At 38.1% G+C, this 420,905-nt stretch overlaps 8 protein-coding genes and 1 long non-coding RNA gene across 19 annotated transcripts; 5 read left to right on the top strand and 4 right to left on the bottom strand.

Moving 5' to 3' along the window:
- Positions 1-26,364: 26,364 nt before the first annotated feature.
- Positions 26,365-96,347, bottom strand: DCTD (dCMP deaminase). Of its 2 annotated transcripts, none has more exons than XM_032223807.1 (8): positions 96,281-96,347; positions 44,624-44,735; positions 43,346-43,481; positions 38,167-38,283; positions 33,413-33,509; positions 30,551-30,625; positions 26,810-26,869; positions 26,365-26,548 (listed from the first exon to the last, which is right to left on the bottom strand). In XM_032223807.1, exons 2-7 carry the CDS (start codon positions 44,720-44,722, stop codon positions 26,860-26,862), a joined length of 534 nt encoding a protein of 177 aa, XP_032079698.1. In that variant the 5' UTR covers positions 44,723-44,735; positions 96,281-96,347; the 3' UTR covers positions 26,365-26,548; positions 26,810-26,859. The 2 variants fall into 2 exon arrangements, with proteins under 2 accessions (XP_032079698.1, XP_032079697.1); XM_032223806.1 differs by lacking the exon at positions 96,281-96,347 and adding an exon at positions 53,713-53,843.
- Positions 95,844-249,239, top strand: WWC2 (WW and C2 domain containing 2). Of its 2 annotated transcripts, none has more exons than XM_032223804.1 (23): positions 95,844-96,374; positions 148,280-148,389; positions 168,532-168,735; positions 172,580-172,656; positions 174,862-174,941; positions 186,838-186,967; positions 187,862-188,008; positions 189,326-189,399; positions 192,914-193,153; positions 203,205-203,294; positions 204,709-205,322; positions 220,653-220,776; positions 222,261-222,341; positions 222,437-222,523; positions 227,289-227,481; positions 230,138-230,296; positions 232,795-232,940; positions 234,922-235,117; positions 236,818-236,979; positions 238,745-238,837; positions 241,347-241,589; positions 245,192-245,319; positions 248,262-249,239. In XM_032223804.1, exons 1-23 carry the CDS (start codon positions 96,244-96,246, stop codon positions 248,326-248,328), a joined length of 3,576 nt encoding a protein of 1,191 aa, XP_032079695.1. In that variant the 5' UTR covers positions 95,844-96,243; the 3' UTR covers positions 248,329-249,239. The 2 variants fall into 2 exon arrangements, with proteins under 2 accessions (XP_032079695.1, XP_032079696.1); XM_032223805.1 differs by lacking the exon at positions 95,844-96,374 and adding an exon at positions 115,970-115,999.
- A 1,391-nt stretch (positions 249,240-250,630) lies between these two features.
- On the bottom strand, positions 250,631-259,169 carry LOC116513035 (claudin-22-like). Its single transcript, XM_032223803.1, has one exon. It carries the CDS (start codon positions 255,023-255,025, stop codon positions 254,357-254,359), a length of 669 nt encoding a protein of 222 aa, XP_032079694.1. The 5' UTR covers positions 255,026-259,169; the 3' UTR covers positions 250,631-254,356.
- A 1,200-nt stretch (positions 259,170-260,369) lies between these two features.
- Positions 260,370-272,423, top strand: LOC116513543. The gene is made up of 3 exons (XR_004256000.1): positions 260,370-263,100; positions 265,063-265,165; positions 268,080-272,423. It is a non-coding gene; the product is annotated as an uncharacterized LOC116513543 (long non-coding RNA).
- Positions 272,424-292,434: 20,011 nt separating this feature from the next.
- Positions 292,435-297,468, top strand: CDKN2AIP (CDKN2A interacting protein). 2 transcript variants are annotated; one of them, XM_032224494.1, is made up of 3 exons: positions 292,435-292,912; positions 294,546-294,673; positions 295,144-297,468. In XM_032224494.1, the coding sequence occupies exons 1-3, from the start codon at positions 292,635-292,637 to the stop codon at positions 296,130-296,132; spliced, it is 1,395 nt and encodes a 464-aa protein (XP_032080385.1). In that variant the 5' UTR covers positions 292,435-292,634; the 3' UTR covers positions 296,133-297,468. The 2 variants fall into 2 exon arrangements, with proteins under 2 accessions (XP_032080385.1, XP_032080384.1); XM_032224493.1 differs by having other exon boundaries at positions 295,141-297,468.
- Positions 297,469-304,929: 7,461 nt separating this feature from the next.
- Positions 304,930-318,995, top strand: ING2 (inhibitor of growth family member 2). Of its 6 annotated transcripts, XM_032224134.1 has the most exons (4): positions 304,930-306,950; positions 309,673-310,339; positions 314,719-314,761; positions 318,768-318,995. In XM_032224134.1, the coding sequence occupies exons 1-4, from the start codon at positions 306,707-306,709 to the stop codon at positions 318,798-318,800; spliced, it is 987 nt and encodes a 328-aa protein (XP_032080025.1). In that variant the 5' UTR covers positions 304,930-306,706; the 3' UTR covers positions 318,801-318,995. The 6 variants fall into 6 exon arrangements, with proteins under 6 accessions (XP_032080025.1, XP_032080023.1, XP_032080024.1 ...); XM_032224132.1 differs by lacking the exon at positions 314,719-314,761; XM_032224133.1 differs by lacking the exon at positions 318,768-318,995 and having other exon boundaries at positions 314,719-314,844.
- Positions 314,519-352,428, bottom strand: LOC116513194. The gene is made up of 24 exons (XM_032224131.1): positions 352,300-352,428; positions 349,975-350,129; positions 349,832-349,876; positions 349,098-349,237; positions 346,510-346,620; positions 344,878-345,036; positions 342,810-342,933; positions 341,897-342,106; positions 339,608-340,488; positions 338,875-339,014; positions 337,885-338,013; positions 333,599-333,930; positions 332,167-332,300; positions 331,281-331,409; positions 330,314-330,561; positions 328,415-328,583; positions 326,897-327,098; positions 326,277-326,407; positions 324,968-325,131; positions 322,486-322,640; positions 319,313-319,519; positions 318,540-318,634; positions 316,766-316,887; positions 314,519-315,146 (listed from the first exon to the last, which is right to left on the bottom strand). The coding sequence occupies exons 1-24, from the start codon at positions 352,340-352,342 to the stop codon at positions 314,908-314,910; spliced, it is 4,464 nt and encodes a 1,487-aa protein (XP_032080022.1). The 5' UTR covers positions 352,343-352,428; the 3' UTR covers positions 314,519-314,907.
- An 8,920-nt stretch (positions 352,429-361,348) lies between these two features.
- On the bottom strand, positions 361,349-373,284 carry RWDD4 (RWD domain containing 4). Of its 3 annotated transcripts, none has more exons than XR_004255970.1 (8): positions 372,818-372,949; positions 372,018-372,098; positions 370,999-371,108; positions 370,772-370,916; positions 370,332-370,449; positions 369,477-369,526; positions 362,169-362,305; positions 361,349-361,377 (listed from the first exon to the last, which is right to left on the bottom strand). XR_004255970.1 is itself a non-coding variant. In XM_032224139.1 (8 exons), exons 1-8 carry the CDS (start codon positions 373,118-373,120, stop codon positions 365,850-365,852), a joined length of 564 nt encoding a protein of 187 aa, XP_032080030.1. In that variant the 5' UTR covers positions 373,121-373,284; the 3' UTR covers positions 364,411-365,849. The 3 variants fall into 3 exon arrangements, 1 of the variants encoding a protein (XP_032080030.1); XR_004255969.1 differs by lacking the exon at positions 372,818-372,949 and adding an exon at positions 373,097-373,284 and having other exon boundaries at positions 361,351-361,377; XM_032224139.1 differs by lacking the exons at positions 361,349-361,377; positions 362,169-362,305; positions 372,818-372,949 and adding exons at positions 364,411-365,882; positions 369,335-369,337; positions 373,097-373,284.
- A 228-nt stretch (positions 373,285-373,512) lies between these two features.
- Positions 373,513-418,003, top strand: TRAPPC11 (trafficking protein particle complex 11). Its single transcript, XM_032223706.1, has 30 exons — positions 373,513-373,731; positions 374,558-374,788; positions 375,417-375,586; positions 375,922-375,992; positions 377,943-378,057; positions 383,335-383,434; positions 384,101-384,174; positions 384,680-384,776; positions 386,638-386,771; positions 389,324-389,471; positions 390,511-390,604; positions 394,755-394,834; positions 394,907-394,985; positions 395,066-395,120; positions 396,896-397,041; positions 398,348-398,409; positions 398,508-398,640; positions 400,019-400,149; positions 400,850-401,005; positions 401,661-401,848; positions 408,328-408,476; positions 409,388-409,509; positions 410,125-410,244; positions 410,742-410,807; positions 410,889-411,045; positions 411,519-411,630; positions 413,277-413,368; positions 414,410-414,543; positions 414,947-415,114; positions 416,832-418,003. Exons 2-30 carry the CDS (start codon positions 374,585-374,587, stop codon positions 416,874-416,876), a joined length of 3,402 nt encoding a protein of 1,133 aa, XP_032079597.1. The 5' UTR covers positions 373,513-373,731; positions 374,558-374,584; the 3' UTR covers positions 416,877-418,003.
- The last annotated feature ends 2,902 nt before the right edge of the window (positions 418,004-420,905 follow it).

Here is a 420,905-nt window from a genome sequence, read left to right as displayed (position 1 = left end):
ATGTAAATCCTTAATAAGTACTTAATTTTATTAAGTAAACTTTATTGACAAATGCTCTCTTAACTTGCTTTTAGAAAGCTAAGGAGTGCCTGAGTTAATCTAATTTCCTATGGGAGACTATTCCACAATACAAGCACATCTTCCTAGCCTGCTAATTTCATGGCAGTACAGAATTACAAGTAATTTTCCACAAAATGTTTATATTGTGGGGGGACAGTTCTAGTTGAAGAAGGCAGTCCTGGTGATGCCTTTTCCTCAAACCATTTAACACTCTATAGGGTACAACCTACACTTGAAATTGTACCTGGAAATCTCTTGGTAATAATTCAGAGCCCACAATATTGGTATAATGTATTTTTATTAGTTTTAATAGAAAAATCTATGCTTGAAACACTAGAGAAAACTAGAGTACATCCCAGTCTGTCTGAATAGGCATTAGACAGCACTGTTAAAGGAGCTAGGGTCCTCCAGCTGTGGTATTTGAAAAAGTCTTCCAGGATATTGTAATAGAGTGTTCTTTATTTCATCATGCACAAATAAATACATTCCTTTTTCATTGCAAATATATTTTGCAAATGAATACATACATTTCCCAAAACATATTGATATAATGCAATTTGATATCAATTTTTGAAACTTCTCAAAAACTTCCTTCCTGTAACCCCTCTACCTTCCAGAAATACGAAATTCAATTTTGCATGCTCCACGTTGAATTGTTTCTGAACTTCGTATAATTGCATTCTACATTGCAAATGGTTGTTCAGTTGGCATAAATTGAAATAAGTAAGATAAAGGATGTTGTTTTAATCTAGGAAACTACTCAATGAAGTGCTTGCCATGTTTTTATGTGCAGGTTTCATTAAAAAGCCCAGGTATTATTAGGTTTTGTAAGTAGCAGACTTATTAATGCATCACAAACAAATGAAAAGAGCCACTGAATGTCTATTAAAGTGTAACAAAATTACTCCAACAAGGAAATGGTTCCATAGCAAAGGTATAACAATTAGTAGCTATTTAGATCAAATATTTTACATCTATCTCAACAATGAATTATTTCCAGATCTGCTTCCATTTAGGTTTTTATCCATGTTTACTAACTGAGATTGAAAATAAATTTTCTTGTCCTGTTTTCTCTAAATCCAGCACTACAACAATCAGCAAAATGGAGAATGGGAAAAAATCTTTATATATAAGTGTGTGTGTGTGTGTGTGTGTGTGTGTGGTGTGTGTGTGTGTGTGTGATGCAGCTCAGTGGCTAAGACATTGAGCTTGTTGATCAGAAAGGTCAGCAGTTTGGTGGTTTGAATCCTAGTGCAGCGTAACCAGTGATGGGTTCAGACCGGTTTAGACCAGTTCAATCGAACTGGTAGTAATTTGGTGGCCTGGATCGCTGGAACTGACAGAGACCCAGGCCTGCCATGCCCCCAAACTGGTTCTCCCAGCGGCAATGTAGGCAGCGCCATCTTGTTTTTTTGCTTCTGCGCTTGCATAGAGCAATTTTTAGTGCCCTGCACATGCAGCACGCATCAAGCACGTGGGCATGCAGGCCATGTCCCTGAGCGAACTGGCAGTAGAGGCTGCTGGAACCCATCCCTGCACGTAACGGAGTGAGCTCCTGTTACTTGTCCCAGCTTCTGGCAACATAGCAGTTCAAAAGCACATAAAAATGCAAGTAGAAAAATAGGAACAAACTTGATGGGAAAGTAACAGTGTTCCGTGCGCTTTCAGCGTTTAGTCATGCCGGCCACATGACCACAGAGATGTCTTTGGACAGCACTGGCTCTTTGGCTTTGAAACAGAATAAGCACTGCCCACTAGAGTCGGGAATGACTAGCACATATGTGCGAGGGGAACCTTTATCTTTTACCTATGTATGCGTATATATTTATGTGTAAGTATATGTATATATGTGTATATGTGTATATGTGTATATGTGTATATATGTATATGTATATGTATATGTATATGTATATGTATATGTATATGTATATGTATATGTATATGTATATGTATATGTATATGTATATGTATATGTATATGTATATGTATATGTATATGTATAAGAGCCAAGGTGGCGCAGTGGTTAAATGCAGCACTGCAGGCTACTGCTAGATCAGCAGGTCAGCGGTTCAAATCTCACCGGCTCAGGGTTGACTCAGCCTTCCATCCTTCCGAGGTGGGTAAAATGAGGACCCAGATTGTTGGGGGCAATATGCTGACTCTCTGTAAACCGCTTAGAGAGGCCTGAAAGGCCTATGAAGCGGTATATAAGTCTACTGCTGTTGCTATTGCTATTGCTATATGTATACATACATTGGTATTCTCCAGGGCAATTAGAAGACAGACTATAAGTACACTGTATGGTGTTCACTATGGTGGTGATTATTCATTTAGGCATAAAGGTCATCATTTGAAATTGCACTCATTAGTGATCGATATTCATACCCAGTTGTAAGCCACCTTTTAGAGAGGTTTCTTTTGGACAACTTTATTTAGAATAGACTGGTTCTGGAAGTACTGTAGATGTCCAAATTACGTTTGCTAGGGTGGTTTGGGCTACATAAGAGACAACTTTTCCAGCCTATTATTCCTCATATGGTGACTACTGTATATACTCGAGTATAAGCCTAGTTTTTCAGCCCACTTTTTGGGCTGAAAAAAGCCGCCTCGGCTTATACTCGAGTCAGTGAAAAATTTGCCCGAAATGGAGGAGAAAAAGGGGCGGGGCCATGCCGCTGGGTGACACTCGTGAATGGCCCAGTGCCCCTGTGAGTTTCCCCTCCCTCTGTGTCAGTTTGCCGCGCAGCGCGCACCGCACCATCCCCCCTCCTCACGTTCTAATGTAATGCAGGGCTGTCTTACGATTCCCCTTCCTCCCCCTCCTGCCGCTCTGCAACGATGTCCCACCTCCTCCTTGTTATGGCAAGCAGCCACATAGCGATGTCCCACCTCCTCTGGTACAGTGATCCAATGATAGGAATCACTGTGCCGTGTGTCATAGGAGGCGGGACATCGCTCCCGCGGCTGCACGGGACATCATCATCACAGCGGGACATCAGCATCATGAGGTGAGTGAAGTATTTCATTGAATACACCGCTAGTTTACTGTTTTTCTTTGAAATAAATATTCAAAAACATTATTGGTATCTATTTTTATTTTTGAAATTTACCGGTAGCTGCTGCATTTCCCACCCTAGGCTTATACTCGAGTCAATAACTTTTCCAGTTTTTGTGGTAAAATTAGGTGCCTCGGCTTATATTCGGGTCGGCCTATACTCGAGTATATACGGTATATCAGCAAGTCACAACAGACATTTTTCTTCTGTTTGTAATGTTATTGTTTTTTTAATGGATTGAAGAATTTTGGAGTGTTTCTTTCTCATCATCTTTTTCCCACTCCCTCTCTTTTTTCTTTGCTGGATAACAAATAGCACTGAATTCAACAAATGCATACAAATGGCCTCCATTACAATTTTAATGTCCTCATGGAATTGGAATGAAAGAAAAGCTTAATATAAATCTTCTTTAAATAACCAGAACATTAATTCAGACAGGGACCTCACCACCAAGGCTGAGCTGGAGAGTTCACCGTCTGCTGTTCTTCTCATAAATTAATTGAGGTTGCTTGGTGAACAGCGAATCCTGGAAGGAGCATATCTGTCAAGATTGCAGATTGCTTTTTTTTTTTCCTTCTGAGTTTGCAAAAAGTCACAACTTACAATACCTCCATTATGTCAATAAGAATGGCTTTCCAGTTGGAAAGAAATGTGTGTTTTATTCCGTGAGGCCCAAGATTTATAGAAAAAGCAATTTCCTTTCACAGCCAAGTCACAACAATTCCCGTCCCCACAGAAAAAATGTCATTTCACGTCTCTCATTGTCACCTTTTTCTGACAAACGTATATTCTTTCAGCTTCATGTGTACTGAAGAATTGTGACATTTAATGGCCAAGTAAGGTTAATCATAGGTGAGTGCATATACTGCATGGATATTGCTAGGAGAGAGGTATCCTCTGGTTTCAGAGAAATTGAATGATCTGGGTATGTCATCTGATGTCTCACACAATTCTGCAAACACGGGGAGCTAATATTTCAATTCCATCTTGGGAGGCTGAAAATCCACCTCAAAATGTTACAATACCCAAGGACTGTGACCTAAAAGATGAGGAAGGAAAGAGATACAAATCACACCCTCAAGTCCTCCTGGGCTGCTGCTTCGCTTCCCGACTTTCACCACCACTGTGCACTTTCAGGCAAGTGTAGAACAGCTTCTGGGGTAGCTTTAATTTATTAGTTTCTGTCACAATCCTGAACATTATGTGCACTGACCTTGTACTTGGATACGTGGATGCAAATAGGCAGTTTTCTCAGGGCAAAGTGCTCTATTAGTATTCATTAATGCTAATGTTACTCCTCAATATAACATAAAACTCTTAATGCCAAGTTATTTGCTGAGGAGCAATATAAAAATTGCTACTCCACAGCGAGTCTAAGCCACCTGCTGATCCAAATCAGCAAGGAGATAATGAAGTGCATGTCTGCTTCCTTTCATTACATAGTGACTCTCTGAAAAGAACTGCAGTTCCAAGGCTGTCTCCTGAGGCTTTATGAGGGGGCCTGAGACAAATGAGTTTCCTGCCTGTCTTCCGGCAGGCCAGAATTGTTTGATCTCACTATCCAGTTCTCAGAATGGCTAGTTTAATTATTTTTTTACTTCTGTATTATTTGATTCCTTTTTCCACTGCTTTCTTACAGAACAGCCACATTCAAATAAAAGCTCTTGTTTTCTTTGCCCATGGCTTCTTTCTGGTCGATCTAAGTACTTTCTCTATAACTCCCAGGGAAATGCCCTTTTCTGTAAATTACTCTGAACCCTGTTTTAGTCAAGTGTGGATGAAGTTATTATCACAGGCACATAAGCAAGATGAAGGCACTGGTTTTAGAATTTAGCAACGGACCTCTTTCTTTCTTTCTCTTCTTTCTTTTCTTTCTTTTCTTTCTTTCTTTCTTTCTTTCTTTCTTTCTTTCTTTTATAGCATGTAAAATTTATTTTGATTCTTCCTCCAACTAACACTGACCCAAAAGGCAGAACTAAAGAAGGAACTCAAACCAAACTTGTATTTCCTCTGTTTGTTGTTTTATGTTTTAAGGCTTATGAGATCAAATCATTATACTTAGTGCATACTGCTAAGTTCACTGAGATAGACAGGGACAGGCAAGAGAGAAATTTGTGACAGAGTGGAAATTTCAATCTGGATCTTCTCAAATACACAACCACAGGAGTAGTTGTCCCAAAGGTGCTTTTTTCAAGAGGCAACTGGACTTTCTTGTTTCGTTTCTCATCTAAGAAGTTTCTTCAGGTCCAGAGCTGAAAAAGCTTCTTGGATAAGAAACGTCTTCAAAGAAAAACAAGAAAGTCTTGTTGCCTCTTGGCGACAACCATGATATTGGTGACTGAGAATCTCCATAGGGACTAGAGTAGTTATTCTGAACTAAATTTGCTTTGGAATTTCAGAAAGAGCACTTTTGCTTCTATAATTTTTTCCTTAGCAGTAACCAAAGCCAAGATATATTACATTTCTTCATAAGTTGCTGCAAACAATAGTCCCCTTTTGTCCAAGGTGCATTGCTGCATAAACCCTATTTCTATATACTTCCCAATATGAATTTCATACTTTTCGACTTATTACATTTCCATATCCCAGCATCTCTACCCAAGAGTTATCTATTATAGAAGCATGCCTCAACATTGGCAATTTTAAGATAGATGGAGACTTCAGCTCCCAGAATATAGGAAAAACCTGAAGTCAACAGGCTTTTTATCTCCATCCTGGCAAACTTAGCTTGTTACCTAGGATTTTTAAAATTCCCCTTTCCTGTTTTGTGCTATAAATTCTGAGTTACCTTATCTGCTCTGGCAGGAGAGATATGCTTCACGGGTGCTGTTGGCAAAGGCATGTCTGCTGGCAGGGTCTTAGGAGAATCACCCTTTCTGCCCTGGTGCCTGACTCTGCTGGCCTTTCACAAGTCTTTGAAAACGTGGTTTTGTGCCTGGGCTTCACTTTGTTGAGTGTCATTTTATGACACTTGACTGCCATGTATTTTTATTTTTACATTGTGTATTTTATGTGCTTTATCTATTTTATTACAAACCACCTAGAACAGTGGTTTCCATGCCCCACAGGGGGGCAATTTGAACCTTGTTTAAACCAAGTTAATGGCCCTTTTGGCTTCCTCCGCGTGAGTAGAGTTCACTTTTTGAGTAAAGTAAGAATTATATGTCACAGGGGAGGGGGGGGCATCAGGATTTTAGAGATGCTTAGGTGGGGCATGGCCAAAAAAGGTTAGGAACCACTGACCTAGAGTCACATATGTGAAATTGGCAGCTATATTACTCAAGTAAATAAATACAAATACACACACACACCAGAATATCTCTGTATGTTCAGTGACTTGCAAAAACCACAGAATATTGAGTGTCAGTGGAAAAATAGATACAAGGGATGAAGAGAAAATTGGGGTTTCACTGGGTTGCTATATTCCTGTACTGACATGGCTGACTGGCTGCAACATACAGTAGTTGGAATAGGATTGGGCTATCTTACAACATTACATTTCTTCTTGTTGGTAGAATTCTTATAATATTTAATTCCTAACAATAACATAAAAAATAGAATGGTAAAATACTACAGGTGATACCAATTTATGGAGGGCTGCTGTAAACTGTCATACTCTTTGTGGTTTGATATTGCATAGTATTGGTTTTAGTTAGTTTGTAGAATTACATAACTAGAGCAGAAGTTCAGGATTCAAATAAATGAATATTTTCATATATAGCAAAAGATGTAAATCATTCATTTGGGAGGTATTTTGAACATTCTTAAGCTTACTGTATGTGAACACTAATGTTACTGCTATTACAAGAACACAGAGTATGCTAACAACTCTGTTGTTTCCTGTTTACTGTAATGCCTTCTGTCACCATGAAATAGTGGAGTATAGCAGCTATGCGTGATGTGAACAATATTGCCAAGTTACTGCTAAATACAAGTGACAGAGTTCCTTAAGTTAACAGTACATTGGAGATAGCCAATTGATTTAGACTACTACTTATTTTAATTGCTTACAAAACACTAACAAGCTCTGATAAGATTCAACCCCAGCTGTGATGCTTTGTAGCTTCACATCATGATGCTGCATTTTCTCACCATGACTCTGCATCATCATGCCATGAAAGTAATTACAATACTATTTATTTATTTTATTGCAAACACTAGTATTATTCCCAGTACAATATTTAACAGTTTGAACAGTGCTTGTGTTTTTAAATGCAGATCATCATGTCTTCAGAGTGAGCATCAAATAAACATGATAGTGAGAGCAAACAAATTTTATTCAGAAGTTGTGTGGTTGCTGAGTTTGGAACAGTTTTTACTGACCTTGTTGATTTGAATTTATATTGCTTTGGGTTTTCATTATGCTGTTTGAATATGTGCTTATGTATTTTACTTTATCACATTTGTAAGTCACTGTAAGACGTCTTTGGATTAGTCAGCATGATATTAAATATTAGAAATACAAATATAAATACTGTTTTACTTGCAATGAATTTAGCACAGCAGCCAAATTGTTGGCAAATATGCCTAAAAGCTGAGTGCATGTTTTCTGCAATCAGTTTTCATATCTGAAATATGAAATGTAAACAAACATAATATGGTATCTAAATCAAGACACAAACATATTTTCAATAATATTAGCAATTAGGCTTAGCACAATTGCTAGTAAATATAGAAAGAACATTAAATCTTTATTAAAGGACGTTACGTTTCTGAAGCACGAAGGGTATTAAATAAAATCTTCCTTGGTAAAAAGCCTTTGGCTGGATGCAGCTAAAGAATTTCAGATCCACATTTCTAAACTTATTTAACTAACAATTACAGCACCATAGAAGAATAAAAGTGAATCAATTTCTTTAGTAAAACTATATGAACGCATAATATTAATGGGTCTATTATAATTAGGGAACATCATAAAGTTTATTTGCTAGAGATGTGACATTAGCCACATCGAAGAAAAACTTCAAAATAATCATGGAAAAAATTACAGTACATAGAAAGGTACTGAGCTAATAATTGGAGTTAATAAATTAAAATGTATGGATTTAAATATGGAATCAAAAGAAGCTGGATAATCAAACAGAATATATTGTATGAAATAAAAATTTAAAATACTTTTCATTCTTTCATATCACCAAATTATTAAAATTAATTTCAACCCTTTTATAAATCAAATCATTACAAAATCAAGTATATACAAACAACTATGAAAGATTTCAGCCATAAATATTAAATTATTTCCCAAATATTTATTTTAGACTCTTCCTGTGCATATTTCCACATAATAATTGGCAGTCAGGTAAAATATTACAAATGCTAGATTAAATAAAGCTATATATAGCAATTTAGAAATCAAAAGATATCTCAAATATTACATCTTACAATGAAATATCCTGTTGAAACAATTCCTTATATTAACAAACGATGATAAAGAGAAAAAATAATATGGAGCTAAAATAAGGCAGCACAACTTACCGTATGTGGCCTTCCTTTTCAAGTATATCAGTTAAAGAATATACTAAGTCTTTGTAGCATGTATGTATGTAAGTAACATATCCTTAAACTATTGCTGAAGATTCAAGGAAAAACCATTCACTTACCCTGCACCAATAATGTTATCTAGTTGGTATAATAGTTAACCCAATAACTAAGCTCAGACAATGTTACATTGTACATTGCCCAAATGTTAAAAACTTTGTAGAAGTTTCTTTCCAACTACAGTAGTTGTCAATGCAAATATAGTTTTATGATTTTATTTACAGATTCTAAAACACTGAGGCTAAGGAATTGCTTGTATTGCTTTCTATTAAGCATAATATCTTACATTAGATTATGAATCAGAAGATTTGGACTTCAGCTTCAAGCTGAAACATTGGCCAAACGATTAAGAATATGAACAGTGAAAACAATGCAGTAGTTTAATATTAGAAAGAATGGTAAGTGAAGGTTGTTATAATGCAAAGTTTGTTCTTTTTGTACATAGTGCAACACACAGAGCTTGTATAATACCCGTGAAACATTGCTTTCATAAGTTGTACCTCATTGACCTTCCCAATGGAAGCACATTGTAGAGTTTTATATATTGGGTAATTTGATAGAGCCATGCAAGTTTATCACTAAACATTTCAACTTTTTTGAAGTGATGTTAAGCCCAAATTGTAAGACTCAGTCAACAATGTGATGCCTCTTTTGAAAATTCTATGTTGGTCATTTGTTCATCATTTACTTTGTAAAGTTTTCAGGAGCCTCCAGAAGGAGAAAAATGGCCCTACGGACAAACCAGAAGTCACCGTTCCTGAACTTTTGAGTTTTTTGCCCTCCAGCTTTTCGCCCTCTGGAGGCTTCAGGGAAGCCTCCTGAAGACTTTGGATGGCAAAAAATAGCCCAACACACAAACTGGAAGTCACTGTTCCTGAACTTTTGAGTTGCTCGTATGGCCATTTTTTGCCCTCTGGAGCCTTCAGGCAGCATCAGGGAAGTCTCCGGAGGATGAAAAATGGCTTAAAAAGAAGGCTGAAGTCAGCTGTTCCCTCTAATTTTTTTCAGTGTGTGCGGAAAAGTATAGTGTTTGAGCGGCACATTTTCATGTCTGAGCACCTGAATTTTTTTCACAGATGTTTCACAGAGCAATTGATTTATAGGATCTGAATTGGAATGGAGAAAAATGGTTTTGTGCATGTGTGTGTGTGTGTGTGTGTGTGTTTTTGAGTGAGCGAGGGATCCGGTAAGGGAACTGTGCCTATTTAGAAAAGAAGGTAAATTATTGCAAACATGATCAGTCGAAGATAAGTATGGGGACAGGTTGGGCGGTACAGAGAAAGTGATAAAAGAGTAGGAGAGAGGAAGAGAGGAAGAAAAAAGAGGGAAGAGAGACAGAAAGAGACAGAGAAGGAGAGAGAAAGTGACAGAAGAGTGGGAAAGAAGTAGAGAGAAAGAGAGACAAAGAGAAAGGATGAGACAGAAAGAGACAAAGAGGAGAGAGAAGGGAGAAGGAGAGAGAAAGTGACAGAAGAATGGAAAAGAAAGAGAGGAAAGAGAAGAGAGACAAAGAGAAAGAGGATGAGAGACAGAGAGAGAAGAGAGGAAGAGGAAAGAGTAAGAGAGAACATCTCATTTCAACCCTGAGGTGCAAATATTCTCTTTGATTGGTAATTTTATTTGTCCATTTACTATCCAATACTCTCATTCCTCCTTAAGTTCATCAAGAATTTCCTTCTTTTTATTGAATTTATCACAATACCTTGAGAACAACTTTTTCAGCATAGCTTTACAGCTATTTAAAATATATAGAAATTTAGGTCACATTTTCAGAATATTAGTCTACTATTATAAGTCACTAAGTCAAAGAAACAGAATTCAGAAAGTTGGCATCCCTTTTTGTAACTGCCTATTGCCTGCTTAACTTTTTACCTACATTTTTGATAACTGATATTCACTGTTGACCCAAGAAGCCCATCGTAGAAAGAAACCCTGCCTATGAACTTTGTTTGGTTTCCATGGAATGAAGTTTGGTCTTTTTCTCAACCATACAGTAGCATATTCTTTCTAAGGAGGATATAATCAAGATAGTCCATAATTGCCTACCAATCTAACAGTATGGCAATTGACAATCTCTTTATATTTCAACTCTAACTCTTTCAGCCTTAAAGGTTTTGTGAGGAGAAATCCAAAAATTCTTTTAAAGAGGAAAAAAAATGTTTACACAATTGCACCCATGGAGACATGTATATATGCACAACACACAGAGAAACAAACTTAACAAAGTGCTAAGTCTGCCCACCAACTAACTAACCCGGATTGGCTTCCACTTTCAATCTGCTGCCCAAAGACCGAACGGAGAAGCAAAGAGGCAGGAGAGACGAAGCAGGAGAGATGAAGCAGGAGCCAATCCAGGTCATTCCTTCCAAGAGGCAACTTTCCCATCGAATGACTCGCTGCCCTAGACTCGAGGAGACCCTCTGCAGTCCCTCTCATCTGGCCGGGATGCCAGTGAGAGTGTTGGGCTGAAGGAAGGAGGGATAATCTCTCTCTCTCTCTCTTCCTCCCTCCTCCCTCTCTGGCAAATCTGAGCAGCCGCTGCTGGGAGCCCGTCCCATGCCTTCTCCAACCCCCACACCCCTTCTCTGAGCTTTCTGCCTTGTGGACCTAGAACTGATTGCTGTCTCCAGGCTGGCTCTCCTCTCCTATTATGGTGGAAGGCGTCTCACAAAAACCACTGCACGGCAGTTGGAAACTGCTGCGCGGTGTTTTGTTGCCACGTGCACGGCCACGTGGCCACGCAGCTTAGAGGGAACAGTGGACATTGTTCCTCCCAAAAAAGTAAAACTAGAATCTTTAGGTAGAAGTTTATTAGAATCACTCTGACAGTTATACATTTTTTTCTCAATTGATAAGAAGTAATCCCATTATGATATCATTTTTTCAGAGATTTCAGCAACATATTTATAGAAACACCTGTATGTCAGGGAATCATAGAAGGAGAAAGGAAAGAGAAAAGGAGACTGGCCGTCTCGTATGCAGTGCTGTCTACATTACAAGGTTGTCAAGTTATGCTAAAAAAAAATCATATGGTGGCCATAATGGTTTAATCAAAGTTCTGTTTGATCCTCATCAAGCGTTGATCACTGAATCTAGCCATCACTGCCATAATGAATCAGCCATAATGAACCAGCAAAATGATCTAGGGGAGAAAAAAACTCTAAAAGAACTAAATTTTAACTGCAAGAACTAAAGTGTATTACTCACTGGGATATTCTAGTGTTTTGCAATGGACTCCTTCTCCATTGCATGCTGTTATAGGTAGTCCTCAACTTACAATTCCTTTAGTTCATTCATTCAAAAAATGGCACAGAAAAATGTGACTTATGACTGTTTTTTACTATTCCAACCTTTGCAGCATCCTCATCATCATGTGATCAAAATTCAGATGCTTGGCAACTGGTTCAATATGTATGACTGTTATTTGCCCCAGATCATGTGATCACCTTTTGCGACCTTCTCACAAACAAGGTTAATGGGGAAGCAAGGTTCATTTAACAACCGGATTGCTAACTTATCAACTCCAATGATTCATTTAATAACTGTGGCAACAAAAGTCATAAAGTGGGGCAAAACTCACTTAACAACAGAAATTTGGGCTCAATTGTGGCTGTAAGTTGAGGACTACCTGTATTATTCTTATAGTGTTGAATGTTGACTTGGTACAACAGGAGAAGTCTTATATTCTGGTTAAAAAATACACATCAGGCAACACTAAGCAAAGATTAATTGTGTTCCAACTTTTGGGATGACAGTTAACATGTGTACTTATGCTCTACAGATTCAAAGGCACATTAATAGACCACCTCAAAAAGATATCAGAGTACTTGGTTAATTAAATAGTCCATAACCTTCTCTTCAGAGTAATGGCTCCTATCTAATGCCAAAATAGTATTTTGGGGATGCTGCCAATTAGCTAATTGACCTATGGTTATGCTTTTCAATGCAGATACTATTTTATATTTATAGAAAGCCAAGGAACAGGGCTTTGAGCCTTCGCTTCGTACTATAATGAGCAAAGCTTAAGAGGGAATTGTTTTTTTTAAAGTTATAGCATTCATCAAGAAACTACAAAACATAAGCATAAGGATGCTCAATCAAATTAAGCAGAATAAGTTTTAAAATATTCAGGACTCCCCCCCTCCTCCCTAATGTTTTAGCTCTTTAGGTTATCCGTAATGTATTTATTGCCAAACATGGTAGCTATATTCTGGCTACATTGAAATTATTTAGAACTAATTAACTAGCCAGGTTTTATAAAGATCTCAAATTGGTATTTATAAGGACTATCAACCTCTATGAGTTGTATTGTCAGCCTTTGTAAGTGCTTTATTTAGGATGCCCCCTGGGTATTTCAAATATCACACTGCCTATAGAAAGAGGACTAGTCTCAATGAGGTCAGAACTTTGCTCTACCATTTATAACTTTTGGTTCTGACTACTTTTCCCATAAATCCATGCCATTACTATCTCTAATTAAGATAACTTTAAATCCTCAAGTATGTTAATCAAGGTAGTAAAAGTTATTCATTTATGAATGCAAGGGAAAAAACCACTATTGGTTTCTTGTCTATACTAGTTTATTTTCTTTCTATAGGAACATTTTTGAAAATAAAGCCAGGTATTGCAAAATTGTGTTTCTATGAGCAAACTGTAAAAATTCATAGAAATGATTTAGATCACAAGTTTTGTTCCTTAGGTAGAGACAGACCAGAACTGTCTACAAAAATGAAAAATTATCTGCCATAATCAATACCGCCCCCCCCCCTCCCGAAGTCTCACTAGTCCACACCCATAGTTCTCATATTGGCTTGTAATATTTTTGCTACTAATTTATTATATGTCATTATTGTTTATTTTCTTCCTCTTAATTTTTATACTTGTCACTTAGTAGCAGAATAAGAATAGTTTCTGAGTTCTTATTCTATTGTCGTCAAAGTAATAAATAAATTACAAATATCAATTTTGACAAGTTCAGATGCTCTGTGTGTGTGTGTATATGTGCATGTCCATAATTCTTGAAATAATTTTAAATTTTTAATCTGCTATAATGTTGTACTATTTGTGGTAGAGTATAAATGTAATTAAAAGTCAATTAAAAGAACAGCTAGTATTAATTTGTATCATATTTCTAACAATTTTCATGCACCAGTAAGTTCACCATTTTCAAATGAATGTCAGCAAAAATTGGTTTATAACAGACGTTCCCCAAATACCATTTCTGATGGCCTAGCTACTATTAATACTTATACATGCGGTTCTTATGGTATAGTTGATACTGAAATTATTTACACTAGATATCCCACAAGAGACATTTAGATAGCCAGAGAGAGATTGCTCCTGAGGCAGTAGAGCATGAATTGTCATCTGAAAAACAAAAGCTGTAACCATGAATGCCGCTGTCGCTGTTGTTGTGTGCTGCTTTGTTAGCAATCAAACAAGCAAAGGAAGCAAAAACAAAAACAACCAGCAGGATATCAGGAAAAACTGGGACAAGAAGCACATCTGGGAAAACAAATCTTCCAGCCCTTGTCGGCTATTATTTGGAAGAAAGTGATGCGTTACACCTCAAAATGTGCTCATGAAGTCAGGAAGCGTGAGTTGTGCTGCCCTTAACAATTTAGCAACTAAGAAAACACTTCTTACCTGGGCAGTGGCTCTCCTAGAGTAATAATTTCACCCATTCAAATATTTTTATGAGATAGTGACTGGTTTCCTTTTCTCTCTGCACAAATAATAAGTTCACATTGTCTCTCTTGGCATGAATTCCTTCGTCCGTTGCTAGAAGGTGTTGGTCTATAAATCATTTCCTAAAAAGCTATCTATTTTTTTAACCATTGCTATAAATCTACATATAGTCATATGAAAGAATGTTATCGTTTGCATTTGTACACACGCTAATAAAATCTAAAGACACAGAGACCATCCAATGTATCTATGGGTTTTAATGTTCGATTTGCAAACAAAGAAAAAAGACAATACTGAGTCAATTAAATTTACCCACCTTCACATTGCTTCATTCAATTTGTTCTCTTCAATGTTAAGAAACGAAGTTACCCCTAAGCCATATACGATAGATAGTATAGGTAAATCCTTAGCAAAGTTGTCTCTGAGCAACTACTAGAAAACTTGGAATCTATTACTAATTAATTTTTTTCAGTCTCTGGCTACAATATCATGGTTATTTTGTGTCCATTTTTTTTTCAAACGCTGTCCACAAAGCTAAAAAAGCTCTTCTGTTCAACCCATCTGCTATCCACCTCTGCTAACATCAATTTCAAATGTACCAGAAAACTATTCAACTATTTTCAGATCGGTTCAGATTTCAGGATTATAAACATGGATGTGTTCTGTTGTTTGGGAGACTAGAACTGGCAGAGAAGCATCAGTTGATCAGTGCTTGTCCTTTGGCCACTTGATGAGCATAAACTGCCAGCTGATTAATATGTGATTCGCCATCAGTATTTATAAAGAAGTGTAAGTTTTCTCTTTGTGCTTCTTTGCTTTCATGGTGACAAAATACTATTACCTTCCAAAGTCCTAATGCCACCAGTTTTGCAATTGGATTCCTTTATTTGATTATCCTAACTACTGAGATTCAATTTACAGTGGAATTTTGGCAGCCAGAAGCAAGGAACTAGGGTGAGCCAAGAATCACCTACAATGGGAGCATGGAAACATTCTCATATATATGGATATTATGTCTCCAACATGAAGTTATGTAACAATTGCAAACTATATTATGGTGCTATTTTAACAAAGGGAAATTCATTGGCTCCACTCCTGGACTACATTTGCCTATAGTATACCTTGACTTCCATGAATTTCTTTGTGGGTGCACAAAATATTTTCATACCATATTATTTATCCTTGCTTTCTTTTGCATCAGTTACCAGCATTTTAATTATTACCTTCCCGTACCAGGAGCTCCAATTAACATTGCTTATTATTTCTACTTCAGTAATACTCTATCGTGAGGTTTTCTGGGCATTCTTATGCCTTTGCCACTTCTCTAAGTCCCTATCTTTAGTAGTTAGCTTTGCATTTATCTCAGGGTTTTGTTTCCATCCTCCATGATTGATTAAAGCTCCCTTGATTAGGATTGCCATACTTTTGCTAAATGCAATTTTCCCGGTCCTTGAGAAGTATAGCTTTTGCCAGAAGTAATTATTAAGAAAGCTCTTTGACCAGAGTCCAAAAATTGAAGCTTTTATGTTGGCAACATCTGTCTAGAAAACCACAGACTTGTAGTGACTCATATCTACCAAAGGCCCACTGCAGCACATACGATATATTTATCATTCATCAATTTCTTCGACAGAGCTCAAATACTGCCAAATGCTTTCTAAGACCAGCTATGCCTAATCAGGTTATATTCTTTAAAAGTATATCCTCCTTCTAAGGTTCAAGAATGATCTGTGTGGGGGTGGGAGACAAAAAAACTCAAAATACAGATCATTTTAAATACAACCATTGGGATCCCATGATCTAGTCTATGATCTAACAGAACTGCAATGGATTTAAATATAAAATATTCCATCTCATAAAAGGACATCTGCAAACAATTACAGATTTATTGCTCAAAATGATTGTTAGGCAATATCTTATATCTTTGAAATGCACTACAATAAATTAAAATCTATCTTATTTTTATGAAGGAAGTTTCTGGTACAAAATAAAGCATTTACAGGTAATCCCTGTTATGAGTGTCTTCTTAGCAAACGAAGTTACGTGATCAGTGCTCCCTAGTGTTTACAAACAAGTCCCAAAATTATGAATCTTGCAGCACCACAGCAGTTCTTCACTTTTATGAACAACCACAAAGCTCTGCAACATTCATCCTGCATTTTTCCAGCTAAAACGGAGCTCCGTTTTGGTGTCCGTAGGCCTTGCAGGCACTATGCAGGTCAAAATGGAGGTTCGCTCCATTTAGGCCTGTGCAGAGCCACCCCTCTGAACCTCCATTTGGCTTCCAAAGTGCCACACCAAGGCCTAAGCAAACAAAAAATGGAGCTGCAGAGGGGCGAGCGCAGCGGAGAGTCTGGAGGGGAGACAGCTTGCTAGATCTTCACATGGGAAGTGATCCAGCATGGCAGGTTGGGGTGGGGAGAAGCAATCTTGGGGAGCATGAGGTATTTCAGTGGGTCGGGAAGCCTTGGGTGATCTTAAGCAGGTGGCCTGCTCCATCACTATCCCCCCCATGCCTTCCCCACCCTGAAATACCTCATGCACTTAACAAACTGTGCATTTGATTAGCGAATGCGTGGGCCAAAGGAGGGAATGATTAAGGTGACCAGATTTTCAGATTGGTAAAGAGGGACACCACTGACCGGTGGGGGGGGGGGGGGGGGGGGGGGGCTTGATTAAAAATTTTATATTTTGTCATTTTGATCATGTGAACATGAGGATGCTGCAATGGTCACTAAGTGTGAAAAATGGTCGCAACCATTGACTTATAAATAGACTAATGTTAGAAACCTGACATAAATTACTATATATTTTAAATAGCTGGAAAGCTATCTGAAAAAGTTATGCTCAAGGTATTGTGATAATTCAATAAAAAGAAGGGAATTCTTCATGAACTTAAGGAGAAATGAGAGTATTGTAATAGTAAATGGGCAAATAAAATTACCAATCAAGAGAATATTTGCACTCAGGGTTGAAATGAGATGTTCTCATCCTACTCTTTCCTCTTCCTCTCTTCTCTCTCTGTCTCTCTCATCTCTTTCTCTTTGTCTCTCTTCTCTTCTCCTGCTTTTCCATTCTTCCTTCACTTATTCTTTCTCTTCTTCGTCCTTCTCTCTCCTCTTTGTCTCTTTCTGTCTCTCATCCTCTTTCTCTTTGTCTCTCTTCTCTTTCTCTCTCCTTCTTTTCCATTCTTCTGTCACTTTCTCTCTCCTTCTCCCTTCTCTCTCCTCTTTGTCTCTTTCTCTCAGTCTCTCTTCTCTTTCTCCTCCTTTTCCATTCTTCTATCACTTTTTCTCTCCTTCTCCCTTTTCTCTCCTCTTTGTCTTTCTCTCTCTCTTACCCTCTTTCTTTCTTTCTCTCTCCTTCTTTCCCACTCTTCTGTCACATTCTCTCTCCTTCTGTCTCTTTCTGTCTCTCTCCCCTTTTTTCTTCCTCTCTCCCACTCTTTTATCACTTTCTCTCTACCACCCAACCTGTCCCCATACTTATCTTCGACTGATCATGTTTGCAATAATTTACCTTTTCTAAATAGGCGCAGTTCCCTTACCAGATCCCTCGCTCAATCAATCAAACACACACACACCACACACACACACACACGCACAAAAAAACCATTTTTCTCCAAACTTTGGTCACAGCATGGTTCTGACTTCGGCTGGTGGGAACAGCTTTCCCCTTTCCCCGTCCAGTTTGGCAAACAAGTCTAGCGGAGGGCTGTCCCCCATCCCCGGTGACCGGGGCGGAGCGGGGATAGCAAGAAGGCAGGCCCGGTTCTTCTTGGCTTCTGCCTCTCCTAGCAGCATACAAGAAACCCCGCGATCTCCGGTCTCTCTTACTTAGATACGGAAACTAAGCCCGCGCCTGATACAGACGTCGCAAAGGGAAACGGCCAATAGGAACGGCTCGTGGTCACAGATCAAAAGAGGAGATCGCGACGGAGAAAGAGCATCCATTAGCGCTGCCCGCCCTCCCTTCCCTACTTCTGCACATCTCGAAACCACCCAGCGTAAAAAGATTTGCCCCGACGTTTTTCCCACGGACAATGAGCTCTCCGTCAGACCTTTTACGATACAGCCACGCGCTGCCAGACTCCAAATAGTTCTAACTAGGTTACCCAGGCCCATGCAAGCCAGCAGCTGATGGGCAGGGAACAAATGAGCGGCTCACTCGTTCCCCACTCATCCGCCCGCTCACATGCTACAGTAGCCAGCCCATGCAAGCCAGCAGCTGATGGGCAGGGGAAACGAATGAGCGGCTCACTCGTTCCCCACTCATCCGCCCAGCTCACACGCTACAGTAGCCAGCCCATGCAAGCCAGCAGAGGATGGGCAGGGGAACGAATGAGCGGCTCACTTGTTCCCCATTCATCCGCCCGCTCACACGCTACAGTAGCCAGCCCATGCAAGCCAGCAGCGATGGATAGGGGAACGAATGAGCAGCTCACTCGTTCCCCACTCATCCGCCCGCTCACACGCTACAGTAGCCAGCCCATGCAAGCCAGCAGTGGATGGGCAGGGGAACGAATGAGCGGCTCACTCGTTCTCCACTTCTCCGCCCGCTCACACGCTACAGTAGCCAGCCCATGCAAGCCAGCAGCGGATGGGCAGGGGAACGAATGAGCGGCTCACTCGTTCCCCACTCATCCGCCCGCTCACACACTACAGTAGCCAGCCCATGCAAGCCAGCAGCGGATGGGCAGGGGAACGAATGAGCGGCTCACTCGTTCCCCACTCATCCGCCCACTCACACGCTACAGTAGCCAGCCCAGTGAGCTAGCAGCTGATGGGTGGGGGAGGGCGGCAGCGGCTCGCGCAGAGAACCGCTCAGTTCCGGAGCTTCTGCCGCCCGTGGCGGTGCAGCACAGGGGCTGGCTGTGACGCAAGGAGATGAAATGAACTCCGCAAACGGGGAGAAGGAGGAGAGGAGGCCTGTCTCCTCCCCATAGCGCCTCCCGATTCCCACTGGTACCAATCTATAACATGATTACTCACCAGTGAGTAAGCGCAGCTGCAACCAAAAGACGAAATGAAATGGAGACTCGCGCAGGCGTGCTAAGGTAAGTGGACTCCAGCCAATCAGTGAACTGGTTGGGATGGAAAATTTCAGCACGCGGCGTGCTGAAAATTTTCCATCCCAGCCAGCTCACTGATTGGCTGGAGTCCAGGCCAATCCAATCAGTGAGCGGCAGGCTGGGCTGGCTTAAATTTGTAGGATAGAACGGAATGATGAGCAGCCCAGCGAGCTAGCAGCTGATGGGCGGGGGAGCGAGGGAGCTGCGAGCGCCAAAAAAAGTGTGTGTTTTTAAGAAGCGTGCGGGACGCGGGAAAATTCATGAAAAGGCGTGGCTGTCCCGCCAAAAGCGGGACGTCTGGTCACCCTAGGAATGATCCCATTCAAGGTACGAGATTCACTCCCACAAATCCTCGGTTATGAATGGAATGGGCAGGCTCCATTACATTTGTAACTTCAGGACTATGAGTAGTGAGCAACTTTGTTTATTTGTCACATTTATACATCTCCCATCTCACTACTGACTCTGGCCAGTTTACAAATAAAAAACTATAAAATCCATACAAAAGATAAAAAGACAAAGTTAAAAAGACAGAGTTTAAAAAGCGTGCTAATTTTGAAACTTGTTAATTTAATTTCAATTATAATCACTCCCTCCATTATTGGCATGCCTGCACGGCTCTATTGTTGGGGGAGGTAGCCAACCTTCTCCATATTATGCTCACTTTGAACTAGGCTGCAGGTAACAGGGCACTGGGGAAGAGCATTCAAGTGATAGCAGATGGCTGTTGAGAAAGTTTACAAGATACAGTAGCTTTTGCAAAAAATTAGCACATCTAAGGAGTCAAATTGAAAGAATGCATCTTTAGTCAAATTATTTTTCTTACATATCAGACAAGTCTAGATGTTGACTGGATACCAGTCATGCTTCATTTAAAGAAAAACAAAATTCCCTATAGAATCCCAAGGTTTCTGGACATACTTCCATGTTGGCATACAGGTGAAACTCAAAAAATTATATCGTGCAAAAGTTCATTTATTTCAGCAATGCAACTTAAAAGGTGAAACTAATATATGATAGACTCATTACATGCAAAGCAAGATAGTTCAAGCCGTGATTTGTCATAATTGTGATTATGGCTCGCAGCTCATGAAAACCCCAAATCCACAATCTCAGAAAATTAGAATATTGTGAAAAGGTGCAATATTCTAGGCTCAAAGTGTCCCACTCTAATCAGCTAATTAAGCCATAACACCTGCAAAGGGTTCCTGAGCCTTTAAATTGTATCTCAGTCTGTTCAGTAGAAATCACAATCATGGGAAAGACTGCTGACCTGATAGTTGTGCAGAAAACCATCATTGACACCCTCCATAAGGAGGGAAAGCCTCAAAAGGTAATTGCAAAAGAAGTTGGATGTTCCCAAAGTGCTGTATCAAAGCACATTAATAGAAAGTTATGTGGAAGGGAAAAGTGGGGAAGAAAAAGGTGCACAAGCAGCAGGGATGACCGCAGCCTGGAGAGGATTGTCAGGAAAAGGCCATTCAAAAGTGTGGGGACTTTCACAGGGAGTGTACTGAGGCTGGAGTCAGTGTATCAAGAGCCACCACACAAAGACGGATCTTGGACATGGGCTTCAAATGTTGTATTCCTCTTGTCAAGTCGCTCCTGAACAACAAACGTCAGAAGTGTCTTACCTGGGCTAAAAACAAACCTGGTCTGTTGCTCAGTGGTCCAAAGTCCTCTTTTCTGATGAGAGCAACTTTTGCATCTCATTTGGAAACCAAGGACCCAGAGTATGGAGGAAGAATGGAGAGGCACACACTGCAAGATGCTTGAAGTCCAGTGTGAAGTTTCCACAGTCCTGTGTTGATTTGGGGAGCCATCTCATCTGCTGGGGTTGGTCCACTGTGCTTCATTAAGTCCAGGGTCAACGCAGCCGTCTACCAGGAGATTTTGGAGCACTTCATGCTTCCTTCCGCAGATGAGCTTTATGGGGATGCTGACTTCATTTGGCAGCAGGACTTGGCACCTGCCCACACTGCCAAAATTTGATTGATTGATTTGATTTTATTATATTTATATGCCGCCCTTTCCCCCCGAAGGGGACTCAGGGCGGCTCACAATTCAAATCAGGGAAGGGGTACAGACAAAATTAAAAGACGAAATATAACAATACATAATTTAAAAACACACAACAGTCATACCATTCGAGACGGGGCAACAGCTCTTTAGCCCCAGGCCTGTCGGAACAGCCAGGTTTTAACGGCTTTGCAGAAGGCCTGGAGGGTGGTGAGGGTTCGAATCTCCATGGGGAGTTCGTTCCAGAGGGTCGGAGCAGCCACAGAGAAGGCTCTCCTCCGGGTAGTCGCCAGTCGGCACTGGCCGGCGGATGGAATTCGGAGGAGGCCTAATCTGTGGGATCTAATCGGTCTAGTGGAGGTGATTGGCAGCAAGGCAGTCTCTCAAGTACCCAGGTCCAATACCATGAAGGGCTTTATAAGTGACGACTAGTGCCTTGAAGCGTATCCGAAGACCAATAGGCAGCCAGTGCAGCTCGCGGAGGATAGGTGTTACGTGGGTGAACCGAGGTGCACCCACGATCGCTCGCGCGGCTGCATTCTGGACAAGCTGAAGTCTCCGAATGCTGTTCAAGGGCTGCCCCATGTAGAGCACGTTGCAGTAGTCCAGTCTAGAGGTCACAAGGGCACGAGTGACTGTTGTGAGGGCCTCCCAGTTCAGGTAGGGACGCAACTGGTGCACCAGGCGAACCTGGGCAAATGCCCCCCTGGTCACAGCCGACAAGTGGTGTTCAAAAGTCAGCTGTGGGTCCAGGAGGACTCCCAAATTGCGAACCCTGTCTGAGGGACCCCCCAGCCTGAGAGATGGAAAACTTGGCCAATTAGTAGGAGGGAAACACACCAGCCACTCGGTCTTATCCGGATTGAGTACAAGCTTGTTAACCCCCATCCAGTCCCTAACAGCCTCGAGGCACTGGCACATCACGTCAACCGTGCACCAAAGCACCAAAACCTGGTTCAATGACCGTGGGATTACTGTGCTAGATTGGCCAGCAAACTCGCCTGACCTGAACCCCATAGAGAATCTATGGGGCATTGCCAAGAGAAAGATGAAAGACTTGAGACCGAACAATGCAGAAGAGCTGAAGGCTGCTATTGAAGCATCTGGTCTTCCATAACACCTCAGCAGTGCCACAGGCTGATAGCTTCCACGCCACACCGCATTGAGGCAGTAATTGCTGCAAGAGAGGCTGCAAACTAAATACTGAGTACATATGCATGCTTATACTTTTCAGAGGTCCGCTATTGTTCTATGTACAATCCTTGTTTATTGATTGCATGTAATATTCTAATTTTCTGAGATTATGGAATTTGGGGTTTTTATGAGCTGTAAGCCATAATCATCACAATTATGACAATCACAGCTTGAACTATCTTGCTTTGCATGTAATGAGTATCTCATATATTAGTTTCACCTTTTAAGTTGCATTACTGAAATAAATGAACTTTTGCACAAGTTTCACCTGTATGTTGGGTTAATACAGTAAAAAATATTATATTGTCTTTTGGGTATTTATCAATTATTTCAATTGTTAAGATTTTGTTTCTCACCATTGTAAATTTAGAACAAAAATTAGTAAACATTTTAGGTATTTGTTTTCTCTTCTGTTATTTATTGAAGGAAAACAATTAGTCATCCTTAGTATTTTTGCTTTTAAAAAACACAATTGTACATTATTTGATGTACAATTTAGAGTTTGTAGAATACTTTAGAGTATCCTGCTTGGCACACATTCCTCATTAAAAGTCATTTATTCTGTCCAGGTCCATTCAATTATTAGGCATGTGTTTGTATTTTATCATGTATTATGCATATGCTTTTTAAGCATAGCCATTAGTCTTAATTTTAAAGCTTAAACTGCTATTTAATTAACATTCATTTGGCTGCAATCCTAAATTATTTTTCATGAAATAATTCTACTACATCTATTATACACAGAATACAACAAAGAAGTCTTCTGTAATCATTCAGCTCAAACATATTCCTTTTTTTCTTTTTCTTTCCCATCCATCCATCCATCCATCCATCCATCCATCCATCCATCCGTTGATAATAAACTCCAGATCTTTACCTTGTTATTGGGTGGTTATGAACATGCAGACATGTTATGATGCATATTATTAAAACCTGGAAGGGTGAAGTGGCACTGATATTTAAGACAGCCCAAGCAGTGACCAAGAATTCCACTTCTAAAGCAGACCCTTATGGATCAAAGAGATAGGTTAGGGATACTGATAGCACTGTGCTTAGCAGGATCCCTCAGATGTTGGAGTCTCCTTTCTGTTACTGTTCAATAACTTTACAGTCTATGTTGTAGGGCTGGACCAAGAAAAGCCTGGAGGTTCATGCAGGGAGGGCTTCAAAAATTTTAGCAAGCGGTTCACTGCCTGGTTGCTGGGTGGACATGGCCATGGTGGGTGTGGCCTAGTCGGCCTCCTGCACCATGGCGGGGGGGAGCGTTTTTGCCTTCCCTGGGCTCCAGAGACTTTTCTTGAGCCTCCGGGAGGGCAAAAATGGCCTCCCCAGGGTCCGGAGGCCCTCTGGAGCCTGGAAACGGGCTATTTACGGTCTTCCTGAACTTCAGGTAGGTCTGTTTTTCACCCTCCCCAAACCTCCACATGCACCCTGCACTTACCTGCATCCAAAATGGGCCGCGTGGAGACTCCTGGGAATGGCACGGCGGGATGGGCGGGGAGTGGGATTTGAGGTTTCTCTGAACTGCACAGAATCTTAGCTAGAGGTTCTCCCAAACCCCTGCACACCCTCAGCAGCCCCATCCTGGGTTCATGATCCTTAATAGCCACCATTACCTTATCTGAAGTAATCTTAGGCCTGATATGAAAGAGCAAAAAGCCTCCTAATTGATAGGTACCCATGACTGTAGAAGTAAAAGGGATGATTGGAGAGTTCACTCTTAGCACATTATGTATTGAGATGATTTCTGGTAATACCTGGGAAGGTTCCCAGTGTTCTCACTAATAGTTCTTTTGAATGCTTGGCTGCCTATTGGCATCTAAGAATGACTTGGGCATTTGGCAACATAGTTCTTGAGCAATCTGTCTTGTGTACTGAACTCTGAGGTCCCTTGTATACTGGGGAATCCCAGGAGAAAAAGTGGCAGAATTAACGACTAGCAAATAGTAGAAAAAAAAGGAGAAACTGGCCAAACACGGTATGAGCTCACATTCGAGCCTAAATCAAGGCAATAAGGAAGGTGAAATGCTTTATTGTGTTGGACTATTGGAAGCTGATAGTACCACGTTTATGGTAGCCTTTTTAGGGAGGAATATCAAACAGCGATCCTGCCTGGCCACTATTACCAGAATGAAGTGTTTGGTTGATAAAATCATTCAGATTTACAAGTTCTTGACTCTTCAAAGGAAGAGTCCCAATGTGATTACAGGGGCAGCATCTTGGCAAATCTTGATTATTATTTTTTTGTCTCTAAGGATGTAGATGTTTTCTAGTATGTTCTCATCCATCAATAGTTTAGATCCATGCCCTTATGGCTCTTTTTGGGTGCAGAATGGTGTGGCATTGCATACTTCTAGGTTATTGTTTAAATCCGTTTTTGGATTTCTGAAACTTTTGAATTTATTCCAAAGGATCTAAGATTAAGACGCCCAGTCTGACTAATTTATGGATATTTGTTTCAGCATTTATTTATTTCAACCAAGATTTGTAACTGTTTCTTAACTGCAAATCAAGGTCTAATGATTGCAGCAAGCATTAATTGACAAATATAAATTTCTGTGCTCCATTGTGATCTTTTAACAACAAACATTGGCACTACTGAGCTCAGGTGGAGGGGGGGTTATATCTGGCTCCTTCTTTGCCCAAGAGAGATATTAAAAACTTAACTTTTCTTTCATTTATGGGTCACCTAAGGTAGACATAGGAGATTGTTGTACATCTGAGACCTAATATGAATTGAATATTGCATTTAAACCTACAGCTGTAATTTTCTCTACAAGGTGCCATCTGGTCATAGCTGCATGCTATCATTTATCATTATGTTCAAATACATTCATACTAACATAAAACCTCACTACGCAAAATAATATATGGTGTTAAATTGTTATTAAAGGACTAGTAATCTTCCTATATATAAGTCAAGATACAGGATTCTACCAATGAGTAGAGCATAAAAATTGCAATTGAATTTGAAAATCTGATAACTCTGAGAAAATATGGCCATCAGATATACTGCATCTAGATCATCAGACACAGATTAAATTCTGAATTTATAAATATACTTTTTCTATATTCATATCAAAGTAGTTACCAAATCTATGATAATGAAGGAAATTTATTTTCCTTCACGTGTTGTTTCTGTAAACTAAACAATGATTGCACACAAGTTTTTATCCTGCAGTATGGTTATATCAGAATGATGTAAAGGTTAACTTCATTTCCCATGCTAATTGAAACCTTCTCTCCAGACTCAGGAAAATCAGACATGTTTTAATGAATATTGCTCCTGGCTTTTCAGAGAAAGGCTCCACACTCCTCTCCACAACCTGTCTGTCTCCTGTGCAGCAGTCATTGAGGGTTTTTTTTCCTTCCCTAAATCAAAACAGACAGCCCATACAGGTAGACATATTCTTGCATTGCTTACTCCTCACATCTCTACATGCGCAGCTGAGATGCCTGCAGTCCTAGACGGATGGAATACAGCATAGAAAAAGGCATTGCCTGATATGTGTACAAGAACACCTCTTCAACAAGCTTGTTTCTCCAGAGAATGCAATAAAAGCTCAAGGACGGTAGGACTTGTAGTGTTCTCTTTAAAGTGAGAAGAAAAACATTTCCCAAAGCATTTTGGTGTGTGTGTGCATTTAATGCAAAAGCCTAAGGTATGCATACATTTGTACTGAAGTTCTGATACAAGAATTAGTTTTGTTATAGTTTTTATTTCTTTGGATCAATATTTTTCAGACTTGACAACTTTAAGATATGTGGACTTCAGCTCCCCAAATTCCCTAGCACAGGAATTCTGGAAGCTGCTCCACACTTAATATTGACAAGTTTAAACACTGCTTTAGGTGGTCGTTCTCTTCCTTCTTTCTTTTTCTTTTTGCACCAATCTCCTTCAATAGAATCAGAATTTTGGAATCTACAGATAAGAAAAGAAAATTGGACAGTACAATAACAGGACTGATATTTTAAATGGTTTATAAGTAGTGTTCTAGAACTTCTGTCAAAATCACAAAATCTCTACTATTCATTAAACCGTCTATGTCTTCTTTTAGGGTCTTCCATGTGGACCTGTAAAAAAGATGCTACTGCTTTAAGAATCACATTAATGAATCTCTAATGTGAAAAGTGGGGAAAATGTTGCTGTATGGTAGCAGAAAGTTATTATAGTCATACTTACAGGGATTTTTTCCTTCCCACGTTCAAAGTATGCATGGTCCTAGCAGTATTTTATTTCCTTCTAAAATGTAACAAAATAAAATTAGTTACTGCATTATAAAAGTTAGATACTTCAGAATAGAATAGAATCAAGGTAGAACCACGAAGGGGTTAGGTTGTCATTGTTCATTAGCTGGTTCTGATTCATAGGAATTTTTTTCATATGATTCCAATCAAAGGCCATACCTGAGATTGCCTTGGATTTCTCATTTTCCCTTCTGCCAGAAGTGCAGGATTTTTTTTTGGATTGCTTGAAAGTTGATTCATTGGTTTTGACAAGAATTGACCAACTGGCTTCCTATTTTGTTGACCTATATCTTCCATTTGCCTTCTAATATGCTCTGATTGCATTGAGATAGATGATTGGTTTGACTTTTCAGTTTATACTGTAATTTAGGTTTAAATTCAAGTTTCTAACCAAATAACTCACCTCAGCAATAAGTGTTTGGAACAAAGGCTGTGTGTTTTTCTGAACAGAATTGTAACCCACGCCTACCTTTAATTGAGGGTGCAAGTACTTGGTATTTCTTCTAATTAAAGGCGTAATCTCAAGAGTATAAAGATGTGCCAGTAATCAATTAAATGCCACGTACATGTATTTTACTCTTTAGTCTTTATTTAGGGTAGTATACACTTATTTTATTGGACATAAACAAATGCCAAAAGTAGCCTATTTCAAACCTGAAAAAGTTGTTCAAATTTCCTTATAACATAGCATCTTTGAAGATCAACACAGGAATATTATAGTCACACAGGGATTCAAGCTTTTTATTGCCTGTTTCTCCTTTGAATGTAGCAAGCCTATTGAAAAGTACAAACCTTTTGTGTTATCTATTGGTAATGACAGCCAGCAACATTCCTCTTCGTTTCATGTCATGATGCTATAATTGTTAATTAATGTCTTACAAACCTGACCTTGTATATATGGAATGTTTCCTTCAACAGGTAGCCACTTACGAACACACTATCAACAGAAATTGCTCTGATTCCCAGTTTGGGAAAACACAATTCGACTCATCCTCCAGATCAGAAGAACTAACAACAGAGCAATCAGACATTTAATGTGTACAGGCTTTGATTACCTTAGCCTTCTTAGCGTGCTCATAATGATGGCTATAGTAAGAACTCTTAAAAAGGCAAAAACAATCTGCTATCTTGCTTTTTAAAACATGGTAGACTTCTTAATGAAAGTGTGTACTTTAAATATTTATTTGTTCTAGACATAAAGAATGTAAAGAGCATCCTTCTCATGCTATTATTAAATCTATAATCCCTTGATAGTACAACTGTCCGAAGTGAGAAATCAAAGCATCTGGAAATGCTGAATTGTTTGATGCACTGGTAATTGCCATATATGATTGGCCTTGAAGAACAAAAATTATTTATAACAAATTTTCCAACAATTTTTCTGTCAATTTCTATGCATATCATTTGGATTATGAAACAGGCAAATAGTACCTCTTCAGGTAAATTGGACTAAAACTCCCAGTAATCTTAATTATTGGCTATGATATATTGAATTAAAAAACTATCATTCCAAAATGTAAATTGCTTTGCTAATTCTCTTGTTGCAGAATTTTAAAATCTTGTGAAATATATTGGCTTACTATTCAGAGAAAGCTAACAGAAATGCTTATTTTACTGCTCACGTTTGGATCACTAAGTCCTTTCTATTTCACATTTTAAGTTAAAAGTGTGTTTGTTGAAAGCCACAGTTTCTGAACCATTACCATTTTAAGAATGTAATCTATTTTTTGACTACATTAGCAATTTGTTTCCTATTTTAAATTAATGAAAATGTCCTTAGTTGTACATAGAATCTATTCCTGTCATGAAAAAGTTGATAATATTCATACATTTTCCACTATGACCATAAGATCTTTCTCACCATATTTTGGCCAATTACACTTATTGCTGTGAAAAAGGGTATGAAAATAATAGCAGATTATATGACTTACATTTACATTTGCCTAACCAATAGTAATTTATGTATAAGCAAAATACCACCAATCTCAATATAGTCCTATTTTACCTACATTGGATATATTTCCACAAAACAAGACAGAAGAAGGCTAGAGGAAGTTAATGAAAAAATAAAATCCAAAGAAAATATTTTACTGCTCGTATATTGTACAGTATATATAATCTAGTATTTCTTTACTGACAAAATACATTGACTAGATCTTTTCTCTTTCAGTTTAGGAACAATACTCCAGAACTACACAGTATTTACATTTCTTTAATGAAATTAGCCCTCTATTCCAAGAATGGCTCTCCAAGTGTAACTGGATTCTACTAAATATGACTAGTATGATCAATGATTGAAGGTATTGCCTTATTTAAATATATCACAAATATTATAATGGGAAGTGAATATATTAGGTTTTTGACTTATGTTTCAGCATTCAATTGGGGTTGATTTTTTCTTATGTTTAATGTTAGATGTATTTCTTACTTGTTTTTTTTGTCGTATGGTTTTTTGTTGTTAGTGTTGGATATTTGTTAGTTTCTTTTTTCCCCCTCCCTTCTTTTTTCGTATTTCATCTTAGTGATAAAAGAATAAATATGCTTTTTTAAAAAAAACAAATATAAAATATACTTTTTGTATGACCAAAGAAATACCAGGATTTAGAACCAAGCACAATGAGTAATATAATAATAAAAAATTATATTTCACAAGATTTTAATAGACATTTATAATGCTGGTGTCATGCCATATTAAAAAATACTCAACATACAGAATTTCAATACAAATATACATACAAAACATGTTTTAAAATGAAATAATTTGGGTATCTAAATTATATTGTTGTCAAAATCAAATAAAAGAACCTATACTGAAATCTTGTGAAAGTTTTAATCAATGTTTCTTAAACTTAATGCTAATTTTAACAAACCAAAGCAAGCTAAAATCATGATCCATTTGGCATATGAAGCCTCAATATGGATTAAGCCTGTTCATTTCTCTTAGAAGAAAATACTGACAAGCTTAGAGGCTAGTTTTAAACATTGCAAATTATTAGATTGTCCTCCCAGAATTTTAGATCAATGAACAAATTACTTTTTAGGGTATAAAAATCATCTCCAAAGAATTCTTATTGGTTCTGATGATTTATTCACATTCTCTAAGAAAAGTAAGATGTTTGGGGGCAGAGAGGCATAGGGGGATGAAAGGTACTGTAAAATTTATCCAATGCAAAGCATTTTCAAATGTAATGCAAGAAGCAATTAAGTAGCTGAAGATTTCAAAGTGTTAAAGTACTAGTTATATAACTGTCTAGCCAGTCTGAACTAAATTAAGCTAGGACATGTGTTCCCACAGTTGTATGCTGCTGAAGTGATTCTTTAACTGTTCTTGTACAGTCAATATTCACAGACTGAATTGTAATTTTATTTCCCTTCAAGTCAGATGAGTTCTTGGCTAATTGACACAATATATTGAATGCCTTTTGCATTGTTTACCCACTAATACTAAACTCACATACAGTTTCATTCACAGAAGATTTAGTAAAAATCTTGGAAGTCAAAGTTTAAATGTATAGCAGAGAAAGCACAAATGTTCAAGTTCTGATACATTCCTTAGATGTCTGCTTAAACTGTAGTGGCTATTAAAAAGTTATGCCTAACTTCAAGATGAAGGCATTAGCAGCTTCTAAGAAAAGGATATCACACTCTTCTGGAGATTTAATTAGATGTAACTCACAGAGGCTTTTGACTTGGTTTGCTGTTAATTGAATCAAAATCAATGATGATCTTGCTGCACTTTGGTTTGAATTTTCTAAAAACAACAAGAGAGAGGAATATTAGCTAGTGAAGTAGTTAAACATTTTGTTTGCTTTGGCTCCCAACTAAATTTTGAGAAGGAAAAAATATATCCTTGGATTCATTCTATGTTTTATCTCTATAGGAGCCATTATAGTGCACCATACTGAGAGATACCAGGACAAAAAAGACTAAGACAAAAAGACACATGGGGTTGCTTAGTCTGTATGTTCTTCAGCTATTGGAGTCATAAATTAGACAGGAGTTAGAAGGATTTCTAACAACTTAGCTACAGGGGGTAGCATCTCTGTAACATTTTATTGTTCTTTCCATGCCAAATTTTAATAGGAAACTTCCAAAGTTTGCTTCTTGTAGTCTTAAAGGAAAGGCAGAAAATACTGCATTATGCAAGGGGATAAAATACAAACTACTGAAGCTAGAATCATTTTAGAACTGTAAAATTAATACCATCACCATAGCTCATGCTTTTACATCATTAGAGCATCTGCTGTAGCGATTAGCAAGAGAGGTATTTGGGGGACTTTGTATATATTTTACAATCTACTAGTAAACAGAAGAATATGCAAATAATGTGGATTTAGTGTCTCATTAAGCTTGACAATTCAGTACTAGAGATTCATTAAACCTAGCCAAACCCTCACAAATCATTACAAAAAGCGAATAGTCAATAATGAAGGATATGCTTGGGAGAATGACTATACACAAACGTTATTGGTCAGAAATACTTGGAGGCATGCCAGCCATAGACAAATTTTAGAAAGATCTCACAACAGAATGATTTGTGCCCCTGCTGTAATAAATGTCTCTCTTGCACACATACACATTCATACGTTTTGTCACTTCATGTTTTCTACTTCAGTAAATTAGGGTAAAATTGTCTGTCAGAACTGTTGAACATACAAAATTCTATAATTTTCAAATTCTGAAGATTTCTATCATATAGCAATTTGCCTCCAGTGCCTTTGAAAGTCTACCTTCATTTCGTAACACTGTAGCTTTAAAGAAAGACATTTACAAGAAATGGTTTCTGAGATTGCTTTAATCTGAGTTTATTTTTGAGATAAAACTGTTCCCATTTGGAATTGTTTTATTTAAATTTATTTTTATTTAATAAAAAATATTTTGTAGATAAAATGAGTTTTGAAGCATATAAAACAGATAAGCTTATCCTTACATGGACATTATTGAGATGTTATAAACATCAGAAATAATCCTCAATCTTAGAAGCATACTTGTCAATTGCTATCCATTCAATGTAAACCTTACATTATCTACTTTAGTGTACTTTCATGCTGTCACTTTAAAAATATGAGAAACTGTGTCATTGTTAAGCTGATGACATACAGCTCTGACTCTCTGTCAAATCTGAATAAAATGTTGCCATGCTTAACCAAGTCCCACACACTGCAGTTCAAAGTTTGAATGCAGAGTAATTGAAAACAAATAGGCTACAACTGAATCCTGATGGGTCTGAAATTCTGTATGGGGTTAGTTCTCTTTTGTTTGTTTTTTGGGTGGCATGTAGCCTACAACTGCTGTCAGTGGAGATCCAAAGCAACTTCAGTGACCAAGGGCACCTGTTGGCAGTGTGTGCCGGTTGCTTCTGCCTGCATGAGCATGCATAGCCATTTTGCTTTGCCAGCCAATCCAATGGAATGATTGTCTATGTATCCATGTAGGCAACCTAGAAAACTGCAGCCAGCCTGATCCTTTCAGAACACCTGTTTCAACATCTCCCGAATGGCTGCTTTGTTCATACTAATATGCTCTGCAAAGTGTCCCTCATCCAGACCTTCCCTTGATTTTGTCACATCCCACAATTAGAATCATTTTACAAAAACTATCTTTTAAAAATGGCTTCTATAAAAGTTTTTACTTTATTTATAATAATCATTGTAAACTAATTTGGGATAGTTTAATTAAAAAGCAATAAAGTGTTGCAAATAAAATTATCTCTCATTTTCTATTTCTGATACCCTCTTTTTTCCTTTTCCATGATAGATGGTAGGCTGTTGGGCTAAGGGCAGATTGCTCATTAGAGGCATAAATTTATCTTTTGTAGAAGACTTTGTCAGATTTGAAAGCTGCATAGGACCCCTGGGCTACTCACTCAATGGACTCACTAGATGTCCATTTTGGCTTTATAGGTCTATATCTTCACAGCCATTTTCTTTATGATTGAAATCTTTTTAGTTACACAATGAATATGGCCCTGTTTGCAGTAACTAATGCAGTCATAATACATTTGCTAATGCAACATTTTTTTACTGATGTTTATTGTTTGTGAAGGGTTTCTTTTTTTGCAGAACAGAGGCTATTGTTTCCACAATAATTCCTTGTATTTTGCTTATTAAGTCCCAATCATAAGCCACTTTTCTCTGCAGACAGGTTTGCTATATTTTTCAAAGAAAATAAATCTAACTACAATTTTCTGCATGCTTTGGTTGCATCAAAACCATAGCAGCGTGTCCAATACAAGAAAATCGGTCCATGAAAAACAGCTCATCTGTGCTTGTTCGGTATAATAAGAATGCTCTGGAAAAGTTCACAACAATCGATCACTTTCCCATTATTGTCCCAACCCTACTTTTAGTATTAATAACATTACTGTCTCAAGTTACACCGTTCTGTATATAAAAGGGAAATGAGAAATTATTGAAGTGAGCAACAGATTTCTTCACAATTTAAGACAAAGCAATAGCAACCCCATGTATATAAAAGAAAGATTGGGGACAGGGGGTGGGGTGGGTAAGGATGTATATATCCCCATGTGTTGACTCACGTATATAAAATTCCAGCTAGATCAAACAAGCGCCGTGCAGCTATCATTTCCGGAGTATCGTGATATTTATCAGACATAAAAATGACTTCTTTTATCCCTAGAACAGTGGGGGGAAAACAGAACTGAAAACAAAAGCATCAAGTACAAGCCAAGGACATGTAGACCAAAAAATCCTGTTAAGAGATGTTCAATAAAATTTGCATGCAGCTAAAGAAAAGGCAGGGGGGAGACTCTTGCACAAATCTCCATGTGCCAGAGGCAGCAATATGAGTTCCGTTGATCACTGACATTATATTTTAATTACTGCAAAGGGAACAGTTACAGATTTCTTTGTATAAACCCCTAGTATGTTTGACTCCATAGTCAAGCTTTTATAAAATGGACTGAACTGTTTGCCCAGAAGTAATTACGTGTTCAGAGATTCAGCGATGTTGTAGGCACGAGAATATACCCCATGTTAGAAACATCAATTGTACCCCTACATTGCCTATGTATCCCATTTACTTTAAACTCAACTACTGAATGCAACCAGTTAAAATGCAGCATGCTGATCCTGCACATTATAAACAAGCTAAAATAGGTCATCTAACATGATAGCAACAACTACAATCAGCATGACAGATCTGGATCATGTATTCTGTAATTTAGATGTTGCTATAAATAAAATATTTTTGGAAAGGAGCAGTGCTGTTAATGAGGCAAAAAATTGTACTTGTAGCCTCAAGGCTATAGGGCTTTAAAATGGGGGAAATATAGTGTTAGGATTTCAAGGACTGTAATACAAATAAATTATTATTGTCTTTACTTAAGCAACTGTTGAAGGATATATAAAAAAACTGTAGACAGATGCCATGCATTCAGCAACAAACTGTAAGTATACTTTGTACTTTGTTTGCATTTCTGTATGCAGATGAGTAAGCTACAACTGTCCATCTGTGAGCACCGAACCACAACTTTTCTCTGAAGAACATAGTTTTGCACATCTTCCATACAAATTCAAATCCTTCTATCTGCTGCATCCAACTATATCTCATCACTAACAATCAGAGCCAAACTTAATTCTGCTCATCTTACTCTGTCAAAATGTTATATTAACATAAAAAGGTAAAGGTTTATTCCCGTCTAGTCGTTGTCCAACACTAGGGAGCGCTGCTCATCTCCATTTCTTAATCAAGGGAGCCAGCCAAAGACACCTCTATGGTCCTATGGCAAGCATAACTATATCCCAAGGTTCAGGGAACACTGTTACCTTCCCACTGAAGTGATACCTATTTATCTACTTGCATTTGCATGCTTTCGAACTGCTAAGTGGGCGGGAGCTGAGGAGAATAGTGGGACCTCACTCCACTGTGTGGTAATAATCCTGCAAAAAGCACTCATAGAGATAAATGCTATGTCTGCAAAGGTATCTTCAAATCAGTGTTTTTCAAATTTAGCAACTTTGTAAAAACACTAGTTTAAATGTTGGCTGATTTAACTGTTACCACTTACACACGGTGACAAATGAGCACCAATTGATGTGGAGTATTTGGAATCCTTCCCTCCCCCCCCAAATAACTGTTGAGTTATTCTGTAACTCAACAGTGAAGATATCAGTACAATTACCTTACAGGACTTATAGATAGTAATTAAAGAATTCATCAAGCTGAACTTAAATCTTGGTGACTACGTGGGCACTTCAGTACATTCTTTGTGAAACAAAGTGGTTTCTCAGTGACTAGTTTTCACTTGAATGCAGGAGGGGCCATGCTATAGTGTAGTGAAGACTAGGAACCCCAGCCCCCCTTTTGGTCTTCCATGCTTTACACTTGATTCTCCTCCAATTTCATTCATTGTAAATGAATGAAATCCATTTAGAGCTGTTCCCCAGCAGTCCAAATTACCTGAATCAGTACGGTGTCATGGCAGGAGAGGAAATCAACAAAACGGGGAAGCGAATCATCTAGCCACCTTCCAGATTAGAAGGATGACATTATGGTGATCACATGGATATCAAACCAATGTGCTGGGACTATAATTTTTGTAGTACCTTCTCCCTTTGAGATCCTATTCTTCCTATTTTGCCATCTTTTTGTCTACCGAGCTTCCCTTCTTTGAAGGGGCAGTGAGGCATATTCTGGCAAAAAGACCGCAGAATCAAAGCAACATGGGCAGCAAAAGTGGGTTACTAGTGCTCACCAGTAACACACGTTTGCTGCCCATGCTGATTTGATTCCAACTCTTTAGGAAGGGAACATCCTTTGCCTTATCCATTGAGAGAAAAATAGGGAGAGAGCTGTTATCCTGAGTCAGGTTTCCGCAAGGGCAGGATAGTTTGGAAGCAGATGAGGGTATGCCTGTAGGTTGCGTATTTTGGAGAGCTGGGCTGAGAATTGCTTTGCGTGTGAGGCAGTTCCTTCTGGGTATTTTTTTTTTAATATAGATGAAGTGGAGCTTCGGAGGAGTCACTATCAATGTCGTTATCACTGTTACTGGTGAAAAAGTTACAGTAGTGTGCTGACAGTTTTCTACCTATCTGAGTCAAGGAAAAGGCAGCAGTGTGAGATGATTTGAGAATCTCAATAGGACAGATGTGTAAAGTTGGTGCTGAACTTTCATATCATTACCAGCAAGGGGGGAAGGGATGGAGATGTCAGGATTGTTGTTTGATTGTCTGCTAGTTTCTTCCTCAGATTAATAACTTCTGTGTTTATATTCTCGTTCTTGACAAGTCTGTCAGAATTACTTTTGGAGCCTACATTTTTTATGGCTCTGATCTGCAGGGTCCTGACCATTTGTCACTTTTCTAGTGATGAGATCATGGACTATCTCATCCTTAAAGCTGACAATTTGGATGTGGCGAGTTTGCCACAGAAATTCACTCATTTATATAAGTGTAGAGGGGAGATATTATTGTTTTGAAATCCAGGAATAATTGCTTAGCATTTGTTGAGCTGGGTAAGTAACGAAAGTCTTTCAAATCAGTTTCTCTATTTTGGCAGTTTAGGAGCTGAGATAGGGAAGTCACAAAAGTCTTATGGCAGTTCCAACTATAAGCATTCCGATATATTGTTAGGAGTTGCTTTTTCTGTATGAAGGTAGTTGGGTGCTTCTGGATGCACAGTTGACATGGGACAGGCTGCTGTAGTGTCAGCATGACCAGCTTCTGCTGCAAATTTAACCCCCTGATTGCCATGGAGGATTTGCACATCATGCACTTGTTGGAAGTTGCGATTTATCCATTGCCGTATGAAAAGCAATCCATTTGTTCTGCAGACAAAAACAGACCTTATGGTACGAGGGGAATAGTATAGCTGTAGGGGGAGAGGGGTGCAGGAGATGTACTCCAAAAACTATTCTCACTACTTCCCTGCTCTGGGGAGTGACTTGCATTGAAGCTTTGGAGGATTGGTGCTCTTATTTCTGGATTTTGTTTGTGAATTCTTTGGCGATGAAGGGGGCCTTGAGTTGTAGATCTGCTACTCATATTTTTTATTGCCTCTGCAGTGGGGAGATAGGAGAAAGTCCTCATCTGTTTTTTTCTGCTTTGTTGGGTTTATGGGCACCATTATCATTACTGGGGGTTGCCCAGCTTCTTTCCTTACCCCAGGATGCCATTTTTAGGTTGAAGGACTGCACCAGAGTGATGAGAGGATGTAAACTCATTTCAGGAACTGCTAGGTTCTTTCCATCTTGTCTCCTCCCTCCCATGTTTTAAATACGAGCAGGAAACAAAACAACGAATGGGACTATGCAGACGTGAGCAATTCACTTGTTCTCCATCCCAATGGTGCATAGTTTTTTTTTCTTTTAAGTGAAATTAAGTAAAGGTTTCACTCTTGGAAAAGATGATCGCATGGGACATTTGCTAAAAGTGTCAGACCTGTAGTCTACCAAGCTACTACTGTGCATATTGACTGATAGTGATTCTTTTGTATTCAGGCAGGCTTATTTTCCCCAGAACTAATTGGAAATGTCAGGAATTTAACTAGAGATCATTTTTATACTACGCATGATCTCTATCAATGATCTACAAATCTCTCCAGGTAAAGAACTGGACACATTGGAGTCATAAGGGCAAAGAAAGACTACCACTGATGACAGGAGATGGTCTGACTCTCACTGCCAAGGAACCTGTAGCGATATACAATAAGCACAACTCCAGATGGCTAAGAAACCTACACGACTTTTCTCTGAACACTGTCACAAGGATGGGCATTTTACCAGTATCTAATAATCTGATAAAAAGGCCCAACTGTCACACTTGCACAACTGTAGCGATGGCAAAAATGTGTAACTGTTGTAATGAAAAACATAATTATAAGAGAGATCCTGGAAGTCTTATGACATTTATGACAAAAGAGATAAAAATCTTCAAGTGCTAAGCATGTCTGATATTCAAATTAAATTGTAACATATATATTCCCAGGAGATCTTATGTCACACAAAGTTTATTCTTCCATCTCCTCCCCTTACATTTTATGCACAGTGTGTCAGCAATGTAAACCGACAGTAATGATATGCAATGTCTGCACAGTTTCTTGGCAGCTGTTGGTCTAGAAAGTTAAAAACTTAAATTAAAAACAAGTAAGAATCACAGAGGATGCGATTAGTATGGGAAAACCTGGCACCAGTCAAGGATAAAAATAATAATAAAAGGAATAACTTAAAGATTGATAGCGCAATTAATTTAGATCTAAACAGCGGCACTTGTAATGATGTGTCCAAACAGGCGGCATTCTAATACCAAAAATAAAGCTGGCCCCTTTTCTTACCTGCCTGGATGATGAGCTTTGCACATTCATTACATGGAAACAGAGCAACATATATGCTGCAGCCTTTCACATCGGCAGAATTCTTGTTCATTATCGCATTCAGTTCAGCATGACATACTGATTAAAAAAAAAAAGATTTCAACAAATATTATTATGCGTGTTCATTAAAGAAGATCATCAATCTAAAACTTAACTAAGTGTTAACTGCAAATGCCCAATTCCTTCCAGAAGCAAACACCAATACAATTTGTCACACAAGAGAAATTTAGCAGAGGAGACAGAAGAGAAATTCTTCAGAAACCCAAGATCAATGGAGGTCAAGTGGTCTAGCCAGACTAGTAATGAGGAATGAAATAATTAAGAACATTAAAAGGACCATTCACCAACACCTACAGGACAAGTCAAGGCCATAGGCTGAAGCTAAGTAATTTCAGCCATCCTAACCGTGCCAGTATGTCATAGCACTACTGCTCCCAGAGAGTTTCTAATTGCCTACATAAAGGAGCTCATTTAGGGGCTTACATGCATGGATACATTCTTTTGATGAGACACGCATATGCTGTATTCCTAAAAATGAGAGTTATGACAAAAAAACAAGCAGTCCTGTCCTCCAAATAAGATAACTGGCAACCAGAGCACAGAAAAGATGACTAGCACAAAGAATACCATTTGGAAATTGTTCTGCCATGTTCCTACTACTAATGCCCAGTAAGAACTCTTAAAAACAATTAAAAGAATCACCGTATTTTTCAGAGTATAAGACGCACCTATCCTACCCCTAAAAGTGAGTGAAAATTTAGGTGCATCTTATAGACTGAATACTGGCGTTTTTGGGGTCCCAAGCCCTCCGTATGTTGCATTTTCGCCTTCTTCGGCCCCCAGAAGCACTCTTCAGTGCTCCGCATGGCTTGTTTTAGCCAAAAATGGGCATGTTTTCATCAAAAAAGGGCTCATTTTTGAGCTCCCAGCCCTTTGCACTTCACTTTTTCACCCTCTCTCCGACCCCCAGAAGCACCCTGGAAGCCAAAACGGGTGGATTTTTTGTGAAAACAGGTTGTGTGGAGTACTGCCGAGTGCTGCTGGGGGCCTGGAAGGGCAAAAATGCAACACATGGAGGCCAAAACCTTTTTTCTTGTTTTCCTCCTATAAATTTAGGTGTGTGATAATGCCGTGCATAGCAAATTCTATGTCCATGGATTTTAAGATATTCCTTGTCCTTGTCCGGTGTGTCTTGAAGTCCAAAAAATATGGTATTTGATAACCAGACCGTCATAAACAATCTGAAAATGAATATTTATAAATTCCAGGAGGCACAAGCCTTTATAAAGAAACTATAAATTTATCAGGAGAAAATGTATTATTTTGGCAGTATATGTGCTAAACAAATTAGCAATGATTTGCCTATTTGTGATCACTGTCTGCAAGCAAAGTCTTTGCTATCTAAAAGCCAAAGCTGGCAAGTTCAATTATCTGCAGCATGTTCAGTGGGACTGGAAATCACTTTAGTTTCACATTGCTTGATATATTGGCAGCAGGAGCTGCTGCCTCTGATGTACAAACCAGTTCTATGATTCTTTGGGTGTTGGTCTATGTAGTCAAATTCTTTAGAAAGATTTTTCTCAAGACCACTGAGAACCAGAACCCTGTGGAGCAAATATTTATTATGCTGCTATGATAATGCCGTGCAAAGCAAATTCTATGTCCATGGATTTTAAGATATTCCTTGTATAATCAAGCTCAGTTTGTCACTATGATTTTCCCTTGCACCCCCTCCCCATTCCACCCACTAGCTAAACTGATAATTCCCACATTTCCTAGTCAGAACAGCAATTGCCAGCTGAGTTTCAGAAGTTGCTGTCCAAAAATATACACTTCATTGTATATATCTGACTGGGGAAACTTTGGCAAGTAAACTGCAGTTAATATTTTAAAAATGCATCTATTGCCATTTTGAATATTTACAATTTTATGGGAACATACATTAATAAAGAGTGTTATTTCTAAACTACCATTAAACAATCTATGATCTGTTGGTCATCCTTTCAGATATACTTCCTTACCTAAACAGAGAAGCAAGATGACTATGGGTAAACAAAACAACTGGGAGAGAGAATGACTTCCAACCAGCTTCTCCATTGACTTTGTTTGTGGGAAGCTGGCAGGAAGCATTGAAAATCACAATCATGTGATTGAAGCAAACTGCAGTGATGCTACAGTGGCTGCAAATTTGCAAATATAACTGGTGTGAACATCCTTGAAATTTCAATTACACATGTGTAATGGATCCCAGATTTTGTATACATTCTTTAAGCTAATGGATTTGAGGTACACTGATTCAAAAAACTTTGCACTATCATGCACCATTTGGGCTACTTAAAGGTTTCAGACAGATGAGTTTTAGTAGTATATAGACCAGAGGTGTGACATATCGTAACTTTTCCCTCTTCGCTAAACTGGGGGTGGGCATGGCCAGCGCATGACACATCCAGCCTGATTTAGATATTAGATTAGTATGCCCATCTAATCAGTAAAATTTACTTTCATTGCACTGGTTCTATACAATGATTTAGAGATTCATTTTATTATAACCATTCTAAATTCATTCTGTAAAAATTGAAGTTTTAGGAGTTTGCTGGTCTATAGCACTGAGGTATGTATAACCAATGGCAAAGAGGAATGATCTTAGAGAAGCTTAAGATTGTTGTTGCCCATCAATTTGGAGAAGGTTATAAGGCCATTTCCAAACAATTTAAAGTCCATCATTCTTCAATAAGGAAGATTATTTACAAGTAGAAAACATTCAAGACAGTTGCCAATCTTCCAAGGAATGGATATCCCAGCAAATTCACCCCAAGGTCAGCCTATGTAATATATCAAAGAAATTGAAAAAAGTCCAAGAGTTACATTTCAGATGCTACAGACCTCAATTAGCTTGTTAAATATTGAAGTTCATGACAGTACAATTAGAAAAGACTGAAAAGTATGGTTTGTTTGGAAGGGTTACCAGGAGAAAGCCTCTTTTCTCTAAAAAGAACATGGCAGCATATCTTAGATTTGCAAAATTTCATCTGAATGAATCACAAGACTTCTGGAACATTGTCCTTTGGACAGATGAGACTAAAGTAGAGATTTTTGGCCATAATGCACAGTGCCTAGTTTGGCTAAACTAAACACAGTATATCAGCACAAACATCTCATACCAACCGTCAAGCAGGGTGATGGAGGAATGATGATTTGGGCTTGTTTTGTAGCCACAGCATGTGGACACCTTGCAATCATTGAGTCGACCATGAACTGCTCTGTATACCAAAGTATTCTAGAGTCAAATGTGAAGCCATCAGCCCAATGGCTAAAACTTGGCTGACATTAGATCATGCAACAAGACAATGATCCCAAGCACACCAGCAAATCTACAACATAGTGGCTGAAAAAGAAAAACATTAAATATTGCAATGGCCCAAAGTCCAGATCTCAACCGGATTAAAATGCTGTGGCTGGATGTCAAGAGAGCTGTGAATAAACAATTGTCCATAAATCTCGATGAATTGAAACAATGTTGTGAAGAAGAGTGGATAAAAATGCTCCACAACAACGTAAGAGACTGATAAAGTCAGACAGAAAATGATTACTTCAAATTAGTGCTGCCAAAGGTAGTTCTATAAGCCATTGAATCATAAGGTGTACTTAGTTTTTCACGCATGGCTTCTCCATTTGGCTTTCTTTTGTAAAATAAATGATGACATGGTATATGTGGTGTTGTTCACCTGAGCTTATATTTTCTTACTTTTAAGAACTACTAGGGATCAGACGATTTTTACTATGGCCACGTACATAAAACTGGTTCCACCACAAGTGCGCGCACAACAAAAGCGCGCCTGACTAAACCGCGGTGACTAAAGCGTGCGACGAATGAGCGACAAATTAGCCCTAAAGCGCGCCGACAAAAGCGCGCTAACAGAAGCGCGCTGTAACGTAACCCTAAACCTACCCCTAAACCTTACCTTAAATTAAATCGCGCTTCTGTTGGCGCGCTGTTGTCGGCGCGCTGTTGTTGGCGCGCTTTTGACATCGCGGTTTTAGCGCCACGGTGTTGTCGGCGCGCTTATGACGTTAGCGCTTTTGTCGGGTCACGCATAAAACTATGGAACGTTTTCACATAACAGTATAAAGATAATTTCAAAATTTATGTTGGAAATATGGTAATTTTATCATTCTTGGTGGGCTTGTAAAAAATACCCAGAAAATTCAAATACCATATACCAGGAGTCCTCAAACTTTTTAAACAGGGGGCCAATTCACAGTCCCTCAGACTGGGGGGGAGAGGGGCAAACTATAGTATGATCTGTCCAATGACAGGCTGGTGGGTGTGGCTAGTTAATCATGTGACTGGGAAGGCATGGCCAATTTAGCAGTCCATTTTGCCTTTGTCCTTCCTAAGCTGTACTTGCTCAACCTAAAGCAGGGGTGTCAAACTCAATTTTGACACAGTCAAAATCTAACAATTTATCAAAACATCTGTGCCTGATTTGAATTATATACTAATTCCTCAGCTAAAAATGTCTGTGCATGGTGACTGCCCTATGCTGAGCCATAAGGCCAGACTGATTGGAGGGGAGACCCACAGAGATGAGGGAGCACTGAACATGGAAGGGGAAAGTTCAGTGAGAAAACTTGACACCCACATTAGTCCAGTTTGAAGTAGCCATGTCAATCAAAAAGATCATTAATTATGTCCTAATCCACAGGTCCCTTGGCTGCTTGAAGATAGCCCCATAATTCCACTTCATGAACAGGTATCAAAAATGGTCCTTTGGACAAGAATAAGAAAAAAACCACCTGGGCGAATACTTATTCTAGTAAAGTGATTGTCAAAAAAACCCAGGCATGGAATGACAGCCCCAGTTATCTGAGATTTCTGCTGTGTCCAGGGAAAGTCCTATAGGAAGAAAAAAAAATCAAGAGAAATTAAGAAAGGAGAAAACTTAATTTAGAGGTTTTGTAGCAGTCTGCTTACAAACAGACAAGAAATGTTTGGGAGGTTACTCTCATTCCTGCCATGGAGAAACTATGAAATAAAATATTTTGATCCTGCCTAAAAGATGACAGGCACATCTAATAATATTGCCTTGTGTTTCTATCAGGAAAAATAAAGATGTAATTTAATCATTTCATTCCTTACCATAGGGATATTTTGTGTTGAGCTTATTATCTGCTGTTCTTGTCCAAGGCAAAAGATCATCACTGCATCCATTAGGCATCCCATTGTATCCAATTCCAACAATCTTATTTTCTGAATTCACAATGCAAGCACCAACCTAAAACAGAGCATCTAGTTTACTGTTTTACTCCTGTCATCTATTCACCTGTAGACTATGGGTCAGAAGAGTAAGAGTAACGCAGGAATATTAATTGATATATCAAAATTTGAGGATTTTAAGGTTGCCCTATTCCATGATGTCTTGCTCAATGATAGTCCAAATGATATTGTATTTATTTATGGGTGCTGACAACCAACCTGAAGAACTACAGACCAACTATAAATATATGAGGTTCCATAATCACCTATCTCAAAGCCCGGAGAACAACCAACCAGATCTTTAACAATTTCCAAAACATTGGGAGTCACATGAATCTTGTAGAGCAGGGGAGAGAGAAAGAGAAACAACACAGTAGGTGCACTTCCTAGGTTCCCTAAGATGACATCGTTTACTCAATGGAACCTGGAGTACACCTTACTGCATGAATGCACCTCTAGCATTAGAGGGTCAGGTTATCTCAAATGTGCCTTAAAAATTAGTACTTTAATTGCAGACCTTTCTAGACAGAATCAACCTATTTGATTTTTATCTATCTTTGCAATGCTTTGTATATATGATGGCTTTTCAAGCCTGCCAAGAAGTTGCAATTGCAAACACAAGTGCTAACTTTTAGCAGGTTCCAAATCAAACTATTAAATACACATCTGATCGATACTTCCAAAATTGTACCAGTTTCTGGAAAAAAATAATGTTATTGCTAATCTTAAATAGTCACAGAAATTAAGACCTTATTATATTTCAGAAAGAATTGGAGTAGAGCCGCTGCCGTGAGGCAGGTGTCAGAACATGGGTGGCCTGGCTGGGGGGTGGATCCCTGAGGTAAGCTGGTACGGGACACATGGGAAAGCTCCATCCCCTCACCTTGTGGCCACAGCACTGATAACCAGATGGAATGGGCAGATGGCCTGCTGTGCAGGCTCTTAAGTAGGGCTTATTTTGGGATACGGCTTATATTAGGCACACAAAAGCTAGGACTTATTTTCAGGATAGGTTTTTTTAAGTTTGGGAGACAGATCTGGTCCTGTCTATTCAGAAATAAACCAAAATGAATTCAATTCAATGTGATTATTCCAAGGTAGTTTGCCTAACACTTCAGTTTTGTTCCCTTATCTTAGTCTGCCCAAATATCATCTTCCTACCTGAGAATTTGGATCCTTGCTTCTTTGTGCTGACAAGAATGCTACAGCCATGAAATATTCCGGCCACTCCAAGTAATCATCTCGTTTCTTACAGGTCATCTCACAAGCATACCTACAGAAATTACACAATGAAAATAAATGGTTATGGTTTGCATGAACTAAGATTTTTAAAAAAGAAAATTAAAACCTGTACAAGATGCACTTTGACCTCAGTGTTTGAGTCTGTAGAAATAAATCAATTATTGCCATACAGAAAAATGGGATCAGAGTTTAATTAAGTACAACTAAAAGAGGAGAATCTGACCTTAAAGGTTACAGATTCAAATCAAAACTTTTAATAGTTGGAAATATTGGTGTTTTATATCTGTCTAGTGGTTTATGAACATTACTTTTCAGACCAAAAGGCCAAAAGGAGACTGAATTATCCCATTTAAAACGGCAATTTATAGTGTTTAAGTCATGCAATGTTAACTATTATCTATCCCTCAATATTATCTTCTTTGGAAAAATATGGAAAAGGTTACCTTACTTGCTCCAACATTACTGACATTGTTTGAAAAAAGATACCCTATTCTAGCTATTCTTACAGCAATCATTTGATGCAGTTTTATTTGTTACAGCTAAAAATAAACACTGAACGTGAAATATCTTTTTGCTGAATATTCTTGGAGTGTCAATGCTTGCTAATAATGATTTTCAATTATACTGCTCATAAGCCATGTTGATAACATATAATCCAATGTCAGAAGTCAAGTGTTCCATTTTTACTGCTTTTGTGGTAGAGTCTAATAGCAGCCCTTTTTTTACTTTGCATTTTAGCAAACATGAATAAGCAGGAAGAACAATGACCCCAAAAAGTAGCATTTAAATAAACTCAATTTTTCAAAACATTGTATTCTTCCAAAGAGAATAACCCATGTGCACTATTTTCTAATTCTCTAGATAAATACAGGTTTCCTGAGAGTTGAAAGTGGGTTATGATTTGTGAAATATTTTGCTATTCATGTCTACAGACATAAAAACCCAGGAAAATATTTATACTCATTCAAATTCTGCCTGCACTGTACAATGTGAGCAGCTGTATTCTTCCAACTCTCTAAAAAAAACAACCCATTATTTAATGGAAGCTCTCAGAAATCCAACCTCATTTTATGCCATTCACCCTAGTATCTAAAATTCAGTTTGCAGGTTTTATATCCATCAACATTTATATCCATTCTTCCATGTCTATATTAATACCTCTTTCATTTACTGATCCTTAGAAAACATCAACATAGATTTTTCATTTTAGAAAGCAGAAATTCATGTAAAAAGCCTACAGAACTGAATTGCAAGGATTGTGGGGTGCATTCTTTTATTTCACCTAAGATATTTGTAATAGTTTGTCTATGCCTAAAGACTATACTAAAAAAAGGTTAACATGGTGAGCATTTGTCCTCACACTAACCAGAAGTTGAACCTGATATGAGAGTACCAAATTCACTGAAGTTTTTTAAGAACATGATAGGCAATTCTTACAATTAAATTGAAAGATGATACAAACATAACAATGGATTTTTTCTGCTGCACAGTGAGCTCTGCTTTCCCTAAACATAAGCTTTGGTTCCAAACAAAAACTTATTCACTAGAAATTTATACAGGTGAAACTCAAAAAATTAGAATATCGTACAAAAGTTTATTTATTTCAGTAATGCAACTTAAAAGGTGAAACTAATATACGAGCATGCATATGTACTCAGTACTTGGTTTGGACCTCTTTTGCAGCAATTACTGCCTCAATGTGGCATGGCATGGAAGCTATCAGCCTGTGGCACTGCTGAGGTGTTATGGAAGACCAGGATGCTTCCATAGCGGCCTTCAGCTCTTCTGCATTGTTTGGTCTCCTGTCTATCATCTTTCTCTTGGCAATGCCCCATAGATTGTCTATGGGGTTCAGGTCAGGTGAGTTTGCTGGCCATTCAAGCACAGTAATCCCATGGTCATTGAACCAGGTTGGGTGCTTTTGACAGTGTGGGCAGCTGGAAAATGAAGTCAGCATCCCCATAAAGCTCATCTGCGGAAGAAAGCATGAAGTGCTCCAAAATCTCCTGGAAGACGGCTGCATTGACCCTGGTCTTAATGAAGCACAGTGATCCAAAGTCCTCTTTTCTGATGAGAGCAACTTTTGCATCTCATTTGGAAACAAAGGACCCAGAGTATGGAGGAAGAATGGAGAGGCCAATCAAGCACAGTAATCCCACGGTCATTGAACCAGGTTTTGGTCCTTTTGTCAAAAGTTGCTCCCATCAGAAAAAAGCTGTGAATCCTTGGGTGTCTGCTGAGCGGTTGAGAATCCTCTCTGGACAAGATGGTAGCCAGGGCTGCTGTCTGCCTCCGAAGTGTGTTGGGGGCAAGGCCCTTGTCCAAGCCCTCCTGTAGAAAATCCAGGATTTGCGGAATTGTCGCAGCCGTGGTGATATGATGGGAGTGACACCAGGAAGAGAAACTGGTCCATGTCACATCATAGATCCGTGCAGTAGAAGATCTCCTGGACGCCTGGATAGTGCGGATGACCTTGTCAGAGAAGTTGTCCTGCCTCAGGAGCTCCCCCTCAAGTGCCAATTGGTTGCTTGGTCACCGACAGACTGACAAGGTTGGCGAACCAGGACTTCCTTGGCCAGTGTGGAGCCACGAGCAGTACCTTGGCCCTCTCCAGTAGGATCTTCCTGATCACCTGAGGTATCAGTGGGAGGGGCGGGAACGCGTATAGTAGTCCCGGTGGCCAGCGGCACCGAAGAGCGTCCGTCCCTTCCGCGTCGGGGCATTGGAACTTTGAAATAAACCAGGGGAGCTGAGCATTCTCGGGACTGGCAAATAGGTCTAGAACTGGGAGATCAAACCTCTGCGTCAGCTTGTGGAACAGAGATGGATGAAGCTGCCTCTCTGAGTTGCTGATGGTCGTTCTGCTCAGCCAGTCTGCTGTCACATTGTCTTCCCCGGAGATGTAGTTCACCCTCAAGGACTCGAGGTGGCGTTCCGCCCAATGCCCCAACGCCTCTGCCTCCGACATCAGGGCCGTTGATCGAGTGCCACCCTGATGATTGACGTAAGCCTTGGCAGCGATGTTGTCCATCAGAATGAGGACATGACAGCCCTTGATGAAGTGACGCAGGGCGAGCCTGGCGGCTCTGAGTTCCAGCCAGTTTATGTTGTGGGCGAGCTCCACCTGTGACCACCTTTCCTGTGTCATGTGAGTCTGTAGGTGAGCGCCCCAGCTGTATAAGCTGGTGTCTGTTGTTATGACTAGGCGCTCTTGTTCCTTGAAGAGGGATCCCCTCACTAGTGCTGAGGATTGCCATCACCCAAGCGACCGAACCACTCTTGGGGAAACGGTGACCACCCTCTTGGAGTTGCTGGCCTTGCGTCGTTGTATGGGGAGAAGGAACCACTGAAGTTCTTGTGCATGCAGTCGCACACATGGAACAACAGGGATGCATGAGATCAACTTCCCCAGCAGCTGAGATAGAGTCACTAGAGGCGCTGACCTGGATTTCCTGATCTGGTGTACGAGGGATGTGATGTCCCTTTGCTCCTGCGTGAGGAAAACCCTGCAGGTTCTGGAGTCGATCACAGTGCCCAGGTGTTGAATCCTGGAGGTAGGTTCCAAATGGCTCTTCTCCAGATTGACGGAGAACCCGTGTTGCTGTAGTGCATGGACAGTGGCGTTGAGATCCTGGCATGCCCTCTGTCTGGACGCCGACATTAACAAGATGTCGTCCAGGTAGCAGATGATCCTCACTGGATGGGTCCTGAGGTGTGCAGCAACAGCAGCCAGGAGGGGGAGACCTGCATGGAGACTCAGGGTGAGATCCCAAATTAAGAAGCCCTCCCAGCGGCGATCTGCTGTGGAAACCAGGTTGCGTCAAAGCAAACGGCTTGAAAATAAAGCGCACCACTTTTTATCTGTCCAAAATGGCCACCGCAAGCTATGGAGTGCACCAGGGAGCTGCCGGCAGTTCGGAGAGCTCAGTAGAGCCTCCATTCTAAATTTAGACCACCGACAGCGAACTCAGAGGGATCCCTACCTGCCTACCTGCCCCCAGAGCTCACCAGCAGCTGCTGACGAGCCTCCCAGTGGTGCCTCAACTGCGGTGGTCGCAGAAGTCAGCCGTGCTCCGAGCACCTGTTCCACGCTTCAATTAGGAGTGAATTTTCCTCGGGTGATTTTTAAGGAATCCTACACTATGCTAAACACAAAAATAAGGGGGAAAAAGGCTACACTAACTGCTTGGAGAGTCCAATTTGCTGTTCAAGGGCTGGAACTCCCCAACTGCACCCTTTTAGGGCAACTGAGCTTTTAAAACTGAGCCTCTGTGGGGAACAGGAGGCGTAGCTACACAAAGATTTGAACTCAGTCCTTGGGCAGCAAACTGAAGTTAACCCATGCTTGAACACTCCAAGCAGCGCCTAGGAAAACTATCTTGCTTTGCATGTAATGAGTCATCTAATATATTAGTTTCACCTTTTAAGTTGCATTACTGAAATAAATGAACTTTTGCACGATATTCTAATTTTTTGAGTTTCACCTGAATATTGGAAAATGTGATTATTCATATTATATAAAAAAACACTGGGAGCTAATCAGCAAATATGCAAATAAAATATACAAGATTTTTTTAAAAACAAAATTATATACCACCAAATGGCCTAAGAGTATCTGCATACAGAAAGCATTCCAAACACTTTCTGCTTGGCATTGTCAGTTACTTTATAAAAATTACTTGAAAACCAAAAGGAAGTTTCACTTCATACAGACAAGTTTGATGCAGAGGATCTCCAATATGTACTGTACAAATGCCTCCTTCTAAAAATTATCCCCAAATTTGCTCCAGAAAAAGAAGCTGTATAGCTGTGTTCATATAACATGATAGACTAAGCTACAATTGTGGCCAGTTTGTGGTCCAGCACCTGTAAAACGAAGCCACTATCTTGGTATATTGTGTAAATTGGACCATCATACTAACTTCTATTACATACTAACTTCTGTTTGTATGTTATGTAGGCATCTTTTGTTAATCTGCTTTTAGAGTTTAATATGTAGAACCCTATCATGCTGTAACAATAAGCCATATATCTGTAACGAGCTCATATTTTTCTGATGAAGCAATACCTTCTCTGATTTTAAGAGAAAGACTTCCACTAATGAAGAACAATGTTGCTTTTCAACATTTTTTCCTTAGGGAAACCCATCTGAAGAACAATCATTACTTTATCATAAAATAAGATATAAGATACACTCTAGAAATTAGACTTAGATAAAAAGCTAGTCAAGATGAGGCCATTTCTTCATTATTTTATGATAGTGGATCAGTTTAAACACTTAGGTGAGCCTAATCTTGATATTAAATCAGTCATTGCTTTAATATGAGTTTAATATTTCAGGTTTTACACTGGTTGGATTCAAAAGACTTATTTTCTCAACCGAATATATTTAAGTACCGTATTTTTCGGAGTATAAGACACACCTTTTTTCCTAAAAATAAGGCTGAAAATCTGGGTGCGTCTTATACATCGAATACAGCATTTTTTGCCTCACAAAGCCCCGCCCCTTCACCAAAATGGCCATGCAGAGCCTTATGGAGGCCTTCAGAGAGCTGCTGGGGACTGGGGAGGGCAAAAATGAGCAAAAAATTGGGTATTTTTGCCCCCCCCAGCCCCCAGCAGCACTCTATAAGCTTCCATAAGGCTATGTATGCAATTTTTTTGACAAAAAATGAGCCAGTTTTTGCTAAAAATGGGACAAATTTGTTCATTTTTGCCCCCCCCCCCCACTCAGGAGCACTTCGCAAGGCTCCCCAAGGCTATTCATGCCTTTTTTAGAAAAAAAAACGGGCCAATTTTTCTGAAAAATGGGCCAATTTTTCTGAAAAACGGGCCGTTTTGGGGAGGTTTGCAGAGTGCAAAAACTTTTTTCCTTTCTGAAAGCTCTTTAACTGATTGATGAAAATTAAATTGATCAAGTGCTGTGCCAGCAGAAACACTTACCTATCTACTGTATTTCTCTCTATATATATATTTCTCTCTCTATCCCTCTACCTACCTACCTATTCTCTCTCCCTACCTACTGTATTTCTCTCTGTCTCTCCCTTTATCTACCTACCAACCTACCTACTCTCTCTCTCCCTACCTATCTACTGTATTTCTCTCTCTATTTCTCTCTCTATTCCTCTACCTACCAACCTACCTACTCTTTCTCCCTACCTATCTACTGTATTTCTCTCTTTCTATCTCTCTCTATCCCTCTACCTACCTACCAACACACTCTCTATTTCTCTCTCTATCCCTTTATCTACCTACCTAACTACTCTCTCTCTCCCCCTACCTACCTACTGTATTTCTCTTTCTCTCCCTCTCTATCCCTCTATCTACCTACCTACCTACTTTTTTTTAATTTGCCTCTTCAAAACCTTGCGTCTTATACTCTGAAAAATACGGTAATTGCTAAATTTAAAATCTTCATGAGATTACTTTTTAGGATCAAATCTGATTTACAGAATTCTTAGAATCTATCCTTTTTAAATCAATTTGCTTTCCTTTTTAAATTTGAAGCATAGGATACAAATGTTTCATAAAATAAACATTCAGCAATGTAATTTCAGGTTAAATTACTTTAGATTATGTATCTATTTGTAGCAGTGGTGGGTGCCTGTCTGGAGTACCAGGTACCGTTCCAGTATGGTGGTCCGGAGGGCCCACCCACCCGCATTTCTTACTGGTATTTGAGGTTTTGGGGGCTTCCATGCACCAGCACAGAGCATACGGTTCCTGTGCGATGCTCCACCGAGCAGCTGGAGCATCACGGAGCATTGCGGGTGGTAAGTACACATGCATGTGTGCTGTGCGCATTCATGCAGTGGACTCCTGGCCCTGTTGTACCCTATCGGTTGCAACAGGATCCGGGACCCACCACTGATTTGTAGCCTACCTTTATTGTTTTTACAAACAACTCAAGAACATATCTCAACATACCTTCTTCCTCCTATTTTCCCCAGTGGGTTCTCCGGAACCCACCACTGATTTGTAGCCTACCTTTATCGTTTTTACAAACAACTCAAGAACATATCTTAACATACCTTCTTCCTATTTTCCCCACAATTATAACCCTGTACATTATGAAGTGTGTTGGACAGAAAGTGACTAGTCCAAAATCACCCAAGCCTGGATTTTATGGCCAAAGCAGGACTTGAACTCACAATCTTCCACTTTCTTAACTGGTGTCTTAACCACTAGTGACTAGACCAAAGGTGTCAAACTCACGTCATCACAATACCGTCACATGATGTACTGTGACTTTTCCCCTTCGCTAAACTAGGTGTGGGTGTGGCCAGAGCATGACGCATTCAGTCTGTGTGCTGCAAGTTTGACAGCCCTGCACTAGACAAAACTCCATCTGAAAGCGATTCTGAAAGTAAAACAATATGAATACATTTAAAGCTGTTAGGTTAAATTATGAGGTTGCATATGTGGAAGAAGAGCTTGCATCTCATTTTTAGGACTGTCATCGCACTTTCTCATTGTTCTGTTTTAGATCAGAGCAAATCATGAAAATTGTGTTTGAAATCCACAAAGGTACAGAAAAAAAGCATTCAATATAGACTTTACTCAACTTTGTTTAGTTAAATGCATGTATCTCATAACCTATGTAAATTTCAACTGAATCTTTAAATACTGTACTACACCTAAATGAAGCTGATTCTACATGTGTAAAGGATGCTTTAAATTTTATTACTCTCATTTTAAAAAAGAGGGAATTCTGAAAAGTTATTGGACAAGAAAATTTCAGAAATCAAAGACATCCAGCAATATAATATTTAACACTAATCTTATATTTAATCCCTAGCAATTTAACCCGCTGAAGGAAATGCCTTTCATCCAAGTTGCAAACAACCACAATTCTTTAGATTTGACATCAGCAGGCTGCATAAAGTATTGCTTTTGGTCAGGGTTTCCTGCCAGGCAGAGCAACAAAAGTGTCTGTGCTCTGCATTCACAAGCAGACACAAACAGGATAAATGATTTTCTTGCAGATCTAAAGGAAGCTATACATGCAGGCATGTTACTTAAATACAGTCACCTGTATTTACCTCTGGGTGTTAAATTTTCATTGTGGGCTCTAATAGTGAACTGATTTTTCAGGCTTATCATATTATGTTGGCCTAGTAGATACTCCCATTCTAACTTCAAATTCTAAATTCTAATTCTAAATGATCGCACATTTTTCTGTCATTCAATTTTCAGTAAAAATCAAGACATTACACACTACTTTATAATCTATGAACTCTATAGCCATATAATAAAGGTCACTCTGCACACAACAATCAATGGTAGGCCACCAAATACATTCAGCAATTGTTTAAAATTTGTATTTGAATTTCAAACTGAGTTCTGCAATGAAATTTTACTGTTAAACAAAGATTGTTTCAGCCAGCCATCAAGCCATGCCAGCTCCAGTCATTCAATTCTTTCTTCTTCCAGGCCCACCAATTAATAAGCTTACTTCTCACAGGACTGGTTTTCTTTTCTTTGCTCCTACCATTTCTTTCTCCTGATACTTCTTTTACTCACAAACTTGGGATTCAGCGGGGTTTGTTCATTCTTAACTCGAATAATTAAAAAATGGGAGCCTACAAAATAGGTTACACTGGGATCAGCATGTACCCTTCCCTCATTGTGTTTATGAATGCACACTTCTGGTTCTCTCCTGTCTCCTGCATTGTGGGCATCTAAAATCAAAAGGGACCTGCATAAAATATATAGTGAAGAGACTGCTTTTGCTCAATTCATTAAAAATAGTGAGACGAGAGACGGAGAAAATTAAAAAGAAAGCTTCAGAGAAAGGAACAAATGGTTTCAACAGGGGAGGGGGGGATGTATGTTAAGTAGGCTTTTGAGGGACCCGATACAATTGCCCAAGCCAATACAAGTGTGTATACAAGAGTGGAGGGGATTGCGGGACAAGACATAGGTCTAAGCAGCCACGGTAGATGCACAAGTGAGTGGAAACAGAGAGAACAGCGTTATGCGAATGCACAACCCATCCGTGCCCCTACCCATTGAGGGAGCTGGTCTGCAGCTGACCGTCAGCGTTCATCGCGTCTTATCCACGTCGGGAACAAATTATGGTCCCACCGGCGTCCGTCTCACAACAGAGAAATCCGCCTTCCAGCTTGGCGCCAAAACTGGAGTCAGAATTGGCGGGAAAGGAAGGCGGAGTTCAACTGGAAAGCCCCGCCTCTTTTGGATACTCAAACTGCAAACATACTGGAGGCATGCCTTGAGCGTCCTCGGGGACTACATTTTCCAGAATGCATTGCTCCGCCGACCTTGTCCGGCCAGCTCAGCAGGAAAGTTGCCGCGCGATGAAAGTTTGTGCGGTGCCGGCGGGAAGGCGATTTAAGATTTTTATCCACTAAAATCTAATTTAATGGAGGAGTACAATGGAATCATGTCATTTCAGTAGCTTTTACATCTTGTTCTCCAATGAATATTCTTGATTTAACCTCAGTCAGACTCTACCACATAATTCCTCCTGGTTTTAGCTAACATTATAGTGTCTGGAAATTGTAGGGATTGTCATCTGACTTCCCTAATTTTTAAGGCTGCATTGAGTAGAGAAACAGCTTGGTCCTTTATTTGAGGATTTTGTGCTCTTGTGGGCCATATAAGTTATTTGCAAGCATATTGCACTCGATTGTACCCTATTCCCCTCCTGGCTATTCCTTAGTAGAAGTATGCAACAGAAAAAGAGAATCACTTTATCACATGGTGACAGAATTGGGCTAAAACTCTAGTTGCTTAGGCAAGGGGAAAAATTGGTTGACCCTATTGTTTAGAAACCGACAGTGAAGTCTTAGGTATAGTTGGGCTACCATATTTGAGCAGCAAATATAAAGTTTTTGGGTATCATCTAGTGGCATAAATTTTTACAGAGTAGATTGTATGACTGTCAATATTTGGGAAATGGAGAAAGACTTTTCTCCACTATTGATTTATAGTGCTATCCACCATTTCTGCAACCAGTGAAATACTGCAGTTTTAAAGTTGGTGATCTGTTTTTGTACTTCATCCGCTCTGTGACTTCTGTTACATCTTTGGTGCTGAAATGTGTTACACTGCCTTCACTATTCAGTGTGTCAATGTTACACTTTTTGAAGTTATCTTTTTCCAGATGTTTCTGCACAAATCAATGAGTTGTAAGAAGAATGGGTCTCCTGTGTTTTTCTGATATCATTTCTGATTTGAACAGACCAGTTTTATATCGATTTACCTTTAACTTTGCAGGAAACTCTAATTGAGAGGGCAAATGCTAGAAGAGAAATGCCAGCAAATGCTGTGCGTACTGTAGCTGGGCTTCAGAAATCTGGATGATGATTTGATAGTAGAAAATATGATGAAACCTTTTGCACCCACGTAGTGATCTTCTGGATTTTGCAACCTAAATATAGTACCCCTAGCAAATACTGATTATGAACAGAAGGAAGAAGTCTTGGCTACACTTGAGATGTCCACATCTGTGGCAACATTCAGAAGCAGGACCTAACTGTTTCAAAAAGATAATGCAAGATAAAATAGATTATGCATCCCCATTTACTGTAATGGGACCCTCTTGATTTAATCAAGAGAAAATGCTTATTCTGTATTATCTACCATTCAGAATGTTGACAAAAAACTGAATAGCAGCACCTGAGATCACATTGCTAACATCCAGTGAATAATGAAAAAGGCAAAGGAACTCTAAAATATATTTATTTTGATTTATTGATAATCCAAATGCTTTTGATTACGTAGATCACAAGAAAGTGTGGGATGTCCTTAACAATATAGGTGCAGCAGGCTATTTCACCTGTTTATCTGGTTATAGTTAAAATAGAATATGTAACAATTGAGATTATTTAACTTAGGTCTATCATATATTGTGAGAAATGGTAATTAGAAAAAATAGGATTTGGAATTAAAATATCTAAAATAAATATCAACTGTGGATAATACACTTTGATGACTAGATGCAAGGAAGACTAGGAATATCTTTCAGAAAGTGCAGGTCAAAATTGGGGAGAGGGAAGCTAGAAGAATCTTTAACTTTAGAAAGGTACTGTCTGCTTTTATTTCTTGTCTATTTGCATTAAGCAGGCATTGCTTGTCAATAGAAGAAATAAAGGCAGACACATTCCAGAGTCAAAAATTTACAAATAGACTGTAGATGTGAAATAAACAAACATTACTTGGGAGGAAGACTGCAACAGATGTAGACAATATTAAAGTGTTATTATAGATTATAACAAAGATTATTATAGTCAAGGTTTTCTCCATTATAACATGTAGCTTTGAAAGCTGAATGAAGAAAAAATGTGCTTTTGAAAAAGTGAAAGCTGAAAAAATATGGAGAATACCTCTAGCTGCAAGAACAATTTTATTCTGTACTAGATAAAGAAAAGAGAAAGCTCACTGGAGGTGCTAATAATGAAGCTAAAGCTCAGCTATTTTGGACACATAATGTGAAGGCAATCAAAGAAGAGGCTGACAGAAGACAAGATGGCTAGATATTATGACTGATTACACAAGTATCAGCGTACAAGGACCAAAGACCATCCTGGTGAAATGACCAACTGAACAACAACTGAACAACTGAACAACAGATAAGATTAGCACTGGATAATCATAGAAAAGTACTAGGATTGCAGAAACATAATGCTGCTGATTTAAATTATGAGTACAGCTGGCCAGATTAGGGAGTACAGATCTGGCTGAATAGGATACACAGGACTCTTGTTCAAAAGAACAGCTGAGTGACTCAAGATGAGCATCAAGGGAGCTGTTTTTCCCCATAAAAACACCAACATCTAAGACAGTGACCAGTATGCCTAATGGCAAACAACCCGTGATGGGGGGGTTACTAGATTTTACAACAAACTACTCTTATATGAGTCCATTTGCTGTTAGGTTCATATAATATAAGAACCAGGCATTTGAAACATAATAAAGACAGGGTGCCTCTTTTTTGCACCTATTACCGTCTAAAATGAGTCATTATTTGTTTTAAATCAATTTGGCATAACCCACTGTGTAATGTTATGTATTGTATACTTATCTAATGCAAGTAGTAATTCATCTGCAATGATGTGGTTTTGTTGTATATTAACATGATATTTTTCATACATGAGCAGGTTTTGGTACAGTGTATACATCTACTGCCATAATTACAAATTTCAGAAGACATTGAGTGAATACAATTATATGTAACAATGGAATATGTTGATGACCTTGGGGGCAAGAAAAAGAGACGCTGTCTAGGAAACAGTCAGACAAGAGAAGAGGGAGCCCCCAAGGGCTTCTTAATGATTGAGAAATAAATTTAGGGAGGACTTGTCCTAATTCATCCGATGTTTAAAAGTGAGGGCAGGAAGTTTGTACCTTCAGAGTTGTAGGAGTCTGTTAATGCAGCCTTACAATAAAATAGATTTAGCTGATCTAGTTGTGTTTACTATTTGATATACCCAGAGTGCTGATAATAACTTTATTAAATATGATTACTTGAAGTAGAATGTGTGAGCTGACTGCCTGAGAAACATTTTCTTTTAAGAAATGCATCTTAAGAATTGTTAAGGCAATACCTGTAGAGATGAATTTTTGCTAAACAATCATAAATGCAAGCTATCTCTGCTTCATCTTCAAAAGATATATAAATCTATTATCAATTGAGCCACTACGCTAGATAAGGAAATATGTAATAGTACTTCTCAAAATGGCTGTAGCCATTCATTGCTAGTTTTCCTTCATCCCTGAAGGCATACATTTTTATAAGTCTGGGAATGTACAATCCGGGTTGCATCCTTAGGAACATGGCATCCAAAAGCTCCATGTAGCATTCCTGTAGCCTTGTGAGAACTCAGTCCCATGCTGCCTGGATGAGGTGACAGAGCAACCCCATTCTGACAGCAATCTCATTCTGCCTGTGTCAAGGAGATTAAAAATGGGATGAAGGCCTCACTCCATGATAAATTGGAAGCTTGCCCACTCACTACTATCAAAGAGAAGCTCATTCTTTATTTTAAAAAAAATCATACAAATCCATTTATCATTTTAAGGGGTCACAGTATCACTGTTTAAGAACCCCTGCCATAACCTTTACAGAGTGAGAAAAGGAGGATGTTAATCTCTAACTGGGACTGTGACAACGTTACTAAAACATGCCTCTTTAAAGCCACCTTTATACTAAGGCTGTGTTTTGAAGTATAGGTGAAGGCAACATAAATCTCAGATAATTTCTTTGCCCTTCTCTTTCCTTTTTTTTTAAAAAAGCTCTTTCACTGTTTGATTTATTCTTTGCTCTAGAAATAAAAGGTACTTGAAAGGAAAAGAAATACTTCATATCTGTGCAGTGGTGATTTCTATATGTGTAAAAAGTTTGTGCAGCAGTCATTTGCAAAGAAAGTTGCTTTATGTGAAGAGGATAAAGATCTAATCTTAGTTATAATGTGAAATAAAGTAAGTTTCATCGCTTAGCAGCCATATTGGTAGGCCTTCTCTAGAATTATCTCTACTAACCTGGACCTTCAACTCTTCCAATAGCAATACCTCTTGCCATGTAGCCAAGTCTATTTGCCTTGCTCTGGTCATGTTTCTTCTACTTTTTCTAGCATTATAGGTTTTTTAAGAGGGCTTTTCATAATGCGTGAAAAATATTATAAACATTTGCACCTCAAGTGAGAACTCTGGATTGATTTGTTCTGTGATCTAGTTTGTTGCTTTTCTTGGCTATTCATGATATCCTCAGGAGTTTTCTCCAACGCCCAAGTTCAAAAGCATCAATATTCTTTCTATCTTGCTTCTTCAAAGTCCAACTTCTACTTCTAATGTGCCACAGGGAAAAAAAACCCATTTCCTGTGTGATTCTGATCTTTAAAGATATAAACAAGCCACAGCATTTGAATTTCTTTTAACAAAATGTCCATTGCTACACTATTATTAATCTGCAGTTTATTTTTTGATTGTGGGTTCTTTTACTGTAGAGTGTAGATGGCAGATTCTAAAAAGCAGAAGCTGTCTAGCAGTTCAATATTATCAGCCGTTTGAGGTTGCCCAGAGGAGGAAACAGACTCCAAAAGTATACTATAACTATACTTCATTGAGTTATACCATAGTAATAGAACCTTGCAAGTCTGATTACATTTTCCTTCCCCATTTCCTGCTACAGGGAGTCAGATGGAACCAATCTAAGTATTTTTCCAATACTTCTTGTTTCTAAGGCTCAAGGCCTGCTTCTACACATTGTGTTTTTGCAATTTTCTTGAATGGTTTCATCATCTACATTACTTTCTATGATACCTTCAAGTGTCACTTCTGAGGCTGGATTGATGGATCCATTGCTTGTAGTTTCCTCTTCTTTATATGTAATCTCAGTTCCATATTTTTAATGTGTCCCTTGGCTTTCATTAGTAGAGCTGCTGGATTACTTTCATTTTCAGCTACCCGGGTAGTGTCATTAGCCTAGTACAGGTTATTGATGTTTCTTCCTCCTTTTAAAACCATGTGCATATTCTTCCAATCTAGACTTCCTCTGTATATATTCAGCATATAGTTGAATGAGTAAGGGGAGAGTATAACTTTAATACAAATACAGTTTAATAAAGAGACATTGCAAGCAATAGTTCATTGCATTTTTTTCATATATATTACCCATTGTCCCAAAAATTAAATATTTCCATTTTATCTATAAAAATATGTACATCTCAGTTTTTTTATTCCAGAACCTTTAAGGTAATTCACAATCATAAATAGAAATACATTAGCCTACCCAAAAAGGGGTCATAATTAAAACTGTGTTCTGTTGAATTGCTTCTTTTTATAACAAGTGATTATGGAGAATCTGGAAATTATTGGTGTTTCTTCCCAGCCTGTTTGAGACTTCACAATCATTAATTTCATGCTAACAGAGATTAAGTCTTAATTGTTCAACTTAGAAAAGATGATTATCTAGTGATTAGCTTTCAAGAACAAGAAGTCACTTTCTGTATAACATTTATGTACCATAATAGAGAGGTAGATGCTCTTATTAAGTACATTGATTGTGGATATTCTGGTAAGTTTACTATTGAATGCAAAAGTGATTATGCTGCTGCTGATAATGATACAAAAGAGATTCTGATTTTAAACAAATATTTTTTAAAAAAATAACATGTGAAGACAAGTAAAGTAAGGACGTTTTGGTATGCACTGGATGACATAAAATTCATATGAGGAAAGCATGTTCAATTAAGGGCCCATCCACATACTGTTTCCTCTTTTTCTAGAGGGAAGATGTTCCATTCACCATCCATGTCCGCTAATCACATTTATCTCATTTTCCACAGATGAGTTAGCACAAGTCATTTTCCATGTGGACAATCCAGGCTTTAGATGACGTAGTCAGGATTGGCAATCAGTTTGGATCCTATTGATCCAGATATTTTGGGATGAGATCTCCTCTTCGCTCCACTCATTAGGCTCTGCTTCAGTTCTGTAGCACTGTTTGGATTGTGAGGGAATCCTGGATTTCATAGCCACTTTCTTTGCAGTTTACTTTTTCGTTCCTAATAGCAATAGCAGTTAGACTTATATACTGCTTCATAGGGCTTTCAGCACTCTCTAAGCGGTTTACAGAGTCAGCATATTGCCCCCAACAACAATCCGGGTCCTCATTTTACCCACCTCGGAAGGATGGAAGGCTGAGTCAACCCTGAGCCGGTGAGATTTGAACAGCCAAACTGCAGAACTGCAGTCAGCTGAAGTAGCCTGCAGTGCTGCATTTAACCACTGCGCCACCTCGGCTCCTAATGAATAGATTGAAGGTGCAACCCAAACCGCTCAACTTAAGGATACTACAAAGATACAATTTCTTGTCTTGAATGCTCATTCCATTTGTGGCCTACTAAGAAGTGGTCCAGAGAAGCTTTCTGTGCACATTGGGTTAGAACATGGGCAAGCTCTTTCTATTATTATCATTACTCTGGCTACAAGGCAAGCAGACCCAATGTTGGCTGCCACCCCATTCAGTATTAGCTGCCATAAACTGTAGAGGGGCTGGATGGGACTGGGGAGGCTTCACTGTATCTCTCTGAGATGGACTTCAAGGACAACCGGCTAGGAATGGAATGCAGATGCACACCAAACATACACCTGAAGTGAAAAAAATCAAAAGGTAGCCTACAACAATTCAGTACATAGCAGCACTGATTTAGCCCCTTTCCGGGTTGCTACCAGCTGAGAAATTACAGCCATGTCAGAACTCCCACACGAATTGCCTCAATGCCTCTCACTAGCAAAATGGCTAAAACAACTGCAAACTATATAGCCTGTAGTATGCAAAGCATTGGATAAAGCTAGGGAGACATATAACAAATATGCTGATAAAAAGAGATATCCATAGAAAAAATAATAAATCGGGGAGGAAGTGTACTTGTCCACTAAGTACATGCAATCTAAATAACCTTAGAAAAAACCAGGAGTGAAATGTATAGGTCCTTTACTCATTGTGACAATTGTCAACCCAGTGCAGTCGAACTAGAATTACGAAAAATCTTAAAGAAAATAATCCTGTCTTCCATTGTAGTGTGCTGAAGCCAGCAAATCCTTGCTGTTAGAGCTGCTGGCAGAAGCCCGTCGTCCTGATCTCATTGAAGGTGGACAACACTTTGAAGTAAAAAAAAAAATCTTAGACTCACATCTCCACAGAGGCAAATACCTAATTTCATGGAAACATTTTCCCTCATCTGAAGCTGAATGGGTGGCCACCCGGCATGTGCAAGCGCTGAAACTCTTGCATAAATTTCATGACCAAAATCCAGACAAACCACACTCAATAATTAACATTTTTAACTTTTCCATGATACCCCACTTCAGCAGCCAATTTATTTGCTCTATTTTGAAAAGTGAGCCAAATGATCCTCAATACATACACAGCAGAATCCCTTCCCATTTCATATTTATCAGATGACCACTAGATGCTAACTAACAGTGAGAGAGAAAAAAGCTTCTTTGAAATTCTTTTCCAGCAGTTGTAACCAATAAATCAATTCCATCTTGTGGGAAAAAAAATTGTGTGGATGTACCCAAGAGCATGCCACAATTTAGTATGTTCCCAGAGAACAAAATCTGAAGAGCACTTAAGTAGCAGCTGCATCTCACCAGCAGAAATCAGGGAGACTCCATATTATAGTCAAGGGAGACAAATTCTCTGCTACCACTTAGTTGGTAAGTTGCATGGTTACATACTGAGAGCAGAGCAGGATCCAATCTGGAAGTACAGTCAGAATGTGCAACGGATCCTCCAAGATTTAGAACTATAAGCTCTCCCAGTTCTGGAAAGAAAGCTTGGTTATCAAATAACTTCATACACGGATAGTGGAATAATCATGGTTAAAGTCTGACATTCTTGAAGACTTTCATGCTAGGAAAGGTTGCTTTACATCAGGTAGAATGATTAGACAGCTACACTAATTTTATCTTCTCAGTTGTGTATGAAAATCAAGAAGGTGCATTCTTTATATGGATCAATATTACCTAATTCCAGATCCTTTTGTAAGCATTTCTTTCTCAGATCTTATAAGATGAATTTTTGCTCAAATCTTCCATCCTAGAACAGGGAATGCAAAACAAATAATACAAAACAAAGGATTCATGCCAGACTGACTTTTCCTTCAGCAGAATGTCTAAATAAGTACTTTGTTCCTATTCATTGAATGCCCCATTAATTTAGCTGCCACATAAGAATATTTTCCTTCCTATGAAGGACTCAAGAGTAGGGAGTTGCCACTGTTATCTTTCAGTGATGATGTACAGTCATTGGGATGAGCTATAATGACTGCAGGAGGAATAAGAGTTCCCATATCTCTCAGTTATAGTCTTTCTAGCTATTCCATGATCTGCTTTTTATTCATCCCTGATCTTCTGAGCTTTGCAGTACGGCTCATAAGTACATGAGTGAACAGAAAGGATGAACAGTTTTTCAAATCAATCTAATAAACTGAAGCAACTCAAAATGAGTCTCTTTTAAGCAACAGGATATCGTATGGCATCCTGCGGTACCTTTTTGTGGTGCAATTTAATGGCTCAATAATAGGTTGAAAAAATAATTTGAAGTGCTTGTTTCTGGCAATCTTTCCTCTCTGGTATCTCTCCCATTTTGTGGGCAAGGGAGATGCCTGATTCTTCTTGCTAATAGGAGAAAGAATGAGCTTTCAAACAAAAGTCATCTTGGGCACAGACAATTTTGGTTTGCAAATCTCATTCAGCTTTGTAGCACACCAGGTGTTTTCAAGATCAAGTCACTAAGTCTGAGATGAAAAAGGATAGCCAATATTTGCTACCATAAAGTCAGAGGAAGAGCTACAGAAACATGATCAGTCAATAAATTTTTTAGCATCACAAAAAAAAATGTACATACAGCACTGGAGATTACATGCTAATTTACAGGGACAGAGAGAAGACAAAATACAGTAGATGAAATGCTGCCTTTGGAGAATTACTTCTACTTGTGAAAGAATAATTCTAAAGAATGAGGGGTATTACATCCTAATATATTTCTAATTTCAAAAATGCAGATATTATTAAAACAACTGGGTGCAACTTCAATTATATCACTGTTTCTACCATTTAGACTTTCTTAACCATAGCCTGCAGACATTCCTGATGTATATGTTGACATAGAATGTCAACATATTCCCTGATTTGAAAGTAAAATGCATATATATATATATATGCATACCCCTGGTATGCCCCAATTATGGGAGGAAGCTAACTGCTTCCATTATCTGTCAATCGGCTCGTCACAAGAGTCCATCACGACAGAAACCCAATATTTTTACTGTTGCCTTTTGTACATTTGTATACCTTCCTCCCTGGCTTCAGCTGATAAGGAGGAGAGCCTGTGGCTTAATGGCCAAGACGTCTGCCTACGATATAATATAGCACAGGCTCGAATCCCAGTAAGGGTATGGCTAGCTGATGAGAGTTAAATAGCTTGACATAGATCTATACTAGTCTCCCTTTATTTATTTATCAGCAAAAATACCACACACACAGGCGCGCGCACACACACACACACACACACATATATATATTCTAATTTCCTGCACATTCAGTATAATAGGTTGAGATATTCTTAATATGAATCTATTGAGTAGAAGTATTTTATGCAACACGCATAAACAGCCAGAACTTCTATTGACTCATTGTGGTTGCTATCTTTTTGATCCATGGAGATTCTCAATCATCCAGGTCATGGTTATCCCAAAGGTGCTTTTCAAAAGACTACTGGTCTTTCTTGTTTCTTTCCTTGAAAACATTTCACTTCTCATCCAGGAAGCTTCCTCAGTTTGGACTGAATGGTGGGGAACGAAAGGATTTACATTCTTTACACTCACCTGGTTGTTAGCTCTCTGAGAGTCATTGAGGCCATTTGGGGATTTATCTGTATCCTCAGGGTCACCGGAATCAGAGTGCAAATGTGTGGGGAACCTTGTACACAGGGATGGACCAACTTTTTGATATCTAGAATCTTGTTGTAGGCATGACTAAAGGCTGCAGTTGGAATGATTATGCATTTTATGAATATATTTACTTAGAATTTGGAGTTGTTTGTATTGTACACATTACCTTAAGCTCTTTTAGACCAAACTTCATTTGTTTATCAGTCTTTGTCCCATTATGGCAAGAAATTATTGCCATTAATTATTGATACCATAATTCAGAATAACTACAATATGTGCTTATGGTCTCAGATTATCCACTTGTGATGTATAGAAAAGTAGAGTGGATTTGGAACAAATTATGAAAAAAAACTAGCTTCCATTCATCCAGGGCTTAAGAATCTATTGAGCCACAAATAAAGAAATTATATTAGGAAATTGATATCTAGGAACCTTTTACACTTGACTAGAGAAAGATATGAGTAGCATCAAATGCATGGTGCCTGGGAAATTCTGGGAGCTGGAATCCATGTATCTTAAAATTGCCAAGATTAAGAAACATTGCTGTTTTTATAATAAACTTCAATAAACCAGAGAGAGAGGGAGGGAGAGAGGGAGAGAATAGACATATCTTTTGTTTCTTGAAACAACTTCAACTATATGACGGGGGAGGGGGAAGAGATAGCAAACATATGTGGTATTAATTCATTTTTAGAGGATAAAGCAGACATCAGCTAAAACATTACATTAGGCTTAGGGTATAACAAATTGTTACATGTGGTCTGCTTCCTGGATATACATGAGCTGTATCACTCTTTCAAGAAATGCATTATTATATTTTATAAATACATATCTTGTTCAATAAATAGTTTGGAATACATCAAGATTTAATTTCCCCCTTTTAAGGTTGCCTTATTTATTATCTTTTCGTACGTTAATAATCTAGTTATTCCATCATAAGAGTGCAAGTACATGTATTTCATTTAGGATGAATATACAATGAATACACTGATATCATTTTAATTATTTATTCCAAAAGCCAACAAAGACTTTTTTTTTCAAAACAGCAGTCATCCTTTAATTTTCCTTTTATAATTTTCATATCATGTAGCATGTTAGAGATTAAAGCAAAAGAAATAGATTGGGTTTGCCTTCCATTTGCCCCTGTAGCCCCTCCCCATATGAAGGATTTCTATAAATGTCACATCATCTGTGATGTGCATAGTATATATTATTGTGAACCATATATATATATATATATATATATATATATATATATATATATATATATATATATATATATATATATATATATATATATATTACAGTAATATCAAAAATTTGCACACTTAATGCAATTATTACCGAAAGCTTATGCAACAATATATATGTTAGTCTTTAAGATGCAATAGGACTTCTGGGCTGTTTATAATTTTTTTGGTATAGCATAAAATGCTCTCCTGCTACCATTTTATCCTCCAGCTGGGACTGGTAAAATTGCTGTTGGGAAAGGCAGTGCTTTTGGAAGAGTTTGCTTCTTTGTTCTTAAAAGATACTGACACAATTTTTTTCTAAGCGAAACAAAGCTTTCAAATAAAGAACCAGATACAGTATTTTATCCAATACAGCAGCGGTGTCAAACTCGGGGCGTTGTGGCAGCATCACCTGATGGTTTGTGACTTTTCCCCCCTTCACTAAATGGGCGTGGGAATGCCCAGCACGAGAGTTTGACAGCCCTGCAATACAGTATCTTTTAATAGGAGGTGGCTTTAAAAAGATTGAGGTACATCAACGTAGGATGGACATCATTATATGCAGTGTAAAATTTAAGGGCTGCAATTACAAAATACAATCCAGAACTTGATGTCTTTGGTAAATAATCTCACACATACATGGTTTTTGGATTGCATTTATATGTAATAAATGTCACCCAGACATTGGGCATGCGTAAAGGGTTTTTCCGTCATTTTATTATTCACAATTTCATTATCAATGTTGCTTGGCTGGAAGAAATGTACTCCTACAAATAATAAGGATTATTTTATTTTATTATTTTCTAATAGCCCACCTTTATTATTTTTACAAATAAGTAGTGTACATATTCAACACATTCTTCTTCCTATATAACAATATTGTGATGACCCGGGACAAGGCATGGAGGCAACACAGTCAGCTGATTGTGGAAAACTCCCTTTTATTGCCACAAACATTCCCAAGTTTATGGCAAGTCCCGGAGCAAAATGTTCACACACACACACACACACACACACACACACTTCCAGCAGACTCTGGCTGCAAGTAGTCCAGAAAAACGCTACTAACACAATGGCTTCCAGGCAAGAAATCCAGTGAGACAAAAGAACAAGGCAATGAGTCCAGGAAGCAAAGGAACAAGACAAGAAATCTAGTGAACTCCAGACATCGGCAACAACACACAAAACTCCATGAATTCAGTGTTTGTTCCTGACAAGCACCCCTCCCCACAGTATCTCCTTAAGTTTCAGTCCCCAGGTGTGCCTCCCGAAGAGGGGCAGGGTGCTCTCCTCCTGAGTCATGGGGTTGGCCTGTGCTGTTCCCACCTCCTCTCTACTCTCTATGCTCAGAGATCAGGAGGAGGCAGTCCTTGCTTCGTCGTTCATCTCCTGCCTGCCCTCTCTTTCCCCCCTCTCTCGGTTGTCCTGCCCATGTTCTTCCCTGCTGGCAAGCTGTCCCAAGCTTGAGGAATCTGTGGCTTCCTCATACAGCTCCTCACTATGTTCCTCCGAAGCCGAGGCCACCCCACTTGACCTCTGTTGGCCCTGCTCTGGCTCATCCTCCTCTGCTGGCTCAGGCTCCAACGGGGCCATGACAAATATATAATAATAATATATAATAATAACAAATATATAATAATATATTTCATGCAAAGCATGAAAAAATTGCTTCTACCCGCCAACCTTTGGAGAGACCCATTTCACAAAAAATGAATAACAATGTTTCTTTCGTTGTAGTCTTTACATATTTATATCAGCTAATTTAAAAACAAATGACATTCTAATTCTTAAGATCTATATCAAGATCTGAAAGTAATTTTCTTATGTTCATGGACTCCCATCCTTCTTTACAAAGAATCCTCTTCAGCCATTGGCTCAATGGAATTTAATCTAAAGTACACTTTTATCTATACACCTGTCTTTCTGAGAGTAATTTTGCATTGCAGCCTAAGCTGCTTGTGTTCCATGTTGTTCCCAACCATTTCCTAAGCAAATTTCAGGATTATAATGAATTGGCAACAGGCTGTGCTAGGCATGTTTTATGCAACTTAGACTAGAATGTATTTCCACTTTTATTTTCAATTATTTGCTAATAGCCTGTTTTAAACTAAAAATAAAAAAGTGACATAGTTCTCATTCACTGCATTACATGTTCCCTTCACAAACTAATTCTATGAGTTTTCTGTAACTATAAAAAGCCACCTAATGTAGTATGTTGGAAGTATTTTATAGTTAATAAAATAAGAGTCCCAAGGGAGTGGGCGACATACAAATTTTATTAAACTCAAACTCAAACTAATACTGAATAAATGTTTGGATTTTTTTTCTCAATTTATTAAATCCTTACCTGGGATCTTTAAAAATGGGCCAAGTGTAAGTAAAACTCATATTGTGTGTGTCTGTAGGTGGACATATAACTTTGCCTTATCTAATATTGACCAAGACATTATAGCTGTTATGGAAATGTTCCTGATTAGACGTTATAAACTCCATAAAGTATACCATAACTATAATGCCAAGAAACTATTCTTTGGTAGAAAATATTTTTAGCTGGATTTTGTAAAGTGTTTTTTTTTATGCTGTACTCTGTAATGTTTAAAGGTCTAAGGTTTAAAATGTAGTAACACAATCAAACAATGAAGAACAGCATTGTGGAAATCTGGATTTATCTAGTGCACTGGAATCAATATCAAGCAGTATTTCTCTCTGAAAGAAATTCAGTCTGACAGAAAGGAGTAGGAGCAATATTAAGAAAGTGAGACCATAACTAAAGAGCTGTACAGAGTGACAAAGTAAAATGTTATCTAGGTACTCTAATACTTTATTACCAGTGTTGCAGGTCACTAAACTTCATAAGCCATATCCAACAATTTTGATAGCAATTTATAAGCTAACAATGGTAACAAGGGAGTAAGGTGCTTTAATGTACTAGCTATTTACAGAGACACTGGGTTCAAACATGGTTTAGGACATAAATGAAATGGGATTGTTTATCTCAGTCTGCTCTCTAGTGGACAGTGATACAAAAACTAAGACAGAAACAGGAATATCTAAATAGAAATAAACCTCATTTTTTTCTATATTATCACTGCACATATGCCTTCCTCTCCTGGTTTAAGTTAAGGAGAAAAACATGCCCTGCTAATTAAACTGATCATATAGTAATATCATCACTTGATAATGATTCTCTGATTGTCAAAACTTACTCAGCAAGTCATCATCAGTAAAATGTCGATTTTCCTAACCCAAAACCGCAGTGGTCTTAAGGGCTATCAATAATAACAAGACAGGAAGTTCAATATATCATTTGAATGGTATTATTGTCACAGTGAACCTTCCTGCAATCTTTTTGTTGAAAAAAAACAACTGTCCCGATATGAGAAAAAAAGCTGCTGCTTTAAGAGTTGTTTCTTTTAATTAGCTGATATCTTAAATTAGCTGTGCCTTTTTTCTACCACCTGTGCAAGCTTGAAAAAACAAAAAGGAGCTGCTTTAATTTATAGTGGAGAGATGCTGTGCTTATACTGTATGGGGCCTTAAGCACTTCTTAATCATTTTCTTCAAAGTATGCTTAGTCCTACTAGAAAATTCTGTAGAACAAAGATGTCAAGCACAATTTAAAGAAAATCAAGCAAAATCAAAACTTCCAAGCTGTTACCAGTTTTTTATACTAATGTGAATAATTTATTTTATAATGATGTAAGTGAGCTAGATGCAGATAGATAATGGAAAGCAATAATGAATTTTGTTTGAATATAACATAATATCAGAAACTTTGGAAGAGAGATGCCATTAAAAGTTATATTATGGTTGGAAAGTAAGGGGAAATGTAGAAAACATGACTAAATACATGACGTTAATTTTTCAGTCAATAGACCCCAGGCTCTAACATTTTTGCAGCAAGCAAACCATCAAGACAGATAAATTAACGAGAGATATAAACGAGACTGGAAAAAATGGACTGATTACATAAAAAGTAAATATGGGACTAAGAAACTCCAGATAGCTTATGCTTAGTATCAGTAACAATTTAAATTGTTTAAAATTTGGGTAACAGTAAGGAGCTGAGTTCAATGTAGAGATATTTTAGACTGTGATTGTCCAAAAGTTATACCACGTATGGTCTTTGGGAAGTTGGGGGGAGGGAAGGGAGGTGGGGATTTAGGGGGAGGGGGGAGGGGGGAAATACAATATGTGTTAAATTCCATGATTGCATTTGTATACTGTGGCTTTTCAATGTTAGTGCGAAAATAGAACAAACCGAATATACTGGAAGATAATAGAAATATACCGAAGGAAAGAGTCGAGTGAAAGAAGAAGGAGGGTGGAGAGGGTGAGAGAGAGGAGGAGGAGAAGGGAGGGAGGGAATGGATTAGAGGGAGTGACAGGGTTAGGGTTAGAAAGAAGGGGAGGGGAAGTAGGCGTAGAGGGGTGTGTGAGAAGGAAGAATGAAAGTTGGAGGGGGTTGAAAGAGGGTGTATGGTGGGCCAAGGTGGTATATTGGGTTTGTATTGTAGAGGGCATTTTCTATATAAGTGAAGGCCGTGTTTATTACTCAATGTTATATGCCCTGATCAAGCACAGTAAATATGTGATTGTATAGAATGAAAACATAATAAAATATATATATATAAAGACAGATAAATTAAGTTATTGTGTTACAACTGAACAAACTTTGAACTCATCGGATAAACCTTCTATCAGTCCTGCCCCAACCTGGCCCCTTAAGCAAGAATGACCCTAGACTCCATTCTGTGTGAAAGGTTTACTTTAATAAGGTCAAGTGGATTACAGAACTGAAGTTTGTGTGACAAACTTTCCTAGTTAACTTTCCCCATTCAGTTCCTCCCCCTTGCTGGTCCCTTATTGTCCAATAATATTTGAATAAATTGTTTTGGAACTTCTCTCTTCAACATCAGGCTGGTTGATGAGCCATTTCATTCCATTCCCAGCGCCTTGACCTTGCAATGGTGTCTCTGGAAGGTATGATGGGTAATTAGCCTTCGCGATACCCAACTGGCTCCCTTCCCTCATAGTTCATGGCAACTGGAAGCTAACAGCTAGAGATGCAAGCTCAAGAGTATGGTGGTAGTTCTGATACCTTCCCATATTTCACTAAATCCTGCTATAATTCTCTGAATGAGCTTGCTTCCATGCTGTGAATGCTAAAAAATGTGAAATTTCTTAGGGCTGCCAATTCTAGCTTCTCCTATTTAAAATACAACTTGAAAAGAAATTGAAATATCCATTTATATTTCAGCCTGTGATATAAACTGTGGCAATTTACCACGAAATATCAGCTTTTGCAGTTTGAGATTTCAAGTAAGGATTTGTGGTAAACTAGATGTCTTCAAAGGAATGGAGATGGCATGAATGATGGAGATTAGCAAATTCTGGCTGCCAAAATCTCTCCAGAAAAATAAGAAATTGTGAGATTGCCCACTTACACTCCTCAGAAATAAACTGTGGGAACTGGGGCTTTTGCAATCACTTTATGAGTTGAGCAGTTAAGAATGAGGGTCACAGTTTTAATATAGGCTATATAGACATAAAGTACACAAGAACCTTATTTTTAATGTAATTGACTAGATGTAATTAATGTAATTAATGTAATTAATTTAGAGCTAAAGAGAGATTTTCTGAGTAGTGGGATAAGATTTTACTTTGTAGGTTATTATTTGGTAATAATGGTAAGAATAAAGGGGGAAAGGTTATGAAGGTTAAAAAAGGTTAAAAAACTTTTGGCAAAAGGCTTAATAAGGAATTGATGTAAGAAAGTTTAAAACAGAGAGAGGAATTACACCACATTTGTTTAATTGATTATATGAGTAAATGGTCAACAAGTTAAGAATCATTTGATACTAAATTAAAGGTTTTTTTAAAAAAATAATAATGATGAAAGACTTGTAAAGATGAAAGACAAGATGAAAAAGATGTTAAGAAGATGGAAGCCTCTGTAAAAAAAGTCTGGAGAGGTAAAATAAATTAATGATAAAGTGAAAATTTTAAAAAATAAGATATTACAATACAATAATACAATCGCAGAGTTGGAAGGGACCTTGGAGGTCTTCTAGTCCAACCCCCTGCCCAGGCAGGAAACCCTCTACCATTTCAGACAAATGGCTATCCAACATCTTCTTGAAGACTTCCAGTATTGGGGCATTCACAACTTCTGGAGGCAAGCTGTTCCACTGATTAATTGTTCTAACTGTCAGTAAATTTCTCCTCAGTTCTAAGTTGCTTCTCTTCTTGATTAGTTTCCACCCAAGTGTTTCTTGTTCTACACTCAGGTACCTTGGAGAATAGTTTGTTTCCCTCTTCTTTGTGGCAACCCCTGAGATACTGGAACACTGATATCATGTCTCCCCTAGTCCTTCTTTTCATTAAACTAGACATACCCAGTTCCTGCAACTGTTCTTCATGTTTTAGTCTCCAGTCCCCTAATCATTTTTTTTTGCTCTTCTCTGCACTGTTTCTAGAATCTCCACATCTTTTATACATCGTGGCGACCAAAACTGAATGCAGTATTCCAAGTGTGGCCTTACCAAGGCATTATAAAGTGCAGTGATGTGCGGTGAGGTTTATGGCTGATGAGGCAAAAAAAAAGAAAGCTGCCTTCCTTAGAGGACTAGCCCTGTAGAGTGGAAAAAACCAAAAGGAGATTTCTTCCAACAACCAGTTCTATGAACTGCTTAGAAAGTTAACAACCGGTTCTCGCGAATAGGTGCGAACTGGCTGAAACCCACCACTGGTTATGGTCTACCTTATCAAATGCCTTAATGAAATCCAAGTAAACTATATCGACGGCATTCCTCTGGTCCATTAATTTTGTCACTTTGTCAAATAATGCAATAAGATTAGTCTGGCATGATCTGTTTTTGACAAACCCATGTTGGCTTTTGGCTATTACTTTGTTTACTTATAGGTTTTTGCTAATTTGTTGCTTGATTATCTTTTCCAGAATCTTTCATGGTATTGGCTGATAGGTCTGTAGTTTCCTGGATCTATTTTTTCCCCTTTTTTGAAGATGGGAACCACATCAGCTCTTTTCCAGTCCTCTAGCAGTTCCCCGGTGCTCCAGGATCTCTGAAAGATATAGTTTAGTGGTTCTGAGACCTCGTCTGCCAGTTCCTTCAGAACCCTTGGGGTGTAATCCATCTGGTCCTGGTGATTTGAACTCGTCTAGGATAGACAGGTGCTCACTTACCATTTTCCTCTCTATTTCAACTTGTGTTCCTAATCTGATTTTTGTAGTGCTGTTTTTGATAGGTTGGACTGTTTAATCCCTTTCTGTAAAAACAGATGCAAAAAACGAGTTAAATAGTTCTGCTTTCTCCCTGCTGCTTGTCATAAATTATAGAGTTAGAGAACTAGATAATCTGGCTCTAATATAATTAAGAAAGGGTTTTGTTTGAGACTTAGAGAAATCCCAGACGGTTCTGATAAAGATATTTGAGAAAAGATTATTAAAGTCTTGGTAAATGTTTTGGATTGAGAAGAGTAGTTACTGAGACAAATATGGATAAAGTATATGGAGTAAATATAAGATTAGTGAAAATAAAAAATGTTCCAAGGAATGTTTAGATGCATTTTGTTAGGAAGAAGACAAGAGATCAAGTTTTGCAGAATAATTTTAATCCAAGACTGAAGATTGATAATACTGATATAATTTTCCTTAAAAAACTTTATCAGGATTTTACTTAAGAGAAAATGTAATTTTTTGCTGCAAAATTAAAATAGAGAAAGATACCATTTCAATGAGACAAATTTGGAAGGTGTAATTTTTACTTTTAAACCATAGAGTTTTCAATTGAATTCTGTCCAGAAGGGAAGGGAATTTCTGGAAAAATTGAAATAAGAATTGAAGGAAATTCTAATGGAGTTATTAGAGGAGACTACGCAAAATATCTAATAATTGCAGCAAAAAACTGAAAGAGATGGTACTGAACTAGGCACTACAGCAGTGGTGGGTTCCGGATCCCGTTGCAGCTGGCATGGTTGCAACGGGGCCCGTCGTCCTCCACATGAACCTGCGTAGCGCATGTGCACACACACATAGCATGCGCATGCGCCCTATCCTCCAGCGACACCTCTGCGAGCCTCCGAGATGCTCCAGCTGCTTGGTAGAGCGTCTCGCAGTGGCTGTACACATGCACAGATGTGCCGAAGAGTTTAAAGACAGGTAAGGATGACGGGCGGGAGGGTGGGCCCTCCAGAGCACCGTATCGGAACGGTACCAGGTGCTATAGGCAGGCACCGGTACACTCGTACCAGGGCGTACCGCCTGCAATCTACCACTGCACTACATGTATCAATTTTTCTACATTGTAGGCTTGGTTATGGATGCCAAATGCTGAATGTGAAATATAAATGGAGCATATGCTCCTCAAAACAAGTTTTGCAGACTGTTTCTAATGGGACAAAAGGTTATATATCTAGAAATGTGATATAGATTATATGAGCATAACGTGGGCTCCTGTGAGCTCAGGCTTTTAGCCATAAAGCTGAAAGAAATATTAATAAAGCCATGTGTCTTTTTGCTGATTATGCAATTTTAAAATTTTTGTTAATATAAGAAATTTTTTGATGGATGTCATTTTCTATTTCCAGCTGGCATTAACCATTATCCTTTTAAGTTTTTCCCACTTTTCTTTTGGAAAAGAAAAAAGTTGATGAGCTGCTAACAACATAAATGAATAGAATAGATAGGTATTTGATTAAAGTCCTGCTGCTTTTATTCAGTATATTATTGCTTTTAAAATCTAATTTGCAGGATAATACAAACAGTAATGCACAATGTATTGTATCTTTATTTCTATTATCTATAAAAGTTTACATTTAATAAAGCATCTTTAATTTAGCAAAATGGTGAAACAGAATTTTTAATGTTTTCTCTGTATTTGTAGTGAATGCAAATTTATATTCCCTGTAACAGATGTAAAGTAGCAGGGTTACTTGTTAATGTCATGATAGCTAATTACATTAAAACTTCTTTAACCATTAACAACAGCAACAATTTACTATGAGGTGAAAGTGGAGTTGGAGGTGAATCAGCAAACTCAATCTTGCTAGTAGCTCCATGGTCAATTGTGATCAGTTAGGAAAATATGAACGTGACCCGTCAAAACCGCGGTCCACTAAAGCGCGCCCGAACAAAGCGCGTACGTGACATCAGCAGCAGCGCGACAAATAAAATTAAAAATAAATTAAATTAAAATAAAATTAAAGCAAGCCGATTCACATAAAGGTAAGGGTTAGGTTTAGGTTTAGGGATAGGTTAAGGGTTAGGGTTAGGTTTAGGGTTACGTTAAGCATTAGGGTTAGGGTTAGGGTTAGGTTAAGGGTTAGCGTTAGGTTTAGCGTTAGGTTAAGGGTTAGGTTTAGGGTTAGGTTTAGGGTTAGGTTAAGGGTTAGGCTTAGGGTTAGGTTTAGGGTTAGGTTTGGGGGGGTTAGGGTAAGATTTTCGCGTTAATTTTAAATTTACTGCTCACAGCGTGCCGTTTTCGTCGTGCTGTGATGACGTCACGTACGCGCTTTCATCGAGTGCGCTTTAGTCTACCGCGGATTTGTGGTGGAACCAATATGAAAACTAGATTATATGTAGAAGATTCTGATTACCATTCAGTTCATCTGTTATTCACAGAGATTGTAGTTCCAGTGCAACATTGTGAGAATTTTACAAAATAAGTAATCTATATTTGTAACTGCAGGCTACATAGTAATACCAAGTTTAAAAGCAAAGTGACAAGGTTGCTAAGTAGTATAATTCTTGTAGAATGGTAAATATGAAGAGAGATATGAAGACAACTGAAAACTTGAGTTTTAGCAGAGAAACAGAATTTCCTGTTGTTAAAATGTGCTATAATTCTGGGTATATGCATAAAATTCTTTCTTACTATCCTATATTCTAGCCTTCCCATTTTCTGATTGCTGGTGAGAGCTTACATTTTTCAATGTATCCCCATACAATATTACTCATATTATTGCTAAATATAGTTACATGATAGAATAGAAAAAGGAAGATACTTTGGAAGTTTAATTCAGCCTACAAATCATCATAATCTTCACTTCACAATATATCAACAGTATCTCTGACAGACAGCTGTTCAGTCTCTATTTAAAATGTCTCCCTTCCCCCATCCATCTCTATTTGGACAGCAATTGTGACTGACAGTTTATCGTCATTGCCGGTTGCCTAGTCACTAGAACAGCCACATGGCTATGCCTAGAGAATAAAAACATATAATTTACCTCTGTTAATCCTCCCCTCACCATCAAAATGCATTATTTGTTTTGCTCCATTCAAAGTACAGGTTTCCATGTTAAGTCACATGAATGCTCCTGTTCATTTGACATAGTGGATTTCAATTTATTGCAACCTAACAGTAGCAGCTACTCTGCAGAGGAAGGAACACAACTGAGTCAATGCTTAAAATGTTCTGATATCTCTTAAAGCTATATTTTATTGTTCATTCATGGATCACAATATTTTCAGTATGAATAGAGCATTGATGGTTTGAAAATCATTGAATTTCTATTGTATTTGCCATGAGTTTCCTGATTTTTCCAGTGATTTTTTTTAAAAGTCAAGTAGTGCAACATTTCAGTTTTCCCAGTCTCCTGAAAAGCATTCCTATAGGTTTTGAACCAGCAGTTTTTTATTTATAGCCATTGTACTACCAATAATATTCTTGAGAATGGTAACTCTAAAAGATTTTAGAACAATAAGAAAGGGTTTTTTTAAAAAAAAAAAAAACCACCAACCTGCTTATTGTACCTGTATATATTAATCCACAGTTGATGTTCTGGAATAAAAAGATTGGAGTGGGGGGGGGGGCAGAGGAGAAAAAGAACTGCAAATGGGAAAACATGCTAATCTGTTATCCAGACTGAGTACCTTGTAAACTGTTTCCAAAGCGTCTTAAATCTCAACAGAATTTTCTTAAATTAGCTTAGAGTCAAAGTGACATGACCACAAGGCAAAAACAATTTAAATGTGGGAACATGTTTTAATCTGAGCATAAATAAATCCCAATTTAAATAATTATCAGTATATGTGTTTGTGTGTGTATATATAAAATTTAAATGTACTTTAAGCCAGAAATTGGTATTGCCAAGAACAAGTGTTTATTAATTTTATAATGGGTCTACTTCATATCATAAAATCATTTTTCCAAAATTTTAAAAATTTGTTTCAGTGTTTGTAACATAGATGAATCAAATTTGAAATAGCATCTTTGAATATTTTTGTTTTTAGGAAGAAAAAGCAACACAAATGCAAACAAATTGTACTCTATGTGTGTATATAATGATGTAATAAGCAACAAAATCTAGAAGCTGCCCTAAGTATCTATTCTAGAAATCTAGGCAAAACTATGCATCAGTTTGCACTATTGTGCCCAAATAAAAATGTTTAATATATTATCTTCATGCTGTAGCAATTAATGCTGAATTTTGTGAGAATGGGATAGTTTCAGACTCTCAAGTTCCACTAGATATTTTCAGTGATATACTAGTGCATTTCACAGGCTGTTTTCTACTTTTTCGTGATTTTTTAAATTTTTGTTGTGTTTCTAGCAGAGCTCATTGTCATTGTTTTAGATTAAGGGTTAGTGCTGAAGAGAAATCAGTAAGCAAAGAATACTATTTAACTTTGAAATACAATTACTGCCACATACATTACAATCACTCCAAATCAGAATTTGTCTGTAAATCAGACACCTGACTATTTGGCTTAACAAGGTTTGATAGAAATGTTTCATACTCTTCACAGGGCATAGAATCATTATTGCAAGTTACAATGACATTATGTCAGTGGAAGGATGCAATTCCTTCTTGTATTCATGGCAGCATAATTCATTACTTTTCCTTTTGAACATATTTGTGCTTCATAATCTTCTCGCATTCAGGAAGATGCTGAAGATTGAGTTGTTCCATAGAGCATTCTAACCAGATTGGGCCAACTTCTGTTTTACTTTTCTTACATTGGTATTTTATCATTATTAAAATTTGGGTTCATTTTTATGCCCATTGTGGATGTTTCAAAATGTTTGTTTATGACACATAAGCTGCTAAAACTGAAATAGATTATAGTAGAGTAATGCAATAAAGAAATTGTTTTGAGACCAAGAAGTTACTGTCAGGCCTGCAGTTATATCCCTTTTAGGATCTTTGGCCTGCCACACTCTCTCTTATTTCATTATGCTGTTTCATTAGTGTAGTAGTTGGTGGGGGGAATAGAAAAGAGTAGAATGGTGGAATGTGTTGTAGTCATTCTTTTCTAGAAGCCAAGGTCATCTTTTGTCTCCGCACCTCTGATATGACCGGAACCAGCTGGGTGGAGATGCCAGCGTGGAAGAAGAAGATTTGACCATGTGATAGATTTGTGGGTGTGGGGACAAGATCATGAACTTTTAACTGGGTGGGAATCCGATGTAACTTTGAGAATTGGGATTCCACAGTACGATGCCAACATGTCTGTCTTATGTCTGTCTTATTAAATTGCAACTTTAAGGATAGCTCTGCCTTGGACTCTGATTTAATTCTGCATGATATTTGGAACGCTGACATTTACTTGTTGACCTAGCTGACATCACTTTGTTGAGAACCACTATACTCTGCTTACATCATTCACATATATAAAGTGTTAATTGTTAATTTGGTCCATGGCTATGCAAACAGAGTTTCTAGATCAGTTTTGCTTAATTTGGCTGCCTTCAATCCTCAGAATTCACAATATTCCTGATAGGTTCTCAAGTTAGAGGCAGCTCTGTTCAACCTATTCTATTTCACTATAGTTCCTGGAAATCCAATCACATTTTTTCAGAATTCCTTCAGATGACAACATCACAATGTTCCTGATGAGAACAAAGACTTAATTTATCCAAGCTATTTATTCCCTATGCAACTAAATGTCATATGGCATAAATGAACACAGTAAATGCCCCGTTCATGCTCAGATGTAACTTGTATTAGGCATTAGAAATTGTTGGAAGAAATGTCCTTCTGGGTTCAGTTTCAAGTGGGGAAAAAGACACTGGAAACATGGAAGCTGCTTGTAAAGATGGTTTATTGGTGGACAGGATCACATGGCTTGAGCTCCTAAACAGAAAGGGGGGGTCACATGCTTCCAGATGTTGGGTGAAAAAGAAAAGAGAACTCTCTTGCTAAGAGTTCCTGGTTTTTTTATACTCTCTGTTAAGCCCCACCTCTCTTTCTCCTGTTCCTGTGTAAGAAATGTATTTTGATTGGTTGTCAGACTCCTATGGGGTCATGGCAGGGGCAACTCTCTAGGCTGTGTTTTGAGTCCAAGTTTGGTTGAGCATTGCTTCTTCCCAGGTGCCCTGTGGCGAGATGGGTAAAGGACTAATACTATCATGTCTTAATCCCATCACCCTGGACCTGAAGGGGAGATCTTTGTTATGTAGAATAGACTGACTCAGGCATTTTAAGGGCCCATTGACAAAGGTGGGGGCTATTAAGAGTTTCTCTATTTCTTATCCAGGGAAATATAATATTCTGCCTTTTCAATATTGCCTAGGATATTTCATTGTTCTAGGAGAGGGGTGGGTGCTAACTTCCTACAATATAATGCAATGTCCATCAAAATTATCAGCTATTGGTAGTTTTATGTGCCATGAATGTATTCAATCTCGTTGGCCATTTCTAAATCCATGGTATGGTACATGACTTTTTTTTGTCTTCTGAATTTTTCTTGTTTCTTGCCTATTTATATTGGCTACAAAAAAGCCATTTTTTTATATTGGTGCATCTCTTTTCTAAGCTAAAGTGGTACGGATATTAGATACCTTAAATGTAATATTAATTGGTATGCCTTATTCTTTTTTTTCATGATTATATTCTTTACTCTCTTTGGGGTTTCTATACATATCAGTCGGTACCTAAGAATGGAACTAGTGTCATTTCCTTTCTTTTTGGCTCCTATTCAAAATCAGTCCTTTGGATTAATTTGGCTGCTACAGAAGGCCCAATTATTAGAAGGCTGTTGATCTCCTTACTTTCTGTTCTTTCTCCTGTGGTTCCTTTTTGGTTATTCTTACAGATAAATGATTGGGCTTATCTTGCAAGCGTAATACTTTTATGACATTTACAGTTCTGCTAATAGTAATTTAGTTCCTTCATAAATTCACTGCATCACAAATCTCAATGAAAAAGAATTCTCATCTTATCCTCCAATGTGCTTAAACAAATGAAACATACTTAGGTCTTAAATATGATTCTATACATTTGGAAAAAATGAGTGTATGATTAAATAATTCCCATAAGTCTAGAATTACATTCAGTTTAAAGAATTCCTTCTTTTCCAAATAGTCTATTTTGTGTGTGTGTGTGTGTGTGTGTGTGTGTGTGTGTGTGTGTGTAGTCACCCATCTTACATAACATGACTCTGGGTAACATACAATAACAAACTATAAAAGGACAATTAAATCATTAATATTATTATTAAAAGAATAAGAGGGACCATTAGATATTGCATACAATGTAACCACATCATTAAATCACAATTTCCTTGAGACTCCAGAGGCTGTTAACACAATCAAGTTGTGAGGAACTAATTATTACTAGTGCCATCATAACTGTCTTCATATAAGCACTGCTAAAGACTTTTAATGTTATATACATATGGCATTTATTCTTTGGTTATCAGGTGTTTTAACATTTGTCCCATCACTCTCTACTTCCATGTTAGGAGTTCTAATGCACAGGAGCAGAATGATGTTGCCCCATGTGACTAAAGATCTCTTGTTTGGTTTTAAAAGTATTCTTGGTGCTGAGCCACGATAGGCTTTGGGGTCAATGGAATCCTGTGGGTCTTTGGGCTGTGTTGGGATATAAGCATCTGGAAAAATGATCTGAGATATAGCAGTAACTTCAGTGGGAGTACTTAAAAGTTAAGCCACCTGTTTTTAACACTGATGAGCACTTCATATCAGCAGAAAGGAACTGCAACACAAGCATAATTTTTCTGTTCGTGTAGGATTGCCAGGAGAAGAGAATTTAGGACTGCGGAAATCCTGTCTCCCTTGGATAGGTGCTAAGACACGGATATGGTTGCACTGCATGATTAAAATTTTGCTGACATCACATTTTATGATTTTTTTTCTCCCCTCCCCTCCCCTTGGCTTTTAATTAATTGGACATTTACATGAAAGTGGAATCTTTGTTTCTTAGGAGCTCATCTGCTTCTGAACTTGTCACAAGCAGAATGGTATATTTTCAGGTGAGTAATAAGGAGAAGGAACAGATGTGCTCTTAAGAAACAAAGATCTTTTTGAATGCAAATTTAGTTCTAATAAAAGCAGGTGAAGATAAAAACAGAAAATACATTCTACAGAAAGTAATGGCATTTTTAAAAGAGACAATGGTGTCTCACAAGAGCAATCTCAGTGCGGAGTGTTAAAATTTAAAACAGAGAATAAAACATAAAAGCACAGTATAATATCAAAGGCATATGAGACTCTGGAGAGGAATGAAGTAGGAAGGATTATGATTTTATTGGCCTCAGTCCCACTGGTGAAAATATTCCTTTTATTTATTTATTTATTTTTAAAATCAAAACCAGAACCCAAAGAATTCTATTAAGTTTACAAACAGATAGAGATACCGGTTTAATAAAGTATCTTTTTTGGGATAAAGACTTGGGCAAAATACACTCAAGCATATTCTAAATTATTAGAAAGGTACTGGTGGGTGGCAGATAGATCTTATCCATTTGGCAAGCTTTTCTGCTAGTCATAATTAGACTATCATATTTTTTTGCTCCTCACTGTTTGTCATCCAAATGTTTGTAACCCATTTATGAAAACCTTGGTCAAAGTTAATAGTAACAGAAAAGTTTGAATACTGGAAATACGTAGTATTCCATGGTAGTGGTATATTTGTTCTCTGCAATAACCGTATTGTAGTATCACACAGGGTACTGGAGGAAATTAAAACTACAACTCCATGGTGAGTTGCAGATAGCAGACTGCTTGTGACTCATGAGTCCTCTCCATTTTCCCTATGAAAGTCCTAGTAGAGTCATTTTCTTTTCTGAAAAACTTTTCTCACTCTCCTAAACTCCCCATGGGCAAGTTATTATATCTGCAAAGATGATTGCATTATGCGTGTCTGTGTTTATCTATTATTCTGAATTAATAATAGCTACTATTGGCCACTTGTGTTTCATTTACAAACAGGAAAATAATAACAGGGAAAGAGACCAAGTCTTGACTCTTTGGGCGCTGAAATTATTAAACCTCTGAATGCTGTCTAGGGAGAATAATTATCCCATTGTATCATAGTCATAAACCAAAGAATTGGGGAAGCTTAAATGAAGGCGCCTATTAGATTGCTTAAAACTCAAAAGCAGCAATAACAGCTTCTCCATTCATCCAACCTGACCCAAAGTGAACATGTCTCCTTTACTGCCAGTTCATTAATGCCACAAATGGAGTATTCCCTAACCTATGTGTTCTCCCCTTACTTGTGTTTTGAACAGAACACCTACTTCATTGTTAAGACAGAATAGGGGTTTAAAAATGCAAACTCCCTGCTCCCACATTGGTCAGCAGCACTTTAATACCGATATGTAGAAAATCAAGGAAGCTGATTCAGATTGTACCATGTAAAGAGGCATACTGCATGTGTAAAGGAGATAGGGTTGGAATGGAATTTAAAAAAATAATGGAGAGACCATTATTATTTTGAGTACAGAAACATTCCAGAGAAAATAAAAATGATGGCTGCCAGATGGTGGATATTGCTACTGGCCATGACAAAAAAAAAAAAAACCGAAGAAAAAGCTGGAGCAGGAGGGGGGAGCATGAAATGGATTTCAAGTAGAAAACTAAAGCGGTCTTAACCAATAAGTAACAAACTAAATGTGATTTTAATGGAATAGTGCTATTAACACCTAATTATCGGCAGTAGAAAGATCTGAGAGTATCAATAACAAGTAATTGCATTTATCTCTGCAGAAATAATGGCCCCAGTGCTGCAAGATTGACATAATAGCCACGTAGAGGAGAAAGTACTGGCAAGTGTGCAAACTTTGGGAAAGATCTAAACAAGCTTGGAGCTTATGGAGACTGGAATTTGGAATCAAATCCCTCTAAATGGAATACTTGCAGATTGGGAACATTCTGGCCAGTATTCTATTCATATCTTTCAAAGTGACATCCTTAAAGCCTTAACTAGCAGTTCACCTGATGGAACAGGAGCAGATTGAATATATAATTCAAAAAAAAAAATCCTTCCACATTTATGAACTGAAAATATTAACACTAATAAAAAGGGAAAACAAGAGTCCCATTTGGCATGGCTTTATTCTGTAGAAAAGGCAAACATTTGCACATGGCAAATCACAAATGGATAAAAGCTCCAATGAGAACTTCATAAACCATCTGCTAGTTGCCTAATGAGGCCAGTAACTACCATTGTTTACAGTCAAACACTGGGGGTCATGGATTTTTGCTATAATGAAAGAGTCAGTGTATCACTGCTGAAAGAAAAAGAGTATTTATCCTTGCAGAAGGCTAATTATAAATACAATAAAAGAACAAATTATTCTTCCCAAAATCTGCTCAGGTCTATAGAGAAATTGAATTTGGAAGGCAACATACAAATCATGTAAGCCTGTTGTTTTCCATTGGTCCTATGTTCTGATGACACAAACTAAACCATGGCTTTTTTTCTTTCCATAATCTTCAAGAATTATTTTCTTTTAAACCTTAGAAGCGCCATTTTTTTGCATAATGTTTTGAATGTAGATTTTTTTTTTATACAAGTGCCAGGGTTTTTCCCTCTTCGTTGCAACAAAAGGCCAATTCTATTTGCATTAACATGGTTAACCACAAAACAGAATATTATCTATTTATTTAATTTTAACATGTACAGTACATGTAGGAGCCAGAGATGGTTTACATAGTATTTCTCTCATTTCTGTGGTGGGTTGAACTGTGAGAGTGACTATCCCCGAATGAGCTTTTGTTTCTGAGAATGGACTTAAATCTGCATCTTCCAGACCCTATTCATTTATTTCAATAAATCTTACAGAAAAAAAATAAACACCTAAAGGGATAATGGACAGAAAACAAAAGTAAAGCATTCTTCAAGTTAAGCTGAACTTGTGAATATTTTAAAAGGTGTTTTTTTTTTGCAACAATATGGAAGTAGTTTGTCAATGTGATTTATCAGTACTTTCTTCCTGGATATTTTTCAACTTCTCAGTTTTGTCTGCAGCCCTGATTTCCAGATCTAAGTACTACTCTGTGGTGACCCAATTTCAGTGACGTGCGGTGAGCTTTATGGCTGGTGAGGCAGCTTTTTAGACTTGTGGACTTCAACTCCCAGAATTCCACAGCCAGGCATGCTCAGTTCTGATTTAAAGCGACAACATTTTCCCCCCTTGCAAAATACGTTTTCCCATTCTTTTTCTTCTCCCTTCCCCTCCTTCCTCCCTCCCCCCTCTCTCAAACAGACACACGCACACAGAGAAGTTGGATCCCTCTCTCACTCACTCACTCTCAAACAAACACAAACACAGAAGTTGGATTGGATATATTTTCCAAAGGCTTGAAAGCATTTTTCGCTTTTTAACCCTTGCTTAACTCTTAAAAGGCGAAAAATTGCTTATGCATAGGAGGCCCCTAGTTCTCTCACCTCCTCCTATAGTTAACACTAAGCACTGTTCCAAGTCACTGTGACTTGGAATCTGTCAGCAACTACCTTAGCTTTAATTATTTTTTAAAAATTCTTTAGAATTCTTTCCTTTTCCTCATGACTGGTGAGGCCATGCCTCCCCTGCCTCTAGTGACTGCACGTCCCTGCCCAATTTAGCTTTTCAAAATATATATTACTTAAATATTCTATTTATGTAACGTCCACCAATACAGAATAGCGATTAAGATCTTGGACTAGAAACATCTTACTCAACCATAGGAACTCACTAGATGATTTTGTGCTAATCATTCTCAGTCCAACTTACCTTACTTATTTACTAATATGCTGCCTATCTCACTAATAAGTTACTCCATTAGGGAAAATCAACTGGAAGAAATTAATTGTAATAAAGGTTAGATATAAATCTAAACTAATGCTATTATGGCGTATTATTCAAACTGAAAATGTAAAGACTGAATTTAAAGCTAAAAGGAAGCCAATATGTAATGTAGAAAAATGTAGAAAGAATTAGGTTTTTGATCAGTCTGATCTGTTTCAGGTGATCTTTAAGAGCCAATCTGTAATCAAATCTTCAGTCTAAAAAAAATCCTGCAATTTCCCTGTAGGGATTAAGCTAAATCATTTCTTAATGATTTAAAAAAATATATTCCATTATTAAAATGTTTCAAAATCTTGAGAGTCATGATACAAAGATTCCTCAGGAGATATTCTGTAAGATTACAGATGTAAATTTCCATTTTGACTGCCGGAGAACTGAAGGAATCAATGTTTCATATACTAACTGGAAAACTGTAGATGCCTTGCATTCTGGAAAAAAAAATCCATAAAGTACAATTATGGAATTCAGAACCAGATTGTGTGATCTTTCAGCATCTCTTCCAAGTTGGTTACCCTCTTCCTGTAAGCAAGTTTCCCCTTTCAGTATATTGTTTGGACATTCCAATTCAAAACCTTGAATTTGTTGGTAGTCTTTACAAAACTGCTCTATTTTATAGAGTACAGCTGATGGCTTTAAGAGCAACCAATTGTAAGGTGACCAGATGTCCCGATTTCAGTGGGACAGTCACGATTTCTAACAATTTGTCCCGTGTCCCGGGGCGTTTTAAAAAAGTCCCAATTTTCTGGCTTCATGTTGAAAGCCCAGTGGATTTGCTTAAAAAATCCTAACCGGGGCAAGACAAAAGACACCCTGTCTAATCCTTCTCTCTGTCTCAGTACTTTCATTGAAGATATTAAAACATTAAAGCAAGAAAACGCCCCCCCCCGCACCCCTTTTACCTCATTTTATAATAAAAAATGACCAAGTGCCATAGAGCTCCAGGAAATACTTGGCTAGAGAAGCCACGAGTGTTCCTTCCTGGATTTTCCGGAGGGGAGGGGCACGGAGGTTGGAGGTCGGCTCGTGTGGGGAAAATGGTGGCAAAGTTTCTTTGAAAAATATTTCCCTGACTAATTTCACCATTTTCATTTGGTCAGTTCTTTGTATTAACATCTACATCATTCTGGATTGACTTGGAGTGCTCACTTGTGCCTGCTGGTAAGTGAGCTCGTTTTTTGTTTTTTTGTTTTTTTAATGTATTTTAAAATAATATATTATTTATTGTGCATAGGATTTTTTAAAATAGTTTTATTCTGTGTGGATTCTTTTTTTAAATTGTCTTAGACTATTTAAAAAAAGATTCTATCCAGAGTGAAACCATTTTTAAAAATTCTATGCACAATACTTTGAAATATATTGTGCATAGAAAGAATAGTTTGAAATGTTTTACTTCAATTTATTCTGTGTGGATTCTTTTTTCAAATTATCTTAGGCTATTTAAAAAAAGATTCTATCCAAAATACAAAATACCAGCTGCAGTTATTCACTTACGAACTGTGGCAAGAAAGGTGGTATAATGGGCTTAGTGACCAAAGTTATAATGGCATTGAAAAAAGTGACTGATGACCATCTTTCACACTTAGTGACCATATTCACACTTAGCAACCATTGCAGAATCCTCATGGTCACACGATCAAAATTTTGATGTTTGGCAACAGATTCGTATTTATGATAGTTTCAGTGTCCTGGGGTCATATAATCACCTTTGACAAAGTCAAATGGGGAAACCAGATTCACTTATGTTACTAACTTATCAGCTGCAGTTATTCACTTAAGAACTGTGGCAAGAAAGGTGGTATAATGGGCTTAGTGACCAAAGTTTCAATGGCATTGAAAAAAGTGACTGATGACCATTTTTCACACTTAGCGACCATTTTCACACTTAGCGACCATTGCAGCATCCTCATGGTTATATGATCAAAATTTTGATGTTTGGCAAGTTACAATTTATATTTGTAAATTGTAGTTATGTTGAAATAAAAAAATATTACAATACTATTTTTGCGTTAAGATGAAAAATTTTGTTGCTCCGTATAAAATTTTTAATCAAGCTCCCCCCCCCCCCCCCCCCGGTCAAAGGTGTTCCTCTTTACCAATCTGAAAATCTGGTCACCTTAACCAATTGCCATGATGATTTTAGAAGGAAAGAACTATAGCTTCTCTCCTATCTTTTCTCGGTAGAGAATCATGTCATTTCTGTTTATGTGTCCATGCCTGTACTCGGAACAAAGACAGACATCCTTTTGTAGCTGGAAACTGCATTGTTTTTATTCTTTTTAGCTGATACAAATGGCACGGGTGTTGGTAGTGATGTGGTAACATTACAAGGAGAGTAGACCAGGAATATGGAGAGTCTTTTTCAATTTGGTATAAAAGGTCTACAAAGGTTAATCACCTCAATTTTATTGCTTATTTTAAAAGGGGGAAGGAACGAACTTCAGTTTAGAAGTTTGCCATCAAATTTTGTCACTAGAATGGTTTACAAATTGCTTAGATGTGGTTATGAAAGACAAAATAGCAATTTTGGAGGCATACTGCATTTTAAGACCATATAAACATTTTAAAGTACTGTCTGCTAAAAAAAACCACAATGAGAACAGTAAATCTATGACAGCAGACTATGAAATTGTCTCAATCTATGCTTAATATATAAATAACTATTCTTCCAGAAAGAGAACTGATTCCAAAATACCACATTCCAAAAAGTTCTCCTCACTCTCCCTACTAGGAAGCCCATGGCAATATGTAACCTACATGATAGGATGGTTCAGAGTTGATTCCTGTTCAAGTAATTTCTCACAGTGTGTCTCCATAGGTTGTGTTATGGGACAACATATTCAGCCCTGAATTCTAAGAAAACAATAGCTTTATGCATGCTGGACAACTTGCACTAGCCTGCAGTGGTGAATATTTGTGCATTCTGGATGAATTGTCTATATTACATGCATAAAAAAAGAAACTATTGCAGTTATCAAAAAAATGACTAGGAAATATAATTAATAATGGTTCTCTATTTTTTCATTTTAAATGTGCTAGGAAATACCAAACCATATCTTTTAACTTCATACGCCCAATTTTACTCAATTAGAAACTGCTATCAAGCCACTAGAGAATTTGTTAGATTGTATTTTATAAAGAACATAAGATAAAGATCTTGCATTGTAATTAGATAATCAAAATATAAGCCACTTATTAGAATAATGATTTGGTCCTGGTCTCCCTTTTTCTCCTTGTGCCTATTTAATTGTTTTCTCTATAAAATGCATGAGACAATACCGGTACTTATTTACCTAAATTACAGGGAAATGTGTGGCGATGTACTTATCTAAATTATAGGAGTCCTTCAAGGATTAATTAGTTAATTAATGTTTGTAAATTACTTGAAATGGAGGAAATGTAGTCAGTGAGTGTCAATTATTAAATCACAGGTTTATCTAGCTTTGCAACTGAACCCCTAATAAAGTAAGTTACATAATAGTTTCAGGTTTGAAAAGCCACTCTTACTGTCTAAAAGATATAAAGGTTTTAATTAGCAACAGTTCTGGAAAGTGCTTTTCAAGAGAAAAATACTACTAAATATTATTAAGGTTTTCCCTGAAGAAAACAATAACAAAATATAAACTCTAAAGATATAACTGCTATTCTGGGATCTATTACCTAAGGGTTTATTCGGTGGGAATATTAAGTGTATTTGACAAGTTTTTTCCTGCAAATAATTATATTTATTGCATAAATGGTAAAAAGCAAAAACTGTGTGCAATATAAGTGCTATAATTTTAAACAATGTTCAAAAGCAGTAGATTAAAGAACCATTCCTACTGAAAAAAAACCTAATGTATCTTAAGGCACTGCTGCAAAGACACTTTTAACATATATTATTCTGACTGTGCAGTGCATAGTAATGCTGAATTCTTAATGCTACAGTGGAAATAAAAGGGAACAGCAGAGGATTTAATCCAGTCTCTTATGGTTGCAGCTTTACATATGAGACATTCCAGTATACTTAACAGAATTCCTTTTCTTGGCTATAAACACAGAGATGCCTAAGGTTCTCTTGAATGAACAGGAAGTCTCACATCCCCATTATCTTGCACTTGCTTTGACTCAAGACGTGAGTTCCTTGCATTGAGGGGAAAAATGGGGAGAGAGTGATGGACTTAGGTGCACAAAGTCTTCCACTCAGTGCTTTTGCTGAGCTCTCTTAGCATGGCTTATATGAAGAGAGAAGCCATAGACTTTATTAATCTTCTGTCCCTATCTTTAAGTTCCTGTGTTGTTGTTGTTTTGAAAAGCTGATACTGTATTTTAAAAAGCAGTCTTCTTCAAGATGAACTTAATTTTTGCCAGTTTTATGGACATTTTCATTTAGCTATCTGGCTAATAGTATGGAAGGAGCTTGACATTGTTCCTGGAGACAGAGAAATTATTCTAGCCTAAAGCCATGATATTACCTGGAGATTTCCCTTTCAAGTATTAACTGATTCTGCTTAGCTTCTGAACTCAGTAAAATCCATCAAATAGTGATATCATGCATCTATATGATGCAAAGGATGGGTTTCTTATCATTTCCTCTTGAATGTAAGGGGACAGGTAATATGATAAATACTCTCATTAAAAGTTCATGACTGAAATTATGGCTTGTATGGTTCTGATTGATGCTTGAATAACTACAAATGCTGTAAAATAAATAGCTGAGCTGATATAAACTAAATAAACCTGAAAAAAAGTTGTAGTCTGCAAAACTTTAGTATTGATTCCAAGAAAACGATATGTGTCCATATACGGTAATTACTGAAAGTTTTACCTGGATATATACATTAAATGTCTATAGGAAATTTTAAAAAAATCAAATGAAAACTTCTATTTACATATTTAATGGTGCCTGTGTTATTAATCCGTTCTCTTAATTCTTCCCCAGTACTTGAAAATTACAACTTAATTCAGTTGAACTCCAATACAGAGGATTGTTTTATAGAAAAACATACATTTTAGAAATTGAATTAATTCATAGAACATGTATGCCAGACCCTATCCTGACTTTCTGAAGCTAGGAATGGAATTAATGTACATTTTTTTTCTTATTCAGATATGGAAATTGTACATCATATAATTGATTGCAAGAAAAGAAAATAGTAAATGAGATAAATGCATTGAGTCTGCATTATTTATTTTACAAATCATATAATTACAAAGATTCTTTGGATTAGTGTGTGTATTATTTGGAGAAAAGGTTACTTTTTCATGCTATAATAAATTTATCACTTTTTACATAGTAGGGCAAATTCAGTGTTTGGAAACCAGAATCAGCGAATAGGAATTTTCCCTCTGCTTTTTCTATCATATATGGTAGGTAGTCTTATGAAAATGATAATTAAAATGTGGTTTATTGAATTAAACTGGTATGTTGTTGTATACATTTGTATGAAAAGCATATATGTAGTACCATTTAAATTTAGATTGCTTGATATTCTCTGGGCAATATCCTTTAACATCCTTCACTTTCTATTATTCTTCACTTTTTGTTTTTCTACTGTACCATTAACAAGCAGATTCATGTGATCTTTCTGCACTGATTAAGTTATCTGTTGCACTGAGCAAAGTATAGAGCCCATTTATTGATCCATCAGGTCCATTTCAACCACTTCAGCTCTGACTGGAAGATTAGTGGATCCTTAGCAGACTTCAATAACTCAGTGTGTATTCTATGATTGCGAAAAATGATCATAAAGATCTTGATCATAAAACTCCTGAGCAATATCCTTATTTCTAAGAAAAGGAGAAATTACTTCATTGCACTATTTGGAGAAAAAAATGATAAAAATTATCTAAAAAACATAGCTATTCCTATGTTTTTGAGCTATACCTAATTTGTGCTTTATTAAAACAAAAAGTAAAAAGCATGGTTGTTCTCCTCGTTAGAAGATTGGATTGCAGATTAGCAAGCCCACATTTGAGATCCTAGTGCTGCCGTGAGGCAGGGTGAGCTGTCATCCTTTGCTCCATCTCCAGCCAGGGGCATGAAAAGAGCTCCCAACTGGACATCGCCCGGGCAACGGTGATGTCACCACCTAATCTTTTCAACCCAGAAGTGCCTCTGGGCTTCTGACACAAGTACAAAAGGCAAAAAGTAGAAATTGGGAACTTACTTTTGATAAAATAAAACTGCAAAGATTATGGGAAACAATTTGTGCATGACTGATCATACTGAAGAAAAGAAAACTATATCCCCTAATTTCTTTCAGAAATAAGATGGAAGATGCTGATACATTATTGGACAATCTCAGTTAAATAAAAAAGCTTCAGTATATTATTATTTAATATATCTATTATTATCCATTGTTCCTTTTTTCATATTTTTCTCTGCTTAATGTGGTGATGAAAATAAATAACAAGATATTGATTAATAGTCTTATTAAAATACATGGACAAATTATCAGATATTGGTAGAAAGACAGTACATAGCTTGTACTCTAATGTGCATAGGCTTTGGGGGAGTGGCAAATGATGAAATATGGATTGTGATGTCACAAAACATTAAATCATGACACAAGTATGAAAGATGCAAAACCTGTGCTGTAATAATTTAACATACATTTGATATCTTGACATACATTTGATCATTTTGAGGTCATATTGATTAGGAAAATGTGCCAATGATTACTTGACAAGATATAATGTATATTAAAAGAAATGAAAATGTCTTTTGTTTGAGTCTGCTCACTTTGTTATATGGAAGTGAAAGTTGTGTATGATAGTATAAATAAAAAAGTAACCTAAACACAGTGGAATGGGGTATATATAGTAAAGAAATTAAAAGTGTATTAATAAAGAAATAGGGTGGAGAATGATTGATGCACGAATGTAGATTTAATTCAAATGTGAGGTCAAAAGTCACACAGAATGAATGAGGACCAAATTATAAAAAATGTATGAAGAAGTAATTCATAAAGAAGGGCAATCTAGTAGGAAGTCATACTCAGATGGAGCATAGAAAGAAAGAAAAGTAAGACAGAGAAATGTACAAAACAGTTGTATGGAAGATGAAAGCGAACAAGGGCACTATTAATAAGTCAAGAGTGGCCATAACCACATTACTGAAGTTCACATATATTTTCTACTTGCATTGTGATGTATGTATGTATGTATGTATGTATGTATGTATGTATGTATGTATGTATATATATATATGTGTGTGTTATATTTGTGCTGATAAATAAATCCCAGTAAAGGTATGGCTAGCTGATGAGAGCTAAATAGCTTGAAATAGATCTATACTAGTCTCCCTTTATTTATTTATCAGCATAAACATACACACACACACACACACACACACACACATATATATATGTTATATTTATGCTGATAAATAAATAAAGGGAGACTAGTATAGATCTATTTCAAGCTATTTAGCTCTCATCAGCTAGCCATACCCAAGTTTGTGACTTTAAGTATATATATATATAAATAAATAAATAAATAAATAAATAAATAAATAAATAAAAGATTTTTACAACCCCCGGTATGCCCAAATATGGGAGGAAGATCACTACTTCCATTCTCTGTCCTTCGGCTCGTCACAAGAGACCACCCAGACAGAAAGCCAATATTTTTTACTGTTGCCTTTTTGTTATATTTGTTATATTGTGCTGATAAATAAATAAAGGGAGACTAGTATAGATCTATTTCCATCTATTTAGCTCTCATCAGCTAGGCATACCCTTACTGGGATTCTAGCCTGTGCTGTATTGCCTCTTAGGCAGATGTGTTAACCACTGAGCTACAGAGCTCGACTCCTTATCAGCCAAGCCAGGGTGAGAGGTATATATTTAAAGTCACAACCCCTGGTATGCCTAAATATGGGAGGAAGATCACTACTTCCATTCTCTGTCCTTCGGCTCGTCACAAGAGACCATCCAGACAGAAAACCAATATTTTTTACTGTTGCCTTTTTGTTACATTTGTTACATTTGTGCTGATAAATAAATAAAAAGCACAGGCTCGATTCCCAGTAAGGCTAGCTGATGAGAGCTAAATAGCTTGAAATAGATCTATACTAGTCTCCCTTTATTTATTTATCAGCACAAATATAACATACACACACACACACACACACACACATATGTTGTGACTCAGCAACAGTTTTCTGTGAGTCTTTTCGGGATGCAAGCTTAATTATGCAGCTGGGGCTCGTTAGGGGATATTCTGGGGATAAAAGGACGGATGGTGCCACGCCCTAGTTGCAGGAGTCAACGTTCCTTGATCCTTGATCGTGGTTTCTTTGATGTACACTTGGAAACCCTGATTCGTAGAGACTTTGGAAGAAGTGCTTTGCTTTCATTTGGTTCACCTTGTGTTGCCATAAGGGAGATTTGTTTTGTATTCTTTTATCTGGTCAGAGACTGTATTTATGTTATTTTTGGGCTCGAAGCCAGTCTGAGCCGAGAACTGATAAAGAAAGTTCCTTTTAAGTTTGTTTACCTGTCGTCTGTTAACAAGCGGAGAAGGGGGGACAGAACATACATACATACATACATACATACATACATACATACATATATGTAATTAGTGCACAACCCCTTGATATGCCCAAATATGGGAGGAAGCTCACTGCTTCCATTCTCTGTCCATCGGCTCGTCACAAGAGACCATCCAGACAGAAACCCAATATTTTTAATGCTGCCTTTTGTTATACAACACAAATACAACACAACATATATATTTGTGTGTGTATGTATGTATGTACGTACGTACATACATACATACATACATACATACATACATACATACATACGCTGCCTCCTTGACTTTTTTAACCTCTCCCTAAGGGTATCCCTGTAAGGAAAAATGGCTTACAAAGATGCAAATTACAGGGAATATACTGAACAGTATCAGTATAGACTATGTTTAGCTAGATTTCCCTATTAAAAAAATATATCCTGCCTATAATTTCTTTAGTTCACTATTTCCCAGTCTTTGCCTTCAATTCTCACAATTCTGGTTATGCATTTATGTATATCTGTTACAGTATAATGATATAATAACGGCATGATAAATTATCAATAAATATGGGAAAGATCAGTATTATAATTTTTCTTTGCCATCCTTTGCTTACCTTTATCCCTAGTATTTCTTATTCATTTATATTTATATATTGCACTTAGAAACCACTAATCTCACTCACAGAGTAAATCTGGGCAGTGTACAAACAGGTGTAAAATCTCTATATAAATATTATAGGAGAAGGCAGTTGAAAACAAGAATAAAATAATTAAAAATAAAAAGCTAGGGAGCAGCTTCAGGGCACTAACCAGCCCTATGGCTGCATGCTTCTCTGCAGGGAGTCTTCAGATATTTCCAAACCACCAGGAGACTGGGAATCCTTTTCATATCTGTGGGGAAATGTTCCAAAGGACCTGGGCAATGGTGGCAAAGATTCTTTTCCTGGATCCCACCAGTCAAAATTCTTTAGCTGACAAGGTCTGCAGCATTTATGTTTAAATTATACCTACATTTGCGTTGTAAATGTTAATTTCAGTACTAGGAAGTAAAGGGGGTAAAAGCAAGATAAGGCAGGAATAGAATAGAGTAGAATGACCAGTGTTGACCTGCAACATGTATGGCAACATTTTTTTTTGAATTTGCGTAAAGAAAACAGCCATATATATTTTGTCATTAAAATAACTACTATGTTGCCACAAACCTATCTTTGCAGTATTGAGTACTAAGATTTGTAACTCCAAACTAGGCAGCTACTTTCCCTTGTTTCTTCTTATAGAAAGTGGAGCTTTGGGGTAACAGTAGGCATTTTAATTGTTGCAAACTGGCATGCAATAATCTCATTTATATGCCATATCAGTCTTTATCATTTGTGAATACAGACTTTGGGAAGAATTGTAGCCTAGACCAGTGTTTCTCAACCTTGTCAACTTGAAGATGTCTGGACTTCAACTCCCAGAATTCCCCAGCCAGCATTCACTGGCTGGGGAATTCTGGGAGTTGAAGTCCAGACATCTTCAAGTTGACAAGGTTGAGAAACACTAGCCTAGACTATTATATGGAAAATGGGTAGATTTTGTCACAAAATATAATAAAACGATTAGCTTTTTGTATATTTGATTAACTTTTGGGATATACATAAGTGTGGGTGTTTGTACATTAAAATGGATATCTTTTAAAGGGCTCTTAAAAATAAATTGAATGAGCAAATTGTATGGAAAATTCCAGAGAGCTAGGCTGTGGTATGTTGTACTACCCTAGCTATTCTCAAATTTCCTAAGAAGGGACTAGATAGAAGAATCTTAATAGTGAATGAGCACACAAGCTTGTGGAAATATTGAGTGTTTGTTCTCCTTAATTGGTCTCTGATTTTTTAAGTAATTGCTATTTTTGAAATGAAATACTATGGGATTTCTATTTGTTCACAGACAGGATTTCCCAGAACTGATGGCACTATTTTTTTTCTCTGTGCTTTCCATTATTCATATCAACCACTGAGCTACAACTTGTGATCTAGTAGAATTAACACTAGGCATATTGGCAGTATGTCAACGTTAATTTAATACGGCTTATCCCATATGTGAATGTCTATTGCTCTCCTTCTACCAAAACTTCAGCAGAGGGGTAGAGGTCACAACTCCCAGCATGAATACCCAGATTAAAGTTCTGAAAATTGCACCTCAACACACCTGGGGAATGCCAAGCTGGGTGATGCAGTCTATTAGTCTCCAGCACTGAATTCTACCTGTTTGTTACAGGACTACTAACTTTGTCTTCCTATTAAAGCTAAGCTTTATGTTGAAATACATCTCTTTGCTGAGAGCACATCTATAAATAATTCACTGCCCTGTCCATAAACAAAAAATAATATAAAGTAAAGACATTACGGTGAAGAAAAACAGTTTTCTCAGTTCTGGTTTCAGTGTGATCTGTGGGTATTCCATTATTCCGACAGCAACTTGGGAAAACATGAAATCTTCTGGAAAATAGAAGCTATCTCCTTAGGTACTGAATTGACAGGAAAGCTCTCACAGGACTATAATCACAGGATTATGTGTGTGTGGGGGGGCGTGGTAATCGGAGCCGAGAATTATTAGATTTTCACCACCAAATCTACAGAAAAATTGTAGAATGGGAGAAATACGTTGTTTATTTTGAAAAAGTTGCGCACGTCTCACCTTTTCCCCCTTTTGGGACTTACGGTCCTTCCTCCCCTCCCCCACTTTTTTTTCAAGCAACTTTTTAAAAAGTCACTAGAACTTGCGCTGCTCAGTTCTACACCCCCCCCCTTTCCGTCTCTTCCAATCTGCCCCACTCTTGGTTCTCCCCTCCCCCCTCCCCCCCCCCCCGGGATGTGCGTGCCTCTTCCTCCCAGCGCAGCACATTCTTTTGCAGGACGGGGGCTCTTCCAATCTTCCCTTCGTGTAGCGGGGTGGCAGGGAGAGGGTTAACGCTCAGGAATGCACCCGCCAGGAATGTGCATGCAGATGAGATGGATGCTAATCTCATGCTAATGAGTGGCCGCCGCCGCCGCCGCTCGGGACTGAGCCGGTTCTCCCCCCTCCCCCCCGGAACATAAGTAGCGCCTCGTCTTAGCCTGGACCCCCTGACCCCCTTCTGCCAATACGGAATAAGGCCCGAAGGCGGAGGCTCCGTCCAGACACGGTGGGCTGAAATTTAGGAGAATTTCCTGGCCCATTGCACGGTTCTGCCTCCCTCCACCCGCCCAGATCTCCAGGGGAAGGAGGGGGAGTCTTTTCCCGCTTCCCTCCTTTTCTTTCTTGTTTGCTGTCCCTATGGAGCAGCTAAACCCCGATTTCGACCATGCCTAGAAAAATGGGGAATGGGCAATTGCCCTTACCCGACGGCTGGGAGGAGGCGAGGGATTACGATGGGAAAATCTTCTACATCGACCACAACACCAAGCAGACCAGCTGGATCGACCCTAGAGACAGGTGGGTGTAGATCGCCTCTCCAAATCCCAGTGCGCGAAGAGGAGGGGGTTGAACGGGGGGGGGGGGAGAAGGGGGAAAGTGGCGTCAGGCGCATTTGTCCTCCTAACTTTAGGAGGAGTTGAGTTTGTTCCCCCCCACACCTCTCTAGTCCCCTCCCCGGTATAAGCGAGAGTCTCACATAGTTACATAATAAAGATAGTGACAATAACAACAACAACAACAACCTGCAAGGCAGAAAGGGGAAGTGTTCCTTTCCGCCCCAGCATTATCTTGGAAGGAGAAGAGGGTGGTAGCATGCAAGCTTGTGTATTTCTGGCATGCGTTGTCTGGCAAGGGTGTGTATTGGAGACAGTGACTTGGAGGGAAAGTGACTGTAGGCTGCAAAGTGAGAAAGAGAGTCGTAAGGAAAGGCAAGAACTCCGGTGAACATTCTCTCTCTTCTGACTGGAACCAAACACGGATCAATTGATCAATCCAGATTTTATTTAATGAGTGTGTTGAAATGTTTCCCACCAGACTATGATTTGCCTATAGAACCGAAAATGAAGTTCTCTTTTTATAAAACTCCTTAAGGGAAATTATGGGATTTTAAAAAACAACAGCTGATTTTAAAAAAATATTTAATTTTCATAGAAGTTCTGCAATGTGTCTCTGTGCCTATTAAAAGAATTGGGTCAAGTTAGAGGATTTTTGAACATAGTTTTCTACAGCACAAAGAAAAAGGATGCTGGATCTCCAGAGATAGTGGTATTCTGGGTTTTGAAATTTTGGTTAGAATATAAACCATCTCCCTGATGAAAAGGTAAAATATATTTAACAAATCATCTAGGTACACAATTAAAAAGGTGAAATTAGTTAGGCCATTTGCTCATCTACTTTTGGAACTAAAGATTTGAACTGTAATGTGTTTTAACGTTTTTATTTTTCTAAAAACCTGGCTTATTCCAGACAAAAGCATGTTCTGAGTCTCAGATTTGTACCATCTCATCCTTTTCAAGGTGAAGCCCTTGTAATGAAATTGAGAGAAGTCTAATCAGGCCTGGCACTTGAGTTTTTAGAAGTAGGCCTCAACAGAATCCTTTTCTCTCTCCTAATCTCCCCAGATTATAAGAAGAGAGATTTATTAAAATAAGAGAGGAAGTTTAAACATTTATTTAAAAATAGAGGGGAAAGTCTATATTAATTTTACAATAGAATGCCTCATGTTTAATACTTTTTATGAAAGTAATTTTCTTTTAATTGCAACCATCACAATTAAGTGATACTGAAATCTAAGATTACTTAAATTAAGGAAAATATTGCTCTAGTATATACTATAATATTCATTAACATACATAATTCTTCACTCACTTTTCAGACTTAGGTGCTGCTTATCTTTATTAAACTAATAAAATCCAGTATCACTTAACTAATAAAAGCCATTAGAAATTTATGTCACAAACCATGCTGAATGATTAATGAAGGACTTGTTTTAAATTTCCTGGTTGAAATAAGAAAGGGTAGCTGTAACATTTCTGATTGTATCAGAGTCATGGTGCTTCTATAGGAAAGTTTGTTATATGCCTTGCTGCAGTGTCAGAACTTCTTCCCTGATGAATGGGTTAATAAAATGGATTTATATTTAGAAATGTTGATAGGACAATTTACATTACATTGTTTCTGAAAACTTAGAAGAACTTCTTAAACAAAATAGGAGCAATCCTTGACATGATTGGGTATTCAAGTATACACATACCTAGTATTTTAACTTATTCGGCATTTTCAATTGGTTCATTTTAGCTGATCTTACAACTTTTTATAGATTAAGCATATTTTTTCTGAAAACAAATGCAGTATATGGTGCACATTCAGATTTCTTGATATTCAGACTAAAATCAAATACTGATTTGTTATGTTGACTCTCCTAAAAATGCTTCTGGTTTTCTTTTCACCTAGAAGAACTACACATACAACTCTATAATCATGTTTTTTTCAATAAAGGAAAGACATACAACATATTTTGTGATAATGAGACTTGAAATAACTACTATTTCATTAATGTCCTTATTTCAGAAGGCTTGAGACATTTTCAGCCCTTAGCTTGACTGTATTTTCTTTCAGAAAAGCTAATGAAGTGAAGTCCTTGTTTAAATAGTGTAGGAGACAGTGTTTGGAGTAACTCTATTAATGCCTGTCAATCTCTTTACTCACTGTTACAAAACAAACAGAAAGAGGTTGTACTTGGTACTTGAGATAATCGATAACTAATGTATAGGTCTTGACCAGACAAAATTATATACAAAAAGAAGGAAAAGTAGGCAAGTCATTCCCTTTTATCTGAATTCAATATATACATAGTTTGATACTCATTCTTCTATAATACACAGTCTATTTAACAGGCAAACTTTCTATTTTAATTCTATATGATTAAATTTGAAATTAAATCTTATTATGGTTATCATGCAATTTACCCCTAAGAAAATATACACAACTGTATACCATTATGCAGGTTTGTTTTGTATGGTTACACAGAAGTAAAGAATCTACTTTCAACCCTTATACACAGGTATATTGGATCATAGTTGGCATATTTTTAGATGCAAATTTATTTGCACTAGTGTCATTTGGATTATTATAATCCATTCTATTTGAGGCTGCTTTATAGATGACATGGAAACACCACCATTGCAGCAGCTTGTATTATTATGAATCCATTGTGATTTGCTTATAAACTACACTGATGCTGGAACTGCACTGATTACCAGTTTGCTTTGAAATAAATTCAAGGTGCTTGTTTCACTTTTAAAACCATGGCTATTATAGTTTACGACCCAAAGCAATCTTTGGAATTGCTTTGATCCAATTATTTATGCCCGTACAAAATACCAGGTAAAAAAGGCTTCCTTAGAATCCTATCACTTGGGTAAAGTAAGCTTTAGGGACTTGAAGGTGGAACATTTCAGGTGCTGCTCCTGTTCTTTGAAACATCAATCCTCCTAAGAATTGGACTTTGGGGTAGATGAATTGATTGTGCCTTTGGTTTGAATTGGGTTTGTTTATTGGTAATATGAATTGTCTGTTACTTATTTTATTTTTATGTATACTTCAAGCCTTATTGTATAGAATACAGCAGTGATGGTGAACCTTTTGGGCATTGAGTGCCGAAAAGGGAGCACTTCCCATGTGCGCATGTGCACACGCTCATCTGGGCCATGACCGGTAAGAGGAGCTGCCCAGCTAGCATGCGCAGAATGGAAAAGAACTTCTGTTTTATTTTCCAGCAAGCAAGTCTTACGGTTACTACCGTGCATGCACACGCACTGATCAGCTGGCCGGTGCACATGCTCACGCCAGAAAATGGAAGACCAGTTTTCTGGCACTACTGCACGCAGAAAGGCCAGCTGATCATCACGTGCACATGCATGCCAGGAACCCAGAAGAGGAATGGGTGACACCACATGTGCTAAACGACATGGGTTCGCATGCCACTTCGGGCACGTGTGCCATAGGTTCACCATCATGGAAATAGGGCATCTAACTCACTCAGAATTGATTATATTAGGCACAGAACCTGTAATTGGAATGTATACAGTTAGTCCTCAGCTTACAGCCATGCAGTTAATGATGGTTCAAAGTTAGGATAGCCTTGGAAAACATGACTAATGACCTGTGCTTTCACTTTAAACTGTCAAACCAGCCCCACGATCAAATGATTGCAATTGTGGTGCTTGGCCACTGACTTACATTTATGACAGATTGCAGCATTCTGTAGCCACCGATCACAGTTTGCAACTTTTTTGCCAGCTTTCAGCCCAAAAATTGTTCATTTTTTGGATTCACTTAAGGACCATGTGATTCATTTAACATGATTCACTTAATGATCACCATAAAAGTTACCAGAAAATCAGCTCCACCTTGATTCACGATTCCAGTTATTTGTAATGAAAATTCCACTCCCAATTATGGTAATAAATTGAGGGCTACCTGCCTTGATGTCTGGAGCTACTATAATAAAGACCAGATCCATCCCAAACCTTTTTAAAAGTAGTTGTTTTTGTTGCTAGAACTGCTTTTATGATGGGGTGTTCAGGTTGCATTGATGACCCTATTGCCATATAATATTTGGCATAAATCTGAGCCATTTCTAATAGAAAGTTAAAATATTCTTCCCTTCATATAATACCGTGTTTCCCTGAAAATAAGACAGGGTCTTTGTTAAGTTCGTTATTAATTGAAGAGGCAGTTGAGGTAAGAGAACAGCTATTTATTAGGTAGAACGGCAACAGCAACTATGTACAGAGATTCAGCACCTTGCCCTGCTTGACAGCTATTTATACTAGAGCTGTCAAGCAGAGCAACCAATAGGAATGCTTAGACAGGCCGCGCTCAGCCAGCCATGCCTTAGCCAATCAGGCACGGCTGAGCTGTTGCTGGCTGTCAGTCATATATCGAGGACTTGCAACTGGTCGTAATTGGAGGACTTTAGGACCAGTTGCAAGTCGAGGACTCAGCACTCATTTCCCCCTAGCGAGGGCTCATGCACAAATGAAGTGCATGTGTAATCGCTTTAGTAGGCAGGCTGGGGTCGGACCCGCCCAGAACGCCTCAGTTGTAGCAGCGCCGTTGACGAGGTAATGAGTCCCTGTGGTAGCTCCTCCCTGAAGGGAGTGTAGCTCCGGGCGACGTCATCGCGGCCTACCCCCAGAGGTGGATCCTGCAGAATGGGTAAGTCCGGGCGTGGTGGCACAATGGATGGAGGCGAGGCTGGTAGGGGCTGCCAGAAGGCGGTGGCCGGATAGGAGAGGCCTGATTGGGTGAAGGCCTCATGCAGAAGATGGTTGGGAGGTGCAATCTCAGGTGGAGATTGAACTTGGGCAGGCTGCCAGAAGGCGGTAGCTGGGCAGGAGAGGCCTGATTGAGTGAAGGCCTCAGGTGGAAGTCCATGTAACGACAGAACGGGTTGAAACGAAACTTGGGCCGGCTGCTGGTCAGTGGCGGCTGGGCAGGCAGGGCCTGATTGTGAGAAGGCTTTGGGTGGAAGGTGGCGCCTCAGTTGATCCACATGGCACCTCCATTTACTGCCATCTGGGAAACCGACCCTGTAAGAGCAGGGACTGGTTACAGTAGTGATGGTGGCAGGCACCCACTTTGGATCCCCAGAAAAGTTCCGAGCGTAAACTAGGTCCTCCTCCCTAAAAAGGTGGTGAGGGGCCCCCAGGTTGCAAGGCTGCTGCCCGGTATAGAGAGGGTGCAGCCTGTCCAGGGTGGTTCACACACGGCGACCCATCAGCAGTTCAGCGGGGCTTTTGTTGACTACTGGGCAAGGGGGGAGTGCTGACCTAGGAGGTAAGCAGCCACCCTTGCCGGCCAGTTGCCCCGGTCCATTCTGTCCAATGCCTCTTTGGCTGAGCAGACATCACATTCCACCCGGCCATTGCAAGCAGGATGTTACGGGGTGGTTGGAGCATGGCGGATCCCTTGCATGGTCAGGAAGGCCGTAGATGCAAATTGTGGGCTGTTGTCGGACACGATAATGTCCGGCAATCCGTGGGTTGCGAAGAGGTGCCGCAAGGCCCGCAAGGTGCTTTCCATTGTGGTAGAAGACAAAAGGACAAGCTCCACCCAATGGGAATAGGTGTCCACGACCACCAGGAAACTCTGCCCATGGAAGGGACCCGCAAAATCCAGGTGGATTCTAGACCAGGGCCCCTAGGAATCTCCCAGTCCCGGGCAGGTACAGTGGGGGGAGCAGGGTGGGACACCTGGCAAGGGAAGCAATGGCCCACCCAAGATGCTATCTGATGGTGGAGGGTGGGGGGAATGATGACGCGGTCACCCCAAAGCAAGCACCCACTGTGGAGGGAAAGCTCCATCTGGCGGGTCTGTAAGGTAGCGGAAAATGTTGGAGACCTTTCCCAATGGCCACCCTCTCTACACCCAAGTGAAAACTTGGGAAAGGATGGGGTCAGCCATAGAGTGGGCCACCAGGTCAGAGGCAGTGAGTGGCAGGTCCAGCGAGGCAATGGAGAGCACGGAAGTGGAGGGAAATGGGTGAGAGTCAGCCGTAGGGAGGGGGCAATGGCTGAGGGCATCAGCATGCCCTAGCTGCTTGCCTGGACGGTACTGCAGCGTATAGGAATACGCCACAAAGAATTCCATACAGCAAGTCATCCTAGGAGAGAGAATGGGAGGGGTAGGATGGTCACTGGCCAGAAGCCCAAGGAGAGGCTTGTGGTCAGTGAAGAGAGTAAAGTGCCATCCGTATAGGTAGTCATGAAACTTTTTAATCCCGGAAACGGCAGCCAGAGCCACTTTGTCGATCTGGCTGGCTCTCAGCGGAGAAGAGTGCCCGAGAATAAAAAGCTATGGGGGCTTCTGAGCCATTGGAGAGTACATGGCTCAGAACCGCCCCCAGACCAAAAGGGGAGGGGTCACATGCCAGCGTTAGTATCAGCTTGTCATTGTACTGTACTAAGAAAGCCGCTGACGTAAGCATGGCTTTGACAGCCGCGAACACATGAGCCTCGTCGCTGCTCCAGTACCAGGCCATGGATCGGTCGAGCAACCAATGCAGCGGCTCGGCTAGTGATGCCTTATGAGGCAGGAAAGTTGCATAAAAATTCAGAAGGCCAAGGAACACCTGCAGCTCCGCCTTAGAGGTGGCCATGGGGGCATTCCAGATGGCAGCAACTTTGGAGGGGGTAGGATGGATGCTCTGGGCATCTATTAAGAAACCCAGAACTGGCCGTGTTAAACATCTCGGGACCACACAAGCTTAAGAAAAAACTGCATTTGTGGTCCGAGGGTAATTAGTGGTTGTTATTCGCGATGAGGAAACACTCAAAATGCTCTAAGAAACCAGCCCATGACTCGCCAGTGGTCCCGAAGGGTGCAAAAGGCGGTAGCAAAGCCATAGCTGTCGCGGAGTCGAGGGGAAAAAAATTCCACTTGGTATGTGGAAAGGAAATTAGTTGAGTTTCCTTTTCGCAGCTGTTCAGGCTGGAACCTTCAGCATCCCACCTTCGTCACCAGTTTTAAGTTCGTTATTAATTGAAGAGGTGTGAGGCAGCTGAGGTAAGAGAATAGCTATTTATTCAGTAGAACAGCAACAGCAACTATGTACAGAGATTCAGCACCTCACCCTACTTGACAGCTATTTATACTAGAGCTGTCAAGCAGGGCGACCAATAGGAATGCTTAGATAGCCCGCACTCAGCCAGCAGCGCCTTAACCAATCAGGCGCAGCTGAGCTGTTGCTGGCTGTCAGTCGTATGTTGAAGACTTGCAGCCGGTCATAAGTTGAGGACTTTAGGACTGGATGCAAGTCAAGGACTCAGCAGTCTTATTTTCTTTTGACTCCTGAAATAAGCGCTTGGCCTTATTTTTGGGGAGGTCTTATTATTTTTGAGGTACAGGAGGCGGCAAGTGTGGTCACCTCATGGCTGCTGCTGTGTTGCAATATTTTTGGGGAGGGCTTATTTTGGGGGGGCTTATTTTAGCGAATGCGCTCAAAAGCCCAATTGGGGTTATTATCCGGGGAGATCTTATTTTCGGAGAAACATGGTAGAAATGTAGTCATTTGCAATGTAACAAATTCATAGTGGTCTCAATAAAATCAACTATTTCAGAAATATGTATCTATGATTAATTTTTGACCCCCATATGTGCAATATTAAAAGTATGTCACTTGATTCAGTGTCTCTTGGTGGCTCATAACAATAAAAAATTACAATCAAATCACTGAAATGTGAGAGATAAACGAAAAAATATGGCACGCACAATAAAGTCTTATTTTCTCTTTCCAAAGGCCTGGGTGAACTGCCAGGTCCTCATGGCTGTTCTAAATAACTTGTTTCAGAAGGCAAGTGTTGCTATAGACAAGGCAGATTTCTAGAGTCTGGATAAATGACATGTTTAACTGAAGAAACCCAGAGTACACCAACCCTGCAGAATCAAATTAGTCAAATTATGTGTTATCTTGCTCAGTAGTAGTAACTATGAGAGAGATCTTAGAGTCCTAGTGGACACCCATTTAAATATGAGCCAGCAGTGCGCAAAAAAGCCAACACAGTTCTAGGCTGCATAAACAGAGGGATAGAATCAAGATCATGTGAAGTATTAATACCACTTTATAATGCCTTGGTAAGGCCACACTTGGAATACTGCATTCAGTTTTGGTCGCCACGCTATAAAAAAGATGTGGAGACTCTAGAAAGACTGCAGAGAAGAGCAATAAAGATGATTAGGGGACTGGAGGCTAAAACATATAAAGAACGGTTGCTGGAACTGGGTATGTCTAGTCTGATGAAAAAAAGGACTAGGGTTGACTTGATAGCAGTGTTCCAATATCTCAGGGGCTGCCACAAAGAAGAGGGAATCAAGCTGTTCTCCAAAGCACCTGAGGATAGGAAAAGAAGCAATGGGTGGAAACTAGTCAAGAAGAGAAGCAACTTAGAACTGAGAAATTTCCTGACAGAACTGCAAATTGTTCAGTGGAACAACTTGCCTCCAGAGATTGTGAATGCTCCAACACTGGAAGTTTTTAAGAAGATATTGCATAACCATTTGTCTGTAGTGTTTCCTGCCTAAGAAGGCGGTTGGACTAGAAGACCTCAAAGGTCCCTTCCAACTGTTATTCAATTTCAATTTCTATTTTTATATCATACATAAGCATGCCATCCACATTTCTAGTCATGCCCTTCCAAATGCAATATCTTCTATCTCTCAGCATCTCCCAATCTTTTAACCAAACTAAGCAGCAAACCAGAAAATATACTTAAATCTGATAAGGCTAAACGTCTTTCCTTGGCATAATGTGGAACTATATACTTAGCTCTTGTTGTTTTTTTTTTTACCTTACCAAACAAATTTAGATATCTCTTTCTGCTGTTCTTTTAATAAATAGTGAAAATAGATGTTGTTTGTAAAGGAATAGCATTCTGAATATTCTAGAGCAAGAGTTGAACTCATGATTTATTATATCTGCTAAAAAATCTGTCATTTCGGGGAGTGTCTGATTTTTTCTATATTTTTTATTTTATGCATTTCTATCTGCTATTTAGAATAGAATAGAATAGAATAGAATAGAATAACAGAATTGGAAGGGACCTTGGAGGTCTTCTAGTCCAACTCCCTGCCTAGGCAGGAAACCCTATACCACTTCAGGCAAATGCTTATCCATCATCTTCTTTAAAACCTCCAGTGTCACAACTTCTGGAGGCAAGTTGTTCCACTGATTAATTGTTCTAACTGTCAAGAAATTTATCCTTAGTTCTAACTTTATTAGGTTCTACCCATTGCTTCTTGTTCTACCCTCAGGTGCTTTGGAGAATAAGTTGACTCCCTCTTCTTTTTAGCAGTCCTTGAGATATTGGAACACTGCTATTATGTCACCCCTAGAACCTTTTTTTCATCAGACTAAACATACTCAGCTCCCACAACCATTCTTCATATGTTTTAGCCTCCAGTCTCCTAATTATCTTTATTTATCTTCTCTGCACTCTTTCTAGAGTCTCAACATCTTTTTTACATTGTGGCGACCAAAATTGGATTCAGTATTCCAAGAGTGAGCTTACCAAAGCATTATAAAGTGGTATTAATACTTCACGCGATCTCTATTCTATCCCTCTGTTTATGCAGCCTAGAACTGTTTTGGCTTTTTTTGGCAGCTGCTGCACACTACTGGCTCATATTTAAATGGTTGTCCATTAGGACTCCAAGATCCCTCTCACAGTTACTACTATTGAGCAAGGTACCAGATACTGTACCTGTTGTACATTTTGTTTTTCTTGCCTAAATGTAGAACCTTACTTTTTTCACCATTGAATTTCATTTTGTTAGATAGTGCCCAACATTCAAGTTTGTCAAGATCCTTCTGTATCTTGAGCCTATCTTCTGGAGTGTTGACTATTCCTGCCAGTTTGGTGTCAGCTGCAAATTTGATGAGTTCCCCATCAATTATAGTTATCTCTATATTCTGAGTCCCTTTCTACTGTCTCTCTTGACTGTTAGCTTTTGGTTAAGCTTTTTTTAAAATTGCTTTCAGAAACCTTAATAAAGTTATAAAAAATAAACAAACTAAAGTATCAATTAAACTTGCAAATGAAGTAGTATCAATAACAACATTCCAAGCTCTTTTGTGAAAATCTATTCTTCGACCAGAATGACATAAATCATAAACTGATGCTTTATACTTGGGTAGGAAACTTGAGGTTGCAAAAAGAATGCTTTGCACATCTTAATTTAGCGTCTGATTTTAAGGTTGAAATTATTGATCTATACCAATTTTTCTCAAATTTGGCAACTTTAAGATGGGTGGACTTCAACTCCCCAGCCTCCACCTTCTGGAAATTGAAATCTCTTCCTCTTATAAGTTGCTAAGTTTGAGAAACACTGATCTATACTTTTGGGTAATATAGTATAAGTAACTGGGCATAAGCAATTTTTGTAGCTTTTGCCTGTAATCTTGGGAACTAGAAACTGAATGCAGTACATTCTGATAACCTGTACAAAAATCACCTAACATAATTGGCCATACTGTTATCTGTAAATAGCATCTCTTTTGCTTTGGGGATTGTCAATTTGGTTTCTTTCATGCAGTGTTCAAGGTTTCTTGTTTTTCTCAAAGCAGCAATCTGTTAGTGTTCAGGAAGAATAACTTGTAAGAGCCCTGAGTGATATATGAAATAGATTTTATCAGTGTTGAGAAAAAAGAGAAATAGTTTAATAATTCACAGTAACAATGGAGTGGAATTCTAAAAAGATGGTGTGCTGCTCCTTGTCACTTGAGTTACTTATAGTATAAAACTTCAGTTCTAAAGCAAACGTGCAATTTGGTATCATGATTTATGGTCATGCACTTTTCTTAAAAGGGAAATCTATAATACTGTTGCACGGTGTACATTATTCATTAGGATTCGGATAGTTCCCATTAAAGCTTTGTGAATGACATGATTAACTATTTGTTTAAAACCCTCCTGTATTAGCACTATGTAATACAGCTACTTTAGCTTCAAGAAAAACATGTCTTTTGGTATTACTAGTATTTAATATTATAGGTATAAGTGTTGGTCATACTTAATTTAATAATTTTGACAAGAATTGAAGCCAGGTGCAGCACAGTTCTTTTGATTTACACATAAAAAGCCAAAGTAGTTAGTTATTTGGCAGATAAAAATATAAAGGCAAATATATAGATAGATAGTCCTACAACCACAACTGGAACTGGATTTCCAATTGTAAATTATTGCAGTTATAAGTTAAGGCACTCATGTGAGTGAACCCAATATTATGACACTTTTTGCGCCATGACAAAACTATAGAAAACTAGCTGGTCAGAATATAACAAGAAATGTAAAGGAGTTATGAGAAGAGGTGCAAAACATATAATCCATGAGACATATGTGAAATTGGTAAGGTGTGTAGAGTGCAAGAACTTTCAATTCTATCGCTAGTTATTTCATTCGCTGTTTTTTGCTTTCTGTTTCTTGAGTCTTTTCCACGTTAGAAAATCTTTCTAGAATCAAGGAGCTACAAGAATATTTTTGGTAATTATCTGTTCAGTAATTTAGACAATTACTTTGCTTACATATTTTGAGGACCAAATACATTAATCAACACTATGTACATCTAATTATTTGTGTGAAATTAAAACACTTTTTGTAAGGAGGCGGCAGTATAAATATAATAAATAAGATAAAAAAGAATAACTGTATTCAAGCTTTGCACCTGTACTGTTGCAAATGTCTTGTGGTGATTGAGGACAAAGATCCTGCAAATCTAAAAAGAAAAGTTTTCAGTCTTAAAAAACAAGCTAAACCTAGTCATGGTCTGTTGCATGCTTGGCATGCGTCCATAGAGTGCACAACGAGTGGTGGGAAGCAGCAGCCACCCTCAGTACATACTGACTAGTATAGAGCAAATTGCATTGAAGGGATTCTGAAAACTTCCTGACAACTAACATTTATCTGGATTTCTTGTATATCTGGTAACTCTAATACTGATACAACTTGCTGGTGCTTTTTTGTCCCTGAGCTGCCTCTGCTGTAGTTTCTTCCCAAGAGCAATTTGTGTCTGAAAACATAAATACTTCAATTCTATGGGTTTAATTGTATTGTCCAATTTCTCCATTTCCTAAATGAACCAGCAACAATTTTTGGAGGGCAAGAATGGATGATGATGTTTCTTTATGCTCACTCTTCCTATTGTAAATGCAGACTTGCAAATTCTTGCTGTGGTTTTGAACTATTCTTTTCCCTACACAGGTAGCCCTAGACTTAACAGCCACAGAATTCTGGTTGTAAGTCATTGCAGTTGTAAGTCAAGGCACCACATAACCAGACTTTATTTTATGATAATTTTTATAACAAGTCTCCATGGTTATTAAGTGGACTACATTATTTTAAGTCGGAACCCATTTTATCCAATGGAATTTTTTTGCCAGTTTTTGCTAGAAAATGGCAAAAAACAGCAAAACTTTATCATGTGACCACAGGACACTATAACATGTTGTAAATGCGAGCCACTTACCAAGGACCCAAAATGTGATTGTATATCCTAGGGAATAGTGCAGCGCAGGTGAAACTTTAAGAACAGGGTACAAGTAACTCTTTAAAAGTCTATTGTAACTTCAAACAGTTGTTAACTCACTAGTTGTAAGTTACTGGTTACCTGATGTTGTCCTGAATGCTCCTATTTACTTGGCTAGTGTTTTGTTTTTGTTTTTTTGTTACAGACTTGACCTCTGCATTTCATTGGCTACTTTACACGGGTAGGAACACACATTAATTGAGTCAATTGGTTTCTAATGACTTTTAAAAACCCTGTAGAAAGATCTCTCTTTCTTTCTTTCTCCTAGTTAATTTCCCTAATTCTCTATTTCTTTAAAAAATAACACCAGCAATATACTATTTCGTTTTTCTCACTCACTTGAGATAATGTGTTAAGAGCTGAGGGTGCCATTTTGCAAGGAAAGGTTGAACAATTACCAAGTACATATATTTTCTTGCTTCATTCAACTATGTAATGCAGCAATCTACCTTGAAACAATTTCTAAAGCAGTTATATGCACATTGTAAATGAACAGCTGCTTTAACTGTTCAAAAATAAGAGCTTCAAAAGTGCCCACATGGTTAGCTATACAAAAGGCATGTGTACACTGGTATTTTGTGCCGCATACAGTAAAGCAAGCTAGAGACCTAATGGATATTTAAAACATAAACAGAAGTGTAACAGCTATTGCTGTCCAACAGTTAATATTTGAAAAAAAAATACACTTTGTGATTAAGCAATATAATTCATAGAACAGATATTAAGACTAATAATCATTGATAGGCTGTCCTCTATGAATTTGTTCAGCCCTCTGTTACATTTGTAAAAAAATAGTCATTGTTATATCTGATGGCAGTGGAAGACATTTAACTGTGGGATTGGAAAATATGACAATTCAGAAGTACTAGTAGCACGTGGTTACTTGAGAAGATTCAGTAGATTGTGCAAAAATATGTGGCTAATATATCTTGATTTTCGTTCCACTGTAACCAAGCCTGAGATTAAACTTTTGATATAAAAATAATGAATTAACTTTTGATGTTCTTAAGTCATGGAAGGAGTTAATGGCTGATAAATATTAAATGGGTAGTTTCAGTCCTTCCAGTGCATATAATGACTATATTAAAAAGGATGAGTCCCCTATAATTGGTTTTAATTATTACCATATTTTTGGACTATAAGATGCTCCGAACTATAAGATGCACATTAGTCTTAGAAGATGAAAACAAGAAAAAAAATCTGCCTGTGCCTCCCAGCATCCATCTGGTATTCATCTGGCTCGCATCCTTACAGCAAACAGCCTGGTTAGCTTCAGCACGTTATCGCAGCCCCGGCACGTGGCTCAACAGGGCTCCACTCCATTGTGCCCACCACTGGCCAACTGAGCTGAGCTGTTGCCGCTGTTGGGAAACACGAGTCTTCGCTGCCGAACAACTGATTGGCAGTTGGATTGGCCTCCCAGAATACAGCTAATCAGCTGTTCTAAACAGCGCAGCCCATTCGCTGTGGCCTGTTTGCTGCTGCCGCTGTGGCCCATTCGCCATCGCAGCCTGTTTCTTGCCGCAGCCCATTTGCCATGATCAGTTTGCTGTGGCCCATTCACCGCTGATCACTATAATCGGTGGTGAATGGGTGGTGGTGTTATGTGGTGGCGATCCCTTCCACCTAGAACAGCTGATCGCCGCCATACCAATCTCCCTCCCCCCACCTCAATATTAGCTCTATAAGGCACAGACATTTCCACCCACTTTTTTTGGGGGGGGGGAGGAAAGTGCATCTTATAGTCCAAAAAATACGATAGTTCTTTTCTTAGAGTCAACTGTCACCAACAAAGATATCCCCTCCTCTGTATTAAGATCAATATTGTACACAAAATGGTAAAGATTTTAGAATGAACAAAGGAATGCTGTGGAGATTAATAATAATCTGATTCATTTAATCAAACATTCCTAAAATATTATTCAGATGATTACAGACTTCATTATGGACAACAAAAAGAAATAAAGCTTTAACACTTTTTGGTGGACTTTAGTATACCTGTATTTTTTGGAGTATAAGACGCACCAAGGTTTTAAGGAGGCAAAAATTTTTAAAAAGTTTTTGCACTCTGCACACCTCCCCAAAACCGCCCGTTTTTCGCGAAAATGGGCCGTTTCTTTTTCAAAAAAAGGCATGGATAGCCCTTAGGAGGCTTGTAGAATGCTCGGGGGGGGGGGTAATGGGCAAAAACAGCCCGTTTTTTGTGAAAATGGGCCATTTTTTTTCTAAAAAAGGGCATGGATAGCTTTTAGGAAGCTTATAGGTTCCTAAAACCTGGGGGCTGGGGGGGGGATTGAGCTCATTTATGCCCCCCAGTCCTCAGGAGCTCTCTGAAAGCCTCCTACAAGCTATGCACAGCCATTTTGGTGAAGGGGCAGGGTTTCAGGAGGCAAAAAATGTATTCAGTGTATAAGATGCACCCATATTTTCAGCCTCTTTTTTGAGGGTGGGGGAAATTTGCCTAACTTTTAAATTCAGCAAAATGTGTCTTCTCCTTTTAAAGACTCAAGCATTGATATTAATGTTGGTGTACACCAGGGGTGGGTTTCAACTGGTACGCACCGGTACTCGTGTACCCAATCGTGAAATTTAGTGTCCCTTCCTGTACCTGAGCTTCCAGAGGCCCCGTACTGGAACGCTCCCTTCCCAGGTCTACCCCCCCTGCTTGCCTTCCCCCACCTGCCCAATTGCTGCTCGCTCTCCCCGCCTGGCTGCACCAGGCTTGCCCCGCCCACTCACTTCCTTTGCCAGAGTAAAGGATTGGGAGAAGCCCACATGTCACGCATGCTCCCTTCTCTTTGACAGCCACCTGGTTTCCAATGGGGGGAGAAATCCATGCATTTTTCCTCCCTCTGCATGGATTTCTCCCCCCCCCATTGGAAATCAGGCGGCTGTCAAGTGAAGGGAGCATGCACCGTGTGGGCTTCTTCCAACAGCCAATGAAGGAACAGGAGGGGAGGATTCAGCTGTTGGGGGATAGCCCACGTGGTGCGCACTCCCTTCTCTTAGACCAGTGGTTCCCAAATTTGGCAACTTTAAGACTTGTGAACTTCAACTCCCAGAATTCTGGGAGTTGAAGTCCACAAGTCTTAAAGTTGCTAAGCTTAGGAACCACTGTCTTAGACAGTCGCCTGGTTTCCAATGGGGGGGAAGAAATCCATGCGTTTTTCCTCCTCCTGCATGGATTACTTCCCCCCCCCCATTAGAAACCAGGAAGCTGTCTCTCTCTCACACACATGTGTAAGGAGGACTGGATCAGCTGGGAGACTGACAAAAAAGAAGCCTCTGATTTTCCGTGGGCTACAGGGGCGGCAGTGGTGAGTGGTAAGTGAAGAGAGTTCCGGCCACTATCCCTGCCTCCTTCCTCTGCAAGTGTAGCCGGGGAGAAATCAGGGGGGGAGAGGGAGGAGAAGACTGTCTATAGCAGAAGTTCAACTTAGCTGGGTAGCTGGCTGGGAAAGCGGCGAGGGTGTAAGTGCCGGCCATCATCCTGCTACCTTCCTTTCCGAGCTGCGGTAGCAGAGATACAGAGGCTTCTTTGCCAGCCTCCCAGCTGATCCAGTCACCCTTACACATGCGCCTTGCATTGCGGCAAGCACAGTGTGTGTATTGTGTGTGTGTGTGACATGCGTGCCTTCTGTGGCGTGTCCAACACCTTCGGACACCCACCAGGTCGTCCGAGTGGCAGAGAAATCTGGCTTCAGCAAAAGGAAAAAAAGCCATTTGAATTTAGCCCTCTTTGCCGCTCTGTTAAAAAGGCAGGAACCAAGGCCAAGAGATAACAGGACAACTAACCATATTCGGTTAACCTCCAGAGCGGTAAGAGGCTGAATTGGGAGCTCTGTGAATTGGTTTGTAGGACACAGAAAGTCGTGATCAGAGGATTTATTGGGCACCAGTTTTAGTTCATAGAATATATCTACAAATATAATTGGAAGGGATGTGTGTGAGAGAGAGGGGGGAAGAGAGAGAGAGAAAGAGAGAAAGGAAGAGAGAAAGGGAAGGAGGGAAAGAAAGAAAGAAAGAAAGAAAGAAAGAAAGAAAGAAAGAAAGAAAGAAAGAAAGAAAGAACTTATGATCACAATTGAGGCCAAAATTTTGGTTGCTAAGCAAGAGTGTTGTTAAGTGAGTTTCACCACATTTTCCAAATTGGAAACTCCACTCCGACCCAGTCACATGACTGCCGAGCACTCCCACAAAACAGGCCACACCTACAGAATAGGTTAAAAAAAAAATTGAAACCCACCACTGGTGTACACATTCTGAATGCTTCATATTTCCTACCTGTTTTCAAAGGAATAGAGAACAATATATGAAAGTGACAAATTGCAATGGTTAAAAAATCATAGTGAATTATAGCCTGTACATATATATTAATAGTTGCTAGTTTAAAATTTAACATTTATTCTGTGCTCATGCTATCTTTAAAAAATGGATGCAAACCACAAAATAAATTATAAAACGGTGTACGTGTTAGGTATTTAAGTACACACAGTACTATAAATCTTATCTCCATAGCCAACACAAATTCCACAATCTGTATCAAGAAAACCAACAGTGAATAATCCTTTTGTTATACTGGGTAATTTCAGTTTTTACTAGTATAGGTGTAATCTACTTGCAATACACAAACTCCTGCTCCTCACTCTAAAGCTGATAATTCCCCAAATAAATTGCTTTAGAGATATAAATCATAGAAAAATAGGATTTTGGTATAAAAGGAAAAATCAGTGGATCGTAGCCGGATTATTACTCTGTTTTTCTGAAAATAAGACCTCCCCAGATAATAAGCCCAATCGGGTTTTTGAGCACATGGGCTAAAATAAGCCCTCCCTGAAAATAAGCCCTCTCTGAAAATATTGCAACACAGCAGCAGCCATGAGGTAATCACACCCACTGCCTGCTGCACCTCAAAAATAATAAGACGTCCCTGAAAATAAGGCCAAGTGCTTATTTCGGGGGGGGTCAAAAGAAAATAAGACCCTGTCTTATTTTCAGGGAAACACGGTAACATTGACATGAAATCTTTCTAAAATGGGATATCCCTATATATAAAGCAAATGCACCTAAAATGTTTGAGAAATTAAGAAACTTCTTTAACTATTGGTTGGGAGAATTGTCTTGGGAACAAGAGAAAGTCCCCACTCCTTGTCATTTCCATGTTTAACCCATACTGGCAGGCAAAAAAATATTGTTTTATTGATTTATTAATTAACATCCCACTTTTATTGTTTTTACAAATAACTCAAGGCAGTTAACATATCCAACACACCTCCCTCTTCCTATTTTCCCCACAACAACCCTATGAAGTGATTTGGGCTGAGTCAAGTGAATCGTCCAAGGTTGTCCAGCTGGCTTTCATGGCTAAGGCAGGATTAGAACACACAGTCTTCTGTTTTCTAGCCTGATGCCTTAACCACCAGAATAAAGTGGCTCCAAACTTTGCCAAGATCACTATCCAAAGTGTTTTGTATTCTTATGAGGTTCAATTAATTTGCCTGTCTGAAGATCAGCATTGGTCAAGGACTGCTTTACAGTCTGTTTGAAAGAGCTATTTACCTTATATTTTTCTTCCCTGTTTGAGGTACTGTATGTTTGCAACTTGTTCCTGAAGACTATAGGAAAAGCTAAACAACAACAAAAATCATTTCTGATGACTGTACTACTTCTATTCAATCAAATAAAACTTTCCTTATCTATATCAAACAATATATATATATATTGTTCATATATATTGTTCATATCAGCTGATAAGGAGGAGACCTGTGGCATAATGGCTAAGTCGTTTGCCTAAGATGCAATACAGCACAGGTTCGAATCCCAGTAAGGATATGGCTAGCTGATGAGAGCTAAATAGCTTGAAATAGATCTATACTAGTCTTCCTTTATTTATTTATCAGCACAAATAAAACACACACACACACACACACACACACACACACACACACACACACACATATCTATATATCATGAAACAGGATGGCAGGGAAATTTACAAAACAAGAGTAGTTTCACTTCCTATGACAAGACTAAACAAGCAGATTACAACATACGCATGCATGCGCACACACATACACACACATACACACACACACAGCCCTGGAGGATTGAGCCCTGGTTAAATACATTGGCGCAATATATTGATGTGAACTTTCACAGCCAGTATCTATTGGTAATTACTGAATTTCCTGATGTTTCATTGAAGATGCCAGCCTCTTGTTACTGAACATCTATTGTATAGATCAGGGTCCCTAATCCCACTCCGTCGACCAGTGCTGGGCCGGGGCATGCCAGCAACTGAACTGCTCAAACAAGCAAAGTCCCATCCTCAGGATGCAGGCAGCATGTGAAACCACACACACCCCCAGTCTGCAGAAAAAACTCTCTCCACGGAACAGGTCCCTGGTGCCCAAAAGGTTGGGGGCCACTGCTCTAGATCACATCCAAGAAACCCTGAAGCTCAATGCTGCCAAAATGACAGCAGGCTGCTCTTAAAGGAGTGATAATCTGTTAGTAATTCTGTGTGATGATGATTATTAAGGAATCAATTTGTGTTCACAAAATATTTGGAGAAATAGGCAAAATAAGATAAACACATGTAAAGTAGAAACTGGAAGCCTGTAAACAGTGTAAAATGTTTCTTTATGCAAAATAAAGCTAAAAAAAAGCTCAGCTGCCCCAAGGATGCCTCCAGTCTCATTTTGCACAGAGAAGAGAAAAGGTCAGAGGCAATATAAGAAGGTTCACAAACTGCATGTCTTATTTTTTCCTGGGAGCCTAATGAGAGTATCTTGCCTGAGGACTCCCTCAGTCTTGAAGCAGGAACACTGGATCACTGTGACCCCAGGAAAGCCAACTTTTTGAGCATTCTCAACTACTTTTACAAAATCTTGAGAAAGATTTTACTTTATGAAATAGCTTGATCTGGCCACTTCTCTGTTTCTTCACATAAAATCTGAAATGACTGTTTTTAGCGTGCATGCTTTGGCTAATAATAATAATTTTATTTTCAGTGCATACAAGTCAAGGTTTTGATATCCCTGGGAGATCTATTTTTGGTATGTATGAGCTTTTTAAGAAGCAGAAATAATACTATATTTCTGTATCACATTAACTGTATCACATTAACTGTATCACATTAACCCTGCTCATTTTTAGCATGAATTGAGAGATTATACATATTTTTAAAAGGAATACATTTGTATTACAAAAGTATATCTCTAACCATTTTTCCGTTTCTTTTGAGAACTCTTCCTTCTAGCTAATAATTCTTCTTTCTTGGTTCATTTTAAATTGTTCATATTTTCTAAATCATGAAAATATTTCATTTTCTGTAACTCCTAGTTATATTCCTTATAGTGACCTACCATGTCTACAATGCCTCCGTTTCAGCAGTGCATCAATATTAAACAAAAGATTTACTTTGTCAATGGTTAGCTTCAAGTATACATTTCCATTATCCACAGATAACAGAGGAAGGCTTTCAGGGAAGAGGGACACTAGGAAATTTCATGACTTGTTCAAATTGGAATCAATCAAGTTCTAAGCTTTTATAAATTAAAGCATAGCTTATGTGATGCATTCGTTTGAGTCAGATAACAAGCAAGGGGATGCATACTCATATTAAATCTTAACTTCCTTTTTTCACTTATAATTTTAACATACTGTGCATTTTTCTACTGGCTAGAAACAACTAATATTATAGGCATGGATGAAGAAACTTGTTATTTAAGTTTGATGACATAGAGTGATATTCTTCATATTCTTTATTTTTGACTTGCCAGAGATTTATGCATTAATAATGCACTGGGACACTTGGTCCTATATGTGATTCCTCCTATATCCCTCGGGGCAACTAGGGTTTGGGCTAAATTTTTGGCATATGTCAACCCTTACATTGTATTAAAAGACACTTGCAAGACTTAAAATATTTCTGCTTTCCTACAACTTTGGAAAACTCGGGAAGATTCTTGATTCTTTCAGAAACATGTCATTCCTTTCTGTGGGTTGAAACATCTTTTATATGTGAAAATCTTCACAGCATACGAAAGAGAAACAATTTCCATTTCCATGTAAACCTAACACTTGGAATAATTTTTACAGGATGGGAAGATTAACAATTATCTCAAATATTAATTTTAAAACTGTCTATGTAATAGTGGATCAGAGGGGATTCAGATCTTTAGTAATTATTTTGTAACCTTTTCCAGATTGATAGACAATCTGGCTTCTTTATTGAGTTATCCAGAAATTTATTTTGAGTGAAACATGATGTGCCTGGAATTTGTGTGGTAGGAACTTCACTATGATAACAGGAATCGGAGAGAATGTGAAATTTATATAGCTGCATAGAAAGGTTCAGGCATCACCGCTCATTTGTTTGCTACAGTGAAACCAAAATTGACCCTGTACATTTCTTATTCTTTTCTTATTTTGAATGTATATGCACTTGAATGTATGTATGCATTGAAATTTGCAGAAAAATGTCATGTTTAACTTTATTCTATGTACAGGCTGGGTCAGTTTTGGTTCACTTGGGGTTTCACTGTAGCAAACAACTGAGCAGTGATGCCTGAACTTTTCTATGTAGCTATATAAATTTCACATTCTCTCCGAAAATAAGAAAAGAATGAACAATTGCAAATTTTCTTATTTTAAACCTGTTAAAAAACTGCACATAAATAGTACAGGTAGTTCTTGACTTGCAACCGGTCACTTAGCATTTGAAGTAACAGTGAACCTCTCCGGAGTACTTAAGACCCAAGATTTGAAGTTCTGACACTCCCTCCCCCCATGGCAGTGGTGGGTTTCCATTATTTTTACTACCGGTTTGCTCATGTGCACGCTCGCAACACTTCTGCGCATGTGCAGAAGCATCCGGGGGTGGGTGGTCAGAGCCTTCCCCCGCTGCCACTATTGGTTCGCCTGATCTGGGCTGAACTGGGAGCAACCCACCTCTGTCCCATGGTCATTTCAGGCACTCAGCAACTGGGCTCCATTTATGGCCATTTGCAGCATCTCATATGACTGCATGTTACAACAATTTTGTTGAAAACTGATATTTACGTTTGCTTTTTGGCAAAACTGATCCTTAGTGAACCATTAGTTCGCTTAACAACCATCATAAAAAAGATCATAACACTGGGTCAGACATGTGGGTAACTCAATATAAAACTGTCATGAGATACGACAGGCAGGCTCCATTATGGTCATAATGTGAGGACTACTTGTAAGCATTCAGATATGCAGAACATTTTCTTTTAGCTTTGTGTTATGTAGCCACCTTCTATTAGTTTACCAATTGTCTAATAATTTGCATGCAACTTTATTATTTTTTTAAAAAATGAATTTGCTGCCAACTCTAGTGGATTCTGGATGGCATATAAAATCAGAAAAACCCTAAAAAGAGATGAAAGCATCAAACCCAAGAGACAGCCCAGGCTAAAACAAACCCTTACAAATATCAAAACAAAAATAATACTCAACTGTAGGCCAGGTTTTCTGAGCTTTCTGGAACTCAAGGACATGTCCACATCTCTGGAAGGAGGATGCGATAGGCAAGGCTTCTTTGATCTTATAAGTTGACAATGTTTAATAGATTTGGAGCACATCCACTCTGCGAACACATACTGGATGGATAGAAACTATTGGAGGCAAATGTTCCCTCTGTTCAGATCCTATGCCATATAGGGCTTTATAGCAGAAGTGGGTTGCTCTCGGTTTGGCTTGGATCAGCCCGGCAAACCGGAAGTAGCGGCGGCAGGACGCTCCGCCCACCCACTAGGACGCTTCTGTGTATGCGCCCAAACCGATAGCAAAACAATTGGCAACCCACCCTGCTTTATAGTTAATAACCTGTATGGTGGAACTGGCCTAAATCATCCCTGATAAGAATGTATACCACTGGCCCTAGATTCTTCTTTGAATGAGTTGATTGAAGGAGATTTGCGGGTGAGGGGGGAGTGATTATCATTTCCTTTGTTTACGTTGCGTATTGCATACTTTTTAAATTAGATAAATAAGACTGAGACTTTGTTGTCAGTTGATTACTCATGTTCTTTCTACATCACAATGACCAACATGAAGTTCTGATAACATTCATGGTAAAGATTTATCAAAATTCAAACAATCCTATATCCAATAACCTTTCTCCTATCCAAAGGAAAAAGAATAATTCTCCATAGAACTGGATGCTTAATGGATTTATCTGACTCTCAGATATAGCATTGTTTTTCTGTGATTTATTGCAAATTCTCAAGAGTCAGTTGTTTCATGTAATAATTTTAATACATCTATTATTGTTGCAAAGAATACAAATAGCATGGCACTATATATTGAGTTAGTTGGAATACCTCTCCACATAATGGCTTCTATAATTCTGCTTCTTCAGAGGTTTCATCTGGAAAGCTCAAAGGTCATATCATTTAGTTTATGGCTGTGGACTGATGCCTACATAGGGAAATTCCTAGCATTCCATTTGTCTAACATTTAGACCTTATATTCATCTCATATAGAGTATTGGGTGTTTTTTTTCAGGCATGCAGTAAAATTGGCAAGAACTAAAACAAATTAAAGCTCAGCAAAATATTTTCTCCACTTTGAACCAAGTGTTTGACATAAATCTCTTTTGTGGTTTGAAAATGTAAATTTCACATGCCTATACATGTCTAACTAACATACTTATGGCAGTCTTCAGAAATGTGTAGCAAAAACTTTAATAGGCTTTTCAGAACTATGTTTTTCTTATGGAAGATAATTACTGACTCAACTAAGAAAAAACCCAAAATTTGTCATACGTTGGTTTTTTTTAACAATTCCCTTGTACGCCAGGTTCTAGCAGCTAATATTTAACCCTGCTTAGCAACTGCCTAAGATAAAAAAATTAATTTATGACTTTCTTCATTCTCTCCCCCTCAATCATTGTTTTTATTTATTAAAGCATTAATGATACAACTCCAAAATACAAATACATTGAACTCATTTGAAAAAAAATAGGAATAAAGAAATACGATCATAAATATTATTTAAGTAAATGACTGAAACTCATGTTTATGGTAATATTTAAATACATTTAAAACTATTAAATGTAACTATAAATTCAGATGTAAAAATAACTTTTAATCCAATTTTGCTACAGGTATCCAAAAAGTAGGGGATCCTAAATTAAAGATACTCCTTAAAAAAAAAAAAAAATATTTATGAAGATTATCTTATCTATTTTATAAACTAGGGTTGCCAACATCTATTCAAACCATACTTGAAGATTTTTCTTCAGACAATTGTGTGTGAGTGTGTGGCTGTATAAATGCACGTGAAAAGAAATAAAGCTATTATAAAAACATTGAGTATTGAAGTTAATTGCCTGTAAAATAGGCATCGCATTTGCAAAATTACTTGGTCTCCTATCTGCAGGTATACACAAGAGCAGAATAGATACTCAGAAATATTGGAAATCTGGGGCCAGAAAATAAAAATCAATGGATGCCTCCTCTTAGAACTGCCAAATTTACTAGAGGTTTCTAGTTTCCAGGGAAATATTCATTGGTGGCACAATTGATCTGTTTAGCTCAATTTCTCTATTTAAACTGGTAAAGGCTGAAGAATAGATTATTCTGCCTGCAACAAGGAAATGTCTTGATAGAGACCTTTGTGCTGGGCTAAGAAGTAGAATAAAGCAATGTATGCTTTATTTCACATCCAGGGGTGAAATTCAGCAGGTTCTGACAGGTTCTAGAGACCTGGTAATGGAAATTTTGAGTAGTTCAGAGAACCGCCAAATACCACCTCTGGCTGGCCCCAGAGTGGGGTGGTAATGGAGATTTTGCAATATCCTTCCCTTCGAGTGGGGTAGGAATGGAGACTTTACAGTACCCTTTTCCTGCCACACCCACCAAGCCACGCCCACAGAACCGGCAGTAAAGAAATTTGAATTTCACCACTGCTTATTCTGTATTAACTTTCATTGAGTTCAGTGGTTCTTATTCCAGAAAATATAAACAGGAATCTCACAGGCTACTTTCAGTCCTTTTATGTACAATGGAGGCGTTCTCCATCTACTGACATTTTCTACCAACTGAAGATTTTGATCTTAAATAGAGAGCATCCACTATAGATTTTCATTCTCTACAGCAGTGTTTTTCAACCTTTTTTGTGCAAAGGCACACTTTTTTCATGAAAAAAATCACGAGGCACACCACCATTAGAAAATGTTAAAAAAATTTAACTCTGTGCCTATATTGACTATATATAAAGTAATTCTCTTGAATAGGAATCAAATAAACAAAAAGAAATTATTTTATAATTGTTCATATTTCTGTTTACTTACTCAGTGCGAAACCTGGGCCTGTTTTTCTGAACACAAAGCTGATATTCTGGCAGGAATCGAAGAAAGACACGCACGTAGCTCTTCATCAACAGCTCTCAGTCTCTCTATGGGCGCACGCATGGGACGTCAGTGACGTCCCTGTGTGCACTACTTCCCGGCGGTCCCCGCGTTTTTAAAGTAAACGTGGGGCCGCAGGGACTTAATAGAGGCATCCCTGTGTCCCGAAAGCAACTTTCGGGACACAGAGATGTCCCGAGGCAAAAACACCCGGCGGGTGTTTTTCCCACGGCACACCTTACACTATGTCACGGCACACTAGTGTGCCGTGGCACAGTGGTTGAAAAACACTGCTCTACAGTGCAGTACAATTAACAAGTTCAAAAAGTGATTAAGAAGAAAAGGTTGCAAACTTGTGTCCCTTTTAAAGATTCTGAACTGAGGTTTGGGTTACGATAGCATTATCTCATCTCCCAATGCTCCAAACACGCCGATGCTGCTATTTTGTGATCTCCTCAAAAGCAGATGCTGTTTGGAGCACTTGTGGAAAATCCCAGTTCTCTTGTGGTCTAGAGAGGAATCACAAAGTGTTGGTCTACTCATGGACTCTCCAACCTGATGTGCTCAATGGCTCCTCTTTCAGCAGAAAGTAGGTCAGTAGTGAGCTATTTAGTTTTGCTTAGTCTGCTCACTTTTGAGATTATGCTTCTAGCAGAATGCCATTCAAACCCGAAGGGTGGTTTTGTACTCCAAAATTGTACAAACCTGCTCATATAAGTGTAATAGAATAGCTGTTTTATAGCTGCAAAACATATCAATAGAAAATAAATAATTAGACATTTTTTAGAATTTTGGAATTCTATTAATTCAAACTATTAGAATATTAAAAATATAGCACAGAATTATTAAACAAAACATTTTAAAATAAAAATAGCAGTATATGCAGGAATACATTTCATCAGTTTAATAATGGCAACATCTTCTGTTCTTTAAATGTCGAAAGGAAGTTTCAGTAAGTGGTGACATTTCTCACACTGTTTAAATTCATATTTAAAAATTAAGCATTGATTTATTGCCATCACATGTATAACTGCAGCCAGAGAACAAATGTATTTTGCACTTTTCCTATTTTTCTTTCTTCAGCAACACTTTTCAAAATTTGTCAGCCAGTGTGGGATGTTTGCTTTAACAATTCTCTGCAGCGGGCACAAATTTAAGCAGAATCAAAGTTTTGGTATTTTTCTAAATCATTTATTGATTACGTGCCATCAGGTTGGTATCAACTCCTAGCAACCAGATAGATAGATTTTTTTTCCAGGATGATCTGTTCCATTCTAATCCTTCAGTTTTCCAACAGTGTACCCATTGACACTGTTTAATTAGTCTGTTAATCTTGCTGCTGGTCTTCCTGTTCTTTTCTTCCCTTCCATCTTTCCCAGCATTAAAGATTTCTCAAGAGTGCTAGGTCTTTGCATAATGTATTTATAATATGATAATTTAACCCTGGTCATTTGTGCCTGAAATGAGAAATCTGGACTTTATTTGTTCAGTTATCCATTTTGTTTGTTTTCTTAGTTACTCCATAGTATCCCCAAGAGACTTCTCCAACCCCAAAGTTCAAATATGGTAATTTTTTTAACCTGCTTCTTGAATAGTCCAACTTTTTCTTCCATTGAATGTCACAGAAAAAACCATTGCTTTCTTAATTCTGACAATGAGAATAGTCTGGGATTCCCATTTTCTCTAATCACAATTCACAGCCTAATATGGTTGACATAATTGAAAGGCTTTCTCTAACCAATAAATTATCATTTTAATTTTCAGTTATCTAGCATGCATGAGTAATAATGCCTTTTCTTATGATTTTCTAAAGTCAGTTTGAAGATCTGCATTGGATGATTTTAAACATTATTTTGTTAGCATGTGAAATTAAGGATAATGTATTATAATTTGTACACTCTATTCTATTTCTTTGGTATTAATACAGTATGTAGAATAACTTCTTTCAATCTATTGGATACTGTGTCATTCTCTGGACTTCCTGACATAGCTTGGATGGAATAGTTATGGATGCTACTTCCATTGCTTGTCATATTCTGTAGATACTGCATCAGTTCCTATAGACTTCTAAGATGATGGTGACTGGAGGTCTAGTATTAGAGGAAATATCTTCTAAATATCTTGCATATTGACATCTGTATTCTATAGACCATCTTTGAATCAGTTACCATCTGTCCATTCATGTTTTTTAGCATACTGGCAGTCCTTATTTAGTGACTGACTTTGTATAAGTCATGGTGATGCTTATCAGCATTGTAACCAATAATCTCTGTATATTATTGGTAACAATGCTGATAAGCATCACCATCATTCAAAGCAACTTTGAGACCATTCCTTACATTTATGTCCTTTGCAGGCTTATAAAGCAAAGGAGAAAGCTAAAGTAAGATTAAAAACACAGTTTCAATTTCACTTAACAGCATCCCACCAAATGACCAGGTTACTGGTCCCAATTGTAGTTGCTAAATGAAAACTACCTGTACTGATAAATGGTTTGAAACTTCCTTCTGAGTTTTGAGATCTTTTGGAGGATTTGACTTGTTTTTCCATTTACAGATGTTCTTATAATACTACTTATCTCTTTTCATAATTCTCCTAACTTCTTTTCTGATATTTTTGTCTTTCTTGGCTTTGGCTTCTCTTCACAGCAATTTCCGTGTTTTGTTCTTACCATGCTTTCTGTTGTTTCTTGATCTTTGGCTGTCATCTTTAGCTACTTTTTTGATTTCATCCCATAGTTCCTCTGGTTCTCTATCAAAAAGGTTAAGGATTTCAAAACACTTCTTGAAATTGTTCTTGAAAATGGTATGTGTTTTCTCAAGATCACGTCATAGAAATGAATTGGCTTTCTTCTCCACTTTTGCTAGAATGAAACTTGCAAAAAAGGTGCAGTTAGTGATCTGTTATATAGTCAGCCCCTGGCAATGTCTTTGTTACTCTACCTGAATTTTTTTACCTTCTTGTACCAATAAGGTTTAATCTTTCTTCATTTTTGGCATTCCAATTTCCAACAAAAAGTTGCACATTTTAGCAATAGCACTTAAACTTATATACTGCTTCATAGTGCTTTTACAGCCCTCTCTAAACGGTTTACAAAGTCAGCATATTAGATCCAGAACCCTAACCCTAACTCTTGACTCTCTTAAAAATACGCCTCTTGTCTCTGCTGGCAGTAGCACCTATACAATACAATAGCAGAGTTGGAAGGGACCTTGGAGGTCTTCTAGTCCAACCCCCTGCCTAGGCAGGAAACCTATACCGTTCCAGACAAATGGCTATCCAATATCTTCTTAAAGACTTGCAGTGTTGAGGCATTCACAACCTCTGGAGGCAAGCCGTTCCACTGATTAATTGTTCTAACTGTCAGGAAATTTCTCCTCAGTTCTAAGTTGCTTCTCTCCTTTATTAGTTTCCACCCATTGCTTCTTGTTCTGTCCTCAGGTGCTTTGGAGAATAGTTTGACTCCCTCTTCTTTGTGGCAACCCCTGAGATATTGGAACATTGCTATCATGTCTCCCCTAGTCCTTCTTTTCATTAAACTAGACATACCCAGTTCCTGCAACCGTTCTTCATATGTTTTAGTCTCCAGTCCCCATCATCTTTGTTGCTCTTCTCTGCACTCTTTCTAGAGTCTCCACATCTTTTCTACATCGTGGTGACCAAAACTGAATATAGTATTCCAACTGTGGCCTTACCAAGGCATTATGAAGTTGTATTAACACTTCACGTGATCTTTATTCTATCCCTTTGTTTATGTAGCCTAGAACTGTGTTGGCTTTTTTGGCAGCTGCTACACACTGCTGGCTCATATTTAAATGGTTGTCCACTAGGACTCCAAGATCCCTCTCACAGTTACTACTATTGAGCAAGGTACCACCTATACTGTACCTGTGCATTTTATTTTTCTTGCCTAAATGTAGAACATTACTCTTTTCACCATTGAATTTCATTTTATTAGATAGTGCCCAATGTTCAAGTTTGTCAAGATCCTTCTGTATCTTAATCCTGTCTTCTGGAGTGTTGGCTATTCCTGCCAGCTTGGTGTCATCTGCAAATTTGATGAGTTCCCCATTTATTTCCTCATCCCAATCAATGATGAAGATGTTGAAGAGTACTGGACATAAAACAGAGCCTTGGGTACTCCACTGCATACTTCCCTCCATGTAGATGCAGTTCCATTGAGGACTACACATTGAGTGTGGTTGGTCAGCCAGTTATGAATCCATCTGGTGGTGATGCTATCCAACCCACATTCTTCTACTTTATCTAGTAGTAGGTTAAGATCTACCTTATCAAATGCCTTACTGAAGTCCAAGTAAACTATATTGACGGCATTCCTGTGGTCCACTAATTTTGTCACTTTGTCAAAGAATGCAATAAGATTAGTCTGGCATGATCTGTTTTTGACAAACCCATGTTGGCTTTTGGCTATTACTTTATTTACTTCTAGGTGTTCGCTGATTCATTGCTTGATTATCTTTTCCAGAATCTTTCCTGGTATTGAGGTCAGGCTGATAGGTCTATAGTTTCTTGGATCTATTTTTTTTCCTATTTTGAAGATGGGAAGTACATCAGCTCTTTTCCAGTCCTCTGGCAGTTCCCCGGTGCTCCAGGGTCTCTGAAAGATATAGTTCAGTGGTTCTGAGATCTCATCTGCCAGTTCCTTCAAAACCCTGGGGTGTAATCCATCCGGTCCTGGTGATTTGAACTCGTCTAGGGTAGAAAGGTGCTCACTTACCATTTTCTTCCCTATTTTAACTTGTGTTCCTAATCTGTTTTTTGTGGTGCTGTTTCTGATAGGTTGGACTGTTTTATCTCTTTGTGTAAAGACAGATGCAAAAAATGAGTTAAATAGTTCTGCTTTCTCCCTGTTGCTTGTCACTTTCTCCCAGCAATGGACCAATTGTTTCCTTAACCCTTTTCTTGTTTTTAACATGTTGGAAGAAGCTTTTTTTGTTATTTTTTACTTTTGTGACAAGCCTTTGTGAGCCTCATTGTGAGCCTTAGCTTTCCTTACTTCATCTTTACAGGCTCGGGCTATTTGCTGATATTCTGCCTTCTAATGTATAATTATATAAAGATAATGATGAGAATAGCTGGGAATTGTAACCAGGTCTACATCTTGGCCAAAATTAGGCTTGGGTGCGGGGGTGGGAGGGTGGGTGTAAAAGCACAATGACTATATATGTATATTTTTTGTTCTATTTTTTTAAAGGAGGAGAATACATGTTAAAATTAAATATGTATATTGAAAAGGAATTATAAATACCATCAACATAAAATGGAGCTTGCTCAGAAGCTGAAATATACCAAGTAAATGAGATGAAGAGTGGGAAGTAGAGGAGAGAGGTAAGGGAAGAAGAGAGGGATAGGAGAGAGGGCGGGGGGAAGAGGAGGAGAGAAATGAGGAGTGGAAAGGGGGGAGAGGAGAAGGAGAGGAAGGGGAAGTAGAGAAGGGAAGGATGATAGAGGGAAGAGGATAGGGAGAGGGAGGAAGTAGGGAGGGGGAGGAGAGAGGGAGAAGAAAGTGATGGATAAGGTACAAATGGTGTATGGAGAGCAAAAGAGCCAATAATTGTTTTGGGGAGTTGATGGTAAGATGAATTTATGTAAACATTTAATAATACAATATGATGTTGGCTATGTAAAAATAATACAAATATAAGAAATGCTGAAATAATGAATATGATGAAGGATGGGCTGAACATCCTTCATCATATTCATTATTTCAGCATTTCTTATATTTGTATTCTTTTCAATCTTTTATGACAGGTTATATTTTTCAAACACTTTTTTCTTCGGAACTGACAACAATATATCAGATTCCAATTCCTCAAATTGCAAATCAGATCCAGCTGTTATTTCCTGCTTATGGATATCATTTTATGTTTGCATATCTGTTTTGAGCCATCCAATATTTTTGTTTATGTATTCAAATAAAACTTGTAAGTTGGAGGGCATTCTTTTTCAGTTACTGCCCAAAATATTTTATCTCTTTTTAGAGGCATGAGAAATGAATGAAAGGGTGAAAGAAGCAGATAAGTGTAACTGCTTCCACAGGGAAAGGATTTCCCCCCAATGGTGGGATTCAAACTTTTTTACTACCGGTTCTGTGGTTGTGGCTTGATGGGCATGGTGTGGCTTTGTGGTTGTGGCTTTGTGGGTGTGGCAGGAGAAGGATACTGCAAAATCCGCATTCCCTCCCCACCCCACTAACCTGCTTTTATTCTCCTGTTCAGGGCAAGAAAAGAAAATCAGCTGGGAGGCAGTGGGGGTGGGGCAGCCTATTTGCCAGTTCTCTGAACTACTCAAAATTTCTACTACCGTTGAATACCACCTTTGATTCCCCCTCTGCCCCCCGGGCTTAAAGAAAGGGGAATTTTCCCATCAAAAATTAAGAGATAAAATATCAAGGCTCTTTTTTTTTTAAGAAAAGAAAAAAGCTAAAAAGGCCAAATTTATAGTATAATCCTGTCTAAATATAAGTCCCATTACAACTTTATTACAGCTAAAAAATAATTAAAAATTTGATAATAAACAATGAAAAAACAGCCAAAAAAGTTGTAAAAGTCCAGCAAGGGCTTATAAAATAGTCAGAAGTCAACTAGTCATAAATCAAAATATTATAAAGCTTCAAAATGTGCAGTTAAAACCCAGGCATGCTTAAGAAAAATGAGCAGCTAAAGGGAAAAGGTGGCAAGAGACCAGACTTTCTGATCGCTCCTAACTGAAAATTGCAGGCATCGAGACTCCCAATCATCTGAAGGTTGTCTTGGGTCCTTCCTAGTCCCCTTCAAAGAATGGGGAACAAAGCCACTAAATAGCCAGCTTTGGTGGCAAAATCGCTGTTTGTCAGTGGGAGAAAAAGAATCTTTGTCCATTCAACATAGGGGTGGGGATTATCATAGGGTTTTTAATCAATAATAATTAAGGTAGTAAATTCATATATCATGGCATACTGTGATACTTTTTTTGTTTAACTATAAATCTTTTATCAGTGCAGTAAAATGTTTTAATGTGGTAGCTTTAGGCACTTGTGGTGATATGTATTTGAAATTTATGCTCAGTTGTGTTCAAGTCGCTGAAGTAGTTTGATGCCTCAGTGAGAAAAACTCATATTGTTTCCAGCCCTGGCTACATATATAAAGCAAATGTTGCAGGAGTCCTTTAACTGTGTTGCTTTGCTCCAAAAGACTTTTATAACTTTTATGAGACTTTTATAAGACTTTTAAAATGTTTTTAAATACCATTTGCAAAAAACAATATATATTAAAACAGATTTAAGCTAAAAAAATGATTAATAACCTGATGAAATATCCAGTTCCCACTCATAGTGCCCCTTGTATAATTGCAACATCAAGGCTTGTAAATAGAGAATATTTTTCCACCCCCACCTATCCACTGCGAAAATGCAGAAAATCCTAGCCATATGTAGCTGTCAGTTAAAGAACAATGATTTGATAGCATTAGGAGTTGCCATCTGGAGGCACCTTCCACGGTTCCATAGCCTTAGTCTGACCTGCTAACCTTTGTATCCAATAGCTTCTACTAGGAATTAACCTTAAATGTGACTGGGTGGTGAATTCCAGACTGCTTCCTACATTGCATTCTTTGGACATAAAGCATTTTCGTGGAAAGAAAAGCTCAAGGCCATTTCAAAATTGATACAGCCTGCTAAGAAAAAGAACAAGATTGTGTTGTATCTTGCTTCAGTTCCTTGTAGAGAACTGCTGATTGAATTTTACATCGGTACAGTACAGTACTGACAAAAACACTGTCATATTTATAAATAGGAATATAGTTTGGAAGATAGAAAGGAAGCTGAATAGGACATACAGATTTCTTCTTCCAAAGAGGAAGACATAAAGAAACTGTTCGTATTGTGCCCTCAATGTCTCATTTTGAGACTAGCACCTCAACTTTGCCTAAAGATAGGACCAACTCCAGAAAATAACAGAATAATGGACTAGTCCAAACCCCTGCTCAAGCAGGAGACCTTATGCCATTTTAGACAAGTGGCTGTTCAGTCTCTTCTCAAAAACCTCCAGTGATGGATCACCTACAACTTCTGAAAGCAAGCTGTTGCACTGATTAATTGTAACTGTCAAAAAATTTCTCCTTATTTCTAGGTTGATCCTCTCCTTGATTTCTATCCATTGCTGCTTGTTCTGGGTCATCACAATAATATGTTTTTACATTTTTGTTATCCAAATATGACAAATATATATGTGCTGTCACTGACACATGATGAGAAATGAAACATTTTTTACATTATTTTTACATGAAAAAGCTTTGCTATAAAAGTGGCAGTTCTGCAGTTCATCTGAAGTATTAACAATATAGTACATTGTGTGACTGTTGCCTAGCTAGTTCATTTTGGTTTGTGCAGACCAGTTACTAAATATTTTAATTCTTCTTGAGCTGCCTCATAGAATAAACAAATTGGAAGGTTTCTTAGTGCAGAATTCACTTGACATTTGACCCTATAGCCTCCAGTTGGAATTCTAGATGTGCTGGACTGTGAATGCACACATTATGGGAAGATCATAGTGCCAGTAGGCACTGTCTTAATGCAGTGTGCTGAAGTAGAACATTTTTTTTAGCCTTTTATACCGGTAGTCCTTGATTTACATCCACTTGTTTAATGACCATTTGAAGATACAATAGCACTGAAAAAAGTGACTTATAGCCGGTTTTCAAAGACCATTGTAGTGTGGGAAGTCCCACTCCAGAAGAATGAAATATTTTGGGAAATATTTAAAAAAGGCAGAATAGAATATTTTCCCTAAATGAAAAATGGGAAAAACCTTAAGGGAGGCAGAAACCAATCCCAGTTTCCCTGCTCCAATCAGAAACTGAGGAAGCCACCTTTTAGAAATGCAGATTTAGTAATCCATTCAGAAAGACTGGGTAAAGACAGAAACTCCGCTAAGCAACAAACAAAAAGCTGACAAAATTAGCTCAGAAAACACCTAGGATTTGCATTTTCCCTTTTGCCTATAGAGCCAGCCATGACCCATACATGGCTCCATAGCAGAGGTGGTATTCAGCAGGTTCTGATCAGTTCTGGACAACCGGTAGCAGAAATTTTGAATAGTTGAGAGAACTGGTAAACACCACCTTTGACTGGCCCCGCCCACATCTTTTCTCTACCTCCCAAGTCCCAGCTGATCAGGAGGAAATGGGGATTTTGCAGTAAGCTTCTCCTGCAGTGGGGAGGAAATGGACATTTTACAGTATCCTTCCTAGCAGCGGAAATGTTGGACTCAGTTATGGTGATAAGTTGAGGGCCTGTATTGAATTGCTTTCCTATCTTCGAGAGATATAAAAGCTCTTGTTTTGTGTATATTTGCCAGTTGAAACAACTGAGAATGTTAATGAACTAAATAAGACCTAAACTATTGTTGCTTTTAATAACACCTTTATCCATGTGAAAGTCATAAATTGAAAATATTACTCTGTAATGAATTATGAGATTAATAGCCAATTCCATGGAATGTTAGGAAAAGAACATTAATGATAATAGCATGCTGACATACATAGTTAACCTTTTAAAAATGCAAGTCACAATATTTCTTCCCCATTCCACTCGTGGATGATTTCTGGATTTATGTGAGAATGATAGCAAAAAGTATGTTTATTAATGAGCTTGAAATAGTTTATCTTGCCTGAGTGTCCTCTTTATAAATTGGTCTATTGGGGCTAATTTGTTGCAAAATGTTTTGATGAATTGGTGCACATTTTTCTTACTAAGTCTAAAACAACGTTCTGTTGTTAATCACAACTGCCCTCTATGGTTTATAAACTCTGGGTAGGGAACTAAGGCCTTGCTCTGACTCCTGCTGCTCTACCCAGGAACTGATTCATTGCCATCTTTTGGCTTTTGCTGCCCAACTAAAATTTATTTTTCAGTTTCTTAATACCTGGATGTATAGCAGTCTTTTCATAGGTGGGAAAAGTAGCATTGAAAGGAGAAAAATGCCACATTTTATCCTGCTCTCTTATAGCAACTTCCTTTTATAAATTAATTTATGATTGTTCAAAATAAGGATGTACCAATATAAAACAAATATATATTTATGAACACATATAAGAACAAATATATATTTATGAGAATATAATATTGTATTACTATACATTTATTTATTGACAGTTGAAAAAATATGCCTGGCAGGGGAACAGAATTAGAAAATGCCTAGCATGTGACAGATGACCCAAAATATTCATTTTACAAAATGCGTGTTTTCTGTTTCCCATTAGCTACATCCAAACAAATGCAGACTTGTGTTACCTTCAGCAATTTGTTTAGAGGAAGAATCCAAATTACATGTGTACATCTGTGTTAAGATTAAGCCTTGTTGCACTATTGCCTTCCTATAATGGTTGCAAACCATTTTAGGATTCTGTTTAATTTGGCTTTGTGGGAAGAAATATCCATCTGGTTCAGTTCCAAGCTGGGAGAAAGATACTGGAAACATGGAGACTGATTGGAAAGATGGTTTATTGATGAAGCAGAACCACATGGGTTTGTGGTTCTGGGCAGCTGACAAAATGGAGTTAGGGTGGGTGGGTTATACCTTCTTTGGGCTTTGCACTTGAGCTTCCTGTTCCTCTGCAAGAATATGTATTCTATTGGCTGTTGTAAGATTCCTATGGGGTCATGTAGGGGTCATAGCTGGCTCCATAGGAAAAAGAGGAAATGCAAATCCTAGATGTTTGTCTGAGCTAATCTGGTCAGCCTTTGATTTATTGTTTATCTGAGCTCCCGGGTGAAGTTTGGACTGCTCTGACATGGTGTAACGAAAGGGCTTATGTTCTGAAAGGGGTATTGGGCAATTCCTATTGTGGCTTAATGGCTTTCATCCTGTTTTGGATCTTGAGTGTGGGGGTTTCTTCTAATCCTAACATTCTGCCTTTGTTCAAACTTTGCTACAGGGAGTTTTAAAATATCCTGCCTTGAATGGATTTCTGCCTGAGTATTTGCTTTACCTAAGAATAGAGCAGTGGTGGGTTTAAATTTTTTTTAGAACCTCTTCTGTAGGTATGGCCTGCTTTGTGGGAGTGGCTTGCCAGCCATGTGACCGGGTAGGAGTGGCTTGCCAGCCATGTGGCCGGGTGGGAGTGGCTTGCCAGCCATGTGACCGGATGGGCGTGGCCAACTTGTAAAATGTGGTGAAACTCACTTAACAACGCTCTTGCTTAGCAACCAAAATGTTGACTCAGAAGCACTGGCATTTGAAGCACTGGCATTTGAAGCACACAAATCTTAAAGCTGTCAAGTTACAAGAAAGACCCTTGCACCCCTAACCCTTTAGGAAAAAAAGCCCAGGGGTGTTCAAACTTGACAGCTTTAAGACTTGTGGACTTCAACTCCTAGAATTCCTCCTCTCGCTCTTCATCTTGATGATGTGCGGACGGACGGGCAGGGGGAGGGAGCTGGAACCGGTTCTAAATGGCACTGTAGATTTGTGGAACCTCTTCTATAGATGAGGGTAGAACTGGCAGGAATCAACCCCTGGAATAGAGTTATCTGGATACTTGTTTTCCTCTTTCAATAAGCTCTTTATCTTTTAAGTGCTGACATCTGCTGTGGACTATTAAGGAAAGTGGGGGCTGTTTTCTGCCTCTAAAAAAAACATGTTTCTCCATTTCTCCCTTTTGGGAAATATAATATTCTGCCTTTTTTAATATTTACCAAAATATTTCATTCTTCTAGGGGGTAGGCACTGACTTTCTATAGCTTCTTATAGTTGCTAGTTGTGTTATATGCACACTATCTCATTTAAGTTTCATTATACTAGCTGCTTGTTCCTACTATGAGATGGATGAGAGCCTCTTTCTTATACTTTATTTTGAATGTTTCATCTTTGCTCATTTCTATTTAATCCGATGAAGGATTGAGTTCAGAAGTGAGATTGGGCACTTTCCTGTCTTCCAAATAAATGTATAATAATTTCTTCACACCCCCCCCCCAAAAAAAATCATTTCACTCTTTAATGGTTATTTGTGTATATTTTAACAGTATACTAGTAAAACTGTATATATAAAATCATGTGTGCAATAATATATTCAACTCTCTATATACTAAGCCATGATTGGATCTTGTTGTTTTGCCAACTGGTGCAAACTAGAGATTGAAAAAAAAATGAAGAAAAAAAATGAGCATCCCTATTTAGTATCTTTTTCCTCCCCTAGAGGAGATGAAAGAAGGTTATTTGGCTTACCCGTATATACTCGAGTATAGGCCGACCCGAATATAAGCCGAGGCACCTAATTTTACCACAAAAAACTGGAAAAGTTATTGACTCGAGTATAAGCCTAGGGTGGGAAATGCAGCAGCTACCGGTAAATTTCAAAAATAAAAATAGATACCAATAATGTTTTTGAATGTTTATTTCAAAGAAAAACAGTAAACTAGCGGTGTATTCAATGAAATACTTCACTCACCTCATGATGCTGATGTCCTGCTGTGATGATGATGTCCCGTGCAGCCGCGGGAGCGATGTCCCGCCTCCTATGACACACGGCACAGTGATTCCTATCATTGGATCACTGTACCAGAGGAGGTGGGACATCGCTATGTGGCTGCTTGCCATAACAAGGAGGAGGTGGGACATCGTTGCAGAGCGGCAGGAGGGGGAGGAAGGGGAATCGTAAGACAGCCCTGCATTACATTAGAACGTGAGGAGGGGGGATGGTGCGGTGCGCGCTGCGCGGCAAACTGACACAGAGGGAGGGGAAACTCACAGGGGCACTGGGCCATTCACGAGTGTCACCCAGCGGCATGGCCCCGCCCCTTTTTCTCCTCCATTTCGGGCAAATTTTTCACTGACTCGAGTATAAGCCGAGGCGGCTTTTTTCAGCCCAAAAAGTGGGCTGAAAAACTAGGCTTATACTCGAGTATATACAGTAGTTTGTAACTGGAAGGAAGTAGAGGTAAGGATAACAGCATATGATTCAAAGCTTTAAAAGTGCTTTAGAATAATTTGTTTTCATTTTTAAAAAACAAACACTTTTTCAATCAAAGTTACAGCACCTGGCTTTAATCATTTAGAGCTCTGAAATTTGTTGGCAACTAAATTGTTTGCAGTCTGATGCTAACAAATTAACCCAGCTTTACTGGAGTGGATAAGAGTTGCAATCACATCTTTTACTAAAACAGCCACTAGACTCTTTAAATCCCCATTAATAGGGAAGATTAGATGTTACTATAATTCAGGTTCTGCTATTACATTCGGCCAGTAGAGGGATGACTATATTATGGGCATTGCAGATTGAGAGAGAGAGATAGACTTAATGTGGTATGTTTAAGGTAACCAGATTTTCAGATTGGTAAAGAGGGACACCTTTGACCGGGGGGAGGGAGGGAGCTGGCTGCGGTGGTTACTGCCAGCCCGCAGCCTCGCTAGGGACGTCTGGTCACCTTAATTATACACATCCTCTCTCTCTCTATCCATCCATCCGTCTGTCTGTCTATCTGCCTGCCTATCTGTCTATCTAGTTATGGTATCCCTCTCCCTCTTTCCCCCTCTCTTTCTCCATCCATCTATCTGCCTGCCTACCTATCTCTCTCTCTTTCTCTCTATCCATCCGTCTATCTGCCTGCCTATCTGTCTATCTAGTTATGGTCTCTCTCTCTCTCTCTCCCTCTCCCTCCCTCATCTCATTATCATCTATCTCAGTGTTTCTCCACCTTGAAGACTTGAAAGTATGTGGACTTCAACTCCCAGAATTCTGGGAGTTGAAGTCCACACACTTTCATGTCTCCAAGGTGGAGAAACACTGATCTATCTAATTAATATAATTATTTCTCCCTCTCTTTTTCACTCTCTCTCCAGCGCACACATGCAAATGCATAGGGCAGCCCACCTCACACACAGGTAACTCCGGGCGGCTTACAACATTATGATGCACGTCTCCCCATAGGAGAGGAGATGGGGAAGCCGGGGGCCCGGAGATCACTTGGGGGATGCCAAGGATGCCCCAACTCAGCCCCTCTTCCCACTCCAATCATGTGCCGCTACTTTCTCCGAGCGCGGCGCTTTACTCACTCCTCGGAGCGTTCGCAACTTCGCTCCTTCCAATTTCTCGGCCCGGGAGGCTCACCGGGCTCCGCCTACCCCGGGCCCCCATTGGTCCAGCGGGCTGAAGAACGCGAGAGGGGTGCGGTTGGGAGGGAAAAGCACTTGGCGCAAAGAAGGACTTTCCTCCAACCAGCGGAACCCCCTGGCGCAATCGGGCTGCGATCGGTGGCCGTCCTTGCTGCAATCCGCGCCGCCTGCCGCATCAGCAGAATCTAATTCAAGAGATCTTAATCTTGACAGCGTTGTTGGGGTCTGCGGGTAAAGAAATTACTTTAATCAGTGGGGTAAAGTTCTTTCTTTCGCTCACCCAAGATCTGATGAGGGGGAAAGAGAGGACTTTCCTTACGCCCGCATCAGAGCTGGGGGGGGGGAGAAAGGACTTTACCCCATTGATTAAAGTAATTTCTTCACCCGCAGACCCCAACAACGCTGTCAAGATTAAGATCTCTTGAATTAGATTCCGGCTGATGCGGCAGGGGCTGCGCTGGCGGGGACGGGCAGAGGGGATGGGACTTGGAGTCCTACGATCTTGGCGAGTGGGGAGTACCATCCCCCCCGCCCGTCGCCGCCAGCGCAGCCGGGCTGCAATCGGTGGTCGTCCCTGCTGCAATCCGCGCCGCCCGCCTCATCAGCGGAATCTAATTCAAGAGATGTTAATCTTGACAGCATTGTTGGGATCTGCGGGTGAAGAAATTACCCAGGGACACAGGGAAAGGCGCCCGCTCGCCAGTCCGCCCGCCCACCCTTGGGCTCCCGGGGCAGCACCTCCCCAGCGCCTTCCTTCGCGCCTTGCGGAGTTTCTCGCACACAGGATGGGCGCGACCTGGGAGACACAGGGAAAATTCCGCAGGGTGCGAAGGAAGCAGTGCGGCAGCGGCGGAGCTGAGAAGGTGTTGCCCCCCGGAGCCCAAGGGTGAGCGGGCTGGCGAGCAGGCGCCTTTCTCGCACACAGAGAAGGGGAGGAAGGCGGCGGCGGCTGTTTCACTAACCCCGCGCAGGTTACTAAAGGCTCTCAGCAGCAGCAGCAGCAGCCGCCGCCGCCGCCGCCGACCTCGCGCAATGGTCCTTGGGGGCGCTGCGGAAGCCTGCCAAAGCGCCCCTTTCCCAGCTCGGAGCGAGATGAGCAGCGAGCGGAGCCTTGTTTAAAACGATGGCCGTGGCCGCTCGTTTGCTCCGCCGCTCTTGCGTGGAGGTCTGAATAGGCAGAGGGATGGGAGGGGCGTGAAGGAACCAGCGCGGCGGCGCTTGGCCAGCGGGCGCCTTTCTCACACACAGGGAAGGGGAGGAGGGCGGCGGCAGCTGTTTCACTAACCCCGCACAGGTTACTAATTCCCGGTTTACTCACCAGTGAAGCAGCAAAACAAAGCAAACGGCCGCGAAGGCGAAATGAAATGGAGACTCCTGCGACTCATGCGGCGTGCTAAGCGGACTCCAGCCAATCAGTGAGCTGGCTGGGATGGAAAACTTTAAGCACACCGCGTTTTCCATCCCAGCCAGCTCACTGATTGGCTGGAGTCCAGGCCAATCAGTGAGCAGCAGGCTGGGCTGGCTTAGATTTTTAGTGTAGATAGAATAGATGGGGGAACGGAACGAGCGAGCTAGCGGCAGCTGATGATGGGCGGGGGAGCCAGTGAGCGCCAAAATAAAGCGGGGTTTTTTGAGAACCGGGCGGGACGCGGGAAAAATGATGAAAAGTCATGCCTGTCCCACCAGATGCGGGACGTCTGGTCACCCTAGGTATGTTTCAAAGCATTCTTGACACAGGGAAATAAAGTTTGGGCTAACATATGTTTTATACACTTCAATGGGAAATCTATATATTACCAGATTTTTTATTCTTCATCATTTCAACCACTTCTTTTAATCCCATTTTCCTGTTAAGACTGCTAAATAAAATTTGTTTTTCTCAGGGGCCAACTGAGGTAGATCCAGACAGGAAAGAACCACGCATCTCCTGTTGTAATAGAACTTCTGCCTTGTACATTAATGTGTGACGTTTCTACATACATAGTACAATGTTTATCTTCAAATAATGGAGCAAAAGTCTTGAATTATTGCATGCAGTATCAAATAGCATACTTATTTTTTCATTTTGTTTTAAGTGTTTGTCTTGCAAATATATACATGCAAATACTGCATATGCATGTGAACTCTGCCTTGGAAAAGAGTAGACAAGGTTGTGGGAGGAGGAGGTTGCAAACTGAGTAATTTCATAATTACTTTATTTTTTTAAAGGATAGGCATAGGTATCAATGTTATTGTGATTAAAAACTTGACAGCTTTTACATAATGTGACAATTGTTCGTCTTTCTGTTGTGAAGTCATCTGTACCTAACAAATCTTTGTTAGGATGTTATCTTTTGAGAATATACTGTTGTACAGTGATGTGCGGTGAGGTTTATAGCTGGTGAGGCAGTCCTCTCCCCAGGCAACCCGCCTGAGCTCTGCCGCAAGCTCAGGCGGGCGAAAGAAAGTGCTTTAGTCAGTGGGGTGTCGCAGGAGAGGAGAGAATGCCTGAGCATTGCATTTATTAAAGAAAAAAGAAAAAAAGGAAATTTGAAATAAAAGAGGGAGCGTCGGGTGGGGGTGGGGGTCATCAGAAATGGAGAAAGAGAGGAAGAAGAGTGAGCGCGACACTGCAGCTTTAAACAGAAAGACAGAGTTGAAGCCTCTAAAAATGTGCCCTCTACTATGAGGCAGGAGAACTGCGTTCCTCAACTACCTCGGGATTTTTTAGGCTTTTAACCCTCGCTTAACTCTGCTCGAGCGCCTAAAAAGTCAGACTAGATGAGGCATGCAGTTCTCCTGCGTCATACTAGAGGGCGCTTTTTAGAGGTTTTTTTAAATAGGCAGTCATTAACAGTGTGACAACAGCTAGCTAGCCTAACCTCAGCACTCGCCTTTTCCCGTTTACATTTTTTTTCCCTTTTCATGATTGACAGTGGTGAGGCTGTGCCTCCCCTGCCTCCCCTGACTGCACGTCACTGCTGTTGTAATTCTTAAGTATTGCTAAGCAACAGTTCCCAGTATTTCTTATATTGGAATTGAGGATTGTAGTTCAACAATCTCTTCCTCCCTCCCTCCCTCCCCCCCTCTCTCTTCCATATGCATATACATATATTGTACATACATACATTTATGAGTAGTTGTATATCTGCTTTCAAAAATTGATTAGGTATGTGCATTTATGTTGGCTCTGTGTAGGCGTGACAGAGTGTCTAATCATAGGGACTGTATATATTGCCTCTGTGCATATATGAATGTTTCTGTTGTACCCTCAATGGCGTCTCAGTATTTGTATGTGTGCAGTGTAAAACACAGGATAGGCTCTATATATTCTGTCCTGGGTCATGTAAACAGGTGGGGGTTTAGAAAGGAGCACACAGCATTAGGGGAATTTTAGAATTTTTCCTCTAAACCTCCAGCCTGATTTACATTCTATACCATTTTTAACCCAATTTTTGTTTCACTGCATGAAATTATCCTCCTGAAAGAAAGACTCCCAAACACCATTACATAGTTTCTTTCCAACATTCTTTGTGAAATGAAGAGGGGGGAGGAGAAAGACAACCTTATAATCCTTCATGTGCTTACGGTTCTCAGAAGTTCTGCAAAATAGTTTGATATGGATCTTCTTTTTCACAAGCATGAGTTTTTCATTTGTAGCAAGATCTAAATATGTCCATTTTTTGTGAACTGCCTAGAAAGATTTTTACTAGCAATCCAGTTTGGTTTCCTAGTTTTGTATTTCTCTTTTTTATCTGTTTTACTCTGTATTCCCATGCAGCAGTGTATGGATAACAGAAGCGATTGCTTGTAGAAGGCTTTGGAAAATTGAGCTGAGGGCTATAGTTTGCCCACTTCTGTTGTGATTTAAGAGCTGTCCAGTCAAAGTACAATTTGTAGATAAAAATCAGATGAGAGAATGCAGTCCTTGAAATTTCTCATCAGTAAATATGACGGGTACTATCTTCCCTGATGAAATACATTAGTCTCATCAGCACATAACTTCAACCTCTAATGTGGTTTGTTTGGTTTGGGATTAGTGTGATACATGATCAGATCCATTACAATTTAGCATTGTATTACAACTTAGTGTTATATGGATTGCATTCCCTCCAGAGTTATATTCAATTGGCACTCTTTATGCTTTTAGGGAAGGAATCAAGATCTTCTTCAGCCAGGGCTTTTCAATTAAGTTAGTTTTAACAGCAGTTTTAATTGTTTCTGTGACATCGTAATTGCTTATGATTTGTTGTTTAGTTTTAATTGCCATGGGTGCTGCTGGTAAATAAATAAAAACACCGACAAGTAGACATTACTTGTTCAATGAAACAAGATTTTAAAAATCCTGCCTTAATATTATATATAAATAGAGCCGGTATTTGACAGTATCATTTCTAGTGTATCTTGCTGTGTTTGCAGTGTTATCACGCTATGATTGCGTAAAAAAACCCCTGTCATGTAAATGGGTCTAAATTTTGTTATTAAAAGAATATAATGGATCCTTGCCTAAAATGTCAGCATATCTTTCCTGTTTAAATTTCAGCCTGTGCAAATCCAGTGTGTTTTGTGATTGGAGGATGACAATAACCATGTTTTTAATTCATTTTTTCTTCCAATTAATGAGTCCAAATCTCAGTCAAATAGACTTTTATCCTAGTTGGGCTATTAGACATACTGTTCCCTGACCTGTTTGGATGATGAGACATGCTGTTTCTTGACATCCTAACTGCAGCGATAATTGGAAACAAAGGAAGGATTTAATGTTTTATAGCTTCCTTGTGCAAAACAAGATGAGAAAATGGCTGAAACTGATCATATGCCTTTTCTCAGTGTTCATCCTAATTAAAGTTACTTCACACTGTTATATGGAATCCTAGGAGATAAACAATATTACAATTGCTTCCTTTCATTCAGAAGACTTCTGAATATTAGAGAACCCTTTCTGACATGTTTATAGTATACATGTTGCTTTTTCATATTGAAGAACATAATCAAATGCGTCAAGTTTTAATTAAGTGATCTTGTATTCATACTTTATTGTTGGTTATGCATTCATAATTAGTCTTTTTAATTGCTGAATATATTTTTCCATATCACTGTTTTCTTTTATTTTTTAAAAAAACCTATAATTAATATGGTATTTTATACATTAAACAAAAAAGCAGCCCAACAGACACACACATGCACATACATGCACACACACACACCCGCCAAGGGTAATTTCAATAAATGGATTAGATTGTCTGAGTTTTGAAGCTAAGTAAGGTCAAATCTGATCAGTATTTGGATAAAAGACTTCCAGCTGCACTACACAGATTCTAGACTAGATTATGAAATGGGGAAAAGATTTAAGGAAGAAGATATGAAAACATATGCTGACATTTTAGGCTAAGATCCAATATGTTCTTTTAATTAGAGGTAGTGGGGCAGCATCTGTATGCCTCCCATTTTGAATATACAAATGACTGTTACAAACATTATCATCAGAACAAGATGTTAAACAAGAGAATCCCTTTAGATGGAGGGCCCCTTCCCTTCCTTACTACAAGTCTACAAGCAGGAGAGACAGTGGATTAAAACTACAAGGTAATAGGTGGGAATCAGGAGGACAGTACCAATTTTTTTAGTAAAAAAGATTGCCCAATGAAGTGGTAAATTCTCCTTTGCTAAGATCTGAATGGTCATCTGTCAGAGATGGTAGTGGATTCTATATCGAATAGGGGCAGATTAATGTCTAAGATTTATTCCAATTTTATGTTTCTCTGGTTCCATTGTTTATCATAATCTTATAATATGTGTTAATTTCTGTCAATTGATCAATCTTTATTACGGTCACACAGTCCATCAAAATTAATTTCTGTATTTTAAGTCACTTGTGCTATTTTGATGGCAATTAAAAATACTTTTAACAAAACCTGCTGTTTCCTTTCTTCAAAAGGACTAGATGAAATCTAATGTGAATTAGAAGCAACACCAATCAGTATCAGAACTCACATTCAAGTTAGTTTGAAGCCTCTTCTGGTTCTCCTTACTCAGCTCTTTCTCTCATTCACCCACCGTTCTTTGGTTCCACTTTGCCTCATTTCTTGTAGACTCCACATTGTGTTCATTTCTCCAATCCATCTTTTTCTTCTATTTCCACTTCTGCCTTTATTCAAGATGCTTTTTTTGTATTTTATCTATATCTGCTGAGTTGATTCTCCCCGTTGTTAAAAGAAGACCCCCTTTTCTTCTCCTTCTCTTTTATGTTCTCCACTTTCTTTTGAATTTTCCTCTATACAGTACCTGTACATTTACTCTCTCTTTCATTTCATTTATAACTTCATTTATAACAAAAACTCCTTGCTTTCTGAAAGGCTCTTTAATTCAAAAACATCTTTGCAATAAACTATTTTCACAGCACTTTTTATTATGAGCTTGGACAAGGAAAAAGGTTTGAATTGAGGAGCAGAGTAGAGAAAATAGTCCTGCCTTCAAACAGGAGTAAAAAGATAACAGATAACAACCAACTGGTTAGCTTGTTGCTGAGAAAATTCTGCAACAAAGTTTTCAGCCATCAGTTTGTAGGCATTTAGAAAATAATAGATTGCATAGTAGGAGCAGGTATAAGATTGTAAACAATAAATTTGCCAAATATTTGAGATATCGCTCTCTCTCTCTCTCTCCCTCCCTCCCTCCCCCTCCCTTTCCCTCTCACTCCGTTCCTCCATCCCCCCTCTTTTTTCTTGGCGTGACCATCTTAAGAGATAAATTTGTCAATGTCTTTAAGGGTCTTGGAATTCTATTATGTCCTCAATGCAAGCAGCAAAAAATCAGCACATTTCTCTCAATAGACTCAAGTCTCATTCTCTACCACAATCACTACCACCATCTATTTCTTCCCACACCTGAGGAGAGGCTGGTATTCTTTCCCTTGCAAAGCCTGTGTAGCCATCTTATTCAGTTTTTGAGGTTTCCAGCAATTCATCCCAAAGAATATATGGAGGAAACTCTGGAATCTGTTCTGAAGCTCCAGGAAAAACAAAAGAACTGTTCTTAACAAGCATGGCCCTTTATATCACATTTCTTCCACCTGGTTTCTTCTGTCTTTTGAAAAGTTTTGTGCTGTTGTTGTTCTTTTGCAAATGTCTTATCATATCCCATAATTCTTCATTTTCCCTGATAACAGAATAACAGAGTTATTTATTTATTTATTTATTTATTTATTTATTTATTTATTTATTCATTCATTCATTCATTCATTCATTCATTCATTCATTCATTCATTTATTTATTTATTTATTTATGCGATTTATAGGCCGCCCAATCCCGGAGGACTCCAGGTGGCTTACAACGAGGGGAAAAAAGAAATAGTAAAAAATGAAATGAAACAGGTTAAAATCAACACACATCCATTCATTTTGATTGGGGCTGGACCTCAACAATGAGGTCAGCAGCCGCAGGCCTGCCAGAATAGCCAGGTTTTAACAGCTTTTCTGAAGGCCATGAGAGTGGTTAAGGTCCGGATTTCTGGGGGTAGCTCATTCCAAAGGGTCGGAGCAGCCACAGAGAAGGCTCTCCTCCGGGGAGCCGCCAGCTGACATTGTCTGGCTGATGGCATCTGAAGGAGGCCCAACCTGTGGGATCTTACCGGCCATTGGGAGGAATGTGGCAGTAGGTGGTCTCGCAGGTATGCTGGCCCTAAGCCATGTAGGGCTTTAAAGGTAATGACCAACATCTTGAATTGGGTCCGGAGACCTTCATCTTGAATTAAGGATAGGTGTAACCTAGGTACACCCAATATCGCTCGCGCGACTGCATTCTGGACTAGTTGTAGTCTCCAAACACTTTTCAAGGGTAGCCCCATGTAGAGCGTGTTGCAGTAATCCAGCCTTGAGGTGACTAGGGCGTGAGTGACCATTTGGAGTGCCTCCCGATCCAAGTAGGGCCGCAATTGATGCATCAGGCGAACCTGGGCAAAGGCCCCCCTGGTCACAGCCGACAAGTGGTGTTCCAGTGTCAGCTGTGAATCCAGGAGGACCCCCAGATTGTGAGCCCTCTCTGAAGGGTGTAAGTTTTCACCCCCCAGGATCAAGGATGGACTGTCTGGACTGTCCTTCGGTGGCAACATCCACAGCCACTCAGTCTTGTCGGGATTGAGTACGAGTTTGTTTACCCCCATCCAGATCGTAACAGCTTCCAGGCATCGGTACATCATGTCCACCACTACACTGAGCTGGCACAGGGCAGAGAGATACAATTGTGTATCATCAGCATACTGATGGTACTTAACCCCATGCTGTCGAATGATCTCGCCCAGCGGCTTCATGTAGATGTTAAATAGGAGGGGGGACAAGACCGAGCCCTGCGGCACACCACATTTAAGGGGCCTAGGAGTTGACCTTTGTCCCCCGACCAACACCGACTGCGACCTGTCAGAGAGGTAAGAGGAGAACCACTGTAAAATGGTGCCTCTCACTCCCACCTCCTCCAACCGTCGCAGAAGGATACCATGGTCGATGGTATCGAAGGCCGCTGAGAGGTCAAGAAGCACCAGGATAGAGGAATGTCCTCTATCCCTGGCCTGTCAGAGATCATCGGTCAGTGCGACCAAAGCGGTTTCTGTGCTGTACCCAGACCTGAAACCAGACTGAAAGCAGTCTAGATAATCTGCTTCATTCAAGGTCCATCGGAGTTGAAGCGCCACCACCTTCTCAACAACCTCAGCTGCTACTGCCCAAGTAGAGTCCAGGTCTGCCCGAATCTGAGTGATTTTATCCGACAGAAACTGAATGAACTCCTCAGCTCTTCCCTGCAGGGGTTCCCTTGCTTCCTCATCTTTCAGGAGGGAACGGGTCACCCTAAACAGGACGGCTGGGCAAGATTCCGCGGATGCAATAAGAGCGGAAAAATATGTACATTTTGCTGCCCGTATTGCCACTAAATAAGTCCTAATAAAGGCTCTTAATAGTGTTCGGTCAGATTCGGAGTTACTAGCCCTCTAGGCGTCTCTTTTGGTGCTTCATCTCCCGGAGTTCCTCGGTAAACCAAGGCGCTCTCCTGGATCCACTGCCGCGGAGAGGCTGCAAAGGCGCAATCCGATCCAGTGCCCCAGCCGCTGCAACATTCCAGGCCGCGACTAAGGAATCTGTCGGATTGTGGGCAAGGGAGTCAGGTATCCCTCCAAGCTCCTTCTGAAATCCTTCTGGGTCCATCAGGTGCCTGGGGCGGAACCACTTAGTTGGCTCCACCTCCCTGCAATGGGGGAGTAGTATCCTAAAGTCAAGCCTCAGCAAGGAGTGATCTGACCATGAGAAGGGCGAGATCTCTATTCCCCTTAATTCAAGATCACGTTTCTACTGCCCCGAGAGAAATACAAGGTCGAGTGTGTGTTCCACTCTATGAGTCGGACCCTGAACTACTTGGGTCAAGTCCATGGTTGTCATGGAAGCCATGAACTCCTATGTCCCGTCAGAGTGTTCACCTAGGGATGGGAGATTAAAGTCCCCCAGTACCATCAGTCTGGTGAACTCTACCGCCAACCCGGCTACTGCCTCTAGGAGCACAGGCAGGGCTGTTGTGATGCAGCTGGGAGGTAGGTACGTCAGAAACAAGCCCAATTGAACCCCTAGGTCCAACTTCAGGAGGAGAGACTCACACCCCACAATCTCTGGGGCAGGGATCCTGCGAGGAGCTAAGGACCTTTGGATAATAACTGCCACTCCTCCACCCCTTCACTGGTCTTGCGGTTGGTGTAGCACCTGGAACACATCTGGGCACATTTCTGAGAGGGGGACTCCTCCCTCTTGGCCCAGCCAGGTTTCAGTTATACATGCCAGGTCTGCCTCCCCGTCTAATATTAAGTACCGGACGAGGAGAGCTTTATTTACTACAGATCTGGCATTTAGCAGCAGCAACCTGAGACCAGGGCCTTGATCTCCTCTGCCACCAGGCCCTTGAGTTTAGCCAGTAGGGACGGAACAAGGAATCGCTGTGATGTAGCGAATCCTTCTTCCCCAGTAATGGCCAGCCCTATAGCTCCCGTCATATCTGCCCCTCATAACCGAAATGCTCCGACCCTCCCCCATCCCCGTAGACCCCCATCCCCTTCCCATGGCCCCCATTCTTCCTGACAGGCCACACTCATCATTCATTCCAGGATGGGGGGCAAATCCAGGCCCCCATCCACTTCTGCGTCTGCATTCAGTGGAGGGGACACCAGGTCGCACACCCGGTCCTATCATACACAACAAACAGACACTCTCCTCATACACACCCCACAATGATCATTAAAATACAGAAGAGTGAGAGCGAGGAACCCCCCTCTCTCAAACTGTTACCAATTCCATCCATTTCAAATTTGCGCTAACCGCCTTTGTGGGTTAATAACTGCGTTATCTTGTTTGCTGAGTGTATGTATGTATGAATGTGTGAGAGAATGTTCCCACCTTTTAAATTGATTAATTTTTATACTATTATCTTGTATTTTAATGATCATTGTGGGGTGTGTAAAATCTGTAAGTGGCTGAGGGGGCTGACGCCAGTTGGGGGGGCAGGCTCCCTGTCCACGTCCTCCTCATCCCCCGTCCTCTCCTCTGCAAAGGTTGTGTATCACAGAATGAAACGCAAGGCTATCGGTGTGGCCAAGGATCTCCATGGCCGCTGCAACAGCCAGAATGGCGACCAGAAAAATCCCTCGCGTCAGCATTGTCAAAGATTGAAATGGAGGAGAAGAAGAGGGAGGGTGGAGCCGCGCCAGGAACCAGGATTGGTGGCGGCGGAAGAAGACTGTCGCTTGATCTCAGGCGCCCCAGCTCCTCCAAGATGGCGGCACTAAGGGCGAGGGCGGCCGGAGGACGAGGGCAGCCGGAGAGCAACATCGCCCGAAGAGGCACACCTAAGACAGTGGCGGATGGCAGTGGCAAACAGCAGCGGGAAGCCAGCTGTAGCGTCTAAGAAAAGCTGAGGTCGCAGGAGCCAGAGTGTGGAGCAAGGGAACGAAGGCCTGCAGCGGTGGTGGCAAAGAGGCAGAAAGGCCGCGATGGAGAAAGAGGGGGGAGGTGCATCCGGGACAGTAGCGGCGGCGGTAAAGAAGGCCGGCTGCCCAGTCCCCAACACCAACTCACCAACCCCCCGAGGCTGTAGAGGCTGTGGAGCACAAGCAAAGCTGAAGTCGATGCCCCACTACAAGCCCAGCAGCACCCCACGGTAGCGAGCCAAGGCCGCGGCGATCGGAGCTGGAGTTGCCGTCCGCAAGGAGCAGTAGCACCATCTGGGAGCCGTTCGGAGCAGCTAGGTAGTTAGCTTTTCCGAAACCCTCTTGCCTTGGTCTTACTCAATCTTCACTTTCGGCAGACTCTGGCTTCGGCACAGGTTAATTTTTTTTGGCCGTTTCTTCTCTCTCAGAGCCTGAGCGGCAAGCTCAGGCAGCCATCTCCCTTGCGCATGGAAGAGACCTTGGAAGTCTTGTAGTCCAACTCCTGCTCAAGCAGGAGACCCTATACCATTCCAGACAAATGACTATCTTAAAAGCCTCCAGTGATGAGAAGTACTCACAACTTCTGAAGGCAAGCTGTTCCTTGGTTTATTGTTCTCACTGTTAGGAAATTTATCCTTAGTTCTAGTTAGTTCCTCCCCTTGATTAATTTCCATCAGTTTTTTTTTGGCTTGCCTTCTGCTGCTTTAGAAAATACGTTGATCCCTTCTTCCTTGTGGGAGCTCCTCAAATATTGGAATACTGCTATCATGTCACTCTAGTCTTTCTTTTACTGGACTAGACATACCTAATTCCTGCAACCATTGTTCATATATTTTAGCCTTCAGCCCTCTAATCATCTTTGTTACTCTTTTTTGCACTCTTTCCAGTCTCAACATCTTTTTTATAATACGGTGACCAAAATGGATGCAGTATTCTAAATGTGACCTTACTAATGCTTTATGAAGCGATACTAGTACTTCACGTGATCTTGATTCTATCCTTCTGTTAATGCAGCCTAGGATTGTATTGGCTTTTTTGGCTGCTGCTGAACATTGCTAGCTCATATTTAAGTGATTGTCCTCTAGGACTCTTTTTCACAGTTACTACTATTGAGCCAGGTCGCAAGCATCATTCTACATGCATGTTATTCAGATTAGAATAATTAGGGGAATAAAAGGAAAAATGTTTTCCTATTGATGTCTACTACCAACTTCCATTTGTTCTCCCTGTACAAGATACTGTGATTAGGGCAAGCAATAGATGGCTGTATATTGTATGATTAAAGGGGCAGACTTACCACTCATTGAATCCACTTTTGTTCTCTATTTTCCGCTAAAGGGCAAAATGTAGCATTAAAAAAAATCTCAGTTTGATGGCATGTGATGTCTTCTTTTCCTTGAAATGCTAAGCTCTGATTTATATATCAAAGGCAATTTATTTATACAAAGACCAGGAAGAATTTTTAATCAGAGACAAGGTGAGTTAGAGACAATAGTCCCACCTTGAAGGAATTGAAAAACACCCTGAATTTTTCAATTGTGCACTGGCTTCAGGATTTGTATAGTTAGAGCATAGCCCAAGAGAGCTGTAATGAAAAAGAATTCAGTGCTGGTAATTATTAAGAAAAAAATATGCAAAAATAAAGCAGTTATGTTCATCTAAAAACATAATGCAGGAAAGAGCATGGGATATCCTTACTGCATACTGATCTTTTTTTTTTAAAAAAGCATTTAGCTCTTGTCAATGTTTCTTAATCAACCTTTTCTCACTTATTCTTTAAAGGGGAGATATTGAACAGGGTAGTGCCTGAAGAGGCACTTCTGAATTAAATTGCTTAATTTTCTCTATGTCTGTATTGAGGAAAAAATTCTATAATCTTAATTCAATTATTTTGTTATTTTGTTTTTAGGTTAACAAAGCCATTATCCTTTGCAGACTGTGTCGGAGATGAGCTACCATGGGGATGGGAAGCTGCATACGATCGTCAGATTGGTGTCTACTATATCGACCACATAAACCGTAAGTGTTTTCTGTAAGTGCTGTATTGATTATATAAGAAGGCTTATCTAGATTAGACTCTGCTGTTAGACTCTTAACAAGGACTTGAAAACAGAAGATTTCTTATGAGACAGTTGAAACTCCCCACAGCAATTCACTTGGTTTATTTTCTTAGGAAAAACATTATAGCTTCTACTGCTGCTGCTTTTCTTCCTACTTCATTTTGTTAGTGCTGTTATATCCTATCAAGTGGATTTCAGAATTACTTAGAATTGTCTATTAACCTTAAACTTTCATGTTACCAATTAAAACATTATGTTTTCTGTTTGTGCAAGGAACTCCCCAGATTTTGACAAAACATTCTAATTAATCCCGCAAATCTGCTTTTTTCTTAGTCACAAAACTAGGAGATGTTGAAGAACCTTCTAAGAAATACATTCATAAAAAATTGCATTACAGTTATATCAAATTCCCTGTGTTCTTGTTCTTTAGGCTGTCCGTATCATTGTAGAGATGGTCAAAATGGCACCAAACACATAAAAAAGAAGTTTTAAGAGCAATCTGATGGAAATCTAAAAGGTTTTCAGAACAGTAATAAATAATAATTTAGAAAATATTGAGGTGAGAAAGAAGCTATTACCGTATTTTTTGGGCTATAAGATGCACCAGAGTATAAGAGGCACCATGATTTGGAAGAGGTAAATTTTTTTAAAAAGTTTTTTCATTCTGCATACCTCCCAAATCCTCTGCACGCCCTGTTTTTTGCAAAAAACAAAAAAGGGCATGGAGAGCTTTGGGGGCTTGTAGAGTGCTCCTGCGGGTGGGAGTGGGGTGGGTAAAAATGAGCAAAAAAAGGCAATTTTTCACAAAAATGGGCCATTTTTCGGAAAAAAAGATCATGCAGAGGCTTTGGGAGTCTTGTAGAGTGCTCCTGCGGGTGGGAGTGGGGTGGGTAAAAATGAGCAAAAAAAGGCAATTTTTCACAAAAATGGGCCATTTTTCGGAAAAAAAGATCATGCAGAGGCTTTGGGAGTCTTGTAGAGTGCTCCTGCGGGTGGGAGTGGGGTGGGTAAAAATGAGCAAAAAAAGGCAATTTTTCACAAAAATGGGCCATTTTTCGGAAAAAAAGATCATGCAGAGGCTTTGGGAGTCTTGTAGAGTGCTCCTTGTGGCGGAGCAGGAAAAAACTAGCAAAAACAGCCCATTTTTTGCTCATTTTTGCCCTTCCCAGCCCCCAGGAGCACTTTGCAAGCCTCCCAAACCCTTTGCACTTCCATTTTTGCAAAGGGGGTGAGGTTTCAGTAGGGCAAAAATGCTGTATTCAGTGTATAAGATGCACCCAGATTTTCTCCCTCTTTTTTGGAAGAAAAAAGGTACGTCTTATACTCCAAAAATATGGTAGATTCAGAACTGGTCAACTATATCCTAAAGTAGTATAGTTAGTCCTTACTTACTATGATAATTGGGACCAACAACTCCATTGCTAAATGACACAGTTGTAAAGCATGATGTCACATGATCATGCCAACTTATGACAGCACTTGTAGCTTCAGTTACTGCTGTTAGGCAAATCCTGCATAACTGCATCGTCCACATGATCACTGTTTGTGATTTTCTACCACCTTCCCCATTAACTTTGCTTGTCAGAAGCCAGCAATGAAAAATCGTAAATGGTGATCATGTGACAATGAGACACTGTGACCATTATAATTGCAAGCCTGTTGTCAAGCAATTGAATTATGATCATCTGACTGCAGGGATGCCGCAACATCCATATCTATGAGGAACAGTCATGTCTTCTTCATTCAGTGCTGTTGTAATTTTGAACGATTAATCATTCAGCAAGGACTACCTGTACCGTGAGGATTAAATCTAAATCTAGTCATAAAATTGTAGGGCAGGAGGAAAGAGGGTGGAAGAGGTTGAGAGTGACCAGAAACCCGAGCAGAAGCCTTCAACAAACTAGCAATCCATTGCAGGTTTCACTTACATTAATATGTCTACTTATATAACCTTCCTCCTCCTCATTTGCATATTTACTATAAATGTGAGAAATATACAGTCCTATAGTGCTGCAATTCAATGTTATTCTTGGATGAGTTCCGATAGATTTCATGAGAGCTCTAAGAGACTGTATGGAATGGTGATTAAAGTATTACTTTGGTGGGGAACCCAGGACCTAGTCTAATCTCAGCCATGGTAGCTTACTATGTTACATTGGCCCAATTAATTGTGTTTAGCTCAAGTATCTGATTGACTGTTGTTGAGGAGAAAAATTAGAGTAAGGAAATGCTCTGTATGAGTCTTGAACTCCTGTTACAAAAAATAAGATCTAAATGCAATAAAAATAAATTACAAAGTCATTTGCAATGACCCATAGAGGCAATTAGTTAATTGATGTTATTAATTTTAATTTTAATTAATTATATTATTTTTAGAGGGCATGATGGCTCAACGGTTAAAAATACTGAGCTTTTTACAGGCCAGGTTCCAGATCCGAATTCCATGTGATGGGGTGAGCTCCCGTTGCTTGCCCGAGCTTCTGCCAACCTAGCAGATTGAAAGCATGTAAATGCAAGTAGATAAATAGGTACCACTTTGGTGGGAAGGTAACAATATTCCATGCATCTCAGTGTATAGTCATACTGGCCACATGACTACAAAAGTGTCTTTGGACAATACTGACTCTCTCGGCTAAGAAACAGAGATGAACATTGCTCCCTAGGACAAGACTGGCAGATGAAACCTTTACCTTTATCTTTATATTATTTTTAACTACTTTGAATACTCATCAGAATAAAAAGACAGGGAATAATTTGAATGAATAGATGAAAGAATAACATAACTTCTTCTACAGTGAATGACAGCAATTTCATTATTTAAAGAAAACACGTATAAGAATCTGAGTTGTTAAAATATTTTAATGGAATTGGTTCAAATAAATACTCCAAAGTTGACAAAAAATAATTATATACTTAGGGTTACAGATTAAAAAGGACAGCAAAAGACTAGCTGGGAGATATTGTTCCAGAATATTAGACTGACCCTAGAAATAAAACATTAAATGTAAAATCAAATGTTTTAGAAATCTTACACCACATTATTAAGGCTTAGAAGATGAGCAAACAGTAATAGTATGGATTACACATAAGTAAATGAAATAGCTAGATTGGAATTTGGTTACACTTTTCATAGACATAACCATTAGAACAGAATGCAAATATTTGTGGAGAATTATCTCCTCGCCTGCTATAGGATTTTGGAAAAAGAGGGACTTGAATTTTTAGTAAATGTATTTTGGGAGGGTGGTAGATTGGTGCGGTTTTTTTTCTGTTAAACTGGTTTTTCCTCATCCTTTCAGTCTGAAGAATCAGATACTTAAAGCATTCTCAGTGATACATTAATCCATTTGATGTTGCAATTTGAGTGAAATTTTTCTGGAGTACAGTCGCCATCGGTATGTTGGCTATAGGAGTGGTGCTCTGAAGAGAACACCCTTTGTTTGAGTTAGTGGAAGGGTAAGCTGCCTGTGATAAGGGTCAGAGGCAGGTCACATGTCTTACATGCTAAAATTGAGATTATAGCTTTTAATTCACCTGACTGGAATGCTGATAATTATGAACTGCACTGCTCAAGAATTTACGAAATGTTTCATTAAAGTTTAACTGTAGAAATAGTGACTTAATGGAAGCTACATTTTTACCTGTGTAATAATATATGTTTGCATTGGCAGTTATTGCTGCAACTGTTAAGGACTGTACTGTTTCAACTCCAGAAATATTTCCCTCTTGCTTTTTTTAGTCTATGAATGACCTCTTAATCTTCCATAAGAAAATAATTCATACCAAACTTTTCTGTAGCCTACATTGTTTTGTGGCAGTTTATGAACTATAATATCATGGCTAAGATTGAAAGTTATGCAATGTTATTTCAGATATGATGTGTAAATTACAATTTCACTTCGTTTAACTACTAATTACTGAAGAAACCATACAGCAATTAGTGGATTTGTTCAAAATGTTAATGTTGGAAAAATGTAGAAGTTGAATTAGTTTCTGTTCACCTAAGGATTCATTGGAAAATATCATTTGTTTATGCTTAAACTTTTACATGCAATTATTAATGTTTCAGACTCACCAAAATAGACTAGAGGTTTTATATAATATGGTTTATGGCCAAATAAGCCACTTTTAACATATGTTAAAATATACTTAGCATTTATTGCTTCTTGAAGTTTTTTGAAAAACAGCTGTCTTATTCCAGATCTTCATATACTGTACATGTGAAAATATAAATAGCAATAGCACTTATATACCACCCCATAACTTTACAGCACTATCTAAGCAGTTTACAGAGTCAACATATTGCTCTAAAAAATTTGGGTCCCCAATTTACCAACCTCGGAAGGATGTAAGGCTGAGTCTACCTTGAGCCCCAACAGGATCAAATTCCAAGCTGTGGACAGAGTTAGACTGTACTGCATTTTAACCACTGTGCCACTACAGCTCATAAGATTATACTGGAAGTAGGCAAATCTTAGCTTATAGTCTTGGTATATAAATGGTGTTTTCTTTAAAATGTCTTCTCATCCAAATGGAAACACAGGTATTGAACTGTAAACACACATTTTATTTCTCTTCATCACATTGGTTATTTGTGTCCATTGTTATTCACTGCCCCTTCAGATTATCAAAAATAATAAATCAAACAGGACATTTTTTACAAATGGGCTATTGTTAACAAATACTATGATATGTGTAATAAAATCTTGTTTTTTGACTATTTGGTTCGGGGGGAATGATGTGACCTCACATGGGTAAACAATAACTTAATCTAGGGAGAGGAATATTTATTTAAATGGTATAAATAAAAATAAAGTCCTATCTAAAATTTGTGAACCATGATTTTCAGTGTTTGAGCAGTAACAGCTCTTGGGAAGCAGAGAGATGTTAATCCTGCATAATGCTTTGCTTGTGACCAGAGCTTTACTCCTCAGGATGTGGATATAAGAGTACCTGGAAACCCTGGAGAATTTCAGTTTTTGTGTCCTGGCTAATAGTAATCTGGGCTAGCTCTGTAATTCACAGACTCCATGGCTTGGTTGAACATGTCCCAATTGAAAACTGGCTGTATGCATAGATCACATATTGGATCTAGTTTCATCTAATTCAGAGCAGATATCTTATAAGCTGAATATGGAGGATATTGTTAGTCTATTATTGTGGCAATATCTATTTTCTGGTCAGTATGTGTTTCATCAGTTAGGACACCATTTAGGATCATTTCACATGTTTTATGGATGTAGTTAGGTTATAGCAGGTGTTTGAGGTTTTCCCAAATAGTTGGACAGCTCTATGAGTCTTGTTGATTTTTGGGAGTCAAGGACTATGAGGACATGGAATGTCATCATCACTCAGCAGTCTTTGTCTGTTGATCACATGGAATTCCAAGAATTCTGAAAGTTGAATTGCCAAAAGTGACAACTACAGTGCCAGTGGGGGAAGACAAGAACAGATATCACCAGGCATGGTAAAAACCACAGACTATCAGTTCAGATGCTGAAGTATCAGTACCTCTCCATTCTTATTGATCTGCAGGATGCAGTCCAATGGTATTGAGATAGCCCACTTGCTGAGTGGGTACAATGAGTAAAAATGTTCTTTGAACTACTCTGAAATGTTTACAAGTTATTTTACTGGATAAAATTGCTCATATTATCTCACATTCCACATGGGCAGCATCAGATGAAATGACTTAGGGAATGTATTATGAATTTTTCTGGGATTGCTTGATTTTGTGGACTAGAAGTTGTAGATGTTTTCTGCAACATGAGTTCTGTCATTTTTAGTCTAGATTTTTTCTCAAAGGTGCTTTTTCAAGAGGCAACTGGACTTCCTGGTTTTTCTTTGAAAATATTTCATTTCTCATTCAAGAAGCTTGTTCAGCTCTGACTGAATCATGGGGAATGGAAGGATTTATATTCCTTGCAGACAGCTGGTTCATTTGCATTCTTTTAGTGAGTCTTTAAGACCACCTGGAGGTTGATCTGTGTTATCAGGATCGCCTGACTGGTGCAAATGTGTGGGAACCCTTCTGGGAACTGTTGAAAGGACTGTGTTGTAGACTGGAGATAGATGATGTCACATCCCTCCCCCTCTGTTGAGAGAGGCCTGTTCAATTTTGACATGGATGGGCTCTCTGATCCCTCTTTCAAACCAGCAGTCCTCTCTGTCCAAAATGTGGACTTTGTTGTCTTCAAAAAAGAGGACTTTGCCATTTAAATGCAGATGGACTGCTGAATATAGTCCTGATGGGTTTGTTCTCCTATATTGTGCCATGCATTTATGAAGTGGTTGTTTTGTATGGCATGACATGGTGGGAATCAAAGTGTAAATATTTCTGTAAACTTCAATGTTAAGGCTTGTCTTCCTTAATGAGTACACATTAAGGAAGACAGAAGCCTTAACATTGAAGTTTAAGAAAAGCCCCCCACACAGATCAATATTTATATTTTGATTCCCACCACCAACTGGAGCACAGAATGGGAATCATCAGAAGTCTACACCACCAAGCTGAAGGCTTGCCTACCAGCAAAGATGGGAAAGAAAAAGAACTAAAACACATCAAGGAAGCCCCCAGAATGTCTGGCTATCCCAAATTGGGCTTCATTAAATCTCGAAAAAGACCCTACATGAGTTCCTCCATAACAAACAACAAAAGAGAAAAATAAAGGAAGCAACGTTGTCATTCCATATGTTGCAGAAATATTGGAAAAGCTCAGGAGGATCTTCAGCCAACACAACATACGTGCACACTTCAAATCCAAGAATACATTAAGGCAGAAGCTTATCCACCCCAAGGATAAAACACCCAGACACAAACTGAGCAATGTGGTACATGCAGTACAATGCAGTGAGCCATAGGCTGATCTGCACATTGGGGAAACAAAACAACAACTTCATAAATGCATGGCATAACATACAAGAACAAACCCATCAAGGCTAGATTCAGCAGTCCATCTGCATTTAAAAGACAAAGGCCATTCTTTTGAAGACAGCAAAGTTCAGATTTTGGACAGAGAGGACCGCTGGTTTGAAAGAGGGGTCAAAGAGCCCATCTATATCCAAATTAAACAGCCTTATCTCAGCAGAGAATGAGGGATACGACATCATCTATCTCTAGCCTACAACACATTCCTTTCAACAATTCCAAGAAGGCTCCACCCCTTTGCACCTCTCAGGTGATCCTGGTGAAACAAATAAACCTTCAAGTGGCCTTAAAGACTCACTAAAAGAATTTAAATGACCAGATGTCTGCAAGGAGTATAATCCTTCCATTCCCCACATTCAATCAGAGCTGAAGAAGCTTCTTGGATGAGCAGCAGAAAATCTTTTTAAAAATCCAGAACATCCAGTTGCCTCTTGAAAATTCCTTTTTTGATTGAGAGTAACAGATATTCATGCCCTCATAAACTCAAGACTGGTTTATTGCATTATTGTGAAGTGAACAAGTGAAGGAAGGAAGCCCTGGTGGGTGAAGTTAAGAGATATGGCAGTCTGGATTTTATAGGTGGGAGGATCCATATGTAGTCAAATACTTGCCCCTATATCTGGTTTCCCAAAGGAAAGCAGGTAGTTTAGTGACATTCCTGTATTACAGTGACGTCAACAATAATGAACCTCTGAGTCCAGAGTCTCTTGATTGTTGGCGTCTGACAATTATGCATTATTTGGCTCTGCCTTTGAAGACTCCCAAGAGAGCTTCCATAGGTGCAGATTATGGTTATCCATTTGCTGATGGGTGAAACTGCTTCAACAGAGCAACACATATTTTGTAGCCCCTGGATTGATTTCCAATATGTTTCTGATGCAATTCTAATTCTTGGTTTTGATTTATGTCCTTTGTGACACTAGCCCATATTATTATCCAATACCATTTTTTAGGCAGGTAGAATTAATTTGCCTGTGCAACTATCTTGAGAGAAAAATGTTTTGGATTCTGTCTCCTTGAGATGTGGGGAAGAGACAGTCTTTTTATCTGTTCAGACAGCTCATCCTTTGAGGGCCGATAGAATGTGAAACATGTTGGCATTCAGGAAGACAATAGAAATCAACCCTCAAGCATTTGGGCTTAAAGGGTGTTTTTCATGGGATCATTTTAGTTTTCCATTTGTTTGCTTTAATTTATTATTCTTAACCTATTATAGTTTTGGGATTTCAAATGAGTTGCCCAGAAACTGGGCATGAGCAAGTGAGTAAGATACTGTATAAATTTCTCAAGTTCCATGACTACAATTTGCCAGAAACCATAAATTTCCTATGACTTATTTTGGTCTAATATCTAGAGCTAGCACAGGACTAAAATAGCTTAGCTAAAGAAAATTTTTATTGCAAGCAAGATTGAAATCTGGCCCTAGGTTCTGCCTCGATTTATCTTCCCAATAAGCAACCGAGTTGGAAGATCATTTCAAAGCAGTTTATTGGGGTACCCTGATAAAGTAGGATCTCTCTATGAAAAAGGAGAGAGAGAACTCCAAGCCTCATGTTACATTCCTTTTAACTAACACACACACACACAAACACACACACGCACCACATTCCTTTTTAGAGTTAACACAACAAAGAAAACACAAGGGGAAAGTTGATTGGACAGGATAAAAGTACCATCCCCTTTGCATAGAAAATCAGCTACATGCAGTCAAACATGTTACATATTTGCATCCCATAATATCACACATGTTCATTAAATGGAGGTTTGACATCTGAAAGGAAAAATGTTGTTTGAAGTTCACAAAAGAGATAAACCAGACTCCAATTTGTACCAACTATCTTTTTCTTATCTAGAGCTAGTCTCCAACCTGTTTATCAGTTTGGGAATGTTAAAAGCTAATAAACCTCAACATCATTTTAAAACAGAGAAAATAAATCAAATTAAAATACAAAGAAATTATGTTAGTTAGCAATTTACAAAATAGATGTCATATGCCCCTCAAAACCATGTGGAGTGAAACTTTGTAGCCCTTACTATATCTTACATTTATCTTTTGTGAAGAAAGACAAAATTGCCACAGTCAATAAATGCTGGGAAAAGGTAGCAGTGAGGGATTGGAGATCATGTAAAATCTGGACCTATTCTCTAGGAACATGAATTTGTTTGCTATTGTTGTCTTTTAGGATGTTTTTTTCACCAATTTGACTTTATAGCAGTGGGATTTCCAAGTGGTATACTTATACCACTTATGATTTGATATTCTAAATATTAACCAGATCTAATCCAGCATAATGTTAACCAAAGTCAGCTATATGGGCTGTTGTAACTTCAAAAACATAGCTTGGCTATGTGCCTCCTAGTATATGAGATTGCAGAAAGAAGAATTTGCATCTGTACATAGGATGCCAATCAAAGTGGAAGCTCTGCAGCATATATCCTTTTTATACAGTTGAAGTAACAGAGATTAGTCAATATTAACAATTCCCAATGGAATAGTTTTATTAATCCTTTGCAGTAGAACCCCAAAGAATCTTGTAATGCCTTGAAATTAGCAAGTTTAATTTTGGTTGAGCACAATCTACTTCATCAAAAACACAATCTGCTTCATCAAGTCCCATTAAATCACTCTTCTGCCATCACTTAAACATGTTAATCAATAACATCTGAGTGTTTTCTTTGCTGTCTCTGGAACTATAAGATAGACATCCTAATTTTAAAAAACTTAATTCCATTGCTACTGTAGAGTTAGTTTTTTACCTAGCACTATTATTCTTGTTTAAAACAAGTCTCTTATTTCTTTTATTTACAGGAAATGAAAGCTCATCACTCATTGCTTGCAATAAGCCCCTAATAATTTTATTAGAATCAGAAGCTTAGGAAAGAAAATGGCTCTAACAGTTTAGAACTATCTTCAAGAATAAGAATATTGTTAATATTCCCCACGAAAACTATATATTTTATTCAAAGCAGTTAGCTCAAAGAATTGTTATCAATTCCATGTGATAGTATTTCTATTTAGCTTAAGGCAGTAAAGACAAATACTCTTCATTACAGAGTAATTTTTGCTTTGAATTTTCTCCAGATTGATCGCAGTTCCTTGCAGTAGAGTTGCCCAACCTTTCTGGGTTGGTGATCCAGAGTGGGGGAATTGAGGAAAGAGGTTCTGTGGGAGGGGCAGGCACCCACCTGAGTGGGGCCAAGAGCATCCACAATGCTCACACGAGCTGGGCCACCAGCGTTTGTGTGAGTGGAGCCTCAAGTGCTCACACAAGTAGAGCCTCGAGTGCCCACGACACTTGTGTGAGTGGGGCCTCAAGCGGCCGACATGGGACTGTGCACTCCAGCACACACACCAGCCAGCCACTCACACAGTCCGGTTGCAGATAGGCTGTGGCCTGGTAGTTGGCCATGGCTCATGGGTTGAAGACCCCTGCCTTACAGTGTTAGATTGCATTGATCATTGTTTGTGTACGTTCAATTTTTTGAAGAAAAAGGATGGGTCATTTATAAATATGAGTGATAGCAATTGTTAAAAATGCCACAGAATAAGATATTTCTGTTATCACTGTTAGTCTTAAAGTGTTCCTAGTAATAGCAGTTCTGCTGTCGCATAACTAGAGTGCTAACTGCCCTGCTACCTAAGGAAACCTGAATTATGTCTGACCCATCTCAATTGTTTTTATCTGAAGGAAAGCAAGGTTGCGGGAAATGTTCTGCAGATGCTCACAGTGTGTCATATTTAGCTTTGAGTTTGCTATCTTGAAGTGGAAGTGAAACCTTTTTCTTTAATGCAGGCAGAACTGGCATTCATCCTGCTGCTTCATGGATATAGAAGTACATTAGCCTGCTGTTAGGAATGGATGGCCTGCAAAATCTCCATGAGGCTGAAATTCTTCCATATAGCCTTAATTCATATACCTGTTGGCCATGCTGTTTCTCTGAACAGCTGCAGAATGAAAATCATCTTTAGAAAACATGCTTTAGAAATAGTTCTTGTAAAGATCCTTTTTCCCCCCCTAACCTAGTATATATTTATTTCAAAGAGTTCCTTGCCAGGTTTTCAAATTTTGGATGGCCATATCTGATTTTGTTTCCTTCACATTTGGAGACAAGTGTTGTGGCTGTATGAGCTCTCACAGAGAGGTGGAAATAAATATAATGCTTGATTTTGAGTCAGTTAGTACTGAATCCCCATCCCCATCACTTGCCTTGAAAGTGCTTTGTCCTTGTCCAGCAATCACAAGGACAGTGTTGCTGTGGGCCACGTTTTAGGACTCTGCGGGCTATTCTTGCAGTTTGGGCCACATATTGAGCAATCTCAACTTAAACCTACTGGGCAATTACTTGAAATGTGTTCAGATATGGTTTTCTCTTGTAAGATTATTTTCCATTTCAGTTAGTGCTGTTCCTAAAGTAGAATCACAGCAAATACATCAGTTCCCTGACTTTAGTCTCTTTGACTATTGATTTGTTATAAATCTTATTTGCTGCTTTGTGTTTGCTTCTATTAAACAAACTTATTTTGCATATATAGGCACAATTAACTTGAAAAGATATAGGAACAAGATATATCCTGTTTTGTTTAGAATTCTTCTAACATTCTGAGTTTACGTTTCCTTCTCAGAATGTTCAGTGGATAGACACAAGGTGCCCCACTTTTACCATTCCAGCTGAAATTTGAGAGGCACAATTTAGTATTTTTAATGCACAAGGAGAACTCAAATAAATCATAAATTTAGTTAACCAACTTAAACCAGGAAAGGTGCTTGGTAATGATTACCTAATATCCATAACTTAGATTGGTGGACTCTAGTACTAGTCATCCTTTTCTGTTTTATTGATTAGACTACAATGGTTCCAAAAGGTTGGGGGCACAGCTCTTATGATCCCTATTTAAGAGGGGGAAAGAGACCTCAGCTAACTATCAATTTATTAAGAATCATCAGCAAACTGTACAGTAAATGTAAATGCAAAATGGATGGTTTGTTTGAAAACAAATCCTTGCAGAGGAACAGATTGGCTTTAGAGTTCATCATTTCCTGTATATCCCGCTGTCATCCTATAACATCTGGGAGAGGAGTATATAGCTCAAGCAGGATCTGTTTTATATGTTGCTTTTATTAACTTTAGATTTGCCTTTGATTCAATATTGAGAATTAGGCTATGAGACAAATTGGTCAATTCCATGATAGATAATTCCCTATTATTCATGATATACTAAAAATTCTATATTAAAAATTAATTTTATTCCACAAGGGCATTTAACTAAAACAGATTGCTACAATAAGGGGAGTGAGCCGGGGTTGCATACGGGCACCTTTATTATTTAGTGTTTATATTAATTCTTTGGCTGACCAATAGAACAGCCCTGACCTTTCCCCAATGTTAGCTCAAGGGCATGTGTACCAGTGATGTCATTCTTCTGTATCAGACCTCAGTTGGGCTAAAATGCATTTTGAGATCCCTTATCATGTATTGCAAGGGCAGAAAATTAGTAATTATGAAAAACAAAAGTCTTAGTATTTGCTAAACATCCCAGAATCCACCAGCCATTAAGCAGTCACAAAAATGAGCAAACAAAGATTTTTAAATATAATAGAATTGCTTTTCAGGCCATTGGTGAGGGAAGTGCTTGCTCAAACTATGTACTGTATATACTCGAGTATAAGCCTAGTTTTTCAGCCCACTTTTTGGGCTGAAAAAAGCCGCCTCGGCTTATACTCGAGTCAGTGAAAAATTTGCCCGAAATGGAGGAGAAAAAGGGGCGGGGCCATGCCGCTGGGTGACACTCGTGAATGGCCCAGTGCCCCTGTGAGTTTCCCCTCCCTCTGTGTCAGTTTGCCGCGCAGCGCGCACCGCACCATCCCCCCTCCTCACGTTCTAATGTAATGCAGGGCTGTCTTACGATTCCCCTTCCTCCCCCTCCTGCCGCTCTGCAACGATGTCCCACCTCCTCCTTGTTATGGCAAGCAGCCACATAGCGATGTCCCACCTCCTCTGGTACAGTGATCCAATGATAGGAATCACTGTGCCGTGTGTCATAGGAGGCGGGACATCGCTCCCGCGGCTGCACGGGACATCATCATCACAGCGGGACATCAGCATCATGAGGTGAGTGAAGTATTTCATTGAATACACCGCTAGTTTACTGTTTTTCTTTGAAATAAATATTCAAAAACATTATTGGTATCTATTTTTATTTTTGAAATTTACCGGTAGCTGCTGCATTTCCCAACCTAGGCTTATACTCGAGTCAATAACTTTTCCAGTTTTTTGTGGTAAAATTAGGTGCCTCGGCTTATATTCGGGTCGGCCTATACTCGAGTATATACGGTAATCTATAATGTGCCAAAATCAAAACTTTCTACTATGTTGAAGAAGTTCCTTATCCATTCCTACTGCTTTAAATTTATTCTTTACCAAAATGTGCTGTCAGTTCCTGCAGCTCGGCTGAGCTCCATAGTAACTACTTTGAATTAGACTTGACACCTTTGACAATAGCAAATAATTTCAGTACTAAATGGAGGAGATATCTTGTTGAGAAATGATACTTCTGTGGATACTCCAGAGAAGCTCTTCTTTTCCTAGGGTACGAATAAGTTAAAAAGGTACATGTACATACACTGTGTTAGACACAGAAAAACAACTAGAACTTTCTCAACTACAGTACTCGAACATATTTTCTGAAATAGTTAATCTTCTTTACTCAGACCTGTGGGTTATTTAAATTCTATCACAGTTTTCAAGCTAAGAAAGGTTCTAATTTAATGCTCTGCCATCTACTATGCTAGAAAGCATATGCTGTATAAAAATAATCCATACTAACCAGATGTGTCCTTGTGGCACAGGCGGTGTGGAATCTACTGCTTGTGGTGGGGTTTTTTTTTCCATTGCAGCTACTATCAGGAATTCAGGTTTGTTTCATTTACCTTCATATATCAAAATACTCCAGGTATATTAATTCTTTTTACATGCAGATCCTCCTTTCAGACCAATAGGACTACTTCATGGATATTGCTAAATTGTATCCTACAACTATTAGAACTAGACAAAGCTGGCCTCATTTGAGTATGTTTTGCCATGTAACTTTGGTTACTGACAATGCCACTGTTTTAAACAAAGCCATAATTTTACTCTCATCTTGTAGGTTATTCTAAGCAAAATTTCTAGGTCCCTTTTGTTTAATAATAGTATGTTATGTATATATATTATATAGATATATGCACTATATTTGTACCTTCAAATCAGGGTTGATTCCTAGTGAGTGCCTGGATAAATTGCTTCAGTTTTCAGGGTAAGATTTTTCAGAAGTGCTTCACCATTGCCTGCTTCTTAGGGCTTTGTGAGAGTGACTTGTCACTCTCTCAAGGTCACTCAGATGGCTTTGTGCCTCAGGCAGGACTAGAACTCACAGCTTCCCAGTTTCTAAACTAATGCCTTAACTATCTCACCAAACTCGCCGTATATCATACCCACAAATAGAAAGTAATCAAAATTGATGCTATCTGTATGGTGTGGCTCCTAGATTGTTTCTGTTATGCTTTGTTTTTATGCTGAAATAAAGAATTAATAGTTTGACCTAGTAGCCCAAGTTCTAACTTGACATGTGAGATTTAACTGCTTAATCAGAAGAGTCTAAGGGAGCAGCTAAAAATTTCAAGAATATATAACAAAATTCTAGAGACATTTTGTTGTATTTTCCATACAACTTATCTTTCAAAGTTCAACTCCCATCATTTCTTTTTGCAATATCAGAATAATTCTACTAAGATTCTGACAGAGGAATGAATTGCAGAGGGAAAATACTATTTCTGTTTATCTTTATTCCAAAATGCTTAAGGCCACTTACGGAGGCATTGGTGCATGAATTGATTTTTATTCTTATTGCAGCATGTTCCAAATATTTCCTATGAATTTTGTGAAGCTGGGATTTTCCAACTGTAGTTGGATACTCTCTAATTACTATAGTATGTGCATTATCAATAAATGTAAAGTTAGTATTAAAAGGGCTGGAATCTTATGAGAAAGTGTGGTAGGATAAAGTAGGAGAATGCACTTGCAATCTTTTTATTTTTATTTTATTATCAGTCTTGGGCAGTCAGGTTTCATCCTTAAACTAGATCTGACAAGAGATATGTAGAACTGTGGGGGTTTTTTAAAGTTATAAAATCCTGCTTGTGGAAGATGGGATCCAAAACAGACCTTGGAATGCCAATCAATCTTCTCTGCTGTTCTTCCTCAAAATCTCTCTCCTTATTGAAACTGGAATGGGCTTTTTTTTTGTTTTGTTTTTTCTTCTTTTGAAAAATAACACTTGCAGCAAGAAGGAAATACAATTTTCAGCAGGATGAGTTAAACTGTATTAGGCTCTGATACTAATTCAGACTTGCCATCTGGATTCATTGTTATTTCAAGAGCAGTAAAGAGACCAGAGAACTGTAGATGTATCTCAATTTGAATAACCAGGAGATGAATTTCAGGGCACCTGGAAATCCTAAAACTTATTTATGTAGAGCATGGGTGTCAAACTTTCATGTGATGTCACATGGCGAATCACAGTGCTTTTTTGCCTTTGGGAGCTGGGGTGGGCGTGACCTGCGCATGATGCATCTGTCCTGCGGACCACCTGTTTGACACCCCTGATGTAGAGGAAATGTTTATTATTATGACATGCTTTTGTTATGAGGAGGTTTCATTGTGAATTTCATTAAGTAACACAAGTGTTTTATGTTTGCTATTACATTATTTTACATATTGATCGAAGAACTTAATAAAAGTTTACCAATCTTTCATGTGAAAATGAAAGTACATCCACTTTGAGTTCTTTGGACATAGTAAAAACCATCTCGTCTTTAGCAGTTTTCAAAAGTAGGTAAATACAATCTTATATGAACAACAACACGTAACATACTGTATATACTCGAGTATAAGCCTAGTTTTTCAGCCCACTTTTTGGGCTGAAAAAAGCCGCCTCGGCTTATACTCGAGTCAGTGAAAAATTTGCCCGAAATGGAGGAGAAAAAGGGGCGGGGCCATGCCGCTGGGTGACACTCGTGAATGGCCCAGTGCCCCTGTGAGTTTCCCCTCCCTCTGTGTCAGTTTGCCGCGCAGCGCGCACCGCACCATCCCCCCTCCTCACGTTCTAATGTAATGCAGGGCTGTCTTACGATTCCCCTTCCTCCCCCTCCTGCCGCTCTGCAACGATGTCCCACCTCCTCCTTGTTATGGCAAGCAGCCACATAGCGATGTCCCACCTCCTCTGGTACAGTGATCCAATGATAGGAATCACTGTGCCGTGTGTCATAGGAGGCGGGACATCGCTCCCGCGGCTGCACGGGACATCATCATCACAGCGGGACATCAGCATCATGAGGTGAGTGAAGTATTTCATTGAATACACCGCTAGTTTACTGTTTTTCTTTGAAATAAATATTCAAAAACATTATTGGTATCTATTTTTATTTTTGAAATTTACCGGTAGCTGCTGCATTTCCCACCCTAGGCTTATACTCGAGTCAATAACTTTTCCAGTTTTTTGTGGTAAAATTAGGTGCCTCGGCTTATATTCGGGTCGGCCTATACTCGAGTATATACGGTATTATACCATTTCATCATTATTTTACAAAAAGAAAACCAAAATGGAAAAGCCATGTGTGAAAAACTAAATACATCTTTACTCTTCCATAGATATGAAGAGGCTAAGTGGCAGCCAGGTTCTGCTAATCAAGTACCTTTGATCAATTGATTATCAGCAAGTGTGACTACATCTATAAAAGCTGAGGTTTTAAGAGTTTGCTGGTCTCTAACATTGAGATGCGTGTTAATATAATACCAAGAATAAAGAAATCATCAATGATCTTAGAGAAGCAACTGTTGCTGCCCATCAATCTGGGAAGAGTTCAGTGGTGGGTTCCGGATCCCATTGCAACCGGTACGGTTGCAACGGGGCCTGGCATCCTCCACACTATGCGTCTTACCCCCCAGTGATGCCTCTGCAGGCCTCCGTGACGGTCCAGCTGCTCACCGGAGCATCGCGCAGGCGCTTTGCACATGTGCAGAAGCACTAAAGAGTTTAAAGACAGGTAAGGAGCTCGGGCAGGCGGGTGGAAACCATACTGGAATGGTACCTAGTGCTCCGGGCAGGCACCGGTCCGCCCGTACTGGGGTGTACCACCCGCAACCCACCACTGGAAAAGTTGTAAGCCCATTTAAAACTTATTTAAAATCATTGTTCTACAGCAGGGGTATCAAGCTTGCAAGCGATGGGCTGGGTATGTCACATGCTAGGTCCACACACACACACCGCCCGGTTTAGCAAAGGAGAAAAAAGTCCCGATACATCACATGATGCTGCTGTGATGTTGCAAGTTTGACACCTCTGTTCTACAGTGAGGATGATTATTCACAAGTGCAAAACATTCAAGACTGTTGCAAATCTTCCCAGGAAGGGATGTCCCATTAAATTCACCCCAAGGTCGGATCATGCAATGCTCAGAGAAATTGCAAAAAATCCAAGAGTTACAGACTCTAGTTGTTGAAGTACATGAAAGTACAATTAGAAAAAGACTGAATAAGTATGGTTTGTTTGGAAGGGTTGCCAGGAAAAAGCCTCTTCTCTCTAAAGAGAACATGGCAGCAGGGCTTAGATTTGCAAAGCTGCATCTGAACAATCCACAGGACTTCTGGAGCACTATCTTTTGGATAGATGAGACCAAAGTGGAGATGTTTGTCACAGTATCACATCCTTTGTGAAAACCCAATACAACATATCAACACAAACATCTACCAATTGTCAAGCATGGTAGTGGAGGAGCGATGATTTGGTCTTGTTTTGCAGCTACAGGACCTGGGCATCTTGCAGTCATTGAGTTGGCCAGGAACTCCTAGAGTCAAATGTGAGGCCATCTGTCTGACAGCTAAAGCATGACATTGGGTCATACAACAAGACAATGATTCCAAGCATACCAGCAAATCTACAACAGGGTGGCTGAAAAAGAAAAGCATCAAGATGTTGCAGTGGCTCAGTTAAAGTCCAGATCTCAACCTTATTGAAATGCTGTGAAAGAGAGAGCTGTGCATAAACAAATGCCCACAAACCTCAATAAATTGAAGCAACATTGTAAAGAAAATTCCTCCACAACGATGTGAGAGACTGATAAAATCATACAGAAAATGATTACTCCAAGTTAATGCTGCCAAAAGTAGTTCTATTGAATCATAAGATGTACTTAGTTTTTCACATATGACTTTTCCATTTTGGCTTTTTTTTTGTAAAATATACATTTTCATTTTCACATGATTGTACACACACACACACACACACACACACACCTACATTAGTTATATAAAGAAGAACACTTGATTTCACTTAGGAGTCAACATTAGAAAGTTGAGTTGGCTTACTTTTCTTTTATGAACCTGTAAAAATGCAAGTGCTTTTGTTCTCTATTTCTTTGAATTTTGGAAGAACCTTTCCACAGAAATGTGCATGCCTAAAATATATTTTATTAGCATTGACAAAGAAAAGACTGATTATTACTCTCGGTCTCTTTAGAGCTACTGTCTTATTTTTATTTGCCTCTTGAATTCACATCAAAATGTAGCACTAGAAAGATTAAGTGGAACTATCAAGCATTATTGGCAGTTTTTACCACCAGGGACCTCTCTCTGCTACAGCAGAAGCTAACCAAACATATGTTTAAAGACTATTGTAGCATATTTAAATTACTGTTTGCTCTGGATAATTTAAGTAGTCAAAAGTAGAGAAAAGTGTCTTTGTGGGGGATGTGTAACTAATGTTATTGGGGTGAGAAGAACTTAAATCAGTAGCTTAGATTAATGCCTTCTTGAGAGTTGTGAAGATGTAAAATATCTCCTAAGAGCTATATGCTGTAATGCTTTTCATCAGCTGAAATTGAACTTACTGACTGAAATCTGTTAGAAATCTGAATCTTTCTCTGAAATTCCCCAGGTGTTAAAGCTTTTAAAAAAAAGATTAGTAGAGTAAAGGAGAGCCTACTGAAACACTGTGTATTTCTTATAATTTACTGATAAAGACAAAATTCATATTGTATAGGTGTGTGTGTTACTTGGAATCTAAGTTTACATTGAACAAGTTGGCATTAATTTTTAATCTAAGAATGCAATGTTTATAGTGCATTGTTTAAAGTTTACTAAAAGTTTTATTCAGTGCTGAATATCTAAATACATGGCATTTTAATCTTGAAATTTTCATTCAAGTTTCAGAATGTTTTCCTCGGTTGTTATTTTATTCAACAATAAGGGAGGCAACATTTTGATTTCCATGTATTTTCATTTCCAATAGCAGAGATAGAAAGCAAATGAAGTGCAGGCACACATTAGATTTCCTGCAGTTTTGATCTTATTACAAAATAAAAGTTACTGGATTGATTATGGAGTTGTCCCTCCTTTCTGATCCTTTCAAACTGCTTGGGCAAACAACTGTTATACATAAGCTTATGCCAGTGCTTAAAATGCATTTTGGATTGATACAGATGTGACTTACATAGACTCCAGTCTGAATGAACTCTTGAGAAAGAAGAATAGAATATACCTTTATTACGGTCATAGACCAGCAATAGACATTCCTTTTTACAGTATATTAAAAATAAAAATAAAAAATAGTACTGACATTAATAGTAGATAATAACATCTTGAGAAATAGTTTTGCAAAAGGTAAACAGACAATTTATCTACATAAATTCACACATTCTCCAGTACAGTTGAATGATGAAACTTTTATTTTCTCTATTAATGTCTGCTTTCATTTTCCTAAATAGGATTCTAATAAAAGAAACAAAGAAAAGAAATAGGGAGCAAGAAATAAAGCTATTTACAAATAATCAGAAACAACAAAATCTCAAAAAAGCATTAGTTATTGCCTGGTCTGAGTTGATATTGTACTCTTAGAATCAGCTTAAAATATATCTCAAAACATAGAAGTAAAAATGATTCTTTTCTCTTAGACAAGTACAAATGTTTTCCTAAGGTATTTTATAGTTATAATTATTTATCACTTAATAACAATTTGTTCTTTATGCATGTACCAAAATAAAAGTGGGTAGTGGGTTTTTTCTTTTAGATTTAAATCTGACACTTAACAGATTTAAGGGGCTTAACTGAATGGAAGCTTTTCTTGTTATACCTTTGCAGAAACTACACAGATAGAAGATCCAAGAAAGCAATGGCGACAAGAACAAGAAAAAATGTTAAAAGATTATCTTACTGTAGCTCAAGATGCACTTAGCACAAAGAAAGAACTTTTCCATGTGAAAGAGCAGAGGCTGGCTCTTGCCTTGGGTGAATATGTACGGCTGAATGATGTTTACAAGGAAAAATCAAGCTCTTATACAAGTCGTATGTATCAAAGACATATGTATGATATGTGAAATATACTATCTCTCTCTTTTCATGTTTTTTAACTTGCATTTCTCGATTCAAAAGATCTGGGTGATCTTCAAGAAACAACTGTGGCCAGCTATCCCAGTCCTGGGAGCTGCAGCAACTGATTCTGCAAGGGTAAATCAGAGGCTTCTCATTTACTAACCAGTTCAATTTTATAGAGAATTTGAACATTTCTTTATCTGCATCAAATACATACAGGTAGTCCTCCAATTACAACCACAATTGGGCCCATAATATTAGTCGTTGAGCAAAATGGTCATTAAATGAGATGCTACACGACTGTTTTACTCCATGACTGTATTCCCTGCTTTCTTACTTGCAATTGTTAAGTGGAGTGCCTAGGCCTCCCACCAGACCCAAGAAGCCTTCTATCTCTTTCCAATGGTCTCTGCTCCATTGGAAAGGACAGTCACAAGAATTATGGCATTCACTAGTGTTTTCATCAGATTTGAGGCCCATTTCTCCAGCACACCAAGGGATTTCACCTCCACAATAAACCAAGGAGGGGAAATCCTTTGGTACACTGGAAGAATAGATCTCTAATCTGGCAAAACTGTGAGCAAATGCCATCATTCTGAAAGGCTAGGAATGCTGGTGTTAGCTAGCATTTTTCCATCTGAAAGGACAGAAATCTGTTTATTGATTTATTGTTTTTAAATTTTATTGGCTGCCCATCTTACCTCAAGGTAACTCTAGACAGCTTACAATCACAAAAGATAAAAATAATAAAAACTAAAAATATAAATATGTTAATACAAAAAAAACCATTGCAGACCAATTAAAAGATGGGGAGGTGGAATCAGGATGGTAGGGAGGTGGGATCTGATGTTAATCAACCACATCCACTGTGGTGCTCACCATTGGAGCCCCAAGCTAATTGTGGCAGAGTCAGGTCTTTAGGCTCTTAAGGAAGGCCAGGACAATTGGAGTGAACCAACCTCACTCTAGGAGGTAAGATGTTCCAGTGGGCAGATGCAATAACAGAGAAGGCCCTTCTCCTCGACTCCACAAGCCAAAATAATTGGGCCAATGGCGCTCACAGCATGCCTCCTCTGCCAGCACAGGTGGAATAGGCCAATCCCAGTGGGATGAGATGATCCCTCAAGTAGCTTGGAGCCATACTGTGAAGGGCTTTAAAGATGATTACCAGCATCTTGAATTGCATATGGAATCAGACCAGCAGACTATACAGCTCACAGAGCAGTGGTGTTATATAGAGCATTCTTGGGGCGCCACAACTGCCCACACCACTGCACTCTCACTTCTGAATACTCTTCAAGAGTAGCCCCATATAGAGTGTATTGCAATAGTCCAGCCGTGAGATGATTAGAATCTGAATGACTAAGGGCAGGGAATCCTGATCAAAGAAAAACTTCAACTGGTCTTTATAGAAATGCTGGTAGTCACTTGAGTTTTCTCCTCTGGATGGGTAAAATGTTGTCATTTGTCAGCATTTTTCTCTGCATGGTGGGGAGGGAAAATCCCTTGATTCATTGGGGGAACGTATCTTAAATCCAACATTTCCTCCACTTCCCTATTTACTTTTGGGGAAAACCGGAAGAGAAGATTGCAAATGGTGATCACATGATTGCAAGGGCACTTGGCAACCAGTTGTAAATACAAGCAGATGGCCAAGCATGCAAAGTGTGGTCATGTGATACAGAGGTAGGTTGCCAATGTCTTTACTACTGGTTTGGGTGTTCTCCTGAGCTTGCGCGATGCTTCACATGCACAGAAGCTTCCAGGCAGGTGGGCAGAGCCTCCCGCTGCCATTATTACCGATTCAGCAGATCTGGGCCGAACCAGCAGCAACCCACCTCTAATGTGATGGGAGAGTGCCTGGTACAAGGTTTTATCATAGCTAGAAGTGCTTTATGGACCATGAAGCACCTATTCCAAGACTATCATGAGTAGGAATGGTCATTAAACCACAAGTTGTAATTTGAGGATTACCTGTACAAACAACTATTTCACCATGTAGGTGAAAGGTTGGAAGCACCCAGATCTGAGATCAGATATTGGTGTAGAAGTAATGCTGATTTAAAAGAAAAATGGTTTTGTCCAGCTCTGGAAAACAGCCTCCAGAAACTAATCCTGAGATTGCAAACTAATGTAATGTCAAAGTCTACAATTTTATTAATGTTTGATTGGAGAAGCAGATATCCAGTGCAGGCCAGATTCAGGGTAATAGTGAATTAACAGGAGACATTATACAGTTGCAACCACAGTTAGGACTGGAGTTTCTTTCACAAAGTGATGCAGTTGTAAAGCAAGATGTCATATAATTGCCACAATAATGTATGATGACAATCCCTGTTGTAAGGCAGGGTATAAGAGAGAGGCAGGTGGGGTATTGTAGTACCTCTGCAATTGTAAGTATGGGCAGGCTGCTCAGTGCCTGAAGTTTGATCATATGACTACAAGCACAGTATAACAGCTGTAACTTGGGCATAGGTCCTAAGTCCATTTTTCAGCACTTTTGTAACTTTGAACAATAATTGATTGTATGGTTGTAAGTCGAGGACTACTTGTATCAAAGGTTTGCTTAGGAAGTTTCCCAGAAGCCTTATACTATAAACACTATAGACTCTGTTGATTTTATATATTGAATTAGTGGACATTGCAGGGCATTTATAGAGACCCTCAGCCAAATCTGAGTACAACACTCTCTGGTACAACATTCTGACTGTGGTCCTTAAATGAGATCCTTAAATGAAAATCTTCCAAATTCTTATCAGTCAGAATGCATGTTGAAAGTGCCCAAGCCAAAGAATCTTTAAGGGCAAATATATCTTAGCTACTCTGAGTCTTTTTAAAAGGAGAAAAGTGCCATGCAGTTAAGCTTGCTATAACCATAAATGCAAACATCTGTAGCTAGAACATGTATAAGCATGTGAGAAAACACAAAGTGGCAGTGACAAGCAAAGCTGTACATTTAGGCGTGGTACTTCATCTAGCTTACCCAGAAAGATTTCAGCATTTTTGCACATTTTTCCAGAAGAATTTTGGAAAAATTCCATATGACAAGTGGGAGCCCAGCACTTCTGACTTTATCCTACATGTTATCACACTTCATATGACAAGGAGAACTACTGTAGAGTGGGACAGTAATTTACCTTTGTCTCCTTGGAAAAAAAATGAATGGGATCAGGAGGATGGATTTTGGCTCTTTGTGCCTAATTTCACTCAAGTTCATGAATATAATGAAGATTTAGAATCACAAATAAGCTAGTCCTGATTTAGCACCATAATTCTAAACAAATGTCCATTCCTGTGCTATAAATACATATCTTCTACTTGCAGAAGTAATTATTTGTTCTGGTATGCTGAATTTTTCTGTTAATGCCTTCCCATGAACAAGCAAGCCTTCTGAAAATGAAGTTGGATGAAATGCACCAATGAGAGTGTATTGTTTTGGTTAATGCTAAATTTAGAAAATACACCTAAGTTCAAGGCTTCCTTCAGCTGTAGTTGTCACTGAATTAATCTGAGCCTATCTTTTAGTTCATCTTACTTCAAGGGTTGCTTTATGGGAATAAAAGTAGGTACACACTCCACTAATAGCTCTTGGAGAAAATGAGTAAATAAAAGTAATAAACAAATAATGCTATCCAAATGATAAGTGAAAATACTTTGCTCCTTACATTTTGTAGTTTTCATTGCAATATAGTAACCAATCTTTTATTTCACTTTTTATAACTGTGTTCCACTGCTGTTTTGAATATTTTAGGGAATTGAAACATAAAATGATCTCCCAAATGATTCATTGTCTTTTTCCCCTTATTCCCCTAATAAGTTTTCTCAAGCTCCTCTTCCAGCACAAAGTATGATCCTGATATTCTGAAAGCAGAAATCTCCACTACAAGATTAAGGGTAAGGATGCTTTGAAATCTCCCAATAACTCAACTAAATTGTTTTCTAATAGTCTACATATACAAGCCTATATTTTTGTGGACATTTGTAGTGCTAATAATTTTTAAAGTAATATTTGCTTTAGGACTTGTTCATGATCAACATATGGAGATAAGTATTAAACCAAAGATATCTGCTTAAGGATTTATGTTTTGAAATGAACATTGTCTAGTGTGCCGATTTGGATTTTTTGTTCTTTTTATAGATTCTGTTTCCTTGCAAACTCCTTTCCTCTCCCCTGATCTTATTTGTGCTCTTTTTCTCTTAAGCCATCTCCCTATGGCTACATTGATGATAAGTCCTCTTTTGAATAAGAATAGCTTCCTTAGACACACAGGCATTGACAAGTTAACTTAGCAAGCAAATATGAATTTCATGGTAAATGATGTTATCCAAATAAAGATACATCTTTTAATCCAGCATATCTCTTATACCAGATGCTTGTCATGAACATTAGGACAATAGAATTCCTTGGTGTTCAGCAAATGCTAACAATGGTTTATTTACATGCAGTAGTGGTGCTGACTTTATTGAAACACAAGTTATGCCAGCGTTCAGAGCTGAACAGTGGTACATATATATGAAGAATTATTTTCAGACGATTTAATTATTTATGAATAGTTAATTTTCACAATATTAGTAAGCATTAACATATCCACAGTGGTAATAGTCTTTTTTTCTGTAGAAATGAATTCTGACACTAATAGGCACATCTAGAGGCAGCGTTCATGTCCAATCTATGTATGTCTGGTAGAGAAAACACTGACCTATAAAAGCATTTATTTTGACCTGCTCATCATGTTTATTAGAACTTAATAAGAACATTAGTTATAAATGTAGCTATCTGGTTTAGAATGGCTGACTGCTGGCTGCTGGTAAATGAATTAGAATGTGATAGAAATAGCAATAAAAAAAATGATGGACTACTGATTGACTAAATATTTAAATCTTTGAGATTATTAATGTTTTAAGATACAATATGTTTAGTAGAATGTCTAAACCATAATGTACATATACAATATGTGGGACAGGATTCAAAATAGTTCCCTCACAATTTTAGTACATACATCCAATCACATGATATGTACTTGTTATTCTTCTTGGACCTCTTATTTTTTTCTCCATGTTGAAGCACATTTTTTTTCTATTTAAAGGATTTTCTCCTTTTTCTGTTTAGTGTCAGTGGTTGCTGTCAGTCTTCTCTTATGTAAAAAAATCCTGCAGAGAGAAGAATAGTCCTGAAGATTTAGTTAAGAAGGGTTTATTTATTCATTTGTATGATTTTTAAAGCTAACTGTCTCACAACAGTGACTTTGTGCAGTGTACAAAGATTAAAGCCACCATTACAGAATACAACCCTTCATTTCCTTTTTAAAACAACAACCCTCAAAACAACAACAACAAAACTGACTTCACCAGGGGAGCTCACCTGGCCCAAACACCTGGGAAAACAGGTCTTCAGAGTATTACAAAAAAAGAAGAGGATTGGGGCACTGATATCTTGGAAGGGAGGATGCTGTTCCACAGGGCAGGTATAGTTACAGAAAAGGAGTTAAAGCAGAGGTGTCTAACCTTGGCAACTTTAAGAGTTGTGAATTTCAAATCCCAGAATTCTAGGATTTGAAGTTCACAAGTCTTAAAATTGCTAAGATTGGACACCCTGAGTTAAAGGGAAGAGCTTTCCTGCCCTATGATACCATCTATAGCTGTGGATCATTTTAACATTATAAATCAAGTCGAATCAAGTATTGAATCAAGTCAGCAGGAACGTGAAAGAAAAACATTTTTTTCCACATAATATCATGTGGTAAAATCAGTTTTGCATGGTCTTACGTCAGTGGTGGGTTGCTCCTGGTTCGGCCCGTATCACGTGAACCCGGTATTGGCGGCGGCGGTAGGTTTTGCCCACCCACCCGGACACTTCTGCACATGTGCAGAAGCGTTCAATACGCGTGCATGCACGAGCGAACCAGTAGTAAATGAAATTGAAACCCACAACTGTCTTACATGTATGGTGGTAGTATTTAAAAAACAGGAACAAGGACAATTTGAGACACCAGGTATTATTTATTGTTCATGTTTAAAGGTGCTAATTATTCTAAACTATTTTACACTATCTGCAATGTCATAAAAGCAATGTCTTAAACTTTTATTTTTACATGCAAGGTTAAAAAACTGAAGAGGGAACTCTTGCAGATGAAGCAAGAATTATTATATAAGGAGCAAGGCTATGAAACATTGCAACAGTGAGTATAAGAAAATAATTGAAATTGACTTAACTCATCCCATTGATTAGAACTAAATCAAATAGAATAATTATTCTCTTGAAATAGGTGAGAAAAATCTACTATAAATTGTAAAATCTAAGCATCTTTAGAATGCCCTGTTATTAAGAAAGAAAAGCAGAAAGCTGTTTAAAAGGTGTAAAAAGTGGAAGAACTGAATAGGTCCCTGTCTGCCATTTATGTGATGGAGAAAAGCAAAAAAGCAGTCAAAAAAAGACAAGAGGAACAGTATTGTAGGCTGGTTATTTGGCGCCATGCGCCCTTTAAGTATAATTAGACCTTTACTGAATATTTAACTGTCATGGAAAAGGACAAGCTTCAGTGAGAAGGTTGAAACAGAAGAAAGATGGGGCTGAAATAAATCAGAAATTGGAGAAATCCCATGTTCTTTTTGCTCCACTGATCTTTGCATTCCCTAAGTGCCTGCTCACTCTACTTGTGTTTGGCAAAGTTTAGACAAGCATAATATGAATATCTATTTGAAGACTGCCTTGCCCAAAAGGAAAAGTCAATCATCTAAATTGGCTGGGTGGCAAATAAATAGCAGCTATATTAACTCCGATGGAATATTACAGAATACCCAGTGCTAAATAAATGTACTTAAAAGAAAGTTGAGCAGATTTCTTGCAAGTGGTCCTTTTTTATTTTAAAAAAATGGTTAAGAATTTAAATCTTCCTGTAATCCCCATTACTATACCAAATGATCTTAAAATATGAAATTAAATAGAATTAAAGTTTAAACAATTCCCAACCATAGAATAAAATTTAAATGAATGTTGGAGATAATAAAAAAATGCTGGTATATTTTGTTCCCATTTGCTTTTTCTTTTAAAGCAAAGGAAATATACTTAAAGCTTTAGAATTTCTGCTTCTATTAAAATTAAAGTTAGTCCAACACACTGGTTGTGTTACATTAATGTAAAATGAAATGTTGTTTCAAAACCAACTTGCTTGCAAGTAATTTCATTAGGAAACCAAAGCAAGTTTGGGAAACATTCAGCAGTGTACAACAAATAAACAATGAACATTTGTTATGAAAATTGTGGCTGTCAGTTTATGACTAGCACTAATTCTATTTATTGAAAACAGGGAGTCAGACTACATTTTATATTGGAAAGACCCTTTATTCATTTCTGCCATATCTGTTATAAAAGTAGTTGCAACTTAAAATGTAATACTTTGAAGCAATAACAAGCAAAAACTGCAGCATGCTGAAAAAGTTTTGATTCATATCACTTGTTTTTATGTGCAGTTAATCCAGGTTGGATGATAATGCAGCAAAAATCAAACATGATTAGGAAGTAAATACCCTGCTGTCAATAGCATATTTAAGTAGAATCCAGGTGTAGATCATGCTTAACATAATGTTAAATTCTGGTTTAGTGTTACAAGCTTTGGACTAGTGTGTTTTCCCTTCTTTTCTCTAGTTTAGGATAGGTAAACTAAGCTCTACCATATATGTCATTTAACTGATAATGTTTTAATCTCCTGTTTACACAACAAATAGTCATCTCTGTTTCCTGTATTACAGTGCAAAGGCTCTTTTCTTTAATGAAATTTAACACGTCAAATTATGTGGATAATTTTGCTCTAAGCTAATTCTTGAGTAATTTTTTTTTAACTGGAAGCCCATAATAAAGTTAAAAAAAGATTTTATTTTCAGTGCAAAATCCTTTTTAAGATTATATGTAAGCCCTTTCAAGTTTTAAACTATTTGTGAATCTTTTTCTTGGAAAATATAACTTGGTAAGTAAAAATGATAGATTATATTGGAAAAAATAAAACCATGGCATTCCTTCTTATAGAAGAAGGAGTAGCCGAGCCTGAGGGAAAAGTGAAAAGAGGGATCATCCTAAAATCACTATGTAGCCACAAATGAACTATGCCCAACTCCCGTTGGTTTACCCTCAGTCCACAGCTAAACAGCCATACTAGTCATAATGGATCTTTTCACAAAAATGGCTCACTTCATCCCTTGTAAAGGGTTGCTTACTGCCAATGAAACAGCTCAGCTCTTTTTGAATGACATCTATTGATATAAAGGCAAGGTCTCTAGAGTAGTCTTCACTAGAGGAAGTCAACTTGCTTCCAAATTTTTGAGGGCACTGTTCCCACTTTTGCATGTTCAGATTATCTTGTCTTCATCCCACTACTCTGGAATGAATGGCAAGGCAGAGAAAACAAACCAACTCTCCAGCAATGTTTAAGATGTTACTGCAGCTACAGCCAAGATAACTGGTTGTCATTACTGCTGTTGCCAGAATTTTCATATAATAACTCTCTCCACATATCAATTGCTGTGATCCCCTTTCAAGCCTTGTATGGTACACATCCTAGAGTTCTACCAGAGAACTCAAGGTAGGAAGAGTCCATCCCAGAGTTGTGGATTTTTGCAAGAGCATCTGGCTGCACAAACTCTGTTGAAACTGCAGCTAGAACAAGTTGAAGCCTGCAGACATCCATTGACAGGAAGGCCCACTGAGAGCTGAAGAAGCCAAGTCTGGCTCTCTATCTATCTGAACAAGACCATCTAAGAAACTGGATGCTAAATTTCTGGGACCCTTCAAGGTCATCTAGCAGATCAGTTCTGAAGCATTTAATTCCACCCCCACTGCAGGGAGGTGGAACTGATTAAATGGTTCCGCCCCAGGCGCCTGATGGACCTGCTGGGATTTCAGAAGGAGCTTGGAGAGATACCTGACTTCCTTGCCCACAATCCGACAGAATCCTTGGTCGCCGCCTGGAATATAGCGGCGACTAAGGCACTGGATCGGATTGCGCCTTTGCGGCCTCTCCGCAGCAGTGGGTCCAGGAGGGCACCTTGGTTTACCGAGGAACTCTGGGAGATGAAGCCCCAAAAGAGATGCCTAGAGCGACGTTGGAGGGCTAGCAACTCCGAATCCGACCGAACACTATTAAGAGCCTTCATTAGGACTTATTTAGTGGTGATACGAGCGGCAAAATGTGCACATTTTTCCGCTCTTATTGCGTCCGCAGAATCCCGCCCAGCCGCCCTGTTTAGGATAACCTGCTCCCTCCTGAAAGGGGAGGATGCAGGAGAACCCTTACAGGGAAGGGCTGAGGAATTTGTTCAGTTTCTGTCGGACAAAATCACTCAGATTCGGACAGATCTTGACTCCACTTGGACAGTACCAGCGGAGATGCCGAGGGAGGGTCTTGATCTAATTTCTTGGAATGAGTTCCAGCTTGTCACCCCTGAGGAAGTGGACAAGGCCATGGGAGCGATGAGTGCCTCCACCTGTTTACTGGACCCGTGCCCCTCCTGGCTGGTTTCGACCAGGAGAGAGGTGACAAGAGGCTGGCTCCAGAGGATTGTGAACACCTCTCTTCAGGAGGGATCTTTCCCGCAACCTCTGAAGGAAGCAGTGGTAAGACCCCTCCTTAAGAAGCCTTCTCTGGACCCAGCTATCCTTAACAACTATTGTTCGGTCTCCAGCCTCCCTTTTCTGGGGAAGGTTGTTGAGAAGGTGGTGGCCCTTCAACTCCGACGGACGTTGGATGAAGCAGATTATCTAGACTCCTTTCTTTTGCATCTTGGAGCGAAAGGAGAGGACGCGACAAGAGGTGTAGCAAGGCAGTGACCTTTATTCAAAGCATAGTAACAACGATTCAACGTGGCGTGGTTCGCGCCAAACATTTATACCCCCAAGTTTGAACAATGAGCCAATAGGGCGTCGAGTAGCTCAACCAATCGGGGAGAGGGTTAAACCGGCTCCGCCCAAGAACCAATCAGAAAGGGAGACCTTACTTCCCGCGCTAGTATTCAACACCCCTCCCCCCCTAGTCAAGGTACCCTTAGGAAGGGCAAACATAGTCTTGTAGATAGGTGGGACGGTGACGCTCTCGTCCCGACCTTCGTAATTCCCCAGCGGTTTTCGTCGAGGGGGAAACCGCCGGCGGAGGCGTGTCCGTGGCGGGGCGGTGAGTCTGCGGCGCGGCCCCAAGAGATGGTGCTGGCCCGGGGCCCCGTGCCCAGTATCCATTTGTCCAAGGTGGCATCTCTGTGGCAACAGGAGTGTCCGACAGTGGCCCCCTGCAATCTGGTTGGGATGTGGATTCAGAGTCTCGATAAGGGCTTCGCGGAAAGGAATAGCCGGATGAGGCACGTCTGTCCGAAAAGTCGGCTTGTCCCCCGTTCCCCGAATGGAGACAGTCCGTTGGGGAAAAGGTCATCAAGGGTAGCTCACGCTGAGAGCGAGTGTCTGAGAGGCTCGGGCCGTCTGCTTCCGCGGGGAGGCGTCGCCTTAACTGGTCCAGGTGGCGCCTCCATTGTGTTCCGTCGGCCAGACCGGCCCTAAAGGAGCAGGGGCCAGTCAGAGCTGTGATGGTTGCGGGAACCCACCGTGGATCCCCGGAAAAGGAACGGGCCCATACGGGATCCCCTAACTTAAACGTATGGGAAGGAAGGGCCCCTAGGTTGCTCGGCAGATCCCCTGCGTAAAGTGGATGTAGCCTATCTAGGGGGGTTCGCAATCTCCTTCCCATCAAGAGCTCCGCAGGACTTTTATTAGTCGTTGGGCAGGGTGTAGAGTGCTGGCTCAAGAGATACGCCGCCACTCTTTCCTGCCAGTCGCCCTGGTCCATGCGGCCCAAGGCTTCTTTGGCTGAGCGAACTGCGCGCTCCGCCCGGCCGTTACTAGCTGGATGATAAGGGGCTGTGGCTGCGTGTCTGATTCCTTGTTCGGCCAGGAATTCTTGGAACGTGGTGGAGGTAAACTGGGGCCCATTATCTGAGACTATCACATCCGGTAGCCCATGTGTGGCGAACATCTTACGAAGGGCCCTCACTGTACTCTCTGCTGTAGTGGAGGTCATGATTACCAGCTCCACCCACTTGGAGTAAGCATCGACTACTATCATAAAAGTTCGGCCGTGGAAGGGGCCAGCGAAGTCAATGTGTAAACGGGACCATGGGCCTCTAGGAATTTCCCACTCCCGGGGGGCGGCTATGGGAGGATTCGGCCTAGAGTTTTGACATATCCTGCATCGACCTACATAATCTGCAATTTCCGAATCTAGCAAGGGCCACCACACATAGCTGCGGGCTAAAGCTTTCATTCGCGCTATGCCTGGATGGTTTTTATGAAGTGCAGGCAGGATTCGTGCCCGCAGGGCTGTGGGGATCACTACCCTATCCCCCCAGACAAGACAACCCCCATGAAGGGCAAGTTCGGCTTGTCGTGCTTTAAACGGTCGGAATCCTTCCGCTACCCTTTCCGCGGGCCAACCCCTCAAAACCCATGAAGCTACTTGGGATAAGACCGGGTCAGCCTTTGTACAAGCTGCGACATCCGCAGCAGAGACGGGGAGGTCAGATTCAGCAATGGACAAAATAGAGAGAGAAGGCACGTGGGCTGTGTCCGTCTGTGGCAAGGGGCAACGGCTCAGGGCGTCTGCGTGCCCTAGCTGCTTACCCGGACGGTATAACAGCGTATACGAATACGCCGTTAAAAACTCAGTCCAGCGTGTCATGCGGGGAGACAAAATGGGGGGGGTTGGCTTGTCGCCTGCTAGTAGCCCCAGGAGCGGCTTGTGATCCGTGACAAGGGTGAAATTCCTACCATAAAGGTAGTCATGGAATCGCTTAATGCCGGACACTGCAGCCAGGGCTTCTTTATCGATTTGGCTGTAGTTCCGCTCCGTTGAAGAAAGTGTCCGGGAGTAGAAAGCTATGGGGGCCTCTGAACCATTCGGGAGGGCATGGCTCAGGACCGCCCCTATACCATAGGGAGAGGCGTCGCATGTCAAGACTAGGGGCATCTTATCGCTATATTGAATTAAGACTGCCGATGAAGTTAAAATATCTTTTATAGCCGCGAACGCGTGCGCTTCACGGCTACCCCATTTCCAGGCCGCTGACCGGTCAAGCAGTCGATGTAGCGGTTCAGCTAGCGAGGCCTTGTGGGGAATAAAAGGGGCATAAAAATTTAACAGCCCCAGGAACGCCTGCAATTCCGCCCTAGAGGTGGGTGCAGGTGCGTTTTTAATGGCGGCAACTTTGGAGGGAGTGGGGTGGATGCCTTGTGCATCGATGAGAAATCCCAAAAATTCTACTTGGGGAACAGCAATTTCACATTTGCTGCGCTTTAGTTTCAGTCCTGCCTCCCTAAAACGTGTAAGAACCTCCCGCAGTATTTTCAGGAGTTCCGAGTGGCTAGGGGCTGCGACCAGGACGTCGTCAAAGTAAGGAACGACGCCGGGGAGCCCATGGAGCAACCGCTCCATAAGGCTCTGAAATATCCCCGGGGCAACCGAAACGCCGAATTGGAGACGGCGGCAACGGAAAGCCCCGCGGTGGGTGACGATGGTCTGGGCTGTAGCCGCGTCATCGTCTACGGGGAGCTGCTGGTAGGCCTGTGCCATATCTAGCTTGGCGAAAATACGGCCTTGCCCTAAGGAGTGGAGTAGATGTTGCACTACGGGAACGGGATATGGATTTGCCTGCAGGGCCAAATTGATGGTCGACTTATAGTCGGCACATATTCTCACCGATCCGTCGGGTTTGACCGGGAGTACTATGGGAGTTTCCCAACGGGCATGATCTACGGGCTCAATTACCCCCTGCTCTATAAGCTTATCAAGTTCAGCATCTACCTTTGCTCTCAATGCGAGGGGGACCCTGCGTGCCTTCAGCCTAATGGGCGCGACCTGGGGATCGAGGCAAAGGGAAATGGGGGTGCCCTTATAACAGCCCAATCTCCCATCGAACACATCTGCAAACTCGTCTAACACACTATCTACGGTGCGGGGAACTACCCTGTGCACCCCTTCTATGGTGAGACCCAAAGCGGGGAACCAATCCAACCCAAGAAGAGCGGGCAGGTCATTCCTAACAATTAAAACTGGAAGTTTTCCTTTAAAATCTCCGTATTCCACCCGGATGTGGAATATTCCTGCCGTGGGAATCCCATTTCCCTGATAATCTAGAAGGGAAACCCCAGCGGGGCGCAATTTACTCTGGGGAACCCTGGGGCAAAGGCGGGAAAACAAAGCCCAAGATAGAAGGGAACGGGAAGACCCAGAGTCCACCTCCATTCGGCAAAGCTGACCTTCGAGACGGACGACGGTGCTAATTTTGCGATGGCCGGCGGGAACGTGAGAAGCCTGGTAGACCACGCAGTCGGCACTGGAGGGCTGATAGGTTGAATGGCAGTCCTCAGCTCGCCTCGCAGAACGTGGTTGTTGGCGGCCTTTCAGTGCCTGGCGCTGGTCGCTGGGCTGCATAAACGATGGGGCTGGCACGAGAGCCCGGCAGACCCTGGCGAGGTGTCCTTCTCCTCGGCAACGGCGGCAGACGGCAGAACGAAACGGGCAGGATGCGCGGCTATGGCGACCGCCGCATCCGCGGCAAGGAGCGTTGGAGGCTAGCTGAGTGGGCGTCGGTGGTTGCTGGTGTGGCCTCCGCTTTGGTTGCGTCCTCATTTGTCCGACGGTTTCCTCCTCCTCATCTTCCGAAGGAGAGGGGTCGTCGACGAGGTTCGTCTGGGTGGAAGGCGCTGCAGCGGTTTGCGCGGGGGTTTTCAGCTGGAGGCGTTCGATGTCGGCCGTGGATTGTTCAGAGAGCTCTGCTGCTCGTGCGGTCTCCACGGCTTGCACCAAGGTAATTTTGTGGTTCCGGAGCATACGGCTGCGCAATTGCACGTCGCGGACCCCGCATACAAACTGCTCCACGAGGTTCTCCTCCAGGTCTGCGAAATCGCACTGAGCGGCCACTGTGCGCAAAGCCTCTAAAAACTGGCTGATGGATTCGTTGGGCTTCTGCACTCGGCGGCGAAAAGTAAAACGACGTGCGATCAGAGAAGGTGAGGGGGCGTAATGATCCCTCAGCCTGGACATCAGCTCGTCCCACCCAAGTTTGTAAGCTGGCCTCGGGGCGGCCAGAGCTCTCGCAGAGGCAAACATGGAAGGCTCACAGCAGGACAAGAAGAAACTACATTTCTCCTCGTCGGTCTGTGCCCGGTTCTTCGATGCGATTAGGTAACACTCGAAACGCTCCATGAAACCGTCCCATGATTCTCCGGCAGATCCAAACGGCGCGAAGGGAGGAAGCGATGATGCCATTATGGTATGAAGCCAGAGAGGGAAGAAGACGGCAAAGAAAATTTTGCGTTCGCTGCCGGAGTTCTCAGCCTGAGGAGCGGATTCGTGCTGCTTCAGACGCGGTGGCAAGCTGGCTTGTTCTCCTCCGTGGTCGCGGGAATCTTATCCCACCTTCGTCGCCAGTTTTGCATCTTGGAGCGAAAGGAGAGGACGCGACAAGAGGTGTAGCAAGGCAGTGACCTTTATTCAAAGCATAGTAACAACGATTCAACGTGGCGTGGTTCGCGCCAAACATTTATACCCCCAAGTTTGAACAATGAGCCAATAGGGCGTCGAGTAGCTCAACCAATCGGGGAGAGGGTTAAACCGGCTCCGCCCAAGAACCAATCAGAAAGGGAGACCTTACTTCCCGCGCTAGTATTCAACACTTTCAGTCTGGTTTCAGGCCTGGATACTGCACCGAAACTGCCTTGGTCGCGCTGATCGATGATCTCTGGCGGACCAGGGATAGAGGACATTCCTCTATCCTGGTGCTCCTTGACCTCTCAGCGGCCTTCGATACCATCGACCATGGTATCCTTCTGCGACGGCTGGAAGAGGTGGGAGTGAGAGGCACCGTTTTATGGTGGTTCTCCTCTTACCCCTCTGGCAGGTTGCAGTCGGTGTTGGTTGGAGGGCAAAGGTCGACCCCTAGGCCCCTTAAATATGGGGTGCCACAGGGTTCAGTCTTGTCCCCTCTCCTATTCAATATCTACATGAAGCCACTGGGTGAGTTCATTCGTCGGCACGGGATTAAATACCATCAATACACGGATGATCCACAGCTGTATCTCTCCGCCCCGTGCCAGCTCAGCGTGGCGGTGGAAGTGATGTGCCAGCGCCTGGAAGCTGTCAGAGTCTGGATGGGAGTGAACAAACTTGCACTCAATCCTGACAAGACTGAGTGGCTATGGATGTTGCCCCCCAAGGACAGCCCAGATAGTCCATCCCTAAGCCTGGGAGGTGAAAATTTACACCCCTCAGAGAGGGTCCGCAACTTGGGGGTCCTCCTGGATCCGCAACTGACATTAGAACATCACTTGGCGGTGACCAGGGGGGCCTTTGCCCAGGTTCTCCTGGTGCACCAGTTGCAGCCCTATTTGGATCAGGAAGCACTTCAAACGGTCACTCACGCCCTCGTCACCTCAAGACTTGACTACTGTAACGCACTCTACATGGGGCTGCCCCTGAAAAGTGTTCGGAGACTACAACTGGTCCAGAATGCAGCCATGCGAGCGATACTGGGTATACCAAGATACACTCATGTTACACCTATCCTCCGCGAGCTGCACTGGCTCCCTATCGGTCTCCGAACCGATTCAAGGTGCTGGTTATTACCTTTAAAGCCCTACATGGCCTAGGACCCGGACCGTCTTCTGCCGCATACCTTCCAACGGCCGATAAGATCACACAGGGTGGGCCTTCTCCGGGTGCCGTCAGCCAGACAATGTTGGCTGGCGACTCCCCGAGGGAGGGCCTTCTCTGTAGCCGCTCCAACCCTATGGAATGAACTACCCCCAGAGATCCGGACCCTTCCCACTCTCACGGCCTTCCGAAAGGCCATCAAAACCTGGCTATTCCGACAGGCCTGGGGCTGTTGACCTCATGACTGAGGTCCAGCCTCAACCAGATTGAGTGCATGATGTGGTTTTTAATCTGTTTTTCTCTGTCTTTTTAATTTTATTTTTTTTAAATGTATTTGCTGTAAGCTACCCGGAGTCCTTTGGGATTGGGCCACTTATAAATTTATTAAATACTTAAAATACTAATACTTAAATTGGCAGATATCACCCTCCATGAAAGTGCATCCAGTTTTTCCACTGATCCTTGTTGGTCAAAGATAACCCCCCTAGCACCTTATGCTCCCAGGACCCACTCTCATTGTTTGTAATTGTGAAAGGAGAAAATGAATACCAAGTATAAGAAATCCAAGATTCTAGGCAAGTAGCAAAAGCACACAGTATACGATCCATTTTGAAAAGGTATTCAGAATCTCAATGAACTGGGACAATGCCAGGTATGTCTATGCCCCCAGATTTGATTCAGCATTTTCACCATTTTCTGACCAAGCTGCCAGCTTCCCCACTTCACCATGTGAGGACTCTGTAGCTGAAAGGATTAACCAGCTTCAGTAGGCATATCCAGGGGAAGCAGAATGATGCCATGGAAAAAGGGGGAGACTATTTTTGAAGGGGAGGCTGGTGTCGGAAAAGGAATGACAGAACCAGGGGCAGGGGTAAAAAGAGGAATCCGCCTAGAAATCCTATATAGCCACAAATGAACTAAGTCTAACTCCCCCCCCCCCTTCACTACCATTGACCGTTATCTAACTCTAACCAAGTGCTGAACATTAGTTGAGAAGATTCCTGTGTGTGGGCTTTTAGCAATAAATCAGTTAAATTGAACCTTCACATATGAACCTGGTCTTTCACACATAACATTCCTTTAGTGATGCTGTTTTCTTTTTATTATTTATTTTATTGAAGCACATAATTTTTTTTTATTGGACTGCTGTTTTTCTTGCTTAATTCCACTTTTTAAGATAGTTATTGAAGTTAATTTTTATCAGATCCCTTTTGGTGATGAATAGAGATATTTATTGTAAATTTTACAAACCAATCTTTTAAAATTCCAAGTATTTTTGAAAATTGTGTCTCTGGGACCCAATTTTAAAACATCTATGGTGTAGATGCAGATGAATACTTTAAAATAATTGATCAGTAATATGTAAAACACTTTTTGCTTTTATCCTTTGAAGAAGATACGTTACACTAGAGATACTAAAGTCTAATCTACGCAGTAATACTAGCATTTAATTTTGGGAGGAGATCTTAGTTTAAGTTACTCAGTTTGATTTAGTATTTTGTGGGAAGCAGGCCAGGAAATGATAAGTTTAAAAAATCATAGATTACTATATGTGTTATAAATTGCTCTAACAAATTAAAAATCACATTACGGGGGTTATAACCATTTCTAATTTCAAAACCTCCATTTACCTATCTTACAATGTAGAATATATTTTAGGCAGATATAGATACAGGTGTATGTATGTATGCATGTATGTATGTACATTGCTTCTTGTTTACCTGTAATATTTAAATGAAAATGGAATCTGATTCAGATGTATCACCAAGCTTTTTAGTCTACGGAAAGGTAAAAGTAGGAAAAGGAGATTGAACATTTACATTTGTTCATACTTCTCTGATAAATTTTGACTTCATAATATTGTTTTAATTATAAAATATCAGGTAATTTAATACAAAGGAACCCTAAGAAGTCAAATCTATGAATAACTACAAATATTTTCTTCCTTTAAGGGGAAAAAAGTTGATACTGTACCTATATTGCAGCATAGGCATTTGACCAACTTAGTTAGATACACACTATGAACTTTATTAAACTTGTGCAATGCTATGTTATTTCCTCAGAAGCAAAATTCACTGGGATTAAAAAGGCTTTTTCTTAGCGAGCTACATATAAGAATGTAACTTTAATTTCTGGGTGATTTGAAGCTTTGTGCTGTCAGTTTGCCAAAGATCTCTATTCCCACCTATCTATTAGTAGGGATAGAATTTGGAAATATGGTATTACTAAGATTAAAGTACTTTCTGATGCTCCTATATTTTGATTGAAAGCAGTCGCTATTTATGGAAGGTAATATTAGAATTGCCTGTTTCCCTTTCCCTCAATAGGATATTCTTCTAAATGCCAGGAACAACACTTTTTTTAGAGTTATTATCAATGTACTATTTTACAGAATTGACCAAAAAATGTCTGGAGGCCAGAATGGATATGAGTTAAGTGAAGCCAAAGCTATTATGAATGAATTGAAGTCTATCCAAAAAGCTATAAGCTCTGGTGAAAAAGAAAAGCAAGATTTAATGAAGGTATTTATATCATTTTTGTTCAGCATTTGTAGTGGTGGTCTTTTGGGAATGAGGGTACATTAGGCCCTAAGAACCATCATAATAAGTAAGAGAGGTAGTATTTAAGATCTTACTAAATTTGTATAAAAGAAAAAAAGAGAGAGATTAAGTTACAGAACTGGATCTTGGAAATGGGATATGTGTATTTTAGTATCTCCCATACATTTGATAGGGTAGAGATATTTTGACTGTGTTGCTTTATTGAATACAGAGTTATGAGCAGATCTTTTTGCCTTGTAAAATGTTTGCTAATTGCCATTTTCATTTCCAGGCTTTGGAAGCCATTGCAAGTTAGTACTGACATAGCTAACTCAGTGGTGGGATCCTGCCAGTTTAACAACCGGTTTGGTGATTGTGTGTCACACACTTGTGCACTCCGTGTGCACATGTGCCTGACGCACACTCTCCGCATGTGCGCAGTTTTAAGAAAACTTACCTTCCGCATTACGGCTGGGGAGTAACATAACTGAGGCGCAGCAATCTATTCTGCTGCGCGAATCAGCTGAGAAGATATAGGTCAGTAAAGCGCACGGGTGGGTGGACCCATTTGATTGTTGGTTCACTCCCAGCTGATCGCCGGAGCTACCAGTTTGCCTGAATCTCCCTGGTGGAATCCCACTCCATGCTTAACTAAAGTTTCTCACCATGCCTTTTGAAATAACTTGTTTGAGAGACAGAGAGGAGAATTCATGCACCAAGTTGTCTTTCACAATAGATATGGTAAATGTTGATGAACAATTATAGGATATTCCTTTCTAAACTGTTCTGTCTCTCTCTTGCCTTCACATTTCGTGCTGTGTGTTGTTGTATTTTTGTAACAACAAAGCTGCAATGATGTGATGTTGTTGTTCTCAGAGCCTTGCAAAGTTGAGAGAAAGATTCCTTCTTGGTCAAACTATTGCCCAATCAGAATCAGACTTGAGATGCAGCCTGGCACATTCCCAACAGTCTCTCTCTAAGCAAACTTTGGATGCGGGGTCTCAGACAGACATTTCTGGTGATGTATGTTTTTCCTATTATTTAAAAATGGGGATAAAAAAAATAACTATGGAACACTCTTGAAGAGATCTAAGTCAAATGTTAGTCAATATCTCAAGAACATTGTAGAGAATGCCTTTCATATTTCACTCTCAAAAGGCACTCCTTTCTTTGCCCTGCAGAAATTCTACCAAGTGATAGGGATGGTGTCAGATTTTCTAGATAGGATATTTGGAATGTGGTTTATCTACAAATCGTACCTATGTCATTATCATTAATAAGCAGAACTAGAATAGATTTTTTTGGTTTGTAATTTTTTTCCTTGTGTTTTCTCAGACATAAATTTTATTCTAGAATATTAATTGTAATCCAAGTTGGTTTTAATTTGGCAAAGTAGATATAACAGTCATATTAAAAACTTGCATTTTTTTCTTATTCGCAAGGAACTAAACCTTTACTATACTATGGAACACGTCATCATCTTCTATTATTTATTTTAAGTCAAGAATTTCATTGGACATCTTCCCTCCCCTTCAATGCCTTCTTCTCCCCTCCCCTTCTTGGCTTCCTGATATCCTAAATTTAGATTAACAATGTGAGATTCAGTCTAACCACATCTCCCTCTCCCCTCCAAGTTTTGTTAGACCTTATTGGTATCACATTCCAAAAACATTTTAATTTAATCTGAAGTCATTTTTGAAGTCATCTAAAACATTATGTCAAATAGGTCTTATACAAAATGACATGTATTCATTGAATATTGATGTATATAAATATAAGTGAACCTTATTTATTTTTTCTCCAAAAAACAATGATCAAACCCCAAAGTCCAATTTTAAAAAGTCCAATTTAGTCACTTTAAAATATCTCTCAGTGACTCGAATTATTGCCATAGGTTTATATTCACAAATGTTTTCCAAACTTTGGTCTATTTCTTAAGGTGGAGTCATAAAAGGCTCAGTGAATGATTGTACTAGGATTTTCTTAGAAGCAGCCCATACTTAAATGTGGTTTTTAACAATTTCAGTCTCATTGAAGTCCTCCTTTGAGCTTCATCGATCTCTTAAGTTCTGAGTTCAAAGTGCTAAGCAACAACTTGGGATTAAATGGAGGTTCAAAGTTGGCCTTAATAGAACTGTATCTTCTTCTATTAAAATATATCCTAAGATTATTTAGTAGTAATAAACATATATTCTTTTAGAAAACATTTGAATTAGCCATTGAGCTGACAAAACAGCAATTAGTGTTTTGAAATGTGTTTCTATTTATTTAGCTAAATAAATTGAATTATTTCATGTATTCTTAATGATATATGCTGTGAGATGGTGATTCTTTCAACAGGTCAGTGTAAAGAACACGGCCAATTTAGCTGAAAAGGTCAGATTGAGTCTTCAGTATGAAGAAGCTAAAAGAAGGTAAAGAAAGTGTTTATTTCTTTGTTACAATATACATTTTGTATCTCAGTCTATAAAGCCATGTAGCCAATATAATGCTTGCAGTGACATCTACTGGATGAATCTCTTGAAAACATAGCTTAATATTCTTATCAGGATCATTTATTTGTGTTTATTGGATAATTTGTTTTTGTATATTGGACTATTAGTGAATACTCAGAGCTATTTTGTTTCTACTAACAAAAGAATTGTAAGCAAAAGAATGTGAACCAAATTAAACAGCAAATTCAGGGAAACAGGTTATTACTAGCAGTTTCCTCACTTACAAAACAAACACTTTACACTTCAGAACTGCTTGTATGTTTAGGTGATAATAGGAAAATTAGGATATATAAACTAGTAGCTTTAAGAACATAATCTTAATTGTAATGACATAAAATGTAATCAGCAATCTTAAATTCAATACTGGAACCAAGATGCAAAATACATACTACATACTCAAAGGCAATGTCGGATCTGAATAAAGTGAGCTTTTCAACCTAAAAAGGAATCGCAATTGTTTATCAGATGACATGGGAAATCCTTATTGATACCTACAGAAATTGCAAATGATGAAAAAAACTGCTATTTGAAATGTTAAAAAGCAACAAAAAATGTTACTAGAACTCATAATTGAATCTTCAATCATGCTTTCAGTGACTGTTTGAAGTTGCAATAGCACTGGACAAATGTGGTTACCCCTGGTCCTTGGCCATCCCAGCACCCCTGCAGTTATGTGATCACAATCTGGGCATCTGGCAACCAGTTTGCACTTATGATCAATTGATGCACTCAATAAACACATGATTGCTATTTGCAACCTTCACTGCCATCCTCCTGAGAAAGTTAATTGGGGAGCTGGCAGGGAAGGTTACAAATCACTAGGATAAATATCCCCTCCCACACACTCTGCTCTAGACACCTCTGTGTTCATGCCATACCCTTCTGTGCCCTCCCTGATTCACACTGCTTTCTCATGCACCCTTGCCAATTCACTCTTGCTCAGTCTTCTCGACTCACTTTTGTAAATAACTCAAAGGGGCGAACATGCATCATTCTCCTTTCTCCTTCTATTTTCCACACACAACAATCCCGTGAGGTGGGTTGGGCTGAGAGAGAGTGACTGACCCAGAGTTACTGAGTCAGTTTACAGTCTCCTAGAATTTAGGCCAGCACTTCAATCATAATACCAAATTGATTCTGCTTGTCACAAACCAGTTGCAAAGCCCCAAATGGTGATCATGTAAATGTGATCATGTGAATGTGTAAAATGCCTGCCAGTTGCAAAGTGCCTGAATATCAATCATGTAAACCGCAAGGGTGCCACATGAGTTTTCAATCCAAAGATTGGTTGTAAACTTGCTTTTTCAGTGCTGTCATAACTTTGAACAGTCATTACATGAAGCGTATCATTTACATTACAATAATGTAAACGATACTGCATAAATGATACTTTCAGTTCACCATCTTTTTTCTCATCACATTAATAAATTGAGAATATTGTTTCCAAAAGGCTTCAGGAAGCCTTCAACATCCTATTCAAAACATATCAATGGTTCAAATATACATAGAAATCTGCCATTCAAATAAAATTTGGAATTGACAAGCAGTGTCAGTGAAGAAGACTTGAAAACTTAATTCAGTGATCAAGTACAATATTAAAGGCAAGTCATCTAATATAAGATGCTAAGAAGCATGCTCTGGTAGCTGGAGAGATTATCAATCAGTAACAGTTACTGATAAATAACATTTTAAAGAAGAAAAAAACTATTTGAGACACCATCCCACCTTGCATGTCACTGAATAGTAATCAGGGTTATTTCTAGCCAAGCTTAGCTAAATATGAACCATTGATAAAATGAAATACACCTGATTCATTCCATCAGTATGGGCCTTTATTTAGCAAGCCAGAATGGTTTTATTTCTTTCCATGTTAGTTGTATTTAGCTTTTAGAACTGCTGCTTAGCTATTTAAGAAATCAAAATAAGAAGCTGTAAATAGCACTATTACATTATAGACACCAACTTAAATGGCTTTAAAAGTGATTAGATAATCAATTGATTATAAATGCCTTAATGGTTACATTGCAACATATATTTCCTGTAATATCATTCATGAATAAGAATACTGGTGCACTCATGACCTTTTGTTACATTTAATCACTAGGGGGTCACTATGTAGATGGAATAGTGGATCAGATTTTTGGTTTAGTCTATGCGAACAACCCATTTTGTATTTTTATGCTGGGAAAAAATTGAAACATTATCTCTTTAGGAGAACATTCCATAAAATGAATGTCAGAGAAGGCTGACAGCTGCTATTTTCATGTGGTAGTAATTATAAAATGAAACCCATTGTTCATTAAAAGTTTTCATTGTCTTGCAATTAAAACCTTATCAATTGGTAAATCACTTTGTAATAAAACCAACCATCATGTGAATAATGCACTTCCCTCGACTCTTAGGAACTTATCAAGAGTTCTTATTTTTCCTGTCCCTAATTGTTAACTAAGATAGCCCTGGACAGATCAGATTATAGATCTAGTTTGGTGCAGTAGTTAAGGTGCCAGGAGTTCTAGTCTAGTTCTAGTCCCACTTTAGACATGAAACCTCACTGGAGAACTTTAGGCCAGACACAGTCTCTCAACCAACTCAACTCATAGCATTGCTGTGTTGTGTATTTTTATGTATAAAAATTATAAAGGTGATATAAAATCAAATAAATAATACATGATACAAATTTGATTCATTCACTTCATCCTCTGGACTTTAACTCCACCAACTCTCTATACTACAGTGAAAAACTTGATCAGAATTAAGGATGTTACATGATATGTTTATTTAAAATATTTTTATATATTGTCTTGCTAGAAAAATGAGGTATGATGGCTCAGTGGCTTAATGAAAATGTATATGGTCTCTGCTCTGGTGGTTCAAGTCTTAGCACTGTATGGTGAGTCAGCTCCCATCACTCACCTCAGTTCTCCCCACCTAGCAGTTCATAAGAATGTTCCATGCAAATAGATAAAGAGGTACCACTTCGGTGGGGAGACAAGCCGGCACTTCATGCAACAGTTAAAATCCTGCTGAGACCGAACTTTCCAGGTTGCGACACCCATTCACGAGGTGGAGGGAGAGGACCTTGGATGGTGCTGCAGGAAAAGCCACTTGTATTTCTTTCTGGTATAAAGCTAGCTCACCCTCCTCTGGTTCACCAAAGCACACAAGTGTGTACCTAACAGAGCTGGTAAACAGGCAGCCAAACTACTATTCTGCATTAGCATTGTAAAAATGCCATATGCTAAATAAATAACCAGAAAAATAATTAGAAATGCTGTGCATGATTTCGGCCTGCATTTGTTAGACTTCATATAATACAGGTCCTACTATATTAGTGAGCTCCTGAAAGTGGAGGAGGCAAGACCTTCTGGCTTTTCCTTTGTTTTTGTCCTATTGAAGTCCTTGTTTTTCTGTTCTTTGTGTCTGTTTCTTTTAGAATGGCAAACTTAAAAATAGAACTTTCTAAGTTAAAAAGTGAAGCTTGGCCTGGGGCACTGGAAATTGAGAAAGAAAAGTTGATGCTGATAAATGAAAAGGAAGAGCTTCTGAAAGAACTTCAATTTGTCACCTCATGTAAACGCACACAAGATGAATTGAAGCATTTAGAAGCAGAAAGGAAGAGACTGGAAGAGGAACTATCTACGAAAAGCACACCTAGTGATGAACTTACAGAGAGGTATAGAAAAAAATCTTTTCCCTCTATCATTTATTTATTCCTTCATCTTAACCTTTATACTTACTGGAGAACCTGAGTTGTACCCTAATGGGCCATTGTCTTTCAGTAGCTGTTCTATGTACATTTTAATTAAATTTAAAATTAGTCTAGTGGGCAGTAATACAGAAAGACCTTCACACTGTGACAGAATTCACAGAGTTCATATTATTTCAAGCTCTCTGTTGTTCTTCATTTGCGACCAGCATGAAAATAGCAAATCCTGATGTTAAATAGCTGAAGGAAGTCATCAGAGTGTAATATATCATTGACAAGTTTTGGGATAATAGCTGAGACCTTATGAACTTCTTACTGCAAATATTATTCTCATTGCTTCTGCACTGGAGCCACTTATGGTTGATATAGATGTTTTTCCACACCCTTGCAAAGCAGTTAACTAAATTCAGAAGGTGTATACTGTGGCAGCTGGACTCTATTCATTTATATCAATGTCCATACCGAGATGATTTAGCCTTCTAGAATACAGTATATATTTAAAAAGAAAATGGATTGGAAAACCATAGAATATTAAGAATTGCAGATTAGGTTTATGTTAATTAAGAACATGTTTATAAAACCTTAAGTACTGCATATAAATGTTTAACTTTTGATAAATGGGAGAGTGATGACTGTAGAAGTGTCACCTTTTATCTGCTGTGCCATTTTTGCACACTGATCATGCTCTTACAGAATACACCTTGGGTTTTTGCATTCTGTCTGTAAATGCAGCCTATTTCCTTCTATTTTCTGTTAGTGAAGAAAAGACAAGGAGTGGTTAGTGTGAACTTTATATACTTACTGTGCACAAATAAGATAGACATTTTAAATGTTGATTTAAACACATTTCTGGCTTGTTTGGACACAATAAATGTAATCCTGGGCTTGGATGTTATACCAAGCTGTCTAGTTTGTTTACCCACTTATATAAAGAGAAGGTTAATAAGCAACATGTAATTTGATCTCCTTGACTTGTTGATATGTAAAAACCAGAGGTGGGTTTATTATTTATTTATTTATAAAATTTATATGCCGCCAAATCCCGAAGGACTCCGGGCGGCTTACAAAAAAGAGAAAAAAGACACATAACGAACACATAACGAAAGAAAACAGTTTAAAATAGCAACACCTCATGCATTAATTCTAATCGGAGCTGGACCTCAACAGTGAGGTCAACAGCCCCAGGCCTGCCGGAACAGCCACGTTTATACAGCTTTCCTGAAGGCCATGAGAGTGGGTATGGTCCGGATCTCTGGGGGTAGCTGATTCCAAAGAGTCAGAGCAGCCACAGAGAAGGCTCTCCTCCGGGGGCCCACCAGCTGACACTGTCTGGCTGACGGCATCTGAAGGAAACCCAATCTGTGGGATCTTACTGGCCGCTGGGAGGTATAGGGCAATAGGCGGTCTCGAATGTACTCTGGCCCTAAGTTATGTAGGGCTTTAAAGGTGATAACCAACACCTTGAATTGGTTCCTACCTGTTTGACCCAGTTCGACCAAGTAGGTAGTAACTCAGCCAACCACACCCCGAACCGGTTCTATAGGTGGTGCCATCTTGTTTTTTGCTTCTGCGCATGTGCAGAAGCTATTTTTTTTACTACTGGGCATGCATGCGTAGAACACATCAAGTGATAGTAACAAAAGCTGGAACCCACTCCTGGTTAAGACATTATCCTTGGCTTACTGTATTTTCATGAGTTAAAGCTGAACATGGTAATTATAATTAAATAATTATAATTTAAAATTGTCATGAAATTTTAAAAACTGTGGTGAAATATGGCTTCTATGGCTGGTATCTGCTACCCTGTGTTTCCCCAAAAATAAGACCCAGTTTTATATTTTCCTTAGGATCCAAAATAACCACTAGGGCTTATGTGGGGGATGTCTTATTTTTTTCCATGTACAGGAGGTCCACTTCTTCTACTTACTCATAGCCACAATAGAGCAGGCAAGCTGAGAGATGGTAGGACGAAGTGGGTGGGTGGCCATGGGAAGCTCATCTTCACGCAGCAGCACTGGCAGCATATGAAGACAGAGGCACAGGGGGGAGGCACGTAATCTGGGTGGGACAGAGGCAAGAGAGATAGTGGAAGGAAGTGGGCAGCTGGCCATGGGAGACTTATCTTCGCATCTCTTGGCTTGCCCAAGGCCAGCACGGAGTGTCAGGATCACCTGCCTCCCCCCCCCCGTTTCTGCCTCCATCTGGTGCCAGTGCCATCATGTGAAGTCAAACCTTCCACAGCTGGCAGCCTGCTCTAGCCCACCTACTCTTGGCTTTCCTGTGGCATGGCCAGGTCGCTTCTGCCTCAGCCTGTTGCTTGAATAAGTAATCAACTCACCTGTGCTGCTGCCGGACATTGTTGCACCCCGCACCCTCGCTGCTGCTGATGCTGCCACACCCATCTCCCAGGCTGATGATGATGTTCACTAGGGCTTATTTTGAGGGTGGGGCATGCTTAGGCACATGCTTAAAAACCAGGAGTGGGCTTATTTTTGTGATAGGTCTTATTTCGGGAAACACGGTGGCAGTAGTATTGAGCTTTCTGACATTTCACTGTCACTGGGATCTTCAGAGGCAAGGTAGTCTTCTAGCAAAACAGGTAATTTTGCTTCTGAATGTGGAACTATGGCAGACTAAACATTCCTGAAAGAGTGGGATAGCATTGTGATGGATAACAGTGATCAGGCAGTGAATTTCTTTCACCAGATAAGGAAAGAAAGTGAGATCTCCCACTTTCACTCTGGACAGATGTTACAGGAACTGGGGTTTTTGTGGTGAACTCATGAATTGACCAGCTGGTAGCTGAAGCATTTCAGTCAAGCTCAAAGCTTTAATGCATCTTTTATGGACAGAAGGTTAGCAGAAGCTTCAGTTTCTTAAACAGTTTCAGTTGTGATCAATTTACAGCTAACAAGATTTTCTAAGCAGTAGGCTAAGAGAAATTCACTTGTTGAGTCAACATTTTTTCTGGGTTAAAAGGAAAAACCAGGTTTCAAAGATTTAAAATTTTTGGTGAAAGGATCCAATCCAAGGATTGGATGTAAGGAAGTTTAAAATGGAAAAAAAAGGTTAGTAATTTTTGATTATTATAAATAGGTTACTTTTTGATGAAAATGCTTTTGAACAAATTGAAATTAAAACATACAAACAGATCAGACCTTTATGGAAATTGATGGATTTTAGAAAACAGAAGATGAAGGTAATTTGAGCCAGAGGGGGATACTGACTATAACTATGGAATGCATTTGAGAGGAAAGTATTAAGAGCTGAGGAAGAAAAAAAAGGAAAATCATCTTTCTTTTGTAATAAGTCTTTTGAAAAAAAAAATGGGGGGATGATTAAGAGAGAACAGTGCACCGCTCACTTTTGACTCAGTCTGACTCTTCTGCTTGTTTCAGCTTTGCTTATCTTTCAGCTAATGAGATTCAAAACAGTTTGTGCATGAACACTTTCATTAGTGGAACAACTGGTTTCATGTGGTTTGTGCATAAATCGAAGCAACCATGCTTGGTCTGGATATGAATTGAAACAGTGGGTAAGAGCTAGAAGAATCTAATAACTTTGATGCCATTGATAATAAGGAAAGGAGTGAAATGGTTCCAACCATTCACATTTATTTTGTTTAGCACGGATTCTTTTCATCACATAGTCACAGGTTGCAGTGGTTGAAGGGAAGCAGAGGAAGAAAGACACAAGAAAAGGATCAGGAAGTAGATGGGTTGGTGAGATGCATTCAAGGACACTGTATTAATAGCTCTGCTGTGAGGTAAAGGAGGGACAGAAAGGAAGGCACTGGCCTAGTGGAATATGCCACAGTGATAATTTTTGAGACCATCAAGGAACAAATTGTATAAAATAAAACATATTTGCTCCATGTATTCTTCTTTCTGAACGATTTCCTTCTTTATGAGCCGTGGTGGCACAGTGGTTAGAATGCAGTACTGCAGACTACTTCTGCTGACTTCTGATTATCAGCAATTTGGCAGTTCGAATCTCACCAAGCTCAAGGTTGACTCAGCCTTCCATCCTTCCGAGATTGGTAAAATGAGGACCCAGGTTGTTGGGGACAATATACTACTCTGTAAACTACTTAGAGAGGGGCTGTAAAGCACTGTGAAGCTGTATATAAGTCTAAGTCTTAAGTATATAAAGAAGGGGTGATGTATTTCAGCATTGCCGACTCACCATGAAATAGTTTTTGAATCTTCAGGGTTTTGTTTAGAATGAAACTAGGAACAACAATATTGTTTCAAGCTTTTACTTCTTCCAACCTGCAGCTGGTCCAGAACAATTTCATAGAACCTCCAGATTGAAATTTGTTTCTTTAACTTTCAAAATAAGACACATCTTCTGCTTCATATACATTCCATCTTCAGCTCTTAGCAGATTAGCCCTGACCATGAAACGATGAGTTTTGTAGTCTCACTTAAGACATAAAGCCATCTGGGTGACTTTGTGCTAGTTATTTTCTCTCAGCCATGACAAAAAGGAAATGACAAAATACTCCTAAAATCTTGCCAAAACAACTGCAGGGACATGTCCAGGCAGTCACCAGGAGTCAAAGCTAACTTGAAGACACCAAAAAGCAAAAAACCTTTTGCCCAACCTCAGCAAAAAGATAACAATCTGATGTGTGTGTATTTATGTATGTGTAAAATTGTACACAAATGAACAAATCTTAAAGTTAACAAGTTAATTTTTTTAACAAAAGTGTCACAAATGATTTGTAGCAGGTAAGAATGCCAAAGACTAAACAATTGAAGAGCCTCTTGAAAAAGTAACATATGTCTTCCCTAACTCTTCTTTGCCCATAATTCATATAGAACTTGATAACTTTAAATCTGTTGACATGGATTTTTCACTCAATGGCTAATAATTAAATATAGCTTTTTTTTGGGGGGGGAGCAAATATTTGAGAAAAAGAATGATTGAAACTAAGTATTAGCTTAGCATTCTTATGCCTGTTCTCATATACCAATTCTATGACAGTTGCTTTTGTGTTATTTCAGCCTTATTAAATTTGGCTTTCCAAGCATAGATGAAACATTACCCTGAGGAGAAAATAAACATGGGTGGGTGGGAGGGACATTCATCTTTGCTTTTGTGGTTTTTTAATTGTTGCCCTTGAAAATGCACTTAAAATATAATTTATGGATGTTTTTAAGAAAAATGATTTCATCTTTCTTTCAACCTCCTCTATATGGCATACTTTTATTTATTGAACAGATTTTTATAGCTGTCCAACTCATACACAGTGGCTCCTGCTGGCATAAAACAATAAAAAGCCACAATTTGAATCTTCCCCCAAACTCCACCCTCTCCGCTGTGGTGGTAACAAACACAAACAAGCCACTTGATTAGTTCTGTGGGAATCTGGGATCTACAAGCTTGCTAACAAAACCATGCCTTTAGGCCTTTCAGAAAAAATAACAAGGTAGGGGCCAGTCTTGGAAGAATGATGTTCCACAAGGATGAACCATTACAGAAAAGGCTCTTTTTCTTGGCTCCATTTTATGTATTTCCTTAATGAATGGAACCCACAATGTCCTATTTTCCTGCTCTAGTGGGCCAAGTAAATGTAATGGGGGAGAGGTGGTCCTTCAAATAACCCGGCCCAAGGGTTTAAAGGTGATGGGCAGTACCTTGAACTGCACCCAGAAGCAAATTGGCAACAAATGCAACTCCTGCAAAAGAAGCGACACATGCACAAATTAGCAGATTGCTACATTTTGACCCAACTGAAGCGTCTTCAAGGGCAGCCCCTGTAGAACACATTACAATAGTCCAAATGAGAGATGACATGGGCATGGATGAAAGTGAGAAGGGCCTATTGGTGCCACCTATTCCTTGAGCAAGAGTCATAATTCCAAGAGAATCCTCAAATTATGCACTTTTCTGCCTGGAGCAGTGCGATCCCATCCATGGCCAAAGTTGATAATTCCCCAAGAACCAAGGAGCCCTGTACCCAAAATCCCTCCTGCCAGGGTTCAGTTTTAACCTATTGCTCCCCATCCAGACCTCAACAACCTCCAGGCACCAAGATAGGGCTATCACAGCATTAATTAACTTGCCATGGTCTGTATTCACCAAACCATGAAAAGAAAACAACACAAGTAGCTGCATTGTTGTTTTTCTTGTTTTGTTTTTTTCCCTTATTGGAATTATTTGATATTGCTATATATGTTTACTGTAGCGTGTCCTTGTTCAAGAGCTCTCACTTAACTTCATGTTCTTTTACTATTAACATTACATATAGTATATAATTTTCATTGCTCAAGTGTATTAAAATTTGTGTTTTGATGTCCAAGATATATTTTTGACTACATTCAGCTTTAGTTTTCCTAATGATCAGGATTTGTAAATTACCATAAATATTCACTTTCCCTCAGTGTCAGTGCTACTTTGACTTCCTTAAGTCTTCCATATTATTTAATATAAGGTAACTGATTGTTTTATATCTTCTCTAATTTTCAAGAAGGAAATCATCAGAAAAATAGGGTAGGAATTTTCTAAAAAGGACATGTATGAGAGACTTTCTTTCCAAACAGATGTTGATATAATTGAAGTCCTCCATTTCTATAATTCCATGTCTCTTTGAAGATCTGCTTATTTTGAAAAGTAGCATCTTCTCTTGATTGAATGAGCAACAATAGACCCTTATTATAATATATTTTAATCTAAATATTCTCTATAGATATTGATATATCCTCCCTTTCTACTTCTTCAGTCCCTTTCAGACAAACTGTACCCTTCAATCATATTCAGTTCAGTCTTGAATATTCCTTCATTTGGCAACTATTGTCGACCCAGCCTCTCAACTGTTAGAGTGCTTTTTGAGACATATAGATGTTAGAATGGAAAGTTAAAAGTGCTTGTTAAATTTAACTTCAAAATGAAATCTAGTCCAGTTCAGAGAAATGCTTCAGACCTTTGTAACATTGGCTTTTCTGAAATCCAAAAATACTACTAAAATATTTTCTATGAGAAAATATCACTTCAAATTTTACTAATTAAGTAAAGGTAAGTAATTAAGTAATTAAGTTTAGGTTAATCTCTGGTTTGTTCATTTGTGGCAGAAAAAAAAGAAGTGTGGAAATAAAATGAAAATAAGAACTTCCAAACTTCTTCTGTGGCTTTGCTGAAAGAAAATGGGAAAGTGCTGCTAGTATTATTATCTGTTTACAAATATGCGATATCATAGTTGCCAGTTCTTGGCTGGTGTTGGCATTCATACACATTGAGTTCTTCCCAAGAACCTAGGATGTTGTAATGTATTGGCATAGTATATGTGCAGATCCAAGCAATATGGCCTTTTGCCAATTACAGATGGACATTTTGTCAATGTGCATATTTTCTATGTGCCAGCCAATATTTTTTGTATTGGCACCCTGTGTGTAAATATGGGACCACTATAGCTAATTTAGGCCATATTCTTTCAATTTCAGTTTTCTGATCTTGATATTTTGAGGCTTTTCCCCACCAATTCTTTGTTTTCTTTTCTACTAACAATAGCACTTAGATTTATATACAATTCCATAATGCTGTACAGCACTAGCTGAGTGGTTTGTAACATCAGCATATTGCACCAACAATCTGGCTCCTCATTTTACTGACCTTGTGAGGATGGAAAGCTGAGTCAACCTTGAGCTCATCAGAATCTAACTCCAGGCAATGGGCAGTGTTTTCCTGCAAAACTGCATTCTAATCATTGTGCCACCATGACTCATACTATCCCCTGGTATTGCCACATCAATTATCTATACTTCCTTCCTTTCAGTCACAGTTAGATCTGAGTATTATGAGTCAGGACTGAATTCAGAAATCACACATTATTTCAACCTTCTCATTTTCAGCTACTTTTCCAATTATATTATTTGGGTTTTTCACTACTGGTTCATGATGATCTTTACAAGTGTTCTAGTGAGTCATTTTGGCAAATGTGTTATGTCATTGATTATAATCAGTCTATGTAATCTTTTTCAAGAGTTAAATATATGGTCTACTATTTCTTCTGTTCCTTTGCACTACTTTGTTCTTTGATTTTGATGGTTCTTCAGTTCTGGCCTTAATTATATCAGTTTGAATAGCTTACTCTCAAGCAGCCAAAATCCAGCCTTCAAGGTTTTTTTTTTAATTGTTCCAGTTGAAAGCCATTGCCAGGTTTTATCTTTATCCACTTTCCTCTCAGTCTCTTGTAGAAATTGACCATGTAATGTATTTCTTGTCAGATTTCTAAACATTATTTAGAGGTTCATGTTTCATTTCCTGCACATTCAATAAGTTCTAATTTTTAACTTACATCAATGCTTGTTCTTGGTTGTCTTTAACATAATCAGCCTGTGCATGTTTTTCTTCTTTGACAGTTTGTTTGACTTGAAGTAAACTTCTGCTTCATTTCTGTGGGCAGGTATAATCTATCAATATCATTGCAGGAATGTAGTACATAGTGAAAAGTCATTATTATTATTATTTTCAGTCTAAACTGCCTGGTTCATTTTGTGTATCATATCACATGTATGGCCCAGTCATATATGATTTTGATGGTGCTTCTACCATTCAATTTTACCTTCAGCCCTTTGCTCAGTGTATTATAATTATTAACATCATCCAAAAGAATTTAATTATTACATAAATTCCATGGTCAATTATTTATAAAAAGCAGAATTCCATGTACCAGGTATTTCAGATAGGTGTATGTAGTATTATATGTAGATGATGCTGTGATGGTATCACTATTACATGTAAGATTAAATAGGACATTTCAACCCCTGCTCCTTTTCTACAGGAAATACCAGCATGTGCAGCTGAGATGAACTACAAAAATACGCCAAAGATCTTAGTGTTTGCAATAAGACTCCAAACCCTAAAGTGTATTATTAATAGGCGGAACAACTGCCATATTTTAATTATTCAGCAATTATATTCTCTTCAACTGGAAATTTGAAAGCTCATTTCTTTATAGGCAGAAGGTTGAAAGTTTTTTTTCTTTCTTTTTTCATTCAAGGGCTGCCATTAAGCTTTTTCTAGTCAGACGCCTAGCATAACTCCTTCATTCAGTGCAGCTGGATTAGGAAATAAGACACCTGTATTTGAGAATATTTTCATCCAAGTCTCTGAACAAAAGTATTTCAAGTGGGTGGTGTGTCATAGTATATCACTGCAATTACAGACTGGCCTAATAAAGTTTGAAAAAAAGACCTGGGTGGAATAATATATCTTAATTTTTGTAGAAAATTGAATTTTTCACCTCATAATATAGCCTCACTTAATGTTGGTATATCCTGATTGCGTGGGGGGTCTGGATGGACAATATCTTAATGGGAGTTTTCTGTTTAGGATAGATATAAGTGAGCTAGATAGATAGTGAAACAAAAACTAAGAGATAGGAGTACAAGGACAGTACCTTTGAGAATATGGTTCTCAAGAATTGGCAGTATCCAGCTCACATCTTTAAAAATATTGCAAATTAATTTAGTAGCTCACCTGAAGCTCCTCCAGGATAAATAAGAGTATAATTACAAACAGACAGAGAGAGATTCTGCCTAAAACACAATCATGATAGATGTAGAGTACCTTCAAATGATTATTAACTAATGGACTGCACAGTCCAACATTGATTAAATAGATTGTTCCTCACCTATAATTTTCATTTGATCAGTTAATTTTTAGCAGACTGAGAATTATTATATCCTTACCCATTAGCCAGGGCTAATACATTTCCAGAATCACTTCATGGTCAGAATCTGAGAAAGACAAACTATTTTGAAAGATTTTCAGACACACACCCAAAAAAGGGAATATGTATTGTCCGTTCACTAATACTAATCAATTAAACATATTAATGGTATAGTACAAATATACTTCTGTACCATAATCTTTCAGTTGTCCTGAAATTTTCCATTTGACTTGCATTTAAATGAGTTGCCTTCAGCTGTTTGTCATTGTGCTTTTAAAGTAAGGTTCTCTTTGCAATGTATATGCATTTATATATTTAGAGACAAATTCTTTTATCTTCTAGGTTGAAATTAGAAGATAGAAAGAATAAATTGGTTAAAAACCTTGAAGAAACTAGTCATCTAACCACCCATTTACATTCACAGCTTAAAAGGTGAGATAACTTTGCTTACACCAGATTTTTGACAAATGATAACAGTTTGTGCAAAACTGCTGTTGGCATACTGTATTTCTGAATTGTCTATTTTGATTTAGGTGGAATATTAACTTGGAAGCCTGTCTTACAAAAATGTCTTCCTACTAAAAGCTTGGTTATCTATTGTCTAAGTCCTGAACTGCAATTTTTTTGCCCAGCAAAGAATATATATTACTGATCTGTTGTAGCCCTGCCTCTATATTACTCAAGCTACATCGGTGGAAAATTGTGAAATAAATAGGTTGGCTGTTCCTACTATGAGTAGCAATCAGTTTTGCATGTGGAAACATTGTCACAAAGAAAGATAATAAAATGAGGGAAAATTCACTTAATTATTTGCTTAGCAACAGAAATTTTGGACTCATTTGTGGTCATAAGTCAAGGACTACCTAAACCAATTAGGCAAAAATGAAAGATATAAATCATGAATATAATTAAATTGCATCTTACTTCAAATGCTCATTTTCTCAACACATCTGTGCACAGATGCAAATAACAATCACTAAGGAATAGCTTGTATTAATGTTCTTTTTATTGATTTCATAGTGCCGTCTTTCTTTAAGGGCAACACTGCACTAATGTGATTCCATTTATTGAGAGAGCATTTACTATGATTAATAACCAGTGAACAAAGCAGTATTTCCTTAAACTAAGAAATGTCCATGTTCTATGGAAATCCTTTTGTTTTCCTTTCACTTCAGGTAATATATATTATTGGTTCATATGCTTGAATGGTCCTTGAATGGCTGGGTGGACTGTCACTGGATATTAACATTTGAACCATTATAGGTCCATATATTTGCCATACGCTAAATAAATAAATGTTCATATACTTACCCACCAACGGAGTAGAAAATAGCAGAATGGGAAAAATAGGGTATCTCAAACAGTGATCTAAAATCTAAATTTAGATGGGAGTTGTGCATTGCTAAATACAAAACTACTTTCTTATTGTTCTAATTGTACTTTCTAATGTGTCCTCATGAAACTGTTACAGTAATCAGCAATATGTTAAAGTGGCTGAGTTTGTCACACAATTTGTGCAGTATTACACAAAAATTAATATATTTAAAAATCAGGGTCTTAAAAAAGAATTGTAATTAAAATGACTAGATTTTTTTTGTTTGCTTTTTTTTTTTTAAAGGAGCTATCTAAGGAAGTCATGTTGCTGCTATAGTTAATACTCTGTTATCTGAAACTTCTTTTTGGTAGTATTCAGACATTGTGAAACCTGTTCCTTTTAAAAGAAACCATTATACTTGTCAATTTCATGACTAACATGGATTAAATTATAAGTTTTATCTGTGATTTGAGATAATCTGAATATACTGCTGATAGAATAGAATGACAGCTCTTTGCTTCTTTGTTGCAGCCTCTCTGCCAGTACGTTATCTGTGTCTTCAGGGAGCAGCTTGGGATCCTTAGCATCTAGTCGAGGGTCCCTGAATACATCTAGTAGGGGGTCACTGAATTCTCTTAACTCTGCAGACCTCTACTACAATCAAGGTGATCAACCTGTAGATTTAGACTATCAATATAAGTTGGATTTCATATTACAAGAGAAATGTGGTTATATTCCTTCAGGCCCTATTACCACCATTCATGAAAATGAAGTGGTCAGCTCCCATGAGAAAACAGGATACAGTGACTCTTCCAGTTCTTTGGCAGCAAATAATGCATCCAAAATAACTGAACCTCCCAAATCTGTCACATCATTCTCTTCAAGATCTTCCCTGTCATCATTATCTCCTCCTGAATCACCTTTAGTTTTAGAAGGTGGCTTTTCAGTCCCTCCTCAAGATTCTCCGTTACATCATTTCACCACGGACTTTGATGACTGCGATTTACCCAGTGACTTTACAGGCATTACTAACTGTGAGAAACAAATTTTGCTGGATTCTGAAACTACAATGTCTTCTCAATCACTTAATGATAAATATCGCAGTGAAGGTGTTTCACAGAGCATATCACATTCAAGAAATACAGGTAAATATGTCTTGCTATTCAAACTCAGCCAATTTTCCCTCTCTGGATTGAACTGAATTTCTGAACCTTAGTAGCCAACATGTCCTCCGAAAATTGTGCAGTTTTCCTGATAAGCTGATAGGTCACTGTCAACAAATAAAATCATTAACAACTCAGCACATTACTTCTATACAAAGTAGGACTAGATAAGAAAGATCCAGCGAGATTAAACTTGAGAAAGCACTATAAAGTGGGTGGAATTCTAAAAATTGTGGTGAAACAGCAACAGCAAACAAAAAAAAAGGTGGTAAATGTAGTAGAAAGGATATCACAGCAATATGAAGATATGAAATAGTGGTGAATATCTGTAGCTCAGGTGTAGGATGAAAGCGAAGGCTCAGAGAATGAACTTCACTCTCATAGAAGATATACTGACAATAGAGGCACTGAGACAGAGACACTGGGTAACTTTATAACAGGAAGATGTTCACAAAACCAGTGAGCTGCCATGGGCAGAATAGAATCCCTTGAGGGCCAGTGCTATTGATAATATCTTCACTATTCTGTAGTTTCAAACAGCTCATTTAACAGTACAGGTAGGGAAGCTTGTGCCCCAAATCTGTATAAAGATCTGGTCTTAAGCTGCACATCATTTCCCCCACATTTTTTACAATCTTTCTACCTGTTAATTACTGAAGTTAAAATAATCAGGTATCTATGTGGGTTTAATAGTACTTCCTTGCTGCAGTGAAACTTTGAGAAAAAAGATAAATTCTTCCAGTCTGGCAGCCTATTCAGATATCTGCTGACTTATTTGCAAAAGGGAATTAAAAATAAGGAAGACATTTTTAAAAAAACAAATAACACTTTTATTATAGCTTGATTTTTCTTCATTACTGTTCACTTCATTAAATGAATAAAGAATGATGCTGACAGGTGAGAACATACTATCCATTGTTTCAAGGATTGGCCGAAGGCAGGGGGATGAATTGGCATGTTGCAGAGAAAGGTATATATTGAAAGCAGTCATTCAAAAAAAAAAGTGTGATGTAATCATTCTAGAAATCTTATAAATTCATTAGTATGATAAGTATTGTTTAGTGAATTAACAAAACCAATATTTTTAATTTAAACCTATTTTAATGACGTGTCTTAGTAATTCTACTGAAAAATACCCACTTTTAAGGCATTCACAGTGTTCTGTGGAGTTCCAAACATTCCTTCATTTTCCAGGGTATCACACGGTATGCTTGCATTTCAGCCTTCCAGTTTTGTGACTGATGAAGGAGTTTCCATTTCTGTCTGCAATTTCTGTATTATATTTCTCTCTGATTCTATTATTTACTTCTAACCAATGGTTATTTGTGTGAATTATTTGTATGCTACTTCTTAAAATAACTATAGGCAACCTACAAAAATGTATTAAAAATAGTCATAAAATCCAAGTATTACAAATCTTTTTTAAAATCTTCAAAAATCTAATGTAGTGCAATTTTAATCCCTCCTCAATTCCTGAGGATTTAATGTATTTCTTCCTCATATTAATATATATGATGAAGTACTACATCCTCTACAACAAATTATACCACAATAAATAAATGCTGCAAGATTTTTTATTTTTTTACAGTAGTTTAACAGACAGTTCTTTGAAAATTATAATTATACTTGGCGTACAAATAATCACACAAGGTGGTGTATCAAATTTGGGAGCAGCTGGTTGTTCAGAGCTTAAGTAAACTGCATGAATTTGTTGTGAGTGGCAGTAACAAAAATCTTTTATTTTTATTTATTTTTGCAAGATCAAAACAATTAGTCCTTTAAATGTATAGAGATGTGATTTGCTCCCCCCCCTCCAAATCTTGTACCAAAAAGGTATAGAACGGGTGGGTTTCAATTTTTTTTACTACCGGTTTGGTGGGCATGGGTAGGGCGGGCATGTGACTGAGTGGGTGTGGCCAACTTGACATCATTCATGCACACCCACACTCAGTTACATGCCCCCCTTAGCCACACCCACCGAACCAGTGAAAATTTCTGTTTTGCCAGTTGCCATATGCAGAGATGGCCTCTGGGCTCCCCCCCCCCAGCCTCTCCTCTAATAGCCCCAAATTTGCTGCAGCTGCCATCTGGTTGCAGATGGGATGCCTGCAGCACTCTGCCCGCTAATGTGCAGAAATGAGTGTTGGGGGGGGAGGGCAGGTAGGTTTTCTCTTGTACAGCCTCCCCTTGCAGAGATGTAGTGTGGGGCTCACCACCCAGTCCACCCCAGCTGACCTGACTTCCCTGCCCCCCCCAGCCAGAAGTCAAAGAGGGACACACACACCCCAACATTGCTGTGCTACATGAATCATTCGCAAGGCTCCCCCAGCAGTGTCAATTGACAGGCTGGGTCTCTGGCAGCTGCAGTAGGAGACCCTGCCTGTGGCCACCTCAGCCCTTTTCTTCAGTGTTCTCCATGATCGTGCCCGATCTCCAGGATCTCCCCCCTCCCCCTCAAGGCTGCCAGATGTCAGTCAAGGCATCCAACTGCAGTCCCACTACAAGGTGCCCAGGAAACAGCTGCTGGGGGAGAACAGGGTGTGGCCCTCCAACTCCAGCAAGGCAGCCCTCCCTCTCCTCGAAGAGAGGGGTCAGCCAGCGCATAGCACACGGAGGGGCCTTAGCTGACTTAGAACCTGGGTCTACACATGTACATACACACACAAACACACACACACACACAAACACCACCTCCTTTCCCACATGACCAGCTGCCAGAGCAACCAACCAGCTTGTCCATCCCCTCCTGTGCCTGGCTGGCCCTCCCATACGCACAACCATCCTGGCACTCAGAAAAGCTAAAAATAACTAACTTTAAACAAGAAGGGAGGCGCAGGCAACAACTGACACTTGGGCAACAAGTGGAGTCCCGGAGCAGGGCTTCTGTCTGCTTCACTTCCGTACCGATCCCTGATTAAGACCGAGGAAAACACTGGGAACTGAACCTGAACTGAACCAATAGCAGGTGAGCAGGCGAGCAAGGAAGGAGTCGCACGCTAAACCTGCCAAGGATGAAGGGGAGTGCCCCAACAAGTGAAGACCACTGGCCACAAACCGCCTGCCCACATTCAAATCAGCCTGCCTCCTTTCTCTGGAGGGGGGGGGTCATAAAAATGACTCTTCCCCTGGCAATAAAGAGCTTTTCAAAGTCCTCCTGACTGCCTGCCTGAAGCTGAGGGCAGGCTGGGCAGCTCCGGAGCTCTCCCTAAGGAAGGGCCCTCTTGGGGTGCCCCCATCCCACCAGAGGCAGCACCCCATGTTCCTCCCCTGCTCCGGACTCTTACTTGCCTGCAGTTTTATGGGCTCCTTTGCTCTAAATGGCCCATAAAAGCACCGCATCTGGGAGTGATTAAGACCCGCAGAGCAGGATTCTTGGGCAGGTTTTGGATTCCCGACAGGCCGTAAAAATTTTCTGACGTTTTGCAAGGCGGCTCTCAAAGAGGGCGTGGCCATTCTGCTATTACTACCTGTTTGGAAAGGTATGCCAGATTTTTACTACCTATTCAGCCAAACCGGATCGAATAGGTAGGAACCCACCTCTGGTATAGAAAGAAAGAAAAGATTGTTGTATCTTTGTATCTCAAAGGAAGTCATTGAGAATGAACTTATCCCATGGCTTATTTAAAATCAGGAAGGAGGAGCAGCCAGAGATGCTGCTACAGGGATGGAAATAGGAAACAGGAATAATAACAGCCATTTTTCCCACTGTAAAATGTGTCCAAAAAGTAAACATATGTTTAAGCATAAACCATTCTGGAAATGTCACAGTATAGAACTTTCTTAGAATGTGCTTGTTATACTTTTGGTTGAGATTAATACTTTATCAATAGCACTTAGACTTACATACCACTTTACAGTGCTTTACAGCCCTCTCTAAGTGGTTTAGAGTCAGCATATTGGCCCCAACAATTTGGGTCCTCATTTTACGCACCTCGGAAGGATGGAAGGCTGAATCAACTTTGAGCCTGGTGAGATTTGAACTGTCAAATTGCAGGCAGCTGGCAGACAGCAGAAGTATCTAACATAATGAAATCTATGACAGAAATATTCTAAAAAATGCTAGATTAGTTTTAACAGTGATAAATGATGCCCATGGCTGCCAGCAAAGACCATTTTCTTCTTGCACCAGCTGCTACCTCACTCTGTCCAGTACACTTTTTGATAGTTGTGAATTACTGTTCTCCATAGTGGAGGAGGTAGCATCCAGACTGGGTTGACGTCATCTGCTCACTGATAGGACTGAATCCGATTAAACTGTTTTGCCTCACCCTTGTTGCCAGGCAGGCCCAGCTTTTGACTCTGTCCCTTAGTGAGGATGGATGTGTCATCTATTATCTCCATAGCAATTTATTAATACTTGAAAGATAAGTGATCCTTTTTTGATCCATTTGAGAATTATTACTGGAGGGAGTTAACAAGGGCCTGAGCCTTGGCGAGGTGGCCCGTTAATGCCTGTAGCCCCTAGAGGGTGGCAATTTAACCTCCTGTGAAGTCTCCCTCCACAACCTACCTGACTTACGATTGGAGATTGCCTGGTAGAACTCTGTGCTTTGCCCAAGACATCTGGGGGCTGCAACAGCACTACAAACCAGCGCGGCTTGCAAGGAGGTCGGAGACTTCAAAGACGAGCCGCAAAGGGAACACAAGCCGCGGAGGTTCCTAGAATGCCTGAGGCAAGCTGTGCGACAATCAGAGCTTCAAAGAGCAAGCTGAGACAGCTAGAAAAGCCGTGAAGGCTCCCGGAAAGCTCAAGGCAAGCCGTGCAGTGATCGGAGTGCTCCGCTGCTCCTTTTTGAAGTTGAGGGACAAACCACAGCTCAAAGAGCAGCCGCAGAGTGCCCACGTGACCAGCAGCAGCCCAACCTTTGTTTTTCCACCACTTGCTCAAGTCAGCACGGCCATTGCAAAAGACGCAAAACGCCATTTTGCATCCTCCGACTGCAACATTCCAAAATGGCGGCCGCTAGCAATGCTGAGCTGGGGGAGACTTCTGTATGTATGCCAGGGGAGCTGCTTAGCCCGCATCCTGAGGCAGGGCCCCCATATCTCCACCAGGGCCCATCTCCATCCACATCCACTAAGATAGATACAGGCAGGGCGCATAAGAAGAGTGCTAAGGTGGCTGCCAGGTCATCCAAGGCAAAAAAGTCCTCAAAGTCCACCTCTAAATTCAAGAGGCAGAAAGATAAAGCACTGGAGCAGTTATATAAGGGCAAGTAGTCAAAAGACTCCTGCCTCATTACCATCTGACAGAAGGCAGAGCTCGTTGTCAAGACAAGTGCTTCAGCTATCCCCTGAAGGCAGAGAGGATAGGGAGGCTTCTCTCGATCTCAGGTTTCCTATCGGTACATCTGGCATTTGGGGGTCAGCACAAGATCTGTAGATCCTGCCCCATCAAGGGAACTATGCAATGCCTCTGGGATCAGAAAGGGGGGAAACAGCCTTCCCATCAACATCACAGGGATTCCGCCCTGAACAACTGATCCCCATGTGCATGCCTAACATGCAGTACATAATAGTGAATGGCATCCAACAAGGCATCGCAGCTGGGTTGCAGCAGAGGTAGGAATGCCCCGGCAGGAGGCACCTATGTGCCCAGCAGCAGTGACGGACATCACCCCTGCAGCTGGCTCATTATCTCCTGCTCTTGCCCAAGATGACCAGGCATCTGTGTCAGAGGAGGGAGAGATCAGGGAGGCAGATCTCTCTGAAGATGAGGGTATGTCCCCAAATCTGCCATCCTTCTTGGGTCTCTTTCAGCCCTCACTTTTCAAGACTCTGCTGTTCAACGCAAAGACGTCGGCCAACTTTGGGTCTAAGGCAGCTGCCATCCCACTGTGCACATAGGCCGTGTCAGCAGATACACTTTTCTTGGACCAAACCATTGAGGCCAACACGACAGTGGTGGGTTCCGGATCCTGTTGCAACTGATATGCTGCGACAAAGCCAAGCGTCCACCATGTGCACATGCGCTGTGCACGTATGTGCACCCACTGCCTGTGATGCTCCAGCTGCTCGGTGGAGCATCGCGCAGGTGCCATATGGTCCGTGCATGTGCGCAAATGGCCCGGTTGGGTCAAATACAGGTAAGGAGGGCGGATGGGCCTTCCAGAGCACCATACCGGAATGGTACCTGGTGCTCCCAGCAGGCACCAGTATGCTCATACCGTGGCATAACGGCCGTAACCCACCACTGTAACATGATACCCACTCCCAAGATTTTTGTGAACTTGGTTCAGCGACAATGGGCATCCCCTACATCTGGTCCTATGTCGTCCTCGACGGACAATTTTTAAAAAAATATGGACAAGGATCTTGCACAGATCCTGTTGACCTCAACGGTGGGTGCCCTGGTTTTGTTAAACACTTCAGCTAACTTGCCAGGAGCCCCGGAGGAAGTGTTGAAACTGGAGGATAAGAGAGCAGATTTCACCTTGCAACGGGGTCACTAAGCTGCAGCATGGGCCGTCCAAGCATCCACCACGGCGTTGTTCTTCACCTGATCTTGCCTGCTATGGCTGCAAGACCTCCAGGAGTGTATTCCTATTGCAGATGTAAGGGCTCATCAGGATATTAACAAACTGGTGGCTGCAGTCCAATTTACATTGGATGCCTTGCTTACCTCACCCAGATTTGTATCCAGGGCCGTGACGTCGGTGGTCACATGAAGGCTGTTCTCGTTGCGCCAATGGCAGACAGACATCCACCATAAGTGGCGCCTAGCATCAGTCCCTTTCAAGGGTGGTTCACTGTTTGTGGAGATGCTTGAACCGTTCCTGATTAAGAACAAAGAAAAGAGAAAGGTGTTACCCACCGCCTCCAGAAGGGGCTTTTCCCAGTTGGCCCCATATCCTAGGCGCCCTGCCTTTCACAATCAAGACTTCAACACTTCCAGACAGCACCAGCAGGTTGACCAAAACCAACGAGGCAGACAATTTGGCAGCAGAGGTCGCTTCTACTACTGGAACTAAGTTCCTGGCAACTGACCCATCCATCGGAAGCCAGTTGGCCTTCTTTGCCAAACGGTGGGATTCCATCACATCTGATGAGTGGGACAAATAGACAATCAAATCAGGGCTCTTCCTCGAGTTCCTCTCCAAACCCCTGAAGTTTTTTCAGACTTGTCCAGTCTCCAGGAATCCGGCTAAACAAGGCCTCATGCAGAAGGCGATCCAGCACTTGTTGGATATCTGCACTGTGCAATTGGTCCCTAAACAACAGCAGGGCCTAGGTTTTTATTTCATTCTATTTGTGATTCCTAAAGCCTCAGGGGGCTGGAGAGCCATTCTCAACCTAAAGAGATTAAACTGTTATCTACATTATAGGACGTTCAAGACGCACTCCTTACTATCTATCCTAGGGGGCATTAGACAGGGAGATAGCAATAGCAATAGTTAGACTTATATACCGCTTCATAGGGCTTTCAGCCCTCTCTAAGCGGTTTACAGAGTCAGCATATTGCCCCCAACAACAATCCGGGTCCTCATTTTACCCACCTCGGAAAGATGGAAGGCTGAGTCAACCTTGAGCCTGGTGGGATTTGAACAGCCGAACTGCTGAACTGCAGTCAGCTGAGGTAGCCTGCAGTGCTGCATTTAACCACTGCGCCACCTTGGCTCACCTTGAGATTTCCTCACATCCATAGACTTGACAGAGGCATACCTTCACATCCCTATTCTGCCTCTCTACAGACAATACCTTAGATTTTGTTATCTCAGACATCACTTCAGTATAGCACGTTGCCCTTCAGGCTTTCATCCACCCCTAGGGTATTTACCAAGGTATTAGCAGCACTGGTTCCCCCTTTGAACCTTTATGCACTGTTTCTCTGTGATTCCTTACGCTGAAGGTAGCCTTCCTGGTGGCCATAACATCTGCCAGGCATATAATGGAGTTGCAGGCCCTTTCAACTAGAGAGGACCTCTGTATATGTCACCAGATGGTGTGGTGTTATGGCTAGATCCCTCCTTCATTCCCAAGGTGTGCTCCTGTTTTCACCGGGCTCAAGAACCTATTCTTCCCAATTTCTGCCCGGAACCATCACCTAAAGAGAAAGTCGCACACCTGGACATGAGGAGGGCTCTAAAGATCTATCTAAAGAGAACTTTGCCATTCAGAAAATCTCAGATGCTCTTTCCAGCCGGCCTCACTAGGTCAGAAAGTAATTGCCTCCACAGTTGGTAGATGATTGAGGGCCTGCATTGCTACAACATATCAGTCACAGTCTATGCCAGCTCCGGGTATAACCGCCCACTCGACCAGGAGCGCGTGCACTTCTGCTGCCTGGACAACTTAGGCCTCCTTGGCGGAGATCTGTAGGGTGGCCACGTGGGCATCCCTATCTCCATTTATAAAAAATTATAAATTGGACAGTTTCGCATTGGCTGTTGCTGCCTTTGGCTACAGGGTCCTTCAAACCGTGCATATGGCAGGGATGCTTTGGATCAGGCAAAGACCCTCCCAGGGGGACACCTACAGCTTTGGTACATCTTAGTCTGGATGCTACCTCCACCACTATGGAGAAAGGGTGTTGGTTCTCACCTGAGATGCCTATTCTCATAGTGTGTAGTAGCATCCAGCCCCTCCAAGGAAGGCGGGTCCTCACGATTCTGGTTACAATGTATTACTTGACTTTAACCTTAGACATTGCAACAGGCTTTCTACCAGGAGCACTACATCGAACATGGCCTCCTGTCATTTTTATTGGGAGGATGACAGAATTCCTTTGCCGAAAGCTGGGTCTGCCTAGTGACAAGGGCATGGTTTAACAGCTTTATCAGTCCTATCAGTGAGTGGATGAGGTCAACCCAGTCTGGATGCTACCTCCACACTATTAGAATAGGCGTCTCAGGTAAGAACCAACACCCTTTTTGCATATTTCACCTGTGTTATTTACTAAGAAATTGATTTATCAGTATATTAATTTAAGCAGATCGAAGATGCATGTTTAAAATCTTTTTGTTCCTTCACCCCAAGTTTTTGAATAATGTATTGCCACATTTTGCTTGAATCGTTCAACTAAATATATATTTTTTCGATAGATCTAGATGATTGGGAAAGGGTTTGGGAGTGGAATTTGAAATTGACAAAATCGACGGCCTATAAAGAAAATATATACAAAATGTTCTACCGCTGGCATCTTCCTCCGACAAGACTGGCAAAAATCTCCCCAAAAGTATCGGCCAAATGTTGGAAATGTAAAACAACGCTGGGCACGTACTACCACATGTGGTGGACGTGTCCGGTTGCCAAAACGTATTGGAAGCAAATACTAAGATGGCTGAACGGAATCTTGTCAATGAAATTATGTCTTAACCCGGAAACCTTCCTATTAGGGATAACAGATAAAAAAATATGTAAAATTAATCAATACCTTCTCATCCATATTTTGACAGCAGCAAGGATTGCTTACGCACAGTGCTGGAAGAGTGAAAATGCCCCCACCAGCACTATGGTGATGAATAAAATCTTAGAATTAGCAGAAATGAACAAATTGACGATGCGGATTAACGATAAAGAAGATACAGACTTTTATAAAGTCTGGGAGAAATTGTACAAATGGCTTGATAAGACAGTGAAGACTTAGACATAAAAGGAGATAGCTGACTAACTTAACACGATTCAAGCAACAATCCTAACGAATAACATACAAAAACTGAGAGATAAGTGAGAGGAGAAAAGTATTAGAGGTGAGGGTTCACCGTTGACCAACTCTGCTAGACCACGACGTCGGGAAAACTTGAAAAGCTGATAGGTAATCCGTTATAGCTACCTGCATGGAATTAGCAACCAAGTTTTACTCTAGGTAAGGCGAGGTGAGCAATGGGAGATGAAAATAATTCTTCATCTTGCATCTTGTAAAGCTTGCCTTTTTTAAATAAGGAAAGGAAAGAGAACCGGGTCGTCCTCAGTAGAGGAAAATATGTAAATGCAACAAAGGTTAGATTGGAGGGAGGGAGGGGTAGTAGGAAAGACAGGATGGAGAGGAGAAAGGAGAGGAACAGGAAAAAGGGAAAGGCAGAAGAAGGGGGGAAGGTTAAAAAGAAGGAAGAGAAAGGAGAGAAGGGAAGGGAGAGGTGGAAAGAAGGAAGGAGAGAAGAAAGAGAAGGAAGTGGGATAGGAAGGAGGAAGGGAAGAAGGTAGGGAAGCAAGGAGGGAAAGAGGGAGGGAAGGAAGGAGAGAAGGAGAGTAGATAGGAGGGAAGAAAGGAGGGAACTTAAGAGAAGAGAAAGAAAGGAGGGTAGGAGGAAAGGAGGGAGGGAAGATATGAGAGAAGGAGGGGGAAGAAGAGAGGAAAGGGAAGGGGAAGGAAAGGAGGAAAGGAAAAGAAAGGAGGGAAGGAAGGAGGGAAGGAGAGAAGGAGGGAGGGAAGGAAGGGGAGTGGGAAAGAAGAAACAAGGGAAGGAAAGAGGGAGGGAGGGAAGAAGATACCTAACCTTTGATGTCTATAATGATTTTGATATTATGGGAATGTCTTGAAACACAGTCAATTGTAAAGCGAAACAGTGGATGTTGTATTGTCTTTTACCAGTTATTGGTTGTTGTATTTTTCTTTTACTAATAAAAATACTTTAATACATATATATATATCACAATTCTTTTAGTTAGAAATCGGTGTTATTTAGTTACATGTGTAGAAATGAAAACATTATATAGTGGCGAAACTACATTTTATAGTGTCCTTCAATCAGTGGTTTCCTGATGGTTCCCTTTAAATACAGATCAGTCAGGACCCTTCTTAGCTTTCCCAAAATCAGTGGAGAGTGGCTAGTTACTGCCACTTGCTGTGTCGGTTAAATAATTAAAATATGTAAATTTAAAAGCATGGGGAAATAAGAAAGGAGTGTTTGCCATAAAGACAGTATAATGGATGCCATGAGAGGCAATTCTAGAAACCCTGGTCCAGCAGCAACCTGCCTCAGTTCAAATGGCAATAATACCCAGAACAGCAATGAACTCAAAGCCAAAAGAAGCAGATTGTAGGAACAGGTGTTCCCTCAAGTATTTCAACTCAAGCCATTGTACTTTGAAAGTAAGCACCAGTATCTTTAACTCTGCTCTTTGTGGCTGAAGTAAAGGATGGAAGTGTCACTGACATTATTCCTTATACTTTGAAAGTAAGCACCAATATCTTTAACTCTGCGCTTTGTGGCTAGAGTAAAGGATGGAAGTGACATTGACATTGTTGTTTAATTATGTAGGTTGATGTTGGAAACTTTGGGATTAAAGTACATTGTTTAGCAAGCAAATATTTGTAGTGAAAGAAGCTGGTTTACACTTCTGACACTGTGTCACTTGCCAACTTGTTCAAACTTGGCTCCCAGTATTGACAGTCTGCCATTTGCTCAGTTCCCTGAGTAAAATGAAGGGGCGGGGAAACTTTGCAATTCAGACAATAATATTTCAGTGCTTAGCTCCAGCTTAAGCTCCACTATACACTTGGTGAATGTAATAGATATGAAATGGCACATTCTGTAGCTTATCACAAAATTGCTAACAGTGTAGAATTTGCAGATGGTTGAGGACAGATACTTTTGGGATAGAAGTTTCTTTCATTTAGTTTGCAAGGAAAGGGATGAGGAAGATTGTAGATGTCTACTTTTTACAGCATGAGACTTTAATTGGCAAACTTTAACCTATAGTTCTCATTCAGCAATAATTCTCCAGCATGATAGACCATTTCTACCAGTGGTGAAATTCAAAAATCCCCCCCCCCCCGATTCTGTGGACGTGGCTTGGTGGTCATGAGACTGGGTGGGCATGGATTGGTCATGTGACCGGGTGGGCATGGCTGCACAACTGGCTCACACACAATGTAAAAGCAGCTGGACTTCACACAAAATGGCCCCTGCAAAAACCAGGAACCTCACAGACAATCAGGCACAGCTGATTGTCATACAGCTGATCGTAGTAAAAAATGCTAAAAAAAAAATTCTGACCATCACGCGGCAGAGCTGATTGTTGCACAGCTGATTGTCGGAACTTTTTAACTTTTTAAAGCATTTTTTTACTACCTGTTCTGGCGAATAGGTAGTAAAAAATGCTAAAAAAAATTCTGACCATTGTGCGGCACAGCTGATTATCGCATAGCTGATCATGGGAACTTTTTTACTTTTTAAAGCATTTTTTACTACCGGTTCTGGCGAATAGGTAGTAAAAACGCTTTAATTTTTTTAAAAAATGTTCCCACCATCACGTGGCACAGATGATTGTCGCACACCTTCTCTTTCAGCCATAGGAACCAGGCAGGAGAAAAACCCATGAAATCTTGCAAAGCAAACTGCAGGGATTTGTCCAGGAAGTCAACAGGAGTCAATACTGACATGAAGGCACAATAAATAATTATTTTCCAACACCCTTGGCCAGATCAACCTTAATGTTTAATGATGTTTTGCCGATTCTTCCCTGATACACAAAATGTGGTCTCATTCTGAGGTTTTGAGGAGTTATCCCACTAGTGAATATTTGTTCAAAAATATAAAACACACATTCACAAATATAAATGGTTTGTCATTTGATAACAATTATTAGATTAGTTAATTATCACATCAGTTGGCAGCAGTTACAGTGGTCAACATTTAGGGTCAAGGGGCTTTGAGACCATGTTGACTCCTAGCCTCAATGTGTCCCTGCTGTTTTCTTGGCAATGGTTTAGATTTGATTTGACATTGTCATCTTCTTTCTAGGCTAAGAGGGAGGGACCCACAAAGTCAGCCCATCTGGTTTCCTGTGGGTGGGACTAGAACTCATGGTTTCTTAATCTTTAGCTTGGTACCTTAAGCTAAGCAGGGCCAGCTGTGACCAATTCTTCAACATAGACCATCAGATAATTTTACTATAGGTTAGCCTAGATTGTAAAAAAACAATAACACATGATCATTCATGAAAACTCCAAAATGGGATGTTGCTTGTCTTTAGTTTGAATTTTAACTGCAGGTTAACCAGAGAGGGAAAAGAAAGTAAAGTGTCAGAAAACAATTTGGAACATAGCAGTACAATTGCATGTAGAGTCATTCAGAATTACCCATTACATTTAGAGGATACGATTGCATAAATAAGATGCATCTAATTCTTAACATTTCAAAGCCCCCCCATGTCAGATAATATACTTTGGGGTATTAAACATTATTTTTGTTTCAATATTAATGTTGATGATTATTAAAAATTACATGGAGACTTTTATTTCTGTATTTATAATGTACATTCTCCATTATACAAACTCTAATTTCCTGAATTCGGTAAAAGTTCTTTTAACTATCATTGGAAAAAAGTTATTCATTATACCATCTCCTCCAATTTAAAATTCCCAAACCTGCAAGGCTCTCACTCAATTACAGGCCTACTGATGGACTGACTGAATATGCCAATGCAATGCAATGCAATGCAATGCAGTTTACTTAAGTTCTGAACAGCCATCTGCTTTCAAATTTGAGACATCACCTTGTGTGATTATTTGTACACCAGGCATTATTACAGGTCTACTGATGGACTGAATGTGCCAATGCAGGTAAAGAGCACCAGGTTAGGAAAGGTTATTATAGTCTCTGTCACATAATCAATCCAATGCAATGAAAAGCTTCCTAAAAGTTATGTAAATATTTGGATTATGTCCAGTTTCAAATTTATATCTTGTAATTCTACTGATTCTGGTAAATCAATAAAACCTTAGTTTTAATCTTTAGTTTTGCTCACAATGAAATCAATCAGTTCTAGTCTTGGCTTGAACAGAGTTTTGATAATGCTGCACATGTTTGTATTTTCTCTGCATCTTCATTTTAGGCAGAGGAAACCTTGTCTCCTGCACACAGCTTTTTTCTGTGCAGAGTATCTTTTGGAATAACAGATTTAGAATAACTGTAAAGTTCTTTCATAGATAGACTCTGTCATTGTCAAAGTCGATTCCAGACTGCTGTGCTTATTCCTGAGAGTAATCAATAAATCATGTCATCACCTTCACCTCTCTCAAAGTGGTGAAAGAAAAAGCACTTCATCATCAAGGAAAAAGCATCCCTACTGCTATAAATGAAAGGAAAAATGCAGCAATCAATCCTCTAATCTGAAGCCTTAAAATTTAAACATCTTAACAAGATGTAAAGTCATGACTCAGGAGGGAGGGTGTAATGCATACCAATACATTTGGTTCCTTGATAGATAAAGGGAGTCCATGCACTTGCAAGTTATTACATTACAATGTGCTGCTTGCATTGATTGTACTATGGTTTCTGCAGGGAAACTAGCAAGAATTGAATTTTGAAATCAGGAGAAAGAAACTTGAATTTTCTCTTAAATTTTGTGGTAGAGTCCTAGGTTCTGTCACTGGTGAATCCAAAACAGAATTGGGATTTGTATCTTACCATATAGAAATTTCAGAAAGGATTTTTTAAAAAAACGTAATTAAAATATTTAGAATCTAATTTGCTTGATGTCAAAAGTCTTTAGTTTATTATAACACTCTGCCATTGCTTATTGTCAAAAATCTTTTGTTTATTATGGCACTTTGGCATTCCATTTGAAAGCACTCTCAAACTTTGTGCTTTGCAGTATTTCTCCAATATGAATGAAATGGCCACAATGAAACTGAGAAAGATTTCTGAATAAAGGTGAACTTAACTTTGGTAGCCATTTAAAGCCATAACTGTTTAAATCTCAGAAGTTCAACAATTTTGTATAGATGTTCTGATGAAATCATATGTTCCTATTTCCTATTAAGCAGTAGATTGAGACTTGGGGGGCATTACAGCTTAAAATGTTTGTTGCTTGAGATAAAAAGGCATGTTCTTATATTTTTTGTGCAAACATCAAGAAATTTTAATAGTAGCTATGGGGCAAAATTGCAACTATATGTCTGCGTAGCAGGTTTTCAGTTGGAAGCCAAGACAGAGTGCATAAAGATAGTTCTGTTGCCAAAAAATCCATTGAGCTCAGCACCGTTGGCTCTGAAAATAGTCCCTTACTCTGAAATTGCCAACTTATTCTACCTAATGCTAAGACCTGTCTCAATTGGCACATTCATCTTTTGCTTTTTTGATTTTGAGAAGAGGAAAAATTGATGCATGAATAATAGAGATCCTTACTTTTAAGAGTTGCAGAAAAGTAGTAGGTTGTTTTTTTCAGCCTTATAAAATGCACATAGTGGTAAAGAAGCCTCATTCTAAATCTGAAAAATTTGAATGCTATTTCAATACATGTAATGCTAGTGATGAAATTTAATTACAGTTTTGGAACTCAGAATCTTCCATATAAAGTTTGACTAAGAGTTGAGTATGCTTTTCTTATTCACAGCCTAAAATAAAGGTTCTTTCCCTTACCTAGGTATTGACTTTTCAAAAAGAACAAGAATTCATTTGCTTGATGAGAAGACAGGCTGTGTATCTGCTGCTGTATCTGATGAGTCTGTGGCTGGAGACAGTGGTGTATATGAAGCTTCTGTAAAACAGTAGGTTTAAAGTCAGGAATATTCCTATTTGTCAGAAAACACCATTAACATTACATTCAAACATTTGGCTTCCAGCAATTTCAGAACAAATCAAACAGATAGGACAAGGAATAACTTTTAAAAAAGATTCAAAAAAGTTACAATCAGGAGAATAAAGAATCAGTGGAACAGAATAATTCTCCTAGGTAAAAATAATACCTTAAAATCTGTATAAATATATATTAATATCAACACTGGAAAACATTCTCCATAGATCTAATTTAAATTTTAAAATAGTACAATTGAAGAGTTTGAGAACTGATCAATCCTCATTATGGAACATTCTAATATTTTTAGAAAACAATTAAGTACTCAGATAATTTTTTAACAAGACTTAATTATGCAAGCATTTAAAATGGAGAGTACATGCTTTAATTTATTGAAGGACAATAACATTTAAATAAGGCACAATTATTTTATTTTATTTTATTTTAAAAATTGCCAACCATCTCATATCCAACAACTCTGGGCGATTTACAGCATAAAACATTAAAGAAGAAAAGACATTAAATTTAACAGTCATGGGACACAACAGATAAAATCATTCACAATTGCAAACTGTTAAAAACAGATGGGAAAGGTGGGAGCATGACACACAAGACGTGGGGAGATGGGATTAGATATTAATTAATCAATCACTCCAGTGTGAAGCTCCCCTATTGGGTCCCAACCCACCTGGCAGAGCCAGGTCTTGAGGCTCTTTCAAAATTACAGGAGGATGAGATGTTCCAGAAGGCAGGAGCCACGACAGAGAAGGCTTTCGTCCTGGAGCCCATCAGCTGAAATTCCTTGGCTGATAGGAACTGCAGCATGCCCCCTCTGCCAGCGCAGGTGGTATTGGCCACTCCCATCAGGATGGGACAGTACCTCACGTAACGTTAACGAACATAGCAAAAGTAATTCATTAACTTAAGCAAAGAAATAGAAAACAGTTCCAATATTGACCTAAAATTCCAATGTAATCTTATATCCTAGTGTAGTAAATTATATCCCAGTGCAGTAATCTTATATCCCAGTGTAGTAATTTTAAATATATGAGATCATGTCTGTAAAAAGTATTACATTTTATTATGTCTTTTTTTCAAATTCCATTTGTTTATAATCAAAGTATGTAAACTAGTTTCATTTTATATAGCCAAACAATATGCAGATCATGTAAATTATTATGATCTTAAAGGATGGGACCTTCAAATAAATTGCTCTTAGTGAGGTAATATTTAGCATTGTTTCCTATATATCACACTTCAACAGCTTCAGTATTCATGAAGAAAATTTCCCACACAAATTTATTTCTGTGTAGTAAAAATAAAATATATTAGCGTTCAAAAAATAAAATGTTGACCAGCATTTACCAATGATTTGCTCAAGTATGTTTGACCTCAATTCCCATTCAGCAAAAATATTTCTGTCATTGCCATTGATCTATCTTAAACTCTGTTCCCTAGACCCAATAGCAATGAAGAAGTCGCAGGTAGTGAAAATGATACCACAATGCTGGAAACCTCTCAAGTACAAATAGGGCTCCGGTGAGTCACTACATATATTAAGATATTAAGTTTTTACTGACCATTGTAAATATGTGATGTCTAACGCAGGGTTTTTCCTCTCGTCTTCTTAACAGATACGATACAAAGAGCTCAAGTTTTGTGATCGTTATAATGCAGTTACAAAATCTTCAGGCTCTTTCAATATCCCCTGGTAACAAAATGTAAGTAAAATGCTTTTTTGACAATGGTACACTTTGAAGTCTAGGAATTCATTATTAAGCATTTACCTTTTCAGGAAATCAAAGTGCATTTATAACACACAGGTTTCAGGGAGGATAGATATGTCAACTTGAATCTTCTTCCATCCTTTATGTGCTGCAAGTTTTGGCTGCTAGAATGTGTATCCAACCAACCACCTTCATCCGGATTTCCAGTGCTTTCATGATCCTATTAGACATCTGCTGGCTAATTGGAGCACAGGATATGATTCCTTCTTAGCTAGGATAGGAATGTCCCCTTTACCATTTTTATTTTATTCAGAAGATTAAAATACAAAATACTAAAGAAAAATAATTAAAAAGAGACAAAACAAAACTGGATTTTAAAAATGTGGTTAAGAAAAACAAAAGTCAAAAAGAAGTATTCCCTCCCACCCCAGTTGAACACTGGCAATCTATTGCAACAATAATAGCTTCCCCCTACCCTTGCAAAAGAGGTCCAAATTTTATAACCTTCTACATCTATTTGCAACCCAACTGACCTGCCATACATTACATATATGAAAAAAAAGAATAGTTAACCGGTTAAACAGCAGTGAAGTTAAAGTTCAAAGCACTGCTAACAGTGATTTTTGTTAACAGTCTGCTATTGTATTTACTCATAGAAAGTCTGCACAGTTTCTTATTTACCACAAATAACCCGATTATTATCTCTAATCAATCCAGGATCAGATACCCTTGTGTGGTTCTTAATAATGAAATATTTCCTTAAATTTGTAATTGGGAACTTTCCCAACAATTGCATTTTATTTCCAAAGTTCATAAGTCTCTGTTATAAATATCTCTGCAACATCCATTGTTGAATAATAATTCTTGATAGGAATGAAAAGGATGGAAATTTGCCACATTAACATGTTCTTTTCTTTTTATATTTCTGGAGTTTATCCACAATAGTTTTCTTGAAGTCTTCCTTTGCTTTTGTGGTTTATTCTGTAAAGCAGGGGTCCCCAACTCCCAGGTCACAGATCAGTATCAGTCCGTGGTCTGTAAGGAACTGAGACACACAGGCAGTGATCAAGCAAGCAAAGCTTTATCTGAGCATGTGCAGGATCTAGGTTGCATATGAAACCATCCCCTCCCCGCAATCTGTGGAGCAAAAATTGTCTTTCACAAAATTGCTGTCTGGTGGCTGAACAGTCAGGGAATTGCTGCTGTAAAAAATGACTGCATATTACTGAACCACATGAAAATGTATGCAGTTTCTGAATGGAAAAAACTCCCGACCCATTTAAGAATATGTTCCCCTTTTTCCTGAAAATCTTCCTTATTCTTCCTGATTGCTTAATGACTATTCACATTTAAGATAGCCACAGAACAAGTGTTTTATTGCTGAAAAGCACCTTCCAGATGTTATAAATGATTGCATTCTCACCTCCCCATGATCACATGTTGGCTGCTTGGCAAAGACCTGGTGTGGCATCACATGACTATAATTTGCTATGATTTTTGCAGGTTTCTGTCATTTCCACCATTTGAACAAATGGATTCACTTAAAGACCACCATGTTCACTTACCCGCTATGGGGGAAAATATCATAAAAATACTTCTGGTCAATTGGATGCTTCAACCTATGAGTGTAATGACATGATCAGCTTTCCACTCCCAATTGCAGTCACAAGTTAAAGACTACCAGTTCCATTTCCTTATTTCTTCAAATAAATAACCTTGTCTGCTGTCTGTTGTGATAAGGTTTTTAAGTTTTGGGGATTTGTATTCTCTCCACAGCAACTGTCAAAGGCAGGTAGGAAGGTGTGCTTTTAATCTAGCTAAATTAAAACAGAGTGGAATGGGTAAAACACACCAGCTTTTTCAGCTTGTATAATCATTAAGTCAGGAGCATTTTGACTTTTTGGCTTTTAAAAGACTCCAAGAAATACTCTTTAAATAAAATCCATTTGAAAATGAGCAGAAAGTGAGCAACAGTACTTCTCCAGAAGGAGTGTTCTTAAAGTGAACAAACTTTTGCATTGGGTTTGAGATTTGTATGCTACCTTGAGACATTTTAAGCATTCATTGTCTGAATGTCTGAGTTGTATTTGCATTTCAAAGAAAACACAGTTTCATTTTCTCATTTGAAGAGCAAAGCATGAAATTCTGCTTTTACTGGGAGCACTTATTTCAGCCTAGATGGTTTAATCTTTACAAATATTGATATATTGTGAGAGCTACTTATACAGCAATATGATACAGGTCTGCTCCCCAACTTCATTTCACATTGAAAAATGTTGCATGAGCTTGATAAAAGATAGGAAAGCCACAGATCTTCATTGACATGGTTTGATTTTGTTTTTACATTCCCTCTTCTGTTTTCGACAATACATGAAAAGTTCTCCCATATTGCTAAATTGTAATGTGAAAACAAGTAGCCATACCATGATGTGATAATGAACAATATACCTCTGTCATTTGGACAATAATTAGAAGTGAAACCATACTTTGTCTCTCATAAAATAGATATGAATCAAATTTAATTACTCCAGACAGATAGCTAGCTGCCTAATCTCTATCTAAGAACATTCAAAAAGGGAAGTTCACCAATTCCATGAGTAATCACTACTAGAGATGTTTTTCTTACTTGTTAGAAAAAATTTTCTGACATTAGTCAGAATGTGCCTTCATGTAATAATCAGTTCATTACTGTGTGTCCTGCATCCTTTCAGTTGTCTTTTCTCAAATTCATTCCAACTCTCATGATAGAACTTACCTCCCACTTGGAAATTTGAGAGTTCAATCCTAAAGAGCAGCATTTTTTTTCTCTCATAGAGAGCAATGAAAAAATACCTGCTGCAAACTGTGTGGCATCAGAAAGGGCATCCAGCCAGTAAATGCAGAGCTCCAGCCAGTCATCCTGACTCTACCCCAAATTAAGGGATTACGGGGTTGTAAAAAGGGAGTGGGTTTTTTTATGCTTTGGAAATTACATTTCCATTGATGCAGCCTAAAATTGTATTTGTGTTTTTTACAGCTATATCACACTGCTGGATCATCTTCAGTTTTCAGTAAACTTTTTCAGAAATTCTGTTAGAATCCTATAAACTCTGCATTTAATTTTTGCTTTCTAATTCCAATTAAAACATATATTTTATTTATTTATTTATTTATTTATTTATTTAGTCAATGATCAGCAACATAAAAAAGAAAGTAAAAGACAACAATTACAACCAGGATTGACTGGGAGAATTGGATTTAATTACTATAATCAAGTATGGTATATCTGAACAGTCATATTACAATAATAACATATGTATTTACATAAAACTAATAAATCTAATCTAATAAAAGACACAATGGCTCAGTGGCTAAGATACTGAGCTTGTCGATCAGAAAGGTCGGCAGTTTGGCGGTTCAAATCCCTAGCGTCGCGTAACTCCCATTACTTCTCCCAGCTTCTGCCAACGTAGCAGTTCAAAAGCATGTAAAAATGCAAGTAGAAAAATAGGAACCACCTTTGGTGGGAAGGTTATACCCGCCACTTGTGCCTTTGGCATTTAGTCATGCTGGCCATATGACCATGGCCACATCTTCAGACAGCGCTGGCTCTTTGGCTTTGAAACAGAGATGAGCACTGCCCTCTAGAGTCAAGAATGACTAGCACATAACACGAGGGGAACCTTTACCTTTACTTCAATAAAAGTATGCATTAAAATATGTGCCCTTTAAAATTATTTAGAATTTGGCTACTGTGAGTGGTGTTTGGATTTGGGTCCTGGAGAAGATGGCGTGCATAGAAATTATCTGCTCTTCCGAGAAATCACTCTAATAGAGGGAGTATGTACATTGATCTGATGTCCCTGTAGAGCTCACAGCACAATAAGACATGTGAGATATCTTCAGCTTTTCCATTGTCACATGTGTATTCATGTGCTATTGAGGTTTTATCATACCTGCCCTGCAGGAGTGCTGAGAGGAGAAAACATAAAATTCCTTCATTTCCCTCAGTATTTACAGGATGCTTGTGCTTCTTGCAGAGATGTTCAAGTGACACAGAATACTGTTGTAGCAATTCTTTGCAGTATTGTTTATCCCAAGCAGTACTGGCAGGAAAGGATCATTGTTAGACTTGATAAGTCTTGGAAATTGTTCTGTCATTTTCCTAACAACATGTTCCTGGCATCTGACAGACAGAAGACTTTACAAGCCAATTGGTTGATTTGTCATACATTTATTTTAATTCCCTGTAGTGGTGAATCATTAAGCACTGTGACTTCTGGAGATTTACCCATAAACCCCCAGGAATGTGCTTTCCTGCTGTTTTCAAGAAAGAGGAAAGTATATTTTGAAAACTGATTCGCAATGCACCTGTTATTGTGACTAGGGAACAAAGATGGTAGAGTTGCTACTCTCACACAAGTGTTGCTCCTATTGCTCTTGACTATAGCAGCAATGCTCTCACCTGTCAATGACCTTAAATCAAGCTGCTTTATATTCATTTTGCAGATTCTGCTTGTTCTGTAGGAAGCCACTTGTATGTGACAGGACCAACATCTTGCATTTGGCATTTGTGAATGTTAAATAAATAGAAACTCAAACGTAGTGTATCTATGGAGGAAGGAAGAATATTTCCTGTCTGATGTCTCCCATCATTTTCTTATCCTTAAATGGGAAAAATATGTTTATGTCATTTCTAAATAAGTATATTGCATAACATAATATGAAAAGACACTTTGTGGTGAATTTATCTTTCTATTATTTTTCTTCCTACTTTTAGATATTTTAGACTTGCACTTCTTCCACCTTCAACTGACATCAGCTGTCTATTCCGTACAAAGTTCCATCCTGCTACTGAACCTCTTTTATTTAGTGAGATGTTCAGAACAGTTCTTTCCCAGGCAGCCTTGCAGAAAAAAACTTTGAGGGTAGATATCTGCTCTGTCAGTAAAAGTCATCAAGAAGAATGTCTAGTAAGTATCGTTACTTAACATGATAATTGGTTTATTTTGATCCTTTCTCCCTTTTGGGGATGTATAAGTGTCTTTTGAGCGATGTATTAACAATCTTTATAGGTCTGGGCATAATCACCTTTGATCCTAAATAATTCTTACTGCCACTTTCATGGGAACTATACTGCCTAAAGATTTAAATAGCAAGGACCTAATGTAAATATTTCAGCAGGGGGGGGGGTTAAATGTGATTTCCCCACTTGCACTTCATGTTTTATTTCCTATGCTATGTTTTGGACTGTTCCTAGTGCTGCACTGGGAGCTGGTCTAGAACAGTGATGGGGAATCTTTTTCTTATGGTGTTCCAAAATTATGTGTGCCCACTCAATTCCCTGCCCACCTGCGCATGTGAACGCGACCCCCCTGTGCATGCTCACGCAACCCTTCCCCAGGCTCCGAAGGCTTTCCTGAAGCCTGGGGAGGGTGAAAAATCAGCTGGCCGGCGTGCGTATGCATGCCGGAGCTGACAGCTAACAGCTGGAGTTTCACCAAATATGGCTCCGCATACCACTTGTGGCATGCGTGCCATAAGTTTGCCATCACGGCTGTAGAAGCTACAACTAATCTAATATTTAACAGCTCAACTGCTGATTAAAATGCTGTAGATACATCATACCTATACCAAAACATCTGTATTATCTGCCTTTCTGCTACTAAACAGATTCAAGATGATGAAATTAGTATTAGTTCTAAAAAGGGAGCATGTTATCTTAGCATCCTCATGTATGTAATATTCCTGGTACTTAATGTTTTTGAGGTGAGGTCCTGCATTCTGTACCGCACGCAGCATAAGTAAACCTTCTCAGCAATCCTCTGCAGAACATCACTCCCATGCAGCCATTTACTCCTTTAAAAATCCATTCTTCTTTTTAGGGAGGCTTTTCACCAACCACCTCATTTTTATTAATATTTTAATCCTTTTTATAACTAGTGTTCTAGCACTGTTTTATAGCATTAACTCTTTCTGGCATTAATACAAATGAGAAATGGTATACAAATATTTAAATAAATAGAAATAATTGAATTTACTTTCCTTGCCCCATTTACTTGAGAGACTAAATGCTTGAATAGTTTTCCCACTCAAGATAATGAAGGAAGCACTTCTGATGCCACTGCAGAGAAAAACTGCAATGCTTTGGTTGTTACAGGCTTCATTTAAATGAGGAAAGGAAGAAGATAAATATTTTCTCTGTGGGTTTTATGATGATGCAATTTCCTGGGTTAATATTTATTGTGGTGAACCTTTTCAAAGAGCAGTCAGGACATACAATTTGGCCAATTGAATGTCTATAACCTCCATCCATCCATAACTGTGCTTAATTTATTTGAAAGTGTTTTGCAGTGACTATGTTTACTATTTTTGAGAAGTGTTCTTTCACCCAAATATTAGCCAGGAAATTTAATAATCCCATGCTTGGGATTTCCCGTGCGAGGGCATTGAACCTAGGACCTCACTCATGCAAAACTTGTATCTGACTTCAGTGGCAAAGGTGCATCCAGCAAAAATGTTCCATTTCTTGTATATAATGTTATCATAGTTAGAAGCAGACTTTTTTTTTTAATATTCTTCAAGTTATTATTCCCACATGTAGTTGATTGTAAAATGGAAGTGTAATGATTAATAATTTCAGACATTGACAGAATATAAATTGAGGGGGGCCCAAGGCATTTGTATACAATAAAGCTATTAAAGACTCTAGATATGAGCTTAGATTTTCTTTTCTTGCATATAAGGTCATTTTTTTCCTCATGAATAAGATGAACTGAGGCCAACTGTATTTTGCCTCAGGCATTAACCTAGCCAGTGCTTTCTCCTGCATCGATCTATTGCACTGATCAGATTTATAGTGTATAACTCTGTTTTCTTTTTGGATATGTATTGTATGTCTGATCTATAATTAATCAAATGATCTGTTTATTTTTTTTTTAAATATACCGCTTAAACTTCCCTTTTAATTCGATTGAGCAACAAGTAAGAACAAAAACAAAAATGTTACCATATAAAATCACCAGATAAATATCAATAGCATAATCTTTTCTGTTTTCACCTGCAACTCCTACTACTCTCTTGGCACTTTAATGCTTTACATCCTTTTATCTTACAAGCCAAGGACTCTTGTGCCCTTAATCCCTCAAGATTTATCATGAACCAGAATTACTTTAACACTTGTGCCAACTGCTCCAAATAAATCCCATTCATCTTCCCTCTTTCTTTATCTTTATGCTTTCCCCTTCACTTTTCATTTTAAAACATGTTTCTGCAATTTCCCTCTTGAGAGATAGATGAATCCTATTCATCAAGCTTTTATAGAATGGCTACCTCACACATTGCATTATAACCATAATAGAAAGGATCACTGTGCATCATGTGGAAAGTCTTCCTTACCTAATATTTATAAAACTTAGTTTTCATTGTTACTTGACTTCAGTTGTAATATTAATCTTAAATGTTGTATTTTAATCCAAAAGATATAAATATATCAATGAAGTTTTTAATAATTCTAATATAAAAAGGCTTTGGAGAATAATTTTTGACTGCTGAAACAAACAAAGCATTTCAATGATATTTGTTTTTACATAAATTAAAATTCTGTAACAAGTATACATTGTTTTGTAGGGTGGAATCAAGATAAGTCTGGGAGATGTGTCCTTTTCAAATGAGATGTCTACTCTGTGGTATAATTTGCTATCTTCTAAGCACACTGCTGGAAAAAGGAACGTGAAGCCAAAGAAGTATTCAGTCTTTGTGGCAGCCAATCCATCACCTGGTTCCTTGGTAAGTTGATTGCTAGAAAAAAAAATGGCACCAGTTAAATAGTTGTGCTACATTATTATGTGTAGCCTCCAGTTGTTATATGTTTCATTATCATAAATAGAAGTATAATTAGGCTTCCGGTTGACTTTTTCTGCTTGCAGCAATGGCTAAACAAACAATGAATGTTATAAATGAATTGCCAAATCTTGATTATTAGGAAAGCAATAAGCCAGAGTTCCTTGTCAGAATGTATTGCTAAAAAACAGAAGCAAATTCAATCAAGCTTATGTACAACTTCTTCATTGTAAGGAAGAGGGTGCTTATCCTAACATTCAAACATTATTTGTTGGAGTACAAGGGAATCTCATGTAAAATGCATATTGCCACATTAAACTTTTTTGTCAATAGTTTGCTCATTTGTGTATAATGGTTAAGGGGTTTGAGAAGACTGCAGAGACTCAGGTTCAAGTCCATTGTCAGGCAACTCACTGACTAATTTTGGACCACTTTTTCTCTTTAGTCCAATCTACATCATTATACATTGTTCATTGTACATTGAACACCTACAAGCAAATAAAGGTATAACCAGTAGTCAATATGAATTCATCAAAAAATAGATCATACTAAACAAATTCTATTTCATTCTTCAGCAAAGTGACTAAATACTGTGGACTTTGTATACTTAGATTTCAGGAAAGCATTTGATAAAGTGGAACACAACCTACTTCTTGACAAGCTAGAAAAATGTAGTATAGATAGCACCAGCACTAGATGGTCTGTAACAGATTGACAAATCATACTCAATGTGTAGTCCTCAACAGAACTATATCTACATGGAGGGAAGTAAGCAGTGGGATACTCCAAGGTTCTGTTTTTGACCCAATACTCTTAAATATCTTCATAAACGATCCAGATGTGGGACTAGAAAGAGAACATTAAAAATTTGGAGATGTTACCAAGCTGGCAGTAATAGCCAACACGCTAGAAGACAAGCTCAAGATAAAATAGATATTGACAGACTTGAACACTGGGCCCTATAAAAACAAAAAGAAATTCAGCATAGATAAAAGTAAGGTTCTACAATTAGGCAAGAAAAACCAACTGTGTAGATAAAGATTAGGTGGAACTTGGTTTAGTGCCAATAATTGTGAGAGAAATCTTGGACAATCACTTAAATATGAGCCAACAGTATTGTGCAGCAGCCAAAAAAGCAAATGCAATCCTACTCTCAAACCTTTCCAATTCTGGAAAAAGTGCAGAGAAGAGCAACAAAAATGATTATGGGGCATATGAAGAATGACTACAGGAATTGAGTATGTTTAATCTAATGAAAAGAAGGACTAGGGGAGACATGATAGCAATGTTCCAATAATTGAGGAGCACCTACAAAGACGGGGGGGTGGGGTGTCAAACTATTTTTCAAAGCACCAAAAAGCACGATGAGAAACAATGGATGGAAACTAAGGAGAAGCAACATAGAACTAAGGAGAAATTTCCCAACGGTGAGAACACTCAACCAATGGAACAACTAGCCTTCAGAAATTGTGGAGGCTTTAGAAAAGACTTGAAAATTTTCTGAAATGGTATAATGTCTCCTACTCAAGCAGGGAGTTGGTCTAGAAGACTTCCAAGGTCTATGTTCTATATTTCATTGTGGGGAAACATTGGAGGAAGGAATGCTATGTATGCCACTGTCAGTTCCTAGAGGAAAGATGAAATATCAATCAATCAAATGAATCAATAAATGAAGAGTAGTGAAATATAACTGTTCTTCCTAAATGCTATCTTTCTGCTGGCAAGCAGCTGATTATTTTTTTCACAGAATGTAACATAAGTATTTATGGTCTACTCTATTTCCCCCATTTTATTTTCATTATACTTGAGCATTTATTCCAAACAACTAAATGTACATTAATACTTACATTTACATCAGACTTCAAATAAGTGTATATATTTTTTGGTTTTCTTTATGAAAGGGAATGAAAACAAAATATTGTTTTAAAGAACGTACATGCAAAATCTAGGTCATACGAATGTCATAATATAGACAATTCCCAGTTTTAAACTGGAAAATCAATTGTAAAATCTGGATTAATGATTTGTAAATGCCAGAAACCAACTTGTTGCTTTTGCTTACAATTTGTGAATTAGAACTTAGTCTTTAGTGATCTGCCTGTCAGTATTTTTATTGCCTTGTCTATGCCAATTTTTGAAAAGAATTTTATTTATTATATTTAAATATAAAGTTTTGTTATAGGGTATGAAGTTCACAATATATGTAACGAATTCTGATGTCATGCAGCAATTCAAGGTTTAAATCAGTCTTGAGTGTTTCATGATGTAATCCTACTCTCTGTAGATACTTGTTTGCTTGTTAAATTTAATCTGAAAGGTTTCAGCAGCTTTGTGATTTTTCTGGGCTCAGTCCATGTACACAATCATTACAGGCCAGGTGTATTACTGGCATTACTTCGTACATATTTTAGTATAAGTAGAGCTGCTCTCCATGTATTTGTTAGGATGCGGTCTCAGCATTGTTGGAAAGAACATCAGCTGAGCTTCAAGCTGTAGAACAAGAATTGGCAGAGAAAGAAGAGGAAGGAGAGGAGGAGGAAGATGAGGACGCACAGGATACCCAGGAAACACAAAGTTCTGAGGAAGACTGGTAAGCTGAACTTTTTTTATTTATTGGTTACTCACAAACAGCATTTAAAAATACGAAGCATAAAAAAGCAACATACAGAAAACATTGCTTGTCCTCCGCAGTAGGTAGGTAAGAAAGATAGGAGGAAAATCTATTATTCTTTAGGCAATTTAGGAAAGAATATTTTTTCTGCTATTTTGCTCAGTGATAAAAACACAACACAAATATTATAGCAAAAGCAACAAGGAAAATAATTAATATTAGTTTCCATGCAGCTTGGAGAATGGAGCCATGCTGTTGTTCCCAATCTGATGTTCGGGTTCTGTGTTCATGTCTCAAAAAGATACAGCCTGGTGAATATGCATAATCATTCTCCTTAAATAGGAGCCAGAAAGCAAGGAGAAGCATTCATCTAGCTAGCAAAATATAGACTATATGCAAAAATTATGAACTGGGGATGAATTCTGTCTATATTTTGCTTTTGTTATCATGAACTTCCTCTGTTTTTGACCAGAACAAAGATTCATATAGCATCTTAACTTCTGGTAAATTTAAGCCAGGCATGAAGGCAGTAGACCTTTCTTGCCTCTTCTCTTTTAAGAAATGCTTATTGGTAGCATTTGTCTCTGAAAATGTGAATCAATTGTTTTAAGCAACCTTTTGTTAACAACAATTTAGAATGTGGATCTTTCATGAAACATATAATCCAATATGTGTCAATTTACTTGGATTAACAAGTTTTTATATAGAAACATCCTACCTTTTTAAAAAATTTATCATGTGGAGAATTAACTGTGTTAAAAAATACAGATGCAGGATATATTAAAAAATACAAACTTTAAGCTACTTTGGTCAAAATAAGAGGTGGTATTCAGCCAGTTAAGACCGGTTCTACCAAACCGATAGTAATGATTCTGCGCATTTCGGAGAACCAGCAAATCACACCACCAGCTGGCCTCACCCTGCCCTATATATCTTGCCTTCGCCACATGGCCCAGCTAATCTCCGCACCTCACCCGCTCTGCTCACCAAAGCATGTGCAAAAGCTGCATGCTCACATTTTCGGCGAATGGGTGGTGGAATTAATTGAAACTCACCACTGTTCAAAATGTATGTTTCAATGAATCCTTAAATGAACAAAAGCTGACATGATCTCAACATGATACCATTCTTAAAATTTCAATGCATTTCTACCATTTGTGTGCTACATATTCAAGAGTAAGAAAAAATGGTATGTGACAGGTGCATACATTTCATTATAGTTGATTCAATTTTTGGACCTTCCTTTTACGGTAAAGTTGTTTGAAAGGTGATTGACTTGTTGGGCTATAATTATCTGAGTGAGATATTTCCACAGATGAATGGATGCTCTGACTTTGTATCCACTCAAGATATTGTTGTTATTTTATCTATTTGCAATATCCATGGGCTCTAATAAGTGACTATGTGGAGGGTGCTATACAGGGGTGGGTTCTGGCTGGCACTATTGCTGGTTTGCTCGTCTGTGCGCTTCACATGTGCTTGATGTGCATTGTGCGCACATGCGCAGTGCAATTAAAATTGTTCTGCGCATGCACAGAACTGAAAAACAAGATGACGGCGCCAACAGTGCTGACTGGGGAACCAGTTCAGGGGGATGGCAGGCCTGGGTTGCTGCCAGTTCCAGTGGCCCAGGCTGCCAAACTACTACTGGTTCAGCCGAACCAGTCCGAACCAGTGGAAACCCATCACTGGTGCTATATCTATCTTCAGAAATAACCTTGACTATCAAATTTATATTTAATTTTATGATATTCTAACACAGTAAATTTATAACAGATCCTTCTGCTTTTTCTAAAGAAGAGAATACTGAAACCATATAAATGTTTCAGTAGAAGTTTACCTCTGGCCAAAATAAGTTGTTGATAATGTCACATTAATTGTATGAATATTAGGTTCCAAATATGCTGGTATTTTATTTTCCAAATACCTTAATAAATTAAGGGTAGATTTGTTCTCACAGGGTAGGAATTCTGGCAGAAGTATCCAGAGAAATGAATGAAGAGGAGAATAAAATCAAAAAGATCGAAGAAGACAAATGCACAGATAGCAAGAGAATGAGTTTTAATTTGGAACAGGCAGGTGGTACTGAATATGAGAAAGAAAGCAACCTTACAGAAGTAGATCTCAACAAAGAAACAATAGTATCCCCAATACTGGTGAGTATTTTAAATTACATTTCCTATATGGCCGAGAATGCCTTTTGTAGTTCATCCATAATATTTGTCATCGCAAACTTCTCAAAACGTTTTCAGTTAAATGTACAAACTTGGTATAGCATTTAACATATGTAGTGATTTTGAATTGGTACTTTACAGACTTGGAAATGTTTTTGTTTCATAGTACAAAAAAGAGAAGCAGCAAGGAAAAAAAGTCCTTAGAGCAGCCACAGAAAAATATTTAGCTTGCTAGTTAACATTTAATGCTTATTTGTTCGATAATTCATGTTTAATAATGGATGTTTTAAATATTTAATAAGTTATTTAATGTTTAAATTATACTAGCATACACACTTAATATTTTTATTTTTGCAACTGTTTTGCAGTTTTAATAACAAGGGCCAAGCTCTTAAAAACAGTGCTAGGAAAAGGGAGGGGGGGTTATATATGTGATGGATGGATGAATCAGTTCATTTTCAGTCCATGAACTATAAATTTTGCATATGTTCATTTGTAAATCTGTTATGCCCTACTCCCTCTTTAAACTGAAAAATTTTAAAATAATCCATATAAACATCTGTATTTAAATATTTACATTTGGCAATGTTTTTTTCTCAAAAACACATATTTTATATGATTTTGCAATTTTTTTAAGCCTGAAAAAACTTCAATACAAAATTTAGAAAATTATGGAAATTGAAATTCACCAGAAAGTGTGAATCAATTGGTTTCTCTTCAAATATACATTGTTCAGGCATTCCGTATGCTAGAAACCTAAATACTGATATTTAATCAAAGAAACATATTATAGATAGTCTTTGACTTGTGATCATAATTGGGACCAGAATTTCTGTTGCTATGCAAGGCACTAGTTAAGTGAATAGTACCAGATTTTACGACCTTTTTGCAACAGTTGTTAAGTGAATCATTGCAGTTAAGTAAGTCGTGCAAGAGAATCTGTCGCAAATGAGGATCACATGAAATTAGGTTAGTAAGTTTTTTCTTTGCGAAAGACTGTAGTCAAAAATAGAGTTCAAGTATTGATACAAAAGTCCTACAGTCAGTCCATGTGTAGCTAGTTAAGATTCTTCATGAAACCCACAATAGCCATTGTCAGGTACTCTAGATGAAAACCAGCCATCGTGTCAATCAGCCATCAGTTAGTCTAGAAGGTCCCAGCCATCATGTCAATGACAAGAAATGTTGGAAACTATAGTTCAACAGCAAGAAGTCTACAGATGCCATACTGTGATGTTGAACGAGACAGTTTTGTTGCTTTCTATGTTTTTATGTTTACTTGTTAATAGCTATTTTGCCAGTATAATTTCATCACTTCTGAATTAGACAATCCTAAAAGTGCCATAATAATCACCATTTAAAAGAAAGCCTAATTTTAGTTTTAAATGGACAAGGGATTTGTTTGTTTAGAGTGCATTCATTTTAAGAATCCCGAAAATATCTTTTTCTAGTATATGGTGCTTTGTCTAGTGAAATATATGATGTGTCCAGATAAAAGAAAGATTTTCGTGGAGGACTAAATGCCTGTCTACTTTTTATTTCTTAAGAAATAAAAAGTATTTTGAGCCTTGGTTTTTTGGGTTTCAGTTTAACTTATTAGTGTCCTAATGGTATAAATTGACATAATTTGTTGAGCAGGTTTTGGTTTTCAATATTAGAAATAATGTATAATATATCCACAGGTTGATAGAGAAACAAATACAGAAGATAGGATTGAGTATGTAGCTATACAACCCAAGGACAAAGCCAGCCTGAAGTCTCAACAGCATCCTTTTGTCAGAAACAGCATGATAGTACGTTCACAGACGTTCTCTCCAGGCGAGCGGAACCAGTACATCTGTAGGGTAAGATAAAGAGTGTTCTCAATGAACTCTTGCTAACTAAAGACTCATTTAATTTCTTTGGCAGTGGCTCATTGCTGGCAGTGGGCCACCTCTAGAGAACTTAGTGTCCATCTGCCAACTGTGAGGCTATGAAAATTATTGCTTTCACCTATAAAATAATGTGTAACTTCTCAGCTATTTGGATGTTAGCCTTTATCTCTTTGTATTAAGCTAGAATAAAGTTGTCGCAATTAACATTCCTTCACTCTTCCCCTCTCCCACTTACTGACATGCAAACACATGGTTTGAACAGGATGCTAAGGCATGAATTGTTTAACCATGATTTACTGAAGACAATCGCAATTGACTGTGTTTGCACCATATGCTACTTTTAGTGGAATATATGAACCCAGTCATTCTTTCTCAATAGTCATGTGTAGAATTAGCTTGCAGATGCCAAAAATAATTTTTTCATTGCTTTTTTTACTGTTGATACCCATTTCAGTGCAAATATTTATATTCATTTTGCTGTTTTACGACATGTCTAGCAGCCTGTAATTTTTGAAATATGATTTGCCAAATGAAAATAGCACTTATTCTAAGAATACTTTCCCAAAGAAAGAAGGAAGAAGGTTCAACAAATTAGAATCTATTTGCTTTTTAATTTCATGACAAAAATGAAATACTTCAAATAAAGTTGCTGTCTGCGCGTGTAATCTGAAACAATATGTTCACACAACAGGGACAAAATATCAAAAATGGTATGCTGCAGATGAGTCATCAACTAATCTGCTTTTCAGTATTTTCAATATTTATTTGCCCTCCAATGCAAAAGATAGTTTCTTCATTGTAGTCTCTGTGAATCATTCATATTGGTATCTGGCCTTGCACAATGTTCTTTTGAGAATTTTCTAAAGCTGAAAGAGACTTGTGTATTTGTCCTTTCAGTTTATCTTTGACTGCAGTAGTAGTACCCCTCCAGGAGTTGTCTGACACTGTAACAGCATTTTTTTTTCTTCTGATACACACATCTACTTAAAGGAAACCACATGATCGAGATTTGACTCTCCTCCTCAGGCTGTTACAAAACAGAATGGGAGGAATTGATCATTTCCTGATAGGGCTTCATAGTGGATTGAATTCTTCCACATCCAAACTCCCTCCAGTACCAGGATGATCAATCAGTCTCAACCAAGATCTGTAAAAATCAAAAACTCAACTATAAGAAGAAAAAGACAATCAAGGACAATCACTTGGTCCAGATTTTCTGTATCAGCCTCCTGCCTCCTTTTATTTGTGCTTTCATTTATTTAATAATGGGAATCCTTGTAAGCAAAACCTCTTTTTCCTCTCAGATCACTCACACATTTTATTCTGTACTGGAAGCAATTTGGGATTTATCTGGTATGCATTCATACTAATCAGCACAGTTGAAAAATAAAATTACTAATAACAATACTCACTGCATATATCATCCATCCCCTTGGGCTGTGTCAAACCTAGATCATACCCAAGTAGGATGTCACATTGTTGCCATTAGAAACACAAAAATACATTACTGTTAACAGCATCTGCCTCATTAAAAATCAAGAATTGAATATTTTTCTGTATATTAAGTTATTGGTGTTTGAACTGTGATGTTTTATCAGTAATTATCTATTATGCAAAACTGTAGTCAAATCCAACAGAATATGCGGTGGTTATTTTTGTTAGTTTTAATACCAGTAGCTTTTTTATTTTAGCTCTACCCACTCTGTTTCAATTACTGCCTGTTCTATTTTGACAGCTGAATAGAAGTGATAGCGATAGTTCAACATTGGCCAAAAGAACTCTCTTTGTGAGAAATTCCACAGAACGGCGGAGCTTGAGAGTCAAAAGGGTAGGTGTTTTTTGACATTTATTACTCATTTCTTTATTTTTATCAAATATATTCAAACATATAATAAAGGTTTATTTATAAAACATTGCTCTGCATGATACACAGATTGGTGTGCATGCATGTATAATCTCTTATGGAAGATACAGATCATTATTTTGCCCCTTCTCTTATTCCAAGGTTGTATTCTGGTGAACAAAAAACAAAGATTTATTTCTTTGAGAACAAGAAGTAGCAAAAAAAAGTTTCTTGACATTGCATTTCTGCTTCTCTCAGAACTTTCATAGTAAAACTGTGGGCATCTAAAGGATTGTTCCAGGGTAGGAGTGAGGCTGCAATAGAGGGGATGATCATAACTTGTAGTTTTGTATGTGGATGTTTTTCTGGCAATCTTTTTCATAAATTTGACAGTCACCCAATTTGCCAAGAAAAATGTGGGACTTGGACACAAAAACTGCTACATGCTGGTTCAGATCTTTGTCCAAGTTCACTATTATTTACACTTTCTCCCCAGAGATATAGATTGAAATCTTTCCCAGCCTTACTTGGAGAGATTAAGAACTAAATCTAAGCATGCAAAGCAAAGACTCTGCAACTGAATGGAAACCTTTCCTTCAAATTAGATATTTATCACAGCAATCAGTAGCGAATACTTTTTAGTTTAATTTAACTTTATTTCAATTTTGAGGCCATCTGATTTCACCACAAGTCTGGACAATTATTAATTTAAAAGAATCATAAAGACAACTACATATATCAAAGAAATTGAGGTGGAGAGATGTACTTGACCAGAATTTTAACTTTCACATTGTTCATCAGACACTTTTTTTCATCAGCTAACAAATTTATACTCCGTAGCTTTTCTTAGAATTGTGTTTTGTTCCTGGAACTGTGAATGTTACGTCCTCTTACACATTTAATTAAAAAAAGGGAGAGATTGTCTCAGATAGTGTCAGAGAACAGGCCTGTCATTTCCAGTTCTAGTGACATAGCAGACTGGAGAGCTGCTACTAAGATTAATAGATCCATCTCAAACAAGATATATTCTTTTTTTCAGATTGTAAAGTTAACATCCAGACAGTTTACTTCCAAATATATCCCAAGGAAACTGATATGTCCTCAAACAATGTTTTATTGATATAGTTTTATGCTTATGATTTCAATTACATGGAACCCCTCCTGATTAGTTAAAAGACAAAACAAGCTAATCACTTTGAGCATCATTTGGGAAGGAAAGGTGGGATGCAAATTTAACAAAAAAATACATTCCTTGGCTTTCCTTAACTATGTAATGATGTATTTAGCACAAATTTGCCCATAGACTCGCTTTCTAAAATAAATGCAAGAGTTCATAACTTTATAACAGAATTCTTTACAGTACAGAGCAGCTACGTATTGTATAGCCAGCATTAAGAGAGAAAGAAGCAACTCTGAAAACCAAAAATTTCCCTCTTACTTAACACTATATTATACATACAACAGAACCTTCCCTCAATCTTTAATAAATTGCTGCTAGACTTGCACTGTTAAATTGCACTGTTCCCACTAATATTTCCCCAAGCAAAAACCGTTCTAGAAGACTGGGTAGCAGACATAGAATTAATAAGAAAAGTCCTTTGGCCATTGTTTCATTTACTCCAGCATTCTGTCATGGAATGGCCCACGGAAAGCTTACAAGCTTGGACTGCAGGGCTATAACTCCCCTTTCCTGATGTTGTCCAACCAAATGCAGTTAAGGCATGCTGCTTAAGGATTCAGGGAGTAATAAAAAAACTATGCCTATTCATGGTTGTTGATTGCATGATCCTCCGTAATCCTGTCTAGTCTGTTTTAAGAAATCTTCCAACTTGACAATTTTCCATAACTGCTAGCAGTGAATTCCAGTATAACTATTATAAAATATTTTCCTCCTGTTGGTCCTAAATCTTCTCTATAACATTATATCAATTTTTTTCTCTTCCATAAATGGGCATAGCAGTAGAGGCCTTACTTTGAGAGCAGGTAGAACTCAGAGTCTCTCGGCTTTTGCCCCGCTGTTTGCTATAGTAATGTATTTTACTTGCATGCATTAGCAAGATGTTCACAATCTTTTTTAAAAAGCCAGCCTTCTTTAAAATCTCAGAGTTAGAAATATTACAAGCTCCTATTCTCCCCATCCCCGAGGAATACCCCTCATCATAGTTGTACCAAAAATGTTGTGTTTTGATATTGAAATAAAGTTTAAAGATGTTGCAGAATATGTTTTTACTGTATTATCTCATTACGTTGCCTAAGGAAAATTGTATGACAGGTTCTTATCTTATAGGGACTGAAAAATATTCCGGTTCTGGAATAAAAACAACTGCCGAATAACCACCCCTTAGAGTTTAGTCTGCTACAACTTCATTTGTACAAAAATAGTATCTTAGTGCCCATAGCAAATTTGTTATGTTTCACACGAATATTAGGCTGTTCTCATGCAGTGCATGCATTATATTATATTCATATTTTCTGGAATTCCTGACAACTATAGCCTACTTGCCAGTCCAACTTGCAAAGAGCAATGCGAGAGCGTCTGGTGCGTACTTCTCTTGACTTGGAGCTGGATCTTCAGGCATCCCGGACCCGTCAGAGTCGCCTGAATGATGAACTACAGACACTTCGTGCTCTTAGACAGAAGTTAGAAGAGATGAAAGCAACAGGGCAGACGGACCTTCCTCCGTGTATTTTGGAGGATGAAAGATTCCAAAAGCTTTTGAAGCAAGCTGAAAAAGAGGTATGGACATGAACTAACTAATAAAGAAGCAAATGTATGATGTTTTAGTGTCTGCATGTACAGTTTTGACCAAGTGTTCATATAAAATTGAAATGCTCAGAATGTACACTATCTCTATATTGTTGGTATTATTCTTTTCCTACTGCCAGGTACTGTTTGCATGAAGTTTCAGTGGTTTAAAATGTCTTAGAAGAGTGCAGGCATTTAAACAAATTGTTCAGAAAACTGGATACTGATTTAACGTGGTAAAGTGTTTTCCTCCATATTCCATGCAGCCTATAGTGGGTTTTTTTGCTGAGAACTTTCCCATTTTATCTAACACTTCAGAACTTATTATTATAGTTCAAATTATTGAGTCCAATATTCATGATGGAAATGTAATCTAATTTAGTAATTAAATGCATTTGATATCAATAATCACAGAATTGCCTCAGGAGGATTAATTTTAGATTTTACAGGGTCTCAGGAGATTTGTATATTTAACCAAGAGGCTAGCTACTTTGGGGGTGGGGGTGTTCTATCCATTCTGCCTTTAAGAAACTGCTTCCTAGTTTTTAAAAACATTTAGGAATATGAAAGAGCTGGTTGTAAAACTATTGCCTTCTAAATATAGAAATATCATGTTGCCTCAAATTTAGGAAAACCAGATAATTAAAGCTGGGTTTTTTATTAAACTTTCTACTTCTATAAATGACTAAATATCTACAAAATTCACAAGGTGTTTTAAGTTCTTAACGAATTTCATTTTAACCAAACTCACATCATCTTATTTATTTATCTAGTTTACATAGTTGCTCATATCACAAAACAATATACAGTGCTGTACAATGAAGCTAAAACAATATATATCTTAAACAATGGTCAATATTGATTATTTAAAATGTTAAAAACTATAAAACCATTTGTCTAAAATGATACAGGGTTTCCTGTCTAAGTTGGGGATTGGACTAGAAGACCTCCAAGGTCCCTTTCAACTCTGTTATTCTATTCTATTCTGAAAACAGAGCTAAAACTAAGAAATAATAGACAAAGGGATGTTAATAGTAATGGAGCTACCTCACTAGTTCATCCATCTCCTTGGGGATCCCCAGGCCTGCTGGTATAACTTGAGGGACTTTCAGAAGCTCAGAAGCATAAGGCCAATCTCACCTCAGGGATGAAGAATCCACAATGTGGATACCACAGCAGAAACTATCCATTGCCAAGGGCCCACCAAATGATGTTCCCTAGACAGGGGGGGTATCATACCCCATGATGGCCTGTTGCCTTATCCACACCTCATTTATTTTATGAGAAGAGGATCTCTGGTTTTAAAATGACTGGACCAGATTGGAAATGTACACACTTACAGTGCAACATCTGTTTTAATATTTTTATGGTCATGTACAGCTCTGAATAGTTAAAAAGCATTCACGTAGTGCCATCTTCAGTTGTAATATGTTTACAGAAGCAAGCCTACCATAGAAATACTGTACATTATCCTAACCTGGAAAAATCTTGCTTAATAAGAGATTTGCCTTTCTGGCAGGCAAAGGAATATATACATTTTTGCTGATATAATTAAAGTGTGTTTGACATGTAGGCAATCAAGAACACAGGTAATCTTCAATTTGCAACTTTAATCGCGGGCAGAATTTCCATTGCTATACAAGGCAGTTGTTAAATGAATTGTGGCTGATTTGGTGACCTTTTTTGCCATGGTGCTTAAGGAAATCACAGCAGTTGTTACCATATTTTTCAGAGCATAAGATGCACCTTTCCCCCCCAAAAAAGAGGGTGAAAATCTAGGTGCGTCTTATACACTGAATACAGAATTTTTTGGCCTACTGAAACCCCGCCCCCTTTGCAAAAATGGACATGAAGAGGGTTTGGGAGGCTTGCAAAGCACGCTTGGGGGCTGTGGAGGGGAAAAATGAACAAAAAACATGCTGTTTGTGCTCATTTTTGTTTCCCACAACCCCCAAGAGCCTCCCAAAGCTCTGCATGCCCTTTTTTATTTTATTTTTTTGCAATGAATGAGGCGTGCAGAGGGTTTGGGAGGCCTGCAGAGTGCAAAAAAATATTTTTTTTAATTTACCTTTTCAAAATCATGGTGCGTCTTATACTCCGGTGCGTCTAATAATCCAAAAAATACGGTAAGTGAATCTATTTTCCTCCATTTACTATGCTTGTTGGAAGCAAGCTAAAAAGGTCACAAATGGTGAGCATACAATCCTGGAATAGTGGAATTTACAATCTAGTTGCCAAAGCAACCAAATTTTGATCACATGACGGGATTCTGCAGTGGTCATAAGTGTGATAATTGTTTCTAAATACTTTTTTCACAGCCATTGTAACTTTGAATGGTCACTAAACAAATAGATGTAAATTGAGGACTACCTGTGCACCTCTATATTCCGTACTCACTATTTTTAAAAGTATCTTTCTTCTTCCTCATATCCTCATCTTTTGAAACCTAGATTGGGCTTTTGTTTGTTTGTTTAGCAAAATTTTACCCTGTCCCATACCAGACTGGCTTGTTTGGACAGAAACAAACAAAGAAAAACTAATTCACTGACAGGTCTTCATCAATATGAGATTATTCTTAAACTGCACTGATGATGCCCACAAACATCTTAGGTCAAAGACCCAGTGAAATAAGATTTTTTTCCTGTGTTGTAAAAAAACAGGAAAATGGAGCCTCATGCTCTTAAGGCAGAAGCAAATTACATAAATGGGGGCTACTATAGAAAATTCCTGTTGTCTTACCCACAGCCCATTTGTGTTATGAGAAGTGGAGTCTCTCTGCAAATGACCAGCCAAGATTGAAAATGCACATGACAGCAGGGCAAGATCTGTTTTAAATATTTCCATGGTCATGTACTGCTTTGAATAGTTCAAAAGCATTCAGAGGGTGCCCTCTTCAGTTGCAATACGTTTACAGAAGCAGCCTACTGCAGAAATACTGTACTTATTACAATGCCAAAGTCAGTAAAAACACTTTAAAGGCTTTTAATATACTAATATAAAAAGTTAAGGGAAGTATTAAAACAGTGGCGTACTCTATTAACACAAAAGGAGGGCATTTAACAAAACCAATCAACATCACAGGAAGCAGATAAATGAAATATAATTTAGACTGTGTATTATATACTTTTAATTGTCAGAAAAAAAATTAAACCCTTGGTTAAAAACTGATTATAAAATTCCAGTTGTATTTGCTTCTTAGCTCATCCAAAGGATAATTAGATAGCTTATTGGGTATGCAAAGCCACTTTGCCATGCAAGGTTTTTTGTGACCTGCTGTCTTTTTTAGATGCTGTTAATCCATCTACGGTGCTAATAGGAAGGGTTGGCATGCTAATAGAGCTTCTATTTGGGACATCACTTTCTGGTGTACAAACATTTGCCCGTGGATTACAGTGCCATTAAAGAAGCTGTCAAGAATTAGGTAGACCTTTTTCATTCATTCAACATCTTAATTAAATCAGACCAAAGTCATTTGAATTGCAGTGCCAAGATGCCTTTCCTTTTATTTGTGCTGAGATAGTTTGCAAGGTGCTTACTTAAGTCCTTATAATATTATGAGTTATTAAATGTGGCTTGTAATTTTTTTTCATTAGGCGGAACAGTCAAAGGACAAAAAGAAACAGGGATTAAATGCAGTGAAATTGATGAGGAAAGCTTCAAAAGACGTGTGCCGATTACGAGAGCAAAGCCAGAAAGTGCCATTACAGGTGCAGTCTTTCAGGTAAGGAGAATCTATATCTCTATGAGCTTTGTGAAACTGTTCAGCAATTTCTACATTGAAATTTTCAGTTTCAGTTTCACTAGAGGTGGCGCAGTGGTTAAATGCAGCACTGCAGGCTACTTCAGCTGACTGCAGTTCTGCAGTTCGGCTGTTCAAATCTCACCGGCTCAGGGTTGACTCAGCCTTCCATCCTTCCGAGGTGGGTAAAATGAGGACCCGGATTGTTGGGGGCAATATGCTGACTCTGTAAACCACTTAGGGAGGGCTGAAAGCCCTATGAAGCGGTATATAAGTCTAACTGCTATTGCTATTGCTATTGCTAACATATAGTTCTAGAATTAGATAGCTCTGTGGTAAATTTCACTGCAGTTTCAATCATTTACAAGATAAATTAATTCAAATGTTCTGAAGTAAATAATCAAAGATCCAAGATTTGGCTTTGGGGTCCCTAAACCAGCTCTTTGGATAAAAAGCTAGTTTTTCTCAATAACAAGTAAAATACTCTTGTTTCATGTCTATTGTCTATTAAAAATAAATTCACTATAATGTTACTGAAATACTTATAGGGTGGGCAAAGGATGGTATCAGTTCTGGCATATGAATGTGATAAATTGAATGTGTAGGGATTATATTCAGAGATAATAGCTTAAAGAAATATATCTACAAGGAATAGGATTAGAGAAAAACATTTGGTCAATCTTAGGATGTTTCTCTCCAATTAACAAGAAATTGTTTACACCAGAAATTATTTACACTTATTTTCAACACCCTGACTATCAATATTCAGTTTTCCCTAAATAATTCACCTGGCTAGAAACACACTGATGACCAGAATAAAGTTCTATCTATCTGTCTGTCTGATAAAATAGAGGCTGTAGTTCAAATTAAAACCATGGCCATTTTGGTTATGGGAAAACTTCCCTGACCTCTTCCGTAAATGTTAGCCAATCTTCTTTGTAACCACTTGCTAAGGGAACTGTTACTGTACATGATTAAGAGAGCTTATCCTAGTAAATGCTTTTACCTCCCTGACCCAGCCCCCAAGGCGGCTGGAAAGAAATATTCTAACAATGGATCTTCCATCTTGGAGCCAGCCTGTTGCTGAGGAGGCTGAAGTCAGACCAAGGTAATTTGGCAGGAAAGTAGTATTTTCCATAAGAAAACAGAAAAAGACTGAAATGAGCTTCTTATGTCAGACAGATGTCTTCAGAGGGTCAGTGACCTGCAGTTGGCCTACTGCAGGGCTCTTCCTTTCCATCTGACCATGGAGCTCTGTATGTCCATGGCCATTTCTGCTTTGGCTGCGTCAGAGAACAGAAGAGTTGGAGTGTTGTGTTTTGATTTTGTCTCAAGAAATACTGACCTTGTATAAGTCCTTCTATGATGTCACTAGTCCCATTAGTAAGCTCCAGCTGGAAAATAGTCCACTGTCTGGTCATTTCCCCACTCAGAATTTGGTGTGGTTGTGCCCATGAAAACAAAAGATGGGATCAGGTCATTGCATCCTTCTGGATCACAGTGATTGGTTGCTGCCAGAATTACCAAGCAACTCCGTGATCAAGTAGTAGTAGTGGTTGATTGGGTTTGTATGCCGCCCACTCCCGGAGAACTCTGGGCGGCTTACAATAAAAAAAAGGGGGGGGATAAATAAGACAAAACAACAATTTAAAATACAACAACATACACAATTAAAGTGGGGCTGGATACTTCAACAGCTCCAGGCCTGCAGGAGTAGCCAGGACTTAGTAGCTTTACGGAAGGCCGGGAGGGTAGTAAGGGTCCGGATCTCAACAGGGAGGTCATTCCAGAAGTCAAAATTGCTCCCTCCATGGTGGATCTAGTCTACCCAAAATTGTTCTGCCCATTACAACCTTAAGGCTACTAACTGCCTCTGTATAGTGATTAGAGAGGGTAGCTTCACCATTCATTTCTACATCTGCATTCCTCATTCCCCGTGTCTAAAAAGCCCATTCCCAACTGGTCAGTTGATCATGCCTGCCAGCACTCTGAGTTTGCACACAGAAAAAAAGACCACTTCAGTGAACAGGAGCCTGGACCAGATCCCAGACAGCAAAATACCTGAGCCCTAGCGGAGCTCAGGTCAGTGACTCAAGCTGTCTCTGTTCTAATTGCCTCAGCTCTCTCCAAGCATATCTCAGGTTTCCACTCTGTACTGCTTCTTGCAGCGACAGTGGCACAAAGGTGACAAGGAGCTTAGTGGCATTGCTGCACTGGGTCTACTCTGATCTCATACATAAAGATAGACACTCTACTCAAACCTTGCCATCATTACCAGCTAGCAGAAACAGAAACCTGGTGTTAGTTAAGGTAGATAAGAACCTCCACCACCACTGTTACATTCCAAATGCTGCACTAGTGCTTAACAGAATCCAATGGGATGAGTAATGAAATGCTGGATTGCATATCTTATTACACCCTCCTCTATATTGACTTCTCTGATTACTAAATGCCTCCTGCCTCCATCTCTTCTGTTTCCTTGGAATGCAACACACTTGTAATCTCATCCTTTTCATCCGTCCAATCTACATAGCAGACTTAAATCTCCCAAGACAAATCCCAACTCTTGGGGTGTAATCAACGTTTATGTTCTTATTCACCATGTTGTTTTCCAGGTAGAGAGAGTATCTATGGAAGACCTTGGTAGAAGAAGGTCACATTGTGTCTCCCATAAGTTTCTAAACTAGTTAAGTGGCCTATCGCAAAATTAAATATTTTTGCAGAAATATCATTTGAGCACTGCCCTACTTGAATCCAGTTAAATTGTATTTCTAATACAATTTAAAAGATTAAGGATTTGTTATATAGTGTTTTGATGCAAATTGTCATTTGCTTCTTTATTCTTTTATCTTCTAGTATTGGAGTCTATTATATATTGTTCTACATTTAAAAACATTTTTGTTTCCCTTACATTTATTTTTAAGGGAGAAGATGGCATACTTCACAAGAGCTAAAATAAGCATACCAGCTCTACCCGCTGATGATGTCTAACAATATTTTGCATCAAAGGTTTTGTTCATTTTTTAAGTGAATGCTTTTATATTATTGTTCTACAATCTTTTAAAGACATATTTTTGAATTCAATTGTAGATATTGTTTATAAAATACATACACTGTGCTCTAATGTAACATTTCAGATGTGCAAACTGTTCCCTCTGTCTTTTCTCTATATAAAGCAAAATATACATTGATACGCCAGTGAGGCTAACTTTGTACAGTTTGTATATGTAAAAACGAAGGAAATCCTAGTATGTATGAACTGCACTGCTGCTCTATATCATGCAATGTGTCCCATATGTTTCATTTACCTGCTTTTTTCCCCACAAGGACAGACTGTGAAAATGGCTGTTAAGCCATCTAATAGGTTTTGAGAAAAAGAGTGGTGGTGGTGGTGGTGGTGGTGGTGGTGGTGGTGGTGGTGGTGGTGGTAGTAGTAGTAGTAGTAGTAGTAGTAGTAGTAGTTGTTGTTGTTGTTTACATAGCTTTCAGGAAAAGTGAGTTCTGTTCCATGCCAGCAGGCTGTCTAGTGCATGCAAGTTCTGTTTAGATTTCTGCTGTCTACATGGGAATTTTCAACTCTGACAAAAAAACTTTTTCCCTTTCTACCTTTTTTTTTTTTTTTTTTGAATGAAGGAGAGGCCTAGAATACTAAGCTGGAAGAGTATCCTTTTTGAATGTACTGAATTTGGGGCTGTATTTCAAATCTCACTGTATCTTAGAGCTTGGACAGAACACGAGGGAAGTATGTATACCCCACCATGTGTTAAAATTGATAATACTCAAATGGCAGCTGTTTTAGGAAAATGGACTTAAATTCAATTTTAAATCTGAGTATTCAAAGAATGAAAATTAAAACTAATGTGTAAATATATCTAGTAAGACTTTATTAATATAATTACATCCATGGAGCCCAAACAGACCCATTTTCACAAGAATAGTTCTTAACAAATTTATTTCTCTAAGGCAGTGTTTCTCAACCTTGATAACAAGATGTGTGGAGTTGAACTCCTAGTATGCTGGGGAAATCTTGGAAATGACACATCCCACACATCTTAAAATTGCCAAAGTTGAGAAACACTGATCTAAGCACCCATTTATACTATTGAGATTTCTTCTAAGAAACCTTAATAATGAGCACTTAAAATAATATTAGTTGGGTTAACATTAAATAAAACATGTAAATTGATTCCTAAGTTAATTATGGCACAATAAGGATTAAACATGATTAATAACCTTAGTTTGTTTAACCAGGAACAGGTTAAGTTGGTTATTGTCCAAAATCAGTTTCTGGCTACAAGTTTACAATAGGTACTAGGCAAAGTATTTGAAAAGTGTCTATGACAATCTGCCGCTGCCAACTGGAGGCCAACTTGCCATGGCCATCTTACTGCAGCCAACTCACTGTGGGACATCATATCAATATCACAATATCAGAGAAATTGTGGAATAGAATAATTAAAGAAAGGATGAAAAAGGACTGATAGAATGAAGTGTGAATGGCAAAAATTATTATTTTTTATTTACTTTAAATAATTAAATTGAATTGTTAAATTGCCCTACAGCGAGTTGTCTTGTGGTGAGTTGGCTGTGGCGAATTGCCCCGCAGTGAGTTGGCCATGGTAAACTGGCTATGGAGAGTTGGCCGTGGTGAGTTGGCTGTGGCGAGATGTCCCATTCTGATTTGGAAAGGTGCTTCACAAAGCACATGTGGGCATATCTGAAATCCTACCCCACCCCTCTTTCTCAAATTGCTGAGGAAACTACTGCACATCTTCCAGGAGGCTCAAATTGGAAGTGGCTGCTTTATCAATCATCCTTCTATGTAGAGGTACTTTTCTAACTGACCTTCAGTTTTCGTGCATGTATGCACATGTGCAAAGTCTATGAACATGTTTAAAGTCTAGAAAATCTGTGCCAAAACTTTGGAAGGATCTCTTCAACGACTTTTGCTTCATTCAGTCCATCAAGGGGTTTTGCATAGCCATAATACAGGCACAGATTTTCTTGGCATCCTCACTTCCCTTGGTAATTCTCATCTGATAACCAGTTATTGATTAGTTATGATGTCATAATCATGAAACACGCGGTGATTAACGCTTTGTTGCCACGGTGATGTCACATGTTTTGAAGATCAGACCAAAGCAAGGCATCTAATTGCTTAAGAAGGGATTGAAGAGCTAGTAGTGATAAGTGTCTTTACTAAGTTAAATCTGCATGCCATACTCCCCGCTGACTAAAGTAGAAAGTCTCAGTTTATAAGATCAGGCTATTTAAACAATGTAACTATTGCTTCCAAGCTATGGAACATAAAATAATGACAGCATAAAAGTTATTTAGGCAGTTTTAAAGTCATTTGGTGAAAGTGACACATAGTTCTGTATGTGATATATATTCATATACACACATAAAAAGACACCGAGGAAACAAAAAGACTTCTACTAATTGTGTACTTGTTAATTTTGCAACATAATTGTATAATGAACTGCTGTATTTTATTTTTCAAGGATATAATAGTATTGTTGAAAAAATAGGAGAACATTTACAGTATGTTCATTGCCATCCTTAGAATTACAGAAGGAAACAAATTAGTATGTCTTAATTTATTTTTATAAATCTCCCAAAGGTTGCTATTATTATGAACAACTATGTGTAATTATTAAAAATCTTTTCAATATTACTTCAACTTGAAGGTAAGAAACTGCTTAATATTTCCTGGATGCCCCTCTTTTTTTAACCCATCTTTTAGAAGTAAATTAAACATATAGATGCTATTTACTCCGTCAAGGTCAATGTCTAAAAGCTGAAGTCACAAAGTTATTTAATATAGAAATGAAGGCTGATAATTTCAGTTTCTCAGTTTGACAATACAATATAATAATGTTTTAGAATGATGTATACAGTTGTATCTTGTGATTTATTTATTTTCAGTCTTATTTATGTACAGTACAGCTTAATATAGTTCAGTTCTGCACTTTTAAATTTGCGGGTGAAAAAAAGCTACTGTGCAAATTGTTTTAGGGACACATACAAATGTACCTCCCTCTTCTGAAGGTATGCCACAATATTTAGAGAGAAACAAAAAGAATAATATATTGGCAAGATAAATTTTGTTGGCTGTTTATAAAAGAATCTTCCATCCATGCCGCCTTTGGCATGCTAAAATTTCAGCAACCTCAACTAATACTTAAGAAAACAGTTTGACGTCCTGGAAATCTTACACAAAGTCTGTTTAGCATTTGAAACAATTTTGAAAATCATGATCATGGACAAATACCAGTCAAGTCTCATACTACACTAATATCATTTTTTATCATAAAAGTTACCTATCAGAGAATAGAACAAATGTAATCATATCTTGATTATCATTACTTCAGTACAATCCTGCACGTCATATTACAAGTATTATACAATATTGTTTAGCCAAATGAACAAAGCGAATATTTTATTGGATGAAACTAAACTTCAATTTTTATACAATTATGTTATATTTAAGTATTAAATGCTGAGAACTGAACTCAATATTTAATCAGGTTGTATTACAAATGTCTCCTATCCTAATATTGTCTGTATATGTACACATCACCTATATTAACCTTTGTCTGTGCACTTTTTAATTGTTTCAATGATTTGGAAAAATACAGTTTTTTAACAATAACTTTTGCATGCTTCTCTTCTTTACCAATACCAGTTAAATCAAGTTTATGTGATTTGGCAAATGTTCATGTAAAACATCAGCAATAAGACCATGTCATAATGGTGATCAGCATTATGGATGGGTGGTTTCTTGAGTAACAATGATTATGTAAGCTGTACTTATGTAAGTGAGGTCTTACACAAACCATAATCCATGACAGTGTATGATTTTTTTTCCTAATAACATTTTACACACTAGGATAATATAAAACTGACTGGATCTGAAACTCAGAAATGCAGCAAGTCCATGCCCTGTTTTCATTTTAAATTACTAAGTGCAGTTTTTCATGGAAACTGAGGTCCATCCCTATTTTCTGAATGGGAAATAGACTGTAATACAGAGAAGCCATTTTTAAAAATGCATTTTATGACACTGGAAATCTGGATATTTTCAATATTAATAGATATGTATATGATAGATAAGGTAATAATATCTTAAATCCATTTATATAATACATTGAAAAGTGTCTATTTAACTAATAATACAAATCAAACTACATAAATGTAGATTATGCTAAAAAGAAATAGATGTAATTTTCATCCTAAATTTAATTTTAATATACTTGACAGATTTTTTTTCTTTTTGTTTCAAATGATTTAGCAATTGTCAAAAAGATTAACTTTTCCGTGCATTTCTTCTGTAGCCTAACAAAAAGAATTATGATCAATTCTGTACAGAGAAGTAGAAATCCACTGGTAACCAATGAACAGTGTGTTCTCATATTCCCATCTGACAGCTATCTTTTGAATAGCCTCCTATCAAATTTCAATGGTGGGCATACTTCAGAGCAACAGAGCACTTCAATGCATATACAACTAACACTTTTTGTAGCTTTTACTCTTGATGTTCTGTCATCAGACACCTGTCCATTTGTGAAGCGTGTTAAAATTCTATAAACCTTGACTTCTTTAGGCAAAGCTATAAGAAAAAAAATACATTTATACTATATGCTTTCTTTCCTTTTCACACTAGCTATGTAGCTTTCCAAAGCACCTTCCTCCATTTCATAAAAAATAAGGCTATTCTAGCCTTGTAAGCTGCTTAATAGATTTAATAATATTTTCTTATAAAATACCATTAACTTTTCCTGTTAAGCAATATAATCAGAAGTATGCAAGTTTTAGCATTTGTGAATATACTGATAGAGTTTGAGTTGAGAATCACTGAAGAAATGTTGTGTTATTACTATTTGTAAGTGGGTACTCTAAATGTTCTCACATTTAGATTATTTGTTTTTTCCAATGATATTTTAATACAGAAAAATGACAAATTGTGATTTCAAAAGTATTAGACTCATAAGATCCATTCTACACTGAAAATACCGTTCAAATATTAATATTTTACTTCTATTTAGGAACAATAGTCAATCCTTACTTGGATAGATTTAACTACATAATTGAATTCATATTCATTCAGAAGCAAATCCACAGAGTTCAATAATGTTTTCCTCTAGATAAGTACAAATATAATTAACCTAACACTCTTAAGTTTGCAAATTCAATTATGCAACTTGGAGCTGCTTAATAAAAGACATTACACATTATAAATGGATGGCACAGAAGCAATCCAGTTTTTAAATGATGTAAACAAAAAAAGAATGCTGTCATCACAAAGTAAAATTAATACAGTCTTTCTCAGACTTTAGAAGGTATATTGGGATCATATATACTTAACACTCAAATATCAACACATAACAAAACAGAACCGATTCTTTACAATACCAGTATTTTACATCTAATTAAAATATTTTGTTAGCTATACCCTTATATCTTAAAAATAGGTAGAGGCAACAGTATACAAATAAAGGGGGGGGGGAACCTTGGTGTTTTCCATGCTTTAAGATGAATCCTCGTCTGTAGGTACAACTGGAATCCATTAACCAGTATTGCTAATTGAACTTTTATTTAAAGATTTTGCTGCATATTTGAATTTGTAGCAGAAAGTTTAAATGAAAATAGTCTTTGAATTTTAAGACAGTCGGGAAACAAAAACAATCATTTTCTGAAAATCAAGTACCAAACTTAGCAGGGTATGATTGTGTAATATGAGGATTCATATTTTTATGACTTATTTGAGCTTTGTATATTTTTGTTTTTACAGTACATTTTAAGTTGAAGTAGAGAAAAATATATGATGATGTTTTCTATAGTCATTTTAATCTACTCTTCTTATGAAGCCAGCATTTTCAGCCTTGTAATAAGAAGGATAACACTACTCTTGAAATAAAAAGTTCAGGAAACAAAGCATCCTTTAATCTTAATTGGAATAAGGTTCTGCACATTGTGTTTAAGTGCATGAAAGGAAAAATAGGCTCTCCGGTGTCTCTCAGACTCTTAGACTTTGAGGTCTGTTGTTGCTTTCCAAGTGTTGACAAGCATCTAGCACACCTGCCACTGTATAATGGACTGAGGACGATTGAGTATCAACAGAACAGACGCTGCAATTTAACAATGAGCCTCCAAAAATGAGACAGAATCCAGCAAACCAGCCTATAAAAAGTGCTTCCCCAAAGTCCCACCTCGGAACGATGTCTGGAATAGTTTCATCCCAAAATTCCTGCACAGTGGTATGAGCAACCCAAGACACTGGGACTAAGGCTGCAGCTCCTGATATCCAGCAGAATATTCCGCCCAGCAACAATAACCGCTTCTTTAGATCCTGTTGTTGTTCTCCAATCTTTAAACAATCCAATCCAAAACTTGAGAGTAAGAGACCAGAAAGTCCTAATCCATTGGATATGAACATCAGAATCCTAGAAATTTGGAGCTCAGGGGGTAAAGCTAAAAAAGAATCAAATTCTTTGCACTGCATTCCCCCTTCTTCATGGACCACACAAGCTTGCCAGAGTCCCATTGTCCAGATCTCCAATTCATTCAATTCTAAATTGAGATTTTTCCATTGAGGTAAGTAAGTTGTGAGGCAGGATAAGACCCATCCTAACAGGCAAAATAAAATCCCTGCTAACTGCATTATGGTTCGGTTCACTAAAGCCATTGTAAAGGATGCGATCGACTGGCTGGAAAATCTTTTGGCCAGGTTTTTTTGGAACTTTGACTTTATATAGTGGCTGCAACTCCGATGATGGTTGCTTTTTGCTCTCCTGAATATAAACTTTAACTATTAACCCTTTAAGAACTCTGAAACATGTTTTTGTTCTTCCTGAATATAAGGTTTCTTGCAAAGGATGAAGGACTCTGCTTAACCATGAGTTGGGTTTTGTGATAAGGATTTGATCTGTTACCTTTCAATTTGCTTGGTAAAATTATATCCCCAATGCCTGATGATTGCAAGTCTGAGGATGAACAAAGAAAGCTCTATGACCCCTCACCTAAAAAAAACAACAGAAATCTTTGTGCTTCAATACGGATTAATTAGATTTTAAGTGGTGATAAAAAAAACAGGTCTGTCTACAACAGGACTTCATTGTAATAGCTAAATTTGAGATTTCAGGGCTTCAAATCAAGGCCTTGTAGAGAAAGGCATCCTGTTTTTCTATCTTCTGTACTACTATGCTTCCTTAGTTAAATGTATACATTAAGACTTATCTTTCATTCTCATCATTTTTCTGCAAAGAAAGCTTTGAAATATATTGATTTTCTGTCCTGTCTGAAGTTACTTTTAAATGGGCTTTCTTTACATCTGAGTTTTTCAAGAACAAAAGGTTTGGTGTAGTGGCTAAGATGTCAGCCTAGAAAGCAGCAGACTATGACTTTCAGTCCCACCTTGGGCATGAAAAACCAGGGGGCTGACTTGGAGCCAATCACACACTCTCAGTCCATCTCACATCACAGATTATTGTTGTGGAGAAGATAGGAAGTATTGGTATGTTTGCTGCTTTGAGTTGTATGTGAAATAATATGAAAGATAAAAATCGTTTTCAAAAATAGAAGTTTGAGCTAACAACTGATGTCTAGTAGTACTCAAGAATCTACCATTGACAAGGATTATTCATTAACAGGTTTTTAATATAAATAAAGTTAGTTCCTCAACAGGTATAACTAAGGTCTCATTTATATTACTTTCACAAAAACACCTTAAATCTTTTCTATAGCAGTATAAAGAATGAGCTATGAAAATTATGGCATGCATGTACAACTGATTTTCTTATTTTAGTAATGTGCTTATACTTGGTGCTGACACATAGGAAAAGCAGCCTTTTCACCATCAAGAATGTTAACCCAATACAGAGAATGTACTTTAGATGAAGAATTGTGTCATTGCTTTATTTGGTTCTGCAATGGCTCCTAGCAAAAGTGCCTTAAATGGCTTTAAATTCTTCATTTAAAAAAAAAACACCCTTTAAGTTTAAGATAAGAGAGAAAGAATTTCACAATTTCCACTTCTTCACAATACCAGCAGCAATAACAAATTTTGTCTTGCTTTGTGCCCAGTCTCTCTTGCAGGGTTGTGGTAGATCTCACAGAAATAGTATTGGTTTCTTTTTTATAAAGTGCATGCCATGCTACTGAGAGTAGGATTACAACTAGGTATAATATTTGCATAGTGAAGTTTTAGAATTGCATTGTCTTTAAGGAACTGGAACATTTGTAAGATAGAGATCCTGTTTGATCAAAAACAAGCACATTCTCATCACTTTCAGGATAGATTACTGCAATCTACTTTATCTGGTGCTGCCTTTGAAGACTATTTGGAAACTGCAATTGGAGCAAAACATTGTGGCCTGCGTTTCTAGTGAGTAAGAGCTACAACAGCTTTAAAACACCAGTAGGCTTTAGAGTATAACTCATAATGCTGGCTCTATCTATAAGGCTCTTCACAGCTTGGCTATCAAACACTGTCTCCCATCTTGTATAGGGATGTTATACTCAATGCTTCTTCACTGCAGTGCTCGAAGTGCCTTTTTTGGTTTGTGCCCATGCTGATGTCCTTTGGAAATGATGTAAAGACAATGTAATTCAAGAATTATTTGTTATGGTCACCGATCAGCCCCTGCAGAGATATAGATTATTCTTAACTGATGCAATTGTTTTAACAGTTTTATTTTGTTCCTGTTTTTTATAACCTAATATGTGAACCATTGGGAACCACACAGAACTACAGAAATATTGTAAGTAAGTAAATGAATAAATCTATCTAAAAGGAGACAAATGCAAACAAAGAACCTCCACCAGTAATGCTATATGCTGTGTTGTGAACCTCTGCACAAAATTCTGTAGTTTGTAGTAAGAAATTAAAGTCTCAGAAAAATGTGATAAACATATGAAATGCTTAAAGCTAAAATTACACCTCTAACAATATTAGAAATGTTGGTTGTGCTTGCATTAATTTTGGTACACATTTATTTGTTTTTCTCCTTATATCTAGACTAAGCATTAGAAGTTGTTATGCTAAAAAAGATTCCATTATATAGAATATGACACAATTCTCTTTAAAGTGACTGCTAGCATAAGAATAATTAGCATTGTGATTGATCTCTTGGAAATGCTGAGAACATAATACACTCCTATAATGAGAGTTGACTGCACATTGCCGTGGTTAGCGTGGAAGTCACATGAAGTCTTCAAGTTGAGCTCAACTTCTTACAAATTCACAGGTATGTGAAGTCTTTGTTGCAGCTTGTTTTCTTCTTTGCTTCCGTTCCTCACTTCTCTCCAATTTGTTATTTTCTTTAGAATACTTATAATGTACCAGAAGTCTCACTTTTAGATTCTCCACTCTAAATTACATGTTTTGCAACCATTTGGTATGTCTGCCGCAGCAGCAGCATGGAGTGAAGTAAAAAAAAAAAAAAAGGCAAGATGACAGCCAAAACTCCACAAACCAAGTCCCATTCTTCTTTTATGTGTTGCTGCACTTTACCCTGGTCCCGAGAATTGCATGTCTAGGCATCTGTTCCTTCCATCATCCTCTCATTGCCTGTAGCTGCATAAAAATCCTGATATGTATTGAAGCTGATACCTAGTCTTAAATTTGTAATCAAAGCTGGAGCCCAGAAAACAGCTTGTAGCTGCTGTGTGCTTCCAAATAACCATGAGATCCTTCCTTGAAAATAAAACTGCTTTGTTTCTGTTTCCTTATCTTTCTCCTTGCTCTAAATGTAAAGCTTCTATTCCACATGGTTTATTATCACTGCCAACACTTGGGTCCTCATGGAGCTCTTCCAAAACTTCCATGTTATTTCTTTAATATTTCCATAGTTTTTCTTTTAAATTTTTTAATTTGCCTGCTTTCCCCCCCCCCCCATTGTCAGTATTATCCAATTCACAAGTTCATATTCTATGATTAAAGAATATTCAACCCTGCTTTGTTCTCTAAGATATCGGTTATGAAATCTGTTATACAATGATTACTCTGAGTAATCACAAGTTAATTTTCTCTAGCTAAGGTAGTTATATCATTTTTCAGAAATGCAGTGTACAATGGACAATATGCCCATCACACGTCTGGGAAAGGGCCTGGTATTCCCACATTTATCATGACAAGTGAATAAATGTGAATTGCATATCTATAACATATGCTCATCTTTAGCAATACTGAATGCTAATAATCATGTTAAATAATTCTGGTGATATGGCTGCTATTTCTGCTGGTGTGGCCACTGCTATTATATGAAAAATTATTGATGAACTATTGCACAGATATTCAAAACAACTGTTCTTTATATTTTATGTGGGTTAGTTATACTCAGTGGTGTGCTGCTGATTGTTCAAAAATCAGCTCTGCTAGCTCCATTGCTGCTGCCACACAGCATCACTAGATGAGGAAGAGCTGACTGACACTCTAGATGTCAAGGCTCAGCTCTGCTTTCAGCAGGTTAACAAAATTGCAGAAAATTAACTATCGGCTCCAATGACCTGATGTAAGTTGGTCCAGCACACTACTAGTTATATTCATCACATATTAAGCAAATCTATTGTAGATACCTTCATTACCAGAAGATATGTGGCATCGACATTGCAACTGATAAACTGTTGTCCCTGTTACTTTTTCAGTATAATCCAACTCTTGTTTTTTTAGATCTCTGAAAAAAGAAACAAGCTTCTTTTTTTCTGTCAAGGGTGTATTTGGGAAGAGGCTGAGTCAAACTACCTTGAATGATCATGTTTTAAATATGTGTGTTTGAGGGAAAGACGCAGGAGCCATGGAATCAGAGAGTAAGATGTTTATTGCGAGATGACAAGCGATTCAGAATGTGTTACAACTGTCACAGTATTTATACTCTCAGGTACCAACTGTCATTTAACTGTCATTACAATCACCAATCACAGGCTGTGCTTCGCCCGACCAATTAGAACACAGCACAGGCTGTTGCTGGGCTATAACACTCCTTCCCCCCAGTTATTTGCATATTTAAATTTGCATATTCAAGCTCTGCGCATGCTCACAAATCATGGAGGCTGGAGAGCTTACATGGAGGGAAACTCAAAGAAGTCCTGTTGGTAACTTTTCTGTTGGCCTTTGTTCGATCGGCATGCAGGCAGGGTTCCGCTGTTGCTGGAAGGTTTAGCTGACAGGATTTCTGCTGACTTTTGCTGCAGAGAATGGTAGGCTTCTGAAACGGCTGTGGAGGCTTCTATTAGAGAGTGGAGACCGGCCCTGGAGGCGGCTGAGTTGTTCCTGGCTTGTTAGGAAGGCAGCAGGCAGGCTTTTGAGTGGCCAGAGTTGCTCCTTGGGAGGCAGGCAGCTTTGTAATGCATGTAGCAGGCTTCTGACAGGCTGGTAGTAGACTGCTGGCTTTGGAGGAAGAGCAGGCTTGTCGGAAGCTGCTTCTTTGGAAAGCTGTATGAAGAGTCAGAGGCTTCTTAGGCAGCAGTATCCGTGTATTGCAACACTAATGTTTGTAACAGTAGCAAACAGTAGACCGGATAGACTCTAGAGTTGTGTCTGGTAGATCTTCGCAGCAGAGAGGCAGGCAGACAGGCAGCTTCAGCCACGGTTGAGCCAACGCGATTCGTAGCTTGTCCCTGAGCAGAGGCGACGGCTCCAGCCAAGGTTAAGCGTAGGTTGCCCGTCCCTGTGACTGATGGAGTCCGCGCCTGTGGATCTACTCAGGTTGGCTTGATCGGAGGCGAAACCTGAGGCAGTGGCAACTGCTGCTGCAGCTCTGACAGGTCTTCAAAGTATTTTCTGTTCGCGTTTGCTTTGTTTGCGTTGCGAGTGGCTTAGAGTTCGTTGTTGTTTTCCAGGCTCTGCGGAATCGCATTCAATCCCATCCTCGTCGCCAGTGTTATATTTGTGTGTTTGAGGGAAAGACGCAGGAGCCATGGAATCAGAGAGTAAGATGTTTATTGCGAGATGACAAGCGATTCAGAATGTGTTACAACTGTCACAGTATTTATACTCTCAGGTACCAACTGTCATTTAACTGTCATTACAACCACCAATCACAGGCTGTGCTTCGCCCGACCAATTAGAACACAGCACAGGCTGTTGCTGGGCTATAACAAAACTACCTTGAATGATTATTGCCCCCTGGGTTTCACAGTCTTAAGGGTTAGAGCCAATTAATATAATTAAGTTGTAAGTGAATTATCAAATAGGTTTTCAGTGTTTATTGTCCAGAAGACAACTAAACAGAATCTTTGAGGAACCTTCTCCAGATTGCCTTGATATCCTAATTATGAGGTTGAAGAAGCCCTGAGCCAGTGCTTTATTTTGTGAGACCACCACTACTTTGACCTTTTCATTCAGATGTATTTGGAGTTTTTATGTAAAATGATGCTTGGTTTATTCCATTTGATCTGTAGATATTTCATGTATCTAAAGGAACACTTGAAGGCACCATCATGCACATGTAAATTCCCCCTTTCATACAGAAGCAGTCTTTTCTGCTCTACTAGTAAAACACAAAGGTTAGTATAGTCAAAATCCCATTTGTAACTCATTGTTTACACATGATGAATAGTCCATTCGTTTGATGACAGCATACAACAATGTGAATGGAAATAATGAAGTTCATGGAAAAGGGCCAAGAAATTTTTCCAGGGGCAGAAAAAAAGGTAGGACTTGATATCTTTTGAAACTTGATGAAAGGAAGTCATGAGAGGATCAGAGACAGGGCTGACATTGTTAAGTACTTCATTGTAACTGGAAATATTTGAAAAACTCAAACCACCAAAACTGAAATATTCGCTAAAAAGGGGAAAGACAGCTATATTCAGCGAGATCAAGACAATACTTTTGATATGTCTGCCAAGGTCAATCAAAGAATGTTAGATTTAAAAGATAATGCCAAAAACAATCTGTTCAAGGTCCAACAGCAGTCCTTCCATCCATCTATGCATCCATCAATCTCACTTCAGGATGGTGAAATGAAAAAAAAAATCCAAGTGTGACTTCATTGAAGTGCCTTACAAAAATACAGCAAATTGAAACATACCAAAGATTATTTGAAAGACCAGCAACAGTATATATTCAATAATTAATATTGTACCCTTGTGACTCTATAGCCCCGGGCATCAGAAATAGATCTTCCATTCAAAGAGACACTGTGAAAGTCTTTTAACAGAAAAAGTAAAAGAATTTCTTTACCAGAAGAGAAAGAAAATACTATGGTCTTAAAACTTTATATAAGTGGCACCACAGGACATTACAAGAACAAAAGTGTGACTTCCTAGAGCATCTTGATCTTCTGAGTGTAATGTTTTTACCAGGTCATTTTCTTGCCTTTGCCTCCTTCAGAGGAAGTAAGTGGAAAGCTACAATAGCAAAAAAAAAAACTACAATCAATGCTTCTAAAATGTGTGTTTGAACAAGCTTGATGTTAAAAGTACATTTTTGTTTCAGACCAGATAGATGACCATCATTTCAGTTTCTTCTGTTCAAAAATACACTGATATTAAATGATAATAACATAAAATTAACAAGGAATACCATGAAGATACTTTTTACAGGCATCCAAGAAATCTTTGGACTAGAGGTTTAGAAAATGATAGTTCCCACTACCAAATTGTTTGTATCATGAGATAAAAAAGGATTGAGGAAGCTTTAAATAGAAAAAAAAATCTAATAATTTGAACTTTATATCACATTTCAAATATTTTATTATTATATTTTTTTTTAAAAAGAGTAATGATTATTTGTAGGGTGTTTTTTTGTGAGCAAGCTTAAATATCTTTGCCATCTTAAAATGGTAAATAGAAGAAAATGTAGCACAAACCTAAAATAGACTTAACATAGACCACCCTGCCAGCCTGCATCAAATCCTGTCTCCACTAATGTATACGTGCAAGCTTAGCATCATCAGTCCATTCTCTGCAGCTGTTAGCCATACCCAAACCATTGAGCTAGGCCATTAAATGCATTGCTTCAGACATTAAAAAGTTATTCACCCATATTAAGAAGTCTTGTTTGCTTAAAGCTAGCTTTTGTTTTGATCATTGCAAAAATCTTTAGGCAACTCTTCTATGTGTAACCATTAAATGAATTCATAAGAGAAAATATAGAATTGTCCCAATTGGTCCTGTGCCCTAATCATGTTTATTTTGCTGTCATTGTCAAAGAGGGAAACTAGGCAGAAGTCTTACTGGCGTTTTTCCTTATGTGGAAGAATCCTATTTTAAGTCTGTACAAATATTCAAAATATTGAATATGCTTCATGCTGAATACATGGTAATGCTCATGATATATGATAATGAGTATATTGCCATTCTATAGGAAGCTGGGATTTCTCATAATGTAGAATCTTAAACTGTAGATACAGGGGCCATCATTCATAGGTTGAATGATTCCAACAGAATCCATTCTGATATGGACAAGCAAAATTTATGACATAAATGAACCGGAAGATAATAATATATAGATTTGATTAGGGTATCGAGTTAACTATAATCTATAATTTTTAGTAATGTTCTGTTAGAGGCTAAGAGTTTCAGAGATACTACTGGAGTTAGTATACATTAATACTATGTCATTAATTTATTCTTTGGATGTGAGCTCACAAATACTTCAATCTTTGCTTGGTTTCCCTCCTTACAAATATTTATAAATATGACCAGCTGCACTGAAGATTTCTGCAGAAAATTAAAAAGTGTTTTTCTGATGTGATTCACAGAGGCTTGGGAAGAAGGTAAAAGTGCCACAGTACTGACTCAAAAAGAAAAATACAGGTAGTTCTTATCTTACAACAGTTTGTTTAGTGATGGTTTGAAGTTATAACAACACCGTTAAAAGTGACTTATTACCATTTTTCACACTTACAATTCTTGTAGCATCCCCATGATCATATGATCAAGATTCAAATGCTTGGCAATTGACTCTTATTTTGACTTGCCATGGCCAGGGTCATGTGATCATCTTTTGTTACCTTCTGACAAGCAGTCAATAAGGAAACCACATTCACTTAACAACCATATTACCAAGTGAACAACTGCAGTAATTCACTTAACAATGGTGGCAAGGAAGGTTATAAAATGGGGCAAAACTCACTTAACACATTTCTCACTTAGCAACAGAAATATTGGGGTCAATTGTGGTCATATGTTGAGGGCTACCTGTAAAAGTACTATGTTGTCTATGAATGCCATGGCAGCCTGAGTAGAATTTTTTAAAGCATAGAGCTAATGATTCAACTTGAAATACCTCTGATTATACTGAAAGAAATGAACAGCTTACATGAGGAACTACTTAGATGTTTTTAAATCTCTAGTCATTGTGCTCTTCAAATACATCAGTTTTTAAGGACAATCCACTCAACTATTTTTTTTCCCTTGTTCAAATGAGACAACTCAAAATCCGTCTTCTTTAACCACTTAAAATATATCACAACTATCAGATTTCAGTGTTGGTTAACATAGAACAAGTCCTTGATTCATCCTAGTTTTGTGAACTGTTTAAAAACATTCCCACATTCTAAATTGTTTTTAGCAAACTTTGCATTATTTCACGTGAACATTAATGTTTTCATGAATTTGTGATAATAAGATACCTTTTATTTCTTCAGAATATATACAAAATAGATTAGAATGTTTATTCAAAACCAACTGACAGAAAGTACCAACCCTTAGCATTTATTTGCATTTATAAAAGGATATAATGTGTTTCATTTTATTTTTCTCTTATCTGAAGTCCCTAGTATTACATTTGCATTTCAAAAAGTGCATCTTGCCCAGATTAATTCAGGCAATATATCAAAAGAACAAGAAAAAGAATGGCTGAACTGAACAAACCTAGACTTAGAATCTAGTTTTGTAGAGAAATGATTGGCTGTTATATGATACAATATATTACATTCTTGCCATACCCATTGGTGCAAATGAGTTTGGGCTGAGATAACAGTATAGCAAGATTACCTGTGCTTCCAATTCCAGTTTGTATAGGTAGGCTTTACAGGCAGCATCTCTGCAAAAATAAATGGCTAAAATACAGCAGAAAACTCAGTTATTTTTCTTGATAATGAGCTTTAGCATCAAATCTAGTAATTTGGTGTTGAGACAAAAGTACTGCCTATTTCAATCAAACAGTGTCACAACTTGTATAGCCCTTAAGCATTGGCAGTGCTGTCTTTTCTTTGCCAGCCAGCTTGCTATACCTGAAAGCAAAGGCCTGGCATAGTCCATCTTATCAATCAAGATGCTCTAATAGAAGGAGGCATTGTTGATGGCACAAGAGCATTCAGTACCTGTGACTTATATCCATGTTTACTTTAGGACTGGATAAGCCACATGAAAATATCCCACATTATAGCAAGGGTACAATTGGAACCTTGGAACAAAGGTTTTGTATTTTTCCTTGCCCTCCCAAGTCTGCTGGGTTTTCACTCTCTGAAAATCTTCACTGCTTCTAGAGAGCAGCTTTCTCAGCAGAGGAGAAAGAAGGTTTTGTGATTTGAGCAATCTTTTATTTACTGTCTGCTTGACCTTTCCAATATGAGACACCTCTAAATTATTTATAAAGTCAATAATACAATATAATTTTAAAAGAGTAAACAAACACCTCTAGTAAATTGATAAGCGGCCAAACAAGTAGATATTAATTGCTCTTAAACATTACAGCTGGGCTGTCTGGTTGTTGAATTAATAAGGGCCTTGCTGAAGGAATATGCCCAAAGCCACCTTCTTATTCCAATATAGCTGGAGGATGCCAGACTGCGGAAGGAAGGCTTTAGGAAAAAGAAGACACAACATAGGAAAAAAATTGACTACTCTCCAAGAATCAATTGAGTAATTTCGAAAGGTGAGTACAACTGGTTAAACCATTCAGAGAAGGGTATTCTTCCTGCTCCAAGATTATTTATTTTGGGAGAGTGGGAAGAGAAATCTTCACCTCCCATTTATTCACCAGTGTGGAATCTCTTAGAGAGTATTAAATATTTTTCCCAAGTTTCTTGCCTGGAGTTGCCTTTTAAGAGATAAACTGCAGCAGACTCCCTTACTACCTTTTAGTTGTTTATGTTTAGCCTTTAATTCAGTAGTCTCCCAGGTGCCTGACAATTTCAGATTGCTACCTTCGACAACTGCAGGGCAATGTGATCTTGGCAAAAACTATATTTCCTTTAAGTCGCCCAAAGGCACTAAAGGAGCACTCCTGCATTATCCAAAAACACTTTTGCTTGTTCAAGTATGACGTACTACCTAGTGCTAATATATTAGAAATATTAATATCCTGCAAATCCAGTGAGCTTACCGTGTTTTTATGCCTCTGAGTCACTGTTAACTCCTGGTAAATGCCTGGAAAAACTTTACTGGCAAGACTTCAGAAGTGGTTTGCCATTGATTGCTTCCCAGGACTGACAAAGAAGAACTGTCCGAGGCCACTCAGCTGGCTTTGTGTCTCCCTGTTTCTATCCTGATGCCTTACCACTACACTAAACTGGCTTGAGTTTACTATAAGTGGAAGCCAATCTGGATTTAACCCATTATTTTTATTTATGTTGTAATTATATCAATTTGAAAGACATAGTGTGCCTGTTCTTACTTCTTTGGGAGATTGGTTTAATGAAGAGGGTTGTGTATTGTATCCCCACTATACAGTAGATCAGGGGTGTGAAACTGGTGGCCTGCGGGCCAGGTTCATCGCATGCAGGCCACACCCACCCCAGCTCTCCAAAGGGAAAAATTGTTGTGAAACTTCACGTGATGGCAATGTGACACTGCAAGTTTGACACCTATGGCATAGATGATTAACCAATAGAAGTTGCATGCAATAATTCATAATTTATTAATTCATTCACTGAATGCACCCTGCAAGTTAGGTTCGATTTGGTTTAACTAATCTTGATTTACTTCAATACAAGCATACAAAAGCATAATTGTAGTCACATAGATTTGGCATAATTTTTCCTGGATTAAGTGAAATGCAGAGAAATTACATGCCCCCAATTTGGGGTGATCTGTTGGCTGTCATTGTCTTTCAAAATGAAATGGCCTACTGATTGTCCGTTTAAGATTTGTGGAAGGAGTTTAAGTTTTCTAAAATGTTAATACTATCCACATTCCTCACTCCACTTCGCACTGCAACTCCTTTTTAGAAATAGGATTCCTTTTTTTTCCTACCCAAACTCTCATCATATGACTCCACAGCTGCTGCTTCGAAAGGAGCAATATTAAGTCATTAGAAAGCACAGCTGGGCATTACACTAGGGCCATTTATATGAAAAGAGGATCTTGCTTTAATTAATCTCCTGCTGTTGTACCTGCCAGATCTGAAGTCAAGTGCCAGTGGGTGGATGGGTCACTAGGAAATTTATGCTTTCAGGTGCAGAATAAGAAGCCTCTTATTTCATTATTATCCTACCAGAGCTGTGAGGAATCACTCCTGTTATATTAAAAAGTCATTTCTTACAGAAAAGAAACATTGGCAATGAATGGGATTTGAAAACTATACACAATTACCTTTTGTAATATGTGTTCCAGCAGAGCGATTGGTTCAATGGCATGAATTGAGACCACCCCTGTTTCCAGAGTTAATGTTAAGGAAAAAATGGGGGGAAAGTAGTGTCAAAAAAACCTACTGTCCTGACACATTTGGTGGAAACAAGGCCTCTTGTTCTCACACCTCCCCTTGTTTTATTGGCTGTGTGTGTTGGGGTGGGAGGACTATCCCATTTGCAATTTCTGCAACATGTCATTTGACTTTTAAATGCTTTAAAAGTTAAAAAATTGTCTTCAAAAAAGAGTAAAGGAAGGTCTAAAGCAGTGTTTCTCAACCTTGGCAACTTGAAGATGTCTGGACTTCAACTCCCAGAATTCCCCAGCCAGCATTTGCTGGCTGGGGAATTCTGGAACTTGAAGTCCAGACATCTTCAAGTTGCCAAGGTTGAGAAACACTGGTCTAAAGCTTCTCAGTTTAACATATTGACAATAAGCAGAAACACATGCTGGTTCTAAGCTGAGGTAATGGTAAGGTAAGGTAAGGTAAGTTGAGGTAACTTTAAAGGTAAAGTAAGAAGCTGAGGTAAGCTGGTTCTAAGCTGAGGTAACTTTAAAGTTGACTAAATGGGTTATCAGTCCAAGATATATCTGACAAAGGTGGCAAATTTAGTTCCCAAGTGTGACATTTCTCACACATCATATCCTCAAATTTTCAGTTTCTGAGTATAGAAAAAGGTACAGTTTTCAAAGAAGACAGTATGTTTAGCAAACGTATAGGAATTGAAGAATCTAGGAATTGAAACAAACCAAATTTAGATACACAAATAGAATCTTTCCTTCTGGAATGGTTATTATATTTACTTCTTTTCTTTAGGGATACACCACATGTTTTATTAATTTACGCAAAGCTGTTTCTGCTTCATTTCTAATAATTTAAATGGGTTACATTGGAAGAGTTCATTGACATCTGAACTGTGATGACTTTTCAGTTAAGAAAATCTTTGATCATTTTTTTACCTTTCTATATTATGATTTAGTTGTACACTATAGTTAAATTGTAATGAATGTGGAGATTCAAATTTTAACTTTTTATAGGGATCATATGTTTGGAAAGCTACCAGACATCTCTGTTTAATTCATCTTTCTTTAAGTTATGGTTAGTTGCACAGCTGAAAAAGATCTCTGCTAAAGATTTGTTAATTAGTGAGGATAATTTTTTGTTAATATGATTCTCTCCGGATGTGTTACATGCCACCTTTTCAATTAATATGGCGAAGTCAGAAACCAGTTGTCTTAATGTATTTTGGAAGTGGCATCCACAAGAGGTCAAAAAACACCAAGATGGCACAGATACAACTGTACAATCAAGGCTCTGCACATGAAAAAGAGGTGAGCTTCAATCATATATAAATGTAGGTACAGATCTATGCAGTTCCTACCCTGATATTCCAGAAGTCTTAAAAAAAAATCTGCCTTCTGTCTTTGGCCTGGGATATGGTGCTTGATGATACATGTTAATGGTGTGTTTTTTTGTTATACGGGATGAGGCTGTCTGAACACTTCAGATTTTTTCTTTATTGTTTTTATGGATTTCAGCTGTGGGCCACTTAGAATCATTCTGGAATCAAACTGTTGGACGCTGATGCTGATGATAACATCTTGACTGATTTGACCTATCCTACAAATGCCCTTGCCTCTGGGGAAGCAATTTAGGGAAGGCTGAGATAATCAATACAATATTATATGGATCAATGATCTGACTCACAAGTTCCAATGCTATAGAATTGGAAATAAAATTCTTATATAGAACAGGGGTGTCAAACTCACGTCGTCACGGCAGCATCACGTTACATATCGGGACTTTTTTCTCCTTTGCTAAAACGGGCATGGCCGTGGCCAGCACATGACACATCCAGCCTACAGGCTGGGAGTTTGAAAGGCCTGAAATAGGACATTAACTTAAATCACCTTTTAAGAAGGAGGGTTGCAAATCTGATACATATGTATGCTGTTATCTTTGCTTTGTATTCTTGAATGCTATCATAGTATGACTGTTATATTTCAAAACAATTATATTTTTAAGGCTTTCTGGGTTCTTCAAAATTGTACTGTTCTGTTTTTCTGAGACCTCTAGTATCTATCTACACCTTGCTTTAGAAAATAATTATTTTTTGTGACTTCTGATTTGGGTGGAAAATATTTAATGAACATTTGTTTGAAAATGTCTGCATTGCAAGAAAACTTATCAAAGCAAGGAAAGCACTTCCTTGAAATTGAATGAACTGGAACGCATGATAATGCACATGCTTAGAGAACCCGTAGGGGAGAAAAGAACCCATTTTATAAACACAACCTTGTTATTGTTGTAGTAGAATTTAAAGTGAAATAAAAGTGCTAGGCATCAACGTGTATAAATTCCAAAGCCTGTGACTGAAAAAGTAAACTGATACATACTGCCTATCTATAGGAAATGTAATCTCTTCCTTTTCAGAATAACAACCTTCATTAGTTGCATTCACAAGAGAGCAGCTTTCTTCTGAAGGGGAGGAAGAATGTCCACCTGCTTACGACTGCAAGATGAATGATTTTTTTTTTGCAAGATGGTCCTGTCTTCCTACAACACTTCTTACAGTGTTGGCTTTCCACTGACATACGCTCTGTAAAGGTCCAGATCAGTTTTTCTTCTTGGTGGCTGAAAAATAAATATCAAAGGCTTTCAAAGGATTAGTCCAAGTGCTCTAAAGATAAAAAAGATGAGTCATAAATACATTCAGTTCAATTTTTCTTGTTAACTGATGAAAGGCTTAATATGAATTTCAATCTAGTCCAAAAATAGCAATAATACACTCCTGTCTAAGATGGCAAGATCTGTCCTTGCTTTGACAGAAAAATACTATCTTGAAATAAATAGAAGCAAATAAATAGATTTGTTAGTTTATCCACAGGATACTTCTAGACAATTCTTCTGTCTCCTCAAAATGGTAAATCTCTAATAGGAGGCAAGGCAGACATATCACGTCCAGTAAGAACACCAACTAACACTTCAAGGATACAAGAGCATACCATTCCTGAAGTAATGTTTACTTCTTTGAAATAACATTTCTTGTCTGTGGATATAATCCCACTGGGGCAGGAATATAATAAAAATAGCTTATACTTGCAAATTTATGTTTATGATCAACAGATCAACAGAAATTCTTCTTGCACAAGTATCAGTCCAGCATCTTCATCTGGAAAGCATTCTAGAATGGACAGAAACTGTATAGATGTAATGTCACAATAGCTCTCGTACCAGCATGACAGCACAATGCTTCACATATCTCATATAAGGGTAGTGAAAAAATAAGATATGGCAGAAATAAATAAGAATGTCAATTGCTCCAACCTAAGCTGCAGAACTGGGTTGGCCTTGAATTGGTGTCATTTTCGTGATGGTCTGTGTATATTCACATAGCTGCATGCTCAGGATTATTGTCATAATCCAGAAAGCTAGATTTAATATATTAAAAAAAACATTAATGGTACAAGTTATGATGCCACTACTGCATTTTTGTTAATTACTAATTACTGTCTGTTAGGGGACACTAGTGTTCTTTTTTTGTAGTAGTGCAACAGGAGCAGGCAAGTAGCAGACTTACTACTCCTTACTTTTATTATTAGCTTGAAATCCTACTTATCCTAACAGAGATACATGAAAACAGAGGAAACACCTTAACAAAGCCTTGTAGCTTGATGCTTCTGGCCACCATTTTCCTGGTAAGAAAATAGAATGTCATCTGTTCTTATGGAGATGCAAGAGGACATAAACTTAGTTTTAAAAAACAACATGAGCATTACAAATATGATGCTGCATGTGGCTAAAAATATAATGTCATGGTTGAAAGATTGTGGGAATTCTGTTTCTATGTCTATGACAGGTTTATTCACTAACAAGATCTGTCAAGACAAAATAATGCCTTTATCATCTAAATCTAAAATAATGCCTATATCATCACTCATATATTTCATAGCTGGTTGGAATTCCAGAACAGTCAGTCAGCCTGGTTTCTTTATGGAAATCCTAATATATTAAATGGTAGCCATGCCAAAAGATGATTAATGAAGCTGCTGCACAGCAACCTTTCCTTTTCATGTTGTTTATAAGCTCTGGTCATTTATGCAAAGTTTCCAGGTTTACATAAAAAGTAATTCATTGAAATGTGCCTACTTCATTCCAACAATTGAATGGAGGAAAATAAATATTATATTGTGGCATTTTAGGATTATACCAAGGAGATCTAAAATATTGGTACCACAGTATCATGGTTTGTAATAATAATTTCCATTATTTTTTTTCAAGTTTTGAAGTATCTTTGCTATAAATGTATCAGATCATTGATTCTATGATTTTTAACTATCTTTTAACTCTAGCATTATGTCAGGTAATGTTCCCAAAGATCACATGCAGAATAATTGAACTGAATCACAAAACAGCATTTTCTGACTGAAATACGAACAACTATATTTGCCCTTAATTTCAGCATTATAGTGATTACAATGTATAAGTCTACAGCTGTATTTGAAGATGGCTCTAGGTACTTTTTACACAGAGTAGGAGACCTACAATAAGGCATAAAACCTCTTCAATTAGAACATTTTCTTGAAAGTCTGATTTTTGCTTTCACAGAAAATAAGCAGGTTTGGGATAAAATCCCTCTTTCTTCTGACTTTATTAAACTGAGATTTGAGGTTGACAACCATAAATTAACTAGCCCTGATGACTTCTATACAGAAAGTAAATGAATTTAACGTATAAGGTTACTTATTTATAATCAAATGACCATGATTAACAAAGAAAGGAGTTGCCATTGTGTTGTATTAATAATGAAAATTTAGTGGTCTTAAGATTTTTTGACATATTTCAATTAGTGTTATCTACAGTATTTTAGATTTTAATTATTTAATTAGGATTATGCACTCTTTTAAAAATACCGGTTCTATTATTTGCACTGTGCTTATATATCCTCTGATAGCCTTTCTTTCTGAAGCATCTGAAAAACAGAAATATTTTGCTCTAGTTCCAGGTCATCATCGACTTTTCTGAGTCCTGCACCCCTCCTTTTTTTTTTAAGAATACCTGTGGTGAGGACAGACTTACTGGCTACTTCTTATATTTGTCAGAGACATCAGATACTTAGAACAACACTATAATGCTCAGATATAATTAATATGCCCTAATTTTAAATGTGTTTATTGTCTTCCACATAAAGAATGCTGAAAATGAGGAAAGATAGAACTAGAAGATCAAGATCACTTCACCAAGGAGGCCGCTCTTAATGATCTGGGCATAAAGGAGTTTAGCAGTTGGAACATCTATATCCCAACAACCCCACTCTACTAACCTAATCAATCTATTGTATAGGATCCCCTAACCTACTTGCCCAGATTGAAGAAGCTACTTAGATAAGCACCAAAACATTTCAAAGCAACAAGAAAAGTCCAGTTACTATGACTCAACTTCCAGTCAGCTATATATAGCTCTTCAGGATGTCCCATCAGGTTAGAAATAGGATTATTCCTTAGCTGATTTTGGGCACTGATGCTGAGCTTGTCGATCAGAAAGGTTGGCAGTTTGGCGGTTCAAATCCCTAGCACCACGTAACTGAGTGAGCTCCCATTACTTGCCCCAGCTTCTGCCAACCTAGCAGTTCAAACACACGTAAAAAAAATGCAAGTAAAAAAATAGGGACCACTTTGGTGGGAAGGTTACAATGTTTCGTGTGCCTTCGGCGTTTAGTCATGCTGGCCACATGACCACGGAGACATCTTCGGACAGCACTGGCTCTTTAGCTTTGAAATGAAGATGAGCACCGCCCCCTATAGTCAGGAACAACTAGCACATATGTTCAAGGGGAACCTTTACACAATCACTGGAACCATTCTTCAATCTCTCCAAAGTATCTCAAAGCGAACCTTGTTTTATAGCTTCAAAATACCAAGAATATGCAGTACTTAACAGCTATTTGGCATTCGCCTTTTATTGCAACAAACAGCACTAAAAAAAAGTACAATCCAAGTGATATTCTGCCTTCTGAACTAAGGCTGATCCTTCTTCTCAACTTTCATTATACAAAAAGAAAAAAAAAAAACATTTCTAGCATCTCCCTCCTCATTTCTATGCATGTTGAATTGCTTGGAAAAAATATCCTTCAGTAATTACAATGAGGAAAACTTGCAAATCTGACTTTCTTTTGCATTTAAAAGTCTCTAGCAAGCTATAAAGAGGAAACAAGCGCATCCTCGGAAGTTTCTTAGCAGCCGCTGTGGGAACCTAAGAGGAGAAGAGGGGAAAATATATTTTAAACAATAGGCCCAGATAGACACTACAAACAAGAGGCTGGAACTCAGTTACTAGGATGCGAGCTAACTGGGGATGTCACTGAGTTTCAACGTAGCTCTCCCAAACTCTTGCTTTCTGGATATGCTGAAAATCAATGAATTTGGAATCCAATATATCTGAAAAATATTGGATTGGACAAAGTTGACCTAGCTCTCTAAAGGAAAACACACATCAATCAAGGGGGAAATCAATCTGTTTCCATTATTTCCCTTTTTGTAAAGGAATGCTTTAGGCATAGCTAGTAGAAAAGAGTGGCTCAAGAGCAATATCTCATGCCAGTCCCAAACTTTAATTCATAAATTACGAAAAAATCTCTTCATACTAGACTAAAAATGATCATCAGTACATTATCATCATCTCACAAGATACAGGAAATACATGTCTAGACTTCTGATTAACTGTCAGGTTCCAAGTAATGCATCCATCACAAATTGAACTCCGAAGCATTCCTTTTCTCAAAGTACAAATGTATTTAGATACACCATATTGGCACTATATGAAAAGCCAGTACTAAAGTTCCAGAGCTTTTCACTCCAACATAATTTTCAGTTTTCTCAAATTTCCAAAACAACTGTCACATTGTCCAACCAAGATGGGAGCTGGTTGCTTGACAACATCTCTCCTCCTCCAGTTTTGTCTGAAGGCTCCATCCCCCTTCAGCTCCAAACTCCGTCAAACTGAATTCATGTCAGAATTCCCAAGGATACAAACAACTCCACACCCCAATCAAATTCAGACTTGACATTAACTTTTATATATAGACATAAAAATAGTCTATCAGGTTCTGATGAATGCTGGTGGAGATACAATAAATACTTTGTTTCGGTGTTATTGTTTCCTCGTTACACGTTATGAATGTGCAATTTAACACTTTTAAATATATACAAATGAAAGAGAAGAAAATGCCTTAGAGCTGATGTAACTCTAGATGTCAGTTCTCAGATGCAGTTTGTACCATTTTATTGAGAAATTTCTAATTTCTTGAATGTATTGAATAAACAAGATCATTTACAGCATTCTGCAAACTACTAGGCATACAATAGCAATTGTGAATTAATAAACCATACATACACACACTGAGAATTTTTTGTTGCAAAACATAATTCTTAAAATTCTTTCTCTATTTCTGTTTTTACTATAGCAGTATTATTTAAGTATATCTGTTCTATGCTTTCTTAGACAAATGCACAAAAATCAAACCACCTCTGGAATCAGGCTACTGTTCAAGTTGGCAACACTCAATATTCACAGGCCTTCCAGGGCTTCTCTATATCACTGTTTTCTAAACAGTATCCCATTTTTGTATCAATGATGTCTATTTTTTTCCTAGTCGTGCTGCCTTATGTTTATCTATATTAAATCTTATTTCATTTACTTCCATCCATCTCGCTCAACTTTTGTCCCTAGTAACCATTCTAAAGACCAAAGAAAATGAATGTTACATGTAACTGTATTGTTTTTGGGATATATTACTGGGAGAAAAGCTAAAACTGATCATACTGTTTTGCTTTTTTAAAAAACCCACCTCAGAAGGTCAATTCTGTTCCACCTGAATTTGCCATTGCCTGTAATGATCACACACACATACAGTATCTTTCCATCTCCCTCACATGGTTTCCTGGAGCCTGTCCATTATCATAATCATGAAATGTACTTTATTCTCTGAAAATTGTTAGAGGCTGAAGATTAAAAATATATATAATTTGTATTCCAAATTGTCAACTACTAGCAGTTCTTGGATCAGTTTTATTTATACAAGCAGTTTTCTCCCCTTGGTTTCTTGCTATAATAGATAGATAGATAGATAGATAGATAGATAGATAGATAGATAGATAGATAGATAGATAGATAGATAGATAGATAGATAGATATAAAATGTCTTTGTTTGAAATTCAGTATTGGCAGTAAGCAATGAGGAAAATGGAACATAGAAATACAGAATTAATTTGAGCAATGGTATTCGAATGCCGATATTTTTTTCTCCTCTAACTCAGTGGAGTTGTATCATTGTTTGGCCTATTAATATCTGAGGCAGAGGTAGGTTGCTCCCAGTTTGATCCGGTTCAGCCAAACCGGTAGTGGCGGTGGTGGGAGGCTCCACCCACCCACCTGGAAGCTTCTGCGCATGTGTAGAAGTGTTGTGTGCACATGCGAGTTTGCACGCATGCACAAGTGAACCGGTAGTAAACAGGTTACCAACCCACCATTGATCTGAAGCTGTCTGCCTAGCAACTCCAACAGTGCTGCCTTACATCTACTTAGTTGTAAGAGGCAGAAGCAGAAGAAACAGAAGGATGAGCTGCCACCAAGAAAGTGGTAAATAAGAGAAATCTGAATCTGAGCTAGAGTAAGCATCTCATATTTGACCCTTTCTAGTTCTCACAGTGATAAAGGGGAAGGGAGAAAGCACACTGAGACTTTAAAAATTATTTTATTATAACCTAATAATAACAGTAGGTTTAAACTGGATTATTGGTTTCCTAATCTGGTCTACCTCAAAGGGCTGACATCATTACTGCAAATCCCAGACAATCCAAATCTGATCAAATAGCTTATTATATGAAGCATGCAAAACATTTCAAATTCAAAACTTTTCAAAAGTGAAACATCTGTTCTGATCTCAAAATGTTTTAAAGCTGTTTTATCTTGCCTGATTTGGTCTGATATTGAAAACATTTCAATTCAAAATATTTTATATACTTCCAGTTATTATTATTATTTTTAAATCAGTAGACATGTGGATAGAGGGGAAGCTTTGCCATGATTCTTTGGGTTAGGAAGATGTTCATCTCTCAAGAAAGTAGCAGTCATGTGAGCCATTTTGTTTAAAACTATTTTTTTTTTTTGCAAAAAGATTAACAGTAGTGATGAATGTTGCCCCAAAGACACTACAAGTGCACAGTGTTAAAATACATTCCTTTTAAATGCTTAAAAATGAATCTAGCTATTTTAATATTAAAATTCTTTTCTCCCAGTAACCTTCCACATCTTAGAGTGGACTTATAACTGGGTTTTCCCAGTTTAAACCAACACATAACCACAACACCACAGTGACTGTCACAATCTTCTGCAGCTCCATTTTCTTAGCCTAGTGAATTGTTCTCAAAGCAATAGACCAACTGAACAAACCAACTTAGGCACTAATTAATGTACTGTTCATGAATGAACACATACCTGTAAATGCCAGTTCAAACAAAAAGATTTTACAGTATTTTCAAGATGTAGCAAAGCTTTAAGACATGGAGATGTTAGGGTGCCCAAACCTTGTGGAATTGCCACCAAAATATGAATATATGTAGCAATCTTTGCAATGTGGATGTGCTAGTACAGATGATTCAGCCAAAGAGCATGGCTGACTCTGAATGCAAGTAAAGATAGTCCTTGACTTACAACCATAATTGGTACTGGAATTTCCATCGCTAAGTGGAAGGTTTGGGCACCCCTAACATCTCCTGAAGTGAGTCATCCTGTAATTGTGCCTGATTTTAATGAGTTTTGCCATGGTTCTTAAGCAAATCTAGAATCCGCATTGACTTTACTTGTCAGAAACTAGCTGGGAAGGTTGCAAATGGTGATAACATGATTCTGGGATGTTGAAGCCATCATAGATACATATAAATTGTCAAGAACCTGAACCATGATCATGTGACTGATGGTCATAAATGATGTGGCAACTGGCCATCTCTTTTTCAGTGCTGTTGTAAGCAAATGGTCAGTAAACAAATGGTCATAAGTCAAGGACTACCTGTAGATCTAATTTATTGACTGCATTGTTTAAAGACCATTTGAAGTTACGACAGTGATGAAAAAGTAATATATGTCCATTCTCACATTTACAAAATTTTATGTCTATAGAGCAAAGGAAAGCTGAAGTAAGATCATAAGCATAGTCACTGTTTGCGATCACTTCACAATGTCTTATTTGCAGATCCCAGTTCTGGTAGCTAAACGAGGATTGCCTGTAAGATCCATTTCTTATTTATTCTGGAAGCACAGAAGATTCTGGAGAACTAGTTTTCATGCTGCTAGAATAAAGACTCAAACCTGTATTGCAAGTACCTTCAGTATTTACTTTAAATTACTCACTGAAATGTTTGGTTCCAAAAAGGAAATAGTCTGTTAGAGATAAGGCTCAAAATACAGTATTTTCACATTTTTCAAGATGGCGTGCCTCATTCAGTATCCAAGAAAGAAACACCCCCCCCCCAACTCCATTTAAGTAGAGATAAATGTACTTTTACTGGACATGAAATGAAATCAGCTAAAGTGAAGCAAGATCTGAAGCAAAAAAGTGTGAACTTGTACATATCAAATGTTTACCCAGGACCCTCCCGCCAGTTACCCCAACCCAATGTCCAATCTGCAACTCCCAAAGGTGTCATGTCGAGTGCATCTTCAAGTGGCCTCATTCAGCTGGTTTGCAGAGTAGGTTGACCTTTACCAAGCCCAAACACAAGCCATCAGCATGCACAGAAGATGGTGAGAACAAAACTCCCTTCATGATAACCCCTCCAGTACCTAGTAATTCCCCTCCAAATACCATGAGCTCCCACCCTCCCCGTTACTATGGCAGCTGAAAGCAAGTAAGCAAAATAGAGGCTGAGAATGGCTTTTAGGGTGTCTGACAATTTGTGTGTCTGGGTGTATCTTTTTATTTAGGGTTCTTTTTCCTGGCCTGCACTGACGTGAAATTAATGAAATACAATATCAGGATTTTTTTTAAAGGAAATAATAACTTTAACCACCCACTACCTCCATATATTCAATCCAGAGCATTGTGGTCAGGAAGAGCAGAGTGAGAGTGGATCACTGATGAAAGAAATAGCTTCAAGTGTCAGGTCTGTAAGATTCAACATAATACGTTGAATCAAGATGTATGAATCACAGCCTGTCACCTGCTGGAGCTTTTACAAGGAAAAAAAGAGGCATCTGTCAAGTTGTCAGAAGTACTTTAAAAAAAGACATCATTGATTCTGTTATGACTCTCCAATTCAATTCCAACATGCCAAACAACCAGTTCCTAACTCCATAGATAAACTCTGTTCCCTTTTACTCAGTTGTAACTATGTCTCTTTAAAGTTTGTGATAAGTAAAGATAATACAAACAACATACTTTCTCCTTTCAACCTCCTTTTCAAGAGTCAGCAGCTCATGCTTGCATATTTTTTCCTGGCAGAAACAGTGGAAAATAATTAGCTGAAGATATAATCTGGAAGGTTTGTTGAAAATAGATGAAAAAATATCAAGCTTCATTTTCTTTGTTTTTCAGTTGTTACTTTAATAATCACCCCTTCTGTTGCTTGTTCTAACAAACATAAGGAAGAAAATGAATGGAACAAAAGATACCACCATCTCAATATCAGTAAGCTATTAATGTTCACTTTTTTCTTAAAATACTGCAGGTGTCAAAGTTTAATCCAGCTTTGCTTCAGTATATTATGTTGCATACCTCTCTATTGACTTTCCATTGACTTGTCATACCTCTCGATTGACCCTTGGAAAAGGAGGTAGAACTTCACTGGGAATTGTTGAATGCTGCCTGATATAATTATAGGCAAGAAAGCTGAATAACTAGATAACTAGAAGAGTAAGGAAAAAAACCAACACTGTGTAACCGACACAGGATTGGACCACAGTGGCTTTTCTAAAACAATAGAACAGCTTTATCAAAGCATTAAGCTTCTGATTTCTTCTGTAGTTTCAGCTTCATGCTGCTTCAGCAGTAATTTGCAGTACTGAATGTTTCCATAATTTAGTCATAGGCCATTTCTTACTGAGATGGAAAAAAGGGGACAAAAAAAAAACCCCAGTTCCTGTGAGAAATTAAATGCAAAACAGAATTATTTCAATCACTGACATGATCCCAATCTACAGATAGATAATTGTGGCTTTGATTGTAAAACATAATTACACATGGTATGTATCAATTGTAGTTAGGCTTTAAAATAAATAAAAAAGCAGAGCTCCTTGAAACATAAAAAAGTGTTGCTCAAAAATGCAAGCTTGTTTCCTAAAAATACCACTGTGTTTGCTTTGAAAGATGAGAAAAGTCCTAAGTGATGAATTTTAAAGCTAGCAACTATTTTAAATATTTACCAAGATTTAATTTTGTCTGTGATATTGACATAATCTTATTCCCCAAACAATACTATGATGATTTGTAGCAAAGTGTTAACAATTTATTAATGCTTTATATTTTACATGATTCTCAGTTGGTGCAATACGGTTTTAGAACAAAAGTACATGCTATGCTTATTCTAGTCTGTGATAGCATAAACTATGTTAAAGAGAAGTATGGTTTGTTTGATGTTTTCTTAGAGCAGGGCTATCAAACTCCCGGCCCATGAGCCAGATACGTCACACACTGGCCACGCCCATGCCTGGTTTAGCAAATGGGGAAAAGTCCTGATATATTACGTGACGCCGCCGTGACGGCATGAGTTTGACACCCCTGTGTTAGAGTATTGAGCTCACCAGTATGCCTAATGTAATGTATGGATTTGGCCTAATTCAAAACAGGATTAAAAATAACCAGGCTTATTACAAGGCGTGAACCTGACTGCTATGAAAGTATGGAGAAAATGGCACATGATCATCAGTGGTGGGATTCAAAAAAATTTACTAGGATTTAGGATTTAGGATTTTATTAAACATTTATATGCCGCCCTTTTCCCTGAGGGGACTCAGGGCGGCTTACAACAATGGAGGGAAGGGAGTGCAAGACAAGACTTAAAAAGAAAAAGAAACGTGAATAAAAGAAATTAACCATAAAAACACACCATTCACTCAACATTCGGGCGGGGTGAGAGTAATCCTATCCCCAGGCCTGATGGGATAGCCAGTTCTTGAGGGCTGTGCGGAAGGCCTGGACGGTGGTGAGGGTACGGATCTCCACGGGGAGGTTGTTCCATAGTGTCGGAGCTGCAACTGAGAAGGCTCTCCTCCGCGTAGTCGCCAGTCGGCACTGACTGGCGGATGGAATTCGGAGGAGGCCTACTCTGTGCGATCTACTACTGGTTCTGTGGGTGTGGCTTGGTGGGCATGGCATGGCGCGGTGGGTGTGGGCATGGCAGGGGAAGGATACTGCAAAATGCCCCATTCCTTCCTGATCAGCTAGGACTTGGGAGGCAGAGAATAGATGGGGGCAGTGAGAGGTAGTATTTACCAGTTCTCCGAACTACTCAAAATTTCTGCTACCGGTTTTCCAGAACTGGTCAGAACCTGCTGAATACCACCTCTGACGATCATATGATACCCCCACATTCATAAAAACATTCTTAGATCATTCTCCAATTCTACACACACTCCCTATTTGAAATGCCAAGGCTACTACTGTGCAGAAATCCAAATTTTGAACACTGGGACCTCATTTACAAATGAACTTTTCTAAGTGATTTTCACAGCCCATGCAGTTATGTCAGAACATGTCAACTTTGATTTTGACATTATAAGCATTAATTTCTTGTTGATGAACCAGAAAGATGTCTCTGTTTGAAAAATAGTGGTTGTTTTTTTCTTCTGTCTCTACTGTAGTAAGTGTCTCATCCTCCTGTAGTATCAAACTTTAGGTAGTATCCTGTGATTTCTATTCATAGAAAGGATGTTCCCACTTTCAGTTACTCTAAAAAGGAAAGAAAATACTCTTGTCAAACCTCTTTCCAAAATTTGCTCCAGAGTTAGATAATTTACTACAAAAATAAACATGGAACATCCATGGGCCAGATACTAGAATAAAGAGGAAAAATTGTACAATTTTGAAAAAGCAGCTTTTATGTGCTCCCCTTTTTTAAAAATTGCAGCACATTGCAACAAAATCTTCACTTCAAACAAATCTTCCCTTGTATGAATTGAATTTGCTGAAATGTGCCTTTTGGTACATTAATCATTTTCCTTGAAAAAAAAATAGATTCTTTTTAAAACATGCTGAGAGTCAATAAAGGAAAAGAAATAGTTGTTATTAGTTTTTCATTTGTTGTGTTAGTTTACAGTTGAAGCGGGGGTAGGGGTGTTGTTCTTGTAAGAATGGTAATAGATTTTCTTCATGCTTACATGAAAAGGCATTTTAAAGTCTCCTTCAAAACAGCAAAGCCAAGGACATGGATCCCTTAATAGCACTTAGCACTTAGACTTTTATATACCGCTTCACAGTGCTCTACAGCCTTAAGCAGTTTACAGTCAGCATATTATCCCCACAATCTGGGTCCTCATTTTACCGACTCAGAAGATGGAAGGTTGAGTCAACCTTGAGCCTGGTGAGATTCAAACTGCCAAATTGCAGTCAGACAGCAGTCAGTAGAATTAGACTTAGAACTTAGAATAAATGTATTGTCACTTTGAATGTACACTAATCAGCATATATTAAAATGAAATTTCGTTGCATACAGCTCTCAAAGGCTTTCCACCTCTAATATACACTACATAAACATAACTAAATAAATACATACAAAGTTATGCATATGCTCACATGTATAATATGACACGGAGAAACAACACAGTTTAGTTTGGATGTATACATGTACACAGCGAGATAAACAAATCTTGCAAGTTTATCAGATGGATGGCATAGGGGACAAAGCTGTTATAGAATCTGGGTATCCTGCTAGAAATACTTCAAAACCTCCTCCCAGAGGGGAGCAATAGAAACAGACCAGAGGTGGGTTCCTCCTGGTCACTTCCAGTACATCAGAAGAGGTAGTGAAAATCTGGCGGATCGGACCGGTAATAATGGTGGCTTGGCCACGCCCTCGAACCTCCATCAGAAGCTTTTTTTTAAAGTCCTTTTTCTCTGCTGGTTCAGGCAAGGGAAAAGAGGTTTTAAAAACTAAAAGAGCAGGGGAGGGAGGGAGGAAGGAAAGGGAGAAATAAAAAGAAATAAAAAGAAAGAAGAAATCTCACTTTTTAACTGGGATTCAGCAAAGTAGAAAAACTGCTGTTGCTTTAAATCAGAACTGAGCATGCCTGGCTGTGGAATTCTGGGAGTTGAAGTCCACAAGTCTTAATGTTGCAAACTTTAAATTGAAACCTGCTTTAAATTGAAAAAGGAAGTTTGCAAAGTGACATTCAGCAGTTTGTTTCTGGGTCAATTGAACAACAAATTGGATAAAAGGTAGGATTCTTATATGGTTCTATGTTTTTGAAGTTTTGGTTTGTGCAATATGGGCTTTGTGTTTTCTAAAAGGGTCTGGATCATTCCCTGCTTGTGAATGGAGCCAAACTTTATATAGGCTCATTATCTCATCTATCTGGCAGGCATGTGGAATGAGCCTTTCTGGGAGTAATATTTTATTTGGGGAGGGGGGCATTGGTTGCTTCCCACAGAGGAAAGGGAGAAAGAAAGAAAGAAAGAAAGAAAGAAAGAAAGAAAGAAAGAAAGAAAGAAAGAAAGAAAAACAGCACAGCAATTTAAGGCTAGAAGGCTACTCCGAGGCCACCTAGTCCAACCCCCTGCTGCAGCAGGAAACCTTATATTGCCTGGATTATTTTGGTGCCTAGAACAGAGAAGAAAATTGCCAGAAAGGAGAAGGAGTTTACTAGGACAAGGCTGCCATGCAGAGGAAGGCAGAGATAGTCCTTGACTTATGACTACAATTGAGTCCAAAATTTTGGTTGCTAAGCAAGAGCGCTGTTAAGTGAGCTTCACCACATTTTACCCAATCCATGACATTTCCTGGTAAGTGACATCAAGTTGGCCATGCCCACCCAGTCACATGACCGCTAAGCCATGCCCACAGAATAGGAAGTAAAAAAATTGAAACCCACCACTGAAATAGACCATAAAGTGGGTGTGTGGGGTCTCTAATAATGCTTTGAGCTCTAAGCACATAGCGCTCATAAGCAGTATCCTGAATGACAGGAACCAAGCTTCCTATAATCTTCTTGGCTGTCCTCATCACTCTCTGAATGGACTTTCTCTCTGAGGAACTGCAGCCATGAAACCAAGCAGTGATGCTGTTAAAAAGCTCTCAATTGTGCCTCTGTAAAAAGTGGCCAGGATAGGAGAAAGGTGTGCTCTCCTCAGCCGATGCAGGAAATGCAGATGCTGGTTTGCACGCCTCACTAAGGATGATGTGTAGAGAGGCCAGTTCAGATTGTTAGTTATCTGCACCCTGGATACTTAATACTATTGACCACTTCTACACCTGTATCCTTGATACTGCATGGAGTTTGACCATGCTGGCTCTTTCTAAAATCTATGATGATCAACATTAACATTAACCAAGTTATCTTTATTGCACTAGTCCACCAGAGCCTTCACTTCTTCCTTATATGAATCTTCATTGTCGCCCTGGATAAGACCCACCATTGCAGTGTCTGTAATTAGCCTGTAATACTGCATTGTAATCACTGCGTCACCATCGCTCTTCTCCACCACGGCTCTTAGTGTCCCAAATTTGCCAGCTAGTGAAGCTGGCCTATATTTTTACAGGGTTTTAAGGGATGTGTGTTAGTGTACACTTGATTTTTCTCCCCAGTCAATTCCTTTTGGAATGGGATGTTGTTTCTCATAATCAGGTGAGTCATGTTAAGTGCTGGGCCTCTGTTACGTGTATTGAAAAAGCTCAGTCAATTAACAGATCAGAGAGTTAGAAGCATAGGGGAAATAAGGCATCGCTGATAATCTGGGGAAAAGAGTAGTGTTAACAATTTGTGTCATTTTCTGAACTTTAGGTATTTTCTCAGGCTCAGTGATGGGTTGCTTGGATTACAATGGCAAAGCTAAGGAAAAAAACTTTGCATGTCTTCCCCTACAGTGGCATAGAGGAGGAATTCCTTGCTACTTCAGCAGGAAAAGAAAGAACTCATTATGTTGCTGTTATTTTATACAACATCCCATTACAAATATAATATGTATTCTAGAATGAATGCCAAAGTTTTGAAAGACGTAAGAGCTTACAATATAACCTACAATGATTATATCATATTACACATGTTATAACATGTTAAATATGAATCCAGCCCGAACTAATTTCCATATAGTATGTATCAGTGATGGGTTGCTGCCGGTCCGCACCAGTTCTCACGAACCGGTTGGTCACCGGACCCGGAAGTAAGTTCCGGAACGCCTGCCCCGGCCCTGTCGCTCGCTCACTCATTCGCCCCCGCCCGTCTTGAAGCCGCTCCATTGCTCGCTCCCCCTGCCCGTCTGCACTATCCTAGCTCCACCCACCACTCACTGATTGGCTGGCTCACCAATCGCCCCACCTGCCTCTAAGAACTCTATCTAAACCCACTTACCTTTTTTCCATGTGCCATTTTCTCCATACTTTCATAGCAGTCAGGTTCACGCCTTGTAATAAGCCTGGTTATTTTTAATCCTGTTTTGAATTAGGCCAAATCCATACATTACATTAGGCATACTGGTGAGCTCAATACTCTAACACAGGGGTGTCAAACTCATGCCGTCACGGCGGCGTCACGTAATATATCAGGAGGTGGGGGATAGTGGGATCCTCCCTCTCTTTCTCCTTTTTGTCCTTTCTCCTCCTTCCCCCCCAAAGGAGAAAGAGAGGGAAAAAGAGGAGGTGGGGGATAATGGGATCCTCCCTCTCTTTCTCTTTTTTGTCCTTTCTCCTCCTTCCCCCCCACCCCCACTTCCTTCTAGCACTGATGATGTTACCTAGTTTGGTAATGAAATGTCTGTAAGAAAACCACCATGCTCAGAAAGCAGCAAGGATCCCCTATGGGGGGGGGCGGGGGGAAGGAGGAGAAAGGACAAAAAGGACAAAGAGAGGGAGAAAGAGGAGGTGGGAGATAGGGGATCCTTGCTGCTTTCTGAGCTTGGTGGTTTTTTTTACAGACATTTCATTACCAAACTAGGTAACATCATCAGTGCTAGAAGGGAGTGGGGTTGGGGGGGAAGGAGGAGAAAGATAGGACAAAAAGGAAAAAGATAAGGAGGGACAGGACTATGGGGTCCTTTGGTGTTCTCTGAACTTGGTGGTTTTTAATTATTTTTAGGGAATTTTTTTATTTATTGTTTATAGAATGTTTATTACAAGAAATGTTATTCCTTTTTGCAAATGTTTTGTTTGTGATGCAATATGTTGCTTTTAAGTGTACAGGTTGGTGCATGGTTTATGTGTCTCAAGGTGGCTGCTTTTCTATGGGCAGGTCAGGTTGGTGCAAGGCAGCTTTGCCAGATTTTGTGTGTTTCTGTGTGATACCTGGTTGTTTAGGTAATTGTGAGGTGGTTGTTGGTTCTGTGAACTTCCTGGCACTGTCCTTTATAACTTCCCACAATGCCTTGATGGTTTTTATTCCAGTGGCTTTGTCTTTCCTGTCCTTAGGGTTAGGGAAAAAACTGGTTTCGTCTGCAGTCTTTTGGGGGGAAATTGTTATTTTTTGGTGTTTTCCTGGCACTGTCATAGTTTGCGTGTGTGGGTGTGTAATGTCCCAGTTATCTACACATTAATAATGATCAAGTACTAATAATATTTCTTTATACATTTTAGTGACCTTTCCTTACATAATTGGTGTTTTCTTTCATACTTTTAGATTTCTAATTTCTGTTTCTGTTACTTAGCAATTGATAAAACAAATTCCATGTGAAAAAGTATTTGAAGCCTTCTTGATTTTGTCAATTTATTCATTCCTGCACATTCTAATATTTATTCATTTTCATATCTTTGTTTTTTCCACTGTTGTGCCATCACAATTCCAACAGCTGTTAACCTGTGTAAAATTAAATATGTATTTATTCCCTTTGAAATACAAGTAGTAGGTAGTAAGCTACTTACTTTCTGTAAGTAGCTCTTTTATTGTTTTGTGTACTTATTTTAATCTTATTTAAGTAGTAAGTGCACAAAATAATAAACTTCCTTTTTTATATCTTCTTTTTGTAGATCATCCATTGGGGCAAAGAATCCAGTGACATCGTCTCGGCCACTCCCACCTGTTCACATTGCCGGCAAGCCACTCCCACTCGGTCACATGGCCGGCAAGCCACCCCCACCCAGTCACATGGCTGGCAAGCCACTCCCACCCCAGTCACATGGCCAGCAAGCCACTCCCACAAAGGAGGCCACACCCACAGAGTATGTTCCAAAAAATTTTGAAACCCACCACTGGTATGTATACATTGATATACTGGAAACCACAATTCATACTCCTATTCTTCAGACAGAAAGGGCAGTCCCAGCTGACCTTTCTGGGATTGGAAGCTAAATAGAGCCATCTATCTAGGTGAAAGGGAGACTGTCAGGGGATACCTGCCTGTAGAGAAGACTGGGAAGATCTAAGAGCCTCTCAGAAGAAGACAATAACAAGCCATGCCTATCCTGACATCAGGAAAGTTGCATGGACACATCCATTAAGTTACCAGGAATCAAGTTGATTGAATATGATGTCAATATTTATTATTACAAATCTAGCAGAGTTACACATCAGATCCTATTTGCCTGGTAGTTGAGCAACGCTGTAAATGAAGTGTAACCCTTGACTTCACCTTCAACAGTGTGATGTATATATGTGATCCAGTTTCCTTCAGTGCCATCCAGTGGAATAAATGTATATCACAGTTGTACAAGGTTAAGATATAAAATGTGCAGGAAAATAAGTTATCTTCAGAATGGAAAACTAAACAGAAATGATCAGGATGCTAGATGTAATAATACTGAAATACAATTATTTACTGTAGCTATGTCCTCACATTAATGTATTGCCAATCAAACTTTGCAAACCATGCATACAGATGTCTGTAAGATATATATAATTCACAGAATTCATATTATAAGGGTGCCAAAGTGGTGTTTTAAAAATGATTAACAATTAATGGCTATTCATTTTCCAGAAATTAAATAGTTGGCTAAATTTTACTCTACTATCCTCAAAAATAATAAGGGAAAGTTTTATGTTACCTTGAGCTATCTTCAAATCCTAATGAATAAATGACGCTTGTTGGCAAATGCCCAAAGAAAGAAAAGTAAGTATGTAGAATTAGGAGACTTAACGACAGGGTTCATGCCCTCTACAAGCCATAGCTTAATGATCTACTATATTAAATAAATATTATTGGCTGGATTCAAACAACATATTCAGGAATAACCCACACTTAGGTTCACATATTTCACTGAGCTAAATAAATCACCTTGAGGCTTACTGCATTACCTTTCCTATTTCCCAAAGTTTGAATACACACATTCAGATGATACACTTCTATTAAAATGCATTCTGAGCCAACACGACACCCACTCTTTTCCCAATACCATCCCTACTAGATTGGCACAGACATCTAGTATTTAGCATTACATATGATTATTAGGATATGAGAGGAAATGTAGAAGACGTTTCCCTGTAAATAGAAATATTATTAATACTGACATAATTTGTATTACGGTCACAGACAGCATTACAAATAAAAAGCATTAAAAAGAAAAAAAAAGAGAAAATATTACAATTAGCAATGGGTTATCAGTGGGCAGTCAAAATCTGCTTAATTCTTCAGACAGTAAACAAAATTTAGCCACATTCAAAGAAACTACATCATACTGAACTGATAACAGCAATTGTACATAAAAAGACTAATATTTTATCAGGTAAGGTCTTATGGAGTGGGTTTTTGAGTCCTTAAAGAAGGTACAGTATACTGGAGTGTGAGCTGTAGTTTCGATAGCCCCTTTTCCACAAAGCCACAATCTCAGCTCAATTGATACTGATATTAAACATGTAAGCACTTCTGTTTATGTGAGTGATATGAATTGATTTTCAAGGAAAGAAGAAAATATCAGAATTCTTAAGACAAGCCATATGCAAAACAATTCACGTATTGGATTGTCAATTATATACTGAAAATGTGGTCACTCTTTCACAAAGCTGCAATGCTATGAGGAATTGCACATCACCAACTACTTCTGATTATTTAAACACAAAGAATGTCTTCCTAAACTGTAAGATGAATAGCGAAAGAGCTTACACTTGTTTATCTGCATGACTCTAACTGGCAGGGTTGATAGCCCATATCTAATTTTAATTGCCACATATTTTGATGCTGTATTGTACACAGAGGAGAGGAGAATTTAAGACAAGCTTTTTAGAGCATTTACTCCCCCTCCCCCATTCAACTGCTCCTACAACCAACACAAGCTATATCATTGCAGCTTGTTTTTTCTGATACAAAACAGTTCCATGGAATGGAACAGATTTATTTCTCCTGAAGTTAGCTAAAAACAAACAGCTGCATCTATTTACATTTCCAGAAAGCAGAAATACAAAAGACCATGATTAGAGAACATGGTTTATTTATACATTTATTGCATGTGAGCGAGCAAGCATCCAATTTCCAATATTCTATTGGACTAAAAAGAATTTGTATAATAGATCTTTCTGTGTTCATGATCCCTTAATTTTGAAAAATTAAAGTAGTCTTGTATTTTTGATTGCTTGATTTGTATGGTTTTTCAGATGCAGCACATGCTATATATATAATTACTTACATATTATAAGCCAAATACTCTATAAACACTGTTCCATAGTACTGGTTTGCTTGCCAGGAAAAGATACCATTACAAGCCGGCAAAGACTGGAAAGTAGTAGGAGCTATGTTTGAAATCATGGAAATGATCTCTGGAAGTCACGGGACTCAAGGGAGATGTTGGGGAGTTACTGGGAGAAAGCAAAATTCAAGATGAAAGATAAAGAGTGGAAATGAAATGCTCCCCACCCAGAGTGGGAGTTTGGGAGGTCCACCCCAGCATGACTTTGGTGAGATTATGATCTGGAAGATCTTTGTTCTGGAGGGACAAGTGAAAGGAAAGGTGTTATTTTCTGGTATAAAAAGTGGTATAGTTGGCAATATGAGGTGGTTACTGCTGAGTGACTTTGTCAACAGCAGCCCCAAGAAGAATGGAAGTTTTGGATTGAATGGAGACTTGGGAATTGGAGGGACTGGGGTGAAACAAGCATCTTTATTGGTTCCTTTGAAGAAGTGAGGAATAGAAAGGAAATAGAAAGGAAGTTAAAAAGATTACAGTAACTGAAAGATATGATAGGAGACAAAGGTACAAGACTGCTTTGGAAAGGGGAAATTGGAAAGTTGAGATCAGTTCCCACATCTAGTCCCTGACATTATCTCATGACTAGGTCAAACCATGGACTTTGATTTGTGCTACTGAATAGTACGTCTGCTGTTCTTATCACATCTGTAAATAGCCACCCTGCAGCATTTTATTTGGGTTACATGGGGAATGCCAAGCTAGATTAGTTTATGAGCAATTATAACTTTTGTCACTGGGAGTCATGCAGCATATAAATTTAACAATATCCTCATGACCTATTGGAACTACTGTGACATGCTCTACATGGAGCTACCACTTAAAAGTATTTGAAGCTTTAGTTGAAGATAATTGCAGTGGCATGGGCACTTAAAAGTGCCAATTGTTTGGCACATGTGACATTACTGCTTCATGAGCTGAATTGGTTATCAGTTTGCTTCCAGATGTAATTCAAGACTGACTCCCACTTTCACCTACATTTTGCTTCGCTCACAGCTTGACAATAACAGGAAGGGGGTGGATGGAATTCAAGAGTGGGAGAATAATATTCAAGCATTTGTTGGCTTTCATGAGACATCGCTGGCATCTCAAAGACACACCAAGCAGATGTTCTGGCAGGACTGGCTGGTTCCCATAACAAAATGAACAGAAGTGATTGGTGGACATTTGGACTGGGTGGCCCATAGGGAAAAAGTAACTATGATTGCTTTTGTGCAAGAAACCCAGAAGTGGTTTCACTTCTTCTATACCCATGTGGTTTATTCAGTTATTTTTTCTACTCTTGGAAAAATATGTCTGGGAGTTTCTTTTTCTGGATTTGCCAACCTACCTTTAAAGCCAAGTTACTAACAATCCATCTCTTCTCAGTTCCTACTCATCCTGTCTGATAAAGCAGGATAGGCATACTGCGGTTATGACCAGCCAAGGAGTATCAGCTGGCAGGCCTTGTAGAAGACCCTTTCCTGGCATGCGCATGCACCACTTGTTGCATCTTCTCCCTGAGATTGGTCTTTTGTAAGGCTTTGAAGTCTGTTTTGTGCCAGACTCTTTATGCTTTTTATGATTGTTTGGCTGCTGTGTTTCATTTTAATATTTTGCATATTTTATTTATTTGAATGCTATGAGTCACCCAGAGATGTATCTGAAATGGATAGCTGTATAAATAAAATCAAATAAAATTTAAGTTTTGCAAAACATCTGGATCTTAAAATCATTGGTCAGGCTGGTCAGCCAAGTCTAGCTGAGATGATAGAGGCAACATCTTTTGAGGTGATTTGAGACTGATTTAAGCCTGTCAATCCTGAAAAAAATGAACAATATTCTCTGTGTGATTAAGTCTGTGATCTTTTGATTACATCATTGTTGTCCTTGGTTGGTAAAAGCCTTAAAGAAATGTCAGTGGCAAGGTACAAGCAGTGATTAATGCATCTTTAGGCAAGAAGAAGATGGTGATGCACTCCTAATTTATGAAGTCAGCCTTTGATAGTTACTTTGAATATTTGTTTCAAACACACGTAGGATTAATGCCAGCAAGATAGAATGATTGATTCATCTGTAACTCTGTGGGATTGTTTCCTACAAGATGCAGCTGGCTTGTAATCTGGGATTTTTCTTGGACTCAGAGGTCTGTCTAGAACAGCAGTTGGAGGCCATGGCAAAGAATGCTTTTGCACAATTTTTGACAGGTATAGTAACCATTTCTGAATCAAGAGACACTGCTGGATTGCCACATTGTCATTTTAGATTTGGATTACTGCAACTCATTTTACATGAAACCATTCCTGTGGAACATTCAGAGGTTGCAAATGATTTAGAATATGGTGGCACAAATAGTTATGGGTTTGCCCAGGCTTGTCTTGTGACCCCTTTACTAGGGAAGCTGCACTAGCTGCTTAACTTCAAAGTTAAATCTAAGATGCTATTCTTTTAAAGTCCTATGTAGCTCAGTATCTGACTGTCCACAAGTACACTTGCTCCAAGTAGAATGCCTACCTAGTGAGATCAGAAAGATAATTAAGGTTCCTGCTGCCAAAGCAAGATTATCAACACAAATCCAAACACTGAGTTTTCTGAGTGATAGCTCTCATTCTCTGTTAATAGTGTTTCCCTGAATTTAAGGACCACCCTGTCACTACAATATTTCTGTTAGCATTGGAAGATCTGGCTCTGTCAGGAAATGGTTGGCATAAGTTGGAAAGTTGAATTAGGAGCAGGTTCAATAGACTACCAGAACTGAGAGAGTTTATTGTTGGAATTATTTTAACCCTATTACTGAATGTAGAAACATAAATCGCTCAGAATCTTTTGAATGGACTGGCATACAAGCCTTAGATAATTTTTAAAAAATGTGAGAAATGCTCAAGTTATAAATAAGAGTATCTTAGAAATAAAGCCATTGTGTTGTACCTTGAATGGGAGTTGGAAAAGTATATTTAGAACCAACAACTGCATTTCCTGCTGAGTGCATTATTAATATTAAAGGATCTCCATCAGCTGTCTTCCCAGCTTCTACTTGAGTATATTCTGAGGAGGTAACTATTGTCATAGTTTCCCCTCCGTAATCATCCTTGTTATCTTTTGCTGCTCCTGTTTAAGTATCTCAAAATCTTTCTTAAAGTTGCCTGTAATTTTAGATTCTCTTTGCTCAAGTCTGCAAAGAAAAAAAAAACATTCTTGGTTGGATTGTTCCAGTAAAGTCCCATTCCTACCACCAAGATTCCTATCACCCATCTCCTCCCACTTATGACTGCATGACTGTAACTTGTTGCTTGTATCCTTTTGATTTATACTGATATTGTTTCCTGATTGCTTATTTGTACCTTATGACTATCATTAAGTGCTGTATCTTATGATTCTTGACAAATACATCTTGTCTTTTTATGTACACTGAGAGCATATGCATCAAGGAAAAATTCCTTGTGTGCCCAATCACACTTGGCAATAATGAATTCCATTCCATTCCATCCCCATCCCAATTCATTCTATTCTATTCTGTTCTATTCTAAGACGACACGGGATCAAAAGACCCCTTAAGAAAACCTTTTACGCAACAGACTTTCAGCAAAAAGGGACTGAAGGGAAACTCAAACGACTTGTGGACCCAAGAGACTTTGATCATTGACTTTACACTCCACCACTTCCCACTCTCTGTCCCACGGAAAGAACATCGAGTCGGGAGGAACGATGGGAAGGAGGGGCAAAAAGTTTCATAAACAGGAAGATACGGGTCGCGCGGAAATGAGGTCATAAATAGGTAGCCGGAACTTGTCTATGATAATTCGGCAGCTTCTGGTTTGGTCACCTCCGGGGGGGAGGGGGGATGTTGAGTGATCTTCGTGCTACCACCGGTTTAAACGGGAAGCCAGTTCCTTCGCGTCGCGGTAACGTAGGCCGGAAGTAAATACTACTGCGTCGGAGAGCGAGCTGCCAGCTGCTGGTTGTTAAGAGCCACTTCCCTGCGGCCCATGGCCGAAGGGGAAGCCGCCCCGGTAGCGGGGCCCGCCGCGGCGTCTAGCCAAGGGAACGAGAAAGCGGGAGAAGCGAGCGATGCCGGCGTGGACTGGGTAGAAAAGTTGCGCGACGAGTGTGAGCCCGAACAGCACTGGCAGTACCGGCGGGAGTTCCTGATTCGCAATGCGGAGGGCCTGTCCGTGACCCGAAAGGACGACGCCGACCGCGCGGAGCTCCGTCGCCTGGTCTCTTTCTCCAGGGTGTGGGCCAACCACATCTTCCTAGGTTGTCGGTAAGTTAGTTGCGGTAATATTTTTGGGGAGGAATTACAAAATTCAATGCGCTTTCACGAAACGCTGTATTTTAGTACAGTAAAAGGAGTGGAGGAAAAAGATTGATAGGGGTTTTAAAGGGTTTTTTAAAAAATGTTTTAAATCCCATCTTAAGTATTTTTTATAAATAACTCGAGGAAGTAAACACACCAAATACTCCTCCCTCCTCCTGTTTTCGCCATAATAAGCCTGTAAAGCAGAGGTCCCCAAACTTGCCAAGTTTGAAGACCTCTGCTATAAGGTTTGGGTGGAGAGAGAGAATGGCCAAGGTTACCCGGCCACCTTTCACATGCGGGACTAGAGCTATCAGCCTCCTCATTTTTAGCCTGATGCCTTAACCAACTGGCTCTCTGTTTTAAGCATAGATCTCTGCCCAATATAAATGCTTCCATGGCTATACAATTTGCAGAGATAATGTTTACCATATGAGATTTACTCTTGGGGAGGAGGTGGGTGGGCTTGGAAGATTGCTTTGAAGTCTCCCACATTTTGAAAATTTGCAAGAGGATCATTTTTTATTCTGCTTTTTCTTACAAACACTGTAACAGTCACAGTGGTAAATGTAGAAATCCTAAGCAGTCTTCTACCTTTTGTGCAACTGCATTTAATTATTGCAGCTGCTACTATGATAAAGCACAATATCTTTATTTGGTATAACAGACCTCTGCAGAATATAATGATTATAATACATTGCAATTCTTGGGTAATCTTCCCAAATAAATTTCCTGTTTACTATTTTTCCTCTATGCCCAGATTTAGAGGATTGAAGGAAAAGTATTGCTGTAATACTTATGGGGCACCTACAATTAAATTATCCCCACTGACTTGATTGCATTTTTCTTTTCACTTTAAATGCTTGGTTCTTGCTTTCAGTCTGTTGGTGTTACTTTTGATAAATCATCCTAAATGTTTTCTGTTCACATAATAGAAATCTTAACTATAGCACAATCAATATTCAATGAGTAGAAATCCTTGTAGTAGCTTGTCTAATACCTCCACTGTACTCTCTTGGGGTGAGCCTAATACAGGTAGTCCTCGACTTCCAACAGTTCATTTAGTGACTGTTCAAAGTCACAATGGCATTGAAAAATGTGACATGACCTTTTTTCACAGTTACAACCTTTGCAGCATCCCCATGATCATGTGATCAAAATTCAACTGACTCATTTATGACTGTTGCTGTGTCCTGAGGTCATGTGATCACCTTTTGCGACCTGACAAGCAAAGTCAATGGGGCAGCTTAACAACTGGGTTATTAACTTATCAGCTGCAGGGATTCACTTAACAACTGTGGCAAGAAAAGTCATAAAATGGGGCAAAACTCACTTAAATGTCTCATTAACAGAAATGTTGGACAATAGTGGACGTAAATCGAAGGCTACCTGTATGTTTTATTTATTGTGCTTTATATTAAATTTAACAATTGTACATCACCTTAAAATTCTAAACAGAATGATGTTTTAAATAGCTTAACTAAATAGTTTAACATGCACCAACCCCAATGCTTGTGCTTTAGAAGCCATTGATGCGCTAAATGTCATGAATATAGAATCCATTTTCCTCAAAGTGCTAATTTCTATCTTTCCTGCTTAGATATTCTCCGCAAGTGATGGAAAAGGTGATGGACATGGCTGTAGGCATTACAGTGACCAATGCTCCAACCCACACTCTGAGAGATGAACTGGTTGCCAAGGTGAAACGAGGCATATCCAGTAGCAATGGTTAGCAGATCATAGCTGGCAAATACACATAGGAATATATTTAACCAAATACATGTTAGCTTATTTGTTAAAATTGTTAATACTTCAGAAATTATTTAATTTAATTACTGCTGTGATAATTCTTAAAACTTTTAAAGTTTATAAGGTGTTTTTTTTAAGTTGGTGGTGTTAACTAGCATTAAATAGTTACAATTCATAGTTCACTTTGCCTTTTTTACCCCCGCCCCCCCCCCAAAAACCCCAAATGGAAAAGCTCCAGCTTTTTTATCCAAATTATAAATTCATGGGAAAAGTTATTTATCTTTTGTATTAAATATAAACTTTTTGCAAAATTTAATTCATTAGAGTTAAAAGTAAGGTAAAAGTAAGTTGATACTTTGGTTCTAGTTCTCTTGGTAGTGTTTTGTGGAAATAAGGATACTTGTATTTACCCAGAATTACATACATAATTTGTTTCTGCTTTCCAGAAGGTCCTTGCAAGAAGCAGGCTATTGGTGCTGACAAACCGCTTGAAGTTAATAATGAAAAGTCCACAAAGGCAGAGCTGAGGGTGGAAACAGATAAGGAATCTCTAAAGAACTTAGAAAAAGATATATCAAAACCCCCAGAGAAGACTCAGTCTTTGCCTACAGCAGCTTCAGCCTTGACCCAAAAAGTAGAACCTACAACAGCTTCAACCGTATCTCAGAAGACAAAATCTGCTTTAGCTTCAAAATTAACTCCCAATGTAACGCCTGCAGCAGCTTCAACTGTGACTCAGAAGACTGCTCCCGCAGCATCTTTAACTGGAGGAAGAATAGAAAGCAAAGCTTCTAATTATGAATCTACACCAGCTAATAAGCACAAATCTGAAAATGTCTTACAATCTGAAAAGAAAGTTGGCTTGGAAAGTACAACAGTATTAGCTTCAAAAAGTAGTACACATACAAGCGTAGCCCCTATTAAAGTGCCCTGCAAATTGTTGACACAAGAAGATGCAAAAGAAAGACAACCATTTTTCAATAGACTCTACAAAGCTGTTGCTTGGAAGTTAGTTGCTGCTGGAGGATTTAGTCCAAGTGTCAACCATGTAGAACTCTTAAATTCATCCATTCAGTCTGTAAAGGCAACATTAGATGTTGAATTTGTTCCACTGAAAGAGCTTGCAGATTTACCTCAAAATAAAAGCTCTCAGGAAAGTATAGTTTGTGAACTGAGATGCAAATCTGTGTATTTGGGTACTGGCTGTGGGAAAAGTAAGGAAAATGCCAAAGCAGTTGCTTCAAGAGAAGCACTGAAACTATTTCTCAAGAAGAAAGTTATTGTGAAATTATGTAAAAGGAAATACAAAGGAAGAGAAATTGAAGATTTGGTGCTTCTTGATGAAGAATCCAAACCATTAAATTTACCTCCTGCTCTACGAAATCCTCAAGAAATATTGCATAACAGCGAATCTGTTACGGCCTATACTAGCAAATGATGTTTTATCACAAATCAATTAGTTATCTTTGTACAGTAAAGGAGAGTCCCAGATATTTTTTATTTCTTGGTTCTGTTTTGCAGAATAAATACCATTACTGTTCTTTTCACTCAGTAGTAAATGTAAATAATTCTTTAAAGATGTAAAGTGTGCAGAGATATGCCTTAAAATTTAGCACACTAGTGTGCTGTTTTATTTGCTAAATAGTCTACTGAACTCTTATATTTTTTAACTAATCAAGGTACAGTTTGCTGGTCAATGCAGTCTCATTTTGTAAGTCCTACAATTTGGTAACAGTAATGTTCATTTTTGAACCCTGATCCTTTATAAACCGTTAATAAAATACGCAAACAACAACCATTGTACCTAGATGGTAAAATGTTATTTAAAAATAGAAATATTTAATCACATGCTTCATGTGTTGGTTATACTGTTCACATGCCTGTTTAAAAAGCAAACTATTGATTTGGATTGTTTTAATTAAGTAGTGGTATTTAAATTTTAATTCAAAGAAGTATATGCTGGTCCTTTTTAATATCAAAATTACAAATTGTCATTAAATCTTCACTTTTCTTATTTTACTAAGGTTCCTCAAAGCGAATTTAATACCCAAATTTGTGAAAAAATCTCACATTCACTTTTTCAAATAAATATAGCTTTCTATATATATATAATGTACTGTTTTCTGAGCACTTTTAATGATCTCAACCTTTTTTTTATAACTTTGATATTTGCTTTTAAAAACTTAAATCTTGTGCTGTAAATCAACAAGTTCAACAAATAGGTGCTAGTTTTATTAAAACATTTGCATTGCGTTCTAATCTTATGTGTCTATTTTCAAATATGCTTTCTAGGATTTAACAGATAAAATTTGTTGCACTAATTTACTGTGCAAGAGTGAAAACTCTGCAGTGCTGTTTTTTCTCATAGTTAACACATGTCTGGCAGTGCTTTTTTTCTAAAGCAGAGCTCTATATTGTGTTTTCTCTGCAATGTTAGCTTGTACTAGAGTCATTACATTTCAAGCATATCTCTACAAATTAAAATCAAATACCACTTTCATTGTGCAACAGCTACTGAAAAATAGAGCAACCATACTGACCCAGGCTGTGATTCAGTAATTCACAAGCATTTATCAGCTTTTTATTTGTCTCCTGATCCAGTTAGAAGCTGTTGATATAATTTAACATGTTTTAAAAGTAGCTAGCACTAAGAATTGGTTTTAGGAATGTATTTTTGCAATGGTTGGGGATCCTCTGTATGACCTGTGCTACCATTATTTTAAACCAGTTTAAAGTTTAATACTTTAAATATTAAATTTATGAATTGAATTATGGCTTCTCTGAGTTTTAGTCATTGATTTGGTGATTTTCAGAGATTTGATTTAAGTGACAGTGTTTCTCAGTTACCACTTTCAGATTTGTGGAGCAACTCCCAAATTTTAGCAAAGGCTAGGCTGGCAGAGGATTCTGGGGTTTGAAGTTCATAAATCTAGAAGTTGCCATAGTTTGGAAACTTATTTAAATTCAATATATTTTTAAAGCACTATTTTTGCAAGTGTATTCTATTTGGTTTTAATGAATTTATTTTGGGAGGTTCTGAATGATCTATAAATATCTTTTGACAAAAACAAGACTTCCATCAGTAGTTGTCCCTAACATTGAGATTTTTCTTAAAGTAATCTAAGGAATAGTTAGCCTTTAGTGATTTGAACATCGGGGCCAGGATAAAAATGTTGACAAAAATAATATATTATCATTTCATGTTTTAAATGAAACAAGTAGAAATTACCGCAAAGTATTGCTTGAACTGCTAATATAACGCAGTTCATCTGACCTCTAGAAACCTGTGCCCCTGGAAACCTTTCCAGAGAATTTGGGTATGTGTGTGTCAGAAGCAGTAAAAATGAGAGGAAGATGGGAGCTACTAGCAAAAGAAAGTACTGGAATAGTCTTTATTAAGATTTAATGTTAAGATTCCATTTTGGCAATTTCTTGCTGTCGGTAAACTTTTTGGACATCCACATTGTTTAGAAGGATTTGTGATCTTTTGGAAAGGTTTAGAGGAGGAGAGGAAAACCCTTCAATGAACTTTGTTTAACTTCGTAATCCAAAGCAGTATTTTAATAGTCTTTTCAAATCAAATTAAAATAAGTATTGTGTAAGAATACTAGAAAAGAGATGATTGTGATTTTTTTAAAGTGGTATCCAGTGTAAATTACCTTAAATAAAGGCATTTTTTATTTTTAAATTTTTTTATTTACACACATGTAAAATACACATACACAAAACTTAGACGTACACCACATTTACACAATACAATACGAACAGGAGCTTCCTGTTCTTTCTAATAGCAATTGCCAATCGATATTGCTCACCTTATATTGTTTCCCCTTCTATTATATTTCTTTTGTATTTCACCATTCTTAACCCTCTTATCTTACTCCTCTGTCTGCTATATTGGCTGATTACCTCTAGTAAGTTTAAACCACTTGGATACATATATATGTGTTAATTCTCCTTAACTACTATTTTGGGGCTTTGTTGTCTTCCTTCATTGATCCTTGTTTCTTTCCTCCACCTATACTATTTATCCCATATCTGGTAGTATTCTGTTTCTTCTTTTCCCTGGATTTCTTTTGTTAATTTGTTCATTTCAGCACAGTCCATAACCTTTCTTATTATTTCATCTTCGCTTGGAATTAATTTGTTTCTGGGCAAAGGCAATCCTTGCCACTATAATTATATGTAATATTAAATACTGAATTTCTTTTTTTATATTTCACAGTCATTATTCCTAATTAAAAAAACTTCAGGTTTCCATTCTATTTTAACACCTTTTATTACCTCTAGCCACTTTTTGATCCTTTTCCAAAAAAAATTAGCCTCCTCACAGGTCCACCATAAGTGGTAGTATGTTCCATGTATTGATTCACATTTCCAGCGTTTTGGGGAGGTATTTGTTGAGATTTTAGCTAACCTTGTTGGTGCCAGGTGCCATCTGTAAAACATTTTGTACTGATTTTCCTTGTATGCAACTGATAGTGTCATTTTTAAGTTTGTTCCCCCAAATTTTTCCCATTTATCCAATTCAATATTATAGCCAAAGTTTTCTGCCCATTTTATCATTTGTTCTTTCACGATTTCCTCTTCCGTTTTATGCTTCAGGAGAAATTTATATGTTCTCCCTATCATCTTTCTATCCGAGCTATGAATTATTTTATCCAATTCGTGTGGTTCTCTTTCGATGTCATATTTTAGTATCATTGTGTTTAGTTTTGATTTGCAAGTAGGTTAGCCAGTCAACTTTCATGTTTGTTCTGCCAATTCTTCAATTGTTTTTAAATTTCCCTGTCTGCCAATTATGTCTTTGTATCTTAGCATTTTATTCATATCTATAAAATTTGGATGGATCGTCCTTTCTGTCGGTGATAGAAAGGCATTTTCTATTGTTTGGCTCCTGTTCAGATTTAAACAAATGTTTAAGAAATTATAATATTTATGAGCTCTTAAGTCAGATAGAGATACCATTTGCTCTGGATTAGTGATATTTTGTATTTTTCTGCTAAAAGACTTGTATATCATTCTGACTTGTATTTGACTAGGAGTGGGGATGCTCTCTGTAAGGGAAGCCCAGTGCTTCACTTCAAACCAGTCCCTATCTCTCTTTAAGCTAACCCATTTAATGATGTAGACAAACACTGGAGAATGGTATGCTATAAATACTGCCTTCAGTGCCTGAATTAAGTACTTATGTAAGTGTATTACCTTGAAATCGGATATAACATTGAATCGGAGTAGACAAAAAGAAAAATAGTGCCTTTAGTGAAAAGTACTTCAGATTGTACCTATGTTTTGCTACAAATGTATACTTTTGTTCCCATTGTTACATTTGTTTATATGAAAATGGGTTGTTAACGAATGCAAGGAATAGTCATGGAACTGGTAATTTTTAACGAAATGTTTCCTTGTATTAAGAGGTTTTGTGACGGCATGCTAGCTGAAAACATACCAACTAAATAAATAAATGGGTAAAAGTAGTAGACTATAGTACACTATATTTTAAGACCTTTAATACCTGGCTTCATATATTGAGTTAAACTAACATCATTTGCCTCATTTTGGCTTTATGTGTTGTGCAAATTGAGCAATTGTGGTTTGTAAACAAGGATGGACATGTACGGATCAGGTCAATTTGAGCTTCTTCAATGGAGCAAACCATGGCTTAATTTCCACTTTTACGTTCTTAACAAAAACGTGTGTCTTAATATACATGCAAAAGTATACCATTAATAGATGATGCATTGAAGATACCTTTATTATGGTAATACTGTATCCATATAGGATTTGTGATATAGGACTTATTTCATTCATCCATGAGATGAGAATTGCTGATCATCTACTCTTCCCCTCCCCCTTTGCTCATTGTTGCAAAGAACCAAGCCCCAGAAATATTTTGTGGGTTATACCTTCACCACCATTCTGTAAGATTACCTCTGGAATAGAGGCCGTCTTCTAGTGGCTTACAGGCCTAACCTCTATGCTGGAGTAAGGAACTCTGTTAAGTAGTGAGATGAGGTGAAACTGAAAACCAAGTTGAGAACCATTTGTTCTAAAAAAAAAGTTGGAGATACTTTTTTGCCTTGGATTGCTTAATTTCTACATTGAGAAGATCCTCCTGCTGTAATGCTTTATGAGCTAGACATTCTTTCCAAAACTGCTTCATATGTAGAACTTGGTGATGCTCAGGGAAAACAAAGGAGCTCCATGGACATCTGCATTTTTTTGGGGTGGTGATGTTTCAAATCGAAGCTTGTCTGTTAGTGTTTTTAAAAAATTGTATTGCAAGAAGCAATGGTTGAAATTATAATGACAGGAAAGTATTGGTATTTATCATATATGATTGAAAGCACAAATAAGGAAAGATGAAAATTTGAATTTAAATGTGTGTAATTCAAATCCCTTTACTCAAAAGTTATATTAAAGTTGAATTTAAATGAATATCAACATGATTTTAAAGAATAAATCCTATTTCTATTTTCACTATCTGCTCTATTCCATTATGTCTAAGGAGTCACTTTGTAGCTTGTAGCTGTCATTACCTCAGAAAGAGCAAAATGACCACTGGCCATTTCCACTGACCAGTGGAAATCAGTAATTTCCACTGATTCCAGAAAAACTGTTGTTTTTACAGTATCCTAAAGGTAGGTGGCAGCACTTTACAGACCTCAGCCAATATCAGAAATGCTAAGCCTTGTTGGAAGTGTTGTTTTTTTTAAAAAAATATCTTGCCATTTTTTTTAGAAAAATAGAAAAATACACAAAAGCACACCCATCCACTATTGTAATTATTACAATAACAAAGAATAAAACATCCTAAGCCAATGTAATTCATTTAAATATACCATATCCATATAATCAATGTATCTAATTAGGCTTGAGAAGGTCTATTCTAAATGGTTATGAAATAACATTTATCCAGTTAGTAATAAATGTGTGTGTGTGTGTATATGTGTATATATATGTATATATATGTATATGTATGTATGTATGTATATGTATGTATGTATATGTATGTATATATGTATATATATATGTATGTATGTATGTATGTATGTATGTATGTATATATATGTCACACATTACTTGAATCTAGTCTCATATATCCAAATCAGGCCCTCAATATAATGCTCTTGCCTATTCCCTGGATCTAACAGGTAATATTCCTCCACAATGGTCAGATTCTACAATTTTGGAATAGAACATTAGTTCAAAAAGAAACCAAACCACACATGACCAAACAATATGAATTAATGTACCTCAAATGTTGTATGACACAGAATTAAATCTACAATCCAGTGGTGGGATACGACTGGTAAGCCCCGGTACAGTTGTACCGGTGCCTGCTGGGAGCACCAGGTATGATTCCTGTATGGTGCTCTGGAGGGCCCATCTGCCGAGCCGATCGGGACTTACGCATACGGAGCATACAGCACCTGCGCAACACTCCGCCAAACAGCTGGAGCATCGTGGAGAGTCACAGGCGGTAAGTACGCATACACACAGTGCACGCATGCTGCGCGCATGCATGTGGTGGATGCCCAGCCCCATTGCACCGTACCAGTTGCGCCAGGATCCGGAACCTACCACTGCTACAATCCATCTTTTGCATACATTCTTTGAGGAATCCAAACATACAAACTTAACATTTTTTAAAAAAATTGCATTCACTGATGTTCCATTATCAGGTGTTCCAACCACTTATTTCATAATTCAATATTAGTAGAATAGAAAAGAATAACAGAGTTGGAAGGGACCTTGGAGATCTAGTCCAACCCACTGCCTAGGCAGGAAACCCTACAACACTTCAGACAAATGGTCTGAAACAACATCTTAAAAACTTCCAGTGTTCACAACTTCTGGAGGCAAGTTGTTCCAATGATTAATTGTTCTGTCAGGAAATTTTTCCTCAGTTCTAAGTTGCTTCTTGATTAGTTTCCACTCATTGCTTCTTATTCGACTCTCAGGTGCTTTGGAGAATAGTTGGACTCCCTCTTCTTTGTGGCAACCCCTGAGATATTGGAGCATTGTTATCAAGTCTCCCCTAGTCCTTCTTTTCATTAAACTAGACATGCCCAGTTCCTGCAACTGTTCTTCGTATGTTTTAGCCTCCAGTCCTCTAATCATCTTTGTTGCTTTTCTCTGCACTCTTTCTAGAGTCTCCACATCTTTTTTATATCGTGGCGACCAAAACGGAATGCAGTATTCCAAGTGTGGCCTTACCAAGGCATTATAAAGTGGTATTAATACTTCACGTGATCTTGATTCTATCCCTCTGTTTATGCAGCCTAGAACTGTGTTGGCTTTTTTGGCAGCTGTTGCACATTGCTGGCTCATTTAAATGGTTGTCCACTAGGACTCCAAGATCCCTCTCACAGTTACTACTATTGAGCGAGGTACCACATATATTGTACCTGTGCATTTTGTTTTTCTTGCCTAAATGTAGAACCTTACTTTTTTCACCATTGGATTTCATTTTGTTAGATAGTGCCCAATGTTCAAGTTTGTCAAGATCCTCCTGTATCTTAAGCCTATCTTCTGGAGTGTTGGTTATTCCTGTCATCTTGGTGTCATCTGCAAATTTGATGAGTTCCCCATTTATTCCCTCATCCAAATCATTGATGAAGATGTTGAAGAGTACTGGGCCTAAAACAGAGCCTTGGGGTACTCCACTGCATACTTCCCTCCATGTAGATGCAGTTTCAGGACTACAAGTTGAGTGCGGTTGGTCAGCCAATTACAAATCCATCTGGTGGTGATGCTGTCTAACCCACATTTTTCTACTTTATGTAGTAGTAGGTTATGGTCTACTTTATCAAATGCCTTACTGAAGTCCAAGTAAACTATATTGACGGCATTCCTCTGGTCCACTAATTTTATCACTTTGTCAAAGAATGCAGTAAGATTAGTCTGGCATGATCTGTTTTTGACAAACACATGTTGGCTTTTGGTTATTACTTTGTTTACTTCTAGGAGTTCGATGATTCGTTGCTTGATTATCTTTTCCAGAATCTTCCCTGGTATTGAGGCTGATAGGTCTGTAGTTTCCTGGATCTATTTTCCCTTTTTTTAAGATGGGAACCACATCAGCTCTTTTCCAGTCCTCTGACAGTTCCCCGGTGCTCCAGGATCTCTGAAAGATATAGTTGGTTCTGAGATCTCATCTGCCAGTTCCTTCAAAACCCTGGGGTGTAATCCATCTGGTCCTGGTGATTTGAACTCGTCTAGGGTAGAAAGATGCTCACTTATAATTTTCTATTTTAACTTGTGTTCCTAATCTGTTTTTTGTGGTGCTGTTTTTGATAGGTTGGACTGTTTTTTCCCTTTGTGTAAAGACAGATGCAAAAAAATGAGTTAAATAGTTCTGCTTTCTCCCTGTTGCTTGTCACTTTCTTCCAGCAATGGATCTATTGTTTCAAGTAAAACTCAAGTAATTTTGAGTTTAAATGTGTTGGGGAATATGGTGATGCTGCAATGTAAATGTAAAAAATGGTATAAATCACTTTTTTCTGAGCCATTGAAACTTTGAACTGCCACTAAATTAATGTTGAGGACTATCTGTAGATATTTCAATTATATTGGGTTCTAAGGCTGTAATAAAGAGATATAACATACCTTATCATAAGATACATATCGTAATATATGTACGATCAAGGAGAAATGCTTGTTTCTCATTAATCTTACTCTAGTAACTCCCCCTGAGATGAGGCTGGCCCCAACCCTGTTGGGCTTTGGGGACCCCATGAAAAAGTGGATCCTGTTAGGTATTTATATGGCTATTAATGGAATGCACCCTATTCATGTTTTCCTGCTATTTTTTATTCTTGTTTTCATTTATTTTAAAATAGTTGTTTAACATCATTTACTTTTCTAGCCACAAACCTTCGAACAATCTAGTTCGTTAATTACTCAGAAATTACATTCTTCAACCAATCCCAAACTCGCCTGCACGTCATTGTTTGACTCAAGCAATGGGGAGGGAGAGACATGAATATTTGCATAATATATGCAGGGAGATGAAAGATGAGAATCTGAGGTTTTCTGATAAGAATTGTTCTTCCTCACTCCCTAGCAAAAGGCCATGATTTAAGAAATAGCATGTGTTTCGAGAAATCAAACAAGCAGAAAATATATTCTGCTTTCGCTGCTTTTGTTTTGCTCACTATAACCTGTAAGATAACCGGTCCAACAGAGTTTTATAAAGCTGAAAATGGGAATATTATCGCATCAGCGTTCTGAAGACCTGCTCTCTAGGCTACTTGCGGAGGACTTGTTCCTCTGGGCTTTCTCGCCGCCTAGGGGAAAGTCCCCGGACCCCGGGCAGAGAGTGCCGCGCGCTTTCACGCGCGCTGTACCTTCTCGCAAACTCACGCTTCTTCCGCCAAGAAGCCCTCAGGGCCGAGCGGGTGAGTGCGGGAGGGGCTCTCGTCAGCTCCATAGTTACGCAGGTAGTGCGCATGTGCTCCTTTCCCAAGGAGGCGGTCGCACCAACAAAACGGGGCTCATTCTTAGGACGCTTCTTTTTTTTTTTTCTTGGCCGCTGCCTCTACAGAGCCTTAACTGCGACTTCTGCAGGGCAACCACGTAGGTCTTGTAAACCAATGATTTTTTTATTGGTCCCGGAAAGTGTAGAAAGAATCATTGTAGAATGGTTGTGGGTGTATTTTTCAACGATTAGTCAATGCAAAGGTTTTGTCCTTGTTTTTTGGGCTTTTGACAAGGCTGTTGCATGTGTACACGACAAATAATATTTGCACTAATATCTTGTAACTTTGTATTCCTTGTCAGCGCGTTGGGAGATGTTTCTCCGAATGACGGAATATAAAACAAACCTGTAAGAGCAGGTTGACGTATGTCTATGTTTGTGGCACGCTTTCCCAGAGTCCCCGGGAGTCTTTGGCAGGCTTCTGAATATTGCTCTAGAAATACTGTTTACTGTATAACATGGGTTTCCTGTTTTTTCGGCTACCTTCCCCAGTCAGGCCAGAGAAAACCATTGCTAAATGTAACAATGCACGGAGGTAGCTCGTGACCAAAATTGCTTACTCTTCCTGGGAAGCTGGTTAGAGAAAAAACCCAGTCTAGATCCACAGAAAAACTGGCAGTTTGCTAGTTTTCGCTTTCCGAACCCCAAGAGTAGCCTCAATTGATCTTTTTTGTTCCTTTTTCGGCTTAATTGCATCGCGCCACCGAACTAGAGCCGGGATCTGGGAGGACCGCGGGACGACGAGAGGGGGGAGAGAAGGCGTAACTCTTGCTCTCAAGGAGGAGTTTGAGGTTCTTTCTAAGGCGACTTAATGCTCACTTGTTCACACTCGCTCATTTCAGACTTTACCCCAGATCCCGAGTGTGACTCCGGGGGTCAGTGCGGCCGGGATGTCGTGAAAACCCTGCCTGGGAATTACATTTGCTTTTCTTGAATTTGGTCACCCGCAGCTCTTGCCCTGCCTGCGCCTGTTTCCATGGCCGACTATAAAGACGCAGGATGGGTGAAAAAAAGCAGTGGGCGGCACGTGCTCGTTAATATGCTTCACTCCTATGACTTTATTACCGCTCATCTCCCCGAGCGGAGAGACTTGGAGGAAAGAGTGGGAGCGGCCTAGGGCGGGGAGATAGCACGTTTCCTTGGGACCCGGCAGAGTCTAATTCTGACTCGGTCTCTTTAAATGAAATCCCGCCTTTCCCTCCCGCCCCGTTTGTCTTCTGACGTCCAACCGTACTGGGCCAATGGCATAGGTCGTAAGGGGAAGGCGGGAGAATGTGAACCGGCCGCGCCTTATAAGGACAGGGCCTTGCGCATGCGTACTATGCGGATCGAAGGGGGTGCGAGGAAGGAAAAAAGAGGCGGGGAGTTCCAAGTGAGGCAGGAGAGCATTTCTCTTAGCCCCCCTCCCCTTCGGCCGATTAAAGCGCAGCCACCTGAGTCTCCCTCACTGTCCCCTTTCCTCCCTCCCTGCCCTGGAGCGATCCGAGCGGGCTGAACGAAGAGGGAAGGGGGTGTCACGTCCAGTAACGATGTTGGGGTCGCCGGGGCAACAGCCCGGGGGGGCGGGGTCTGGGGCTACGGCCGGGGCAGCTGCCGGTTCTGCTGCCCCTGCCGCCGGCGGGGCCGGGGGCATCGCCAGCTTCCCGTGCGGAGGGGCGTCTGAGAAGCTGTTGGCGCGCTACGTGCAAGACTACCTGGAGTGCGTCGAGTCGTTGCCGCTGGACATGCAGAGGTTGGCCTCGCTTCTGCGCGAGATGGACACGCGCTGCCGTGGTGAGCAAGAGGGGCGCGAGCGCGATTGGGGGGGGTGGGAGGGTTGCGCCGATGACGGGCGCTGGCAAACGATTATGGAGGCTGCTCTCCCCTCAGCTTAGTCGGAGCGCTCTTCCTCCTGAAGAGGAGGGGCGATCCCCTTACCCTCCTCCCTACTCGGGGGTTGGGGGCAGAGAAAATGGCCACCCTTCTGTTGCCCTCACCCCACCCTATTAAGGGCAGGCGCTTGGAAAGAAGCCGGCCCGAAGAGGCTCCGTTTAGGCCCCGAGGAAGCGCCGGGTGGGTGGCGGCCGGGGCCGCTCCGGCTTCTGGTGCTGACAGTCGCCTCGGTTTGCCGCGCTCTCGCGCGGGCCCCTGTCACGGTCCCGCGAGTGAGGAGGAGACGAAGAGGCAGGTTTCCTTGTTTGGGATGATGCTCCGGATGTGACAAATGCGTGAAAATGCATCGTTCGGTAAGATCTTCCCTCCGTGGGCGGTTATGTTTCAGAGCTGGGGATAAACGCAATGCTGTTTCAGCAGTTTTATGAGAGTAAGTAAGGTGACTCTTTTCATTTTGGCTAATTATATGTGTGCCGATCTTGAGATAAGATAAGTTTCCAAAGTCACTTGCTGCTAGGTAGTTTTTTTACTTGTCTCAGAGTAGTACAAGTGTATCCAGTCCTTTAGAGTAGACCAGGTGCCTCCAACCTTGGCAACTTGAAGCCTGGCGGATTTCAACTCTCAGAATTCTGGGAGTTGAAGTCCGCCAGGCTTCAACTTGCCAAGATTGGAGACCCTGACTTTAGACCACTGTAGAATGCAGGAAAGATAATGCTACTTAAATAATGTTTAAAGGGGAAGGATTCAAATATAATGCCCAATTGTATAAGTAGACCCAGGTACACGTGTTTTTATTATGAATTATAATATATAATGCTCTTCGTTAGTACATCAGCAGTGTCAGAAAAGCTACTAGAGGGTTTGGGGGTTTTGGGGGGAAAGGAGGGGACTCCTCCACATTTAAACTCATTTATTATGGGACATTTTGTACCAATAACCAGAAGTTCGGGTCAGTCAAGGGAAAGGAAGGTGTTGGCCTTTTTTTGAAGTGAAAATTACTTTGGGAGAAAAGCACACAACAGACCAATTTATGAAAAAGTCTTACTGAGTTTAGCAGCATTTACACCAGAAGAATATTGAGGATTGTCACTAAACTTTTTTGAAGATAGTTGGATATAATTTTACATGGCTTTGAATTGGCACTATTGTACCCTCAGCCTACAGAGTTGCTGTTGTGGGACATTGAAGGTGTGGTGCTATGCATTGCATATCATCTTCAGATCCTAAGAAAAAGATAGATATAAATAAAATAAAAAGCATTTTTGGTTTTCCTTAATGTATTAAATAGTATTTTACTTTTTTGACCTTGAATAAGGCTATTTTGGTATATAACTACCCTGTCAACAGTTTTTGTTCCTACTTTGCTTCTAAAAGATGCTGCAATTCACTCTATAATGAAACTTTATATTGGAAATAATAGATACATTGTTCAAATGTTATTTATAGTAGGTTCTACTTTGCTAGCGTTTATATTAGAACATCAAATACATTTAATAAATGTATATGGATTTGTTGTTTTGTTTCTTTAAAAAGAAATAAATAGAATTTCAAAATATAAAATTGCCAGAAAAAAAACATGGAAAAACTACAAAAACCAAAAAGAACAGAAAGTGGTGATATGAAAGTGGGAAAAATATGATTGACTAACATAAAAAAATGTCATAAAATCTCTGCCACAAAAAAAAAATCACAATTTTTATTAGTTGTTAAAATTAGCTTTTCAAAAATGAGTAAGTCACATATCTCTCAAATCTTTAATATCAAGAATAACTGCAATTTCTCAAAATAATTTTCTTAGGAAGAGCCCATAATAATCATTATTTTCCAAAAATAGTCTGATTCTAAAATTTCAGGACATACTTTAACATCTTTAATAAAAAAAATCCCAGTAATTCATAGGATCAAATTGTATGAGTGAAATTTTTTATATTGCCAGCAGAGGAAATCTGATATGCATCCTTTCAAGTATGTTCTTTTGGGTGTCCAGTAAATTCAAATTAGGATCTTTTAATGAATACATTTAATGGACTGAAACAATTTTAAATGCAATGTTTTAAAGATCTGCAACCATTGATATTCCAGTATAGAATGTTTATATTCTTTATTTTTGGTTTTGGTGCTATATGTTAAAAAATGAACTATCTTTATGATATTTTTTTTAATCATGAAGACTTGTTATTTTGTAAAATTGTGGTCTCAAATGTGCAGTCTACGGATAGCATGTGGCCCCTTGAGTAATTTTCTGCAACGCAAAGCAGTAACTAGAAACATTAAGCCTTGGGAAGCATAGTTTCACATCTGATGAGGGGTGTCCCAAAAGAATCTGTCATGACTCCTTGCCCATATTCAGTTGAGTTAACAAGTGAAACAAGAGCAAAGTAGACTGAGTGAGTAATAAAGGAGCATACTGGTTTATTGGCTCAAAAGCAATTTAAAGTGCCTCACCGCTCCATAGCAGGACATCAGCTGCCAGAAGTAGAATAGCAGTTTGCTGGTCTTGTCAGGCACTGTGGAGCTAGCCCTGGCTTATTATAATTTGCACTTTATATGTAATATTTATAAAATAGAAAATAATGATTTAGGGATTTTGAACTTATGATACTCTTGTGATGCTTTTCAACAGAAGCTTTGAAAGAAATTGATGAGGTGTATGAAAAATACAGAGCAGAAGATGATCCTGCACAGAAAAAGCGTTTGCAGCAGTATCTTCAGCGGGCTTTGATTAACAGTCAAGAACTTGGAGACGAAAAAATCCAAATAGTTACTCAAATGCTTGAATTAGTGGAGAACAGAGCCCGTCAGATAGAATCCCACTCTCAGTGCTTTCAAGATCTGTCAGATACTGAAAAACCTATTGAAAAGTCAAAACAGGATCCATGTCAACCAGAAAGATCGTCACGAAGACCCCGTCGACAACGTACTAGTGAAAGCCGTGATATATGCCATATAGCCAATGGAATTGATGAGTATGATGACCAGCCACCTAAAGAAAAAAGATCCAAATCTGCTAAAAAGAAAAAACGCTCTAAAGCTAAACAAGAAAGGGAAGCTTCACCAGTAGAATTTGCAGTTGACCCTAATGAGCCAACTTATTGTCTCTGTGACCAAGTGTCTTATGGCGAAATGATAGGATGTGACAATGATCTGTGTCCCATTGAGTGGTTTCATTTTTCATGTGTCGGACTCACTTATAAACCAAAGGGAAAATGGTATTGCCCAAAGTGCAGAGGAGACAATGAGAAGACTATGGATAAATGTACAGACAAATCCAAAAAGGATAGAAGATCAAGGTAGTAAATGCTCTAGTGCACAGACAGCTGTGTGGTTTCTATAAAACTATTTAATATTAGTATTTTAGAATAATGCATAAAACTATGCAATAATTTTTAAGATGTAAAATACTATTGGAATGTTCACAGATGTTAATACTTTTTTCTGCTTTTGAATATTCTGCACTAAATAACCAAAATTTTCAAACAGGGTCACATGGGAGTAGCACAGAAGGAATTTAGGAATTCCAGATTCCTCGCTCTTTTTAATTGTGGAATTATGGTGATGTATGAAGAGGAAAGATTGGAAAGATAATCATGTTAAAACTGATTTGTTAACAATTGTTGTGGTTGTAAATTTAGTTGAGTATTGCACATTTTGCTGAGAACATGTTAGTTCTATGATGCTTTTAGTCTTCAGAATTCTAAAAATAATATTTGAATCTATTGCCAAACTTTAAATTTTAAGTCTTTCAAAATATAAAGCCAGTTTTTCTTCGCGTCTTCCATGTGATCTATCTATATGTCATTAACTTATTTTATATTAATTTTGTGGTGAGTTTATAAGTTGGTTTAAAGAAAGTATATTAAACAAATACTGAAAGTTGCAATCAGCATTAATTGCAGTCCTAAACTGAACTATTTGTTCTTCTCACTATGCTCTTCAGTTTCTACAGTCCTTTTGTGTCATCTTGTTCATAATTCCTTGGATGTTAAAAAAAAGTATGTAATCATGTTGCAAAATTTAGGTATATGAAGAATATATAAATACTGTATGATCAGTTTGTGAAATAAGCTTGACTGGTCTTAATATTTTATTTTATTTTGCTTTGCAGGCTTTAAGGGCTGAGCAAAGAGCATTCATAGGAAAAAGTTTTTATTCTCAAAAAGAGTAGTCCTATAGGCGTAGAGAGAACATACATCTGAAATATATCAACTCTTCATGAAATATTTTACATTAAGAACTATGGCATGTCTTTGAAACAATTAATAACTAAAAGTATCCCCAAACTAAATATTTCTTTAATGGAACAGAAATTGATGATATATAGCTGTAGTCATATGACTGCCTAACGTAATGCCATAAGTTTTCCCAGATACTAATTTTATTTTTCTCTAGAAGATTAGAATACTTCATTTTATTTATTAGACATTACAGACTCCATGTAAGTAAACCTATTGCAAAATAAAGATAAGCAGGCCAACAAAAAGTTTCAGTATTAAATTCTTATTCCTATGGTGTGAAATAACATTTGGCCATTTCTTACATTTTGGATACAGCTTGTATACTACAAAAATTTCAAATTAATTTAAATATTTAAAAATGGTTATTTTGAAAGCATGGCAGCACAGCTGCATCATGTGGACTAAAGATATTCAGCCATTTACCTAGAAATTATTGTACTACCATGAAAATTGGATTATTTCATATGGCTGTTATATCTGTGCTGAATCTGAAATTGTGACTCATGAATTAATTGTATTCACTAAACTGACCACAAGGTATGTCATGCTCAAATGGCATTGCCTTCTATAAATATCATGCCTTACCTTGTTAGGGGGACACCAATTGCACATTTATAATATTATAGCTATAATATGTTTTAATTTGAATATTTGCCCCCCTCCCCAACATAATTCTGCAATGGGCAGATAAAAGGAAATTGTAACTTACTAATATGCTTCGGTAGTTGCTACTTCTTACTTTTCTGGATGATCCAAGGAAAGAAATCATACAGTAATTTTATGATTGTGTGTAAAATTTGGAACTTGTTAACTTGACTAACATGCACTACAACATCATTACCATAAAACAGACTACTTACATATTCATATCTGTTTGTGGACATGATACTTCTGTACCCAGAAATGATGTGCATTAACTTCTGATAAGAGCAGCCACAATACCTGTGTCTCTACTTTTGAGAAAAACTGATTCTTAGTCAATTACAATTAGTCAGCTACATTAGTAAAATTATAATGCTTCCTATTTTGAGAAACTGTAGTATTGCTATGAAGTTCTGTTTTGATTTTTTTTAAATATAATGTTGCTTGATATATGACAATCTCCTTGGTTCAAAATTTATGAGCATAAGCACATGGAAATTAGAAATGTGCCACCAGAATGTATCAGCTACTTGGATCTAATATTTTGCATGTTATGATTTATGAATAAAAAATACTGGTTGTAAAATTGTATCTGAATTTCCCCCCAGTTTTTTCTATCATGCATTCATAGGCTGGAATCCAAAGAACTTCTGTATACAGAAGTTATCTTTCTAATTTGTATAAACAGATTGTTAGAATTTTTTAATAAGTTCTGTTTGGCATATAAAATATAATTAAGCATACTGTAGGATGTGTCTAGCTTGGAATGGGATTGAAAAATAAAATTCTAGGTAGGATATGAAATGTGGTAAAATGAAATGCATGTAATATAGTATTCTGTCTGATGACATCTTGAACAATAATAATACATTATTAAAGTGCTAGGGAAACTAGCATTTTGTATGAGTATTGAAGTTTTCCTAATACCCTTAATTGTTATTATCTTAAATTCACACTCATTTCAGGTTCCATAAATCTTATTGACAAACTGCAACAGTCTTATACATCAGAATGAAAAGAGTTCTGATGTGAAGTGTTATTTTCTTCTAATACCTTCTAAATTTAACCGTGTAGCTTATAAAATGTTAAAGGTAAGAATAGTCAGAAATTGCAGTTTACATAGCATATATTCTGTTTCATCACACAATATAATACCTAAAATAAATCTCTACATATTTTAATATAACCAACAAGAGCATTAATGAGCAATATTTAACATGACTAAAAAGGGAAGTTGCCTCAAAAATGGGCTAACAATAAAAGTATAATCATTAACTTGTTTTATAGTTAATATCAAAAATAACTGGCACATTTTCCTCTTGTAGAGAGAATATGTGTCTATGTTTCCCTACAGAGCCAGTGTTTAGTTTCTCTGCTGCTGGCCAAAACTATTGACACCCTTGTTTTAGTAATTACAAGAATCTGTTAAATCATACATCAAAGTGTCCATTGTTCAAATTGTCATGGTGAATGGGATTTACTTTTATCAGTTTCAAGTTACTTCATTGCAAATTGGGATTCTTGGGAAAAAGTAAGGAGTAGCAATACTTTTGAATGCATCTGTGATTTCTCAGTTGCATGAATCATTTCATATGGTGAATATTATATAGATTTACTAAAACAATATAATGTTGAGATGTTAAGGATTTTCTTAGCATGGCTATTTCCAATTGAAAAAATAATATTGAAGAGAGATGTGGTAGCACAGTGGTTAGAGCAGGGGTGTCAAACTCAAGGCCCGGGACCCAGATCTGGCCAGTGGGGTGTTTAGATATGGTCTGTGGGGCCCTCCTGGAAACAGTAAAGAACTGGCCTGAGGTGCCTCTGCCAGCAAAAATGGAGCATGGGAGGACTGTGCGCAGGTCCTCCCAAGCTCCGTTTTCACTGGCAGAGGGTTGCAGGAGGGTGTTACAGCTGAAAACAGAGCTCAGGAACCCGTTTTCTCTGACAGAGTGCTTGGGCTACCACAGGCTTCCCCAAAATGAGTGACGTTGGGCTGGCCATGCCTACCCTGACCACGCCCACTCCCCCCCCCCCAAGTCAAACACAATCCTGATGCGGCCCTCAATGAAATCGAGTTTAACACCCATGGGTTAGAGTGCAGTACTGCAGGCTATTTCTGCTGACTGCCGGCTGCCTGCAATTCAAATCTCACTAGTTTCAAGGTTGATTCAGCCTTCCATCCTGGTGGGTACAATGAGGACCCAGATTGTTGGGGGGCAATATACTGACTATGTAAACCACTTAGGGCTGTAAAGCACTGAAGCAGTCTAGCTGTTATTGCTATATATATAATGTTCTCTAAATATAACTTCATAACTAAATTGTTACTCATCCTGTTTCTATGCCTTGGCTAAAATTAAAATATCTCAAAAACTGGAAAATTAAAATAAACTTATCCAACAAATTCTAGACAAACCCATCACTACAAAAAAACAAAAATCCAGGTATATAAATTGTGGAATATATTCCTTAATGTATGGTGATTTCCCCACTCTTCCATCTCTGCAGAATGATAATGGAGTGATTAAAGCCTTTGTACAAACTTCTTTGTTCATTCCAGCTGACTTCAGTAATTCTTATGTTTATAACTTGTCTTTGCCTTGCATTTCTTTCAGTGAAGAACTTCTTCTGTCATGGGGATTTTAGTTTCTTGATTCCTTTTTTACATAGGGAGTAGGTTTTCATCTTGCATAGTATGGGGCTAAGAGAAAGGCAAAGCTAGTGGCAGCAAAGTTTCATTTTCTTCAGTTACATTTCTACATTATCAGCTGTATCTTTCTTCTTCTTAGACTTGCAGATAATTATTGGGGAGAAGGGAGAATTAATTTACAGGTAGGAGAATTAGTATTGTCTATTTATGTTATGTGCAAATTGCTTGTCTTCTTTTAAATATGTGCAATTGTTTTTAAAACAATGATTTTTAAACTGTGTCAACTTTCAGTTGTTTATGCTCGATTTTATTTTGTTCAAATTATCTTTTAAATATCTTCATGTTCTTCTTCACTGCTTGATGAGTCTTCTCCAAACAAATCTTTTCCTTTTGAATTTTCAGCTGTGTTTATGCTCATCATTTTCAAAGTGGTAAGAGTAGAACTGTTGCTCAAGCCTAAAAGAACTGTCTTTTTGTCACAGGCAACAGTCATGCAAGAGATTTTGCTATCAAATGTAAAGATGGATATAACTGTGCCACTCTCCAAATCCCAGAAACTGACCTCACCTAAAGTGGGAGAGAGAATGCATGTTACTACATTTAGTTTGGCTTGGAAACTTCCTTCATTTTAATAACAACTAATCCATAGCAGTAAGATTGAAAAAAACATTTGGTATAATTTATTGGTGATAAATAGAATGGAATATAAAATTCTGAAATTAATAACGGAATAAGACATTTTTGGTTATTTTTTGATACTGTTATAGTTACGTCTGCCACTTTTATTCTTCAGAAGTATCCTAGTTAGTAGGTAAGTTCAGATTTGTGACTGATTTATGCATAGGCACATAGGTATCAAAAAGTATTTTTTTAAATCTGTTTTTATATTTCATTCACTAACATTTTTACTGAAGCTTGTGCTTCTTTGTTATGCAAATATAATGTTATGCAAAGTTCTTGTGGAATCTGTTTGGCTTGGATTAAATTTTGCAAAACAATAGCACCGTATAGCCAAAATTAATGGATATTAAATTGTGTAATGTCTGAATTGCAGAGAATAATTCAGAACACATGGGAAGGCTTATGTCACACAATTTGCAGTTACCTTTCCTAGGCTTACACAGCTTTAATTTTTTTCAGGAAAAAATCCATTGAATTAAAGAGTTGCTGACACATGCAGCACCATGTATACTAAATCATCTTTTCTTTCTTTAACCACTGTAGACATAGTGCTAAACAGTATTTTATTGATTAGAATTTATTAATAAACCACAGTGGGTTGTATTTTAACAGCAAGCTGAGCCATAAAGCCTGTCCTATTAATGACAGTAATCTAAGATAAAATTTTAGGAGGAATAAAAAAACACACCCATGATTGAGGATAGGGGCATACAACTTGCAGTCTATGAGCTGCATGCATCTCTATTTGTGGTGCCAGGATTTTCAGCATTGAATGAATAAAATGCTTTCCAATCTTTAGAGATATAAGGCATTAATTTCTTTGAATACAAGTCCAGCAAAAAATCAGCCTGATTTTTCCTGTTTGTATAATATATAATGCATTCATTATATATTCCAGTTATAGGTATACCAGAAAATAATAGTGTGTATTCTAAATACTCGTAAAAAGCTAATGTATAGGACAGTAATGGCAAACCTATGGCATGCATGCCACAGGTGGCACGCGGAGCCATTTGTCAGGGCACGCAAGACGTTGCCCTGTCAGCTGGCCAGTGCACATGTGCGCGCTGGCTAGCTGAGTTCACCCTTTTTTAAAGCCATTTTTCGCCCTCCCCAGGCTCCAGAGGCTTTATAGGAGCCTGGGGAGGACAAAAAGAGCCTCCACGCACCCCGGAGGCTAATGGGGGGGGGGGTTGTGCCTGTAGTGCGTGCAAGCACACTGGGGGTCGCACATTGCATCATGGGTGCAGCATCCCCGCTCATGCCCCTCCCACGCTCCCCCCACCTATGGCACGCAAGCCAAAAAAGGTTCACCATCGCTGGTATAGGACAAACAGAAATGTGTTCTGTAAGTTATGTGAACGTTTAGGATCAGAATAACAATGGCATATTAAGTTTAGTGTTTTCAGTAGAATTAGTTATAAATAACTTATAATATTAAAAATCAAAAGAACATGTGTCTTGGAATGCATTTTTTTAACCTACAAAAGAAATTGCGAACAAACCTGCAAGTAGAATTGCTTTTGTTCCATCTAATATGTGCAATTTGCTATTCACAGTCAGATCAAGGCCTTCATAACCTTGCATTAATTTGTGTTTATGCTTAAATGGATCCCAAATTTTAATTCTATAAACCACAAGAAAAAATGTATCAGTTTGGACATTATTTAGAATTGATAATATTATAGATATAATTAACAAACTTGGCATTTAGTTCAACCTTACCTACTATTTTGTAAACAGGAAATCAGAAAATAGAATATTGCAATCTGAGAAACAACTTGTTTAATAATTATTTTGTATATAGCTTCATATTTTGTTAGATATTGACCCATCCTTTCATCTTCCAAGGTCGGTAAAAAGAGGATCCAGATTGTTGGGTTCCAAATGCTAACTCTGGAAACCACTTAGAGTGCAGTAAAGCACTATGAAGCGGTGTATAAATCTAAGTGCTTTTGCTATAATTAACTTTGTCACAACTTCGAATCACTCTACTGTCTGAACTGATTTATACTGGACTATTTAAATAACTTCTGGTTTTAGTAAAAGCAATACATCTTAATTATATAGTTGGATCCATTTTGCACATTTACATAAAAATATCTAATGCCTGTTATATTATTTTTGGTGGTATGCTAAGTTTAATAATTAATAGCTTGTATCATCAACTTCTTTACATTAGTGGGGAGGGAAGTTGCATTTGGAATATATAACCTCTCAAAGCTACCTCAAGTTGTTTTTTATTATTATGAATAAATGCCTATGTATCTAAATGCAAGAATATCTCACTAGATATTATTAACTTATTACTATAAAGCTTAAAGCTGTGGTATTTGCAAACTGTAGCCAGGCATCTTCAAAATGGGTTCAAGGAATAATTGCATTTATCTTTTCAATCTTTCGCATTTTCTGTATGTAATAAAAATATCCAACTTTCTGTTGAATTGTTATAAAATATTGGATAATATTAATATTCCACATAAATGTCTACAGCTACAGGTAGTTCTTGACTTACAACTATTCCTTTAGTGATTGTTCAACACTTAAAAAAGTGACTTATGACATTTCACACTTAAAATTGTTGCATGATCATGATCAAAATTCAGATGCTTGGCAACTGGTTCATATTTATGACAGTTGCAGTGTCTTGAGAACATGTGATCCTCTTTTACAACCTTCTGACGAGTAAAGTTGATGGGAAAGTCAGATTCATTTAACAATTGTATTGCTAATAACAACTATTACAACAAAGATTGTAAAATAGGACAAAACTCAACAACTGTCTCAGTTGGCAACAGAAATTTGGGGCTCAATTGTCCTAAGCTGAAGACTACCTATATATATGTACAGATAGTTTTTGACTTACAACAGTTCATTTACTGACCATTTGAAGTTACAGTGGCACCGAAAAAAGTGACTTATGAACATTTTTCACCCATATGACCATTGCAGCATCCCCATGGTCATGTGATTTACATTCAGAAGCTTGACAATTGATTCATATTTATGATGGTTGTAGTATCCTGGAGTCATATGATCCCTTTTTGGGACCTTTAGACACTGCAGTGATTCTCTTCATGAATGTGGCAAGGAAAGTTGTAAAATGGGACAAAATTCACAACCAATTTCTCATTTAACAATATAAATTGGGTGCCTGTAAGTTGAGGACTACCTGTATTCTCATGTTGCTTCAGTATCTTTGTGGAATGCAACCAAGCAATTTATTGGACACACTACAATTATTTCTAGTAATAACTATAAATTTTAGTATTTACTTACAAGTTATCCACCATCACTCCAAAAATGATCCTACTGCCATCTGCAGTAATGGCTGTACAGCAGACATTAGGTTCATTTTTTAATCTTTTTCTAACCTATATTTTTATAACGGAGAAAAAAAATTGAGTAAATTGTTTATGGGTAACTTTACATACAAGCATATAGATATGTAGGTTTGCAGGTATATAACTGCAGGTAATGTTTTCCTGTTCATCCTTATTCTTCCAGAACTTGGCTGTATTGTGGAAAGGCAAGGAATGAAGGAATAATGGCTGAAGTAAAATGCCCAAATGTCAAGAGCCACACTTCAAAACTGGGCAGGGCCAGGACCCTTTTGGGAAGGAGATTTGAGATTTTTAAGGAATAAACGATATCTGTCATCTGCAACATTAAGACCATGCTGCCTATTTTACCCCTCCTATGTGCCTCGAAATCCAAAATAAAGACTTGAAATATTTAGCTCCTGTTCTTGAACATATAAAAAAAATGTTTTTGGACATTTTTGCAACTCTATACTAAAAAGGTGTATTGTAGAAGATCTGGGTTATTTGGATTATAGAAGGAATAGTTTGATGATAGAATAACCCAAGTCAAACATTCCAAAATTAGGAATCATTTTAAACTAACTAATGGAAATGTGAAAGGGAGTGATAAGATAAATCATGTTTGTTCAGACATTATTTGCAGAGATCTTAGATTGTTTATCATCTTTTGCTTTAGAAACCATGATACTACAAATTTTTGTTGTTGCCCAAGCATTGCAGAAATTATACCTTTCCTGTGATTAAATTCCATAGTGTTACATAGCTGATTTTTTCCTCCTCATTGTAATTGGAAAGCACTAAATAATGCCCAGTGTATGTTAAGGTAGCATTATATAAAAAAAGCATTGATTCTTTGCTCTCAATTGTGTGGCAATAGGACATGGTTTCCAAGTTGAACACTGACAGATGATGTGCATAGTAGGAACACACAGCTATCTGTGAAAAGAGAAAGGCAGTTATTTTAAAAACAAATATATTTAGCATCTGGCAAAAATAAATTAAGCAACATGGTTCCCCTCTGCAAAGGTTTTGGCCTTGCTACTTATTAGAAGGAAAAGATAAGAAGTAGAGAGCAATTATTTTTCATGTAATAATAATCAATGTAATAGGACATGTTTGATTACTTTGCTTATGAAATAAATTATAGAAGCATTAAACTTTGACAATATTATGCAAAAGTATTAGGCAGTTCTGCAAAAATGCTGTAAATTAAAATTATTTTAGAAATAGAGGTGTTAATAGTTTTTTTATCAGTTAGCAAAATGGAAAGTAAATGAACAGAAGAGAACTCCAAATCAAATGAATATTTGGTGTCACCATCCTTTGCCTACAAACAGCATAAATTGTTCTAGGTACATTTGCACACAGTTTTTGAAGAAACTTTGCAAGGTTTCAAGATTGTTCTAAATATCTATGGGGAACTAACCACAGATCGTCTGTGGATGTAAGCCGCCTCAAATCCTTCTCTCTCTTCATGCAATCCCAGATAGACTCAGTGTTGAGATCAGGGATCTGTGAGGCCAAACCATCACTTCTTTATGTTGAAGATAGTTCTTAATGACATTGGCTGTATGTTTGGGGATTTTTTGTTGCAGAATAAAATTCAGGCCAAACACGCACATTCTTTGATGGTATGGCATGATGGATAGGTATCTGCCTGAATTTCTCAGGAGTGAGGACACTATTGATCCTGTACCATTCTCCAGCACGTTGGCGAACAAACTGCTTCTTGCTATAGCCAGATATTTCAAATGTTGACTCAAGTCCAGATCACTGCCGTTTATTTGCACCCCAAGCCCTGAGGCTAAGTTGAGTACTTAGCCTTGTTTCTACATCAGATGTATGGCATTTTGACTGCAATTCTTCTATGAAGACCACTTCTAGCCAGACCTCTCCGAACAGTAGAGGGGTATACCTGGGTACCTAGTTTCTGCCAGTTCTGTGCTGATGTGATGACACTGCTAGACATCTTCAGATGTTGAAGGGAAATAAGCGTGGTGTATCTTTTCATCTGCTACATTGCTTCCTTGGCTGACCACTGTGTCTACAGTCTTTAATGTTGCCCATTTCCTTGTGTGTCTTCAAAACAGCCTAAAACCCCAGTCTCCTTTGAAATCTTTGCCTAGGAGATGCAGTATAACTGCCTTTTGTCTTGTGCTCATGGTGTATGATCTGTGACATGAAACTCTAGTCTATAACCTCATCTGAGTAGCAGAGTTTGGCTATTCCTCACCCAGTTTTGAGCCTCCTACACAGCTGTTTCTGTTTCAGTCAATGACTGTTTTACCCTACATAGGAAATTGATGATCATTAGCACCTGCTTGGTATAATTGGTTAATTGTAAACCTAACTCTAATGCTACAGAATCCTTGACTTTGTGCAAATGTAAAAATTGACACTGTTTTAAAGGTGAAGTGTGGTCATATCAAATAATGATTTGACTTGGATTTCTATTATTTCATTTACTTTCCATTTTGTTAATTGATAAAAATAAACTGTTAACACTTATTTCTAAAAGCATTCTTAATTTACAGTATTTTTGCACAATTGCCTAACATTTTAGCACAGTACTCTATTCACACAGAATTCCTTTATATATGAGCAGGACTTATATGAAAATATATTTTATTTACTTTTTTATATTTAGTACATTTATATAGCTACGATAATGAGTGGGATATTATATGGTTCCATTTTAAAACAAACTAAATTAAACTCTAAAGAATTACTGAATATGGTCTATGTTGGGCTGTACAGAAAAGTATCTAGAAGTTGCAATTGGTGCAAAATGTAGCAGTTAAGACTGTTATACTAGAGGATCCTTGAATACTAAGTATACAGGTAGCCCATATTGAGCAATTGCCTTATTTGCAGTAATTTGGACTGGAATTTTCATCGTTAAGCGATGCAGTCATAAAGTAAGATGTTATATGACCATCGCATAGCAACAGCAATCCCAGTAGTCCCCATTGCCATCAAATATGGTGTATGAAGAAGCAAGAATCCAGAAGCACTTGCTTATGCCCTTGAAACAATCATAGGCAAGCAGGCCAATGGTCAAGCTAAGGTGGGCAAATTGGGACTATGTAGTACAAGCAGGCAGGACCCTGGGTGGGTACTGGAAATAACAGGTAGGGGCATTCTTTTGTGTACAGGCAAGGGGCCAAATGCTCTGAAATATGACATTCTCATGTCTCATGGGTGCTCTTCAGGAGAAAATGTGCAGTGTTAGGGGACTTGTAACCTCCTAGCGACTATCCCATTGACTTTGCTTATGGGAAGCCAGCAAGGAAGCTTACAAATGTCCATCATGTGACTGCCGGATGCTGCAACTGTCATAATTTCATGCTGGCTGCCAAACATCCAAATAATGATTATGCCGCCATGACTAGGAATGCTGCAATGGCCAAAACTTTGAAAACTGGACATACTTCCCTTGTTTAGCACCGCTGTAATTCAAATGGTCATTGGACAAATGGTTGTAACCCAAGGACTACCTGTATTCTAAAAACACATTTGGATCCCACTTTACTTACATTTAGAAAATGTGCAATGGTTCATTTCTGTTCTGTTAATAATTTTATATTAATTCTTATTTTTCAATGTTATTTGCCTTGCTTGCTTGTTTAAGCATAAAGGCAAAGTAGAAATTAAAAAAATATATAAATGGCACCTTGGTATGATGTGCAAGACACCTTGCTGTCATCTGTGCCACACATAACAGGAAGATACCAGCATCGAAAAGTCTGAATTATTTAACTTTTGAAAAGTTGCAATGTCAAATGAGTTATATCTTAACATATTTATAGAACAAAAGAATATATGTAGGATATTAAGCATGTTAACATTTAAATAAGAATGTATAAATACGTATAAATGGTGATTTGGTAAGTACAACTCACCTTCTCATCGCCACTCAGGAGGAACTGATCAATAGTATTGTTCTTCTCTTTAGCTAGTTTTTGTAAGGTCTCCACCTCCAGTTTTAATGCCTTTTCTTTTTTCCTTTTTTTTCCAGTATTGGTTTCATTTCGCTTTTCCCAGGGATGCCATAATGCTAAGAGAAAAGCATATGTAAAAAAAAAATACCTATGGCATTACACACGAAATATGAGTAATTTTTGTGATTTTGAATAGTGATGTTAAATGACTATAACAGCTATATTTTGTCTCAGCAGAGTCAAAAATTAAGCAATCTTGGGCTTTCATTGGTATTTGGAGACTTCTAGGAAAAAGTAAGATTGTTGGTTAGACTGAGGAAATTTTAAAAAATCTAAAAAGCATGTTATAAATAGCAATAGAACTTAGACTTATATACCATTTCATAATGTTTTTACAGCATTCGCTAAGCAGTTTTGTTTCCATGCAACAGCAGCTACATGCAAATGTGCAACTGGTGTACCTGCCACCATCTCAGTCAGACAATTGAGGAAAGAGTTATTGATGTGGAATAGTCCCCATTTCTCAAGAATGCATATCCAAAAACAGTTCAACTGATTCAAGCATTTCTTTATGGTTATATCAAATTGACTGCCTGAGGCCCCCAAAAAATCATTTCTGGATCTAGCAAAATCAGAAAGCTTCCTCAAGTGGCCCCTTTAATTATAATTGACAGCTTCCAGTCTCTGCTGTGAGACAATACATGAAAATTTAAAATCCTAGAGTTTCTCATGGACAACTATCACCTTGATGGATTACAAATATGCAACTCTTTAACTTGACTTAGAGCTACAATCAGATTTATCACTCTTGTCCAGAAACAACCTTCCAAGACACCCCTTCGCTTAGCCAGAAGCCTCAGTGCATAACAGCACCTCCTAAATTTAGAATGGCTCTGTCTTTGGCTTGATTCAATGCCTTCCCAAAAGCACCTCTACTTCATAACAACATATTACATTATGTCATTATTGTCGATTGACTCTTATTTTAGTTATTAGCTGCCAGACTTATTTTAACAATATAGTCACTATAGATGAAGTCTAAGTTTTAGATTTGAAACCATGATCACTTCTCACGTTTTTCTTATGCATTACCTTGCTGCATTTTTCTAGATGTAATATTAATATTTATTTTTCGATTTTATATAGCTACCCACAACATGAGTAGTAATTCTGGATGGTGTACAGTAGCCAGAAAAATGTATTTTTGAAAAGGAATAAAAGGAGAAAAAAGGTAAAAACAGATATTTAAAAATAGAAAAATCAGCATTAAAATAAAGATGATTAAAACTAAAAATGTACAAACCCAAAGCAGAGATAGTGAATACAGATAGTCCTAGACTTACACTTGGTCACTTAGCAACCATTCAGAATTACAATGGACTTCCCAAAACGTAATTACAACTCAATACTAAATTTGGTCACATGACCGCATTTCAGACATTCAGAAAATGACCTGCATTTATGGCTATTTGCAGCGTCCCAAAGTCATTTGACCGATTTATGCCATTTTTGTCAAAAACTGGCATTTTTGACATGCTCCTTCACACCCCTTTCCTAGAGAAACTAGTTCCCCGAAACCATAAATCTGGGGAATTCCATTGCCAACGCAGAAATAGAGTCACATAGCTTAGGTAGAGTAGTTGCTCTACAGCAAGGAGGCCGGTGTTTTAGCATTAGAATAGAATAATAAGAATAGAATAATGGAGAGGAGAGAATAAAAACAGAACAGAACAACAGGATAGGATAGGATAGGATATTGGCTAAATGTGATTGGGCAAACAAGAAATTGGTCTCCGGTGCATTTAAAAAAAATATCTATTCTGCATTTTAACTGTATATGTAAATGATTGTCAAATGGATCATGCAGGCCAAGAACAAGGTGATGTTGTAGAAAGTTTCTGTATGTCTTCAAAATATAAGTTATTTTAAATAAGTTATGTTAAGTATGTATTAAAAATTAAGAACTTCTATAAAGCATGTCTACACAACATGTAGCCTGCCAAGCAATGTTGAGTGGCATATCAGCAGTTTTTAAAAAGTGATAAATTCACCAGTGGCCCAAAAGATCTCCTGCCAAGCATCTCAAAACCTCAGTTCACCTCTAGCTCCAGTATTCACTCACCCTGCTGTAAAGTGTTAAAGGTAAAGCATTGAATTTGGATCAGAAACACAACGTTCAAATCTCCAGCTGAATTATAGTGTTTAGCAAGTCATTCTGTTTCAACAAAACTGAAACAGTTATTATTATTCAGAGGATAAAATGGAACAATGGTGCACTCTTGTGAGCTTTCAAACAGAATCCAGGCCACAATGCAAAGACAAAAATAATAAACCTGACATCGTGGGTTCTCTGTGGTTTCTCCAATTTACCAAGGAATGGTTTTATGTTTCAATTGTTACTGATTACTGCATAGAATTGGCTTTATAATTAAATATTTGAAACCTGTCTTTTCTTTATACAAAACTCCTTTAGGTCTCTTCATGTTTTCTTTGGATGAGGAATGGGTTGTGGGTTGAATAGATTGCAAGACAAAATTTTCTTTGTATTCTGGTCTTAATCGATCCATAATAAGTCCTGTCTCCAAGTTCCAAGTAACAAAATGGTCTCTGAAAATACAATAAGAATCAGATAAAGCAACCAAAAATGTACTATTTTTATTAGAAATTCTATTAACATATAGTAAACATTTAATTTGCAATAAAGCATAGGAGATAAATTTAATCTAAAATGTATGTTCAAAAGTAAATAAAATGCCTGGGTTTACAAATTTCTGCTAAATTTATTGGCTAAAATTAATCCAAATGTTATCACAAGAATTTCCACTTCATGTTTAATTTTTTATTTTCAGTCTCAAAACAGACTTGAGCTTTCTGATTTTGCAATGTTATACTGACTCCGCTGATTTTACAATTCACAAAAAAGTACAATTTTCTAAAAAGATTAATTGATTGAGGTTTGAACCTTAAAACTATTCTAAACTGGTGATAGTGATAGATGGTGTAAATAATGCAATTTCTTTCCATGTTAAGCAGTTTCTGTCCAGATCATAAGCACAATTGCAATTTCACTTAGTGACTGCTTTGCTGAATGCATAGATCCTCAAACTATGGCCCGTGGGCCAGATACAGCCTGCCAAAGTATCCTGCCTGCGAAGTGGTGGAATTCAGCCCCGTACCCTGGCCTTCACCTTTGGCTTAATCTTCCAGTGAGCATCCACTCCAGCTGCACTTCTGGTTAGTTATTTCACCCATTGAGCTGCACTTCTGATCACACCACTGCTGCTGAAGGTAAGGCTGAAGAGTGCAGGGGTGGGCCAGCTGACTGAGGGATGATCTCGCCAGTGCAGCCAGGGCCAGTGGGTGAGTAGGGGAGGGGCTGCTGCTGGCTTGAAAAGCAGCTCTGCTGCCAGCTTGTAAAGTAGTGTTTTAAAAGTCTTTAAAAATGCTTTATAAACAGCCTTTCATGATGTTTTCATGTGATCCTGGGCCAGTGGGTGGGGAGGGGAGGGGCAAGTACAGCAAGGACAAAGGCAAAATGGACTGCTAAATTGGCCATGCCCACCCAGTCACATGACCACCTAGCCAGTCTGCCCCCACCCCCCAACAGTCTGAGGGACCGGGAATCGGCCCCCTGTTTAAAAAGTTTGAGGACCCCTGGCTTAATGACTCAGATGCTTGTCCCAGTTGGGATAACTAAATAAGGACTACCTGTAATATAAATATGAGATTTTTCAATAGTTGCAAAATGTTACCTGTTCTCAGAAAGACCAAGTAGAATGCCTCCTTCTAGCATCTTGTATTCGTTATTTGGGCAAGGAATTATGTAAAGCCCACTCTGCTTCTTTATGTACTTCTTTTTCAGGAGATCATAAACTAACAGCGTCTGGAATTGCATAAAATATTATTTCTGCTTGGTAGAGAAAGACCTGCCAAGTTGTAATACATGCACATGTAGGAACCCTAAATGTTCCTGGTGTTCTCATACTAGGTGATCTTAGGCCCCTCCCTGACAATCCCTCCTGCCACACACATAATAACAATTAGGCAATCCCTAATTCCACATATACATTTTAGTGTATTTCTATCCACTATTTTTCCCTATAAAATAACTTTCTGGCACTCAATTATTGAGGAATAGATGAACTGATGGTTACCCATATTTTCTAGATTTAACTGACAAATTTAGACTTAAATCCATTAATTCCTTCAAAGATATTTAAACCCTTTAATACTTTTATTTCTCAACAGTTTGGTTAAGGTTCTCATTTTCTTATCAGACTCAGCTTTTTCTCAATAAATTCACCATTCATAAAATTGGCTGAAAAGCAGAGAGTCAGTATTTATATACGTAGGAAAAAAATGTGTTCGGTACCTGGAAAATTGATCTTGGAGGATCTGCAAATGAGGCTATTCCCTTGCCTGTAAGTATATAAAGTTTCATGTCTCTCGCCAGTACAATGTCTGTGTTCTCTACCAGTCCTCTTTCCACCCGCACAGCATTATGTTTACACTTGGATTTTACAATATTCCATACTGCTATGCCTCCCGGACTTATGTTTCGGCACACAGCATACCTTTGGAAAGATAGATATAAATAATCTTGTTATTGCTATATTGCAAAAATGTCAAAACATTGTTATTTCTCTGTTGTTAAAAAAATGGCAAGAAAAAAGTTTCTTGTAATTTGCCATATATTTGCTTTGTGAAACACTATTCCTTACCATTATATTTTACTGCAGAAAAAGAAGAAGACATATGATTTTAGGTGGAAATTGGATAGTTGATTGTTTTGAGCTATGCAATTAGGATTAAGAATTGCAAAATGTACAACTGTGTGATCGGCTGTATGCCCACCTGCTTCCTTTATCATGTGCTGCACACTGCATTTATGTCCAAACTTTCCTCCAAGAGCTCAAGAGCTTAAATGGGTATTTGCCCTCATTTTGGCCCTACAACTAAAGATCTGTGTGATGGTGGATGGCAAGGAAGGCAGTTATGAATTCAAAACAACACTCATCTGATGAAAAGCAAATCGAGCAAAAAGATCCCCAAAATTCTCCAACATCCAACGTATCTTTGTTACTGAAATCAAGATGATGTAGATTAAAGTTACATTATTTGAGAAAAACTGGTGTTCTGTTCTGGTAAACAATGTTAAAATGAAAATATATTTCCATATGTACATTGTTGTTGCTTGAATACAGTAAACTCTAAGGTGCATGTTCTACAAAAAGAATGATATGGCAGAAGGTTAATTGGGTTCAGATTTATTCTATTTTTTGTGACAACTGCCAGGAATGTAATCAGAAGTATGAGCATCTAATTCTGAAATGCAATGCCTCGCCTGTAATGCCATACTTATCTTCAATTCTGATATGCAAAGGCATTTTGTCAAATGCTTCCAATGTTTTTAATTCTGTACATATCTATTTCACAGGTTCCCATTAAGAGCCTTGAGCTGTTATTCCAGGCTTGTTTAGCACCGCATAAAATAAAATTACCATAATTAAATATAATAGTCCTCCAGTATTAAGAGTTGAAGTAAGTTGGATGACCTATAAATTTTATTTATTTATTTATTTATAAATAAATAAAGCAATGCATAAACATTGAATAAATGAGGCAATTAGTATAAATGCATAAATATTGTGGAGGTCCAATTTCTATTTTTTTTCTCAGTCCTACAGCACCTTTTGTAGCCTTTGGTTTTTTTCACAATCTTGCTTTTCTTGTAAATACAAGCAAAATGGAAATGTTACGTTGGGAATAGACTGTTTCAATCTTCTGTCCTGCCTTTAGAATTGGTGAAAAATATATTCCAGGTCTCAAAGTGGTGCACATAATTTATTTCTAACATAAACTTTCCTCCTATTCTGCCTATTTTGGTTACCTGGGATAGTTTTTCATTGTCACAATATCCTGAATACCGTTTGTTTTCTTTGTGTTGCTTGCAGTGACAGTCAAAGACTGGTCATTGATCTTGGAAGCCAAGTTCCAGGATCGAAGGTAATTATCTCCATCACAGAATGCTAAACAATATCGAAGGTCAGAGCATATACCTACAGGTACATGAATTATGATAATTAGAAAAGATCATTTTAGCCATTGTTCAATAAATCTTAACATTCATTAATGCTTGTGTGATCATTTAAAAATATCAGTTAAAGCTGGAGCTGGTCTAGGGAAGACATTTGTGAAAATACCATTAAAAAGGATAAGAATTGGCATTTAGAATAATTTTGTCCCAAACCATAAACTTGAGTCTGGCAAGTTCTGGAGGGGCAGTGCTTTGGCCTAATAGAAGTGTTCTTGCCCTTTTAATTTTCAGTATTTCTATATAAATGTGATCTAAAATGTGGTCTATTTTGCCTAAGTCCTAAACTAAGTAAACATTTATTTATTTATTGAGGAAAATGATCCAAAACTCTCTTGGTGTGTGTTTATATATAAAATTCATAGTGTGGCAATGATTGGGCAAAATTTAGATTGTTGGCTATTCTTGCATGTGCAATGTTGGCACACAGACATTTTTAAGAATTCTGCTGAAGTTTTTTAAAATACAAGGCTATTTAAAGAATGGATATATTTGGAAGAAAAAGATATTAGTAGCATAGTAAGAAAAAAAGTGAACTGTATAAAACAATACAATTAAGGAAATGCCAAATTTCATCTATCGCTTGGGCAATATATTCTCTAGCTATGGAACTAACTAGATTATTTGTAATCTATTATTAAATCTTTCAATTACATTGGTTTCTGCATGGTGGAACATAGTAGACAAAACTGAAAAAGTCGAGAGGATAATAATGAAGACAAGAAAATGGTTTTTGTATAAAGCAATGCTGCCCATATTCCCACTGACTATGCTTTTGTTACATTTTAATGATATTTTCACTTTTTAAACTCTCCTAACCACCTTTAAGAAACTATCCATTAAAATGGCATCTGATGAGATGGACTGTAGGGCTTATCTTAGCATTTTACAAACCTTGGCATAAAGATGTCCTGATAACCATTTTAAAGAACATTTCCTCATGAATGCCATTGCATTATCCCTAGGCCATTGGTGAAGCAACCTAGATTTGCTTATAATTATTCTAATAGGGGTTTTGATCTTCTGTTAAAAGAAGGTTTGCCATATGAACCATCTGCTGTGACTCATTGAATACTGAATATTTAATTTCAGGACCAGTGGTGAGTTCCTACCGGTTCGGACTGGTTCAGCTGAACTGTTAGTGGTTTGGCAGCCTGGGTCACTGGAACCGGCAGCGACCAGGCCTGCCATGCTCCCGAACCAGTTTTTTGGGTGGCACCATATGTACAGCCATCTTGCACTATCTCTTTAAACATGTAGGTTTAATGCTCTTTTCAAAGAGCTCTAGCTCTTTTATTAAACACGTGTTGTAGTTTTTGAAGGAGTGCTAGACTTGGATTTAAAACTAGCACTAGCAGTCTCTGGAGAAAGCCAGTTTTGGTTCTCTTGAGGTCTATTTAAATTCTGAAAATGATTTTGTCAGCTGTGAGCATCATAGGTGTTTTATTCCTTATGTTCATAATGGCTTTAGGCTGGCTATACTTTTTTTTTAACTGATTTGTAGTTTTTTTTTGTAGCTCTCCACCCATGCTAGTCAATTTGTGAAAACAAATACAGGATTGAATGGAAAGGAGCAGGCATCCTTATATTTTGATATTCTTGTTTACTTACTGAATGGGAAAGCCTCTTACTTCTGGGTTATTATTATACACTTTCTCTACAAATATGTTTGAAATTCGAAGAAAAAATACTTACCACCAACAAGGACTGAAGGAAATTTAGCCAAGTGTTTGTGATCTTCAGACTCCAAGTTCCATGATACAATCTCAGTAGTACCAGTATTTGGAATAGGACTGAATGCTACAAGATGAGATCCCAAATGATTGACAGCAAAAGTGTGAATATAATCATTGCAGCATCCCTTCAGACTATGAGCATAAGCAAAAGTATGGACATTGTATAGCTCTATAAGAACAATTTCTTGCTTTTGTATGAAAGGGCACCTATAACAAGATAATTAGTCTTAGATGAGATGTACTAATAGATACTCCTGAGTATCTCTAAACAGATTTATAGAATAAAATAGTACTACATGTAAACAAAGAAAAATATAAGTACCTAGCTTTAATATGAAAAATATACAAATGTGTTTAAAACTAATTTCATTACATAAAATCTGAATCTGGTATAGGTCTGGCATTATGTAATGGCTGAATCTACAAATTGTGATTGGGCACAGTTTGTTTAGTCTTGGTTTATTAAATAGGCATAATTAACTATTCACAAAACATATGTCAAAACCAAACAAATATTATTTCTTAATCCAATGTGTGATTCTATTCCAAGTTTGGATTTAGGCAAATAGCTATTGGCTTCAAATGCCCCGTATGTCAAATAGATGTCCCCTTAATTTGTTTTTATCTTGTTCCTAGCCTGTGAGTGAGGTAGCCTTATATTGTCTTAACTGAACCAATGATAAAGAGTATTTTTATTATTCGGATAGTGTTCAATGGCAGCCACAAGGTGTATAAATTGTTAGGCTTTGTCACCTAGGAGGAAGGCTAGGGGACTTTAGTGCCCTGAAACAGGTAACTGGATTAAGATCTTAATGGGGACCACAGATCTGAAGCTGATATGGTTTTATGCTGACTGAGGGATGCGAGAAAGAGACAAAGTGACAAAAAGAGAGCCAGCTAGGAGAGAGTAAATTTGGTGGTACTACCTGAAGATCACAAGAAAATAATCTTTAGTGATAGCCACCCCCTCAGCTGCAGCCATTGGTTCCTGGCTTTTCAGTTTAGCAACTACTTCTCCCTTTTTGCCACTGAAAACCATTGCTTCGCTTGCACTTCTGTAGAAAAAAGAGGAAAAAATACAGATGGAAACCATCATATTGCAAAATCAATTCTTTAAAAAAGGCTTTTTATTCACCAATGAATGTGTGGCTCATTAAGAATGTAACTTTGAGCACTATATTTTTAATCTTTATTTTCAGAGCCATCAATAAGAAAAGATACAGAGAACAAATTCTAAACCAATGAGCCAGGTCACTTTGCCCTTTTCAGCAATTCCTTCATCTCATATGCCTCCATATTTGAAGTCTCACAAATCATAAAACCAAGCAAGTCACTGATATGCCCCCCAAAAGTATTTGCCACTTCATATATCTCTTGTTCAGAGCTATATTTATTTGATTGTCTGGAAAGTTCATTTGGCTTGAATTATTTCCAGTTTCAGGTTCTAGTACATGCTATATGATTTCGGATACGGCTATATAATTCTGCCTCCCTTAATGACAATCCTTTATTATTTAACTGAAATTCCTGACAAAGGAGAGTATTCTATATACTGTAACTCAGGATTCAGCATTCAGTCCTGATATTCACTTGTTTGTTTGTATCTCACCTTTATTATTGCAGGAATAAATTGAGAACATCTTGTATTATAAAGTAGTGCCTGAACAATTGTCAAGCTAAATTTGCCATAACTATAGAGCTTTTCTTCATGGAATCTACTTCATTCTGCAAACCAAGAATTCCTGAACCAATAGCTTATTTTTATGTAGAAATTTTTTACAATTTATTGGCATGAAGTTCAGTTACACTAACCTATATGCACATAGAACATAATCTTTTACTGAGTTCTTTGATACTAGTAGAGAATGAGTCTTGTGCAGAGGAGCTTCTTCAGAAAAAAGGTAGACTTCATGGAGAAGTTGGCATGAATGAACAAGATCAAAAACCTGAAACATTTGGGGATGAAAATAAATAGTGAACCAGCTGACAGCTATTTCATATCAACTTAAAGCTCCATATTTTCCCTCTTCTTTTTAAAACCTGCATTGTAGAATATAACAGGAAAAAATAAAAAGGAAACATTTAGTTATGCAGGAAAGTGTTATTATCTATTCTAGGGTCTCATTATCTGCAGCTGGAAAATATAGACCAGCTCTTCTAACTAGGGGTAATGGTATGGTGTATTTATAAAGTTTTTAAATGCATTTTATACATCTGCAGACTTTTACACATATGTAAGATATATTTTACATTGCATTTCTTGTACTGTGAGAGCCAGTTTGGTGTGGTGGTATTAGGCATTAGGCTAGAATCTCAGAGACCTGAATTCAAGTCCTGCCTTGGCACAAAGCCAGTTGGTTGATCTTCTCTCAACTCTAAGAAGGAGGCAGTGGAAAACCACTTATGAAAAAGGTTTTAAAATAATTGCAAGGACATGTCCAGTCTCCAAGAACCAGAGCCAATTGAACAGAATTTTTTATTTTAGAGTAGTCTTAATCCAGTAGTTTGGTTCAGGGGTGGGTTGCTGCCGGCGTTGCTGCCAGTTCGCTTTGCTGCACGCTTGTGCGCAGTTGACTGTAAATTGTTCTGCGCATGCACAGAACATGAAAAAATTACTAAAAACCATGCTGTCAAAGGCGACCGGAGAACCAGTTCGGGGGCGTGGCCAGCCTGGGTGGCTGTCAGTTCTGCGACCAAGGCCAAAATATCACTATCGATTTAGCCGGACCAGTGCGAACCGGTAGCAACCCACCTGTGGTTTGGTTGGAATGGAACCTTGCAAATAAGCAGGGTCACCTGTGTAAGAACCTTTTTAATTAAGCATGATTTTTTAAACATATCATTTCTACAATCTACAGCAAACAATTTACCTAATATGATTATCTACATCCACAAAAAAAGGAATACTTACTGTAATTCCTATTGAAATTAGTAGATTTTTTTTTTTTATACAATATATGCAGACAAAGTGGTTTCTGCCTACTGGGTTATTTCCCCAATATTCCTGGAAAACTATCAAAGTATCTTGACATAGGAAGAGCTTTTTCTATATTTAATGTGTTTGCACAACTCTCTTAACTAAATTTTAAATTTTGGTTCCTTTCTCTGAGAAGCAATGCTAACAAAATCATCTGTTTGTGGTTTCTTTACAATTATGCATATTAACTGAGCAAAGGACAAAAAATATTTCCAGCTAGGTCGAACCAGAGCATATAGACTTTGAGTTTCTAAACAATTTACTCACCTGAATTTTGTGGTTCCCGCTAAAAAAAGCCAACAGAAGTTGTCCATTCATTGAAGAGGTTAGTATTGGTGTATCCAAAAACTCATCAGAACTGTACACCACTTTTTGCAAGGAAAGATCCCAAATTTTAATGGTGGTCTTGTCAGACACAGCCACCAGCCTGTTGTCCAAACATACCGTGATATCACTAATATTTTTCCCAATTTCATGTAGAGTGAAGACCGCTTTGCCAAGAGTCAAATCCCACATTTTCAAAATACCATTCCTGGAAACTGTTGCAGCTACGAGCTGTTTCTGGGTTTCTCCTATTGCTGTAATTCTGTCCAAATGACCTACAGATTCATGGCAGCACAATTTTAGAATTTTCTCACAAGTAGAAGATTGATTTCAATAAAATCAGCCTATTGACCTTTCTTTGCAGAGAAATTAATAACTTTTTAAAGCCACATTGTTACAGCTGGTGTGATAAATACTTTGAAAATTATGCATGCCATATATTTAATCAATAACTTCTATTCTATCTTTAGATATCTTAACATCTTGACATGAGAGGAGCTTTTTCATATTTAATTTGTTTGCACAACTCTTAACCAAATAACACCTTTTGGCTTTTCTCTCTGAGCAGTGATACTAACAAAATCAAATTTTGATTGTTAAGATTAGTTTTACTTTTCCTGGTATGATGGTAAATGTGAACACAATGAAAAAGTGAAAATTAATACTTATCTTGTGAAGGACTACTAGGTTATTTCTTCAGATATTTCTGCTCATTAATATCAAACATTATAGAGTATCAAAAATAAAAATATTTAATACTTCAGAAAATCAGAAATATTTTAGATTAATGAATAAATCCATGTACCTGACCCACAGAATGTTATTTTCTGAAGGATACTGGTATGCTAAATGTTTCAGTTGGCCATGATAAGAAATGTCAGGTATTCACACCCAAGTGTTTAAAGTCTCTAGGTAATCAACTCACCATCTCCTTCATGAGGGGTGTCAAACTCAGGACCACATCCGGCCCATGATGAGGCTGAATATGGCCCGCATGACCATCCTGGAAATTGTAAGGGTCCAGCCCACGTCACTTTGGCCTGGCCCACACCATCCCGGCATGCATGTGTGCACATAGGCTCAGTTCTCCATCACCACGTGCAGAGCAACTAAAGTAGTCTGTGGGACTACGGTAAAAAAAATAGTTCAGATCTTCCAACCTTGCAAGATCTTTTTTTTTTTTTTGCGAGAAGTTGGAAAATATGAACTATTTTTTTTACTGTAGTCTCAGAGAACACCCACCAGCCAGGCTCTGAAGCGCCTCAACTACCTCTGCAGCAAGATGGGGGGGGGGGACTCTCTAAACTCTGTGTGTGTGTATGTGTGTGTATGAGAGAGAGGAGAGGTGTATGAGAGAGAGAGAGGGAGGGAGGGAGTGTGCAATCCCTATTGGGGCATTCAATCTGCTGGCAGCAGGGGGGGGGAGCACTAACTGAGCAGCTGTTTTTCTCCTTGTCCTCCCCACCTACACCAGCCAGCAGGGAGCAGGTTGGGCAGTGCAGGCTGGCTGGTTGGGGTAGGGGCAATCATTAAGTGGCTACCACCACCAGCAGCTTAAATACCCAGACTGAAGCTAGAGTCCGCTGCGCCAGGGAGAAGTGAGAGCCCATGCTGTTCCACAGAGCCTGTGCTGCTTGAATGGGGAGGCTGAGGAGAAAAAACAGCTGCTCAGTTGGCTCTCCCCCACCCACCCACTGCTGCCAGCAGATTGAATGCCCCAACTAAAGCAGGGATTGTGCTCTCTCTCTCTCTCTCTCTCTCTCCCTTTCTCTCTCTCTCTCACACACACACAGTTTGGAGAGCCCCCACCCTCTATCTCTATCTCGCTGTGGTGGCAGTTGTGGCACTTCAGTGCCTGGCTGACAGGGCGCTCCAGTAAGCCGGTGCTGGGCAAGGGGGGGGGAACTCTGCACACACACCTCCGCCGTGCTTCTTGCTCCACCACCACCCCAACCCACTGCTCAGATGGCTCCTGTTGCCCATGCCACTGCCAGCAGCTTTGGTGCCCTGTACAGATTGTTCTTTCTCCCATACACACACACACACATACATACACAATTGGATTGTGTTCTCTCTCTCTCTCTCTCTCTCTCCTCTCCATTTGCATGCAAGCGTGCTCCATGGGACAACGTCTCATTAAGTATTTAAGTGGAAAGTAGTTGGGGACGGGAGGAAGGATCAGGAGACCGGCAAACATTTTTTGTGCCAAGAATGAAAGTTTCTGAACCCTGGCTCTCTGTAAAAGAGGATGGGTGCCTGAATCTGTGCACTATTATACCAGGAGTGTCCATTCTTGACACAAGAAACATTTCCCAGCCAACTCTCCTCTCCCTTCCTGAAAGCAAAGGCAAAGAAACAGAGAAACAAAGAGAGGAGACAGATGTTTGCAATGCAAGTGAGTCCTTGTGGCAGGAAGGGAGGGAGAAGCATGAGGTATTTTTGTGGGTTGGGGAGGTCTTGAGGGCCTGTTTTATCATTAGCTCCTACCCCCCACCCCATTGCCTTCCCCACCTGAGATACCTCATGTGCACATTGGTATTCTTGATTTGTGACCTCTTAGGAAAGTATCCCCTCCATGTGTGTTGCAAACAGCTATTTCCAGTGGGGAAAACAGGATAAAGAGGGGAAGAGAGCAAGGAAGGAAGGAAAAAGAAGGAAAGAAAGGAAGGAAGAAGAATGAATGAAGAGGGAAGGAAAAAAGGGAAGGAGGGAGGGAAGGAAGGAAAAAAGATAGATCGATTATAATGAGAGAGAATGAGGGTAAATCCTGCCTTAGCACATGGCCACCAGCAGCCTGCTGCCTTTTGCCATCCCCTTGTCCCTCCTGACCTCTCCTGGTAGTCTCCCATCCTATGACTGAGGATGCTTTGGTTACAAAGCCAGGTCTCCTCATAAGGAGATGGAGGGGCCTCCCTCTGACCCACACACTTTGCCCTCCCACACACACCATGAGCAACCTGGCCAAGGAGAGTGAGCACAGCAGCAGTGGGAGCTGGCCACGCCCACCATGGCCAACCCCCCCCCAAGTCAACCACAATCCTGATGAGTTTGATCTACATCAATCTTTCCCAAAGTATAGCCAAATATAGGGAAAAGGCTATGATTATAGGGATAAAACTTTTTTCCAACCTCTAAGATTAGAACTTCCTGAAATTATAAGTTCTGGTTTGGGTTTTTTTTCCCCTCCCCCTGCCCTCTCCCCTGCAAATGAGATAATCCAGCACCAAGTCGAAGAGAAATTTGGGTTGGCTGATCTACACAATTTCCTTTCCAGGATTTCCAGGATTTTTTTAAAAAGTCAACAAAGAACTGAACACAAAAATATTGCAACTATCAGCAAACAAAACTGAACACAAACATCTCTCAATTCTTATTTCTGTCTTGATGGCCAGATGGATTAGAGCATCAAAGTTTGCAGTCAATTGATTTATATTTAGAACCGCTCTGTTCAAACCTCAAGAGCAATAAAACTGATTAAAGTCAATTAGTGGAAAGAAGCAATTAGCAACTCCACAGTAAATTCTTAAACAGCTCTGAGAATAAAGTCTGCTCTTGTCTTATAAAAATACAATACTGTATTGGTGCCTCCTTTATAACTAGAGGAAAGTTTTTTTTTTCACAACTGAAATCCTATCACTAATTGTACTGCATTGTTTAATGCTATGCAAAAATTGATTCATACCCTTACAAAAAATAGTGAGAGTTGTTTCCTTGTGCCTGGTTGTCATACATAAAATTTTAAACTGTGAGCTGTTCTACAAAGTAGCACCTGGTGCTATCAGAGAGTGCAGCATTGTGAAATATTGTATTATGAAGTATTGTAAAAGCATGAAATCAATAACACATGTCAGAGGTAGATTGAATAGCATCAATGCTAAGAAATGATACACTCCAAAAATGAATTAAAGATTTATCTTTCTCTTTTTGTGATAACAGTAATAATGGTTGTAAATAAAAGATGGTTAGTTAGTTTGCTTCTTGTCCAACTATTTGCTTTCAGTACCAGCAAGTTGAAGTTTAAAAGAAAAGAAATTCGTGATTATAATAACCAACTATTTCATTAAATTGGCAGATTGTTCAGCACACTTACCGTACATAATAGCAAAGTTGAACCAAATTGCAGGTCAAATACATTTATATAGTATTGGCCAAATCTTACGGAAAGCAGCCTATATAAAATTCTTCATGAATTAGGGATTAAATCATTTATGAAAAGATAATATTGTCACCTTTCAAAAAACCACAGAGAAGTCCACCAGGAGCTATAAGGCAAGAGGTTGAAGGTATAAGAACAGGAATAGATGATTTCTGACACTGGGATAAAAGAACTGGCAGGTAAAGGTATTTTTTTGGATCACCTGAATCAACATGGAAAAATATATATTAATAATAATACTGTAATATACATCTTATACAGGAAATATTACACGGTACATTACTGTTTCCAATTCTTAAAAATTAATTTTTTCAGATATAGAACCTCTGGACCTTTTCTATCAAAAAGAGATATAACTTTCAAAGTTTAATTATTAATCCTTTATCTTCTATAATTAAAAACCTCCATATTGAATTTTGTAGCAATTAGAGGTAAGAGGTCTCTCAATTAATATAAGATTGGCTTAAACATTGTTATAAAAAATTCTCTAAAAATAACTAATGACTAATTTCCCAATGAATTCAAATGAACTATTCCTCCCCCAAAGGTGTAGCTATCAACAGAGCTCACAATGCTAAAGAGAAGTGTGTCTTCCGTAGAAGAGATCCGCTTTGGGACTCCAATAAACATTTCAATCATCCAAATCAATAAATCAGGAATTCTTTTAAACTAAAGCTAAAGAACTGAATTGCTTCGTATCCTTGCTATCCTTTGGAAATGACTAAACAGTTATTTTCGAATTCCTAGATAGCTCCACTCTGCCCCTCCTGTTGTTTGTTATATATTTAAACTATAAATGTTTTCTACTGTAAACCTGGGTTTAGGTCTTGCTTATTTGGTGAATCACCCTATTAGATTTCCCTTGTGCACTCATGTTTGGATGTTTGCCTGCAGCTTGTTTTATGGGACTAATTCTTCAGGTATATATGAATAGTATAGTTTAGTTCTGCCTTTGCTGTTTATATCCCAGTAGTGACATTTACAGATTAAAAACCAAAACATCATAAAGAAGTATAGAATCAGATTTTTTCTATAAAAATCAGAGGCTCATAATTTGCTCTACCTGGTGCTACTGGTATATCAGCTGCAACAATCTGATGAAGACGGCCTATGAGCTGTGAAGCCATCTGGCATGGATCTTTTATTAAAACCGTCTTAGACAATTTGAGAGTTTCACTTAATAAGGGTAAGTCAGGTATAGTCCTGTGGGGGAGCCAGAGAAAAAAATGCTCAGCATGCAGTTTTGATTTCTTTGCCCTCATAGCAAATGTTTGTACATGGTTTTTATACAGAAGCTTTCTAAGCCTGAGCTATTGTATTTCTTATTCATTGCATAACAAAATGATGAGTAGAATATAAACACAAAATAGTTGAGTGACAAATAATTAGTGTTGAAATACTCTTATTAAGAGTAGGAAACATGATATTAAGTGAGTTGTTGAACTATTTTTTCCCTTCATTATTAGCCAGCAGGCACACCAATCAAGGCTTAGGGGAGTTCAAAAACAACCAGTTAGCGTTCTTTGAGAAGATGGCATACAGAACTGATAAAATAATGTCTACAAGTTCTCCGGCCAGGCTTTATCTGAATGTTATTTTGATGTATAGTGAATCTCTAAAACATATTTCAATGTAAACTACTCCAGACTTTCCATAGTTGATACCCTCTGGAACCGCCTAGTTCTAGTGGAATTACAAATTCTAGCCAGCTCAAAATGATGTAGTAAGTGGGGAACAATGAGCTACTTCATTATATTAGATTAATGCAGAATTCTATTTTACTTTTGTGAACTGACCTGTCAGCATTAATAGCTGCTCCTAGATCTTCTTCAATACTGACAATTGATGAGGCCCAGGATTTGTACAAAAGAAATTCATAATTAAAGAGACATTCTTTAATCAGAACAGCAATATTTTTTGATCTGATGAGATGGTATGGAGCCCCAAAGATTTTACGGACATTGAAGTTGTAGCTGGTCTTGGATCCTTTTTTTAGAGTCCAGGCCAGAGGCTGAAATATTGATGGTTCGCTGCACTTCCTGAACTCCTGTGAGCTTCTACCCAGGTAATAGTCAGCAAAAATAGCATGTAGTGATATTTGGGAATCTTGTGATTTCAGGTATCTTTGTATGCACACATGCTTTAAAGATATATGAGCCCAAGTAAAAACATATGTGTTATCAGTTCTTTGCTCTCTCAAATCCTCTCCAAGATCATCTAAAATTTTCAGCCATAACACTAGTGGAAATGCTGACACTGAGCTTTTTTGGAATTTATTTATTTCTTGAATGACTACAGAATCCATTGACATGAGGTTGAGCAATTCTTCCTGAGTGATGCCATTTCTTGAAAGTGTCAAATAAGCTGCCATCCTTTGTATAATTTGTTCTCCATAAGATCTTTCCATTCTGCTCAGCCTCCAAGAATACATGTCAGGTATACTTTGAGGGAGATACACCTCTTTGTCAGGGCTGAAAGATGTCCATAAACAGGATTCCTTATAAGCACAGTATAGGTAAAGTGGCAATGGGCATGCTCTGCATGCTTCCCTTAAGTGATTGAACTGATATTGAGAGAGTCTTCGATGATCCTTTTCGAGCCAGCAGGTGATAATTTCATTGATTTCTTCAAATGTTAAAGGAGGTATTTGAAAAAAATGTTCTTTCAAGGTTATTTTCTAAATAAAATAAACATACCTCAGTTTTTGCACTGTTATTACCAATCACAAAAGAAACAGGATCACCTTTGCTAATCAAATGCAAGACAACCTAATCAAATATTAGAACAAAGGAAATTTTACATTACAGTGAGATTTTTCTGTCACTTAATCCAGTAATCACAGATTTGATTTTCAGGTTTACAACATAAACTCAAAACTCAGCTGAAATTGTGCATGTTTATTACACATGTTGCACGTGTGCACAAACCAAAGTAGGTTTACATTACACTGTGTATAGATGAACAGGAGCAGATCTTTCCCCTTAAATCTTGTCTTCCTGAGTTCAATTTCATAGCATTGTTTCACCAATTCTACCTAGTACTAAGAGACTGAGAAAAGACCAAAATACCAGGGAGATAAGACATGAAAAGCTTTCTGTTGGACCCACCCTTCATCCTGAACACACACACTTTGTTGTAAATATTAATTTAAAAGAAAAAAGTCCTCCTTTATATAAACTGCTCATTTTCATTTTTATCTTTGTATATGAATGCAAAGTTGAAATTGAGTCTGAGCTTAAAAAAATGAGCAAAGGAAATTTTGCATTGCTTTATTTTTTCCAATTTACATTAAAAAATTAGATTTGAATGTCAACAGGCACAACAAAATCATTGGTCTATTATCATTTTGTCTAAGGAACATAAAAACATGACAAAATGAGAAATGTGCTGGAATATAATATATTCTCCATAATGTTTAGATAATTTAACAAAATTCCACAACACTGGTTAATAGAATGTTGTGATAAGGCTGGTATATAATTTTTCCTGAGTACCTGAAAGAACAAAAATAGTATTTTACCACTCTTTAAGATATTCTCCAATAGCAACTTCCAAAATTTAAACTTTCCTTTTCAATTATTCAATGAATCTAAGTTCTGAAAATGTGCCTTATTTTGCCCTAGGGTGATCGGTGGACATTTTTGTGAATCCTATTCTGCTCCAACCAAATTTATGACTGTACTATAAGGCAACAGTCACCAACCTTTGCGGCTTGGCTGGAGGGATGGGAGAGAGGAACCAGGCTGCATGAGTGGTGGGTCAGTGTGCAGACAGCTCGATTTGCGGATGCAGTGGGCCGGCAGGCACACATATGTGTCAACCCATCACTTGCATAACCTGGTTCCAAATAGGCCCCGGCCTGGTAGTGGGCACCTTTGAAGCAAAAGCAACCAGCAACATAATAATTTTGATTCCTTATAACAGTGGGCCGGGTGTTGGGAACCCCTATTATAAGGAATCAAAATTATTATGTTGCCAGATGCTTTTGCTTCAAAGATGTCTGGCAGTATAAAGCTTTCTTGGAATTCCAACTATTTTGAAAAAATATGGAATGAAAAACAATTAATACAGGAACTTCATTTTACCTCCAGCTTTCTTATGCATGAAATGCTTGATTCTGAGGAAGTAGAAACAATAAAATGCACATTCTTTGGTAATTCAGGTGGTATCCAAGAAAGGTCAGCACCATATTCCTCTGATAATTCATCTATACTATCCAGGCAGATTAGGAGTGGCTTGTCTAGTGTAGCAAATTCCAGCAGAGAGGGAAATTCTTCTACCAGTCCCTCAAAATCCTTTTTTGAGAAACACAAAATATGATTAGATAAAGAGTTCTGTCCTGTAGGTCAGGACATGATGGCTATTAGAAGGGCTCTGCTTGCTTAAAAATTACTCAGAAGAGATATTTTGGAACACACGAAGACTGTCCGAAGGGCCTTTTTTCCCCCTAAAAGGCAGCTGAGCTTTCTTAGTTTTTTTTAATTTCATTTTTCATCCAAGAAGTTTCTTCAATTCTTCAGTTCTTAAGCTTCTTGGATGAGAAGTGAAAAATTGTAAAATTTTAGGGGATGAGACTGTCTTAAGAATGTTGATAAGTACTATACATTTTGAGAATTATCTATATTAGGCCTTTTAGGAAAATACAATTTTGTCTAAATAAACAGCAGGGTCAGGCCTGGTAAAGATGTGGATGGGAGACCATCAGAAAACCCTATGGCTGCAGATGATGGTAGGAAATTTCAAATCAAAACAATTCCTAGAAGAAATTGATGGAAATGCCCTTTTTCTTATTTTTGCCCCCCGCCCCAAAAAAGCTGCAAAGCTTTTCTGGGTTTTGTTCTACTCAAGGTATCCATTTGCCCTAGAACTCACAGGGAGCACTGACCATCTCAGTCCCAAGGTTTGGAATCTGCTGCCTACTGCTTTATATGAAAAAGCATGAAGACATAATAAAAGTGCATTGGTGCTTGATCAAAACAAGGAGGAAATAAATAATACCTCAGATAAAGTAACAGAAACATTGTAAATGTCAGCTATTTGGTAGCAAAGACTCAGAAGCAGCCGTCGGACATTTCTGCTTTCTCCAGTTATACCAATAAATCGAAGCACAACTCTGAGATTCCTGGGTCAAAAAGGAAGAAATAAACAAACAAACTCTCCCTGTGGAAAAGGCTCTTTAAACTGCTAGCTTGAAACATTAAAGCCTTTTTGGTTTGGGTCAGATTACTTGAAAGACTGCCTATCTATAATATGGGCCCTGTTACACAAAATAGGGGGATTTGGGGCAACAATATTATTGTGCCAAACTATTTTTCCAATGGGAGATCTTTTTTCCGTCTGAGTGAATTCACTCAGATTTTTTTTAAAAAATTAAAAAACACATTAAAAAAAAAGATCAAAACATCTTCTTAGCTTTTATTGCTTGAATTATCTTTTATTTCAGAATCTGCTAGAAATAATGTTTTGTGCTTCATTGTGATCCCTGGTACATTTTAAGAACTATATTTTATATGTTTAGAGTTTTTTCAAGATTCTATACTGATGGTGGCCTATCCCAATTCAATAAATAAAATAGTTATACTTAAGGTGACCAGAAGTCCCGATTTTGGCGGGACAGTCACGATTTATAACAATTTGTCCCGGGGCATTTTTAAAAAGTTCCAATTTTCTGGCTTCATGTTGAAAGCCCAGTGGATTTGCTTAAGAAATCCTAACCAGGGCAAGACAAAAGACACTCTGTCTAATCCCTCTCTCTATCTCAGTACTTTCATTGAAGATATTAAAACATTAAAGCAAGAAAACGGACCCCCACCCATGCCCCTTTTACCTCATTTTATAAGAAAAAATGACCAAGTACCATAGAGCTCCAGGAAATACTTGGCTAGAGAAGCCGCGAGTGTTCCTTCCTGGATTTTCCGGAGGGGAGGGGCACGGAGGTTGGAGGTCGGCTTGTGTGGGAAAAATGGTGGCAAAGTTTCTTTGAAAAATATTTCCCTGACTAATTTCACCATTTTAATTTGCTCAGTTCTTTGTATTAAAATCTACATCATTCTGGATTGACTTGGAGTGCAAGCCTGCTGGTAAGTGAGCTGGGTTTTTTTCTTTTATTTTTTTAATGTATTTTAATAATATTTTATTTATTGTGCATAGTCTTAGACTATTTAAAAAAGATTCTATCCAAAATAAATTGAAGTGAAACCATTTTTAAAAATTCTTTGCACAATACTTTGAAATATATTGTGCATAGAATTTTTAAAAATAGTTTTACTTCAATTTATTCTGTGTGGAATAGTTTGAAATGTTTTATTTCAAATTATTCTTTGTGGATTCTTTTTTAAAATTGTCTTAGGATATTTAAAAAAAGATTCTATCCAAAATACAAAATACCAGCTGAAGTTATTCACTTAAGAACTGTGGCAAGAAAGGTGGTATAGTGACCAAAGTTACAATGGCATTGAAAAAAGTGACTGATGACAATTTTTCACACTTAGCAACCATTTTCACATTTAGCGACCGTTGCAGCATCCTCATGGTCACGTGATCAAAATTTTGATGTTTGGCAACAGTTACAATTTATATTTGTAAATTGTAGTTATGTTGAAATAAAAATATATATTACAATACTATTTTTGCATTGTGTGAAAATTTTTGTTGCTCCATACAAAATTTTTAATCAAGCCCCCCCCCCCCACCCCGGTCAAAGGTGTCCCTCTTTACCAATCTGAAAATCTGGTCACCTTAGTTATACTATATATGGCATGTTTTTAAAATAACTACTTTTAAAAAAAACTGTGATTATTGAACTGACTTGAGCTATTACAAACTTAATATGTATTTTCATTTTTCAATATAAAGTTATTTTACATAATTCAGAGGACTTTGGGATCCAAAATAAGCTAATTCATAAGAAGCAAGCATGCCAGATAGCAGTAAGTAAGATCTGTTAAGAATTTGTCCAAATTCTATGTTGACTTTTTTTGAAGATTCATTTTTAAGCTACCTATATTTCAGGACTTAACAATTCTTTATATCTCTGCCAGAAAGGAGTGCAAATAATTATTCTTACCCAGAAATCCAGTTTGAAGCCAAAGAAGCTACTTCTGCAATGATCCCACTTTTTCCCGAACCTGCCACACCACAAACCACAGTTACTTTTCTGTTTAAAGATTTAACCTGATTCTTCAGCTTGCTCAAGAAGTTTTGTCTTCCTTTTATACGTTTAATCCTGTTTGCAGTGGAAAAGCATATTTTTGTAATGTCATAGCATAGGTGAAAGTTGCAATTTTTAATTAACTTAAACAAAACAGTTCATCCCAGACTTCTAGCAGAAGGCTTTCTTGAACTAAAATTGGAGTCTTCTGTCCCAGTAACATTTAGAAGTCTGCTTTTAGACTGTTTATAGGAGTATTAATACCCTGCTTTGCACTTGAACAGGAAAGGGTTAATGGAGCCAGAATAACTACAAATATATTGTATAGCAGTTGCAAAATTGGTAACCTGTAGAGCCCTCCTTTCTTAAGAGAAGCTGTAGGTAAAAAGCCCAAGGAAGTGCTAAGAAATGCTTGGCAAAAACTACCCCTTCTCACCGCAGCCCCCAAGCAGGGTCCAGCCAAATAGAATGGAAAGCAGCATGCAACTTGGCGAAGACGCTGTAATTTTGGGCTAATATAGATTCATACTAAACCAGACCTAAATATTGCAATGCACCAATAAACCTTTAGTGGCTTGCTAACATTGGAAACCAGTCATCCAATCTCTGCACCCCTGGGACATGCTCCAATTAGAAATAATGTAAGCAAAATTTGTTATTTGTTTAGTGTTTTTTAAGTCTGCATAAGTAAAAAACAAAACTAAAGGCAATATCTATGTTAAAATCGTTGACATGAGGCTGGTTTATGGGCATAATATAACAAGTACTCCACTTTCTGCTCCTATTCCTCCTTTTAACTTAAAATCCTCAAGATTTTTCAAGTGGGTGGTGATGGCACAACATACGGAACCATAAATGAATTAACCATATTTGATAATACAGTCTATCTTCATTGTGTAATATAAAACAGAAAACTTGACTGAGTAAAGAGTCCACTTAAATATGATCAGCACTAACAAAGCTGTTGTGACCAAGGCTACATACTGATTAGCACTTCTTGTGGGACTGAAAGCTATAATTTTCACTCCTACTCATGCAGCTGCCAGTCTGTGTTGAAGCAATGAAATGTTTAACAATTCAGGTGGAAAGGCTATTTGCAAATTAGAGTAAATACTCAAAAGAAATATTTGCCCCTCTCTGTTTAAAGTCAGTTTAGTGCATGCTACCAGGAAGAAAAAAGACTGCCAGTCTAATAGTGGAATAGACTGAAATGAATAGACAACACAACACAGTTTTTACCTGTCTGATTTTACAGCTCCTCACAAAAAAAAATCCAAAAACTACACTAATGTTTCATTATTGTATTGTGATATAACATTAAAAGTATGCAACACAGTATTTTTTTTCTTGGGGAATCGCCTGGACGCTGTTCAACTAAAGGGTTGACTCTAGCTTCCTTCAAACACCCACAGTACAAGAAGCTAATAAAGATGTATTTATTTATTACGGTACCACATATATTAGTGAACCCTTACAACTCATTTCCACTTTTAGTATATTCCCTTTAATAAAAATATTTCTGATAAGCAATAAAACTACAAAACTTACAAGGCCTGATAATGCTGAATGTGTTCCAGAATCTCCTCATCATTAAGAATGTTAAATTCTTGCTTTCTTTTAGTGCATAGTCTTTCTGGAATTTCTTCTGAACTGATGAATCTGATCAAATGGAAATAGAGAAAAATAATTTGTATGTTATAGTGTCCATGAGTCAGGGGTGGGTTTTAGGCGGTTCGCGGCGGTCCCCGTGAACCGGTTGGTCGGCAAACCCAGAGGTAAGTAACTTCCGGGAACGTTGAAGGGTCCACCCGCCTGCCCGCGTTTCTTACCCGGTTTTGACGAGGTCTGCGCTTCCACGCATGCGCAGGACGCATACAGAGCCTGCGCGATCCTCCAGGAGCAGCTGGAGCATCGCACAGGCGCTAGTATGCATGCGTGCACTGCGCGTGTGCACGAGGACGCCGCTGGCCCCGTTCCAACCGAACCGGTTGGAACGGGGCGAGAAACCCACCCCTGCCATGAGTGTGCCCATGCACACTCACATGGGCATGTTGAAGAAAGTATCCAAGCTTGCTTTGCTTTGCTCTGCTTTGCTTTGCTTTAAGGGATTCCCAATTCCATTTGAATTCAGATATATCCTAGATTATTTTGGATTAGTCTGATTCAGTATTGGATATAAGGTTTGGTCCTTTGTGCAGTATTTATTTGAAATTACCATTTTCACAAAGGTGAAGAATGGTTTAATATCAGTAAAGAGAAACCTATATGTACAGCACAGACCTCAAAATATTCAATTAACAATAGCAACCACATTTTTTTCAAAAAGGTATTACTTTTAAGCATCAGTTCATTGAATATTACTGTTATCTTCAGATCATCAACATTTATCTTTTCATATCTTATGGGTTGAATCCAGGGGTGGGTTGCTACCGGCATTACTGCCAGTTCAGCACACAAAAATTATTGCACGCATGCACCTAAAACGGTCTGTGTTAGATACTAGCGTCAGTATTAGAGGCTTTACACATAGGGCATCCTGGAATTGTCAGGATGAAGTCTTTGGCCAGGAGTTACGTGTGGTAGCCTAACATGGGCAGGGAGATCAAAGAATGGGTGACTACCTGCACACTGTGCCAGGAATCACACTGTGCCAGGGTGCATATTGATTTTGCTGGCCCAGTTCATGGCCAGACATCCCTCGTAGTTGTGGATGCCTACTCGAAATGGCTAGAGGTAGTCCTGATGACCTCCACTATGGCAGAAGCAGTCATCAAGGTACTACGGAGACTTTTCTCCATGGACGGCCTGCCCGATGACCTGGTCTCTGACAATGGGCCCCAATTCACGGCCATGCAATTCAAGACCTTCTTAGCAGCTCAGGGAATCAGACATGCCCTGGTCACACCATTCCATCTAGTCTCCAATGGTCAGGCAGAGAGAATGGTGAGATCTGCAAAAGAGGCCCTATCCAGGATGGGCCCGGGAGATTGGCAAACACGGGTTGACCATTATCTCTTAATTCAACATATCACGCCAAGTGCCACTACAGGGAGAAGCCCCTCCAAGCTTCTCATGGGTCGCCGGCTAAGGTCCCACTTAGACCTGCTACACCCAAACTATTCTGCCACATCGCCCCCTGACCCTATAAGCAAGATTCGGAATTTTAGCATAGGGGATTCAGTTCACGCCCACAACTACGCCAGGGGGAACTCTGTGGATTCCTGCCACAGTGATAGGCATCACCGGACCTCACTTTTATCTTGTAGAGCTCGAGGATGGTCGGAATTGGAGAAGGCACGTTGACCAACTCCGTGGCCGCCTCTCCAACTCCACTCTTAGGTAACTCCTGCATGAGTTAGCCAAAGCCCTACCCAAACGAGCAAGAACTCTCTGCTTCCACAGACAGCTCAAGCCCGAGGGTTCCGGGAAACCTATCTGGTTGTGTTGCAGGCCTGCAGCGAGCTTCAAGCGAACCGGCTCTAGAAGCTCCAGCCGCGGCTTGTGAAAGATTCCAGGAGCTTCCACCAAGCGGAGCTGTGGAGCAAACAGATCCGTCCAACCTGTCCAAAGAACACCTTCCGACTGAACTGCGCAGGTCTAGCAGAGCTACTAAAAAGCCCGCCTACCTGTGTGACTACATAACCAGCAGGATTATTCCATCTAAGAGGGGAGGGGTGTTAGATACTAGCTTCAGTTATAGTGGTTTCCACCAACGTCCTCTCTTCCAGCAGGAATAGAGGTTTAATCTATTGGTCGAAGAGTCTGAGAGCTCCCTATAAAAGGGCTGCTGTCAGACTCAACGTTCGCTGGATTGTTCTTGCTTGTTGTATTATAATAAAGAACTGTTGTTGCCTTTAGCCTTGTGTGCCTTTCCATTACCCGATCTAACAGTCTGCGCATGCAAAGAATGTTACAAAAGTTAAAAAAAAATAATCATTTATGCAATGAAGATTGTTCTGCGCATATGCAGAACCAAAAATAAAGATAGCGCCACCGACAATAGAATCGGTTCAGGTGCATGGGCGGCCAAGTTACTATCTACTCGGCCGAACCGGTAAGAACCCACCTCTGGTTTTAGGGATAAGTTATGCATTCAATGTCTACAATTCTTTTCAAAAAGCAGATATGAAGCTAACCTGTTGAAATGATTAACAACAATTTTCTGAAAGTCATTGCAAAGGCATTCTAGGTAGTAGGCATGGGACCTATTCCTGTTGGGATTGATGCCACCTTTTCCCCAGCTAACATTCTTCTTGTAAATATTTATATGACGAAGCTGTAAAGGCAAATTAACTATTAAGTTTCTATTAAATTAACTTTCCTTCTATATGAAGGAAAGTGTTTGCAAGTAGATTAACACAAAAAAAGATCCAAAGCTTCTTACACTGTTTGACTGAAAAGCAGACATAGTATATAATGGTGAATAAATGCTAAACAAATAAAGTGATAAGTTAATTCCATTAACTATGGTCTGTAGCTGATTATGAAATCAAGATTTTCAGCATACTCAATACATTTTTTCTGCCTAGCCAGAGACCTTAACAAGCTTTACAATACTATAGTAAGATGCATTACAACTCTCAGATTCCATAATACTGTACATCAATGATGGATCTTTAAATATTTCCATGTGAAAATTAGGGTACTTTTAAATTTAACCTTACTTGTATGGAACATGACAACCTACGCCCATTTGATAATCCTACCCTAGAATGAATGCTTTTCACAAAGTTTTGATGTTCTTCATTAATACTTTTGTTCACTTCTAGTGTTCGTGGGTGGATGTCAATGTATTTAGATGCCTGGGGATCTGACAGATTACATTGTAAGTCAGTTATATTTCTTTTGAAGCAGTGACAGTGATCCTCACGTGTTCCTTGAACTTGGAATCCTTGATCCACTTCCTGCTGCAGAACTTGGAAAACACAGAGAAATCAATTTAATATAATAAACCTCTCCTTGAACAAATATAACAAAATACCATAAGGATTGTAGTTTGGATAGCTTCCTCACTTGTTCTAAGCAGCATGGCTGCATCTTCTTGACCAAGAACAATTGTAGCATATTCCTGAAGTATCTTGTGCAGCTTCTGGAAAGACTCCAGCCATTTGCTTTTAGCTTGCTGTCTGTGACTTGGATCTTTACTGAAGATACCTTTGTACACTGTGCTGGGAAGACAACATGAAATGTACAAAGTATGAGAAACCACTTTCAAATTAATAAGACCTTCTTCCCATCTTAATATAGTATACACTTACTCTAGTGACAAGTGAAAGCAACTACTGGAGAATTTTCTTTAAAATGTGTTATGGATGAAAGAAATATGGGGCCATAAAGGACAATTGTGTTATTCTAGATCTGGGACTGCCTCCCAAAGCAATACATGCTTGCTTGATCGCTTTTACTTTAAACACCCAAAGAAGGAAATAAAGGAAAAGAAGCTAGTATAAATAAATAAAAATATAAAAGAAAGTTCATTTTGAAACATCATATTGATACAACCATTAGCTTTGAAAATCTATTAGATGGTCCTCTGAACTATAAGAAACTTTAGAACTAGAGTCTTAATGTTTTGTTCATTTCATAACAGAAGAGAATATTCTTCAAACAGTTAGGGTGTGTGGCACTTACAGTAACATCTTGCATTGTACCTGGAAAACATTAGTACAGATCTTTTAATGTGGACATCAGTTGCTAGCCTACCTGTTGCATTTTGCATCAGTTGCAACTTTCATACACCTTTCAGTTATCATCACATAAAATAAATAAAAACAGGTATAACAAGTATGAGTAATTATCACAAAAAATAACCAACAAAAAATGACTGCAAATGGCACCCACCCACAAATGTTTAAAAGTACTTTCCATCCAAGCTGCCTGCTACCTAGGAATTTGATGATACCTGAAATTAATCAAGGAGCACTCCCAAATTGCGGATCTGTTCTTTCAAGGGAATGCAACTCCACCCAGAACAGGATAAATTCCAGTCTATGAATCAAATTTCCTATTGAAAAAAAAGCTGCATCTACTGTCATGTCAATATTTGATTCTAACATGCTTTCCACCCAGCACATTGCTGAACTTAAGCCAATGTTTAAAAGCACAATCGCTTTCTTGGGGTTAAATGGTGATGATCATTTGAGCCAGCTATCATCAGCATACTGAAAATCCCACTGAAAAATTGTGCTTGACCTCTTCCTGCAGTTTCATGTTATGTCAGACCACATACAGCACAAAAGAGAACACTGTTTGAAACCATTCACGGGTGGCCTAACTCTGAAATAATAATCCCTGAGCACCATCTTCTGGTGACAGGATGAATCAGACACCAAAAAATAATACTCCCAAAACTAATCCCAGTCAAAAAATCTATAGCATTATACCATAGTTATAGGTACAGAAAAGCTCAAAAACTCAGTAAAAAAGTAGAAAAATTTTCCTCACTCCTATACGATATTTAGTATTGGTCATGCAGCCAAGTGACCAAAACTGTTCTACAGAGCTGAAAAATTAGGCAGAAAACTAGTCTTCTCCAGATATATCTGGACATTGGGAGGTCATTAATTTCTTACTTTTATCAGAAAGAGACTAAATATCATTTGGAGAAAGATGGAGGAACTCTTACTTCAATCTGTACCCACAGGCTTGAGTTCTCCTAAATTTAACTTTAATCTTCTAGAAACAGAGTTAATGCAAATTTAATTTACCACAGTCATGCAAAATATGCACTGAATCAAGTGAGATTATTCATGAAGGCATAAGAAAAATAGCGAGCTTAGTGTTAATAAAGCTCAAATGAAGAAAGACTGTATATATTTCAAGATAGAATAAGAGAGTTGGAAGGTTTGCTTTGCTTAACTTTGGTTTAGGGTATTGCATGTATTTAATATCTTTCTAAATAATAGCATATAGTATAGTTTAGCATGTTATGCAATTGAAATTACAGGGTGAGCTGCTTTGCTTCAGCTAGCTGCCTCACTGTCACATGCATTTGATCTTCTTGCCTTGATGCAGCTTGCTTCAGTTAGTCAACGTCTAAGCAGAGCAATATGAAACAAATACATGAAACATATTTTCAAAGTAACACACAGCCTTACTGTAGGGAAGGGTGTCATGCCCTGCAGTATCTCATAATATTACTGGGCTGAAATTCTGTTCCCCTTTGATTGCTGACTAGAAATTATAAAATAAATCTTGTAGGCAGTCCACAAGATAACCTAGTCAGTGGTATCAAACCAGTCCATGAGAAGCATACTCCTCTCCTTGAGGTTCCTGCAAGAATAATTTATTAGAATAACCAATGCCATCAGGCAATTAAAAAATCAAAACCCAACCTACCAAATAGGTTGAAGCTTGTAAACTGCAGGGATGCAGTTTTCATCCAACTTGTACCATTGATTCAAAAGCTGAAGTTCTTTCTCATATTCAGCGAAAGTCTTTTGGGTGAATAGAGAAGTACTAAGCAAATCCAATTCATTTGAATTAATCACTTCATGTTCTTTTTGGCTGCTTATCTCAGCTTCAAACTCTTCCGTTGCATCAGGTTTCTGGAAATCCTCAACAATTTCACCTTGACTTTCATTTCTCTCTACTTCGATTTCATCTTTCAAATCAGCAGGTGGTATGTACTTTGATGTTTTGATATTCAGCTTCCTACTTATCACTGTGGCTTTAATTAACTCAAAAATTTCCTTGCTTATTATTTCTGGAAGAGAGAGATCATCATACTTCTGGCCAATAAAAACCTGAAATGCAACATAGAAAATAATTTTCAAATGATTCTTAGCAAACAAATTATTATTTTTTCTGAAGCTGACGGTATTCCAATATATTTAATATATTGTACCAATTGGAAATTAAACAATCCAATGAAGCAAATATTATGAAGATGATCCAATTAATTTTGGTACATAGGTGAATTCTGCTTTTTCTTTCATCTAGTAGATTTGCAACAGAAATAGGTTCTTACAAGCAAAACTTTTCATTAGTTGGATTCTTTAGTTGGCTGGTTTCAACTATGGAATATTGAAAAGAAGTCATAGGGCTAGATTAACAGACTAACAGAGTTGGAAAGGACCTTGGAGGTCCTCTAGTCCAACTTTCTGTTGAAGTAGTAGGAAACCTCATATCATTTCAGACAAATGGTTGTGCAATGTCTTCTTAAAAACCTACAATATTGGAGCGCCCACAACTTCTGGTGACAAGTCATTCCACTGATTAATTGTTCTAATTGTCAGGAAATTTCTCCATAGTTTTAGTTTGTTCTCTCTTTGATTAGCCATAAATAGTGGCCTACAACCTTTTCTTCACCACAGTCCCTCTTTAAATACAGTTTATGGTCACAGATTATGGCCACGGACTCCTAAGACTTTACTCAAGATTTAAGTCACAACATTTCTTTGTGGGTCCCTGTGACAACATCACAGTCCTCCATGGGTCCACAAACCACAGGTTGAGAACCACTGGCTTTCAAAATACAGTTATGTATTGGATTCACATGTCACACTAAGTCCAAACCAAACTTTAGGGCCTAGTTTGAAGTGTAAATTCAGCCAGTTGTTGCTTATTTAACAAACCATGGTCATCTCTTAGCATGATGAGTGAACTCAGCACTAATCAGAGCAAACAAACTTCACTAAAACATATAAGACTGCACAATAGTAAAGTATTGCGAATTTTATTCAACTTACAACAAAGGTTTGGAATCCCAATTTCTGGCATTTCTTTAATGTCCTTGTATGTAGAGAAGCCATTTGATGATCATTAGTAATACCATCTTTTACTCCCCACCTTAGATCAAACACATGGAAGTCGTAACCTCTCTTTTTACAGTAGTTGTATAACCATGGAAGGGATTTCTCCATTAATGCATTTCGTTCTACTTCTGAATCTAATTAAAATAACAAAGCAAAATTGCTAAACAGTGTTATCTTGATTTAAAGCAATCCTATGCAACATCTAAAACTTTAAAGAAAAAGAACTGGCGGAGTTGCATTTATCTCCAATCTAACTGTAATGCAAGTTGTCGTCGAGTTATGACCATAACTGATCCCAAAATTTCCATTACTAAGCAACACAGTTTTAAGTGTATTTTGCGTGACCCGTCAAAACCACGTTCCACAAAAGCGCGGTCGACGAAATCGCGTATGTGACGTCATCACAACGCGACGAAAAAGATCGAAAAATTGAAATAAAAATTAAATTACAGCAAGCCGATTCACATAAAGGTAAGGGCTACGTTAAGGGTTAGGGTTAGGGTTAGGTTAAGGGTTAGGGTTAGGTTTAGAGCGTTAGAGCGTTAGCGTTACGTTTAGCGTTAGGTTAAGGGTTAGCGTTAGGTTTTTCGTTAGGTTAAGGGTTAGGTTTAGGGTTAGGTTAAGGGTTAGGGTTAGGGTTAGGTTTAGGGTTAGGTTTGGGGGGGTTAGGGTAAGGTTTTCGCTTTATTTTTACATTTTTCGATCTTTTTCGTCGCGCTGTGATGACGTCACATACGCGCTTTCGTCGACCGCGATTTTGTCGTCCGCGGTTTTGTGGTGGAACCGTATTTTGTTCCATTTCATGGCCTTTCTTGCCACAGTTAGATTAATCACTGCAGTTGTTAAGTTAGTAACACAGTTGTTAAATGAATCTGGCTTCCCCATTAACTTTGCTAGTCAAAAGATTGAAAAAGGTGATTACATGACCCTGGGACACTGCAACAGTCATAAATACATGCCAGCTGTCAAGCATCTGAATATTGATCAGTATGCTGCAATGCCCATTAAGTATGAAAAATAGTCATAAATCACTTTAGTGCCAATTTAACTTTGAATGGTCATAAGAATACTTGTATAAAAAAGAATGCCTATTGAATTATAAAGGGAATCTCTTTTAATTATTTTAGTTTATTTGAATACATACGCAAACCCATACACACACACACTATCCAGCTACTAACTACATCCAAAAATATTTAGCTTAGCTTGCATCATGTGCTGTCAGATTATGAAGCTTTTCATTTATAAAAAAATGTACCATACGAACAAAAATATAGAATTACAGATATATTCATCTTTCAGATGATACAAGAATGCCATTAGTTGGCTTCCTAATTGTTTGAAGAATAATTTTAAAAATTATTTAAATCTCAAGGAATATTCTTTCTTGTTTAGATTAGATTTTGGTCTTCTATAAAAATTTGAATTCACAAATCATTTGGAAGTACCTTGATAACCTCCGCAGATATAGATCATAAACTTTTTCTTTCTGGTTAAACAGGGCAAATGGATTCGTCCTCTCACTACATCTCTGCTTGTTTTTGTGTCTGCTGGGCTCTTCTGACAACAGATTACATCATTCGTGGCATTCAGGGTTTCCATTAGGAAAATGCTACGGGGTTTAGTTTCTTCTGTCTGGGTTTTCAGATGAGATGTAGTCAAAAAAGAGTAACCCTTGTGAACAGCCTTCTTTGCTTCATTCACTTCAGATCCATTTATGTCTAAGAACTGCAGAGACCCTGAAAGTGGGCTTTTGGACAAATATATTATTTTTCCGTTGAATTTCTTTTCCTGGATTGTGTCTTTTTCTTCCAGATGAAGAAAGTCGCCACTTGTTTGTCTTTGGGGGAACTCTCTGTACTTCTGCATTGATTTTTGTGTTTTTGTCTTGTATTTGGAATTTTCAGTGAATTCAGAGATTTTGTCTCTAACCAGAGGCTGCTCTGAACAAATATTGACAGCTGCATGGTAACTTTTGACCTGTCCTCTACTATCTCCTTCCTGCTAAAGAGAAAGAAGAGTTTTGTAATTAGATACATAAATTATACATATATTATCTACTAATAAACATACATTTTTTGTAATGAAGACAGTACTCCAAGTATCTTGTTCCTTCAGTGGAGATAGGACATTAAAGGCTTAGAAAGAATAAGACAGAGTTAAATTTTACTAATATATAGTACCCGTATTTGCAATTAGTATAAATTTGAATAAAATTATCCTTAAGTGAAAATTTATTCAAGGTTGTTGTTATTTTTTTACTTTTTAGACAAAGCAATTTCCTATGCTTTTAAATCCCACTTCAGTTTTACTTTATTTTTTCCAGTGTTTGGGATAACAAATAGAGGTACCTAGCAAAAGAAAATCCATCATTTTTCTTACTTAGACAACTCTGTGACGTGTTGGGTCATCCTTTAAGGGAAAGGTAGTAAAGTCTGATGTTACCAGGATGAATATTAAATTTTAGGCTGACCATTTTTTTTATACTACTGCCAGACAGTTCTGTGATTATCTAAGCAGAGTATATATCACAAATAGAAAAATAACTGTAGAAAATAAGATTGAACAAGTCAATATTATCTTAACTAAAGAGATACATGGAATGATCATGGGTGGACAAAAAAGCAATGGGAATGGGAGAGACTTCTGACTTCCTGCCAGCTTCCCCAACTTTCTTTGTGAGAAGCTGGCAAGGACCATTGGAAATTATCATCATGCTCTTATAACAAAGGAATTGATTCCACTCCTTTGAAACCAAGTTGGAATTTGTGATCAAATATTTTGAAAAATACCAATTCAACAGAAACAGATTTCCTTAATAACATGGTCAGCAAATTTATAAAATCTTCCAATTTTCCATTCAAACAAATTATTTTAAAATTATGCTGATTGAAGAGTGGGAGACTATACAGTTAAGCCATATGTTTTATCAATTTAGCTGTCTGTTATTTAATGGCACAACACTTTCCAAAACTATATTAGAGAAGTGAGATTTATGGATTAGTTTCTCTTACCTTCATGATGAGTGCCTCTGTATTGTAAAGGTGTCTTTTATTGCTTAAAGGGCGATTCAGTCTTTTAGCAAAACGAAAATACATTTGATTCTGGAAGGAACCAAGACAGACATTAAGAAGACATCTACTTTTCAGGTTTTTCCAAATATTTAAAGGAAAAAAATAATCACCTACCTTTAAGTGCTTCTTCACTTTCATGTCGGTTTCTTCAGTTATGTTTACATATGGAATATTCCGGTGGCTTCTTTGTTTCTAGGAGCAATTTAATATCTTTAATACTTTTAATTGGTGTTATTAATCTGTTTGCTAACTATTTTCTAAAAAATACTATTTTACTTGGATGTATTACCAACTAATAACAAGGCCATAGTGATAACTCTGTGAGTACTAAAAGGGGTTATCAATTATTTTGCTCCTTCATTTAAAGACTATTTTTTTCACTTTTTTAGAACATAGTTTTCTCTTCGAAAGTCTTATTATAGCAAAGGGACATATCGGGGTCAAAGCAGAGGTGGGTTGCTCGTGTTTGCGCAAGCACACGTGCACCATGTGACGCTTCTGAGCATGCAAAGAAGCATCCGGGTGGGTGGGCGGAGCCTCCCGCTGCCACCACTACTGGTTCGCCCAATACGGGCCCAACCGGGAGCAACCCACCTCTGGGTCACAGGTCATACTACTTCCTTTCTTTCTACTAATAGTAATCACAACTTAACCCAAGGGTCCAGGTGGTCTATGCCGCATGTTTTGAAACACAATTCACATCAAACCCATCCATTCTATGTAATGCTCAAGAATATGAGAGTGGTGATCCAAAGTTGTCCATGTCAGATAAACAATAGCATACATTGCTTCATTCTTTGATTAGAAGACACTGCTTTCCAAGGTGATTAATAACACATTTTCAAAAGCTATTCCTTAACATCTGTAACATAACTTTTCTAGTTTGTCAGTATAATTCTTTTAGACACTTTCCATATAGCCATCACTCCTCATAACAGTCAGATGCCAAAGCATTGGTATATAATTCAACATCCCATTAACATCTTTAACATTTAGAAAAAAATCCTATAAACCTCACTATATACATTACAGTTCCATTCCAAAGAGATACCAAATGACACATGATAATAATTCATGAATAAATGAACTCTCAAGAATTTTTTCATGTCCAACAAAGCCCAATATCCATACTGTACATTCTTGAGGAAGAAATTGAGTTCAACTGTAAAGAGTTTTGCAAATAAATCTCCAACATTCCGCTGCCAATAATAAAATCAGCAGATGCACAGTATTTTACTGTTATGCTCCACATAGCATTCTATATTTCATAGCAAGAATAATTGATTCTATTTTTAAAAGAAGCATGTTAATGTTTCTTATTTAACTAATTTTATCACTTTTATGCATCTGCCTTGGACTATTCTTAAACTGTTGATTAAGATGATGTGTATTCTCCTACTTCTTTATTAAGAAAGTCAAATGGTAACTCACCCCAATCCATTTTGAACACATATCTTTGTATACATGTTTCTGTGACTTTGAAATATGTGGTGATAAAAACATTTCATGGAGCATATCACTAGTGCATTTTTGGAGATTCAAGTTGCTGGAAGGCTAAAAATAAAGACAAATATGTTTAATGTAGAATTATTGTTCTCTCAGTTTCCAAACGTGCACATTAGATAAGTACTTGTGGAGAGGAAAACAATCATTATCTGTAGGTAACTGCAAAGGATTAGAGATCTCAGCTGGCTGTTGTCAAGGCTGAAAGCTAATCAGCTATATAATTGGTGCTTGATGTAGCTGATGGTGCAGATATTAGTATTATTATAATACATTATATTTTTATTATGCAGCTCCTTTGTTATACAGGTAGTCCTCAACTTACAACCACAATTGAGCCCAAAATTTCTGTTGTGATACATTTGTTAAGTGAATTTTGCCCCATTTTATGACCTTTCTTGCCACATTTGTTAAGTGAATCACTACAATTGTTAACAACATGGTTGTTAAGTGAATCCTGCTTGCCACATTGACTTTGCTTGTCAGAAGGTCGCAAAAGGGGATCACATAACACTGTGACATTGCGACTGCCATAAATGTGAGTCAGTTGCCAAGTGTCCGAATGTTGATCAGGTGACCATGAGGATGCTGTGATGTAAGTGCGAAAAACAGTCATAAGTCACTTTTTTCAGTGCTGTTGTAACTTCGAATAGCCACTAAATGAACTGTTGTAAGTCGAGGACTACCTGTATATGAATACTGCCAATTTTCTTGATTAACTAAATCATTGTGATATTGCAAATTGGTATAATCTGATTACCTTAGATTTTGAATACCCTGGAAACTAAACTGCATATACACGTCATTTTGTATCTCAATTCTGTGATGGGTAAGGAACTTTGATGTTGGAGCCTTCAAAAATGCTCAAAGTTGTGCTGGGCTCCCACTAATAAGAATAAAAGAGAGGGGGGAAAACTGTCCTGCTTTCTGCTTCCCTCATGTTTATGTCAATAGATGCAAAGTGAACCTTGCTGACAGTTTTCCCAACTCTCCTGCAGACCTGTGGATTTTTCTATAACATACAGATAGTCCTCAAGTTACAACCATTATTTTAGCTACCATTCAAAGTTACAATGGCACTGAAAAAGTGACTTACAATCAGTCCTCACACTTATGAACTTTGCAGTATACCTAAAGTCACATGATTCAAATTCATGCACTTGGCAACCGCATGTATTTATGATGGTTACAGCATCCTCATTTAATCACCAGTTGTGACCTACTCTACCGGCTTCTGACAAGCAAAACCAATGAAAGAAGCCAGATTCACTTAAGGATCATGTGATTCACTTAACAACTGCAGTTATTCACTTAATAATCATGGTAAAAAGGTCATAAAATTGGGTATGATTTACTTTAACTTTGCTTAGCAATAGAAATTCTGGTCCCAAGTTTGGTCATAAATCAAGAAGCAACGATACATTTTTTAATCTGTCCCCTATTTGTTTCTACTCTTTGCAATTACAACGGCAAAGAGGGAAGACAAACATCATATCCACAGGAAGCTTTCTCAACCTGCAAGCAGAAATCCAAAATAGCCTCTAGGACACCTCCTCATTGACTACAGGAGAACAGGTATAATGCATTATTCTAAAGCAATGCTTCTCAGCCTTAACAACTTTAAAATGTGTGGACTTCAATTCACTGATTGGGAAATTCTGTTAATTAGAGTCCACATATAATTGTCAAGATAGAGAAACTCTGTTTTAGATAATTATATACAATATGAAGGAAATACAGTATGTCTACAAAGTTAATATATTTGGAAAAATAATAATTTTAGTACACTAGGAGTTTTTGAAATCAAACTTATTTTGGAAAAGCAAGAATGTATAGAAGACCAAATTGCCAAATAAAAAGCATTAACAATTGTGCTGTTTTATTTTTCGAGGAACTAACCAATGTTGTTTGAAAAGAATTTAGGCTTTGAACATCATCAGAATTCCACTCAGACAAGATAGTACATTGGAGAGAATTAATCAAATAGGCAGAAGTTTAAATCATATCCTGAAGTTTAAAGCCAGGCTGAGATGGAATTGTATCTTAACTTATATAACTTTTTTAATTAATTTTATTTGTCAGAAAAAGTCCATACGTTTTATTAGACATAGAAATATGTCTCATATTAACCCTGGTCAAACAAGCCAAATATATATTCCTTCCTTGTACTTCTAACCATCTTTAATTCATTCAGATCTTATTATCCCAACTCTTATATATTGTTGATATCATATTTCACCTAACTTCCATTAGGTACCCAGGAAATTATTGCTTCTCAAGCTTTGAAGATGCTGATATTCCACTCTGTAACCTATCTCTTGCCATGGCCAATACAGTACGCTCTGATGTCTTGATTTGGAAAGATGTATAAACAAACTTCACAGACTTTACTTGTTATTGTGCAAGATCTATACAATCTTCTAAATATTGGTTTATGTGGTCTTATTCTGGTTCTTCTAGATCCAATAGCTCATTCGGGTAATTTAGATGAAGTGTAGAACTCACCTTGTGAGCAACAGGGAGCAGCGTTGATCAGTACATCACATTACAGTATTAGCAAAATACCAATTATGGGTAAGAATATGTGCCTCTTTGCACTACAGAGGCTTCCTGGACAGTAGAGATATCTGGCTGTATGTCCAAGTGATTGGCTCTTTGTTGACATCACAGCCAGATTTATGGAGGGGAGGGGCTGCTCACTGCAGCTTGCCTGGTGAATTTTGCTCTTTTGAATTGTCAGATATCACATTCTAGTCCTAATTAAAACATAACCTCCATTAAACCAGTTATTCTTTTGGCTGAGATTCAGCAAAAACTGCCAGATGATGATTAAAATTTTGATCCTGTTTAAGAAAACACACTAGATACGTATTTCTGATTTCAATCGTGTTCAATTTGATTTTTAGGATGTACATTTAGGCCTTGCTCCCTAAGCCTGTTTTCTATGGGGTAAACCTAACTGAATATAGAGCACACATTTTATTGAAGGAAAGAATGCATTATTATTGAAATATACATACATTTGTCACATTTTCCATTGGTTGCTTATGAATTGGAGGTAAAGCAACAATTTCTTTATCATCCTGTAGAAAAGACCATAAAAGCTTACTGGGCTTCATATAGTACTGCAACAATCTATTTATTTGAATATGGAAAAAATAATGTTCATTGCTGAAATCTAGGCATAAATATTAAAATATTTTTATTTATCTCAAAGTTAAAATATAAAAAATCTATAAGAAGAAAAAGACAAAAAAAATGCAGCTAAGTAGATATGAAGTCAATTTGATTGATACACAATAGACGTCCATATTTGAGATTTGTTTTTAAAATGTGATGTAAAATAGTATACTATACATTGCAATTATAGATGTGAAACTTTATAATTATTTGCAGACCCACTGTGCAAGGGGGCAGGATCTATTAGGCTTACTTGAGAATATTTTTCAACATTCATCTAGGACTGAATAAAGCATTTCTTGATTTATGGAAATGCTTAATGTTGGCTTTATACATGTTGAGCTCACATTTTATTTTTTGTCTGTGTTTATAAAATGTGCTCCTTAATGGTACATTTTTCCTTGCTCTTTGCTATTGTCATATTCTACATTTATGTTTCAAAACTATGTATAGCTTAGCATTTGTATTAAAAAGTATGAAGAAAAATAATAGTAACTCTTGTAATTTTATTGTGAAGCTCTAGGGACACCCCTTTAGTATCAATGTTCTACTAAACCACATTACATATATCTGAAATCATTATTACATTTGTTTCATTGTTACTTCTAATGGTTTGAAATAATTATATGGAACATAAACTAACATAAATAGAAAGAAGTTAAAATTGATTTTTCATCTTTAAAAATGTACTTACTGAATGTAAAGACTTCGGAAGCAAATTTTGTTTTCTGTAAGTTGACAACATGGCTGAATGAGCTAATTTAAGATTGTATTTTGTTTCTTTGGCTTTTCCAGATACTTTTTCTTTTTCCAGACCTTAGAATCAGTTACCTATAATATAAACATATATCTAAATATTTCCTTCCAAGGTCGTCGTTTAAATAAGTAGCTGGCAATCAAAGGCAGATCACAAGGATTACCTTTACTGTCATATAACTACATTCTTATCACCAGGTCTCTATACTTTATTTTTTTCTAACTTTCTTCTTTATAAAGACTTCTTTGGGTATTTATAAAATACCCAAAAAACAGCAGCCTTGGGAATATGCCCTCTTCTATTTATCCTTCTGCTCTTGGTTTATGGAAATGGGTGTTTCCCAGGCAGCATAGACTCATGGCAACGTTGAGTGTCATAACTTGCTTGAGTTGCAATTCAAGTTTCAGTCTTTTGAAGATCTATTGACATTAGCCCAAGTTCAAATATGAAAGAAACTAGAAATAGAATCACAAATCAAACCTTGTATGTGAACATTATTCAGGAACTCAGTCTCATGGCTTTAGCTTATCAGTATGATTTTCTACCTAAATGACTATAATGAGTACCATGTTGTAATCTCTCTTTAAAATGAATTACAAATATTAGCATAAAACTGGATGTGAAAAGAAAAATAAATCTCTTGTCTGAAATTTGTTAGGTGGATGTTTAAGTAAAATGGTTACTGTAGATAAATTATTTATTGGATTGAATAATACACTTAAACCAGTTAAAGAATCAAAATGTCTCTAAGTAAAGATATTAAGTTCACAGATAAACCTTTTACTAATTAATTTCAATAATTTAATATATAATAATGATAATAGTTGATAACTTGTTTTTAATTGCTTAAGGCTTTAGGAAATCATTTTACTTTTACAGGTTTTAAACTGTACAGATCATAATACTTAAAACAGTTTACAGTATAAGTACACATCCTACCTTTTAAATATTTTCTTTGTATCTAGAAGATCTGGTTTGCATGCTAAACATCAGCAGAGAAATAGGGTATTCCAATTGTTTCCCCCCATAACTTGTCTATTCAAATAAATTGTCAAGGTAACTAGATTTCTGTTCCATAGAAACAAGCAACAAGAGATTGGTTGAATAAAAGGACAGTATTTTTTTGAAGCTTCGCAATTGTGGACTCCCAGAGATGAGGAAAAAATTCCTTCTTCCTTCACAAAAATATACCGATTTATCAGAGGTGCAAATATATTAGTTTTTCTGTGAAGAATTCATTTCATACAAATCAACATTTTTATACAAATAATCTGCCAAAATTTGTGCAGCTCTTCTTTGCCAAATACGACATAAACAAAACTGTAAATAACTAGTTTCCCCACTAAATTAAACTTTGGTGGAACCATGGATACATTAGCTTTTCCTTTAGAAAAAAAGTTGTCTCATAAATATTTAGTAGTTAAAACTGTACAAAAAGCTGTTCCTGAAATACCTTAATTCCCTATGGAAAAATACCAAACTTGAAATTCTTTGCCTTGATATTTCATAGGCATGATATGTTAGCACAGCATCTGTGTTGCTACGAATAGTGGTATGTTTGCGTTTCCTTGCACATATCATCTTGCTTTCCTGCCACTTTGTTTGTCTTGCTTTAAACACAGGCCAACTTAGGTCTCTCTTAACATCAGGTCCTCCTTGCGTTGTTCTCTTGCTTGCTGTATTTCATACTGGGCCATATTTTTGCTGTTTATTTTTCCATTAGTATTTTCTAACACCCAATGTCTGGAACAAGTTCTCCTACATTTAAAATCTACCTTTTTCGCTTTAAAACCTTTATTTTTAAAGGAGGCTTGAATTTACTTTTTTAGTAACTATAGTAGTATATTGCTTTATGTGAATTCTTATACACTTCCCTTTATTCTTCCTTCACCAACAAATCTTTCAATTTTACTTCTTTTATTAGGTCAGACTTTTTAGATGTGTTCACTTATTAGTATATCAATAACCTTTTTGATATTGAGATGTTTTAAAAGTAGTTACCATATTTTATTTGGTAGCAATATTTAACATGGCTTAGATACATAATTCTGCCAAATCAAATGTAAGTATTTCAGTTCCATTTATTTTAACAAAAGCTAACACTTCATTTTGACTATTTTTAATACACACGTCCAATGTCTGTAGAAAGATCCCAAACATAAATAAAAACACAACAAAGATAAATAGAAATGTATTTAATCCCTCCCAACAATTAAAAACATGTATTAAGGCATCTTGTTCTTTATCACTACTGACCTAATAAAAGAGAAGCCTCAAATACAAGATATCTGATCCATCGAAGTATCAACTTAGCTATTAATTTGGCTGAAAACTAATGACAATATCTATTTTTCCAAGTAAAAAATTGAAACTGAAATAAAGTGGGGCAGCATCTGAAGCCGGTATCCCATTATTTTTTGCAAAAACAAATATAATTACAAATGGCATTTTCAATAGCAATGCCAGGAATTATTTTGTCATATGCATTATATGAAAGTCTTCATATAATGTAATCCTATGCAGAAATAAATTCAATTGTTTATAATGGAGCTTATTTCATAATGAGAATATAAAACCTCTAAATGTTACTAATTTCTAGCAGCTAAGAACAGCACGGCCAGTGATAAGGGAAACTGGCTGTGGAAGTTCAGCAACAGGCAGAAAAATGGGTCAGTATTTCTGTCTTATGAGTTCAGATAATTTCTTCTTTCCTATCTGTAGGCACCATTTTTGTAACTGTTTATTTTCTTCATATATCAGCAGTTATGCCAAAGGAATATTATTTCTCTTTTTACTGACTGGCATTATCTAGAGAACACCAAATATACAATTTTCAATTAAATAATGGGGAGTAATTCTTTGGTATGGGCTAATTGCCATGGAATGAATGCATCAGTGTTGGAACATCAATAGTATGCAATGTAGTAATAGCAAAATTGTCATGAAAATAGAAATCACTGTCACTACACATTGTTTTTTGTAACTAATGGCCTTGTTTCATTTTATATTTCACACTGAAGAATATGAATTCTTAATTATGAATATGCTATGATAATGAATATGCTATGCACAAAAGTGATGCCCACTTGAATTGGGCTATACATTCTTTTTTAATGTAATTTAAGCTGGTGCATATTTTTCATAACATCAGCTACAATAAAATTTTTCAGCCTTCTAATAAAGGCTGAATGCTATGAATAGTATCTGAAATGATACTGAAGTAAATATATAAGAATCAACCATGGGATTCAAATACAAATATAAAGATTAAGAGGTCTAGAATTTTTAGAGCATTTTAAGTGTTCAAAAATTAGCTATGTTGATTTCATTTACCACCAAAGATTTTTATGATTTAGTACAGTGAATAACAATATACATTAAAATTACATATTGTTACAGTCAGTGTCATGACAAAGTACATCAACACTGCCTTTGACATATTTCCTCTAAAGGAAAACATGTGATTGGACGAAAATCATAAAGAAAAATGATGCTCTTGATGGGTACATTTTAACACATTTCAACATGTGTGGAACTGTTATTTATAAAACTTGTGGGGGGGAAATCAATGTTATTACAATGTGGATTCAGCTAAGGTTTTCCTATATTAAAGTCCTCCTATTCATCATCCTTCGAGCCCGTTTTGCTCAGCTGTAAAAAGACAAAAATAATTTTATCAGTTTTCTGTGACACTAAAGAACAATTAAAATCCATGTGACAATTTTATTATAGACCACTGAAGTTTGTAAAATATTTTTTTTTTATTTACAGATTGGGTCTTCATACGTGAAATTAAAAAAAGATTTGTTTTTCTTTGAGTTCTCATGTATTTAGCTATCTGTAAAATGAAGAGAAGTGAGCCAAAATAATAACAGAGAGATATATTAGACAAATATTGGGAAAAAAATATCATATGCTTTGTAGGCAGTTCTGTATTTTTTCTTAGATGCATTTATACTGAGAACACACAACTGTTGCTATTTTCATCATACCGTGTTTCCCCGAAAATAAGAGAGGATCTTATTTTCTTTTGACCCCCGAAATAAGCGCTTAGTCTTATTTTCGGGGAGGTCTTATTATTTTTGAGGTGCAGGTGGTGAGCAGGGTCACCTCATGGCTGCTGCTATGTTGCAACATTTTTGGGCAGGGCTTATTTTCAGGGAAGGGCTTATTTTAGCACATATGCTTCAAAGTCCAATTAGTCTTATTAACTGGGGAGGTCTTATTTTGGGGGAAACAGGATAACATTATTCTATTGGGTTGTGTCCTACATAGTATAAGTTCGCAAAATTGTAGTATACAAGTTAGAGTGTCTGCTATTCTTAATGAACCCCTTTATGTCCCGGATCAGCAATTGAATACAATTGTGATATATCTAAGGAAAAGATGGATTTTTTAGATGAAAAATAGTGTTACTAATTTTTATATAATTATTAAACTACTTATTTCTTTTATTTGTACTAAACACCATACAAACATAAAAAGGTATTAACATGTTTTTTTGTAAATGCTTCTGAAATGCAAACAATAAGCTTATCAGAAAAACCCTTGATAAGCTGTAAATATGGGTTTTCTGCCAAAATGGGCATGGCTATAGGTGATATGGCTTCAGTTGAAGAACAAAGAGACTAGGAGGCGTGATAAACTAGAATATGCATATTGGATTGGTAACAGATAGTTTTCACTTTAAAATGGTAATTGGGAGTAATACTTCCATTGCTAAGTGTCATATAGCATGTCACATGACTACTGATTTAAATGGAAATTGTACCAGTTTCAGTAATTGAATTGAATTGAATTTATTGCATTTATATGCCGCCCTTTTCCCCGAAGGGGACTCAGGGCGGCTCACAATCCAAGTCAGGGAAGGGGATACAGATAAGGGTTAAAAACACGAACAAAACAATACACAATTTAAAAGGCACACAGCAACCATACTATTTGAGAGGGGGGGGGGCAAAAGCTCTTTAGCCCCAGGCCTGTCGGAACAGCCAGGTTTTAAGGGCTTTGCAGAAGGCCTGGAGGGTGGTGAGGGTTCGAATCTCCACGGGGAGCTCGTTCCAGAGGGTTGGAGCAGCCACAGAGAAGGCTCTCCTCCGGGTAGTTGCCAGCCGGCATTGGCCAGCGGATGGAATTCGGAGGAGGCCTAATCTGTGGGATCTAATCGGTCTATTGGAGGTAATTGGCAGCAGGCGGTCTCTCAAGTACCCAGGTCCAATACCATGAAGGGCTTTATAAGTGACGACTATCGCCTTGAAGCATATCTGAAGACCAATAGGCAGCCAGTGCAGCTCGCGGAGGATAGGTGTTACGTGGGTGAACCGAGGTGCACCCACGATCGCTCGCGCGGCTGCATTCTGGACAAGCTGAAGTCTCCGAATGCTCTTCAAGGGCTGCCCCATGTAGAGCATGTTGCAGTAGTCCAGTCTAGAGGTCACAAGGGCACAAGTGACTGTTGTGAGGGCCTCCCGGTTCAGGTAGGGACGCAACTGGTGCACCAGGCGAACCTGGGCAAATGCCCCCCTGGTCACAGCCGACAAGTGGTGTTCGAAAGTCAGCTGTGGTTCCAGGAGGACTCCCAAATTGCGGACCCTGTCTGAGGGGCGTACTGTTTGACCCCCCAGCCTGAGAGATGGAAAACTTGGCCAATTAGTAGGAGGGAAACACACCAGCCACTCGGTCTTATCCGGGTTGAGTACAAGCTTGTTAACCCCCATCCAGATCCTAACAGCCTCAAGGCACTGGCACATCACGTCAACCGCTTCACTGAGTTGGCACGGGGCGGACAGATACAACTGTGTATCGTCCGCATACTGATGGTATTTTATCCCGTGCCGTCGAATGATGTCACCCAGCGGCTTCATGTAGATATTAAACAGGAGGGGGGACAGGACCAAACCCTGCGGCACCCCATAATTCAGGGGCCTAGGGGTCGATCTCTGCCCTCCGACCAACACCGACTGCGACCTGTCCGAGAGGTAAGAGGAGAACCACCGTAGAACAGTGCCTCCCACCCCCACCTCCCGCAGTCGTCGCAGAAGGATATCATGGTCGATGGTATCGAAGGCCGCTGAAAGGTCAAGGAGCACTAGGACGGAGGCATGACCTCCATCCCTGGCTCTCCAGAGATCATCGGTCAGCGTGACCAAAGCGGTTTCCGTAGAAATCATTAGGCAAATCCTGCAGGGTTATAGTGTCCCACAGTCACATGATCCCCATTTGCGGGATCCTGTCAGCTTCCCTGTTGATTTTGCTTGTTGAAAGCAAGCAATGAGGTTTATAAATGCCAATCACATAACCACAGGAAGTTTTGACTGTTTTTAATTGCAAGCTACTTGCCAACTGCCCAAATTACAATTATATGATAATGGGGAGGTTGCAATAGTCACAACTATGAAGAACAGTTGTTAAGCTCCCTCATTCACCACTACTGTTACTTTGAAAGGTTTTTGAAAGAGAGGTTGCTGAACAATGGTATCTGTATGGAACTTTTAAAATCCTAATGCATGCAAACATATATTTTTAAAAAATGCTTAAGATACTCTTCTGGATACTCTTTTCAATGGATTCCAAAGACAATATGGATACTTGGAACTAACTCCTTCCTCCTTTTTCTAAATTAGTATTTGAAATATGAAGAATACAATGTGACTTCTGAGGGACAACAATTGAATAAGTTGGGCCCCTGTTTGTGCTTTTTAAGGAGTTGGAGAATTTGTTGAAACTCTTTGGCTTTGCTCTCAATTTTTTTTAACTGATTTGAACCAGTAACTGATATAAATGTGAAAGGAAATTGCTGCCTATTTTGCATTCAACTGCCTTTATACTACAATTATCTAGTTTTAATAATCCATTTGTAAAAATCATAAAATAGTTATATTATTTTAATTTCATTATTGCATACTGTATGAAATTTGCCTCAGATTTAGTTGAAAACAGTTGTAGCACTTCTACAGAATGATATAGATTGTTAGTGCTTAATTAAATATTTATATTTTTTTTCTTTAGGATGGAGTACAAGATTTCTGAAACACTGATCAAGACAAAAAAAAACATACAGGTATCAATGCTTAGAAATGGTTTAAAAAGATTGAAATACTTACATGCTTTATAAAAACACGAGGAAAATCCCATTATCATTCATATCCAAAATGGTTAAAAAAAGAAAAAAGAAAAAAAAATTAGATACTGCTAAAATCTCCCCCAAATTACCATTTTGATATTGTTAATTTTCAACACCCTTACCTTGATTACGTCAACCCAATTCCATCCTCGAGGAAGTTCTCCTTTGTGATCTAGTAAAAATAAAAATTCTGTATGCATTTCTGCAATTTGAATTCAAGCATCTGTTTTAAAATCAAGGTATTAATTTATATCATAGTTTGTGTTTAAGCTTAAAATAGCAAACTCTGGCTTATCGCTAACTGTCATGAATAACTGGGCAATGCTTGGCAGTGATGAGGAACTTATGGCCCTCCAGATGTTTCTGAATTTTAACTGTCAATATCCCTGACTATTAGTCATGCTGATAGTTCTGGTTCAGCGACATAAATTCCACAAAAGAATAGAATTCATTACTATTCTGAAACAAAGATTACTGAGAAATACCTATTGTGCACAAAAGTTCAGCATAAATCACAATACAGGGAAAAGGCTGTATTTGCTATATTCTATATAAAGGTAAAGGTTCCTCTTGCACATATATACTAGTCGTTCCCGACTCTAGGGGCCGGTGGTCATCTCCATTTCAAAGCCAAAGAGCCAGTGCTGTCCGAAGACGTCTCCATGGTCATGTGGACAGCATGACTAAACGTCGAAGGCACACGGAATGCTGTTATCTTCCCACCAAAGGTGGTCCCTATTTTTCTATTTGTATTTTTACATGCTTTTGAATTGCTACGTGGTCAGAAGCTGGGACAAATAACAGGAGCTCACTCCATTACATGGTGCTAGGGATTCGAACTGCCGAACTTTCTGATCGACTAGCTCAGGGTCTTAGCCACTGAGCCACCACGTCCCTTATATTCTATATAGAAAACATATATTCTATGCCATACTCTTTTAATTAAAAGAAAGTTATTAGGAATAAGTTATACAAACCTGTTTTGTCAGCTAACTTCCGCTTTTGCGTTTTGGACAATTGTTCCTTTTTCTCCTTTTTTTTAGTTGGTGGTGCTGCATCAGAATGTCCAGTTGAGATGCAGTTATTTAATGCTGTCTAAAGAAATGAATTGTATTATTTATTAAGAATTTTCTGTGGTTTATTAATTCTATACTTGATATTTGCATTAAATGGGATGAAAACTGATTACATCTGTGCTTAAACCTTTCTGTTGTCAATACAATTTTTTTTGTATGATAGAATACAAAATAACTTTAACCACTGCTTCTGGGATATTGGAATTATATAGGAATGTCAAACATTGCTACGAATTGAATTCAATCTTATAGTAGAAATTGAATATCAAGAAACTGATAGATTGCATAGAAAAACATTTTCATATGTTGAGATAGGTCAACATTTGGAAATATAAACTCACCACAGTATTAACTGGTTGATTTTCCATGAAAATCTCTTTATTATCTTTAGCATATTCAAATATTGTGTATGTCATTGAGGTTCCCAGGTTAACTTCAACTTCTTCCATTAATTTATTCAATATACTTTGTTTTATGGCTGAGGATCTGGGGCAGATGACAAAGATGAGATAAAAAGTTAATTCTAGAAAGACTGCTTCTTGAACGTCTTAAGAACTGGACCACTTACATGGCATTGTTGAAGAATGCATCCATTGATATGACTGGAGCAGTTTGTGGGTATGTTTCTGGCCATGATATTTCTATAAGAAAGGCTTTGGGGTCTCCACTTTCACCAATCTAAAAACACATATAAGTCATGTCTCTGCAGGAATCCAGTCAATTCAAGCTTTAATCAACAAAAATACTGAAATAGATATTTCATTTTTACATTCAATGTCAATTTTAGAAGGAATTTTCAAGTAGTGTTATATGAACATTACAAATACAAATATGACTTCACCAGAATCCACAAAACAGATTACCGCAGTAAATGTGGCAAAATATAAATTTAATAAATTATGATTATATAAATGATCAGCAGAACCTTTCTACTATATTATACTCCATTTTCATAAACTATGAACCAGTATCTTTATGTCTAGATATATTAAGAAAATTAGTATACCCAATCTGAAAAACTTGTGTAAAACTTGGTATATAGTCTTGAGCTCTTGCTGTTTATATAACTAGTATACCTTGGTGTTGTAGCTAAACTACAAACTGTCTTAAATATTTATACAGGAAGTCCTTGCTGAACAATCACTCATTCAGTGACCCTTCAAACTTCCAATGGCATGGAACAAATGGTATTTACAACTGATCCTTGTACTTCGCAGCATCCCTGAGGTCATGTAATCACAATCCAGGAGCTTGAGTCACAATTATATTGTATTATCTCGCAATCACATGATCACTATTTGTACCTTCTTTACCAGCTTTCTACAAGTGAAGTCAAACTGGTAGGAGGTTGCAAATAGCAATCACATGGCATTGGTGAATCCATTTACTCGCAACCAGAAGTGCTGGAATTTTCATTGGTAAATGCTGTGCTCATGAGGCTTCATGTTTTACGACCATGTTGCTTAGCAATAGAAATTCCAGTCCCAATCACCGTTGTTTAATGAGACTACTTTGATAAAGACAGAATCTTAAATTTAAGAGATTAATATAGTCTGATTTGAATTAATACAATTTCTAAAAACTCACCCTATATTGAAATGAAATGGGACTAAGTTCCCTAAAACATTCATCCCCTTCATAAATAGAACGTAATGCTTCCAACTCCATCTGAAAAAAAGCACAAGCAAATACTTCATATTTTTATGTTTAATTTTAATCTTAAACTCTTCTGGGAGTTCTATAAACCACTCAACCAGGCATGATTGGATCAGTATATATGCTTAGTAAAATATTTAAAATAAATAAACAATATCTGACTGAATATAATCATCACATTTAGTAGTTTTCACAAATATTTAAAAACATCTTAAAGAACTCTATAATCCTAGGAAGCTAACCATGCTATATATGTTACATATAAATTTAAAATGTACATTTTAACGGGGGATGTCATCTGCCATAAAGTATAATCAGTAGCATTGGTTTTAAAAGACTGAAAGCAACCAGAAATTGCTTTTTGCGATGCATGAAAAATTACCTACAAAAACATAGTGTATAGAGCTCTAGAAAACTCTAATTTCCTAAAAAAAAATGATCTTAGCTACATTAGCGCAGCATCACAAATGCACAAATGTCTGGGTTTTATGGAGCCATCCTTAGTACAACCATGGAGTAGAAAGGGTCCATTTAGACCAGTGTTTTTTCAAATTTGGCAACTTTTAAAATGGATGGACTTTAACTCCCATGATTCTCCAGTCAGCATGTTAAAGTGGCCAAGTTTGAAAAACACTGGTTTAAATTGTCCAATCCGAATTCTGCTGAAGGAAACCAAACCAGGGTTTCGTGCAACGGTGGTGCTGATGACCCTATCAAAACGTCGCGGTTACCCCGTCGTCAAAGCTCCCCCCGTGTGGCACTAGCGCTTATTTGCAACACAGGCAAACACTCCACAAGTATAGAGCTTTCTTCCCTCTTATTTCTGATCCTCTACACAGCACGTCTTGCCCCCCACCATCACCCCGGCAGTTCCCACAATAAGACCCAGGGAGGGGCTGGCCTTTCCTGGCCACGCCCCCTCAAGGGGTGGTCTTCACGTAGCCCAGGACGTTTTTACTTCTTCCATTCCCGGATCCTGCCAATGTATTCCATGCTTTCGTCTCCCTCACCTCTTGGTCCTCGTTCGCCGTCATGGCGCAACACCGGGAAAGGAGACCCCCACCCCACCCCTCTCCCGGTCTCCTTTCGCTCTCTCCCCTTCCGCGGTCTCCTGGGGAAAAAAAAATTCCACAGAATTGTCAGTCCGAGAGGGAATCACGCACGGCAGATCAATACAGAAGATAGTCCTCAGTGCGCATGCGCCAAAAATGACAAGGCGGAAAGGGAGTCAGGCGTAGCGCACTTCAGCGGTGATTGGACAGTGTGACCCTCCTCCTTCCCCCAGCTGTCTATTGGCCGCTTCTTTTCACCCTACCTTCTGATTTGCACGTTCTTTACCTTAGACTGGAGCAAATCTCGGTCGGTTCCGCCTCTTTGTTTCTCCTTCTTTTCATTTGCCGCTTCACGGCACTTTAGCTCTGCCCATCTCCTAGCGCGTTCCAATAGTTGGCGCCAGGCGCTCAGGAGCCACCGTGCTTATTGGTCATTTATGGCTATCAATCTTAATTCGCCTGCTAGGTGTTTCCTCAGACAGGCCTCGGGTTTCTGTTCCGAGTGTTCCTCTGCACCCGCTTCTCGTATGGATTGTGTCGCCAAAGGCTGACGGCGAGGTGCTCCTTCCATACCCGGGGAGGTCGTAGTGCAGGTGCGGAACCTGAAATGGAGACTTGAAGATTTTAATGAAAGCAGTATACGTTCAGACTTAGTTATACTTATTAAAATAAATGGCACTTTAATCAGAGATGACGGAAGACCTATTAAGTGCATTGGACTGGTTTTGAGCATGAATGTAGCCTAAATTTATTTAATTGCCTAAATTATTTCTTCCTGAGGAATAGAATAAATCACTGTTTGCTGGAAAATATGCTAACCCGTCAACCGTAATTTGCGAATCACAGTGTTGGCCTTCATGCAGTAGAAAAGCAAAAGAACGTTCTTGCTTTATATAACGTGTAAACCCCCTCAATGTGTTTCAGCCTGTATTGAATAGCCTGCATGACTGCCATTACTATGCAATAAATGAATGCAAAACAATGTATTAATGTAAAATGAAACCAAATAAATCAAAAGAATAGAAATATGGTTTGGTGATAAATCTGGAAATAGGCTGCCTTTTTCTGCTTTAGAAGGTTTATTGATTTTATTTTATGGCCATGGCTTCCCAAATCTTGAAAAATTACTGAGAAATAAGTGTATTATGGAGATTATAAATGTAGCCATATTTGACATGAATAAGTAGGACTCCTGAATTTTTTTCTACCTGGTTCAATTTAGGGTTAGGGCAAACAATATTGCAGTGAAATGTCTAATAGAATCTAGAATTATTCAAACTCCCAAACTTTATACCTTGCTGTACAGAAAAGCCTGAATTTATTTCTGCTTGTCACATGTTTAGAGAAGAACAACTTTAAATATTCTACATATTACAATATTTATAAATAAAATTATTTTGAATATTTTTCTGCTTAAAGTTTCAGAGTATATTTGGAACTGTCAATATGAGCCCTTCACAGTGGGATTTTCCAGTGGAACTATGTTGCCGACCCATGGCCTTTGTTGCACTCACCGGTTTAGATGTTGTATATAATGCTGTTCATCGAGCTGTCTGGGATGCATTTTGTGCAAATAGGAGAGCAGACAGAGTACCAATTTCTTTTAAAGTACTTCCAGGTGATCATGAATATCCCAAATGCAGAGAAAAGGTATTACCCTAAATCTTACAGTAAAAGTTAAAAATCATACTTTAATGTAAGTTTATTTTACTGAGATTCAAATGTTTAAATTCTGGTTTTGACTATTAAACTTTTTCCAGTGTCATTTTGGAATTAACATTGGTAAAGTAATTCTTTCAAAAGAAAAGGTAGAATTATAGTTAAAGTAAAACAAACCTAACATCTTAAATAGGCTGGAAACTTTCTCTGATTATGACCTTAACAAAACATACTGTTGATGTGCAGTTATATTAAATCAAGCTGAAGAAATAATGCAACATAATTTTAAACCATTAGGAATAAGTTTAGCAAAACGCATGTCGTACATTTGCATGTTATGATTTAAATGATAAGCAGGGAAGAAAAATATAGAGAGCTAGCTCTTAGTGTAAACTGGGAGACTATAGCTTTTTGTCCTACCTTAAGCATGAAGCCAACTGTATATCAGTCATTGTCTCTTATCTCTAAGAAGAAAGCAATGCCCAATGACTTCTGAAATTTTGCCAAGAAAAATATAAAGATTAGTCCAGGCAATCATCAGGTGTCAATGTTTACTTAAAGGGACCAAAAAAATGCCATCTGTCTGCAGTAGTGATGATACCATTTTTCAACTTTTCAGAGAGTGACATATGAATGGTACATTCCAAAGGGTATCCTGAAAACAGGTTGGATGAACAAGCATTTGAATTTGGTTCCTGCGCTTGTTGTGGTATTTTATGAGCTAGACTGGGATGAGCCACAGTGGAAAGAAAAGCAATCAGAGTGTGCTACTAGAGTTGAAATTGTCAGGTATTTTATGTATTCTATAAAGTACTGTTTTACAGTAATACTGAAGAGTGAAAGAAGATATAATTCACACTTTTCTGGTTTTAGCATAGAAGATGTTATCTATCTAAATGCTTCTTTAAAATAAAAGCTTTACTATGATTAAAGCACATGTCAGCTAAAAAGTCTTATACTGCAGTTCCTTTTTAGAATCTAAGTGGTAAATAAAACACCAATTTTTTAGTCTTGTGAAGTTTTTACATCTGTATATTTATTATTACCCATCTGAAAGAACAAATAAATTTTAGTTTGTTAAGTCTTTATAATCTTTGGTTAGTTTGATGTCTTATTTTTTTCAGGCAGAGTTTGCAGGGCCGAAACACAAAAGTTGCTGTAGTTTTAATTCAGAAGAAAACACCCTTACCTCCAGGTAAAATACACTTTAACTAGAGTTGTGTGACTAAAACATGCTAATGTAAAGAATTGTGGAATGTTATTCTTGTTTAGTGACCTGAAATATGAGCAGTAAAAACAGTTGGAAATGGTTTAGGTTGGAATCCAGTATTCATCTTCCACTTATGAAATTTTTGTCAATGAAAGCAGGACACTTTCCCCTAAATAAACCAAGAAGGATTGTCCTGGATGATTGGATATTCTTGGAAACAGATTTGTAAAAGTTTGCCCCATTGCATTTTTGACAATCAAAGCAGTTCTGTTAAGGGCAGAAAAGACTAGATGTGTTAAAATAAACAGGAACTTTTTGTTTATAATACAACTACAATTTGTAACTGATATTTTTGCAGTACAATTTTACTTGTTAGGAAAAATAAGACAAGAAAAGATATAGATACAAGATACATCTAGGAAATATTTTAATAAAGCCTTTGGTTACGATTAGAGTCTGCAATATAGAAATTCATGGAGGAAAGATTTTTTCCCCTCCATTTGAAAATGCTTAATTCATTTAAATTAACTTGAAAGAGCGGTCCGTCAAGCCAGTTGCTCTCAAATGTTTTACAGCAATTGTTAACATCGGAAATTTGGATGAATCTGGACATAATTATTTGCTATAGTCTAAAAGCCATCAGTCTATAAAATGGATCAGCCTTTCCTATGGAATGAATCAGTTAATTATTTCAGCTTTTGCATAATGAATAAAAAAGTTAATAGCTGGAAAGAAAATAAGCAAGCTCTGAGAGAACCAAGGACCCCTCATTTCAACCCTGAGCTACAGATGTTTGCCTTTCTTGATTACAGCTGTGTGCAGAGGAGCAGTAATTCTGATTCTAGTGGAGTGGTTGTAGTCAGAGTGGAAGGAGAGATCAAGCCTTGGGCATTCAGTCTGGATTGCCATAGGGCTGATCCCTTCCTGATTTTACTATCTCAGATGATAAGATATCATCAGTACTGATAGTACTTGGCTATACAACTCCAGATTGAATGGGAGATACAGTGGAAGTCTTGACCTTGTGTTTGGAAGTTAATATGGGTTTGAAAGGGGAAGAATAAATTAAAAACCAAACAGCTGGCTATTATTCTAAAAGCCAACTGATTACAAGACAATTCCAGTTTTACTTGTGATTAGGCTTGTGATCTCCCAAAGTAAGATGAGTCATAATTTGGTAACAATTTATGCCAGATGAAGAGATGCAATGTGTGCCCTAAGGACTTTTGCTCAATTTGGGCTTGTATTCCAGTTAAGATCATTCCTGGAGTGGGAGACAGTAGTAATAGCTACTCATATCTTTACTCCTCATGCCTGGATTATTGTGATTTCCTTTACATAGGACCACCTAGAAATGACAGGTAGTGCAACATGCAGTGTTCTGTATATGAATGGAACTGTTTTGATATTCCTATATAACGTATGTTGTGGGAGCTGCATTCATTACCAGTTTCTGTTTTCTGTGTGCAATTCAACGTGTTGCATGTCTTAGGACTTGGATATCTGTTAGACTGCTTGGTTTGAGTAGAATTTGCCCTTCTGAGGTATACAGAGAGAACATTTATTAAAAGGTATTTGTTCTCTGCTGAAGGTCATATCTTGTGCAGTTAGATACCCTTCATCCTATTTATTAACATTTATATGTTTTGTAGATTAGTTAAATTGGCTCAATTGAAGAGGCATAATCTCTTATTATTACTTGTAAGAAATAAATTGAAACAAAACACATCGATATTCCTTGAAATGGTGATGCTGATACTTTTGATAATCATGTTGATTACCAGTGATTCTATGTACTGTTTTCTTCACATTTTTTTATCTTGTATGGCTGTTTTCAGTTTCATTGTTTCCTAAATTCATCATAATAAAGTTTGTGAATATTTGAATTAAGATCATTCAAATCATTTTTAATGTGCTTGTCTGTATTTGCTTTAGGAGAAGATGTTATTGCTTCAGAAAGGGCAGCAGCTTTATGTAATGTTTGTGACCTCTCTGGAAAGTCCCTATTTGTTTTGCCACACACTGATCATCTTGTAGGTTACATTATAAGGTAAGCAGATAATGCAAAATATAGGCTTTTCTGTATTACCATATTTTCTGGAGTATAAGACGCACCAAGGTTTTGAAGAGGCAAATTTTTTAAAAAAGTTTTTACACTCTGCAAACCTCCCAAAACGGCCTGTTTTCCATGAGAACGGGTGTAGTTTTTTTTTTTTTAAAGGGCATGAATAGTCCTTAGGAGGCTTGTAGAGTGCTCCTGGGGGATGAGGGGGACAAAAACGAGCAAAAAAACTGCCTGTTTTTCGCAAAAATGGGCCCAGTTTTTTTTGTCAAAAAAGGGCATTAGGAAGCTTATAGTGTGCTCCTGGGGGTGGGGGTGGGGCAAAATTGAGCAAAAAACGACCCATTTTTTGCTCATTTCTGCCTTCCCCGCCCCCCAGGAGCTCTCTGAACTCTTCCTACAAGCTATGCACGACCATTTTGGTGAAGGGGCGGAGTTTTAGGAGGCAAAAAAATGCTATATTCAGTGTATAAGATGCACCCAGGTTTTCAGCCTCTTTTTTGAGAGAAAAAGGTGCATCTTATAGTCCGAAAAATACGGTACTTCTTGAGAGGCAGTAATCTTTGTTGATATCCTTAGAAGTATGCTGGTATAATTTACTGTAATGTAATTGGTATAACAATGCTTTTCACAATTTAAAATAACTTTTTACTGACATAAAGTGGGACTAGGAACTCCAGAGCCCCAAGATTATTCGATCAAAATTAAGTAGGAAAAAAGATCCCTCTCCATTTTTGGGGCAATTTAATTTTGTTAAGGGAAAAGTTAAAACAGATGTGTTAAGTTGCTGTTACTTTTATTTTTTCTGAATCCTACTCAAATGTCATTTCCAAGCTTACACGTTTAGGTTATTACAATTAAGCCCTTTCGTCCCTCAGTGATTGAAGGGGAAAAAGGATGAATACCTTGCCAAAAGTATACTTGGATCTAAAACATTTTCAGCTAGAGGCATTTATGAATTTTTAAAATGTTTATTATCTGTTTTTATTTTGAAGTAAAGGCTAAAATACAAAACTCCAAAAAATAAAAAAGGAAAAAATCCACAAAACAATCAAGATTAAAAAAGAAAAAGATGCACAAAAAGGCAACATATTATATACATATATTACCCCCCCCCCAATTGAATAATGATTAATACATTACTATGAAGTAGAGGAATTTGGTAAAGTTGTAGGCTTAAAAATAAATAAAAATAAAACAACGATTACTAAATATCTTACATAAAGGCAAAATAAGGAATTAAGAGAATTGGAAATGCAAATAGGTAAAAAGGTAAAAAATCTTGAAATCTGGCTAACTGCTAAATGTAAAAGAAGACAATTATTCAAAATTATTACAACAAATACAAAAGGACATGGAAAATTGGGCTAAATTACAATTATCACCGATGGGGAAAATTGCAACCATAAAAATGAATATCTTACCAAAAATTTTATTTCTATTCCAAACTGTACCAGTAAAATTAGGGATTTTTTTTTTTTTTTTTTTTTTGTGGAACTAAAGAAAATAATTTTAAAATTTATTTGGCTGGGGAAAAAAGCTAGGATAAAATTAAAATTACTACAGGACTTTAGAATTAAAGGAGGATTTGGCCTCCCAGATTGGGAGCTTTATTATAAGGCAGCAGTGGTAACAATCTGGCTCAAAGAATGGATAATATTTCAAAATAAAAGAATATTGACGATAGAGGGTCATGATTTACAGGTGGGCTGGCATGCTTTTATCTGGGAGGGAAAGAGTAAAGCCCATAAATATTTTCAGAGGCATCAGGTAAGAGGAGCCTTACTAGAAATATGGAGGAAAATCAAAATAAACTTCTACACAAAAATACCCAGATGAATATCAACCATGGAAGCAATTATCTATACCAATGTAATAGATTTGAATATGATATTGACATATAAGGAGTTATTGGATGGGCAAGGAAAACTTAAAAAAAATCAGGAGTTAAAATTACAGGGAATTGAATTAGGCTGGTGGCCATACCTACAAATTCTAACAAGATACAAAAAGGACTTAGAACAGTACGGATTTCAAAATGAACAACAAAATAGTAAGAAGAACAGAAGAAAAAATAATTACAATAACATACAATTGTCTTTTAAAATTCAAAATGGAGGAGGAAACCGTGAAGGGCTAAAAATTTCAGATATAATATTGAATTGGAGCACTGGGAAAAAGTATGGGGAAAAATTATAAATTGACTGTCAGCATCTTATAAGGAAAACATTTACAAAATGTTTTATAGGTGGCATTTATCCCCGGTGAGATTGGCCAAAATGTTCCCAAATAGATCTCCAAACTGTTGGAAATGTAACCACCAACAGGGAATCTTCTATCATATGTGGTGGACGTGTCCGAAAGCCAAAGAATTCTGGACCAAAATTCAAAAATGTTTACAAGAAATAATAGAACAAAAAATTGACATGAACCCTGAGCTGTTTTTTCTAGGAATAATAATAAAAAATATTAGTGAGGATATCCAATATTTAATGCTTCATATAACCACTGCTGCCAGAATGTCATATGCCCAAAGTTGGGAACTAAAAACTATTCCATCAAATGCAGAAACCATAAAAAAGGTGTTAGAATGCTCAGAAATGGACAAACTAATGATGGAACTAAGAGACAGAGAGGAAACAGTACTACAAGATATGGAACAGGTGGTATAACTGGCTTGAAAAGAGGTGTAAAATCAATGCATAAGGAACATAGCAAACACAATGAAAAGAGATGGCATATATTTAGAAAGCAATAGAGATGGAAATATTGTATATAGATGTATATATTGTAAAAATGAGAAAGTAAACAAAGAAGAATATGTATAAAATAATAGAATGGAAAATGGAAAACCCGAAATCAAAAATACTGATAACAAAAAGCTGGAAAAGTGTAATTTTGATTCTAATTTTTGGAAAATGTCAAATAAAAAAAATATTAAAATATTTTAATTAAAAAAAAATACATTACTATGAAATTGATTCCCACTCCTTGTGAAACAGCCTCTCCCCAAATTTTTAAACTATTAAATCTATTTGCAAATTATTGACCTGTCTTCTCTATATTATATTAGTGATAAAATAATAGGAAGAATGATAGTATAGTATAGTATAATCTTTCTTGTCATTGTACAAAATAAATACAACGAAATTGGTTTTAGCTTCACTGGTACAAAATTATAGCAGAAACGAAAAAAGAAAGAAAAAGAAAAAACTGGTCATGGAGTGGTTATGGTTGTATTTAAAAGTCTGACAGGCCAAGGATAGAAACTATTTTTAAAACTATTTGTTTGGCTGGCTATACTCTGATGTCTTCTGCCCGATGGTAAAAGTTCAAAGAGACACTGACCAGGGTGTGAATCATCACTGAGTATCTTCCTTACTCTGCTAAAGCATCAAGACCTGGCGATGTGATCCAGTGGTGTCAGAGGGCCACCAATGGTTTCTTGTGCCGAATTGATCACTCGCTGTAGTGCCTTCCTGTCCACAGCTGTTAAACCAGCATGACATACTGTAATGCAATATGTGAGGACACTTTCTATGGTGGACGGATAGAAAGAGGTCATCAGCCGGACAATATTAAAGTTTCAAAATTCTTTGTTAACAATATTTTATTATAATCCATTCTAATAGAAAGTTTACCATGATATATTATCTATCCCAAATCATTCCAAAAGTTAAAAATAATTCACCCTGGATCAAATATCCACATTTCTTTCTTACTGTCATCTCTTTTCAATTGTTGTCAAATTAAATATAATAGATTTAATCTCCACAATAAGTCTATCTTCCCAAAAAAAGTCCAAATAGAAGTGATTTCCAATTATGTGTAATAAATCCATCCAGCCTCCCTCAATCTTTGCTTGTATATTTCAATCCAAGATAAAGTAAAAATTTAAAAAAGAAACTCCAAACATTTTGCAAAATTCAAAAAGTACAGAAATCCTGTGGTGAGAGTTTAATATTGAAATAAGCCAAATAAAAGGTCTTCCCCCTCCAAAAGCATGCCGTGCTTCTACACGGAGGGGGAACAGAGGTTACCCATAATTTTACTGTTACTGTTACTTTGAGCCAATCACTCTCTTAGCCTTCACCTCACAGGGTAATTGTTGTGGGGAAAATAGGAGGAGGAGAGTATTATTGTTTGCTGCTTTGAGTAATTTATAAAGTAATAAAGGCTGGATTTAAAAAAATGAATAAAATGCCTGCTTTGGATGAAATTTTACAGATTCACAAAAATATTCACACAAAATCACATAATTTTCATTTCATACATCTCAGCCATCCCTAGTACTCTTCTGAACTTTCCCTGCTATATCTAGCTTCCCTTTATCTTCTTTTTAGCAAAACAAAGTACTGAGCTATAGCAATCCATTATTTTCATTTTCCCAAAATTCCTTTTAAGAACAAAGTCTAGCCCAGAAACTTTTTACAAAACAAACTGATGTTGGAGACTATTGACTGCTTTACAGTATGTCAATTTTCCATTCATTTATTTTTCAAATTAAAAATAAAATTGAGATGGTAAGCACTAATATTTTGATCTGGACTGTCAGAATGTAGTTGCTAGGGGCCAAGAAATAAAAAGTGTTTGAAAATATTTGTGTATATTATTTAACTTATTTATATAAATTATTTAACAGTTCTATCTGTTAAAAGTTCCTTGAACTGTTCTACAGTGCTAACAAATACATCAATCCAGTTGGCTTTCAAGATTGTTTAGTAATCCCCCTACCCCCATATTTGTTTCTCAGTGAGTCCGCAATTAAAAGCCTTCATAGACAAGTTCATTAGTTATGGGCTTTATAGTCTATTTGGATATCAGATTAAAATAAACATTTTCTGAATTAATTCCTAGGTAAGCATATAAAGCATATACTTTGTTGTGGTAATTTGCCATTTTTTTTCCCTGTTTGGACTTCTGAGAACTTTTCAGCAAAGTTTTAAATAAATATTTGTGAAAATTATTAAGTAGTGGGAAGAAGTAGTTATTCTCCTCAAATAAAGCATGTAATAGTTGAGAAAGACAGTTGAGATTATTTTCATTAAATAAATAGTAACTGTTTAAGGGTGGTTAACATAAATCATTCTTTTAAAATCCTTTAAATAGTTAGAAGGAGTTAAGTGCAAAATATAAATATAACTTGAATGCTTTCAGAGAAACATTATCAGTCTGTATAGGACTTTCCCTAACTAATTTTATATATATTCTGAAATGTGTCTTTTTTTTTGTTTCTAAAAAAAAGTGTGCAATTTTCTTTCATAGGTTAGAAAATGCTTTCTATGAACATGCTCAGACCTATTACTACACAGAAATACGAAGAGTAAAATCTCATAAAGAATATTTGAACAAAACAACACATCAGGTATTATTAAGATTACTGATAAAGTAAACTACTATTAATGAAGCATTAGAAGTAAGATCTTAAAGAATACAAATATGTAACATTATTAAAAGGTAATATTAGTATAAGAGTTACTTATAAAATATTTTCTTTATTGACATTTCATTAGGTAAACTACCATTAAAATAAAGTTTATTCACAAAGGCATTTTTGTGATGTTTCAGTGCTGTTGTTTATTAATTTCTGTTAACAAGTAATATTACTTTTACTGTTGTTTTGATTAGAAAATTAATGTTTCATTATATTGAAAAATGGAAGAAGGAATGACTTGTGTTTGCATCTGTATATCTGTTTGTGTATCAGAAAAAAGATAAAGAAGAAATGAAAAGCAGTTTGGGAAAATTATTTATATCCTGCTGTTTTACTAAAATTGCCTAGAGATTGTAAAATATAATGATAAAACATCCAAATGCAAATTTTAGAAGCCCTATAAAAGCAAATTACAAAGTGCAATCTAGCAGCAAAAATAAAGCTTATGCTAGTGAACAAAATTAATTGAAACCCACTGAAAACATGTCAGGCTTACCTTTTAGCTAAGTATGAATAGATATTGATCCTCATTTAATGTTGCCTACATTAGAACGTTTATAGTTAAAATTAAAATGTTGCAAATTGGTTATGTTACAGCTTTTGTTTGTTAGACACCAGTTCAAAATAGCATTCTTCAGTGAGTTGAAGCAAGACACATTAAATGCTCTAAAGTAAGTATTTCCCCCCCCAAATACTGAAATAGTAAGTGAAGGTCTCTGTTCATCAAAGGCAGAGAATGGGTGGAAGAAGAATGGAAAGATTTTATATGTGGTAGTTGTTAAATCACCTCCTGCTATTTTCCAGGTTTTAAGTACATACTGCATGTTCTTCTCCTCAAATAACTTCACTCAAAGATAGTAACTGCCTTATGGTATAATACCAACAATATTGATTCATTTCAGCATGATGAGCACAACTCTTAATTTCTTAAATAAATCAAAAGTTAGTGAGATTCATCCTAGATAAAATGTACCTAAGAGTTGACACCAATTTGATGGCAATAATTAAATGGTGGAGTACCTGAAAGATGTGAAGAAGTGCTCTTTTGGAAAAATTGTTGACTGAGGAAAGGGTTAGAGTTAGGGTTAAGGTTACCATGTTTATCATTGAAGCTTTGGGATTTTGGGATTGTTTAACGGTATTTTATATTCCAAATGAATACTATTTTATGTTTAGAAACTACAAAACTGCCTTTAATCTTGTACATGAATTGAGAGCTCATGAAACAAATATGCTGGAAATCAAGACTATGGCAGGATTTATAAATTACAAGGTAACAACTATATTATTTTTACTTGCACTACTTTTAGGCTAAAGGTAGAATAATACCAATTTATACATGTATTAAAATTTTGTAGATATCTAGAAACATATATATGACAAGAACATTTTTATCCTTGATGTTGGAATGTGATAATAGGCGATGTATTGCTGACCATATGTCAGTAATTCTCAGAAAACCAGTCAGTTGGGTGACAGGTGCCAGTGCAATTTCTAACTAAGGAGACTACATACTGGCTGTTACAATCCTGATCCTTCTAGCTTATAAAGCATTTGGATGGCAAATGTCTACACATTGGAGAGAGTATCTCAAAAGTGCCTTTTCAAATCTCAACTGGACTTTCTTTTTTCCTTGAGGAAGGCATTTTTGCTCTTATCCAAGAAGCTTCTTCAGTTCTGACTGAATGGGGAGTGAGAGATGGAAGGATTCATTTGCCGTTATCTGGTTTTCAGCACTCTTTCTGAGAGTCATTGAGGCCACTTGTGGGTTTATCTGTGCCTTCAGGGTCATCTAAATCAATGCAAATGGGTCTGGAATCTTCTTGGAACTGCTGAAAGGACTGTGTTGTAAACAGGAGATAGGTGATATTCCTTCCTGTCTGTTGAGAGAGTGTTGTTGATAGCCTCTTTTACTCTTCTTTCAAACTAGTGATTCTCTCTGTCCAGAATGTGGACTTTTACCTAGATGACTGAGAATCTCCATAGACATCAGAGATGGTAGTTCAGGAGCTTGAAGATAAAGAATGACCAGTCAAGGTTCCCAAGATCCACATGTGGGATGCAAATTGTCTACTTTGAATGACTGCAATATGCACTTCTTCAAATTCACTGCCAGTGGAACTTTTAAATGGGGATTTCTAAGTGTTGCTACTTTGATTTAAGAAAAAGTTGATTATCAAATTGTTGATATAATCAGTTGCTGTGGAAACTGCAAAGATTCATCCATACGTTCTAGGCTTCTGCAGCATTTTAAAATTTAAAATCACAAAGATGGTTCAGAGCATGTGGAGAACTCTTCGGAGTACCTTTGTCTTCCATGAATTATGTGGGAGCCCGCATATGCTTTAAATTGCCTTTTTGTCTTCAAATCTGAAGTCTTAACAGATAGCTTTATTGGGAAATCACTTATAATTCATCCCTTTTTGCTAAAAAAAAAGATATATCATGGTTTTTTGTTTACATTTAGCTATCTTTTTGGTAGTTGCCATAGAGTTTCTTAAGTAGTGATTTGAGGGCAATGTGCATTTTAGGATAATCTGTTGAATACATTGAAGCTGGTTGAGGAGAGAGTAAGGGCAGAAAAGCAAGGCAAAAGGTTTCTGCTAAACACGTGACCTTTCTTCATATACTGTATCAAAGGGGTGGACAATCTGATGCCTGCACTGGACTACAGCTTCACCATTCTTTTGTTGTGGTTCAGGTTCAGAGCATTCTGGAATACATTTGATGCCTGTTCTGTTCTTCCTAGCAATAGAAGAAGAAAAAGACTAGCCTTTAAGATAAAAAGCTTTGTGGACAGACCTTAAACTGGCTCAGATGGAAAAATCTGAGACTACCTCTTCTGGGGAGACCAGATTTTTCAGCATTGTTCTTTGCATCTTTGAGATTAAACATTTAGATTATTTGGGAATGAATGGAATCCATTCTTTTAGTCCTCAATTATTAGCCTTTTCAGTTTGATTATTTTCATCACCCTAGCACTCTTAACATATGAAGGTATTTAAGGGTTAGATATAGAAAGATTCACATGAAAACATAAAAGTGATATGGCTTGCTACATAAATATACAATTTCATTATACTGAATTTGAGTTTCTAACCTTTATAAAGTGTTCTAATTTCTCATCTTTTTAGATCTGTCGCCTGTGTTTTCAGCATAATACACCACTGGATGCAATTGAACAATTTAGGAAACATATAGATCTATGCAAGAAAAAAATAGGAAGTACAGAGTTGGCTTTTGAGCATGCTGCCTGGATGTCAAAACAGTATGTTTTTAAAGTATTTTTAGTATTATGCTTGGCTAATTAATTACTTTGGGTAGTTCAAGACTGTATGACTCAGAATTAAGCTGGCAATAATGAAATAATGTCATTTGTTGACTTTATATCCTATTTTTTTCTCTGAACTCAAAGTATGCGGGGGTGGGGGAAGGTGTCTCCTATAATTTTATTCTCACAGTGACAGTCTGTGAGATGACAGCCAGTTTGGTCTAGGAGGAGGAAGGTGTGTTACATTTGTTCAACCCCTTGAGTTATTTGTAAACATAATAAAAGTGGGATTTACAGACACACACGTGTATGTGTGGGCGGGGTATGTATGTACATATGCTATATATATGTACACGTATATATGAATATACAGTGTTTCCCCCAAAATAAGACAGAGTCTTATTTTCTTTTGACCCTCGAAATATGGCTGTGGCCTTATTATCGGGGGGGGGGGCCACGGGATGAGCCAGGCCAGAGACTTTGGCAGGGGAAAGGAGGGAAAGTCAAGGGGGAGGCTCAGCTTAATGGGATATTAGATATCCTGCAAGGCACATTTCTTGCCTTGGGACTTCCCCACCCCCCTCCTACTTTTCTTTGCAAAAAGCAGAACCGCACCAGCTGGACAGGGCGGATATGAGGCAGGTGTTGTGCTTGGGATGGGGGGGGGAGAGTTTCTCAATGCCTCTCACCTCCTTTCACCTCCAAGCTTCCCCACTCATGCAACTTCCTCCTCCTTTTTCCTCCTCCTCTCGTAGAGGGGAATAGATAACATTTGCCTCTACTTGCAAGGGAGGCTTCAAACTCCTCTAAAAGCAGCCTCGTCGCTACTCAATGACAATCGCAGCGAGAGCTGTCAGTCAGCATGGAATGCCCCACGTCCGCCAAAGTTGGCTCCCAAAAGCAAGGAAAGCCGAAAAGCCTCGCTGCTGCCCGATAAGAACTGAGGCGATAGCTGTCAACCGTGACAAGCGTTGGAGCATTCAAAATGCGGCTCCCAAAGTCAAACTGATCTCCCTCCGTGGGAGCAGCACTTTCCATTCAGGCATGCTTAACAAAAAGGTAGAAAGACAGTCTGGCTGTCAAAAGGAGGCACCACACCCGCTTGGCGTGGGCTTTGCCAGGCGATGTCCTGAGAAGTTTAGGCGCCGCGCGGAGAGGGCGAGAGAGATAGAGGGGTGTGTGGTGGGTTGCAGGACCGTTGGGTTTCCAGGTGAAAAACGTGACACATTTAAACTTGCAAAAAAAAAAAAAAATCACAACCCTCTTCTTTCTTCTCACATACCCCCTCGGCATTACCCTTATCTTTCGGATTTGGTGAACACCCGAAAAGCCTGCTGTCTCTCGTCATGCATGCATTTAAGTAGTTTTGGGGGGACTTATTTTTTGGGGGGGTATTTTAACCCATGTGCTGAAAAGCCCGATTGGGCTTAGTATCGGGATCTGTTGAATTTTCGGGGAAACACGGTAAATATATAAATAAACTTGCCTGAGTAAGTCACCTAGTGAGCCTTGTGTATCTCTAGTGCAATTAGCAATCACCATGATAAAAGCTTATTAATACTGCTAATACGTTTCCTTTTTAAAATTGACATTAATAGCTGATGTATTATGATTGCAACCCTGCAAAGAAGCCTAGGGAAACAATGAAAAGAAATGTGTTTCTTATTCTTACATTTTGTGACACATACCGTATATACTCGAGTATAGGCCGACCCGAATATAAGCCGAGGCACCTAATTTTACCACAAAAAACTGGAAAAGTTATTGACTCGAGTATAAGCCTAGGGTGGGAAATGCAGCAGCTACCGGTAAATTTCAAAAATAAAAATAGATACCAATAATGTTTTTGAATATTTATTTCAAAGAAAAACAGTAAACTAGCGGTGTATTCAATGAAATACTTCACTCACCTCATGATGCTGATGTCCCGCTGTGATGATGATGTCCCGTGCAGCCGCGGGAGCGATGTCCCGCCTCCTATGACACACGGCACAGTGATTCCTATCATTGGATCACTGTACCAGAGGAGGTGGGACATCGCTATGTGGCTGCTTGCCATAACAAGGAGGAGGTGGGACATCGTTGCAGAGCGGCAGGAGGGGGAGGAAGGGGAATCGTAAGACAGCCCTGCATTACATTAGAACGTGAGGAGGGGGGATGGTGCGGTGCGCACTGCGCGGCAAACTGACACAGAGGGAGGGGAAACTCACAGGGGCACTGGGCCATTCACGAGTGTCACCCAGCGGCATGGCCCCGCCCCTTTTTCTCCTCCATTTCGGGCAAATTTTTCACTGACTCGAGTATAAGCCGAGGCGGCTTTTTTCAGCCCAAAAAGTGGGCTGAAAAACTAGGCTTATACTCGAGTATATACAGTAACACATTGTTTTGGGTTTTTTTATATAATTATGAAAGCTGGAAAATTTAAAGTGCTTCTTTAAATTTAGATTCTTAGGACCTTATATATTCATGAATTGCCTCTTATCATGACTTTTATTTTCAGTTCAACTTTTGGTAAAATATTAAAGTCTATGTTTATGGTTTCTTAACAGATTTCAGGCTTTTGGAGATCTATTTGATGAAGCTATTAAACTAGGGTTGACAGCTATTCAAACACAAAACCCAGGTTTCTATTATCAGCAGGCAGCATATTATGCCCAAGAACAGAAGCAATTGGCAAATGTTCATTGCAATCATGAGGTGAGTCATATATTATTTTACAGCTCATGAAACTCTGTAGTAAGATCATATATTTTTCTGTATCATGGTTTTTAGTAACCCTTTGTTTACTTCTGGCAAGCTGGTATTCTGGCAAATTGACATACCAAAGAATTATAGTATTTGGTACTTGTGTGCAAAAGAGTTTTCTTCAAGTCATTGAAATGTACTCTATTACCAGTATTCTGTAAAGAACTGATATATGTTCATTCCTTTGTGTACAAGGCATTCATACATGCACTTTTGTGTATGGCTATGCAGCTTATTTAAACATCAAATTTAGTCATGGATTATCTGCAAATCGCACTAATTAGATAAGGTCCTAAAATAATGCTGGGCGTTCCTTAAGTAATCTGAATGAATTTCAGATAAAGAATACCTTACAGATTAATATCAAATGATTATCCTTCCCAAGTTGACACTAATAACCAATGTGTATGTGCTAAAGAATCATCTATCTTACCTGAGTTGTAAGCATTTTCCATGTTCAATATAAATCTTGAATGTGAAACCTGAAATTTTGAAGTTTTATAGTAAATGCAAAATAAATGTTGGATACTCTAAATTTAATGTTTTTAATATCCCAATCCACTGTTTTACAGTGGAGCTACAATCCTGTGTGCAAATTTTAATTATAAGCCATGCTACATTAAATGATAGAATGACTATACAGTAATATGTATTTTTACTGAAAGTTTGCTAACAAAAAGGAATGTAGTATAGCTTTTCAGATTGCCAGGCAAAACATGTACTTTTCTCCTTATCAATTGTGATTTCTGTGCTTAAATATTTATTATCAATATAACTGATATTTAGTTAGCTAAAGAGTGTATTTATTCTTGGATTTAATTTAATATCTTATGATTCAGTTGATATTTTTGCATTTTGTATGAAATACTATGTTGGTGCAGGCTTGTTCTTCTATGAACTCATGTTTCTTCTTCCTTGACTTGTTATTTCATTATTACTTTGATTACACATTAAAAATCAAATGTAAAGAAAAAATTTGCTGAATTTACAGTCTTCTGTGATATATCCAAATCCGGATCCATTGGAAACACCAACTGGAATGCTTGACTTTTATGGACAAAGGCCATGGAGGCAAGGAATATTAAGTAAATATATTTTTAATTTCTTAATTAAAAAACAAATAACTTAATAAACATTTATGCTAGAAAATGTGAAGATAAATTTGTAGATCTTATAAACTGATCAGAGATGGTAACAGAATTCTGCGCTTCCTTGTTCAGCTCAGCACTTGTTTGTGTTCTTTTGAATGAATTAAACATTTAAACTGAACAGCGGGGAAAGATAATTAATTGATACATAACATTTCTGTCCCCAGCAATCTAAAACTCATAGGGTTATCAGTGCATGTAACAGATGTTTGTGCGGGTAAGATTATCACTCCTGCTGTCAAGCAAAACCAAGCATTTAATAGTGAGTGCCATACCGTGTGCATGTATCATACAAGTGGCAAGAAAATAGGGGCAGTCAGGAGTAACACAGGTTATGTAGACAATAAACACAGGGTCAATCAAAATGGACTCAAATGTCTATACACCAATGCACAGAGTATGAGGAATAAACAGGGTGAATTAGAAATTCAAGTAAATGAGGGCAGATACGATATTGTTGCCATTACAGAAACTTGGTGGGATGAAACCCACAAATGGAACATATAGCTAGAAGGATTTCAATTATTTAAAAGAAATAGACCAAATAAAAGAGGAGGTGGAGTTGCACTATATATAAGAAATAACTACATCTCTACGGAAATAGAGCACAACAATGATGAGAACTATCTTGAATGCATTTGGGTCAATATTAAAGGGTGGGGCGGGGAATGACATTGTCTATACTACAGACCACCCAATCAAGCAGAGGAAGTAGATGAACTTTTCGCTAGTCAGCTAACTAAGGTATGTAGCAAGCACGCTACAATAGTAATGGGGGATTTTAACTACCGTGACATCAACTGGAAAACAAACTCTGCACCAAGTGGAAGATCCAACAGGTTCCTAATGAACCTCGCAGACAACTTTGTTTCCCAAAAAGTAGAGAATGGAACAAGGGGATCGGCCATATTAGACTTAATTCTCACTAACAGAGAGGAAATGGTAGAAGGTGTTGAAGTCATAGGAACCCTGGGGGCAAGTGACCATGCAATATTGGAATTCAACGTTATGCAAACACAAGTAGTAGAACAAAGTCAAACCAGAGTCTTGGAAAGGGGGGGACATAGCTAAGGCAGAATATCAGCAAATAGCCTGAGCCTGTAAAGAAGAAGTAAGGAAAGCTAAGGTTCACAATGAAGAAAGGCTTGCCACAAAAGTAAAAAAATAACAAGAAAAGCTTCTTCCAACATGTTAAAAACAAGAAAAAGGTTAAGAAAACAATTGGTCCATTGCTGGGAGAAAGTAGCAAGAAGGTGACAAGCAACAGGGAGAAAGCAGAACTATTTAACTCATTTTTTACATCTGTCTTTACACAAAGGGATAAAACTGTCCAACCTATCAAAAACAGCACCACAAAAATTGAAATAGGGAAGAAAATGGTGAGCACCTGTCTACCCTAGTCAAGTTCAAATCATCAGGACCGGATGGATTACAACCCAGGGTTCTGAAGGAACTGGCAGATGAAATCTCAGAACCACTGAACTATATCTTTCAGAGACCCTGGAGCACGGGGGAACTGCCAGAGGACTGGAAAAGAGCTGATGTGGTTCCCATCTTCAAAAAAAGGGAAAAAATAGATCCAGGAAACTATAGACCTATCAGCCTGACCGCAATACCAGGAAAGATTCTGGAAAAGATAATCAAGCAACGAATTAGCGAATACTTAGAAGTAAACAAAGTAATAGCCAAATGCCAACATAGGTTTGTCAAAAACAGATCATGCCAGACTAATCTTATTGCATCCTTTGGCCAAGTGACAAAATTAGTGGACCAGAGGAATGTTGTTGATGTAGTTTACTTGGACTTCAGTAAGGCATTTGATAAGGTAGCCCATAACCTACTACTAGATAAAGTAGAAGAATGTGGGTTGGACAGCATCACTACCAGATGAATTTGTAACTGGCTGACCAACCTCACTCAACGTATAGTTCTTAATGGAATTGCATCTTCATGGAGGGAAGTATGCAGTGGAGTACCCCAAGGCTCTGTTTTAGGCCCAGTACTCTTCAACATCTTCATCAATTATTTGGATGAGGGAATAAATGGGGAACTCATCAAATTTGCAGATGACACCAAGCTGGCAGAAATAGCCAACACTCCAGAAGACAGGCTTAAGATACAGAAGGATCTTGACAAACTTGAACATTGGCCACTATCTAATAAAATGAAATTCAATGGTGAAAAGAGTAAGGTTCTACATTTAGGCAAGAAAAACGAAATGCACAGGTACAGTATAGGTGGTACCTTGCTCAATAGTAGTAACTGTGAGAGGGATCTTGGAGTCCTAGTAGACAACCATTTAAATATGAGCCAGCAATGTGCAGCAGCTGCCAAAAAAGCCAACACAGTTCTAGGCTGCATAAACAGGGATAGACTCAAGATCACGTGAAGTGTTAATACCACTTTATAATGCCTTGGTAAGGCCACACTTGGAATACTGCATTCAGTTTTGGTCATCACAATGTAGAAAAGATGTGGAGACTCTAGAAAGAGTGCAGAGAAGAGCAACAAAGAGGATTAGGGGACTGGAGGCTAAAACATACAAAGAAGGGGTGCAGGAACTGGGTATGTCTAGTTTAATGAAAAGAATGACTAGGGGAGACATGATAGCAGTGTTCCAATATCTCAAGGGTTGCCACAAAGAAGAGGGAGTCCAACTATTCTCCAAAGCACCTGAGGGTAGAACAAGACGCAATGAGTGGAAACTAACCAAGGAGAGAAGCAACTTAGAACTGAGGAGAAATTTACTGACAGTTAGAACAATTAATCAGTGGAACAGCTTGCCTCCAGAAGTTGTGAATGCCCCAACACTGGAAATCTTTAAGAAGATGTTGGATAGCCATTTGTCTGGAACGGTATAAGATTTACTGCTTAGACAGGGGATTGGACTAGAAGACCTCCAAGGTCCCTTCCAACTCTGCTATTGTATTGTAAATACAATTACAAAAAAGAGAGAATTAATTGGTTTTGTAGGACTGGGCATGAAACCCAGCTTTGGGTTCATGATAAATATATCAGGAACCCCTAATACGTATTTCCTAAATATTTAACAACTTACTGCAACAGAAAAATATGACTTAGTTGATGTTTTCCAGTAGACACTTTTTAAAAACAGTTTCTCCGAAGTAGTTTTTTAAAACACTGCTTCTTCAATAGTCATAATTTAACATGGCTTAAAGTTTGAACTAATATTTTACAGTCAGATGAAATAGTTACCGGAAGTTATGAGCGTGCTTCATGGCAAATTTCAAGTTTCACTACATCAGGGATGGGCAATTTATAACTCCAAGGCCGTTGAGGACTGCTTCAAGTCCCACTGTGATTGAGATGCCTAAAAAATTACTGTCATGGTTTTGCACAGTTTTGAAATGGGCAACATCTGAGAAATGTGTGGTGTAGCCCTAAAACAGGCATAATAGTTAAAAAAAATCTAAAATCCAGGAAATATTGCAGACTTTTGGCTCCATTCATATATTGCCCTATCCACTTTGCATTATTTATACTCTCTACACTGATGTTAGTGAAGAAAATAGATCTGCATATTGAAATGAATTAGAGTCCATGGAAAAACTATTTATTTATTTTGTTGCATATGCAGAGATTTGGAGAGATTACAGTTTCAATGTCTGGTCTTAAATGTTACTCATAAGAGAATAAAGATTAAAAAAAATGAAATAAATGCCATATGGCAAATATGTGATACAAGACATGCATTCCTATTTGCAATCTGCAAAGTAGCATAAATCAAGTGAATATTGCCTATTAGAAATGCCTGAGTAAATTAGCTGTTGCTAAGAAACAATTATGAGGTTTTCGGATGGGGTGTTATTAATATTGTTTTCTTGCAGGAGCTGTTTGAAAATACTCCAGATACATTTAATTCCTTCAGGGATTCTTTTAGATGAATCTTATCAAAAGAACTAAGAATATGATAGAATTCCAAACATTCTTTCTCCTAAGTTACAGAAGTGTTTGGAATCTATGTACTCCTGGCTTGGAACTAAGCATGTGCCTTAACAGTTGTAATAATAATGTACCCCTCTTGCAGCAAAACTCATTAAAATGGATTTTTCATTGTCTTATGCAGGTTTTGATCTTAATGATCCTGAAAAGGAGAAAGTGGGAATCTTAGCACTGCAACTGAAAGAGAAGAAAGTTCTCCATTCTGTAAGTTAGATTTCTGTTTATAGTTTCTAGTTTTTGTAAGTTCAAATATAACTGCCAATTTTTTTTTATTAGGAGCTAATAATCACCTTGTTGAGTAATGCAGTAACGCAATTCAAGAGATACAAGTGTCCAAGAATGAAAAGTCACTTGAGTAAGTTTCATTTTCAAACACCTCTTTAAAAGATGTTTAAATGTGTTAAAGTACTGGAAATAACCTCATTTTCTTTTCAGTGGTTCAGATGGGTGAAGAATATTATTATGCTAAAGATTACACCAAAGCTTTGAAGTAAGTGTGACTTTATAAATGTAGTATGGCATAGTTTTAAATACTTTAATATACCTAGAAACTATGAGAATTAGATTTTTCTGTCTCATCAATATGGTGAAATATATAATTTGGGATCCAAATTATTACAAAAAAATACAAGTTCTCATGGTATACATAATATAGCTCTGATCCTTAATATTTGTCTTTTTCTAAAGTAGGACCAATTATAGGATAACTGTTTTGCAGCTTTCCCTTTTCAGGATTAATGCCTGTACTAACCATAATTCTAACAACACCAGATTGTTGACCAACTTATAAAATGGTTGACCCACCATATACATTTGCTAAATGTATGTTAAGCTAACTGATCACCAGCAGGTCATCAAGTAGTTATAGTTACTTCTTTATTACACAAATAAATACACTGACAGACTGTGGGATTATGGGAACATTTGAACTTTGTATTGTTTTATTGAAAACTATTTGGAATACAAAGATTCCAAATAATTTACAACACAATAATATAAATCTCTAAACTTTCCTCATTTTCCACAGTCCATAAAATCAAATATAATAAAAACAATCACCGTATATACTCGAGTATAGGCCGACCCGAATATAAGCCGAGGCACCTAATTTTACCACAAAAAAACTGGAAAAGTTATTGACTCGAGTATAAGCCTAGGGTGGGAAATGCAGCAGCTACCGGTAAATTTCAAAAATAAAAATAGATACCAATAATGTTTTTGAATATTTATTTCAAAGAAAAACAGTAAACTAGCGGTGTATTCAATGAAATACTTCACTCACCTCATGATGCTGATGTCCCACTGTGATGATGATGTCCCGTGCAGCCGCGGGAGCGATGTCCCGCCTCCTATGACACACGGCACAGTGATTCCTATCATTGGATCACTGTACCAGAGGAGGTGGGACATCGCTATGTGGCTGCTTGCCATAACAAGGAGGAGGTGGGACATCGTTGCAGAGCGGCAGGAGGGGGAGGAAGGGGAATCGTAAGACAGCCCTGCATTACATTAGAACGTGAGGAGGGGGGATGGTGCGGTGCGCGCTGCGCGGCAAACTGACACAGAGGGAGGGGAAACTCACAGGGGCACTGGGCCATTCACGAGTGTCACCCAGCGGCATGGCCCCGCCCCTTTTTCTCCTCCATTTCGGGCAAATTTTTCACTGACTCGAGTATAAGCCGAAGCGGCTTTTTTCAGCCCAAAAAGTGGGCTGAAAAACTAGGCTTATACTCGAGTATATACAGTAGCTCAGAGAAACCAAACCATTTTTTAAAAAACCTTGAAGGTAGCCTGATATAACCACATCATAGGTTTGCCGACACAAGAGTCTTTTATAAGATAAATTCAGGCCACAACAATGTTCATAATAGTGAGTCCACCACTGCAAAGGATTGTCTTTTAATGTCACATGGGATGGGAACCCTAAACATTCCCACTCCCAAGACTGAACTCACAGGTTAAGCCAATTGTAATTGAAAATTTATGGTTACTGATGCAGCGACTAAAGCAAGATGTCAAATTAACTGCAATTTTGAAGCATCTTTAAAGGAAGCCCTATATAGAGATGTTGCAATAATCTGATAATGAAGTGACATCCTGAACTGAGAGGCAATGGCTGGCGAAGATCCCCCAGCTTTTGTGTCTAAGGCGCAACTAGAACTCTCCTGGTTTTGAGCTTGGTCCCTTGACTAATAGTTCAGGTTGGCTCTTCACTTTATAGAAAGTATTACATATATTAAGTTATTTAAATCTTCTGTCTTCTAGGCTCCTTGATTATGTTTTGTGTGATTACCGTAGTGAAGGATGGTGGACTCTCCTGACTTCTATACTGTCCACTGCTCTTAAATGTTCCTATCTAATGGCCCAAATAAAAGATTATATTACATACTCATTAGAGCTGCTGGGCAGAGGTAAGCAAGGCATTTTAATTCTGTTTTCAATCAGAGTTTTTAACAGCAAGTGTGGGCAAGTTGGCAGGCATTTGGAATTGTGTGTGAACAGATACTATTTTATGGTAAAGGATAAATGTGGTAAGCCCAGAAAAATGTGAATAAGGAGCAATAAGGCATACTTTCTTTTTATGCTTTTATTCCTTGAACTCCCAATAAATTTATTGTAATTTTTTGTTGTCCAGGCACAAAGGTGTCCTCCGTAATAAAAATCAAACCATTTTGTGCTTCATGTTTTCCCATGAGGGACACCATTTATTCTTTGAATGCTATCCAAAGATTTGAAACCTGAAAGGAAGTATGGTAAACTTAAAATGCTTAAAAATGTTCAGACATAGGCCAGGTGTTCAGTTTACTCTTGATGGAATGCTGATGTGGATATAAATGCAATAGGTTTAAAGTAAAGTATATAATGTCTTATAAGTGTTGGGATTTGATGTTACACTAAATAATAATTTACTACTCAGAAAATAAAGCAAATTGCCAAGATCCCTGTCTCCCTCTCTTGTATGACTGGGAGAATTTAGAAGCTTTTATTCTCACTTTTATTTTATTGTCCTGAAGGCAGGACAAGAAGCAATGGATGGAAACTAATCAAGGAAAGAAGCAAGGAGAAATTTCCTGATGGTTAGCACAATTAATCAATGGAACATGGTGCCCCAAAACTGGAGGTTTTAAAGAAGAGATTAGATAACCATTTGTCTGAAATAGTATGGGGCTTCCTGCTTGAGCAGGGGATAGGACTAGAAAACCTCCAAGGTCCCTTCCAACTCTGTTACTCTTCTTAGATTAATTATCATTATTCATTAAAAAATGTGATTCTTAATTATGGGGTAGTGATTGGTTGGTGATTTCAATCACAAGGTGATTGAAAAGTAATATTGTAGAATTTTGCTTTATGTTAACTATACTAAAATTTAAATAGAGTTTATGATTTGGATGAGATTTAGCTGTAGTTAAACTAAATAAAATGGAAGCTTTTTATTTTTTGATGCTTATTTTCAAGAACAGCAACCATATGAGCTCAAATTACATTATAACATTTTCATCTAATGATTAATTATGGCTTCTGAACTCACCCAAATATAGTTATTGTTTTTTTTAATCTACTGTATGATTTAGTGTTTTATTCACCTAATAGTTGCTCAGTTTTCTACAACGTATAGATAACATATTGGATATAATTCCTCTTCCAAACATTTAGAGGACTATTTTAAAGATAACATATTGATGTTATTTATTCATATTAATATGTGTTTTATTGAAGCATCTACTTTGAAAGAAGATCAGAAATCTCGAATAGAAAAGAATCTGGTCAAAGTTCTTATGGTCAGTAGAAAGAAGCAAATTTCTGTGAAATAATCTGCAGAGTTTACCAGCTCTATGCATAGATTTGATCAGTTTAAATAATCTTGTTTTGAATTTAGAATGAGAATCCAGATCCTGAATCTGACTGTGATGTTGCTTCTGTAAAAGCTGCACAGAAATTGTGGGCTGATAGAGTATCCCTGGCAGGCAACAATATCTTTACAATAGAAGTACAAGATTTTGTTCCTTTTGGTATGTATTAAAACTTTTCTAACAAAAAAGTAGCACCTGTGTGAATTAGTGTTATAAAGGTGGAAGGAAAAAACAGCAGGATATATTTTAAATCCATAAATACTTCCATATTTTCTTTTCTTATAAAATGAAGTTCATATTACATACAAAATGAGAACTCGAAGAATAGTATATATATTTTAAAATATCTGAAATGCACTAATATATTGTAGAGGAATGCTTTATTAAAAGTCAAATATTTCTTATTCTTGATTTACTGTATTTTTATATACAATAAAAACAATTCCAAGCAGTTTACATTATAAAAAACATGAAATGTGATGCATAACTTTTCATCCAAATAAAATATAATTTCTGCTACAATGTGGTAGGTGTACTGGTAGCCATTCGTTACCAAAGGCCCTCTCAGGTACCTCTAACAACTTTTTAAATTGCATCCTAGGCTACTCTGTAAAGATTTCTATTCCAAAACATATATATTTATAAGGAATTCCTTTGATATGGGTCATAGATTTAAAAACAAAATTATACCCAAATTTTCATATTTGCTTTTAATTTCCTGCTAAATTGCAGTGTGGATAATCTTACCATTCATGTAAAATTCTTGCACGGGATTAGTGGCCCTTTTATGCACCATTACCTGTACCTTTAAAATACAATATTATTCAATATTCTGGGCAGCAGACCAGTTGTGCAGGTGCACATCTGCATACAAAAATGCAGATGAGGGAATGGAAATAGTTGTAGTAACAAGCTAAGTATGAGAAAAAATGGTTTATATTTTGAATGTGCTTTCAGCAGAGTGCTAGGTTCAAAAGCACCTCTTTCTGCTTATGTCTGAACGTCCAAGTTCTGTCAATCTTCATCTAATACAGGTAGTGTTTGACTTACAATCATTAATTTAGTGACATTTCAAACTTACAAAGGTCCTGAAAAAACAGACTTGTGACCAGTTTTCACACTTAAAACCTTTGCAGCATCCCCATGGTCACATGATCAAAATTCAGGCAATTGGCAGATGGCATGTATTTATGGCAATTATACGGTCCCAGGGTCATGTGATCATCATTTGCAACCTTTTCAGCTGACTTCCAACAAACAAAGTCGATGGGGGAAGCCAGATTTGCTTAATGACGACATGATTCACTTAATTGCAGTGATTTCCTTAACAATTGTGGCAGAAAAGTTCGTAAAATGGGGTGCAAATCTCGTAACAACAGCCTTGCTAAGCAGAAAAAATTTGGGGCTGAATTGCGGTTGTAAGTCGAGAACTACCTGTATCAGATAGAAATTGTTAAATATTGTAGCTAAATATAAAATATTTCATTGTTTTTGGTAACATACTTGTCCTCTGATTTTGTTTTGTTCCAAAACCTAGTGCAGTGTAAAGCTAAATTTCTTGCTCCAAGTTTTCATGTTGACGTACCAATTCAGTTTGATGTGTATTTGAAAGCTGACTGTCTGCATCCTCTCCAATTTTCTAAGTTGTGTGTCAATTTCAGTAATCAGGTAATGTTTTTAAAAATATTGCTTTTATGATTCATATGTGCTTAATGGAATGGGGTAGTTGTCATGGTATGTATTGTTTCCCCTAAAATAAGACCCACCCCAAAAAGAAGCCCTATCATGTTTTTGAATGCATATGCTCAAATTAAGCCCTACTTCCAAAATTAGCCCTAATTAAGACCCTGCCCATCCCAGGGTGTAGGGGGTGGGATGAGGCGCACAGGTAAAAATTAAGTTAGTATGAGGGTGGAGGGGCGGAGCTTCCCTACTTACCAGGCCTCACTCACCCCAAGACCTGACTTGCCTTCTTCTGTGGCCGCTTGCAAGTGTTACCTCAGGTCTCTGTTTCACTGTCATAGGCCTTCTGGAAAGCCCTCTGCAGCTGAGGGCTTTCCGGAAGGCATTTGTAGCTGATAAAAGAGCTCTGGATTGATCTGGAGCTCTGTTATCATTTGCAGAGGACTTTCCAGAAGGCCATTAAGGCAAAATGGAATCCAGGGACTCCATGCACGTCATTCCAGAGCCCGTTTCTCAGCTTCAGAGGGCTTTCTGGAAGGCTCTGATGGCAAAATGGAGGCTGGGAGCGATGCATGCGAGCGGTGGCAAGCAGCTGCAGAAGTGGGCTCCTGCTGGGCGGTGCTGTTGGTGCGGGGCTTCTAGTTATTTTTTGCATTGTCTACTTCTTATTTTTCTCTTACCATAGGAATACAATCAGTATTGTGTGGTGGAAGAAAATTATCCAAAATGTGACATCCTAGAACCATCTACACAGGGAACATTGTGTCTTATCCCTGGTAAGACAAAAAAGTTCACTTTCAAATTTGTGGCAAAAACAGAAGACGTGGGGAAAAAAATTGAGGTATGTTCTACAAGTTGTTATAAAAATATTAATGATGTTGGTTGTAGTTCAAGAATGTGTGAACAATAATCAGCTAATACAGTAGGGTGCCTTTTCTGCGAAAAATCAAAAGAAGATAAAAACTGGAGCCAGGACCACTACACCATATATAGTTCAGAAAAATGAATTGTGGAGTTTAATCTTTGGAAAAGTTATAATGACATTAATATCATCATATATTAGAATGCTATAACCTTTAGATATTCCTAAATCCAATTTATTCATTTGTATGTTATTAAGCTTTTTCCATGTTTCTTTTTTAACTTATTTACTTGTTTTAAACTATTAAAAAAAATATTTTAAAAATCTAAATAAAAACAGGAAGAGTCCAACTGAAATAAATTGGCTCTTGAATGTAATAGAATGTAATAGTGGCATCTTTTAAGATTGTGCACAAATTATAGTAAAAAGAGCATAAAATAGACAAATGCTGCAACCTAAGCTTTCAGAGAATTGTTGTATTTTGGTAGGATTCTGCTAGAAACAAATAAGTAATGGCTAGGACTCATTTATAAATGCATACACATCATACTAAAAGCAGTAATTTACTCTGTAGTATAACACTTTAAATGAACTGAAGGATGGGAAACCCGAATATAATCTTTTTTCTTTTCAGATTACCTCAGTGGACCTAATTCTGGGTAGTGAAAATGGCAGGTGTGTGGTCTTGAACTGGCATGGAGGAGGGGGTGATGCTGCTGCTTCTCGAGAAGCAGTGCTGGCAGCACGTTCCTTCAAGAGACGACCCAAACTTCTAAATAATGAGGTTCACTGGGATAGCCTTACAATTCAGGCAAGCACTATGTAAGTATGAATGGGTTCCATGGAGAGAAATAATTCTATGAATGTTTGAGGTTTGAGAATAGAATACAACAAGTAGTTGCTTTCCTTGTTCCACCTTTCAAGAAAAAGTTCATCAGAAATTGTGTCGGGGACTGAAAATATTCCACTGTTTAAGAAAATTATGACTTTGTGAGTTAGGATTCCCAAGTTCTGTAACAACAGTTTGGTAATATGTTATGTAGGGCTTTCACATTCTTAACGATGTTGTTCAAGATAATGTATTATCTGTATTGCAAGAAGCTCTGGAAGGCTTCTACATGATGAAAGGCATTTAGAAATGTTTTCAATACAACTTGACCTCAATTTATCACAATTGGGACCAGAATTTCTGTTGCTAAATGATGTGGTCCTTAAGCGACTCACAATATGACTGGGTCTGACTTTACAACCATTTTTACCGTAATAGTTAAGAGATGATTTTGCCTAAATTAAAGCATTCTCCAAAGTTGGTGGAGACAGCGGTCATGCATGGCTTAACTCAGCCAGTAACCAATAGAACTGAGTCTAACAAAGTGATGTCATCGCTTCTGAGGAGTGTCCTCCCGCTTTTTTAGACTCATTTTGATCGGAACAGGCTGTGCTAATTGCTCTCTCCTCAGCTTATCTATTTAAAATTACTGAATTGGCTACCTCAATCTGTTTTAATTGGCTTCTCTAAAAATATTACTTCTAAATTCCTAGTGAAGGACGGATTGTCGATAATAGCTCCTTTCAGAGCCAGGGCACTCAATTAGCCCTAGGGCTTTCCTGAGAGGGATTGTCAGGGTTTCTTTGGAGGCTTTCAGCCTCTTGACTTCGCCTGCGGCTTGCAAAGGCTTCCCTGGATGCAGCGCTGCCTAGCACTGGCCGTTGGAGGCTCCGCTTAGCGCTGCTGGCTCTCCCTCACCACCAAACGCCGTCACGGCTGCCAGGAAAGCGCCGGCGCTGCACACACCGGCGCTACTAAGCGCTCCCACCGCCGCTAGACCGCCACTGCTACCACCATGGACTCCACAGCCTCTCCTCAGGGCCCTCACTGTCCTCATTCCTTCCGCGGTCTTGGCTACCTCATGGTGCCCGGCCCATAGGCTCTGTAGCCTCAGCAACCATTTTGTTTTGGCGTGAAGACGCTCCGGTGGCCATTTTGACTCTCTCCTTCGGGACAACAAAGTCGTGAGTACAGGCCATGGCTTCCTCTCCTGCCTATGAGCCACAAGTTCCTCCAACTACCCTGGCCCCTGTTCCCACCACTGAGTCTCCTTCATCCAAGACCCATAAGTGCAGACCTGCCCCAGAGGCTCCCCCCACTGAGCCCTCTTCCAAGGCTCCCAGATCTAGTCACAGGACCACAGCCAATCCACCTTCTCAGGAAGATCGCAATGCCACTCAGGTTCCTCCTAAAAAGGCCAGGGGCAAGACCAAACACATGGAATCCCATCTGTTTCAGCCTCAGAGGACTGTTCAACCTAGTCCTCCTCCTGACCTATCTTCTGATTTGGAGGATGATCTCTCCCCTGTAGCATTCATTATCCAACCTGAGGAAGCCAGGGGCACAGGCGATCTGGCCTGTAGTGGGGATGAATCCGAGGGTGGCAGGAGCGTCACTCCTGATGGGAAGCCCTTGTAGCAGGATGATATCTCTCCCCCATATGCCGCCATTCCTATTCACTTGGCATGGCTGATATCATATCTGAGGCCATTGAACGAGGCATAGCAACAGGACTTAAGCACAGGTCTTCTAACCATTCTACTCCACGCAGGTCATCTTCTTCTTCTGGTTCCAAATGCAGGAATAGTGATCTCTCGGCTTCTTCATCGCATGAGTTACCTGGCATGTCCTGCCAATCATCGGTTTTCAGAGAGGAGGAATGCCCTGCACGGGATTCAGATTTTACGGAAGACGAGGGCCTTCCCCCCGACCCAACTACCTTTGTCGGTCTCTTTAAACCGGCTGTCTTTCGGTCTCTTCTCTTGAAGGCCAAGAAGATCGCTGGCATTCCTTCACCCAAGGCTCCTCAGAGAATGGAAGCAGACAAGGCAGACACCACTGACCCCGTCTTCATCCAGTCTAAGGTGGAAAAGGAGGTGATTCCATCGCCCAGACTCTTCATAGACATGGTCCAGAACCAATGGGCATCACCAGGTACAGGCCCCCTCCCCAATACCTTGGGCAAGCGCCTGTATAACATGGGACCAGAACTCACCAAGGCTCTAGAAGTACCTTCTATTGACTTACCTGTAGTTAGCTTGTCCTCTCCTAACGCAGCCTTGGCAGCTCCTGAGGAGGCTCTTCACCCTGAAGACAAGAGAATAGAACATCTGGTCAAGGGACATCAAGCCTCGGCTTGGCCTGTCAGGGCAGCTATGTCTGCTTCTTTCTTTAGTCGCTCTTCTCTCTTATGGCTAAGCAACTTCAAGGGAGACTTCCGGCCCAGGATTCTAGGGCTCGCAGGGACATTAACAAATTGAAGGCGGACCTAGAATACACCGCAGATGCCTCCTCAGACGTGGCCCGTTTCGCATCCAAAGTCATAGCATCCTCTATCACCACTCGCTGGCTCCTCTGGCTGAAGCAATGGCAGGCGGAGGCCCGAGCCAAGTGGAGACTGGCCTCCTCTCTCTATTTTCCTCCCTTCTCTTTGGTCCTCCCTTAGTACCTCTACTAGTAGAGTCCAAGGATAAGCGGAAAGTCCTGCAACTGGCCACTAAGAAGCAGGAGGGTCGGAATCAGTCCTTTTATCGTAGGCAGCCCTTTCGTGGTCAGGACAAGGGTTCCTCCAACTCCCGCAATGTCAGGCTTCTCCCAGACAGGGCCCCTCCTTCTCCAACAGATCAGGCAGAAACAACCAGAGATTCCAGCCCAGAAAGTTATTCAGGGACAATATCAACCTATACGAGGCAGAAGTGACTGCCTGGAGGATCTCCCGATGCGGGATGTCTAGCAGCCTTTGCAGATCGTTGGGACGACATCACCAACCACGCGTGGGTCAGTTCCACTATGAGATTCGATCTTCTCTTGGACTTGCGCTCCAGCCCTCCGAACCACTTTGTGATGTGCCCAATCTCCAGGGACCCTCACAAGAGGCTCCTAGTAGAGCAGGCCATCCATCATCTGCTCCACATTCGGGTTATTCAACCTGTGCCTCCAGGCCAGGTGGGATGGGGTTTTTACTCTCGTCTCTTTATCATGCCAAAGTCTACGGGGGGCTGGAGAGCAATTCTCAAATTTCTAAATCAATTCATCAGGTACAGGAGATTCAAAATGCTCTCTCTCCTGTCAATCCTGAAGAGTGTGCGCAAACACGATCTCCTCACATCAGTGGACCTCATAGAGGCTTACCTCCACGTACCCATTCACAAGCAACACAGACGGTTCCTACGCTTTGTCTATGCGGGCTGTCACTTTCAGTATCGGGCCCTCCCCTTTGGGATGTTATCAGCCCCAAGGATTTTCACCAAACTCCTGTCAGTCGTATCAGCCCACTTGCGAGCCAGACCCATTCGGATCATGTGCTACCTGGACGACATTCTCCTATTGTCCAGGTCACACAACCAGGCTCTTCGGGATCTCCAGGACACCTTACAGGTGTTTCAGGAGGTGGGATTCTCCATCAATCAGGAGAAGTGTCACCTTGTCCCCACCTCATGTCTGGTGCACTTGGGAGCCCTCATCAATTCTTCTCAGGGGAAGATCTTCCTGTCTCAGGAACGCCAGATCATCCTCAGAGACTTGGCCAACAAGGTGCAGAGGAGACAGCTGGTCCCTTTTCTCCAGCTGTTTCAACTGCTGGGGAAGATGGTCACATGCTTCTCCATCGTTCCTTGGGCGCGGCTTCACAGCCGCTGCCTTCAGTGGTTTCTTCTGCCATTTCAGAAAACCAACAGCAGCTGTTCCCTAGTGAAAGTCAGGTTGACACCAGAGGTAATCCAATCTCTGGACTGGTGGATCTCCCCGGCCGTTTTTCGGAGGTCCCTCTTCAGGGAACCTCCATGTCTGGTCATGATGGACACGAGCTTAACGGGATGTGGCGCTCACCTGGAAGATCAAGTGGCTCAGGGTCTCTGGTCCAATTCCGACCTTTCCCACAGTATGAATTGGCTAGAGTTGATGGCCATTCATCTGGCTCTCCTTCATTTCCAATCCTCACACACGTGCTGATTTGGACAGACAACACAACAGCCAAGGCGCACGTCAACCGCCAAGGGGGGAACGAGGGCGGTATCTCTCATGGAGTCTGCCTTTCGCCTAGGGATCTGGATGGAAGCCAATCTTCTCTCTCTCCATGCCGAACACATCTCAGGCACCGACAATACCTGGGCAGACTGGTTGAGCCACACAACAATCAATCTTGCGGAGTAGAGCCTGAACCGTCGCATCTTCAGACAGCTGTCATCCAGGTACAGGACTCCGGTGCTAGATTTATTCGCAATGGCATCAATAAGCAGCTGCCCAGGTACCTGTCTCGTTACACGACACCAGGCGCAGAAGGGACTGACGCCTTAAGGTGCAGGTGGCCTCACGATCTCCTGTACGCCTTCCCTTCCTTCCCCCTGATACAGAGGGTGATTCGGAAAATGATAGAGGAAGAGGCCGAACTCATCCTAATCACCCCTCATTGGCTGCGCCGACCCTGGTATGTGGACCTGGTCAATCTCTTGGTAGGCCCAGCGTGGCGTCTTCCAATGATAACGTCCCTTGTTCATCAGGGGTCCATTCACCATCCCGACCTGTCCTGGCTCTGTCTGACTGCATGGAAGCTGAACGAGCGGTCTTGAGGGCGGCTAACCTTTCTGAGACAGTAATTTGAACTATTCAGGCTTCTCGTCGCCCAGCCCCTAACAGAATCTACGAATCAACATGGCAGACTTTCATTACTTGGTGCCGCTTTCGAGATGCCACCCCCTGGAGGCTTCGGTCCCCCAGGTTTTGGAGTTCTTGCAACAGGGGCTTGATAAGGGGCTCTCGCCAAACACCCTACAGCGACAGGTGTCGGCTCTCTCTTTGGTTCTCTCACTTCACCGGGATGAGCCTCTTTCCTTGCACCCTCATGTCTGCCACTTCATTAAGGGCGCATCTAATCTCTGCCCTCCTGTCATACACTGTTTCCCCTCATGGGATCTAGCCAAAGTCCTTGACTTTCTCACTGAACCGCCCTTTGAACCTCTCAGGTCAGCCTCATTGCATCACCTTACGCTGAAGACAACCTTTCTGGTGGCCATCATGTTGGCACGGCGAGTCTCGGAATTGGCGGACCTTTCCATCCAATCTGACCTGTGTGTATTTCACCCGGACCGTGTAGTCCTTCGCCTTGATCCCACTTTTGTTCCAAAGGTAAATTTGGCCTTTCATCGATCTCTAGACTTCACTCTTCTAAATTTCTGTCCTAATCCTTCTCACAGATGTGAACGCACATGGCACAGGTTAGACGTGCGACATGCTCTTAAGATCTATATCGCCAAGATGGCCATCTTCAGGCGCACTGAAGCTCTCTTCATGTCTTTTCCTCCCACCAATAAGGGGCTAAAAGCTTCTCCATCTATGGTTGGGCACTGGATCCGATCTGCCATTTCAAGAGCTTACTTGGCACATCACCTCACTCCTCCATCCAACATCACAGAGCATTCCACACACAGTGTGGCTACGTCGGTGGCATGGACAAGGCAGGCCTCGGTGGAGAAGATCTGCAAGGTGGCCACCTGGACTACTTCTACTCCCTTTATCCGCCATTATAAGGTGGATAGATACGCTTCGGCTGATATGGCATTCGGACGACGGATCCTTCAACAAGTTCTTCCCTCTTCAAGCTCCTAACCCAGTCACATTCCAGCTGGGGACAGGCCTAGCTCTGATACGTCCCATGCATGACGGCTGTCTCTACCAACTTTGGAGAACGGAACGTTGGTTCTTACCTGATACACCCCTTCTCTGGGCAGGTGGAGACAGTGGTCATCCCCACCCTTTCAGGCTCTGACCTAGTTCGCAGAGGGAGATGTGGGAGAAATGCTGGAGCATCAAGGAATTGAGAGCAATCGAATAGCACACAGCAGTTTACTTATCTCCTTCATCAAGAAAGCGGGAGGACACTCCTCAGAGGCGATGACATCACTTTGGTAGACTCAGTTCTATTGGTTACTGGCTGAGTTAACCCATGCATGACTACTCTCTTCACCTGCCCAGAGAAGGGGCGTATCAGGTAAGAACCAATGCCCCTTTTTGTGGCCCTTAAAATAGCTTCTAATGGCTACAGGAATACCATCTATGCTTGTTTGTACACTATAAAGAACATATTAGAAGAGGGTAAAAACAGGAAGAGTTTGAAAAGTATACACAATAGTTTGAACTTACTTGCCATGCCTATAGAATAGCTGTTACTATACATGCAGAGGTTTGTAGAACAACAGCTCAACTAAGGAAGAAGATAAAACTAAGCAAGATGACTTGTTTCTTGTTTTTATTCAAGGATCATTTCTAGAGTGCCTAACATTTCTGTCCAGCTTTCTCATGAACCTCCTGCCCTAATGAATGAAATGTATTGTTTGACTGTGACAATCGAGTCACATGAGAAGACAGTTGCCAAAGATGTAAAGCTCACAGCAGGCTTAAAACCAGGTATTCACTATGTAACATGATATACTGGCTCAGTCATAATCCTCAAGGAACTTCTAATTGTGGAGAGGTTTAAACCACTCCCTTCTCTTTTATTAATAGGGCAAGTCAATAATTCAGCAATTAGATAGTAGAAGACAAATGAAAAGGTCATTTAATAGCTAGATTTCATGAAGTGATATGCATATTATTTAGATATGCTAACTTAAATATTTGATGACTTTGAAATCTAACATTCATTTATATAAAATGGTATATTTTTACTTTAGCAGAATCTTCTTCAACGTAGTGCTTACTTATGTTTTACCCTACTATAGTTATTCCCAATTGGCACATTCTGCCATTTCTTAGGGCATTAGTTGGGAGAGCAGGTTTTAGAACATTGCAACATTTAACGGTGTAGATTATATTATATCTTGACTTGCCTGTTCTTTCACTGGCAAAGCAAAGTCAGGAATTTTCAGAATGCAATGTTGTCACTAAGTGACAGTTGTGAATAACTAAAGTTCATAACTGAAATAATTTTCTCCATTGATAATTTTGATACTTCTAGCGTTGCCTTAATATGGCGATTCTGGGTTGAAAATTAGAGACTTGCTTCAAAAATGATGGTAATTGTCTGAAATCTCGTAAAATATATTATTTAAAATAGGTTAAAGCTTCGTTTTGTGTAAAAGGAACGCATAAATATGCATCTGAAATTCTTAAAACTCGCATGCATTTCATTTGTTTACTGGCAATAACACATATTAAAATATATTACATTCATACTAAACTTAAAATCTGCATTATCTTGATAAGTGCATCAGTCATTCTCTAAATAAATATTTACAAGCAAGAGACACACATATATAGTACATATAAAGATATACATATATTCTCTTTATATATTCATACACATTGTTGTCTCCTAGGCCAAGATGCAAATTTGACTCAAAAAACACATGTAACTCTGAATGGAACAGAAATGTGTGATGATTCCTACCCTGCCTTGCTTCCTGATATCCCTCTGGGAGACTTGCAGCCAGGTGAAAAGGTAGTGTGCTATGTTATCAGTATATATTAAATATGACATATTTAAAACTATTTTGGAGACAGTAACCCCAATACAAAATCTGTTCAGTTTTAGAATTCTTCTATGAACAGGGTTAGTTCTGTATACAGTAGAACCTCTCATCATGAACGCTTCTGACCACAACCAAATCAGGTTCCGACTCAAAAATTCACATTTTTTCCCCGCAGCCAATTTCCCCTTCTGCGCCACTTTTTTGCAAGCACCAAATTCCCAAAATTAGGTTCAGATCACCATCAAATCGGTTTGCAACCAAGGTTATGGAACAAATTATGGTTGTGACCAGAGGTTCTACTGTATTGTTCTTAGGATGAAGACCTGTGAATAAGCAAGCTATTAAAATAGAAATTGATTTCAGAATGTCAGCTTCAAAGATTTATTCAAATAGCAAATAATAATCTGCCCCTTTCTCATAGTACCATTAGAAGCAAATTAGAAAAAAAAGATGGGATTAATTTGCAATCAGAACCCAAGAATTTTTTAAAGGTTATGCACATTTTTAAATTGAGCAGTATTTTAAAGTCTTTGACCTTTTATTTATAACTAGTTTGTCTGTCTGTCTGTTTGTTTCTTTTACAGTTGGAAAAAATTATATATATTCACTGTGGAACAGTTGGTACTAGGATGTTTCTTGTGTATGTTTCTTACCTGGTGAATGCAGTCATTGAAGGAAAAGAAATTCTTTGCAGGTGTCACAGGGTATGTTGGAAAACCTAAGTTAAGGGTGGTTCAAGACCACCAGCTTGCAGTTGATTGAGTATCACATAAACATTGCAGGAAATTAAGGTTTCAATAATATTGAATTGATATTTTAATATTCATTTCCCTATTTTCTCTCTCTCTCTCTCTCTCTTTCTCTCGCACACACACACACAAACACACGCACCTGTTAAATGTCTCTGTGAACTCTGGGGGATTTATAAATGCTTCTAATTAAATAAAGTATGATTGAAAGCATACAATATTTATAATATATTTACATGTTTATGTGCTTTAGGGGGATGGTGCTCAGCATAAACATTCTGAAACCTAATTGTGCTTTGCTTTGGGGGAGGGGCCCACTAGACATTACTGCTATTTCTGCAGTGTTTTTATGGGGAGTGTAATAACAGTATTAAAGGAATTTTTGAAACATTTGTTACCAGATGACAATCCGTCAGAAAAAGAAAATAATTTTGTCTTTTTTTTTAATGTAGGATGAGACCGTTACTATAGAGACAGTATTTCCTTTTGATGTAGCTGTTAAATTTGTCTCAACTAAGGTATGTAGAAAAATACTGAAATAAAACATAGCCTTATAAACAACATGAACAGTAGAATAACACTGTTTCTCTTCTTGACAGTTCGAGCATTTAGATAAAGTCTTCACCGACGTACCATTTTTACTGATGACAGATATCCTCAGTGCTTCACCCTGGGCCCTTACTATTGTAACCAGCCAGTTGCAGCTTGCACCTTCAGTGATTCCAGTGGACCAGCTAGAGTCCTGTGTAGAAAATGGTGAGACACAACTGTTTATTTTTAGATAACCTGCTTCTGGGATGGCAAAAATTACTGACCTTTGGAAAAGTGCATCTGGTGAAGATACCACTTTTCTTTAATTTCATCATTTAAGTTACATAAATCTTGTATGAGGTACATTTTAAATTGAGGTTAAGCTTACAGTCACTATTTTGTTTTTTGCTGGAATTCTAATAATCTTTCTCTACAATCTGATATAAAGTATATCAGAATTTATTGACTGCATCATTTGATCCCTTCTATATAAGTTCCCCCCTTTTTTCCCACAAGAGAAGAAACAAAACAAAATGGACTTGTGCTTCTGTCTGCATGTTTTTATTCTCATTCTTCTTGCTATGTTTGCTTTGTGTGTACATAATATATAATAAATAATGCATGAAATAGACTTTCAGATTTACCCAACATTTATTATTTTTTTCAATTTTTTAGATTTAATCTGACTTTTCTTTTAGTTGTTTTACAGACAGGTGAAAGTGCTAGTGAATGCTTTTGCCTTCGTTGTCCACCAGTGACAACTGGTCAAGGTGGAGTTGCTACGGGATGTTATGTAATTGTCTGGAAAAGGTAACTGCTACTTATTTACTTTTTGTAGTATTCCGATGTATTATTCTCCTGGTGGATTAATATTCTATTTTAAAGGCGTTAGCATTACAATTTAAACATTCCTGTATGCCAAGTGAAATATCTGCTGCCATTTCCTCCAAAATCTTAATCAAAAAAATATGCAGGTATGTGTCCAAGGTGGTAAATATCTCTGTCTCCAGTTATTCAAAGCATACTATCAAGCAGACCAGGGTGTTTGTCCCTTCTTTTAAATTACCCTATAGCAATAGCAGTTAGACTTATATACCGCTTCATAGGGCTTTCAGCCCTCTCTAAGCAGTTTACAGAGTCAGCATATTGCCCCCAACAACAATCCGGGTCCTCATTTTACCCACCTCGGAAGGATAGAAGGCTGAGTCAACCCTGAGCCGGTGAGATTTGAACAGCTGAACTGCAGAACTGCAGTCAGCTGTAGTAGCCTGCAGTGCTACATTTAACCACTGCGCCACCTCGGCTCTAAGCCTAAGTTTTCCACCTCTTTTGCCAAGCTCCTAGTCTAACTTAACTTTTTAAACTGGAGTGCTACAAAACAAAGAACCAGCACTGTTTTTATTTCTAATAATGCCTGTGGATGCTAACTAAAATTTATAAGCTTTGTTAGAAAATAAAAACAGATAGATGGTTGCAGTAAATTATTTCTTGGCACCAGGTTATGCTCCAGATAATATCGATTTTTTGAATGAGTAGACCTCTTTGCAGCCACTTCGCAAAAGCACTCACTGTATGCTTTCAAAGTGTACCAAGCACTTCCAAAAGATAAGGGCTTTCTCTAGCAATGCATTTTGGAGAAATGCATTAGGAATAAAGTAAAAAAAGTTTCCATAATAGTAACGCTGAAGAGAAGAGTTGATACCAAATGTTGCTCAAAGCAGAATTTTGACTGATTGCCATAAGTTCATCTTTCTGGTCTCTTGATATATTGATGCCTCAATGCTACTGGTAGAGCTGATTTATTGGCTTTTTCTGACTGTCTAGTTCTTCTATGAAACTTTCTGGGCCAAACCCATGATTGCAGATCCATGTGACCATGAATCTTTCTGTCTCAGTATGAATTGACCTGGCTTTCTTCAATATCCCAGATGCTTTGTTCTATGGACTCTGCAATGATTGGACAACTTTGCAGCCTGAAATATTTTGAACCAGACTTAATTCGTATTCTGTGAAAATACCTCATAGGGCTGGTGATAAATGGGCCTGAAGAATCCCAGAAAATATGCAGATAATTTAAGAGTTTCATTCACAAAATGAAATCTTTTAAGTTTATGTTCTGTATTTCACCCATATTTAACTAGATGCCATTTCTGTACATTTTACCAAGTTGAAATCAAGAACCGGTGCCTTTAGCCTATCAAGAAACCACCTGTTGCAGAAACTGATAAATGAGAGAACCACATTTGTTTTTGTTCCAGTATTCTTTGTGCGTTAATATTTCATCATTTTCTGATTACTATAAATAAATTTATAGAATTTATTATTATGGTTATATATTTTTGTGTTACATCCTTATATTTTAAATTTGGATTTCTTATAATTTTCCTATTTTCAATTATTTATTTGCTGATATTTTTATAATGATTAAAAATAAATAAATTTAATATTTTTTAAAGGAGCTCAGCTGTGGAGAGCATACCTGTAGTTAATACTTTGATCACACTGCCGCATGTAATCACTGAAACTATCCCACTCCATGTTAATGCAGGTAATATTAATGAGTTATTGATACATGACAATTCTCATACGTTACAGAACTTTCAAAAAGTTTATTATAGTTAGGGTAAAGTATCTGGGAGAAAATCGGGAAAACTTGGAAACAAATCACTTCTCAGGATCATCATATAATTTTTGCTTAAGGCTTTGAATTCTCAAAATCTCCTTTTTTAAAATATAAGAGAAACAATTAGCAGAAAGTAGTACATTCTCCCTACCTTTGCCTTCCTCAAACTAGCAGCTACAGTGTATTCAACCAGAGTATTTACTGGGCATCATTAGAAAAGACTGTCCTGCAGTTTATTCATTGAATTCTTCTTACAGTCTGTACTATCAATGTGGTGAGATTACCCATTGAATAAGTTTTTCATTTTGTACTTTAGTTTCTGTCCTTCAGAGAGTAAAAGTTTAGTTTATTGGATTGGTCTAAGAAAGAATATGTGACCCAAAATCTGCTGTTGGTTTTAATAATACAAACAGAAAGCTCCTGTTACTGCTACTTTACTCTTATCTCCAAAGATAAAGTTGCCTTTGTTTGGTTTGGTTATTCTTTTTGGTGAGCTTTTTTGACATGCAGGTTCATATTTTGATGTTATACTCATATTTTAAGTATCGCTACTGTTACTGTGATATATGGGAAAGGCTTAAAGTATTTGTGGTTTGACAGGATGTGAATTAAGTCCAGCAGGCAACTGTTTTCCATTGATTTGCTATTGCCTTTTCAGTATACAAAAAGAAAACATTCCATTGGTTAGCTCAGTACCATTGTTTTAATCACTTTCTCATAATGATGATTGACACATGATTAACAGTGGAATTTCCCTCACAGCACTTTTCAGTGCTGAGTGTTTGAAAAGAGAATTATGTTTTTCTCAGTCTCTCTTCTTAGTCATAACGTTTAAAACTTGTAATCTTTTAGTCTATGAGTATGTAATCCTAAATAGTATTCATATGTTCCCGTGGAGCTAAAACAGAAATAATAAATCCCATTTATTGAAACTCATGGAAATTATTGTTGTGCTTTCTTTCCAAGATTTGCCATCATTTGGTCGAGTCAGAGAATCCTTACCTGTAAAATTTCATCTGCAGAATAAGACTAATTTAATGCAAGATGTAGAAGTAATTGTGGAACCTAGTGATGCCTTCATGTTTTCTGGTCTTAAGCAGGTATGGATCATGATGCATCTAGATTTTTAAATCTTCATTTAATTCTGTTAATGAACTATAAGACTCTTAAGAGAAATTATACAACTAATATGCCTGTGTTACAGAAGAAACGTGCATTCTCTTTGCCCTGTTAAATGTAGGGTAGGAAATGAAGTTTTAAATATAACTTGAATGCAGTAAAAGTGACTTCTACTGAATCAATACTATTTCTGAGTCAAAGTACTATAGATGAAATGATATTGAACATGCATCTGATGCTGGCCTTTGATATTACAAAGATAATGTTGCAGATTAATATGAAGGTTGAGAACTTTAAATTGGAAAAAGTTTTGCAAAGTTAAAAAAAACTTTTAGCAGTTAGTCTACATGTAATTAAGGAACTTACTGTGGGATGTACTTTCAGATAAGACTGAGAATCCTTCCTGGCACTGAACAAGAAATGTTATACAACTTCTATCCTCTTATGGCTGGATATCAGCAGCTGCCATCTCTCAGCATCAATCTGCTACGATTTCCACAGTTTACTAACCAACTGCTTAGGAAATTTATACCAACACACATCTTCGTCAAGGTAACAAATAGTGGTAGCAAAATAACAGTATTTAAGGTTCTTTCAACATGTGGTTTGCTCGTAAGGATAGTAAGTTATTTTAAAATGATTTTCAGTGGAATGCTAGAATGGATTTCTAAAATAGGTGCAACTTTTGGTGAAAATAATAAAATATAAGAATGGAATAATGGAAGCATTATGATAAGCTTGCTATTGCGTAAAATAAACTTTTTCACTCAAGTTTTTGCCTAAATTCACTAGTCTAAACACTGGAGGAAAATGCCATTCCGTGTTCTGTTTTGATAATGACTAGTTGAAGCAAGTTTTCAATCTAGAATAAGTCTCATTGGATTAGGAATGATCATAGTCATAAATGCAAATAACAGGAATTGGAAATAATGTAATGTCATATTGCAGCAGTAAGGGTACTAAGAACTATGCATGTGATAATACAATTATTTAGCTACCAAGACATTAGTGAAGGGCTCTTTTTTCTTCCCCCTCCCCATTTTGCATAGCAGGGATTATCAAAATAAGTAGAAGAAACCTGTCCAGGCAGAGTAAATGAAATCTTTGAAAAAAATGTGATGTGCTTTTTGTGAATTACATTGCAAAACCCAACTTAATCCACCCTTTATGGTGACAAGGCTTTGTAGGCTACTTGTTCACAGTACAACCAGAAAGGACGGGTATTTTTCAAGAATTCTGACAGTCAGAATGCCTCTTAAATCAGTTATTTACATTTGCTGCTAGCTAGGGATGTATGCCTTCTTTTTACAGAGAAAGAAGCTTATGAGTATATTCCTAAACTGCAGTATCTTCTAGGTTGTGCAGTCTGTTTTTCCTAAGTTTTTTTAAAAAATTCAAATGCTTAAAATATAGACATTTGGTGCTTAAAATCTTCCTTGTGTTGTACAATATTGTAATTTTTCTGATTACATAGTAAATGTTTTCTGCTGTAATAGTTGTTAGTTTCTAAAAATGGTAGATATGGAACAGAAGTATAACAACTTGTCATTTTCTATGCATTTCTATCAGTAGATGATAGTTTCATAATTACTTTGTCAATTTAGTCTAATTAAGAATTATTCAGTGTTACCAATCTTAATAGGATTTGCTTGCTGTTACAATACTTTCAATGGAACATTTGGGGTCATGCTGCAGTAATTGATCCTAAAATAATGGGAAATTAATACATTATAGATATTGTGTAACTCTGTAGAGCCCTATGTAACTGTGGGAAAACATATATTGAATTGAATTGAATTGAATTTATTATATTTCTATGCCGCCCTTTTCCCCGAGGGGACTCAGGGCGGCTCACAACTCAAGTCGGGGGGGGGGGGGAGGGGATACAAATAGGGCAAAAAAGACATGGACAGACAATACCACAATTTAAAAGCAACTCAACAGACACACCATTCGAGCGGGGACAGGAATTCATCAGCCCCAGGCCTGTCGGAACAGCCAGGTCTTGAGGGCTTTGCGGAAAGCCTGGAGGGTGGTGAGGGTCCGAATCTCCACGGGGAGCTCGTTCCAGAGGGCCAGAGCAGCCACAGAGAAGGCCCTCCTCCGGGTGGTCGCCAATCGGCATTGGCCAGTAGATGGAATTCGGAGGAGGCCTAATCTGTGGGATCTAATCGGTCTATTGGAGGTAATTGACAGCAGGCGGTCTCTCAAGTACCCAGGTCCAATACCATGATATATATGAAATAATGGTCTCTTTATTTCTCTGAAGCCACAGGGCCGTCAGTTGGACGATGCATCTATTGCTGCTGCGTAACTGAAGATTCATGCACAAGGGAAAGAAACAGTTTTGCACAGAGTTAATAGTAGCCTTTTTTTCCAAACTTTTGTTTGTCTTCAGCTACAAATAAAATTGCTTTATATTTAGATTGGTAAAAAATTGTGAAATGAATGAAGTATCTTGTGGACTTGATTTTGATAATTAAATATATAAAAAATACTGTGCTATTATTTAAAACAAGGATTTTCTTTATCATTGACTTTCCTGAAATTAAGTAAATGGAATATTTTGACAACATGGGTGAAATTACTAATATATATATATATGAAATGTTCGCTTAAAAAAAAAGTCGGTCGCTTTTGTTGTAGTTACTGATTTCACTACTATCACAAATACTTTAGCATTGACATTGTTAGGCTTACAGAACCTAATTTTATATAATACATTATGAATATCAAATATATTCATATATTTGAAATAACAGTATTTATACACTTTCTTCCTTCTTAGTAGGCTATGGCTTTTCATATGAGTTGCTGTGTTAAATCATCAACATTGTCATTTTCTATATTTGAGAGACCAGTTAATACTTGTTGGCTCTGTGTGAAACTGCTTTTGACACATTTTCTCTTCCAAAGTTAGGAAGAGGCAGTGATACTATTTAGTATAAAGAAATTACTCTGTAAAATACTGAGACGCTTATGGTACTTTAGAAAAAATATAATAAAACTTGGCAGTGGAAGGAACAAATTACATATGTTGTCATTAAATATTGTTAAAAAGCCATTCACTTGTATATAAGAAATGCTGATCATCCTTGTGGAACTGTCCCATAAAGCCATTGCCATTGCAGATTTTTTTTTTTTTTTTTTTTGAGTAGGCTGAAGTTGTCAGTATTTTTTTAAATAATTTACAGCAAGTTACCAAGGAATGTTTCAAAAAAGTGTACAACCCTGGGCTGCTAAATATGAATTGCAGACCATTTTATGGAAAAGGTTTGTATGCTCAGGAATATCCAACAGCATTCAGTCTTAAAGCTTTTGCCTAATCAGTACTCATCCTTTTATCAGCTTTTTCAACATGCAAATATCAGATAAGAGAAATTCATCCTATCAATGTTGATATAAGATGATGTTCTTAATATTCATATTAAATCATGTAAATACCTGTTTTGTGAATGATTTTTCTATTGTTTAATAAATTAATTTAAGCTTTAGTTTCTGGTCTCGTGACATTTCTCCTTTTCCAAAGTGATATAGTATATCCAAATGGTTGTGTGAACTGGAATATTTCATAATATAATGAGCTTTCTGTGCCATCTTAAATAAATTGATGGTATTTTGGTTCTTTTTCCTTTTTTGTAATATGCAGGTAAGAAATACAGTAAATTCTAGGTCTATGAAGAACTGCTAGGATATTAAATGGAAAACATTTTCATATCCAAAATGCCATCTAAATATTAAGAGTAAGATCCTAAAAAATTAGTTGCCACTACACAGTTACAACTGAGGTCATCAGATGATGCTCTACAATTGCATAAATAAGTAAATAAACATCTACCAATATTAACATACAATGATATAATTCATACGAGCAATCATTCATGCTTAAAAACATCTTGGATTTTTTGGTGGGAGGTTGGTGGACTTCATTAAAAAATGCATGTGGACAAAAAGATGGAAATGGTCCATCTTTAATTTTTAAATATGTTTAAATTAATATTTAAATAGCCAAATGAATACCATACAAGATATTTCCTTCTAGCAATAATCAGCCAATTGCTTTTAAAAGGTTCAAAAGAAGGGCATCAAAAGACGTCTTAGAGAAAATAGCACTCCACTATTGAGGCCCTTAATACCCAGAAGTCCATTTGAAAACTCTTCTAATCCTCTGAGAAAAATCATCTTTTTGTTCAAGCCTTGGGCAATATCCATTATTGAAATATAAGCTTCTTACCTTGCCTATGTTTTGCCTCCCTTTTCTTGTCATTTTTTAAAAAATTTGTAAGGTCAAAAGGTCTGTTTGTAATATTTGCTCTGTTCTGTACTAGGGCATCAGTGGCATGTCAGATTAACATTAAAGAAGAACATTTTTTTGAAGAATTTACTAGTACAAAGGAAGGGTAAAATAAATCTGAAAATGAATAAGAATAAGCAATGATATTTTAAGTTTAAAATGTGTCATTAATTTTCAAACAGCTGATGAGATTTCATTAGGCATCGTAGAACTGTAATTTTCAGAAATTTTATTAGGTATGAGCAAACTTGTGATAGTTTGTTTAAAAATATATGCCTACAGTTTTTAAAAGACTACTGAAATAGTGAATTGAGATCCACTTGGTTTTTCCATTTTATTTGTGTTGTGTCACTTTTTTTATTCTCAGAATGATGGCAGAATGTTACAGGATGTGTCGAGACCTGAGACACTGGTACAATCGAGCTGTCTATCTTCACTGAAAGGCTATAATCTAAACAGAAATGCAATTAGGGTACCTAGCTCTAGTCTTCTTTTGCATTCCATTTTTTTAAACTTTATTTTAAATGTAACATTCTTTTGAAATGCTGCTTTTTAAATTTTCTTTACATCTAGTTTATGCTAAGTATTTCATTCAAAATTATTTTCCTAATAGATTTATTTGAAAAATATTTTTGTACTATTTGCGTCATCTATACTTAATTTACATCTAAAGTACATTATATTTTTTTAATGCCATTGGGGTCAGCAAAGTGTCAGCGTTACTCCATTCCATAATTAGGGAAGAAAACTAAGAGACTCCATGAGTTGGAAATTCAAAGTACTTTTACTAATTATAAATGGTAAGCAAGCAGTTGCGAAGCAAAGTCTACTTAATAAGGCGCGAAAGCGATTGATATATAGAATAGCCCATTCCCCACCCCTTAGGATTATAGCTCCAGGCCAATCATAAGTCCTTCAAGTGTCAGGTGTGAGATAACTTCAAAAAGACAGGCCAAAGATAGAATGTCGAGGCCGTTGATGCAGGCGGGAACACTCACGCATGCGCAATCCCAATATCTGGTACATCCTAGAACATTCCTCCAGCACATCAATTATCCCCTCCCAAATACCAGCCCCCCCCCTTCCCGTTTCATGGCAGCTGAAGCAACAGCAAGGCAGAAGCTGACATCTGGCCGTCCCCCGGAAAAAAGGCTGTTAGGCCTGTAAAAAAAAAAAAAAACGAAACAGACAAACGACAAACACAAAAAAAAGAGGGAGGGGGAAAAAGAAAGTCAAGGCTTGTCGGGATAAGCAGCATAAAAGTCACGAAGTAAACGGGGAGCTCGAACATGGGATTTATCAACCCATTCAGTGTGGGAGGGAGGAAAATGTTTCCAAGCCACTAGGTATTGGATGCGATTACGGTGTTTGCGGGAATCAAGAATGGCACGAACTTCAAAATGACGTTCCCCATCCACTAGTAACGGAGTAGGCGGAGGTTCATCTGGGGGGCGCAAGTGGGAAACCCGAACAGGTTTGATGAGGTTGATGTGGAAAACCGGGTGGATGCGGTTGAGGTGTTTTGGCAATTGTAAACGAACAGAAACAGGATTGATGACCTTTACAATAGGGAAAGGGCCAACATATTTGGGCCCCAATTTCTTTGACTTCTGCGTAGTGTGCAGGAATTTTGTGGACAAATATACCAAATCCCCAGGGCGGTATTCATAGGGCTGAGTGCGTTTTTTAACTGCTTGCTTCTTATGGGCTTTATGAGCAGCGTCCAAAGTGGAAAGGGTCAACGGCCAAATGCGACTGAGGCGTTCACTCCAGTCCGCAATTGAAGGGACTTGCGGTTGGTCACTAGGCAATTCGGGAATAGGAACAAAATCTTGACCGTAAACGACCCGAAAAGGGGTGAACCCCGTGCTGGAGTGAACCGAGTTGTTGTAGGCCACTTCAGCATGTGGTAACAAGTCCACCCAATCGTCTTGTTGATAATTGATGAAGCAACGTAAATATTGCTCAAGAACAGAATTTGTACGTTCACAGCCACCATTAGTCTGAGGATGGTAGGCGGAGCTAAGGCCCTGGGCGGAGCCGATGCGC

Source organism: Thamnophis elegans, chromosome 9 (assembly GCF_009769535.1).
Source record: "Thamnophis elegans isolate rThaEle1 chromosome 9, rThaEle1.pri, whole genome shotgun sequence".
In the NCBI taxonomy this organism is placed as follows: Eukaryota; Metazoa; Chordata; class Lepidosauria; order Squamata; family Colubridae; genus Thamnophis; species Thamnophis elegans.
This window is presented reverse-complemented; position numbering and strand designations above follow the sequence as displayed.

What these genes read in the sequence shown, in the direction of transcription:
- DCTD (XM_032223806.1), bottom strand. Translation starts at nt 53,753, where the DNA reads ATGAACGCTGACGGTCAGCTGCAGACCAGCTCCCTCAATGG. An exon ending in CAGACCAGCTCCCTCAATGG is followed by an intron (nt 44,736 to 53,712) that starts GTAGGGGCACGG and finishes TAATTTCTGTAG; the next exon opens with GTATGCTTGTGAGATGACCT. An exon ending in GCAAGGATCCAAATTCTCAG is followed by an intron (nt 43,482 to 44,623) that starts GTAGGAAGATGA and finishes GCTCTGTTTTAG; the next exon opens with GTTGGTGCTTGCATTGTGAA.
- WWC2 (XM_032223804.1), top strand. Translation starts at nt 96,244, where the DNA reads ATGCCTAGAAAAATGGGGAATGGGCAATTGCCCTTACCCGACGGCTGG. An exon ending in CTATATCGACCACATAAACC is followed by an intron (nt 148,390 to 168,531) that starts GTAAGTGTTTTC and finishes ATACCTTTGCAG; the next exon opens with AAACTACACAGATAGAAGAT. An exon ending in TGAAGCAAGCTGAAAAAGAG is followed by an intron (nt 241,590 to 245,191) that starts GTATGGACATGA and finishes TTTTTTCATTAG; the next exon opens with GCGGAACAGTCAAAGGACAA.
- LOC116513035 (XM_032223803.1), bottom strand. Translation starts at nt 255,025, where the DNA reads ATGGCTTTAGTGAACCGAACCATAATGCAGTTAGCAGGGATTTTATTT.
- CDKN2AIP (XM_032224493.1), top strand. Translation starts at nt 292,635, where the DNA reads ATGGCCGAAGGGGAAGCCGCCCCGGTAGCGGGGCCCGCCGCGGCGTCT. An exon ending in CACATCTTCCTAGGTTGTCG is followed by an intron (nt 292,913 to 294,545) that starts GTAAGTTAGTTG and finishes TTTCCTGCTTAG; the next exon opens with ATATTCTCCGCAAGTGATGG. An exon ending in AGGCATATCCAGTAGCAATG is followed by an intron (nt 294,674 to 295,140) that starts GTTAGCAGATCA and finishes TCTGCTTTCCAG; the next exon opens with AAGGTCCTTGCAAGAAGCAG.
- ING2 (XM_032224132.1), top strand. Translation starts at nt 306,707, where the DNA reads ATGTTGGGGTCGCCGGGGCAACAGCCCGGGGGGGCGGGGTCTGGGGCT. An exon ending in GATGGACACGCGCTGCCGTG is followed by an intron (nt 306,951 to 309,672) that starts GTGAGCAAGAGG and finishes GCTTTTCAACAG; the next exon opens with AAGCTTTGAAAGAAATTGAT. An exon ending in AAAAAGGATAGAAGATCAAG is followed by an intron (nt 310,340 to 318,767) that starts GTAGTAAATGCT and finishes TTATTCTTCCAG; the next exon opens with AACTTGGCTGTATTGTGGAA.
- LOC116513194 (XM_032224131.1), bottom strand. Translation starts at nt 352,342, where the DNA reads ATGAAAACTGCATCCCTGCAGTTTACAAGCTTCAACCTATTTG. An exon ending in TATTTTCTTGTGATCTTCAG is followed by an intron (nt 330,562 to 331,280) that starts GTAGTACCACCA and finishes ATCTTGTTATAG; the next exon opens with GTGCCCTTTCATACAAAAGC. An exon ending in CTCCAAGATCAATTTTCCAG is followed by an intron (nt 326,408 to 326,896) that starts GTACCGAACACA and finishes ATGCAATTCCAG; the next exon opens with ACGCTGTTAGTTTATGATCT.
- RWDD4 (XM_032224139.1), bottom strand. Translation starts at nt 373,120, where the DNA reads ATGACGGCGAACGAGGACCAAGAG. An exon ending in CGGCGAACGAGGACCAAGAG is followed by an intron (nt 372,099 to 373,096) that starts GTGAGGGAGACG and finishes GCTTTTTTTCAG; the next exon opens with ATGGAGTTGGAAGCATTACG. An exon ending in GAAGTTAGCTGACAAAACAG is followed by an intron (nt 369,527 to 370,331) that starts GTTTGTATAACT and finishes TATTTTTACTAG; the next exon opens with ATCACAAAGGAGAACTTCCT.
- TRAPPC11 (XM_032223706.1), top strand. Translation starts at nt 374,585, where the DNA reads ATGAGCCCTTCACAGTGGGATTTTCCAGTGGAACTATGTTGCCGACCC. An exon ending in CACAGCAGGCTTAAAACCAG is followed by an intron (nt 408,477 to 409,387) that starts GTATTCACTATG and finishes GTTGTCTCCTAG; the next exon opens with GCCAAGATGCAAATTTGACT. An exon ending in ACTTGCAGCCAGGTGAAAAG is followed by an intron (nt 409,510 to 410,124) that starts GTAGTGTGCTAT and finishes TTTCTTTTACAG; the next exon opens with TTGGAAAAAATTATATATAT.